The sequence below is a fragment of the Tetrahymena thermophila genome (assembly GCF_000189635.1).
Source record: "Tetrahymena thermophila SB210 genomic scaffold scf_8254666, whole genome shotgun sequence".
In the NCBI taxonomy this organism is placed as follows: Eukaryota; Ciliophora; class Oligohymenophorea; order Hymenostomatida; family Tetrahymenidae; genus Tetrahymena; species Tetrahymena thermophila.
In genome coordinates this window covers 1-576,716 of record NW_002476433.1, presented here as the reverse complement: position 1 = coordinate 576,716, position 576,716 = coordinate 1, and the positions used below count along the sequence as shown (strand labels likewise).

General features: G+C 21.8%; 169 protein-coding genes across 169 annotated transcripts in view; 93 read left to right on the top strand and 76 right to left on the bottom strand. All coding sequences in view use genetic code 6, as the record gives it.

The window, feature by feature from the left end:
* The window catches only part of TTHERM_00406630 (zinc finger, C3HC4 type (RING finger) protein), a gene marked incomplete at both ends in the record, with an annotated part of 4,793 nt that extends 892 nt beyond the window's left edge, over positions 1–3,901 (bottom strand). Inside the window, 8 exons of the mRNA XM_001014140.2 lie at positions 1–86; positions 156–381; positions 433–517; positions 1,183–1,284; positions 1,351–1,558; positions 1,620–1,821; positions 2,156–3,636; positions 3,803–3,901. The exon at positions 1–86 is cut by the window's left edge and continues 32 nt beyond it. Coding sequence (XP_001014140.2) covers positions 1–86; positions 156–381; positions 433–517; positions 1,183–1,284; positions 1,351–1,558; positions 1,620–1,821; positions 2,156–3,636; positions 3,803–3,901 — 2,489 coding nt within the window. The remainder of the gene's footprint in view (positions 87–155; positions 382–432; positions 518–1,182; positions 1,285–1,350; positions 1,559–1,619; positions 1,822–2,155; positions 3,637–3,802) is intronic.
* A 1,875-nt stretch (positions 3,902–5,776) lies between these two features.
* On the bottom strand, positions 5,777–6,169 carry TTHERM_000406629 (transmembrane protein, putative; the record flags this gene model as incomplete). The annotated part of the gene is made up of 1 exon (XM_012797244.1): positions 5,777–6,169. The coding sequence occupies one exon, from the start codon at positions 6,167–6,169 to the stop codon at positions 5,777–5,779; it is 393 nt and encodes a 130-aa protein (XP_012652698.1).
* A 179-nt stretch (positions 6,170–6,348) lies between these two features.
* TTHERM_00406610 (zinc finger, C3HC4 type (RING finger) protein) lies at positions 6,349–9,639 on the bottom strand (the record flags this gene model as incomplete). The annotated part of the gene is made up of 10 exons (XM_001014138.2): positions 6,349–6,450; positions 6,621–6,685; positions 6,749–7,325; positions 7,385–7,625; positions 7,694–7,778; positions 7,827–7,928; positions 7,977–8,172; positions 8,663–8,873; positions 8,939–9,540; positions 9,592–9,639. The coding sequence occupies 10 exons, from the start codon at positions 9,637–9,639 to the stop codon at positions 6,349–6,351; spliced, it is 2,229 nt and encodes a 742-aa protein (XP_001014138.2).
* Positions 9,640–10,696: 1,057 nt separating this feature from the next.
* On the top strand, positions 10,697–11,611 carry TTHERM_00406600 (ARP2/3 complex ARPC3, 21 kDa subunit; the record flags this gene model as incomplete). Its single annotated transcript, XM_001014137.2, has 5 exons — positions 10,697–10,699; positions 10,755–10,941; positions 11,024–11,093; positions 11,151–11,336; positions 11,527–11,611. The coding sequence occupies 5 exons, from the start codon at positions 10,697–10,699 to the stop codon at positions 11,609–11,611; spliced, it is 531 nt and encodes a 176-aa protein (XP_001014137.2).
* Positions 11,612–12,978: 1,367 nt separating this feature from the next.
* Positions 12,979–15,109, top strand: TTHERM_00406590 (EF-hand pair protein; the record flags this gene model as incomplete). The annotated part of the gene is made up of 6 exons (XM_001014136.1): positions 12,979–13,310; positions 13,491–13,630; positions 13,874–14,249; positions 14,351–14,694; positions 14,756–14,958; positions 15,008–15,109. 6 exons carry the CDS (start codon positions 12,979–12,981, stop codon positions 15,107–15,109), a joined length of 1,497 nt encoding a protein of 498 aa, XP_001014136.1.
* A 2,377-nt stretch (positions 15,110–17,486) lies between these two features.
* On the top strand, positions 17,487–19,135 carry TTHERM_00405586 (transmembrane amino acid transporter protein). Its single transcript, XM_001470712.2, has one exon. The coding sequence runs from the start codon at positions 17,571–17,573 to the stop codon at positions 19,008–19,010; it is 1,440 nt and encodes a 479-aa protein (XP_001470762.1). The 5' UTR covers positions 17,487–17,570; the 3' UTR covers positions 19,011–19,135.
* Positions 19,136–20,369: 1,234 nt separating this feature from the next.
* On the bottom strand, positions 20,370–20,858 carry TTHERM_00405580 (ubiquitin-like Rad60 SUMO-like protein; the record flags this gene model as incomplete). Its single annotated transcript, XM_001014134.1, has 1 exon — positions 20,370–20,858. The coding sequence occupies one exon, from the start codon at positions 20,856–20,858 to the stop codon at positions 20,370–20,372; it is 489 nt and encodes a 162-aa protein (XP_001014134.1).
* A 3,410-nt stretch (positions 20,859–24,268) lies between these two features.
* Positions 24,269–24,605, top strand: TTHERM_000405579 (transmembrane protein, putative; the record flags this gene model as incomplete). Its single annotated transcript, XM_012797243.1, has 2 exons — positions 24,269–24,450; positions 24,503–24,605. The coding sequence occupies 2 exons, from the start codon at positions 24,269–24,271 to the stop codon at positions 24,603–24,605; spliced, it is 285 nt and encodes a 94-aa protein (XP_012652697.1).
* Positions 24,606–25,164: 559 nt separating this feature from the next.
* Positions 25,165–26,802, top strand: TTHERM_00405570 (transmembrane amino acid transporter protein; the record flags this gene model as incomplete). The annotated part of the gene is made up of 1 exon (XM_001014133.3): positions 25,165–26,802. One exon carries the CDS (start codon positions 25,165–25,167, stop codon positions 26,800–26,802), a length of 1,638 nt encoding a protein of 545 aa, XP_001014133.2.
* Positions 26,803–27,782: 980 nt separating this feature from the next.
* On the bottom strand, positions 27,783–28,637 carry TTHERM_00405560 (vesicle transport V-SNARE protein amine-terminal protein; the record flags this gene model as incomplete). Its single annotated transcript, XM_001014132.1, has 1 exon — positions 27,783–28,637. The coding sequence occupies one exon, from the start codon at positions 28,635–28,637 to the stop codon at positions 27,783–27,785; it is 855 nt and encodes a 284-aa protein (XP_001014132.1).
* Positions 28,638–29,910: 1,273 nt separating this feature from the next.
* On the top strand, positions 29,911–31,549 carry TTHERM_00405550 (tRNA-guanine family transglycosylase; the record flags this gene model as incomplete). Its single annotated transcript, XM_001014131.3, has 2 exons — positions 29,911–30,459; positions 30,890–31,549. The coding sequence occupies 2 exons, from the start codon at positions 29,911–29,913 to the stop codon at positions 31,547–31,549; spliced, it is 1,209 nt and encodes a 402-aa protein (XP_001014131.2).
* Positions 31,550–31,678: 129 nt separating this feature from the next.
* On the bottom strand, positions 31,679–32,434 carry TTHERM_000405549 (hypothetical protein). Its single transcript, XM_012797242.1, has 3 exons — positions 32,195–32,434; positions 32,046–32,130; positions 31,679–31,980 (listed from the first exon to the last, which is right to left on the bottom strand). The coding sequence occupies exons 1-3, from the start codon at positions 32,339–32,341 to the stop codon at positions 31,847–31,849; spliced, it is 366 nt and encodes a 121-aa protein (XP_012652696.1). The 5' UTR covers positions 32,342–32,434; the 3' UTR covers positions 31,679–31,846.
* Positions 32,435–32,793: 359 nt separating this feature from the next.
* TTHERM_00405540 (import inner membrane translocase protein) lies at positions 32,794–34,164 on the top strand (the record flags this gene model as incomplete). Its single annotated transcript, XM_001014130.3, has 5 exons — positions 32,794–32,932; positions 33,012–33,175; positions 33,410–33,496; positions 33,823–33,895; positions 34,073–34,164. 5 exons carry the CDS (start codon positions 32,794–32,796, stop codon positions 34,162–34,164), a joined length of 555 nt encoding a protein of 184 aa, XP_001014130.2.
* A 1,389-nt stretch (positions 34,165–35,553) lies between these two features.
* On the bottom strand, positions 35,554–37,032 carry TTHERM_00405530 (NAD-dependent aldehyde dehydrogenase family protein; the record flags this gene model as incomplete). Its single annotated transcript, XM_001014129.3, has 1 exon — positions 35,554–37,032. One exon carries the CDS (start codon positions 37,030–37,032, stop codon positions 35,554–35,556), a length of 1,479 nt encoding a protein of 492 aa, XP_001014129.1.
* Positions 37,033–38,202: 1,170 nt separating this feature from the next.
* On the top strand, positions 38,203–39,015 carry TTHERM_00405520 (taurine catabolism dioxygenase, TauD/TfdA family protein; the record flags this gene model as incomplete). The annotated part of the gene is made up of 1 exon (XM_001014128.3): positions 38,203–39,015. The coding sequence occupies one exon, from the start codon at positions 38,203–38,205 to the stop codon at positions 39,013–39,015; it is 813 nt and encodes a 270-aa protein (XP_001014128.2).
* Positions 39,016–42,179: 3,164 nt separating this feature from the next.
* Positions 42,180–42,806, top strand: TTHERM_00405500 (glutathione S-transferase, amine-terminal domain protein; the record flags this gene model as incomplete). Its single annotated transcript, XM_001014126.1, has 1 exon — positions 42,180–42,806. One exon carries the CDS (start codon positions 42,180–42,182, stop codon positions 42,804–42,806), a length of 627 nt encoding a protein of 208 aa, XP_001014126.1.
* A 1,599-nt stretch (positions 42,807–44,405) lies between these two features.
* Positions 44,406–44,636, bottom strand: TTHERM_00405480 (glutathione S-transferase, amine-terminal domain protein; the record flags this gene model as incomplete). Its single annotated transcript, XM_001014124.1, has 1 exon — positions 44,406–44,636. The coding sequence occupies one exon, from the start codon at positions 44,634–44,636 to the stop codon at positions 44,406–44,408; it is 231 nt and encodes a 76-aa protein (XP_001014124.1).
* Positions 44,637–45,729: 1,093 nt separating this feature from the next.
* Positions 45,730–46,356, top strand: TTHERM_00405470 (glutathione S-transferase, amine-terminal domain protein; the record flags this gene model as incomplete). Its single annotated transcript, XM_001014123.3, has 1 exon — positions 45,730–46,356. One exon carries the CDS (start codon positions 45,730–45,732, stop codon positions 46,354–46,356), a length of 627 nt encoding a protein of 208 aa, XP_001014123.1.
* A 2,211-nt stretch (positions 46,357–48,567) lies between these two features.
* On the top strand, positions 48,568–49,194 carry TTHERM_00405450 (glutathione S-transferase, amine-terminal domain protein; the record flags this gene model as incomplete). Its single annotated transcript, XM_001014121.1, has 1 exon — positions 48,568–49,194. One exon carries the CDS (start codon positions 48,568–48,570, stop codon positions 49,192–49,194), a length of 627 nt encoding a protein of 208 aa, XP_001014121.1.
* An 834-nt stretch (positions 49,195–50,028) lies between these two features.
* On the bottom strand, positions 50,029–50,670 carry TTHERM_00405440 (glutathione S-transferase, amine-terminal domain protein; the record flags this gene model as incomplete). Its single annotated transcript, XM_001014120.1, has 1 exon — positions 50,029–50,670. The coding sequence occupies one exon, from the start codon at positions 50,668–50,670 to the stop codon at positions 50,029–50,031; it is 642 nt and encodes a 213-aa protein (XP_001014120.1).
* A 1,931-nt stretch (positions 50,671–52,601) lies between these two features.
* TTHERM_000405439 (transmembrane protein, putative) lies at positions 52,602–53,477 on the top strand (the record flags this gene model as incomplete). The annotated part of the gene is made up of 1 exon (XM_012797241.1): positions 52,602–53,477. One exon carries the CDS (start codon positions 52,602–52,604, stop codon positions 53,475–53,477), a length of 876 nt encoding a protein of 291 aa, XP_012652695.1.
* Positions 53,478–56,909: 3,432 nt separating this feature from the next.
* On the top strand, positions 56,910–64,052 carry TTHERM_00405420 (kinesin motor catalytic domain protein; the record flags this gene model as incomplete). The annotated part of the gene is made up of 13 exons (XM_001014118.2): positions 56,910–58,297; positions 58,833–59,775; positions 60,280–60,603; positions 60,664–60,946; positions 60,999–61,099; positions 61,161–61,437; positions 61,490–61,629; positions 61,806–62,216; positions 62,282–62,682; positions 62,741–63,180; positions 63,231–63,493; positions 63,552–63,769; positions 63,821–64,052. The coding sequence occupies 13 exons, from the start codon at positions 56,910–56,912 to the stop codon at positions 64,050–64,052; spliced, it is 5,421 nt and encodes a 1,806-aa protein (XP_001014118.2).
* A 3,202-nt stretch (positions 64,053–67,254) lies between these two features.
* TTHERM_000405419 (transmembrane protein, putative) lies at positions 67,255–68,114 on the bottom strand (the record flags this gene model as incomplete). The annotated part of the gene is made up of 2 exons (XM_012797240.1): positions 67,255–67,775; positions 67,838–68,114. The coding sequence occupies 2 exons, from the start codon at positions 68,112–68,114 to the stop codon at positions 67,255–67,257; spliced, it is 798 nt and encodes a 265-aa protein (XP_012652694.1).
* An 885-nt stretch (positions 68,115–68,999) lies between these two features.
* On the top strand, positions 69,000–69,626 carry TTHERM_00405400 (glutathione S-transferase, amine-terminal domain protein; the record flags this gene model as incomplete). Its single annotated transcript, XM_001014116.1, has 1 exon — positions 69,000–69,626. One exon carries the CDS (start codon positions 69,000–69,002, stop codon positions 69,624–69,626), a length of 627 nt encoding a protein of 208 aa, XP_001014116.1.
* A 575-nt stretch (positions 69,627–70,201) lies between these two features.
* On the top strand, positions 70,202–77,159 carry TTHERM_00405390 (kinesin motor catalytic domain protein; the record flags this gene model as incomplete). Its single annotated transcript, XM_001014115.2, has 13 exons — positions 70,202–71,508; positions 72,316–73,216; positions 73,467–73,790; positions 73,853–74,135; positions 74,195–74,295; positions 74,353–74,629; positions 74,682–74,818; positions 74,937–75,347; positions 75,414–75,814; positions 75,874–76,307; positions 76,365–76,627; positions 76,688–76,905; positions 76,958–77,159. The coding sequence occupies 13 exons, from the start codon at positions 70,202–70,204 to the stop codon at positions 77,157–77,159; spliced, it is 5,259 nt and encodes a 1,752-aa protein (XP_001014115.2).
* A 1,580-nt stretch (positions 77,160–78,739) lies between these two features.
* TTHERM_000405389 (hypothetical protein) lies at positions 78,740–79,401 on the top strand (the record flags this gene model as incomplete). The annotated part of the gene is made up of 2 exons (XM_012797239.1): positions 78,740–79,302; positions 79,356–79,401. The coding sequence occupies 2 exons, from the start codon at positions 78,740–78,742 to the stop codon at positions 79,399–79,401; spliced, it is 609 nt and encodes a 202-aa protein (XP_012652693.1).
* A 1,726-nt stretch (positions 79,402–81,127) lies between these two features.
* Positions 81,128–84,298, top strand: TTHERM_00405380 (WD domain, G-beta repeat protein; the record flags this gene model as incomplete). The annotated part of the gene is made up of 2 exons (XM_001014114.2): positions 81,128–81,354; positions 82,243–84,298. 2 exons carry the CDS (start codon positions 81,128–81,130, stop codon positions 84,296–84,298), a joined length of 2,283 nt encoding a protein of 760 aa, XP_001014114.2.
* A 3,895-nt stretch (positions 84,299–88,193) lies between these two features.
* Positions 88,194–89,048, top strand: TTHERM_00405370 (zinc finger, C2H2 type family protein; the record flags this gene model as incomplete). The annotated part of the gene is made up of 1 exon (XM_001014113.2): positions 88,194–89,048. The coding sequence occupies exon 1, from the start codon at positions 88,227–88,229 to the stop codon at positions 89,046–89,048; it is 822 nt and encodes a 273-aa protein (XP_001014113.2). The 5' UTR covers positions 88,194–88,226.
* A 1,944-nt stretch (positions 89,049–90,992) lies between these two features.
* Positions 90,993–91,925, bottom strand: TTHERM_00405360 (zinc finger, C2H2 type family protein; the record flags this gene model as incomplete). Its single annotated transcript, XM_001014112.2, has 1 exon — positions 90,993–91,925. The coding sequence occupies exon 1, from the start codon at positions 91,866–91,868 to the stop codon at positions 90,993–90,995; it is 876 nt and encodes a 291-aa protein (XP_001014112.1). The 5' UTR covers positions 91,869–91,925.
* Positions 91,926–96,417: 4,492 nt separating this feature from the next.
* Positions 96,418–97,299, bottom strand: TTHERM_00404350 (zinc finger, C2H2 type family protein; the record flags this gene model as incomplete). Its single annotated transcript, XM_001014110.1, has 1 exon — positions 96,418–97,299. One exon carries the CDS (start codon positions 97,297–97,299, stop codon positions 96,418–96,420), a length of 882 nt encoding a protein of 293 aa, XP_001014110.1.
* Positions 97,300–98,902: 1,603 nt separating this feature from the next.
* On the top strand, positions 98,903–99,883 carry TTHERM_00404340 (zinc finger, C2H2 type family protein; the record flags this gene model as incomplete). Its single annotated transcript, XM_001014109.2, has 1 exon — positions 98,903–99,883. The coding sequence occupies exon 1, from the start codon at positions 98,945–98,947 to the stop codon at positions 99,881–99,883; it is 939 nt and encodes a 312-aa protein (XP_001014109.1). The 5' UTR covers positions 98,903–98,944.
* Positions 99,884–100,873: 990 nt separating this feature from the next.
* Positions 100,874–101,386, bottom strand: TTHERM_00404330 (hypothetical protein; the record flags this gene model as incomplete). The annotated part of the gene is made up of 1 exon (XM_001014108.3): positions 100,874–101,386. One exon carries the CDS (start codon positions 101,384–101,386, stop codon positions 100,874–100,876), a length of 513 nt encoding a protein of 170 aa, XP_001014108.1.
* A 2,539-nt stretch (positions 101,387–103,925) lies between these two features.
* On the bottom strand, positions 103,926–104,414 carry TTHERM_00404320 (hypothetical protein; the record flags this gene model as incomplete). Its single annotated transcript, XM_001014107.3, has 1 exon — positions 103,926–104,414. The coding sequence occupies one exon, from the start codon at positions 104,412–104,414 to the stop codon at positions 103,926–103,928; it is 489 nt and encodes a 162-aa protein (XP_001014107.1).
* A 1,100-nt stretch (positions 104,415–105,514) lies between these two features.
* TTHERM_00404310 (hypothetical protein) lies at positions 105,515–108,141 on the bottom strand (the record flags this gene model as incomplete). The annotated part of the gene is made up of 3 exons (XM_001014106.2): positions 107,242–108,141; positions 106,881–107,031; positions 105,515–106,824 (listed from the first exon to the last, which is right to left on the bottom strand). The coding sequence occupies exons 1-3, from the start codon at positions 107,947–107,949 to the stop codon at positions 105,515–105,517; spliced, it is 2,169 nt and encodes a 722-aa protein (XP_001014106.1). The 5' UTR covers positions 107,950–108,141.
* A 1,133-nt stretch (positions 108,142–109,274) lies between these two features.
* TTHERM_000404309 (hypothetical protein) lies at positions 109,275–110,129 on the top strand (the record flags this gene model as incomplete). The annotated part of the gene is made up of 1 exon (XM_012797238.1): positions 109,275–110,129. The coding sequence occupies one exon, from the start codon at positions 109,275–109,277 to the stop codon at positions 110,127–110,129; it is 855 nt and encodes a 284-aa protein (XP_012652692.1).
* Positions 110,130–111,427: 1,298 nt separating this feature from the next.
* Positions 111,428–113,329, bottom strand: TTHERM_00404290 (poly (ADP-ribose) glycohydrolase; the record flags this gene model as incomplete). Its single annotated transcript, XM_001014104.2, has 1 exon — positions 111,428–113,329. The coding sequence occupies one exon, from the start codon at positions 113,327–113,329 to the stop codon at positions 111,428–111,430; it is 1,902 nt and encodes a 633-aa protein (XP_001014104.2).
* Positions 113,330–114,102: 773 nt separating this feature from the next.
* Positions 114,103–117,058, top strand: TTHERM_00404280 (tubulin-tyrosine ligase family protein; the record flags this gene model as incomplete). Its single annotated transcript, XM_001014103.2, has 9 exons — positions 114,103–114,365; positions 114,427–114,550; positions 114,645–114,740; positions 114,806–114,878; positions 115,063–115,183; positions 115,241–115,640; positions 115,696–116,454; positions 116,551–116,808; positions 116,936–117,058. 9 exons carry the CDS (start codon positions 114,103–114,105, stop codon positions 117,056–117,058), a joined length of 2,217 nt encoding a protein of 738 aa, XP_001014103.2.
* Positions 117,059–117,222: 164 nt separating this feature from the next.
* Positions 117,223–119,311, bottom strand: TTHERM_00404270 (poly (ADP-ribose) glycohydrolase; the record flags this gene model as incomplete). Its single annotated transcript, XM_001014102.4, has 2 exons — positions 117,223–119,142; positions 119,201–119,311. 2 exons carry the CDS (start codon positions 119,309–119,311, stop codon positions 117,223–117,225), a joined length of 2,031 nt encoding a protein of 676 aa, XP_001014102.4.
* Positions 119,312–119,557: 246 nt separating this feature from the next.
* Positions 119,558–121,481, bottom strand: TTHERM_00404260 (hypothetical protein; the record flags this gene model as incomplete). The annotated part of the gene is made up of 3 exons (XM_001014101.3): positions 119,558–120,007; positions 120,061–120,264; positions 120,492–121,481. The coding sequence occupies 3 exons, from the start codon at positions 121,479–121,481 to the stop codon at positions 119,558–119,560; spliced, it is 1,644 nt and encodes a 547-aa protein (XP_001014101.2).
* A 1,319-nt stretch (positions 121,482–122,800) lies between these two features.
* On the bottom strand, positions 122,801–123,339 carry TTHERM_000404259 (transmembrane protein, putative). The gene is made up of 2 exons (XM_012797237.1): positions 123,284–123,339; positions 122,801–123,158 (listed from the first exon to the last, which is right to left on the bottom strand). The coding sequence occupies exon 2, from the start codon at positions 122,982–122,984 to the stop codon at positions 122,808–122,810; it is 177 nt and encodes a 58-aa protein (XP_012652691.1). The 5' UTR covers positions 122,985–123,158; positions 123,284–123,339; the 3' UTR covers positions 122,801–122,807.
* A 57-nt stretch (positions 123,340–123,396) lies between these two features.
* On the top strand, positions 123,397–126,596 carry TTHERM_00404240 (MIF4G domain protein; the record flags this gene model as incomplete). The annotated part of the gene is made up of 3 exons (XM_001014099.3): positions 123,397–123,811; positions 124,116–125,154; positions 125,384–126,596. 3 exons carry the CDS (start codon positions 123,397–123,399, stop codon positions 126,594–126,596), a joined length of 2,667 nt encoding a protein of 888 aa, XP_001014099.1.
* An 881-nt stretch (positions 126,597–127,477) lies between these two features.
* TTHERM_00404230 (transmembrane protein, putative) lies at positions 127,478–128,424 on the top strand (the record flags this gene model as incomplete). The annotated part of the gene is made up of 2 exons (XM_001014098.3): positions 127,478–128,214; positions 128,391–128,424. 2 exons carry the CDS (start codon positions 127,478–127,480, stop codon positions 128,422–128,424), a joined length of 771 nt encoding a protein of 256 aa, XP_001014098.2.
* A 1,641-nt stretch (positions 128,425–130,065) lies between these two features.
* On the bottom strand, positions 130,066–131,400 carry TTHERM_00404220 (transmembrane protein, putative; the record flags this gene model as incomplete). The annotated part of the gene is made up of 2 exons (XM_001014097.2): positions 130,066–130,283; positions 130,500–131,400. 2 exons carry the CDS (start codon positions 131,398–131,400, stop codon positions 130,066–130,068), a joined length of 1,119 nt encoding a protein of 372 aa, XP_001014097.2.
* Positions 131,401–132,642: 1,242 nt separating this feature from the next.
* Positions 132,643–135,498, top strand: TTHERM_00404210 (type A von willebrand factor domain protein; the record flags this gene model as incomplete). Its single annotated transcript, XM_001014096.2, has 2 exons — positions 132,643–134,797; positions 134,849–135,498. 2 exons carry the CDS (start codon positions 132,643–132,645, stop codon positions 135,496–135,498), a joined length of 2,805 nt encoding a protein of 934 aa, XP_001014096.2.
* Positions 135,499–137,211: 1,713 nt separating this feature from the next.
* Positions 137,212–138,906, top strand: TTHERM_000402210 (glutathionylspermidine synthase; the record flags this gene model as incomplete). Its single annotated transcript, XM_012797236.1, has 1 exon — positions 137,212–138,906. The coding sequence occupies one exon, from the start codon at positions 137,212–137,214 to the stop codon at positions 138,904–138,906; it is 1,695 nt and encodes a 564-aa protein (XP_012652690.1).
* A 1,319-nt stretch (positions 138,907–140,225) lies between these two features.
* On the top strand, positions 140,226–141,911 carry TTHERM_00402200 (glutathionylspermidine synthase; the record flags this gene model as incomplete). Its single annotated transcript, XM_001014093.1, has 1 exon — positions 140,226–141,911. The coding sequence occupies one exon, from the start codon at positions 140,226–140,228 to the stop codon at positions 141,909–141,911; it is 1,686 nt and encodes a 561-aa protein (XP_001014093.1).
* Positions 141,912–143,058: 1,147 nt separating this feature from the next.
* On the bottom strand, positions 143,059–143,367 carry TTHERM_000402199 (hypothetical protein; the record flags this gene model as incomplete). The annotated part of the gene is made up of 1 exon (XM_012797235.1): positions 143,059–143,367. One exon carries the CDS (start codon positions 143,365–143,367, stop codon positions 143,059–143,061), a length of 309 nt encoding a protein of 102 aa, XP_012652689.1.
* A 1,589-nt stretch (positions 143,368–144,956) lies between these two features.
* TTHERM_00402180 (eukaryotic aspartyl protease family protein) lies at positions 144,957–148,097 on the bottom strand (the record flags this gene model as incomplete). Its single annotated transcript, XM_001014091.2, has 1 exon — positions 144,957–148,097. The coding sequence occupies one exon, from the start codon at positions 148,095–148,097 to the stop codon at positions 144,957–144,959; it is 3,141 nt and encodes a 1,046-aa protein (XP_001014091.2).
* An 829-nt stretch (positions 148,098–148,926) lies between these two features.
* On the bottom strand, positions 148,927–150,395 carry TTHERM_000402179 (eukaryotic aspartyl protease family protein; the record flags this gene model as incomplete). Its single annotated transcript, XM_012797234.1, has 4 exons — positions 148,927–149,069; positions 149,132–149,789; positions 149,852–150,052; positions 150,114–150,395. 4 exons carry the CDS (start codon positions 150,393–150,395, stop codon positions 148,927–148,929), a joined length of 1,284 nt encoding a protein of 427 aa, XP_012652688.1.
* A 5,689-nt stretch (positions 150,396–156,084) lies between these two features.
* TTHERM_00402160 (IPT/TIG domain protein) lies at positions 156,085–160,605 on the top strand (the record flags this gene model as incomplete). Its single annotated transcript, XM_001014089.2, has 3 exons — positions 156,085–156,145; positions 156,204–156,470; positions 156,533–160,605. 3 exons carry the CDS (start codon positions 156,085–156,087, stop codon positions 160,603–160,605), a joined length of 4,401 nt encoding a protein of 1,466 aa, XP_001014089.2.
* A 695-nt stretch (positions 160,606–161,300) lies between these two features.
* On the bottom strand, positions 161,301–168,959 carry TTHERM_00402150 (hypothetical protein; the record flags this gene model as incomplete). Its single annotated transcript, XM_001014088.2, has 30 exons — positions 161,301–161,414; positions 161,475–161,729; positions 161,784–161,915; positions 161,976–162,017; positions 162,109–162,248; positions 162,320–162,515; positions 162,571–162,729; positions 162,783–162,854; positions 162,916–163,185; positions 163,241–163,361; positions 163,411–163,646; positions 163,839–164,094; positions 164,145–164,267; positions 164,318–164,404; positions 164,639–164,914; positions 164,966–165,175; positions 165,236–165,544; positions 165,598–165,702; positions 165,757–166,041; positions 166,100–166,279; positions 166,331–166,717; positions 166,773–167,096; positions 167,159–167,482; positions 167,536–167,763; positions 167,811–167,990; positions 168,111–168,287; positions 168,336–168,419; positions 168,476–168,582; positions 168,642–168,765; positions 168,868–168,959. The coding sequence occupies 30 exons, from the start codon at positions 168,957–168,959 to the stop codon at positions 161,301–161,303; spliced, it is 5,595 nt and encodes a 1,864-aa protein (XP_001014088.2).
* A 902-nt stretch (positions 168,960–169,861) lies between these two features.
* Positions 169,862–171,280, top strand: TTHERM_000402149 (RNA pseudouridine synthase). The gene is made up of 2 exons (XM_012797233.1): positions 169,862–170,728; positions 170,788–171,280. Exons 1-2 carry the CDS (start codon positions 169,892–169,894, stop codon positions 171,202–171,204), a joined length of 1,254 nt encoding a protein of 417 aa, XP_012652687.1. The 5' UTR covers positions 169,862–169,891; the 3' UTR covers positions 171,205–171,280.
* A 729-nt stretch (positions 171,281–172,009) lies between these two features.
* On the top strand, positions 172,010–175,008 carry TTHERM_00402140 (RNA pseudouridylate synthase family protein). Its single transcript, XM_001014087.2, has 3 exons — positions 172,010–172,443; positions 173,349–174,140; positions 174,316–175,008. The coding sequence occupies exons 1-3, from the start codon at positions 172,165–172,167 to the stop codon at positions 174,820–174,822; spliced, it is 1,578 nt and encodes a 525-aa protein (XP_001014087.2). The 5' UTR covers positions 172,010–172,164; the 3' UTR covers positions 174,823–175,008.
* Positions 175,009–176,788: 1,780 nt separating this feature from the next.
* On the bottom strand, positions 176,789–178,282 carry TTHERM_00402130 (hypothetical protein; the record flags this gene model as incomplete). Its single annotated transcript, XM_001014086.2, has 2 exons — positions 176,789–177,231; positions 177,322–178,282. 2 exons carry the CDS (start codon positions 178,280–178,282, stop codon positions 176,789–176,791), a joined length of 1,404 nt encoding a protein of 467 aa, XP_001014086.2.
* Positions 178,283–179,364: 1,082 nt separating this feature from the next.
* Positions 179,365–180,597, top strand: TTHERM_00402120 (glutathione S-transferase; the record flags this gene model as incomplete). Its single annotated transcript, XM_001014085.3, has 1 exon — positions 179,365–180,597. One exon carries the CDS (start codon positions 179,365–179,367, stop codon positions 180,595–180,597), a length of 1,233 nt encoding a protein of 410 aa, XP_001014085.1.
* Positions 180,598–181,801: 1,204 nt separating this feature from the next.
* Positions 181,802–182,407, top strand: TTHERM_000402119 (transmembrane protein, putative; the record flags this gene model as incomplete). Its single annotated transcript, XM_012797232.1, has 1 exon — positions 181,802–182,407. The coding sequence occupies one exon, from the start codon at positions 181,802–181,804 to the stop codon at positions 182,405–182,407; it is 606 nt and encodes a 201-aa protein (XP_012652686.1).
* Positions 182,408–182,746: 339 nt separating this feature from the next.
* Positions 182,747–184,766, top strand: TTHERM_00402110 (AAA domain protein; the record flags this gene model as incomplete). Its single annotated transcript, XM_001014084.1, has 3 exons — positions 182,747–183,106; positions 183,530–184,103; positions 184,255–184,766. 3 exons carry the CDS (start codon positions 182,747–182,749, stop codon positions 184,764–184,766), a joined length of 1,446 nt encoding a protein of 481 aa, XP_001014084.1.
* Positions 184,767–187,664: 2,898 nt separating this feature from the next.
* TTHERM_00402100 (Serine/Threonine kinase domain protein) lies at positions 187,665–194,224 on the top strand (the record flags this gene model as incomplete). The annotated part of the gene is made up of 4 exons (XM_001014083.3): positions 187,665–193,264; positions 193,331–193,682; positions 193,733–193,960; positions 194,030–194,224. Exons 1-4 carry the CDS (start codon positions 187,791–187,793, stop codon positions 194,222–194,224), a joined length of 6,249 nt encoding a protein of 2,082 aa, XP_001014083.1. The 5' UTR covers positions 187,665–187,790.
* Positions 194,225–195,987: 1,763 nt separating this feature from the next.
* TTHERM_000402099 (hypothetical protein) lies at positions 195,988–196,308 on the top strand (the record flags this gene model as incomplete). Its single annotated transcript, XM_012797231.1, has 1 exon — positions 195,988–196,308. One exon carries the CDS (start codon positions 195,988–195,990, stop codon positions 196,306–196,308), a length of 321 nt encoding a protein of 106 aa, XP_012652685.1.
* A 194-nt stretch (positions 196,309–196,502) lies between these two features.
* Positions 196,503–197,720, top strand: TTHERM_00402090 (transmembrane protein, putative; the record flags this gene model as incomplete). Its single annotated transcript, XM_001014082.2, has 1 exon — positions 196,503–197,720. Exon 1 carries the CDS (start codon positions 196,566–196,568, stop codon positions 197,718–197,720), a length of 1,155 nt encoding a protein of 384 aa, XP_001014082.1. The 5' UTR covers positions 196,503–196,565.
* Positions 197,721–199,215: 1,495 nt separating this feature from the next.
* On the top strand, positions 199,216–200,232 carry TTHERM_00402080 (hypothetical protein; the record flags this gene model as incomplete). The annotated part of the gene is made up of 1 exon (XM_001014081.2): positions 199,216–200,232. The coding sequence occupies one exon, from the start codon at positions 199,216–199,218 to the stop codon at positions 200,230–200,232; it is 1,017 nt and encodes a 338-aa protein (XP_001014081.2).
* A 1,325-nt stretch (positions 200,233–201,557) lies between these two features.
* On the top strand, positions 201,558–202,602 carry TTHERM_00402070 (hypothetical protein; the record flags this gene model as incomplete). The annotated part of the gene is made up of 4 exons (XM_001014080.2): positions 201,558–201,591; positions 201,818–201,965; positions 202,047–202,100; positions 202,476–202,602. 4 exons carry the CDS (start codon positions 201,558–201,560, stop codon positions 202,600–202,602), a joined length of 363 nt encoding a protein of 120 aa, XP_001014080.2.
* Positions 202,603–203,433: 831 nt separating this feature from the next.
* On the bottom strand, positions 203,434–204,096 carry TTHERM_00402060 (hypothetical protein; the record flags this gene model as incomplete). Its single annotated transcript, XM_001014079.3, has 1 exon — positions 203,434–204,096. One exon carries the CDS (start codon positions 204,094–204,096, stop codon positions 203,434–203,436), a length of 663 nt encoding a protein of 220 aa, XP_001014079.3.
* Positions 204,097–204,306: 210 nt separating this feature from the next.
* Positions 204,307–206,567, top strand: TTHERM_00402050 (anaphase-promoting complex, cyclosome, subunit 3; the record flags this gene model as incomplete). Its single annotated transcript, XM_001014078.4, has 2 exons — positions 204,307–205,363; positions 205,642–206,567. The coding sequence occupies 2 exons, from the start codon at positions 204,307–204,309 to the stop codon at positions 206,565–206,567; spliced, it is 1,983 nt and encodes a 660-aa protein (XP_001014078.4).
* Positions 206,568–207,643: 1,076 nt separating this feature from the next.
* Positions 207,644–212,981, bottom strand: TTHERM_00402039 (Rab-GTPase-TBC domain protein; the record flags this gene model as incomplete). Its single annotated transcript, XM_001470711.2, has 5 exons — positions 207,644–208,344; positions 208,683–210,266; positions 210,329–210,748; positions 210,806–211,123; positions 211,556–212,981. The coding sequence occupies 5 exons, from the start codon at positions 212,979–212,981 to the stop codon at positions 207,644–207,646; spliced, it is 4,449 nt and encodes a 1,482-aa protein (XP_001470761.2).
* A 1,928-nt stretch (positions 212,982–214,909) lies between these two features.
* Positions 214,910–217,523, bottom strand: TTHERM_00402030 (Sec7 domain protein; the record flags this gene model as incomplete). Its single annotated transcript, XM_001014077.2, has 3 exons — positions 214,910–215,985; positions 216,082–216,759; positions 217,100–217,523. The coding sequence occupies 3 exons, from the start codon at positions 217,521–217,523 to the stop codon at positions 214,910–214,912; spliced, it is 2,178 nt and encodes a 725-aa protein (XP_001014077.2).
* Positions 217,524–218,631: 1,108 nt separating this feature from the next.
* TTHERM_00402020 (transmembrane protein, putative) lies at positions 218,632–219,990 on the top strand (the record flags this gene model as incomplete). The annotated part of the gene is made up of 4 exons (XM_001014076.2): positions 218,632–218,743; positions 218,805–219,056; positions 219,112–219,246; positions 219,410–219,990. Exons 1-4 carry the CDS (start codon positions 218,686–218,688, stop codon positions 219,988–219,990), a joined length of 1,026 nt encoding a protein of 341 aa, XP_001014076.1. The 5' UTR covers positions 218,632–218,685.
* A 1,014-nt stretch (positions 219,991–221,004) lies between these two features.
* Positions 221,005–222,834, top strand: TTHERM_00402010 (F-box protein; the record flags this gene model as incomplete). The annotated part of the gene is made up of 2 exons (XM_001014075.1): positions 221,005–221,271; positions 221,767–222,834. 2 exons carry the CDS (start codon positions 221,005–221,007, stop codon positions 222,832–222,834), a joined length of 1,335 nt encoding a protein of 444 aa, XP_001014075.1.
* Positions 222,835–223,506: 672 nt separating this feature from the next.
* On the bottom strand, positions 223,507–226,971 carry TTHERM_00402000 (endo-1,4-beta-xylanase xylA, putative). The gene is made up of 9 exons (XM_001014074.2): positions 226,855–226,971; positions 226,698–226,764; positions 226,086–226,608; positions 225,356–225,993; positions 225,050–225,202; positions 224,194–225,004; positions 224,079–224,143; positions 223,975–224,023; positions 223,507–223,924 (listed from the first exon to the last, which is right to left on the bottom strand). Exons 1-9 carry the CDS (start codon positions 226,935–226,937, stop codon positions 223,644–223,646), a joined length of 2,670 nt encoding a protein of 889 aa, XP_001014074.2. The 5' UTR covers positions 226,938–226,971; the 3' UTR covers positions 223,507–223,643.
* A 2,968-nt stretch (positions 226,972–229,939) lies between these two features.
* On the bottom strand, positions 229,940–231,007 carry TTHERM_000401999 (histidyl-tRNA synthetase family protein, putative; the record flags this gene model as incomplete). The annotated part of the gene is made up of 3 exons (XM_012797230.1): positions 229,940–230,007; positions 230,355–230,526; positions 230,843–231,007. 3 exons carry the CDS (start codon positions 231,005–231,007, stop codon positions 229,940–229,942), a joined length of 405 nt encoding a protein of 134 aa, XP_012652684.1.
* A 213-nt stretch (positions 231,008–231,220) lies between these two features.
* TTHERM_00401980 (histidine-tRNA ligase) lies at positions 231,221–233,692 on the bottom strand (the record flags this gene model as incomplete). The annotated part of the gene is made up of 5 exons (XM_001014072.3): positions 231,221–231,349; positions 231,471–231,747; positions 232,503–233,224; positions 233,434–233,578; positions 233,637–233,692. 5 exons carry the CDS (start codon positions 233,690–233,692, stop codon positions 231,221–231,223), a joined length of 1,329 nt encoding a protein of 442 aa, XP_001014072.3.
* A 966-nt stretch (positions 233,693–234,658) lies between these two features.
* Positions 234,659–235,285, top strand: TTHERM_00401970 (transmembrane protein, putative; the record flags this gene model as incomplete). Its single annotated transcript, XM_001014071.1, has 1 exon — positions 234,659–235,285. One exon carries the CDS (start codon positions 234,659–234,661, stop codon positions 235,283–235,285), a length of 627 nt encoding a protein of 208 aa, XP_001014071.1.
* A 1,246-nt stretch (positions 235,286–236,531) lies between these two features.
* TTHERM_00401960 (fibronectin type III, carboxy-terminal domain protein) lies at positions 236,532–239,556 on the top strand (the record flags this gene model as incomplete). The annotated part of the gene is made up of 3 exons (XM_001014070.2): positions 236,532–237,096; positions 237,193–237,609; positions 237,833–239,556. The coding sequence occupies exons 1-3, from the start codon at positions 236,586–236,588 to the stop codon at positions 239,554–239,556; spliced, it is 2,652 nt and encodes an 883-aa protein (XP_001014070.1). The 5' UTR covers positions 236,532–236,585.
* Positions 239,557–240,578: 1,022 nt separating this feature from the next.
* TTHERM_000401959 (kinase domain protein) lies at positions 240,579–242,238 on the top strand (the record flags this gene model as incomplete). Its single annotated transcript, XM_012797229.1, has 8 exons — positions 240,579–240,648; positions 240,800–240,889; positions 241,022–241,111; positions 241,166–241,255; positions 241,303–241,392; positions 241,784–241,873; positions 241,988–242,077; positions 242,148–242,238. Exons 2-8 carry the CDS (start codon positions 240,831–240,833, stop codon positions 242,236–242,238), a joined length of 600 nt encoding a protein of 199 aa, XP_012652683.1. The 5' UTR covers positions 240,579–240,648; positions 240,800–240,830.
* Positions 242,239–242,728: 490 nt separating this feature from the next.
* TTHERM_00401950 (DPCD protein) lies at positions 242,729–243,723 on the top strand (the record flags this gene model as incomplete). The annotated part of the gene is made up of 8 exons (XM_001014069.3): positions 242,729–242,731; positions 242,790–242,826; positions 242,882–242,928; positions 242,991–243,027; positions 243,078–243,193; positions 243,265–243,336; positions 243,392–243,585; positions 243,642–243,723. 8 exons carry the CDS (start codon positions 242,729–242,731, stop codon positions 243,721–243,723), a joined length of 588 nt encoding a protein of 195 aa, XP_001014069.3.
* An 809-nt stretch (positions 243,724–244,532) lies between these two features.
* TTHERM_00401940 (3-oxo-5-alpha-steroid 4-dehydrogenase) lies at positions 244,533–246,099 on the top strand (the record flags this gene model as incomplete). Its single annotated transcript, XM_001014068.3, has 7 exons — positions 244,533–244,650; positions 244,706–244,748; positions 244,820–244,934; positions 244,994–245,085; positions 245,351–245,473; positions 245,598–245,905; positions 245,969–246,099. 7 exons carry the CDS (start codon positions 244,533–244,535, stop codon positions 246,097–246,099), a joined length of 930 nt encoding a protein of 309 aa, XP_001014068.1.
* A 503-nt stretch (positions 246,100–246,602) lies between these two features.
* TTHERM_00401930 (hypothetical protein) lies at positions 246,603–249,291 on the top strand (the record flags this gene model as incomplete). Its single annotated transcript, XM_001014067.2, has 7 exons — positions 246,603–246,677; positions 246,821–246,983; positions 247,081–247,521; positions 247,922–248,586; positions 248,698–248,995; positions 249,062–249,189; positions 249,247–249,291. The coding sequence occupies 7 exons, from the start codon at positions 246,603–246,605 to the stop codon at positions 249,289–249,291; spliced, it is 1,815 nt and encodes a 604-aa protein (XP_001014067.2).
* A 1,346-nt stretch (positions 249,292–250,637) lies between these two features.
* TTHERM_00401929 (hypothetical protein) lies at positions 250,638–251,123 on the bottom strand (the record flags this gene model as incomplete). Its single annotated transcript, XM_001470709.2, has 2 exons — positions 250,638–250,748; positions 250,818–251,123. 2 exons carry the CDS (start codon positions 251,121–251,123, stop codon positions 250,638–250,640), a joined length of 417 nt encoding a protein of 138 aa, XP_001470759.1.
* Positions 251,124–252,361: 1,238 nt separating this feature from the next.
* TTHERM_00401920 (AMP-binding enzyme family protein) lies at positions 252,362–254,555 on the bottom strand (the record flags this gene model as incomplete). Its single annotated transcript, XM_001014066.2, has 3 exons — positions 252,362–252,531; positions 252,596–252,840; positions 252,901–254,555. 3 exons carry the CDS (start codon positions 254,553–254,555, stop codon positions 252,362–252,364), a joined length of 2,070 nt encoding a protein of 689 aa, XP_001014066.2.
* Positions 254,556–255,649: 1,094 nt separating this feature from the next.
* On the bottom strand, positions 255,650–257,029 carry TTHERM_000401919 (hypothetical protein; the record flags this gene model as incomplete). The annotated part of the gene is made up of 4 exons (XM_012797228.1): positions 255,650–255,680; positions 255,740–255,860; positions 255,909–256,316; positions 256,534–257,029. 4 exons carry the CDS (start codon positions 257,027–257,029, stop codon positions 255,650–255,652), a joined length of 1,056 nt encoding a protein of 351 aa, XP_012652682.1.
* A 1,865-nt stretch (positions 257,030–258,894) lies between these two features.
* On the bottom strand, positions 258,895–261,084 carry TTHERM_000401918 (AMP-binding enzyme family protein; the record flags this gene model as incomplete). The annotated part of the gene is made up of 3 exons (XM_012797227.1): positions 258,895–259,064; positions 259,129–259,373; positions 259,433–261,084. 3 exons carry the CDS (start codon positions 261,082–261,084, stop codon positions 258,895–258,897), a joined length of 2,067 nt encoding a protein of 688 aa, XP_012652681.1.
* A 549-nt stretch (positions 261,085–261,633) lies between these two features.
* On the bottom strand, positions 261,634–263,881 carry TTHERM_000401917 (AMP-binding enzyme family protein; the record flags this gene model as incomplete). The annotated part of the gene is made up of 4 exons (XM_012797226.1): positions 261,634–261,806; positions 261,862–262,094; positions 262,166–262,286; positions 262,333–263,881. 4 exons carry the CDS (start codon positions 263,879–263,881, stop codon positions 261,634–261,636), a joined length of 2,076 nt encoding a protein of 691 aa, XP_012652680.1.
* Positions 263,882–265,006: 1,125 nt separating this feature from the next.
* On the bottom strand, positions 265,007–267,548 carry TTHERM_000401916 (AMP-binding enzyme family protein). Its single transcript, XM_012797225.1, has 3 exons — positions 265,802–267,548; positions 265,499–265,743; positions 265,007–265,409 (listed from the first exon to the last, which is right to left on the bottom strand). The coding sequence occupies exons 1-3, from the start codon at positions 267,472–267,474 to the stop codon at positions 265,240–265,242; spliced, it is 2,088 nt and encodes a 695-aa protein (XP_012652679.1). The 5' UTR covers positions 267,475–267,548; the 3' UTR covers positions 265,007–265,239.
* A 998-nt stretch (positions 267,549–268,546) lies between these two features.
* Positions 268,547–268,771, bottom strand: TTHERM_000401915 (hypothetical protein; the record flags this gene model as incomplete). Its single annotated transcript, XM_012797224.1, has 1 exon — positions 268,547–268,771. One exon carries the CDS (start codon positions 268,769–268,771, stop codon positions 268,547–268,549), a length of 225 nt encoding a protein of 74 aa, XP_012652678.1.
* A 314-nt stretch (positions 268,772–269,085) lies between these two features.
* On the bottom strand, positions 269,086–271,324 carry TTHERM_000401914 (AMP-binding enzyme family protein; the record flags this gene model as incomplete). Its single annotated transcript, XM_012797223.1, has 3 exons — positions 269,086–269,255; positions 269,346–269,590; positions 269,652–271,324. 3 exons carry the CDS (start codon positions 271,322–271,324, stop codon positions 269,086–269,088), a joined length of 2,088 nt encoding a protein of 695 aa, XP_012652677.1.
* A 3,124-nt stretch (positions 271,325–274,448) lies between these two features.
* Positions 274,449–280,616, top strand: TTHERM_00401880 (ATPase, histidine kinase-, DNA gyrase B; the record flags this gene model as incomplete). The annotated part of the gene is made up of 3 exons (XM_001014062.2): positions 274,449–277,707; positions 278,821–280,377; positions 280,501–280,616. The coding sequence occupies 3 exons, from the start codon at positions 274,449–274,451 to the stop codon at positions 280,614–280,616; spliced, it is 4,932 nt and encodes a 1,643-aa protein (XP_001014062.2).
* Positions 280,617–281,805: 1,189 nt separating this feature from the next.
* Positions 281,806–283,319, bottom strand: TTHERM_00401870 (kinase domain protein, putative; the record flags this gene model as incomplete). The annotated part of the gene is made up of 10 exons (XM_001014061.2): positions 281,806–281,890; positions 281,946–282,035; positions 282,087–282,176; positions 282,233–282,322; positions 282,414–282,503; positions 282,555–282,644; positions 282,704–282,793; positions 282,849–282,898; positions 282,955–283,142; positions 283,220–283,319. The coding sequence occupies 10 exons, from the start codon at positions 283,317–283,319 to the stop codon at positions 281,806–281,808; spliced, it is 963 nt and encodes a 320-aa protein (XP_001014061.2).
* Positions 283,320–284,136: 817 nt separating this feature from the next.
* TTHERM_000401869 (hypothetical protein) lies at positions 284,137–284,646 on the bottom strand (the record flags this gene model as incomplete). Its single annotated transcript, XM_012797222.1, has 1 exon — positions 284,137–284,646. The coding sequence occupies one exon, from the start codon at positions 284,644–284,646 to the stop codon at positions 284,137–284,139; it is 510 nt and encodes a 169-aa protein (XP_012652676.1).
* A 263-nt stretch (positions 284,647–284,909) lies between these two features.
* On the top strand, positions 284,910–285,521 carry TTHERM_000401868 (hypothetical protein; the record flags this gene model as incomplete). The annotated part of the gene is made up of 1 exon (XM_012797221.1): positions 284,910–285,521. The coding sequence occupies one exon, from the start codon at positions 284,910–284,912 to the stop codon at positions 285,519–285,521; it is 612 nt and encodes a 203-aa protein (XP_012652675.1).
* A 3,148-nt stretch (positions 285,522–288,669) lies between these two features.
* On the top strand, positions 288,670–289,611 carry TTHERM_00401850 (integral membrane protein DUF6 containing protein; the record flags this gene model as incomplete). Its single annotated transcript, XM_001014059.1, has 1 exon — positions 288,670–289,611. The coding sequence occupies one exon, from the start codon at positions 288,670–288,672 to the stop codon at positions 289,609–289,611; it is 942 nt and encodes a 313-aa protein (XP_001014059.1).
* A 4,065-nt stretch (positions 289,612–293,676) lies between these two features.
* TTHERM_000401849 (DNA repair helicase rad25) lies at positions 293,677–294,183 on the bottom strand (the record flags this gene model as incomplete). The annotated part of the gene is made up of 1 exon (XM_012797220.1): positions 293,677–294,183. One exon carries the CDS (start codon positions 294,181–294,183, stop codon positions 293,677–293,679), a length of 507 nt encoding a protein of 168 aa, XP_012652674.1.
* A 305-nt stretch (positions 294,184–294,488) lies between these two features.
* On the bottom strand, positions 294,489–295,127 carry TTHERM_00401830 (DNA repair helicase RAD25; the record flags this gene model as incomplete). Its single annotated transcript, XM_001014057.2, has 2 exons — positions 294,489–294,743; positions 294,810–295,127. The coding sequence occupies 2 exons, from the start codon at positions 295,125–295,127 to the stop codon at positions 294,489–294,491; spliced, it is 573 nt and encodes a 190-aa protein (XP_001014057.2).
* A 531-nt stretch (positions 295,128–295,658) lies between these two features.
* Positions 295,659–296,510, bottom strand: TTHERM_00401820 (zinc finger, C3HC4 type (RING finger) protein; the record flags this gene model as incomplete). The annotated part of the gene is made up of 1 exon (XM_001014056.2): positions 295,659–296,510. The coding sequence occupies exon 1, from the start codon at positions 296,499–296,501 to the stop codon at positions 295,659–295,661; it is 843 nt and encodes a 280-aa protein (XP_001014056.2). The 5' UTR covers positions 296,502–296,510.
* A 2,361-nt stretch (positions 296,511–298,871) lies between these two features.
* On the bottom strand, positions 298,872–301,391 carry TTHERM_00400821 (DNA repair helicase rad25; the record flags this gene model as incomplete). Its single annotated transcript, XM_001470708.2, has 5 exons — positions 298,872–299,543; positions 299,682–299,939; positions 300,002–300,327; positions 300,471–300,819; positions 300,900–301,391. The coding sequence occupies 5 exons, from the start codon at positions 301,389–301,391 to the stop codon at positions 298,872–298,874; spliced, it is 2,097 nt and encodes a 698-aa protein (XP_001470758.1).
* A 1,124-nt stretch (positions 301,392–302,515) lies between these two features.
* Positions 302,516–303,019, bottom strand: TTHERM_000400820 (hypothetical protein; the record flags this gene model as incomplete). Its single annotated transcript, XM_012797219.1, has 1 exon — positions 302,516–303,019. The coding sequence occupies one exon, from the start codon at positions 303,017–303,019 to the stop codon at positions 302,516–302,518; it is 504 nt and encodes a 167-aa protein (XP_012652673.1).
* Positions 303,020–305,214: 2,195 nt separating this feature from the next.
* Positions 305,215–306,948, top strand: TTHERM_00400810 (hypothetical protein; the record flags this gene model as incomplete). The annotated part of the gene is made up of 1 exon (XM_001014054.2): positions 305,215–306,948. The coding sequence occupies one exon, from the start codon at positions 305,215–305,217 to the stop codon at positions 306,946–306,948; it is 1,734 nt and encodes a 577-aa protein (XP_001014054.2).
* An 828-nt stretch (positions 306,949–307,776) lies between these two features.
* On the top strand, positions 307,777–308,337 carry TTHERM_000400809 (hypothetical protein; the record flags this gene model as incomplete). Its single annotated transcript, XM_012797218.1, has 1 exon — positions 307,777–308,337. The coding sequence occupies one exon, from the start codon at positions 307,777–307,779 to the stop codon at positions 308,335–308,337; it is 561 nt and encodes a 186-aa protein (XP_012652672.1).
* Positions 308,338–309,898: 1,561 nt separating this feature from the next.
* On the top strand, positions 309,899–313,241 carry TTHERM_00400800 (leishmanolysin family protein; the record flags this gene model as incomplete). Its single annotated transcript, XM_001014053.2, has 4 exons — positions 309,899–310,765; positions 310,844–311,701; positions 312,031–313,047; positions 313,131–313,241. The coding sequence occupies 4 exons, from the start codon at positions 309,899–309,901 to the stop codon at positions 313,239–313,241; spliced, it is 2,853 nt and encodes a 950-aa protein (XP_001014053.2).
* A 666-nt stretch (positions 313,242–313,907) lies between these two features.
* Positions 313,908–321,159, bottom strand: TTHERM_00400790 (WD domain, G-beta repeat protein; the record flags this gene model as incomplete). The annotated part of the gene is made up of 2 exons (XM_001014052.2): positions 313,908–320,713; positions 320,955–321,159. The coding sequence occupies 2 exons, from the start codon at positions 321,157–321,159 to the stop codon at positions 313,908–313,910; spliced, it is 7,011 nt and encodes a 2,336-aa protein (XP_001014052.2).
* A 1,035-nt stretch (positions 321,160–322,194) lies between these two features.
* Positions 322,195–325,580, top strand: TTHERM_00400780 (kinase domain protein; the record flags this gene model as incomplete). The annotated part of the gene is made up of 21 exons (XM_001014051.2): positions 322,195–322,218; positions 322,277–322,326; positions 322,390–322,479; positions 322,537–322,626; positions 322,676–322,765; positions 322,845–322,934; positions 322,982–323,071; positions 323,480–323,569; positions 323,621–323,710; positions 323,769–323,858; positions 323,916–324,005; positions 324,076–324,165; positions 324,215–324,304; positions 324,356–324,445; positions 324,496–324,585; positions 324,641–324,730; positions 324,784–324,873; positions 324,931–325,020; positions 325,066–325,155; positions 325,374–325,463; positions 325,514–325,580. The coding sequence occupies 21 exons, from the start codon at positions 322,195–322,197 to the stop codon at positions 325,578–325,580; spliced, it is 1,761 nt and encodes a 586-aa protein (XP_001014051.2).
* A 5,911-nt stretch (positions 325,581–331,491) lies between these two features.
* On the top strand, positions 331,492–332,136 carry TTHERM_00400760 (hypothetical protein; the record flags this gene model as incomplete). Its single annotated transcript, XM_001014049.3, has 1 exon — positions 331,492–332,136. One exon carries the CDS (start codon positions 331,492–331,494, stop codon positions 332,134–332,136), a length of 645 nt encoding a protein of 214 aa, XP_001014049.1.
* A 1,024-nt stretch (positions 332,137–333,160) lies between these two features.
* TTHERM_00400750 (D-hydantoinase family protein) lies at positions 333,161–337,055 on the top strand (the record flags this gene model as incomplete). Its single annotated transcript, XM_001014048.2, has 2 exons — positions 333,161–334,163; positions 335,089–337,055. 2 exons carry the CDS (start codon positions 333,161–333,163, stop codon positions 337,053–337,055), a joined length of 2,970 nt encoding a protein of 989 aa, XP_001014048.2.
* A 448-nt stretch (positions 337,056–337,503) lies between these two features.
* Positions 337,504–339,513, top strand: TTHERM_000400749 (D-hydantoinase family protein; the record flags this gene model as incomplete). The annotated part of the gene is made up of 5 exons (XM_012797217.1): positions 337,504–337,772; positions 337,827–337,962; positions 338,017–338,102; positions 338,322–338,721; positions 338,869–339,513. 5 exons carry the CDS (start codon positions 337,504–337,506, stop codon positions 339,511–339,513), a joined length of 1,536 nt encoding a protein of 511 aa, XP_012652671.1.
* Positions 339,514–340,903: 1,390 nt separating this feature from the next.
* On the top strand, positions 340,904–341,569 carry TTHERM_00400740 (hypothetical protein; the record flags this gene model as incomplete). Its single annotated transcript, XM_001014047.1, has 1 exon — positions 340,904–341,569. One exon carries the CDS (start codon positions 340,904–340,906, stop codon positions 341,567–341,569), a length of 666 nt encoding a protein of 221 aa, XP_001014047.1.
* A 460-nt stretch (positions 341,570–342,029) lies between these two features.
* Positions 342,030–342,868, bottom strand: TTHERM_00400730 (glutathione S-transferase, amine-terminal domain protein; the record flags this gene model as incomplete). Its single annotated transcript, XM_001014046.1, has 2 exons — positions 342,030–342,620; positions 342,680–342,868. The coding sequence occupies 2 exons, from the start codon at positions 342,866–342,868 to the stop codon at positions 342,030–342,032; spliced, it is 780 nt and encodes a 259-aa protein (XP_001014046.1).
* Positions 342,869–345,661: 2,793 nt separating this feature from the next.
* On the top strand, positions 345,662–346,023 carry TTHERM_000400729 (hypothetical protein; the record flags this gene model as incomplete). Its single annotated transcript, XM_012797216.1, has 2 exons — positions 345,662–345,849; positions 345,927–346,023. The coding sequence occupies 2 exons, from the start codon at positions 345,662–345,664 to the stop codon at positions 346,021–346,023; spliced, it is 285 nt and encodes a 94-aa protein (XP_012652670.1).
* A 178-nt stretch (positions 346,024–346,201) lies between these two features.
* Positions 346,202–347,419, bottom strand: TTHERM_00400720 (dual specificity phosphatase domain protein; the record flags this gene model as incomplete). Its single annotated transcript, XM_001014045.2, has 3 exons — positions 346,202–346,272; positions 346,373–346,489; positions 346,573–347,419. The coding sequence occupies 3 exons, from the start codon at positions 347,417–347,419 to the stop codon at positions 346,202–346,204; spliced, it is 1,035 nt and encodes a 344-aa protein (XP_001014045.2).
* A 10,222-nt stretch (positions 347,420–357,641) lies between these two features.
* On the bottom strand, positions 357,642–357,962 carry TTHERM_000399700 (transmembrane protein, putative; the record flags this gene model as incomplete). Its single annotated transcript, XM_012797215.1, has 1 exon — positions 357,642–357,962. The coding sequence occupies one exon, from the start codon at positions 357,960–357,962 to the stop codon at positions 357,642–357,644; it is 321 nt and encodes a 106-aa protein (XP_012652669.1).
* A 3,520-nt stretch (positions 357,963–361,482) lies between these two features.
* TTHERM_00399690 (hypothetical protein) lies at positions 361,483–362,319 on the top strand (the record flags this gene model as incomplete). The annotated part of the gene is made up of 1 exon (XM_001014041.2): positions 361,483–362,319. The coding sequence occupies one exon, from the start codon at positions 361,483–361,485 to the stop codon at positions 362,317–362,319; it is 837 nt and encodes a 278-aa protein (XP_001014041.2).
* A 4,109-nt stretch (positions 362,320–366,428) lies between these two features.
* Positions 366,429–367,785, bottom strand: TTHERM_000399689 (hypothetical protein; the record flags this gene model as incomplete). Its single annotated transcript, XM_012797214.1, has 3 exons — positions 366,429–366,496; positions 366,689–366,827; positions 367,615–367,785. 3 exons carry the CDS (start codon positions 367,783–367,785, stop codon positions 366,429–366,431), a joined length of 378 nt encoding a protein of 125 aa, XP_012652668.1.
* A 39-nt stretch (positions 367,786–367,824) lies between these two features.
* On the bottom strand, positions 367,825–368,190 carry TTHERM_00399670 (hypothetical protein; the record flags this gene model as incomplete). The annotated part of the gene is made up of 1 exon (XM_001014039.2): positions 367,825–368,190. One exon carries the CDS (start codon positions 368,188–368,190, stop codon positions 367,825–367,827), a length of 366 nt encoding a protein of 121 aa, XP_001014039.2.
* Positions 368,191–369,761: 1,571 nt separating this feature from the next.
* TTHERM_00399660 (hypothetical protein) lies at positions 369,762–370,430 on the top strand (the record flags this gene model as incomplete). The annotated part of the gene is made up of 1 exon (XM_001014038.1): positions 369,762–370,430. The coding sequence occupies one exon, from the start codon at positions 369,762–369,764 to the stop codon at positions 370,428–370,430; it is 669 nt and encodes a 222-aa protein (XP_001014038.1).
* Positions 370,431–376,892: 6,462 nt separating this feature from the next.
* On the bottom strand, positions 376,893–377,120 carry TTHERM_00399630 (hypothetical protein; the record flags this gene model as incomplete). Its single annotated transcript, XM_001014035.1, has 2 exons — positions 376,893–377,032; positions 377,096–377,120. The coding sequence occupies 2 exons, from the start codon at positions 377,118–377,120 to the stop codon at positions 376,893–376,895; spliced, it is 165 nt and encodes a 54-aa protein (XP_001014035.1).
* Positions 377,121–380,705: 3,585 nt separating this feature from the next.
* TTHERM_00399610 (transmembrane protein, putative) lies at positions 380,706–382,909 on the bottom strand (the record flags this gene model as incomplete). Its single annotated transcript, XM_001014033.2, has 7 exons — positions 380,706–381,233; positions 381,294–381,571; positions 381,655–381,738; positions 381,795–381,821; positions 381,890–381,965; positions 382,130–382,211; positions 382,890–382,909. 7 exons carry the CDS (start codon positions 382,907–382,909, stop codon positions 380,706–380,708), a joined length of 1,095 nt encoding a protein of 364 aa, XP_001014033.2.
* A 1,229-nt stretch (positions 382,910–384,138) lies between these two features.
* TTHERM_000399609 (hypothetical protein) lies at positions 384,139–385,201 on the bottom strand (the record flags this gene model as incomplete). The annotated part of the gene is made up of 6 exons (XM_012797213.1): positions 384,139–384,366; positions 384,462–384,519; positions 384,576–384,665; positions 384,869–384,958; positions 385,025–385,111; positions 385,152–385,201. 6 exons carry the CDS (start codon positions 385,199–385,201, stop codon positions 384,139–384,141), a joined length of 603 nt encoding a protein of 200 aa, XP_012652667.1.
* Positions 385,202–386,676: 1,475 nt separating this feature from the next.
* TTHERM_00399590 (hypothetical protein) lies at positions 386,677–387,841 on the top strand (the record flags this gene model as incomplete). Its single annotated transcript, XM_001014031.2, has 3 exons — positions 386,677–387,248; positions 387,375–387,616; positions 387,675–387,841. The coding sequence occupies 3 exons, from the start codon at positions 386,677–386,679 to the stop codon at positions 387,839–387,841; spliced, it is 981 nt and encodes a 326-aa protein (XP_001014031.2).
* A 6,802-nt stretch (positions 387,842–394,643) lies between these two features.
* On the bottom strand, positions 394,644–395,397 carry TTHERM_00399570 (hypothetical protein; the record flags this gene model as incomplete). The annotated part of the gene is made up of 3 exons (XM_001014029.2): positions 394,644–395,190; positions 395,254–395,312; positions 395,389–395,397. The coding sequence occupies 3 exons, from the start codon at positions 395,395–395,397 to the stop codon at positions 394,644–394,646; spliced, it is 615 nt and encodes a 204-aa protein (XP_001014029.2).
* A 924-nt stretch (positions 395,398–396,321) lies between these two features.
* Positions 396,322–396,993, top strand: TTHERM_00399560 (hypothetical protein; the record flags this gene model as incomplete). The annotated part of the gene is made up of 1 exon (XM_001014028.2): positions 396,322–396,993. One exon carries the CDS (start codon positions 396,322–396,324, stop codon positions 396,991–396,993), a length of 672 nt encoding a protein of 223 aa, XP_001014028.2.
* Positions 396,994–398,491: 1,498 nt separating this feature from the next.
* On the bottom strand, positions 398,492–401,296 carry TTHERM_00399550 (RNA recognition motif protein). Its single transcript, XM_001014027.3, has 7 exons — positions 401,106–401,296; positions 399,785–399,866; positions 399,565–399,640; positions 399,470–399,496; positions 399,321–399,407; positions 398,954–399,231; positions 398,492–398,893 (listed from the first exon to the last, which is right to left on the bottom strand). The coding sequence occupies exons 1-7, from the start codon at positions 401,208–401,210 to the stop codon at positions 398,784–398,786; spliced, it is 765 nt and encodes a 254-aa protein (XP_001014027.3). The 5' UTR covers positions 401,211–401,296; the 3' UTR covers positions 398,492–398,783.
* A 301-nt stretch (positions 401,297–401,597) lies between these two features.
* Positions 401,598–403,613, bottom strand: TTHERM_00399540 (hypothetical protein). Its single transcript, XM_001014026.2, has 10 exons — positions 403,411–403,613; positions 403,267–403,350; positions 403,009–403,191; positions 402,843–402,929; positions 402,684–402,773; positions 402,532–402,624; positions 402,395–402,484; positions 402,249–402,338; positions 402,096–402,185; positions 401,598–402,036 (listed from the first exon to the last, which is right to left on the bottom strand). Exons 1-10 carry the CDS (start codon positions 403,521–403,523, stop codon positions 401,856–401,858), a joined length of 1,101 nt encoding a protein of 366 aa, XP_001014026.2. The 5' UTR covers positions 403,524–403,613; the 3' UTR covers positions 401,598–401,855.
* Positions 403,614–405,007: 1,394 nt separating this feature from the next.
* TTHERM_00399530 (AMP-binding enzyme family protein) lies at positions 405,008–407,309 on the top strand (the record flags this gene model as incomplete). The annotated part of the gene is made up of 3 exons (XM_001014025.2): positions 405,008–406,710; positions 406,842–407,083; positions 407,143–407,309. The coding sequence occupies 3 exons, from the start codon at positions 405,008–405,010 to the stop codon at positions 407,307–407,309; spliced, it is 2,112 nt and encodes a 703-aa protein (XP_001014025.2).
* Positions 407,310–407,528: 219 nt separating this feature from the next.
* On the bottom strand, positions 407,529–408,468 carry TTHERM_00399520 (eukaryotic aspartyl protease; the record flags this gene model as incomplete). Its single annotated transcript, XM_001014024.2, has 3 exons — positions 407,529–407,557; positions 407,722–407,745; positions 408,054–408,468. 3 exons carry the CDS (start codon positions 408,466–408,468, stop codon positions 407,529–407,531), a joined length of 468 nt encoding a protein of 155 aa, XP_001014024.2.
* A 203-nt stretch (positions 408,469–408,671) lies between these two features.
* On the bottom strand, positions 408,672–409,352 carry TTHERM_000399519 (hypothetical protein; the record flags this gene model as incomplete). The annotated part of the gene is made up of 4 exons (XM_012797212.1): positions 408,672–408,806; positions 408,888–409,014; positions 409,086–409,141; positions 409,326–409,352. 4 exons carry the CDS (start codon positions 409,350–409,352, stop codon positions 408,672–408,674), a joined length of 345 nt encoding a protein of 114 aa, XP_012652666.1.
* Positions 409,353–409,813: 461 nt separating this feature from the next.
* Positions 409,814–412,220, top strand: TTHERM_000399518 (AMP-binding enzyme family protein). The gene is made up of 3 exons (XM_012797211.1): positions 409,814–411,571; positions 411,697–411,926; positions 411,997–412,220. The coding sequence occupies exons 1-3, from the start codon at positions 409,869–409,871 to the stop codon at positions 412,161–412,163; spliced, it is 2,100 nt and encodes a 699-aa protein (XP_012652665.1). The 5' UTR covers positions 409,814–409,868; the 3' UTR covers positions 412,164–412,220.
* A 1,685-nt stretch (positions 412,221–413,905) lies between these two features.
* Positions 413,906–415,114, top strand: TTHERM_000399517 (transmembrane protein, putative; the record flags this gene model as incomplete). Its single annotated transcript, XM_012797210.1, has 1 exon — positions 413,906–415,114. The coding sequence occupies one exon, from the start codon at positions 413,906–413,908 to the stop codon at positions 415,112–415,114; it is 1,209 nt and encodes a 402-aa protein (XP_012652664.1).
* An 843-nt stretch (positions 415,115–415,957) lies between these two features.
* TTHERM_00399490 (Serine/Threonine kinase domain protein) lies at positions 415,958–420,546 on the bottom strand (the record flags this gene model as incomplete). Its single annotated transcript, XM_001014021.2, has 4 exons — positions 415,958–419,056; positions 419,127–419,234; positions 419,893–420,177; positions 420,361–420,546. The coding sequence occupies 4 exons, from the start codon at positions 420,544–420,546 to the stop codon at positions 415,958–415,960; spliced, it is 3,678 nt and encodes a 1,225-aa protein (XP_001014021.2).
* A 1,205-nt stretch (positions 420,547–421,751) lies between these two features.
* TTHERM_00399480 (kinase domain protein) lies at positions 421,752–424,738 on the bottom strand (the record flags this gene model as incomplete). Its single annotated transcript, XM_001014020.3, has 14 exons — positions 421,752–421,842; positions 421,969–422,058; positions 422,511–422,600; positions 422,653–422,742; positions 422,888–422,977; positions 423,084–423,173; positions 423,235–423,324; positions 423,535–423,618; positions 423,817–423,906; positions 423,963–424,052; positions 424,107–424,196; positions 424,339–424,422; positions 424,588–424,637; positions 424,700–424,738. 14 exons carry the CDS (start codon positions 424,736–424,738, stop codon positions 421,752–421,754), a joined length of 1,158 nt encoding a protein of 385 aa, XP_001014020.3.
* Positions 424,739–426,096: 1,358 nt separating this feature from the next.
* Positions 426,097–426,439, top strand: TTHERM_00399460 (transmembrane protein, putative; the record flags this gene model as incomplete). Its single annotated transcript, XM_001014019.3, has 2 exons — positions 426,097–426,215; positions 426,343–426,439. 2 exons carry the CDS (start codon positions 426,097–426,099, stop codon positions 426,437–426,439), a joined length of 216 nt encoding a protein of 71 aa, XP_001014019.1.
* Positions 426,440–426,973: 534 nt separating this feature from the next.
* TTHERM_00399450 (Tim10/DDP family zinc finger protein) lies at positions 426,974–427,297 on the bottom strand (the record flags this gene model as incomplete). The annotated part of the gene is made up of 1 exon (XM_001014018.1): positions 426,974–427,297. One exon carries the CDS (start codon positions 427,295–427,297, stop codon positions 426,974–426,976), a length of 324 nt encoding a protein of 107 aa, XP_001014018.1.
* A 1,878-nt stretch (positions 427,298–429,175) lies between these two features.
* Positions 429,176–433,465, top strand: TTHERM_00399440 (hypothetical protein; the record flags this gene model as incomplete). The annotated part of the gene is made up of 2 exons (XM_001014017.1): positions 429,176–429,357; positions 429,694–433,465. 2 exons carry the CDS (start codon positions 429,176–429,178, stop codon positions 433,463–433,465), a joined length of 3,954 nt encoding a protein of 1,317 aa, XP_001014017.1.
* A 3,004-nt stretch (positions 433,466–436,469) lies between these two features.
* On the top strand, positions 436,470–439,393 carry TTHERM_00399430 (DnaK protein; the record flags this gene model as incomplete). The annotated part of the gene is made up of 2 exons (XM_001014016.3): positions 436,470–436,946; positions 437,360–439,393. The coding sequence occupies 2 exons, from the start codon at positions 436,470–436,472 to the stop codon at positions 439,391–439,393; spliced, it is 2,511 nt and encodes an 836-aa protein (XP_001014016.2).
* Positions 439,394–439,684: 291 nt separating this feature from the next.
* On the top strand, positions 439,685–440,860 carry TTHERM_00399420 (ubiquitin family protein; the record flags this gene model as incomplete). The annotated part of the gene is made up of 1 exon (XM_001014015.2): positions 439,685–440,860. The coding sequence occupies one exon, from the start codon at positions 439,685–439,687 to the stop codon at positions 440,858–440,860; it is 1,176 nt and encodes a 391-aa protein (XP_001014015.2).
* Positions 440,861–441,955: 1,095 nt separating this feature from the next.
* TTHERM_00399410 (cation channel family protein) lies at positions 441,956–447,947 on the top strand. The gene is made up of 11 exons (XM_001014014.2): positions 441,956–442,726; positions 443,074–443,128; positions 443,185–443,356; positions 443,536–443,714; positions 443,768–443,868; positions 443,933–444,171; positions 444,224–444,546; positions 444,657–444,901; positions 445,122–445,328; positions 445,445–445,502; positions 445,571–447,947. The coding sequence occupies exons 1-11, from the start codon at positions 442,067–442,069 to the stop codon at positions 447,325–447,327; spliced, it is 3,996 nt and encodes a 1,331-aa protein (XP_001014014.2). The 5' UTR covers positions 441,956–442,066; the 3' UTR covers positions 447,328–447,947.
* A 2,199-nt stretch (positions 447,948–450,146) lies between these two features.
* Positions 450,147–451,568, top strand: TTHERM_00399400 (hypothetical protein; the record flags this gene model as incomplete). The annotated part of the gene is made up of 1 exon (XM_001014013.4): positions 450,147–451,568. One exon carries the CDS (start codon positions 450,147–450,149, stop codon positions 451,566–451,568), a length of 1,422 nt encoding a protein of 473 aa, XP_001014013.4.
* Positions 451,569–453,727: 2,159 nt separating this feature from the next.
* TTHERM_00399380 (hypothetical protein) lies at positions 453,728–455,008 on the top strand (the record flags this gene model as incomplete). Its single annotated transcript, XM_001014011.2, has 1 exon — positions 453,728–455,008. The coding sequence occupies one exon, from the start codon at positions 453,728–453,730 to the stop codon at positions 455,006–455,008; it is 1,281 nt and encodes a 426-aa protein (XP_001014011.2).
* Positions 455,009–456,146: 1,138 nt separating this feature from the next.
* Positions 456,147–456,473, top strand: TTHERM_00399370 (hypothetical protein; the record flags this gene model as incomplete). Its single annotated transcript, XM_001014010.3, has 1 exon — positions 456,147–456,473. One exon carries the CDS (start codon positions 456,147–456,149, stop codon positions 456,471–456,473), a length of 327 nt encoding a protein of 108 aa, XP_001014010.3.
* An 861-nt stretch (positions 456,474–457,334) lies between these two features.
* TTHERM_00399360 (hypothetical protein) lies at positions 457,335–459,090 on the bottom strand (the record flags this gene model as incomplete). Its single annotated transcript, XM_001014009.3, has 7 exons — positions 458,978–459,090; positions 458,655–458,888; positions 458,413–458,522; positions 457,800–457,985; positions 457,683–457,744; positions 457,489–457,624; positions 457,335–457,429 (listed from the first exon to the last, which is right to left on the bottom strand). Exons 1-7 carry the CDS (start codon positions 459,001–459,003, stop codon positions 457,335–457,337), a joined length of 849 nt encoding a protein of 282 aa, XP_001014009.2. The 5' UTR covers positions 459,004–459,090.
* Positions 459,091–459,969: 879 nt separating this feature from the next.
* Positions 459,970–461,437, bottom strand: TTHERM_00399350 (hypothetical protein; the record flags this gene model as incomplete). Its single annotated transcript, XM_001014008.3, has 7 exons — positions 459,970–460,138; positions 460,193–460,302; positions 460,356–460,466; positions 460,516–460,776; positions 460,880–461,056; positions 461,116–461,246; positions 461,341–461,437. 7 exons carry the CDS (start codon positions 461,435–461,437, stop codon positions 459,970–459,972), a joined length of 1,056 nt encoding a protein of 351 aa, XP_001014008.2.
* A 1,028-nt stretch (positions 461,438–462,465) lies between these two features.
* TTHERM_00399340 (cytochrome b5-like heme/steroid-binding domain protein) lies at positions 462,466–465,745 on the top strand. Its single transcript, XM_001014007.2, has 5 exons — positions 462,466–463,109; positions 463,371–463,688; positions 463,748–463,940; positions 463,998–464,341; positions 464,517–465,745. The coding sequence occupies exons 1-5, from the start codon at positions 462,569–462,571 to the stop codon at positions 465,707–465,709; spliced, it is 2,589 nt and encodes an 862-aa protein (XP_001014007.2). The 5' UTR covers positions 462,466–462,568; the 3' UTR covers positions 465,710–465,745.
* Positions 465,746–466,044: 299 nt separating this feature from the next.
* TTHERM_00399330 (small GTP-binding domain protein) lies at positions 466,045–468,544 on the bottom strand (the record flags this gene model as incomplete). The annotated part of the gene is made up of 2 exons (XM_001014006.2): positions 466,045–467,658; positions 467,726–468,544. The coding sequence occupies 2 exons, from the start codon at positions 468,542–468,544 to the stop codon at positions 466,045–466,047; spliced, it is 2,433 nt and encodes an 810-aa protein (XP_001014006.2).
* Positions 468,545–469,382: 838 nt separating this feature from the next.
* TTHERM_000399329 (small GTP-binding domain protein) lies at positions 469,383–471,715 on the bottom strand (the record flags this gene model as incomplete). The annotated part of the gene is made up of 4 exons (XM_012797209.1): positions 469,383–469,465; positions 469,561–470,232; positions 470,329–470,806; positions 470,894–471,715. The coding sequence occupies 4 exons, from the start codon at positions 471,713–471,715 to the stop codon at positions 469,383–469,385; spliced, it is 2,055 nt and encodes a 684-aa protein (XP_012652663.1).
* Positions 471,716–473,694: 1,979 nt separating this feature from the next.
* Positions 473,695–475,208, bottom strand: TTHERM_00399320 (hypothetical protein). Its single transcript, XM_001014005.2, has 2 exons — positions 474,965–475,208; positions 473,695–474,824 (listed from the first exon to the last, which is right to left on the bottom strand). Exons 1-2 carry the CDS (start codon positions 475,103–475,105, stop codon positions 473,820–473,822), a joined length of 1,146 nt encoding a protein of 381 aa, XP_001014005.2. The 5' UTR covers positions 475,106–475,208; the 3' UTR covers positions 473,695–473,819.
* A 1,533-nt stretch (positions 475,209–476,741) lies between these two features.
* On the bottom strand, positions 476,742–479,184 carry TTHERM_00399300 (small GTP-binding domain protein; the record flags this gene model as incomplete). The annotated part of the gene is made up of 2 exons (XM_001014003.2): positions 476,742–478,301; positions 478,363–479,184. 2 exons carry the CDS (start codon positions 479,182–479,184, stop codon positions 476,742–476,744), a joined length of 2,382 nt encoding a protein of 793 aa, XP_001014003.2.
* Positions 479,185–481,403: 2,219 nt separating this feature from the next.
* TTHERM_00399290 (transmembrane protein, putative) lies at positions 481,404–483,852 on the bottom strand (the record flags this gene model as incomplete). The annotated part of the gene is made up of 2 exons (XM_001014002.1): positions 481,404–482,963; positions 483,031–483,852. 2 exons carry the CDS (start codon positions 483,850–483,852, stop codon positions 481,404–481,406), a joined length of 2,382 nt encoding a protein of 793 aa, XP_001014002.1.
* A 1,127-nt stretch (positions 483,853–484,979) lies between these two features.
* TTHERM_00399280 (small GTP-binding domain protein) lies at positions 484,980–487,419 on the bottom strand (the record flags this gene model as incomplete). Its single annotated transcript, XM_001014001.1, has 2 exons — positions 484,980–486,536; positions 486,598–487,419. The coding sequence occupies 2 exons, from the start codon at positions 487,417–487,419 to the stop codon at positions 484,980–484,982; spliced, it is 2,379 nt and encodes a 792-aa protein (XP_001014001.1).
* Positions 487,420–489,074: 1,655 nt separating this feature from the next.
* Positions 489,075–490,775, bottom strand: TTHERM_00399270 (transmembrane amino acid transporter protein; the record flags this gene model as incomplete). Its single annotated transcript, XM_001014000.2, has 3 exons — positions 489,075–489,912; positions 490,180–490,508; positions 490,578–490,775. The coding sequence occupies 3 exons, from the start codon at positions 490,773–490,775 to the stop codon at positions 489,075–489,077; spliced, it is 1,365 nt and encodes a 454-aa protein (XP_001014000.2).
* A 1,250-nt stretch (positions 490,776–492,025) lies between these two features.
* On the top strand, positions 492,026–493,003 carry TTHERM_00399260 (scramblase; the record flags this gene model as incomplete). The annotated part of the gene is made up of 2 exons (XM_001013999.3): positions 492,026–492,263; positions 492,429–493,003. The coding sequence occupies 2 exons, from the start codon at positions 492,026–492,028 to the stop codon at positions 493,001–493,003; spliced, it is 813 nt and encodes a 270-aa protein (XP_001013999.2).
* Positions 493,004–495,969: 2,966 nt separating this feature from the next.
* Positions 495,970–500,586, top strand: TTHERM_00399210 (kinesin motor catalytic domain protein; the record flags this gene model as incomplete). Its single annotated transcript, XM_001013997.2, has 14 exons — positions 495,970–496,101; positions 496,200–496,305; positions 496,374–496,447; positions 496,535–496,565; positions 496,624–496,749; positions 496,815–497,083; positions 497,288–497,708; positions 497,837–498,039; positions 498,095–498,613; positions 498,788–499,198; positions 499,257–499,388; positions 499,447–499,556; positions 499,627–500,075; positions 500,129–500,586. The coding sequence occupies 14 exons, from the start codon at positions 495,970–495,972 to the stop codon at positions 500,584–500,586; spliced, it is 3,441 nt and encodes a 1,146-aa protein (XP_001013997.2).
* Positions 500,587–501,521: 935 nt separating this feature from the next.
* On the bottom strand, positions 501,522–502,837 carry TTHERM_00399200 (hypothetical protein; the record flags this gene model as incomplete). Its single annotated transcript, XM_001013996.4, has 5 exons — positions 502,541–502,837; positions 502,115–502,489; positions 501,873–502,064; positions 501,686–501,817; positions 501,522–501,629 (listed from the first exon to the last, which is right to left on the bottom strand). The coding sequence occupies exons 1-5, from the start codon at positions 502,811–502,813 to the stop codon at positions 501,522–501,524; spliced, it is 1,080 nt and encodes a 359-aa protein (XP_001013996.4). The 5' UTR covers positions 502,814–502,837.
* Positions 502,838–503,362: 525 nt separating this feature from the next.
* TTHERM_00399190 (transmembrane protein, putative) lies at positions 503,363–503,797 on the top strand (the record flags this gene model as incomplete). Its single annotated transcript, XM_001013995.3, has 1 exon — positions 503,363–503,797. The coding sequence occupies one exon, from the start codon at positions 503,363–503,365 to the stop codon at positions 503,795–503,797; it is 435 nt and encodes a 144-aa protein (XP_001013995.1).
* Positions 503,798–505,445: 1,648 nt separating this feature from the next.
* On the top strand, positions 505,446–510,593 carry TTHERM_00399180 (B-box zinc finger protein; the record flags this gene model as incomplete). Its single annotated transcript, XM_001013994.1, has 2 exons — positions 505,446–506,048; positions 506,106–510,593. 2 exons carry the CDS (start codon positions 505,446–505,448, stop codon positions 510,591–510,593), a joined length of 5,091 nt encoding a protein of 1,696 aa, XP_001013994.1.
* A 3,206-nt stretch (positions 510,594–513,799) lies between these two features.
* Positions 513,800–515,962, top strand: TTHERM_00399170 (hypothetical protein; the record flags this gene model as incomplete). The annotated part of the gene is made up of 1 exon (XM_001013993.3): positions 513,800–515,962. One exon carries the CDS (start codon positions 513,800–513,802, stop codon positions 515,960–515,962), a length of 2,163 nt encoding a protein of 720 aa, XP_001013993.1.
* A 638-nt stretch (positions 515,963–516,600) lies between these two features.
* TTHERM_00399160 (small GTP-binding domain protein) lies at positions 516,601–519,097 on the top strand (the record flags this gene model as incomplete). Its single annotated transcript, XM_001013992.2, has 2 exons — positions 516,601–517,359; positions 517,535–519,097. The coding sequence occupies 2 exons, from the start codon at positions 516,601–516,603 to the stop codon at positions 519,095–519,097; spliced, it is 2,322 nt and encodes a 773-aa protein (XP_001013992.2).
* A 441-nt stretch (positions 519,098–519,538) lies between these two features.
* Positions 519,539–522,221, top strand: TTHERM_000399159 (small GTP-binding domain protein; the record flags this gene model as incomplete). The annotated part of the gene is made up of 2 exons (XM_012797208.1): positions 519,539–520,357; positions 520,626–522,221. The coding sequence occupies 2 exons, from the start codon at positions 519,539–519,541 to the stop codon at positions 522,219–522,221; spliced, it is 2,415 nt and encodes an 804-aa protein (XP_012652662.1).
* A 1,339-nt stretch (positions 522,222–523,560) lies between these two features.
* TTHERM_00399150 (small GTP-binding domain protein) lies at positions 523,561–526,266 on the top strand (the record flags this gene model as incomplete). The annotated part of the gene is made up of 2 exons (XM_001013991.3): positions 523,561–524,379; positions 524,662–526,266. The coding sequence occupies 2 exons, from the start codon at positions 523,561–523,563 to the stop codon at positions 526,264–526,266; spliced, it is 2,424 nt and encodes an 807-aa protein (XP_001013991.2).
* A 1,665-nt stretch (positions 526,267–527,931) lies between these two features.
* TTHERM_00398141 (transmembrane protein, putative) lies at positions 527,932–530,591 on the top strand (the record flags this gene model as incomplete). The annotated part of the gene is made up of 2 exons (XM_001470707.2): positions 527,932–528,753; positions 528,906–530,591. 2 exons carry the CDS (start codon positions 527,932–527,934, stop codon positions 530,589–530,591), a joined length of 2,508 nt encoding a protein of 835 aa, XP_001470757.2.
* Positions 530,592–531,071: 480 nt separating this feature from the next.
* TTHERM_000398140 (small GTP-binding domain protein) lies at positions 531,072–531,980 on the top strand (the record flags this gene model as incomplete). The annotated part of the gene is made up of 1 exon (XM_012797207.1): positions 531,072–531,980. One exon carries the CDS (start codon positions 531,072–531,074, stop codon positions 531,978–531,980), a length of 909 nt encoding a protein of 302 aa, XP_012652661.1.
* Positions 531,981–532,828: 848 nt separating this feature from the next.
* Positions 532,829–533,782, top strand: TTHERM_000398139 (small GTP-binding domain protein; the record flags this gene model as incomplete). Its single annotated transcript, XM_012797206.1, has 1 exon — positions 532,829–533,782. Exon 1 carries the CDS (start codon positions 532,961–532,963, stop codon positions 533,780–533,782), a length of 822 nt encoding a protein of 273 aa, XP_012652660.1. The 5' UTR covers positions 532,829–532,960.
* Positions 533,783–535,550: 1,768 nt separating this feature from the next.
* Positions 535,551–538,209, top strand: TTHERM_000398138 (transmembrane protein, putative; the record flags this gene model as incomplete). Its single annotated transcript, XM_012797205.1, has 2 exons — positions 535,551–536,372; positions 536,527–538,209. The coding sequence occupies 2 exons, from the start codon at positions 535,551–535,553 to the stop codon at positions 538,207–538,209; spliced, it is 2,505 nt and encodes an 834-aa protein (XP_012652659.1).
* An 860-nt stretch (positions 538,210–539,069) lies between these two features.
* TTHERM_00398130 (small GTP-binding domain protein) lies at positions 539,070–541,754 on the top strand (the record flags this gene model as incomplete). Its single annotated transcript, XM_001013988.2, has 2 exons — positions 539,070–539,654; positions 540,141–541,754. 2 exons carry the CDS (start codon positions 539,070–539,072, stop codon positions 541,752–541,754), a joined length of 2,199 nt encoding a protein of 732 aa, XP_001013988.2.
* Positions 541,755–543,163: 1,409 nt separating this feature from the next.
* On the top strand, positions 543,164–545,811 carry TTHERM_00398120 (small GTP-binding domain protein; the record flags this gene model as incomplete). The annotated part of the gene is made up of 2 exons (XM_001013987.1): positions 543,164–543,985; positions 544,135–545,811. The coding sequence occupies 2 exons, from the start codon at positions 543,164–543,166 to the stop codon at positions 545,809–545,811; spliced, it is 2,499 nt and encodes an 832-aa protein (XP_001013987.1).
* A 632-nt stretch (positions 545,812–546,443) lies between these two features.
* TTHERM_00398110 (small GTP-binding domain protein) lies at positions 546,444–548,958 on the top strand (the record flags this gene model as incomplete). Its single annotated transcript, XM_001013986.2, has 2 exons — positions 546,444–547,265; positions 547,330–548,958. The coding sequence occupies 2 exons, from the start codon at positions 546,444–546,446 to the stop codon at positions 548,956–548,958; spliced, it is 2,451 nt and encodes an 816-aa protein (XP_001013986.2).
* Positions 548,959–549,730: 772 nt separating this feature from the next.
* Positions 549,731–551,098, top strand: TTHERM_000398101 (hypothetical protein; the record flags this gene model as incomplete). Its single annotated transcript, XM_012797204.1, has 1 exon — positions 549,731–551,098. The coding sequence occupies one exon, from the start codon at positions 549,731–549,733 to the stop codon at positions 551,096–551,098; it is 1,368 nt and encodes a 455-aa protein (XP_012652658.1).
* Positions 551,099–551,916: 818 nt separating this feature from the next.
* On the top strand, positions 551,917–554,650 carry TTHERM_00398100 (small GTP-binding domain protein; the record flags this gene model as incomplete). The annotated part of the gene is made up of 4 exons (XM_001013985.2): positions 551,917–552,721; positions 553,071–553,139; positions 553,203–553,493; positions 553,575–554,650. The coding sequence occupies 4 exons, from the start codon at positions 551,917–551,919 to the stop codon at positions 554,648–554,650; spliced, it is 2,241 nt and encodes a 746-aa protein (XP_001013985.2).
* A 704-nt stretch (positions 554,651–555,354) lies between these two features.
* On the bottom strand, positions 555,355–556,113 carry TTHERM_00398090 (zinc finger C-x8-C-x5-C-x3-H type protein; the record flags this gene model as incomplete). Its single annotated transcript, XM_001013984.1, has 1 exon — positions 555,355–556,113. The coding sequence occupies one exon, from the start codon at positions 556,111–556,113 to the stop codon at positions 555,355–555,357; it is 759 nt and encodes a 252-aa protein (XP_001013984.1).
* Positions 556,114–559,520: 3,407 nt separating this feature from the next.
* On the bottom strand, positions 559,521–560,471 carry TTHERM_00398080 (Centrin6a-from-infraciliary-lattice protein, putative; the record flags this gene model as incomplete). Its single annotated transcript, XM_001013983.4, has 3 exons — positions 560,288–560,471; positions 559,838–560,193; positions 559,521–559,784 (listed from the first exon to the last, which is right to left on the bottom strand). The coding sequence occupies exons 1-3, from the start codon at positions 560,313–560,315 to the stop codon at positions 559,521–559,523; spliced, it is 648 nt and encodes a 215-aa protein (XP_001013983.3). The 5' UTR covers positions 560,316–560,471.
* Positions 560,472–561,304: 833 nt separating this feature from the next.
* TTHERM_00398070 (transmembrane protein, putative) lies at positions 561,305–563,757 on the bottom strand (the record flags this gene model as incomplete). Its single annotated transcript, XM_001013982.3, has 6 exons — positions 561,305–561,450; positions 561,513–561,852; positions 561,953–562,054; positions 562,115–562,625; positions 562,681–562,819; positions 562,890–563,757. The coding sequence occupies 6 exons, from the start codon at positions 563,755–563,757 to the stop codon at positions 561,305–561,307; spliced, it is 2,106 nt and encodes a 701-aa protein (XP_001013982.1).
* A 3,385-nt stretch (positions 563,758–567,142) lies between these two features.
* On the top strand, positions 567,143–571,142 carry TTHERM_00398060 (hypothetical protein; the record flags this gene model as incomplete). Its single annotated transcript, XM_001013981.2, has 7 exons — positions 567,143–567,401; positions 567,450–567,636; positions 567,693–567,797; positions 567,844–567,972; positions 568,028–568,135; positions 568,193–570,200; positions 570,279–571,142. The coding sequence occupies 7 exons, from the start codon at positions 567,143–567,145 to the stop codon at positions 571,140–571,142; spliced, it is 3,660 nt and encodes a 1,219-aa protein (XP_001013981.2).
* A 932-nt stretch (positions 571,143–572,074) lies between these two features.
* TTHERM_00398050 (AAA domain protein) lies at positions 572,075–574,147 on the top strand (the record flags this gene model as incomplete). The annotated part of the gene is made up of 1 exon (XM_001013980.3): positions 572,075–574,147. One exon carries the CDS (start codon positions 572,075–572,077, stop codon positions 574,145–574,147), a length of 2,073 nt encoding a protein of 690 aa, XP_001013980.1.
* Positions 574,148–576,716: the final 2,569 nt, after the last annotated feature.

The following is a 576,716-nucleotide window of genomic DNA, read 5'->3' as shown; positions in this document are numbered from 1 at the left end:
TTAGTATCAATAATTTCGTTTTATTAATTCTCTATATCTTTTTTTATTTAATCTACCTACCTGAAGTAAGTTGTTGAGTTCTAAACCTAATTTATATATATATATATATTTTCATTTTTAATTTAAAACGAAAATTTTATGCTCAAAAAAAATACCATAAAAAGAGGGATGTTAAAATTTCTGGATTTTATATTGCTTTATAAGTACTTCTTTTTTATCTTTTAGTTATTTTATTAAACTTCCTCGATATTCGAATGCGTTGATCCTGATTATCTAATTATATTTTATATATTATTTTCTATGTTTCTCCTAATTTCCTCTTAGTTTTATTGTAGTTATTCTTCTCTTAATTTTTCTCTATTCTATTCAAATATATACTTTCTATTTAAAATTATAATAAATAAAATAATTATTGCAGGTATTTAAACATACTTAATCCTTTCCCTAAACAAGATATCAAACAACAATAGACAAAAGTTCATTATAATATATAATAGCATAGTCTTTTAAATTTAAACTTTTTATAAAAAATAATTTATATAAATTTAAAATTAATAAATTATAAATAAAATAAAAATAAGTTAAAATAGTTAGTTAGTTAGTTAGTTATTCATCAATTATAATTGTAGTAAGTATTGTTAAAAGTATTATATTAAACAATATTGATTGAGTGGTAAAGTTAATTCATTAATAAAAAATATTATTAAGTATCATTAAAAATATGATACTAAATGAAGTAATGCTGGCTCATTCCTATTCTTAAAATAACTGAAAATAGGTAAAGTTACTTACTAACTTTAATTCTAAAAAGCTTTTTTTTCTTAAAATAATTACTTGATTAGAAAATTCTGAATTTCTGTTGAAAGAGGTTTAATAAAAATGACAATAATTGTCGATTATTTCTTTTTGAATTAAAAGCTTTTTAATCATTAAAAATTTGATATTGAATATTGTAATGACCATTCTTAATCTAACTGAAAATAGATAGAGTGGTCAACTTTTATTTTAAAAAACTGTTATTTTCTTAAAATAATAAATTTCTATTGAAAAATCTTTAATTAAAATTGCAATAACTGTCTATCCATTTTATTTGAATAAAAAAAATAATTTCTAATTTCTTTTAAAAATATCAAAAGTTTTTAAATTAAGTATAATTAATTAATTAATTAATTAATTTATTACCATAACCCTGATTGTCAAAATATTGCATTAGAGAAACAGTTCCAAAATAGAAACATACAGCATAAATAGTAAAAGAAATCATGCCCCACAGGAATCCAAATGCTTTTAATTTAAAATATTATATTAATTAATTAATTTATATTGGAGTTGTATTTAAATTTAATTTACCATCAGTAGAAGAAGCTTGTCCCCTTAAAAAGTTGATGTAATACCAAACTGTCAATATAAAAATTTGAATAAAATAAAAGATAAATCCAACTAGCAGCAACCAGCAAGGTATGAAGACTACAAGCCAATCCCATTATATAAATTTATCATATCTCAATGCGATGATAAAGCATTATATAAATACAAATATTCTGAAAAAGAGTTGAATCTAATTTTTAAAATGATATTTTTGTAATCAGGTTATTTAATTTAAACAAAAGGTGAGTTACATTAGTAATAAAGCTACTAGAATTTGATCTTTTCATGACTGATCTCCACCAAAATATGTGTATAAATGGAGTATAAATTAAAACTAGAGTCGATGAATAGTGAAAGTTTTGAACTACTATATATAGAGCCACAAATAATAAAAATAAGCTACACGTTTCTACCAACTAAAATTTATCCTGCACATTTAAAATCTTGATGCGGCTTTTATTTAAAATAAATAATATTAAAAATTATCTTAAAATGATTAGTTAATTTCAGAAAATAAACATTTATTCAAAAGCTGTTTGTCTTAAAATTTAAAAATAAATTGGGTGGTAATTAGCTATCCATTTTTATTGGTAATACTAACTCGTTAATTTAAAATTAAATGACTTCGAACAAAATTACTATTAATAATTAGATAGCAAACAGAACAGCTCCCCACCACAAAATATATTAATTATTGGTATTATGAAAATGTAAATATTTAAAGAAAAATATTATATGAATATTGATTCATTAAAAATAAAATAATAAATAATATTTATTTATTTACTTATAAACTCTGATGGCAATAATTCCCTTGTAAAAAAATATCATAAAAATGATAAGTGAGACGAAGATAAAGATATTGTTGATCACTTTTTCATCAAAAAAAACTAGAAATCCCAAAACTGATAAAATACACAACTTAAGCTATACTATCAAGGTTTTTTAGAATATTTAGTTGCTTAAATTGTTTTCAAATTGGCTTTCATCATTATTATTTTAATTCATATTGCTTTCGTCAGTTCCATTTTAAACATTTCTATGCTCATTTTAATTATCTCTCTTTCGTTTTAACTAAATATTTTCTTCATTTACTTAACGGTTAGCTTCTTCATTTGCATTATTATTTTAATTTCCTATTGAAATTTATTGCTATTACTGTTATTATTATTGTTTTTTAAGTTGCTCTTCTTGAATTCTTGCTCTTATAGCTTATCTTTTTTGCTCCTATTTTTCTATCTCCTCAACATTAATCTGTAAATTGAGTTATCTCTACCTCATCTTATACTTATTGGTCACTTATCTTTCTGTTGTGCTCGTTAATCCAATATGTGTTGAACCGATAGCATTATTTGTCGATTCAGGAACATTATCACAGAGCTTTTTATTTAGCTCCTAGCTTGTTGCTATGTTCATATTCTTAAGATTTATACTATTTCCTATATTGTTAAATTAAGATTGATCGAGCTAATTCTAAAATGTTTGCATATTTTAGTCAAAATCATGGTTATTGAGAGGAACGTGAGTATTATCATTTATCCTTTGCAGCGCTGATATATCTTTTTCTTGATCTTCATTGATGAAAGTTGCATCTCTACGAGTATTAGATGAAAAATCATGTACAATAAATCTAGAAGTGTTTGAATCTATTCCTATCATTGATTAGTTTGCTGAGTTTAATTTAGAATGATCATTCATATTAATATAACTCCTATCAAATTCTATATGGCTCTTATCAAAATTTTGAAGTTTCATATCAGTTTCAGAAACCATTTTCTTGTGCTAGTTTTAATTATTACAATTTTCTATCATTTTATCCTAATTATGCTAAATAGAAGATACTGCTTAAGCAATTATTTTCATTTCTTCAATATTATCAAAATCAATTAACTAATTTTCGCCTTATACTTCTTTTTAATCTTGCTGCTACTCTTCTATATTACCGAAGCTGGCTTCTTCATTAATTTCATTTTATTATTCTTAATCTTCTTTTATTGATTCACTCTTTATTATGTTAATCTTAGGCTTATCTATTTATGTTTAAGTGCGTACAACACTATTACTTGTAATATTATTATTGATTTAATCTAAATTATCTCTACTATGAATATCAGAAAGATCCTCAATAATGTTACAATTGTTGCTATCAATATCATTTAATTTATTTAATTATCCTTCCTGCTTCATGTATTTAGATACTGAGTTTAATTCAAATTCCCCTACATTTTGCTTTTGTTAAGATATAGAATCATCGATTGCAATTATACCCTATTCATTCAAAATAATTAAGTTATTAAAACCTAAGAAAAGTAATTATAGTATCTCAATCAAAATAAACAAAAAATTTATTTTCGACTTGATTTCTAGCTAGTTTTCTGAGAAATATTTTATAGAATATTATTCAAAACTTGCAAAAATAAGTAAAATTACTTACGCTTTTGTTGACTTAGTAGCTACTCTCATCCTTTTTTATTTAACTTTGCTATGGAATCTAGTGTGAAGAGTCATTAACAGCCACGACTATATTTTCCATTTAGCTAATCAAAAGTTAATATAAATATATAATTCTTATGTTTGTTTGTTTGATATTAATTTTTTTAATTAACTTAATTTGTAAATTCTTTAAATTAATTACTAGTTTTTTTTCTTCTTACATCATTCTTTTAAGAAAGCAGTAAAGTTAAATATGCAAAAAAAAAAAAATCAAACAAACATACAAATAAATAAATCAATCAATCAATTAATTTTTTGTTTGTTTGCTTTTAAAGATTCGATTGATAATGCAATTTGTATAATCATATTTTTTTTAACTTCTATCAATTAATTTATCTATAACCTTATTCGAAAAATTTAAACAGCCAAATAAATGTAATGTATAATGATATATTTTGTTGTAATCTTACTGTGAATAAATATTGATTGCAAAATATTTATTTATAAATGATTACTCTACTCTCTTAATAAACTTATATGTTCAGTAAATTTAATTAGATAAATAATATTGCATTAATAAAAAGAAAGAAAAAGAGTTAAGATTTTGAGATTTCATTTAAGATTAATTTGTCTCTATTTTTAGATTTAAGTATTTCTATAAAAATAATTTTTTATCTTGAAAATGAAAATAAATTTATACATTAATTATAATCCTGTTTAAAACTAATCGTTTATGGGTTTAACCTTTACAAATTTGAACTTAAAAAAGACACTCACCTTATTACATTTGAATTAATTAGTTTTCATTTGAATTTTACAAACTTTAATAAATACTTTCAGATTTAGTTACTTTAAAAATCAATAAAATTATCTTTATCCAATATCTACATATCAATGAAAACTTAAAAAAGTAATAGCTAATTACTTAAATTTTACCTAAAATTTTAAATATTATTTTCATGATATAAAAAAGTAACTATAACGAAATTTGTTGAATAAGTTTTATTTGTTCAAATTTTTCAACTTAATAAAGAATCTATTTTTTTTATTAAATTATTTGTTCATTAGTTAGTTTGTTATCAACGGATTTATTTTTACAAATCAATTTTATTAATCAAAGACGTTTGAAATTTGCCAATTTATTGTTTTTAGTAAGTTGATTTCTGGAATAAATTTAGAAATTAAGAAATAAAATTTCTACAAAATCTATTTTAAGATTTATTTTATTTAAAATACATTTAGTTTATTTTATATCTTTTTATGAGTTTTACTAGAAATATTTCAATTTATTTTTTAGTTCTTAAAAAAAGTATTTTTTTATTCCAAAAATAAAAAATAATTTTCAAAATGAATAAAAAATGAATAAATTAATTTGAATAATATCTTTTCTATCTAAATAAATTTATTGTTGTGATTTATTTTAAAATATTTTCATTTTTTTTTCATTATTAAAATTAAATTCTACATTCGTTTGCTTTTGATAAATTTTTTAGTTTTGGTATCTAATAAGTAAGAACAGTATCCAAGCTACAAAAAATCATTTGTAAATAAATTGAAAATAAAATTAAGCTAACAAATAAGTTCTGAATTATTTTTATTAAAATTAAAAAATTTGATAAAAATAAGAAAAAGAAAAAAAATGGATTAATCACAACAAAAGGATTTCTAAGCTTATTTGGAAATAATAAAGAATAAATAATTAAGATGTCAATGGATAAGGCTTGATAGATTGTAACAGATAATTAAATTCAAAGTAAATCCATCTTAACTAAAGAGCAGCAATTACTTCTTTTATGACAAAACAAAAAATGCTGTAAAAGTCAAATATCCTTATGAAACAATTTCTAACTTACAGTCCCTAATTGAATATTTTGACTCTAATAGATGCGGAGTGGTTGCTAACTTGGAATTCTTACTAGCTTATGAGAAGATTTCTGAAGATCTATCAATTTTAGAAAAAAAAATGTGGATTTTTTCATTCTATGAGAAAGACGAGAACAAGCAGCTTAACAAAATATATTTAGTAAACGATATTAATTTTAAAAAAGAATAATCTGTAGACATAAAACAAGATGTTCCATAAAATTTTCAATACTAAAACAACCCTTCTTTCTTTAAGAAGAGAATAGATATGAATGAAATGCTTTTAGTTGAGTTAGATCCTAAAAAAAATTTAAAAAGTGAATAAAAATCTAAATTAAACTTTCAAATAAAAAATGATCACGTTTAATAAGAAGACAATAAAGTTTATAATGTATTCATTTAGGCTCTTAAATAATTTAATTTATGAGGCCAAATTTTACTTTGTTAATATAAGTAAAAAAAATATTATTAATTTTTTTAAAATTATTTTAAAATAAATCAACATTCGCTTATCAATAAAAAAATATGCTCATGTTAAATAATTTTATTTCGACTATTTTATTTACTCTCTGAATAAAATAAAGCTATTGTAATTTACATAAACACACATACACATATATATATTAAATAAAAACACTTAAAACCAAAGAATAGATAAGTATTTTAGATTATTAATAAAATCATTCATTTATTATCAGGATTTGTATCTATGTATATAATACTTGCTATTTCTTAATACTTTTTATTGCTTTAAGTATCCTTTACTCTTATTATTTATTTAATTGGCTATTTATTTAAAATAAACAATTGATTTATTTATTTAAATAAATAATATATCAAATATTATTATTCAAATTAAAAAACATGTCCATATTTTGATTGACTTAATTTGCATAAAATATGAGCTTATTTAAAATATATCAATTAACTAATTAATTAATTAATAATTTATTTACCTCTCTACACAAAAAACACATGCCTGTCTTTATAGAAATATCAAGAGCACACTACTTGCAAATTCCTATTTTTAAAAAAATCAACAAGCAAATTATTAATTTTTTAAATGTTTTAATATAAAAATCACCTCCATGCCCACAATTCATAAAGACTGAATTCGGAGGATTTTCAAAACAGACTACACATGTTACTTCGCTTCGTTTATTTTTTTACCCTTCTGCTGATTTGCTTAAATCATTATTATTTGTATTTATAGAGGTTTAATTGTTTAATGATTCATTTTTGTTTTCTGAAATTTTTAAATTGTCGTTGTTGCTTTCGCTTTTGCTGCTGCTGCTGCAATCAACAGAAATTTCATTAATTTTATTTTCTTTTTATAAATTATTTTAATTGAGATTAAATTATTTAATTTGTAAATTAGCTTAAGAATTTTGATTTTGATTTTTGAAAGTGAGTTAAGTAAGAGATTTAAATTTATGTATATTTGAATTTTTAAATAAAATATGTTCACTATCTTTCTGTTCTTGTCTATCAATTTAGCTCTCACTTTAAATCTTATTTATTAATATTTTCTTTTACTTTTGTTCAATTTTTTATTTTTATTTTTTAATTTCCTTTTCTTATTCCTTTTACTTTTTTTTGTCCTAGAGCAATTAGTTTTTATCCTGGAAAGTAATTTTAAAATACGTTTGGGACATTTTAATCTATTTTATTTAAAAGTTTAATAATGTTTTAATAAGAATTGATTTAGTTTTCATTGTACCAAATATGAAGGAGGTCTCTGAGCAATTTTGGAAAAAAATTGAGAAATCTAATTTATGACTTGATGAGATTTTTAAGGGTTACTTTCATTTAATTAATCATTTTGCATATTTTGATTAATTTGAGGTTACTCAATTTCGTTAGATTGATTTTCTACATTTTACTAATTTTACTATTAAACTTTTAAAGTATTTAGATTTTTAATCATTTCTTATGGAGTCGGGCAATCAGACATAAAATATCTAATTAATTAATTAAATATAAAAAGAAATAATAAAAAGCAAAAATTTTTTATTAAGATTTATTTTACATTAAATCCAAAGAATGCTTTTTAGAAAAGATTATCATGATAAAGCCAACAATTGCATTTGTAACTAAGCTAGCAAGAATCATATCTTTTTAATAAGTTATGGTTAGATATTTAAATTTTTCTAAAAAATTACTTTAGAAATTTGATTAAAGCAAGAGTAAAACTCCAATTAACAAAATCCAACTACAAGCATATGTAGATATAAGTAATCCAGTCTCCCACTATAGGCCTATATCTATAAAATTTATTATTAGAAGAAATTCAAACTTAAATCAAAGCTTACTATTGACTATAGGATTTTTTTTCCTTATATTTTTTAGCAAATAATAAAAAGTCTATATGCAAATTATGGTTGTGAGCACAAGAATAATAATAGTAGGAACAAAAATAGAAACCCAGTTGAACTGAACAAATGAATCTATTTTAAGTAGAATCATCAAAGCCTACACAAATATTAAGCAACGAAGTCCAAATATTAACTAATTATAAATGAATAAAAGCATATCAAATAAATAAATAAGTAATAAATCTTCATAAAATTTATTTATCACATTAATTTCAATAATTTAAATATTTTATTTCTTTTAATCTTGAAGAAATATTTCACTTGCTTTTTATATTTCAAATTTATTTTCAGATTAATTTCTATTTTTTTAAATCACATTTAAATATTTTATTTTTTATAAGTTTTCAGATACATTTCATGTGCTTTTTAGCATTTTTTTTTCTTTCATAACTTTATTTTAAAATGGGTGGTTAATGAAAAAAAAAAATATTTTCCTCTATAAACATGGTAGAATGAATACTTTTAATCAAGTATCACAAAAATAATTTAAGCTTTAAGATCATAAAAAATAATAAAAATGCCTATTTTAACATTTTTATTTGCTTTAAAAAGTAAGTAAACTTTTTATTTTAAATCATTTTTTATTGATAATTTATTCATAAATCTAAATTAAGTTAATTTACGTAAATGACTTAATAGTCATCTTCTTCTGAGTCATTGTCAACTTTTATATTTCTTTAAATCCATCCCATTATGTGGACGAAAGGCCAATAAAAAATAAGCATCAAGTTAGGAAATTTTTTGATTTATGTATTTAAGTATAAAGCCTAAAAGAATAAACTCATAAAAATAATTTCTGCTATTAAGTAATTCGAGCAGAGTTTTTAGGTTTTTCTAATTTGATAGATTATTAAAATAAATAAATAAATGAGAATAAATATTAATTGTAAAAAGAATACATGTAGGCTGCGCTCAATAATAAGATAGTTCCTAAGATGATTAAATTATTTTAATTTATTATCTAAACTACAAAACTTAAGATGAATAGAATATTGATAGCAACTATTATTGTCATAATAATCAGGATTATTTTAAATATATTTCTTGAGTAATCTTATCTTTTCAGTTGCTCTAAAGAGTATAGATGATAAATACCAATTTGTTGTTGTAAATTTTAAGATGGACCTTTATCTTAATTTTAATTTTATACTTACTCTGATTATTGCATGTTACTTACTTAAAAATTAAAGTTCTACTATTGCAAATTTAAAGGCTAACTGTTGTTTTCATTGCTAAATTAAAACTATAAATCTCTCATTTATTACTATTGATCTAAAATCTCCCTATTTTGTAAATACTGATTATTCCTGCAATTACTTCTTGATGTATATTACTAAATTTAATTTTCTACATCATTTAATATATTGTCTACATCTATGTTGTTGATTTATCTCTCTGTATTCTAACTTACGTTGAACCTTTGTGACAGAAAAAAGTTAATAGATCGTTCTCTACCGTCAGGGCTCATTAACATTTATGAATGAGGAGATAGGACAGATCTCTTTTTTTAAAAGAAAGGAATTAAATTATTTATGATTAAATCCAATCTTACATTTATTTAGAAACTTGGATTGACTGAGCTAGAAGCCTCCATTAGCATAAAAACAATATTTTCAAGATTAAAAAATTAGTAGAATTAAATTAAATGATTATTCTAAAAAATTTAATTTGGTAGAAAGAAGAATAAATAAATAACTAAAATAAGGTAATAAATTTTTTGATATATTTAATTATAAGCTAATTAATTAGTATAAAACATAAATGTTCGATCATAAATTTAACTATACTAATTCTTATTTAATTTAAGTAATTTTTATTTTTCTTAACTATATAGTTTATAATAAATTTTTTACTATATAAAATAATATAAAATAGCATAATTTTATCATAACAAACAATAATTGGCAAATATTACAAACAAATAATAAATAATATTAACAATTTTAAAGTAAGAGTAACATAATGTTTTTTATATAAATATTTTTATTTAACTGATCCTTCATTAATTTTTACTTTCATATTAAAGTGTATGCATGTATGGTGTTCATTTGCAATAATTTAAAAATTAAAATAATATTTTCTTTGTACTTAAAATGACTTACAATATTTTTTTACACAAATTTTATTCTTCTTTGGTAGAATAATTTATGAAAATATAATAAATAATAAATTGTAAATATATAATTAAATTTTACTTACCATATATAAAATAATATTAATTAATTAATTATTTGTTAAAATTAATAATTGTATTAATTTATTGAAATTTATAATTAATTAATTGAATTAAATATTTTTATTAGCTTTTTGCTTGCTAAATTTTACATGCTACCTTAAAATATTTGGCATATTTAAGGTAAATTATATTACGACTAACATACATAAATAAATAGAATGATATATATATTCATAGAAATATCTGAATATTGATTTTATAAATGGAATTTAATTAGAGAATCTGATCAACCAACAAAGAAAAGAAAAAAATAGATATTAAATAATCCCATCAAAATCAATGTTGCTGACAAGCTTTCTTTTTTTGTTTGATTATTTGCGGATTATCAATTAATTCAATAGAATACAATATAATAAATAAATTAATTTTGAGTATAATTTTGATATAAAAGATATAGCAGAAAATAAGCAAAGTGAATAAAATGGTATATTAATTCAAGCAGCATAAATCTAGAAAAAAACATTATTTCAAATAAATAGGCTGAACATTCAAGTTTCAACGCAGTTAACAATGTCGAAGTAGTTTGTGGTATGGCAATTCCTCCAATTAAAACTAAAGTTTAAGGACCTGCTGCCACTATTCCATAATAGGATGTAATTGATATTATTGATGAAGCTATCAAGTTTTTCAGACCCAATTTATTATTTAAAAATTATGAAATAAAAGGTAAATAAATAAAAAAGGAATTTAGTATTATAATAAAACGATTTAAGTAATAAATTTTAATTTATTTTAATTTAATATTAAGGTCCTGGAGATGTTTTCATTATTTACATGACTGTATTCATCACATAATGCTTAAGAAAGATTGCTAACGAGTAAAATAAATAATGCAATAATTTTAGTTTAATTGCTCCTTTTATTACTTAAAATAGGGAAAAAGAAGCTAATGCTTTAAGGATGCTTATTGAAATGGCCAGATTACCCGTACCCAAGCCTAACGAAGCTGGTTTCTTTATGAGAGGTATTGCCAAAGATCCCACAAGTAATGCTGAAGGTGAAAAGTTTAGTGCCTATTTAAAGCAAGCAAAAGAAGAACTTGTTAATAGATTGATTAAAGTGTAAGAACTTAAATTATTGAAAAAACTATTTAAATATAATTGATATATTTATTTATAAAAGTCATGTTGCTTGCTTAATTCATGCTTGCTAGTGATTTCTAATTAAAAAGAAATTAAATTCTTATTTGAAATATTTTAAAGAATGACTATTTATTAACATATTTTATTTTTTAATATCCAATAATAATAGCCTATACAAAGACGGTGTTAAGTCATGGGATCATAAGTTCTGGGTTGGACTTTCCAAGAAGAATTTCATGAACCTTAAATTCTGAAAATATATACAAATTTTAACCTTTAAATTATAAAAAAATAATAATAAATAAATAAACAAACTAACAAACAAATAAACCAATAAATTGTTAAAAATAATGCTTTTTTATGTGTAATAAACAACATTTTAGAATAACCTAAATTTATATTTTATTTCTTTGAAAAATTGTTTTTGATTTTAGCAAAGTAAGTTTAATCTTTTTAGAAAAGTATTTGAAAATAGTTTTTTGCTAAAAAATTAATTGCTTAAAAAATGTTAAGCATTTATTTCAATACAGAAAATTTATCTCGAAACCAATTAAATACTCAAAAATATAAAAACTTGTTCACGAATAAAATCTTTTGTTTGTGAGAAGATCTAAGATCTTTACTAAGTTTTAAATTAGATAATACAAAATAAATATTATTATTAAATTCTAAGCTTTATATAGTTTATAATATTTATTTTATTAATTATGAAGAAAGTTTTATATCTTAAAATAAAACAAAAACTTAAAATTTATTTATTATATTTGTTAGAGTTAGCTGAATTTGCTTATATTTTTTTCAAGTTAAAATAATTTAAGGATTCAGAAATTAATCCAAATTTATTAATTAAAAAGTAAATAAATAAAATAATTAAATTTATAACAATAAATAGATGCTGCTTAATTTTTATAATTTTATAATATAGATGCTGCAATTTAATATTGACATAAACTTGCTGAACTATTTAAAATATAAATAAATACTTTATAATTTAAATCATTTTATTTTACTTAATATAGATATTAAATGTAATATCTATTTTTAATACTTTTTTTTATTTCTTAAAAATGACCTAAAAAATAAGTTGACTTTTCATATCTTTCATTAAAACCAGAGAATTTCATATAAATTAATATTTAGTAGATATTAGTGGTCTCAATCAATATAATCAAGTAAAAGTATATGAAAATTCTATTTAAAAAATTGAAGCCTAAACAAATAAAGAAGAAAAGATTAAATAAATATGGAGATGGAGCATATTTAATGGCTTATTAGTTTTTTGTTTGTTTGTTTGTTTGTTTGTTAGTTAGTTAGCTTTTGCAAAAAAAGAAAACAGAAAAATTAATTTATAATTTTTGAAATAAGATGAGAGAAAGCGAAATAAAAAGGAATAAAAAATATTAAAACTTACATAGGTAATAAATAAATAATGAAAGAATGAATGAATGAGTCATTAAAAAATGAATGAATAAATGAATTAATCAGTCAGTCAATCAATCAATTAGTTAATTAATAAACAGATATTTACTTTTCAATGATTTTGAAATAATCAATAATAATTAAAAGAAAGAATAATTAATATTGAAAGGTGAAAAAAGAAGAAACATTAAATAAGTTATAAATGGATTGGATTAATAGATTAGAGAATATTTAAAACAAGATAAAGTTCTAGTTACACGCAAAGAAAATAGATGATTTGGAGTCATTATACAGATTGATGGCTGAGTTCGATTTAGATAACTCAGGCAGACTTGAAAAGGACGAGTTTTTGAAGTTACTCAGCAAATTAGGAGTATTTTTAACAACTTAGGAACTCCGTGCAGTTTATGACACATACGACACCAATAGAGACGAATAGATCTCTTATGCTGAATTTGTTTAAATGATTAGAACTACTATTTCCGAAAAACGTTTAGCTGTTGTCAAGCATGCCTTCTAATTCCTTGATAGAAGGTTTTATTTTATTTGCATATTTAACTTATAATTTATTCATCAATTGACTATTTTAGTTAAGCAATCCTAATTCTATTTATATTTATCATAATGATATTTTATTCAAGAGCATTACAGAATTAACAACTTTAATCAAATGTGATTTTATTTTGTTAAAATTTTATTTTATTAATATTTTAGAGGCAATGGTAAGCTCGCTATCTAAGATTTAGTCTAATAATACAGATCTGAAGCTCATCCTAGAGTTAGAACTCGCCATAAAACTGCTGAATAAGTTAAGGCTGAATTCGTTAATGCTATCAGCAAGAAGAGTTAAGATGGTAATTTATTGCATTGCTAAACGATTATTGAATTTGAACCAAATTTAAAATATGTTTGTTTAGTTGATAATAAATCTCGATAAAAGAAAAGTTGATTTTTGTTAATAAAATAAATAAAAATAAGAAAAAAGATATAGATGATTGATTATGAAACTTACTTATTCAATTAAAATCCAAACATAAATAACTAATTCTAATATATCAATTTAATTATTTAAATATTTATTATTTTATTCAATCTAGGCTAAACTATCAATGAAAACGAGTTTTTGGAGTACTATGCTGATGTCAATGCTACTTTACCTAAAGAAAAGGAAGAATACTTTATTGATATTATTTTAAGCACTTGGGGTATTACTTCTTCTGTTGATTATGTTTCTCCGGAAAGACTCAATGATTTGGAATTAATCTTATATGAAAAAATCAGACAAAAAACTCTCCCTGGAGAAGATGAAGGCAGAACTGTTTATCGTGCTTTCAAATACTTTGATATTGCTGAAAAGGGAGTCATCGACATTTCTTAATTCAAGGCAGCTTTAGAAAAGTTTGGATGCGTTTTCGATGATAAAGAAATCCATGCCCTTTTCAGTAAATTCGATGTCAACCGTTCTGGAAAAATGTAAAAAAATAAATAGCAATCAAATAAATAAGCTTTTTAAATTTTATACATTGTTTATTTTTACTGACTTAAATTAACAATTAAATAAAATTAATATATAGATGCTATGACGAATTCTGTGGAAACTTCGCTAGATTGGGAAGTGGAAACAATCCTAATGTTAACCCTGTCTTTAAGCTAGCTAGAGAAGTACCTTCTCCTATCATCAATAAATTAAATGCAGACCTTAAAAAGCAAGGACCTTTTGCATTCAGATCTCTCTCCAAAGCTTGTTAGAAGGCTGATACTTTCTTGAATGGCTCTCTTTCCCATGATGAATTCAAATGGGTCATTAAAGAAATTGGTTTCTCACTTACAAAAACCGAATTCGATAACTTATTTAAATTCTTTGACAAAAATTATGAAGGAAAAGTTATTTATTCTGTCTTCATTGACTTAGTAAGAGGTAATTATTATTTAAAAAAGAATAAATAGGATAAAAATATTATTTTATTAATAAATATTAGGACAATAATCTGAAATAATTACCTAATCTTTAAGCTAAGGTTATGATGCTTTAGCATCCAATAACGGTGGAAAAGTTACTGTTGAATCAATAGTTTAAAGATATAATCCCCTTGCAATTTAAATTATATATCCTACAAGAAAAATTGCATAGGATCTCCAAAGAGAGTTTGTTGCTGAATGGGGTGGAAATCTATAATAATAAGTAAATATTAAATATATCTTAAATTTTTTTAAAGCATTCTTTTTTTTAGGTTAATAAAAACGCTTTCGTAGAGTTCTTTAGCGATGTTAGAGCCTTCTGTGATAGTGAAAGCAAATTCCATCAATATTTTTCTAATGCTTTCGGATTGTGAAATTATTGATAGTTATATAAATATTCAATTCAATATAAAATTACTTGATATTAAAATTATTCTTTTATATATTCAACTTACTCTTATTTTGTTTATTTTAACATAATAATACAAATCTTTCTTTCAAATTAATGAAGTACTTCAATATTTCAAATAATATATATATATATAATATCTATATTCAACATTATAAAAATAATTATTTCTTTTATAATTCAAAAATAAATTTTTATTTTAATTAAATAATAAATAATTAAATTAATTTATGAAATTAGAGTTAATATTATTATTAATATATATTTAATAAAATTAAGTTAATACATTAATTTTAAAATAAAAACTTAAAATGATACTATTTAAGTATTGTCTTGAATTTACATATTAAAAATATAAAAATTAATTTTTACATAAATATAAGTAAAAAGCTTTTGATATTTAACAAAATAAATTTTGATTTCATTATTAAATCCTAAAAAAAATAATTAAATGAATGGATAAATTACAAAAAAAAAAATGAAAAATAAATAATTAATTTTTATATTAAAATCTAATTTATTTTTTGATTTATTACAATTATTTTAAAAGCTTCATAAATATCTTAATGTTTTTTCATAAGAAGTTTATATTTCTTCAAAAATTATTGATTAAATAGAAAAATAATACATAAATCTACTAGTTTTATAATTATAAAAACTAATTGATAGCTATAAAATGACTTGCTATCTCTTATTTATTGCCCAGCCTTTTCAATAGTAAATTTTATTTTAAGCCAAAAGATTACTACTCTTTAACTTAGAAAATATAATCTAACAGAAAAATTAGCAAATAAATTTTAATATTTAGCTAAAATTATTGTTAAATTAATTGCTTATTTTAATTAAAAAATTAATTAAAATAAATGAAGATGGATTATTCTTTATTTAAATATTGATTAAAAATAATTAATTTTAACTTAAAAAAATGTATTTTACATATTTAAATTCATTTATGAATAAAGTGAAAAACTATTAATAAAGAAAATTTTTTTATTTTTAATCTAGTTTTGAACATAAAAATACAAAAAACTGAATTAATATATCATTCTAAGAGTAAGTTAAATATCAGATTATATAAAAATTTCTTTTATAAAAATAGATAGATATAAGTCAGTTTTCATCAAAAAAAGATTATTTAAAATTTTTATCAAATTGCAAAATTAAAAATAAACAAAATGCTTAAATTTATAAATAAATAATGAGTTGATCTATCACTAAAATGTAAGTTTAATTTAAGATTATATAAATTTTTCTTTTATAATAATCTATAAAAATTTTTCTAAATATTAAATTAAATTTATTATTTATTTATAAGGGAAAAGATGACTAATTAATATTAAAAATAAACAATCAAACATATGGATTTAGTTAATGAATGAATTGTTTAATTTTTTTATTTTTGATAAAAAAAGTATCAACTTAACTTCAATTACTCTTCAAAAATAGTCAGCCATAATTTATTTTTTAAGAACAAGATAAAATCACATCAATTTTGACCTTTTATTTACATTTTAGTTCTTGCTTTACAAATTTATTTCTTTTATTAATTAATAGCTTAATGAATTTCATTTTGTAATTTAAAAGTGATTGACGTATTTTAGCTAATTTCCAAAATTGGAGTTATTATAATTTAGTGTAAACGAGTCTTCAAATAATTATTGATCAATATTTTTCTACTTCCATAAAAAAAAAATGTCTTTCTCCACCTTTAATTATTAATTTTTTTATTTAATTTTTATTTTTTATTAATAAATTCTGGTTAAAATTAAATATTTTAAGAAGTGAAAAAAGAATAAGTATGATATTTAAATTTTTAAAGCAATTGTCAATGGAAAAGATTAAACTCTCAGTTATACTTTGGTTATTTGTTTAGAAGAAAATTACAAAAACTCATTGAATGCCTTAAAAATATGTTAAAGTACATGAATATAGCTGATTACCGCTCTTACCAATAATTTCATATTAGCTATTAATATAGTAATTAAGAAAAATAATGCTTAAAAGAAATAAAGAAATGATGAAGTAATTGTGACTGACTTGAATAAAAAGTGTATTTGTGGAAATAGAAAATAATTAAAATAAATAATTGAGTAAATTTTCAAGCAATCAATTCTTCTAATTTATTTAATTGTGAAATTTTCCGAAAATTTTATCAGATTTGTATTCTTAAGATCGATTGTGAGTATTTGGGTAACAAACAATTTTTATATTTGGATCCACAAATTTAAAAACGATAGATAGATATCACGTATGCAACTAATTCCTTCAACTTATTATGTAGTTGAAATAAATAAATAAATTATTTCTGTAAGATTATAACTAATTTTTGTGAAATTAATTCTAAAAAATAAAAAATAATAAAAGCTGCTTGTTTATTAAAAGATCAGCAAATACTATTCAATCTTTATGCTTTACAAACATTAAAAATGTCCATTAGTAATTTAGAATAGAAATAGTCCATAATTGAGGGTGAGCAACAAATGAGCCTTCAACCATTAATTTAAGAAGCAAAGATTAGTTTAATTTAGTCTGAAGGATTGATTTATCCTGCTTCTTCAGATGATGACATTAAAATTGAAGAAGAACCAAAGAGTACTGTCTTTGTAGCTACAGCATAAACCCTAAAAAGTGGAATAGGTTCTGGAGTACTCTTCCTCCCTAGCACATTCCAAGCTTGCGGTATCACATTGAGTTCCATATTCATGGTGTTATGTGCTATTGTTTGCTACTTTTGCTGGTCACTTATCAGTTAAATAATTAGATTTTAAGAAAGTACTGACACTAAAGATCCAACAAATAAGCATCTCACTTTGGATGAAGCTGGTGGAAAATTATTTGGGAAAGGATTCAAAATTTTCATATAAGTATGTACATATATTTATTCCTATTCTACTTGCTTCGGATACGCCATATTTATCTACTAATCAACAGAAGACACTATTCCAAATCACATGGTTACTATGGCCATCATGTATGCCATATATCTTCCTTTTTCCATGTATAAAAGAATTGACAGGCTCTATTTATTAACATATATTGCTTTGGCTGCAAATATAATCACTTTAGTATTCATAGTTGGCAAGTCAAGTTACATTATTGGTACAACGAATGTAAACTTTCCTAAGTTAACTCAATTCAATTTCTCATAATTACCTTTATAATTTGGAGTTTTTTCTTTTGCTTATGACATAAATGGTGTTTACACTGAAATTCATGCTTCTATGAAAAATAAAAACCAATTCGATAAGGTCTTGCAATATTATTTGACAATTTTCACAATTATGGGCATCCTTGTTGGTTTATTGGGATATGTTGCTTTTGGAGAAGACACTGAAGCTGTCATTTTTAACAATATTGGCTCTATGGATGGTGTAGGTACAGGATTAGCATTCTTATACAGCTTAGCAGAATTAGCCAGCATTTTACTTTATGTTTTTTGTGTGGTGAAATTCTTTGATAAAACTATAAATAAATACGTATTAAAAAATGCAACAAAATGTATGACTTTCTTCTAAGAATTTTTTGTAAGGTCTGTACTTTTTTTCTCGTTCGCTTTTCTAGGTCTGTATGTCACTCAAATTAACGCTGTTTTTAACATTATGGGTTGTGTCTTTTGTACAATTTTGACATATGCATGTCCTATTTTCCTTTACCACAAAGCCAGAAAAATCTAAGACAGAATATTGAATTCAAATTAGGTTCAAGATTGTGAAAAGGGCGAAAGCTGTGAAAAACCAAGTATAATTTTATTGAATAAAAGTAATTGGATCTATGTTCTTAGCATTTTCTGTCTTATTTTTGGTTTACTAGGAGGCATTTCTGGGCTTGTTAGCACAATAATTTCCTTATAACAATCTGGTTTTTGAAAAATTTTATAAAAAAATTAATAAAATATAAAATAATAAAAATATTTGTAAAAATATGAAATTCATAGTATTAAATCTACTTTTATATTTATTTATATCAAATTTGTTTAAATTTTGAAGTTTGATTGTATTTATTTTATTCATTAATTTATTCATATTTTTACTAAGTTAAATGTTATTATTTAGTCATTTTAATTAATTTTTGGCTTTATTTTAATTTTTTATAAGTAATTAAACTAAAAGTTTAACCCAAATTTACTGTCTACCTACCTTCAAACATTTTTATTATATAAGAGGAAAAGTGAGGTTTGGCGAATAATTTTTTACACCCAATTTTTAAAATCAATTTTTTAGTTAAAAAATTGATTTTAAAAATTGGGTGTAAAAAATTATTCGCCAAACCTCACTTTTCCTCTTATATTTTATTCTTTAAATTTTAAATTAGTTGTTTTTTAGATCATAAGAAATAGAGTTACATGAAATTAATTTAAATAAACTATTTATTTTATTTTTAAAAATAATTTGATTTAGAGTTTCACAAAAAAATTGTTTTAATTATTTTTAAGTAAAAGTTTTGAAAGAAAAAAAAAAAACTTTTACATTTTTATTAGAAAATTTAATTTAAAAAATAGATATAATAAAATAAGTAGTTTAGATTTATTTAAAATGAGTCTTTTATTTAAACTTTAAAAGGATTAGTAGACTTTTTTAAATTTTAGCGAATAAGTTAAATCCTAATTAATTAAGCTCCAATTAATTAAAAAAAATAAACACCAAAAATTTTCATTTTTTTTATTAAGATTACATTCATAAATAGCTCATATAATAAAAACAAACTGTAAATGTTTTTATTAATTAGTTTTTTCCAAGTTGTTTGTTCTTAATATATGAAAAGTTAGTTACAGTATGTTATAAAATTCTTATTCAAATATAGTTTAATATTTTTTTTATTAATTTATCAATTTTATATTTTCAAAAAGGTAAATACTGTCTGTCTAAATTAATTAAATTTTTTTATTTTAGATCGATTTAATGATAATAATATTATTTAAGAATGATAATAAATTGACATTTTTTCTTATTTTTTGAAATTTTTCTAAAAATATGAAAATTTAATTTCTTAATTATTGGACACAAATAAGAATTTTATTACTTTTTAACAGACATACATTCAGACAGTTTTAATTATTCAAAATTTAGTTAAAGCTTTTTTTTGAGTTTAGCTTGAGTTGGGTAACCATTTATTTTCACTTAAAATCAAATATTCCATGATTTATTTCTCTTTAATACTAAATAAAAACAGATTATTTTTTTTAGATAACCATACTACTCCTTAAGCATAAAGATTTTTCAAGAGATTCAATTTTTTTTACAATTTAATGTGTTTTACTTGCCTCCTCTTAAACTTAAAACAAGATGCAAAACATAATTTTGAGAGACATTGTATTCTGAAAGAGTTCTCAAATTTTCAAGAGATTTTCCACCAAAAATAAGTCGTTATTAATCAAATGAGATACCCTCATTGTGTTGGATTTTATATTTAATATTTTCTATGGTATCTGACTCAGATACATCTAAAGTAATAGTATACCCTGTTAAAGTCTTAATATATATTTGCATTCCACCTTTTAAGCAAAATACTAAATTCAAAGTATCCTCATTTTAGATGTCATAGTCTTTAAGAGTTTTTTGATCTAACAAACCCTATTTTTGTGTTAAGAGCTTTTATTATTCTATTGGAATACCTTCTAAATCAAATATTCTAGCCTTTATATTTTGAATTGTATCAGACTCACAGACATCAAGTGTAATTATTTTACCAAATACAGTTTTAACAAATATTTACATTTTACCTTTCAATCAAAAATTAATTGTAATTAGTGCAATTTTCTTTAGATTATTTTTTATAAAGTTTTCTATTTTTATGTTATTATAAATTTAAAATAGCTGTAAAGATTGTAAATTAATTAATTAATTTAATTAAAAAAATCAAAACGAATTAGATTAAATCCGATTGTGGTTCTTTACATAATTTATATTATTATCTCTACATTTTATAAGTACAATTTTTTTATGATAAGATGATAAAAAGATTTTGAGAAGATAAAATATAAATTATTTTCTTCTATTTTATTTCATAATTAAATAAGCGAGTATCTTAGTAAAGTGAATAGGCATCCGAAATGAGTTTTAATAAAATAAATAGTAGGTTATTTATACTATTTATTTATAATTATAAAACTTTATAAAGTTCAATCCTTTAATTTGTGATTTTAAAATATTATTTATTTTTAAATTTTAAATAAATAAATAAATCAATTAAAAGTTTAAAAGTAAACAAAGTACCCAAACAAGGAAAAGATCGAAAATTATCTGAAATTTTAATTTTTCATATTTGGAATTCATATTTTTTAAAATAAAAATTTATAATATTCAGTGTTCGCAATTTTATTAGAGAAACAAACATTCAGCAATGTTGAATAAATTGCCTAATATATACAAATAATAATATCTTATCTTATATAGCTATTTAAGAAAAATATATTTAGTGTTAGTGTATAAATCTAATAATATATAAATATTACAAAAGTTATTGTCCTTTCAAAATTATTTATTCAATTACTATCAAAATTGAAATTTTATTAGCTTAAAAAATATATTTTACTTAAAAATAATATACTTATTTAAACAAACCCACTCTAGTTTTTGCAAGCCAACCTTTTTATTTTATATTTTATGTTAATAAAAAAATCATAATTTAAATTTAAAGTGAGATATTGATATTTATTTATTTATTATCATCTTTATAAAAATTAATAAAATTGAAATTTGTAAACTTATATTAATTTTTAAAACAAGCAAGATTTTTAAAAGTTAAATACCCCAGCTAGCTCTGCTCTGTTTTTATTTTTTAATAAATATTATTTTTAATTTTTTTAATTTGTTAGAAAAAAAATACAAAAAATAATTTTAATTTTGTTTAAATTATCAAACTGAGTAAAATCTTTTTGGCTGTATTTTATAATAGATGGTTTGTTGAATTAAAAATTTAATCGCCTATCAACTTTCTTATTATTTTTTCAAACTATTTATAAATTCCTAATTTATTTATTTCTAAATAGGTTATTGATCTGAATGTGGTACTTTTTAAATTTGTATGTTTTACTTTTATTTAGATTTTAAATATTAAATTGATTGATAATAGGATTTTTTACCATAAATGTATTTTAAGGTTCATTCATGAAGTTAGTGAATGAGCTTTAATCAATTTTTGATTAATTATCTGAGAAAAAATTGATAAAAAACACAGCTGGCCCACTAACTCATTTATAATCATAAAAAAATTCTAAGAAAAAAATAGTTTCCTAAGGAAACAGAAAATTGATTGATACTTTAATGAGATATTAATCAAAAGCAAAAATATGCTGTAAAAAAAAAAAATTTAATTTTCTAATATAAAAGATAACAATTAATAACAACAATCTGAATATTTAAAAAGGCCAAATTTGTAAAAAATTATTATTTACTTTTTTATAGAAAAAACTAAAAAAAAGTTGATATAGTAGAAAGATTAGATTATGTATAAACAAAAGGAAAAAAATTAATTAGTAAATTAAATAATGATTCATCTACTTCTTTCTAAATGTTATTTTAATACAAAAGTTCTAGTATTTATGCTCTCTGATAAATCTATAACATTAAAAAATGAGTAGTCGTATATATTTTTCAATTTTCTAATTATTATGATATTTTATAGTCTTTGTTTTAACAATTTTATTTTGTTGTTTGGCAATTACAAAACCATCTAAATCTAAGAATTGCTTTAATGTTTAATTTTATCAATTTATATCCATTTATTGAATTTTGTATGGTATTATTTTAAATTCATGAACTTTAATGATGATATATATTATTATTGAATATATGATATCATTTGTTATTTATTTCAATAAATCACATTAAAATTCAAATTTATTTGCTGCGATAAACTAAACTGTCCAAATCTCCCCAAAGTAAAAGTATTGAAACCCTAAAATATTAAAAATGGCTTAGTTAAATAATTTTAGAGAATACTTTAGCAAATTTTGAGAACAGGAGCGAAAGTATTTTAAAAAAATCGCTATTTGGTTATTTTAGATTCATTTTTGTTAATTTTTCATAGGGCCACTGTGAAATCAATCAAAATTATAAATTAAAACTGTCTTGCTTGGTTTTTAAATTATTTGTCAAACTGATATAATTCATGTATAACCCTGATTTTATTAATTTCTTTTATAATTTACTAGAAAAGATGTAGTATTAAATGAATCACATTTTTACTAAAATAAAAATGAAATTTTCTTAACAACTAATGAACGTCTCCTCTTTACATTTTTAATTATGTAAAAAAAATACTTTAAATTACATGCCACCATTTAACTCTAAAAATATTATTAATTTTTAAAGAAATCGCAACCAAATTAAAACTTTGATCATACTTAGTAAAAAAAAACTACAAAATTGCTATTCATTTTTTGACAAAAATATAAAAAAGTTCTTCAGCAAGAGCATTATATTTATTTAAGCTGCATCGAAAATTTCTCACAATTGTAAAAATACCATCGAAGTAATAAAATCATGATTGTTAATTATTTAAATAAATTACAAGGAAAAATTCAAAATTGTAAATTAAAATCATTTATATGTCTTTTGAATCTACAATTCATTTTAATCAAATTATTGAATTTCTTACAAATTGTCTAAAAATACAGAATTTTCTTAACTAAAGACTCATTTTTATTGGTAATAGAATATTATTTTTAGAAAATTTCAGAAAAATATATTACTAAATAAATAAAATCAAAAAGCCAAATCTTTCAAAAATCCAAAAAAGCTCCAATTAGAAAAACTTTTGGCAGTAAAAGATTTAATTTTACAATTTTAAATAGTGTAATAAAGTGACATATTGAGTCAATTTAGCAAGGCTAATGATTAATTATTGTTATTACGTGAAATAAAATACATCGCTTTTTGAATGAAGGATTGATAATTGTCTTTAATTTGCCTACGTATGATCTTTGATTATTACATTTTAATTTAACTTTTGTTATATTCCGGTGCATAAATACTTATCATTGTAAACAGCTTCCAATAATATCAATAATTTTAATTCTTTTATATTTGTTGATGAATGACGAAAAGTAAAATGACAAAATACAATTTTAAAAGTAGATTGAGCTTAATATAATACGAGAACAATAATTGCAGATCCTAAAATTATGACGTTAAAATTGGCTGACTTTATAAATAGCTAGCTGTCACTATATTTAGAAAGTTAAATAAACCAGATTTAAAAAAATACAGTTTTAAGAATAGAAAGCATGATAGTGAGTAAGAAAAAAATATTGCTAAGATAGCTAGTTTGTAGGCTTTTGGGTATTTATTAATATTTAATGATGACGTAAATCTTTAATTAAAATTTCAAATAAAATAATAATAAAGATTTTAAAAAGCAAATTATTCAGACAATTTTTTAGTTTCATGCTAGAATTTCTCTACTCCCTCCATCCCTTCTTGTTTGTATTGATTAATTTAATTTATTATATCAAATAGTGAGTATAACCTAAATTAAAATATGAAAATAACAACGTAAATCAATAATTAAATAATATTGTTCTACTTGATTTAAGAAGAAAGACTGACTGACTGGTTCCAAAATATAAATTTAGAAATTTGGTTTACAAAATATGTTATAAATTAATTTAATTTATCTCTATTATTATTAGCCTCTCTTATAATCAATTTATTTTTCGTTTATGGCCCGCTCAATTATTTGAAAATTTATAAATTCTATTTGAGAGGCTGCTCTTTTTTTATGGAGTAGTAAACTATATAGCAAGCAATTAAGCAAATGAATGAATCATTTAATATTTAATTCATAAATAAACAATTTATAAATATATTAATTAGTTTTAGAGCAACAACGAGCGCCTCTGAATTAATTAATTAATTTTTAGATTTGATGCATTGATAAATAAATTGATAGACGATAGTTAGATAGATATAGTTAAGTTCTAGTAGTTCCTCATCTAACAATTAAATACTTTTTTGTAAGGTATATCCACAAATTTTAATTCCTAATAAATTTCATTCAGCAAATAACCGCTTGCTACTAATGCGAGAATTAATAATTCCCAAAATCTATAAAAATTTAATTAAGTCATAAATTCTTTAATCATCGATTTATTAAAAAGTTCATACGCAATAATTTCAAAAAAGATAAGCCATACTTAACTTGCCTTAACTTGAAAAATCTAAAATGTCAAATCCTTAATTGGAAATGCAGTAGTCCTAGCCTGCATTAGAATCTCCAAATCTTCAACAATAAGCATCTAAAACTTAAATGATTACAGAAAATGGCATTTCTGAAGATAAATAATTAAAAGACAAGCCATATCCAACTGGTTTGGCTTAGTCAGAAGCTATCACTCGCTATGCTTCAGAAGCTGAAATTAAGAATGAAGAAGTACCTAAAGGTACTATTTTAGGCGCTACTGCATAAATTCTAAAGAGTGGTGTCGGTACTGGTATTCTTTTCCTTCCTAGTACTTTCTAGGCTTGCGGTATCGGTTTAAGTATACTTTTCATGGTTGTCTGTTCTATTGTTTGCTATTATTGTTGGATTCTTATCACAAAAATTATCAGATTCTAAGAAAGTACTGATACCAAAGATCCAACTAACAGAAACCTTACTCTCGAAGCTTGCGGTGGTAAGCTCTATGGTGAAGGCTTTAAAATATTTTTATAAGTTTGCACATATATCTATTCATACTCTACTTGTTTCGGTTATGCTATTTTCATTTACCAATCACTCGAACCCACATTCCCTAACCATATGATAACTATGGCAATAATGCTTGCTCTCTATCTCCCACTATCTATGTACAAAAGAATTGACAAGCTCTCATTTTTCACATACATTGCTTTAGCTGCTACTGTAGTAACTTTATTTGTCATTGTTGGTAAATCTGCATACGTGATCAATACTACAGATATATAATACTCAAAACTTACTCAATGGGATTTCAGCTAACTCCCATTATAATTTGGTGTTTTCTCATTTGCTTACGATGTCAATGGTGTTTACACAGAAGTTCATGCTTCTATGAAAAATAAAAAATAATTTGACTATGTCTTATTATACTATTTAATTATCTTCACCAGCTTAGGTATTCTAGTTGGCGCTATTGGATAAGTTGCTTTTGGAGCCGATACTTAAGCTGTTATTTTCGATAACATTGGATCTATGAAAGGTGTAGGTACTGCTTTAGCTTTCTTATACAGTTTAGCTGAGTTAGCAAGCATTTTACTTTACATTTTTTGTGTTGTTAAATTCTTTGATCGTATAATTAACAAATATGTTATTAAGGATGCCACTAAATGCATGAGCTTCTTCTAAGAATTTACCACTAGAGCTGTTATTTTCTTTTCTTTCACTTTCTTGGCTCTCTATGTTACATAAATTAATGCAGTTTTCAATATCACTGGATGCGTTTTCTGTACTGTCCTCACTTATGGCTGTCCAATTTTCCTTTACTTCAAAGCAAGAAAAGTCTAAGATAAAATTTTAAATTCAGTCTAAAATGGTGATGTTGAAAAAGCAACAGAATAAGCAAAACCAAATATTGAGTTCCTCAGCACCAATATTTGGATTTATATCATCAGTGGAGTTTGTTTAATATTTGGTTTACTTGGAGGAATTTCTGGCCTAGTTAGCTCAATTATTTAATTATAACAAACTGGTTTATCTTGAAATAAACAATTAAACAAAAATAATTCATTTATTTTATAAATAAATAAAAAAAATAATTTCATCAATATTAAATTGAAAATAAATCCTTTCCTACTTACTTAACTTAAAATAAATATACTATAAATTAAAAGCTATCTATTAACTATTATTATTTATCAATGTAATATATATATATATATAATCAATTTTGTTTGTAACTAATTTTAAATCTTTAAAGACTAACTGATTACCTAAAACTAATGTATTTATTTATTTATTAAGTTTTTAATAAAAAAATAATTAACTTTATTCTTTTTCTTTTTATAACAATATTTTTAGTTAAAATCTTTAAAAAATAATTTTATACCTAATTAAAATTCATATTAAATGATAATTAAGAATATTTATTCTATTAGAAATATAATTCTTTTGCAACTTGATTAATTCAGCATGATTTTTCAGAAAAATTAATTTTTTATTGTTCTAAAACAAAGTAATTTTTAAATATATTTTTTTATTTATTTATTTATTTATTTATTTATTTATTTATTTATTGAGTAGACAGATAACTTTCTTTATATGAATGCTCTTTTAAAAGTTTTTTCAATAACATGATTGATATTTATTAATTTTCTTAATTAAGTCCTTTAAATAAATGATGTAAAGTGGAAATTAAATTTATTTTACACAAAATTAATTTTGAGATGTTTTGTTAAAAAAGTTTTGTAAATATTTATTTAATAAAGTAAATTACTTTAAATAATGAACTACTCCAAAAATATTAATATTTATAATAAATAAAATGGTATTTACAAATTATTTTTTACAAGTTTTAAATAATTTTAGATGAATAGCTCTAAATAATTTACTCATTTTTAATGTAATTTGCTTATAAAATGCATCAAAAAATCCGCTAATAAAGAATTTCTTTATAAATAAAGTATATTTTATTTTAGATTTTTTATAGATTTTTATAATATTTAGTTTGTTATATTGTACATTCAAATTAAAATAGACATTATAAATTCTCCTAGCATTTTTATGACTTAAACCTAATTATTTGAATTCCCATAATTTAAAAATCTCTTTCCTGTATTAGTGTTGCTACTACCTCCACTGTTAGTACCAGATGAAGAAGAATTCGAAGAATTATTATTACTTTTTGTAACAACATCTACATTATTTGATAGCTTTTTTGTAATGCCAGTAATATTAAGTATTAAAAGAGTGACTATCGCAATGAATATTAATACAATTAAGCATATAAGTATTTTATCTGTATATATATTCCTTAAGAATTATCTAATAAATCTTTAAGTTCTTTTTAATTCAGATTCTGTATCTTTGGCTATCGCATTTACTTGATCTAGCTTCCTTATTTAATCATCGAGTTATGCATTTATATTATCTGCCATTTCATTAAATCTTTCTACATGTCCTTATATTCCAAGGAGAGCTTCTATATCATTTTCTTATGTTTCTTTTAATCTTTGAATAACTTCTTCTGTTTGCATTTCAGAAGGGTCTCTATCGTCCATCTTTTTAATTCCTCTAAATAATCTCTCTCTATCAGTGCCCGCAATTTTCTTTTACTCAAAAGACTTTTTTAAATTTTCATATTTTGCATTTAGTTATTTTAATGATTCTTAATATTTTTATGCTTGCTTTACAGAAACTGATAAAACTTCTGTTTCATACTACTTAAGATCGCTTTCTACCTCCTTAACAAAATCATTTAACTTTTTAATACTTTTATTCCTTGAAACTGGATCTTTAGAGTCCAATCTACCTATTTCCTTTTCTAATTTTTCTAATTGAGAGACTAAACCTGCTCTCAAATCTTCTATATCAGCCATAAAAAATAATAATTTACTGATATCTTTTTTTGAATAAATAAATTGACTTTTAATTAAAAAATATATTGATTTGTTAATTATTTATTATCTAAATTCAAATCCTTACTAATATTATCTAGTTAAAATAGTTAATATAGACAAACAAAAATACAAATAAACAAATTATTTGATATATTCTGCTATCATATATTCAAATTTTTGATAGAATTTGTAAAAAAATATAATAGAATTTAGCTTTTTTAATAAATTATGACCAAAACAATTTTTCCACAAAGCTTTTAATTAAAAATAGATATTAAAAAGAAACATTAATTAATTTATTTTAATATTTTTAATTTAAAAAGAAAAGTAGGATTTTAACTACGATTTTTATTAACAAAAAAGTTTGTAAAAATATAAAAAAATTTACATTATAAAAAAATTTTAGTAAAATTTAATTCAATCTACCAAAAATTATTATTTTTTGGACTAATAAACAGTAACATTTGTATCTTTTGCCAAACAATTTATTTAAATTATTTTATATTTTAAATTTAAATCTTGTTTTTTTTTTATATATAATTAACAAACATTTAAAAAGAAAATGAAAACCAAATCATTTTTAACTATCTGTTTTTAAGTAAGTAAGTATGTAAGTAATTGAATTAATTAAGTATGATATTTTAATGGAAAAATAAATAAATTTATAATCAAATTATTTTAAATATTAATAAAAATTAAATTAAACTTAAAAAAATTAAATTTTTTAACTAAAATCATAAAAAAAAGTGTAATAATGATAACAAAATTCATAATTTTATCTCATTAAATTTTAAATTATCTTAAAAGTGATTATAAAAAGCAAGAATAATTTTAATTTAATTCTAAAAATTTTTAGATTTTCAATATTTTATTATTATTTTTTAAAGAAAAAAAATATTTAAAAGTTGATTTAAGTACGAATTTGCTTGCATTGGTTAATGTTAAGAAAAAAAAATATAAAAAGATAATTCAAATAATTATTTATTATTATTTTAAAAATAATTTTATATATATGCAAGCATATATATGCTTTCTTTTAACTCTACTTAGTTTATAAGAAATAGTTTCTTAAATATAAATTTATTTAGGAATTTCTTACATAAATATATGAATTAAAAAATATTTATTGATTTATTTGCATATTATTCTTTATTATATCTAAGAGTTTATTTATCTTTATTAAATTGTTAATTAATCTAAAAATAATAAATACATTTAAAATAAACAAATTCAAGCAAATTTAATAGTAGAAATGGCATACAAACCAAAAGTTTTAAAATCCCTAAAAAGTCCTGGGTTTTTTATGAACACAAGAAAAGGAACTTTATACCAACTTACTAATCATAATTCAGAACCTTTAAATTTGAATCACTTGATTGTGTCTCAAAGTGACTTTATGCATTGCGAAAAGCTATTTGAAGTGTTAAAAGAACAAAATTAGTCTTTCAAGAGCTATATAGGTTTCTCAAAAGAAGAAGAGCCTAAGAAATTTATATATTTATCTCCTATCGATTACTATAAGCCTTAATAAACAATGGAAGCCACTTCAAAATCAGATACTATTAAACTTTATACTACAAGAGGAGGTTATTTCGAAGTTTCTGATGAATAGTATTACAAAATTTCAAAAATGATTAACCCTGATATTATTGTCTCCCTTACTGAAATTCCTACAGGAAAAGGCAAAAAATCTCATAAAAGATCAGTTGAAAAAACAATCGGCTTCTTAGACAAAGCTATTTCTATTTTCAGACCCAAGTCTAATGGAAACAGCGATGAAAATGAAAATCACACAGATAAGGTAGATTGCTTACAATACTAAACTTAACAATTAATTTATTTTTAATTAGAGCTAAAATTTACTGCTTTATTAAACTGTCTACATGCATACATAATATATAATATCACAAATATCTTTTCTTTCCCAACTCTTTAGACATGTAAACAATCTATAAGATTATCCGCTTAAATTTTTGTATAAAAATTGGCAATCACAAGATTCATAGATGCAATAAAACTATAACATAATTTTAGTGGAAATATTCAAAATAGAAAAAAATAATGATTTTCTCTTGAATATTTTAAGTTAAAGAAAAACAAATAAAAATACACTAAATATTTTTTAGTTAAAATTAATAAAATTTATTATAAATAATATAGTAATTTGATAAAAAAATAAATTCTTTTTTCAAATCATTCTTTTTAGAATTAATCAACTTTTTTTAATAAAGTCCACTTTGATATTTGGATCAATTGAAGGAGGACAATTTGACGAGTAAAGAAAAGAATGTGTTTAAAAGACTCTTGAAAGAGATATTGATGGAGTGGTTCTTCATGGTACTGAAAGTGCTGAAACTATTGAAGAAAAAGCTAGATAGATTGCTTTGACTATGGAATATTTAGGTGAACATAAAGAGAGTTTATATACAGTATATTCATCTAAGGGAACTATCTAAGATATCCTCTTGGGTGTTTCTCATGGTATAGATTATTTTGAAGTCGATTATCCCAATTAATTAGCACATTCTCACCAAGCTCTCAACTTAGATTTTGATAATAAAAACTATGCAGAAACCTAGTCTCTCTCAAACGAAGAAATTTTAAATGCATTAAAAGTAAAGCAACCCAAAATTTTCAACATGACTGAATACGAAAAGTATAAAGAAAGTTTAATTGGATTCACTGATGGATGTTAATGCTATTCTTGTTAAAATCACACACAAGCTTATGTTGCTCACCTTATTAAATGCAAAGAATTAACAGGAACTATCCTCATTACCATTCATAACATCCATCAATATAACATTCTATTTTAACAATTGCAGGAAGCTGCTGAAAACTAGAAGTTATCTAACTACATTTCTTGGTTCATTAAAACTAATCTTATTTGAATATATGTACTTACTTTTTATATAATATTTTTATATTGCAAACAAAATTTCGATCAACATTCAGATTGAATGTTAATAAGTAAATGTTTTAAAAAGACAAAATATAAAAAAAATCATAAAATTAAAAATACTTTCTTTTAAATAATTCAAGTAAATAAATATAAATAAAAATAAATGAATCGAGAGCAGAAAAATCTGATTAAAATTTGGTATTTTGTTAATTAGAATCTACTTCTATTTAATTAAAAGATATTCAACTTAGAATAAGATTACATAGAATTTTTTTTATAATTAAAATCAATTTTAGCTTTTTTTAGAAAGAACTTCAGCCACTTGTTCATTTATTAGTTTAGTTATCATCAAATAAAATCCAGGATCTTGCTTGCTTTCTAAATTATAGGAAAGACATACGTTTATTTTGTTTTTTTTACCTATTCGCAAATATTAATTTATAAAAATCTAAATAAATTCTCAAATAGTTAATTTATAAGATTACATAAAGATCTAGCTAGAGTTTATATGTATTGTTCATCTTATCTACCTTAATCATCTTTTATACAAGTAGCCGTTGGAAAATCTTCCTATATAAAATAAAATGTAAAAAATAATAACTAAATCTACTACCGCCATATTAATTAAATTTACATATTTTGTCTACATAGCCATATGAATATTTGTCAAATTAAGCTCTCTATCAGTTACTACTAAAATAATTTATTCCTATAACAAAGTAAAGTGTAAAAGAATATCCATATTCTCTACTTTAATAAATTTAGTGACTGTTTCAATCATTCTTTCCTTAAATATTTTATATCTTTAAATCTGTTAATTTTTTAATAAAATTTTGGCAATTTTTAAGAATTTTTGGTGAAAAATAAATCTTTATTAAAATTTACAAAATTCAATACATAAATATATATTTTTGCAATTAAAAGGCAATGACTTTAAAAATAACAATAAACTATGAAATGTTTCAAACAAATATTTATGAAAAAGAGAGAATAAAATAAAAATTATAATAGAAATTAGAATTTATTCTATTTTTAAATAAAAATAATATTTGAGATAAAATTGCTATTATAAATATTTTAGATAAATATAAAACAACATTTTTATGTGTTAGTTAAATAGAAATTCTAAAATATTCTTTTGTAAAAAAAAGTTAATACTTTATTGGAGTAGGAATTTAATAAGATAAATTTTTCAAACTAAAATTAAATTTAAATAGAAGTATAGCAAATATTATGAGCAGCAGTTTACAATTTGGTTAAGACTATAAATAAAATGTCTTATAACAAGCCTATTAATTGCCTACAAAATTTGATTAAAATTATTTAAAACCTATTAAGTTAAATAATGGAGCAAAATTAACAAACCCATATAGTAAAATACAACATAACTTTTACAATCTCAATCAAATCAGTAATAATAAACATTGATAATTTTCATTAAAATATAAAAGAAAGAGTGACAGGAATAGAAAATAATTGTGCATTGAAGGCAGCTTTTGCTGCAGGTGGTGGTTGGGTTATGGGCTTTGGTATGGCGATGTTTATGAATGCAGTTGAAATGAGAGATATTGAATAAATTGGAAGTGGAAGAGTATCTACTAAAATGACTATTGCTGTATTGTTAATTATTTAACTTTCCTTTTAATTATTTTTTCATAGAAATATTATGATGTTTTTTATAGTTATATTTGCATTATTAAAATAAGTCTTTGTTCAGCTTTCATTATCAAATAAACACAAAAACAAACAAATTTTATTTATTTATTTGTTTATTTATTAGCTAGCATTTTAAATAAATTATGTATGATAAATCTAAAAAAATTTTCAAATCATTTTTTATATTAAATAGAAAGATTTAAGAAAAATTAAAGGCACTGCAAGATCTTTGGCTATATTTGGTACATTCTTCTCTGTTTTTGAATGCTAAGTTGAAAAGGTAAGCAATTAAGCATATATTAATTAATAAATTAGTAGATTAATTTATCTAAATAATTTTATTTTTTTGGGATGCATAACTATATCAAGTGCTAAAAATAGTAAGAAAAAATACAAGGGGGTTTTTCATAGATATAAAACATGATGGACCACTCATATGAATAATATTTTTTACTTTCAAATTTTTTAAGTCTGATATGAATATCCCCTCTTTTTTGTTTATTTATTTAACTTTAATAAATGATAAAATTCTCTAATAAGTTAAAAATCAATGCATTTTTATTATTGCTAAAATAATAATTTGATTTTGTTTTAAAACTTAAATAGTTAAGAATTAGAGATGATCCTATTAATGGCTTTTATTCTGGAGCCTGCACATCGATGATTATTTCTATGAATTGTAATAAATCTTAGATTTTAATTTATTTAATTAATTTTTTAAATTAAAAATAACCCTAGGGGTATTTTAAAGATTTAATTTATATTGAAAGAGAAAGAAAGAAAGAAAATTTAAAATTTAAAAATATAAATAATAATATATCTATTTTATTTAAATTTAATATTTTTAACATCAAAGTACTGAGAGGCAAAAGCTTATTGTGGGCTGGATTTACAGGAGGTATTATGGGTATAGGATTTTATTACATAGGATTTTTGATGATGCATTGAATTGACTGACTGACTGTGTTAGCTAGGAAGACTGTATTTATATATAACTAAATTTAAAAGAAAATTTCAAAGAAGAAGTAGAAGAATAAATACTTCTAAATTAATTTAATTTAAAAGAAAAAACAACAATTAGATCAGAGGAAAGGAGTTATTATGTTTAATTAAATTATAAATGTTTGTGATGACTACTATAAAATAATACATATTTGTTTTGTTATTTTTTTCTATTTTTTATTTTTGAAAATTAAAAACCTTAAATAATTAATCATTATTTATTTATTAGAGTATTCATTCACATTTACAGTTTAGAAAATTTAATTTATCAATTTTTTTATATTTTTTAGTTGAAATTTCTAACAATTCTTTACAAAATTTAAGTTATTTAATTCATTCATTTATTTATTGAGTTTTCTAATTATGATTTCACTGATGTAAAACTAATTAAACGCATTGAATACCATCATATGATTGATAAATCTTTAAAAGTTGATTAAGTATTAAAAGTAGTGCCATCATATTAATCATTTATAGTTAACTCATTGCTTTTTAAGTTTAAAATATTACTTTCCAGTTATTTATTACTGATAAAAAAGTAACAACATAAGTGTCTTTTTTCCAAAAAAATAAGTTAAAGATGTTTTCTTATTTCCTTTAATTATATTTTTTTACAGTCAAATTCAAGCTTCTGTTAGTATTTTAAAAATTTCTATTTTATATTTTTTATTTCATTTCACTGATGTAATTTTTAAATATCAAACATCTTTAAAATAATCCCATATTTTTATTTTTATTCTGAAATCTTATTTTAAAATAATTAACAAAAATAAATTAATTTTTTAATATATGAAATATTATTATTATTTTTAAATTTATATGTCTATTGACCTTCATTTTAAATCTTTTATCGGTTTGTTTTTTGACAATATACAATCTATAATTTTTTGATTATTTTTCTATAAGGTTTTACTTAACTATACGCACAAATAAAATGAAGTCTATTATTTGTAGTAGCACTTAAAATTATTTATTTATTTATCTATTTATTCTTTCATTCTTTTAAAATTTATTTTGTTACAATCCTTGATAAAAAAAAGTAAAGTAGTAAAATTTTGATGTTGATTAAGTAGGTATTTAAATTTCAAAATTATGTTATTCATTTATTTTCCTACCATTACAAAATTTTGTCTATTTAAATATTTAATTTTGGTAATTTTATTGATTAAATTTATTTCATATCAAATTAATAGTTTTATTAAGCTAAAATATTTTGGCAATTTTAAATGAATTTTAAAATATATTTTTTTAATTAAAGATTTCAAAATATTTTATTGAATATTAATTTTTTAAACAACAAAAGAATATAAAAAATAATTTTATGCAAATATTTAATCAAACCATAGGGTTTGGTAAGCTATAATAAACAGATTTTAGTTAAGTATACTCAAGCAAACCTTCTTCACCGTTGTCTTTTCCAAAGCCAGATTCTTTATATCCTCCAAAAGGCATTTGGTGAGCACTTAAAGCTCCTTAATTAATATAAAAGGAGCCAGCCTTAACTTCTCTCACGAATTTTTCAACATTTCCTGCATTTTAAGTGACTGCATATGCAGCTAGTCCGTAGTTAGTATCATTAGCTCTCTTGATGACCTCATCGAATGTCTTCCATGGTTTCAAGACGACCAAAACAGGTCCAAATATCTCTTCTCTAGCAAGCTTAGAATTATCATCAACATTTATGAAAATGGTTGGTTTGATAAAGTAGCCCTTGTTTCCCCATCTTTCTCCTCCCATAAAGCATTGTAGCTTTTCAACTTCTTTTGCATGAGTAATATAACTCATAACTCTATCAAATTGCAATTTGCTAACTAATGGACCATGATTAGAGTTTTATACTTCGAATGAGTCTCCAATCACAACATTCTATTCATATTCTTTAAGCTTTTAGAGAAGTTTATCATAGACATCTTCATGAACGAACAAACGAGTACCTGCATCACAAGATTAACCCATGTTGAACATGCAACCATACCAGGCAACTTCTGCTGCTTTGTCAAGATCAGCATCAGGGAAAACTACTACTGGACTCTTCCCTCCTAATTCTAAAACGACTTTTTTTAAATTTGTCTATGAACTTGCTTCTAGAATCTTTCTTCCAACAAATGAAGAACCTGTGAAAGATATTTTACTTATTCTTTTGCTATGAGTAATAGCAACTCCAGCAACATGTCCATAACCAGGGACAACGTTGAAAACTCCAGGTGGAAATCCAGCTTCGTTAACAAGTTCGCAGAGTCTTAAAACAGTTAAAGGAGTAACTTCAGAGGGCTTGAGGACAATGCAATTTCCAGCAGCCAAAGCTGGTGCATATTTCCATTCAGCCATCATCAAAGGGAAATTCCAAGGTGAAATAAGTCCGACAACACCATATGGTTCTCTTCTAGTGTAAAAGATCTATTGATCAAGAGAGCTAAATGATTTACCAGTTATTTTGTCAGCCCATCCTGCATAATATCTTAAATGGCCAATTACATCATTAATATCAAAAGTTGCTCCTTCCAAAGGCTTTCCATTATCTAATGACTCCAAGGCAATGAATTCTTCTTTGTTGGCTTCTAGTAAACTTGCTAATTTCAATAAGTATTCAGTACGATCCCTTTAAGGAAGCTTAGACCAAATAGGAAAAGATGCTTCAGCGGCATCTATGGCTAATTCTACATCCTACTCAGTAGCTTCAGCTATTTCACAAATTAGCTCTTCAGTAGCAGGGTTAATGACAGGAATTGTTTTCTTCAAGGCGCCATCAACGAACTTTCCATTAATAAAGAGTTTAGTCTAGAATTTAGTAGGCTTTTGGTAAACTTTGCTCATAATATCTTGTGATGTAAAATAACAACTTTTATAAATTTGATTTTTTTTCTACCTTTAATAAAAAGTATGCTTTGAATTGATATAATATCTAAAAGTATTAAAAATTTTATGATAATATTCAACTATTTATAGGATTTAGCTAAGCAAGATAAGGGAAGATTCTTTCTATTCAAAGTATTTTTAAACTCATAAGTATTTACATAAAATGTAAAGAGATAATTCCTATTAAATACTTTAAAAACAACATTATAAAATTTTGCTTCCCACGTACAATTATCTGTTCATTCCTCGTTAATTTATGACTATTATTGATGACATTTTTGTTGTTTTATTTATTGAAATTATTTAATTGATTATATTAAAAATAATAATAAAAGAATTTCTTTTATTTAGCCAAGTAGATTTCAATATAAAACAATAGAAAAAATTTTATTTCATAGCCTTAAAATGTTGATGAATCAAACAATCCTTTTAATTTATTTAAATTGTTTTAAAAAAATTTTTAATTTATAAATATGAAATATTACACCACCTTCATAACTTTAATATATGCATGTTAAAAAATAGAAAATTTCTAGAGTCTATCAAAAGAAACAAAAAATAACGTATTTAAATAATAAATTATTCTTTTATTAACATAAAATTAGAAAGCTGGTAAAACAAAAATTGGAACAGCACTAACTTAATTAGAAACTTTTGATTAACAATTGTAATTAGGAGCATTAATAAGAAATTTATAAGCCTTTAGGCGAATAAATATTATTTAGAATACTTACCCCTTAATAAATTAATCAATCAATAATGAATTTTTAATCTATTTTTTTCTTTGTCAGACAATTTTTGTTATAGAAAGCAGGCTTTTATTTATTTGCTTATTTATTTAGTAGTACTATTTTTTCTTTCTTTTTTGTTTATATTTTTTTATTTTCAAGTTTTTACCCACCAACCTATTTTTTGATAGAAGGAAGTAGAAATTAACATAAAATTGTTTGTTTGTTTGATTAATAATTCCTACCCTTTTTTAATGAGTTTTCCAGCCAGTTTTAATTTAAATACTTCTATCATAGTTAAAAAACTAGATAATTAATTTAAGTACAAAAAAAAAAAAATAATAAGAACAACATTTTAAACAACAAAATAGAGTTTCTCACTTATAAAAATCAAGCACTCATGCAAGCATCAGGAAGTCAATTAGGATTTATTGTTGAAAATATAGATTGCAATAAAGCTACTCCCGAGGATATAGAAAAAATTAAAGCAGCCTTATGGGAACACGGAACCATTTGCTTAAAAAACTAAAATCTTGATGCTGGATAGCAGGTAGAATTTGCATAAAAGTTTGGTTCCATAATTGTCCGTCCTCCTTACTATGCTCCTGACTTCAGAGAACCTGGTCATCCCGCAATTATAAGAGTTGGAAATGTAGGCGTTGGTGGTGTGCCTCTTCAAAAGCCTCAAGACGCCGAACTCTGGCATAAAGATGGCTCCTTCGAACAACCAGGAAAGAATTTCCTTCTTAGCTTCTTGCACCCAAAGATTATAACCCAGATCGGAGGTTAAACTGGCTTTGTTGACTGCGAAGACACTTATAATAAATTGCCTTCTGAAATCAAAGAACAATTGGAAGGTGCAACTGTTCTTGAAACAAGCAAAACGAACTCCTTTTTCAATAACATTATGGAAGAGCAACACTTTGAGGACTCTCATCATAAGATATTCTAAATCCATCCAATTTCAAAGAGACCTATTCACTTCTTGACTCATAGAAACTATGAAATTACCCTTAAAAACGGAGAAAAGGTAGACTCAACTCCTTTCGTAGATGAGTTCGAAAAGTACTACAACATCTACTCCCACAAATGGAGTCCAGGTGATTTAGTTATCTGGGATAATTATAGAGTCATACATAAATCTATGGGAGGTTATGGCAACTCTTAAAGACTTTTCTTCAGAGTATAATGTAGAGTTGAGCCTCCATATTGATTACTTACTTACTTACTTCATTACAAACTAACTACTTAATACCAAACAAGTTAATAATTGAACAATAAACTAAAATATCCAGTTAGTTCATTTTAATTACATGTAAAATGTATTTGAAAATGTTAATAAATTAATGTTTGTTAAAGGAAATTACATAAAAAATAATTTTATCAAGTTAGAAATAATAGATTTCAATTTATTTTGGTTTTCACAAAAAACTATTCATTATTTTTTTGATTTTTAATGCTATTTTCTTTCTTTATTATTTTCTATTTAAAATTATTTAAAAATTTTATTTTTAAAGAAAGATAAATTTTTCATCATTATCATCACAAAAATAAGCACAAAAGTCCTACTTTTTTTATGAACAATATGCCTCTTTTCTTTTATAATAATTTATTCCAGTCAAAAAATTATTTATTGATTCATTAAACTAAAAAATCAGCCGATTTAATTATAAAAATTTTTTTAATAATTAATATTAATTAATTAATTAACTTAATTTTTATTTTTTTATTAATAATTAAATCTGCTGTTTATAAAAACCATGAAACATCAAAAAGTTAGTTACTTAATAATAAATTATTTTTATAATCAATAAAATAAATGCTTTCTTTCGATTATTTTTTAGTTCTAAATTTTTTTTCAAATATTCTAAAATTAAATTCATAGTTGTAAAATTTTTTATTTCAATTAATTAACATTTTTAATTCTTATTAAATCTAAAATGTCAAATTCCTCTTTTATTATATAATCAAATTACAATAAAAATAAACAAGCTCATATGGCACTTGATTATTTTATGTCCTAAATTTAATTGAGTAGAATATTTAAATTCCCCAATCAATTTTTATCTTATTTACAATTTTAGACAGAAAATTAGACTTTTCTTATTAAAAGAAAATGAATTTCTAATAAATTATTTTATCTTAGTTTGAGTGACCATTTTTTTATTAAACTGGTTTTAATTAACTAGAGTGAGTGGCATCTTTTTAATATAAAATAAAATAGGCTAAAATATTCTATTGAAACCTACATAAAATCATATATACCTTAGATTAATTTTTTATAAATTTAGATAACATGGTTTTTTTAATCTATTGTAAGAATAACTGATCTACTTATGTTTTTTAATTTTTTTTAATGTAGGCTTTACCTTTTATTTTAAATACTAATCTTCTCTATGTATATTAATACTATTATCAATATGAAAACTTTTAGTTTTTTTTTTGGTAGATAAAAGAGGGAAAAATGTTATAAAATCTAATAAAAAATTATATTTTATTTATTATAAAATCAATATTTTGAAATTATTTAGAAAAAGATTTTAAAATTATTTATTTTTAATAATTATTAAGCATTTAAATATTTATTTAAAGCAAATACAATAATCAAAATAAATATAAAAACCTTTAATTTATTTATTCATTAATTTTAAATTAGTTTTTATTAGGAAGAATTCTTCCAATTTTTTCAAAAAAGGATCAAAAGTAAAAGCAAATTCTATATATATATATATATATATATGTATTCGAACAGCTTATTCTAAAATTTTTTAAAGCTGTGTAAGCATAAATAAATATCTGTGATAGTTAATTTTCAAATAAATAAGGCTTATTTCCCTAAAGCTTTTTGCAATTATTAAATTTTAGGAATAACTTAAAAATTAAGCATATTCTTACCAAATTTATTTTACTTTGATGCTTGATAAAATAAGAAAATAAATCCTCACATACATATTTATATTATCTACTCTTTATTTTTCTTTTATTTCCCCATACAGGTACTATCAATTTGTTAACTCAATCAAATAATTCACAATATTTTAAGACTCGGATATCGAAAAATCTCCATGAATAAGGTAAGGAAGATTTGGGAAATCTAACCCAAGCCCTGATTTTTTTTCCCCCATTCAGGAGATGATGAAGTGTACTTATGTTCAATGTAAGGATAATCTACAAGATCTAAAATATATCTAATAGTCTAACCTTTTGAGGCATTCTCCAAATAAATAGCCTATTATTAACTCTTTAGATTCTTTAGTTTGTTTTTTTTCCAATTTAGTTAGTTGTATTAGAAGAGTCAGTCCATTTTGTAATATATTTAATTTATTTATTGATTAACTGCTTTTATTTAAAAAAATAGATCGATCATCCATCAGAATTATTAATATGTATAAATTTTTGGATAAAAATATAAAAAAAGTAAAATAAACGAAATTTTTATATCAACTTTCTTTTTCTCAATTTTTTCTTTTTTTCTTCTCTGATTTTTCTTAATTAATTAAAATAGAAAAATTAAGTAATTTTTTACTCAACAATTTTAAACTAATGAGCACAAATTTTACTTTTAGATTTTTACATTTTTTTACTAATTTTATAATTCAGTTTTTCTATTAAAGGAATTTAAAATATTTATATTATTAGCTTAAAAGATTACATCTAACTGAGTGCTATTTCTAATTTAATTTACTATTTTTTAAAAAATACTTTTTGAATAATAGAATTACTTTAAAATTATTTTATTTAAACTTTAACCAAATTACTAAATGAATCTTATGTTTTTACACCAAGAAATATTTCTGCTAAATTCTAACTATAAATAATTTATTTATTTATTAACCTAACTAATGTTTTCTTTATTTAGTTCTTTAGTTATTCCATAATTTTGTAAAGATGAAACAAATAAATAATTTTATTTAAAGGTATTAAGTATTAATTTAAAATTTTTACATTTGAATTTTTACATTTATTTATTTAATTTTATAGGTTTAATAAAATCTATACAATCATCTTAATAAAATATTTTAACATCTAAAACTTGTCTGTCTTTCACACAAAACTTAAAATTTTAAAATTAGGATGTGCAAATTGAGATAAAAAATTAATAAAACATTATAATAAGAAGACATAAAAATGTTTGTTGATAAAAATATCATTTTTGCATGTAGGAAAGTTACTTAAGGTATTCTCGTTATTAAAAATCTAAACTTTTAATTTAGAAAAATTTCTGTCAAATTCTAACAAATTAGTTTAATCAAATAAATTTTAAATATAAAATAAGCCAATAAGGACCTTATGAAAAAGTGAATACTAATAATTACATAAATATTTTTAATAAATTAAATCAAATTTAACAATAAAAATTAATAAAAAAAAACTTAAATGTCTTCATAAACTATAAACTTAGGATACTGGGGTTTTCCATTAAGAGCATAACCTATAAGATATATTTTTGAACTTGCTCAATATCCATACTAATAGACTAACTATACTTTTGAAGGAGCTAAAGACTGGTTTGAAAAAGATAAAAAAGACCTTGGTCTAGATTTTCCTAACTTGCCTTACCTTATACATGGCGATTTTAAGATCACTGAGTCTTAAAACATTATCAATTACGCTTTGGACGTCACTAAGTAGCATCATTTATTGGGATATGGACTAACAAAATTTAAGATAGATAACGTCAGATTCCTTTGTGATGAGTTGATTGCCAAAACATTCTTAGCATCAACAAAAACAGGAGAAGAAAAGAAGGCTGAAATCAACAGCTCTGTTACTCCTAAATTTAAGAGTTTATAAGCTGTTTTAGGAAACAAAAAGTTTTTCTTTGAAGACAAGTTAACTCTTGCTGATATTTATGCTTACACAGCAATAAATGCACTGAAGCATTTGTTGAATGATGAATACAAGTAATTTGCTTAAACTTTTGATCCATTTATGAAAAACTTTGAAGAAGTTCCTTTAATTAAGGCTTATCATAGCTCAAACAGATATCCTAAATTTGCATGATTATTTTAAATAAATAAATATATTGTTCGTAGTTTGTTTGTTTGTTTGTTTTATTGGTTTTTTAATGTTTTTTTATATGAATAATATCATTTTTAAATACCATAAATCATCATTAATTCTCACCATATTTGATAAAAATGTTCAAATTAATTAAATTCCTATCATATAGTACTCCTGGAGTTTGGGGGGGAGGGTTGGTGAGAATTAATGAGGATTTACGGTAATTAATTAATTAATTATATATTTTAAAATTTATTAAAACTGATTAAAATAATTTTTTTGTTAAAATTGTTAAAAATAAATTAATTTTTATTTATATTGATATGTTTATTAGTAAATTAACCAAATCTTCATTTAAAAATAGTTATGATATTACTTTTTTTTATTATAATCTTAAAGACATTCAAAAATTTGTTTATTTGGTTCATTTTAATTTGTTTTTGAGAGAAATAATTTTCATTAAAATACATGATTGTAAAAAATTTTAATATTGATTTAAATATTATTAAAAAAATTATTTTTATTTTTTTAGTAGAAATCATAATTCAATAATTTTTTTACTTAGAAAACATTAATAATAAAATGAATTAAAATAAAAAATTTATTGATTATCAAATTTTTTTGATATTATCAAATTATTTAAGAGCTATTATCTGAAAATTAATTATTTCTTGAGTTAGAAATATTTTTAATGTAAAAATAGATTAAACTCATTTTATTTTTATTGTTTTTAATTTAGCTATTGTAGAAATTCAGTTTAATTATTTTTAATCTAGTTAATTAATCATAATCCATGATATCTTATTAATGTAAAATAAATTAAATTAAAGTATTCTATGGATTAATCTTTAATCTATAGTAAGGATAACTAACTCATATCTTAAAATACTTTCTAATGTAAGTTTTACATTTTCTTTTACACATTATTATTCTAACTGTATGCTAATTAATAATAATATGATAAATTTCCTTTTTTTTCTGGTAGTTAAAAAGGAGAAAAATGAAATGAAAATCTTATAAAAAAAAATATTTATTTCTTACAAAATCAATATTTTGAAATTATTTATAAAAAGATTGTAAAATTATTTATTTTTTATTATTATTATTATTATTAAATATTTATTTAAAACAAATACGATAATTAAAATAAAAAAATATAAAAACTTTAAATTTTTTTATTCATTAATTTTTAAATTAGTTCTTTTTAGAAAGTATGTATATCTTCTAATCTTTTTAAAAAAGGATCAATAGTAGAAGCAAACTATGTATATGCCTTCGAACAGCCTATTCTAAAATTTTTTAAAGCTGCATTAGCATAAATATCTGCGATAGTTAAATTCTCAAAGAATTAAGGCTTATTTCCTAAAGCCTTTTACAATTATTAAATTTTAGGAATAACTTAAGAATTAAGCATATTGTTTCCTCCTTCAGTTTATTTTGATGCTTGACAAACTTATGAAAATAATTCATCACATACAAATCTTATATTGTCTACTCTGTATTTTTCTTTTCCTTCCCCGTACAGGTACTATTAATTTGTTAATTCAATCAAATAATTCATAATATTTTAAGACTCAGATATGGAAAAGTCTCAGTGAATCAAGTAATGAAGATTTGGGAAGTCTAATCCAAGCTCACATTTTATTTTTCCCATTCAGTAGATGTAGATGTAGAAGTATACTTATGCTCAAAGTAAGGAAAGTCTACGAGATCTAAGATATATCTAACAGTCTAACCTATTGAGGCATTCTCCAAATAGCCTATTATTAACTCTTAAGATTCTTATATTTGTTTTTTTCCAATTTAGTTAGTTGTATTCGAAGAGTCCATTTTGTAATATTTTTTAATTATTTAACTTAGTTTATTAATTTATTTTTTTTTCTTTTAAAAATTTAGATCACCCACCCATCAGAATTATTTTATGTATAAATTTTTGGATAAAAAACAAAACAAAAAAAATAAATAAACGAAATTTTAATTAGCTTTCTTTTTCTAAATTTCTTCCATATTTTTCTCTTATTTTTCTTAATTAATTAAAATAGAAAAAATAATTTATTTTTTATTCAAAAATTTTACTTTTTGACTTTTACATTTTTTTACTAATTTAATAATTAATCTATCTTGTTTTTCTATTAAAGAAAATATTTTTATTATAAGCTTAAAAGCTTAATAAAATAAATAAACTGAGAGCTTTTTCTAAGTTAATTTCTGAATTTTATTAATAAAATATTTATTTGACAAAGAGAATTTCTTTAAAGTTATTATGTATGTTTAAAGTTTTACCTTATTTTTAAATAAAAGAATCATTAGTTTCTCACCAAGAAATATTTCTGCTATAAAAATAATATATTTTTTAGTAATATTTCTTTATATTATTCTTTAATTATTCCTTAATTTTGTAAAGATCTATCAAATAAATTTATTTAGAGGTATTAATCAAGAATTAAAAGTATTTACTACTGTATTTTTTAAACTTTACATTTATTTATATAATTTTTTAGTTTTAATAAACTATTTACAAACAATTTATCATATTTTTTTTTAAAAAATACTAGAACTTATTTTTCACTTAAATAATAAAAAATTTAAAGTTAATATGTTCAAATTTATAAAGAAAATAAGTAAAACATTATAAAAAGAAGATATATAAAAATTAACTGAATCATGTATGTCTAAATTCACTTGTTAAGGTATTTTCATTATAAAATATCTATATTTTTTAATTTAGAAAGACTTCTGTTTAATTCTAACAAATTAGTTTAATCAAATAAATTTTATAAGCTAAATAAGACAATTAATTAAATGTAAATAAGGTAATAAGTACATTATTAAAAAGTTAATTCTAATAATTGCATAAATATTTTTGATAAATTAAAATCAAACAAACTCAATCATAAAAAAATCACAAAAAACAAAAACTAAAATGTCTTCATTAACTTTAAATTTAGGATTCTGGGCTCTTCCATTAAGAGCATAACCTATAAGATATATTTTTGAACTAGCTCAATATCCATACTAATAGACTAACTATACTTTTAAAGAATCTAAAGAATGGTTTGAAAAAGATAAAAAAGAACTTGGTCTAGATTTTCCTAACTTGCCTTACCTCATACATGGCGATTTTAAGATCACTGAAACTCAAAACATTATCAATTACGCTTTGGATATCACTAAATAACAAAATTTATAAGGATATGGACTAACAAGATATAAGGTAGATAATGTTAGATTCCTTTGTGATGAGCTGATTGCCAAAATCTTCTTAGCATCAACGAAAACAGGAGAAGAAAAGAAGGCTGAAATCAACAACTCTGTTAATCCTAAATTGAAGTATTTATAAGGTGCTTTAGGAAACAAATAGTTTTTCTTTGAAGACAAGTTAACTTTAGCTGATATCTATGTTTACACAGCAGTAAATGGATTGTAACATTTGTTGAATGATGAATACAAGTAATTCGTTTAAACTTTTGGTCCTTTTATGAAAAACTTTGAAGAAATTCCTTTAATTAAGGCTTACCATAGCTCAAACAGATACCCTAAATTATCATGATTATCTAAATAAATAATTTTGTTGTATGCAGACTGTTTTTTTATTGATTTTTTATGTGAAATAGTATATCACACCTGTAATATCATTTTTAAATACCTTGAATCACCATTAATTTTCACCATGTTTCCTAAAAAAGTACTAAAAAATTAATTTCTTATACAAATTGAGTTTATTGTATTTATTATTTTTAATCTATGTACCTAATGAAAATGTATGGTATCTAATTAATATTAAATAAATTAGATCATCATATTATGTATGAACTTACAATTATATAAAACTTTCATTAATTTTTTATAAATTTAGTTAAGAATATATTTTAATCGATAGTAAGGATAAATAAGTTAGTTACTCATAGTTTAAAATACTTTCTAATGTAAGTTTTACATTATCTTTTAATCTGTAATAATATTCATTCTACATGTATATTAATAAGTGATGCTATTATCAATATAATACATATATTTCTATTTTTTTTCTGGAAATTAAATAGAAGGAAAAATGAAATAAGATTTTATAAAAAAAACCAAATTTAATTTATTACAAAAATCAATATTTTGAAAATATTTATTAAAAGATTGTAAAATTATTTATTTATTTATTTTTAATAATCATAAAACATTTAAAATTTATTTTAACAAATAAAATAACTAAAATAAATATAAAAACATTTAATATAAAATTGAGCAGCTTATTTAATAATTTTTAAAACTGTATAAGCATAAATATCTGCAATAGTTAAATTTTTAAAGAATTTAGGCTTGCTTCCTAAAGCTTTTTGCAATTATAAATTTTAAGAATAACTTAAGAATGAAGCATATTCTTCCCTTCTTCATTTTACTTCAATGCTTGATAAATTTATGAAAATAAGCCATCACATACAATCTTATACTGTATTTTTCTTTTCCTTCCCATACAAGTACTATCAATATGTTAATTCAATCAAATTATTCATAATATTTTAAGATTCAGATATTACAAAAGTCTCAGCTTTTCTATTAAAATTACATCACATATCAGAATTGTTTATTTACATAAATTTTTGGATAAAAATTAAAAAAAAGTAAAATAAACAAATTAATTAATTAATTAATAAGATTTCTTTTTCTAAATTTTATTCTATATTTTTTCTCTAATTTTTCTTAATTTTTTAAAATAGAAAAGAGTTGTTTTTATTAAAAAAATTAGAAAATCCATCATAATTATTTGTATGGATAAATTTTTGGATAGAAATACAAAAAAAAAAAAACAAAATAAACCAATTTTTAATAAATTTCTTTTTCGAAAATTGTTCTTTTTTTTTCTCTGATTTTTCTTAATTGATTAAAATAGAAAAACAAAGTCATTATTTTTTTTCAACAATTTTAACCCAATTTACAAATTTTACTTTTTGACTTTTACAGTTTTTTATTAATTTAATAATTCATCTTTTCTATAAAATGTATTGAAAATATTTTTATTATAAACTTAAAATCTTTAAAGGTTTTTTACAAATGAGAGTTATTTCTAAAATATTTTCATTTTTATAAAAAAACATTTATTTGAATTATCTAACTTTTTTTCAGTTTTAACATTATTGTTAAATGAATCATATTTTTTTCCTCCAAGAAATATTTCTCCTAACTTCTAGCTTACAAATCCTTTATTAATTAACTTAACTAATATTTTTTGTATTGTTCTTAAGTTATTCCTTAATTTTGTAAGGATCAATCAAATAACTTTATTTAAAGGTATTAAACACTCATTCTAAATTTTACTTTTGAAGTTTTACATTTACTAATTAACTTTTATAGTTTTAAAAATTCTCTACAAACAATTTAACTTTATATATTTTCATATTGATACAACTAAAACTTGCTTTTCAGATAAGATTAAAAAATTTTAAAGTTAGTATGTACAAATTTGCAAGTAAAATTAATAAAATGTTTTTAAAAGAAAACTTAAAAAACTTAGCTGATAAGAATATTATTTATCTAAAGCCATTTTACTAAGGTATTCTCACTATAAAACATCTAAACTTTTCAATTTAGAAAGATTTCTGTTAAATTCTAGCAAATTAGATTAATCAAATAAATTTTAAAAATTAAATAAGACAATTAAATGTAATAAGTACGTTATTAAAAAGTGAATGCTAACAATTGCATAAATATTTTTGATAAATTAAAATCAAACAAACTCAATAATAAAAAAATCACAAAAACAAAAACTAAAATGTCTTCATTAACTTTAAATTTAGGATACTGGGCTTATCCATTAAGAGGATAACCTATAAGATATCTTCTTGAACTAGCTCAATATCCATACTAATAAACTAACTATACTTTTGAGGGAGCTAATGACTGGTTCGAAAAAGATAAAAAAGAACTTGGTCTAGATTTTCCTAACTTGCCTTACCTCATACATGGCGATTTTAAGATCACCGAGTCTTAAAACATTGTCGATTATGTTTTGGATCTCACTAAATAGCATCATTTATTAGGATCTGGACTAACAAAATTTCAGATAGATAACGTCAGATTCCTCTGTAATGAGTTGATTTCCAAAATATTCTTAGCATCAACGAAAACAGGAGAAGAAAAGAAGGCTGAAATCAACAACTCTGTTACTCCTAAATTTAAGCGCTTATAAGCTGTTTTAGGAAACAAAAAGTTTTTCTTTGAAGATAAGTTAACTTTAGCTGATATCTATGCTTACACAGCAATAAATGCACTGTAACATCTATTGAATGATGAATACAAGTAATTTGCTTAAGCTTTTGGTCCTTTTATGAAAAACTTTGAAGAAATTCCTTTAATTAAGGCTTACCATAGCTCAACCAGATATCCTAGATTTAAATGATTAACTAAATAAATCAATCAATCAATAATTTTGTTTTTCATAAACTATGTTTTTTATTGGTCCTTTAATGTTTTTTATGTGAAATAATATATCACACCTGTAATATCAGATTTTTAAATATTGCTAATCTTGAAATAAAAATATCACCAACTGTCTGTGTAGGTACATATGGTGATATTAGAGAATTTACAATCGGAGCATTTTTAGATCAGTACAGGTAAAAAACCTCTCTGCCACACTATTTTTTCGCCTTCCAAGTATTTTCCTTGGAGGGCTACTTTTTCATACTTTTTTAAAAACAATTTTTAACAAATTTTTAATTAATGTTTTAATTTAACTATTGTAAAAATTCAGTTTAATTATTTTTAATCTAGCTAATTAATGAGAATTCAAGATATCTTATTAATGTAAAATAAATTAAATTAAAATATTCTATGGAAGCATAAAATCGACTTCATTAATATTTTAAAAATGTAGTTAAGAAGGTATTTTTTATCTTTAATCAATAATAAGGATAACTAACTCATATTTTAAAATACTTTCTAATGTAAGTTTTACATTTTCTTTTACACATTATTACCTACCTTTATGTTAATTAATAATCTATTATCAATATGATAAATTTCCTTTTTTTACTGGTAGTTAAAAAGGAGAAAAATGAAATAAAATCTTATAAAAAAAATATTTTTATTTCTTACAAAATCAATATTTTGAAATCATTTATTAAAAGATTGTAAAATTATTTATTTATTTTTTATTATTATTAAATATTTATTTAAAACAAATACAATAATTAAAATAAAAAAATATAAAAACTTTAAATTTATTTATTATTCATTTATTTTTAAATTAGTTCTTTTTAGAAAGAATTTCTTCTAATCTTTTTAAAAAAGGATCAAAAGTAGAAGCAAACTCTGTATATGCCTTCGAACAGCCTATTCTAAAATTTTTTAAAGCTGCATAAGCATAAATATCTGCGATAGTTAATTTTTCAAAGAATTAAGGTTTATTTCCTAAAGCTTTTTGCAATTATTAAATTTTAGGAATAACTTAAGAATTAAGCATATTATTTCCTTCTTCAGTTTATTTTGATGCTTGATAAACTTATGAAAATAAGTCATCACATACAAATCTTATATTGTCTACTCTATATTTTTCTTTTCCTTCCCCGTACAGGTACTATTAATTTGTTAATTCAATCAAATAATTCACAATATTTTAAGACTCAGATATTGAAAAGTCTCCATAAATCAAGTAAGGAAGATTTGGGAAGTCTAATCCAAGCTCAAATTTTTTTTTTTCCCATTCAGTAGATGTAGAAGTGTACTTATGCTCAGTGTAAGGAAAGCCTACGAGATCTAAGATATATCTAACAGTCTAACCTCTTGAGGCATTCTCCAAATAGCCTATGATTAACTCTTTAGATTCTTATGTTTGTTTTTTTCCAATTTAGTTAGTTGTATTCGAAGAGTCCATTTTGTAATATTTTTAAATGTATTTAACTTAGTTTATTAATTTATTTTTTTTTCTTTTAAAAAATTAGATCACCCATCAGAATTATTTGTATGTATAAATTTTTGGATAAAAAACAAAACAAAAAAATAAATAAACGAAATTTTAATTAGTTTTCTTTTTCTAAATTTTTTCTAAATTTTTTCTCTGATTTTTCTTAATTAATTAATTAAAATAGAAAAAATAATTTATTTTTTATTCAACAATTTTAAATCTATTAGCAAATTTTACATTTTGACTTTTACACTTTTTTAATAATTTAATAATTAAGCTTGTTTTTATCTTAAAGAAAATATTTATATTATAAGCTTAAAAGCTTAATAAAATAAATAAAATGAGAGCTTTTTCTAAGTTAATTTATGAATTTTATTAATAAAATATTTATTTAACACATAGAATTTCTTTAAAGTTATTATGTATGTTTAAAGCTTTACCTTATTTTTAAATAAATGAATCATAAGTTTACTCACCAAGAAATACTTCTGCTATAAAAATAATATATTTTTTAGCCTAACTAATATTTTTTTATACTATTCTTTAATTATTCCTTAATTTAAATTTATTTAGAGGTATTAATCAAGAATTAAAAATATTTACTACTTTATTTTTAAAACTTTACATTTATTTATATAATTTTATAGTTTTAAGAAACTATTTACAAACAACTTATCATATTTTTTTTTATATAAATACTATTAGAACTTGTTTTCACTAAAATAATAAATATTTTAAAGTTAATATGTGCAAATTTATAAAGAAAATAAATAAAACATTATAAAAAGAAGATATATAAATATTAACTGATAACAATATCATTTATGTCTAAATTCACTTTACTAAGGTATTCTCATTATAAAATATCTAAACTTTTCAATTTAGAAAGATTTCTGTTAAATTCTAGCAAATTAGTTTAATCAAATAAACTTTAAAAATTAAATAAGACAATTAAATGTAAAATAAGGTAATAAGTACATTATTAAAAAGTGAATGCTAATAATTGCATAAATATTTTTGATAAATTAAAATCAAACTCAATAATAAAAAAATCACAAAAACAAAAACTAAAATGTCTTCATTAACTTTAAATTTAGGATACTGGGCTTATCCATTAAGAGGATAACCTATAAGATATCTTTTTGAGCTAGCTCAATATCCATACTAATAAACTAACTATACTTTTGAGGGAGCTAATGACTGGTTCGAAAAAGATAAAAAAGAACTTGGTCTAGATTTTCCTAACTTGCCTTACCTCATACATGGCGATTTTAAGATCACAGAGTCTTAAAACATTGTCGATTATGTTTTGGATCTCACTAAATAGCATCATTTATTAGGATCTGGACTAACAAAATTTCAGATAGATAACGTCAGATTCCTCTGTAATGAGTTGATTTCCAAAATATTCTTAGCATCAACGAAAACAGGATATATTAGATAGTCAGAGACCTGACTCAACCCCCATTTTTTAGAGGAATTACAGTATAAATGTAATTAAAAATATTGTGTTTTGGAGGGGGTTTTTAATTTTTTATTAAATTTTTTAATAAAGCAATATATAATTTATTAATTAATTAACTGTTTTAATAGCTGAACTAATTATTACTTACAATTTTATTTTATAAATTAATTTTAAAAGCTAATTATTATTTTAATTTAGTAAAAACTGATAAAATTTCAAGTTAAAAACTTTTTAAACAAACTAATATTTTTTGGACCAGCAGGAACCCATCGAATTATAGAACTTTTAATTTTCACTTTGTTTATTGATAATTAATTAGAAATTAAAAAAGTAAATAATTAAATATTAATAATTGAAGATAATTCCTGTGGCAAAAAGAAAATTCTACTTTGTAAACGCATCCTCTATAAATTATTAAACAAATTAATTGGCTGCAATGGGGTTTAATAAAATTGATATATTTGGTAGTAATGTTTCTATAAAATTTTAAGGATTAGATGCTCATCAGACCAGAGTTGGGGCTTGTTTTACTGTTCTTGTGTTCACACTAGTTTTTTTGAGGCTGATTATTTTGGTTAATAATTCTGTAAATGGATATAATCCAACGGTTTTATACCAAGAGAGATTTGTTTAAGATCCTAAAATGTTTGAAATAACACCTAATTCTTTGTCACTAGCCTTAGGACTTTTAGATATGAATTTTAATTATTACATTGATGAGACTATATTCAATATTTAAGGAGTTCACATTATAAAATAAAATGTTTGGAATAACTCAACAAATTAATACGAATAAATATTAAGCTAAAAAGTGTTTAATTTGGTTAATTGTACTGATGAACACATTCCTGATCCATAGTTAAGAGATTTCTTCCTTTAATCTAACTTATATATGCATTAATGTATTCCTTTGGACTTATCACTACAAATTTAAGGATAATTTAATTCAGAAGTCTACTAAGAGCTAAATTTTTATTTTAAAAAATGCAGTGGTTTAAAATGCAAAAATGATTCAGATATAAATAAGCTTTTGAGCAGTAATAATGTGGAGCTAGTGTTTACAGATATATTTTTTTCTCCTTAAAATAAAGAGAATCCTTTTACAAAATTTTCTAGAGACTTGTACTGGGTTACAAGTCAAAATTTACCTCGTTTTGTAAATGTATTTATGAGAAATAATTATGTAGAGACTGACGTTGGATGGATTACATAGAATCTAATGACAAATATTTATCCATCTTACAGTTATGATGATGTTCAGGTATTATTTAGATTAGCATTTATTTTTTTATTAATTTAAAATAATATTTGAATGAAAAATAAATTTATTTTATTCTTAAATATTTATATTAAAGAAACAAATAATAAATTTTAATTAATATTATTTTTTGTAGAAAATAATAAAATATTTCATAAAAAATAGATTAATGATCCTTCAAATGACTTTTTTTTTCATCTTGCTATCAGATTTGAAAAATCAAAAGAGAATCTATACTAAAGGAGCTATGATAAATTATTCATCATATTATCTTAAATTGGAGGAATATCTTCACTATTACTATCAATATTTGGGTTTATTTGCAAAAAATATTCTTAAATCGACTTAAACAAACATTTAATAAACTAATTATTTACATTTTAAAAAGATTCAAGCTAGTAAGATAGCTGTAATTTCATTTAAAGCAACTCAGATAACCAAAATATATATTCTAACCAAATTGAAATAGCTGAAAATCGATAAAGTTTAAACAATACAAATTCTAATTTTAAGTAAAACGATATACTGAAGAAGCAAAGCTTTTAATTATCTCCGAATTCTGAGTAAATTAAATGTAAACTAGGACAGACTAATTAGGCTATTCAAGTATAAAAAATATAAGAAAATTCATAAAAAATAGATATATCTCTAGGTAATAACTCAAATTAATAATCATTAAATTTATCTGCTAAAGACTAAATTATTGAAAATTATGGAAATTAATAATAAGCAGAAAGTAAAAAACATAAGCTAATTTTTAATGCCTTTGCATATATGATTTCTTCTATATTTAAATGCCTTAAAATCTATAAAGTTAAAAAGTAGTTGATAGATTTTGGATTTCAAGAACTTAATAATATTTTAGACATTACTTATATCTTATAAAAATTAGCAGAAATAGATAAGCTAAAAAGAGTTATCCTTAACAATGAGCAAATAATATTGTTTGATTATATACCTAAACCAAATATTAAATATAAATCATAAGGTAACCAGAAGCTAAGAATTTAAAAAATTTGCAGCTTTTCACAATTAGGTAACTCGAAATAAATTGAAAAGCTCTAATAAGCCCATGAGTGTCTATAAATTATTAAACAAAAGAGAAGATAAAATAAAATTGATGTAAGTCTCTTGAGTTTGATATAGGTTTTATAATTTGATTACTCTCCCTTAAAATAAATAGACTAATAGCTAACAAATCCAGCTCTGTACCAAAAATTTAGTAAATGAGAACTTTAATGTCTGGTAAAATAATACAATAAAAGATTAACAAAAAAATTAGATGGATGGTTCAGATGATAGTTTTGTAAAAAATGATTTAAAAAAGTATGCTTTTACAAAATATGTGAGGCACAGCATTAAAAATTAAGATTAAACTATTAATTGATTATAATTTATTTATTCTTGAACAACAATTACTTAGTAGGTAAGATATTAAAATTTTATCAAGATGTCGGATAATAAATTTTAAGCTAATATAATTAACTCTACTTTTAAAACTAATCATATTTTAATTTGTATTTCGCTCATTTATACAATAATACTAAATAGTTAATTTAAGTTTATTTTTTTTAAAGTTTTAAAAGTCGTTTTGATATTTACTTTTTATTATTTGAAATAAATCATATGATTCTCTGAAAAGATATACTTAAAAATATTAAATGAATCTAGTGGATTATGGTTGATTTTTTGAATTAAATAATAAATTTTTTTAGCAATATCTTATTATTTATTAGTATAATACATACCATAGGTACTCTTCTATAAGGAGGGTCCGAGAATAAATAACTTATTTCTAAATTTTACTCTCATCTTTTAAAATTTTCAAAAAATCAGCCCTTTATAAAAAATCTTAAAATATAAAGATTTACAGTATATAAAATGTAAGATTTAGATTATTTAGTAATATTTTTAAAAAGTAGTCAATCGAAACTCATAATTTATAAAGCAGAGAAACTGGAATTTCTATTTTCAATAATATAATTAAAATAATTTTACATAAACTCAAATTTTAATTCTTTAAGATTTTTTTATTTAAATTTATAAATTCATTTAATCTGATTATTTATCGCTTATTATTGTTTTGATATTAAATATAATTTCACTTTTTATTAAAAGCATTAAAAAATTTTTTTAAAATCTTATTTTACTTAAGATTCATCTTGCAAGTAATTAGATTAATATACTCAAGCAAATTATTTAACTAACAAATTTATTTAGCAATCTTTTAATTTTTTCTGTATTATTTCAATCTATATTAAATTATTAATTAATTAGGTTTTTTAAAAATTATTATGAAAAATCTAAATAGAGGATCTTCATATTTTATTTATTTATTTTATGATATTTTGAAAATTATTTTAAGATTTTTGTATAAATTAAAAAAATTTTAGCTCTACAATTACATGTTTGAATGATGAAAAACTTTTAAATTCTCAAATAATTTATTTAAAATTATTGTTTTTTTATTTCCTTTCTTGTTAGTTTGGAATAATATATATCTTCAGATTTAGTCAAGTCAAGCAATTTGATATTAATTAAATACTTTGTTTATATAAATTGCTGCTTAATTTTTAATATTTTATTAGATATTTTTTTATATTATTTATTAAAAAGCATTAACAAAATTAAATATTTTTAGAGATATATGTAAAAATAAATAAAACATATTTATTTGTTGGTAAAAAACTGGCATCAATATTTAATTAATTCTATTATTAAAGATTATGATTATTTAAATAGAAAAAATTAATCAAAATTTAAACTTTAATTAAAAAGTGAAATTTTTTTGAAATTTAAAATATTTTTTAATCATAAATTTGATGGATTTTGTAATTAATTTATTTTTAGTAAAAAAAAATATTATTATTTAGATTTTTTTAAATGGCTATTTAAAAATTAATGGTAGAAAAATATATAAATTAATGAATGAATTATGAATGAAGATAAAAGTCTTTCTATAATTAACAAAATTATCAAAATTTTGTAATGTTTTTTTACGCTGTAAAGTTAGTAGTTATTTTTTTAAAGCATGAAATTAATTAATCAAATATTCATTCATTCATTCATTGGATTTATTTCTTTACTCACAATTAATCAAATTCGTATTTTAGAAACTATTTTGGAAAATGACTTTTAAAACTCGTGTGCTAAATATTATTTTTGAAGAAAAATTTTTGATCACTAAGAGTTAAGTTAACCTTTATTAATTGTTACTGGATCAGAGAGTTGTTGGTGGAAAACAAGCCACTAACTAAAAGATTATATATATAATAAAATTTTTTAATTCTTTTAGTTTTATGTGATTGCTAAATGAAATAAAGTTTATTCTATTTTAATGAAAGATTGAGATCATACTAGCAAAAATAAGATTATTAATAAGAATGAATTAAAAACCTTTATTTATAAAATTATAGTACTAATAAAGAAAGATTAAATTTGATTGATTGATTAATTTATTAATTAATTAACAATTACTTAGAAAGAATGAGTCATCAGTAAATTAAATAAGCTCGTTAGAATTCTGTTTCATCAATTCACAAGCAAGGGTAGTAGCATGGTCACAGAAAAAACTTCTCTTCATAGCTAGAAAATAAAAATTTTGAAGGTTCTCCTAAAATAGGAATGGAATTTAAGCAGTTACTTACTCCATCCAAAGCATTTGAAAGTCCAGTTATTAAAAAGGGTCAAAATTTTTCTGACAATAAGCCAATAAAATAGAATACATCTATGACTAATTTGAGATCCATCATTAGCCAAAGTACAAGTTAATCTCACATAAGTCCAAATGCTTAAACTCTTGTTTCTACTCAAAGTAATAATAAAGGAATAATTGGATCGACCTTATCCAATAAGAGTTTATTAACATCTAGTGATAGTAATGCTTATTTGAGCATTAACATAAATCAAGCATAAAATTTACAATTAAAAGAGCATGAATCAGCTGCGCTTTCTCCTATTGAAGAAATAAATATAAATAGTGTCAAAAAAACTATTCCATTCACATCTATAGCTTAAAATTCAAGGTAAACATTAGAAATCCCTCGTTCAACTCTTAACTTTAACATCGATAACACATCAAAAAAAGCATAAAATATGAATAATAATTAGTTAGCAGGAGTTTTAGGAATAAGCAATAATTAGCAAACCAAAGGATAAGAAATGTAATAAATACCAATAGGAATTAATAAAATGTAGCAACAAAAGTCTTTAGGTTAACTAAATAATAATTATTATTCAAAGAGCTCATATAACATGCCTTAACCTAATCTAACTCCAAGCACTACAGCAGTTAACACTCAATCAATCAGCAATATAATCAACAAGACAAACCCAATTATGCAAAACTTTTAGTAGCAATAATAACAAAATTAGAATTAGATAAATTAAAACAATAAAAATGTTTCTTTGAATTAAAATAATCAATAGATAATCTATCTGTAGCAATCTCCTCTTTAAGTATAATAGCCTAATTTGATGTAAATAAATGGAGCTACTTTGACAGAATCTCAAAATACTCAAAACGCATAAAATACTAATCCGAATGTTGCTAACAGCTAAAGTAGACAAAGCTCTATAACAAATATAAGCAATTTTCTTCAAAATGATTATATTAATGCTCTAAAAAATGAAGATTAAGTTTAAGATGCAAAAACGTTTTTCACATCTTCTAAAGATTAAATGAATAGTGTTATAGGTAAACAGCAACGAAGTATCTCTAAAGAATATAGTTTAAAAAAAGAACCTTCAACTATTAGTCTCAGAAGAAAAGAATCTTATTCTAATTAAAACCACAGTGGATCAAGGAACAATTCATAGAATTAAAAGATAAATAATAATTACTCAGTACAAATAAACACAGGAGCAAGTAGCCAGTAAATAATTATTTTGATTATTAAAAAACACAATAGAAAAAAACAATAAAAATAAAATCAACGATATTTAACCATAAAAATTGTATGGATATGAAAGGATAATAAATTTATTAAGTACTTTTAATCACAATCAATTCTTTCAAAAATAAATAAAAGCGAATTTTTTTTTTAATAAATTGGAACAAATTCATCAATAATAGAATAATTTTAAAATAATAAAAATCTTTCAACCAATTTCAATTTATAAATTTAGCAGCCCAATTATTAAATAATTGCCTTTTAAAATAATCTAGTTTATCATTTAATTGCTCTAAAAGTGTAGAAAATATAAGTAGAAACATTCTTTAAAAAATTCTACTTTTAATAAAAAAAATACACTTTCTTATTTCGCGGTTGTTAAATTTTTATTTTTTAAATTTAATCAATAAAAACTTCATTAGTTTAATTTTTTAAACATAAAAATACAACTTAATTTTAAAAAACAATATTTTTAATTAATTCAATAAAATATTTATCAATTTTATTTTTCTTTTAGATTAAACAATAATTCATAAGAATTAAGTTAAAATTAAGGAAAGATTATTCCATCTATTTAAATTTAGAACTACGAGGAATCTAGAAAACATACTGCCCCTTCTTCTCATTTGGGAATTAAGAATGCAAACATTAATTTATCTACTTTGACTAATTCCTAATCAATAAATAACTCAATATCATAAACTTAGCTAAATAACCCTAATTATCAAGCTCTAATAACTTAATAAAGTACATAATTAAACTCTTCTTTGAATAACTCTGCTGGAAAACAATCTGATAATAACCAGCAACCTACTGCAAACTTTAAATCTTAATTTAGAAAAGAAAGTCTAATTGCTTTCTAACTCCCACAGTAAAAATAATTTAGTAAGCAATCTTCGTCAACGCTTTTTGTTGATATTGAAGAGTCTTTAATTAATAACTAAGTTAAAAGATGCAACTAAAGATCACATACTCAGCTTAATACGAGTCCTGGTAGAGACAGAAGTCCACCAATATTACAAAGTAAGCAAAGTTCAACAAGCTAAAGAAGTATTTAAGATATTTCGCCTTCAACTTCAGTCAAATTATATAATAAACGTCATACAGAGATTTATTCTCCTTAAAAATCACTTTCTCCTAACAAATCTTTATTTTAAATGGTAAAACTAGCTATGCAATAATCTTAATAATCAGAAAATTCGTCTATCCCAAATTCTCCTTTAAAAATTGGTAGAAAAAATAAAAGAAATATGAGCTATGTTAATCTGCCATCAGACACAAGTGGAAACATCAAAACCTTTTTGCGTTTTCGTCCTAATAATAACATGGAGTTAGAATTAAATAACCAGGGCCTTGGCTAAAACATTATAAATTTTATTGATGACTATTCAGTTTCCTTAATTGGCGAGTAATAGTAAGTTTATACCGTTGATAAAATATTCACTCCAAATGATACTTAGGTAAAAATACTTATTTATTTTTATTATGTTTTGAATTTTTAAAATATAAAAATATTTAATTTATATCAAAAACAAATTTAAAATTATATAGCTAATTCAATCATAATAAACAAAATAATATATTTTCTAGGTTTCTTGTGTAATTAATATAAAGTTGCAAATTTCAAAATATTATTTAAATTTTTATTTTCTTTACAAATATGAAAGAAGCAATTTATTATAAAGAGTTTTTCACTTATAAAAGAAACTTGAATTAAAATTTATTATGAAATTTAAAATTAGCTAATGTAATTTTTAAAAGTAACTTCATACATAACCTTAACAAAATCTACAAAAATTATTTGAGATAAAGAAAAGGAATTTTATGATATATTTAAAATAAAAATTTATCATATTAGAAATAAATAATAATTCTTGATTTATTCAATTAAATTTAGTTTTTTAAATAAAATTTATATTTTTTATTTGAAAATATAACAAAAACATTTATTAAATAATTAATAGGAAACAATATACTTTTAAGTTGGAAAAGAGGTGATAGTTGATGTTTTTTTAGGATATAATGGAACAATCTTTACATATGGAGTTACTGGATCTGGTAAAACTCATACTATGTTTGGAAATATAACAGATTAGGTTTAGAAGGGAATAATCCCAAGAATTTGTAATTAAATATTTGATTTGGTTGAAAATGATGAAGAAGGAACAGAATTTATAATTAATTGTTCTATGCTTGAAATATATAAAGAAATTTTATATGATTCATTTTAAGAAGGAAAAGAAGAGCTGAAAATAAAAGAAAATGTTTAAAAGGGTATTTATGTTCAAGTATTTTATATTTATTTATATTTTATTAGAGTTGAATCATTTTAATCTATTTTTAATTAGGGATTAACTTAAACGAGTATTGCTAATTAAGATGAGTTAATATAGTTGATTAACATAGGATATAATACAAAAAGGACTAGAGAAACAAGACTTAACGAATACTCTTCCAGAAGTCATACGATTTTTATGATTGAGATTTAGCAAAGACTTTCTAACGGGGATGAGAAAATTGGTAAAATCAATTTGATTGACTTAGCAGGTGCTGAAAAGGTTAGCAGAAGTGGTGCTCAAGGTGAATCCCTAGAAGAAGCTATAAAAATTAACTTATCTTTATCCTGCTTAGGTAATTTAATATTAAGAAAATATCTAACCTACAATATTTAATGTCAAAAAAGGAAAGGTAATTCATGCCCTTACTAGTGGAAATGAGTACATACCATATAGAGACTCAAAATTAACAAGAATTCTTCAAGAATCTTTGGGAGGCAATTATAAGGTTAACTAAATATTTTTTTATTATTATCTTAAGATAAAATTTATTAAATTAATTTCAAAAGACTTCTCTGATAGTAACTTGCTCAATGCACTCAAGCTTTTAAGATGACACAATTAGTAGTTTGAAATTCGCTACTAGAGCTAAGACAATAAAAAACACTTTCAAAATGAACATAAAAGTGAATCCAATAAATCTCTAAAAAGAATTAGAAACTCTTAAAATTTAAACTGAAAGTTATAAATACATGCTTAATAATGTAAGGAATATTTTCTTCGATGCTCAAAACAAAATTTCAAGTCTTCCTAACATTTCTTCAGATCCTAAGCTTTATGAAATAAGTAATTTAATAATTAATATAAATTTTATTTAGTTTTTTAATTAAATTTATAGAAAATAAGCTTGATGAATTTCTCACTTTATAGAGTGCTATCGATGATATAAGCACAGTTTCAAACACAGATTTACCTTAACTTAACGGAGGAGTTATTGACAATAAACTAATTTCAACTTTTTTAGCTTCTAAAAAAGATGTACAATATTTCAAATTTTCAATTGATACAAAATTCAAATAAATTACTACAAACTATTTCTAATAATTTTCCAAAATTGTCAAAAATTAAATTGAAAATTGAAGAAATTAATTAAAAAATATTTGAAAAAACATTTTCTTTTGCTTATAAAGTTAAATTTATTTAATTTTATCTAGGCACAAATGATGGTGAAGGATGAAAATATAAAACAATTAATGCAAACTAATTCTGATTTAAATGAGCAGATACAATCTCTTTAGTAAGAGAATCAAGCACTCAAAAAAGAAAATTTGAATTTGACTGTTAAATTAAATGAAATATCTCAAGAAAAAAATTAAATTAAGTTATAGCTAAATAAATAGCTTTCAAAAAATGATTATTCAAATTTTTCTTTGGGAATACTTTAAAAGTAAATTTAGCATTTAGTTGACTCTGTTTGTGGAGCTGAAAAGAGAATTTCTTCTATCCTACAAGAAAAAAAGCTTGTAGTTGATATAAAATTTGAAGATTATTTGAAAGAAAAGTTATCATTTTCAGAGATAGTGCTGGCAGATTACTTTAAAAATTCTATCAACTTTAATTTTGAAGTAATTTAAAATCATATTTTTAAATATAAATAAATAGCTTTGTTTAAAAATAATTAATTAATTAGTCTGCAGAAAAAGGATATAAAGACGTTTAAGAAAATCTGAAAAAATTTAATTTAGAAGGTGATGATGATTTTATGGCTGAAAAAAGTATGGAGGTCGAAAGCAGTAGTTACTTAATTGATAGCGAAGTAGACTAAATCGATAACAATAATGCTAGTAATTAAGCTACATTTAATTAAATCAATCCAAATAAAAATGCACCTTAGTTATCTAAAAAACCTCGATTAAGCAGTAACTCTACTAGCTCTTTTGTCTGTAATATAGATTCGAAGATTTTTCAGAATGAAAATAATGAAATCTTAAAAAAAATATTTGCTATGCCATCTAAGCTAGATATGGCCTCAGTTTCAGAAACAGTCTCTAATGACTTCATCATTGTTTCACTAAAAAAATAATTAATTGAGTAAATTTCTTATTAATTTTAATTAAATTTATTGATTTTTAAAATATAAATTGAAAAGCTCTCACATCCTTAACTAAAATCTGCTAAGAACAGTTAATGCACTCGAATGGAAACAAATTATAGAGTATGGTAAATCAAAGTTAAAATCAGATCAGATTTAAATTTAAAGGAAATAAATTAAACATCTTGAAAATGTGTTAGAAGAAGTTACTGAAAATCACAAAGAGCTTAGATTAAAAATAGAAGACTTAGAATTTGATATGTATCAGCAATATGCATAACAAAGACCCAGAGAATTAAGTTTAATTGATAACAAGAAATAAAATAAAAACAAGATAATTATTCCTTTGACACCTTAAAATGTTCAAAGACAATAGTTGCTTAAAACTGATAATAAAAAAAGTAATTTTGGTAGCGAAGTAAAATCTGGTAATTTTTCAAAAGACTCGCTGTCTAATTTCTCTACAATTCAGAAAGACCTGATAGATATTTAATAGAGTAAATTATTTATAATAAATCCGACTTTTTAATCTTTAATTAATACTTAGGTTTTAAAGAAATGGAATTAGACATAATACCTTTGACTTACTAAAATGCACTTGATGAATTAAAAAAGAGAAATATTATACTTAAAAGGATAAGAGAAATAAATATGATGGACTTTGATTCTTTTGAGGCATATGCAACTAGCTTACCTTAAAAAGAAACTGATGAATCTATTAAAAACGAAAGAGAAAGACTTAATAACAAAATCATAATACTCTAATAAGAATTGAAGATGGAGTAAGTAAAAGTAGAATCTATCAAACACGTAATTAATAATGAATATTTTAAATTTATTTTAATTTGATGTATTTTTTAATTTTAAGTCTCTGTTAGTTGAGAGAAAGAATGTGAAGGATTTGAAGAAACTCACAGAAAATATGGAGGTTTCTTTAAGAAATACATTAAAAGAAGAAAATGATAGTTGGCAATAAACTATAAATGAAGTTACAGAATTAAATAAAGTAGAACTTACCAAGAGATAAGCAGAATACAACTAACTTAGAGAAATATTCTTCAATATTTTAGAATTTTCTCTTTAAAAGTAAACTTTTTTTTTTATAGTAATATATAAATGACATTTCTATTAACATAGAATATAAGAGATGAAAGGTAAATGGTCATCTTAAGAGGTGTAAGAGCTTGAAAATATAATTATAGAAATGGAAAAAGCCAAATTACAGATAGGTAAATGTTATGAAAATGCTATTAAAAAAAGATCTAGAAATTCTTCAATATAAAGTATTTAAATCCTTACACCTAAAAGGCCACCACAGCAACCTCTAGTAAATATACCTGAAATTAGTCTTTAATCAAAATAATAATGAATAAAAATCAATAAATAAATAAATAGTCAAGGAAATATAGAAAAATCGATAAAATTAAAAACCAAATAACTATCTATCTATAAATTAAAATAGCCATTAAAAAAAATCTTAATCTTCTTTTATAAAAAAATAAAATATAAATAATTCTATTGTATCTTTCTTGTTTATATTTATTTTAAATATTTCTTAATACTAAAATAAATATCAAAACAAACAAACAAACAATATTTATTAAATTGAGTTATCATTTTATCAAAGTTTTTAGTTTTAAAATTAAAATTAAATTATTCTATCACTGTAAATATATTAAGTAATATACTCTAGTAAGTACAAATGTCATCTTTAGTACAAATTTAAGTGGTTATTAAATAAGCATCAAAAACATTCTTTTCAAAAATCATTCTATCTGTTTTTTTATTATTTGATATAAATAAGGAATTACAATATTAATATTTTGTATGCATAGTTAATTAAATTTCATCTAATTCATCTTAATTTTCTTAATTCAACATTCGATACATTAATAAATGAGTCAAAATTTTGAACATTTTTGGCACAATTTGCTTCTGATTATAAAACTTTAAACTCTTCTTCGATGAGATCATATTAATAATTGTTTGTAAAAAAGCGCGCGATGACAATTCTGTTTGATAGCGATTAAATATCTCCATTATCAAATCAGGAATTTGATGTATATTTTCTAAGTTAAGGATATTAGAATATTATTTTTCAATCTTTAATGGTTAGTCAAGTTAGGGTTAGTTTATTGTATTAATTTTCGTAAAATGTCTGGTTTTCAAATAGCATGATGAAACTTCTGTATTTTACTTATCTTTAGAATATACGAAAAAGCACCATATATCTGCTTAATTTTTCTTTCCTTCTATTTATAAAATTCTTCATTTCTAACTGGAAATTTTTTAAATTTTTGATCAAAATTGATAAGCTTATTAAATTAATTAAATTATTCGATTTCAAACATATATTGAATACTATACTTTGTCTTTTGTTAATTAAAATCCTCTTTTATGTTGAATAAATATGCAAAGAATTTTATAAAATTAATTTTCAAAAGATGAGTAAAATAAAGAAAGTAAAATGAACTTAAACAATTGATTTAGCGGACTGACTGCAGTCAATTTAAAAGTTTTATTTATATTTAAAATGATACTTTCATATTATGTGTTTATCATGCGATCTTGAATATAACTAATTCCTGTATTAATCGCGAAAATTATTTGAGTTTCTTATTATTAAAAAGAATTTATAAAATATGTATCTCTCTCTTTATTAAAATCCTTTTAATAAAATACTTTTATTTTTACAATTATACAAGCAAGGAAAATAATTAATTCTTGACAAATCAGAAGAGCGGGCATAAATAATTTAGCGCGCACACACAGCAAGCTTATGCGCCTTTTAAAAATATCGTTTTGTAAAATGAAAAAAGCGATTTAGAGTTAAAAATTGAATTCTTAAAAAATACTCTTTGAATTTAATTATAGCGAGCAATGAAAATATTAAAAACTACTAATTTTATTATTTTAAATGTAAAAATATTAAAATATTTAGCAAATTAAAAACATACAAAAATAAATACATTCAGTAGCTTTCATATTTTAAGTAAAATTTTCTATTTAACCTACCATTTTAGGATCGCTCCTATAATTTGATTTTGCGCGTATTTTAATTAATCAATAAATTGATTATTAAGAGTTAAAAATATTGATCCTAAATATTCTTATTCTTATTATTGAATTTTAATAATTTATTAAGTGTTTTATTCCAATATATTAATATTGTTTTCAATCAATATCTTTTACTCTTTTTAAAATGATGATATTTATGAGAAGAAAATGATTATATTTAATTATTATTTAAAACAACTAAAAAGAAAATGGAAAACTTTGATTTTTACTAAAAATGTTGACAAATTTTTTGTCAACTAAAATTATTAGAATGAAGAAAATAGTAAAAAAGAATCTGAATACTTTTTAATTCTTTCTTCCCTTTTAAGGTCGCGAACAGGGTAAAATCAGGGAGTGATCTTACAGCTAGGCTAATTCTGATTTCTTAGCTGTTAGCGAGACAACTCTCCGTGCATCAGGCTTCTAGTAACTATAGCAATAAACTATTAATTCAGATATTAGAAAGATTAATATAAGTGAAGAACAATATCAAACTAATTAATTTTCAAATAACAAAGAATCAATAAATATTATTGATGAAATTATGAACTATTAGGAGTCTACTCTCATTGTAGATTAAGATAGTTAGTTAAAAAAAAGAAACTAAATAATGGAAAATGCATATTTAGATATGTGTTATTAGAATAATATCTACCATGAAAGCTAATCTGCTTCATAAGCTTTGCCTGTTTTAATTAACTCCCATCAGAATGCATAAAATTCTATTGCTTTAGATTTAACAATCAAAAACTCCATATTCTAATAACCTCAAACAGAACACAATTTTCTTTTAATTAAGTTGGTAGAACTAAATGCCTTTACTTTTTAATAATTTTTTTTAAAGCATTAAAATATTTATAATAGATTTTTATTTATAATATTATTAATACATTTAATTTTTTAATAAATTTATTAAATTTTAGCTTTTTAAAAAATTTTTTAAAATATGTGTAATTTGTCCAAATGGGTTAATATTCTACTAAGTTGGCATTCTCATTATCCTTTATATAAAAGATTGCAAAATTATTTATTTTTAATTATGATTAAACATTTAAATATTTTATTTAAAACAAATACAATAATTTTAATAATAAAAAGTTTTTTAAATTAATTCTTTTTATTAAGAATTTCTTCCAGTCTTTTTAAAAAAGGATCAAAAGTTGAAGCAAATTCCAAATATGTATTCTAAAAATTTATTCTAAAATTTTTTAAAGTTGTGTAAACATAAAAATCTGCAATAGTTAAATTTTCAAAGTATTAAGGCTTGCTTCCTAAAACTTTTTGCAATTATTAATTTTTAGGAATAACTCAAGAATTTAGCATGATCTTTCTTTCATTCTTAATTTTACTTTGAAGCTTTTGATAAATTTTAGAAAATAGATCATCACAAACAAATCTTATATTAACTACTCTGTATTTTTCTTTTTCTTCAACATACAGGAACTGTTAGTTTGTTAATTCAATCAAATAATTCACAATATTTTAAGACTCAGATATCGAAAATTCTTCATGAATCAAGTAAGGAAGATTTGGGAAATCTAATCCAAGCTCTGACTCCCCCCCCCCCCCCCCTCATTTAGTAGATGAAGAAGTGTACTGATCTTGAATATAGGGATAACCTACAAGATCTAAGATATATCTAACAGTCTAACCTCTTGAGGTATTCTCAAAATAGCATATTATTAACTCTTTAGATTCTTTGGTTTGTTTTTTTGTAATTTAGTTAGTTTGTATTTGAAGAGTTCATTTTATAATATTTTTTAATTTATTTTATTTAGTTGCTTTTCTTTAAAAAATTAATTATTTACATGTACATAAAATTCTGGATAAAAATACAAAAGGAAAAGTAAAATAAACGAAATTTTAATCTGCTTTCTTTTTCGAAAATAAATTTTTCTATATTTTTTCTCTGTTTTTTCTAAATTAATTAAAATAGAAAAACTGATTAATTTTTATTCAACAATTTTAAACCAATTCAAATTTATTTTACTTTTTGATTTTTACATTTTTTTTTAATTTAATAATTAAGTTTTTTCTATTAAACATATCTAAAATATTTTTATAATAAACTTAAAAGTTTAATATTTTAGATGAAACTGAGAGATATTTCTAAGTTGATTTCTGAATTTTTATTTGAATTATAAAATTTCTTTAAAGATATTTTGTTTAAACAATAATCTTATTGTTAAATGAATCTTATGTTTTTCCACCAAGAATTATTTCTGCTAAATTCTACTTACAAATTATTTAGTTATTAACTTAATTTTTTCTTTATTTTGTTCTTTAGTTATTCCTTAATTTTGTAAAGATGAATCAAATAACTTTATTTAAAAGTATTAAGCTCATTCAAAATGTTTACTTTTGATCTTTACATTTATTTGTATAATTTTGTACATTATAAAGAGCTTAATAAAATATTTTTTTTAATAGATAAAAACAACTAAAACATATTTCTCGCATAAAATTAACAAATTATAAACTTAATATTCACTAATTTACAAAAAAAATTAATAAAACATAATAAAAATAAGGTAAATTGTTTTTATAAATACAATTTATATAGGAAAATTACTTTACTAAGGTGTTCTTGTAATAAAAAATCCAAAATTTTTAATTTAGAAAAATTTCTGTCAAAAGAATCTCATGCTTTTCCACCAAGAATCATTTCTGCTAAATTCTACTTATAAATCATTTATTTATTAACCTAATATTTTCTATATTTATATTTTGTTCTTTAATTACTCCTTAGTTCTGTAAAGATGAATCAAATAACTTAACTTAAAAGTATTAAGCTCATTCAAAATATTTTCTTTTTGATCTTTACATTTATTATTCATATAATTTTATAGTTTTAAGAAACTCTTAGTAAAGAGCTTAATAAAATATTTTTTTTAATAGATACAAACAACTGAAACATATTTCTCACATAAAATTAACAAATTTTAAACTTAATATTCACAAATTTACAAAGAAAATTAATAAAACGTTTTAAAAAGAAGGTTATAAATTTGTTTTTATAAATACTATTAATGTAGGAAAATTACTTTACTAAGGTGTTCTCATAATAAAAAATCTAAAATTTTTAATTTAGAAAAATTTCTGTTAAATTCTAAAAAATTAGTATAATAGAATAAATTTTAAATATATAATAAGCTAATAGGAACATATGAAAAAGTGAATACAAATAATTACATAAACATTTTTATTAAATAAATAAATATCAAACTAAAGAATAAAAATCCCTAAAATAAAAACTAAAATGTCTTCTTAAACAATCAACTTAGGATTCTGGGCTCTTCCATTAAGAGCATAACCTATAAGATATATTTTTGAACTAGCTCAATATCCATACTAATAGACTAACTATACTTTAGAAGAATCTAAAGAATGGTTCGAAAAAGATAAAAAAGAACTTGGTCTAGATTTTCCTAACTTGCCTTACCTCATACATGGTGATTTTAAGATCACTGAATCTTAAAACATTGTCAATTATGCTTTGGATGCCACTAAGTAGCATCATTTATTGGGATCTGGACTAATAAGGTTTAAGATAGAAAATGTTAGATTCCTTTGTGATGAGTTGACTGCCAAAACATTCTAAGCATCAAGGAAAACAGGAGAAGAAAAGAATACTGAAATCAACAATACTGTGATTCCTAAATTTAAGTTTTTATCAGTTGTTTTAGGAAACAAAAAGTTTTTCTTTGAAGACAAGTTAACTCTAGCAGATATTTTTGCTTACACAGCAATAAAAACACTGTAACATGTGTTGAATGATGAATACAAGTAATTTGCTTAAGTTTTCGATCCATTTATGAAAAACTTTGAAGAAATTCCTTAGATTAAGGCTTACCATAGCTCAGACAGATATCCTAAATTTACATGATTATTTAAATAAATAATTTTGTTATTCGTAGATTGTTTGTTTTATTGGTTATTTTAAGTGAATTATTATATCACACCTGTAATACCAGATTTTTAAATACCATAAACCATCATTTTAATATTATCACCATATTTCCTAAAAATGTGCTAGCAAATTAAATATGAAAATATAGAGCTATTTTTTTGCAATTTTTGGACAATACACATACTAATCTTCATTTGGTATATCAAAAAAAATTCTTTATATAAATAATCATTAATTTAATTATTCTTAGTCTTAAATATTCTTTAAATAATCAAAAATCAACAATGATTATATATATATGTAAAATATTGTATTAGAGTTTTGAATAAAATTTTTAATGGCTATTATTAGCTACTTTATAAAAAATATAAATAAATAATTAATTAATATATTTAGTTTCTTTTTAAAATAATTAAATAAAGTTTATTTATTGCTAATTAAATAGCTAGTATAAATAATTTGAATGAATTAAAATTTTTCAATCATAAAATAATAGAACTAATAAAGAGAGACCAAATCTGATTTATTATTTGATAAATTATTTACTTTGAATGAATCACTAGCAAATAAAATAGCCGCCTAATTAGAATTATTTTCCATCTTTTCACAAGCAAGGGTAATTGTAAAGTCGCAGAAAAAATATTTCTTTATAGCTAGAGAATAAAAGTATCGAAAGATCTCCTAATAATGGTAAGGAGTCAAAATATTTACTAACTCCAAAATAAGCGTGTGAAAGTCCTACTATTCATAAAAAATGTGTAACTTTGGCTGATGATAAACTTATTAAATAAAGTTTAACAATGGCAAACTTTAAAAACTTAATCAGTTAAAGTATAAATTAGCCTATTCAAAGTGAACGTAGAGCAGTTATTGGATCACCCTTATCAAATAAGAGTTCTCTAACTAGTAGAGATAATCGTAATTATTTAAGCATTAACATAAATCAAACTTTAGCAACATAAGTAAAAAGCATTTAGACAACTCCGCATTCAACAACTGTAGATGTAAATAAAAATAGTAATAAATAAAATACTCCTACTTCATAAAGAGCTTAAAATTCAAAAAAAAATCCTTATTAAACTTTTAAATTTAACACATAAGAGCCACCATAAAATATATAAAAAACGAATTTTAGTTAATTAGTAGGAGTTCTAGATAAGAACAATAATAAATAAGCAAAAGAATAAGAAATTTCATAAATACCAATAGAATTCGATACAATTTAGCAACAATAATCTTTAGAGTATATTGATAATTCTAATTCAAAATTCTCTTAAAATATATCATAATAAAATCTAACTCTAAGCGCTACACCGGTTAGTACTCAACCAAATAACAATAATATCAGCTAAATAAATTTAATAGGGTAAACGTTTTTTGAATAAAAGTAAGAAAATTAGAATAAGTTAATACAAAATAATAAAAATGGTTCTTTGTATGAAAATAATCCTTAATAGCCCATTTCTTTAGAACAAGCTCGACTTTAAATTTAATAGCCAAATTAGATCCCTATTGATGGAGTTGCTATGATAGAATCACAAAATGAATATAATCCTTATAAAAATACCAGCTAAAATATAAAAAATCATCTAGCAAACATTAGTAACTAAAATTAAAATTATTAAATTAATAGTCTATTAAATAAAAATGATGTTTAAGATTAAAAGGACAGCATCACTGACTAATATCGAAAAAGTACTTCTCGAGAATAAAATATACAAAATAAGTTTTTAAATAATTTTCTAGGAAGAAAATAATCTAGTCCTAATCCAAGCTAAACTGATTAAATGTATATCTCATAGAGTTAAAAGATAGATAACAAGTATCCAGATCTAACGAACTCAGGAGCAACTAAAGAGTAAATTATTTTTATTATTAGAAAACAAAAAAGAAAAATAAAATAAAGTAAATTAAAGTAAAAGAAGAAAATAAAAACTAATAGTTAAAAAACAAACGAGAAACAGTTTATGTGGATATTAAATAAAAAGAAAATAGTTTGCGTATTATAAAAATAAATAATTAATTATTTCAAATGTGATCAAAAAAAAAGAAATTAAAAAAATTAAAATTTTAAAAAACACTACTCTTTTCAACCATTTAAAAATAAAATATCAATTTTATAATACAAAACTTAAATCATTTTATATTTGTAAGCAATTTACAAAATAAATTATTTTAAATATTAACAAATTTACCAAAAAACAAACGCCTTTCCCATCCATATCTATTTAAATTTAAAATAAAAATTTAATAATAAACTTAAAATATTTTATTTTTGTTGCAACTCATTTACAAAATATCTTATTTTACTTTATTATATTACACTTTTAAAAGAGCTGAAAATTTCTAGTTGTAATTATTCTTAAAAAATCCTACCTTTAATTAAAAAATACCCTTCATTGATTATCTTGTTAAATTTTTATTTTTGAGATTAATTTAAAAACTGTTAACCATTCAATTTATTTAATCTGAAAAAGCTTAATAAAATTACTTGAAAAAGAAAACAGTTATTAATTTATATTTTTGCTTTTTTATTCAAATTGATGAATCAAAAGTGAATTGTTAAATATTAATAAGAGCATAAAAATTGCAAATGTTGAAAAATTAAATGAATAATTTAAAAAAAAAATCAATTAAATAATTATAAATTTAATATATTTTATAGTTTGAGTATCAATTTTAATACTAAAAACTCATAAGGCCAAATCCAAAACTTAGGAAAGATAAATCTAAATAATTCAATCTAAAACTAAGGAGAAGAAAAAAAAAACTCTATTCTTACTTCTTATTTGGGAATCAAGAATGCTAATATAAAATTATCTTCTATGAATAATTCCTAATAAATGAATAATTCAATATCGCAGGTTTATCATATAGGTCTGTAAGATCAATTACTAAAATCTCCTTAGAAGATCTCCTAGCAATTTCCTGGTAATTATAAACATCCTGTTAGGGAAGAAAGTCTCACAGCTTTTTAAACTCCACTATAAAAATACTGGAGTAAATAATCTTCATCTTATACTTTTGTTGATATTGAAGAGTCTCTATAAAGTAATTAAGCTAAATAGAGCAGCTAAAAATTATATACTGAACAACTTTACACAAGTCCAGCTAGGGACAAAAGCCCAAGAGCTTTGATAGGCAAACAAAGCTTATCAAATGTGTATGATCATTCATTTTCTCTAAAACAATTTAATAAGCGCTTTACTGAGATTTATCCCCATCAAAAACAATCACTTTCGCCTAATAAATCTTTATTTTAAATAGCCAAATTAACTAATCAATCTTAATCAGACACTACACCTTCTTCTATGTTAAACTCTTCTTAAAAAGATGACAAAAAAAATAAAAGAAATATAAACTACTTCAACCAGCCTTCTGATGCAAGTGGAAATATAAAAACATTTTTGCGTTTTCGTCCAAATAATCATATGGAATTAGATCTAAATGAACAAGGAATTGGGTAAAATGTAATAAATTTTATTGACGACTACTCAGTTTCTTTAATTGGTGATTAATAACAAGTTTACACTGTAGATAAAATATTCAAACCTAATGACTCTTAGGTAAAGTTAATTATTTATTTATTATATAATATTAAGGAAGATATGATATAGGATGTAATTTTTTTAACTTATAAATACTGTAAACCTAACAAACACACTTCATATATATAATTATTATTTTATATAGCAGCCTTTTTAAATTTTTTTTATATGAATAATTATCTTAAAATTTTTAGTTGTAATATTTTATAAGAATTGAATTATCTATATATTTAATTTTTTTATAACACATTTATATAATAAATAATAGGAGGCCTTATACTTAAAAGTTGGTGAAGAGGTTATTTATTAGGTTTTTTTGGGATACAATGGAACAATCTTTACATATGGAGTTACTGGTTCAGGAAAAACACATACTATGTTTGGTAATATTACAGATTCGGTCTAGAAAGGAATAATCCCTAGAATTTGTAATTAAATATTTGATTTGGTTGAAAATGACGAAGAAGGAGTAGAATTTATAATTAATTGTTCTATGCTTGAAATATATAAAGAAATATTATATGATTCATTTTAAGAAGGAAAAATAGAGCTGAAAATAAAAGAGAGTGCTTAAAAGGGTATTTATGTTCAAGTATTTTAAATTAATTATAATATTTTATTAGAATTAAATAATTTTTATCTATTTTGAATTAGGGATTAACTTAAACAAGTATTGCTAATTAAGATGAATTATTTTAGTTGATTAGTATAGGATATAACACTAAAAGGACTAGAGAAACAAGGCTTAACGAATACTCTTCTCGAAGCCATACTATATTTATGATAGAGATTTAGCAAAGACTTTCTAATGGAGATGAAAAAATTGGGAAAATCAATTTAATTGATTTAGCAGGTGCAGAAAAGGCTAGCAGAAGCGGTGCTCAAGGTGAATCCCTAGAAGAAGCTATAAAAATTAACTTATCTCTATCCTGCTTAGGTAATTCATTAATTTAACTTAGGAAAATATCTAACCTATTATATCTAATTTAAATAAAGGAAAGGTGATACATGCTCTTACTAGTGGTAATGAGTACATACCATATAGAGACTCAAAATTAACAAGAATTCTTCAAGAATCTTTAGGAGGCAATTATAAGGTAAATTAAATATTTTTTTATTATTATCTTAAGATAAACTTAATTAAATTTCAAAAGACTTCTCTGATAGTAACTTGCTCAATGCACTCAAGTTTTTAGGATGACACAGTTAGTAGTTTGAAATTCGCTACAAGAGCTAAGACAGTAAAAAACACTTACAAAATGAACATAAAACTGAATCCAATTAATCTCTAAAAAGAATTAGAAAATCTTAAAACTTAAACTGAAAGTTACAAATATATATTTAATAATGTAAGAACCATTTTGAACGATACTCAAAATAAAATTTAATGTCTGCCCAATATATCTTCAGATCCAAAACTTTATGAAATCAGTAATTTAAATATTAAATAATTAATTTAATTTTATAATTAATTAATTAATAGAAAATAAGCTTGATGAGATTCTCACTTTATAAATTGCAATAGATAATATGAACACTGGAACAAAGGACTAAAATTAGCCAAACGGAGGAGTTGCTGATAATAAACATATTTCAGCTCTTTTAGATTCTAAAAAAGAAGTACTTAATATATTTAGCTGAATTTAATTAATTTAAAAAATTAATTCAAAATAATAACATAAAGAAAGAATCTAAAATATAATAAAATAAATTAATTTTTGTTATTATTAATAAACAGGCGTAAATCATAGTTAAAGATGAAACTATCAAACAGTTAATGCAAACTAATTCTGATTTAAACGAGCAGATACAATCACTTTAATAAGAGAATCAAGCACTTAAAAAAGAAAATTTGAACTTGACTGTTAAATTTAATGAATTATCTCAAGAAAAAAATTAAATTAAGTTACAGCTAAATAAATAGCTCTCAAAAAATGATTATTCAAATTTCTCTTTGGGAATACTTTAAAAACAAATCTAGCATTTAGTTGATTCAGTTTGTGGAGCTGAAAAGAGAATTTCTTCTATCCTATTAGAAAAAAAGCAAGTAGTTGATATAAAATTTGAAGATTATTTGAAAGAAAAGTTATCATTTTCAGAAATCGTGCTGGCAGATTACTTTAAAAATTCTATCAACTTTAATTTTGAAGTAATTTAAAATCATTTTTATAAAATGTAAATAAATAGCTTTTAAAAAATAAAAATAAATTATTAGAGGGCAGAAAAAGGATTTAAAGATGTTTAAGAAAATGTGAAGAAGTTTAATTTAGAAGGTGATGATGATTTTATGGCTGAAAAAACTCTTGGCATCAAAAACAGCTGCTTTTTAATTGATAGTGAAGTAGAACAAATCAATTCTAGTAATGTTAGTAGTTAAGCTACTTTTAATTAAATTAATACAAATAAAAATATAGCTTTAACACAATAAAAATTCCAATCAAAAAATAACTCTACTAGCTCTTTTACCTGTAATTTAGATTTGAAGATTAACCAAAATGAAAATAATGAAATACTAAAAAAAATATTTGCTATGCCATCTAAGCTAGATATGGCCTAAGTTTCAGAAACCGTTTATAATGATTTCATCATTGTTTCACTAAAAAAATAATTAATAGAGTAAGTTAGTTTCTTATTATTAAATTTAAATCAATAATTTATAAACATAAATTAAAAAGCTCTCATACTCTTAACTAAAGTTTGTTAAGAATAGTAAACGCCCTTGAATGGAAATAAATTATAGAGTATGGCTAATCAAAGTAGAAATCAGATTAAATCTAAATTTAAAAGAGATAAATTAAACACCTTGAAAATGTGTTAGAAGAAGTTACTGAAAATCACAAAGAGCTTAGATTAAAAATAGAAGACTTAGAATTTGACATTTATCAACAAGATTCATAGCAAAAGTCTAAAGAATTAAGTGTATTAGACAACAAGAAATAAAATAAAATAATAATTCCTTTGACAAATTCCAATTTTTATAGACAATAGCTGCTTTAAAAGAATAATAAAAGAAGCAATTTCGTTAGTGGAATATAATCATATAACTTTTCAAAAGACCCATTCTCTAATATTTCCACAATTCAGAAAAATATAATAGATATTTAATAAAGTAAATTATTTATTTTAACTCCACTTTTTAATTTGTAATTAATTAATTAATACTTAGGCTTTAAAGAAATGGAATTAGACATAATACCTTTGACTTACGAAAATGCACTTGATGAATTAAAAAGGAGAAATATTATACTTAAAAGAATAAGATAAATAAATACAACAGACTTGGATTCTTAAGACACATAAGGGATTAATCTCTGTTAAAAAGAAACCGAAGAATTTATTAAAAACGAAAGAGAAAGGCTTAACAACAAAATAATAATTCTTTAATAAGAATTAAAGATGGAACAAGTAAAAGTAGAATCTATCAAGCATGTAATACTTCATTAACTATTTTTTGAATTGGTATTTATTTGAAAATTTTTTACTTTTAAGTCTTTGTTAGTTGAAAGAAAGAATGTGAAGGATTTGAAAAAGCTTACAGAAAGCATGGAAGTTTCTTTAAGAAATACATTAAAAGAGGAACATGATTGTTGGATATAAACAATAAATGAAATTACAGAATTAAATAAAATAGAATTTACTAAGAGATCAGCTGAGTACAGTCAACTTAGAGAAGCCTTCTCCAATATTATAGATTCTTCTCTTTAAAAGTAAATTAATTTATGCTATTATTTTTTAAAACGTGATTTCTATCATACATAGAATATAAGAAATGAAAGGAAAATGTTTTTCTTAAGAAGTGTAATAGTTTGAAAATATTATTATTGAAATGGAACAAGCAAAGTTACAAATGGGAAAATGTTATGTGAATTCTATTAAAAAGATATCTATAAATTCTTCGATGCAGTATATAAATCCATAGACATAAAGAACTTCAATAATAAGTAATTACAAGCATAGTTGAAAAGATCTTTAATAAACATTAAAGTATAAAAATTCAATAAATTGCTAAATAATTTTAGGAAAATTGATCTATTTTCTTGAATAAATATAAATAAATAAAAATAGCTGAATTAGTATTCAACATAAAAATTTAACATATTTAAGATTGAATTTACTTCTATTTATTTTTATGTTTCTTGATGATATAATACATTCATATCCAACCTATTTTTATATTATTTAATAATTTCTTCAAAATAGTTAATAGCTAATAAATAATAATTTATCATACATTAAACTCTAAATATGTTGTTACTTACTATTTTTGGTGTCCTGTTTTTAGGGAAAATAAAAATTACAATTTTTTTTATGAAATTCAATTTTTATCTTTTTTGGTGATTTCACTTATTTAAATATATGACAAGTTTAGAGTCATGAATTTATTTGCGCTCAAAATATAAAAAAACCAAAAAATTTTTTTATAATTATATTTTTGGATATTTATTAATGATTTATTTGGGGATCACTGAAAATGTATAATATCTTACTTAAAAGATAAATAATTCATAGAATATTTTGTTACAAACTGTTCAAAAAAAACAAAGTTAAATAAAAAATATGATTTGTATATTTATTAAAGAAAGATTTCTTTTTTGTTATCAATCAATCAAATTAATTTTTAGTCTTTATTTTTTTTTTATTTAAATATAAAAAATATAACAAAAAATTTGATCTTTAAGATCAATAAAAAGATTAACAAAAATGGTTATTCACAATAAAAGTAAAATACATATTATACTAATAATTTAAAATTAATTAATTTTAGAAATATTTTATTTTGAAATATAAAATATTAACTATTTATGAAATTTAAAATTAGTTTAAGATGAAATAAACATTAAAGAAAACAACTAAATAATGGAAATATATAAATATAAAGGATTATCAAGAATCTTTATCACTTAAAGTTAGAATAACAAATAAAATATGACCTTTAAAAGTAAAGAAAAAGCTGGAAATAACAAAATATTAATAAATATTATGTATTCAGCTAATAAATTTATGAACTTGAATAGTGGTTTAAACTTGTAGAATTAATCACATATTCTTAATCTAACATAAATTTAGGTCTAAAAGTTATTAAATTTGATGAAAAAGAATTTAAATAAAGCGATTTAGTATCTTTATAGATTTTCTTTTTAACAAAATCAAAGTTTTAGCTGTTTTAATGATAAAATTTTAGGTGGTGGATAGTGCTGTAGCAGATAAACTTAGTTGCAAAGTGAAATAAATGAAAACAAATAAGAAAAAGGGAATATTTAAGATTACATTATAGCTTAAGAAAAAATCAATAAGAGTTAAAATGAAAATAAGATTTTAAACAAGTTTTTTGAATTAGAAGGAGAAATAAATGATCCTAATATCATCAAAGAATTTAAAGATTTCTTTTATAAGAAAATATAAAATGAATGTCATATAAGTCATATCATAAACTCCAATGAACAAGTGTCAGAAATAAAAAATATTTTCTAAAATTGTCTTATTAAGTTCAAAGTAGATATAATTTTTAACATCTAATCTTACAAAGCATTTTTAATTTAAATGACTAACATATTATTAATATATATATTAACGATTGAAAACAAAGATTTGAAAATTGAATATATAGAAGTTAGAGGTGTTATTTAAGAGTTTTTGGACTATTTATAAGAGAACAGTCAAATATTTTCATGCAGAGATATTGGAACAATGTTTGATTTTTTGCAATTTTTTATTTAAAACAATGAAGAAGAATTTTAAGGAGATAATAATTAATTTTAAGAAATTAAATAGCTAGTAAAGTAGATAATGATGAAGTAATTGAAAAGGGAAGATTAAAGTATAAAAACTTATTAATATCCTCATATAGCATCTATCAATGAATATGTTTTATCAGTATAAAGTTAAGATAAAAATAGAGAAAATTTACTTGAGTAAATTTCAAAGAATGATATTTTAAGTTAAATATCTTTTATATGGATTTTAAAATACTAAAAATTTGGACAAATATTTGGAATTTAAGAGGAAGAAGAGTTAATATTTTATATAGAATAGTTTATCCGATATAGTCAATGCTAAGTAGAAATTACCTTACTTAATTATTTTCTAATTTAAATTATTAGGGTGTTAGAAAAAATAATATAGATTTTATAATTTGAAAATAATTTGCAATTTTAAGATTTTAATAAACTAAATAATAATAGCAAAATTAAGTTATTTATTGAAATTTTATAATCTTAGATTCATATAAATAATAATTCTTCCAAAATTAAATTTTGTTCTACTTTCTATGTAGACGATTTAACATAGATTATTTTATCTAACTAAATTCTTCTTGACTACTGTAATATAGTAAAAAATATTGAAAATGACGATCTCTGGTTAGATATTGTATTTAGATTTTTAAATTAATAGGAAGTAGCTCTTATTTACTTATAAAATAAATAATTTGTAAATAAATTAAAAGAATAAACTTTAAATGATTAAAACAATTTTGCAACCAAAGTCATTTAATATTCTTAAAGCAAAATAAAATAATCAGACACAAACACTATAAAATAAAATTTAAACTAAGGAAACTGTTAAATCTTTGATTTTTAAGATTTTGAAAGTAAAATTCACTCTAAATTTATTGAACTATGGGAATTAGAGATAAGATAGAAGATATTTAAAAAAATTTTTATTGATAAGACTTTGGATTAAATTTAAAATATTTACATTAATTAAAGCTCCTAATTATTAGACTGTAATTCAGAATTTAATTAAATTTTCAAAAATCTTAACAAATCTTAAAATGTTAATACAATAGATTTCATTATACAAGGTTTTATTAAAAATGGTGATAAAAATATTTAAAATAGTATTTCTGCAAGTTCTAAAAATTAATCATCGAATAAAATTTTAATCATTTTAGCAAAAGAAGGATTTGGAAAATCTACACTTATTTAAATGTTGTAAATTCAATTAATGAAAGAAATTAAAATATTTGATAAGTAGCTTAATATTATTTAAATAGTAATCAATTGTAATGATTTAGACATTCTAAATCCTTCTCTTGAAAACTATTTGATTTAATAAAATTTAGATCATCTATCAATTTAACAACTTAAATAAAGTAATATCCACAAGCTGATTATATTTGATAATTATGATGAATAATAGAGTGAATTGTCTTTAATTTTTTCCAAATTTAAACTTGACGAATGGTGCAATACTTCATTTATAATGTGCATCACAATATAAAAAATTAGTAGAAATCAAATTGATTTCTATTTTAATATTAATAATGACGATTAACGAAAGCTATTAGTTAATTTAAATTATTCTATTATTAAATTAAGTCAATTTAGCATAAATGATGTAATAGATTTTATTAAAAAATTATGCCTTTATTAAATAAAAGATAACAAAGATAAATATTAAGATGATATAATATCTTCTTTAAATATTGCTTTAGAAGAAAAAAGAATAAGAAAATTGCTTATTTTACCTTTAAATCTTTAATTATTTTTAAAATCAATTATAGATAAAGATAAGAGCTAATTAAAAAGTATTCTGAATAATATTTAAAATCAAAATGATATTTTTGAGATTTACTTTTATTCAATTTTCCAATAATAAGCAGCTGATTTTGTGAAATAAGTAAATATTATTTGCTAAGATAAAAAAATAATAGAAGATTTAGCTGACATTTATTTTGTTTTCTTTTAGCATATTGCTATAAAAATATTTTCAAATACTTCTACATCAAATAAAATTTTAAAAATTGAAAATAGTAGATTATAATTAGACAAAATTTATGAACAAATTCTATTTTTAGATGAAATTAATAAGAAAAGTTTTAGATAAAGTTTAGAAAACTTTTTGTAAAAAGAATTAGTTATAAACTAGAAAAACAATTAAATATATTTTAAACATCGAGCTTTCTTTGAATATTTTGTCGCTAGAGCCATGATATACGATTTCTAAAAATATCAAGATAATATTTGTGAACTCTCTATTGAAGAATTAGAAAGTTTTAGTATTAACTTAAAAGCTTTAATCAATCCTGGTAAAAATTAATCTGAAAAATAAATTTTACTTAGATTATTTTAAATGTTACAAAATGAAATACTTTCCAAAGAATTTTAGTAGAATTTTAATAACTAAAATATTTAAATGACAAATAGATTGATTCAGTATATTAAGAGATCAAAAATATAAAGTATATATGATGTTAGCAAAATAGATGTTGGAGCATCTAATTTACTTTCCGTCTTATTTTATTCAAAGCTTTCATTTTCTGGTCTTAAATTCTTTTAATGTTCTTTTTCAAAAGCTTTTCTCGATTTTAACAAAAGAAAGGATATTTCATTTGAATACTGTAATCTGAGTAATGCTTTCCTTTAAACAGATAATCAATATTAAGTTCTTTCTTCTAACACTTCAAATGCTATGTTTTCAACCTACCAAAATGTTTTTGATACAAGCAGTACTTTTTCATTTAAAAGCGCTGTTTTTTATCTAAAAAAATTAATTACAGTTGGACGAACAGGCTATATTAATGTTTTTTCTATCTAAAACAATAAATTTGAGCACTTATAAAAAAAAAGGTTAATTTAAGTGAACAAAAATAATTAAATTCAACAAGTAAAATTGCTGTCAAATGATGTCCTTTTAATAACATCATAAAACACAATATTTGAAATAAATCCAATTAATTTAGAGATTTTATCAATTTAAAAATTTAATTTATAAATTATTCATATTTCTACAAATGGAAAATATTATTTCCTGTGTTTGCAAGATTAAGATAAACTTTATGGAAACATTTAATCAGGTTTTCAAAAAATATTTATTTAGGGAAGTCATTGCTATATTGATGAAAAATTGGCTGTTTCTTATTTTGATAAATAAATCTATTTTTATGACATAGAATAATAATTTAAATTTAAAAAAAGTATTTAAAGTGATGAAATTATCCTTATTTTATTCAATTAAATTAGAAATATAATTGTTTCTTGTTCTCTAAAGCAAATATAAATATATAGTCTAGACTCATTAAATGTTATTAAAAATATTAAAAGCTTATACAATTTTGGATCAGCTTCATTCTCATAAGATAGTAGATATTTAATTGTTAGCTATTACTTAGAAGTTTCAATCATAAAGATCTTAGAAATTGAAAATAACTTTTAAATTTTTGCTTAATTCAGTACAAGTGTGCACCCAATTGATAGTGTATTACTCTCATTTGATAATTAACATATTTTGAGCTTTAATAGCGAGTATTTCTAAGTATGGAGTAGCAAATAAAATAACAGTTTATTTGAAATAGCTTTTAATTTTTAGAGAAAGGCTAGAATAAATTCTATAACTTTCTCACCGAATAATAAATATATAGTAGCTGCATATGAAGATAAGAATTTTAAAGTTTGGGATGCACAAAAAGAGTATTAGCTCTTAAAAATCATAGAAGCCCATAATAACGAAGTTAAATGTGCTGTTTTTTCTAATAATTCTTAGTATCTAGCAACTGGATCAACTGATAGAACATTCAGTATTTGGGACTCAGAGAACGATTTTTAATTAATCATACAAATAGCCACTCATCATGAAATTTTAAATATTGGGTTTTCATTTGATTGCTAATATATTGTGACAAGTTTTGCTGATAAAACTTGCTAGGTTTGGGATATGAAAAATAAATTTCATCTTATTAACACAATAAATTCTGTTTTATTTATGGATATATCTAAAAGAGATTTGAGCTTAGCAACAGCTAATGATGATAAAACTTGTAAAATCATCAATTTATCTAATTAATTTGTAGTCAAAACTATTGATTTATTTTCTGAATAAATTAGCTGTATTTAATATTCTTACAGTCAAAATTATTTAGCAATTGCTTCTATTGACAAAAGCCTTAAAATATTGAATATTTTAAAAGATTATGAGCATTTAATCACAATAAATAATAATGTTAGTCCAATTATATCGATTTCTTTTTCTTAAGATGGCAAGCATCTAGCAGCCTGCTTTTCTGATAATTCTTTTTGCCAAATTTTTAATGTACAGTGCAATTTTAAGTTAGAAAGTAGAATTTAAGTGAAAGCATCTGTAGCAATATTTTCACCAGACAGTAAATATCTAGTTACTAATTCAAATAATACAGACGAGTCTTCACTAAATATATGGAATTTATAAAACTATTTTGAAGAATTCGACTAAAAATAAAAACATACTTAACAAATTTTAAGTATAGCTTTTTCAAATGATTAGAAGTATTTTGCAACTAGCTCATCAGATAGATTGTGCAAAATTTGGGACATTAACAATGGTTTTTAATTTTTACATTAAATCAAAGATCATACTGATGAAGTCAATTTGATTGCTTTTTCTAAAGATAGTAATTATTTGATTACCACCTCATTAGACAAAACTTTAAAGATTTGGAATACAAAAGATGGTTTTAGTCTTATTAAAAGTATCAATGCTGATATTTATTATATTTAATCTATGGATTTAACAAATGATTATTTAGTTACAGTTTCAACATATGAATTAAAAATTTGGGATATTAAAAAATAATTTGAACTTTTAAATATAAAAGATTTATAAATAGGATAAATTAAAAAAATCGGATTTTTCCAAAATGAAAAGTATTTTTATGCAATTGCTTAAAAGTTCATTAATATTTATGATTATAAAAATGAATTTAAAATTATTAAAAAAATTCAATAATATTAAGATGAAGGTGTATAGAAAGTTGTTATTTCAAATGATAGTAAGTATTTAGCATGGAGTGAATCTAATCATTTATAAATATTAGAAGTAGAAAAAGTTTTTCAGATAAAACAAAATTTTCAAGCTTTTGATGAAATAAAATAAATTTGCTTTTTTTGTGATAGTAACTTTATTCTTGCACTATCTGCCAAATCTTCCTTTGATATTTACAATATTTAAAAAGGTGAGAAATTAATTTAAGCACTTAATTAGCTTAGTATATCTTAGAATCCTCCACTTTCTTTCACAATTGATGGAAAATATTTAGCTTTAGGTTGTTATGATGCAACTTGCAAAATATTTATTACAGATTAAGGATAATAAGAGTCTAACTTTTAACCAGAAAGTAACTTATGATTTTAATTCTTCTAAAAATAAATAATTTGTTTTTTATTAATAAATTAGGTTTTTTTAATTAGGAATAGTTCAAATAAAATATATTTATTCAGTTATTTTAAATTTGATTAAAATTATTCTTTTTTAAATAGATTATTTCATACATAATTGAAAAAAAAAAAATTTAAGAAAAAAATACCTTAATTAATGAGAATTTACAGTATATATATTTTAAATATATTCTTGTCTTTTTAATTGAAGAAATTAAATATAAAATCATATTTTTTATATTATTTATATATATATTTGTTTTAGCTATTTTATATAGAGTTTTATTTAATACCTTTATAAGAATTATCACATCTCTCACACTAATTTATTAGAATAAATAAAATTTACTTATTATCAAAGGAAACTAACTAAAAAATTAGTTTTTAACATGTTTAAAATCTTTTTAAAATGTAAAATTTATTGTCTGGTAAAGCCCATGCAAACAAAGTAATTAATCCTCCTTAATTAATACTCAAATACGCATAAACACATATAATACATATCATATCAAATTCTAATATTAAAAGATAAAAATGCGAACTTTGCAGTAAAAAAGAATCAAATTTTATTTACAATAAAAATCAAATAATAAGTTTAAAACAAATAATTTTAATAAATAAATTGTAAACATATTAAAATTTTTAGTGAATTATATACAGATAGATACAAATAAAAACGTGTAGAAGATTTTGTATTTTCAAAAAAAATTCGCTATTGAAAGTTCTATTTTTGTATCGCTCCCTTATTGATTTTATGTATCATATTTATGTAAAAATAAATTAATCGAAATCAAGGTCTGAAATCATAAAATACTTTTTAATCAATTTGTATTTATCTCTTTAAAATATGATACTTTTTTAAAGACGAAAAATATATTTTATTGAAACCTGACAAAAAGATGTTATGATATTTTGACTAAATTTAATGATAAATTAATTGGTTAGTAGAATACTATTTTTAAATCTTTTTAAATGAATAAATTTAAAACATATTAGATTCTACAATTTTAGCTTTTTGGTTTGCTCCTTTAATACGTATCATCAATTGTAATTAGTTTTGAGTTATTGTCTATTTTTAATAAGTAATTTAAGTTATCTGATCACAATAAAAATGATTGGTATTGATCATTTTTTTAAATTAAATATTCTAAAATCTTAATTATAAAAAGAAAAAGAAAATATAATAAAATTCTTTTTTAGATTCAATTTTTTTTTGTTTCACTTACAAACTTTGCCTGTCCGTATGAACAAAATATATAAATTGGTATTTCTATTTCAGGTTCCCAAAAAATATCATAAAATGTAAAAATATTTTATTATAATATTGCTTTATAAAAAGTTTGATTATTTATATAAATCAAAATAAATCTAATATATTTTTTGTAAATACCACAACTCATTAATTATGAATATAGTATTAATCTATTTATATACTTTAAAAATATTTCATTTTAGAAAAACAATTATTAATCTAAATAAAATTTTTATTGAAGGGACACAATTTAGAATTATACATTATTTTATTCAAAGCATTTCTCACTTCATGAAAACTTATGAAAATAGAAAATAGTTTTATTTATCTTTAAAAAATCAAATGAAACTTTTCAATTTTAGATTAGCCTTTATAAAAGAATTAATATAATAAAAGGTAAGATTAACATTTGTACTGAGTGATTGTATTTCAAGTTATTAAATTTAGATAGACGCTCTTAATTTATGATAATAATATATTTGATTATATTAAGGTAAATACAAAAGGATATGAAAAAATATTTTTATTTTTTTTATTTAAAAGCTGAAAAGTTTTAATAATTCAAATAAAAAAATAATAAATCAAATAAAAAAAAATAAAAGAACTCATTAAAAATATGGATTTTAATTTTAGTCAAGATCAAATTTAAATGGTAGATAATTAAGATTCAATTGATAACTATATTAACAAAGATAATGATTAATAATATCAATTTTTTTGCGATCAAGAAAAATAGATCTACAAAAAAGAATAAATCATCTACCATTACTTGACTAATGTTACTTCATATTCTTAATAAAATTCTTAATAACCATGTAAAGAGTTCTTTAAATTAAAAATCATTATAAACTGAATTTAAAGTTTATTTTGATATTAAAAACTTTAACTAATAACTTATAATGAAATCTGATTGAATATTTATTAATAAACACTAAAAAAAAAATTATAATAAAATTGTTTAAATTATTAAAACATTTAGTAAATTTCTATATCCTCTTCTATATTTTTTAGTTTATTTTATTGCTATTTGCGGCGTATTTTTTATGTAGCTCAGAAACTACTAGTCAAAATTAAATAAAAAATAAATAAATTAATTATTTTTTAATTTTTATGCAATTCTTTTTTAATGTTTTGATTTGTTTACTTTTTAATTTTAAGTTTATAATTTTAATTTTAATTTTATTTTCTATAAGTTAAAAATAATAAACACCATAATTAATCTAATTTTTTAAGCTGAGCAAGAATTTGAAAATCATAAAATTTCTTGGGCTTATTTAATTAATTAAAATAAAAAATTGTGTATTATTTAATGTATGATATTACCTGATCATATTATATAATCAATTTTTAGGTTTGATATAATTAAAAAAACTTTTAATATTTGTTTATCTAACTCTTTAAAAAAATGATGTGATGAAAAATATTTGATTTAAATCTGAAAAAAAGATGTAATGATCTTCATTTAAAGTAATCTTTTAAGTTTTATGTATTTAATTAATTAAAATAGAAAATTATGTATATTACCCGACCATTTTTTATAATCAATTTTTAGGCTTGATGTAAATTAAAGAGCTTTTTAATCTATGTCTATTTCTCTCTTTAAAATATGATGCTTTTTTAAAATGAAAAATATTTGATTGAAAGCTGACAAAAAGATGTAATGAACGTCATTTAAAGGAATCTTTTAATTTTTATGTATTTTAATTAATCAAAATAGAAAGTCATGTATATTACCCAACCATATTATATAACCAATTTTTAGGCTTGATGTAAATTAGAGCGCTTTTGAATCTATTCCTATTTCTCTCTTTAAAATATGATGCTTTTTTAAAAATGAAAAATATTTGATTAAAAGCTGACAAAAAGATTTAATCAATGACAATTAAAGGAATCTTTTAATTTTTATGTATTTTGATATTGAATAACTCTCATAATTAGTTTCAGACTTTAAAAAAAAAGAGATAATTATAATAGTTTTTGCGTTCATCATTTAATAACTTTTTATTTATTTACAGCAAAATTGATAGTATTAAATAGCAATTTCGTGATTATAGAATCATTTTACTTATTTTTACTTGAAAATTTATGAACAAATATGTTGATAGATGAAAATTTCATTTTAAAATTAACCATAAATTTTAATGTTTTATTACCCTATAAGACAAATATTAAAATTTGAAATTTTTAATAATTAGCAAAATTAAAAAAAATCTTATAATACTAAAAACTTTGGGGGTGGGGTAGTGTTAATGTTTGTTGTATCTGGACGTCCAGATACATAATAAATAAATAAAAATAATTAATTAATTTTAGCTTATATTAAAAAATGTATCAATATAAAATATTCAACTCTGACTCTGCCTGAATTATAATATTAAACAGTAGAATTTTTTTGGCATATTAAACTTAATCAAATAAATAATCATTTTTCTAAGAATTTAAGATGAAATTACTTTAGTAAAATATATTACCTACTTATTATTTCATCAAAAGTATTTATCTCATAATTTTTAGTTTTGATTAAATTTTAAACTGCGTCTAGAAAAGAGAGTCTATTACGTCATAAGGATAATATAAAAAGCACAAAAATTTGATTTTTATTATAATATTTTTTAATAAAAAAGATTTAAAAGAAAGAAAAAAAACTATGAGCTACTAAAATTTTTAGTCCTAATTTGAAAATTTTGAAATACAAGATTTTTCCTCCTAAAATGAGGAATAATATGACACAATGTATACTAAAAATGACTATTAATATTCCGGTGATTAAAAGAACTATGAAAATCAACATTCTATGGGCACTAATTCATAGGATAGTACTTATTATATAGAAAATTAATATAATAGTTAGATTTAAGTTACCAATGAAATCACATCTTTGCATATGAATAGCAATAACTCTTTATCACGCGATAGTAACAATAGCTAAAAAAGTTAAGACTTCTACTTCTAAGGTTACTAATAGTAAAGTTAAACCTGTATTAATCAATACCCTAAAAATTCAAGTTTTTTTAATTACAAAGAAAATGATGTAAATTAGCACGAAAATAATAATTAAAACTATTTACATCAAGAGTAGAATAACTCAAATTATAATTAGTTTATCTAAAACTATAATAATAACTTTACTTAACAAAAATAAATTCAAAATGAATATTAATAACAATTGGCAAACCCTAGCTAAATGTAAAACCAGTTTCAAGAAGGCAAATATCTTTCATCCAATCAAAATATTGTAAATAAGCAACAGAATTCTATGGAATAGGAAAACGCAAATTAAAAAGATAAAAAAAACTATAAACCCTAATATTAATGTAAAGAATGCAAAATAAAAAGATATAAAAACTACAGTGGTCTCACAAATCATGTAAAAAAATTTCATCCTGGTCGTAAAACTTCTGAATTATCAATGGAACCTAATACAACTTTAGGTAGAAAACCTATATTTAGAAATAATCAATAAAATTGAGCAAAATTATTAGTTTATTAAATAAAATAAATTTATATTACCTAAGCTTTTCTAAATTATATATATATGAGCAGTAATATTTTTTTAAAATTTATTAATCATTTTCATTTATTTTAATTCATACAATTAAAAGTGTTTAACATATCTAATTTTTGTACATTTCTCTAATTAAAGAGATGTCAATTATATAAAATTTTTAAGAAGAGTAGTAGTTATTTTGTTGTTTTGACTAAATTAAATTATTAATTAATTGGTTAGTAAAATACTCTTTCTAAATCTTTTTAAATAAATAAATTTAAAACATATTAGATTGTATAGTTTTAATCGCTTTTTGGCTTGCTACTTTAATGTTTATTATCCATTGTTATTAGTTTTGAGTTATTGTCTATTTTGAATATGTAATTTAAATCTCCTGTTTTCTGATAAATGGTTGATATTTAATCATTTTTTAATCTAAAGATATAATTATTAGAAAAAATAGAAAAAAATCAAAATTTTTTGATATTGAATAAAATAGACAATCCAGGATTTTATGTTTAAGGATCCCAAAAAATATTTCTATACGAATAAATATTTTATTTGGATTACTTTTTAAACAAAATCTTGCTTTATAAAAAGCTTGATTATGTATATACATTAAAATCTAATATATTTTTATAAATACCACAAACAAACTAATTAATTATGAATATAGTATTAATCTTTTTATATCTTATAAAAATTTAGAACAATTAAAATCTAAATAAAAATTTTTATTGAAGGAATGCAATTTAGAAACCTTACACTATATTATTCAAAGCATTTCTCATTAATTTTTTACACATTTTCTCAATTTATAGTTCTTTATGTAAACTTTTATTTTTTAAGAAAAAATAATTTTATTTATCATTTAAAAAATCAAATGAACCTTTTCAAATATTTAGATTCTCATAAATAAAATAATTACTTAAATAAAAGGTTGGATTAACATTTATACTGAGTGACTGTATTTCCAGTTATTAAATTGATAATAATACAGTTGATTATATTTAGGGAAATAGATAGATAAAATAGATAGATAAAGCTTGAAGATATATTTTGATTTTTTTTATTTAAAAGCGGAAAAGTTTTTGTAATTAAAATCAAAAAATAATAAACCAAATAAAAAAAAACAGAAAAGAAAGCTTTAAAAAATATGGATTGTAATTTTGGTCAAGATTAAAACTAAATGATAGATAATTAAGATTCAATTGATAACCATATTAACTTTGAATATGATTAATAAGATCAATCTTTGTGTGATCAAGAAAAATAGATCTACAAAAAAGAATAAATTATCTATCATTACTAGACCAATGTTACTTCATATTCTTAATAAAGTAATAAAGCGTTCTTTAAAAAACTTTAACTAATAACTTATAATAAAATCTGATTTAATATTTATTAATATACATTAAAAAAAGAATTTAAAATTATAATAAAATTAATTAAATTATTAAAATGTTTTATAAATTACTATATCCTCTTCTATATTTCTTAGTTTATTTTATAATTTATTAATATACCATACAGTTGTTTATCATAGATTAAAATAATTTTAAACTTATACCTTAATTAAAAGTATTTAATACCTAAGAAAAGTAAGAAAGTTTTTGGGGAGAGGGAAGAAGAACATTCTTTTCTAAAAATTTTTCTATCTTTTTTTTATTACTTGATATAAATAAGTAATTACAATATTAATAATTTGTATGATAAGTAATTCAATTATTATAGACGCAATACTTTTTATAGTGTTATTTGTTTTAATCAAATAATATAAAAAATTATTGGTAGAAGATAAAGAAGAAAATAGATTTGTTCAAAATTAATTTATATGATAAATATGAAATAAACTGTTAGAAAGATGTATAATTTTAATAAGCTAACTAACTAAATAAATTATCATTATAATTATTTTTGTTATTATCATAGTTGAACATTGTTATTCTTTTTAGGTCTACCCATTTTGGTTCTTTAAAGTTAACATTCTGAAGTTTTTGAACCTTAATGTTTAATTCTTACATGATTAGTTAAACCCGAATGATTCTTATAGTATTTATGGCATTTCTTACAAGAAAATTTATCAGGGTAGGCGTTTGGATTATTTTTATATACTTTTTATTGCCTAGGAGTCAAATGTGTTGTCTTATCTATAACATTACTACTAGGCTCTTGTAAATCTCCATTTCTTTGATCAAAGATGTTAGAGGTTAGATGATCTTATGAAAGTTATTATTCTAAAGAATCAATGTTTGGTTCATTTAGAAAAGGTGAGTATTAAGTTTGGTCTTGATAGTTAGAACTATATGGTTATTAGTAATTAGTTTAAGCATCTGCTTAGAAATCGTTAAACTATGGTTAAAAAGAGTTGTTCAATTCATCAAATTTATCTTTATTTTCTTAATCCAACATTGGTAACATTAATTCGTTGCCAAAAGGATCTTTCAAAAATTCAATAATTGGGTCAACATAATGAACATTTTTGGCACAATCTACTTCTGATTATGAAACTTTAAATTCTTCTTCGATGAATTCAGATTAGTGATTATCTGTAGAAAATTGCGATGAGAATTTTGTATGGCTGTTTGTTGAGCATTGAGTCTCTATATTATCAAATAAGGAATTTGATGCTAATTTAAGATCAATAGATTATTATTTTTCAATTTTTAATGGTTAGCCAAGTTAGGGTTAGTTATTATATTAACTTTAGCAAAATGTATCATAGTTTTATTGGTCTTCATATAGATATGGTTAAACTTCTGTATATTAACTTTAGATTTAATTAAAAGACTAGCTCGTCATGTGTCTGTTTTCTTCAATATTTTTTTTATTAATTGTTTTTTTTATAAATACTTTTATTAAAATCAAATTTCCTTATTCTTTGCTACTATTTATATGTATTTATTCATTTCTAACTGGAAATTCTAAATTTTCTGATCAAAATATTTAAGATTTTGTATTTGATAAACTTAAGCTAATTAAATTATTAGAATTCAAAAATATATTAAATACTATACTTTCTCTTTACTTAATTTAATGTCAATTTTATATTGAATAAATATGCAAAGAATTTTTGTAAAATTAATTTTCAAAAGAAGAGTAAAATAAATAAAGTAAATGAACTTAAACAATAATTGCAGCTGACTATAATCAGTTTAAAAGCTGTATATAAATATAAAATGATAATTTCATATTATGTGTTTATCATTTGATCTTGAGTTTTTTGTATATTAAATAATGTATAATAATTTGATAATAACTAATTCTAGTATTTAACGCGCGAAAAATTATTTGAGTCTCTTATTATTGAGAAGAACTTAAAAAATATGTGTCTCTCACTTTATTAAAATCTTTATAAGTGTTAAATGCTTTATATTTATAATTATACTTGCAAGGAAAACAATTAATTCTTTAAAAATCAGAAGTTGTAGGGGCATAGGGGCATACATAATTTAGCACCCGCAGCAACTTTTTATTTTATAAATTTAATAAATTATAATACTAAAAAAATTTAGGGGGTGGGATAATGTTAATTTTTGTTGTATCTGGACGTCCAGATACATAATAAATAAATAAGAATAATTAATTAATTTTATCTAAGATTAAAAAATGTGTCAAATATAAAATATTCAAATATCTGGCTGAATAATAATAAATTAAATAGGTAAGCTTCATCATCAAATAAACATTTTTTCTAAGAATTTAAAATGAAATTATTTTAATAAAATATATAATTTACTTGTTATTTCATCAAAAGGATTTATCTTATATTTTTTAGTTTTGATTAAATTTTAAATTGAGTCTAGATATGAGAATCTATTACATCAGGTGGGAAAATTTAGAATTAAACAATTCTCCCTTCTAAAATGAGCAACATTATGACAATTATAACTATGATTCCTTTGATTAATAAAACTATTGAAATCAACATTCTATGAACACTAATTCAAAGAGTAGTACTTATTAAAGAGAAAATAAATTTAATCATTAGATTTAATATAATAATGAAATGATATCTCTACACTTGAATAGCCATCTCTATTTATCACAAGATAGTAAATATGGCTTATTACAGTTAAGGCTACTGATAGTAAAGTGTAATTTGTATTAATTAAAACCCTAAAAATTAAAGTTTGTCTAACTATGAAGATGATCATGTAAATTAGCATGAAAATAATGATTAAAACTGTTTACAACTCAAGTAGAATAATTCAAATAATTAATAATTCATCTAAAACTATAATAATAACTTTAATTAACAACAATCTATTCAAAATGAAAATAAAAAACAATTGGTAAACACTACTTTAATGAAAATAAGTTTTAAGAAAATAAAAATCCTTCTCAATCAAAATATTGTAATTAAGCAATATAAATCTATGGATAGGAAAATACTAATTAAAACCACAAAAAAAACTATAAACCCTAATAACACTAATGTAAAGAATAAAAAACATGTAAAAAAAATTCAATTTGGCGAGCCTAATACAACTTTAGGTAGAAAATATAAATTTTAAAATAATTAAGTTAAAATGTTTCATGATTTAATGAAGGCAAGTTTTGAAGAAGTAACTTTTGATCAAAATTGAGTTATTAAAAATAGAAAGTATCTTAGGTCTAGAAATGGTAGATAATTTATTCTTTTTTGCAGATCTATTCTTCTTGATCGCAAAAAAATTGATATGATTAATCATACTCAAAGTTAATAGGATTTTCAATTAAATATTAATTATCTATCATTTAGTTTTGATCTTGGCCAAAATTACAATCCATATTTTTTAATTTTTTGTTTTCTTATCTTTTTTATTTGGTTAATTATTTTTTTGAAATTAATTAATTATTAAAATTTTTCTGCTTTTAAATAAAATCAAAAGAACCTTTACATCCTCTTCTATTTATCTAAATATAATCAACAATAGGCAAATTAGTGCCTACATCTAAATTCAATAAGAAATAATTTTCAAACTCTAAATAATTAAAAAGGAAATAATAAGCCACTCTATAGATATTAATCAAACCTTTTATTAAATTAAGTATTTTATTAATGTTAATCTAAAATATTGAAAACTTTCATTTGATTTTTTAAAAGATAAATAAAATTATTCTTTTACTTATATAAATAAAAAAGGTTTTATTAATAATAAAATTTTCAAAAATCTAATTTAAATAAAATGGATTATAAGTGTTAATAAAAAATATTTTAATTTAAAATAAAGAATGAATTGTATGTTGTATTAATAAATTATAAAATAAACTACGAAATAAAGAATAAGAATTAGTGATTTACAAGAAATTTTAATGTAAAGAAAGCTTTACAACTTTACTAATTTTGTTAAGTATATTAAGTAACTTTGGTCTAGTAATGGTTGATAATTTATTAATTTTTGTAGATCTATTTTTGTTGATCACAAAAAAATTGTTATTATTAATCATATTCAATGATAAGTTTTTTTTTTCATTAATAATTTTTAATGTAAAGCAAGCTTTACAATTTTACTAAGTATTTTATTAAGAATATGAAGTAAGGTTGGTCTCTTAATGGTAGATAATTTATTCATTTTTGTTGATCACAAAAAAATTGATAATATTAATCATATTCAATGTTAACATCTTTATCAATTGAATCTTAATTATCTATCATTTAGTTTTCATATTGACAAAAATTATAATCCATATTTATTAATTTGTTTGTTGGTTTCTTATTTTTTTTATTTGATTAATTCTTTTTTGATTTTAATTATAAAAATTTTTTAGCTTTTAAATAATAAAAAAAATCTTAAGATATTTCTATCCCCTTCTATTTATCTGCTATATATTTAATAGACTATTAAAGTGTCTCTTTCTAAATTCAATAAGTGTAAACTTAAAATACTTTTAAAAATCTAATTAATTAATTAATTAATTAATAAGGGAATAATTATTTACTTATTATAAATATTAATCGAACCTTTTATTAAAGTAATTACTTTATTAATATTAATCTAAAATATTGAAAAAATTCATTTTATTTTTTAAAAGATAAATAAAATTATTGTTTCTTAAAAAATATAAGTTTTCATTAAGTGAGAAAGGCTTTGAATAATCTAGTGTAAGATTTTTAAATTACTACCAGAAAAATATTTTTAGTAAGATTTATTAATTGTTTTTCTAAAGAAATTAATAAATCTAAGTAAAATTATTTATTGATGGAAGTAATTTAAAAATCTTACACTATATTATTCAAAGCCTTTCTCATTTAATGAAAACTTATATTTTTTAAAAAATAATAATTTTATTTATCATTTAAAAAATAAAATGAACCTTTTCAATATTTTAGATTAACATTAATAAAATACTTTCTTTAACAAAAGGTTGGATTAATATTGATACTAAGTGACTAGTTATTTCCTTAGTAATTAATTAAATTTAAAAGTATTTTCAATTTTTCATTTGATGTCGACACTTTAATAATCTATTAAAAATACTTTTGATTATATTTTGATAAATACAGGGGATGTGAAGGATCTTTTGATTTTTTTTATTATTTAAAAGCTGACAAATTTTTATAATTAAAATCAAAAAATAATTAATCAAATAATAAAAATAAGAAAACAACAAACAAATTAATAAATATGGATTATAATTTTGGTCAATATCAAAACTAAATGGTACATAATTAAGATTCAATTGATAAATATGTTAACATTGAATATGATTAATAATATCAATTTTTTTGTGATCAACAAAAATAGATCTAAAAAAATGAATAAATTATCTACCATTAAGAGACCAATACTACTTCATATTCTTAATAAAATTCTTAGTAAAGTTGTAAAGCTTTCTTTACATAAAAAATTGTTATATGATATAAAAAATTTTAACTAATAACTTGTATATAAAAATTATAATAAAACTAATTTAAATTATTAAAATTTCTTGTAAAAAACTAATCCTTATTCTATATTTCATAGTTTATTTTATTACCGTCTAACCTGTAAGTTAAGTTAAGTTAATTTAAGTTAAAAAAAATAATTTTTTTGGCAAAAAATGTTCATATCTTAAAAACTTATTAAATTACTTAAGCACTTCCAAGATTACTATTCTTGCGGTAGAGCTACCACAAGAATTTCAATCCTGGAAGCTCTATATTTTGCATGTATTAGTAATTCAATTATTATAGGTACACTGCTTTTTAAAGTGTTGATTGTTATAATCAAATAATACAAAAAATTATTGATAGAAGGTATAAAAGAAAATAGATTTGTTCAAAATTAATTTATATGATAAATATGAAATAAGCTGTTATAAAGATATATAATTTTAATCAAATAACCAGCTAAATAAATTATTATTATCATAATTTTTGTTATTTTCAAAGTTGACCATTACTATTCTTTTTAGGTCTACCCAGCTTGGTTGTTTAAAGTTAAAATTCTGAAGTTTTGGAACCAGAATGTTTAATTCTTACATGATTAGTTAAACCCGAATGATTCTTATAGTATTTATGGCATTTCTTACAAGAAAATTTATCAGGGTAGGCGTTTGGATTATTTTTATATATTTTTTATTGCCTAGGAGTCAAATATATTGTCTTATCAATAACATTACTACTAAGCTCTTATAAATCTTCATTTCTTTGATTAAAGATGTTAGAGGATTGATGATCTTATGATAATTATTATTCTAAAGAACCACAGTTTGATTCATTTAGAAAATGAGAGTATTAAGTTTGGTCTTGATAGTTGGAACTATAGGGTTATTAGCAATTAGTTTAAGCATCTGCTTAGAAACCATTAAACTATGATTAGAAAAAGTTCAATTCATCTTAATTTTCTTAATCAAACATTGGATACATTACTATGTTGCCAAAAGGATCTTACAAAGAGTTAATAATTGAGTCAAAGTGTTGAACATTTTTGGCACAATCTACTTCTGATTATGAAACTTTAAACTCTTCTTCTATGAGATCAGATTACACATTATTCGTTGAAAAGCTTGATGATAATTTTGTATGATTACTTGTTGAGTATTGAGTGTCTCTATTATCAATTAAGGAATTTGATGTATAATTAAAGCGATTTTCTAATTAAAGGCTAATAAAATATTATTTTTCAATCTATAATGGTTAGCCAACTTAGGGTTAATTATTATTTTAATTTTAGTAGAACGTCTCACAGTTTTATTGATCCTCATATAGGTATGGGTAAACTTCTGTATATTAACTTTAGAATTGATTAAAAGACTAGCTCATCATGTGTCTGTTTTCTTCAATGTTTTTTTTTTGATTAATTGTCTTTTTTTAAAATATATTTTTATTGAAATACTAATTTTCTAATTTTTCTTTGCTACAATTTATATGTATTTTTACATTTCTAACTGGAAATCCAGAAGGTTTTTATCAAATTGTTAAGATTTTGAATTTGATAGAGTATTAAATTAATTAATTATTAGAATTCAAATAGATTAAATACTATACTTACTTTTTACTTAATTAATGTCTATTTTATTTTGAATAAATATGCAAAGAATTTTTGTAAAATTAATTTTCAAAAGAAGAGTAAAAGAAAGATAGTAAAATGGGCTTAAACAATTGTTTTAGGGCCTAAAATCAGTTTAAAGGTTGAATTTATATTATTAACTATACTTTCATATTATGTGTTTATCATGCAATCTTGAATATTTTGTATATTAAATAATGTATGATATTTTGATAATAACTAATTTCAATATTTATCGCGAATAAGTATTTGGGTCTCTTATTATTGAAAAAAATATATAAAATATATGTCTCTCTCTTTATTAAAATCTTTTAAAGTGTTTAATGCTTTATATTTATAGTTATAATTGCAAGGAAAATAATTAATTTTTAAAAATTCAGAAGTGGTAGGGGCATAGGAGCATAAGTAATTTATCATGGACACGCAGCAAGTATTTTCGTGGTTTAAAAATTTGGTTTTTTAAATGAAAAAAATGGTTTAGAGTTAAAAATTGTCCTAAAATAATACTCTTCGAATCAAATAATTTTAAGGAATGAAAATGTTAAAAACTACTAATTCTATTTTTTAAAATGTAAAAACATTAAAATATTTAGTAAATTAAAGACATATAAAAATAAATACAAGTGTAGCTTTCATATTTTAAGTAAAATTCGCTATTTAACCTACTATTTTAGGATCGCTACCATAATTGATTTTTGTTAGTATTTTAATTAATCAATAAGGAGATTATTATGAGTTAAAAATTATAGATTTTGTAAACATACATACTAGTTTAACTATATAACAAATTCAAGCCTCTTAAAAATTATATATTTATATATCATTATTTGATAAAGAAATGAACCATTTTTTCTTAATAAACTTATTAAATGTTAGTTTAGATTAATTCATTAGAAATTATTAACAAATATTCTAAGTTAAAACATTAATTAATAATTAATGTTATTTGTTTAATCAAAGTAGAAAAACTATGCAATTTTTGATCCAAAATATCAATATTCTTATTATTGAACATTAATTATGTATTAAATGCTTTATTTAGATATCATTATAATTTTTCAATTAATATCTTTTTCTCATTAAAATGTGGTTTTTTATGAGAAGAAACTAAAATTGGGTGCTCAATAAAGATTTTTAAAAATTAGTATCCAATAAAAATATTAAAAGCACAGTGTCTAATAAAGATGACAATTGTCCCACTAATCTATTATATTAGATAAAAAGCAAACGTCATTTAAAAAAAAGCTTTTTTTTAGTTTTCCAGTTAGATTTGATCAGTTTTTTGTATTTATAAGATATCAATTATATCTTTCTTTCTTTATTTAAAAAAAGCAATATTACTATTAATAATTGTTTTCAAGAAAAAACAAAAAAAAGTAAAACAATTAAATAAAGTAATATATGAGCTAATTTAATTTTGATTCATAAACTTAAGGAATAGAATCTTATTCAAAAGATGTTTAATAGGACTAAGAACTTTCTGACATAAGCTTTTGCCCTAAAAAACTGGAGTAACGCTACCTAAATTTATACTCAAGTAATCATAGTTCTCAGAGCACTGCTTCATATTCTCTAAATGATCTACCTATATAATATTATGAAAATAATGAGAGTGCTAGATAATAATAGATTTGTGGTGGTTTTTCATCTTCAGAGAGTAATCAGAACAGCTTGAGCGAAGGTTAATATTAAAAAAGTATTTTATCTTAGAGAAGTGAAAGCATAGAGTGTGTATCAAACTTGTAAAACAATCAATTATAAGAACAAAATTAAAATTCGACTTTCAGATGTTTCAAAGACAATGATCAAAATAAATATTCTAATTGCAATGTAGATAATTGTATATGTCAACTATTTTATATCTTAGATGTAACTAAACCAAATTCTTTTATTTTTGGGGGAGAACAAAACAGCATGGAAGAGTTTACAGACTAACAAAACTAATAAATCGGAAGTGAAAATTAACATCAATAAATTTAAATAAACCCTACATAAATATTTAATTAACCTTTGAAAGATAATTAACCTTAATACGAAAAAAGTTCTTTAAATCAGAATTAAATGATTTTTAAAGAAACTTAAGTCTAATAACCATCTTAACTAAAGAAATGGAAGTGGAGTGCAGCTAAGTTAAGGGCTAAAGAAAAAAATAAATTTGCTTACACTGATTCTAATTCTTGTAATGAATGCAAATTACGTTATGCAAACCTTGGTGCATTGATTAACCATGTAAAAAGAGAGCATAAAGGTGAAGAAACTTCTAAATTTCAAATGAAACGAAACACAACTAAAGGTAGACCACCTAAACAAAAAAATAACTTAAGTACACATAAAAATTGAATAAAATACCTAGTTTATTAAGTTTTATAAAATATTCTAAAAGAAATATATAAAATTCTGAATCTATAGTTTTTTTTAAGTTTATATTTTGTATTATTATTAATTCTTCATTTACTTTTATTTTTAAATATATTCTGTCTAATAAAAGTTTTCATAATGCAATTTTTTATGATATTTTTTTCTTATATGTATTGCCTTAGAGAGATAAGTTAAAAAAATAATATATAAGCAATATTGGTGCGATTAGTATTTGTAGAAGTATTTTAAAATAATAAAAAAATTTTTAAAAATTAACATTTTTATCACATTCAAATAATTTATGAAAACCAACCTACGTACTCTTTAATTATGATATACTCCTTCATAATTAATTATTATTAAACTGTTTCAGATTGATTAAATTTTTTTAATAATTTAAAAAAAAGAGTTTTTCTCTAAATTCAGTTAAATTTATTACTTAAAAAACTATTAATAGGTTTATTTTAGTTTTTTTGTTTTGCTTAGAGCTTGTTGAGAATGAAAATAAAAAAATTTTTATACTCTTTTTAAATATGCCTTAATTTATGAGGATCAAATGTGTAATTAATTATATTTATAAATTAGCTTTTAATATTAGCGTTATAAAGATTTTATTTTTAAGTTTAAAATGATATTAACACTTTATTTAATTGCCTGAAAACATTGTTAGTACTACAAATAATTACTCTAATGATGTCTGAGTTTTATAATCAAGAAAATGTATTGATAATAAAAAGTTTAATTTCTTTTTTGATATTAAAATAAAGGATAATAGATTACAAATATACAATTAATAACAGAAAAAGAAATTTAATATGATAAATTATTAACAAAAACAAAACCTTTAATAATTAAAAGAAATTTTTTTAATGAAAGTTTTTAACACTAATATGAAAAAAAAAATAATCAACAATGAAAAGTAAAGTAATATGTGGTTGATTATAATTATTTAATGATCATTTATTTTATCATTCAAACTCTTCTTCTCTTCAATTTATTTTATAATTTAAATGAAGATTTTTTGTTTTAAAGCCAAATATGTTCTGGTTCTTAATCTTGCTTTAATAGATCAATCACGCATTCAATAGCAGCAATGAACTATACTTTAACAGATTATCTTGAATATCTAAGATTATTAACACAGTTGATGGAATTTTAAAAGAAATCTACTGCATTCACCTGACCATCGTAATGTTAGCATCTATTATTAACAAGATTGACGAAATCTTTGTGATCCTTATCCCATGGGAAATAATTGGAATTAATGCAATGATATAAGGCCTAACCAACAGGATCATCTGGAATTTCATCTTCATCCTCAGGATTTAAAGTTTCAAAATGTTCAAAAGTTTATTAGAAATCAGGAAAATCATCATTTTGTTCATCGTTATCATCATGAAGCTTAACTTTAGTTAGAGATTTTTTGGCTGAAGTAGCAACAGCTAAAATCAAGATAACTAAAAGGAAAGTTATTCTAAATTTCATTTGTTTTTTAAGTAGAAATACAGATTTTTAAATTGAATAAATTTTAATAATTATAAAAAATTAGAAATCTATTTTTCCTTTAAATTCAATTAGAATAGTATTAACCTTTTTATAACACAATAAAAAACGTTATACAAAAACGCTTAAAGTAATTGTAAAATGGTGATGTTTAGCATATCAAATATTTGTTTTTTAATCAATTTTAAAACAAATTAAATTACTTCTACTTCAGTTAATATTTGAAAATATTGTTTTTCTTTTTTTTAAATACTATTAAAATCAAATAAAATACATTCATCAAACTCATGTAAGTCCGTTTTTCAACAACAGATAAATAACAGCTATTTTTTTTTGATTGCTAAAAACAAAAGGAAATATAATAAAATAAACTTAATTTATTGGTGAATTAAGTTGAAAAGCAATTTTTGAGTATTCTTCAATTTAATAATTAGGCCTATATTTCTAACTAAATCAATAGTCAATTGGTAAATATTATTTATAATAAATTACCCTTATACCTTGATGACTTGAATTAGAAAATATTAAAAAACTTTCTTGTTGAACACACATTTCATTAACTAGAAGTCATAATTTTTTTAATATTTTTTAATGGTAGATAGTTAATCACATTTTGTAGTATTTAATTTATATTAATTGATTTAAATTTTATTTCATCTATTTATTTCATGATCTGTATTATCTATCTATTCTATTATTAATAGGTCTTAATTTATATTAATTGATTTCAATTTTATTTTATTAACCTACTTCCTGATCTTAATTATCCTATTAGTATTAATTATTTGTTCTAAATTAAGATATTTAAATATATTGATAATCCACTTTTATAATAAAAAAAGCATAAATAATATATCAATTTTAAAATGATTTTCAGTAAATTAATTTGTGTATGTATAAAAATATTTTTAAATGGTGAAAAATTAGACTTTTTTATTATTTAACTTAAATTTATTAATTCAATTTATACTTTTTGTATGGAATACCCATAGCTAATTAAAAATATGTCATTTTTTATTTTTATAAAATAATAATATTTAAATATTGAAATAGAAATAAGTGGATTTTTTATTGATTTATCTAAAAAGGATTTTCCAAATTAATTAATCAAAATTTAAAGATGATTTGTTGTATTTAAAATTCTTAACTAGGAATGAAATATTTTAGATTAATAACTTAATAATGCTCTATAGATAGCAATTTTATTTTTAGATTCATTTTAAACTGAGTCCTTTATTATGTTTGAAATTTTCTTATTTAAAAAATACAATTAATAGAAATAGGTTTTTCTAATTAATTTGTCCCATTCTATTTGAATTTTAACACTTAATATTAGTATTAGATGAAGGATCAGTGTAATTCATATGAATTCAATTTAAAGATAAAAAATTTGAAAAAAGAAATAAATCTAAGAGGAAAAAATAATATTCTCATTATTTAAAACTTATAGACCTTCAAATTCTATTAGAAAGTGTTTAAAAATTATAATTGTGCTGTTTATCATAAAAAATTGAAACATCCTAACATTCTACATTGAAGTTTTTGAATTACCATTAAAAAAGAGATACAAAATGTGAGTATCACTTAAATCTAAAATTGAATGAGTCTATATTTTTATATCTAAAGATCAATTAACTTTTAATTAAATTATTTAATATACTAGTATTCAATCATTAAATTCCACAAGAAAAATAATTTTCACAGTTAATTGTAATTTAAATAAAAATATTACTTAAATTAGTTAATAGAAAATTCTACCCCACTATGAAAATTGTAAGAAAAATCTGTAGCCAGTAAATCAAATTTTAAAAATTTTTGAATTTAAAACTTTATCACATTCAAAAATTTTTGAAAACCAACCTAAATACTCTTTAATTATGGTATACTCCTTTATAATTATTATTAATCTCTTTAACATTGATTTAATTTTTTTAATAATTTAAAGAATAGAGTTTTTTCTCTAAATTCAGTTTAATTTATTACTTTATAAATTATTAATAGGTCTATTTTAGTTTATTTATTTTGTTTAGAGCTTGTTTAGAATTATTAATATAAATAAAAAATATTTTTTATACTCTATTTAATATTACCTGAATGTATGAGGATGAAATGTGTAATTAATTATATTATAAATTAGCTTTTAATATAAGGTGAGGTTATATAGATTTTATTTTTAAGTTTAAAATGATATTAACATTTTATTTAATTGCCTGAAAACATTATTATTACTACAAATAATTACTCTAATGATGTAAGAGTATTATTATCAAAAAAATGTATTGATAATAAAAAGTATAATTTATTTTAAAATAAAGGATAAGAGATTGATTACAAATTTAACAATTAATAACAGAAAAAGAAATTTAATATGATAATTTATTAACATAAAAAAAGCCTTTCGTAATTAAAAGAAATTTTTTTAATGAAAATTTATAATTCAAATATGAAAAAAAAATCAACAATGAAAAGTAAAATAATATGTAGTTGATAATATTTTTTTAATGCTCTTTATTTTTATCAATCAAACTCTTCTTCTCTTCAATTTATTTTATGATTTAAGTGAAGGTTTTTTCTTTTAAAGCCAAATTAGATCTTATTTTTATACTTGGCAAAATTGATCAAACACGCATTAAATAGTAGCAACGAATTATACTTTAACAGATTATCTTGGAGCACTAATATTCTCTACACAGTTGAGGGTATTATGATAGAAAGCTACTACATCCTCCTCACGATCAAAATGTTAGCATCTATTATCAACAAGATGGACGAAATCTTAGTGATCACGATCCCATGGTTAATAATTGGTATTAATGCAATGATATAAGGCCTAACCAATAGGATCTTCTGACAATACATCTTCTTCCTCAGAGTCTAAATTTGCAATAAATGCAAAAATGGGCTCTAAAGTAGGGTATACATCTTTTTTAACTTTAGTTAGAGATTTTTTAGCTGAAGTAGCTACAGCTAAAATCAAGATAACTAAAAGGAAAGTAATTCTCAATTTCATTTGTTTTTTAAGTAGAAATACAGATTTTTAAATTGAATTAATTTTAATAATTATGAAAAAATTGGAAAACTATTTATCCTTTAAATTCAATTAGAATAGTATTAACCTTTTTATAACACAAAAAAAAAACTTTATTCAAAAACGCTTAAAGTAATTATAAAATGGTGATGTTTAGCATTTAAAATATTTATTCAGTTAATATTTGAAAGTATTTTTTTTCTTTTTTTAAATACTATTAAAATAAGATAAAATACATTCATTAAACGTAAAATCGTTTTTCAACAACTGATAAATAACAGCTATTTTTTTTTGATTTCTAAAAACAATAGGTAATATAATAAAACAAGCTTAATTTATTGATGAAATAAGTTTAAAAACAATTTTTGAGTATTCATCAATTTAATAATTAGGCCTATTTTTCCAACTAAATCAATAGTCAGTGGACAAATATTATTTAAAATAAATTACCCTTATACCTTGATGACTAGAATTATAAAATATTAAAAATTTTTCTTGTTAAACACTCATTTCATTAATGTTTAAAAAATTATAAAAATTAAAAATATTTTTTATCTGAATTTATGAGGATAAATAGTATAATTATACATAAAAATTAACTTTTAATATTAGGTTTGGTAATAAATATTTTATCTATGATTTTCATGTTTTAATTATTTAAAAAATTTACCTGTTCAGCTAATAATTAATTACTTTTATGATGTCAAAGTATAATAATGAAAAAAGAATATGACAATAAAAAATATAATTATTTTTTTAAATTAAAATAAAATAAATGGTAATAGATTATAACATAACAATTAATGACAGAAAAAGATATTTAAGTTGATTTTAATTAGCGATCCACATGAATAAGTATATTTATTTATTTATTTTTGAACTTTTTAGATTGTTTTTCTTATAAAAAATATGTAATAATTAGTGCAATAGAATAAAACATATAGTATAATAAAAGGAAAAGAATACTTTGAAGATATTAATTAAAATATTTAAATTTTATATATTTGATTTTATTATTGTTAATAGTTATTTAGTTATTATTATTGTTGATTTAAATGAACTAATTCAGTTATTAAATACAATCACATCATTTATTTAATTGAAATACCCTTAACATTTTGAATGTTATGATGATTAGTACGGTTTTGGAACTTACTTTGATGCTCTTTTGCTAGTGCTTCAAAACCTTCCTTGAATAATTTTTTCTTTTGCTTTCTAGCTTCTTTGAATTCTTTTAATGCTTGCTTTCTAGCAGCTTTTTCTTCCTTAGTTTCATTTTTAGTGTCGATTTTCTTAGATAATTCATAGGATCTAATCTTTAAAGGATCTTTTTCATCATCCTCTTCTTCTTATTCTTCTTCATTTTCAGAGATTTACTCTACTTCCTTTTCTTTTTACTTGTTTTCATCTTCATCAGCATGCTTAAGTGGTCTATATTTTTTGCTTTTGCTCAAGCTGATATCATTACCTCCGATAACTGTGAGATTTTCATGAACTCTGCTGAAGGAAAAGTTCTTTGTAGCTATAGTTTCATCTAGCTTAAATTCAGCTTCAGGTCTGTCAAAGTTTTCTTAATAATTAGGGTCAACTTCTCTTATTAATTCTCTTTCAATGTAACTTTTAAGTGCGTTATCTTTTTCCAAAGGAACAATTTAGTAAATTTTACGAGTAACTATTTCATCTGGTCTGAAATAACCTTCATACTTTTCTAATCTTTCCTTTTATTTCTATTCAAATTCTACATTTACTTACTTGTTTTTGATTTTCCTTTCTTCTAAGTGAGCCTATTCTCTTTCTTATTAAGACATGCCAGCAATATGCTCATCTAAAATTTTATTAAAACCTTCACCAGTTAAAATTCCTTCTTTTAACTCTGGGATATCATAATCATCATCACTGCTACCATTGTATTTATCTTCATCATAGCTATCTTCCATTTCTTTCATAACCTTATCAAATTCTTTATCTTATTCGGTCACTGTATCTTTTCCAGGCTTACTGTCTTTCTAAGCGTACTTCTTTATAACCTTTTTCACAACCTTTTTATTTTTTGGCTTTTCCAATTCAAGTTGAATCTTTCCTTCCTCATCAAAGGTAAAGTTAATTTTTTTGCCCTTAACTTTTTTCTTTTTCTATCCAGTAACTTCCTCTTCTATTTCTTATTCTAATAAATCCTCAACGATTACTTATTCACCATCGTTAGCGATTAAAACGAAATCATCTTCTAATTATTCATAAGCGTCATCATCAATATCATAATTTAATGCATCAAAAACTTCCCTTTACTCTTCAGTCATTTCATCATATTCATAATCTATATCTTCTTTAAGCTTAGGAGCAGTTTTGTAATCTGCTAATAAAACTGCTTCAACAATACCATCATTTTACTAACCTATGTATAAATTAAAAATATTTAAACTACTCATTAAATAAAAATATATAAATTACTTGGCTAGACGAAATACTTAGAGTAATCGAAATTGCTAGCAGGTAAACCGTATTCATTAAACTTTTTAAATTTAACATCCTTAGAGAAAGTGATTTTTTCATATTTAGGAATGATATTATCTTCAACAATTTTCTTTTGAACTAAATCTTTCTAATTATTAAAATTATAAATTAATTAATTAAAATATTCAACTCAACTCTCTCTTAAAAAAAAGATTGAATTTATCTCAAAAGACATACAAAAAAATTTCAAAGTAGGGTTAAAATCAAAGCTATTTTAAAGCATTAATTAATTTGTATTATTGGCTGTATAAAAATTAAGTAAATGTCTTTTTTTTATAGAGTATGTCTAATTTTTTACATATTTGAAGTCAGGGAAGTCTTATGATGTCAAATCTTCAATCTTTTTCTGAGGGATTGCTTCCTCCTTTTCCTTTTATTCTTCTTATTCTTATTAATCATCATCTTCTTCTCCGTCATAAGAGTAGTCTTCACTACCAGTGTCATTGTTTTATTCTTCATCTTTGTCTTCCTTTTTCTCTTCTTTATTTTTTTAAGTTTTTTTAACTTGATTCTTTTCAGTAGGAATCTCTTCTTCCTCTTCTTCCTACCCCTCTTCTTCTTCTTCGGTAAATTCTTCTTGTTCGTCTTCATTAGCTTCGACTTCTTCGACCTCTTCTAACTCTTCAATTTCATAGTCCTCAACTTCTTATTCCTACAATTAGGACTTTTGGGCCAATTAATCAATCCAAAGGTCTTTTCCTGCTAACTTTTTACGAATTTCAGGAGGAACCCAAAACTTATTCATTTATTACTACTCCTTCTACTTTTATTCAAAAATACCCTAATCTTCTTGTGTGAATAAGCTGAGGAGTTTATCTCTTTTTTATTTTTCTTCTTCAGTCAAGTGGTTATCCATAGGAATGGATTTAATTTCGAAGACTCTCTCAACATTGACAGGGACGCCTTCGTGCTATCTCTAGAAGAAGGGATCTTCATTGTTTCTATATGAAAGCTTGAAAGTAATAGCTTTATTCTTATCTATAAATTGGTCTTTCTTTCTTCCCATTTTTGTTTGTTTGTGTGTGCGTGCTATTGCAAATTGAATATAACTTTGCTTATGCTTTTTCTACTTTATTTTGTTAATAATTGTTTATACAAATTCTTTTAGATTTTAACTCTTAATTCTGTTTGTATATTAAAAATTGCTCAAAGATAGTAAGATACATTCATTTTAATTATTCAAAACAGCTACATTTAGATTTGCTCTTTAGTTTTTGATTTGATTAAATTATTAATTCGTATCAAAAACTAAAAACTCATTCTTTTTTTGCTTTTTTTCAATTTTAATTCATTCATTTTTGAATGAGCTTCTCATACTAATATGAATGTTAAAGTATTTTTAACTCTTTGATTATTTTCTTAATAACTTTGTTTAATTTTGATCTTTTCTTATAATAATATCTTGTGAATGAATAATCAAAAAGTGATAATTTGGATCAAATTCTTTTTAATTATATTAAATAGAATAATAAGCAAATTAGTTTGATAATTAATAATTCTATTAAAAACATATCAATTTAATTTGCATTTTCAAATTTAATAAGTAGAAGAAATTTCTAAATTGTTAATAGGCAAAATACCAAATAATAACAGAAATATTTTAAGAGATGATTAAATTAGTGAGAAATTTAGCATTATAAAGGCAAAGTTTATAATATTTTTGTAGGTTTAATTACTTCAAAGAGAATCTTTCTCAAGTTTATGAGAAGTAGTCTTCATAAAAATATACAATCAGCTAAATAAATTCAATCAATGATGAAAGAATTTTCTAAGAAGAATCAAAGAAAATTTCATAACAATTAAATGAATTTACTTCAATTCTCTATGAAAAAATGAATTTTATAAATCCTCTTAAATTAAAAGCAGAATACACATAAAATGAATGCTAATTTATTGGAGATATACTACAAAATAGAATGCTATTTATTAACTTGCGAATTAAAAAGATTCAATAGAAGTTAGATGACAAGACGATAGCACCTGAGAATAAAAATGAGCTAATTTAAAATTATATGCAGTTTATGGTCTTAGTGTTGGATTTATTTAATTTTTCAATTATCTGTAATTCATCAAGTGATGTATTAATTAGTACTTTTTCTAGAATGTTTAGCGAATGGATGAAATATCTTACTTTAAATGAAGCAAAAGATATTTTGTTAAACTCATAAATTTTTATTTCCTTGTCTAGAATATTCCAATCCTCATTATCTTCATAAAATAATTTTTTGAGCAAGTTAAATTTTGATATTTTTTAAAACACTTAGTTCCTGATATAGCTTTTATAGCATTAATAAAAGCTAAAAAATTAAAGTATTGAAAACAAAGAGTAAGATGAAATTTAGTTGTTGGATATTTAAATAGATATATTGTATTAAACATTAAAGCTTACTGAACAATCTTAAAGCTAAATAAATAAAATTGATAGTGCTTAAGAATTTAAGCAGCAATTTAGAGAAAATACTTTTTATAGATTTTGGATTGATATTTAAAACTAAGAAGAATTAAATGACCAAAACATGTCTCCTAATGAATAGATATAAAATGAATTTATTTAGAAATCAAGCATTGATAATTTGTAAGAGTATTTATTAGAAGAAGTATTTGACGGAATTCTCTTAAAGAGGAATGTTTCTGATTCAAAAAATTTAATTAAAATAATTTAAATTTTTAGCATTAAAAAGTTAAGCGAAATCCCTAGTGAATGCTTTATACATTTAATTGAACAGAACTCTAAAAACAAAGAAAATATTTTTAAATTTGTTGAATTAATTACATAAAAGGGATTATACAATTACAATTTAAATTAAAAGACTGCATTTTATCATGGATTTTACAATTTTGTCACAGTCAACTACCTTTCCTCTTTAAATAATTATTTAAATAACAATCTAAGATATGAAAGCCATAATGATGAGAATATTTCCTAATAAAATTAACTAAATCAAATCAAACTCACTTTATTAAATATTGCTGATCTCTTTAAAATCATGTAACTTTCTAGTGTTGTTAACTTCTAGTTCTTAAAACTGCTAGAAAATACTTTAAATCAAGATAACTAGATTCAAAAATTCAAGCACTAAGAGTTCATTAAAATATTGTAGTTCTTTGGCGATTTCCCTTTGCAAATGGATATTCTCACTAAAAATTAAATTAACTTCTACTTAAATAAGCACTTTGAAAAAATGAACAATTAGCAAAAAATATCATGCAGTGTTGAAATGCTTAAATTAGAAAACTAGCCAGAAGCTCCTCTTTACTAACTTGTTTAAAGTCCTCTTTTCTGTACAATAGAAAATATGTCATTAATCACAGATTTTATTATATAATTCAATTCTTAACCAAACAAAACACTTCAAGAGAAAATCTAATTTTATTTTTTAACTTAAACTTTCTTTAAAGGTCAAATTAAAATTAGTAAGCATTTTGAAAATTAAATAAGTGACTTAAAAGAAGCCTTTATATAAGCTGGATTTAGCAAGATTTCAGAATTTCAAAAATAAATTCTTCAAGACTTGATTTTATAAGATAAAAAAGAAAATCCTAATTCTTCCCAACTTAATAGTGTTGAATCTGAGTTATTCTTGGAAGATGTTTTCTCAGTTGATTACGTTATTAATTAAGATATTGTCGTTGAGGTAAATGGCCCTTACCATTACTATTTAGTTAGTGAAATACCAATAAACTATAGCTTGTAATATAACTAAAAAGTGAATGATATAGATACATTTTAAGATAATATAAACTTTGTAACATATTCTCTTTTAGAAAACAGAAATACAATTATCAAGTCAACTATCTTGTCTAAACTTTATAAATACAAAGTTAAAAATATACCTTTCATTTCATATGAAAAGTATAAATTCTTCAATAAGCACACTTAACTTGTTTACGAATTGGTGTTCTCAAATAAACCTTTAAAAGACTTACAAAAAATTCTTTGAATAGTATTTATTTAATTGTTTCCTAATTAATTGTTTTATTTATCTAAAAAAAAGTTTGAAAACAAATCAAAATTATATATTCTTTCTATTACTAAATTATTTAAAAAATTATGGTTAATTATTTTTAAAAATTATTTAAAAGGATAAAAAATAAAATATATTTATTAGATTTTAATAAGTTAAAATAAATGAAACCTCTATTTTTTATATTTCTTTGAAAATTTTAAATTATATTTTTTTGATTATTATCTTATCACTAAGCCATAAAAAAATTTAAGCAAATGCAATATATAAGTGAAATTTGAAAATTTTTAGTAAATTTATTTAATGAAAATTTATTTGAATCTAAATATTAATAAGTATAAAAAATAAGTATCTCCAAAATTATATAAAAAATATAAAAAAACAAAAGAAAGACATTAAATAATTTTTACTTTAAATTTAATTTTTTGTTTAAGAAATTGGAATAAATTATTAAAAAAATAATTAATTGATTGATTGAAAAGAAATAATAATAAACCAATTTTTATCATATTCATTAAATCAGTTTCCATCTGATTAACCCCATTTAAATTTGATGTTGTAAATGTAATTAACTATATCATCCAATTTTGGGTTCTTACCTTGCATATTAAGGACATATTTTTGATAGTAGTCTTATCCGTCTTTGAAACTGTAAGTTCCATTTTTATTAAATGTATGATAAACTAGAATCTCTATTCCTGCAAGTTAAGCAGCTATTAATTAAATTAATGCAATACATTCAGGATTATTTCCAAATGCACCGCAGCCCCAGTTTCCAGTATTGATCACACACTTATGGCATATATTATATTATTCAGTAATATATCTTGCAGCATAAAAGGATTTATAAGCTGTCTCAAGTGTAAATTTAATTTGCTCTTAAGTATAGTATCCACGCTTATATCCCATTGCTGCCATACAAATTATATTAGAAACAGTTTTATTTTTATCAAATACTTTCATATTCTTTTAAAGTTCCTGTTTTGTCATTCTTTAGAAATTATTACCATAAAATTTAGCTCCTTAAGTATCTACTGTACCTAATCTGTGGCAGTTGGTGATTAAAATTGGAGTAGGAGTAAGGCCATTATAAGTTTTAGGAGCTAGCTAAGGGTATTTGCTTTTTAGTGTTTAAACTTTTTCAAGGACATGAGCAAGGAGAGGATGCTCACTAACTTAGATTTCATCCTATGCAAATAACGATGTGTTATAGAAATCAAATAAGTTTTAATCTGCAAAGTTAACATACCAATGTCTCTCTAATGCACTTGTCGGTTTTTCATACATATAAATACTCTCTTTGTAGGTGAAATTATTTCTATCATAAGTAATACTAGGATTAGTAATTTAAGGCAAGGGTATATTATCAACTATTCTGATATATTTCATAGCTAATTTGATATCATCACTATTTAAACTGTGTATATAGTTTGAGTATATTATTAATTTGCTTTCTATCTAAAAATCTTTAATTTTTTATTTCAATAAATCTTCTATGCTTGCTTCAAATGAATTATCTTAGTCAATCCTAATTTTTATACTTTAGTTCTTATTGTCTTCACAAATTTTATTGATTTAAACTTTAGATTCATCTCTTTAAAGAGCCAAATTGCCCAATTAGCAAATTAAATTTTACTTTTTCAATGCATTATCAGATAATTCATTTGTATTTGGCTAAAGTTCTTTTTATTCTTCTCCCTAGTCACTATCAAAATGTTGTTATCCATGTTATTCGTAATCATAATTTTGTTGTTTAATTTACTACAAATTTGGTGCATTACTACCATTTTATGGAATTTATGCTTTACTATTATTATCAGTAGAATGTTTACTTTCATGTTATTATTGTTGACTTTAATTTTTAATTTAGCTATCCTTCTTGACCTATGTTGTATTTTTTTGACTTTAAGCTTATTAAGATCCTTCACTTTTTATCACTTTTTCTTCTTTTTTATTTAATTAATTCAGCATGTCATTTTTATCATTTTTTTTGCTAGGCTTTCCTGCTGCTGGAATTTAATTTGTTTAAACTTGCTAATTTTTTAAAGGAATTCCTTAAACGTTCATCTATATACCTCCTTTCTGTTCTGTATCCTTTAAATTATTTTTTGTATTCTTATTGTTGTTAGTACCCAAAGCTTTATTATAGCTACTACTCATTTATTTTAGATTTATTTATTTGCTTTAAATTAATAATTTTACTAATTAACATTTGAGAATAAATAACTAATATTTTTTAGGTATTTTGAAATATAAATAAATCGAAAATCTTTGATTGATGGCATTTGAATAAAAACGCTTTACCCCTTATATTTTTATTGATATATTCTAATATCTAAGCACCTAAATTTCATTGCAAAAATTACAAAAGTATACAAATATTTTTCCTCTGAAATTGCTATTAAAATACCATCCATCCATATTAATAAAAAGTCAATAAAACAAGAAAATACTTTTGATTATTATTAATTTCAATTAAGAATATTTAATAAATAATATTTAAAGACTCTGAAATAGTTAAGGACAAATTTTGCATCTTAAATAAATAAAAAATCTATCTTAGACATAAAAAGATACTAAATTTCTGAAAACATTAACATTCAAAATATTTTTTTAATATTTAAAAGAGTTGGTATCTCATTAATAAAATAAGAAAGATAAAAATTAAAATTTGATAATTGTTTATTTAAATTGAAAACATATTACAAAATTAATATTATTTTCAAAATCAAATATAACCAGTTACCCTTCTAAAATAAAGTGATGTAGTTCTTATTATTTTTAGAAATTCATTCTTTTTGCTTTGAATTTTTGAAGCAATTTGAGGTAGAACTAAATGCTTAAAATAATGGTTTATATGTTAAATAAAAAATTTTTTAGAATTATTAAAGTTTTTATTTGTAAATAAAATTCTTAAATTATTTCTACTGATTAGTAAATTTATAATTTTATAAAAACAATACTTCATTACAGATAGAATGAGATTAAAGAGAAAAGATTGTCCATCAGCATTTATGCAATCTGTGGTTTTTAAATTTTTAAATCTTCATTAGAAAAGTGCTGATTTAATAATAATTATATCAATAAATATAGAAAAGAAAGATATTTAAAAATTTTGTAATTTAAAAATAAATTAAGAAAACAAACAAACAAACATATAGAAGTATTTAAATTCTTAAAATATAAGCTCTTAAATGGCTGATACCAATCTAGAAAAGGAAATTTTAAAGGTCGAATAAAATAACGATAACTAAGAAGACCTAAACGATGCAAGTAAAAAGTCTCTCTAAGAATCTTTTTAGAAGTTTAGAAAAGAAAGATATGAAAAAATGAAACATGCAAAATATTTAAAAGCTAAGAAATAAGATGAAAGGAGAACTGCTGAATTTAAAGAGGCTTTAAGATAAAAGTTTATTGATTAGTGTAAAAAGTACTTTGGTGTTCCTTACCATAGAAAGTAATTGAATAAAAAATAAATTATATAAACACTAAAATCATATTTTCAATTCAATAATTAGGTACTGGACTGAAGGAGAATCTCATCATAATGCTCCTCTTTATTTAGATTGCTGTGGTTTGATAAGATAGGTTGTTTATGATCTCAGAGAAGACTTTGGATTTACTCTTGGTAGATGGAATCAGGTATTAATAATAATAATCAAAGATATAATTGAGATAAAAAAAATTTATTCATTTTTCACTTGTTTCTTGTTTAATAATTCATATTTTTTTTTAGGCTTATCAGTTTGATGTTTGCCCAAAAGAAGTAAAATTTGAAGAAATGAAGCCTGGTGATTTAATTTTTTATTCTGGAACTTACTATAACGAAAAAGTAAATAAATATCAATCTAAGTGATCAGTCAATTAATATAATAAATTTTGGAAAAATATAAAAAGCTTAAACCTTTCCCTCATAAGATGGTGCATGTAGAAGTGTTTACTGGAGGAGAGACAGGTGAACAAACAATAGGTAAATTTAAGTTGCATTCAATTTATATTTATAAGCTTTTTTGTGAATAAAAGCTCAAGTTTTGAGTGAATTTTAAAATAATTCTTTTAATTTATTTTATTAAAGAAGTTTAAATTTTTTCAATCATATTTTTAAATTTGAATTTTTAGCTGAACAATTTCCTAATTTAATTAATAATATATAGGAGCAAGATGGCAGAAGGGCTTTGTTTAATATCATGATAGCTATAAGTTTGTCAGCAAAAATTACTATGATATTTAATTTTATTATAGATCGTTAGATCCTTGGCTTGATGGTATTTGCTAGTAATAAAAATAATTTATTTATCCTACAGAATCTCAATACTTTTTTAATTAAATTAGATCCTGTTGTAAGGAACATCCTTGGAGAGATGATAGAGATCTTTGGGTTCCAGATAAATTTTCAGTATTTTCAGATCCTACATTAGAAGAAAACGAAGATGCAGATTAAAAAGAAGAAATAGATGAAAATTAAGAGGATAAAGAAAATAGACAAGTACAACAGGCTGCTAACTAATTGGCAAAATTCTCTTTAAAATAAAGTATTAAAACTAAAAAAGATGAGTCTAAATATGTGTTTGTTGGAAAGGGTAATAATGATAATCTAATAAGAAAATACTTTTCAAATATTCCTGGCTACACTTTACTAGATGCTTCTAAGGCTTTTTCAAATAAATATTTTTTTAAGTGGGTTTAGACAACTTCTGAAATTGACTTTTTTTCTTTTAAAGAAGCAACCTAAGTAAAAATTATTTAAAATAATTTTCTAACTGAATTTTAATATTAATATTGTATAGATTGTAAACCACATTCCAAATATTAACATTTTTACCAGCAAAGTTGGTTTAGTTAATTTGCTGAAATCTTATGAAGAACATAAAAATATTGCTGATCTTGAAATAAGCTCTAAAGATTTTTTCCCAGAGAGCTACTAACTAGATATGATGAGTGATGAAATAGCTTTCCTAACTTAAGAAACAGATCCAAATAGCATTTGGATATTAAAACCACATAACAACAATATGGGAAGAGGAATAATAATGATTGGAGATATAGTAACTTTCAAGAGAGAATTCGTAGAAACAAAGAAATATAAATTAGGAGAATATACAACAGCCTACTTGATTAAAAAAGACAATTCGATTGAAGATAATTAAATTGAATAATTATAAAAAAATAGTATATAAAATGATAGCAAAGACCAATAAAGTAGTTCATTAGATAATTAAGAAACAAATAAAGTTTAAGAATAACCTAAATTTAAATATGATGGTATTTCACATCACTCTATTATTTAAAAGTATATTAAAGAACCACTCCTTCTTAATAAGCGTAAATTTGATATAAGGTGTTATGGACTGATTGCTAGTACAAAACCCCTTTTGCTTCTATTCAACAAAGGATATGCTAGAGTATGTTTGCAGGAATACTCTTTAGAAGATGTAGAGAGCAAAAATAATAAATATTGCCACCTTACAAATAATGCAATTCAAAAATCTCATAAAGATTTTAAAGCACATAAAGAAGACTCTATATGGACTATTGAGAAACTTTCAGTAATTTTTGTTATTTGCTTTAATTTGATATTATAATGGATAATCAATCTAAAATAGATTTTGATAATAATTAATTAATATTTGTTTTATATATAGGAATATGTTGAAAAGGTTTATTAATTTGGATAAGAAAAGCAAAATGAGATGTGGAATCAAATAAAAAAAATAATTAGACATGTTGTTTTAGCAGGTTATCCAAAATTAGAAAAGAAAGTAGGTTAATACGAATTACTTGGTGTTGATATACTGATTGACTAGAATTTGAAACCTTATTTACTTGAAGTTAACACAAATCCAGCACTTTTTGTGGATACTACTAGCTAAGAGAAAGTAATACCACAAATGATGCACAAAGTAATAAAAATATAACTTACTTTCTTCAAAAAAAAAAAAATTTAATAAAATAATTTGTGGCAGTTTGAATAATTAATTTAGATAAATTATAAAATTTATAACTTTTGATTAATAATAAAAAAAATAGGCATTAGACATTGTTTTGGCAGTAAATGAAGGATTTGAAAATATCAAATAAAATATTGAAGAATTAACAAATAAATAAGAAATACATCCTTTCGAAATAATATATTAATAGAGTTAAGAGTGAATTCAATAAAAAATAGTCAAAAAAATAAATAAAAAGACACAAAAAAGCATTAAATAATTTAACTTTTATTTATATTTATATAATTGTGGACCATGTGTTTGTTTATTAAAAACGATTTAAAAATTCAATCAATAAAAGTAGATTTTTATTGAAATAATTTTATGTCAATTTCCATCTGATTAACCCCAAACAAATTTTTTTTTTTATATTTCTTCAATAATTTTACTTATTTTTACTTCACCTTTATTAGAAGCTAAATTTTATATTATCTAGTAATAAATTGCTTATCCTATATTAAATTAATCAGTTCCATGTTAACTGAAAGTGTGATAATACATTTTATCTACTCCTGCTAGATTTGCTGCTAAAATTTGCAAAATTGCAATCAATTGGTAATTATTGCCAAAAGCTCCACATCCCCAATTTCCTGTATGAATAACACACTTTTAATTAGGATAGTATAAATTAGTGATTTCTAAAGCTTATCTGAAAGCTTTGTAAGCTGTATACAGTGTAAATATTATTTAATCTTTAGTATATTACCCGTTTCCATACCCGATAGCTGACATGGCTATTATATTTGTGTAAACTAAATTTTCTTTCTCAAATATTGTTAATTTTTAAGGTAAATCCTATTCTTTGAGCTATCTAAAATTGTTTCCATAAAGACCTTGTCTGTATTTTTAATCAGGATTAATGTCAATAGTTCCAATACGAGGAACATTTACTATTAAGACAGGTGTTGGCTCATCTTTTTCCTAAGTTCTAGGTTTTAGATTAGGAACAGATCTTTAGGTTTCCAAGTATTCTTTCACATGTGCAAGCATAGGCATTTCTGTGCATTGTAACTCATCTTAAGCATAGAGGGCTGATGTATAAAAACCGAACAGCTTATTGTCTGCAAAGTTTAAATACCAATGACATTCATCATGGGGAGGTTTAAAATAAGAGAAAGTATCTTACTATTATTTTAATTCAGTTTTTAATAATTCTTCACATAATTTATTCTTAGGAAGATCAATATCTTTTACACATCTTAAAATATGCAATTCTTATTTTTTATCTTCATCACTCAAACTTTAGATTAGTTTGTTGTATATAGTTTGTTTTATAGAAATGCTAAATTGTTTAAGAGGAGCATATTTAATAATATCTTCGATTTTAATTGATAAATTGGGATTTTATATTTTATTTTTGATATTTGTATTCAATGGGTTGCATTTATTAATAATAGTTGGATTATATAATTAATTAGGAAAATCGCTTTTTTTATTAAATATTTTTGTAAAAATGTTGCCTTAATTAGTTTAGCTTTTTCCTTAATCGCTGAAGACCTATTATTCTTTAACTAGCTATTCTAATTATTCGATTGCTTATGGTGGTTATTTATCATCATAAATATTTTGATTTTTAAAATCTTAGAACTTTATTTCTTATGCATTCAAATATTACTCTTTTTATTTTTCAGAATATGTATATTCCTATTATTTTTGTTAATTTTAGGAGTAAAACTAATCTAATTTTTAATCTGTTTAATAATTTATATAATTATAATTTTTAAAAATTCCATAATTTATTTATGAATAATCTTTATTCTAAGCTAATTTATTTAGTAATTACTCATTTTCGCTTTTTTTTTCAATATTAGTATTAGTTTTTTCTTTATTTTTGTTTTAATCTCCATCTAATTTAGTTACAGTATCTAAAATAGTATTTTAGTTCAATATATTTTACTACTCTAAAAACTTATTTTCAATAACTGCTGTAGTTTTAATATTTAAATTTTATTGATTGGATGCGCTTTAAATTGGTTATTATTCTTTTTAATAAAGAGTCTATTCCATATTCAATTAAACCTATTTAGCTTATGGCAAACCATAGTTATTGTAGAGATTGCTTTCTTGATATTTAACTGAAAGACCATTTTATTTCTCTGTAAAATCTGGTTATTGTGTCTTCTGATTTTCAATATCCATTTTAGTATCAAATTTGTTTTTGGTAATTTCGAAATTTTTTACTTATTGTGTCTTATTATTTGAGATATCAATAACTTCATAAGAAGTATCTAAAGCATATTGGCTTTACTATTATTTAATAAAATAACACTTAAAAACACACGCTATTTAACTTATAAAAAATTACATATTTTTCGTTTAGTTCTTCCTCCATCTTCTTTCTTTTTTGCTTCTTATTTGATCTTAATTTTATTAATTTTTGGCTTAAATTAAACAAGTGTGATAAAGTTTGAATCATAAAAAGGTTTTTGATAGCACAAATATTATTTCCGAGAAATTAGAATATTGAAATTAAATATATTAAAGATAGGTTTTCTTATTTTCCCTCCTTACATCCTTAGGTGATAGGTGGAGGGAGTGGTATTCAAAAAAACATGTAAAAACAAAACAAAAAAATATTAGATCGTGAATAATTAATATTTCAGTCTAAAAATAAAAATTTAATTGAAAGACACAAAGAATATAAATTTATTAATATTATCACTCATAAATCAACCTTTATGCTTATTTTTAAATCCTTAAAAAGAGCAAGACCTAAGTAGTATTTTTCATTTTCAATAATATGTTTAGAATCTTTTAGTGTATAGTTAAATTTCTAATTTTTACTCACAATTTTAAATATTTTATTTTGCTAATTGAAAGCAATACTGAATTCTGGGCACTCAAGTTTCTATGAAACTTCGGTTTCTGACTTAAGAGAGTTAGGTGTTTGGTTACAATCACCATCAAAGCAACAAAATACACCCTTTTCAGAGGTAAGCCAAACCAAATTTTGAGTGTCTTTAACATACTTTTCTTTAACTAGTAAAACTCCCCAACAAATGTGAGTTGAAATATCCCCTTCTAAGACTTTAATTTAGATGTTATATGTTTGACTGGGGACTAGTGCTTTCTAAGTAAAAGCTACTGCGATATCCTAAGTCAAGCTTTTTATCTTTAAGTAAATAAATATATTTTAGTATTTATGTAAATTTATGCAAATATTACTGTCAATCCATTATTCTGGATTCTTAAATATTAGTTAGAATCTCCAAAGCAAGATGGTTAAAACTTTAATTATATTTCATTCAAAGAAGTTGTGACTTCAGACATTATAGCTATTGCTTCTGAGAGTTTTTAGTTTACCTATTCTAATTTACCAATATTAACCTACAACTTCTTTTTAGGCAGCAAATCTTCTAATAATTAATTCTATTATTTATACAAAATTAGAAATTGTCTCATATTTTAAAAATTTTTAGAAATATTTATTGTACTCTATCCTAAATTATCTAACAGATAATAGAAACTCAAAACAAAATATACCAAAAAAATATATTTAACAAATGGTTTTTAATTTTGAAAATCTTTGGAAATTAAAATATGATCATCTTCGGTATTTAATAATATTTTAAGAGAAAAAAATTTGAATAATTTACAGAATTGTAGATTGTGGCATAGCTTTTTATAACATCTTCTAGCTTAATCCTTTAGTCTTGAAGTTAATGACTCTCTATAAATTCTGAAATATTCTTCTTTAATTTACCACAGCAATACATTTCTTAAATTTTATGGAGCGATTTAGACATTTCTTCACTCTAATTACTGTTATTTTCTGAGATTTGTACGAGAATGTTTTTACGCGTTTATTTAAACATTTAATTAAAATCATTTTCTAAAATTCCTAGTTAGTGTTCTATGTCTTCTAGATTTTCATCATAAAATGATTCACCTTTTTTTTTGATTTCTTCTAATTGTGAATCTACAGTACCAACTTAATGTAAGAAATCTTCATCGTTTAAACTTTAAAGCTCCTCAATAGGCATTAATTAATCCAGGTGCTATGAATGATATTTTCTTTTTATGCATTATGAACAAACGAATCTGCTATACTCCTAACAATTTGTACAGAAACAAATAAAGGTCACTTTAGAATTATCGTGCTATCTACATATAAGGTATCCATATTCCTAAGGCTATTGAACCTAATAATTCTAGTATATCATATTTGGGTAAGCATTTTGCATTTACATTTATTATTATTCAATTGGATTTCTCACAAAATTAAAGGGAGCACTTTGCTAAGCAAAATTAAACTTTTATGAGGAGTATGATTTAAAATTATGTTATTATAAGTTAGCATTTTGAGACATAAACCTTGGTTAAATATTTTAATTTACTTGATTCACAAAATTTTCTGGAATGATAGGCTAATCTGGAAGATTTTGTATCATTTAAATATTATTTTAGTTCACATAATTTTCAGCAAACTAATCTTAATTTTTTTAATAATCAAGTAACTACAATTGCTATTGCTACTATTCTAACTACATTGCCTAATTTTTCATTCTTTGCGTTTAATTAATTGGGACCTCACTAATGTCAAATGAGTTGCCTTATTGATTATTCATCAATTAATTTATATCCATTTTTTATAAGTTTGTATTTTTATTCAAATGTATCTTTTTTACTATTAATTAATTAATAAGTCTATTTATTATTAATATTTTCTTTATTTTAAAAAGCTATAAACTGAGTATTCCCATTTTAATTTTAGAATAAAATCAAAAATACACAAAATAACTAATTGAATATACTAACAAATATGCAAGCAAGAAAGAAACAAGATAAATTTGAAAATAATCATATTTTTAAAAATAACAACATTCTAATATGTTTGCTTTGTTTGTTTGTTGTGGTTGAGTATAATTAAAAAAATAATATTTTTTAGAATATCGATAATTCTCAATTTTAAATATGTTTATAGAAGTATAGCTAATCCTGTAATTAAAATATCACGAACTGAGTAGGTACAGATCGTGATATTTCATTTAATTTTTATGATTTAAAGCTAATTTTACACTTTCTATTTTTTAATTTTTTTTATAAACCTATTTTTATTAAATTTTGAAAATTTTTTTTGAAAATTGAAAACCTTTTGTCAAATTTTGAAGGTAAAAAATGAAGACTAAGGGTAAATAAATTTTTCTTACACATTTTCGAAAACATTCTATGTAAAAAAAGAATGTTTTGCGCTTCATTCATATTTGAATGAAAAAAGTGTCTAAACCTTCTATTTCTTTCTTTTTTCTCAATTTAAAAATCTTAATCAAATTTTATGAATTTAAAGCAAAAAAATTAATTTTTCACAAAAAATTAAAAGGCCTTTCTTTTTAATAAAATCACAGGTAGATCTGATAAATTCTGACAAATTAAAATAAAAAAAGCAAGAAGGCTACTTAGCTTTCAAATTTTAAATAAAATCTTATTGAAATTCCGCTGACATTAAGTATCCAGTCAGCGGAATTTCAATACCTGGATTAGCAATAAATAATAAAAAATACTTTTGATTAAACAGTGTATTAGAATATTTTTATTTTGATTTACTTTCAAAAGAAAACAAATATATTTATTCTCTTTAAATTAAACAAAATTTTCATGCAAAATTTAAAAATTTTCTTAATTAATTTATTTAATCATTCCTTTTTTAAAATAAAAAGAAAATAATTGAAAGGAATTTCTAATTGAAAATAATTGTTTTCATTTAGTATATATCAACGTATCAAGTATCACAAACACAAAATATTAATTTTTCATTATTTTACACAATTATTTTTACTTTTTTGTATTAAAATTTAAGATTAACTTAATTAAAGTGAGAAGAAATAGTGAAAATATTTTTTTTTAAATAAAACATGTTCTATGCAAATAGAAATTTATTTAATTTATCAAAGTTAACAATTTGTTTTCAATTTTCAATAAAATTTTCGATTTAAAATAACAATAATTTATTATTTATTTGTTTGTTTACTTTAATAAGATAAAAAAATATTATTAAAAATAATTATTAAATAAAACATTAATTTTTATAGAAAAACATAAGCACAAATAAATATTGATTTAATTATTTTTGGGTTGCTGGTTTTGTGCATAAATTATAATTACAAAGTGAAAAGTAGTTAAAAGAAAAGATATGTATTTGGTGTTTATATTCAGATTTGCATCTAGCTGCATCAAAAAAAGAATGATTAATGTAGTGTCCTATATATTTCCATATGGTTGCAATTATTTAATTTTTTAAATTTTGCGGTAGATCAAAACAAAATCTAAATTTTTTGTTTTTATAGATAAGAGTTAATAAGATTTAATATAAAAGTTTATTAGCAATAAAGGTAAATAAAGATATATTTATTATTTGAAAAGGATAAACTCAATTAAATCCAATTTTTACATATTTAAAATCTTCAGAATACCTAACTCAACCAGCAAGCAAGCAAGCAACTAAGCAAACACTCAATAAATAAATATTTAAATTAATAATAGAAAAAGAATTGATCATATCTCATGAGCTAGCAAGTCACTTAATCGGAATCTAAATAGGAAACATAGCAAAGCAAATTCAGCAAGATCGAAACTACATCAGAGTAATTCGAAGATTAAATAAGAAAGAATAAAGCAAAGCTATCTGAAAACGACAGAATTAAGATTTTAGTTGTTAGAGTTTGTGAAGATAGCCCTAAAACATTTGTGTTGTCAATAAGAAAGTTGGCTGATTAAATTATTGAATATGCCCAAAAACCCGAAAAAGTAGAATACAAAGATGTACTAATCAGATATTTCGTTGATTCAGTATCCCTTTTGTCATTTAAGCAAGCAGTTTATGCAACCGTACTTTCTTTAGTTTTCTTAAAGTCTAAGAGTATTTTTGATGAACTACTTAAAAGAATCACTGACTAGTTCCAAAAGAGTCTTGATAATGGTAAAGAAGCAATTTCATATTATAATTATTGACTCATTTTTATTGTCATCTATTTCATTAAATTTCCTATTAAATGATCTAGATTGAAACAAATAAAATTGAAATTCAACAATAAAAATAAAATACAAAGAAACTAAGACTTTTTTTAACACCAACAATAAATTTAAAAATCATTTCAATCAAACTCATCTTTGTTTGATACTAAAGTTCTTTTAAAAAAAAAGATTTTTTCTTATGACAATTTATATTTTCAATTATTATGAATAGATAAATTTAAAATAATTCAATTGATAAATAAAAATAGGTGAAAGAATTAAGTCTAAGAACATTTTGATATTTTTGGGAGAACTCATGAACATTGGTGTTGTTAATGGATTTAATTACAGATAATTAGTTGTTTAAATACTAGATCAATGTAAGTAGCTAGAAAATTAAGAAGAAAGAGAATATTATCTTTCTATTGTTGTAGGAAGTTTGGGATATGTTTAAGAGTACTTGATGAAAAAAATGGGCCATGAATATGAACAAATTATTAAAGAAATACAAAACTTAATGAAGAAAAGAGATACTTCTTATATCTAGATATTCAAGAATAAATATAATAAAGACAAAGATTATGATAGATTGTAAATGTTGTGGCTAAGCATCTTGCGTGATTTAGAAAAGTCTAAAAAGCATTCTTCTAGCTCTAATGAGACAGTCGATGTCAATTAAGATCAACATCCTTCTTTAAAGAGACCATATTTACAGTTTTCAAATGACTTAAAGAATATTGAATAGCCAGAATTTTCTTTTATTGTAGAATTTAAGAACAGAAACAGCTCTAAGTGTGTTTATTAATCTCCTTTATTCAGCAGCACAATCTTAAAATATGATGAGGAAATAGAGCGTCTGAGAGAAGAAGAAGAGCAATAAAGAGCTGATGAAGAAGGCGAAGAGGAAGAAGAAATTGAAGAAGAATTAGATGAAGAAGAAGACTATGATGATGAAGAGGAAGATGGAGGAAGAGGTTCTAAACCAAAAAAATCTAAAAAATCTAATCAAAGTACTATTAAAAAAAGCAGTAAAAAGAAAAGCCCAAGAAAATTATATGGAATCACAACAGAAAGACTAATTTTCCATGAAAACAGTTTATAAACTATTTAACTTTTTAGACAATCTAAAAAAAATTTATTTGAGTAAATTAAAATGCTTGTAAGAATGTGTGGAGAAGAAACTTAAACTTAGAAATAAGAAGCTGAATTTATTTTTAATTCATTTGTCGATTTGTTATTTGTCGAAAGTGTGAGAAGCAAAAATGGCACTCTTGAAGATCAAATAGCTTCTAGAGTTTTATATTTCAGGTAAATAATTTTGATTTATGATTTATTTGAAAGAAGTAATGTAATTGTCTTTTTATCTTTCAGAATTAGAAAGTGTGTTTGAGCAAAATACAAATTAAAGCTTTTTTTTATTATAAGAAAATATTTCTCCAAAATAAAATGGATGCAATTACTTTCTTTCTTTCTTTTTTATTTGTTTATTAGAAAAAAATAATTTAGATTAATTTAATTTTCATTTACATACAATTAGTTCATTGGCAAATACATTGCATTCTTTGAAGAAAGATGAAAGTGCAGATATTATTTATGATGCTTTTAATGAAGTTTACCGCCATTTAAATGAATATACAGCTGATTCTGTGGAGAGTTTGGCTGAGTTCATAAGCCATGTTTTAAGTGAAACTCATTTATCATTCCCATGGGAAAGAATTACTTTGGCTGTTTCTAAGTAAGAAATTGCTTCATCAGTCAATCCTTAAGTTCTCTTATGGAGAGATATAATTTACAAATTGTGTTTACTTTGTGGCAGAGAAAAAGTTGAAAATGCTTTGAAGGGAAGCAACGGCTAAGACGAAACTCCTGCTAACATTTTACTATAATTCCTTACCCCTATCTAAGTTAAAGAGATTATCAAAACTAAATATTAGCAAGATCCTTTAGCTCAAAGATTCATGGAACTTTTAGTTCAAAAGAAAACTCATGAAGAAATGGGCGAAGAAATCAACGAGGCTTTGAAAGAAGGAATTGACGATGAAGGTGAAGATGAAAATGAAAAGAAAAATTTTGTTATCAGTGTTTTCTTGGAATGCTTATTTTTCAGATCTTGTGAGACTTTCACTCACTTAAAAATCTTGTATGACAGATATGCTCCTTTGTTGAAAAAGTTATTAGAAGAACACGGAGAAGTCTTTTAAAACGCTCTTGTAAACACTCTCCTATTATTCTGGTAGAATAACTCATCAAATCTTGAACATTATTTGAAGAAATTTATCTCTAACAATTTTATTACACCATAAATTGTTGCTTCTTCCATCTTCGAACACTTAAAAGAGCTGAAAGCTTCCTCTGCATCTGTAAGATAAGTTCATCAACTCTGGCTCTTCTTGAGAAGAATCACTTTTAATATTTTTGATACATTCCACAACTACACAGAAGAAGTTAATTCAAATATATATCAAGGACAAGACGAAGAAGAAAAAGCAGGAGAAGTTGAAACACTCTCTTAAAAATTAGAAAAGGCTAAACAACAATTAACCGAACTGCTTGAAATTATATTCAGCCAATTTGAATCTATATTTAGCGAAGTCACAGCAGATGAGATAAAAGATAAGCAATACGACACCTATTTCTTGTACTTTTACAGAAAGTATAAAAAATTTGTAGATTGGGAAAATACTTATCAAAGTTAATTTAGCTCATTTAAAAATATTCCATAGAATGTTATTCAAAGCTATAGAATCTGAAATTAATATATTTATCTAAATTAACGTTACAATAAATATTCTTTCATAAAACCACTGTATATTTTTTTAATTTAATCTATCTCATAAATTTTATTCACATATTTATCATATTTATTTTTCTTAAAAATTAATTTTATCTTTTCAAATTTAATTTTTGATGGATTATAGTTTACAATAAATATTATTAAATAAACATCTAATTTTAAAAAGTAATTTATTTATTTATTCTATTTAAAAATAATCAAAATATAATAATTAATTTTAATCCATTTCCTTTATTAACAGCAGATACAGGAATACAATTATTATTTTTAGCGTTCAAAATAATTTAAAACATATAAGTGCTACATGTAAAGCAAATATAAAAAGTAACAATTAAATTTACAATTTTACAATAGGTTTAAATGCCAAGATTAAAATAGTAATTTTTTTTCTAATACAAATTAAATATTTTTCAGTAATTTATTCTCTTATCACGTTATCCACAAGAAAATAATTCGTTTAAGTAATATTTGTTTATACTATCTTAAAAAATATACCATAATTATGCAGGAATATTTATATATCTCATCTTATATAATCTGATAGATAAAAAGGTTTAATGTTTACATTAATCTTAATTAAATCTCTGATCAGCATTTCAATTTCAAGTATTAAATATTTTTATCTATTTCATAGGTCAAATCTAATCAAATTTTATTGTTAATTTGATAAGTTAATAAATACCTGACCAGGTCTCTTAATAAATAAATTTGCTATTATTTATAAAAAATAAAGAAAGTATAATTTTATTTAAATAGTGATCGCAATTTTTATTTTAAATACTTAATAATAAATTTAAGTTAATAATATTACAAAAGTATAAAAAAAGAATTTAAGCTATGTTTAAACCTAACTTTTTAGTTTTATCTAGAATATTCATCATTCTTGTTGGTATGATCAAAGCAGGCTACTCTTTTATGTTAATGAGTAATTATACAAATACACTTTTTTACAAATACACTGGAACTTTTTTTGCTGGATATATCTTGACTTTATCTTTCTACAAACTCATTTCAAGGAATCTTATTCTCTTATTTGCTGAATTTCTCTACATTTTGATGATGATTATAATTCCATTCTCTTCTAACGACTTCAGAATTTATGGGTACTTGTTTAGTGGTGGTTTTTGCTTTTTACTTTATCCATTTTATTTTAATGAAAATTTATTAAAATGTGATCAAAGAAAATCTACCATTTTATCATGGATTTTCATGGGATTAGGAGCGATATATTTTTTCTGGCTAACTTACCATTATCAACCTAAATATAATTTCGATACAAATGTTTGGACCATTTTAAATATTTTAAGTTAGTCTGATGAAATTACTCCTTATGTCTTTGGTAGTTTCTCAGTACTGAATATTTTGCTTATCATATTTTAAAAAGGCAAGGAAACGATTTCATTTTATAGACTTAAATAAGATAAAGAAAAAATAGTTGAACTCTCTAGTTTTCTCTATAAAAAAACTTATATTGATAAAATTGAATAAGAGTTTAATATCGATGATGTAGAAAGCACAAACAGTCTTCTTTTATATGATAATAACAATTAAAATGAAATCAATAAAAAAGAAAAGTAAAAGTTTTTAATCTAAATGTTCTCTATAGCTTTTTTGATTGGTTTTCAATATCCCTTTGATGGCTTAATTTCCAATATTATGCCATTTTTTGAAATAATTTAAGATGAATAAGATTATATGTACCTAAAGGTAAACTTCGGTTATTGCTTATCGTATTAATTTGTAATATTAGCGGTGGTATTAGTTAGTATCTATTTGATTAGTGAAAAAAGAAAAGTAGTGCTATTTATTAGTTTGGTAATTGTTCAAATCACTAACTTTATTTTTTTAATTTATTTCATTAAAGATATCACTAGTGATTTTGATTATAATGTTTATAATTGGAGTTGTCTGATTAGGCTTCTTTTTAATTTTGGAGTAATAGGATCTATGATTTTCACTTAACCCTTTTTAGTCTTAAAAATCCATGAAATACTAATCTATTTTATGTTTTTATGGATTGGATAAATGCTACAGCATGTATTTGTGTAAAATTCCTACGAAATAAATGATTAGTTAAAAAAGAATTACCCTCCAGAAATATTAAGTATACTTGCAAATTTTATAGTGATGATACCTTTGGCATATTTAAAACATTTTTGATACCGATGGCAGCAAGAAATAACAAATATTATGAAAATTTGATAATAAATAAAGTTAAAATATTTTGAATTTATATAGCATCTGTCTATCTATTTATATAATTTTTAGCAAAAATAATTATTTATTATTTACTAAAACAAAATTTAATTCCTAATTCTGTTTATTGCTTATTGAATTGAATCACATACCAATTTACTAAAAACACGTTATTTTCATTAATTAATTTTTACTTTATTAATAAAAAATATCCAAAAAAAATTATACTTTATAAATTAATAACAAGTAATATAATTAAAAAGTAATAAATCAATTAATTAATTAATTAAATTTTACAAACTTATATATCTATATATGTTAATGTATTACTTTTAGTATCTTAGAGATATAGAGTTAAATGCCTTTTTAATTTTTAATGTTTCCCTCATTCCTATCAATAAAATAACTATTGGCTTTTTCTTTAAAAATATCACTTACTCTATATATTTATCATAAAATATTTTTTAATTTTTATTTAAAATAAAATTTACAAAATTATTAACATATTTAAAATTTTTATTTAATAATTAAACCATTTTTAGATAACTAACGTCTCAAGTTTTATCATAAAATTTAAGAAACTTGGTACAGGAATATTGGTGTCACATTTGTTCTATGAATTCTAAATTATGATCAACGATAATGATCTCATCTCGCCTTTACTCTAAAATCCAATAATTATTTTTATTATGTAATTTATTTGAACTTAGCTTGCAAATATTTTAGGGTTATAAAATTTTATATTGGTATTATGAACTCTAAAGTTTTATTTTTAAACAGGCACAAAACATACTAAATTAAATTTAAAAATTACGAGGTAATTTGGTAATTTATGGACTATAAAAATCAAAACAATCAATATTAAAAAGAAGACTAAATTTAAATAGAGCGTCAGAAATTATTAATATGTCTCTATATGTTACTTTTTTTACCGATTAATTAATATATTATCAAAAGATTTTCAAATTTTGAGATAAAAATGACATAAATAATATTTCTATAAAACTTTAATTTATTTTGAATTATTTATTAACTAATATTTTTTTAAAATAGAACATAGAAAAAATAAACTTATTTTAAAGAAATTAGCAAGCAAAAATCTTCTTATTAAATATAATTCACATACAAAAAAAAATGATGAATCAAATTTAATTATTTATATCTATCTTTATTTTACTATGAAATTTTTATTAAATCAAATTAAGTTATTTATTATTTTTTGTGTAATATCAGGAATATAATAAGAAAGATAGAATAACCAGAAGTAATGTAATTATACTTAATATCTAAGGACAGTACATCAATTCAATACCATTTTCTGTAAGTGAATTATGAATAAATGCATATTAAGCTATATTTCCAATCCAAAAAAACATAAAGTAAATAATTATCTCATGAATTTTTAAGACTTAAAAGGGCTCTGTGAAAACAAAAGATCCTAATCCTCCTAAATTAGAAATTAGTATAAACAGCAAAATAATTTATGAATATTCAATTTAATTGTTACTAAGATCATTTTTATAATAATATGCTAACAATTAAAATCTTTGTATTAAGACAAAGAATATATTAACAAATAACAACATTTCTTTTTTTTTAAAAATCACGTAGATTCCAAGTAACACTGCTGCAATTATTATAAATTAATATGAGGAAAAATTACCAAAGTTTATTTTTAGATTCAAATAATCAGTATCTCCTTGAAGAAGATACAAATAATTCATAACGGTATCAATTAAGTTACTCATAGGACCTTGGCTTCCAATAAAAAAAGATAATGAAAACATCTAGATCAAAAGTTTTTATTTATCTTATCTATTCATTTCGTTATTATTGTAGATCCCATATAAAAGGAGACTACTTGTGCTTTCAATAATATTTATATTAAACTCATTTTTCACTTTATTGCTATAAAAATCGCTGTAAAGTAAATCAGATATTTCAATGATTTTTTGTTTGTCTTGTTTCAATTTGTAAAATTAAATGGTTTCCTTTCCTTTTTAAAGCAAGATAAGTAAAACATTCAAGACTGAGAAAGTACCAAAAACATATGGAGTTATATTATCAGTTGACTTTAAAACACTTAAAGCACCTGCAATTTTCCATTAGAAATTTTCCTTAAGCTAGTAGTGGTAAGTTAGCCAAAAATAATATATTATTCCTAATCCCATGAAAATCCATGCGATAATAGTTGATTTTTTTTAGTCAGCTTTTAGTAAATTTTCATTTGAATAAATTGGATAGAGTAAAAAGCAAAATCCGCCACTTAACAGGAACCCATAAATTCTAAAGTCGTTAGAAGAAAATGGAATTATGATCATCATCAAAATATAGAGAGATTCTGCAAATAAGAGAATAAAGTTTCTTGATAAGTTTTTATAGAGTGGAAAAGCCAAAATTGATCCTACAAAAAAGGTTACAAGATATTTGTAGAAGTTAGAACTTTCTTCACTAAATATCAAAAAGTTATAATTTAAGAAAATCATCAAAGAATAACCTGCTTTGATCATACCAATAAGAACTATGAATAGTCTGGATATAGCTAAAAAACTAGGTTTAAACATTTTTTAGTTCTATTTGCTTTCTCTTTTTATTTGAAATAATTAATTATTTTAAATTATAAATTTTATTGGTTTATAAATATCATTACTAAAAAAATAAATCATAGGTTTTTAATTGATGATTAAAATTTATTAATTTAGGAATATTTTCTTTAAGATTACCTGATAACAAACATACTTTTGAACATTAGATGTATAATAAGATATGACCAGTCATGCTAAATAGATCAAATACTTAATTTATTCTTTGATAATCTAGATTAGAAATAGACAAATAGATAAAATTGGTAAGGGATGATCAGATTATTTCATCAAAAATAATATAAAATTAAATCAAAATATTCATATTAATATCAAGTTTTTTTAAAAGGTTTTTTTTTTTTTAAAAAATTATTCTAATAAAACAAATTTATAATAATAAATATTTAATATAAAATATTTTTTAATTATCCTTTCCTTTGTTTAGAATTAAATAAAATAAAATATTCATTTTTTTAACTGTTAATATTAGAAAATACTAAAAAATAATATTAACTAATTAAATATAAAATACAATAAAAAATTTTTTGTATTTTTTTAAATTTATTATTTTAATAGAAGAATTATTAATGAAATGTGTCATGGAATATCTATGAGTTTGTTTTTTATTAAAATATATTTAGAATTTTTTTATAAAATTATTTTAAAATTTTTTTCTTGTGTATAATGATTTTGATTTAATGTTTTATTCTTCTTCTCATTAAATTAATATTTAGATAGATAAATAGATTCAGTACTTTTAATTTTTTTATAGAAAATTATTTTACTAAATGCCTAACTGATTTTCTTCTTAATTTTTTTTAATCATTTTTTACAAAATAAACACAGATAAAAAAATTTTAATAGCTAAAAAGATATATTTTTAGAATTGTATAATGATCAGTAATTTAGCTCTACACTACTAATATTATATGATATTAAGAAACTATAATTTTAAATCAATAAAAGTTATTAATTTTAAAAAAGATTTGTTGGTTGTCACCCTCAAAAATTTATTATATTGATAGTATTGTTGTAGAAACAAATAATCTAATGATTTATTTTTCATAAAATTCATAGAGACGCAATTCAATAAATAAATACATTATCAAATATCATATAAATATCATCCACAAAGAGGATTAAGATTTTTTTATAATCTAATTAATAATAAAATCAAACAATTTTTGATATTAAACTCTAAACAATAATTAAACCTAAAAAGAAATGTTTAAGCTAAGAAAATTAAAAGCCTAAGACTTTTAGCTTATCTCTGATAAAGTGCCAGCTACTTTACAGAGCATTGAATATAAATGCTAAATCATAAATAACATTCTTAATATAAACTTATCCTAAACTTTCATTAGTAAATCAATCAATGAATACTCTTAGACTGTTTACTTTTTCCCAATTGAAGAAGGGGTTTGCTTAGAATCCTTCGAAGCTAAATATGATTAAAAAACCATCAAAGGTATTGTTAAAGATAAAACTGAAGCCAAAAAAGAATATCATCAAAACAAGAATTAAGGGAATTTTGTTTCATATGCTCAGACTTAAACTATCAAAGATCAAGATTACTGCAAAATTCTATTAGGAAACTTACCTCCAAATAAACATGTAGAAATAACTCTCGTTTTTACTTAATAGTTAAGCAGTATGTTAAATAAGTATTTTATTGCTAATATTCCTCTGATATACTGCGAAGATGAAGTTTCAGCTAAATTAGGTAAGAATGCCTTAACACTTGATCTATTCTGCACAGGTAAAATCTCTTATGCAGAGTCTAGAGGCTATCCAGTAGAAAAAATAATGATTGATGATAACACTGCAAGATTTAATCTAAGTCATGCTCTTTTGTAGAAAGACATAGATTTCTAGCTTATATTTTCTTATGAAGGTATGTTTGATCCTCAAGTAATTCTAGGATCTAGCAAAATATTTCACTAAGACTCAGTTAAAAGCGCTATCCTTCCTGTAAGTCACTCTGCAATGGTTTCATTTGTTCCTAATTTCAATGAAGAAATAACAAAAGAAATAGATGACACTATTAGAGCTGCAATAAATAATGGAGATAATATCCTAAGTGATGAATTTTAACAAAAATTAAACTAAGAATTAGTTGATCACTTGAATTCTTCAAGAAGTGAATTTATCTTCCTCTTGGATAGAAGTGGATCAATGAGTGGCTAACCTATTGATAGAGCTTGTCAAGCTCTTACATTATTCTTAAAAAGTCTTCCAACTGATAGCTACTTTAATGTTATCAGCTTCGGTTCGAGTTTCAAATTACTATTTCCTCAATCAGAAAAGTACAATAGTTAAAGTTTGGAAAAAGCCATTTCAAATATCAGTAAATATAAAGCTGACTTAGGTGGAACTGAAATTTATAAACCATTAAAAAATGTATTTGTACAAAATAAGATTCAAGGATATAACAAACAAGTATTCTTATTGACTGATGGTGAAGTAGATTCGCCTGAATAAGTTATAAGTCTTATTAGAAAGAATAACAAGTTTAGTAGAGTTCATTCTATTGGTTTTGGTTCAGGAGCAGACTAGTATTTAATAAATTAGAGTGCAATAGCAGGGAAAGGTATTTCAAAAATTGTTGACCTTAAATGTGATTTATCTGAAGTTATAATTAATATGCTCTCTATGTGTATAACTCCCACATTTGATGATTTCAGTATTATGTATGATAAATCCGTTTTCGAATCTACATATCCTTCTAGCACAAATTTTCCTTGCGTTTTCAAGGATGAAATAATTAATATTCATTTCTTTTTCAAACCTCTAGTAGATTTGGCAAGCTTGACTGATGAATAGAAAAGAATTTAGATTGAATATTACGACTCTCGCAAAAAACAAAAAATTTAGAAAGAAATAAAGCTCGAGATGTAAGACAGCTTTACATGTAATCCTCAACTACAATAGTCTGTTTTTAAAATTGGAAAATAATTGTATTTGAATGAAAATCTTTCATTATAAAATGATAATAGTTAATAATTAGTTTAGTAAGCTATCGACTACCAGCTTCTTACTCAAAGAACAGCTTTGATATGCGTAATTGAAACATTAAATGATGAATAAAAAATCATGTTTGAAAACATAAGCCATAACAAAACTTATGAAAATTCTAGATTTGAAAAAGATGATTTAGATAGTTAAGATGATGATGAAGAAGAAGAAGATAAAGATTTCAGTTAAATGAAAATCATGAAAAAATGCAAAGTTAGGGATATGAATCAAAAATTGTCGTCTTCTATAAAATATTTGCCAAAAAATAAAATTTAGAGTCCATCATTTAACACTTCTTAGCATATTTAGCATTATGAAGATTAATCTTTCAAAAGCATTTCTAAGCCTTAATCTGCAATTGATTGTAAAATTTTAAAGTCCAATTTAAATAATTAGATTTCATAAAAATGTAAAGAAGCTTCAAGCCTTCTTGATGAAGTAGAACCTAGAAGAAGAGCTATGAAGAAATCTAAACAAATGAATTCACTAGAAGAAAATAGTTGTGAATCCGAGTAGAAAAATTAGTTTGTAAATAATTTAAAAAATATTGAATCAGGTTCAGATGAATCTAGTAGTGAAAGTGAAAGTGTAAGTGAATGTAGAAAATTCGCATTTTAATCAAGTACTTAACAAAATAAGAAAGAAAAAAAGACTAAATCCAAAGAGTTGAAAGATGATGAGAAATGTAAAAGAGTAGATTAAAATAAATAATAAAATATAACTTTACCAAAGCTATAATATCAAACCACTCATTCCTTACTAAAACTTGAAGATTTACTCAATTTGGTAAATTCTGAAGGAATTTGGTAATTTGATGAAAATTTAATTACAAAACTATCTCAAATAGATTTAACTAAAGTTAAATAACTCACTACTTCGTTTGCAACCTGTGATGCTTTTATGACTTTATTCATATTAGTAATCCTTGAGAATAAATATGGCCAAGAGAAATCCAAATGGATTCTTATCTCTAAAAAATCTTTAAGTTTTATTAAATCTTAAATTAAAGAAGAAGGAGACTTTAACCAATTAAAATTATAAATTCAACAATTATTATAAATTTGAGAATTTATTATTAAATATATATTACTTACTCCATTCATTAATAAATATTTATTTTAGCAAATACTTTACCTAAGAAAATAAATAGCATATGCTAATTAATTTGTTACACTATGTTAAACTTTCAAAATTTATTATTTTTCTTCTCATAATTTGTGATTTAAATTTTATTTCTATGATCTCATAAATTTATAAAGCTTACTTTCCATTACTTTATCTCCTTTTTCTCTTTTAAATAAAATGAATAAAATACTTAAATAAAATTATTAATTTTTATTAAATAAGTGTAAATGATATTAAAAATTATTAATCTTTGTTAAAAAAGAAGAATAATTTAAATAAATTATCAAAAATTTATTAATCTATTTTTTATAAGCTTTCCTTTTTTATAACTAAAAATATTAAATAAATTGAAAAGATATTAGACCCTACAAACAAAACAAAGAAAGACTCAGAATTTAGTTTTTAGATAATTTGTTTTAATTTTTTATTGTAAATTTTATTAATTAGAACTCCTTTAAAACTGAACATAAATAAATATGGTTTTATTTTTTTTTTTAAGGAATAAACAATAAGACATAATTCAACTTATTAAATTTTTAAATATAATTTACAAAATAAAAATTAAAAAAATTAGATATTAATCAAATTAAGAATATTTATTTATATCCTTATTTTAAAGTGCATTTTTATTCCATCTAATTAAGTTTTTTTTTTTGAAAAGCTTCAAATCAAAAATCTTTTAATTTCACAAAGGTATCCTTATTGAATCTCTTAAAGAAGTAAAAGAAGCTGATAGATATAACAATATATACTTACTTACTTATTAATTTAATTTATTATTTAAATTGATGGTGATAGGTGAATGAATTTAGTTAAATTTATTTTAAAAAAATACAATCCTTAAATTTTAATTTTTAATGATTTTAATATTTTTTTTATAAAAAAACATATTTTAATAAAATCTTTAACCCCTTTCTTTATTGTTGTTCATAATTCAGATAAAGCTGTTAGAAGTGGTGTCAGTGGTAAAAAAATATGAAAAACTAAGGAAAAAAATGAAATCTTTTAAATGATAGAATACTATGATGGGTTTTATATAAATGAAATTAGAGATAATCAGATGGATATAAGAAAGAAAGGGTCAAATTACTCCTTCCTTTTCATTTTTATAAAATTAAAAAGAGAGTTTGATAGCTGCTAATTAAATCATAATGTCTTCATAGAATTTGAATATTAATTGAAGTTTTAACAAAGTAAAAATAAAATAGATAAAACAAAGCTTTAATAATGTGGCAAATCTGGGCCTTGATTAAAATTTCTTAATTATCTCAATCAATATTATAGTGAGCTTGAAATAATAATATTATTTAGGATAATAATAGAAAAAACCTTTAAAATTACCAAATAATGTAAAGTGAAGTTATATGCTAATAAAATTAAATGTATAGAGTAAAAATCTATCTGATTTAGTTTTATATTTGTAGGAAACAATTTCATTAGCCTAAATATAGATTTTCAAATTATTTTGATTAATTTGATCTCCTTTACTTGGTGAAATAGATAAGGCAAAATTTATTAGAAATTTCTTTTTACAACAAAGAAAAATCTAAAATTTTTTCTATTTTATGAATAAGTATAATTATAAAATTAAGATTTCGATTATAAATAAAAATAAATTTTAAAAAAATTAGTAAATTAAATAATTTTATTAAAATGTTAAAGTTATTAAAATATAATATTGCAGCAGCAGCAGCTGGATTACTAGCGTTTGACTTTATTTACCCATAAATAGGAAAAAGAAGTAATAATAATTCGGAGGACAAAAATGTTGATGTTTAAAGAAGAGCTAATTTTCAACCATTAAAAGATTTAGAATGTAAATTTAGAGAGATATTTTTTGATTTTTATAAAATCGAAGGTACTAGATGGAAAGGACTTTTTTTTGGCTACTCAAATGATAATTATTGGATAGATGGTGCTGGATATTAATTATCTGAGAACATATTTACAAATCTAATCAAAACTACACACGAACTTCATAATATGTGCTTAGAAGCTACAGATAGAGTATTAAAAGATGATCTATTATTAAAAGAGGTCTTTGATATTCCTAAAGATATGTTTCCTATAATTCGAAAATCATGGGAAAATAGATAACTAGATTTGCTATCTCGCTATGACTTTATTTTAGGGAAAAATGGGTAATTATACTTTTTAGAAGTAAATGGTGATACTCCCTCTTGTATCATTGAAGCAGGACAAGCTTAAAAGCTATGGGCTGAATAGTTCTAACTTCTTTAGTTTAATAATATAGATTTTGAGATCAAATAAGGTTTGTAAAAGATTATGGAGTAGAATGGAAAATCAAAGCTTTTTATGCTTTATAATTCAAGCTAGGAAGATAAGTGTACTTTTAATTATTTACATTCTCTAATTAAACCTATATCAACAAATATTTCAATTGACATAAAAAACATTTCTTAAATAGACGATGTTATTGAAAATGAATTAAAATCAGATAACTTTAAATCAAGTATTATTTTGAAGCAATACCCTTTTGAGTGGTTAGCATCTGAGTCTACTTATAATTTTTTTACAAATCCTTAATTTTATGATAATAAATCATAAATAATGATTGAACCACCTTGGAAAATTATTATGTCTAATAAAGCTATGAGTGTGCTTTTGTATAACATGTTTCCCTAAAACCCTCATTTAGCAAAAGCTAGTCTAGGACCTATAAGATACGGAGGTAGCGGTATTCCTTAAGTATCTAAGTAAAAATATGGAAGGGAAGGAGATTCTATAATTCTTTCTAATTATTATAAAGGTGATTTTGAATCTTTCTAAACTGATTCTTACTAGAAATTTTCTTCAAAACCCATATTTTAAGAGTTTATCGATTCTGATCATCACTAACAAAGATACATTACGCTAAGCTGTTGGGTAATTTAAGGTAAACCTTGCGGTATAGTAATAAGAGAAGACCTGAATCCAATTATTGGATAAGGAAGCTCTGTTGTTCCTTATTATATTGAAAAAAAATAATCAGAAAATGAATAGTAAATATAAATAGATTTAATTACTGATACTACTCAGTCTAATATTAGGTAATCACTTTATGGAAAAGAAGAATTTAATTCAAATACTGACTTGATTAGATTACAAGAGAACATAACTGAAAAAAAGTAGTATGTTGACCCGTTATTTCAAAATAAAATAATCAGATAAAACAATTACTCCAGTTATTTATAGAAAAAAACTGTGATGAGCTCTACATAAAATAATTAGATGCACACCTAACTTTTTACTGATAGGCTTTTAGATGCATAATAGCCTAATTAAAATAAGACTACTCATAGATAATCCGCTGGATCTACAGGAAAGAAGTTTAGTCCTCATTCCTGAAAAAATATAAATAAAACTAATTTAATTAGCTTTTATCTATTTAAATAAATACCTGCGCTTTCTTAATTTTAAATAGAATAAATTTTTATAAAAAAATATTAATTCTTTAATTTACTTAGTTGATTATCCTTCTGAAAAAATAAATAAGTAAGTAAGTAAATAAATAAATAATATCTATTTTAGTTTTTGTTTATCAATTTATAATACCTACCTATTATTAGAATTAAATTTATTTCTTAATTTATTTTCTAAGTGGATTTTTCTTCTTTTTTTTTTTTAGTAAGGGTTATTATTTGATTCTCATATGATTTAAATTAAATGAAAATTTGTTTGAAAATGGTTAGATACACAATAATAATTGATTAATAACTTGTATCAAAGCCTACCTAGGAGAATATATTCAATAATCTAAAGTAAAGGTGAAGCTACTAAATATTGAATCACATTTATAAAATAAATTTACATAATTGATTTTATTAAAATATTTTTAATGTAAATAAAGTTGATTTATTTATTTTAATTTATAAAATTGTATTTTTTATAAAACATAAAATATCTCTTTGTTCAATTTATTACCCAATAGTATTTTAAAACAACTCTTTATTCTCTACAAGAATATATATGAAGCATAGAATTGAGCGACTTCCTTCTATTAAATACTAATAGGGGTTTCATATTCAATAAGCAGCACTGTGTGTGTATATGAGGGAGATAAGAAAGAAACTGTCAAATTAATCCTACCTATTAATTTTTATTAAATTAATAAGAGAGTTTGAAGGTTATGGAATTAAAGAATAACGTCAACCTAGAATTTGAATATTAATTGAAGTGTTAAAAACAATAAAAATAAAATAAAAAAAGCTAAGCTTTTAATAATATGGATAGTTAAGGCTTTCATTAAAATGTTTTAATTATCTCAATATATAAGTTATAGCGAGATTATTATAATAATATTGAGTATTTAGGATGATAATATAAAAAACCTTTTAAATTACCAAATAATATTAGTAAAGTTATAATCTAATAAAATTAAATGTGTTGAGTAAAACAATCTATGTTATTTGTTTATTATTTGTTAGGAAACAATTTAATTAGCCTAAATAAAGCTTTTCAAACTATTTTAATTCATTTGATCTCATTTGTTTGGTGAAATAGATAAGGCAAAATTTATTAGAAATTTCTTTTTACAACAAAGAAAAATCTTAAATTTTTCTATTTTATGAGTAAATAAATATTTTTATAAATTAGGATTTCAATTTTAAATCAAAAATAAATTTTAAAAAATATTAGTAAATTTAATAATTTTAATCAAAATATTAATGTTATTAAAATATAAAATACCTATTGCAGCAGTTGGATTAGTAGCCCTTGACTTTATTTTCCCATAAATAAAAAAAAGATTTATTAATTCTTTGTAGGACACAAATGTTGATGTTCAAAGAAGAGCTAATTTTCAACCATTAAAAGATTTGGAATGTAAATTTAGAGAGATATTTTTTGATTTTTATAATCTCTAAGGCACTAGATGGAATGGATATTTTTTTGGTTATTCAAATGATAATTATTGGATAGATGGTGCTGGTTATTAATTATCTGAGAAACTATTTACAAATCTGATCAAAACTACACATGAACTTCATAATATGTGCTTAGAAGCTACAGATATAGCATTAAATGATGATCTATTATTAAAAGAGGTCTTTGATATTCCTAAAGATATGTTTCCTATAATTCGAAAATCATGGGAAAATAGATAACTAGATTTGCTATCTCGCTATGATTTTATTTTAGGGAAAAATGGATAATTATACTTTTTAGAAGTAAATGGTGATACTCCCTCTTGTATCATTGAAGCAGGACAAGCTTAAAAGCTATGGGCTGAATAGTTCTAACTTCTTTAGTTTAATAATATAGATTTTGAGATAAAATAAGGTCTGTAAAAGATTATGGAGTAGAATGGAAAATCAAAGCTTTTTATGCTTAATAATTCAAACTGGGAAGATAAGTGTACTTTTAATTATTTACATTCTCTAATTAAGCCATTCTTGGCAAATATTTCAATTGACACAAAAAACATTTCTAAAATAGAGAATGTTATTGAAAATGAATTAAAATCAGATAACTTTAAATCAAGTATTATTTTGAAGCAATACCCTTTTGAGTGGTTAGCATCTGAGTCTACTTATAATTTTTTTACAAATCCTTAATTTTATGATAATAAATCATAAATAATGATTGAACCACCTTGGAAAATTATTATGTCTAATAAAGCTATGAGTGTGCTTTTGTATAACATGTTTCCCTAAAACCCTCATTTAGCAAAAGCTAGTCTTGAACCTATAAGATACGGAGGTAGCGGTATTCCTTAAGTATCTAAGTAAAAATATGGAAGGGAAGGAGATTCTATAATTCTTTCCAAATATTATAATGATTTTGAATTATTCTAAACTGATTCTTACAAGAAATTTTCTTCAAAACCCATATTTTAAGAGTTTATCGATTCTGATCATCACTAACAAAGATACATTACGCTAAGCTGTTGGGTAATTTAAGGTAAACCTTGCGGTATAGTAATAAGAGAAGACCTGAATCCAATTATTGGATAAGGAAGCTCAGTTGTTCCTTATTATATTGAAAAAAAATAATCAGAAAATGAATAGTAAATATAAATAGATTTAATTACTGATACTACTCAGTCTAATATTAGGTAATCACTTTATGGAAAAGAAGAATTTAATTCAAATACTGACTTGATTAGATTACAAGAGAACATAGCTGAAAAAACTTAGTATATTGACCCGTTATTTCAAGATAATCTAATCAGATAAAACATTTAATCTATCAAATTGTAGGAAAAAACTATGAGGCACTTTGCAGGATATCATGACTACTAATATTAAACTTAAACTCATGGCACTACTATGTTTTAATAATCTTAATAAAATAAGACTACTCATAGATAATCTGGCGGATCTACAGGAAAGAGATTTAGTTCTTCTTCTTGAAAAAATATTAAAAAAATTAGTTTTAATTAGCTCGATTCTATTTCAATAAAAATCTGCAATTTTTCCAAATTTACCTAAATAGAATATTAATTATAAAGAGAATAAATTTTTTTTTAATTATTAATACTTTAATTAATTGAAAAAAAATTATTTTTATTCAGTTTATCATCTTTCTGAAAAATAAATTAAAAAAAAAATATCTATTTTAGTTTTTTTATCTTATATTTACTTAATCTATTATCAGAATGAAATTTATTTCTTAATTTATTATTTTAAGTTAGTTTTTCTTTCATTTTATTTAAAAATTAAATATTTTTTTTTTCCCATAGTTTTGTTAATTTTATCTTTTTTATATTCATAATTAAAAAATATAGAAAAATTATAAAAAATTTATAAGTAAATTCACTTTAAAAAGGTATTAATTAACTAAAAAATTTTTATTATAGGTATTACTTATCAGAACTCACTAAATTTATCCTTTAATACTAATATTTATATTAATGGTTTCTTAAAAATTAAAGATATACTATTAATTATTTTATGGTTTGTTTTGCTTGATATTATGCAGTAATAAAATAGTTTGAATTGTAATATTAAAATAAATAAATAATTATTTAATTCAAAACTATAAGTTAATGGCTACATTTAAAAAAGAAATTAAAAATGTTTAAACCAAGTTTTCAAGCTATATAGTTTTGTTTATTTTATCTTTTTTAAATTCATTATTAAAAAACATACAAAATTACAAAAGATTCAATAAGTAAATTCAGTTTTAAGAGATATTAATTAACTAAAAATTCTTTTACCATAAGTATTTCTTATCAGAACTTACTAATTTCTGATACAATAAAAAGTATCTTAAAAGGGAATAAATTTATGCTTTAATACTAATATTTATATTAAAGGTTTCTTAAAAATTAAAGATATATTATTAATTATTTTATTGTTTAGATTGATACTTATGTAGTTATAAAACAGTTTGAATTGCAATATTAAAATAAATAAATAATATATAATTCTCAACTATAAGTGAAAGGCTACATTTAAAAAAGAAATTAAAAATGTTTAAACCAAGTTTTCAAGCTATATCAAGAATATTCATAATTCTTGTTGGAATGATCAAAGCAGGTTATTCTTTGATGATCTTTCAAAATTTTTTATTTCTTATTTATAGTGATGAAAGTATATAGTTTTACAAATATATGGCAACCTTTTTTGCAGGATCTACTTTGACTTTGTCTTTATGTAATAATTGGTCAAGAAACATTATATTACTGTTTGCAGAGTTTCTTTATTTACTTATGATGATCATTATCCCATTTTCTTCTAATGATTTTAGAATTTATGGATTCTTGTTTAGTGGTGGATTTTGCTTTTTACTTTATCCTCTTTATTTTAAAGAAAATTTACTAATAGCTGACCATAAAAAATCTACAATAGTTGCATGGATTTTCATGGGAATGGGAACAATATACTATTTCTGGTTAGCTTATCATTACTACTCATGTTATGAATATTAAACAATTATTGAAAATTTTTCATATATTTAAATACATTCTGATAAGATAACTCCCTATGTTTTTGGTTCTTTCTCAGTTTTGAATATTTTGCTTATCCTACTTTAAAAAGGAAAGGAAACAATTTTCTTTTACAAATAAAAATAAGACACAGAAAAAATATTTGAATTATCTTATTTACTTTACAACAATTCATATTGTGATAAAATTAAATAAGAATGTGATAACAATGATATTGAGATCGCAAATTCTTATCTTTTATCTGAGAGTAACAACAACAACAACAACAATAGCGAATTGAACAAAAAGAAAAAATAAAAACTCCTAATTTTAATTTTTGCAACAGCTTTTTTAATTGGGAGTCAAGCTCCCTTCAGTGCTTTAATTGATTCATTTAGAAATTTTTTGCTTTTTATAAAAGATCACAATGAATCTACACTAGAAATAACCTTTGGTAATTGCTTCTCATATTAATTTATAATACTAATTTCAGTATTACTTGGCATATATTTGATTAGTAGATAAAGAAAAGGATTTTTATTTGTCTTTTTAGCAATTGTCTTAATAACTAGATTTATTATTTTCGGCTTTTATTATACAGATATTCTTAGTGACTTTTAAGCAGATACTTTAAATTTAGTTTTTTTGATCAACTTTATTTTTAATTTTGGAGGTTTAGGATCTATGATATTCACTTAGCCCTTTTTAGTCTTAAAAATACATGAGATATTGCTTTATTTTATATTCTTTTGGATAGGAAATACAGCTCAGTATTTATTTATGTATAACTCAATACCTCAAAGTGAATACCTAAAATTGAAGTATTCACCATAGATATTAAGTATAATTACATTAATTATATCTATTTTACCACTTAAATACTTAAAAACTATCTGATTTTTTTAATAAAAAAAATAACTTAGATTAAATACCATTAACATGTCAATATTTATTTTCATTTTGTTTAATTTTTTATTCTTGATATGTTTGTTTGTTTTGTATTAATTATTTTAAAAAATTTTTAAATTATTAAAAAAATTAATTCTTCATTCATTATTAAATTCATTAATTAAATTATTTTTCATTTTTGTTTATGCAGGCTTGTTATATTATTTAAATATTATATTTAATCCTTTATTATATCAGATATTTCCAATATATATTTTTAGAACTAATCTTGATTTTGAACATATACTTATAAATATCAGAAAATAACGATCTAAGTAATTATTAGTAAAAAAAATTTATTTTTATTTAGAGTAAAAAATATATTTCTTTATTAATTTTAAAAAATTAGATTATAAATTTGATATAATAAAGTATATTTTATATTTGAATTTAATCACCTTTTTAGAGATAATCAATTTTTTAAAAATATATGGAAACATTTCTAATTTTTAAGTTTTAAAATAATTAAAAAAAAATATTTCTAATGGAAAATATAAATTTGTTATCTTATTTAAAAACATTTAAATTTAATTTTAAAATATATTTAAATAATTAAAATTATTTATCAAACATAGAAGATTCATTCTATTTTTTAAACATCGTTGATGTAGTCTAACATATCTAAAAATGCTTTTAAGATTTATTTTTCACTTGTATCAGTAAGTCTCTTCTTTGATAAATTTAGCTCTTCTTCAATTTACTTTTTCAGACCTTTAATTGTCTCTTCATTTTTGTACATCTCTAAAATTTCTTTATAATTGTTTGATGTTTCTTCATTTAAATTTTCTGAATTTTTGTATGACTTAAGGAATTTCAATGTAAAGTAAATCACAATTGAGAAAAAGAATGAAATGTGATGATATTAGGAGTCTTAAGTAATTTATTCAATCAATTTTTGTTAATAATTTGGGTTCATCAAAATTCTTTCAATTAAATCTATTTGATATTAGAAAAATCCCTGTAAATCGTTATTTGTTCCAATATATGGGTATATAGTCAATTCATTTTTGCTTTACAAAACTTATATTGCTTTGTAAATATCCTCATAAACTCTTAAAAAGTTTTTAGGGAAATATTATGTTTCGTATTATTGCAGGAGAATGATGTCATCACTTTCAGTAAGCTTTTCATTATCCTTTGTTTTACAAACTTCTTAAGCATATTTCAAGAGATTTGATGGGTAGTGAAGACAACTTTTGCAGAATAATTCAATGTCTTTTATGAACATTTTCTCCCTTTCTCTTGCTTAAATTATAGTGATAATAATTTAGTGCATATTTTGTTTGTATACCTCAAAGTCATTTACTTTATCAAATATATTTATTTCCTTTATCTTAATATCTTCTTTATTCTCTTTTTCTTCTTACTTATCTGCTTAATCTATTTCATTATTAGCTTCTTTTTTATCTTTTATATTTTGAAGATCCTTTTATCTAAATTCAGGGAAGAATAATTCTAAGTTATTAAAAAAGACATTGATAAAGGGAGTAGAATCTATAAACATTTAGGTAGTATTCTATTATGCATCTGCAGATAAGAAAATTAACTAAGGTGATTACTTGGTAGCTTTAAAGAAAGCAATATGTTTGTGATAAAGCATGACATTTGAATGTAGAATTTCATCTTTTACAGCAAGTGAAATGAGTTAATAAGAGAGTGTAAAGAAATCATATATTCTGTATTATGGAGATATGATATAATCAATAGTGTAAGCAATAATACTATTTAATCTTTATCCATCATATGAGTTTAAGTTTAGTTTTCTTTGTGCAATCTTCATCTCTTAAAAGAAAGAAGTTTGTGTGTTAATTGTTATAAAGCTATTTAATATTGCTAATATTGAAGTGATCAAAACTTCTTTATTTTCTTTTCTTTTTTTTTCTGCTTCTTACTAACTGTCAGTTTCCTCAACTCTAATTGAATATTTAAAATTTTTTTCAAAGAAATCTTAAACCACGCTTTTGGAAAACATCTTGCGTTCAGAAAGAGCGATCAAAAGAGGTAATTGAATAACAAAAGATAGAGATAAACTGATGAAGCAAATATCTTTCTCATACAATTCATTAAGTTTTAAATAAGCTGTTAAGGTTATTTTACTAAAAGCTTAGCAGATATATGGAATAATCTCTTTAACTAAGTTTTCATCCTCCATCAAAAGAATGCCTTCATAAATATTGATGAAGCAAAGAAGGACCTATGGTTCTAAGATTTGCATGTGAATGGACTCACAAACTTGATCGATATTTGAAATGAAAAAATCACTTTTGTTTGGTTCTTTTTTGAATGAGATTGAATTTCTAATAAACATGCGATAAGAAATAATAAAATATTTGTCTATGATTAGCTTGTAAAATTTAGGAAGTATGATTTTAAGCATGTTTATTTACTTAAGCATTTCAAAGCAAATATTAAAAAGAAGATATATGACCTCATCGTTTTCCAATACTTGAGGAGGCTTTGTTTCTAAATATTCATTGAATAGGTCAAGAGGTGTAAATATTTCTTCACCTAATTTCTCTACTAAATGAATGAATACACTCATTAAAGAAACTTATTCTATCATCATGTGAGCTAAAGGTGGTAAAATAGCTTTAAACACTTCCTTGTTAAGTTATTAAATGAAAATTTTTTCTGATTTGAAAGTAAAGAAAATAAACTTGAAAAATCTCTCAGAAAAATAGCAACGAAAATATTCTTCGACCTTTATCAAGTTTCTTAGCAGGTTAGCAATATTTTGATCGATTTTTGAGTCAGTCAATTTAGAAAATACCATAATATAGTCTAAGATTGAAAGATCAGTATTCAACTAGCTCTATTTTAAGATAGTTAATCTCCAACGATAAAATTCTGTACTCATTTGTTTCCTTTCTAATTATAAGGCAATAGGCTTACTTAAAGTCTTTTAAAATAAGCGAGTAAAGAATACCATAGAACACTTGTTTAATTCTATGATTTCATTTATTTTATCAAAAATAAATCCTAAAAATGTATTAAGGTGAGCTTATATTGACTTTGTCTTATTTTATTACCCCATTACCGTGTTATACAGTAAAATACTAGCAGTATCAAATGCAATATGGAAAAAATCTTGAAAGAAACTTTCGATTTATTGCCACAACCTTGGATCTTTTTTCTCTTCTTCATCAAAAACTTTTACAAGATCCTAATATCCCAAATGCTTATTACAAAAGCTCTCTTTCTTCATAAAAGCCGAATCACCACAACAGCATCTAAATATTTCTTCATTTGAGGCTTGATGTCTGGTGTAATTGTGCCCCTTGTGCTTTTAAATATCGAAACAGTCCTCACAAACAGTTAAGTAAATACACTATTCTTCGCTTTTTTTATTAGATTTGGCTATTTCTTATCTCACTATGGAGCAATCAAGACATTCATAATAAGCAGCTCCACTTTTAAGATGCTAACTACAACAATCTATTTTTAGCATTTCTTCTTCACTCTTATTACCTTTATATTGCAGTCTTTCAATAATAGTTTAACCACTTTCATCCATTGTTGCTTTTATAAATAGCTGCTCAAATTTAAATTGCATGTTTGCAAGTTTCAATATGTCTATCTTGAAAAAATCTCTCTTGAACTAGTTTAGCAAATAATTATATGAAGATGAATTTAATTTGCGCTATCTAAAATAGTAATATGTTCCAGCTAAAGCAGCTAATCCTCCCAAAGAGTACAGCACTACTTTCTAAGTTTTATTCATTATCACCTATTTAAGAAAATTTATAAATTAATGTGAAATCTTTTATCAATTAATTAATTTATTAATTATGTCTAAATCTTTTAATATCTAAACTTAAATACGAAATCAGAATTTGATAAATCCTCTATCAGATTTTTCTATGGATATTCTATAAAACATTATAAAACTCGAGATAAAAAAAAAGTATTTAAATCACCAATTTAAAATATTTTGTAAAATTTAAATATTGAACAGGTATGTTGTAAAAAAAAATAATATATCAATTTTAAATTCAATAAAATAATTTCTTTAAAAAAAATCCTATCTTATCTTTAAAAAATTGGTAATTAATAAACGATTCATTCATTTTAAATAAAATAAATATCTAAAATTTTCTCAAAAGCAATAAATACTGTTAATTTTTCATAAATCAAAATTTTCGATATGATTCATTTTTGGAGTATTATAAAGAGTAAATAAATATAATATATTAACTCATATTTGCCCAACTTTTAGGACTAATAAATTTTCAATTAAAACTTTTATATTCAATTAATATTTTGTATATTTAAAAAAATTTTTTAAATACAAAGAATAAGAGTAATTAAAGTATTGTAGGATAAGCTTAAATCTAATAAACACAAAGAAATATTATTTAATTAATTAAAATATTTTTCTCAGATTAAATAAAATAAATATGAAAATTTAAAAAATAATTAGTATTTATAAATAATTTATTTCCAAAGTAAAAAATGATTGAATTTATAATTTCAAAAATAATTTATTAAGAGTTCATACATATTTTTTATAAATTTTTAAACAAATATCAATTTAATTAAAAGCTAAAACTTCACTTTCTTAAAGCTCTTAAAGTAATGAAAATAAGACCTGAAATAGCTACCAAACCTAATAATAAAGCAGCATAATGGTGGCTTCTTTTATTTGATTCTAGAGTAGGAGCGGTGGCAGGATCAGCAACAGATACAGAAAGACCTATTTAATAATAGTAAAAATAATTGATTATTTAAATAAATGTTAAAAATTATATTAATTACCCATTTAAAGGTTAGTGTAATCGAAAACTGAAACGAATCTTCTCATGAAAACATCACCCAACAAGAATTAAATATCGCTGCTAACTGAGTTGCCTTGAATACCAATAATGCAAGTATTATCTTAATTTAATATATAAAAGGAGGAAGGAAGAGCATAGTTTCTTTCAACACCATTAACATCAGTAAGGGTAAAAGTTAAATCAGGTAAAGTAGTACCGCACTTAACTGAGTAGAAGGTACTAAGTCCAGCAGGGATAGCTTTAAGGGTGGCTACAGTTTTAAGATAACTTATCCATTTTTTATAAACGTCATTTCTGATATAGGCTAAAGTTGTACCAGAATCAACAATACCAGTATTTTGAGAAGTAAGGGTGACAGATTAGTTTCCAAAAGAAACAGACTTAAAAGCAACTCTCCATCTTTAGCTGTCGTTGTGTTAACCATTCAAAATGATAGGATGGTAGTATATTTCAGAAGGATTAGCGAGCTTGCTGGTATCAACACCACCGATAACAAGTTCTGAATCACTTTGACCAAAACCGAGATAGAAACTGAATTGACTCTTAGGAATAAAACCTTACTTGAATAGTTTATTGACAAAAGCTACTTTATCAGTATCATTTTCATCATAGACACCAAGACCCATTAAACCATCAGACTTTTATGATTAAAGATTTGGATAATTTAAAAATTTAATTCAAACAATTAAAGAATTTTTACTTATAAGCCTTTGTTATTAACTGACTTCTCAACTAAAAGAAGAGCTTCAGTTACTGGACCTTTTCCTGCAATACTAATAGGAACTCTAGCAATGTGTCCTTTGACAGCAGCACCACCACCATATTAGACTTAGGCAGGGATATTAGTCAATGTGCATCCATCTTAAGCAGAGCAATCATAACTGTTTTTGAATCCGTCTTTCTTGATTTTAATTAAAAAAAAAACATTAATAAAAGAATTTCAAAAAAGTTTTGATTTTTACGACACAAGAAGGACAGTTCTTACTAGTTAACCATAAAAGATTGGATCCAGAATCAAAATCAACTGTGAATGTTTTTTTAGAGTTACCAAGTTAGATATCACCAGAGTACATTTAAAGACTATGGTTAATCAATTTATCAACAGCAATTTGATCTTAATCTTCTAAGAAACTGTTGCTCTCATTTGTATCTTGAGGGATTCTCTTTTGAATTGGAATTGTAATTTAAGAAGTTGCCAAGTTTATAGCAAGCAAAACTAATATGAAGGTACCAATTTATTTCATTTTGTTTTTTAGTTAAATCAATATTTATTTATAATATAAATATAATACAATAAATTAAAAGATTCAATCAGCTTTTAAATTATTGATTAAAAAGTCCTTTTTGTCTCTTCGTCATTTTATTTATTTCTTTTATATTTATGATAATTAAATCTTGAACAAAAACTATTAGAAAATTTCTTATTTCATTAAAGGACTAAAATTAAACCTTTGGTAAAAATTTGAATTTATCAACAAAAATATGCATGGCATGGCATAGTAAAAAAACTAGTTATTTATATGTTTTTTAATTTATTATTATTAATTATTTTTTTAAAAATAAAAATAATGCAACATTTTATTTTAAAAGTAAAAAAAATTTTATTGAAAATTATTATTATTTTCATATTGAAATTAAAATTAAAACAATCTTTATTTTAGTTAAAAATAGAAAAATTATTAATTATTATAGCTTAATAAATAAATTATTCATTTATATTGAAAAAAAATAAATGAATATAGAAAGAGAAGTCAAACAAACATCCATAAATATATTTTGTGGTCATTATGCATGCATATTTAAAGATAAATTTATCAATTTATTTATATAAGACTTAAATTATATTCTTAAATAAATTATACTTTTATAATTATTATTATAAAAGATTAAATAATTTAAACTGAATTTTAAATATATATTTTATCAGAATTTTAAAATTGAAAAATTAATAATCACTTTTTATTTTCTTATATTATCCATGAATGTGCTCATTAAATATGCATTAAAATAATTCTCTTTGCTAATTATAATATAAAATAATCTAAATTATTATTTATCAAAAAAAATATTCATAATTCTAAAATTGTAAAAAAATGTTACTAAAAAGCATAGTTTAAAGAAAAAGATATGAATAGAATATATCTGTTTATGATTTTTATTTTTAAATAAATTTATATACATAAAACTTTAAACTAAAATAAAAAATTTATGTTCATTTAAAAAATTAAAGTTTTAAAAAGGTAAAAATAAATAAATAAAAGTATTAGTTTAATATACTGTAAAAACTAAACTTCTTCAAGTTTGGCAAAAGCCTAAAACAGAGCAAGGACTATAATTAATTTAAAAGAACTTTCTTTTCTTAAATAAAATAAAATTTTCAAACAAGATTTTATGTATATTCTATTTAATTTTTTATTAAAATATTGAAACTATTCTATTTATTTTCAGACTAAACTTTCTAAGAAATGAAAATTAATTTTATTTGATCAACCATATTTTATTTATACTAAAAAAATTTTCAAATATGTTAAATCCTTAGTATTAATAATAATAATAATATATTTGCTTAAAAATAATAAATGACTATTTATTTTAATAAAGTTATCAAAAATAAAGATTATTTTTTATTTTTACATTTATTTTTATTATGCATATTTTTTATATTCAATTTTAATACTCTAAAAATGTATTTTAAAAGAAAAGTTTTAAATGATAAATTATAGATAATATGCTGATCTATTATAAATAATTAGGTATTAATTATTAATTTAAAATTTTTTATAAAAAAAATAAATTTGTAAGATATTTTATCACAGTTAATTTGAAATTTAATCATATTTATTAATGGTCTTTTCATAAATTTTTAAATCATTAATATCTTAAATTTAACCTCAAAAATATACACATTAACCAGCTCTTTATTATTACTATTAAATTAATTTTTTAATTATTAAAATCTGATTAAGTAATAAAATGAGTACTTCTATCTCTAAAATTAGCAACAAAAAAAAAATTTATTCATAAGTTAATATAGGTTCAATGTATATTCTTAAAAAATGACTGAAAAAAATCATAAACATTCATACTAAATAAATAGTTAAATGATTAAAAAGTTCAATAATTATTTTGGCGATTTATTGCTTTTCAAATTAATCCAATTCTTATTTGCTACTTTTTCTCAATTAAAAATACAGCTATAGGAATTTAAATAATTTGTCAGTTACCTCATGAATATTTTTTTCAAAATTTCTTAAAGAATTTTTGATAGAGAAATAAAATAGAAATCTTTACTTACCAATAATTTATTTTCTCTTAATTAAGCTTTCCATAAAATACTTCAAACATTCACTATTTTCATAAAATTAGTCAGAATTATATCATCTATTAAAATAAAACTAAAATATAAGTATTATAATTGATAAAAAAATCAATGTAAAATCTGAATTTACTTAAAATAGTTCTCTTAATCTACCTTGAATAGCTTAATTATTATTTACAACAAATATATCTAAATTGTTTGCAGTTCTTTCTAATTAAATTCAAAATACTCTTTAAAAAAACGAAAGCTTACTCCACTATATAAATTATGAGCAAATCATTTAACTCATAACTAAATTTCATAATTTTCCTTAATTAATTTTTTGAAGGTCTTAAATCAAAAAAGTAATTTTCCTTGTAGTTTTTAAAAAAAAATCAAGAAATAAATTTGTACAATTTAATTAAAAAGTAGCTTTAAGAAGTGTTTAATGAATGTTTTAGTTTCAATAAAAATAAAACAGTAGATTTATAAATTAAATTTAGATTTAAATGTTGACAAGTATTTCCATTAAAAATTATAAATTCCATAAACGGCGATTATTTTTATTCAAAATATTTATTTTTAGCCTTCTTATATTAAAGGTATTATTAGAATATAAATTTCTGTCTAGCTTTAAAGATTATTTTTCTTTTATACTTTTTTATCATGAACGAATTATTAAAAAAAATATTATTTTAAGCTTTAAGATCAATAATTAAATAAGATATTTATTAAATGATAGTTTCAATAAATAAATATTTTAGATAATTAGAGCAAACATCATTAAATTTAATTTCAATTAAGTTTTTTAAAAAAAAATATATAACTAATACAATATATTCAGTCTGATTATTTAAATTATTCAATTTAATATCTTTTGATTAAATTACAAAGCAAGAATAGTCAAAATAGTTTTAAAATAAATATTTTTGGATGCAAAAAAGATCAATTTTGATTTATAATATTAAGTTAAGCACTAATCTGAAAAACTAAAATTATTTGAAATAATAAATAAAAATAACTTTAATTTATTTAAAAATATAAGAAAAATATTTATTTTGAAATCAAATAAAGATTGAAATTGTTTGTGATTAATTAAGAATAAAAAGAAATTAGAAACGAATATTAATTTAAAATATCAATTTTTATATCATTTAGTCAAATTTTAAATGATATAAATAATTTCTATTTAAAAAGATACGAATTGTTAAAGATCAAGTTAGTGAAAGTTTTTAAAAATGAGTTAAGCAATCAACTAAATTTAAGGATTTAATTTTGTAAGTTAAAAGGTCTTTAAATATAATCAAAAATAAAGAAATGATCTCTTTTGTAATTTGATTTCAGATTAAGATTGATTAATTAATTGATGGTTATTTTTGATATTAATATAAGCATAATCCTAAATAATTATAAATTAATTGAATGGATTAATCAATATAATTTTATGATGTTTTTTCTGTGTTTTATTGGTAATAAATTTAGTTACTAAAAAATATTCCAAAAAAACAAAACAAAAAATGCGTTTTACTGTAACTTTCTAAATTAATATGGATAAATTCTTTCTAATAAATTTGATTTTGCTTGATTAAATTTGTTAACTTACAAATTCTTAGATTAATTTACACTAATTAAAAAGTATTTACGAAATTTATGAAAACTAATAAAGAAGTTTAATTCTTTAAAGATATAAATTTATTCTCGTTTTCTTATTTTTCTTCAACTATATTTCGTATTTTAAGTTGTTTAGAAGAAATTGTTTAATTTAAAAAATGATAAAAATATACCCTAAGAAGATATTTCAATTAAAAATAATTTGCATTTCATTCCTAAAAAAGTAAACAAAGCTTTAGGCATAAGCTTAGTGCTCTAATAAATCTTTTTATAAGATTTTATTGATAAAAAAAAGGATGATATAAGAGTAGCATTCTAATAACTTTAATTCTTTTTAACAGATTAAAAAGTAATCGCATTTTAAGAATAAATATTTTATCAGAAATAACCAGTTTTCTTAAGCAAAAATAAAAATAAATTATCCCTATAAAAAATAAAAGTGTGATTGAACTATGCTAATTATTTTGATTTTTTTAGCATCAATTTATGTAAATTCATTAAAATTTTTTTCTTTTATGTTTAAATATTTAAAATTTCAATTACATTTTTATGTAAGAATCCCTTTATGATTTTTTAATTATTTAAATGTTACAATAAATACTGATGGCAATTTAATTTGCTGATATCTTGTGCAGATATGTTCGATCAAAACGAATATAATTTATTGGTCATTTTTATCCAATTAAAAGTGAAATACTTGATTAATAATCATCAGATAAAAATATTTGTTAATTCAAGCAATTTAATTTTGATGGTAATAAATAAAAATTATGATGAAAATATTTACTTGCTTTACTTTTTATTTTCCACATAAAATAGCACTTGTAACTAATAAAGAGTAATCTTAATTTAAATTCAATAAATTATCCTTTAGATACCATAAAATATTCATATTTAGCTCCTTCATAACTAGATCCTATTTATAATAATGAACTTATAAACAAGTACTGAGGTTAAAATTTGACTTAATTAGGGAATTTCTTTTCAGACATTATGGTACTTTTAATAGATGAACTATCATTTATAAAAATACAATTGTGAAAAATCCAAAAAATAAATTTTCAGCTATTTTATAATGAATATTACAAATTCAAATACCATTTATTGGTGGTTATTTAATAAATAATTTAATTTATGGTAAAAATTTAATTTTGGTTTTATGCTTACCTTTATTTTCTATTTAATTTTATTTAGCTTCTGATTATCACAAATGAAATAAAATCTAATTCAAAAAAGACTCATTTTACCAAAAATCACTCAAATCAGAATTTTTCAGATTAATTTCTAGAACTTGAAACCAAGGAAAATCCATAAAATATTTATACCAATAAGACAAAGCTATTTATATTATCCTTCTAATCAAGTATACTATATAAGGAACTAGAATTAAATTTTATTATTAAATAAAAAATCTAAATTCTATTAGAGATTCATAAGGTATCTCTTTAAATTAATTATTATTGTCTTTTGAAAAGAACATTTTATTTCATTATTGTTTTGTAAAAAAAGTGTAATTAAAAAATAAATACTTAGTTGCAAAAATATGTTTTTTTTTATTATTTACATTTACATTTTTTAATTTTTAAGTTTAACCCTGACTTTATTTTAAGTCACACAATTTAACTCTGAATTGAATCTTAAGTAGAAATTACTTGTTTGACTATACATGCTTATGGAGTTCTATTTTGAGTATTTTTGTATGATGTTTAACTATTTTTGAACAAAAAGATAAAAATTGTCATCAGAAATTAGTAATTACTTTTTAGAAATGATAAGAAATTTGTAGGAATTTGATATATGATAAATGTTAAGGAAAAATAGATTATTTTATAAAATACTATTTATGGTAAAAAATAGCAAATTTAAACATAAGGTAAATTACAGTTCATAACACTTCAAAAGTAGGTAATAAGATACTTATAATAAAATAAAGACTTTCCATATACTGTTTATTTGCTTAAATACTAAGCTCTTCGATTGGGTAAATAAATAATTATAATTAATATAAAAATAAAAGTTTAAAAATGAATAAAAAAATAATTTCAATTATTTTGCTAGGATTTATCCTATCAATTTAAACTCAAGGTAACATAAAATTCTACTTTTAAATTTATTTATTAACTCAATATTTAAAAATGAATAGCTTAATTGCTTCTTGATAATAGCAACAACAATAACAATCTTTCAATCATTCAAGGATTATTAAGAAACTCAGATAGATTCCTTTAGAATCCTACTCTAACTATTACTCCTACAGAAACCTCTTTCATATCAGGGTCTCACATTACTTTCTCCGGTCTCTCTTCACCCTAAGATGTTGTGAAAATCGAATTATTCAATAGTTCTTAGAGCATAAATCTTTAATTCCTCTAAGCAAGTTCAAATAGCATTTTAGCTTTATTTAATGGAGGTAATTAAATAAACTTTTCACCAAATTTTTAATAAAATTTATTTAAATCAATTTTAATTAAGGCTACTCCGGTGTATTTTAAGGAAGAATTACTTTGTCTAGTGGAATTGTTATAGTTTCATATAACACTATTAATATAAGAGTTAAGATTGATTCTATCTCTCCTAATTAAGGCTCCAATCAAGGAGGTGTTCTTTTAACTATCAATGGCTCAAATTTCAGTTATTATTCTTCTTTGATGTAAGTTTTCATAGGGAACATTTAATGCACAGTTTTAACTTCTACTGACACTTAGATATAATGTGTAACATAACCTGCTTTAAACCTGGTAAACTAATAAGTTAATGTTGTTATCAAGAGTGGTAATCTTGTTTCTACTACCGATAACCCTAGTAATATATTGTTTAAGTTCATTAATATTGCTTAATAGCCAATCATCACCAGTATTAAATCTGCAACTAATAAGTTCTTCAGAAGTGATATTGTTCAAATTACTGGTTAAAACTTATTTGCTTAAGGTATTACAACTTTGCTCTATATTGGATCAACAAATGTTCTTTTCTCTTAAAATAATTAAGGACTTACTTTTATCATCCCAAATGATATCAGTAGTTAACTAACTCAACTTGTTATTTACGTTGGTTAGAACGGATCAACTCAACCTCAAAACTTCTAAATCGGATATATCCTTAACTATTTATTTGGCCTCAATCCTGATAAGACTCTCTATGTTTCAAGATATGGTGAATTTTAATTATATGGTTCAGTTTAAGGGCTTTCTAAAAAATCTTAAATTTAGCTTTAGCTTGATTCAGGATCTCTCTCAGACTTCAATTTATTAATTATGAATAATGTCTTCTACATTTAAGGAACTTTTGATCATAGCTTATCCTAAGCTCCAACCAAAATTACTTAACTGAATATTGATGGATAAAATTACCTCAGCAATCCTATTACATTTTTAAGTTAACAAGATTAAATTATGGTCAGTTTTAGCATAAAAATTCACCCAACGGATAGCAAGTTCTTCTAAATGAAACTAATGCCAAATGCTTAATATCCTAATCTTACAGTTCAATCATTAGTTGTTTAGGATTTCTAAGCAAAAATAGTTGACCAATTAATCTAAGAGAGTGCCAATACTTTCAAGTATTTAAGATTCAGTTCAAACTATACTGATATCAGTTTTGTTGCTTACACAAATCAAGGTGTTGCTCAATATTATGGTGGTTCCAGTGCTATGTATTTGATTTAGGTACAAATTACTAAGTTAACATAAACCCAAAATGTAAAAACTGGAGATATTTTACAATTCTAAATCAGTCAACCGAGTACTAAATTTGTGTATACCATGAATGTTATGTGTCCAAATGGATATAATGATTAAATAAGTTCATACTTTAAAGGTCTCGACATCTACTAAGTTTTACCCTTTTAATAGAAAGGAAATGTCTATAGCTTTTATTTCCCAACAATTACCCAAAGATTATCAACAGCTTAAAGTACTTGCGATATTTATATTGCTGAGACTGATCTTACATTTGCAACTTAATCTTAATATGAGTACATCTAATTTTTTTTAAATTAAGATTTTATTAACTCTTTTTTGAAAGAGCCTAACTAGAGCCCTTAGATTGATGTCAATCCTAATTTATAGGTAGGATTTACTAGGACAACTTATTTCCTATAGTAATTCAAAAATGCTGTAACCCCTCAAAAGCAAAGAATTTACGTTCAAGATATTCAACCATAAACTCTTTCTGCAAATGGAGGCGAATAAGTTGTAATTACAGGAAATAACTTTTTAGCAAATAGCAACACTGTTTAAACTACTTAAGTCACACTTTTCGGAGTTAGTTGTTAAGTTACAAGTTTAAGTAATACTTAAATTACATGCATTTCAGGATAAAAAGCTAACTATAAGCTTCCAGAAGATGTCAGTTAATACACTTTTAGAAGAGGATTATAAGTTAAAAGACAAGACACTCTATTAGATGGTTTTGACAAAACTTAAATTCTTATCGGAAATGAATCAGCTTTACTATTAACTCACGTTAACTTGAAAATCGATTTCAGTGACTAATACCAAGTTAGACTGTTGAAGAACTAATTTTTAGATTAACAAACCTTGTTTGTTCCATATAACTTAAACTTAACTCTTGATGTTGGCTTATACACAGGAAACTAAATTAATTTTAATAAAATATATGTTGATGGCTAACTCATTATTATCTCTTCTAGAGACCTAAACATCCACATTCAACAAATTGATGGTCTTGGAAGCATTAGTTTTGGCTCATCCTAATAGAATATAAATTCTAATGTTAATATTGTTATTGATAGTGGTTGTACCAATTTAAATGCTTATGGTAAGAATGTTCAATCATATAACTACAAGCTCAAGAGTGCTTTGAATGCTTAATCAAGTGTTATTGAAGTTGCTGATAGCTCAATTAATCTTTAGCCAGGCAACAAAATTATGGTTTTAGCCACATCTCTTGACGAAGTAAATGAAGAATTTGTTATTTAATCTGTTAAAGGAAACTTGATCACTGTTGCAACTCCTGCCTAATATACCCATACCAATACTATTGAAACCCATACCCAGTAGAATGGAAGTGTTCGTTAATTTAATATTTAAGTTCCTGTTGTTTAAAGCGATAGAAACTTAAGTATTAAATTAAATTCATGCTCATTTAAAAATATTTACAACGCCAGAATAGAAAGTTCAAACTCTTTGGAAGCTAATATTATCATGAATTCTTTTGTTGTTATTAATAGTAAACCTACTGATTCACAGGTGCAAATAAACTCATAAAACATATAGAATAGTGTGATTTCTATTTCTAACAGTCCATTTTTGATTTCCTCCAATTTCTAAAATAACTTCGTTATTTTAAGTCAACCAATAAACACCTTATCAGTTGATTCTTCTGTCTTTATCAACAACTATTTGCAAGCTGGTATCATAAATTATTCTCAATAAACCTCAAAATACGCTAACAATCTTATAGTTTCTTCAAATTATTGCTTCTCCTAGCAATATGTTTAAACAGTTTAAGCAGACTAAAACATTTGCTTCTCCACCAATTCATTCACTTAAAATATGTTCCCTCAGATGATTTAAACTAATGATTTAGCATTTTCAGTTTTAGATTTAAGGTAATACTTAATAAGAAATTAAGCATCTATGTTAACAAGCTAACAAAATGATAAATTCGCTTTTGCCCCAGACTCATCAAATAAAACTAAATTCTTTGTGGTTGCAAACACAAATTCAAAGCCTGCTAAAAATTAACCAGTACTCTAATTAAATGATAATGCTTATAACTTCTTCTAATCAATTATCCAAAATTTCGAATTGTAAGGATTCATTAATACTTAATAATTAATTTAGTATGCAGACTAAATGGGCTAATACTTTAGACAAGGAGCCTTTATTATTGATATCTTAAACCTGAAATCTGATATCAATTAAAGTACTTAACTTTTCAATCCAACAATTAACGATCAGCTAAGAAATTTAATTGTTGTAGATAGAGATGGTTCTCTAACAGGAAAACCTCAGAATGTTATTTCTTCAAATCTAGTTGTGCCTTCACTTAACTGTGCTTTAAATGTAAACAATTTGAATAGTTGCATGTCTCAAATAGGTGTGTTCCAATTATCAACATTAGGAAACTAAAATGGAATACCATAAACAACTTAATGCTAAAATACATTAAGTGATAATCCCATTGCAATATTAGATGGTACAACTTATACTTCTGACTAAAATGAGTCTTTGAATACTTTTGCAGTTGGATTAACTGGCTAAATTAATTTCAGATTCATCAATAGAATTTATCATAATTAAGAGTACATTCCTTGCTACTTCAATTTGGAACCTATCTTCATTTAAGACTTAACTAAAAGTTTTATTGTTAAATATATGGTTGATACCTCTAAGTGGAGCTTAAATGTATATGTAAAGCAGGAGTCTAAATATATATGGATGACTTCTGTTTCTAGTTTAGACGTTAACACTTGCAATCTCGGTGATTATTTAATTTAAAATGATGGTGTTTAGATATGCATTTAATCCACCTCAGGCTATCTTTATGGACTTGGTATATCTGTCTCTTAAATTCTCTGATCAGATTTAAAATAAAATATTACATGACTATAATAAATGTATTTTTATTTTATATATAACATTAAATTTTTCAAAAAAATTTTTAATAAACGTCATTACTAAATTATTTAATTTATTTCCTTTCTGGAAAAGAAGTAGCTGTGGATATTTAATTATTAGAATTTACAGTCTAAATTGGCTATAGAATAGCTAAATTTATTTTTATATATTTTTAAAATTGTAGAATAAATGTCTCTATTTATTTTATGATTCATAATTTTGCTAAATAAGTTTGCTGTAGATTTTTTATTCATAATATTTTTAATTAGTATTTAGCATAATATATTCAGCTAAAATATTTGCTTTATAAATTATTAAAATTTTGCTAAAATATTATTATTCATCAAGCAATATTCATACAATCTTATTGATAAATACATTATTTGTCTAAGTTGTTTTCTAAGAAAAAATTCTAATTTTACTTTTTTGTTAACTTAAAATACTAAAGAGTAAATTAAGTAGATAGATAGTACAAATTATTAAAAAATATAAAATCTTTTTCAGAAAACAAATAATACATCTTATAATAAAATTATTGGCTATAAAATAATAATAAATAAGTTTAATAACTATTTTATTTTTAATAATAAATTACAGGAGATTAAATACAGAGTAAGAAATAAATTTATTTACAAAATAATTTAAAATATTAATAATCAAATAAAATCATCAGGGTTTGTATCTTGACGGAATCTGATCCCTGATGTATTAGTTAAGTTTAATTTATTTATACTATGGTTTAATCTGTTTGAGTAATGACTCTAATTGTTCTATTATATTATTTTAAGTATAAATTAAAATAACATACTTTAAAATTTAATAAAATTTACTTAATCATTTTAAATATTGTCTTCGTGATTTTAGTCTTAGTCTTCTTCATTGTAATCCTCAAACTATTCGTTATCTTCAGCTTCTTATTCAAAATGATTCTCTATAGTTCTTCCAATATCTCCTTGAGATTCTAAAAACTATCTTGTAGGCTGACCAGATGGGGAAATAATGTGGGCTTTATTTAAAGTATTATTTATAATTCTGCTAGTTTTCTCAAATGTAAGAAGTGTTGGTGTTCTCTTCAAGTATTTTTTCTTTGGTTATTAAATATTTATTATCCTTAAATGATGTATATACAAATAATTTACTCTTTTAGTGTTCTAGTTGATTGACATTTATTACCTGATTTCTTTTAGGTTATTCATTAGCATTTCAATTACCTTTGTTTATTCATATTTTTTCTATTTTAAATCTTGATTTTCTCTGACTAAGAGTTCATTCTTTTTCATTAAATAAATTTATATTTATTATTTATTACTTTTAAAAAATTATGAACTTACAAATTTTTTGAGTTCTTCATGTTTAAAAGCCAATTTACTGTCCTAATAAAATAACAATAAAAACTATTAAAATAATGATAATAACAAATACTTCTTCATGTAAAACATGAACATAAAAAGTTAAAAAATTTACATCAAATTTTTTAATTTGTGGAACAATACTTAATTATTTTTTGAAGGTATTTGAATTAGGTGGAGTTGATCTTTGCATCACAGGAGAAAATCCATTCTGACCATTTGAACTGTACTTTGTAGGAGAAGCACTGTTAAAATCTTTAAATATAAAAAGATATCATTAAACCCCTAAAATCATAGAGTTTGATAATTAAAAGTAAATATTCTACCTGATACTACTTTTTTAGATATCTGTTTATCCAAGTTAGTTTTTTATTGAATTTTTTATAGCAAGCAAAGAGTTGTTTTGCATTAAGAATAAAATTAGACTTATGGTGAGAGAGAAAAAATAATGTTAATATTATTTAAAGGATTTTTAAGATCTTCAATTGGGTCATTAATAACTTTTTTACTTATTCCACATATCTAATTTTCAATAAATAAATTGAAATATTATTATAAAAAACTTTGAATAAATTACTTCTTTGACAATATCAATAAGATTATCTTCTATGTTACAATTCTTTAATTTGCTTGAGCTAAGTAATCTAAAATACTTTTCTTGGTCATTCAGCAGTATTCTTATATAAAATTCTCTCACTTTAGGATATGATTTAGATCCTCTATTAATTGTATCTTTCTATAATAATTATAATACATTAAAAATAATTGTTATTTAAATTTTTAATATACTTTATTTAAAAGGTGAAGCTTAATTTTTTGAATTATTAATTCAATATCTTTAATTGATCCATGATTTTTCATCTATTTTTTTTAAAGTAAAATTTTAGTCAATTAACAAAAATGATAAAATGAATTATTTTACATCTTCGAATTCACTTGAAATATTAGTTATTAATTCAAACAAAACATTTCCCTCAATACAGCTAGGTAATAAGAATCTTTCAGAGTACGAAATATCTAACTAAAGATTTTCGATTTAACCAATGAAATTTGAAATATAATTTTAAAGGATTAGCAAAAACCTGTCCATAATTTAATAAAACAATATTTTTTTATTTGTCTTTTTCTATCCATAAATTAAGATAAGGTGGCTTCTATCAAAAAATTGGTAATCATCTCCATCTAAATATATCTTTATCAATGTAAAATAAAATAAAAACACTTAATTAACGATTTTTTTGAATTACTTTGCTAAGAGTGGGTTCCACATTTTTTAAATCAAGCATAATATCATCAAACTAAAATTTATCTTGTCCTAAAGACTTTTCAAATCCATTTTTACTATTTCTTGACATTAGCACTGATTTACTTTTTTTAAAAACGTAATTAAATTGTATTTCATTTGATAAATTTTTACTTTTATTTTATTTCTAAGAAAGGAGAGGTAAAAAGACGAGGGACTTTACAATATAAACTTGCAAAATTAAGTTTAAAACCAAAAGATCCTGTTTTTTTTACTATTTCTAGCTCAATAACTTATTTTAACTGTTGAATATTGGCAAATCTAGTGTCCTTTAACTGTTCAAATAAATCTTCTGTGATAGCATCTAATTTTTGCTACAAATTTCTATTTTCTTCAATGAGAAACTCAACCTATTTTCAAATATAATAAAAATATTATAATTAAGTGATTGTTATTTTTTAATTTTATTTCAAATCTATCTTTTGAAAATATTTATCCAATGTAAATAATCCAAAAAATAATATATATCCTTTGAATTCTCAGTAATATTTAAACAGCTTAAAACTCTAACTACAAACAAAAAATAGCTATACAAAATTTACCTTTAATTCTAAATCCTTTTAATTTGCCTGATATACTTCAATTTATTTCTAATGTGAATTAGATCCATTAGTTTGTTCTTTTTTTATTTTGAATTCTAAGTTTTTAACTTAATCTTCTAAACTATGAACTTGCTTTTTGAGCTTCAAAATTTCTTAGTCTTTTTCTCTTATTTATGCAGACTATTTTTCTTATATGTCTGAAGATATCTTTTTACCTCTGTCATTTTAATTTTTATAATCTTTAGATTGCTCTCCTCTAAATTTATTAAGTAAATAATTATTTTTATTTTTGTATAAAAATATTACATTCTCTTCTCTAACGATTGCACTTTATCCTTAAGATTTGAGTTTTCTAATAACTATTTCTAAGATTAAATGAGGACAGTAGAGAGTTCGTTGTCAAACTACTCAATTTTGTTATTTGCCTCTCTATTTTATAAGGTAAAATTTGTTTATTCCATTTATATATTAATTTTTACTCTAATTCTTATTGCAACCTGTTCACCTCTTCTGTTTTATCTTAATGAATCTAAGTTAAAACCTATAGTTACAAGTCTTCTTTTTCCCTAAAGTTACAATTTTATTTATATAAATATATTTTTTATTTTATGTAATTATTTCATATTTAGAGATGGATTTTAATGATCCAATTTTACTGCTAAAATTTAAAAAGACCAGTTTATTTATTTAAAAACTAAAAGAATATTTGAATTAAAAAAATTACTTTTTTACATTAAATTAAATTCTAGTTTGATTTGTATTTATAAATAAATAAAAAAAAAAAGAAAATATTTTTTTACCTTTATAGGTTTTTGATATTATTTTACAACTCTTCTATTTAACATTCTAAGAGGATATTTTTTTCGATTTCTAAATCTAATTACTCTTAATTTTACTTATTTTCTTGGTTTTGTTAACCTTCATTTGAGTTAATTTTATCTTATAGCTCCTTGATCATTTTCTGGAATTCAGAAATTTAATTATTTAAGGACGAGATTTCTTTTTGATGCTAGTCTTTAACATCTTAAATATTTCTGTCATAATAGCTTGAATTGATTTACATATTATTTTTAAGTCTGTTATTAATTTAATAAAATTTAAAAAATGATTTTATTATCTAAATTTACTCTTGAATTTTTTTATTTGCTAGATCCAATTAATCTTGAATTCTATCTTTTTCTTATTATATTTTTTATAGCTCATTTTCTTTATGCTAGCTTGTGATTGCCTAATGGTTTAATTTGTTAATTTATTCATTCAGCTCAGTAATTTCATCTTCTTTGCTCTTTACCATATCTTACAATTACTGTTCTAAGTCTTCAGAATCTTATTTGAACCTAATATTGTAACAAAAAATATAAATAACTAAATAAATTAAATTATATATAATTTTATACTATTCGAATTATGTATTTAGAATCTGAACTTCTTTTTATTTTCTCTCCAAATCTTATTTTAAACTATTAATAATCAATTAATTTTTTTATTCAGCTTCATTTTAATTCTCTCCAATAGTTGTCTGCAAACTATCAATAGTAGATTATTTGGAATAGATTTCTTGCCTTAAATCTTAGATTAAATTTTCTTTCTTTATCAATTCATCTCTTCCTTGATCAATTTTATTTTACATTCCCTAAATTTGAGTTTTAATTTTTGCAGCTTCTCTTTCTTTCTCCTCAGTTAATTACTTAAGTAAAAGCTTAAATCTATTTTTTAAAATTAAAGTTAGCAACTAAATAGAAATATTCTCAGAATTTACTAGTCAACTTCCTCTTCTTTTTCATTAAGTTAAAGAATCGATTACTCATGCTGAACAGTGAAATTTTTAATTTACTCTCTAAGTTGGTCTCTTTCTATTTCTAGCCTTTATTAAAATTAAAATATCTAAATTAAACAAAATAAAATTAAATTTATTTACATTTATTATTGTTCTTCAAACTTCTCCTTTTACTGAGATAATTTCTTTTACTCATTTTACACCTATTCTTCATATTACTTTTAAAGTTATTAACAATGTTTTTATATCTCCTCCATTTTCAATATTTTTTCCTAAGAAATGTTCTAAGAATCAAGCACTTTCTTTTCATATTCTTTTAGCTTTAAAGTCTTTTACTAGTTCTCTTCGTAGTAACTTTGGCACTTAGACTATAAATTAGTAAGATCTTTTTCATATCCTATAACCTTTATACTCAGCTTTTAAATTCTTTATTATACAAAATTAGCTTGAAATTCTTAAATAAACTTCATTTGATAAAAATTACTCTTATTTATTTTATTATTCTTTATCGCTTAGCTATTTCTTTGTTTCGTCGAATTCAACTTGCTTAGTTTCATAATCTTTCGTCAAAGTAGCCAGTCTTTGTTCTATGTCTTTCTTATTCTCTTAAACTTGACTAATTTCATTTTACCTTTCTTCTAACAATTTATGCAATTACTACAACCTAATATAAAGATTCAAAATAAATTAAAGTAATTTGGTTGAAAATTTTTACTAATCTGATTTTGATGTGTCATTTTACATGATTTATAATTAACTTTACAACTATTTTTCTTTATTTTGAAGTTCTTAAATTATTTCTTGTTTTTTTTAAATTTCTGCTTTGCTTTCCTTTATTTCTTTTTATTGTAGTTCAGTTTAACTTTTAAAAATTTATTGCTTATTCTCAAGCTCCTTTTTATTTTCCTCTATTTATACTTACTTCTTTTAGTTTTCTTGATTTAAACTATTAATTTATAAGTCTAGATCTTTACACTTTTGTTCAAATTAGTTAATTTTGTTATTTAAATTCGTTATTTATAACTCAAGATCCCTTTTACTTTGTTGAATTTAATCTATTTAATCTTATCTTTCTTAAAGCAAATGCTATAACTATTTTAATCTTTTTATTAAACAGTTTAAATTTTAAATTTGAATAAATTATATTTAAAAATTACTAATCAGATTTAGATGTGTCATTCTACATTAGTTACAGTTATGCTTGAATTTAGTTTTACTTATTTAGTAAGTCTTCAATTTATTGTTCTTTCTTTTGAATTTCAGCTTACTTAAGTTGTATTTCTTAATCTTTTAATTCTAAAGAATTTTTGTGATTGAATTCTTTATCATTTAACGTCTTTTTAAGTTGGTCAGCTTCTTTTTAAATATTTTCTATAAGTTTTTTCTCATCTTAAATTTTTGCTTATAACTCTTTCTATACTTCTAAAGCTTAGTTTAGTTAATTTTCTTTTTCAAATAAAGTGCTTTAAACCTATTTAAGTCTGAAAAAATATAAATTAATAAATTAATTATTAATAAAATAGTTTTATGATAAATATTTTACTAATCTGATTTAGATGTATCATTTTAAAGCACTTACAATTAATTCTAAATCTAAATTTATTTTTGGCTTAATTCAATAATTTGTTCTTCTTTTTTTTAGATAATTTCTTTGTTTTTTTATGCCTCTTAGCTTTAAGATGAAATTTAACTTTAATAACCTTATTCTCTCTATGCAAACTCATTTTTCAATTCATTTAGCTGAATTGAAATATTGTCAATATTTTTATTTAAATTTTCTACTTTTGTTTCAAGATCTTTTTTATCTTATTAGATTTTGTTGATCTCATTCTATTTCTCTTCAAGTAAATTTTACATCTTTTTTAATCTTCATTAATTTAAATAATTTTAGAAAAGTTAAAATAAAGCATATTTTATTACTAATCAGACTTAGATGTGTCATTCTATAGAATCTATAATTAACTTAATAACTAATCATATTTTTCCTATAGACTATGAATGTGTTCTTCTTTTTTCTAAAGTTCAGATTTATTATTTTATATCTATAAATTATTTGATTCTAATAATGTTTTAAACTCTTGTTTCTTAGCATTTGAATTTATTATTTCACTCTCAAGTTGTTGAATTTTTATTTAAAGCTCTTTTTCCCTTTTTAATTTAATTTTAGAATAAAAGTATTTTTATTTAAATTTTACTGTTTTTGGCTATTTTATATCTATTCTTTTATCTGCAAACTAAGACTTTCTGTAGCTTTCTCTTTACTATTGATTTCCTCTTTCATAGCAGAGATAGCCTGATTAGCTTAATTGTTTTCTTCTTTCTATTTTTGCAATAAACTTTAGGAATCTTTTAACTCATTTTTCAGTTTTTCTAACCTATTAATTAATAATATTATTATTCACTTATAACTTAAACACTTTTTCAATTGAAATATCATATAACGTTAACAAAATGTTTTAATTGAAATATTTCAATCTAAATTAAAATTCTATTACTCCTATTCTACTCCTACATTTTTACTTGCTTCTTTCAATTACTATTGAAGATTTTTTATTTCTCTAGATGAATTATCTATTTAGTCTTTATATTCTTATTCTTTTTATTATGTATGCTAGACCTATGTTTAAAGAAGACTTATATTTTATTTAAGCTCTTCTATTTGTTATTCTAGTCTTAAATAAAGAAAAAATTTAAAACAAGTATTAAAAAGAAATGTTTACTCCTTTTAATTCTATGAATTTTTAGATGATTCATTCAAATTCTTTTTCAACTGCTCTATTTCTGCTTTATGTTTCTCTTCGTTTCTATTTAATTTGCAATATTTGATGAATGACTTTTTAATATCACTAAAAATATCTACTTGCTAATCAAATCGTTTAAACTTGAAATAACTTCGTTGTTTTACTCTATCTGCTTTTCTAGCTCTTCTAGCTTTACATTTTAATCACCTGTATCCTACTATCCAGACTATTTATGATCGTAAGTAGAAATATTATACCCTTAATATATTTTTAACAAATATTTACCTTGAGTTATTAAATTTCTTCCTCTTTTTCTTCTAACTCCTACTATAATTTTTCAATTTCTTCTTCTTTTATTTTGATTTCCTCCTCAAGCATCTACTCCATTTCTTAACTATCCTGCTAGAATCTGTATTAATTATTAATTTTTTAATCATTAAGTTTATTCGAGAATTAATTATTTTTTATTATAATCTATCTATCTATAAAATGAATCTATCAAATGTTTTACTTCTCAATCTTTTATGTCATATCCTTCAAATTTTTGTCCTTTTTTTATAACTCATTTTTTAAGTCTTCTATTTGCTACTAAGCTTCCTCCATTTTAACTAATCACAAAAATTGAAATAAATAGCTTTCCTCTTATCTAAAATGTAAGTTCAATAAGTTGATAATTGTTTAATTTGCACAAATATAATTAATTTTTTTGACTGAATTTTAATTTTAGTGAATGATAGTTAAATTTCTAAAGATTGAATATAATTGGTGAATTTAATATATCTGCCAAAAGAATAAAAATTAATTGTACGGTATTCACTACTATACTTATAATCCTTTTGAAAATCTTTATTAAATATCAATGCACACACATATAAATATTAATTATTTAATACATCCCACATATCTTTTAGAATTTAATAATTACAATCATAAATAAGTAAATAAATTTACAAATTGAAATTTTAAACGACTAAAAAAATATTATTAAAAATACATTCTCATAAATTTATGTTGATAAATATCATGAATGAATTTACCTTCAAATTTAATTTTTTGGGTTAAATTTACCAAATAACTTTTAAATTTTCTAAATTTATCTAAAAAATTCTATTTTATTTTAAACAATTGCTTTAAATTGAATTTATTTTTTTTTATAAATTTAAATTTTTTGTGTAAAATTATTGTATTAAAAAAATTCTCTCTTAAACTTAAATTATAAAATTAACACTATTTGTTTCTTACAAAATTTATTTTTATTGGATTAGATTTTAAATTAGTAGCTAAGGATAGAATTAAAAATGTAAATTTAAACAATTTAAAACCTTCTTAAAATAAAAATATTTTTTTAAAAAATAGAATATTGTTGATTTTTGTGTAGAATAAATTAATTAGCTTGTTAAAAATATTGAATTGATATTTGTATCTGGAATGTTTGAGAGGGTTATAGTATTAGAATTCCTTTGAATAAACCTTTATCAATTATTTATATCAAAATTATTAAATATATTGAATTAAAAGAAGTAGAATCTCTTTCTATGCAAAGAATTTTTAGATAAATAAGTAGATATTATTTTTGCTCTTTAAATAATATCGAAAATACAAAAAAAAAACCATTTTATCAGGATATTAATGTAAATTCATAAATTAGTAACATGAGGCTTGATAAATACTTAAAGGAACATTACGGAATACCTTGGACTAGCTTATAAATTTGTCTTAGAAAAAAAGAGATTTTTGTTAAAGATGTACAAGACCTGTCGAAACACAAAAATCCAGATTACATTTTAAAAGAAGGTGATATTATCCGAATTCCTTTTTCATTTGTAGAAAAAAAAGAGTAAATTTAAAATAGCTAAAAACAAGAATAAAATGAAATTAAATTGGATTAAAGTCAAATAGATAAATTCAAGTAAATGATTATTTATGAAAATAAAAATATAATTATTCTAAATAAAGCAAATGGAGTATCCTGCTAAGGTGGTTAAGATGTATCGCTAAATTTAGTCACTATGGGTTAATAGTATTTAATAAATTAAACAAATTAAAAATATTTAGTTGCTCATAGATTAGATAAAGTAACTTCTGGCGTTTTGATGGTTCCGAAGAATTAATAAATAGCTAAAATTTATGGAAATTTGTTTAATGATAAATCAAATATTAATAAATATTATATTGCTTTAGTAAGAAATTCTCCAAAAAATTTTAAAGCTATGATTAATGCTCCTATCGAATATTCTTAGTCCAAATAAAGGGCTATTGTTTCAAATATAATAGACGAAAATTCAAAATCTGCTCACACTCACTATCAAGTTCTAGCTTAGTTTAAAATGGAAGACAAAAACCTTGCTGCAAAAATAATTAATTCCGAGCATGTAATTACTTTATAAATTTTGAATTACTATAATTTAATTATTTATGTTTGAATACTTAGGATTACATTAAAGACTGGGGCGATTTCTCGCTATTGAAAATAAGGATTTAAGAAGGAAGAAAACACTAAATTAGAGTTCATTTAAGTGAAATATCTAAAACTCCTATCGTAGGAGATGCTAGATACTTTGATAAAAATCATCAAGAAAGCTTATTCTAATACAATAAAGACTAATCTATTTTCCTTCACTGTTATCAAACATTTATAAACAACTAAGAATTATGCAATCGTTTATCAAAAAATAGTTCAAGTCAAATTGCTTGTAACAATTTAGGAGAGGTATAAGTGGAAGAGGGAGTATTAAAAATATAGGCATCATTTCCTTAGCATTTTAATAATCTTTTTGAGCTCGGATTTAAGGATTAACCTGAGTAATTGGATAAATTAAAATAGATGATAAAAGACATAACTTTATGAGATAGTTTAAAAAGTAAACAAAATAAATTTTATTTAGATTATAAAAAAATTGTTTTCATTAAATAAATATTAATTAAAATCATTTAAATTCAAAAAAGTAAAAAAAGTAAAAAAATTAAACAAATTATTATTTTTTACTAACAATTAATATACAATTATTTATTTATATAATTGTTTATTTTACAATTTATTAAGTAAATTTTATATTAATATTTCTATAAAATGTCATAATTATTCCAACATAGTTTGGTTTTATTTTCATATCCATTTGGAAGCTTTGATTTTTTTATATACTTCTGATATATTTACTTTGATTTGATTTATAAAGAATTCAAGTCTTGTTAGAGATGAAGAAATTTCCATAATTGTAGTAAAAAGAAAATAACATATTTGATAATCATTGAATAAATATTATTTATTTTCTATTCAAAAATATTTAATATGAATTAAAATAATTTTTTTTTAAGGATTTAAAAATATTAATTTAAAATTTTTTGTTTTAAATTTATTATTTTTTTCATAGTTTTATCAAATTATCTAAATTTTTTGATGAATATCTTTTATTCTATTCCAAAAAGAAAAAATCAGTAAATTATGATTGTAATTTTATTGATTATGTATAAATAATAAAATAAAAAAATTTACATATTTATTGCATAAATAATTTAAAAATGATACTTAAAAACCATTATTTATTATTAGTAAAACTTAATTAAAAATTAGCTATTTAATTTTTAATAATTCACTTATTTCTTCTTCTTAATATTGCTGTTTAGATATTGTAAATTTGTGTTAAATTACTTAATTTAATTTCAGTCAAAACCAGAAAATCAAAAAATTTTTAATAACCAAAAAATCAACAAGCTAGCTAGCAAAATTAGAAGAAAGATAGCAAGGAATATTTTATCAATATAGCTTATAGTCTTACTAATTGTCAAGAAGCGTCATATTGAATTTATCATGTTTAACTAACAAAACACAATAAGACCAAGTCTCACCTTAGAGTTATTAGAAAGACCATAAGATGTATAAAATATAGTTACAAATGAGCATTATATATAAAAGCCTGGAATGTTCGAAGCAAGTGATGATGAAAGTTTCTTTCAGAATTCTTTATCTATTTTAGTGAATTAATTTACATTTTAAATGAGGTGGGCAAGTCATTGGGCAATTATTTAACTCCTTAAACATAGTCCTGCACTATTAAACATCTATTTTATTGGTCACTATTAAGTTGATGTAATCATATAATATATTTATCAACAGCATATATGAGAAAATATTTTTTAAATATTCTAAAGCAAATTTGATTATAATTCAAAAAATAGCAAAAATTAAATACTTTTTAGGGAGATAAAATCGAAAGCGTGAATTTTATTTTGAGAATTTAAGAATTATTTCAAAATTAAAGATCTTTAAATATATTTACAAATAATAAGATGATTATTAAAAACTAAGGGTTAGATTTTTGCGTTTTTTTGCCAGATAATGTAAAAAAAAGCATCTAAAAATAATTTGTATCCAAATGAATTTACAATTTAAAAATGCTGATCAAACAAAAGAGATTTTTTAAAAATATTTCATATTTCTGCGAAAATCAAAAGAATTATAAATATGCAAAAAAGTAACCATATAGATAGAGATTAAAACAAAAAAATATAGTAATTCTATCTAATAAATTAATTAGTACTGTAAAATAATTAATTTCTATTCAATAAATCTTCTTCAAAGTCTAATCATAAAATATTATTGAATCAAGAATTATTCAAATTCTTATGATCAGTCTTATTTAAAATCAAAAAAACTGAATATGATAGACTACCAACAATTATTATACTCTCACAAAAATAAATATTTTTTAATTATCAGAGTAATTTATTTAATAAATAGCTTTGAAATAATTATATATTTATAATATTTAATCGAGTGCCTTTCGAATTACGTTTGATCAGTCTTTTTTAAGTTAAAAATAAGTTGAAATACGATATGTAACAAACAAAAATGATATACAAAAATAAATACTTTTTAATTATATGAGCAATTTCTTTAATTTTAAGAACAAAAATTACTTTGAAAAAAAATAAATAAATTTGTAATAAAAAAAGTCAAAATTAAACTAATTATTTTAAATTTATATTTTATAGGAAGATGACTTAAGTCCAAATTTTTCTCCTCAAATTATGATTTCAGTTGCAATTGGTTACATGGTTTTTTGTATTTTAGGATAATATCCTATCTAAGCTTTAGCTAATGCATTTTTTGAGCTTTTGTGCTCTAAAATACATAAATAAGATTAAAGGGAAATAGGAAGATTATTACATATTTAATTATAACTAAATACAATATTCAGCATTTTGATAATGCTGTTCTTATACCTTTTTGCTCCTGATATAATTAATTTTTTATTAGATCATATAGAATACAAAGAAGAAATAGTATTCAGAGCTCATGAGTACATTTGTTATTTATTTCCATCTTTATTTTTTAGTATGGTATATGAAAACTTTTAGTGTTTATTAAGTGCTTTGGATATTAGATAAACTCCACTTAGAATACCTCTCTGGAGTTCTTTAATCCATTTATCTATTTGCTTACCATTTACCATACAAGGAACTTTTTCCATATAAATAGCAGGTTTTGCTAAAGGAGCAGCTGATCTTACAATGGCATGGATGCTTTATAAGTACACCTTCGGATTATAAGATTTAAATAATAGACTAGTTGATTTTTTTTTCTCTACACTAGATGAATTAGTTGAAATGATGCTAAACACTATCAATCTAGCCCTTTTTTATTATATAGAAACATTTAACTATGATATTCTCACAATTTGTCTTTGCATTTTGGGAATTTAAACTCAATAAATTTAAGGTCATCTAATTGTTACCACACTTGCTTTCATTAATTTTTATGTCTCTTAAGGAATATCATCAAGTGTAATTTATTAAATTATTGATAATATTTAATTATCCTCACTCAACCAACACATCTTTTTTTAAGCAAAATTAACTTCAATTTTTCAATAAAATTAAAAATAAAATTAATTTAAATGAATTTCAAAAGCCATTTGTTAAATTTAAAAAAATGCCTTAAAATTTAATAATTAAATAGATTTATCAAGGAGTAAAAAATTATGTTGAGAAAGGATTTGTGAATAAAGCAATTAATGGGGCTATTTTGGGAACAGTTGCAGCTTTGATCATATCGCTATTAGAGATATTCTTACTTTTAAATATCTAGGTGTATGTAGCTAAGATATTTATTTAGAATGATTAAAAAGTATTAGATTACTTCATTGAATATTGCAATATTTACATTTATTTGCTTTTTGTAGATAATTGCTTGAATAGTTTATTAGCTATTCTAAAATCACTCCAAAAACACAAACTTGAGACTGTCCTTCATTATGTCTTTTTCTATGCTGTTGGTATTCCTACTAGCATATTTTTAGCAAATTCATTAAGTGACTGCGTGGTTGGTGTTTGGCTAGGCTACTTAGTAGCTAACAGTATGTTTGTAGTATTTTTAATATTTTATCTTTCCTGCGGAATAGTTTGGGACTTAGAAATATCTCAAATATAGATTAAAACTAACGTAGAGAAAGCTACTTAAGTTTGATTTAAAATGTAGTACATTTTAAAAATAAAAACAATAAAATTTTAATCAAATGTAAATTATTATAATTGTTTAAAATAAACCTTTTAATAAATAAATAAATATTATTTATATTGAAATTTAAAAAAGTACTTAATTTATTTATCAATCACTTCGAGTATTAGTAAATGCTTAAAAAAAGTTTAATTCAATATAAAATTTATTTGATAAACTAACTATAACTAATTTATTAATAATATATTTAAAGGTCTTTTATATTTTCATTAAAGCTTTAGTAGGTATTAAAAATAAGAATGAATACTAACTAATACCATTGTATTTTATTTGATAAAAATAAGATTGTCAATTCCCTCGTTTGAAGGTAGGTAAATTAATTATTCTATCTTCTTAGGTGGCAATTTTTAATTTACCACTCTTACTTTCTATCAATTGATTTAGAGCAATTAACAGAATTGAAGTAATTGTGGTTTAATTATTTGTTTATTTATAATTTATTTCTTCAGTGAGTTTTGAACCCTTGATAATTTTATTTATTTCGAGAGATGTTACCAATTAATTAATAAGGTTATCCCTAAAATTTTTAAATCATCACAAAATAAAAACTAAAATAGTACTTTTAATTTCAATTCAAAAGGCAAAATAAATAATTAGCTTCTAATAAAGAGAACTATTTGAAAAGAAATAAATAAAAAATGAATTCACATTTTAATTATTATCAAACTTTTTAGTTTCAAATTTATATTTTGGAAAATAACTGAATTTCAAGAATAAAATAATTTTTTTTATTCAAGATTTCATTGAATTTCATTAAAGCAAATTAATTTTAAAATTGAAAATTAGAGAATTTAGTTAAAATTAATTATAAATTCATGCAAATCTGAAATATTTTTTTATTGAATGTTATTTTTAAAATATTGCTTTTGAGTTTTGTAAAGAATCTGTGTAAAAATATTTTTTTTTATTAAATTAATTGACTTTAATTATTTAGCATTTTATTTCAAAATTTATTAAATAACATTAAAAGCAGATAAATATTTTTCTCAGTAACTAATTACAGTAATTAATTATTCTATATAACCCCATATATTTGAATTAAAAATATTACTTAATCGCTTACTTAGAGCAGGGCTTAAACAAAATAAGTTTATTTATTTTCAGCTAGTTTGAAAAGGGCTTAAATTTTAAAATGCTTTAATTGTATATAAGTTTGTTCATTAAATTTTTTAAATTTAGTTAAATATTTAAAATTTGGAAATTTAAAAATATATAAATTTTATAAAATGCTTTTAAATATTTTTGATTAATATTATATGTGTTGTACTAAATCAATCTGAGATAATTAATTATTCATAATTTAACATAATTCTATAAACCCTTTAAAAATATATAAATTAACTTAATTAGAGAAATTCAATAAATCCACCTAATTAAGTTAATTACCAACAAATCTGTCTGGGCTTCGCTATAACAGGGTTTATTTCTGAGCAATGGTTATCTCTAGAATAATTACAGTAATTTATTTATAAACTCCATCTTAGAAATTAAAATGAAATAGATATTTATTTAATATTATTATTTTTAATAATAATTTAATGTGATTTTATTTTATTTTCATATAAAAATACAGTTAGAAAAATAAATGAAAGATTAGTTATCTAAACTTACAAATTTTTTATTGAAATTATATTAATATAATATTACAAACAAATTAAAATATCATTTTTAAGCCTTTTTTCAAAGTAAATGTTTTTTTAATTAAAATTAATTAATTTATTTAAATGGTTTGTTGCTTAGCCAACTAAATTATTTATAAATATTTATTTGGTTTTATCTAAGTTATTTAAAGAATATTTAATTGTTTTTCACTTTTTTATTTTTCTTTAAATAGATTATTGATAGATTCAATATTGATTAAAAACCCATCCTATCCAGCCAGAAAAATTATTTGCATTAAATAAAAAAATATATCTCAGTCTTTGTTTTTAATTTGCTGCTTTTATTTTTACTGTATCTTTTTTGCAAAGTAACCCTCTTCAACTCCATCGTTTTCGTAATTTTAAAAATATTTCTTAAATTATTTAGGATAATTTTTTAAGAGTTTTGTTTTCTCTTCTAGATCTTCTTTCGAAGGATCATGAGATACTTTTCTAGCAAATTGCTCATAAACAGAAAGTTGTTTACTTAAAATAAATCTATCAATTAACTTAGCCAACATAGAAAATCCATATTCAAATTCTTATTTTGTATATTAAGGATCTAAAGGAGGAGGACGAACTAGCCAATCAGGAGTATTGTCAACATCATAAAAATTGCAATCAAAATAATCAACAAAAAGCTCCTCGCCATCATAAATATCTCTTAAAGCAAATATACCTATGCCATGAAAATGATCCACATTTTAATCTATTTTATCTGTTTAAAAAGTTTTAAATTTTAATTATTTAATAAAATTAAATTAATTCTAAAGTTAAAATTTTTTCTTTTGAACAAAATTTTTCTCACCTTTTTTTGAAATCAAAGAGGATTGCTTAGGAGAGTCAGCTCTTATGAAAGGGAAAAACTTGATAAAAGATTCACTAAAGAAATGCATGGGAATATAAATATCGAGGAAAATAACATTAGGAGAGGAGAATTTTGGTGGATGATTAATCTTATGACCGATAGAAAAAGGATTAATAAAGTTAGAAGGAACTTCTTTTATATGGACTTTTTCACTTTCTTTTCTCTGGCTCATTAAGAAGATGTAATCTTTAATTGAATTACCATAAATAAATGGATATGGAATTTTTTAAGCAAAATCAATGACTGTATTATCAAATCTATGAATGTAAGTGTCAGGTAGTTTATCTGATGAATTAGAATTATTGTAATCTGTTAAAGAATCATACACTACACCTCCTAAAAAACCTAAAAAGCTACCTGTTGGAATAACAGAAAGACCATCTGCACAATTAAGGAATACTCCTTCACCAGCAGAATGATGTTCTAACGAGCTATCCTTGACCTATAAAGTGAACCCTAGTTATTTTTTAATTTTAGGAAGTAGGTCTTTGCTTTTATAATCCCATATACTTACTATTTCATGTGTATCAATTGTTTCTATCAACGAAAAAATTGGAAATTTATCTGGATCAATAATTTATGTCATTTTTGATAGCTCTTCATATTTTTTATTTAAAATTATATCTGATTCTCCCAAAGTTAATTTATTGAGAACGTTTAGTTGTTTATAAACTTATTCAACATGATCAGACTTAGCTAATTAGTAATGCTCATCTATTTCTAGAAGATTAACTTCTTCATAAGCTTTATCTATGGGATCTTAAATACCATTTAAATTATTTATTCTAGTTCTGGCTAGAAGAGCCTATATATAACCCTGCTATTCCCATTTATAATACATGTACTATCTTTTTACTAATCCTGCCAAAGGGTTTTTATCCTTGTATAAATATCTAAACATTTACTTGAGTAATTATACAAAATATACTCTCTAATTTACTACTTCAATTTAATTATTTGATTTTAAAGTCTTTAAAATAAACCTCTACTCAATAGAAATAATTCAAGTTTAATAAGCTATTTCCACACATATCAAAATCAGTATTTGATATTGTTTGCAAAATAAAGAGAAAAATTTAGAATCTTTTTTTGGTGTTTTTTTTATAACTTAAAATGCATTAAAAATTATAAAAAAATATATTGTGCTAAATAATTTAATTCTCAAATTACTATAAAAAATATTTTTTTTTTAAATTTAAACTATTTTTAGATTATCTAATAATGTTAAATAAATTAATAAATTAAGTTTTTTTTTTATTAATATAATTGATAGTTGCTTCATTTAAGTAAATATTTTTTATCAAAAAAATAAAATAACAACTAAAATTTGATATAAAATCAAGGTATAAAATGAAAAAAATCCAAAAATAATTTAAATGATCAAAGTTAAAAATGAATAGTTGTTAAAGAATGTTTCAAACTAAATTTATATTTTAATTGTTTCTATCTTCTATTTTTCCTGATAGACTGTTCTAAAAATAATGAGAATTCGTAATTTAGAACGAAAGAAAGATATTTTTAATAATAAAAATGTAGAGAATATCTTTTTTTGCAAAAATGAAGTAAATTTTAATTAATTTGTTAGGAGTTAAAACTTAAAAAAATGCAAACAAATTTAAAAGTAAAAAGAAAATAATATATTGCTAGTTAGTTAGTTAGATATATAGATAGACCCCCACTTTTTTATTCTATGACGGTCTTCATGCCTACCTATCTTTCTTTCTATTTATTTGTTTATCTGCTTGACTAATTATTAAAATATGTGTGTGATTTTACTTTTTTATTTTAATTAATCGGTATAAATAAGCTTTCGAGATGCTTTTTGAATGAAGTAATTTGAAAGGAAAACAAGTGAAAATATATATTTAATTATCTAATTTTTGCATATTAAATTAGATCGATTTTGCTTCTACAGATAATTATTATTAATAATTAAAATATCCTTAAATTTTAAAAGAAAAGTTAAAATAAAAATAGCTAGAAATGACCTACCAATTACTCGCCCCCGCTGGTAACTTCAGAGCTAACATGCTCCTCACCATCGCTGAATTAGTCGGTGTTAAGCTCGAACTCGTTCACACTGAATACGCTGCCACCAAGACCCCCGAATTCAAGCAAAAGAACCCCTTAGGTAAGGTTCCCGTCCTTATTACCCCCGAAGGTCCCGTCTACGAATCTAATGCCATCGCTAGACACCTCGCCAGAACTGCTGGTAAGCTCTACGGTGCTAACCAACACGAAGCTGCTTTGGTTGACTAATACTTAGATATGGCCGTTACTGAATTATTACCCTCTTTGACCACCACCCTTTACGCTATTTTCGGTTTCAAGCCTGCTGACAAGGAAGTCCTCAAGGCTGCTAAATAAGAAACCTTCAGCGTCTTGAGAATCTTAAACGAAAGACTCACCCACCACAAGTACTTAGCTGGTGAAAACCTCACTATTGCTGATATCCAACTCGCTACTTTCTTAAACCTCGCTTTCAGAGTTACCATCTCTGGCGAACAAAAGAAGCCTATTGCTAAGGTTGTTGAATACTTCGTTAGAGTTGCTCAACTCCCCGAATTCACCAAGTATCACGGAAGACCCCACTTCGCCACCTCTGAATTCTAAACTGTTGCTGCCCCCGCTGCTGAAGCTAAGGACAACAAGAAGAAGGAAGCTGCCAAGGCTAAGGAAGCCCCCAAGCCCAAGGAAGCTCCCAAGAAGAAGGAAGAAAAGGTTGAAGAAGAAGAAAAGGAAGAACAACCCGCTAGCGGCTGGAACTTGTATGACTACAAGACCCTCTACGTCAACGCCAAGAACAAAGAAGAAGCCATCTAAAACTTAGTTGAAAACTTCGACGCCAAGACCATGTGCATCTACCACTTACACTACCAAAAGTACACTGGTGATGGTCAAGTCCTCTATCTCTTCAACAACATGAAGAACAATTTCCTCTAAAGATGTGACCCCGCTAGAAAGGTCGCTTTCGGTACCTACTCTATCTACGGTGAAGAACCCAACCTCGAAATCTCTGGTGTCTGGTTGTTCATGGGTGCCACCATTCCTCCTCAAATGAACGAAAATCCTTCTTTCGAATATCACGACCTCAAGCAATTAGATATCACCAAGGCTGAAGACTTACAAATCCTCAGAAACTACTGGACCAACACCGAAGAAGACACCTCCGTTGTTGATGGTCTTAGACTCAGATCTTTCGGTTCTTTCAAGTGAGAAACCTTTAAAAATAAAAGCAAGTTTTAGCAATATTATAAAAATTATACTTTAATGCAAAATAACGATATTAAAATACAAATATATATTTTATATCTTGTTCTATTTGCACTTTAAAGGCCAAAAATGAATTAAAATCTTAACTCCAAAAATTTATGATAAAAGTATTATTTAATTTATTAAAAAATAATATGATTTTGTTAAAAAATTTGACCAAGAAACAAATAAATAAAATTTACCTCAAGTCTTTTTTGTATTTTAAATTGACTCAATATTTTTTTTTATAAAAACTTAATATCACGTTAAACAAACAAACAATATATCTCAAAGTAAAAATGTTTCTAAAAACGAAATTAATTATTTTAATAAATGCATTTTTTAAACTTAAAATTTTTAATTAAATATTTAAATAATTAATATAATTTAAAATATTTAATTGTATTAGATTATATCACTATTTAACTATTTAAATTTAACAACCCTTTATGGTGATATTCTTTTGTTAATAGATTAACTTTTAAAAATATTAAAAAAATATTTTCCTATTTCTTAATAGATAATAATATCAATAAATTTTTTGAATTTAATCAAAAAATTATTTAAAATTTAATATTATTGAATTATCAATCTTTAGTTAAAAGTTTATAAATAAAATTAATTCAATTTATTATTTTTTTTTACGAATGAAATAAATATATAATATTTATGATAGTTAAATATCCTCAATCTTCTTATAAATATTTTATTTTACTATTTACTTCCTTAACTATTTTTTATTCATGAGAGAAAACGTGAATTAATTTTGACTTAACTAAATTTTCATTTTAAAAAACTTATTTTTATAACTTAAATTATTTTGAAATTAGAGAAAAATGAAATGTTTATACAAATAATAATTTCATTTTTTTAATTTTATATTTTTAGAGTTTCTGAAAATAATTTATTTAATTAGAAAAAACTCTTTTTTTATAAATCACATAAAAGTATTTAACAGATAGGAAATAAATATTGTTTTTTTTATTTGAAATTCAATTTGATCAAGGATTAAAAAAATAAATGAGTGAGTGTTTTCAATGGTTTTTAATATTTATCATTGAGGAAATTTTTTATATTTTAATTTAAAGATTTATTCTTTAATGAATCAAAAATAATTTAAATATTTTGGTTTTATTTAAATAAAAAATATGCTCAGATTTATAAAATAATGAAAATTAAAGAAACTTAATAATGCATCAAATTCTTATTAGGTGTGGATAAAAAATATTTAATATTTTACTAATTAATTAATATAAATATCTTTAGGATTAATCAGCGTTTTTACTTTCAAAGGAAAAAATTTGTATATTTAATTTTCATATCAATAATTATTCATTTATTTTATTGTATTTAAAATCAAAAGTTAAGTAATTTTTTATTTATTTATTTACATCTAATTTAAATTATAATTTTTATTGTTTAATGTCGACCCCCAAATGGTTTTTTAGGAAACAAGCATGTGATTAATTAAGATATCAAGCAGATTACTATAAGAAAAGAGTGTTTATACCAATTTAATTTATTGTCTATCATTAATTTGCTAAGTGAGCTAGAAAGTGTTGTTCAAGTGACATATAGAATTTTTCTATCAGTGATTTTATAGGAAGAAGCAGCCTTATACCTAGAAAATGTTGAGTTTTTTAATTTAGCTAATACTTATTACAGTAATTTGCTAGGAGCAAATTCATTTAGTCGTAATTTAATGGATCGAGACTATAAAAATTGTGAGTATCCTCATAATTAGTTTTTAGCTTATTCATTTCATGTAGCTTGAATATGTTTGTTTTGTAAATTAAGAAAACTTTTCTTTGTATATTGAAATTAATATTAAAAAGACATACAATTCTTTTGAAAATTTTATAATTATTTAATTTTAATAAATTTCTTTTAGAAAGAAAAAGCAACCAATTACAATTTTAATATTAAAAAATCGTTTCTAATCTAGCAACAAAGCAAATCTTTTTATAATAAATAAAATAATCAATTATCATCAGTCACACACAATTCATAATTATAAACATTAGATAGCACCAAAAAATTTACCATAAAACTTTATAAAAAATATTTTTAAAAACTCTACAAAAACAAACTTTGAAAGAAAGAAAAAAGCAAAATGATTAGCTCCTGCGCTTTCCATCCTGAAAACCAAAGAGAAACCCTCTGCTTATCTCTTTAATGCAAGCACAAAGGTTTGATCTGCTAGCAATGTGTCCAAGAATAACATAATGGCCACTACAACTTACCACTTAAATAATTCCAAGAGTGTCTAAACAACAATCAAGAAATCAGTGAGGTAAGCTAGATGCTCATTTAGGAAATTAAATACTTCTAAGACGATGTAGACAATAAGTACAACTCTCTTGTATCAAACCTCATCGAAATCTAAAAAAAGTTCAATCAAGAAATTGAAGCTCTTATCAAATTGCACTCCTTCAACAAAGATTATTCGAATAAGATTCTAAACAAAATCGAGGTAAAATTTAGACTTAACTTCATTTTTAATCATATTCAATAAATTACATTTCTTTAGAAACTTTTATTTTTTTGGTTAAGCTTTAATTAGATCATATTAAATCATTATTGTTAACATGCTTCTACACAATTTACATTGAAACATGTTAAAAAATTTTTTTTTTTTGATTGAATAAATATGAAATTAAATAATTCCTTTTAGTTAAGATAAATAAAAACAACAAAAATGATATAATTTTTATTTTGAATAATTCTATTATTGAATATTTAGTGCATTTCTATTAAAGCTTATAAAGTAGTATTAATAAATGGCAATGTTATAAATATGATTATAATTAATATGTGAAGATATTTTTTTAATTTATTCTAATTACATTACTGGTTTTTCTTATTCTTTATTAATTGTTTTCTAATAAATTTATAGACATTTTTAGAGAACATTAAGAGCTTTTGCTCAGTCAACAATGAAAAATAATTAAGTGATTTAGTTACTTATTTTTCATTGATGGTGTACTAACATGAAGATAGTTCATTCGAAAACAATTTCAAAAATCATCTTGAAGAGATGAACATAAAATCTTAGACAATTAAAACATTCTTCAACAAGCATGAAATAGAAATTTTAGATAATTGCAAGAGAATAGAAGAATCAATTAGGGAATTAATGTGTAGCGAAGTAGATATTTTATAAATTTTAGAAATTAAAAAGTATGAATCAGATGCTGACAATTTTAAGATTTTATGTTCTCGTTAGAAAGATCTTCCCAAGAAATTCTCTATCATAGACTGCAAGAAATCTCAAATTGACTCCTTAGAAACTATTGTAGACATAGTTTTTAAGTACTTCAACTTTAAGGTTGCAGAACGTGTCTAGATTCAACTTCGTCATGCTGAGCATCATCATCTAATTACAAGTGCTGAATAGCTTAGCAACTGCAATTCAGTTATAGCTGAAATCATATATTCACCTACCTAAGTCTCTCCTCTTTACGTGATTGGTAATTACTTTCTAAAATAAAAAAATATTTCAAAAATAAATAAATAATAAATTAAGACAAGTAGAACTTAAAAAAGCATTATTTATTAGTTTTTTCAAAGAAAAATTAAAATTCTCAAAAATATTAAATAATTATTTATTAATTTAAATAGGTATTTCTGGTAGCACCCGTTGTGGAAAGAGTACATTATGTTAATAACTTTCTGTGGCATTAAATGCAGATATTTTACACTAAGACTAATTCTTTGATAAAAATAAGATATACTCTCAACTTAATGGTAACTGGGAAAGCCAAGAATCAATTGACTGGCATGCATTCAAGGAATTTGTAATGAGAGAAATCAACAAGAAGAAAGTTCGTGGTGGTTATGTCATTATTGAAGGATTGTAATTATTCTGCGAAGAATGGATGAGAAACATCTGTGATGTTAAGTTCTTCTTAGAAGTTGAAGAAATGACTATGTATGTCCGCAGAATGAGAACAACTGCTGTACCTGAACACTACTTTTGGAATACAATTATTCCTGAATATCAAATCTATAAGAAAAAACTTGAAACTTATTAGAGTACCGAAACTGATAACTCAAAAAAAATAGTTTATCTAAATGGCTAAGAGACCATCTAAGGTGTATTTGAAACTGCATTAAAATAAATAAATTGTTGAAACTATAAATAATTTTATATTATAAAATAAATAAAATATCTTTTAATAACAAACAATCTATATTTCAAGTATTTTAATTAATTCACAAAATATTTTTAACTTAATCTGACTTAATTTCTTCGATTTATTTTTAATAATTAATTATTTGAAATAAATTTCTTAAACTATTAAAGATCAATAAATAATTAACAATTAATCTAAGTATTAAAATTAATTAGTTAATAATTTTAAAAATATTTAATTCGATAATTCAATTATTAAATAAAAATTTAAAGTTAAAATTATTTTTATAAAATGCAATTAAATATAATTAATAGTTTAATTTTTATATAAATCTTCAATAATATTATTTCATTCTTTTCCTGATCTTAAACATTATTTAAATTTTTTTTTAAAAATAGTTAAAACTTTTTCAAATAAAATTCTAAAATTTAAAACTCAAATAAAAACAAAATAATAAATCTTAAGATTAAATTTATTTCTCTTTACCTTAATTATTCTTTGATAAACCTTACTAAATAATAAGCTTTTCATAATGAAACCCCTTAAATAAATATCTTAGATATTTAAAGAGAGACCAATAATAAAAGTGATATAAAATATTATAATTAACACATTATTATTTGATTAACAATTCTATTTATTTTTTAATTAACTTACTTAATGAATATTAAGTAAAACAATCATAATAGGATTATTATTAATAAATTATTGTAAGTTTCTTTTATTTCCACTAAAATATTTTAAGACTCAAAGTTTAAAAATTTTAGCCCTTTAAATTGTAAATTTTCTAGAAAATTGTAGGGTTTAAATAAGAATATACAGTCTATTTAAAAAATTTAAATAATTAGAATTAAAATTAATTAATTTTTATTCATTTAAATAAGCTTTAAATAATATATAAAATAAAAATTTATTGCTATTAATTTTATTTAAATAAAATATCAAGATATATTAAACATTAATTTTAATTTAAAAATAATTAAAATTGAAAAAACAACTGCTAAAAATAAAATTAGTCTTTTTGGTATTCTAATTTATTTTTAAAAATAAATGAAAATAATTCTTTCTAAAATTCTTAAATGCATAAAAATAAATTGTAAAAATAATAACATAATACTGATTGTGTTTAAATTTTTTTATTTTAATGACTAAATAATTTTACATCATTAATGCTACAAATTAGCTCTGTAAATATCTTTTGATTATTTCTGATAAATAAAAGTATATTTTTAAAAATTTTGAATTAAAACTTGTAAAAAACTGTAAAGCTAAGAATATCTAATAAATTAAAACTTTTTAAATACATTTTATAATAGAAAATATAAATATTAATTTTCATAGATAAATTTTTCGAGATTTTACTGTTTTTTAAAAATCTTGTAATTTATTTTGAGAAAAATAACTCTTTTACCAGTAAATATGTATTTAAAATAATATTTAAGCAGAATAAAATTTATTGAATGGATTAATTTTTATTTGTAATCAAAAAAGTTGTTTTTTATCTTTTTTATTTTGTGCAAATATTTTTGATGATAATTATTGAATTAAATTATATAAGATTTAGATGACTAAATATCAAAGAGAAAATTCAAAATCAATTGCAAAATACTAAGTTAGAATATCTAAACTCAATTTTAAGTAATTATTTATAGTTTTTTAAATATTGTTTTAAAGATATTCAGATTTTTAAAAACACTTAATTATTTTTTAATTTATTTTTTTCAAATAATAAATAAATATATTAAAACTTTAACTTTTTAAAAGTAAAAAATACAAAATTGAATTAATTGCTTTTATAAAAACAATATTTTGTATCAAAATTAGATTAATAAATATTTCTTTTTTCGCCTTTTTGTTAGAATAATAACTACTTTAAAAAATTGTAATTCTAATAAATAACTTAAAGAGTATTCAACCTTTAGAAGGTTAATAAAAAAAAAAATTCTATACCTATCAAAAAGCTTTTATGGAGGGACTTTTAATATAAAATATTGTAAATAATTAATATATGCCAGAATAAATTTAAAGAAATCTAAAAGTTAGGGTTAATTTGTGATTATTGATAAAAGCTATAATCATAAATTTATTAATTTCCGCAAATAACCGCTCATTACTTGAGTGAAAAATTAATCTCAAATAGATTTTTATTATAAGCAATTCAATTACTATAGAGAAAATCTATTTTTATGTTATGAATGTAACGATTTTCTTTTTAGAAAAAAAGAATAATTAGATTACTTTTTCCAGAATAAAACCTTAAAACTTTTCTCTCATTTAAAAGCTAAACAGCCAATTTTTAAATTAATGGCAATTTAGTATAATATCTATCATATTATCCATAGTAAAATCAATATATTAACTTTTATTGGTGGCATTTAGTCAAATTAAAAATATTGAATTTATTTATTCAATAAATAAGAAGAATGAAATGAAATTGTCAATAAAACATAAATAATAAATGATATAATTAGAGCAGGAACCAGATTATTAAGTCAATAAATATATATAAAAATTGAATCCGATTCATACAAAAATTAAGAGAATAATTAATTAATGGGAAAAGATGAAAAATTTGATTAAAATTTAAATTCAATTATTAAAATGAAAGATTTAATCAAGCATTCATTCATTCATTATATAAGTTTAGAAAAATTAGAGGCAGATTGATTTTACAAATTAGAAAAAAAGAAAAATCAAAGAAACAACTAACTAACTAACAAATAAATAAACAAACTAACAAAAAACAAATTGTCAAATAAACAAAGAAGAAGATTGTATGTATTCATTTATTCAATATATTTATCTATCTATCAATCAAATAAATAAATAAACAAATTTCATATTCTTAGCTTTTAGTTTAATTCTTTCTGATACAAAAAAAAGAAACAAAAAAAATAAATATTAAATAACTTTAATTTGTTTGTTATTTTTTTAATTTTTTCATTTTTTGATTGTCTTAATAATAATTAAAAATCAAAAGTAGACTAATTTTTTTTATAAGCTACACATAAATAAAATAATATGAGTCAGCAACAATCTTATCAATTAGCTACTTCTTCTAAGGAAGATCAATCAAACTAAAAGCTACAAGAGGCACCAAATAATTCTTCAAGCAATCAAGATAATAGCAATAAGTATCTTGAGAAGATAATTTAATAGTATAAGGAAACAACCAAAAGTTCATCTTAGACTCACACACCCTCTTCCTTTGGGAATAGCTAATATACTAATACGAACATTAGCAATATCTCTTCTTTGAAAACTGAAGAGGCAGCATTAAAAAATCAATTAGCAAGCATCGGCGATCAGGGAAATACAAACCAAGTAGATCAAAAGAATAATTTTTCAAACTTACCACCCATGATTCCTAAGGTTTCAAAGCCAGGTGAACCTTCCTCTCTTGGGTAGCTTGGATAAAATAGCTAAATTAGCATAGAAAATATAAATAATCTTAAAAACAGTGCAACAAAATTGAATTAAAATGTATAAAATTTAACAACAGTTGAACCTTATGAGCCTTATCGTAAAAATGCTCATCAGAGGTAATCAAGCATGATACACTTAAACGGATCCAGTTCATCAAGTTAACTTTAAAGTTTGGTTGCTAAGGGTTCAGATACGACAACTAATAACTAAGCAAATAGTAATAGCTAGCAGTAATAGGCAGGCATGAAGTTATCATAAACATTAGGAGAAAATAGTATCAAGCAATTAGTAGCAAATAAAATAGATGCAATTAAAAAGTAGTAAGACATTAATAGCGCAGCAAATAGTCAATTTAAGAAGGAGTTTATCAATTAGTTTGTAGCAACATAATCAGGACACTCTAACTCTACTGATATATTAAATAAACAAAGTAGGTTGTCTTTCTAAGGTGATTTGACTCCTGTAATTCCTTACGAATCTTATTATACAAAATAGCAGATGAGAAATAGCAAAAAATTAGAAAATACAAATGAAAGCCTTAAGCAATAAAATAAAGATATTGGAAGCAGCATCACCAATAATCTCCTTCAACAAAAGAGTGATTAAAAAGAAAAAAAGCTCCTAACTTAATCATAATTTGATTTATAGCTTTAGAAGTACAAACAATCGCTAATGAATAATTTAAATTTGGACACATCTAAAATCAATGAAAGCGAGAAGAAGTAAGAATTAAGCGGCTCTTCAGCTTTATTAGCAGATTCTGTCATTAACTTAACTGAATCAATTACAGGATAAAATTAATCTAAATAAATCAGCAGCATTTAAGTACCTGCCTCGAAAGTACAAGACAGTTTTAGCGATAGACTACTACATTTTTAATATACTAGCAAAAATCCAGCTGCCAATAACTCAGCTATAGAGTCACCAGATGGTTCAGCTAAGAATTCTTAATAAAATTAGTTAAAATCTCATGTTCCATCAGGAACTCTAACAGCAGGAGCAACTCCAACAAATAATCAAAATACCCATCATTCATTTAAGAATAGCATATTTTATAATCAAAGTCATCAAAATGAAAACAAAGCTAGTTAATTTCAGCAACCACAAAAGTAGAATCCAATCGATATTTATAAGTATGACTTCACGTCTAAGAATATGTAAGCAGCAAAAAACAAAATATTATCCGAAGTAAGCAGTGAGTTTAGTGAAACTAATTTATAGAAAATAAAAGAAAGACTAGTCTCTGAACCTTCTTATGAAACAGGAAAATAATAAACTGATGAAAATAAAAACAACACCAGTTATTAAGAAAAAAATATAGATTATAGTTATCTTGATTAAATGATACCAACAAATCTTAGGAAAAATAAATATGGTTAAGATAAACAACGCTCTAACACGATTGCCATCAACTTTCCTCTACCTTCAAAAAATGAAATTCTTTAATACGAGGCTAACCAAGAGACAATAAAGTTTTCCTTCAATGCTGAAAAAACCAGCAGTAATAATTAAAAAAATAATGAGGTTCCATTTAACTTTGCAGGAAAGATTTCTTTAGAAACAAATTAGTAAAAATAAAATTTGCTTGAAGAGAAAAGTTCAAGTAAAATTAGTAGCAACTAAATGGATTTAAACAAATGGTTCTATAACTAAAATTTTTCAAATCAATTTGTCCTTCCTACATATAATACAAATTAACAAGCAAGTAATTAAAATAATACTGGTAATACTACTACTGTACCTCAGTATACTCATTTTAATAGTTCTTCTCCTATGCATTCTAAAATAGCCTCAAACAATTTTTAAAATTATACAGGCACTCCTCAAAATATTTCAAGTTAAAACAGCACTCAGAATAATAACCAAAGTAATACAAGCTTCTCTAAAGATTCTGCTAAAACATTTTCAATTAATATATAAAATACAATAGATAATTTACCAAATAATTAAGCTCCATTATTAAAATAAGATTAACCTACAAAAGAATCAGGCTATTTTAAGGATTCATTTAAGAGTATTTTAAGCACACTAAACAATAAATAGGCAGCATCTGGTTCAAACACTACAACTGCTGCTATGGCTTCAAAAAATAATGCCAAACCAAGAGAGACTAGATAGTCATAAAATGAAGTATAGAATCGTAGCTTTAGAAGTAGCAGTAACAATGCAAACTCAACTTCATTAAGAGAATTCAATATCTAAGATTTTATCAAAAACGAAAAAATTAATGATATTAGCACAAAATTACCAACATAACCTACTGAAGATTTAAACAGAAAAGCCAATAAACAAGAAGAAAGATAGCTTAATTAGAGTATAAACAGCAATAGAGCGAATAGTATTATCAATTCAGTTGAGTTATTCAAAAGAGATTTGAATTTAACAACAAAACTTCCCAGCACATAGTATTTAGATGAAATTCTTGGAAGAAATAAGTCGATCAGCAATTAAGGATCTAGTGAAGCAGAGTACCAATAAAATTAAAACCTTTCAAAATTTTCAACAATTTCTCCTTTGTCCAAAAACTAAAGCGTGGAATTTCAAATTTTCACTAAACTTCCTGAAAAAAGAGAAGAAAAAAGTAACAGTATTTCTATTAATTCAAATATACCTATGAAATAAAGTAATTTAATTTCACCAAGAAAGTTGTCTTTTTAAGCTGAAAGCCTTAAAATTTACTATGATAAAACAGATTTTAAAACACAATCACAGAATTTTAAAAGCAAAAATGACATAAATTAAAATAATATTTACTAAATTAAGAATGAATTAGCTTTTTATTAATAAAGTACTGAATAATTTGATAAGCAAAATAATCAAAAACCACCTTTATATGATCCCAACAACATAAATAATAAATCTAAAGACAATATCTTAAATTTAGCTTAATAAAACTCAAAAAACTAAATAGAAAAAATTTAAAAATCTTAGTAAGAAAATAATTCTTAATTTGACAAAAATTAAGATATCAAAGAATCATTTGGCATTTTACCTTAAATAGCATCACTGCATTAATCTAATAAAAACTCAAATAATTAAAGTTTTAGCAATATGAGTGTTACTAGTGATCAAAATTAATAATAATCCATATCACAATTAAATCAATAAGCAAATACAAGTGTTAATGACTACAAGTCTCTTGGATTAATTAACTCATTTAATAGCTCTGTTTAAAATCTTTAAAGCAAAGCAGAAGAATGTAGCAATAATAAAGATAGCTCTTCATAATCATCAGATAGTAATATAAAAGCGGGTGATGCAGATAATTCTTCTAATTAATTATAAAGAAAATTAAATAAAGCTGCTACTAGCATAAATTATACATAAACAGCACTTAAAAGTGCCACATAAAATTAAAATATTTTGTAAAATACTCCTAACTATTTTACTAACCCATTCAGTATTGATTAAACTTCTACAACTTCAGCTTAAATATTTGTTTCCCCTAAATTTGAAGGTGCTGATAAAGATTCCACTCCAGTTGTAACTCCAGCTCCTTTTAGTAATAGTGTTAGCACAAATTCTAAAAATATTTAGCATAACAATGAAACTTCTAAATAAGTCAATCCTTTCGATATAATAGGACTTGAAGACATTCTGAAATAAAAAGATTTACTTGAACATAATTCAAAAATCTTATAAATGGCAATGACTGCTTTTAACATAAACGGAGAATAGATTTTAAGTGATGATGGAATAATTTCAGATGAAAAAATTGCAAAAATATTATAAAGTAATGAAAAAAGAAGCAAACAAAATGAGTAAATGGTTAAATAAAATGAAGAGCTTTATGAAAAAATTAAAAAAACCTTATATGGTTTAGAAAATGACTAATCTACTTCTCAATAAAAGACACTTCTTTTGCAAGAAAGGTAATCTAAAAAATAATACACCGAAACTAGTAATTTTTCAGTTTTGCCTTAAGAATCATAAGCTATTAAGTAAATTCAACAATCTGATTCAAATAAAACTTTTCAATAGTTGTTGGATGCATAAAAAAATGTATTACCAAGTTCGCACGCTAACCAAAAATTTGATATAAGTAATGTTAATATTCAATTACCTGCTCCTCCAGCTTAAACACTTTCTAAAGGTAGTCCAGATAAAGTCGGATAGCATTTCAAAAGTGAAAATACATCTTCAACCAACAAATATCATTAATCAAATAGTGGTAACGCTTCACCTGTAAATGTCAATATTAATGATTTACTCAAGCCTATAACTCCACAGCCGAAAGAAAGAATGCTATTCACTAAAGATGATGTTTTACAATAAAAAAGTAATAAAAAGAGCTCTGGTAAAAAGCCTAGCTCTTCACATCACTTCAAACCAAAAAAGAAAGAAGATTAAGAAAAAAGTGCCTTTAGCAATATTTCACCAAATAAATCATCTGAAAAGGGAGAACTTGGAATATCGCAGAACTCATAAAAAATAAATAGTATTTTTTAAAATAATGGCTACTCATCCTCTCAATCAAGTTCTTCTCAACTATAGCCTAATAAGTCAGGTAACTTAGATTTCACTTCAAATAGAGCTGAGGGTAGCTTCACTTCTAGCTCTTCTTCAAACACTGCTCACCGCGAATCTTATGGTTTCTCTTCAAGTCACTCTCCAGTTACAACAAAAAGACCCTTAATATTCCCTGAAAATAACACAATTGAAAGCAAATTTTCATAAGAGCAGCAATAAAAGTCTAATTTAATAGTCACATAAAAAGTTTAATACCTAAAAAATCAGAATAGCTTAAATAATAACAGTTTTTCTGAACACAAGTTTGCAAATTCTCTAAACACATAGGAATTTCATTCAAGTGATACACTAAATAATCTCAGTGCAGGAAACAATATTTCTAAAATTCTGCAAAACACAAATTCAGAAGGATAGAATGCTGTAGTGACAGTCTAAGTTTAAGTAAAATAAATGCCTTTGCCAACTAAATTTATGAAGAAATATAAATTACCTAACCCAAGAAACGATCACATTTTATTTAACAATTTCTTTAAGAAAGAAAATTTCAAAATTGGTAAACACTTGGGTACCGGTAAATTTAGTGAAGTTCACATGGCTTAGTAATTTAAATTATTTTTATTAATTTTAACATGAAAAAAAATTTTTTTTTTAATTATTTTTTGCAGGGATTTAAACACAGGATTGATTGTTGCTCTGAAAAAGATAAAAAAGGAAGTCCTTATCAAATATAAAAGTGAAGATTATCTTGAAAATGAAATTAAAATTTAAATATTCTCAAATCATCCAAACATCCTTAAGCTGTATGGATTTTATTATGATGAAGAATTTGTTTATTTAGTGCAAGAGTATGCTTCACACGGGGAGTTGTATCAAGAATTAAAGAGATAGCCCAATTAAAGATTCGATGAAATCAAAGGAGCTGCTTACATGAGATAAATTTGCGATGCTTTCACTTACCTACATCGCTATCATATTATCCATAGAGATATTAAACCAGAAAATATTCTCATGTCATTTGTAAATAAATTATTTTAATTTTTTTTTTTAATGCTTAATTCAAACAAAAGGGAGTCCTTAAAATTGCTGATTTCGGTTGCAGTGTTTATTGTCCAGATGATAGAAGAGAGACATTCTGTGGTACAATTGATTATATTAGTCCTGAAATCGTTAATGGAGAAGCTTATGGATAAAGTGTTGACATTTGGAGTTTAGGTATATTGACCTTTGAGCTCTTGACTGGAAAGTCTCCTTTCCAATACGAAACTAAGAATGAAATTTTAGTTAATATTCTCAATGTAATTAATTTAATTTTAAAATTTGAATTATTTAAAATAAGTAAAATATATTTTTTAAATAATCAACAGATGAATATAAACATTCCTAACTATTTATCAGAAGAAGCTAAAGACTTCATTAAAAGCTTGCTTGTAAGAGATCCCTCAAAGAGAATGACCATGGATCAAGTTGTTAACCATAAATGGATTGTTTAGAATCTATAAAAATACTCATAAGAATGGGATGCTGATCTTGCTTAAAAATGCAAAAACATGGTTATATGATATAGGGATATCAAATAAATAAATGCTTATTTTACTAATTAATTTAATTTTAATTAACTCTGATTAGATGCTAAAAACAAGATTTAATTAACTTAATAACTAAAAAAAAAACAAATAAATTAACTAACAAACAAACAAACTAAAATAGCCACATAAAAACAAAATGATATCTTATATTTAAAATTATTTTGCAACAATCTAATCAGTATAAATATATATAACTCAATTTAAATAACAATAAAATAATAATAAAAACTTCTTTTAAAAAGAAAATAAAATAAGTTTATTGATAATAGTTTAAATTAATAAAAAATAATAATTATGATATGAAATTTTTATAATTAATTTCCTTATCTTTGTGTTAATAATAATGTGTTTATAATCTTTTTTATATTTTATATTCAAAGTATGCAAATTTCTTCTCCTATTTTGCAAAATCAATCTTATTTTTTTATTATTTTTTCAGAATACCTTTGATAAAATTACCTATAAAAAAATCAAATTCAAAGTCTATTGTTTTTATAATTACTTAATTTCTTTGCATTTTGATAATAATTTATTTAAATATTTTATTATGAATATATTCTAATTCACCACTAAGTTTCATACTTGTCTTTTATAAATTAATTTTTAGGATTACTATAATAAGTTTTAAAAAATCATCAAAAGAATTTTCTAAATAAGGATCTCTTTTCATAACATTGTAAAAGTTAAGCTATAAGTAAAAACTTTAATTATTAGAATTAATCAAATTCAATATTGGAGAAGAAAATTCAATTTATCCTGTAATAAAAGCAGCAAAAGTCAAAAATTAAATATCAACTCAAGAAACAATTTATCAATTTCTTAGTTTCTTTGATTAAAAAGAATACTTCTAAGCGAATCTCATACATAAAATAAATATAATTAAAATAGAGGAGAATAATAAGTTTAAATATTTTCTAAAAATTTTAGGCTAATAAAAGAATTTTATTAGAAATTTTCAAATAAATATTTGTTGAAAAATTTAAGTTCAATTTGTTCAAATAGACAAAATAAATATTTTTAGGTTACAATTTTCTTAATTTCTCTTATAGTTTGCATTGAATTTAATTAATGGATAGGTAATAGCAAAAAAGAAACAAAATATACTTTTTTCGTTATGATTTAATTATTTTCTCCTATATTCAAGATATAATTTGTATGATTGCTGGGAAATTTATCAACAAATAAATGGTTTTGGTGTAGCTTAAAAATTTTGATAAAATATCTTAATTTATATTGTAAATGCATTGATAAAAAGAACTATAGTAAATAATTATCAACATCAAAAATAATTTTATAAAATTTGAAAGAAAAATTATGTAATAAAATCATAAAATTTGTTTTTAAAGATAGAAAAAATTATTAATTTGCTTCTTTTTCAAATGTTTATGAAGAAAAATTTTCTATGGTATTCATTAAATAGAAAAATAAAAAGTTAAGTAAATTGAAGATTAAATATCATTCACTTAACCATCTTAATTTCTCCTATAAAATATTTCAAAAATATTGTAAATAAAATTGAATGATTTTTAGTTTGAATAAAAATTTAAAAGTAGAATAAAAGCTTTTATCCATATTTTGTTGAGAAAATTAAAGTTCTAAATCCATTGACTTTCAAGAAAGTTATTTATAAATGATTGTAATAGATAAAATATATCATTCATTTTTAGTCGACTAGTTTCGAAGTATAACATATTAAATTGCAAGTTAATGCTATTTCCTTTTTATTTAGAGGGGATATGGGTAAGTTGAAGATGATTATTAATGTTTACCCAATTAATAAGTTAGAAACCATAAAAAATAAAAAAATAGAGGGAAGTCTTAATTATAAAATTGAGTAAATTAAAAAAAAAAAAAATATTTAAATCCAAATGAATACAAATCAATACAATTCTTTTCCAAAACTTCATTACAAATAATGTATTTTTATAATGAGCAAAAAGATACTTATTATTTAATATTTTCTAATATCACCTTATTACATACCTAAATTTTAAAAATAAAATTCTATCAAACAAACAACTAATTATGTATCTTTTTCAGTCATACAATATATATGAAGCTTAAAATCAAATTTATCTTTAAATAGAATTATTTTCTATCAGTTTTTGTTTATTTGTTAACTTGTTTGTTAGAATTCCAGAGAAAGAATTTTAAACAAAAGTTTGAAAAAAAAGTAATTAAATAAATTATAATCAAATTAATTGAATCGTATAATATTTATCAATTTTAAAATTGTAAAGAGCTTTACTAAAAATAATAATAAATAAATTAGAAAAAAAAAAATATCTGTGAAAAAAGTAAGAAATTTAAAAGAATGAAAAGTATTTTATTATACACTTTATTTGCCCTAATATACAGCCAAGTAAAAGCTCAAATTATTTTTTTTGAGTAAGACTCTTAGTGCAGATAATATGTCTCTTTTAATTTTGGAAGTTCAGACTAAATTATTAAATTTTAAATGGAACTGTATAGTACTATTTCATTTGTTTTCTCTACATCTTGTCCAGGTAATTAGTGTGTAAGTAATCAAAAATTAGACTGCTAGTCATCAAATGGGTGCAAGGTTTCTTCATAAACAGAAAATATAATTAATGCTGCTAATTAGACAATATTCTACGCAAACTAGGCTACTTCTTCTATTTTTTGCTAAGGTTGTAAAGAAATGTCAATCAAATAGTTAAATTTTGATTTTGTTTATAGTGCTGCAGCATACCAATATTATGATTATGCTATGTTAGGATTATTTCCTAGTAATTCATTTTCTAATTTCTATAATTAAGTTTAAAGTGATACTTACCGCTCAGAATAAAATCTGTGGTTTGCATTAGCAAGCTGCTATAATAAAAACAGAGATCTTAATACTGATTCATAGATGGGATTCTTATCATTTAATGAAACAATCACAAATAGACAAACATAAAGGATTTTTCCCTTACTTAAATCTGATACAACTTAGAAGTACTTTTAAGCAAGAGTTATTTTTTATGATTAAATCTTTGTTGGATCATATTAACTTTAAAATAATTATCAATTTATCGAAGTATATTAACAAATATTTGATAATATAGTAACTAGAGTATCCTAAAAATATAGAATTTAATATGCAACTGCCTAATAAGATATTATGGTTTTAACATGCAATCCTTGCTTGGATTTAGATGACATGGTTATTTTAAACACAGTCGATTAATATTAGTATAAGCCTATATAAATTAATAGAAAATACTTAACCACCTCATATAATTCTAGTCACTCTATTTTTAATATAATAGCTTCTAAAGAATAAGTTTTAAATATGGGAGTACCATTTTTTTACGATAATGTCGTACTCATAGCTGGGAGTGTTATCAATGTTTACGACCAAAAATACCCTGATGCAAATACAATTATTTCTTCATCTTCATAAATTATTTCTTATTAAATAATTTATTTAGGGCTTCTCCTTTTAGCATTAATGATATTTGGCTGATTCAGTTAGTATTTGACTAAAAATTAAAAAAGTTAATTATAAATATATAAAATAATATTAACTATTAATTACATAAATGCAAATTAATTAATAAACAAACAAGCAAATACATATTTTTTTTCAGTAAATTAATTTGTTGATTAAATAAAAACTTTAATTTTAACTTATTAATTTCTTTAAATTTATTTATTACAAATGAATATTTTTTAATTATTCTCATTTTTAATTTATCAAAACAGACAGAAAGAAGATTTTTTCTTTGAACTTTATATTTAAATTAATAAAGCTTTATTTAATTAATTAACAAATCTATTTAAAAATTTCAATTAATTTGATTAGTTTAAATTGTTTTGATATGATAATTAATTTTTTCTTTAATATTTGATTATATTATTCATTAGTATTAAGGAAATATAAACAAACAAATTAATAGAATTATTAAAAAGAAATATTTTATTTATTGATTATTCTAATTTTTATTTTATTAAATAAGTCAATAATGTTTTTACTTTACAAATAAAATTCTTTCTTTTACCTAATTTTAACAAATTAATTTTTTTAATTAACTAAACTAACTAACTAACTAACTAACAAGCAAACCTATATGAATATTTTCATTTTTTGGATTAGTTTTTAAAAATGTTTTTTAGTTTACTTCTTCGGATTATTAGCCTTATCTAATTTTTATTAGATTATTCAATAATATTATGTTAATATAGGTAGGTATAGTATAAATTATTCTCATTTTTAATTAATTAAAAAATAATAATTATTTATATAAATTAGAAACCATAAAAAATAAAAAAATAGGGGGAAGTCATAATTATAAAATTTGGAAAATTGAAAGAAAAAAATAATATTTAAAATCCAAATGAATACAATTCTTTTCCAAAACTTCATTACAAATAATGTATTTTTATAATTAGCAAGAAGATACTTATTATTTAATATGTTCTAATATCACCTTATTACATACTTAAGTTTTAAAAATAAAATTCTATCAATCAAGCAACTAATTATGTATCTTTTTCAGTCATACAATATATATGAAGGCTTAAAATCAAATTTATCTTTAAACAGAATTATTTTCTATCAGCTTTTGTTTATTTGTTAACTTGTTTGATGAATTGTTTGTTAGGATTACAGAGAAAGAATTTTAAACAAAATTTTGAAAAAAAAGTAATTTAAATATAATCAAATTAATTTAATCGTATAATTAAATGTAAACTTAATTAATTAATATATATCAATTTAAAAATTGTAAAGAGCCTTACTAAAAATAATAATAAATTAATTAGAAAAAAAAAATAAATATCTGTGAAAAAAGAAAAAAAGAAAGTAATTTAAAAGAATGATAAGTATTTTATTATACACTTTATTTGCCCTTATATACAGCCAAGTAAAAGCTCAAACTATTTTCTTTGAGTAAGACTCTTAATGCAAATAATATATCTCTTTTAATTTTGGAAATTCAGACTCAATTATTAAATTTTAAATGGAACTGTATATGGCTATTTCATATATTTTCTCTAGATCTTGTTCAGAAAATAAGTGCATAGGTAATCAAAGATTAAATTGCTACTCATCAAATGGGTGCACAGTTTCTACAATATAAACAGATAATATAATTAGTCCTATTACTAATTAAACAGTATTCTTCGCAAACTAGGCTACTTCTAGTATGTATTGCAAAGGTTGTAAAGAAATGTCAATCTATAAGTTAAATTTTGAATTAATTTATAATTCTGCGACATACGAATCTTATGATTATGCTATTTTAGGATTATTTCCTAGTAATTAATTTTCTAATTTCTATAATTAAGTTTAAAGTGAATCTTTACGCTCAGAATAACATCTGTGGTTTGCATTAGCAAGCTGCTAAAATAAAAACTAAAAACTTAATACTGATTCATAGATGGGATTCATATCATTTAATGAAACAATCACAGATACACGAACATAAAGGATTTTCCCCTTACTTAAATCTAATACAACTTAGTAGTACTTTTAAGCAAGAGTTATTTTTTATGATTAAATCTTTGTTGGATCATATTAACTTTAAAATAATTATAAATTTATCGAAGTATATTAACAAATATTTGATAATATAGTAACTAAAATATCCTAAAAATATACAATTTAATATGCAACTGACTAAAAAGATATTATGATTTTAGCATGCAGCCCTTGCTTTGATTTAGATGATATGGTTATTTTAAACACAAGCGATTAATATTAGTATAAGCCAATATAAATTGATAGAAATTACTTAACATCCTCTTTTAATTCTAGTCACTCTATTTTAACTATAATAGCTTCTAAAAAATAAGTTTTAAATATGGGAGTACCATTTTTTTACGATAATGTCGTACTCATAGATGGGAGTGTTATCAAAGTTTACGACCAAAAATACCCTGATACAAAAACAATAATTTCTTCATCTTCATAAATTATTTCTAATTAAATAATTTATTTAGGGCTTCTCCTTTTAGCATTAATGATATTTGGCTGATTCAGCTAGTATTAGAATAAAAATTAAAAAATTTAATTATAAATATACAAAATAATATTAATTATTAATTACATAAATGCAAATTAATAAATAAACAAACAAACAAACAAACAAACAAGCAAAAATATATTTTCAGTAAATTAATTTGTTGGTTAAACAAAAACTTTAATTTTAACTTATTAATTTCTTTAAATTTATTCATCACAAATTTATATTTTTTAATTATTCTCATTTTTAATTTATCAAAACAGACAGTAGATATTTTCTTTGAACTTTATGTTTAAATTATTTAAACTTTATTTAATTAATTAATAAATCTATTTAAAAATTTTAATTAATTTGATTAGCTTAAATTGTTTTCATATCATAATTAATTTTTTCTTTAATATTTTATTATGTTTTTCATTAATATTATGGAAATATAAAAAAACAAATTAATAAAATTAATAAAAAGAAATATTTTATTTATTGATTATTCTAATTTTTACTTTATTAAAAATAAGTTAATAATGTTTTTACTTTACAAATAAAATTCTTTGTTTTACCTAATTTTAATAAATTAATTTTTTTAATTAACTAAACTAACTAACTAACTAACAAGCAAACCTATATGAATATTTTCATTTTTTGGATTAGTTTTTAAAAATGTTTTTTAGTTTACTTCTTCTAATTACTAGCCTTATCTAATTTTTATTAGATTATTCAATAATATTATGTTAATATAGGTAGGTATAGTATAAATTATTCTAATTTTTAATTAACTAAAAAATAGTAAATATTTATATAAATTTACAATGAAAAATGCTTTGAACTATTTTAAATAATTAAACTTTAACAATTTTAGCTTTAAAATGTTTTTTAATTTACTTCAATTCATTAAATTTATTTAGAATATTTTTATTAAATTTATTCATAATATTATGGAAATGTAAAAATACTTTAAATTATTGTTGTTTTTCTCAAAACAACAAAAAATCCATTTCAAAAATTTAAGATTTAAGCTTTATATATTAGAATTGGATATTGAGAGAATAAATTTATTATTTATTTCAGCAAGATTCAATTGATTTGTTTATTGTGTTTTGATATAAAAATTTATTAGAAGATATCATTTAAGTTAAAGCAATATGGATTGGCTTATATGATGAATAATAAATACATACATACAAGCAATAAAAAAAAACATTGGATTAGCTTATGAAAACTCATTGCTTAAGGAAAGAAGGGAAATTAGAAGAAAAGATAAAAACTAATTAAATTAATTAATATTATAAGGAAAGAACAATTTCTGAATAATTTAAAAGGAAAAAATAAAGTAAAAATAAATGGGAGGACACGGAGCTTGGAACGAAAATCAATGTGAGATAGTTATTTTAAAATATTTTATAGAATAAATTACATGAAGGCGTAAACTTTATAAGCAAAGGCAAAAAAAATGATAAAAAATATTTACAAATTTACATAAATTATATATGAAATAATATAATAAAATAAAATTGCAGATTACATACATCACTTATGGAAAATATTTAAACTATATGCTTTCTATCACTTCCAAATTAAAAAGAAATTCATTTTAAAATAGAACATTATAAATACTCTAAGGAGGAAATTGAAGCCTATCAAGTACCTATGAGAATTAAGGCTGGTCCTTGCGTTGATACTTATATCCCTTTAAAAAAGTGTTTCTAAGAAAATCCTACAAGTTTTGCTGCTAAAATGCTTGATGGCAGGTAAATTAGCATTTTATTATACAATTTCTATATCATTTTATAAATTTTTATATTTATTTGCATTTTTTATTCCACTAACAGAAAGGGTAAATGCGCCAAAGAATTCAAATACTATAATACTTGCTTAAATCACTGGTAAGATTTTTGTTTATTTTAACAAATTAAAGCAAGGAAATAAGCAACCAAGCAAGCAAGCGAGCATACAAATAAATAAATAAACAAACAAACATATGGGCAGAAAGAAAGAAATAATCAAATAAAAAAAGAAAGAAAGGAATACTCAAATGCAAAAAGAAAGAAAAGAAGAGACAAATAAATAAACATTAAATGAAATTTGGATAATTCGTAAAGATATAAATGGTGTGAGCTATTATTTAAAGAAACTCTAATATTAGCAATGAAATTATTCATGATTAAGAACAGACATTTGGATTTATAATAGCTATTAAAAACAAAAAGATTATAAGTAAATAAGTAAAATAATATTTATCAATTAATTATAAAATATAGGTAAACTTATGAAAATAACTCTCATGTTACTAATGCTTATTGGGCTGATACCAGTAAAGCTAATGCTGATGGTATTTCTAATACTTATGGAGGTAGCTTCAGAAAGGGATTAGCTTGGCTTAATTGATTTAAAGTGCTGATTTGTATAAATGATAATAATAAATAAATAGAAGGAATTAATTACTATCTTAAGTTTTCAAATATCATTTATTATTAGCATGAAATCAAGCTGAATTAATTTGAAACGTATATATGTCATAAAGCTATATATATTTCAACATGTTATTCTTCCTATCACATTTCACAAAACTTCATCAATAATTTCTTTTTTATACTTTTTCTCTTTTACATAAAACTAAAAAATATAATAAAAATGTTTATCCAAATAAACAATTTTATTTAACATGATTTTACTAAAACTTATTTAATGATGGATGATGTAAATAAATGAAACTCATTTGCTAACTCAAAAAAAGAAGTTCTAATTTTAATTTAAAATAAATTTATTTGATTAGATTAATTTTTGAAAAACTCTTCGCTTATAATTTGATAAAAACTATTAAATTTTAATTAAATGAACTAATTTATTACTCTAAAAAATAGTTTTAATTTAATTGTTTAATTTTAATTTTAATAATTAGCTTTTAAACACACTAAAAAATAATTCATTTATAACTTTATTATGATAAATTGGGATAAAAATATTTAATTTTATTGAAATAATTTTAAACTAATCAGAAAAAATAAATATTTAATTAATACAACAATCAAAATAAAATAGTATTTTAATTTTTTTAATATATTATAATTTATTAGAAAAAATTTTTTTGTGTTAAGTTATTTATTTATTTATTGTTCTACTTTACATTTTATTGATTTTATATATAGTTAGTCACAAAATAGTTGTGTTAGTCAGTAAGAATTTGTTCGATTATTTTTATCTTTTATGAAAATCAGCTCAAAATTTCCAGATTTTTTTCCCGCTTTTTGAAGTAGTATTTTAGTTTTAATTGTTGTTGTTAGTATTATTATTTTTTTTAGCTGTATTTTATTTCGATTACTGCTGGAAGTGCATTTGAGATGTTCCATTTTGTGAAAAGTTTTCTTTGTTATTGGAATAGTTATTTTGGTGTGTCTGATATAGATTATTTAGAAGCTTTTTCTAGTTCTATTCGTACTCGTTTCTTTTTCTTTTAGAGTTTTTCAAAATACTTTTACTGTTGCTTGAGTTTATTGGGTTGTAGTTATTGCTTTTAGGAAAATTCTCCATAAAGCTGCTTGATTATACTTGACTATATATTAGCTTATTATTATTTGAAACAAAATTTGTATTATTTTATAATGGAAGGGTAGAGGCATTAGAAAGAGTTTAACTTAAATTTAAATCAACAACTGAGAGTTAGCAAAAGGCTTTATTCAGGTCACCATCAAATTTATACAAGAAATCAGCAACTGACATATTTTTTATTTTCTCTGGGATTGCTTGCAAGAAATCATTCTCAAGTTAATTTATCATTCCCTTTTATCTTTAATGTAGAAGCATAAAGTCATTTTTTATGATCTAAATATTATTCAAAATAGCATTTTCAATTAATCCATAATCTTAAGTTGTAGCAGCCATGTTTAATACTCCTTATAATGCTAATTATGAGTTTGAAGTTATGTTTAAAATTGATATTTTTTATTATGTTTTATTGATAATGTGCCACTTAATGCTTAATCTATTTATTAGGTATAAGATTCTATCTACTAATTATTTAATATTATTATTATCATTCTTAATTCAATAGTTTATTTGTTTGTTTGTATGTATGTATGAGTGTCTCTGTTTATGTATTACTTGCCTAAAAGATACTTTTCCAAATAAATCAAATTTCAAATCAAACTCAAATTTGGTAGGAAATTAAATTTTCAAGCTAAATAAACTGCCCTCCCCAATAACTTTAATATTTACATGTAAATCTATTTGATTGATTTTTAATTATTTCGTTCAATATATATAGCTAGCTAGCTAGATAGATTGCTTTAAAGTAATTCAATCAATTTCAACAAAAAGATAATTACTTTAATTAGCAAGGCTATTTTAAATATTAAAACAAACACTATTATATTAAAAATTAAATAAATTATAATTAAGCATTATTTCATTAAAAAATAAATAAAAGACATTAAAATGGATTCATCTAATGAAAACACAAGGAGCTCTTCTTGTAATGAGTAGGAAACTAATTCAGAACTTTAGTAAAGTGTTAATGAGAGTTGTACCAGCCTAGAAGAGTAGTAATTCAGCACTCCTTTTTTATCCAGCCAAGAAACTGTATAGGTAGACTAAGCATTCTAAGAATCCACTAAATAGAATGAAGGAACTTCTTCTTTCTTAAACGAGACCTAATGCTATCAAGATTGTAAGCCCAATTTAATTTCTAAAGGAGAGTCAAATCAACAGTAATACAAAGAGTAAACTCAAGAAATTAGTGAGATTTTAGAAAACCCTTTTGCTTAAAATACACCAACTGATTAATGGAGCATTGTAGAAGAAAAAGATGGTAATAAACAAGCAGATAGTTTTGATATTTTATAAGACAAATTGATTAAAGAGGAAACATATAACATCCCTAGTTGGAATTATGAGCCTTAAGATTTTAAAGCAGATATTGACTTTGAAAAATATGACAAAGAAAATCTAGATCACCTAAAGAAAGTCTACAAGCCTCCATAAATTGAAGACGTCGTCGAAAAAGTAGAATAAGATGAAAATGGGCTTAAAATCTAAACTTTATCTTAATTCAATATACCTAAATGCAATATACTGAAGCTTGATATGAGTTTTCTCTAAACTTGGCAATCAAAAGAAATAGTACCATGCTTTACTATGTTTTCAGAACCAAGTAAGATTCATTCCAGTTTTAAACTACTTCTACTTACTTACTTACTTATTATTATTTTTAATTAATTAGATTTAGTTTTAATTTTGTAATTTTTGAATTTTCTGAATCTTTTTTTTTCAGTTTTTAAAATTTAAAATGAATAAATTTAATTAATTTACAATAAATTAAAAAATTTTTAAACATTTTATTTGAAAATTGGCTAAAATTTGTTATATAGAAATAAAAAATATTCCAAAATTGTTTATTTCATGAAATATTTTATTTAAAAATTAATCTAGAAACTAACAACGGGGAAAGTCTAAATTGTGATGAAGAAGAAACTAATCCTTAGATTGATAAGAAATGGTGCAGAGATGTTTAAGTTGTCTTTGAAGAAAGAGATTAGAATGGTGAGCTTATTGATAAATATAGAGTTGTCAAAGAAAAAAGAACAGTTAAATTATAAGGAGATATATCAGCAAAGTGGTATATTTGTCTAGAGCAGATGAAGCCAAATGAAACTAAGTGGTTTAAAATGGAATAAAAACTTCTTTGGCAGATTGGACAAAAAAATTTAGCTTAATATGAGTGTATTTATCTAAAAATATAAATTGTTGGAGTAAAGGCTCTTGCTCTTTCTGAAATGAAAGATAAACTTGAAAAAAATAACTTACAACCCTAACAGTAAAATATAATCTATGAGGATTATAGTTAAATAGCTCAGAAATCAGAAGAGTTTAACAATGAAGGAAAAATTCTATTCTCTATTATGAATTATGAAAAAGCTGCAAAATGGTTTAACAAAGCATTTAGTATTTGGAGAGGAATGAGCAAAAAGCTTAGAAAAACTTTAAATTCTGAATAGGAATAGAATTATATTGATAAGAGTAACTAGTTTGGTGCTAATTATGCATAATGCCTTATTAACCTCAAAAAATATTAAGAGTGTGTGGATTTTTACTAAAAAAACAAGCTTTCTTCTAATAAGAACATTTATAAACTTGTAAAAAGTTTATATGAATTACATAACTATGAAAAAGCTATTTAAGTAATAGATAAACAGTTTCCTTAAAATGATGAAAACTCAGTTGATAAATTTATGAACGGTAATCAAGAAAGTTTACTTCCAGCTGAATTCTAAAAGCTTAAAAGTCAGTGTTAAGTAAAGCTAAAAATGTTAGAAAATCAATCAATAAATACATTTTATAGAAAATTGTTTTAATGACTTCTTTTTATTTGCCTATTTTTATAACATCGTTTTTAAATTTAAATATCTTATTTTTAGTACATTTCTTTTTTTACTTACTGATTTACTTACTTACTAATAATGAAAAAATAATAATATTTTTTCTTTAATTTATAATCTTTATAATAAACTTACAACACAACTTCTATTTTAATTATTATTTAGATCTTTTTTCATTTATTAAATTTTAAAAATAATAAAATTAATTCTTATTTCTAAATTTAATGTTTTAATTATTTTATTTGATTCCTAATTAAAGATTAATTCTTTAATATTCTTTATTTCATTTTATTTCATGAATACACAAAGACTATTCCAATAATTCTTTATAAATATATGCAATTTTTAAATTAGATACATATCTTAAAAAATTAGGCGATAACATATTTCTTTGTTTAAAATTTGCAATAAATCAAATTAACTATTTGTAGGATTAAAATGGTAGTTATTTGATACAAAGATTAATTAATTTAGAAAGATAAATTATTAAAATATAAAAATAAATTCTTTAGCTAAAAATAATAAATGATATTACACTGTTATATTAAAAAAAAGATTTATAAAATAAAATGGATGAAGTAATTAAAATAGGGATAATTATAAATATAAATTTCTTTGGGTAGATAAAAATTGAAATAAGATCAACTATTGTGTTCGATTCCTTAGTGTAGTGGTTATCACGTCAGTCTAACACACTGAAGGTCCCGAGTTCAAACCTCGGAGGAATCATTTTTTTTTGTATAAATAATAAAGATTAATTTTTCTAAATAAAAAAGTAAAAATAAAAATCGTCTTCAAAACACAATAAAAAAATGTTATTTAATATTTATTAGTTCAATAGATATTAAAATGCAATTATTTTAATAATATAATTATGTAATTACAATTAAATTTTAATTGAACTTGATCTAAAGATTTTAAATTATATATTAATTTTTTATTTTTGTTTATCACTCCAAAAGGAAGATATATTTTTGTTTGTTTTTTAATAATATGTTATCATTTAAATTAATTTTAGTATTTATTTTCTTAAGAGCAAAAGTAATTATTTTTTATCATAAGAGCTGTTGTAGGATGTAAGGAGCTAATTTAGCAACATTCTACTAATCTAAACGGTCATTGAAATCTTTTACTGGTATTTTTATGTCTTCAATAATGTCAAAATATAAATCAGAGCAGAATATGTCATCTGGTGGATTTTTAAGGAAATTTATAGCATCATCAAAAGTCGCCATTTTAAATTCTAAATGGAAATATTCTATAAATGCTATTCCAGCTTTATAGGCAAAAACTTCTCCTTCGAGTAAGAAGTTATCCCAAATCCTAAGTACAGTTTCTTAATCAAATACATTTGAAAATAAATTTAAGAACCAGTGCATAACAAACAATTCTGAACTTAAATCCAGAGCCTTAAAGTGTTGTAAAACAAGATGCATTCTCTTTTGAAGATATTCATTAAAAAACTAAACTCTCCATTTAATTTCGCTCATTTCACCTCTAAAAAAAGTCAAAAAGTGGTAGGAATGTAATAAATTTATGAAAGCTTTAAAAACAGCATATTCTTCATCTAATTGAGATATCAGTACTGCTGCAAGATTTGGCATAGCTTCATTAATATAGCCTACGTCTGGTCTGTAAAAGATAAATGCACTTAAAACATTCTCTAGCATTTTTAGCTAAGGTGCATTAAATTAGGAAAAGAATCTTTTCCCACTTCTATTACTTAAATCAGCTTTCATTTTTTCGATAGAAATCACTATTAATTAATTAAAAATATTATTATTGAAATAAATTGAGATTGACTAATTTGTTGGTTAACTAAAAAACCATCAACAAATAATAAAAATAATTTATTAATTAGATAAATTAAGGGAAGATCTTCTAAAATAAAATTAATCTGGTTTAAATAATTTTAATTAATTATCAGAGTTCTATTAAAAAATATAAATATTTTATAATGCTCATCAAACTACTAAGATATATAAACACTTTTGATATCAAATGTTTATTTTATTTTCTGTTGAAGTAAAAATTAATAAATTGGGATATAGAAAGATTTAAAAAATATATATTTTAAAGTAAAAAAAATATTACTTATCTGATTGTTTGCTATTCCTATGTTATTTTCTGATACTTATACTTATTTAAGCAATATTTTGTATAGATTTTCAGTTATTTCTAGACGATTTCCAATACTCAGAGGCCATATTGTTTTTCTTACCCATTTAGGCATTCCTATTTTCCAAAGTGAAATAAGAAGCAAAGATTTATTATTCTGGTGGGCTAGGTCAAGTTCTTCGTAGTCTTTTTTAGACCCAAAAGGAACTTAGCTATTATTTGAATTATTTTCTTCATTTAAAGATTTAATATTTCCATTTTGATTTCTTTTACTTAAACACGAGCAAATTGAAGAGAAAAAATTAGATTTCTAAAATTTTTTTTCATACTTTGAAATATTTTTAGGTTTAGAAGAAGTATAATCCCAATGATCTTCCCATTTAGAGAAGATATCGAGTCTCCATATTTCATTAATACGCTCTTAATTTATTTACTTTTATTCAGGAGTTATGCTAGCTTTATTTTTTCTTTGTTATCTTTTATCATTCAAATCGTTATATAGAAAAGCAATCCATTTAAATTTAGTATCCATGTCGTTGCTCTTTAAGTCCAGAGTTCGCTTTGAAGTTATTATAGAGAAGCAGAATTAATCAAATTCAGGAGGAACGTTGTTCTTTTTCATTACTTCAGTAGCGTTACTACCTAATGTAAGATCAGTAATATCCTTTATAAGAATATAGCGCTATTTAAATTTTTTCTCAACTGGCTGCTTTTGATTCGCATTTTTATCCATAAGATTATTCATTTATGGTTATTCACTTACTTCATTCCAAACTATCTTATCTCTAGCTTCGTTTATGAAAACTTTTCTCATATGAGGCTTACCGTATCGCCCATATTTAAGAAAATTATACCCATTCTGAAGCTCCTTTAAAATACGAATACGATTTTAACCATCAAACTATGTTTTCATAGAGTCTATGGGCACTCTTGAATAAATTTTTTCGATATAATCTACTTTTGTTTCGAATTTTTCTTTAACAATATTATCATAGAGTTGCTCTAAAAATTCCTTTGAAACTGCATTTCTTGTACATTGAAGATTATTAGAAACGAATGTAGCCTTTTACATCTTTCTATTCTTCTCTATTTTTTCACTGTGAGCATCGACGTTCAACATGATAGCAGAGTAGCAAAGAATATAAGGAGTATCTTCATCTTTAAAAACTGTTGGATTATCATTACTATATACTTTTGTAAACTTCTAAACAATTCTATCTATTTATTAAGACTCTCCTGGTAATCTAAAACGAGATAAAAATAGTCTCATGGCTTCATCAAACCTCAAGTTTCTAAAATCCATCAGTCCACAAAAAGCTTCTAAAATTTTCTAGTTCCTTTCTTTATTACTTCCAAAAAATTGACCTAATTACTCCTTATTTAAACCTTCAGTAGTTAAAAGCATGTAAGCGATATCTTCATCAGAATCATCACATAATTATTTTTCAATTAAAAACTAAATAGCTTCCTTAGGATTCTTATTAAATTTCTTTAAAAATTGATCCATAACGAGTCTGTACTTTTGATGCTCTTCAATGTTAAATAATTCTTTTCTAAGATCTTTATAATAATTATCAATATTTTATTTAAAGTTAAACCATTTAAAAAAAAATAATTATTACCCTCATTAAGCAAACCTTCTTTGGCTGATCTTTGTTGGTTATAGTCTGGATTTGGAGTCTCAGAATCTAAGTTCATTTTTCTATTATTCTAGGTGAGAGTTGGAACACCAGAACGATTTTTAAGCAAATCTTTAAAAAATTTTTGACAGAACTTTTATATTTTACGTTCTTTCTTTTTCTCAAGCTCAAGTTTGTTAAGAGCAGTTGTTTAGAGTTTACTTTAGCTTGAAGATTTTGTGTTTACTCTTTCAGACTAAATTTATTTTTAACCACCTTAAATATTATTATTTGTAATGCTGCTGGGAATAATAACTATTTCCTTTCCCATATGTTTTCCTAAATCTTAATTTCCAATATCTAAGTTGTTATTGTTTGAGTTACCCATTTCATCTTTTACTAATAAATTTTTCTTCTGATGATCTAAAATGAAGTTTAAAAATAATTTTTATTTTGAAATAATTAGATTTTAAGATTTACTTGTATCAGAAATTATTCTTTTTAACTAGCTTTCTTCTATTTCTTTGAGCTAGTGAGACGAGTCTAAAAACAGTTAATTTTACTTATGATTGCTGTAATGAATTTCAAAAGATTCTTTATTTAAAGCATTTCTTTAAATAACATGATCTTCATGTTCATTAAATGATAGTTTTCGTTTACCTTTTGAGTTGAAACTGTTTTCTTTCGAAGCATCTTCAAATTAAATTAAGCTTTCTTTATCTTTTGGTTAATTTATATTATAAATATGATTGGCATCGCTCTCTAGTTATTCAGCTTCTTTCTCTTTGTAAAAGCTGTCTATTTTTATATTATAAAATAGTTCATGATTAAAAGTTTAAATCAATTATTTTGCTTTCTAACAAACAAACTTCCAATTTTTATTATAAAAATAAAATAAATGTCTAATTTTGCTTTCATTTTTTGTAGATTTCTAAGAAAAAATTTCAAAAATTATTGCATCTGAAGGGTTATTTTCAAAGCTTTTTTAGTAAAATTTTAGTTATTTTAATTAAAATTTAGATTTATTTTTCTTTCTATTCTAATAAAAATATATCTAAAATAATAGCTCAAAATTTTGATAAAATTGAATTAAAAAATCTAATTTAAAAATAAATAATAAAATATTTAAAATTTTTAATTCAATTTTTGTTTAAAACAGTAGCCTTAGTAATGAATTAATGAGGCTTATGAAGTATTTTAAGCTAATTAAATAAAAATAATATTTGTTACTGTTTGTTTCTTTGATATTCATTTGGTTGGATAAGCGATTCTGTTTTTCTGGTGAAATACTTTGATTCCAATTAGTATTATAACTAGTAAATTGCTATTCATTTAATCTTTCACTTTATTCTGTTGAAAATTTCTCTTCTAAAACTGAAAGTCTATTATTTTAAGGAGTGTTTTGTGTATTTTAAGTTTCTCCATTAACTACTTTTCTATCAAATATGGTTTTTGCTCTATGACTTTTATTTTCAGTGTTAGAATATAAAGGATTGATGTTGCCTTAATTTGATTGCGATCTTTATTTGTTCACTTATTGATTGTTTGATGAAATTGGTATGGTCTATTTTAAATATTATTCGTGGTTGTTGAGATGTATAGAGTTTATTTTATATCCTTATGTGCTCTTTGTAGTGTTGTTTGAATGATCTTTTTAATTGAATCCATTAACTCCCTCAAGAATAGTACCTGAATTTAAATTAAGAGAAGGATTTTAATCATTCACATTTTATATCTAATTTTCTACTTTAGAGCTTGCTTAAATATTATATTCCTCAAAGTCTTCTTCATTATCCTTAATGTTATAATCTTTAATTTGTTTCTTATTTTCTTAATTCTAATTGATGCTTTCACCTTAATATTAGTTTCCATTAATGCTCCTATTTTAATTCATTGGAGAAGTTTTCTATGATTAATTGGTATTTGAATGCTAAAAGGGAGACTAATTTGGTTTTTTATTTATTCCATTCTAAGAAAATTAATCTACTGATTACTTGTTATCACTAAATCTTCTTTCTGCTTATTACTACTACTACTTTTAAGGTGCATTTCCATTTAAATTCTTCTATGAAAAATGATTATTAGCAGAATTATTTTTATATTCTTCTTCTTCATTATCATCATCGTCATCATGAGCATTATCTTCTTCACTTTCATCTCCATCTTCTTCGTCTGAATTATATTAAATAATAATTTGTGGATCACTTGAATCCGAATTTGATTTTTATATCGATTTTTTAGATTCTGAGCTATTTTAATTTCTAATTTTAGAGCTATTTGATTTTTATTTAACTAGCTTATTTTCATCTATTTAATCTGTCTCAATTTAAAAGTCCTTTATATCAATAGATTTATTTTTACTGATGTTTGCTCCTTTATATTCCTAATCACTTAAACCTTGCTCCTTTTTTGTGCTGCTTAAATCTAGTCTATATTGGTTAGATTATTAGATATTGCCATTTTAATATATCATATTGCTACCATCACGCATTGAAGTGGTAGAAAATTGCGAAGTTGAATATGCAGATGGTGCAGCATGGTCAGATTTAGCTTATTAAATTTAAGGATCTTGCACAAGCGCTTATGGCCCTGCTTAAAAAGAAGAAATATTTGCTAGCTTCTTCTTAACAGATCCATATTATTCAGGATTATTCATCCTACTTGCCCTTTTATAATTTATAGAAATGCTGCTATTACTTTAAGTGTTTATTTAAACTCAACTTTTATTTTTGTTAATTTTTTTAAAGATTTTAATAAATAAATCAGTCGCTCATTCTTCAATCAATTAATTACATAATTTTAAGAATATAAACTATTAATTGAATGCTATTTAGCAACAAAAGCAAAAAAGCAAGCAAGCAGCAAATTATTCCTTCTTTTAATCCTAACATTAATATTTTCGCTGGAATATAATATAGATAATAGGTAGGATACATAAAAACATTATTTTTACAGTTCTTTTAGTTTTTTTCAATGTTTGTTTGCCTCTTTGACACACTTTAAAAAAAATTACTAAATTATCGCTATAATATTTGTTAATACCTACGATTTTTGATTTGACTGATACTCTACTTACATTCCAAGTTTATATTATTAAGTTTTTTTTAAGCGAATTATCTCATTTTACAATACTTAATAATATAATTTTTGCCTGCTTTAAATTCTTTCAACCATATAAAAAATTTTACACAATTATAATAAAAACTCTCATTTCAGATATTCTCCAAGATTTTCTCTAAATTAAATTTTACTTATAGCTTGGTTATATAGAAGTTAAGCAAAAATAACCTTGTAATTTATAATAGTTATATTGAAAGCAAACTAGTAATCTCTGTCTTTTTTAAGATAAGCTAATCTTAAAAGTAACAAAATAATTAAGTATTTAATCATTATTTGAAAAAATAAATTGCAAAAGTATTTTTTAATAAATATCTATTTAACAAAACTGAGTTATAATTAATTTATTATCATAAATTTGAATTATATTTTTTTAAGAAGCTGATTTAATTTTATTATTGGTTAAAATAAATTAATCTTCCACATTTTTTATAAAATTTTTTTCTGGTTAAATTAAAAAAAATATTTCTTCTAGAATATTTAAATAAATAAATAGATTTAAATAGAGTTTTAATTTTTTTCAAAATTTTTCCTTTAAATATTAAATTTGCTTTCACTATTTTACTGTTTTTCATGTTTTTTAAAGTTTTTTAATGACAATGAGAATTACATGAAACAAATTCACAAATAATTATTTTAAATTATCTTTGAATTAATTATTATTTTAGTGTATGGAATAAATTTATAAATGAAGATAATTTTTCTTTTGCAAATGATAAAATAAATTAATAATTCCTCATATTAATTAAAAATTAATAAAATGTAAAACAAAATAATAACTAAAAATTTAATCTAAAGCTATAAAAGGAAATTTTTTAATTTATTTACACTGATAATGCCTTTTTTGGAAAAGAAATTTTATTTTTTAAATATATCAAAAAAAAAAATTAATAAGTTAAAAATAAATAAAGATTATTTTAATTTAAAATTTAATTAGAACTGGCATTTAAATTACCTATTTATTATATTTTTCTAAAATTAAATTTATTTTTAATATAATTAATAAAGATCTTTTAAACTCAATACATTTTCAGTTTATTTTTGAGTGATATAAATAAAATTGTTAGTTAAATATTTTTAATTAATTAAAATAAATAATAAATTTTAAAATTAATTGTACCACACACACATATATATATTTATTTATTTACCTTATTTTTGATAATTTAATTTAAAAAATTATTAAAATAATTGGTTTATAATTATTAAAAATAAATATGAATTATTTAAATTAATTTACTCTAAAATAAATTTTTATATAGCTCACCATTATTAAAATGACTTAATTATTTATACTTTTTATAATGTTTATAGATTTTTTTTATTTAGTTTTTAAATATTAAAAATACTTAAAATAATTATCCTAACTTGTTTGTTTTTTTACCTTTATTAATGTTTTTAATTTTTTGTTTATTCTCAATTTAAAGAATAATTTCAATTTAACTTTGAATATTAATAATTTTCAAATCAATTAAGAGATTTAATTCTTGCTCTTACTTCAAATGTTAGAATATTAGAACCATTATTTGTCTTTTTGGAGTCAGATCCTTTGGCGTTATGCTTTCCTATTTCTAAAATTTTATGCTAGTTAAGAGTCTTGATGCAAGTAAAGTTAGTGAGACTACCACTATTCCAATATTCAACTTTTTAGGTACTCCAATCGCAGGTAGCATATTCTGCAGGTTTATTTTCTCCGACATTATATAATAAAAATATATTTTTAAGTTCCTTTTAAATGAAACTCTATAAGATGTGGAAATTATTACAATCTTCCACAGGAATTTCTCTAACACAATTAGCCTTAAACCAATTGAATATTCTTAAAGATTTATTAGTTAACATGGCAATAGCTGTCTTAGAGGGACAACCTGCAACACTATCAGAAAAGAAAGTCTATTATTTTTCATAATTTGTTATTTCAAAGGAACCAATTTGCTTCAAAGTCTCATTAGGTTTCATTACAACTTTGATGTTTCTAACACACTTTGAAGATAGTGGATACCAAATACTTAGTAGATCATTTGAAGCAGTAATTATACCATAAGAGCTAATTATTCCTTGTGAAGTTTAAATTTGTTGCTAATTCTATTAAGGATCCTCAAATGATTATTACTGATAGCACCTTATTTCAGGTAAAATTTCCATAAAAGTTGTATTTTTATTCTTCAAATCTATAATAATATTTTTGCTCACGTTAATGATTTTAACTTCGCCTGTGTCAAGTAAAATAGCAAGTAAGATCTGATCAATAATGGTATTATTTTCATCTTTAGCTGAGAGCAGTTTTATTGATTTAGCTGCATTTGGTAAACTAAAGCTTTTAATTATCTTTCTACTTTAAGTATCTGCAATTTAAATAGAAGTTTGAAGTGCTGAGGCATAGGCTACAAGTAATTTACTCTTGGTTTTAATAGGAGTTATATGTGATTTTTGACCTGCTATACAATATGAATATTCTTTCTTATGCAAATCAATATTCCAAACTTCCATTAAATCAACATCTCTAATAATCATAAACCTTTCATTATCTATTGGTTCTACATCTATTAGTTTTTAATATTATAAAGATTATTTTAACATCTAAAAAAATGAATTTCAATTTTTTTAAATATTGGTTGAATAAAATAATCATTAATTACTTGTAATTTGTCCCACTGAAGTTGTGATTTCATCATAAACACTTGTTAAGGAACGCACTTTGTCTAAATTTTCGTATTTGTTGTAAAGTACTTGATCTGGGAAGAAGATTTCAGCAAATTTAATTTTGTTTTACATAACATTTTAAATTTGCTCTCTTATTTCATTTAGTGCATTCCAATTGAAGTAATTTTATGAATCAATATCAATCTATCCTTATTGCTCTTTTTTACAGAGGAAGTTATAGTTTTTGTAAATGGCATCTTAATCTTCCGGGGAAACTCTTGCAGTTGTAAAGAATGTATTAAGCTAATCTTCGAGCTCTTATTCAGCTTACTATTATTGCAAAATAATGTTCTTAGATTTCTAAATTAATTCATTCTTGCTACTACTTTCAGTAATAAAATCGTCCACTATATTCAATAAGTTTTAAGGATTTAAAACTTTTCTGAGTGTTTCTGCCAATTTAATAAACCTATCCACACAACTCTGGTTTTTTTCAATACAAATTCCTTTTACATGACTCCTTAACTTCTCTATGTCTTCTATTATTTCCTTTGTAAATGTATCAAACATCTCATCTATTTTCTAAACCTCATCATCTTAACATTACAAGTAACTTGAAACATCACTAACCCTACAAATTCTAATAATCGATTAAATATCATCTTTCAAAGGACCTTTAAAATTAAAATAAAATTCTCTATTCTTTGCTTAAATAAAACTATAAAATATAAAATAATCGCTTTAATCTCTTTAGTAAAATTATAAAAAAGCATTGTATTTTTTTAAAAAAAGAAGAATTTGAAATTGAATTTTTAAAGATTTAAAATATTTCGAATTCAAAACAAATACTTTTCAATGAAATTTGATTAAATTTAATCTAAAAATGGAATTTATCCATTGTTTTTTTTATTCTCTTAGTAGTTTTTCAAATTTAAAAACTTTGAGAATTTCAATACTAATTCTTACTAAAATTATGGTTTTTTAAATGTTAATTGCATTTTATATTTAATTTACCTAAAGTGTTTGTCCAATTAGTTGGTACAGATAAAGACATCAGATCAGAATCTCTGAGTTCATCAAGCAAGATAAGATGTTAAGTATGGTCGGTGTGCTTTGATACCATACATCTAAGACAGCAAAGTCTACCCATTTTGCATTGGTCATAAGAGCAAATAGCAATATAAACTTATCCCTTATGCCATTTACATGTTTTAATGCCATTAAGGAATTATTATTGTTATTATTATTGTTACTACTACTACTGCATCATCATCATATTTTAAGAGTTTTATTAATACTAATTATAGCCGTTCTGCTAATTCATCAAGTAGCTATTTTATCCCAACATTCTTCCATTATTTGACATGTTAGCATTCATCATTCCCTACTGATTCTATATCATGCCAGGGCGACCTATAATTCTATTCTAATTATACATTTTTAAAATGGCTATCTCCTTTAGCTAATTAATATGAAATACTTAATCAATTAATTATTTTGATTTTTATTTGCTTATTAATTATAAATTCGATTTATGGTATAAGATTTTTTTTTTTTTGATTTTTTGAAAATTTCTTTTTTAAATAGTTCAAACTCCCAATTTCCATTTAGATCAAATTTTTCTATTTAAATACTAAAAGTGCGCTAAAATTTCTGAGAAACAGCAATTAACTTTACTATTTTTCTAATTTAATATTTAATCTCTCTAAAAATATTTTTCTTCAAAATATTTTAATAAAAACCATAATTTATTATTATTATTTCTTTAATTATGATACTTATTATTTGTCAATAAAAAAAGAATATTTTTACAAAACACATGAATCAAAAATAAAAAATTTTTTAATAAAACAATAATAGATATATTTTTATTTATGATTACAACAAAAGCAAAATTTAAATAAAAATTAGTGGTATTTTTTATCAAATAATTTTTTATTTAAAAAAATATTTTAAATAAACAAATAAAGAAGTTTTATAATCTTTTATTCGCAATAAGTCTTCCAGATGATGCAATCTAATACTCATTTCCTCAACTAAGCAAATAAAATATTTAATAAATTTAATTTTACCCGTTTTAAATAGAAAATTAAATTACCCAAAAAAAATATTTCACTTTGTTTGAAGTATGTTTAAGATTTGAGATAATTAATAGCAATCACTAAAAATATATCTTGCTTAATTATCTTAAACTTTATTTATTTTGATTAAATTTGATTTAATAAATATTAAATTATGACTTCACTTGAATTTTAAACCAATTATTTAAAATTTATTCAAGGTAAAACAAAAATGTTTTATTTTATTTTTTATTCAAGCATATTTAAAATATTAAGTAACTGAGTTATAAAATTTTAAATTAATCTAATCAAAATATTTTTTAAATGATTGGTTTATAGTTTAAAGTATAAAAATATGAATAAATTACAATTTTCATGCAAATACAAATAGAATTTGATTTTTGCATTTTAGATTATTTTTCTTTAAGATATACGTTATTATTCATCGCATACAATTAAAAACGAATGAATTTTTTGTTTCAATTAATTTTTAATTAAGGAAAGAGTAAAAAAATTAAAATAACTAAATTAGTAAGTAAAATGACTAAGAATGTTAGGAATATCGTATTTTTCGTTCTTGTGTTTACTTGCTTGCAATGTATTTATATTTATTTATAATTAAAATGGTAATTATATTATTTTTATAAATTATTTCAAAGAAAGTGTTATCTGTTTGAAGTAAATACAGCTCATTCTGAAATTCGAAGACGCCATAAATTTACAGACTACCAGCTTTATCCAGCCATAATGTGAAACTGAAGTTAAAATATCTTAAACATTAAATTAATTAGATGAATGGGTTCGCATTACACAAAGCACAGACTCCCTTTAGCAGTATAAATAAACATTAATTGATTTAGCTGACACAATTTAATAATCATAGAGATATGTTGAATAAAAAGATAATCAAAGTAATTTAGCATTTATTCTATTTTAAATTATTTAAATGATTCACAAAAAAATCAGCATAATTAACTGATTCGGTTTCAGAAATTTAAATGAATAATGGAAATTCTAATGTAGATTTAACTCTTGATGAATTGACTGAAAGACTTTCAAGAATAGAAAATATTTAGACCTATCTTGATACTTTGTAAGAAGGTAAATATATATTTAATAATGTGTGTAATAGTAATAAGATTAAACAAAAGCAAAAAAATAAACATAAAGATTTTAAAATATTTTTTTACTGAAAGATAATTTTATTTTAAAATTAAAAAAAATAACTTAAATTTAATAGCTTATTTTGTTTATTTCAAAATAGAGGGGTTTTAAGATTATAATGATTATGGAAAAGTATTAAATTCTCTTAGATCTTTTATTCAAGATATAGATAATTTGGAAAATGTGTAGGATGAGTTAAGCTAAAATAGATTCAAATTAATATAAAAAGCTGACGAAGTATAATAAATATACAATAAATGTTATCCAGAAGAAATAAAAGATACTTTTTCAGAATAAGAATCAGGATCGACTATTTTAATTGATAATGCTGAGGATGAATTTAGTATATAAGGTTAAACTGAATCTATTACAAACTAAAGTTTATCATAAGATGATGTTCCTAAAAATGAGTTAAATTATCAAGACTAGGATGATTAAAATCTGGAAGTATTTGATTAAGAAGATATTTAAATGCTGTCAGATGGTATCTAAGAATAAATCTAACAAGAAAAGGAAGAAAAAGAAGTTAGTTAAGAGTTAGAACAGATTGAAATTATAGCTGATTAGATTTCAGATTAAGATTAAGAATCAGAAGAGCAAGAAGAAAAAGTATTACTTTAAGCATAAATTAGAGATCCTCATTTAAGATAACTTAAAAAAGCTAAATATTAAAGAAAGTGAAATATGTAAATAAAATAATATAAAATAGCTAAAATTAGAAAAATGTATCATCCTATTTTTATTTATATTTCTGTCCATATTTCATTTGAGTTTATAATAAAAATTTTTAATATAAAAAAAAAATAAAATGTTTAACAAATTTATTATAAATTTATTACAGTACAACTATCTCAAAATTTATTTTTTATTTCCATTATTTATTTCATATTAATTATATATTTTTAACCCTTAGAATATTAAAATTTAGTGAATTATTTCAAATAATATCCATTTCTTGATTTATACTGATACAATTTCACTTAATCTATAATTTTTAATATACATAATTGATGTTAATTTTTATTTTATTGATATGAATTTAAGCATATTTTAGTTACAAAATTTCATGTTATGAAATTTTAAATCTTGGGTTCCTTTAAATACTGTTTAAAAATGAGTAAATTTTCTTTATTTTTATATGAATGATATAAAATTTATAATGAATAACTTGAAAAAGGAAACTTTTAAGTGGATAAACTACAAATTAAATAATATGTTTGACTAATTAATGCTTATAAAATGAAATAAATCAGCTAGATTTTTTATTCTAAATAAAAAATTATATTATATGGTATTTTGTTTGTATTTTACTTCTTTATTCTTTTTATCATAATATATTTTCAAATAGACCAAATCCGCATAAACTCCTGAGACAAAACTTTCTACTAAAAATATTAAAAGATATTTATCATCTAAAAAGTAGTTTACAATTCTTAACAAATATAAAGTTTTATTATTTTAGATAACATATTTTCATACTCTAAACATGAGAAGAATTATTATAATATTTCTGATAAATTTTGATGAATATTTAATATTGTATAAGAATTATATGAAAAGCTGTTTATAATTTAATAATTAGTTAATTAATTAAAAATTTGAAAACAATAAAAAGTCCCAAATATATATATATATCACGCTTTTTAAAAATATTCAATATTTATAAATAATAATTGCACAAAATAAAATATTAAAATGGAAAAGAGATAAATTGAATAAGTCTTAGCTAAGGAAGAATCACTTGGTATTAAGAAAAAATTTAAACAAATTTAAGAGCAAACATTAGACATACCAAAGCATGAGCTCTGGCTAATTTATGAATTTTGCGAATTTAATGCGCTAAAAACATAATTAGTTATTGAACATACTAAAAAGGTGCGTATTAAAAAGCTCTTAAAAGATATGGTGAGTTTTCCTAAATCTGCTTGGTAGCATATAGAAAGCATTCTATCTAATTTCAAAGTAAAATATATTTAAAAAATACAAATTAGGATTTTGACTTTTCTTTTTTCATTTCAATCTTATTAACTTCAAATATTCTTTCTAGTTTCTTCATCTTATCCAAAAAATAATTAGAAAGAATCTAGAAAAAAATAAGAATTACATTTCTTTATTATTATTTTGTCATTGTAATAAATTTTCTTGATTCTACTACTTTACACATTTTCTAATTTAATAAATACTAAACAAAGTTTTTAAAAATAGAAAATAAAATCAGTAAATTCATCATAATTTAAAATTTAAATTTGATATTTATTTTTTATATCAAATATTTTTATTGGATTATTTTCAATAGAATAACTTCAAGAAATTGTTATTGTTTCAAAAATATAAAAGTGTAGCTCATTTATTATTGAAGTCTTAAATATAATTTGTTTTTAACTCTCAATTTTAAAATAATTAAAAAAAAATTTAAAGATAATATTTTCAATAAAAAATAAATTACTTTTGAAATAGAATGAACTGGAGCAACTTGAGAAAGCAGAGAAAGAAGAGGAAGCAAAGAGAGAAGAGGAATTGAAAAAAAAGATTCAGGAATAAATAGAATAAAAGACTATTGAGCCAGGAATAATTACAAAAGTACCTGATCACTTTATTTTAGATATTGCTGATTACCTTGACTGCTATTCTTTATTTAAATTTTCATTTGCATGCAAAAAATTTAGATAGCTGATCACAACAAAGAATAAGCAAATATTTAAAAAGTTTTGTGTAGCTTTGTACAAGGAAGTACCTTCTCTTCCATTGTAAACAGCTTTCAATTCTATATAAGATATTATGAATGAGCATCCTTATAACTATTCTCCTGAGCTAAGATTAAGGGTAAATCAAGATGTGCGTAAAGTTGCATGGAACTGCTATAATTCTGACAAACCTGTGCATCTTCTTTACAAAACTAGTGCTAAATTCTATCAAAAATTCAATAATTATTATACAATGTTTATGGAGGCTCCTCGTATCCACTTTGGAGGATATTATATATGTAAAGAAAGATACACCAAAATCGGAGAAAAGGATTTGCATCATACTATTACTCCTTTAATTGAGATAACATATTACAGGTATTTCAGATTCCTTCCAGATGGTAGAATGTTCTTTTTACTTTCAAATAAAAAACTAAAAAAAGATGCTATTATTAAAAGTTTAAGTTAAGATTACTACCTAGCTGAATAATATGAAATGAACTAATTAAATAATAATGGCAATATGTTAGCTAATCTTTAAGATAAGTAATAAAATTATGGTGAATTTGTTTTAAAAGAAGATTATGTTTATGTCAGATTTAATTCTTCTACAACTGTATTCTAGTATGACATGAAAATTGCAAGCAGTTCTTATGGTGCACATAATCTTTTGATAGTAGCCAACTATTCTATGCTTGAAATACCTTTAAATCATAACTATTCTTTATACAAAGCCAAACCAGAAGATTCCTCAAAAGTGTTCAGATACAAGCCATTAGAAGAGCTTCGTATTGACTTAACTGATCCCTAATTTCAAATATACAAGAAAATGTCCCTTTGAAAGTATAATAAAAAAATTTAGTTTGCACTAACTAAATTACAAAAAAATAATTTGGCAAATTAATAAATAAAGATCAATTAATTTTATTAAAGTAATAAAGTTATTGGATGAAAAAAGACTAAGGATATGTAAAATTTTACATTGAGGCTTGATTTTATAAATTCAAAAATAGTTTAATCATTATATTTTAAATAGTTTATGTAGAAATTTTATTTGTAAATTTTAAATTTATTAAAAATACATTTAATCTTTAATTTTCATCACATTTTTTTTTAAGATTTAAACTTTTTATTGTGATAAATTTAAAATTTTAAACCTTTCAAGAACTTTATTTTAACTTAATTTAATGCAAATTTAAGATATAAAAAAAGTAAAATAATTCACTTTTTAGTAAAAATAAAAATTAATTGATAGATAATGATTGTAAATATGAGAAAGATATTAAATTTAAGTCATTTTAACTATTTATGAATCGCAATTTTTGTGAATTTAGTTAAATAAAATAAATTTTTAACTTTGACAAAAAGAAAATTTCTTTATTTCGAATTTATTTATTTATTTATTTAATTAGAATATTATTTAATGTTTTAATTACAAATTTTAATCTTGAATTAATTGAGTAAAAATAGCAGCAGTAAACTAAAAAACAAATAAATAAGCAAAAATAAAATTAGAGTTAAAAAGAATTTGCTATTTAAAACTATACTTTTTCTATAAAACAAATAAGTTACATATAAATAAAATTGATATAAAGTTGTATATATTAAGTTAAATTAATTAATTAATTAGTATGATATTTTATTTTTAAATCAGTAATACTCTTCCTCTACAACAAGGTTTTAGTCTCTTAAATTATCTAATTAATCAGGAGTTAATCTAATAAAATTACCTTATTCATCCCTTAAATACTCACCTGCTTCATCCATTAAGAAGCCATCTTCATCTATTTAATATACTACTTCTTCATCTTCTTCATAATATTAGTTATTTTAATCTACAGGCCCTCTATTTTAGTATTAGTTTCCAAATTTGTTGTTCAAATTACCTTGTTAATTTAATCCTTTATTCAGTTAGTTTCTCTAAGGAAGAACTTTTTTAAAGTAAAAACAATTTAATATTACATAATAATCTATTATATACCTTTTGATTTATTGATTTCCTTTGTACTTTTTATGTTTAATGGTGGTAGCTTAATTAATAAAACAAATTTAGATGTATCTTTTATTTTAAATAATAATACTTACATCATTTTATTTATTGGATAAGTTAGACTTATTTCCTCTCATAATACTGCTATTGCTCATCTCTCCTTTAATTATAAATTTAAATAATAAAGTTTTGAAATAAAATAAAAATTACCTTGCTTCTTTAAAAGTGGATTTCTTTTGTCTAAAGGATTTTCAAATATTTAAGAGTTAGGCTAATCATAATATTCTCCTTGTCTATATAAATTGCTATTATTTTGCATGGTTTAGTAATTGACTTTGTTTTAATTGAATTTATTATCAAGAGATGAACTCTTAGAACCTATGTTTGACTAATTAAATTAGTTTTTATATTCTTAATTTAATAGGTCTATTTCATTTAAGTTGCTAAAGTTGCTTACATTTTTTTTGTTATATTATGAATTTTTTATTGGAGAATCATCTTTACTTTCATTTCTATTTTTAGATTTATTAAGTAAGTTTCTAATTCCTCCACCTGTAATTAGTTCCTCTTGGTCTTCCTCTGGCGGAGGGGAAACAGTTTGTTTTATATTTTGATTGTTATTTTTATTTTTATAAGACATTTATTCTACTTCTTCTATCTACAGTTAAGGTCTTTTGTTTTAGTTATTTGATTTTTATGTATCATTATCTTTATTGCCTAAAGATTTTTTCAATGAGTTAGTTAAGAAATCTTCTCCTACATCAATAAAACCTTAATCAAGAGGTTAAGCTTCTTTAAGAATGTCACTATCTTCTTTCTTAGTTTTGTTTTAGCTTTCTTCTTTTGATTTAAGCTTCTATTTTTAATCGAAGTTTAATCTCATTCTATTTTGGACGTTTGTAGATGTCATTCTATCTTATGCCACAGATTTAACTAGCTTTAATTTTTCTAAACTCTCATTTTGATTGTTCAACTTGCTTTTTGCAAAATCAATTTACTCTCCTTCATCTTATTCAAGTTACTAAAATTATATTCAATATTTAAATAGATATTTAATAAATCTTACTTATGGTAGCTTTTCATTTTTTTCTATTGTTTCGCTAGAAGGTGCTTACATGAAATTATTTTGACGTAAATTATTTTAAATTTATTCATTTTTATTTTTTTAATGATCCAGCTTATTTTATTAAGGAGATACAGTTTGATCAAAGGCTTCATACTATTTGTATATATAAATTATTCAAAAAAAACATATTAGTAATTAAAAATTTAAGAAAAGTAATTATGTATTTTTAAGCAAACATTTGTCAGTATTTAAATATTCATAAATTTAGGAAAATTATTTAATTTAAACAAAAATCTATGTTTTTACTATTAAATTTCTAGAATGGTCACTTTTATTTATTTGGTTAGATTTTGAATCTCTGTTATCACCATTTTTTTTACCAAAGATTTCATTTAGTATCGAATTTCCTTATTTATTTTAAGAAAATTAATCTCTGTCTTTTATATCTGATTTTTAATGAATGCTTTTTGAATCTGTTGGAATGTTCTAATAGTAGCTATTATCAATCTAAGGACTATGGTTAAAAGATTAGAATTTGCCTTTTTAATTATTAGGAGTTTGATTAATGTGGTATTCATCACTATGTAAAACAGGAACTCTTTATTTTAAATTTAGTAATTAATTAACTTAAGAATTTTAATCCATTAGTTTTAAATTCATAGTTATTTCCTCTAAATGATCAATCCTTTTTTCATGTTCATGATAATTTTCTTTGATATTTTTTATAGTTAAATTTTATTGGTTAATTTTATAAATTATTTTATTCAATTAATTATCAGATTCAGATGGTTTTAATTCACTAATATTAATTGTATTTAAATTCTCTAAAACAGCTGATTAATTTGTTTTATCTTGTAAATAAGTTCCATTCGTAATTATTCCTCTAGGAAAAGCTAAGCTATTTTGAAAATCTTCGAATTTAGTATCAAGATCAATTTTAATATCTTTTTGTTTTAAAGTAAAATTTTTATAATCACGAATTTTACTTAAAATAATTTTTTTGTTTTGATTTTATGGAAATTCAAAATAAAAATACTTTTTAGATATGTCCTAACTGATAGATTATCTGCTTTTCTATCTAAAGTATAGATTATTTTTTTGATAGTTGATTCTATTATTTCTTAATTTGAAAATAGGTGCTCATATCCTAGATTCATTCTTTCAAACAACTTTTCTTTCTACTTGAAAAGCTCAAGGAATGTATCCTCCATTTTATTGAATTTTGCTAAGATATCTTAAATAGTAGTGCCAAGTTTATGATCCAATTTATCTTAGTTTTATTATACAAACCTTTCCAATTTACTGTAATAATCTTATATTTCTTCCTACCTCTTAGTTTAATCTAGTTGAGTCAGTCTATTTAATTTGGATTGCTCATCCATAATTCCAATAAACTAAGCTTCTAATGACTTAAATTTCATATCATAAATATGCTTAACGTTTATCTCAAAGTCTCTCATAATTTTCTTAGGTTCTTATAATAAATTTTCTTTTGTATGACTTAATTCTGACATTAGCAAATTCTTTAGACTGACCATTTTATTATCAAATGAATTTACCTGTTTTAAAAATAGTAAAATATCTTAAATTCCTCATTTTATTTTAATTTATAGAAATTAGAATCCATTAACATATATATTTTAATTACTTTTAACTCCATTTCCTTTGATTTATCTTCTCTATCTATAATCATCTACTATAATTTCAATATCTCTCTACATAAAATAATTTAATATAATCAGAAAACATGTTTGAAATTAAAAATTTGTTAATTCTTTATGTAAAATTCTATTATTATAACTTACTATCTTTATTAAAACTGTGATTAGTTAATTTCTCTTAGTATATCATTTTTAATATTTTAATAATCATTGTCAAATTTACTCATTATTAAGTATTTTTATATATTCTTTTAAAGATAATTAATTTAATAAATAATTTCAATACTGCTACTTATAATAATATTCACAGAAATATATCAAAAATCAATATTTAATAAATATAAGTATTATTTTTTGTGCAAACGGATAAATAGACTAAATTCATAATTTATAAATTTAAATAATTCAATCAAAATAATTACTTAAACTAATTTGATTAAAATAGTTGTTAGCTTCAAAATTTAATCTAACATAATTAAATTATTTTATTATTATATATATAAATATATCAAAGCTTGAAATATTAAATTACTTGATTTCATCAAATTTTAATTAAAATTTCACAAAATTTATGGAATATAAATAAATACTAATTCATTTAGTGATAGTTTTTATATTAAATTAGAATTATATTTAATTTTGAATTTTTTAGTGTTTATTAATTATTATTTGAATGATATGGTTATTATTTGGTGTGTATGCTTTCTTCGTTTTAGTTTTGTCAATAAGATAAATCTATTTTGATTAAAATAAGAATGAGAAAATGCTTTAAATATAATAGTTTCATCTTTATTATAGTATTTCTTTTTATGATTGAATCAGGGACTGGTTAAGATCAATGCCCGAAGGCTCGCTCAAGAGGTGTCAGTCATGATCATCATATTATCATAAAAGGAATACTTTTTCTGAGATGAGATTTAAAAGATAAATTAAGAAAGTACCTTCTTATTAGAAATATTCAGTCAAAAAGAGAGTTTTTGAGTTTTCTTTAGTGCTACAAGAGAAAAATTACTCAAGTTTACTATCATTTATCTATTTTTTTAAAGAATTACAATTAATTTCGATTTAGTAAAAATTGATATATTAAAATATTGATTTTCACAATGTTCAGGCAGCTAAGGGTTATGTAATCATAAAGATCAGAAACTCTAGTCAAATATATTCATCAGTTTGTGAAAATCAATTTTTTTTTTATATAGTATAAGTATTTTAAAAGAAAACAATTTCTTACAAATTAAAGTTTAAAGATGAAGTAAACTAACAAGCAACTAATCCAATGAGATGTTCGAGTCAACTATCTTATAATTAAACCAAAATAAGTACATTATAAACAACTGAGATCTAAGCAGAGTGAGCAGAATTAAGCTGACTGATCTTCATTAATATATTAGCTATTATAATCAATCAGATGATAGTAAAAAAATCAATTTATTGGTTGGTAGATAGTTTTTTTCAAGCTTTAATTGGATTAGTAGGACAAGTCAGTAAGGATAAATTTTCTACATAGATCCGAGGATCTAATGAGAGAGATTACACACTAAAAACATCATTTAAAGTCGCACTAAATTGATCAATCAATGAATGAATAATTATCCATCAAACAATAGATTCATTAAACAAACCATCAAATGATTGATTTGTGAATATCACAAACAGCAACAAGAAGGAAGATCTTAAGTCATACATAACTGCTACTCACCCTGCATCTGAGAATGAATGAAGTTTCAAGAAAGTGAAATATATACCTTTTTTATAATCGAGAATAAATTAGAATTTGTTTTAATTTTTTATTTAAAATTAAAAAATTTTATATAAAATAAAAAATTAATGATCTATTATGTCAGATAGGAGCGAAAATTTTCTTCTTCAGTTTAGTTCAGGAGACTAGAAGTTTCTCATCATAATAATTTAGATCATTAATTAATTATTATTTGTTTTTATTTAAGTTAAAGATATTATTTACCTTATTTAATTGATTATGGGTCTATTAATTATTAATCACAGATTTTTTTTTATCTTCATATTTTTTGAATGTTGGCTGAGCAAATCCAAAATCATGCAATTTCTTTAATAATATTAAAAATTAATATTAGCAAAAATCTTTTAGTAGATAGATTGCTTCAATAAACAGCAACTTCATCATCAAAGTTAGATATGATATTTGATTAATTAGAGATTGAATATTTTTTCAGAGATCTTGGTGGTATAATCATCAACCCCTTTCGAGTCAAGAGTAGCAAATATGATTGTCATCAACTATATTCAATCTCATCAAATAAATATATCTTTCAATTATATATATTCTTTTATGAGAAGTGTGCTGTTTACTGATTATGTCATATTGGGAAAAGTCATTAATTAAATACCTATTTAATAAATTAAAAGTTAGCATTTTTATTGGTTAAATATCTTTAAGCTTCATTTCCATTGAATTTGTATTATTAATTTATCAGAACCAAGCCTATAATCAACGCCTGGAGGCATATTACTGGGGCGGCTATATCAGTCATCAGAAAAAACACAAATCCAAGAAAATGGGAAAGCTTAACAAGAAATGAAAAGTAATCAAGTACCTTTATGAAGAAGAAAGATATATCAAATAAGATTGAAAGTTCTGAGAAACCATATCAGATTTAATCTAAGTTAGTTTAGAAAAAAGTCTGAGCAAATATTAATAGAAAAAAGGTAGAAAAAAAGATAGATAAGCTGATCTCTAAAATAGAAGGCAGTAGAAATAATATTTAAACAAATATATTATTATAACGGTGCTCTGTCAAATGCCTCATTTAGAATCACGTTGAGGTCGCTTCTCATCAAATACCAAAAGAACTTTGGTACCCAAATCGAAGAAAACCGTCATTCTCGTCATCGTATCTTCATAGCGATCCGTTATAATTTTAATAATTAAATTCTACTGATTTTATTTTAGAGTAGCAATTATCTTATCTTTTATTGTCTTTCTTAAAAGAGAATAGAGTTTTTACCTTTTTAATAATAAATAAAATTAGTTAAGGCTATTAACAAGTTAATTTTTAATCATCATAGTCGTTTATTGATTGATATGATGGCTTTTCTTTGTTCAGCTTGCAGTTAAATGTAATCATAATCATACGAGCGTTGTTAAATCATCATAAAAGAATTATTGATCATTTATCAATCACTAAACAAGCTGATGAATACTAAAAATAATTTTTTACCTTAATATTATGGGAGAGTATCAGATTGATTATCAATCATTAGTCCTTTCATTATCATTTAAGACCATATGAGAATACCTCTAGTTGATAGATTTATTTCCTTTTAATAATGAATAAAATATTAGTAATCAGTCGTAATGAATTATCAAAGAGAAAAAGAGGAGATGGATCATAATTATTAATAGTAGTCTTTGAAGTGTATAAGGTCAGAAAGGTAAGCAAAGTTATCTTCAAGCTGTTTTCAGCAGCAGAACTGGAATATTTATCATCAGTTGAAGAGTTAATTAATAAATAAATAATCTTAAAAAAGTAGAAGTTCTACTTAATTTATTTATTTATTCATTTATTAAATACACGACAAGATATACTAAATAATACTTTATGACTCTAATATAGCATCACTCTATATTCTCTAAGACTTATAAATTAAATTATTTGTTTAAGTACCTTTCTCATAGATCTTAGTATGGAGTATCAAAAGCATTTCTTCTTTGTAAGGAAGGTTCTCTTAAAGATAGAGTTTTAAAGTTTTTCTGATCATTTTTTTTAACCAAGAAGACTAATTCTTGATTGTTTTCTTAGAAGAAGGTTCAAGTGATTTCAGTAGAATACATCGAATCTATATTTGGTAAAATAAATAATTAGAAAATGAAGGTAAAGAAATTAATTCTAAAGAATAGTGAAGCAGTTCGTTCTTCAGTCATTTAACTGTGAGAAATGTTTGAATATTCTATCAGTTTAGCAAAATTTTTCCATCAATCTAAATTCAGACGGTAATTCCATATTTATATCATCATGAATATTTTTATTTCTTCACAATGAAATGAATAAAAATCTTTATATAAGAAGGTGGGGGAGAGTTAATAGTATGAACATTTCTTCACAAAGTAATAGCAGAGTTCAAAGAAGAGGATTAATTTGTGCAAATTGTTTACCTTTTTATGTGGATTTGAGATTGGCCTTTTGCTTTCCTTTGTTGATCGAAAGAAAAATCCTAATCTTTATTTTCTTTTTTAAGATTTTAGGTTTTTTTTTGTACTTTTTTTTTTTTATTTTGTTTATTTTATTAATTATTATAAAAAATGAAGTTGGAGGAGCATTTTTATAGGAAAATTAGGTTAAATTTGTTTTATGGCGCACAAACATACAGTTTAAATATAAATTTAACCCTTCGAGAAGAGTGAGCACTTCCAAAAATGGTCTAAATGAATACTTTTATAGATTATTTTTTGGCAGAATAAAACAAAGATATAATTGATTATTATTTCGTATGATCTTGTTAAAAATACTATATAATATTTTTATTTTTATATTCAAAATTGGTAATTATTTATCTACTCACGTTCAATAGTAAAACTTTCGCGATCTAATAAATTTTTTATGCTCACTTTTTTTTCTTTCACCTCATTTTCGCCAATGAAAATACCCCATTTGAATTCATTCTATTTTAAACAAAAAATGTTAAATTTAAAATCATTCTATTTCAAATAAGCTTCATCTTAAAAACTAAAACCTATTTTTGCTTTCAATAATTAGTTTCAATAATATATCAATAGTAATTACCTTCAATAAATATTCCATTTACTTATCCATTTTAGATGTATGAAGGACAAGTTAGACTTCAATTTAATCATCAGAGATTGAATTCATTAAATTGACGCAATATAGCTTGAGATTTCTTTCAAATTCATCACTTAAATTTTATTTTCCTAGGACAGGAACAATTCCTATTTTAATCTTTTTCTTCTCAAACTCTTTTAACTTGGGATCATCGTCTTGCAAGAGCAAGCCAATTCTTTCGATACCACATGCAAAGCCTACTCCGTTTAAGTTGGTAGCTCTATAATTTAAAATAAAATTTAAAATGTATAAATGTGGTTTAACAAAGTGAACATAAAACAATTATATATTGAACAAAATATCTTATATAAAGAAGGAGAATTTGCTACTTGTTCTATTTTTCCTCTATCTTGTATTAAAATAGTCGTAATAAATAGAAATCTAATAGCAAACCGAAATAATGCTATAGATGGAAAAATACTCTAGTGTTGGTGAATCCAACATATGCAATGATGGAGAAAATGAATATATAGTTAATCCAAATAAATTCTATATAATTTCAACTTATAGCTAAAAAAAGTGCTAGTAGAAGAATAAAAAACATCCTAAATAAAATTAATGTAGATAGATAAATAAAATCTTCATATCTTTTTTATCTTAAACCATATAAAAGCCAAAATCATTAACAATAAAATATGAATATTTAAATTAGATTAAATCATTTAAAATTATTTGAAATATTATTTAATGTTTCTAATTTATAAAATTTTATTTAATAGTAAATAAAATAACTGTTTGTATTTTTAAAAAATTTGATATATAAATGAAATGCTATTTCAACCATTTATTTATTATGTATTTGTAGCAAATATTAAAAAAATAAATCTTATGTTATTTATAACTTTGATCATAAATTCTAATTATTTTTTACAAATTTACTTAAATTGTTTCAAATTAAATTTTTTTTCTACTATGATTTTATTTGGGTTTTTATTAAATGTATTTAAAATTTAAAAATATTTTATTTAATTATACTTTGAGTTAAGAACTGATGCTAGATGATCGTATCTGCCACCTGCCAGGATTGTGTCTTAAGATTTACCCTATTGAGCAACATTTTTGATTTCAAAGCAAGTGTGTGAGTAATAATCTAATCCTCTTACTAGTAAAGGATTTATCTTGTAAGAAATATTAAGAGAATCTAGTACTTCTAAAAGATTTCTAAAGTATTCTTTGCTTTCTTATTTCATACTTTCTGAAAATTAAGGAGCATTAGCTATTAAATCTTAATCTTATGCCTCCTTAGAATCAAATATTCTTAAAGGATTATTTCTTTCTAAGCGCATTTTACTTAATTCAGAAAGTTTGTGTATATTTTTTTCATAGTATTCTTTTAAAATTGAATTGTATTTTACTCTGTCTTCAACATCTCCTATTGTATTGATCTCCATTTAAAATTCGGAATGTTTGCCCAATACCCTTTGTAAAAACTTATGAGCTACTATAATGATCTCAGCATCTATTAAGTAGCTATTTTTAGGATTCTCTTTATGTAAAAATTCACATCCTAGCTAGTAAAATTATCTTTGCCTTCCTAGTTGAGGGCGCTCATATCTATACATAGGACCGTAATAATAATATTTCTGCTACTATTCGAAGTGCTTTGAATTTTCTAAAATATGACGTACAACACTTGCAGTACCTTCTGGTCTAAGTACAAGTTCTTTACCTGACTAATCAGTAAATCCATACATTTCCTTTTATAAAATGAATCATAAATTGGTTAGATAAAAAAACATAAAATCTTAATGGATTTCAAAAAAATTAACTAGAATTATCTATTAAATCAACCAAAATTTATCAACTTTAAGAAACAATATAAAAAAAAGGAAAATACTCATAAAAATCTTAAAATGAATATTTAAAGTTGACTAAATTAAAATAAGAGAGCATAAGTTTTTTTTACTTTATTAATAATTTCAGATGTATCTCCTAAAGTTCTCGAGAAAACTTATTTATGCTCTAAAATATTTTAAACAATCATCTAGTACCCATGCTTTTCCATTACCTTAGCACCGCAATCAAATATAAATCGATGCTTCAAAAGCTAACTTTATAGTTTTATAATAGTTTAATTTTTAAATGGAAAAAGTAATAAATATTTATTACTTTCCAACTAAATCCTTCATTCCCTTAACAGATTGCAAAGAGCTAAATCTCTACATTTGAGTAAAAGCGGAGTTTGATTGTAGGATATTTTATGAGTTAAAACACAAACTCTTAATCATATAAAAATGTAAATAAAAAAAGATATTTTTAAATTATTTTTTAATTAATTAAATACTGATTCTTAACGAAAAGTTAAAAACTAATCCAAGTTTGTTTAATAATCATTAAATTTTTGAATTATATAATAGAGTAAAATACTTAAAACAATTACTAAATTACTTTTAGTAAAAAGATTAAATTTTAATTTATGTTAATATTGGAATTTATAATATTAGAATAACTCAATTTAAATTTTAAAAGCAAAAACAAAATATTTTGAACAAAAAATAGTTCTTCAAAAAAAAACTTAAAATTAAATTAATTTTTTGATTATAAATAATAATTTAACAAATTTAACAATAATGAATATATTCTAACTTAATTTAACTATTAAAAAATTAGTTTCCAAATTTGTTTAGAAAAATTTAAATATTTAAATTTATGATTATAAAAAATTAATAAATTTTTATTTATTTATAAATAACAAAATGCATTTTCATGATATTTAAAATAATTATTTACTAAAATAAGTCAAATTTAATACCAATAATTTTTAAATCTGCTTGTAAAAAAGAGGGAATTTTATTTATTATATGTAAGCAAATAAAATTTACAAGAAAAATAATTTACTTTAAAATTAATTTTTTTTTAATGTTTTAATTTATTACAATTAATATTAAATATTTTTACAAGAAATATTATCTTATCTTTTAAGAAAGAAATTGTTTAAAGTAAGAGATAATACATTATTTTATGAGGTAGAAAGCTAAGCTGTTTAGATAAAATTTTTATCTTATAAATAATCTTTTGTTGATATTTTCAATTATTTGTATATAATAATATCAATACTTAAAAAGAAGCTCCTTTACTAAACAATAAACTATTTTTGATTACTCTGTAGAGAGCATAGTAAAAATTTAAAAATGAAGAAAAGAAAATTTGAAGTTGAAAGCAGTGAAAGTGACTTTTCTCCTAAGGGGGAAGATGAAAGTAAGAAACAGTAAGCTTTTCTAAAGCAGTTCATGAAATCAATGAAAGATCATGGAGAAAAAATTATTTAAGATAAACCGCCTTCTTATACTTATGAATTAGTATTATCTTGTCTCTATAGTTTAATTTGGGGAGGAGTGTTTCTTTTTTTATCTAGCATCAGCATACCTACTTGCAGTGTTTTATCTCATACTAATTAATTTATTGGATTTTTTCATTTTGCCTTTGCAACTATAATATTCATATATATGAATATAGCTTGGTATGCTAGCTCTCACAATAAAATTGAAGCATGGAAACCTTTGCAAAGATTTATTAGCGGGTATCGACTTATTTAAATAATAGCTGAACTTATTTTATTAACTATTCTATCTGTTAACTTTTATCATTTCAAAAATTATTGTGATAATGAATTCAGCTTAATAAATCTTGTCTATATTCTACTTTAAGGAGTATTAATTAGTTTTACAGTCATCCTAATATTGCTCTACTCACTTGGAATCGCAACTGATACTATATAGCAATACTTGATTAAATCATATGGAGTATTATCAGACTGAAGAGTTCTTCAATTTTTATAATTTTATTTTGGTTGAGCTATGAAGAAGATGTAAAAAATCATAAATACAATTTTTTATTTTTAGATATAGGAACAAAAAATATACTTTTTAATTTACAAAACTAATTTTTTGATCATAAAATCTCAGATTTTATTTGAAAACAATTTTTAAAACGAATAGTCAATATAAGGGAATTAATAAATAAATAAATAATCCTAAAAAAAACTCTTATTTAAAATAATAGCTAAAATAAATAGCAAAAATACAACATTAAAACTTATACTTCAATGATGTGTATTTAATTTTAATTTAAAAAATATTTATAAATATATGTATGCATATTTCCTTATCTTACTTATCTTAGATAATCCTTTTAAAAAAATTAATAACCATGCTTATTTATTTTAATAAAAATCTTTAATACCATTTGATATTTGATATTTTACTTACAAAAATAAATAATCACTAAATGTATAAATTTATTCCTTAATTATCCTTTTATAAAATTAATAATTAATAAACTAATAATAGTTATTTATTTATACATAATCCACATATTAAATCATACTTAAGTACTTCATAATAATATATTTAATTATTAAAGAAGTTCTTTTATTTAAATTTAATATAATTGACTAATATAATATTTTAGGAAATATCAATAAATCTAAATGATAATTGTAAATTAATCCAAATTATTTAAACAATTTTTTAATATGCTCATTTTTATCTACCTATTTTTAATAAATGAATGAATGAATAAATAAATAAAAATATTAAATTTTTTGTTAAATTAATATGAAGACTTTTTAAACTTGAGGTTGTTTTTATTTTCTTATAAGCCCAAGTAATTTCATAGAAAAAAAAACATGAAATTAATAACTAAAAATACTAATATATTCCTAATTGTAAGTTAGAGGATAATCAATATATTACTTTTTGTTTGATTTACCACTATTTGTATCTTATTCAGATAATAGATGGATTATATAATTTATTGTTAATTTAATATAGATTTTAGTGGAAAAATATCCAACCAAAATAAATAATTATTAATTAATGCAAAACGTGAAAAAATAAAAAATATTAATTTTTTGTGGTGACTGATCCAAAGGAATTACTCTACTTTGGATTATCTAAATGGATATTATTTACTCAGTCTTCACATGATGTAAAGTAAAAACAAAATTTTGAGCTTTAACAAGATAATAATACAATTAAAACTAGATTCTTAATTTAATTTATTAAAGTAAATATATTTTCAAAGCTTAATTAAACTAACAAACAAAGGAAAACAAATATGATAAGCTCAAAGCTGACTAAACTATTAATAAATATCATAGCTTTATTCTTATCCTTCATCTTATTTGTTGATGGAAGAGAAATTTTGTCACAATTTTAAACTGGTTATGATAATTCAACTTTTTAGAACCCAATAAAAAGCCCTGGATAAACTACTGTGAATATATAATTTTAAAACAGCTACTCAAGCACTCCATAAGTTTTGATTTATCTTTCTGCAATATCTGTATAAAAAACTAATCTATAAGATTACAAAGTAGAAGCAACTTAGATCACCTCTAAAGGGTTTTAACTCTTGTATACAGTGCAATTTAATGCCGAAACTGTGTCTCTAGGAGTTTCTTGGATTGCTTTTGAGCAAACATAAAATGCAGAAGTTATTTATTAAGAAGTAAATGGAATCAATTTGGCAAATTCAGGTCTGTAGCAATCATTTAGATTTGACACTTTTCCAATTACATTTTAAAATAATTACACAAGCATCCCAAATATCGCAGTATTCTTTTTAGGTAATAAGAAAATTAAACTTTCTAAAAATTATTTATGTTAAATGGATTCTTTTTATTTTTAGTTCACATGAAATTAAATTTTTTTTATATTAATAGGAGTTTCTTCTTTGCAATCGTCAACAGATACTTTTAGTATTAATTTTGCAGATGCTTAAACTTATGGATGTAGTGTAGCGATATCAGCATGGAATTCTGGCTTAATCAGCAAAGCATCATTTGCGTTGTTTGTTGTGGATAAAAATATGAGTATCAGTTAATACGGTAGTTAAAACAATTATAATGGTGGAAGCATAGATACAACAAATCCATGGATGGATGCAACTTAAAGTAATAGAGTGCTTTAAAAAACTTAGGTCACTTCAAAGAATTTATCACCTTCTACAGATCCAAATTCTAAAATTTTAAGCATTTCAGGGTTTACAGGGTATGATGTTAGATCTAGTTTATTTGCAAATTTAAGGATAAATACCTCAACTTTTAGTCAATCTGTATTCTCACAAAGTGTTGAAACATGTAAATTATCCTTTTAATTAAAAATGAATATCAACCATAAGCTATTCAAAAATTAAAAGAAAAATATAAACTTCAAAATAAAAGTTTTAGAATGAAATTATAAATTATGCTCTTCTAAAATTATTTCTTGTTGTTTAAATTTATTATTAAACAGTTTTTTTAATTTATTTGTAAGATTATTTGATGAAAAGATTTTAAGTATTTATGTAATTTATATAAATAGGGGGACAAAGCTAGGTAGTAGGAGGATTTTGGTATTCAATGGCTATTAATACTACTGTGAATAACTTTAACTCAACAGACAGTGGACTAGCATGGTGGATAATATTGATTATTGTTTTAGCCATTTTGATTGTAATAATATTAGTTGTTTTACTCATTATTTGCATGGAAAGAAGGAAAAGAAAAGAAAAAGAAGCTTTGGAAAAGAAAAACGAAAATATATAAAATAAGGAAGAATCTAAAAATGACATATCTAAAAATGAAGCTACTAAAAATTAAGATTTATCAAATATTAATAAAAATTTAAGTCAGGACAACACAAATTCTATTATGATTAAAGACAGAAATTATATTGATGATTACATAGTTCATAAGGAAAATCCAAACACAAAGAGAGATGCTGATAATATTTTTTTAAATAATACTCAATTTATTTCTCCTAAAAACTCTTCAACAGAGACTAATCTAGATTAATCAAAGAAAATTATTTACTTAGGAGGAAATGTTGAATATTCTCCAACACCTGTGTCTAATTAAAGATCTCAATAAGCTAATTAGCAAAATAATAAACAACAATCATACATTCAATATTACTAAAATCCAAGAAAATAATATGAAATTGTTAATAATTATTAAGATGAAGAAAACGGTATTGCAAATAAAAATAATACTAACAACGATCATTAAGCTTCTGCATAAAATAATAATTAAACTTTACCATCAACAAATTTAGCTGATTAGACACAGCAAAATAAAGCTTAAGCTGATCAGTCTAATGTTATTATAGAAGGTTAAAAATAAGACCCTAACACACCAGTACCTTAAAATTAAGATGCAAAGAACTAACCTTTATAAAATCAACCTAAACCTTAAAATAGCCAATAGGAATAACCAAATAATCAAACAAATTAATAAGTGTAAAATAAGAATATTTCACAAAATGAAAAACCTATTGATAAAACTTTAGATGAATTAGATAAGCATATCAATAATTATAAAAAAGATTAAGTAAATTAGAGTTTAAATTAATCTTAAATATCATAAGATGTCGAGCATAATGACGAAATGAAATAAATCAAGTTATCTAATTATGACGTCTATCGCTAAATATTACAAAACAAATAAAAATTTGATAAATAACAAACTAACCAACCAGATATGGCAGCTCAGCTACCTTAGTAATAAATAAAAGCAAACGATAATGATAACAGCAATAACCAAAATAATCGTAATCATATTCTTAACAATCGTTATACCTTAGATAAGGGTAATAACAATAATAGTAATAGTAATAACAATTTTAATATAAATAATAACAATAGCAGTAATAATTTCTATTCGAATAGCAGCACTTATAGACCACTTTAATACTCTTCGAGATAAGAAGATTTATAATAGTAGAATTAAAATAATACTTTACCAAATATTTAATCAAGTAGCCTCAGCTAGGCTGGTAACATGATTGTAAATGGGTATGGAAACCAAGCTTCTCCAAACAAAATCAATTCAAGCTAAAAGAAAGAAAACGATCCTATGTATTAATAAAAAACATAACCAGTGTAATATACTTAAAAAGACCCCACCCTTAACACTGTAGACTCTGTTTATAAGCATGTATAGCAATCTTTATATACCAATCAAAAAGGAAGTGATTTTCTATCAGTGGAAGATGATGATGATATGCCTAGAAGACCAAAAGATAATAGTAATATTCCAAATCTTTGATATTACAGGTAATAGTATTAAGTCTAGATTAATTTACTATCTTATTTACTATATGTTTAAATTATTAAAATTTTGATCAAATAAGCATAAAGATATTTTAAAAATAAATCCTTTTTATAATATTAATAATAAATTAATTTCGAAGTAACTTTTTAAAAATGTGTATCTTAGTTAAATTAAACTCTTTTAAAAATTATAAAAGTAAATATTTAATAATTAAAAATGTGTATTTTAGTTAAATTTTATTTAATTTAATTTAACTTAATAAAATAAATATAATATCTTTGTATTATCATTAAATGAGGTAATAGCTCTCTTAAATTTTTAGATAAAAACAATTTAAATTTTATTAGAAAGTATCTCAAGAAATAAGCAAATAATTATTCTTATTATGTTAATGCATAACAATTACTCTAAATCATTTTTTATCAAGATTCAAATAAATAAAATGTAAAAAGCTTTATGGTCTTAAATATGTATGATAAATTCCTCTTTAATTATTGAAGTGTTATTTCATAAAAAATAAATGCATAAAATAATTTGCTTTTACTATATTTTTAAGTTTAACTTAAAAATTATTATTCAAATTAATTCTTTTTTGCTTCTTAATATCTATCTTTTGTCCTTAATTAACCTTAATTAATTTATCAGATTTTATAATTTTTAATCAATTAAATATTATTTAATTTATTTAAAGTAACTTTCGTAGAAAACATATTTAAAAAAAATGATATAAAATCAAAATGAGTTTACCTCTCTTTAAAAAGTAAATATAAAATTTGAAAAGTAATTTTTAAGAATAAAAATTAATTTCATTTAAAAGTTTGAGTCTTCAGATTTTGCTTAACACATAAACTTAAAATTAAGTCTTAAGTAAATTTTTAATTTCATTATTTAAAAATTTTTATTTATGTATGGATTGTTGTAAAGATAAATAAATATATTTTTAAATCAATTATTTCCATATTTTTATTTATTTTTTTATTTTAAAATAAATTTAAGTTTTAATTTTCTTGGAAATAGTGGTATTTAAACTTTATGCTAATCTCTATCTAAATGTTGTAATCTCGAAACACTAATACTTGACATTTGGTAAATTTGATTTCATTTAAATTATTCCAGAACTTAATATTTTAAATTAATTTAAAATAGTAAAATATAAAAAATAATTACTTGCAAATAATTAAAAAATGATTTATTAAATTGTCATATCTTAAATATATTTGTTTTAATTTATTTAAAGTCAAAATGAAATTAATGAAGAAGGAATTGAAATGTTATGCTCTTATCTATAAAAATGTCTAAGTTTGACAACTTTCACTCTTTGTTTAGAGTAAAAAATTATATTTATAATATTAACAGTATTAATATTTTCTATATAAATAAATTTAATAAGTTACCTGAACAAATTTTTACCCCTAAATTATCCTTTAAATTTCATATATTATTTAAATTTAATATAAAGTGAGAATCAAATACAAAATTCGGGTTCAAATCACTTAGGGATGGCTTTACTAGAGTGCAAAAATTTGAATAAAGTTAGTTTAAACTTATTGTAAAAATAAAAAAATTTACTTGCAAAAGTTATTAATAAAATTTTGTTTAATAGTGAAAACTCTATTTCAGATTAAGGAATATACTATTTAGCTAATAATTTGTCTAAATGTTTAAATCTTATTGATTTAAATTTAAACTTAAGGTAATTTTATTGATATTAAATTGAATAATATTCAAAAATAATTTTAGCAGCAATTTAGTAAATTCAGAAGGTGCAATTGAACTAGGGAAAGCACTTTCAAGCTCTTAAAGTTTAAGATATTTGAAATTGTGTTTATCGTAAGTAATATTTTAAATTTCTTTAATTTAAAATTTATTTTTACAAGACATTATACAAAAAATCTTCACTTACTTAAAAATTAACAAAATATTTAACCAATTTAATCAGAGACATAATTAATTCTCACTAAAATTATATTTATTTAAAAAGATATTAAATTTATTATTTTTACAAATTGAAAAAATTAAAATAGCTTTATAAATACATAAAAGATCATTTTATATATCAAAAATATTTTTGGTTCGCTTAAAACTTTAATTAAATCATTGAAACATAGTTTTTTTATTTATTTAGATTAAATTAAAATTTTATTAATTTTATTTTAAATTTTCAACTTGATTTATATAAAATTAAAAATATTATGAATATTAATTAAAAAATAAATTATAGGTTTAATAACATTGGTGCAGATGGTGCTTTTGGCTTAAGTTTTTATTTGTAAAATTCTAGTAGCCTTAAATATTTGATAATAGACTTATGGTATATTAACATAATTTAAATTTTAAATTTTTGTTTTAAGTTTACTAGACTATATTAAGTTTTAAAATGATTTTTCTTAGTTTACTAATTAAAGCTATTCCTTATAAAATTTAGTGCAAACAAGCTAAAATCAGAAGGAGTAGTTAAACTAGAATCTATCTTGCATTTATTCTTGAATATTTATCATTTAAATATTTATTTAAGGTATTGTTATTATTATTTTATGATAGAAAACCTAATTATAGTTCTTTCCTTTTTATCATCTAAACAATAGTAAAAATGGGATTGAAAATAACTTAAAAAACAAGATGCAAAGAAAAATTTTTAAGAATAAGAGATTAGTTTGTAAATATATTTAAATTTGAAAAAATTTTGTTTACTAATTAATTAATCAATAATTTGCATTTATTTATATAATTGCGAATATTTAAAAAGCTTCTTTAATATAAAAATATGGGATTCTATATATTATATTTTGCTATTTGTTTATAATTACAGATGTTCAATAATTTATATATTATTTATAACTAAAAATTAAGTTAATATTATTATATTTTATTTTAATATTTCAAATTTCTTAATTTCATTTTACATGTCTTATTTTATTATTTATAAAATAATATTCATTTTTGATAATCTAGCTATAAGTAAAATTCTTTTAGAATAAAGAAAAAAATATAATTCAGTAAATTTATTATTTGAAGATATTTTTTTTAATAAAAAAATATACTTAAAAATTATCATTTTTTTTTTAAATATTTATATATTATTTAAAAATTTTTAAATTAATTAAAAAATAGTTATCAAAAATCAAATTCTTAAGCAAATTAAAAATTATATAAAAACATTTCATAAATGGTAAAATTATTCTTAAAATTTATGCTGAATAAAATTTAAAAAATATTTTTATAATTAGGAAACCCAAAAACCTACTGTTACATGCTTAATTATAGGTAGAAATATTTTATTGTTAATTAAAATTGAATAATAATAAATCATCAAAAAAAGGTGGAAAAAGATGTTTGTAATACACTTTTCCAGATAAAACAGAAATGGTAATCAATTATAAACATTCAAAATATTTTTGTGATTACAATTAGTTATTTATTCTAAATAGGTAGAAGAATATGATATGAAAAGCCATGAATTATTAAGTAATTAGCATGATTAATTAACAAAGAAGAAAATTCATTTTAAAAAATAGTGAGAAAAATCAAAAAAGCTAGCAATTTTAAGGAAGCTAAATGGGAGTATGAAATAGGAGAAGCTCCTCTAAATCCTAATCAATAAGAATAACTGTTAAAGGCTACAAGTGCAAATGTAAGCAAATTTTTATATGAAAAAAACTATTTTTTACATTTTGTTGTAATTTTTTATGAAATATATCAAAGCCTATATTCTTAAGAAAGGACACAGACAGAGATTTTTAGTTTAGAATTAGAAATTTGCCATACCCAGAAGAAGTATTATGCAATATTTAATCTTGTATATGGTAGTTTATAACTAATGTAAAAATAGGTTTACTAAATCGAGGTCGATGAAGAAAAATAATAATTAGTGGTGAGAACAACAAATAAAAAATACTTTAAAAGAATTGATGTTCCTGATTTGGCAAGATATAATTTAAAGTTAGAAAAGGGCAAAGCAACTTTCTCTTACAAAAATAGTACATTGCTTATATCATATCCTAAACCAGATCCTATACTTTTAAGGTAATAAATTAATATTTCAAACTTTATAAATTTACTTTGTTTTTATCAAACTAAAGAGAGTCTGAGAGAAGAAAATAATTCGAGAAATTAAATGCTAAAAAACCAAGGGAAGGTGATATTGAATTTGTTGAAAATTGATTTTATTTCTTTAACTTTTATACTTAAAAACAAATGAAATATTTATTTAATGAACTAGTTAATAAAATGCTAATATTCTGTACACTTATATATAAAATTAATATTTGTATCTATGAATGAACAAATGAAATGCATACAATTTTCTAAAATTAAATTCACTTTAAATAGATTTCTTTTGATAGTTTACATAGGGTTTTTAATAAATAACAATAATAAATTGTTTCAAGAATCTTTATATATATATTTATTTTTATTTATAAGTTAATCATTTTATCTTATTTTATAATAGAAATATAAATTATACAATTAAGGAATTAAGGAAAGAAAATTTTTAGTGAAAATAAAAGTTGTTTTTTGTTTTTTAATTATAAAGAATTAGTTTATTTTTAATATTAAATGAAATTTTAATGAGATGGAATTTATTTTAACTAAAGTTAATCATCTTGAACATTCCGTAAGTGTAATTCTTCTAATTTTACTAATAAAAACTGCTTATTTTGGATTTTATCACTCTTCTTTATAATTAATAGTCATCAGCAAAAAATAAATACAAAACAAAATGACGCAAATAATATAAATTTGCGGCAAATAGTAATATCTTTTTGATGATTTTGAAAATGTAAAAAAGTTAAATTCACAGATATCCAAAATCTTATACAAATTAGTATAATATTGTTATTTAAGAGTTTTAATCTTAAAATAGCTAATATCCCAACAGAAATTAAGAATAATTAATTAATAATAATAAGAATCATATCTTTTTCAGTTTACAAAAAAAATTCAAAAATTTCTAATAGAAATATAAATAGATGTCTGACGTGATCATCATTAAGGACCGTAGAGGAAACAAAATCGGAGAAGTCCGTCTCGATCTTAGCGATAAGAACTCTAATGTCTTATTATTAAAGAAAGAAATCAGCAAAATAAGTAAATTTATAAATAATAATAAAAATCATTCTAAATCTTTCAAATAAAAATATAGAAAGAATTGCTCCTATTAGATAATGGCTCACTATTGGAGATGAGTAATTAATTTCTCTTAAATTGAAAAAAGTGTCTTAAAATATTAATTTATTTAATTTAAAACACAAATTAGTGAAAATAAAACTATTTTGGATGATAACAAGAGACTTTTAACTACATATCCTGTTGTAAAAAATGGAATTGAAGTTGTTGTCAAAGACTTAGGTATTTAACTTGGCTGGACTACTGTAATTCTAAAATACATTCATTCAAATAAAGTACTACAATTTTTAAATTATAATACAAGGTCTTCTATGCAGAATACTTGGGACCTATCATTTTTTATGGTGCTTTCTACTTGATTGGTAGATCCAGAGGTGAAATGACTACTAGTTAAAAGTAAATTTTTTAAAATAATAAAACTAGAATGATTAAAAAAACTTAAAAATAATTAATTAATTAATAAAACAATTTTTTTAGAGTAAAGTAATATTTTAAAATATCAATTATGCTAAATAAAATTTGAAATGAATAATCAAAATGCCTTTTTCAAAAAATAAATTCAAGATATTTTAATTTTAAAAATTTTGTGATTTATTTTAATTTATTTAATCAATAAAAAAAGCTGAGAATTTTATTAAAAATCATTTTTTTAAAATATTAGCATCGGATTAACTATTGGTGTTCTCCACTATGTTAAGAGAATTCTTGAAACTCTCTTTATCCATGTCTTCAGTAGAGACTCTATGCCTTTAGCTTCTTGCTGGAAAAATTTCCTTCACTACTGGTATTATTATTGTTATTATTATTATTATAAAATTGAATAATAAAATTGATTGATAAATATAAAGAGAAAATTGATTTAAAAAAAATAAATTTAACAAACTTAATCTAAAAATTAAAAAATAAAGGATTTTCTTTGGCACCTTTATTGGTGTTGAATACTTTATGTATTACAAAGACCCCGGTTATAGCAATCTTACCAAGGGTATCTGGCTTGGTCTTTGGGCTCTCTTTGAATTCTTAAACTTCTAGTGCCACAAGACTTTATCAAATATTAGAACTGAAGTACCTTCTAAAACTCTCGAAGATGGTTCTTCTGTAAACAAGCGTAGAAAGATCCCTACTGGATGGGGTTTCGATTAAGTTTCCTGTGCTAACTATCTTTGGGAAACTCTTGCCTGGGTTGCTTTCTCTGGCTTTTCTAGATGCTATACCTGTAAACTATAATTTTAATTATTTATTTTTAAAAATAACTTTATTATTTAAAATATTAAAAAAGCCTACTTCTTCACTGCTATCAGCTTCTACTAAATGTTCGTCTGGGCTTTAGGAAAATAAAGAAGATACAAAAAAGAATTCGGAAAAGAATTCCCTAGAGGCAGAAAAGCTATTATTCCCTTTTTAATTTGAATTAAAAGTTTATTAAATTTATAAATATTATTATTATTAATATATGATACATGTTTTTTAATACAAAAATTAAGTTGATTTGAAGAAAATAATTTTAACTATTTCTTTTAAAATAAAAAATTAAATGAAATTTGTTTCAATTTGATTATTAATTGTAAGATATGTCAAATTTAATTTGCTTAATATAAAAACTAAATTCTTTTTTTGAAATAAAATTGAGCTTAAAAAAGTTATGATTAAAATATTTTTTGAAAATTAACTTTTTTTGTTCATATTTGAAATAATTTTAATATTGAAATTTTTTATTTTTTTTTGAGAGAATGCATCTATTAAACATTAAGTAATTAATTAGATTTTAATCTTAATAAAGTATATATATATATATTTGGAATTTGGTTGGATGCGATATGTATAGAGTTTGAAGATAAATTGTAAAACTGTAGCATAAATTGAATAAGAGATTATTAAGCTAAGTTAAAAAGTGTTTAAAATTAACTTTATGAATGGCTGATAGAACTACTTTTTAGAAAAATTTAGATGATAGAACATTTAGAATCAGACTAAGAAATACTCCTCAAGTATATACAGATATTCATAATACAAATTCATGATTTACATATTAGTTTTTACTATTTAATCAATATTATAATGGTTAAAATAGCTGTTAAAATAAAATAGCTTTTAAAGTAATTTGCTAACTTATTATACATAATATAAAAAGGAAATAGATATTTCGAAGAATAAAAACTTTGTTAAAGTTATAGAGCATGAATATGCTTGCAGGTATTTAGAAAAATTGAATATAGAACCTAATTAGAAGAATATCTAGTTCATATTAAAGAAATATCCTATTAAGAATTGTGATATTAAATCAGAATGGAATAGTAATCAAACCTTATTATAATATTTAATATTTTAATATTGCAAAAATTAAAATGTATTCAGAAACAGAATATTTTAATAAATTTATGTATCAAATAGATAATAATTTTTCTGCGGATACAATTGTCATCAGCACTCGCAAAAAAGAAGATTTGAATCAAAAGTATCAAGAATCACAAACAAATTTATTTGAAGAATTAGGATTGAAACTTATGAAAATCCCTAACATCGATACTGGCAAAACTAATACAGAAAATGAAAAAAATTTACAATAAGAATCGAGAATGGATTAGAATAAAAGTCCAGAACCTAACTCATAAATAAACGGTGCTTCCATGACATCTAATGCATATAATACTAGCAGTTACAAAGAATAGAGCCAGTCAGCTAAGAAAAAACTATAATCATAAGGCGAAGGATCAAAAGAGAGAACAAAAAAAGCACCTTTAGATGACAAACAAAATAAATTTGAAATAAATTATGACATCGAATATATTAAGAAGAATTATATATTCCCTTTTAACCAAACTACCTTAAGAAGTAAATCATTTATTTTGGTTAAATTTTAGAAAAATATTTTCATTTTACTTTTGTAGATTACTTAGTTAAAATAAAGAGATGAATGAATTAAAGATAATCTACTTACTCTATTAATGATATTATAAATATTTAAAAAATAAATAATTATTTTTTTATCTAAGTTTAATTATAATTTGAAACCAATTAAGCAAAATAATCAATTTAATTAGCAAATTTTTTTAACTTAAATTTATTGAGTTGAACACCAAAAAATTTTTTGTGCTTTTCAAGTTTGAAGTATTTATGGGAGAGATTAAAAATAAAAGCTCTACATATAGAATTATTTATTCATGATTCTACTTAAACTTTTATGCAAAAAGCACTTTTTTCTTTAAATTAACTTATTATTTTTCTTTATTAGAAATAAATTAGAATATGCAAGAAAATCCTAAATATATAACCACAGCAGAAGAAAAGGATTTAGTTTTCACAAATAATATATTTAAATATCCTTTCAGCTAAATAAGGATAGACTCTGATGATCTACATGAGTTATAAAAACCTATTAATATTACGATTGATGATATATTAGTTATTTTAGAAGAATTTAAACAAAAGTTTCCTCGAGAATATATTCCTGTTCAAAACACTGGGTAATAAGAGGTAGAGAAAAAACCTTTATATTCGCAGAGCGATTAGAACGTGCCGAAAGAATTTAGATTATATAATTTTGATAATGTTAATGAGGAAAACGAGAATACAGATGTTAAAAAGAGAAAGCAGAAAGAACCTATGGATAGAGCTATTGTGTTTGAAAAGAGTTAAATAGACTAGGTTTTTAACTTGATAAGCTCACCTACCATGGCCAAGTAAATAGGTTTGTTTACCCATTTTTGCTATTGGGTAATATTTAGTGAAGTTAATATAAAAACTATTGAAATGATCAAGAAAAAATAAATATTTGTGTAAATGCAAGAACATTTAGCTTAATTGAAACAGAAATTACCTAATTTTAAACTTTGGTTAAACCTTACTATGCCTATGATCTTATTAACTATAAAAATGGTTACAGAGTATATTTTCAAAGTATATTTTTTAATTTCTTTATTGATTTTATTCACTAACGATAGATTGTTCAAAGTGAATTAATATTTTATTTAAAAACTCAACTTGCTCAAATCTTCTATTTTAAATTAGAACAGGTACCCTGGATTTTTTAAAGAATAAGGCAGAAGTTTAAATAACCAAGGAATGGTTGCTATTGATAAAATATTGTTTTTATGTGATAAAATATTTGATGAAACATAAATTTCTGGCAGATTCACATTTTTAGAATCTAACTTTAAGCAGTAAACTAAAATTAATAGTGTTTAAAATGATAGAAAGCTATTGAAAAAAAGAATTTATGCTACATCATAAAATATGAACTTCTTAATGGAGAATCCTAGAAGTAGTCAGGCTAGAAACATTTTAGCCAAGAGCAATAAATTAAATCGTAATTAAATTTATATATTTATCATTTGGCTTATTGTATTTTAAAAATAAATTTATCTTATTATAGCAATAAGTTAGACACAAAATAAATTAGAATCAACTTCAAAAAAACAATTTGTAAATTCAGACATAGATGATTTGTAGGAAGAGGAAAGAAAGAAAATAGAAAAAAGGAACAAAGAAAGAATCTCAAATGTAATTTATTTTTATAAATTTTCTAATTCTAACCATATTTTTTAATAATAATAAAAGCTTGTTTTAAATAGAATCAATAACAAAACTAAAAGTTTGGTTTGAAATTTTTCGAAATTATATTTTTTTTTAAAGAATATCTTAAACATAATTTTGTTAATTTAATTTAAAAAATTAAAATGAAAATTCAGAAAATAGATAGATAGAATATAATTTTAGTAAAAGTAAATTAGATTTTTTGTGAGTATATTTTTATAAATTTAATCTTATGTAAAAGTTATATAACATACTTGATAGCAAAATTATATAAAAAATATGATAAATTTCCTCATTGTTTATTAAAATTTAAATAATTAACCAAATTTTTTTTACTAAATAAAAGCAAAATTAAAAACTATTTTGAGTAAATATTTTTTAATTTTTGCCAAAAAGAATTTATCTTTATTAAAAATTTATTTATCAAATTAAATATTCAAAATAAATCCAAAATAAATTTGAAAAAAATTATCAAATTAATCAAAAATATTGATAACTGGAAAGTAAATATTTAAGATTCAATATTAAAATAAAAAATGTTTATATAATAACATTTAGTAAGAATATATGTTCTATTAAATGTATAAAATAATATATTTCAAAAATTTTCAGCATCTATTTTTATGAACAAAATTTTATGATGAGCATTTATATTTAAAAAATCAATTCAATTCAATAAAAATCAATTAAGATTTTAATAATATAAAAAATATTTAAAAAATTTTAAATATCCTCATTTTTTAAAAAATATGATAAAGCTTTTTATTTTTTTCAATGTAAAGAATTTTAATTTTTGATTAAATAATTAAAAGATTTATAAAATCATACACTCAAATTATTAATAGATATGATATTTATTTGATCAATTATGTTTTAAATTAATTTATTTTTAATAATAATAATAATTAAAAATTTAGTATTAAAGATGCATTTTTTTCAAATAAATAAATAAATAATTTTTTTCAAATTTTAATAAATAAAACAATAAAATAAATTCCTTTTATAAAAAGGTCAATGAGTTTCAACTTCTTATAAAAAATAAATTATTTTGAAAGATTAAATATTATTGTGTTTTCACTTTTTTTTGCTCAGTTTTGATTATCCTCTTATTTTCTAAATGAAAAAAAATTTATATTAGCAATTTTTTAGTAGTAAGTATGTAAAAAATCAGGCTATTTTATAACAAGTACTATTTTTATTTGATAAAATAAAAAATACTTGAAATAATATCAATACCAAAGTGTTTTAAAACTTTTATTTAAAAAACTTATTTTGAATAATAAAGTTATAATTTATTATTGCAATAATTATTTTAAAAATTTAATAAAATTATTTATTTTTTTATAGAATTTATTGATTTTTTAATAAGCATAAGATATTCAAAGAAAGATAAATTATATAAAAAAATAATTATTTCAGAAAATATTATTTTTGCTAAATAATAAAAAATCTGATTCACTTTCAAAATCTTCTGATTCTATCTATATGCTTCTTTCGCTTACTGTAGATAAATCTGGAGAAGCTTGCTTTATGGATTTTTTTAGGAGATATAACAAATTAATAAAATATTTTTAAAAAGGAAAATAAAATATTACTTTAATGTTAAAACATTGTTATAAATGCTGTTTGTAAGATGACAATGATATTATTTCAGAACAGTTATAGCACTTTGATTTTATTAACTTGAGTCTGTCTAAATATTTCATACTACATGACAGAAAACACTTCTAAATTTTCTCTGTTTTTGTAGCTTATTGAGTGCAAATATGATTTTAATAGGTACAATCCTTACAGTATTTTTTCAGGCAAAAACTACATTCTAATGGATTTAGAATAGGCTCTTAACAGTCCTAACATTTATATTCTTCAGGAATCTAATTATAAAATATAAAGTTCTGCATCCTATTCTATCTACAATATTTTTTAACTTGTTTTTTATATTGCTTAAGCAATTAATTTTGTTTATTATAAATCTTTCATGGTTTATAAATTATCAATTTTAGAATATTTTTAGAGTACTACGCTAAAATTTAGTCTACTTTATTAAATAATACTCATCAGTCTAAATAATTATTTTTACTGAAACTTAGTGAATTTTGATTAATTAATCGTCAAATTAAGCAATCAATAAAATATTATTCAACTTAAATAATTATATTAGTATTATCATTATCGAATATAATTCATTTCTCTATGAATATATTAACTATTTATTTATATATATGATTTCAATTCAGAGTAATCAGTGTAAACAGTAAGATAGTTTTGATAAAATGTAAGCTAAAAAATATTAAGTATGATTTTTGTATTCACAAATATTTTTTTTTGTTAAGGACCATTATTTTAAATAATAATTTTATAAATATATATTTTATGTATTCAAATATGTGTCTATTCTTATAATTTTTATTTTTCAACAAGGTTATCTTATTTTAATTTCTAATCTACATTACACTGTAGAATAGGGTTTTTTGAATTTTTAATAGTCTTAATATTATCATCAGTTAATGAATTTAAAATGATAACCTAACGTAGTAATTGATAATTATTCCAATTTATTTGAATAAAAAAAAAATAATAATTATAATAATCTAATTCTTAAAAAACCTTAATTTATTGATTTTTGAAATTATTTAAATTTAAATGATCTCTTATATTGGCTTCGCTATAAGGATTACATAAAATCTAGCTAATAATAAAATCTCAAAAAACTAATGTCATATTAAATTTGAGTGAAGTAAATTTGATTTCATTTTCAAAAATATTGTAATTATTTCTAATAATACAATTATTTAAAATATCTACAAAAATGTAAAGTTAAAACTAACATAAAATTTAAAGTGAGAACTATTTTTAAAAAATACATTTTAGCTATCTAATTTTATTTAAATAGCAATAATTTAAATATACTTAAAAGACTCTTAAATTTTATTGATTGAAATTCAATCTTTTAAAAAGGGAAAAAAATTTTTTAGGCTTTTCAGCTAGTGTTTAATAAGTGTTATTATTTTTCACTTAATGACTAATTTTTGCCTATCCGTTCAAATAAGCAAAAAAAAATAAAAATAAAAGTTAAATTCAAAGCCAGTAATAATAAGAAACAACAAAAACAAAAAAGTACAAAAAAACACAAATAATTTCAATTAATATGACACTTTTTAAGAGTTTATATAATTTTTAAGTCTAGTGGGCTTAAATTATCATCATTTTGACACCTATTTAAGAAGTTATTCAAATACTCTAGTTAAAATTTGCTATTTTCCATAAGAGCAAATGATTTTTCATAATGGCTTAAGCTAAATTGTTCCTCTACATTTTTAAAGCAAATTATAAGTTAATTTATTTTGTCAACTTTAAAATAAAAATAATTTACCAAGTTATTTCATGTTTTCAAATTTCTCATTTAAATTTAAATCTAAAAAATTCTGTGAACAGCTAATGGCTTAGAGTGCAGCCAGCTGTTCTTGACTTAACATCATTAAAATAGCTTTCTTCAAGAATAAAATATCCTTAACAAAATTTAATATATTCAGTTCTTTCTGAATTTGTTACTCAATCTTCTTCATCATTTTATTATTTTTTTGTTTTAAATTTATTTAATCTTATTGTTTAAAAGTCCTTTTTTAATAAAATAATATAAATATTATAAAGCTTTTAAGTAATAAAAAATGAATATACTTCTTGCTGAAGATTACATTCTCAACTTTGGTTTAAACATTTTAGTTATGTATTGTTGAAAGTTTTCTCAGAATCATCTAAGACTCTTAATTTTTTATTTCTTTTAGGCGGTTATTTCTGAGCTTTTAATTGTAAAATTAGCTTGAATTAGACCTCTTAATAGATAATGCTAGGTTTGGTCTATATGAGTATGAGAATTAGCTAACAGCATCATCGCCCCAATGACTATCTTAGTTTGTGTTTGAACCTTCTATTACAGAGTCTTATGGTAATATCAAAATTTTATCTATCCTCTCATCTTTATTATTATTATTCAAAGGTGTATCAGTATTCACACATTCAGTTAAAACTTCTTTTTACTCTTAAGAAAATGGTTTATCTTGAAATTTTAATTTAAAGCTATTGGCTTAAGTAATATTTTTTGGTTATTCTAAGTCTAGACTTTACTTTTGTTTATTTTAAAAAGTGGGTACAAGTATACCATTTTCGTGTAGTTCATCAACTTTTTCACCATCTTCATGTATCTTTTTCTCTTCATTTTCCTATTCCTTAACTTCTACTTACTGTTATTATGATTAATTATTGAAAAAATTAGCAACATTTAAATTTTTAAAATAATAATCTTGATAAATTGTCTTCAAAAAAAGCATTAAAAAGTCTTTTTGTATCGATCTCTAAGAAGCATAGCGACCTATAATACCAATTAGCATTAATAAGGCAAAAATACTGTTTACCAGAGCAAGAATTTAAGGCAAAGTTGGGTATTATATTTGAACATACTAAACTATTTCATCAACTTACAACAATGCTATATTATATGGACCTACCCCGATTGAAAGTGCTTGTTATCTATCTAGTCCTTAATTTATTTATGAGTAAGAAAGGGGAGTAGAATAAGTTTCTTCTTTTTAAATTATTAAGCCTTATTTTACAGAAGTATTTTGAATCGATGTATTTAAGATAGTTGTAATTGACTACGTTGAAAATGTATAAACTATCAAATTTCTGTAATTTACTTATAATTCTTATGAGGTTGCATTATACTAAGAAGTGTAAAGCTTAAATTTTTAGCCAGCGTTTAAGCCATTAATAATATTATCTATTTCTGATTACTCCGCACAATTATTAGGCATAGTTGTTTTAATACTATCAATATCTCTGCATCCATAAGTTAATATTTATATTGAAGACTACAAGTTAATCTATGAATTGTGTGCCAAGGTGTAGTTAGAAAGATTAGTAAAATCGACACACTTAAATCCTAAAAGGTTAGGGTTAGTGCAGTCAATAACGTCTAGAGTTATGAATTGCTAGTCATCGTTACTTTGATAGTAAAAGAATGCAATATAAACGATGTATGTCTTTTCTTTTTATTTTTCTAGCAAATAGTTGTTTCCATAGTCAAATTTAAAGGCAATCAGGTCACTGCTTAAGGGGATATTGAGTGTATGATCAGTTACGAAGCTTTGAGATCTATAGGTTGGCTCAATTTAGTTTGTTATGTATTCCTTTAAAATGTACACAAAATATGCCAAGCTTGTTAAAATTACTAAAATTGATAAAAATGCGCCTAAAATAGTACCTTTTTTCATATGTTTATCGTTCACATTAAATGAAAATTGAGATGAAAATAAGTCAATTTTTGAAATTATCATTTTATTTGATTTTTCTTTTTTCTTTAGTTCTATTTTTTTCTTCTCCTTAATTTTTTATGTTTTAAAAAGTAATTATCAAAAATTTAATTAATTGGTTAATTTTTAAAAACTTGTCTTATGACTTTAAAAATACTGTAAATGCTCATTAATTAAGGCATTCCCTAAGTATCTTTTTTACCCAAAAAAAAGTGCCAAAATAAAAAATTTAAGAAAAAAATGCCTTAATTAAAATACGCCTTAATTAATGAGCATTTACAGTATATTAATACATTTCCACATGATAACAACTTTATCAAGATAACAACTTTAAATTTAAATGTAATATAAACTAACCATTCCTTTTTAAGCTTTTTTTCAAGAATTGAAAAAAAAAAAAAACAATCAATTAATATTAAGAAATTAATTTTATGACATAAAAAAATTTAAAAAGTTAATAATTTATTGCACTAAAGATTGCAAATACTTATGAAATAAATAAAATTAGAGAAATTGATTTTAAATGAATTTGAAAATAAAGAAAAAATTTATTAATAAAAATTGTTTGTTTTAACAAAAAATAAATACTAATATTCAACAAATTTTTAAAATAAAAATATAATTAAAATATTTTTTAATTATAATTTGAAGATAACTTAATTTCTTTCAATGAAAGTAGGATTTTTTAAAAGATTTATATATCCTTTTGTCTATTTTTGTCAAACTACTATTTTCATCCATGCATCTTTAAAGAAACTAGTTCATAAAATATTGTTATACTTCTTAATTTTCTAGTAAAACTGATTAAGCTTCAAAATGAGTTAAATTTTTATCTTTTACTAAATTTTATAATTAAAAAATATTGTCTATTTATTTATTTTGTTTGTTATTGATTTACTTTATTTTATGTCAACATTATTCATATCTAACTATATAAAAAATTTTTCAGAGTAGCTTAAAATTTAGAGCGCAGCCAATTATTATTTATTTAAGATCATTGCCATAGCCTTCTTTAATAGCAGGATATCATTTAAAAAATTTATGATATTTAAATTTTTTTTATCATAAATTTTTTTTAACTTATTTTTCTACTAACTTTACTGTCTTATTACTGAGCTTCATTTTATCTGATTCTTTTTTGAGCAATATCTTTTTAAAATATAAGTTTAAAAATATAATTTTGAAAGGCTTAAATTAATTATTTTTACTTTTTATTAAAAACTATTTTTTTAAGCTTTTCAGATATGCTTAGGCTTTAAATGTTTTAAAACTTTTACTACAAAAATTCGAAATCAACACTTTTATGGTTGTTTTCTCCAATTTTGGTTTCTAAAAATAGTAAAAAATTAAATATGAATTCAAAAAAAAGTAAATTACTTAGTTATAAGTTGCAGTTTGAATTTTTTATTGTATTTAGGATGGATTACTACTAATTTTAAATTGATTGTTACTTATAATATTTTTTTTATAAATAAAAATCAAGTTTTGTATTTTCGTTATTTATTTGTTTAAGATTTTTATTTAATATTTCTAAATTTGAAGAAGAGCTTAAAGACTTTCGATTTTAGGAATTAGGTATTTTTTAAACCTTAAATTCAAAGTCGTTGTTGATGGGAGAAGTGTTTGTATTTTCACTTATTTTTAATGGACTTAGAGTAAATTATTCTATTTCTAATGAACTCTTTTTTTTGTTTTAAAAAACAGGAACAAATATTGGCAGATTTGAATTTTCTTAAAAATAAATAAATATTTCACTAAAGTTATCTTTATTATCCTATATATTTCCTGTTTTGTAAAAATTATCACAAATCGAAGATTTTTATTTATTTAAACTAGGATTTGTTTCTTTTTTATAATGTAATAAATTGTTTGCTTTTAATATTTCTAAATATTTGTCTTAAAATAGAGATTGTAAGTATAACAATATTAAATCTTTATTGATAGAAAATTCAGAAGATTTTCTACCAATAAACCCAAAAAAACATTAAAAAAGCAAAGATACTATTTACAAGAGCAAGTATTTATGGTAAAGTAGTATATTATATGTAAATTTTCTCAACAGATTCATCTATTTATAGGGTTACAAAACTATAAGCTCCATCTCCACTTTGTAAAGCAGACTATCTGCTTATGCTTTGATTTATTTATGAGTACTATATTGGGTATGCAAAATTCTACTCAGACTAAAAAATTAATCCTTATTTTACTGAAGTAGTCTAAAGTTAAGTATTTATGATGGTTGACATTGAGTAATCGGAATAAGTAAAGATCATTATATTTTTGTAATAAATATGCATATTTTAAGAAGTTATATTGTATTATGAAGTAAATAATTTAAATCTCTAACCTGCGTTAACCGCATTTACAGCATTATCTATTTCTGTTTAAGTTGCACAATTATCTGGTATGGTTGTTTTTATAGAATCAATATCTAAACATCCATAAGTTAATATTTGTACTTGTGATTAAATATTCTCATTTGTATTAAGAGTTAGCATATTATTAGATAATTTAGAGAAATCTATGCATTTAAATACTATTAAATTAGAATTTTAGCAATCGATCACATCTAAAGTAATAAATTAATGATCTTCCTAATTTTGGAAGTATAGCAAAATGCCATTCAAAAATTTGGTGAATTGAGATCACTATTTTTTTGAATGGTTGATGCCTTTGAATATTATTTATATAAAGATAAATAATTTTATAATAGAATTTAATTAATAATATTAATAATTTTAATTTTTTTCAATCTTTATGATTTTTCTATTAAAATGAGAAATTTTAAAAATTTTTAGTGAGAAACTTTAGAAACTTGAGAAAAATAAAAAGAAATAAGAAATATATAAAAATGTAAAAATAATTATATTTTGTGTAGAATATTTTTTTCTACCTACTGATCCATAAACGCCCCAATTCTAAATTCTCTTGTCTAAATATTTCTTACTACATGACAGAAAACACTTCTAAATTTTCTCTGTTTTTGTAGCTTATTGAGTGCAAATATGATTTTAATAGGTACAATCCTTACAGTATTTTTTCAGGCAAAAACTACATTCTAAAGGATTTAGAACAGGCTCTTAACAGTTCTAACATTTATATTCTTCAGGAATCTAATTATAAAATATAAAGTTCTGCATCCTATTCTATCTACAATATTTTTTAACTTGTTTTTTATATTGCTTAAGCAATTAATTTTGTTTATTATAAATCTTTCATGGTTTATAAATTATCAATTTTAGAATATTTTTAGAGTACTACGCTAAAATTTAGTCTACTTTATTAAATAATACTCATCAGTCTAAATAATTATTTTTACAGAAACTTAGTGAATTTTGATTAATTAATTGTCAAATTAAGCAATCAATAAAATATTATTCAACTTAAATAATTACATTAGCATTATCATTATCAAATATAATTCATTTCTCTATGAATATATCAACTATTTATTTATATATATGATTTCAATTCAGAGTAATCAGTGTAAACAGTAAGATAGTTTTGATAAAATGTAAGCTAAAAAATATTAAGTATGATTTTTGTATTCACAAATATTTTTTTTGTTAAGGACCATTATTTTAAATAATAATTTTATAAATATATATTTTATGTATTCAAATATGTGTCTATTCTTATAATTTTTATTTTTCAACAAGGTTATCTTATTTTAATTTCTAATCTACATTACGCTGTAGAATAAAGTTTTTTGATATTTTTAATATCAGTTAATGAATTTAAAATGATAACCTAACGTAGTAATTGATAATTATTCCAATTTATTTGAATAAAAAAAAAATAATAATTATAATAATCTAATTCTTAAAGAAACCTTAATTTATTGATTTTTGAAATTATTTAAATTTAAATGATTTCTTATATTGGCTTTGCTACAAGGATTACATAAAATCTAGCAAATAATAAAATCAGAAAAAACTAATGTCATATTAAATTTGAGTGAAGTAAATTTGATTTTCATTTTCAAGAATATTGTAATTATTTCTAATAATACAATTATTTAAAATATCTACAAAAATGTAAAGTTAAAACTAACATAAAATTTAAAGTGAGAACTATTTTTAAAAAATACATTTTAGCTATCTAATTTTATTTAAATAGCTATAATTTTAATATACTTAGAAGACTCTTAAATTTTATTGATTGAAATTCAATCTTTTAAAAAGCAATATAATTTTTTCCAGCTTTTCAGCTGGAGTTTAATAAGTGTTATTATTTTTCACTTAATGACTAATTTTTGGCTATCCGTTCAAATAAGCAAAAAAAAAAAAATTAAAGTTTAATTAAAAGCCAGTAATAATAAGAAACAACAAAAACAAAAAAGTTCAAAAAAAGACAAATAATTTCAATTAATATGACACTTTTTAAGAGTTTATATAATTTTTAAGTCTAGCGGGCTTAAATTATCATCATTTTGACACCTATTTAAGAATTTATTCAAATACGCTAGTTAAAATTTGTCATTTTCCATAAGAGCAAATGATTTTTCATAATGGCTTAAGCTAAATTGTTCCTCTACATTTTTAAAGCAAATTATAAGTTAATTTATTTTGTCAACTTTAAAATAAAAATAATTTACCAAGTTATTTTATGTTTTCAAATTTCTCATTTAAATTTAAATCTAAAAAATTCTGTGAACAGCTAATGACTTAGAGTGCTGCCAGCTGTTCTTGACTTAACATCATTAAAATAGCTTTCTTCAAGAATAAAATATCCTTAACAAAATTTAATATATTCAGTTCTTTCTGAATTTATTACTCAATCTTCTTCATCATTTTATTATTTTTTTGTTGTAAATTTATTTGATCTTATTGTTTAAAAGTCCTTTTTTTATAAAATAATATAAATATTATAAAGTTTTTAAGTAATAAAAATTAATATACTTCTTGCTGAAGATTACATTTTCAACTTTGGTTTAAACATTTTAGTTATGTATTGTTGAAAGTCTTCTCAGAATCATCTAAGACTCTTAGTTTTTTATTTCGCTTAGGCGGTTATTTCTGAGCTTTGAATTGTAAAATTAGCTTGAATTAGACCTCTTAATAGATTATGCTAGGTTTGGTCTATATGAGTATGAGAATTAGCTAACAGCATCATCGCCCCAAGGACTATCTTAGTTTGTATTTGAACCTTCTATTACAGAGTCTTATGGTAATATCAAAATTTTATCTTTCTCTTCTTTATTATTATCATTCAAAGGTCTATCAGTATTCACACATTCAGTCAAAACTTCTTTTTACTCTTAAGAAAATGGTTTATCTTGAAATTTTAATTTAAAGCTACTGGCTTAAGGAATATTTTTTGGTTATTCTAAGTCTAGACTTTGTTTTTGTTTATTTTAAAAAGCGGGTACAACTATACCATTTTCGTGTAGTTCATCAACTTTTTCACCATCTTCATGTATCTTATTCTCTTCATTTTCCTATTCCTTAATTTCTACTTACTGTTATTACGATTAATTATTGAAAAAATTAGCAACATTTAAATTTTTTAAATAATAATCTTGATAAATTGTCTTCAAAAAAAGCATTAAAAAGTCTTTTTGTATCGATCTCTAAGAAGCATAGCGACCTATAATACCAATTAGCATTAAAAAGGCAAAAATACTGTTTATCAGAGCAAGAATCTAAGGCAAAGTTGAGTATTATATTTGAACGTACTAAACTATTTCATCAACTTACAACATTGCTATACTATATGGACCTACCCCGATTGAAAGTGCTTGTTATCTATCTATTCCTTAATTCACTTATGAGTAAGAAAGGGGAGTAGAAAAAGTTTCTTCATTTTACACTATTAAGCCTTACTTTACAGAAGTAGTTTGAATCGAAGCATTTAAGATAGTTGTTATTGACTACATTGAATAGGTATAGACTATCAAATTTCTGTAGTTCACTTATACTTCTTATGAGGTTGCATTATACTAAGAAGTATAAAGCTTAAATTTTTAGCCAGCGTTTATGCCATTAACAATATCATCTATTTCTGATTACTCTGCGCAATTATTGGGCATAGTTGTTTTAAGACTATCAATATCTCTGCATCCGTAAGTTAATATTTATATTTAAGACGACAAGTTAATCTATGAATTATGAGTCAAGGTGTAGTTAGAAAGATTTGTAAAATCAACACACTTAAATCCTAAAAGGCTAGGATTAGTGCAGTCAATAACGTCTAGAGTGATGAATTGCTAGTCATCATTACTTTGATAGTAAAAGAATGCAACATAAACGATGTATGTCTTTTCTTTTTATTTTTCTAGCAAATAGTTGTTTCCATAGTCAAATTTAAAGGCAATCAGGTCACTACTTAAGGGGATATTGAGTGTATGATCAGTTATGAAGCTTTGAGATCTAAAGGTTGGCTCAATTTAGTTTGTTATGTATTACTTTAAAATGTACACAAAGTATGTCAAGCTTGTTAAAACTACTAAAATTGATAAAAATGCGCCTAAAATAGTACCTTTTTTCATATGTTTATCGTTCACATTAAATGAAAATTGAGATGAAAATAGGTCAATTTTTGAAATTATCATTTTGTTTGATTTTTCTTTTTTCTTTTGTTCTATTTTTTTCTTTTACTTATTTTTTTATGGTTTAAAAATTAATTATTAAAATTTTAATTAATTGGTTAATTTTTAATAGCTTTTCTTGCGACTTTAAAAAAATATTACAAGAAAAATATTAAACAATACATCTCCACATGATAGCAACTTTAGCAAGATAACAACTTTAAATGTAATATAAACTAACCATTCCTTATTAAACTTTTTTTGAAGAAAAAAAAAAATACAAATTATCAATTAATATTCAGAAATTAATTTTACAGCATAAAAAAATTTAAAAAGTTAAAAAATTGCAACATAAAATTTATTGCCACTAAATATTTTGCAAATAGCTTATAAAATAAATAAAATTAGAGAAATTGATTTTAAATGAATTTGAAAATAAAGAAAAAATTAATTAATAAAAATAAATAGTTTGTTTTAACAAAAAATAAATTCAATTAATAATCAACAAATTTTTAAAATAAAAATATAATTAAAATATTTTTTAATTATTATTTGAAGAAAACTTAATTTCTTTCAATCAAAGTAGGATTTTTTAAAAGATTTATATATTCTTTTGTCTATTTTTGTCAAACTATTATTTTCATCCATGCATCTTTAAAGAAACTTGTTCATAAAATATTGTTATACTTCTTAATTTTCTAGTAAAACTGATTAAGCTTCAAAATGAGTTAAATTTTAATCTTTTACTTAATTTTATAATTAAAAAATATTATCTATTTATTTATTATGTTATTGATTTACTTTATTTTATATCAACATTATTCATATCTAACTATAAATAATTTTCAGAGTAGCTTAAATGTTAGAGCGCAGCCAATTATTATTTATTTAAGATCATTGCTATAGCCTTCTTTAATAGCAGGATATCATTTAAAAAATTTATGATATTTAAATTTTTTCTAACTTATTTTTCTACTAATTCTACTGCCTTATTGCTGAGCTTCTTTTAATCGGATTGTTTTTTTGAGCAATAGCTTTTTAAATATAATTTAAAAAGAATAAATATTTTAAAAGAATAATTTTAAAATGCTTTAATTAATTTTACTTTTAATTAAAAATTATTCTCTTAAGCTTTTCAGATAAGCTTAGGCTCTAAATATTTTAAAGCTTTTACTACAAAACTTCGAAATCAACGCTTTTATGGCTGTTTTCTCCAATTTTGGCTTCTAAAAATAATTGTAAAATTAAAAATGAATTAAAAATAAAAAATACTTAGCTGCAAATTGCTATTGCTGTTCGAACTTTTGATAGCATTTAGGATGGATTACTGCTAATTTTAGATTGATTGTTGCTTATTATATCTTTTGTGAAAATAAAAATCAAGTTTTGTGTTTACTTTAAATCTTTGATTAAGATTATAACTTAATTTATCTGAATTTGAAGAGGAACTTAAAGAATTTCTTTTTTATGGTGAAAATATTTTAAATTCAAAGTTGCTGTTGGAGGGAGAGTTGGTAGTATTTTCGCTTTTTTTATATGGACTTTGAGTAAATTATTCTATATCTAATGAATTCTTCTTTTTGTTTATAAAAACAGGAACAGATATTGGTGTACTTGAATTTTCTTAAAGGTAAATATATCTTTCACTAAAGTTATCTTTAGTTGCTTATATATTTCCTGTTTTGTAAAAATTATCACAAATTGATGATTTCTATTTATTTAGGCTAGCATTTCTTTCTTTGTTATGATTTAATAAATTGTTTGCTTTTAATATTTCTAAATAATTGTCTTAAAATAGGGATTAAAAGTATAACATTATTAAGTCTTTTTTGATAGAAAATTCAGAAGATTTTCTACCAATAAACCCAAAAAACATTAAAAAAGCAAAGATACTATTTACAAGAGCAAGTATTTATGGTAAAGTAGTATATTAAATGTAAATTTTCTCAACAGATTCATCTATTTATAGTGTTACAAAGCTATAAGCGCCATCTCCGCTTTGTAAAGCAGATTGCCTGCTTATACTTTGATTTATTTATGAGTACTAAATTGGTTATATAAAATTTTATTCAGACTAAAAAATTAGTCCTTACTTTACTGAAGTAGTCTAAAGTTAAGTATTTATGATTGTTGACATTGAGTAATCGGAATAAGTAAAGATCATTATATTTTTATAGTAAACTTGCATATTTTAAGAAGTTATATTGTATTATGAAGTAAATAACTTAACTCTCTAGCCAGCATTAACCGCATTTACAGCATTATCTATTTCTGTTTAGGTTGCACAATTATCTGGTATGGTTGTTTTTATAGAATCAATATCTAAACATCCGTAAGTTAATATTTGTACTTGTGATTAAATATTCTCATTATTATCAAGAGTTAGCATATTATTAGATAGTTTAGAGAAATCTATGCATTTAAATCCTATTAAATTAGAATTTTAGCAATCGATCACATCTAGAGGAATAAATTAATGATCTTCCTAATTTTGAAAGTAGTAAAAGGCATAAAATACAAAGTATGTCTTATCTTAATTCTAAAGAGGTTCGATGTTGTTGCCGTAGTCGAATTTAAATGCTACAAGATCATTTCTTAAAGGATATTGAAGATTTGTATCTACAATAAAATTTTAAGATCTAAATGTTGGCTCTATTTGATTAGTAATATATTATGTAATTATGTAAATGAAATAAGTTAAACTTCCTGCAATAACGACTAAACTTAAAATAAAACCATAAAGAGTTCCTTTTTTCTTATGCTAATCATTCACATAAAATTGAAATTAAGATGCAAATAAATCGATATTTGATAAATTCATATTTAATATTTGTTAATATTTTTCTTTGATTTTGAAAAATGATATTTTGTTTAGATTATTTTAATAGTTCTACTAATATTAATTGCTCAAATCTTGATAAAAACAACAAAAATCAATCATGAATTTAATGAAAAACTTTAAAAATTAAAAAAAAAATTAGACAACTTATCACCATCCAACATTCTTCTTAAAGAATAATATATATACTTTTATCTAGTTAAAATAACATATAATTTTTTTGATTAATATTTAATAAATTCATCTACAAAAAATTATATCAAATTAAAAAAATTAATTTTTACATGATCTTTGTTTATTTATTATTCTCTATTACTTTTTTTTAATTGAAAAATACAATATAAATACTTTATTTAATTTTTTATTTTCAATGATGTTTTTTTGCAAATTTATTTTTACTTATTTTTTTGAGTTTAAAATATACATATAACATATAGTAAGTAAGTCCTCATAAATTAAGGTTTTATTTATCAATATTTTTTTTCTTAAAATCTTTCATTCTATGACTAAGAATTTTTTAAAAAAATTTTATTTTTTGACCTCCAATCCTCCTAAAGAAATTAAATATAACTTAATCAATAATATGTAGAGACTACCAATAGAACCTCTGAGATTATGAAGGTGTATTCTGAGAATTAATTGAAAAAATCTGAAAAAAATAATTTAAGTAATATGAATTTATTTAAAATAAATTATTAAAATTACTATTATTTTTTAATATAAATTATATATAATTGAAAATAATCATTTAAAAATTGAAATTATTTTCTTCTAAAGGTATCTTTTTAAAACTTTATTTACTAAATAATTTTAAAATTTAAAATTTGAAAAAAATAATTAATGTCATTAATCATAATTTAATATGTATTCTATCTCAATTATTATTTAATATTTATTTTTAAAAAGTTGATACAAAAAAAGGACTTTTATGAATATTGAGTAAATCTGAAGGGTATTTTATTATTATAAAAAGTACATCATCTTTTTCTCCTTTTCTTAAAAAGTGAACCAATCTAAATAAATAAATACAAAATCAATTTTTTATTGATAATCAGAATTTGATTATATTATTATTATAATCATTAAAAAATAAATTCTTAAATTATGGTGAAATTTACATTCATGTAGTCAATTAATTTAAAAATAAAAATCCATTATGTTTTGATAAAAAAACATAAATAAATCAATTATGTCGTCATAACTTGTTCAAATTTAAATCATTTTCATTTGACGTAATTATTATCTTATTATAAATAATACTTTTTGCTAGGCAATTAGAAGGATTTTCATTGAAATCAAAATTCATAACAGCATTTGAATTCAAAAAATAACAAATAGTATCAATTAACATGACATTTTTTAAGAGTTTATATAATTTTTAAATCCAGTTAGCTTAAATTATCTTCATTTTAACACTTAGTAAAGAAATCATTTAAATATTGTAGCTAAAACTTTTCATTTTACATCAGAGCAAATTATTTTTCATAATGGCTCAAGTTATGAGTTTATTCTTTATTTATATTTTAAAATTTTAACCAATTTATTATTTTTAAAGAAAAAATGTGATTCATGAATTAAATTAATAAAGGAAATACTTACCTAACTGCTTAATGCTTTCTAATTTCTCATTTAAATTCAAGTCTAAAAATTGTTATGAACAACTAATGACTTAAAGAGCAGCCAGCTGTTCTTGACTTAACATCATCAATACAGCTTTCTTTAAGAATAAAATATCCTTTACAAAATTTAATATATTCAGTTCTTTCTGAATTTATTACTCAATTCTCTTCTTCATTTGATTGTTTTGATATTAATTTGTTTTTTATTTTTCTCTTTTAAAATAACTTTTTTTGTATAGAAAATAGTATGTAAAATCTTAAATTTTAAAATAATTTTTATTACTTTTTGGTAAAAATGATATCTTCAATTTTTTTAGAAATATTTTGGTCTTGTATGGTAGAAAGTTTTTACAAAATCAAATTTTAGTCTTAGTTTTTTATTTCACTTTGATGATTCTTTCTTAAACTTGAATTGGAGAGCAAACTAGAATTTGATCTTTTAATATATTAAGCTTTTCTTAATTTTTAGGAAAAAGAGAACTTGCGAATCATATCTTTACCCCAAGGACTATCCTAGCTAAAGTCTGAGTATTTTATTACAGGATCTTATTAAAAATTTAACATGTTATCTATATTATTTTCTTTTTTACTCTCATTTAAAGCGCTAATATATTCAGTCAGCATTTCTTTTTTATCTTAAGTAGTTTGAAGGCTGGATTGATTCGAATATAATATTGGCTTTTATGAAAAGTCATTTTTCGGAGAAATAGAATTTGATTGTTCAAAGTCAACATTATTCTTAAATTTATTACGAAAGGCAGGGACATATATGGGTTTATCGTATTTTTCATAGACCTCATCAACTTCTTCATCTTATTATTATTTTTTGTCCTCAGATTCTTTTTGATTCTTTTCTAATTGTTACTCTTTTTAAGATTAATCATTTAAAAAATTAAAAGTGATTATGTTTTTTAAATAATAATCTTGATAGATTGTCTTTAAAAATAACATAAAAAAGTCTTTTTGAATAGATTTTTAAGAAGCATAACGACCAATAAATCCTATGAGCATTAAAAAAGCAAAAATACTATTTACCAAAGCAAGTATTTAAGGTAAAGTTGAGTATTGAATTTGAATTTACTAAACAACTTCTTCAACTTGTAGCATTGCAATACTGTATGGACCTACTCCTATTGAAAGGGCGTACTATCTATCAACTGATTGGCTAACTTAATCATAAGAAATAGGAGAAGAAAAAGATTCTGAGGATTAAACTATTAAACCTTTCTTTATTGTAGTAGTTTAAATCTAAGTACTTAAGATTGTAACAATAGATTAGATAGAGTATGTATAAACAACTATATTTCTGTAACTTACTTAAGTCACTTCTGTAGTTGGATTGTATTGAGATGTGTAAAGCTTAAATCTCTAACCTGCATTTATACCATTAATAATTTTGTCTATCTCTGTTTATTCTGCGCAATTGTCAGGCACTGTTTTTTTAAGCTCATCGATATCTCTACATCCATATGTTAAAATCTAAATCTAAGATTACAAATTAATCTTGGAGTTAAGTGTCAAGGTATAGTTAGAAAGTTTATTAAAATCTATGCATTTAAATCCTTAAAGATGAGGACTAGTGCAGTCTATTATTTCAAGGGGTATAAACATATGTTATTCGTTACTGAGATAATAAAAGAAGGCTAATTAAACAATGTAAGTTTTATCCTTTTAATTTTCTAACTCGTAATTATTTCCATAATCAAATTAAAACCCAACCAAATCGCTGCTCAAGGGTATATCAAGTTAGTAATCAGCTATGAAACTTTGAGATCTATAATTAGGTTCTATTTAGTTTGTAAAATATTACTTAAGAATGTAAATAAAGTATGTCAAACTAGCAATAATAACCAAAATAGAAAGAAAAGCACCTATCAAGGTACTTCTTTTCATATAGTTCTCATTCATATTAAAACTAAATTATGAAGAAAATAGATCAATTTTCTATATAAACATTTGGTAATAGTTAATATGTTTTACTTATTTTAAAATTTAAGAGTATTTTTTAGTTGATTCTTTTTTTAGATTTGATTACAAAATTTGTTTTTATCAACTTTTTAACAAAATAAGATAATCTCCAGTATTTGTTTATAGCAAAACCAAACTGCTATTTAATAAAAAATTAATTAAATAGTTAAAATTCTTTAATAAAAAATAACCACAAAATGTGTACATATATATAAATAATTCAAATTTACTGATTTAGGTAAAAATATGAAAGAAAAAAGGAAGATTCTTATTTTTTAATTGTAAAATTAATAAGAGATTTAATGCTAAAAAATCATTTAAATTAAATAATTTTAATCAAGTCTTATTTTATTTAAAAGAAATCTACAGAGAATTCGATAAATCATTATTTTTTATTAAGTTTTTCAATAAATTTTGATGAATTAATACTTTTATGTTCAATTACATAAATTTTCACTCAAAATGAAGTTAATTTAGGAAGAGTAAATTATAAGTATAGTATAAATATATTAGTTTTACTTTACTTTAAACTAGTCTGATTGAACAGGTTTTATGTAGCTATTAAAATATTTGCACTTTAAATTTGAAGTTAAATTAAAATTTACTAGTATACTCTATTATTATTTTTATAATTTATGTTTTTTTATTATGCTAATTCAAATATAATTCACAAAATTTGAATGTAAAATAACAATTATTTATCTGAACAGGGGTAGCTAATATGAAAATTCAAATTTTTTAATTGTAAATAACTTTATAAGGAAGGTTATTATTTGGAAAATAATATTTTTAAATTAAATATTTAAATATATTTACAAAAAGAATAAATAAATAAATATATAAGTAGCTTTTTCAAGTTTACAGATGCCATAGCTATAATGATTATTTAAGATTGTTAGCCATACTCTTTTGTAGAAGATAATGGTTTTAAAAGCATTATGTACATTATTGAACATATGTATAAAATTCCATCAAGATTATATTAGCTAGACAAAGATACCATAAATTTATGAGTTAACAAGATAGAAACTAAAAAATATTTAGAAAAGAATTGTTATACTCAAATGTGCACTAACATGAACGTGCAGTTGATGGGAAGAACATTCATATGCTTAATTTTAGAGTTTTAATGTTCATTTTTTAGATGAAGAACTTCTTAGGTATAATCGCATTAAGCTTACAAGCCTATAATGACGCTCTTACAGGTGATAATATTTTGAAATTGATCTAAAAATCTTTTACTAAATGAGGAATTACAACTGGACAAGTAACCTGTATAGCACATGATAATGCTCCTAGTATAATTTCAACCTTTAAGAGCAAATAAGGAAGAATAAATTATTATTATTGTAAAATTTACATTGATGTAAACATATGGTAAATTAATAATAATTATAATAAATTAAAATTGATTAGATAATAGTTACTTTTTCATAATTAAATCAACTTTCTTATTTGATATAAATAATTACCTTATTATTTTTAAAAATCACGTTTGTTTTGTATTAAGCAATTACAATTGTAAATATATTTTTTGAAAACTAAATTAGATTAAGAAACAAAAAAAACATAGACGTTCAAAAATATAGACAAATAATATCAATTAATATGACATTTTTTAAGAGTTTATATTATTTTTAAATCCAGTAAGCTTAAGTTATCATTATTTTAGCACTTAGCTAAGAAATCATTTAAATACGCTAGCTAAAATTTTTCATTTTCCATCAAAGCAAACGATTTTTCATAATGACTCAAACTATGTTATTATTCTTTATTTATATTACAAAACTTTATTCAATTATTTCATTTTTTGATGAAAAAAAATAATTGATAAATTAAATAAAAAAACAAAATATTACCTAACTACTTAACACTTTCAAAGTTATCATTTAAATTCAAGTCTAAAAATTGTTATGAGCAACTAATAACTTAAAGAGCAGCCAGTTATTCTTGACTTAACATCATCAATACAGCTTTCTTTAAGAATAAAATATCCTTCACAAAATTTAATATATTCAGTTCTTTTTGAATTTATTGCTCAACTCTCTTCATTGTTTGATTATTTTTATATTAATTTTTGTTTTGGTTTTCTTTTTTAAAGTATCTGTTTGTTTTTTATGATAAAAATAGGATGTAAAATCTTAAATTATAAAATATTTTTTTACTTTTTTTTGAAAATGATATCCTCAATTTTATTTGAAATATTTTAGTCTTGAATGGTCTTAAGCTTTTACAAAATCAGATTAGACTCTTGGTTTTGTATTTCACTTTGGCGATTCTTTCTTAGCTGCGAGCTATAAAAGAAGCTAGAATTAGATCTATTGATTGATTTAGTTACATTTAATATTTGGGAACAAGAGAATTAGTTGATCACATCTTTACCCTATGGGCTATCCTAGTTAAAGCCTTATTTTTCAATTACAGAGTCTTATTGTAAATTTAGTATTTTATCTAGATTATCTTCTTATTTGCTCTCATTTAAAGGTTTTTAAGTGCTAATATATTCAGTTACAACTTCTTTTTAATCTTGAGTTGTTAGAGCATTTGATTATTATATTGACTTTAATGTAAAGTTTTTTGCTTGAGTAATAGAATTTGATTATTCTAAGTCAACACTATTTTTAAATTTATTACGAAAGGCAGGGACAAATATAGGCTTATCATATTTTTGATAGATCTCATCAACTTCTTCGTCTTCTTATCTTTTTTTCTCCTCTGATTTTTATTGATTCTTTTCTAAGTTTAACTCTTATTCAGATTAATCATTAAAAAAATTAAAAGTAATAAGGTTTTTTAAATAATAATCTTGATAGATTGTCTTTAAAAATAACATAAAAAAGTCTTTTTGAATAGATTTTTAAGAAGCGTAGCGACCAATAATTCCTATGAGCATTAAAAACGCAAAAATACTATTCACCAAAGCAAGTATTTAAGGTAAAGTCGAGTATTGAATTTGAATTTATTAAACAACTTCTTCAACTTGTAACATTCCAATGCTAAATGGGCCTATTCCTGTTGAAAGTGCATACTATCTATCAACTTATTGACTTACTTAATCATATGAAATAGGAGAAGAAAAAGTTTCTGAGGATTAAACTATTAATCCTTTCTTTATCGTAGTGGTTTAAATCTAAGTACTTAAGATAGTAGCAATTGATTAAATAGAGTATGTATAAACAACTATATTCCTGTAGCTTACTTAAGTCACTTCAGTAGTTGGATTGTATTGGGAGGTGTAGAGTTTAAATCTCTAACCTGCATTTACACCATTAACAATTTTGTCTATCTCTGATTATTCTGCGCAATTGTCAGGCACTGTTTTTTTAAGCTCATCAATATCTCTACATCCGTAAGTTAAAATCTATATCTAAGATTGCAAGTTAATTTGGGAGTCAAGTGTCAAGGTATAGTTAGAAAGTTTAGTAAAATCTAAGCATTTAAATCCTTAGAGATGAGGACTAGTGCAGTCTATTATATCTAGGGGTATAAATTTGTGTTAATCCTTACTAAGATAATAAAAGAAGGCCAATTAAACAATGTAAGTCTTATCCTTTTAATTTTCTAACTCGTAATTATTTCCATAATCAAATTTAAACCCAATCAAGTCACTACTTAAGGGTATATCAAGTTAGTAGTCAGCTATTAAGCTTTGAGATCTATAATTAGGTTCTATTTAGTTAGTCAGATACTACTTAAGAACGTAAACAAAGTATGTTAAACTAGCAATAATAACTAAAATAGAAAGAAAAGCTCCTATCAGAGTACTTCTTTTCATATGTTTTTCATTGACATTAAAATTAAATTATGATGAAAATAGATCAATTTTCTAAATAAACATCTGTTTTTAGCTTATTTCTTCTCAGTTATTTTTAAATTTTTGTGTATGCTTTTTGATTTAATATTTTTTTAATTTTTTTTATAGATTATTTTACCAAATTTGTTCTTATACACTTTTTATAGATAAGAATTTTGCTTTTTATACAGAATTTTCACTTTCGAATAACATAACCAAACACCTTTTAATAAAAAGTATAATGTTAATGGTTAAAAATTTTAAATTAAAAATAAAGTTTCTTTATGATTCATTAATATTAAAGAAAAATAACAAAGAAAATATAATTCTTATATTAAATTGAATAATAATAAATGATTTAATTATGAAAAAATAATTTAGTTTGAGTAAATTTTAATGAACTTTTATTTTATTAAATCAAAACTTGAAAATAAATTATTCTTTTCTTAATTTTTATAATAGCCAAAAAATCTACTTAAGTAAATTGTAAATTAATTTTCATAGTTGAATTTTAATTGATAAATAAAATAATTTTTCAATGATAAACTAAATCTAAAGAAGAATAATTTATATTCAAGTATTTATTTTAAATCATTTTTAATTAAAATTTACTAATAAATTCTTTTTGAAATAAAATAATTTATGTTTTTTATTCATGTTAGTAGAAATATAATAAAAAAATTGGAGATTAAATCCTATTATTTTGATTATTTATTTCTTATATTGTTAATAAAAAAAATAAAATAATTTCTTTTACTCAAGTTAATAGTTGCTACTTATTTTGTTAAAATTATTTTTTTTTAGTAACAAAAAATAGAATAAATATTTTCCAAACAAAGTTCAAAATATTTCAAATGAAAAAATTAAAATTATTATTAAACATTTTAAAGACATAAAATTAAAGATTTAATTAGTAAAATTAGACAATAAATTTAATTATTAAACAGTTCAATATTAATATTATAATAAACATTTATGTAATTTGTAATTACATTTTTAGGTAACTTATATACAAAAATAATAGCAATTTTTTTAAAAAAATTAGATAAATAATTAATAATATTTAGATTATTTATTTATTTAAATCAAATTTAATATAATTTTGGACTTTATTATAAATTCTACAAGAATCAACTCATCCAATTAACATCCATTTAATTATTTAAGAATAATTAAAAATTACTTGATCAAACAATTGTTAGTTTTTTACATAAAAAATAGTTTTTAAAAAATTATTTAATCATTTTACTATGAAATTAAGTCTATTTAAATTCGAAAGTAGCTATGCTCTAATGCCTGATGCTCATTTTTAAATTTACTATTTATAATTTTTGATATTTTATTTAATCAAAATTTTGGTAAACTATTAATTAAAAATTTTAATTTATTTAATTTAAGGATAAAATAACATATTTACGAATAGTTCACACTAAATAATTCTTGGCATTCTTTATATTCAGTATTTTAAGGTAAAATAATTGAGAAATTTAAAAATTAGCAAGTATAATCCAGTTTATTTTTTTATTCAGTTAAAGAACATTAAAAGAAATACACTGACTTATATTTATCACTAATGACTTTAATTTATGATGTAAGGCAGATATTTCAAAGCTCGAATTACTTAATTAAAAAATTAGGATTGAAAAATATGATTAAAACTGATCTAAAAAGCAATAAATTCAATATTAATTTAATTTACAATAAATGCATGAATCAATTAAATCAAAAAATTAAGCCTGAAACAATCAGCCTATTACTGGTAAACAAAGTGAAATAACTGAAAATAAAAAATTTAAACTTCACAAAATAAAATAAAACATTAAAAGATTTTATTTGTCAATTGAGATTAGCCTATTTAAGTAGTTATTCAGATAGAAAATATTTATTGAAATAAATACTTAATAATAAAATATTAGTTGGCTATGAGATTAGCTTTTGTCTATTTTTAAACAAATAAGATAATCAATTATTAAATATAGACTTTGATTTCTAAATATTTGATACACTTTTTATTTTTATATATTTAATAATTTACAAAAGCAAAAGATAAAAGATTGATAGATTGATCAATCGATTAATTGATCTTGCTTACACTTTAAAAATGAATATATTATTAAAGAATGTTTTACATTATTAAATAATATGATTAACAGCAATTGAATATACAATTTCAAGATATCAAATTTTTTGTTAATTCCCCAAATATTTTTTTTAAAGAGTAAATAAAAGGAAAAGAACCAAACAAACATATTAAAAAAATTAATTGAAGTTAGCGAACCTAATTTTTATGTAAAATTTAATAAAAAATTTTTGAAATGCAGGATCTTTTTTTATTTTTGTCCTTAAAGATAAAAACAAAACCATATAAATAAATGCATAATTTAGATACCCTTAAATATAACAGTAATCTAAAGTAAAAAAGTTTTCATAAACTATAATTATGATATTATGATTACTTAATCACTGTATGAATTTTTCAAACAAAAATATTTTAGAAATAAAATATTAATTAATAAGTTGAAAGACAGATACTATTCTTATGATGCTTTGTTTTGCTATTATAAGATTGCATATTATATTTATATCATTAGTAAAATTTTAAACTTGAAAAAAAGATAAAAAGAGTTGATTGATTGATTTATTTATTTATTTAGTCCTGCCTTATTAAAAATATTTGATTGCTATCACTGATTTATACCTTCATTAAAAAATATCTAAATAACGATTACTTAGAATACTGATTAACTACTACTTGATAAAAATAATCAAGAAATATTAATCATGCGTACATTCGTAGATACATCCATCCATAAATGCATAAATGATACTTTAATTTTTTGTTTGATAGCTTATAAAGTTTTTGTAAAATTTTTTGATAAAAAGTGAAAAAAACAAGTAAAAAAAGAAGATAAGTAATTAATTAAAAAGGTTTGTTTAGTTGAATATCAAAAGAAGAAAGTAAACAAGAGTAATTGAAAAGGATAAGATACAGCAAAATCATATTTTTAAGCAAGGGTTAAGCCCAGAATTCATATTTTGAGCAAGATTCAAATATCGCTGTAGGCTCAACTACTTATATTTTCTATTCTTTCTTTTTCTTACTCTTTCAAGCAAATCAATCCCTACTTTAAAGAGGAACTTATTGGATAATTTAGTTATTTATTACTTCATGGATGCCACTGGTTGCGAAAATAATTAAACACAGTAAAATAAAAATGATCACAATAATGAACTTTAAAACTTCAAAAAAAAAGAGAAAGATAAATTAAATTACATGCATTGGTTTACACTGAAGATAAAGGATTAATAAATGGAATAAAGATTCTAAAATTAGTCTCAATACTTTGAAAACAACATTTTGTATGTTTTGCTATTTTTTATAGGATTACTCTACTTAGAGGAGTATATTGAAAATCCTTCTCTCTTTTATATAATAGTAGGCAGTGTTATTTTGGCATTCTTTTTACTAGTGATATGCTTTGTTCCTAATAGGCCAATTATAATCTTTCTACTAAGATCTCTCTATTTAATTGTTTTAGCTATATATTTATATAACTAGTACTCGTTCTCAAGTGATGAAAACTTTGATGGTCACCATAAATCTAAAGAAGATAAGGAGAGCCATAATAGCAATCGGTTTCAAAAGATTTATAACTTTTAGTTTTTGATTTTAATGAGCAGCATAATGTTTTACAACAACTGGTATATCTCAGCTGCTATAATTTACATTTCTAACATCTCTGTATATATTTACTTCTTCAATAAATTCTTTTCTATTACTTAAATTATAGCGTTTCTCTATCCTTTGTTATTCTACTTTATTCTCAGACGCGAAAAAAAATTCTATGCTACCACATATATTGAATTAATTAATCTGATTGAATAGATCATCCCAATGGGATTGATAATCATCAAAAAGACAAACCCTCCAAACAAAGAATCCTCTATATTCTGTTAAGTATTAAGCTTATTTAGATCATAAGAATAATCTACTTAAGAAAATTAGTCCTCAACATAAATACAAAACAACTCAATATTCAAGAAATGCTCTTAAAATTTGTGCTCAATCTTATGCTATCCTTTTCGCTGTCTAAAATATTTTAAAAAAACAGATAAAAACACCTAATAATTATTTCAAACCAACTAAATAATTTCTTCTCCACCACCTTCAAACTCTTAAACTAAAACAAACTGTACAAAAAATTAAAAAAATGGTACTCTTCATGAAGAAACTCTTCTTAAAAATTTAAGAAAATAGCCTCAATCATCATCTAATTCAACCTATTCTTCTTCCATGCCTTCTCTCTTAAATTCACACGATTTCAAAGTATCCTATTGCAATCAATTCTTTCTTGATAATTTTGCTGTTTCAAATGCTTCTCCACATTCACCCGAACATAGAATTTCTCACAGCTAAAGAAATATCTAAGCGTAAAGCTAAAACACTAAAAAAACTATAAATAAATATATGACAAACACCAGCACGATTAGCAAGAACGAAATTTTTTAGAATGAACAATAATTGTATCATATTATATCGAAATCACTTAAGCGCATGAATCTCATAAAAGATCCTATTTTTGCTCAATCTCCAAAAGGTAATAAAAATTACAATTATACAAATAACCATCAGACAAATATCCAAAATTCTTAGCAACAAGCGATTAACTTGAACAAAGATGATAAATAGTTCACATCAATATTAAAAATTCCTTCTTAGTCTCAACAAGACACACCTAAAATTAGTAAATTACATCTTACTAACCAGATAGTCTTTTCTAATCATAATATGAATCAAACTACATCCTAGAATTAAAATAGTCCATTGAAGGAAGAAAATCACTAGAATTTATTATTTTCTAACTTAAATTTACACAGGAAGCCGTTGCTAAGCTAAACAGATAACAAGATATTTTAGAATAGTAACCACACAGTTTAGTTATCTTCTAAAAATATCCTATCGCCAGAAGATCCTGACTCGAATAGACCATTATACTCCTTTTAACATATCCTGACTTAAAATAAATAATTATTAAATATAAATAACAAAAGCAGTTCATTTAATTTTTCAAGTGCTAATAACAATATTGTAAAGAGTAAATTTATCAATATAAACCCACCATAAACAAGTAATGATGGATAAAATGATGAGTTTTCTAACCCTACAACTAATAGACATATTCTTGCATAGACAGAATAAATTTAAACAAATGATTTAGAAAAATAAAATCAATAAATATAAAAGAATCCTTCCATAGTAGCGCTAGACGAAACATATAAATTAGAAGAAAAAAATAGAAATAGTATTTAAACTATTTTTGATTATGTTAAACAAAGACTTTGCTTTCCTCAAAAACATACATAAAAAAATAATCAAGATATTGATGAAGAAAATGAAGACTGTAGAGAAACGGTTAATTGCTATTAAATAGATGATAGAAGTGATATGAAAAAGAGAATTTATGTTTAATTTGTAGATGGAGTATGGTAAGGAGACAATGTTGTATTCCTGCTTATTAATAAGAACTCTCATAGCGAAAAAATACTTGAAGATAAATTATAAGAAGTTGAAACATTTAAGTATTCGCTACTCAAAACGGTCTCTCATGATTTAAAAACACCTTTAAATGGAATGACAATTATTTTAGAGGATATGATACAATATTTCAAAACAAAACAGAAATCGCTCCATCTAAAATTATTAAAATAGAACAATCAAAATATTAATAACATTCATCAATCACTAGCTTTAATATAATTAAGTCCTCAAGAACATCAACTGATAAGTTATGGTTCGAGCTAAAATATACCTCCAGTAAATGGAATACAGCATTTAGTTCCTCCATATAAAAGTGGAGTATCAGAATTGTTTGGCTAAAATAGTTTGATGATTAACAATTATTAGAATTTTAATAGCAATAACAATAGCAGTGTAAAACACAATTACAAAGAAAAAAAGTAGTAAGTAATAAGACACATAGAGAATTTAAATTAGATACTTTTTAGTACAAAAATCCTTACAAGTGTTATTGATGATATTTTAGATTATTCGGCCATCAAAATTAATAATTTTAGATTAAATTCTGATTACTTCGATCTAAGATAGTTGCTCCTTGAGATTAAAGAGGTATTTCAAAAGACATTTGAGTAGAAGAAGCTCTAATTTTAACTTGATTTTTCTCAATTCTAAGATCAAAGTTCTATATCCATTTATAATGATTAAAAGCGCATTAAGTAAGTGCTCATAAATATGATTTGTAACTCACTTAAATATACTCCTAAGGGATATTGCAAGGTAGTTATTCAAAAAAGTGAAGTAAATTAGGATGTTCTTGTTGTTTCTGTGAAAGACTCTGGGGAAGGAATGGATGAAAACACTAAGCATAAACTTTTCTAGCTATACGAAAACACAGACAGCGATATTCATGGTAAATTTTAAGATTACATCAATCTAAAGAAAGAATGAATAATTAATTATTGATGGAAAGAGTCCTTTCTCTTTTTAATAATTTTACAAACAACCTTCTATTTTACCAAAATATAATTTATTCCCACTGCTTATTTATATTGATTAATCTTAGATAAATTAAAATTTTCCAAATAAATGTATTGCCTCCAACAATCACCATAAGATTTAATACTTATTTCTATGATTATCTTAAGATTCACTTCTTATCAATTTTAATCAAAAATATCAGACATTAGTACTGAAGTGATCATTAAATTTTCCTAATAAATTAGGACGATATTTTATTTTGCCTTATTTGATAAAAATACAATATTTCTTTAATTATCCCAATTTTCAAACATTTTAGCAGCTTAAACCAAAAATAAAAAATACATTATTTTTCAGTTTTTATCAAAGCATAGATTAATGTATTTTGATCTCGTAAATAAATCCTATTTTTTCAAGAAATTATATTAAATTTAATGAAATTCCAAATACATATTTTCAATGAAAAAAATTGTTAAAATTATTACCAGAGTTTTTGAGCTGTGCCTAAATAGAGTAAATTGTACCAGCTGTAATCTGAATCTAATAGATTGTATTTATTTTACATTTTAATAATTACAAGAAAGAGAAAAATTAAATTAAAAAAAATTTCAATGATATCACTTTTATCATGCATCCAAACAAGCATGAAATTTAATAAATTAGATTCTTAAATAATTGCCACTAAATAATATTACGAATTTTAAAAAATTATGATACACTTCTTTTTTTGTTATTTATTTCATAAAAAAGGGAGTAACATTTGAATCTATTTTGCATATCTACTCATTTTTTCAAATCCATGAATTATTTTTTTAAAAACAGGCAAATATTTACACTCTTTATTCATGAATGAAATATTAATTAATGCCATTTATAATTAATTAAATAATAAAAATCCATTTATTCAGATAAAATCCAAAAATTAATTTTCTTCTTTGCTATTTTTGTTTTTTTTAGACTTTGACGCGTCAATGATATTTTTTATTTTTTTGAAATGAAAATTTTATAAGTTTTGAATCTAATAATATATTTTTTTAAATAATAGGTGTTGGATTAGGACTTGTAATTTGTAGAAATATAATAGGATTTTTAGGGCCATCGGAGAATATAGAAGTAGAAAGCTAACTTGGTAAAGGATCTACATTTAGTTTTCAAATTTATATAAAAAATCAATTTGAACTAAATAGTAAAATTAAAAACGAAAATTATTTTTCTGATGCTTAATCTGCGCGCGATATATAATAATAAAAAAATAATATGCAAGTGTCTGGGATTAATTTATTATATAATAAAATAAAAGAAAGCAGTCATAGCTTAGCTGGTTAAAATTCCTAGCCATTTAATGCCAATAAATCATTGTTTCTATAATCTCCGACATTTAAAAAGCATAAAAAAGCTAACCTCCGCAATTCTATTCAGAGCTTTGACTAATTGCCTAAAAGGATTTTCATACAAAATAATTTATAAGTTAAAAATATAAAAAACGATGAATAATCTTAAAAAGATAACATTTTGGTTTAAAATAAAATTAATCAGAATGATTCTCCTTTATAAATTATTGATGATATTCCTAATACTAATCGAGAACATGTTTGTAGCATCGTTTTGAATGAAGAAAAACCCACACAAAATAACTTTTCTAACAACTTAAAATTTAATAATAAAAATATCCTCACAATAAGTTAGAATCTTATTTAGGCTCCAAGTGAAAGATCAATAAACACTTATAATCTTGATTTTAACAAAAACTTAGGCAGTAATAATAGCAATAATCAAAAGCACCAAATTTCCCATGACTTCAATGAATTTCATTCTTCAGGAATTTTATAATTATTTTAAGAAAATAACCAGAAGTAACTCTTCTAGTAAATAAGATAACATATAGATAACTAATCCTCATAAATAGACTCCATCAATTATGAGGAAACTCCTTAAAGTAAGTTAGACAAACCAAATCAAAATAATCCATTAAGTGGCTTCTAAGAAGTCATGAATAGAGAAAATCTAGTATTTTCTCCAGAGCCATCAAATGAGTTATAAGGCAATTAAATTAATGGGTTAAATGATTTTAAGTAGCAGGAATGCTCTTAGATTTGTGATAGTAACTCAATTAATATACAAAATTGCAATAACTTTCGTAACAGTGTAAGCAATAACACTAAAAATAATATAACAAATCTAGGAGATTCCCATGCTGAATATATATCTATCGAATAAGAGTAATACGTTATACCTGAGTTTGATCATAATACCAATAATTTAAAAGAGCATTTTATGTAAATTCCTAATAAAAGAATTTTAATTGTAGATGATAATTTTTTCAATTAATGTGTTCTCGAATCATTATTAAAAAACGTCCATGGAATTGAGCTTATTGACAAAGCAGAAAATGGTTAAATAGCTATTTAAAAAATATAAGATTTACATTTATAATATGGATTTACATACGATTTAATTTTAATGGATTGGTAAATGCCTGTCCTTGATGGCTTATAAGCTACTGTCATGATAAGATAATTAGAATTCTTATAGGAGCATCCTCCATATATAATATTTGTAACAGCATCTTCAGCTTAAGAAAAAAACAAAATTATAATTGCAGGTAAACAATTAATCAAACAAATAAATTTATTTATTTTTTCAATATTATTTTTACAAATTCTCTAAATTTTTTATTAAGTAATTCCATTAACTTTTATCTAACCGATTTTATATTTAAAAAAAGGAGCAAATGCATTCATTGAAAAACCTGTAAATCCTTAAATATTTTATGAAGAATATTAGAAATTTTTAGATTTTGAATACAATAATATGATCAATAGTTCACCAAACTTCCAATGATGATTTTAAATTAAATTTTTAGATTTTGAATACAATAATATGATCAATAGTTCACCAAACTTCCAATGATGATTTTAAATTAAATAAAGAATGACTTCAAATAACAAATTTAAGAATAAAAAATAAAATTTCTTGCATCCATTATTGTTAAAAAAATAATTAATAAAACAAACTACTTTGAATTTCAATTTAGTTAAGGAAATATCTAAAGAGATTCATTCTGAATTTTAATTATATAAAAATTTTAATGAAATAAACCTATTTTGGCCTTTATTCTAAATTAAATAAAATAGGAAAAATATATGAAAATAAATTCTATTTTTTGTATGTAAAAATAAATTTATATAAATATCTAATCAATTAAAAAAATTTTTACAAATAGTTATACTTACCTTGAAAATCGAATTCATCCATCACTTACTAATTATTTTACTTTTACTTTCTAATTAATTGAAGTTACTTAATAACTTTTTTATTTTTTATGACTTTATTTTATATATTAATTATACATAAATGAAAATCAAATTCTTCAACACTACTTTACTTTTGCTTAAATATTATTTTATTTTGTATTACATTATTATATTAATTAATTTAACTTAATATAAATATAAATGTTTTAAAATGAATTCAGTGATCAAAATTTATTATAAGAAGGTTTATTTTTTAATTTCCTAGTCTAATAAATTATATAAAAACATTAGTCTGTTTAAAAATATCTGATCACAGTAAAGAAAATCTAATTGAATATTTGGATTTTCGGAAAAATGAGTCTTTCTTCAGAAATTTTAATAAATCTTTTAAAGAAAAACATGATAATCATTAACCTAATTTACTTTTGTTAAATTTGCACTAAATCCAATAATTACTACAAAAAAATATTTTATGAAAGAATAATTTTTAGAATGTAGAAATATATTATTTATTAAGGTTTGATGAAATAAATTTAACAATCTTTAATCAATTTTAAAATATTTAAATCCAACATAAAATTTATTATTTAATAAATAAATCAATAAAAATTTGAAGCAAATTTAATTTTAGATTTATTTTATTCTAAAAAATTAAATTATTTTTTAATTAGAAATAAATTTGTAAGTTACAAAAATAAAAAATTAAAATATAAATAACTTAGAAAAAAAAATTTGATATATCAGCAGTAACATATTATTTTTAAATTATTCGGTTTTCAATAGTAAAATTGACATTTTACCAATCTTTTCATTTTAAATAAGCTCTTGTTGCATTTAGATTTTCCCATAAAATATTGAACGCTAATTATTCATTTAATTAGTTTAAGATATATATAATTTTTATGAATATTTTTACTTTGTTTTAAGCATAAGTGTGTTAATTCTCTAACATTCTTTGATTTTTAAACACAAAGGTTAATATTTTTGATTAGAAAAAGCTGCTTCACTAAATATAAAACTTTTATATTAACAAAAATACAATTTTAATATATTTTACCTTATATTTATGTGTAAACTGCTCATATTCTTACAATTTTTAATAGCATCAAATAAACTTAAAGCAGAAGCAGAATCCATATCATTATTACTTGTAAATAAATATTCGTTGATCAAATAAGATTAAAAAATAAAATAAAAAATTACTCTAAGTTAATCTAAAGATGCTTTAGGTTTGGGATTTAAGGTAAAAATTGATAGATGACCTATAATCCGTTTTTTTTGATACTATTTGTTCTAAAATGAATAAAGAAAATTAATATAAAAATTAATAAATTATTTATTCTATTGTTGATAATAAAAATTTAAATATTAATTAAGAAAATACTCAAGATCTAAATTTAAACTTGTCAAGTTTTTGCATTCAGTAAGCCCTTAAAATAAATATTAAGTTCCTTTAATTTTAGCATAGTTTTCACTAAAATAAAGGTTTTAGTTTAAAAAGAGATTATTTGATTCAAAATTTTACGCAAGTAGAAGCTAAAGATTATTTATATTATTAGCCTATTTAATACCTTAAATCAAATTATTAAATCCCTCAGCTTCTATCTAATTATCTCTTAATATAATTAGAAAATTAATTTATTTAAATAATTAAATTTTTATTGTTTAAAATACTTAAGCTATAGTTTTAAATCAGTTAGAACTTCACAACTTCCTATCCATTTTCCTATCTCACTACAACCTTTATCTCCAATTCCCTTGAATCTTCAGCATTAATAAATACTACATATTTAAATTCAAGATTAAATTAATAACTTACTTTAACTCAAATCCTATTGATTTTAATTGAGAGCGATCAATTTCATTAATCTTTAAATTAGAAATAAATATTTTTCAAATTTAAATTAATTTAATTTAAATGTAACCTTATTCAAATTATATACTATCATAGTAATTAAATGTTATGCTTTTTTTTTCAATACAATTTTTTTACACCTAGCCTTTTATTTTTGATTATCAAAATTATTTACAATTTTTTAATTATTATATTTTTTAGAAATATATTTAAAAACGAATGTTAATTTAAATAACTTTTCAATCTATTTATTTATTTCTTTCTTTCCCTAATTTCAATAAATCTTTCACCTGAAAGAGGTTTTGTTTTAATCAACTTTTATGGAAGTTTTTAACCTTAGTTATATTTTTAAAAACTAAAGAGAAATAAAGCAAACAATATATAATTTTTAAAATTAGTTATTAAGGATAAAAAGAAAGAAGTAGATTTTATCATGACATATGAGATGGATTTAAATATTTATTGAAATTTATATTTAAACCTATATTAATTTATATCAAATTGTTTTTATAATTTATCAAAATAAATTTTAATATTGCTTTCTGTTTGTTTGTTTGCTTAATTTATGATGTAGCTGCTGGAGCAAATATGCTATCCATAAAAAAATTGAGATAAAACATTGTTTATTATGTAGAAAAAACATTTACAAATAGGATTTTTTTTTTTAATAGAATCATAAAACATATAAAAAGGATTTTAATATTCTTGAGTAATATAACATAATTTATGATTATACTAATATAAGATGTTATTTAATTATAATCTATGCTTCAAATTTCCATAATACTTATTTATATATTATTTGATATTAGCTATTAGTATGCTGTGTAGTAATTTATAAGTTCATTTTTGGCTAGCGTACCTAATCTTAAACTTTAATAGAGCAAAATATGAGTTTTTTGAAAAATGTATTAGGCATGTAATACTTAATATATTAACTAATTAACACAGTAGACTATAAGTATAAAAATAAAATGATATTTAATAAATTTATCAGATAAAAATAATTTAATTTTGAATATTTTTCATTAATTATTTTTTATAATCAATATTTTAACTTTCTTTGTTATTATTTCTTTTCTTTTAAATTTGAAAAAATTTTTAAATAATGAAACAAAAGAAAATCTTCTTTTATTTAATTAAGTGTAAAATGAATGAAATTAAACAGAATTAAAAAAGAAATCAAAATGAAATCTTAAAAAATGGCTTTCAAAATCAAAGTAAATTAATTAATTATGTATATATCATTAAATCATTTATGAATTTCGTTTATTAATTATTTTATTTTGCTTTATTCTTTTAGTTTATTTAATTATTTGTATTTATGTATTTTATATGTTAATTTTAATTGATTGTTTGTGTTTTTTTTGCTCATTAGTTTATTTATTTTATGGATTTGTTTTCTGTTAAGTTTTTTAATTTTTTATTTCTTAATTTTTATTTTTATTTGATGTTATTTGTTTTTTTCTTTCTTTTTTTTGTGCTCTTCTGCAGTGTGAGTCTCACTAAGGCGGTATACCTTTTAATTAAACAATATTTATATATAGGGAAAAAGAGTGGGTCTAGAAACATGAAAAATTTTGCTCAATCGTGGAATATGCGTGAGCTGAATGTACTTTGCACTAGTATAATATGATTTTGCAATACTTGTTTTTTTTTGTTTTAAAAAACTCGTGGGGCTGTCGATTTATTTCACTCTCATGCGTTAAGCCGGTATTAAAAATTAGTATTGCAAATCAGTCATATACAGGAGGCATTTCATTCATCTTACCGTGTCATCTATATTTTATGATGCTGGAAATTAGTTCCATTTTTCTTTAGTCAGAAATATTCTTTTGTAATTTAAAAACTTGACTCGTAAAAAGGAGTTTTAATCTATGATACTAAATTTGTTGCTAGTAAAAATATCACAGAAGTGTACTCCTTTTTTGGTTTATTAAAAACTTGAATATTCCCTCATAAAGAGCATCTATAGAATGTCATAGGGGCTTTAAAAACTTAACCATTCCACAACAAATTCTTCTTATGTTTTACGGTCCCTAATTTAATTACCAACAGTTTCCAACTTTAATTAATTATAAAAAAGATATCTTTCAAAATTTTGAATTTAATCAAAGATTTTCCCTTTTTTTCAAATCCAAATTTCCCACTAAAAAAGCTAATTTGAAAATTGAAATATAATTTTTAAAAAATTCAATTAATTTATTGATAAGCACTGTAAAATTGAACTTTTAAACTAATTTTTCTATTCTTAAAAAATATTTCTCAATATTTTTAATAAATAAGTTGGTTGTATTGATTTAAAATGAACAAATTATATTTTTATTGAATAAATTTAAAATTTATTTTTTGTAAATTTTATTAAAAATAAATTTCAGAGAATACTTAAAAGTAAATTTTTTATTCTAGTATAAATTTTAAAAAGAAAAAAATTAATAATTTACAAAAAAAAACTAGAAAAATTTGAAAATGTATTTTTATAATAGGATAAAAATTATTAAAAGATATTTTATTTATATGTTATCAACCAAAACTTATTTTTAATTTAACTTTAATATATCTAATAAGAGTAATTCAAAAATGATAATTTTAAAAAAATAATCTTCTGGTCTAAGTTGTTCAAAGATGTTAAAATGAAAATTATTCATTCTAATTAATTTAATTTTTGATTAATATTAAAGGAAATATTAAAAAAGTAATTACTTTAGGCATATCAATTATCTTTTAATCAAAATAATACAAAATAAACAAGATTTATTTTGATTTCTTTATTTTTGCTAATTAAGACAATTAAGGCAAAGTGTTTTTTTATTTGGGGAATTAATTTTTTTTGTGTTTGAAAATTTGATTAAAAAGATACTTGATTTATTTATTGATTTTGTAAAAAATTTAAATAAAATTGCTTATAATTATTTAATTAAATACAAATACGAAAAATATAAAAAAAAGAGACTCAAATAAAAAAAACTAATTTCTCAACATGTTTATCATCTTAAAAATTAACAAAAAATAAAAAATCCTCATAATCTATTACAAATTTTTAAAACCACGATATTAATTGGGATCAACATGATTTTCATAGCCCGAAGTTTTTGATACATTAAAGATAATTGAGGATTATTCCAAAATAATTAAAGATATTAGCTAATTAGATTCTTCTAATCTGCTATGGATTTTTCAAAAATAAAAATAAGATGATAAGCGCAGAAATTCTTATTTCCAAATTCACCAAATATATAAAAAGTATTTTTTAAAAGCTAGCTAGAAAACCCAAAAAGAAGCTCTCTCACACACACACATTTGCTTATGCACAAACAGATTCAGCTTTAACATCCTCTCGCCTTAAAAAAAGAAAAAGAATAAAATTATAAAAGAATTAAACAAATATAAATTAAATATAAAAAAGTAAAAATAAATAAAATAAAATAAATAAATAAATAAATAAATAAATAAATAAATGAAATATTAAATAAAATACAAAAAATATGAAATAAGAAATAAAAAAATAAAAATTAAAAACAAAGAAAAATATCAAATCAAGTTCATTTTAATAAAGAATAATCATATATTTAAGACATCAATTATTTAGACTATTTTAAATATAAATATTTTATAAAGGTAATTCATTTCCTTTTAATTCGGTTAATTTAATGTAAAACTATTAAAAATTTACAATGTATTTTAATTTAGAGAAAAAACATATTTTTGAAATTATGTTATTATTATTTTCTAATAAAGTATTTCTTAGATATTTTTGGTTTTAAACATTTTTTATCAAATAAGTAAAAAATTATGTATTTTTATTGAAAACTGATCATTTATCCATCTCTTAAAAAAAATAAAATAAATTACAAAATGCTAATAAAATTTATAAAATATTTAGATAGTTTAATTTATTTTCTAATTTTATAATAGACTTGATAAATATAATTCTAAATAATCTATAAAATATATCTAATTATCAAATCTAAAAGTAGTTCATTAATTAAGTATATCTTTATCCGTAATCTATTTGTTTAATTAATATATTTATCATATCAGATAAATAATCAAAATGACTTGTAAAAATTATTCATTTAATTAATTCTTATTTATTACTTAGCCTTGTTAAATAAATTTGGGATATTTCTTTTGGATATCTCCTGATCTAAATACTTCCATTTAGATTGTTTTTAATTCACTAAACTTATTAATTTAGTTACTCATTTCATATTTTAAATTGATAAGATCTCATTTTTTCGTAAATAGGTTACATTTTATCAATCAAGAGAGATTATGAATTCCGGGGTATTTTTGTGTACACCCTGGGAGGGTAAAATAGGAAATTAGGAATATTTTTTAAAATTTAGATCCATATTTAATTTTTTTAGAAATATTTCATAATTTAATTTTTTTTAAATTTTCCCCCCCAGAGGTGTACACAAAAAGACCGTGGAATTCATAATCTCTATCAAGCTATTACTGTTTGTGCTAAAAATAATCCTTTAATTAACAATTTCTAAAATCTTAAGACGGACAACATTCTTATTAGAATCTTTAAATAAATTTAATATAATTAAATTAATTAAAATAATTTTTTTATGAATTTTTAAAATTTTTTTGTTAAATATTTTTTATACAAAATTATTTAAAATATCAATCAATCATTCAATTATTCATTCATTATTTATAGACAGACCATACAATTAATTACAAGAATTTAATAAAAAATAAAATATTTAATATTAATTTTTTAGATAAGGTTGAGAGAAAAATATTAGATCATAAATAATATTAAAAAATTATTATGAATAATTAAATAACATTTATTCTTTTTGGTTAGAAAGTCCATCATCTTATCAATAAAAATAAATCTAATAGATTGGTAAAAAATGCAAATAGTTACTAAGTAAATATGCAATAATTAGAGCTTTACTGAATTAATTGACGCTGTACTTTCTAGATATTGTCATATGAAATTTTCATAAAATTTAATCAATTTATTTTTCTATTCTAGAGCTGTCTATTGATTTTTCTATTTTAATAATAATTATTTTTATAAAAAAGACAATATGATTACACAAATTGGTTGGTTGAAAATTTTATCTATTATTCTTAAAATTGTTGAAAAGATGAAAGGTTTACTTATAATACAACAGTTGTTTATTTTTAAGCAAAATTCTTGATTTATTAATTTGTATTTTCTAATATTTAGTATTATCCTTAAATTATTTTTTGCAGAGCACTTTTGTATTGCTTTCAGAATGTAGTTTTAATATAGCTTAGCTGATTCAGGTAATTTATCTCTAATTTTTATTTATAAAAATTGAATGAAAATTTTTAGAGTCAAATGAGCAAAACTAAATATAATTTTAATTCTTAAAGTTGAAAATTCTATCATAATTATTAAAACTATGTTTAAAATACCTAACTATATATTTTATTGGTTGTTTAGATTTTTTCTAGAATTATTCCTTACTTAATTTAAATCAATAACCAAATATTAATTAATTTGTACCTCATAAACACAATCAATTAAATAAAAAATTAGTATATCAAAAAAAGTATTAGGAAATTTCTTTTTAATTTATCTATATCTTTCGTATGGATTAATTTGTTAAGCAGGTTGAATAAAAGTTATCACATAGATTCCAAAATAAAATATAAATCTAAACAAAAATAATTAAATCGAAACTCTAATAAAAACCAAATAAAAACTCAAATATTTAATATTTAAATTTGCTTGTAAAGATACAAAATTTTTATTTAAATAAGGTAGTTACTCTCAATATATAGCTAAATTAAAATGGAAAAACTATTTTTAAGGTGCAGTTAAACTCTTTAGTTTTATGAGGAATAGAACTAAAAAAGAATGGCTATAATTTATGCAATAGTCAGCTAATTCTTTTTTACAGCAATGTTTTGCTGTGTATCTATGCTTAAAGGAGAATATTCTTCTTTGTAAATTGTTAATATGAGAATGATAACGGGCTTTGTCTTTAATGCTGCATTTTGCCATATCAATAAAATACCAACATATGCAGAAAAACCCTCTACTTTCAGGCTCCTATCGATTAGAGGAATATTAGGAGGCTTGGCAATGACTTGCGTTTTCACTTGCTTAACTCTTATGAGCGTATCTGATGGAGTAGTTATGGTCAACACTAATCCTATTTGGACTAATTTCTTAGCTTTCTTTTTTTTGGGTGAACATCTTTCCAAAAAGGCTCTAGGATTCTGCCTTATCTCGTTTATTGGCATTGTGCTAGTTAGCAGACCAGCATCTATTTTTGGAGAATCTTCAAATTCTCATAGCGAAGCTTAAAATTAATTATTAGGAACTATATTTGGTCTCGTTGGTAGTCTATTTGTTTCTCTAGTATCGATTGTTGTCAGAAAGCTTTCCCATCAACTAAAATGCAATGGAGCTATGCACATGCAATATAACTACTTTATCAGTGCATTTTTTACAGCTATTTTAATACTTAATGATGCCGAAAGACCATTTATTTTTACCTTTAGATTTTTATACCTAAATGTTCTACTATCATTTTTTGGATTTATTGGTTAATTATTAATATCCAAAGCTTACACTTTAGAAAAAGCTTCAATAATATCTCCCATGTAGTACTTTTAAGTAGTGCTCTCGTTCCTATTAGATATCTTTGTTTTAAAAAACAGCGTTAGTTTCACTAGTATAGCTGGAGCTGCTCTCATAGTATTAGGCAGCGTTGGTATAATTATGTGAAAGAAAAAACAAACTAGATCATTGATTATCATTTATTTATTTATTTGAACACCTACCTCCCTACCTACCTACCTTCCTTTTAATTAAAATTTCAATATCTTTTATTTTATTAACTAATAATTAAAAACAAACATAATTTAGAACTAATAAAGGTTCTACTTATCAAAAATTTAATTAATTAATTAATCAATCAATAATTTGTTATAGTTTTCTATATATTATTCATAACTTTATAAATGTACATATCTATCTTTATACAAATTCATTATTAAATTCTGCCAATATTTTTTATCATTTTCTTTACTAAATAAGTGTTAAAAATATATAGAAATCAAATTTAATTTATCCTTATTAAATATAAATAAAATGATTGCTATTCTTTCTTGAATAATTATTTTTCTTTTAGGAAATATCTATTTAGTAGAATAATAAATATTATCTCTTATAAATTTAAAGAAAATTTAGAATCATAAAAAAAGGTATCTAAATAGGTTTCGAACCTGAATAAACAAAAATAATAATAAATATTTAGTCAAAGATTTAATGAAGTAATCTAATTTTTTATTTATTGTTTACATTTAGTTAAATATCTAATTATAAGTTTCTTTTCTAAATTTAACAATTAATTCAATTATCTCTTTTAATTTTATTTACAAAACCCTTGAATTTATCTATAAAATTACTAAATTACATATTTAAAAAATAAATGGAAATTTCTTGTGCATAAACAATTTTTTTAGAAAATATGCAACAAATCTTATAAATATAACCATTTTATTTTAGACTAGCGAAAATTTTGAGAATGTATAAATATTTTTTGTTAGTAGTACAAAAATATTTCACGCTTGATTAAAATAGATTTAATTAAAGCTTTTTATTTATATAAATTTATTTTTTAAAGTGAATAAATTCAACTTCAAGCAACTATTTAATTACGATCCAATATTTTTATTCTGTCTATTGGGCAATAATTTTTCTTTTTTAACCAGAGATTTATGCAGTTTTTATGGAAAATATGACCGCATTATAATTTATAAACTTCATCTTATGTCTAGTATTACTCTAGGCAAATTGAGCACTCTTATTAATTTTGTTAAGTCTCTACCATTTCAATAGCTTTACAGCTTTAAAATTAATTTTATATTAGAATATCTAAAGCCTCTTCTTATAATGCCTTTATTTATTAACGATTTCCTGACTATATAGATTAGTTTTATTGTAAATTATTGTTTAAATTTTATTAAAATTTTTCTTGACAGTATTTAATAAATTTATAAATAATAAGCAAAAAACTAAAAAAGAAGAGTAAAAAATTATGCCATGATTATTTGGTGTTTAAAACTTCATCTTATTAAATTTTCAGAGCTACTTTTAAATTGATGATATCTTGATCAAAAGAAAAAATAGCTACTACCGTAATATCCCGTTTCCTCGTTCCTCGGATGATGCCAAATCCGAAATCCGAGAAGTGAATTTCAATTTCAAAAATCTATCATTTCTCGGATTTCGTTCGGATTTTTTAAACGAGAACTTACGGTAATATGAGTTTTTCTTATTTTTTCAACATGATATTCCTAATATTTGCTTTATAATTTGATTAATAAATCCCATTACCCATATCTTCCTCAGTAAGAAATGTTTGTTCAAAATAATTTTCATTAAAGACTATAATGCTTTTATTATTATTATAATTTTACTTTTTCTTATAATGAAATTGAATGAAAAATTATGATTGCTCTAAATTGATGTTCACTAATTCATTATTATCTATATTTTCAGAGTTTAATAGTAGCAGCTAATATATGGTCTCTTTTTTAGGATGAATAAATTATTTTAAATTCTAAAAATCTTCCTCTAAATTTTTATTTTGTTAGTCAGAAATAAAGAGAATTTCATTCATTTTTATAAATTTATTCTTAAGTTGAAAATAGCAAAAAAATTCAGCTTGGTATTCATTCTTGCATTTGCATATATTGTTGTTTCCACATGAGCCATTATTGAAGCACTAAAAGGGGCAATAATTTTTATGGTTTATTTTTATCTATTTTAGCTAAAATGATTCTTCTTAGACATCGTCTGTTATACTTAAATATTTATTATCTTTTATTCTTTCAAATACAAGTTTCTCTTTAAAATTGGAGCTTGTATGATTTAAGTAATAGTACTACATGAAGCTTTTAAACTTAAAGAGTTAAATTTTGTCATTATTATCCTTCACTAATAGATAAGCAAAATATGTATGCTAGGAGTCTATGATAAGCTCATAAAAAACATCATTTGGTTGAATGAGTGAATAGATAGATGAAAATTAATTGCTTGAGCTAAATTTGTTAAAAATCTGAGAATAATAAATATTATCTTATATTTCAGATGGACTTAAAGCTATATTCTGAAACTAATTTATGAAAAATGAGTTCTCTAACTAATAAAATCCAAGCTTCAAGCAGCAAACAAAGATAATTATTTTTTTTATTAGATGCATTATTATAATTATTGTTTACTTAGATCAAATAACTATTATTTTTGATTCTTATTTATCAATTAGAAACTATTGATTTATTTAAGATTGTCTTAATCATAAATCAAATTATTTATTAAGTAAATTTAAAAGGTTTACAAAAGATAGATATAAGCCAACCAAATACAAATAAATGTAATTATATTTTTTGTAATTAATTTAGTTCTAGCGGAAGTTTTACTAGATTTAATTAATTAATTTTACTTATAGTCTTTTGGTCTTAGTAGAGAGAGTACAGGGCTTTGAAAGTAATACATTAATCAAGGATATATCTGTAATACTTGTTTTAACATTAATTATAAAAGTTTGGGGAATTAAATCATTTTTTAAAATATTACTATATTTCTTTTCTTTTTTTTATTCAATCTCATTTTTTTGGATATAATTCGCAAAATTCTCTAATTTATCTTATTTTACAATAAATGAAATTTATTTCCAAAAACAAAAAAAAAAGTTTTTTATTTTAGATTACAGAAAATAAATTTTGAGTATGAACACAAAAAAATTAATTTTCATTTGCATCCATTTTATATTATTAATTAATAATCTGGAGTTATAAAAGACTAGACTTTATACATATCAGATCCAATTATTAATGGAATATTCTACTAAAATATAATTTATATACTTATCTATGTAAATTGAGTATTCTTTTTAATTATATGATATTTATTATAATAACTTTAAAAGCTTTTTAATTAATTTTTTTTTAGAATATCTTGAGTCTTATGCCATGACTATTTGATACCTAATACTTATTCTTTTTTTATTGTCATAATTGAGCTTAAATCGTGTATCTGATCTTGATCAAAAGAAAACAAAGTTACTACTTTGAATTTTTCCTATTTCGTGAACTAGAAATTCAAAATATTTATCGTACAATTTAATAAATAAATCCCATTACCCAAATCTTACCTATTAAGATTTATTTTTTGTTAAAGGTAAATTTAATGAAAAATAAGAATACATATTTTTTTTAAGTCACCCACCCTTTAAAATATTTATCTGAAACGTTAAAATTTAGCTAAATAAATTTTCTGAAGTAGGGTAGTCAGCAAAAATACAATCAGGATTCAGGGGAAATTAATTAATTTCTGTAGTATAATTAATTGTTGTGAAAAAAATAAAAGAAAGCATAAAAGAGATGAATTTCTGATATTAATTAATTTACTTTATTATAAAAAATATATTACACTTAAAAATAAAAATGAAAATTTTTAATAAAGTAACATTAGAAAAATATTCAATCAAAAATAAATTAAAAATTAATTAATTTAAGTATTGCAACATTAAACTTTACTTTATTCATATTTTGTAATGGCTTTACTATATTTATTAATAAAAATATAAATTTGATTAAGTAATTTTGTATTAAGCAATCAGTTAAATATAATTTAAATTTAGATTTTAGTTAATTAAATTATGAAATGAAACTCATTTTATTTAACAAATAACATAAAGTTTGTTTTATTAATACACATTTTATAAAATATTGAAAGGGTTAAAGTTTTATAAATAAGAGATAGATTTTTTTAATTTTCTTTAGCTCAATCATCATCTTATTCATCTACTTTTTTATCAGGCTAATCTTAAATAAGAAACCAAGCATCTTTTTTTACATCTTTTATTATTTCATCACTAGCTCTTATAATTTTTTAATCTAGGATATCTGGATCATATTTAAATTTATTACCATTCTGTTCATCTATATCTATAACTTCAAAATTAATACCTAGATCCATTAAAGATTTTTATCTTCTGTAATAGAACTAAGCCTACTCGGTGTTTTTAGAGACAATAGTATAAAAGAAAGCATTATACTCTCCTTTTTGTCCTTCTTTTCTTCTCATAATTCTACCAAGTCTTTAAACTTCTTATTTTTTTGAACCAAATTAAAATCCTATTTATATACACACATTTGCAATAGGTAGATCAAGTGCGGTATCACCAACACGACTCAAAAATAATGTATTAATTTCTCCCTTTCTAAATAAATCCAACCAAACTAGCTTTTCTAGCAATCCTACCTCACCATATATTGCAGGATAACCCATTTTTTAGGAGTAGTATTTGAGTACAGGAATCTAATCACAAAAGACTAAAATCTTATCTTTTCTTGATTCGTGGACTTAATTAAGTAATACAAAAGTTTAAATTTTTCTGGATTTCCAGACTACAAAGAAGGCTTATTTTTAAATTTTCTGTCTTTCATAAAATCCTATTGTAATATAATAAATAAATGTTAAGCAATTAGTTTTTTTTATTATTAGAGAAAATATGATTTGATTATTATTTTATAATGTTTTAATAATAAAAATTGGTGAGCAATAAATGTTTTTTTAAAATTAAGTTTACTTTCTCAACATTCATGCATTTTACAACGAAATACAACACAATATGGCTTAGCTAAATAGCTGTCCTAAATTAGCTCTGATATATTCGCTTCATAAAGTTTCGGACCAATAACGTGGAAAAGATCATATATTTTATTATCTTCTCTGTATGTAGTTGCAGTTAATCCTATCTTCAATTTAAAATTGAATTCCTCGAATATTTTTTTATATGTAGAAGCAGCTGAGTATTGGGTTTCATCAGCTATGTACAAATCCCATTCCTATTAAATTAAATCAATCAAGTTTAAATAATTGAAACTATTTTTGTGAATAAATTAATTAATTACCATTTCTTCTTAAATGTAATAATCCAATTTGGTTTCATATTTGGATGACGTATCCATATCTTATCTCTTTTCTTTTTGAAGTTTATTTGATTTGATAATACTAGAGAGTTGCTTAAATGTAGTAATCAGTATAAAAGGTTTCGTTTGCTTTTCTTGCAAATTCTTAGTTTTACCAGTATAAATTTTAATTCTATCTGGTTTAACTGTTGTCTATCTGATAAATTCATTCTTCCATTGTTTAGTAGCTGTATCTATATCGCATATAACAATAGGATTTCCCTTTATTTTTTCGGTTACTATGATGCCCAACAATGTCATTCCAAAGCCTATTAAAATTAAATAATTTAATATTAAAAAAACAATTTTATTTTTTAATAGTGTATAAAAACCAATTATTTTTAATATCTTCTTAACTTTGTTTTAGAAAAATTTGAGTTTCTACAATGTAAAATTTTTAAATTTATATAAATTATTTTAAACTTAATAATCTATTATATAAATTTATTTAATATTATATTAATCTCTCTATTACAAAAAAAAAAAATCTACAATTAGCAATATTATTTATGTTATTTTTTTCAAAATTTTAAAATATTTTATTTTTAGTGTCCTATCCATATAATCACTATCATCTTAATTTATTGTCATTGATTCATCAATCATTTTGAGTCATAATTATTATTTTGATAACATTCTTCATTTTCAACTAATATAATTTATTTTATTTTAGATTAGCGAAAATTTTGAGAAAGTATAAATACTTTTTGATAGAAGTTTAAAAATAGTTTATGCATATTAAAATAGATTTAAAGCTTATTTACATAAATTTATTTTATAAAGTGAATAAATTCAACTACAAGCAACTATTGAATTATGATGCAATATTTTTATTCTGTCTATTGGGCAATAATTTTTCTTTTTAAACCAGAGATTGATGCAGTTTTTATGGAAAATATGGCCACATTATAATTTATAAACTTCATCTTATGCCTAGTATTGCTCTAGGCAAATTGAGCACTCTTATTAATTTTGTTATGTCTCTACCATTTCAATAGCTTTGCAGCTTTACAACTAATTATATATTAGAGTATCTAGAGCCTCATCTTATAATGATTTTATTTATTAACGATTTCTTGACTACATAGACTAGTTTTATTGTAAATTATTGTTTAAATTTTATTAAAATTTTTCTTGGCAGTATTTAACAAATTTATAAATAATAAGCAAAAAACCAAAAAAGCAGAGTAAGTCAAAAACTTTATCTTATTAAATTTTCAGAGCTACTTTTACATTGATGATATCTTGATCAAAAGAAAAAATGGCTACTAATATGAGTTTTTCTTATTTTCTCAATATGACATTCCAAATATTTACTTTATAATTTGACTAATAAATCCCATTACCCATATCTTCCTCAGTAAGAAATGTTTGTTCAATATATTTTTCATTAAAGACTATAATACTTTTATTATTATTATTATTATTTTATTTTTTCTTATATTGAAATTGAATGAAAAATGATGACTTCTATAAATTGATGTTCTCTAATTAATTTTTATCTATATTTTCAGAGTTTAATAGTAGCAGCTAATATATGGTCTCTTTTTTAGGATGAATAAATTATTTTAAATTCTAAAAATTTTCTTCTAAATTTTTATTTTGTTAGTCAGGAATAAAGAGAATTTTATTCATTTTTATAGATTTATTCATAAGTTGAAAATAGCAAAAAAATTCAGCTTGGTATTCATTCTTGCATTAGCAGATATTGTTGTTTCTGCATGAGCCATTATTGAAGCACTAAAAAGGGCAATAATTTTAATGGTCTATTTTTATCTATCTTAGCTAAAACGATTCTTCTTGAACGTAGTCTGGTTTACTTAAATATTTACTATCTTTTATTATTTCAAATACAAGTTAAATCTCTTTAAAATTGGAGCTTGTATGATTTAAGTAATAGTACTACATGAAGCTTTTAAACTTAAAGAGCTAAACTTTATCATTATAATCCTTTACTAATAGATAAGCAAAATATGTATACTAGGAGTCTATGATAAGCTCATAAAAAACATCATTTGGTTAAAAGAGTGAATAGATAAAAGAGAATTAATTGTTTGAGCTAAATTTATTAAAAATCTGAGCATAGTAAATATTATCTTATAGTTCAGATGGACTTAAAGCTATACTCTGAAACTAATTTGTGAAAGATGAATTCTCTAACTAACAAAATCCAAGCTTCAAGTAGTTCAAAATGCAAATAAAAATACTTATTTTTATAATTTTATGCATTATTATTATTATTAAAATTATCATTTTTTACTTAAATCAAATAATTATTATTTTTTATACATATTTATCAATTACGAATGATTGATTTATTTAACTTTTCTTAATTATAGACTATTACTAACTAAATTTAAATAGCTCACCAATGATGAAAATATAATAATATAATTTTGAAGATGTAATAAACTATTAATTATAAAATTTTGAGGAATTAAATCATTTTTTAATAGTGATTGAGTATCATTGGAATATTTATTAAAATTTTTGATCAATAAAATATAAATTTTTAAAGATATTACTAAATTTAACGCTTTTCTTTTTTTTATTCAATTTCATTTTTTTTTGGTAAAATTCGCAAAATGCTTGAATTTCACTTATTTTATTATGAATAATTATAATTTATTTTTTTATTTAAAAAATTGAGATTTTTTTTGCATAAACGAATTTTATTTTTGAAACAAAAAAATAATGTCATTTTATTTTAGATTTGAGAAAATTTTAAGAAATAAGCACAAAAAAATAAACATTTATTTATTTGCATCCATTTTATATTATTAATAATCTGGAGTTATAAAAGACTAAATTTTAATACATATCAGCTTATTTGTATAAATTTAATATATAAAATTGGTTTAATTCAATTATAAGCAAGATGAATTAGAATTATATCAAATATTTTATTCTATCTATAGGGCAAGAATTTTATTTACCAATGATTAATGCAATTTTTATGGAATATACAACCACAATGTAATTTATAAACTTCATTTTTAAACCTAATATTGTTCTATGTAAATTGAGCATTCATTTTAATTATGTAATATATATTTCAATAATTTTAAAGTAACTAATTTTTTTTTTAGAATATCTTCAGCCTCTTGATTATGTGCTTTTATTTACTAACAATGTAACAACCATTAAGACTGGTTTTCTTAAAAAATATTATTTTAATTTTATTAGAGCCTTATTTGGCAGTATTTACTGAAATAATAAAGGGAAAAAAAAAGTAGATTGAAAATGTAAGCCAGGACTATTTGATACCTAATACTTATTTTTTTTTATTTTCATAATCGTGTGTAAATTTTCTATTTTATCTTGATCAAAAGAAAACAAAGTTACTTCTTTTAAAACGAGAAATTCAAAATTTTTAAAATGTAATTTAATAAATAAATTCCAATACCAAATCTTCCTTATTAAGAAATGCTTTTGTTAAAAGGTAATTTTAATTAAAAGTAAAAATGCTTTTTATATTATTATTTAATTTTTATGATTATGAATTTCAATGTAAAAAGAGTGAAAATATAAGATTATTAATTGTTTGAGCTAAATCTACTAAAAATCTAATCATATATAGTAATTATTATTTTATAGTTCAGAGGGAATTAAAGCTCTTCTCTGAAATTACTTTGTTACAGTACTCAAAAATTAATTCTATGATATAGAAAAAATAATTCAACTATAACATAATGCAAAATTGTAGACTTTCCTACTCAAATCAAATAATTATTATTTTTTAAAATTTAAATTACTCAAATAGAAAAAACAAAGTAATAATTATATATTAGTTTTCTTTTTAATTTTAAATATTAATAATTTTAAGTTTTTCTGTATTAAGCAATCAGTTTAATATAATTTAAATTTTAGTTAATTTAATTTATAAACGAAACTCATTTTATTTAATAAATAACATAAAGTTTGTTTTATTAATACACATTTTATAAAATATTAAAAGGTTAAAGTTTTATAAATAAGAGATAGATTTTTTTTATTTTCTTTCCCTCAATCATCATCTTATTCATCTACTTTTTTATCAGGCTAATCTTAAATAAGAAACCAAGCATCTTTTTTTACATCTTTTATTATTTCATCACTAGCTCTTATAATTTTTTAATCTAGGATATCTGGGTCATATTTAAATTTATTACCATTCTGTTCATCTATATCTATTACTTCAAAATTAATACCTAGATCCATTAAAGATTTTTATCTTCTGTAATAGAACTAAGCCTACTCTGTATTTTTAGAGACAATAGTATAAAAGAAAGCATTATATTCTCCTTTTTGTCCTTCTTTTCTTCTCATAATTCTTCCAAGTCTTTAAACTTCTTATCTTCTTGAACCAAATTAAAATCCTATTTAAATACACACATTTGCAATAGGTAGATCAAGTGCGGTATCACCAACACGACTCAAAAATAATGTATTAATTTCTCCCTTTCTAAATAAATCCAACCAAACTAGCTTTTCTAGCAATCCTACCTCACCATATATTGCAGGATATCCCATTTTTTAAGAGTAGTATTTGAGTACAGGAATCTAATCACAAAAGACTAAAATCTTATCTTTTCTTGATTCGTGGAACTTAATTAAGTAATACAAAAGTTTAAATTTTTCTGGATTTCCAGACTACAAAGAAGGCTTATTTTTAAATTTTCTGTCTTTCATAAAATCCTATTGTAATATAATAAATAAATGTTAAGTAATTAGTTTTTTTTTATTAGTGAAAATAGAATTTGATTATAATTTTATAATTTTTTAATAATAAAAATTGATGAGTAATAAATGTTTTTTTTTTTAAATTAAGTTTACTTCGCAACATTCATGCATTTTACAACGAAATACAACGCAATATGGCTTAGCTAAATAGCTGTCCTAAATTAGCTCTGATATATTCGCTTCATAAAGTTTAGGACCAATAACGTGGAAAAGATCATCTATTTTATTATCTTCTCTGTATGGAGTTGCAGTTAATCCTATCTTCAATTTAAAATTGAATTCCTCGAATATTTTTTTATATGTAGAAGCAGCTGAGTATTGGGTTTCATCAGCTATGCACAAATCCCATTCCTATTAAATTAAATCAATCAAGTTTAAATAATTGAAACCACTTTTGTGAATAAATTAATTACCATTTCTTCTTAAATGTAATGATCCATTTTGGTTTCATATTTGGATGACGTATCCATATCTTATCTCTTTTCTTTTTGAAGTTTATTTGATTTGATAATACTAGAGAGTTGCTTAAATGTAGTAATCAGTATAAAAGGTTTCGTTTGCTTTTCTTGCAAATTCTTAGTTTTACCAGTATAAATTTTAATTCTATCTGGTTTAACTGTTGTCCATCTTATAAATTCATTCTTCCATTGTTTAGTAGCTGTATCTATATCGCATATAACAATAGTATTTCCCTTTATTTTTTCGGTTACTATGATGCCCAACAATGTCTTTCCAGCGCCTGTTAAAATTAGAATAATTTAATATTAAAAAAACAATTTTATTTTTTAAAAGTGTCTAAAAACCAATTATTTTTAATAGTAATTAGACGCTTATATTTTAATGGAAAAATAAAAGTAATAGATAGAGTGATTATTTAATTACCGCATGGAAGAACAATAGTAGCACTTCTAGGTTTTTCACAAACGAATATATTTTTAAGTGCTTTTTGTTGGTATATTCTTGGCTGAGTGATTTACCTAAGCTCAATATCTAACTTTTTATATGGTATTTAGACATTACTACTTAGATCATTTTGACTTTCTTTATCATCATGATATTCGTTAATTAATGAAATTCCTTCTTTTATAATTTTCTCAGTGATTTGGAACAAATTGTGTTTTTATTTGATTCTGTAGAATTTGAAATTCCAAACTCTTGACTCCTCTTAAGTTTAAAGCAATTACTAAGGAGGATTTTATTCCATTTCTATTATACTTTTATAAGGTTCCTCCTATTTTTACAATAATTAATTAATAATTTGGATTAGAATCAGTAATGGAAATAAAAACAAGATGGAATTAAATTGCTTACATCAATACGGATGATTTTTTCAAGAAACTCTTAATGAATTTTGAGATAATAATTCTTTTTAATCATATAAAGATAAGCAGACCCTGCTTTTTTAGTTTTGTTTTCTATAAATTCAATAAAACTTTTAGGAATCACCTCATTTTTAGAGTACTACATCAAGCTTTCGATGATCTTTTCTGCATTTAAATTCAAACTCATTGCAGTATACATAGAAAACAGAGTTATTTTATACACATGGATGAAATTTGGTTTGTTTACAGGCTCAGCTATTTTAATAAGAAATTCATAAACTTCTTTATACTTTTCATGAAATGCTTCTACAAAAATGTATAATGTTTCAGGAAAGAATCCCCTATTTTCTTGAATTTCAAATGAACTACTATAATCCCTATCAGCAGGCTTTAAGTAGAGGCAATATTTTTAATGATTTTTCTTTAGCCTAGCTTCTGGGGTGTTAGAATAATCAGCAATATACTAAACAGGTACAGACATATTTTCAGAATATAAATTTTTAGTTTAAGCTAATATCTTTGCTAAATTACTACTAAATTAGCAGCTTAATATTAATTATTTTGATGATTATTAAATTAATAATAATAATAATATTAACAACTAATTTTATAAATACTAATACTACTTACTTGCTCATTCATTATAAAAAAATTTTATTTAATTTTCCAAAAATAATCTATACTATTTCAATCAATTATTTTATTAAAAACTAAAACACTTTTATTAAAAACAAAAACACTTTTATTTTTTTTTTTCATTATTTAGTCTAGTTTAAACTCCTTTTTTAACAATATATAATAATCATCATAATTTATTTTATTAAAATTTCCATTTATTTTAAAAGAATATTTACATGTATTAATATATATTAATAATAATAATAGTATTTTTGATATTAATAATAATAGTATTGTGGCTATTAATTATTTTCATTTATAATACGCTTTTAAAATAGAAAGCTGATGTAAAAAGATAAAATTGTAGAAAGAAATTCAATTGATTTATTTATAATTTAAATTACAATTTTTACTTTAAATAGATCAATTTCGATATTCGTTAGCCATTTTTTATTTTTGATAAAAATTTATGTTCATTTAGTAAGAATGAAACAAACATGAAAGAATATAAAAAGAATTTATTTATCATAATTTTAGATTTATGAATAATAATCAAATTTAGGATATTTAATTAAATAACATAAAAATTCAATGATAAATTCAATAATCATCTATTTTATTAAAACTTAAATCAATTTAAGCAGCATTTTAAAGATAAAAAAATGTTTATTGAAATAGAATATCTGACAAATAAAATTAATTTTTAAAAATGTTTCATTTAGAGGTAATTTAATTTTTTTTAAATATGTATTTGAATATACTGAAAATAAATTAATATAAAAGTAAAATAATTTTTTTATAAAGCAATATATTTATTAAAATATTATTTCTAGAAAAATGGTTTTTTAAATGTTGATTATCATTTATTTGTTTGTTTATTTTTGGTTAATAAAATTGGTTTGATTAATAATTGATTAATTTAATTTAATTTAGTTTTAGTTTTAATGTAATTGTTATTATGTATGTTTGTTTGTTTTAAACGGTTCTTCAACAAATTATTTCACTTTGGCATAGAGAACCAATTTCATCTAAAGATCCTACATGCTTTTGAACATGTATTTTTAGCTTAGGGATTCTGTAAATGAAAGCAAAGTCAGAGAATTTGTAAATGTAATCCTAAAGATGGTGATAAAGAAAATTGTTTCCATATTTTTATCCATTAGATTAAAGGCATATGGATGCTTAGCAAATGTAATTTTGCATATAATTTTGAATTTCTTCTATTTTGTGATAATACGAAGATATGAGATCGCAATAATTATCAGTATCAAGAGGGATGGAGGTCTATGTATTTTAATTTTCAATACTTTCTACAACGATCACTAAACTGTTGTCTATTCTAAATGTGATATTTTTCTTATATTGTTATAAACTTCTGTAAAAGTTTTTATTTGTTTAGAATAAAATGGTTTCTAAACTATTGAAAATGCTAACAAATTGTTGTATTTAATCTAATTTGAAATCTTTATTGACACCGTTAACACAGCCCATTTATTTAAATATTGTTTTGATGATTTGTTATTTGTTAGATATTTATTTATGTATTTTTTAATTAATTTATTATTATTTGGTTTCTAAATAATTATATGATTAAACCTTTAATGCTTTTCTAATAACTAACTATCTAACTAATTAATATATTGTATTTACGTTAGAATCAATCTATTTTAAATAAAATAGACATATCTAATCAAATCTATTGAACAACAGTTAAATAGTGTTTTACAATATTACTATCAAGTCTTAGTATTAATATACCATTTAATAAGAATTTGAATACTTCTTTTTAAAAACAATCAATCGCGATAATTCTGCTAATAAAATTATTTAAAAGTAATTTTAAAATTTTTTATAACATTTTAAAATCTAATTTTAGATTTTAGTTTCCTGTATTAATTTTTTATAACTAATTTTAAATAATATTTATTAAAGTTTTGCCTGAATTAAAAACAAGAAGATTAAGTATTAATTTTATCATTTTTAAATTGTTGTCTATTTCGTAATTATTTGTAATAAATAGAGTAAAACTCTTGAATAATTTATTGGTTCCTTTTATATAAATTTGTTAAATTTCGAGAGATTATAATAGATTGTAATATTTTTCAAAAAGTGTAAAATATTTCGTTAATGTATCAATAAAAAACTGAATTAATAGAAAAGAAGTAACCTTTGATAGCATATTATCATTTAATTGAGGAAAAAGTAATTTCGATTAAAAGAGTAATTATTAATATTCGCACACGATATAAGGAGAAAAACACAAGAAAAATTAAAAGGTATGTATATGAATTTATTTTTCGCATTTCTAAGATTTTATAAATTTTAAATGGTTCTATTTCTTGATCTATTTTATATAATTATATATTTTTTTATTTATTACTCATTTAATATCTAATAAATAAATAAAAAAGACACATAACCATAATAATTTACAAATAATTTCTACTTAGATTAAATATAAATAAAAATGGAATTTTTTTAAATTAGTATGAATAAAATAGTATTGTCGTAGATAATTTTAAACATTAAATTACTAATCCCAAATATTTTTTAATTTAATCTCAAAAAATATTCAAAAATATACATAAATATCTTTGAATAATTCTTACATCTTTAGTGAATATATTCGTAAAGAACATTAAAAATAGAACGAAATGTATGAAATAAAAATATTAACATTTATTTACTTATTGTCAAAATTATAAATAAAATCAAATACTAAGAAAATTATTATTAAATTCAAAATTGAAAAATATTTTTTAGTTATAAAATAATTCTACTTTCTATCTTATCGATATCTAATTCATTTATAATATCAATTTTTAATATTTTAATCATGTTAATTTATAAATAAGAAAAAGATGATTTTTATAATTTTTATTAATTATTAAAATGGCTGTTCTAATTATTAATAAATTTCTGATTTTTTTCTAAGATTTTAACAAGGTAAATTTGAGAAAAATTTAATTGAAAAAAAATAATTTCTTTTTTTAATTTAGAATTTATGTTCTATAGAGATTTGAGTCTAAATTATATAATATATTTAACTTAAATAAATTGGATTTTCACTTGAATTCTCGTTTCTTAAAATAATTAAAATATATTTTTTATTATTTATATTTTAAATATGAACTGTTTGGTTTAATTAAGTACTGTCTTACCCAAAATAAAACCTTGATTTCATAGTAAAATAATGCTATTTCTTGATATTATCTATTTAGATATTTTATTTGATGTTATATTTATAAAGGCCTAATCTCAACTATCGATTCAAAAACTTAGAGCTTCCAATGTCATTTTTAAAGAAATTGAAAAATAAAATATTTAATAATTTTATCTTAAATATAAATTTTATAATTATTGTTGTGTATTACTTTTTTAAAAAGTAAAAATTTGAGATATTTCAAAAAGGAATTTAAATCTTTTATAGACTTGCTTGATTTGCTTCTTAATTTTTGATGTAGAAATTTTTTAATAATCTTTCGATAATTACTTTCCCCAATAAATTTTGATCTGTATTTTAAATCTATTAAAATAGCCATAAAAAGAAAATCAAAGGATGTTTTAGATATTTCTCTTTTTTTAAAAATCTTTTTGCCAACCATCTTAAATATTAGATTTCATTTAATTTTTATATTATATTTATCATCTCAAAAAAATATATAGTAGTATAGATATCCTCTAAAATGGGTTGTTGCTGTTCTAAATAAAATAAAAATAATAATGAAACTTAAAATACTATAAATAAAACCTCATAAAATTCTAGTGGTAATAAAAATAATGCTGCTACAACTATTAAAAGTTAGTGTCAAAAATACTTATCTGAAAATGAATAATAAAATGTTGAAAAAAATAATTAGATATTAAGTTCTGAAAATATTTCAATTAAGCCAAAGCATTTGAAAAATCAGAACTCAATTTAATCTTTTACTAAAGTGGTAAAGAAATTATAATATGAGTAAAATGGAACTCAATATACACATGAACAAGAAGAAATCTATTAACTTCCAAATGATATTGACCAGTTTATGTCAGATCGTAATATATAAAATGCTTCCTATGAATTAAAAATTAGTGTAATTGGACATAATTCTAATTCAAACTAAACTAAAGCACTTTAATATAAAAATATGATTGTTTTAAATAACTTTAGCAAGAATGAAATACAGAGATTCGTAAATGAGAATATAAATTTTTCAGAATTAGATTTTTAGTAATTAAAATATAGCAAATAATTTAACTAGTTTAGGTAGTATCAATACTTCAAATAAAAAGAATAAAAAAAGCGTTTAGCAATTAAAAGTTAAGAGGCAGAAGAGAGTGAACAAATAGAATCAAGTATGCTAGAAAAAGTTATAGAGAGTCAATATGATTTGTATGAGTGTGCGCAAGAGATAACTCTACTCGCTTTAAAAAATATTTACAATTAGAAAGGAATTAATTTGTTATTTAAAAAATCAAAAGAGAGCAAAGAAAACTAATAAATGAATTAAAGTGTGATAAGCTGTAATAAAAGCTATATGTAGATAGATATTTAAGAAAAAAAAGACGATTATGATGATATCTAAAGACATATAACTTAAACAGGATTTGATTTAGAAACTTACTATCAAATAAGATTAGAAAATGAAGATGAGTGGAACTATTAGCTTGCAGAAAAAAATAAAGAGGTTTTTGCAAAATATTTTAAGTCAGAAATAATAAAGAAATATAATAAATTGAAAGACGATGACATTATAATCCTCAATATTTCAGAAGGTTCTATAATAGTTGACTTTATGTGCCCTGAGCATATTGAAAACATAAAAATAGGAAGTTAAATATTTGATAAAATTCCTGTTAAATATATTGTCTCTGAGCTTCAAATACCAGAAGATTATTTTAATCCTGATTATGATATGTATTGGGAATAAACTGATGAAGAATTTTATAGAGGAAATATAAATGGCTTGGAATAACAATATCACCTACCTGTAGGGTATTATGGACTAGGATTAAAAGTCCTCGACAATGGAATTTATCCTGACGATGGATGGTTAAATTCAGATACAAGTGATGCCACATGGATTGTGCTTTTTCATTCTACATATGCAGAATGTGTTTATAAAATTCTATAAGAAGGGTTCAAACCAGGAAATGGTTAAGCTTATAGAGAGAGTGAATGCCGATTTGGAAGAGGTAAAGTTGGTACTGGTGTTTATTTTTCAGATAAAATAGAGAGATGCGAAGAATATGGTGGTTTAATCTAGGTTGGAGAAAAATATTACTCACTTATATTTTAGTGCAGGGTTAATCCTAAAACTGTAAAAAGCCCACAAGATGAACAAGAATACTATATATGTAATAATCCAAGAGATGCTAGACCTTACAGAATATTAATCAAAGAATAAATTTATAATCATCAGAATCAATAAGAATGATTTATTTTATAAAAATTTAGAACAAACAAACAATAATTATATTAAATTATCACTTAAAAATTATATTTGATTCTACAAAAATGAGTTTATATTTAAAATAATAGTATAAAAATAAATATTAATTTATTAATTATTATCCCATTTTGTTCTATTTGTTTTATTTATTTGAAAATACTTTTTATTTTTTTTAATTTTTCAAAATAAAATTCAAAATAAAAAATTATTTTTGCTTAAAAAATAAAAATAATTATTCTTACTATCTTGTTAATCATTTATTCATTTATAATATTAATTATTAATATTTTAATCATGATAACTTATAAATATTAAAAGTTCATTTTTATAATTTGTATTTATTATTTAAAAACGCTATTCTAATTATGAATAATTTTCTTCTTTTTTTAAGATTTTAACATTGATAAATTTGAAAAAAATAATTTCTTGAAATTATATGTTATTATTGAGATATCAATCTAAATTATTTTATATTTTTAGCTTAAATAAATTGAATTGCCATTTGACTTATCTTTAAATAATTAATATTTATTATTATTATTTGTATTTTAAATATAAATTGGTTTTTAAGCTTTGTCTTTCCCAAAATAATTCTTTGATCTCAAAGTAAAATGATGATATTTCTTGATATATATCAATTTATATATTTTCTTTGAGGTTCTATTTATAAAGGCATGCCTTTTAGAGTTTCCTAGGTATTGCTTGCTTCATTTTTAAAGAAATTGAAAAATAAAATATTTACTAATTTTATCCTAAATAAACATTTTATAATTATTATTGCGTGTAGTAATTAAAAAAAATAAAGTATTTAAAATGTTTCAATAAGGAATTAAAATCTTTTATAAACTTCATTTATTTATTTATTTTAATGTAGAATAAAAGTATTATAGAGGAAATATAAATGGCGTGAATTAATAATATCACACACCTGTGGGATATCATGGGCTAGGATTAAAAGTTCTTGACAATGGAATTTATCCTAACGATGGATGGTTAAATGAAGATACATCTGATGCCACATGGATTGTGCTTTTTCATTCTACATATCCATAATTTGTTAAAAAAATTATATAAGAAGGGTTCAAAGCAGGAAATGGTTAAGCTTATAGAGCTTGCGAATGTCGATTTGGAAGAGGTAAAGTTGGTACTGGCGTTTATTTTTCAAATAAAATAGAGAAATGTTAATAGTTTGGTGATTCTATCTAGGTTGGAGATAAATTTTACAGGCTTATATTTTAGTGCAGAGTTAATCCTAAAACTGTAAAAAGCCCAAAAGATAGAGAAGAATACTATATCTGTAATAATCCAAAAGATGCTAGACCTTACAGAATATTAATCTAAGAATATATTAAGGATAAAGATAAAAAAAATTGATTCATTTTATAAAAATTACCAAAATAATATTAAATAATGATTCTAATATTATTTCTAATTTCACAAAAAAATGATTTTTTATTAAAAATAATTTAATAAACTCCTAAAAATATTTTTTCTAAAGATTTATTGTATGTCAGACCACCATTTTATTTTATATATTTAAAATAGATTATCCTCATGTGTAGCACTTCTGTAGATTTAAAAATGCATAAAATTAATTTTTTAAATGAAGATATTTATTTTACAATTTTTTTCTAATACATTTTTATTAATTAATTTTTGTTTTAATTACTTCATTTCATGTTAATACATAATTAATAAACCTAATAAATCCTTCTTCTTTGATACATAAAATTGATAATCGTATTATATTCTTTTATAAGTATTATCTTTTGAAATCTAATAAAATTTTAAACAAGTCTCTTTTTTGAATTTTAGATTTAATACTTGAAACCTAATGGATGAGGAAAAATATATTAATTCTTTTTTGAGTCGATGATTGCTTGAATTTTCATAAGTCACATTAATAAATTCTTAATTAAATTTCCAAGAAGAAAAATGCAATTTCAAGCAAGCTAAATATGATTTTAAATATGCGATTAAAATAAAACATTAAATTTTTCAAAAATCTCAAATTAATAATGATTTATATCAATGCTAATGAGTTGAAAAAAATGTTTATTTTCGCTAAAATATAATCAAAAATAGCCAAAAAAAGTAAAATTTTATTCAAAAGGTTATTATATAAAGAGTGTTTGGAAAATTATATCTAGAATTCACTATATTAAGCCTTTTTCCTTCATTTTCAATAATAATTATGTTTTTTCCATTATATGAGTAAGCTTTAAAGAAAAATTAATTTCAAATAATCACAACTGAAATCAAATTCTTATCTTTACTAAAAATAGAAGATGTTACAAATTATTTCTAAAACTATCTTCATAATTCATTTAGGGTTTCGTTCTATTGAGAGGTATGAATGAATTTTTATAATTTAAATTTAGATTTATAAGCAACTCGAAAGTGGTATAATATCCTAGGTTTCTAAATATTGAGATATTACGGTACTAGTTTGTTTATTGTATTATTTTGATTAATATGTAGACTTTATGAAATTTTTAGTTCTATTTATCTTTTTGTTCTATATTTTATTTATAAAATTTAAAATTTAAATTATTTTTAATATTATAATAAGTCTACTTTGTTCGTTAATTTTATCTATCTCATATATCTGGAAAAATATGTATTCGATAATTCAGTAATTAGTAAAATAAATTGTTTTGAAATTTTCAATAGATACAGAATTTATTTAATTTTTGAATAAATATTTAAAGATGGGATTTTAATGGTAATAAACATTCTAGTTATCTATAGAACCTTATTAATAAAGAAATTTTGGTTTTCTAAATTAATCATATCAAACCATTTTATGTTATGTACTAGAGCATTTAATGTGAAGAATAAATAAATTCTTTAATGATTAAATTTATTTTCAAAAGCATCTAAAATCAAATCTTTTATTTATAAATTTAATTAAAGAAAAAAAAAGATTGATAAAATGAAAAATCAAAGTAAGTCAACATTTATATTTTTACTGGTTCTCTTCATTCTAAGCGTTCATATAAGAACCCACTAAGAGATTTCCTGCTCTCATGATTAAGATGAGACTATATAAGAGAATTATAGATTAATTAATGAATACTTCTAAAAAAACCCAATCAAGAATTCTAAAGACAACTAAAATAGAAACTTAAGTTCTTAGAAAACTCAGCAAATCAGAATTACTACAGATTATACTCGATTGTCACAATAGCCAGAAGGTCCAGCTATATCTCAGGCTGAAAAGGATTATTTGATATCTTTGTCAAATACAGCTATTACATTTTTTTCTAATTTTATCAAAGTCTAACCCAATACTAAAAATAGTATTTTCAATCCTAGATAAACTAATGGAACTTGTCTTGCTGTTGTACCTTCAGAAAATGATAAAACCATAGGTATTGCTGATTCAGACCTACATTTATATTTCTCATATTTTAGTGACTCAAAATCTTCAGAATTAGCTAATGCTGGGTTTTGTAATATGTAATAAACTTATACTTATATAAGACCAAACTTTGGAAGAGTATAGTTTAACATAGCTAATATTAAAAATGTAGGGAACAAATTTAAATCTTTCTAAAATAACCTAAAGACTGTTATACATGAAATGATTCATGTGCTTGGCTTTACTTTTGGTGCAATTGAGCTATGGAGCAATAGAGAAGCCTATGGTTTGTTAGGAGAAGAAGGAGCTAATAAAATTCTCACTACTTTAAATCTTAGAGGTATTGATACTTATCTTTTAGGATCTTCAAATGTATTAGATACTGCCAAAAAATATTATAACTGCTCTGAATTAGTGGGATAACAATTAGAAAATTAGGTAATTTAATAATTAATCATTTAAAAATATAATTTTAAGCTAAATTTAAAATAATAATTATTTTTATTATGTTTTTAGGGTGAATCTGGCTCCAAAAATTATCATTGGGAAAGAACGATTATCAGAAACGAGCTTATGACAGCTTCTGCAATGCTTGATAATACGAAATTAAGTGTATTTACTGTAGCATTGCTGAAAGACACTGGATATTGGGATGAGGTTAATGAAAATTTGTCTGAACCCATTTACTGGGGAAAAGATAAAGGTTGCGATTTCTTCTCAAATGCTTGTTAAAGCACTACCTAGAGATATGAAGAATATCCTGCAGATAATATTTAGGCTTGTTCCTTTGATTATGACGCACAAGGATATAGCACAAAAGAGGATACGTACGGAGATGATTGTAATTTAATTTAAAGCTACAGGAATCGTTTATGTGATAATATTGATAATTAAAGTCCATCAATTGAAGTAGGATAATATAACATAGATGTATTAAATGATTACTCAAATAATTCAAAATGTTTCATTTCAAATTTAAAGCATCCAAACCCACAATATGATTATGAAGAAAATAATCTAAGATGTCATTAATATTAATGCTCTTCTGATAAAACTGAGATAATTATAACCTTCTCATTACTTCCTGGAGTTTAGTTAGTCTGTGGAATCAATGACCAAGGTGTTTAAAAGGATGTAGTGTTTTCTGGTTTTAATCTAGGTTAATTAACTTGCCCAACTAATATCATGAAATTATGTGATAATTAAAACTGTGTAAACTTTTGTAGTAGTAATGGTATTTGCGTCAAGGGATCATGTTTATGTAATTCTGGTTACGGTGGTATTGACTGTAATACAAAATGCAACGGTTTTATAGATCTAGGCGGTTCATGTGTTATTAAATGTCCAGATAACACATTTGCAAATCCTGATAATGTATTTTTTTTTTATTTTTCAAAATAACATCTTTCTTTTCAGTTTATTTTTATTAATTTTATTTTAAAATTTAAAATCAATTCACAAGCAAACTTATAAAAAATTGTTTAAATACTATTAATTTCAAGTTAAATAAATATATTTTTATAAATAATATATTCCATAAATTTTCATATTTTAACACCTTTCCCAAACTTGTTTGGTTTTTTTAAGGTTTAATATTAAATAAAAAAAATGAAAATGCTTAGTATTGATATAATTTCATCTTAAAATCCAAGAATTTACGGTATATATATTTGATAAAATTATATTTAATAATATTAAAATAGGTTTGTAGGCCAAAATGTCCTAACGGATATTATGCTTAGAAAAGTGGTAATTTATGTAAACTTTGTGATTTCTCTTGCTCTTAATGTATTGGTCCTAATAGTGACTAGTGCTTAGCTTGCTAATTTTTAACTTATCTAGATTCTAATACATGTGTTTAAAAATGCCCTATTGGAAAGTTTGCAGATAATCACTCTAAATCTTGTTAGAGTTGCCCTACTGGATGCATTGATTGTACTAGCTTGTCTAGTTGTAATGTTTGTAGCGACGGATATGAAAAATCTGGAGAAACTTGTATTGAGTCATTATGTACTAGTCCATGTAAGACTTGTAGTTCTAATCCAACATTTTGCCTATCTTGTTATAGTGGACTCTACCTTTCACCCCAAAATACTTGTGTTTCTTCTTGCCCAGAAGGCTATTTTAAAAATAGTTTAAATATGACTTGCACTAAGTGCCCAATAGGATGTAAAAATTGTTCAGATGCTAAAAATTGCACTTAATGTGATAAATTAAATGGGTATAGATAACAAGGAACTGACTGTACCCTTTGCATCTCTCCTTGTGCAACTTGCTCATAAGAAAACCCTAACTCTTGCTATTCATGCGAAAATAATATGTTTATTTAAAATAACTAGTGCGTTTTAGCTTGCTCAAAAGGTTTTTATTTAGGAAAAAATAATGTTTGTCATCAATGTTTAGATGGCTGTGAATCTTGTAGTGATAGTAATTCATGTATATCTTGCAATAAAGATTATTAACTCTTCTCTGATAAAAATGTATAAATTTGTATTAATTCAACATCATGCTTTTCTCCTTGCTCTACTTGTAGCAGTACATTTTAACCTACAACATGCAAAACATGTGAAAGCAATTACTATTTGCAAGGTTAAAAATGTGTAACTTAATGTGATTTAGGCTATTTTAAAATGTAATCTAATTCTACTTGTGTCTAATGCCCTCTTAACTGTAAAAAATGTTCTAGCTTGAATAACTGTGAGACTTGCTATGATAAATATGTAAATTAAATAAAATTATTTTTTAAATATTAAATTTTATTTGATTATATCAATTAAAATTATATTTTTTATACTTATAAAAGGAAATTAAGTAAAATGATAGCACTTAAATATGTACTTAAATACAAATAAAAACATCTGGCTAATTATTGTAATTAAGTATTATGGTTTTACTCTTAACATTATTTTTTTGAATGGTTAGCTCTAAAGAATAAAAAGTTTATATTAAAAATAAAATAAAACTTTAATCAAAAAAGTCTTAAAGTATTTTCATATATGTAATTAATGAATTTATTTGTTTAATTGTAAACATAAATTTTTTTATAAATTTTAAATATAACTTAATTTTTTAATACTCCAAATAAGAAATATTGTAGATATTTATAAAATTAAACTTTAAAAATTTGATAAAAATTAGATGGATAGAGAAATTAAACTAAGGCTCAACTTTAAAAACTAATTTATTTATTTACTAATTAAAAAAATTTTTGTTTTTGGTTTTTATTTATTTTTTTTATTTTAAATAAAATATTATCACAAAAAATGAAAATATTATATATATAACAAAGATTAATAAAAAATAAAAAAAGAATATTTATACCTTAATATAATCAATGTAATTTTTGAAGTTAACAGTTCAGTAATATGGGTAATATCTATCTGTATATATTTATTATAACTATCTTTTATAGGGTTGGACAAAAATAAAAATGACTTCCTGGGTAACTAACTTTGATAAAAACTAAATAAACAAACTTAAAAATATATTTGACTAAAAATACTCTTAAAAAAATATAAATTTAAAATTAGAATACTAATAAACTAAAGTTTTTAAAAAATATAATTGCTTTTATTAGCTTTCATATTTGAAATATCTATTCGAAGATTTCCATATTCTTTAAATCTGACAAATTTTTATTTTATTCTCTTATATTAAAGATAACCTTCTCTTGCTATTAGAAACCCTATTTATCATTATTAACTATAAAGAATATTTCATTCATATCTTAATTATTACTACATTCTATATTGCAATTTTTTTATGTGAATTGGTTGTTTACTTCCCATATTTTCCATTACATATCTCCATTACTAGTTGCAAGGAATTTACTGTCAGCAGAAAAAGCTATTTGTTAAATATTACCTTAGTTATAATTTATTGTATTTATCAACTAAATTTATTTCTGTAATTTCCAAATCTTGCAAGCTTTATTATCACAGCAAATTGCCAAATATTTTCTATCTTAAGAGAGCGCATATGGCTTTTAATTTAAAGATAGATTGTCCAGCATATTGATAAACTGTATTCCTTTTTCAAAATTCCAAATTTTGCAAGTTGAATCCCAAGAACTTGTTATAATATATTTACTGTTTAATGAAAATTAAACAGATGAAATAACATCAAAATGCCCTAAAATAGTATTTATCAGAAGAAACCCCTTATCTATATTCCATATTTTACATGTTTAATCAGCAGAACCAGTAGCTAAATATTTGCTATCTTTTGAGAAATCAATTGAATTAATCTAGTCTTTATGACCTTCAATCAAACTTGTGTATTCAAAACCTTTGTTAACATTCCAAACTCTGCAGGTTTTATCTTTTGAACCTGTTATCAAATAGGAACTATCTGGAGAAAAATTGACAGCTGAAATCTAATCAAAATGGCCTTAAAGTGACTTAAAAAGTTCAAAATCTTTACAAATATTCCAAACTTTACATGTTTAATCAATAGATGCCGTAGCAAGATATCTTTAATCCATTGAAAAAGCAAATTATGAGATAAAATCTGTGTGACCATGAATAGTGTAAAGAACTTAGAAATTGTTATTTACACTCCAAACTTTACAAGTTTTGTCTTCATAGTTTGTTATCAGATATTTACTATCTAAAGAAAATGCTATAGGTGAATTGATATCTAGTAGTCCGCTTATAGTGTATATAAGTTAATAATCGTTATTTATGTTCCAAATTTTGCAAGTTTTATCTGTGGAACTTGTTGCAAAGTACTTTCCATCTCTAGAAAAAGCTACTGATGTGATTTCTTTTGAATGTCCTTTAATTGTTTTAACTAGTTCAAATCCTTTTTCTGAATTCCAAATCCTACAATTTGAGTCTGCACAACCAGTGGCAAATTATTTTCCATCTAATGAGTATACAGATGAAAGAACTGAATCAGTGTGACCTAACGTTGACTCAATTATCTCAAATTCCTTTTCAATATTCCAAATTTTAAATGTTTTATCGTCAAAACTTACTGCTAAAAATTTTTTATCAGCCGAAAAAGCAGCAGAAGACACACTTGTTCTAAAATCTTTTATTACATTTTTTAATTAATATCCCTTTTATACATTCCATAATTTGCAAGATTTATCTGTTGAGCAAGTTACTAGATATTTACTATCGCTAGAGTAAGCTAAAGAGCGAATTTAACTTTGATGCGCTTAGAAAGAATAAATAACTTCCAATTATTTTGTTGTATCCCAGATTTTGCACACTTTATCTCCACAAACTGTTGCAATTTACTAACAATCTCCAGATATTGCTACTAAATTTCCTTAAATCGATGTGATAAACTCAAATGAATTCTAGGCATCCCAAATTTTGCAAATTTAATCTTAAGAACCTGTAACTAAATATTTACTATCTGGAGAAAATTAAATTGAAAAAATAAATTTTTAATGGCCTTCAATTGTGTTTAGTAATTGAAATTTTTTCTCAATACTCCAGATTTTGCATGTTGTATCGCTTGAACCTGTTGCAAAGTATTTCCCATCAAAAGAAAAAGCAACTGAAGAAACATAGCCTGTGTGTCCTTTTAAAGTATGCATTAATTCAAAAGATTTTTCAACATTCCAAATTTTGCTTGTGCTGTCACCAGAACCAGTAGCAATGTACTTTCCATCAAAAGAAAATGCAATTGAGGATATTTAAACTGTATGACCTTATAGTGTATAAGTAAGATCAAATCCTTAGTTGATATCCCAGATTTTGCAAGTTTTATCCCATGAGCTTGTTGCTAGGTATTTGCTATTATTAGAAAATGCAATTTACGAAATTTGAGCTGAGTGTGCTTCAAAAGAATTAATTAGTTGAAATTCGTTTGAAAAATCCCAAACCTTGCAAATGAATTCGCTTGAACTTGTTGCTATAAATCTTCCATCATCTGAAAAAGCCCCTGTAGAGATTGGAGTAGTATGTCCTTCTAAAGTTTTAATAAGTTAAAACCCTCTCTCTAAATTCCATATTTTGCATGTTTTATCCATTGAAGCTGTAGCTAGGTATTTGACATCTGAGGTAAATGCTATAGATAAAATATTATCAGTATGACCTTAGATTTGTTAAACAAGTTTACATTCATTTTCTAAATCCCATACCTTGATATTTATACCTTCCGATATCGTTGCAATATATTTACCATTTTTTGAAATTGCTGAATTGAGTAAAGCATTCTTTTCAAACGGAATAGAAATTATCAATTATAAATTCTATTATAAACTGTACATATTTAATATGTTTTCATTTTAGGTTATTATATAGTCTTTTGTAAGTAAAGAAAATGTACCTTATATTAAATTTTTATCTAAATTAATTAAACCATTTTAGATATTACCATAGAATTTAGTTTGATCTTCAAGGGTAACAACATATTGATCCTGGCATATTGAGATTTTGACTATTTCCTCAGAAAATGTAAAAGTATTCTGTGTTTCAAATGTATTAGGGTTAATTTGAAAAAGTGTTCGTTTAGTAGATGCAAGTAGTGATTAGTTGCTATTTATCATGTAAATGTTTTATAATTATCCACAAGTTATTTGCTTAGATTTTATTAGGTTTATATTTTTGCAATTATTTTATGCATCAAATTTGTTAATAAATCCAGTTTCACTAATTGTAATCAAAATGCTGTTTTTGAAGAAAACAATATCTTTAAACGAAAAAATATTCTGCAAGTCAAACACCTTCTAAAACTAATCTGATATTGCATTCTTTAAATTTGAAGTCTCAAAGCAAGGGAGATTAAACTTATCAATATAAGAATTCTCTAAATTGCACTATTAGAAATTTATATTTATACTTTTGCTAAAAGGAATGTAAGCTCTAGAGAAAGAACATTTCTAAAGATTGAGAAAAGGGAAAGCAAACTTTGATGAAAATAAAATAGATAGCATGTTAGAAGAGCCAATATCTATTTTACTTATTTCCGTACTTTTAGAAATATTTGATCTTTTAATATACTAAATATATCTATTATTCTTGGAGATTTCTTGGTTTATGTAAGTCTCCTAAAAATCATTTGACTATATTAAATGTTTAATGAGCTGCTAGAATTTAAAGATGATTTACTGCTCTGACTACTTAACACCTGGATTCATAATAATCTTTTTGTTGATATTAAACTTTTCCAATTTCAAAATATCAAGAGCATATATATTTTCTTCATGAAAATCAAAATCCCATTTCATAGCTCGAGCAGAAAAATACTCATAAAGATATTTGCTTGTAAACTCAACATATTCTTTTGGATTTGTAGTTTGTTCTCTTTAGTTTTAATGTTCTTTGTTAGTTAATCTTAATATTTGCCCTTGGTCTATTAAATTTTATAGTTTTTATTTAAGTGCTAATTCCAATGCTTAAATCTTCGAAGGATCTTGTAAAGATTGAAAGACATTCTATGAAATAGTAAACCTCATCTGCTGATAATCTAACTTTAAATAGTTATTATACTTTTCTTTCGAAATAAACATTTACATAGCTATATTTTAAAAGAATTCAAAGAATTAGTTTGTAATGCTATAGCTTAGCATAGGATTCTTTACATCCAATATATTTTAGCTCATAAAGTTTTCTGCCTCTTTTTAGAAATATTCTTTGAAAAAAAAATCTACAATTAAAATCTATTCATTTAAATCACTTAACAAAGTATCTATATCCTCTATATTTTTGCTATATATTATCTTCACTAAAAAGTGAATACTTAAAGGTTAGTAAAGTATAGACTCAAGCTAATTATTTTAAAAGCACTTTTGTATTTTTTAAATAAGCTGGCCTTACTTTTCATTAGTTATCTTATCGTTTTAATTATCTGTAACTTAATTTTATGATCTATTTTGCATTGAAACATCCCACAGATTGCAGTAGTAAATTATATCTTTTTATTTTAAATTCTTAAATTCAACTAAACAGTAAGATGATAAGTCTACTCTTCCAAATTCATCCTCTTGACTAAAATAAGTACAAGCATCATCAATTGTGAATCCTTCTAGTCTTGAAGTTATAATAATATAGGTATTGTTCCATTCCTCCAACTCTAACTAAGAATAAATCGTCATGTAATCTCCTTGATATTGATCATATCCATCTAATAAGATTAGCTTTTATTATTTTGTTTCCTTCAAAAGTTTAATTTATTTTTTATCTAAATTCATACTCAGCAGGTAATTGTTGATAGAAGGATTCTTTACACTTAAGTCATTGAATTTAATAAAAATAGGTATAACATAGTTATTCTCATTATTTTTATTAAATTTATTGTCTGTATGGCCATTACACCTTTGTTAATATGGATTCCATTTTTACTTCATTAAATTTGCTTACAATTTTTAGAGTAGAATAGACTTTCCAGAGCCTCCTTATGCTGTGATGCCTAATATTTTGCATTTTTTATTCATGCCAGGATCTTAAGTCAAAAAATTATCTTGAATAATAGAAATAGCACTTTTGGTATTCATTAAATTTTCTTCTTCTTATTTTTATTGCTAACAAAATGATTAGTTTCCAGATAAAAATATGAAGTATTAATCTATATATAACTCATTAATTTCTTTTTCATCTTAACTTGCTATTCTTTCATCAAATTCGTGCTTTGTATCTAAATACCACTTTTCTATTAAGCTAAAATCTAATTTCTCAATCAAATCTTATTAATCTAAGAATTCTTCCTCCAAATCAAATATTTCTTCCTATTATATCTGATTACCCAAAAGATTTTAAATCCTAAATTATTTGTATTAAATTACTTATTAGAGAGCAAAACTCTTCTAATTGTCATCTATTTCTTTTCTAAGATCCTGAATAAAGTTTTAATTTTTGTAAAACAAAATTTTAATAGACTAGTTTTTCTCAGTTGCGTAAGCATATATGAGAGGAACCCATATTTGTTCTTTTTTTATATTTAAGCTATAAAGTTGTAATAGGATTTTATTTGAGAGGAACCTGAAATAAATATCTTAAAAAGAGAACTTGTAATAAAGTAAAAAATTTTCAGAGGGATTTTCTTACAATTAGTAATGCTAAAGCATTTTAATAAAAATATCATAGCTTTAATCTTCATTTAGTATGTAATATCTCTAAGAAATATCTACATCTCTATTTTCGTTTTAATACTTTTCTAATATGTAGCTGATTTGCTGCAATAGATAAATAGATAGTTAGCTAGAAGTTGAATTTTCACTTAGCTAGATAAATTTTTTAGAGTAAAAAGAAAATTCTTCAAAGGGATAGGAGCAAAAATATTATTTTTTCTCAGCAAATAACGCTCCAATTTAACGAACTATTATGTCCTTATTTGTTTATATTTTTTTATCTACTTTATCAATAATCTCCCATATTTTTACTGTTTTATCTTTAGGAGTTGAAAAGGCTGCATAATATAAATACTAAACAAGTTCTTGTTTATTACTTTGTTTTGCTTGTTCCTTAGCTGTTAGAACTTTTTGGAACTAATAGTCACAGTATTAAACTTTTTTTTCAAAAATACTTCCTTCCATATCCAAACTAAAAAATTGAGATATTAGTTGAATTTAATTAAATTTGCTTGTTTTGTTAAAATCCTTTTCGTTAATAGCTTGTAAGAAGGAAAATAAGTAGAACAAATCTAAGCATGGATAAGCAAAAATTGATTGCTTCAAATGATTAATAAATTCTTACAATATTTCATTTATTTAGAATTGATCTTGCGTTGAAATATGATCAACTCCACTTATAAAATGCTAAAAACATAGATTAAATATTTAGATAACATAAACTCTGTAATCGTTTATTTTGTTGGTTAATTGATATTTAATAAGATTCAAATTTTATAACAATATTTTGATTGTTTGTGCTTGTTCTCCATTTTGTATTAATTTTTTCATCTAATTACTATCTAAATTTGCTTAAATAACATGCATATTGAATACCTTCTAAAAATTTTTATCTATTTTAAGGTTAATATCTATTTCTTTATAAATTTATATTTTAGCTTCCATTGGATTTATGCTTATTTGATCTGATTCGTATTATTTGCTACAACAAGCTCCTCCACCTCCAACGATTTTATTTTTTTGCACAGTCCATTCTATTTTTTTCTTCTTTACTAATTTCAATATTTGATCTTGTAACTTGTTAGCGTTATCTTTGATGTATAAATTAAGAAGATTTTATCTTTCAATTTAAGATAATTATAAGCTTTTAGCCTTTTAGGATATAAACGATATATCTACTTCATATTTTTGGAGAGACTTATTAAATACCACATATTAATTTAGCTCCTAACTAATAAGTTATCTTTTTATATTAACTTAATGTTCATTACTTCTACTTAAATTATTAATTTTGCTTTACTTTTAATTAAGCAGTGGGTCAATCTCAAATTTCTTAACTTCTTCTAATCTTGTAAGTGCTTCTAATTTGTTATTTAAAAAATCTTAACTTATAAATTCTGGCTATTATTGAAATTATATTTTTTAAAAATAAGAAGATATTATTTTTTTAAGAATAGGTAGAAAGATTGTTTTTTCTTTTTAACTAAAACAAATTTTGATATTTTAAAAATAAATCTACAACCAATTTAAATTTTGCTTTCAAAGATTGTTTTTAAAATATATTTTTATTTAACTTAAATAGTAATAGCTATTAAAATTTACTTAAACTATGAGAACTTAGTTAATTATATTCAATTGAAGCTGTTTAAATTGATTCCTGCAAATTATTTTGTAGCATAACGAGTTTTTCATTTAAATTCTAAGTCAAATTGCTAAAATTTTAAAAACTCCTTGTATTAAAATAACTAAAATTAGTTGTTTCAACTATTTGCTAATCTTAATCTTGCGAGCTTATTCCTTTATTCATTTTTTAACTACTAATCTTTAAATCACTTTAAATACTACTTTATTTTTAGAAACAGTATTGCAAAAAACAATAATTATGAATAATCTTTTTAAACAGTATAAATTTTTGAAGAAAAAAAATTTAATATTATTATATTTATTTATAAACAAAAACAAAATAATTGATTGTAATTTGAATTTTAATTACAACAATAGCCTTTTATTTTTTACGATAAAAGATTCAATCTAAATTATAGTTTATACTTCTTACTTAATTGAAGAAAATCGTCACATCGAAAGTATACAAAAAGATATTTATTTAATTTTGTTAAAAAAATTAATATTTTTTTTTATTTACCCATAAATACAGTTTTTAAATATGGGCTATTTTGTTTCGAAAAGTGATGGATAAATTCAAATTTACCCAAAACTAAAAAAAATACCGATAAATTTACTATTCTCATCAACAATCATTTATGGATTAAGCTTAATTGAGTGATTTTAATCAAATCTATATTCGCCTTTTTACTTTTTAAATCTACTTTAATGAATCTAAAATAAGTTCTAAGCTCACTTATTTGAATAAAAGTTATGAAATTAATCTAGTAATAATAACAAGTATAATGAAATGTTTATCATCTAGTCGTCAAATAACACTTAATTTATTATAATTTAACTAACAATTTGTTTCGATTTTTAAATATTTGCATTATTATTAATCTATTATACACATTAACAAATAAATTTAGTTACGTTAAAAGGAGTTAAAGATAAAAATTAATTTGATTTATTAATTTTAAGTCGTTATAAAATATTAATCTTGATAATTCCTATTAATGGAAAGAAAAACTAATTATCTTTTTCTTCTTTTTATGTAAGTAATTAAATTAAATCTTAACTGACATATTTTGATAGATATCTAATGAGGATTAATTTGTTTAATTAAAATGTATCTGAAATACTATTAATATTATAAATTAAATTAGCTTAAAATCACTTAATAAATAAAAAAAAGAATTATTAGAAGCTAGTAAATTAAAAGTAAGACTCTTATAACATGAGTATATATAATTTAGATAAAGTATAATAATTCATATAAAATAATTTTTGCTTATATATTATTTATTTTAATTAAAAAGTTTAAATCTCTTAAAAAAGAGCTATGTCAAAAACTAAATCTGATTTTAAGGTTTGGAATTTATTTGTTCTTAAAATTAGAAATCTAATTCGATATTTTTTACAATCAAATTAGTTGGAAAAGAATAGGAGACTTATGTGCATCTGAGTTATAGTCTGGTTTACCAGAATGCGTCAATTTAACTTAGTTAAACCTACAACTAGAGTAATTAAAAAAATAGATTGAGTAAATAAAGTATTTTAACTTTTGAATTTAAATTAGGATGAACGAAATAAGAAATGATGGAATCAGTGAAATTATAAACTCTATTGCTAATTGCTAGAAACTGGAATAAATCAGCATTAATTTAAGGTTATTTTATTTTTATTTATTTATTTATATTAATTTATTTTTAACAAAGTCACAACCTTATTGGAGTTAAAGGTGCTTAAAATCTAGGAATAGGACTTTCTTTGTGTCCAAATGTTTATGATATATCTTTAAACTTAAAGTAAATTAAATTAAAATAAGATAATTTCTAATAAAGAAAAATATTTTTTTAGACTAATAATTAATTAAATTTTAAAAAGCAAGAATTAAATTGTCTAAAATGGAGCTATAGGCATATGTAAAGGGCTTGCATAATGCATTAATCTTTAAAATTTATAGTTAATTTTGAAGTACTATTCACTTATCCTATATAGCTTTAATATAATTTCTATATAAGCAATAATAGTGTTCAAGACGCAGGAATTTATGGTTTAGCTTAAGAATTAGCTAAATGCTAAAATTTAATTAAACTTAATTTATCTTTAAAGTAAAAAATCCTTTAATTTTAAATCATTATTTTATTCAGATTCATTTTACTTACTTATTTTTTAGAAAGTTTCTAAATAATGTCAATCTTTAAACCTTACTCCTTAGTTGTTTGTTTTCTTAATATCTAATATTTTTTAGAAAGTTTCTAAATAAAATCAATCTTTAAACTTTACTCTTAAAGTTGTTTTCTTAATATCTAATATATTTTAGAAATAATTTGAAATTGAATGATTTTTAATTTTTTCTAATCAGGTTATTTTTTAGGTATATTTTTGACTATTAAAGAGGATTAATAAAATAATATTTGTGTTAATAAACATGAAACAAAAAAATTATGAAAATTATTTTTTCAAACTAATTCAAATTATAATTTTATTAATTAATAAAATAAAAAACTATTTAAAAGGTATAATTAAATCAAGAATAAAGGAATTTCTAATTTTGGCGATGAAATAGTAAAGTTCCCTAAATTAATGGATCTTATAATCACACTTGAGTAAATAATTGAATTCAAAGAAAATAGATAATATTAAAAACCTAAAATCAGATAAAATTTGATCTAGGATGAAGGTATTGTCTATATGTCTCAAAAATTAGGAGAACATAAGATTTTAAAGCTTTTAAACCTAGATTTATAGTACAATTAAACTTTATATATGAAATATTTAACAATTCTTTTAATTTAATATAATTAGTGATAATGAATTTGGAGACACAGGAGCTTCTGGTATAGGTGTTGGATTATCTCAAAGTTAGTCATTAAAATAATTAAGCTTAACATTAGGGTAATTATCTAAATTTATTTTATTAAAGCAAATAATCACTCAATTTTTATAATACAGTAAAAACAAGATTACGGATTTAGGGATATCTGATTGTTTCTAAGAACTAGCTATTTGTGAAACAATATCTTCAATAACTTTAATAACATCGTATTAAATTTTAGACGAATTAGTTTATAAGATTTATTAAAAGCCTTATTAATTATCTTACTATAAAAAGTTAACTATAAATAAAAGATAAAGGAATGAAAGGAATAGGAGATGCGTTATCTTAGTATTCTAATCTTTCAACAATCTATTTTAATCTTTAGTAATTTTATTTTAACTGTTAACATAATTTAACTGAAATAAATTTGAAGTAATAATGGAATAACTGATTAAGGACTATCGAAATTTTCATAAGGGTTAGAAATATGCATAAATTTAGTGAATATTTCTATTAATCTAATGTAAGATTTATTAGCAAATTTTTTGTAATTGATATTTATTTTATTTATTAGATAAAATAATATTGGAGATAAAGGAATTGGTTCTCTATCACAGAAGTTACCTCATCTAAGATACCTAACATCTTTACAACTTTTATTAGCGTTGATAAAAATTATTTAAATAATTTATATTTAAATAATTAAATTTAAAGAAAGAATAAGATACAAAAAAAAGGAGCTAGCTCTCTTGGGTTAAGTTTATCTTAATGTGCTAATTTATCTTCATTACAAATTAATTTAGAGTATTAAATAATCTAAAAAAACTTATTTATTTATTTAGAAATTGTTTTTATAAAGTGAAAACTAGCTAGATTAATAAGCTATTACTGACTTAACTAGCAATTTGGCAAACTGCACCAATCTTAAAGCTATTTCTATAGATTTATAGTAATTTTCTTTATTTTTTAGAGGTATAATATAATCGTTTAATCCTATTTCAGCAAATCAGGGGTGTAGGACAAAGGTGTTACAGGATTGGGAATAGGAATTTCTAAAATACAGTCATTAGTTTCATTAGATTTAAATCTAAAGTAAGAAATTTCATTTCATAAATCTTTATTTTTTAAATTTAACAAATATGTATATAGCAGTAATTCCATTAGAGATCAAGGTGTTTAAAGCTTAATTTTTGGAATAGCTAAATGCTAAAATTTATGTAGATTAAACCTTAACCTGAAGTAAATAAAATTTTTTTTTTTATTGAATGCTAAAATAAATTTTAGTATGAATGAGATAGATGATGAAGGAGCTGGAAGCTTGGGATAGGGTTTATCATAATGCTAAAAACTAGCTGATTTAATACTTAATATTAAGTAAAATAATATTTTAAAAATTAAACTAATAAAAGAGAATTGAATAAATTAAGTACAATATTTTTGCTAACTCCTTAAATTAATAATTAATTTTTGATTTACTTTTTTTCAGAATTTTTAGACTTAGACAATACAAAATATTATTAAATAATTTTCTCTTGTTATTTTTATTTTGACTAAAATCTATCTCTAACCTTTAAAATTATATTAAATCTAAGATACAATAAATATAATCCTGAAGGTTAAATTCAGTTTGCAAAAGGTCTAAGAAAGTGTAAACGCTTGAAATTTTTAAATCTAACCATAAGGTAATAAATATTCTTTAACAATAAATATATAATAATTAAGTTAATTAAAGTAATTAGTTGAATTTGAATCCAGTTTTATTCAAGATTCTGAGATTAGTTTTGTATAAAATGAATTGAGCTATTTAGCAGAAATATATATTATTAGATTAACCTACATTTTGTTATTTTTAGTTTACTTTTATATTTAAATAATATTCTTTCATTAATATTTTATTTGGTAGACCCATAAATAAATGATAATAGGGTTTACCTTTTTATTTTTTTATATCAATTAAATCAAAATCTTAACTTTTCCTGTATTTGTATTTGTATTTGAATGAGCAATAATAGTAATAAGATACATACCTTAATTTAATGTATAAAAACTAAAATTAATTAATTAATTTTATTTCATGTTTTTTTGTATACTTGCTTGTCTGAATTGTTTATTTTTTGAGATTTTTTATAATTCACATATCTAAAATCTCCAAAATGATATTTTGACTTAAATTGAAATAACCTTAATTTTTAGCATTTAAAAATTGTTTTCCCTATGTTTTATTTACTTTAAATCGTTTCAAAGATTTTTGATTTGATAAAATTAATTAAATTTATAAAATTGAATAAATATTCTCAAAGAAATACATTAATTTTGATATGTTTTATTGTATTCATTTTTTAAAATTAGAAGCGAGAAATATATAAATAAGGATTGATTTAAAACAAAAATAAAGATTAACATTAAGATGATGATAATAATAACTTTTAAAATAGATATTAGCCATAAAATTTCTAATTCAAGCAGCTTCTTTTTTCATAATAATTATTAGACAAATTAAAATTTAATTTTTTTTATAAGAAATAATACTAAAATTGGGGAATGCTTAATTAAGAGGATTTACAATAAATTTATTTGGGTAGTTTTATAACACTTAAAGACTCTTAACAGTTCTTTTTTCATCCAAAACTTAATTGATAAAATAGAAGAAGTGATTTAAAAATTATGTATGCGAAAACAATAAATCTTAAATAAATATTATTTTATTTAATGAGTTAAAAGTGATAGATTTATTTTATAATATTAAATTAAATATATTCTTTTCAAAGCTAAGCATAGTACTTTTTTACATTTTAATACTTTTTTGCAATATCTTTATATTTAAATATCATCTTTTATTTTTTAAAACAACTCGAAAAGTTAATAAATTCAATTTTGTAAAGTATTGAAATAAACAAAAACGAATAGTAAGGTAAAAAAAAATAAATGACTAGATTGTTTGAATAATTCATCTTATATATAATGAAATTAAGCTGTTATGATGTTTCATCTAACTATTTTTTAATTTATTAGTAAATAATAATGATAATAATTAATAATATTTATGTCAAAAATACATTGATTTGGTAAAATACAACAAACTAAATCTAATAGATAATAAATTATCAAATTTCTTATTAATTTATGTAAGAAAACAATTTTATTCAATTTTAAAATGCTACTTTTTCAAATACATTTTGGCAAAACTCAATAAGGCATTTTAAAAATTCTGAATAGATAGATTTATCTTATTAAATTTTGAATTATTTACTTAATCTAAAAAATTTTATGATTAATTGGTTGCTTGGATTTCTAATTAAAAAAGATGAGGTAAGGATCTAAGGAGCTAATTTAAATAATGAATATTTTTCATTCTTTATGAGTTTCTAAAGTTATGAAAAAATTGTAATAGCTCGGGCTATTGTATATTATTAGAAAGGAAGAAATGAAGAAAAAAGAAATTCTTTCCCCAAAAAAAGCAGAAATTGATAAATATAAGTTTTTCAGATGTTTAATTAGTGGCAAGCAAATATTAAAAATTTAAAGATTATCAAAGAATAACTTTAATTAGTGGTATAAAGCGAATTAGTTAAACAAACATAATTGAAATTTTGTATGCAAGCATGATATTAAAATATTTTTTTAAGAAGTTACATAAATTTTGTTCGTTTAAAATACTATTAAAGCATTTTTAAACTATGTTTTTATTTTATCAACCAAAATATTAAGTTTTTTTTGAAACAAGATTTAATGGTTATTTCATTATTATCACTTAGATTTACATCAGAATTAAAAAGGTTTTTACTTTTAAATATGACGCATTAATTTTATTTCATCTTGTATTTATTATATAACTGAATAATTTAAATTATTGAAAGCATTAATATAAAAATTAGTATTTAATAAAATTGCAAAAAAGGAAAAAAATGATTTTAAGTAAAAAGAGTTATTGAAATGAAAATATGAAAAGGGTTGCAATTTTCTTTTTTGAAAGTCTTTGTATTTTATTAGAAAACTTTTCATATCATATACTCTGAGTTTAAATAATTAATTACTTGATACTTTAATGGAATCCAATTAAAACTGATATAGCAATATTAGTAATATTCTTAATATAATATTTAATAAAATCAAAATATTATTTCTGTAAATATTTTAATATTTCTCAATTCATAAGTGAAAATTAAATTAATTTTAATTTGACAGTACTAATTTAATTTTACAGTTAGAAGAATCAACCATTCATTAAACATACATATAAGATAACCTGAAATTTAAAAAACTAACCCTTATATTTTATTTGTAATTTTTTAGAATAAACACAAAAGAGAGTAAGTAAGTAAACAAACATAAGATGAATCAATAAATTAAATAAATACAATAATCATAAATTTAAAATGATTAATCATTATATTTTATTTGTAATTTTTTTTAATAAAAAGAAAAAAGTGTAAACGTTTAAAGAACCTTCACTTTTTGTGATAAATAAGACTTAGACTCAAATAGCAAATTATGTATAATATTTGTATAAATTCCCATGATTAATTTTTTATTTGTATAATCAAATAATAAATAAGAAATTAATTAAATCATAAATCAAAAATATCTGTTTAAAAATGTAAATATTAAAGAAATAGGACAATTAAGAACAAATAATTTAACAAGATTAAAGTTTTTCTATTAAATTATTTCTTGAAATTGCTTAATTCTACACTTCTAATTAGATAACTCCTTCTGAATAAATATCTCAAAATACTAATAGACTATTTGAAAATACTGAAATACAAGGAATATACGATAATTAATTAGGGTAGTAGATTAAAAATAAAGAAACTATTTTTCATACTAAGAATTCAAATTTAATAAAAAATATTTTAAAATCTTTTCAAAGATTTATTGAAAATGAAAAGGATCAAGAAAATTAAAAGCTTTACTGTAAATTAGCTAATGTTTCTTACAGCTATAATTCGCTAAGTAAATATATAAAATGTAGTCTGAAAGTAAATGGAAAAAGATGGAACCTGAAACTTAAAAATATAATTGAGAAATCTATTCTAAAACCTTTGTTTGAACATTATCTTTTAAATATAGACATCTACTGGCTAAATCATAGCAAAGTTTCTAATCGAGAATCGCATGAAGAAGCTGTTAAAATTATTATAAAATACATATAAAATCCAGAAGAATGTTAAGTAATCAAATATTATCATAAAAAAAAATCTATAATTAAAAAATTAGAGTGAAGCAATGCTTTTATTAGTTTTATTAATAAGCTAAGTGCTTTATTTGTCAAATAATTTTTATATCTTAGTTTATATTTTTAATTTAAATTAAATCTATCTTTATATTGTCTTGTATAATAATTTTTCATAATCTTATCTCTCAAAATACTGATATTTCTTAATTTGCTTGCCTAACCTAAAAGCTTAATATAGGTTAAAATAAGCAAAAAGCTTGGTTTGTTGTCCATGCATTTAATAAAACAAAATATTTTTCAGATGTAACTTCAAAGAATAATAAAAAATATAATTTTTGTGTTTTGTTATTAAAATTTTTAAAATATTTTATCATTTATTAAGTGACTCCCATTTTTATTGGATAATTTTCTTATATTAAGATTAATCGTAAGAATCTTAAATCAAATTTAAATCATAAGTATTAACTAATTTTTTTAATTAAAAAAATTGAAAGAGAATATTGCTTTAAAATATAAAAAATAAAAAAATGTTTATAAATATTTTGATAAATATTGGAAACTATAAATAAATGAATATTTTATGTGATATTTTAATTAAAAATAAACCAATCTACACTAAACTCTTTGTTTAATTTAATTTTTTTATTATAAATTTTAGTAAAACATATAATAAATAACATATGAACTATAAATTAATTTAGTTCTACCAAAAAAAATTTGAAAATTTTAGTATTTTAAGTATTTGAAAAGCATTTTTTATATGTATCCTATTTTAAAAATTTATTTCTATTATTGTTTTACTTTTAAAAATGTTCATTTACATGACCTATGCTTGTTTAACTGTATTAATATTTTTTATCATACTTGAATTTTTAGTTAAACTCTTTAAATTTTGTATTTTAGAAAAACAATAGGTTCATTCATCGCAGAATAATATTATTTTTATCGCTAAGTGAAATCAATTTTATAAAATTTTTGGTTATTTAATCAAGTAAAAAATATTTTTAATAGTTGTTTTACATCAAACGCAATATTAATATTTACTAGATAAATTAAATATTAAATTATTAACAAAATGTTAAGAATTTTTATTAATATGAAGTAAAATTTTCATCATTTCTTTTTTATTTTAAAAGAATTATTTTGTGCATTTATTTATTTATATAATCAATTTATTAATTCCTCATCCATTTATTTAAAATATTTTTAAATTTTTATTTTAAACATTAATAGGCTTTGATTCAATTTTATTTTTAAGTAAGAAGATAATTATTGATCTGATGAAAACTTAATTAATTACGTAATTAAAATAAGATCAAGATGCTTGATTATTTAAATATTTTCAAAGAAGAACGCGTCATCGTTATTAACCATTATACATAATTTAAAAATATCTATTCAAGTTTAACATATTAACTAAACGTATAATTTCATTTTTAGGTGTATTATTATTGCTTGCTTTAAATAAAAAATATCAATTTGAATTTAGTTAACTAAACAAACATAACAATTTATAAAAATTTAGATAACTTTGAAATTAATTTATAAAATTATATTACAATAAAAATAATTTTTAGAAAACAAATTTTAAAATTTGCAAAAAGTAAATTAGTGATTGATTGATGAGTTGATTAATTTTTTTGACTTTATTTGAAGAGTAATTTATTTGGTAACTCTTAATTTTTATCTAATATCATTATTTATCCCCTAATTGAAATATATTTAAATAATTGCAGACTTTTTTAATTATTCATGCACTTTCTCTTAGCCCATATATGGATAAACAAAATAGAGCTTTAAGAATAAAAAATCTTTGTTGTTGTTACAAAAATCGATATATTTAAGATAATAAATGAAATGAAAAAATAGCTAGATATAATTTGGATAAAAATTATTCAAGTAAACTATTTTTAATTATTGAAAAGAAATATGTATATTAAAATTTTTAAGGAGATGATTTAATTATAAAATTTAGAATAATCAATCAATTTATTTTTAAAAGTTTCTTATCAATTACGAATATTTAAATCATTCATAACTTTTAATTTTTACAAACAGATAATTATTTACAATTTCTTTAATTAACAGTATTGAATTTATTAAATAAATAAACTGTTCTTTTTATACAATTAGAAATAATTTAAATATTTTAAAATAATCTATTTTAAATATTTATTTCATATAAAACTTTTACAAAAAAACTTAAATATACTATATAATCTCTCACCGCCATTAAAAATGTTAAAAAATGATTCATTTTTAAAAAAATTATATTCAAAATATGGTTAAATTATTAATAAAAAAAACACGGGTAAGAAACGAAAGGTAGCGCAGTAATTAATAACAAAAATTAATAAATTTATAAATATTTGAGGATATAAACAACTTATCTAATGATTAGAGATCAATATTCTTTTTAAGTTTTTTATCTTGAAAAAAAATTATTGAATTGAATTTGGAATATAAATATTTAAATCAAACCAAAATCAAAATAAACTTTTTACTAAAAAACTAATCTTTCATTTTAAATAAAAATGTAGATGGACTCATATGCTAATTAAATTTAAACAAATAATAATTATGAATTCTCAATCTAAGCATTCCTTGATATTGTGGAAATCTACTTTTCTGAAAAAGAGTTGTAAAACACTAAGAAAAGCAATACTCAAATTTAATAAATAAACAAAGAATCCAAAGAACGTGAGTAGATTTAGATCTCAATTTGCTAAGTGAATTCACAAGGAATATAGTCAGATAGCTATCAGACTATAACTCATTTTCATAGTAAAAATTCAAACATAATGAAAAATATACTAAAATCCTTCTAAAGATACATTGAAAATGAAGAAGACGAAAAACAAAAGCAGTTTTTTTGTTATCTTAGCAAAGTCTCTTATGGTCACTCTTAGTTGTGTAAAATTTTAAAATTTAGTCTGAAAACTGAAGGAAAAAGATGGAATATGAAAGCTAAAAATTTAGTTGAAAAGTCTAAAATAAAACCTCTTTTTGAATACTATTTAACAAACATCAATAAACTCTGGCTTGATAATAGTAAAGTCTCAAATAAAAATGAGCATTAAATTATTATTTAACAACTGCTTAAATAAATACAAAATCCTGAAGATTGTTGCAAAATAAGATATTACAAAAAAAATAAATCAATTATTAAAAGCAATTGAATATAAAATATATGTGGTATTTTGTATTTTAAATAATTCAATATTATAATATAAGTATTAACTAACTAACTAACTAACCTTCTAGAAATTAAATCATCCCTCTAATCTTCTTTACATGATTAACTCATACAATTCAATAAATAAAAAAATCAAAAAAAAAGACAGAGATTAATTACCACAAAAAGTAAATTAGTTTCTAAATATAATTAATATTTGAGTTAAACGATTTGTTTATAGAAAACTATTTAATTTCAAGCTATAATATCTGTATTGTCTATTTTTTTTAATTTTTTTGATTCAATGTAAACAATTACAAATCATAACAAACATTATTATTATTAATTTGTAATTTTTATAATAATCAAAATAGTTTGCTCCTTTATTTTTTTCTCACAACTTTGAATAAATAAATAAAGGAGAAAGAGAGAAAATAAAATTAAAAAATAATATATTTTTTATTATTTAATTATTAATTATACAAAAGCTTTTATTTGTTCTATAGCTTACTTTAATAAACTAATAGGAATTATTTTAAATTCTTTTTATTTTTATCAATTTCAAATATAAAATTAGTTCAATTCAAAAAAATGTACTTCTTAATAATTTTACTATTTTCAAAATTTTATTGTATTTAGAAGAAAAAATGTAATTTCTCATTTTATAAGGCCAAATATGAAAAACTTTTTTATTTAAATTTGATCTCTTTAATATTAGTTGAAATTTTATTCAGTATATACTTGTTATTTCTTAAGGTATGAATATATAAAGTATATTTTATTCTAATTAAAGACGTTTTATCATATCCTAATATATTTATATTTTTTTATCATAGATACAATATTATTTATTACCAAGCGGGATGGGATACTAATAACTTTAGATAAAAAACGTAAAAGAAAAAAAAAAAAAAGCTGAAAACCTTTATTATATCTGAACAAATGTTGAGATTAATACTGAAAAATTAAATTTATTATTAAATCCTCTAAATCTTATAAAAAGATTTATTTGATTTTAATAATTGGATATGTTTGTTGATTTGTATCATTAATATGATATAAAATTTGAGGATATTAAAAGTGACACCAAATATTTCAAAATTAATAATCAAATAAATCAACAAAAAATAATAAAGTTAATCAAATAAGATAATTGTTTTAAAAAGTAGGTATTAATGTTAGCTGGTATCAGAAGGTTAAAATTCTCCACAACAAAAAAGACTCCCATATTCATTAAAAAGGGTACAGTAGTGAACCACGACTGTAAGTTTGATGCTGATGTTTAAGTAGTTGATGGAAAAATTTAAAAGATAGCTCCCACTGGTCGTCTAGAACCATTAGCAGGCTCTAAAATAATAGATGCAACAAACAAATTTGTTATTCCAGGAGGTATCGAGACTCATTCTCATTTACAAATGCCTTTCATGGGAACCGTTTCTTAAGATTGCTTTGATACTGGTACTCGTGCAACCTCTGCTGGTGGTACCACATTTTTATTAGATTTTATAGTTCCTAAACCAGGTGAATCACTACTTAAAGCCTATGAATAGTGGAGGGCTTGGGCTGATCCAAAGGTTCATCACGATTTTGGTTTACATTGCTGCATTACTTGGTGGAGTGAGTAAGTAGAAAAAGAAATGGCTGAACTTGTCAAGCTTGGTGTTGTTAGTTTCAAATTTTTCCTTGCTTATAAAGGTTCATTGATGGTAACAGATGACGAAATGATTAGATGCTTAGAAAGATGTAAAGAATTAGGTGCTCTTTCAATGGTTCATGCAGAAAATGGATATTTGATAGATCATCTCTAGAAAAAAATATTAGCAGCTGGCGTTACAGGACCTGAAGGCCATTATCTTAGCAGAAGCAAGGATGTAGAAGCCGAAGCAACTCATAGAGCAATCGTTTTTGCAAACGAAATAGGTACTCCTCTTTATGTAGTTCATTTAATGGGTACAGAAGCTGCTGAGGAAGTTATTAGAGCTAGATAGAAAGGCTGCTAAGTATTTGGTGAGACTCTCGCTTCAACATTAGGTAACTATATAGATTCAAAAAAAATACTTCGTTTATTATTAGCCAATGTGGTAGAAAGGTGGGTTAATAACAATTTAATAAGATTAGAGAGATCAATTACAAATAATTTAATAAATCCTAAATGCAGACAATTTATTATTGAATTAATATTATACGTTTTTGAAATTAGAAATAAATAGCTTAAATAGGCAAACTAATTAACTAACTAACTTTAAAAACAATCTCACTTTAACATTTTTATTTTTGAATAAGCTATGTTAAAGATGAAATAAAAACTTTGATTTTAAAAATCTGACTTATTTTTAATTTTTTCTCTACAATTTTTGGCTGTAAATTAAAATCTCGTCACCTTCGTCGCAAAATCAAATTTCTGATTAAAAGAAGTATCTTTGATTATATTTATTTTCAGTCAGTCGATCGTAAAAAGTTGTTTGTTATTTTTCTCTAACTTGATTTCAATAAAGATTTCCCCACTCTTTTTAGAAAATTTTCAATTAATTTAATTTTCATAAAAATATCTAATAAACGTGTCAATTTATTTATTTATTTTGATCTTTTACTAAATCAGATAGATTACTTCTTTTAATTTGAAAAAAATCCAGTCATACATACATTCCAAGCCCTAAAAATTTTGATATCTAAAATTTTTTTGATATTTACCTCAATTTTGTTTATTATTAAGATTTAAGTTAAAGAAAATTGATTTTTTTACAAGATTAAATAAAATTAGAAGGCAAACAAGATTTTATTTCCAAACAAATATTTTTAATTAAAAAACAAAATACTTGATATTACAAATATTAAACACTCAATTCTACCTAATAAATATAAATAATCGAAAATCCATCCATTTATATTTACTATTTAAAATACAAATTATATTTGTTGTCAAAAATAATAATAATATATTTTACATATTTATAAGGTATTGATGGCAGACATTATTTAGATAAGAATTGGGATGTAGCTGCTGGTGCTGTTATGTCTCCTGCTTTATCAATGGATCCAGAATGCAAAATTAGAATGATGAAATACCTTGCTATGGGTTCTATTCATACTGTTGGTACTGATAATTGTACTTTCTCTGAAGCCTAAAAGAGGAAGGGTATTAATGATTTCACTAAGATTCCTAATGGATGCAATGGCCTTGAAGATAGAATGTCTATTGTTTGGAATAACGGTGTTAGAAAGGGAATTTTAACTCCTATGGATTTCGTTAGAGTAACTTCCACTCAAGCAGCTTAAATATTCAATGTGTATCCTCAAAAAGGTAGAATTTAAGAAGGTAGTGATGCAGATATTGTAGTTTGGGATCCTGAAAGAACTCATACTATATCTGCTAAAACTCATCACCATGCTCATGACCATAATGTTTTTGAAGGAATGTGTGTAACTGGTAAATCTCATACTACAATTGCTGCAGGTAATGTTGTTTGGGAGAATGATACATTTATTCCTCATAAGGGTTCAGGAAAATACATAGGCAGAACTGCATTTGGTTATCCTTATGAAAGATCTAAGTATCTTGAATAAGAAAGAGACTACTCAACTAAAATAATAGATAGATCAGTTAACTAGGAAACTCCTGAATTCTAAATCCAAAAACTCTAAACTGAATTAAACATTGCTAATTCTACTATTTAATCTTTATAAAATCAATTAAAACACAACAACAATAATAATCATCATCACCATAATCACTCTTCATGCAGCACTTAAGATAGTGAAATTTTCTGCAAAAATACTAAAGAGTTGAACTCAGTTGAATAGGCTTTCGATACTTATATACCTGAGAAGGTGCGTAGTGAAGTCTATAGAATTTTATATGGATAAAACTACAAACCTCTTGATCTTGCTTTAAGAACTCATGAAATGGCCTTAGAACACAACTTTGAAATTAAAGGTTTCAGAGTGTAAGCAAATAAAGAATAAACAAGACCACCAAGATTAGTTCGTATTGGCGCTGTATAAAATATTTACAAAGCTTCTCCAAGTCAACCAATTTAAGAATAAAGATAAGCAATACATGATTATAATAAGAAGGTAGTTGAAGCAGCTTACCATAGTGGAGTTAATGTTATTTGTTTCCAAGAATTATGGACTTGCCCCTTCTTTGTAGCTACTCGTGAAAAATACCCATGGATTGAACTAGCTGAATCTGCTGAGCATGGTCCTACCACATAAATGCTTTAAGAATTAGCTAGAAAATATAATATGGTAATTGTCAACTCTATTTTGGAACGTGACGACGAAAGAGGCACAATTTACAACACTACTGTTGTTATTTCTAGCAAGGGTAAGTTCCTTGGTAAACATAGAAAGAATCATATCCCTCGTGTTGGAGATTTCAATGAATCTACTTACTACATGGAAGGTAACACTGGTCACCCTGTTTTCGAAACTGAATTTGGTAAAATTGGTGTAAACATTTGCTATGATAGACATCATCCTCTTTCTTGGTAATAACTCGGATTGAATGGAGCTGAAATCGTCTTCAACCCATCTGCTACTGTTGGTGGTCTTTCTGAACCTATGTGGCCTATTGAAGCAAGAAACGCTGCTATTGCCAATCACTATTTCTCTGTAGGAATTAACCGTGTTGGAACTGAAATCTTCCCTAATAAATTCACTAGTGGTGATGGTGGTTAAGCTAGAAACGACTTCGGTCACTTCTATGGTTCTTCATATGTTGCTGCTCCTGATGGTAGTAGAACTCCAGGTCTTTCTAGAACTAGAGATGGTCTCCTTGTTGTCGAAGTTGATCTTAACCTTTGCTAATAAATTAAAGATAAGTGGGGTTTCACTATGACAGGTAGACACGAATACTACGCTGAAAAGCTTACTGAGTATGTTAAACCTGGATTCAAATAACATTTAATCAAGGATATTTGATCATCTCAAATCTTAAAAGCTTTTTAAATACTATTTACTAATCAAATTATAATATTTCTTATTTTGTATGATTTTATTAGATAAATAATTTTATTTTATTGTATTTTTTAAAATCTTTTTATTATTTAATTTTTAAAAAAATTATTTATTTTTTTAAACATTTATTTTTTATATTTCAAATAATTAAATAAGAATAAATTTTGATTTATTTTGAAATATTATAGAGAGATAATAATAAAAAATTATTAATTATTTGTAAAATAAATAGCTATAAGAAAGATGAGATATTTCATTTATTTTGTTTTAACGTTCTTTTCAAGTATTAAAAATTTTAGTTTTTAAAATAGCTATTTCTTCTTGATTAATATAAGTAGAAGTAAGTAAGTAATTTCATTCTAAATTATATTTATTATTACATCAATTCATTTCTCAAGTAAAAAAATAAATAATGAAAGAAATCATTAACAGAATAGATTATTAGATAAATAATTATTTAGATATTAGCTAATAGCCTGTTAATTTGGATGAGCTCTAATTAGAATAAACTGCTTCTCAAAGAAGAGCTTCTCCTATGTTACTGAAAGTCCCAAAAGATAATGACTTTGCTTATTAAAGGTGCTCTCAAAATAAAAGGTCTCATTAATTAAAACAAAATTAATCAGGAAGAAGTAAGGAGAATATAAAATATTAAAACAGTCCCAGCATACTTAAAAATAGGTATTTAAATTTTTAAAATTGCAGAATTATAAATATTTTTAACTTAAATTATAGAGATCTCAACTAACATTACTAAGAATAGCAATCGTTTGATAACAGTAACAATAAAAAATATGTTTCTAATAGGTGTAATTCAAGATCACCTAAAAGCAAAGATATATTCAATCATTCTAGTAATCCCCTATTCTCTGTAACACTTTTTATATTTTTAAAAACATTTCATTTAAATTATGTTTCTTAATAGGTTGTAATATCAAGCAATAGTAAACCAAATAACTAGTATAATTAATTTTCTAAATTAGGATTAACGTTAGAGCACATATGCACAAGGTAAAAAATAATAATATTCAATTTATTAACTTTAAAATAATTTTTAAAATATACATAACTAATTAAATAATAATTTTTAAAATATTTTCATCAATTATTTATGTTTCAAATTTTAATCTAATTTTAGAAATAGAAAATGACATTTCAATTAATTAATTTATTTAGAAATGGGTATATACAATTTCAAATTAGTATATTAAAGTTGTTTATATTAATAAGGGAAAGACATTAAAGATCTCCTATTTTATTTCTTTGCACAAAATAGGAATGTAATTGCAGATTAAAAATTGGATGTGCTTATTGTATGCTAGATGATCATGCTGACCATGCAGAATTTAAAATATAGATAGAAGACTTTTTATAAATAATCTAATACAAATATGATAACTATTATCAAAGCATAAGAAACTTTTAGTAGACCTTACTATAATATGAAGAGCCTTAAATACTATAAACAATATCATTCTAAATTAATTAAGTTAAGCAGAGCTTGTGTTAAAAATTAGATCAAATTAATTCAAAAATTTAAGAATAATATAAATAGTTTTTTGTTTAGGATAATATTAAAACTGCTCATTTAGTTTAGGACCAAAAGTTTTTCTCTTCCTAAATTGAAAAAGTAAGTTAATTTTTAAGCTTGGAGTTAAATTATTAATTAAAAAATCATTCATTTTTTTTTATTAAAATTAATTTTATAGTTTTGTTTTTAATGAATATAAATTTATTTTAAAAATATTTTGATATTTTTTTATCTAATTAATTTTAGGTTATGTAAGCTAATATACTAAATATGAATGAAGAACAAAGAGATGTTTTCATGAGGCTTTATAATGATGCAGAAATAGTAAAAATAGAAAAAAGGATAGAAGAAATTGTGAATATAAATGAAAACATTAGCGAATAATTAGAAGCATCGTTTTAAAATTTTCAAAAAAACTTAAAAGATAAGTTAAGTACTTTTTTGTAGAAGCTAGATAACCTTTAATTATATTTAAATATTAACTCTAGCGAAAACACTATTCATTATCTAAGTGAGCAAAAAAAATCACTACAAAATAAGATTCAGAAGGCAAAGAAAATGTAAGACTAAATAAAGTAAATAAATAGAGAAATTTAGATACTTAAAATAGAAAAAATATCTAATCCTTTCCCGTATAAATTATATGGAGGTTTATGTGATCATGTTAATATTTAGTGCAACACTATTTAAATATATGAATGTTGCAATCAAGCATTTCCTTGTCCTGATTGTCACAAAAATACTTGCAAAGATCATAAAATTTTCTTTACATCCCCAAGTCGGAGATACTGTATTGACTGTTTAGCCATCTTTCAAGTTAATCATCCTACAAATACTTTAATAAATTGTTCTTCATGTCTATCAGATTATGAATAAATTAGTAGTGATTGATTTTATAAAGAAATTGTTTATATGTATGTGAAAAGTCATTTTTAAAATAATTCATTCTACTATTAACTACTAAAAATGTTCAAAACACTAAAAATAAATATAAAATTCTATCTATATAACATTTTATTTTTATTTTGGTTTAAATAGTTTAAGAGAAAAAAACAAACAAATAAACAAACAAACCTATTCTTTTAAGTTATCAATATGACATCATATTTATTTTGTCATTATTATTAATTAGTTATAATTTTAAATTTTCTTTTATTAAAAGTGAAGTTAAATCCTTTTTAATAATATAAGGCAATCTCCTGCAAGTATGTATTATATTGATATTTAAATTATTAAAATATAGCACTTTGCTAATTAAAAAAATGGCTATTGCTGGTAAACAGCACATAGTCATTTATTTTTTTTTATTTCTATTATCTCTATTACAGTTGTTTATAATATGTTTTAAAATTAAATTATAAAAAAATAGGGTACAAATAACAGTTTAAAAATTTTTTAAAGGAGGGCAATAAATAATCAAAAAAATGTATTTTTACAATAATTATATTGAATTTATTGTAGATTAGAAAAAGAATTGATTAATAATTTAAAAAATGCCTTATTTCTAAGGATTAGCAGTGAATATTTTTTTTGTTTTATTTACTTTTACAGCTATATATGATAAATAGCATAGTGGGGAATATATTTTTAAATCTTTAAAAAGTTAAATAAACATCAAAAAAGCATGAATCAGTAAAAAATTAATTAAATAATTAAATTGGAAGGTAATGCGTCACAAAATAGATCATTAACATTATATTTCTAGTCTTCTGTGTTATTGATTTTGAATTAATTTCAATAAAACAGGTAATATTATTCCTAAGACTATTGTTGTTTAATTCCAAAAATTGAATGATTTTTAAAAATCAAATTATCAATATAATATCTCTATTATTATTATACACTTCTTATTAAATGTATTGTCTCCAATTTTTAAACTCTATTTATTATGAAAATAAGAAATTTATTCAGCTAAATGTAGATATATTTTTTAATTCACTCTAAAATTAGCTAAAAAAGTCAATTTAATTATTTGATTGGTGATATTAAAATCATTAAATTTTGGAATTAATTTCATATTTTTGTTTTAATTTTTTTTTTAAATCATTTTTTAAGAAAGAAAAATATGAGATTGATAATAAATAAAGTTACAAATTCAAAATAAAAAACTTTGAGTAATTAAAGAAAGAAGTTGTTTTAACTATTAATCAACAGAAGGAGATTTTAGGAGTCCGGTTTGTTTTTTACATAAGTAAATTAAAGAAAGTGATAAAAGATTAAATTTAAAAACTATAAAGAAATTTTAAATCTGATTATTAATCAAAAGATAAAAAAAAAAGAGATGATGGATTAAAGAGCTGATAAAGTTTAACTAAAAAATGAAATGAATTAGACTAATTCTAATTAAAATTCCCTTATCTAAATGTTTCTTGATATTGTTGACATCTAATCTCTTCAATAATAATCTATTGTTGCTGAAAATAATCAATATAAAATAGAGTTTTCTACTAAAAATACATTTATGTGCAAATAGGCTGAAAGTTCTTTAATTAGATCTAATTAGGATGATATTAGCAAGGATAAGCACAAGAGCAAGACATCATATCATTTAAAAAATTCAAATGTTATGAAAAACATACTAAAGTCATTTTAAAGGTGTATCGAGAATGAGCAAGACGAATAATAAAAATAGAATTTTTGCCATCTCAGTAATGTTACTTATGGACACGCCTAGTTGTGCAAATTCTTAAAATTAAGTCTGAAAACTGAAGGAAAGAGGTGGAATATGAAAGCTAAAAACTTGGTAGAAAAATCTAAATTGAAATCGCTTTTTGAATATTATCTAACAAATATTAATAAATTGTGGCTAGACAATAGCAAAGTCTCAAATAAATAAGAGCATGAAGATTTAGTTATTTATTTGCTTAATTAAATTTAAAATCCTAGTGATACTTGCAGGATAAGGTTTTATTAGAAAAGCAAATAAATTATTAAAAGCTGTGTATGATAATAGAAATAAAAATTTTTTAAATCTTATAAAAAGTGATCAGATAATTAAAAATCATATTTTAATATATTGCCTTTTCAATTATATATTATTTGTGTAAAATTATTATTAATATGTATAAAAAGTATCTTATTCATTTATGAAAAAAATATAAAGATATCTATCTCTAAATTATTAAAATTTGAAATCAATTACAACCATTAAATATAAATTATACTTAATTTTTATTTCTAAGTCATTCAATACTTTATATGTATTAATGATATAATTTAATTCGAGATAATTAGGATCTACCCACACCCCTAAATTTTTTACCATTTATAATTCAACTTACATTTTTGTAATGAAAAAATGATTTAAAAGCTAAAAAATGGAATATTTATTAAAATAAAAATGATTGAATAAACAAAATAAAATATAAATAAATCAGTTTACATTTTAAAATTGAATATTAATACGCTCAAGCTTCTACGTATCTTTTAGTAATATAAAATTCTATAAAATTATCAAAATGATAGCTTTTAGGAGTGTATTATAATTGATCTAAAAGGAAGTTATCTCCTTAGGCAGGAAGATTAAGAGGATTAGTTACAGTCCTTTTGAAAGAGTCGGATGAAACAACATTTTGAAAGTAAATTTTGAAATTCTAGATTAGTTCATCCTAATTTTCAATTTAATCAAAGAAGTTGACTTTAAAGAATACTCTATACATAGCATCAAGCATTTTGAAATGAGGACCAATAGCAAAATCAACATAAGTTAATGTTTCTCCTTCGAAATAGCTATTTGGGTTTAATTTAATTCTTTCAGATAGCTTGGAATTTTTTGTAAAGAATCTCAGAACTTCAGCTAATTCGTTAGCAAGCTTCTTAGATCCTTCAGCATCCTTTTTTTTTATAATTCCAAAGATAGCCCACATTCTATCAATAAAATTTGAATTAAAGTAATTTGCCCATATTCTCTATTATGTTTTTCTAATGTTATCTTAAGGGAAGACACCACCAAATTCATTTTCTAGGAATTCAAGAAGGGGGAGACTTTCATAAATAATCTAATTATTTGAGTATATATTTAGTTAGATTGATTAATTGTTCAAGAATTTATAAATACCTAGTTGTTGAAAGATATTGAAGGAACCTTTCCAAAAGGATTGATATCTAAATATGCCTACTCTCTATGTTTAAATTTATATATATCAATTTCTTTGTAGTCATACTTAACTCCAATGTTTTCTAAAGCAAATCTCGCTCTTTATACATAAGGGCAGAGGAGAAAACCGTATAATGTTAATTAAGACATTCTTTTATTTATAACCTTTTTTTAGTGTTTTTCTGTTTTTTGTTTGTTTTTATATGTTTATAATCAAAATAAAAAACAACAACAATTCTTATAATATTTTCTTCTTTTTCTAGATTATTTCTTTATCTAAATTTATTAAATCACATTTATGTAAGCTTTTTGAAATTAATTTGTAATAAATCATAAATATATCTAGTTCTTTTTATTTTAAAGAGAAATCTTTAAACATTTTTCTTTACTTATTCTTTTTAAGATTTATAATATATTTTCTCAATTAAAAATTCTTCATTTATTCTATTAAAAACTTATTTTACTTTTTACATTTTTTATAATAGCAGAATTGTTCTAAAGAAAATAATCTTTTAATTTTTTAAATTGATGTAATATATCATTTTAAATAGAAATATATAGTAATTTAGCAATTTATTTTATGAAAAATACATAAATAAACAAACAGAACATTTCTCTTCCGATTTCATATTATATATATTATTTTATTTCATATCTGTAAAATAAATGAGCTGTTTGTTTGTTGTCTTTATAATTTTTCATAATATTTAATTTTAAATAGTATTTTAAAAATATTAAAACAGTTAAAAATAAATTCCTTTAACATAAAATTGAATCTAGTATGTATTAATATTTAAATAATACTGTAAATGCTCATTAATTAAGGCATTCCCTAAGTATCCTTTTTGCCCAAAAAAAAGTGCCTAAGTTTTTTTTTTTTTTGTTAATATATTTATGTCTTAATTATTTTAATTATTGAGGAATTATAATATTTTTAATATTTTTTAAATAATTTTATAAAGGTAAAAAAATAATAATTATTTATTTATTTGAATCTAAATTAATAGCCTTAATCATATAAAATTATATTTAAAAATAATAAATTAAAGGGGAAATTTACAAAAAGTTAAAAAAAAAGTAAAGTTGGTTTTTTTCATTTAAAATTGAATGATAAATGATTAAATAAGTTTTTAAAGCAAAAGCATGAAGAATAAATATGCTCTAAAATATTTTGAATAATTTTATAGCTTGATTGTTTTAAAATAATTTACTTTTTCAACTTAAATTAGTGCTTTTTAATGTAAACCCACGAAAATTAGAGATATCACACGATATTAATTAGATATATACTTTTTTTGTTTAATACTTTATAAAGATAATCTATTCAATAAGAAAACTAGAAAGAAGAATTAAAAAAATAATTTGATTTAAACGGAAAAATTGATTAGATTATTTATTTGATAAATAATCAAAAGTAAATACTGAATCAATATTTATTTAAACAATGATAAAGAGTTCTCCAAAATATTTAATTAGTTAAATAAATTAATCCAAAGTTTTGTTTAAATAATTACCATAAAAAATATTAATTAAATCATCTGAATCATTAATTTTCCTAATACTTCATAATTTAACCAAATATTTGTTGCTTGAGTTAGATATCTTGGCAATATTTATTTTACCCAAATATTATTTAAGCAAAGCAATTCAATCTAAAAGAAGCCATTTTTTTTATTTTGTTAATTTCAAATAAAAAAGAGAATGCTTTATCAGTAATGGATGCTATAGTATTTAAAATAAGAATTAATTTAATATAAATACTATATAAAAATTGAGTTAAGATTACATTTTTTATTAAATTATAAAATTTTACTTAAAATGTTGAAATTTCTTTTATAAATTCTAAATTTTAGAAGAAAAAATAGTATATTTTGAGTCTGCAAATTATCTTTTCACATAAAAAATTATTCTAATAGATTTTAAAATATTTTTATTAGATAATTAAAATAAAATATATTTAAAAAAAAACATTTGATTTTAATTAATAATTTTAAGTTGTTAATTTATTTGGTTGTTGGAATAAATTTAAGTTGGAGAAATTATAAATTAATATTACAAGCTTTCAAAAATATTTTTTACCATTTTATTTTAAAAAAATAGTTATGAATGATTGTATTTTTTTATCCTTTTAATATTTTTCTTGTTTTTAAATGGGGTAAATTCAAATATTAAAATCTATTTAAAAAATTTTGACTTATAAAAAATATAATTAATACTTCACACAAATGTATTTAAATAATATTGATTTAGTATAATAATTTTAAAAGCTTTTTGGTAAATTAATTGTTATTATTTGACTTCATTATTCTTTATATTATTCAAAATAGAGAGGTATGGCTTCTTAATTAACTTTTTCTTATTCAAATCTCAATTTATTTACACATGAGATTAACTTTTTAACATTTCTATTTAAATTGATCAGCGAAGAAGGTTTTTTATCATATTTGTATAATCTCAGTTTTTTTAAAAATCTTTTGAACTTAGATATTTTTTGCTCTATGAAAGATGTCAGTATAATCCAAATGCTATAAGCGCAAAATAATAAATTTAAAAGTTATGTAATTAAAAAGAAGAGTTAACTAAAGATTTTTTCTGCTGATTAATTTTATTTTATGCTAAATTAATTAAAAATAACTGTTGAACTCAATAATAAAATTGATATTATTACAGATACTTTTTCAAGCTTATTTAAAAAAAGAGAAATGAATGGCTTATAAGCTTGCAAAGCTACTAGGTAAAAAATCAGTAAAAGCTGAGTCAAAACTCCTGTAATTAAGGCATATTACTTTAAAGATATTTTTAGAATAACTAATATTGTTTTAACTACAAATCTTACAAATTCCCAATAATAATACTTACTCTTATATTCATTAAATAAAAAACCATAAGAAAACATCACTTAAACCTTTTATAGTTTATTCTTAGATTATATTAGCCTATAAAATGTAAATAGTGGGAAAATTATTTAGAACAAGCATAGGATAATCAAACTTAATACTCGAATTTTATAAAGTTCATCTGAGACACCGCACTAAAGGCTAAGATCTATCTAAGAATATGACTTATCTTTATCTAATTTCAGACAGAAAAAGCTAGATAGTAAGTTTTCTAAAAGAAGAGAATAAAAAACTGTAATAAATATGTAAATAAAAGAGAGATTTGCCACATATAGTGATTTCTTAAATGATATTTTTTTAATTAATAAAAGCAAACCTAAAAGCATAAGGATTAAGTTGCAGAGAATAATTGGAATTAAAAATGTAAATAAGACATTCAAAAATCCTATTCCTGTTGATTCAGTCTGAAAATGAGCAAGGAAGCAGTTTAACGAAATTTAAGGCGAATTTATTGGGTTATAAATGAGTAGCTAGACAGAAGAAATTGAAGAAATTATATCTACATTGCTAAGATAGTTAGAGATCATGTATATAGAAATATGAAAAATGAATATTTTCACATAAACAGAAGTAAGACTCCTTTTGCTCAGAGTTCTTCCTATAAAGAAAACACCCAATTTAGATAGATAAAAGGCATAAAGTAAGTTTTATTATCTTCTAAATGTAGAAACCATAATTATTACTAAACTGATAATAAGGAAAACTATTAAAACTATTATCTTAGCTGTATTTGATTCAATAGAACTGCATTTAGTACATTAAAATACACCCTAAGAGGCATATTAATCATCCCAGTAAATTCCTTTAATATCGCAATCTAGGCATTAAGCTCCAACATGGCCTTCATGACATAGCTCATTCTATATGCCAACACCTTAATTAATCAATAAAAAAAGTAAATAAAATTTTTGTCTAATAATAATAAAATTTTTGTTTTGTTAATTAAAATGTATTTACCTCCTAGACAACTAGAAGGATTTAAGGAGCAATATTCTATATCAGAAGGATTCACAGAATAGCTCGATCTCCAATATGATTCTCTTAAATTTGAGTAATTAGCATAACATTCTTTAAAGTAGTCTTAGTGACATATTTAGCAAGTAGATGAATAACCAACTTTCATATTATCACAATATTAGCATGAAAATCTATTTTAATACATACTAATAAATATTTTTTCCATACCTTGATCTTTGCATCCATTTTAAATGGAATATTCTTAATTTAAGTAAAAAAATTATAAACTCGAAATAACTGTTTCGAGCTTTAATTAGGTATTTTCATTTCCAAAAAAATCAATATTAGTTGCCTACCACAAAATGTATGGATAATACATTGCTTCTAACCCTGCTTATGTTGACGATAGATAATTTTCAGAAGGTTAAAATAAGAAAGAATATATATTTCCAAAAGAATTATAACTATTAAATTAGTCATATTTTTTATTGTCAATTACTATTGATAGTCTGAAAACATAAGTCAAACCAGGGTATAAATATTTTTAATTAGGAATAAGTTTAAGTGGTTCCTTACCTATTGAAAATACTTCTAAAGCTTCCTCAACTATAAATTTTTAAATCTAATTGCTATAATTATCATTTAATAATAAACCTTTATTATTTTAAAAATCTATTTTATTTAATTCTTGAACATTGACATTGCCATATAAATAGAGTCCTCCACCAATCCTGCTTTCACAATTAAATATGGTAGAATTTTATGCTGAAATCAGTTGTACACCATATACCGCTCCTCCAAGATACTTACTTTAGCAATAACCAAATGTTGTGTTTGAAATATACATTTGGCTACTATCTCCAAATTAAGGAACAACAAACTACATGCATCCTCCAAAAGTAATAGAAGACCCATTTAGAAATATAGAATCTTTAATAATAAAGTATTTAAAGACTTAATGAGATAGAATAAATTATAGATTTTAAGTATTCTCCAAATCAGCAAATAAATTTATAATAGAAAAATAATATTTCTCTGACTAATTTACAGTATTATCAATCTTAAAAATACTTGATTGATTTTAAGAACTTTGAATCTTTTAATAATAATTGCTATTTAAACTGATAATTTGTATATTACTTAATTAAAAAAGTGACTTTTAACTAAATTTTGTATTTAAAATTGTTGTATTATTTAATTCAAATTAGTCTATTTATGTAAGAAATAATAAATATTTATTAAATTATGCTTTTTCAGCTACAATTTTCCCAATTAAAATATGTTAGCAATTAGATAAATTAATCAAATCTGATAAAAATAAACTATATGGTTGCACAATTATTTCTTCTATTTCAAAATGTTTTACACCTCCTAAAAATATCATTCCATCTATTTTTGAATTTTGCAAGAAATAAAGTGATTTCATTTTAAATCTTTCAACTTTAGACAAGTTAATAATGGCATCTTTTTGGTAAAAATTAGTTTTTAAATTATTAATTTCTACTCTGCCTATGTTGCATTCATATATATTAGAGAGTTAAATTTTTAAATAAGATTATAGAGACTATTATTTATAAGATATTTATCCTATATTAACTATTTGTTTTTAACTACTATCGATAGACTACTATGAGTTTTAATCACCATAAAATTTCAATTCTCCAATTAAATAAGAATTTATATGATGAGTTTTAAATATTATTAATCCAATATCTATACTTGCTTTTTAAATTTCCTAATTCGCAATTTTAAAATCAATCAAATATAAGTTCTAACTTTCTAAAGCATCTATCTAAATATTAATCTAATCCACAATAATTTATTATGAAGAAATAAGTTAAAAACCTGAATAGTAAGTTATGTTTAAATATCTTGAGTCGAATAAAGTAATGTTTCCTATTTTCAGTAATTTTTTACCTATTAGTTCTAAACTAAACTCAATAAAATTTTGTAGTTGAATATCTACTATTTCTAATATTTCAGAATTTAATGTTAAGTATGTTGATTCTTTTAGATATTTTATTTGATTACTCAAATGCATTTAATTTATTTCGAAGTTAACAATATCTCTAGTAAATAAAACTAGCTTAAATATATCTGCTTATTTAATATGATTGATATTGAGTTATTAAATTTAGAGCCACTATATTCTTTGAATCTTAATAAAGGTAGACTTATTATTTAATTAAACGCTATTAATAATAATACAATTAATTTTGACATAATTTATGTCTTCAATTCTAATTGAAGAGTTTATAGTCTCATTTTAAATCGTCAAACTAAACTCTACTTAATTTTGATTCTAAATGAAAACATCATTGTTCAAACAATTAAACTATACATTCTATTATGAAAGTTATTAAGTTATACTTTAATCGCAGTCAAAGATAAAGTTTTTATCAAATATTTTACTAGGACTATATTGCTCGCTTCTGTATATTTATATCAATAAAATTATTACAATGATACATGTTTTTAAAAGGAACATAATGTACTTTTTCTGTACTCAGCTATTCTTAATAATTAATTTAATTTGTTATTGTTTTATAAATAATTTCAAAGATATTAATTAGTCTTTAACTTATTTTTCATTTTTTTTAATTAAATGTCATAAATTAATAAAATAAAGGGAAGGAAATTAGTTATTTTGTAAAAGATTTTTAATTTAATATTGTTAAAGAATAAAATTTTTTGATGGCATTTTTGATCAATAAAGTTTTTTCTGATACATAAAAATTGAAAAGCTAAATATTTTTAAAGGTGACATCTATCTCAAATGAGAATCAAATAAAATTTCTTTCTTTATTAAAGTGTTAAATTTTTAATAATAAATTCATCTTTACTAAGAAATTTTTTAATTCAGCATGTTAATTAAGTATTATTCAAAAATATTAATTTGCAAAAAAAGAAAGACACAAAACTAAAAATAAATAATGTCTGCTTTTAGTGTTTTTTATAAATAGTTTTTAAAATTATTATGATAAACTAAAATTTAAAAAAATATTTTTTTATTTACAAACAATAATAATATGATATGAAAACGTTAATTAATTACACATAAATTATTACTTTCAAACTAACTAACGTTCTTGTGATAATAATTTATATTCTTACTTTGTTTCCTTGTAATATTAATTAACAAAATATTTTCAAGTTAAATACTAATTCATTATAAGCCTATTAAATAAATTATCATCAAGCTTTCTTAACAATAGCTTTTCTTTTAAATGAAATATTTGCTTTATTTGAGTTAAATTATATTTAAAAATACTTGTTTAACCAATTTATTAGTATTTTTTTATCTAAAAGTGACTCATTTTAACAAAAATTATTAAGTATTTTGATATATAAAATTTGTATGTTCTTATATAAATCTGATTAAATTATTTTAAATTATTAAAAAATATATAAAATACTATTTAAAAATGTTGGAGAATGAGTTTTTCATTATTCAACTTAATTTATAACATATTGAATTAACTTAAGAATTTTTGAATTTCTTATTGTTTTTTTTAAATTTTTACTGATAATAAATTGATGATCATAATTTTTTTCCTATAATTTAATAGCATTAATTAGTATCAAATCAGGTGGGGAAATTAAATTTTATTATAATGTTTGTAATGCTTGAATCTATAAATATCCAGAATAAATAAATAATTATAAAAATTAAATTCAAATTGCTATTCAGTAGGAGTATATATATGGTGATGGATTTAATTTTTTTATTGAATTTAAATTTATAAACCGATTAAATATTTATTTAGTAATTGCATATTAAAATTTACAATAATCTTAATTATTTGTGCTAATTTCCAAATAAAATAATTTCAAAATTATATTATTATCATCCATCATCTTTCTCTCAATAAACAACTAAGTAATAGTTATAATAATAATAATAATTAACTGTTAAAAAATATGGTTTGTTCATAATATAAAAAAATTAAAAAACCTTTAAGAAAATATTTTTATTGATTAAATTATGATGAATTAATTGATTATCTTGAATAAAATTTCATATATATTTATTTTAGTTGTAAGATCTTAAATATTTCACTATTTTTGAAGGAAAAAATTTATATTTTAAAGTGCATTTTTAATTTAAAATTATAGATAGCTTTTTATTTATTTTTCTTTTCATAATGAATTTATTTGATTCATAAATTGTTTAAAATAAACTGAAAAAAGCATTAATAAATAATATAATAATCATGTTACCTTGCTAAATGATTGGGTTTTGAGAATTTGTGATTGCAAAATAAGATGAAAATGCATTTAATTATTCTTTATTGCATTTTCATAATTTGTAAACTCAATCAAGAAAAGTAAACTAGATTAAATTAGAAGTGAGAAAAAGCTGTTGAATAAAGAAATGAAGAGTTGAATGATTAAAAACAGGAAGGAAGCTAATTATTTAAATAGTGAACAAATCATAAATTACCAATAATTAAAAAATTAAAAAATAAAATAAAAACAAAAAATTCAGAAAATAAAATTTGATTATTATTTTAACTCCAATGCAAATTAGTAATATTTTTAATTAAATCTAATTAGACAACTCTAAAATAGCTGTAAATAGCAATTAATAAGTTTTTACTATTTAATTGTTTCTTGAAGTTGCTGAGAGCTTTGCACCACAAAAAGATTAACAGACTGCTAAAGATATATATTTTTTAAATGAAAAAAATTCTATGAATATATGTTAGAGTGAAGAGCTTCTATATAGTGAAAATAGATAGATGGTGGAAAAAAATGATACAAGCAAATAGAATCTTTAGACGATTTTCAATACTAAAAATTCAAATCTAATGAAAAATATTTTGAAGTCGTTCTAGAGATTTGTTGAAAATGAAAAGGATTCAAAAACTTAATAGTTATTTTGCAGATTAGCAAAAGTCACTTATGGTTATCGTAATCTATGCAAATTTATTAAATTTAGTCTAAAATATTAAGGAAAAAGATGGAATATGAAGGCTAAAAATTTGGTTGAGAAATCAACTTTAAAACCCTTGTTTTAATACTATTTAACGAATATTAACTAATTATGGCTCGATAACAGTAAAGTTGTAAATAAGAAACTGCATGAAGAATTAAGTTAGTTTCTATTAAAATATATAGAGAATCCAAAGCAATGTTAAGAAATTAAGTTTTACCAGAAAAAGAAATCAATTATTAAAACAATATATTGAATGATTCAAATTAATTAATTTAAAAACAAAATAATATAAATTAAACTTAATTTTTTTATGCTCATCAAATCTACTTAGAAATTATTTATTTGCCTTTACTTACAATATAACAATTAAATCAGTTAATTGCTTATGAATTATAATCTTTATAATATATTTTTAAATTTTGTTTTTACAATTGAAGTAATAGATTTTAGATTGATTTTATTTTCTCCACCTCTCTTTCTCTGTTTATAATTTGTTAATTACTGATTTTTTACTTATTTATCCATTTATTTTTAAATATATTCTGTTTCAAGTTGCTATATTAAAGCTATTAAAGAAAGTATGGAAATAAAGGATTTACTAACTCTATTTCATATTTTCTTTCTTATATTTTTTTAATATTTGACTATTTTTACTTCCATAATATTCTATATCAATTGTTATAAATATAGTTAATAAAAATAAGTCTTGCTTGATTGTATGTTACAAATTATACTGATAAAAGATTATTAGCTTACTTATTTTACTAAGGAAAAATACAATTAATTAATTAATTTTTAAATATTTCAATATAAAAATTTTTGTGAAGGTTAGTTATCCAATAATTTATATCACTTTACTTTATATATGATTTGATTATCTTTCTATTCTAAAACTTTTTTTATCAAAATAAGTATTTTTTAATTGTTAACCATTTTGATTTATTTATCTTTTTTATATCAAAAATTTAAGATAACATAAATTAATTATTGTTTTGTGTTGATCATTATATTATTACTCAATTTATTTGCAATATTTATTAATCAACTACAAACAAGTTTAATAATTATTTATTTATTATCAATCTATTAATTTATCACTAAAAATAGTTTACAATAACTTGTCTAAAATTTTAAATTAATATTTGTGATATTTGAGTTTTCATAAAATTAATTAAGCCTTATTTAAAAATACTTGTTTAACAAATTTAAAATATTTTTATTTTAAGTTTGTTTATTTCTAAAAACTTTCTGTTTTATAAAACATATTTAATTTTTCAGGTTGAATATATATCTTTAAAGTAAATTTTGGTTTTAAATCATAGATTTAATTTTCTTTTCATAAAATTTATAAAATAGAATAAAAAGAAACAATTAAAAATTTATATTTAGATAAAATTATTATATTGTAGATACAATTTTAAAAAATTATATGGTTAATTTTGTAATTTTACTGAGTTTCAAATATAAATATCTTTAATAGATGAATATACTGAAGTTTAGTTATTGAAGAGGGTATTTCTAAAGAATAAATAAAATCAAAGAAAGAAAAAAATTTTTAAGCAAATTAATAATAAAATATTGTGGTTACTAACTAACCTTTTAATAAATATTGATAAAATATAACTTTGAATGTAAAGTAAATCATTTTTTAAATTTTAAGTCTAGAATTTTGCTTTATTAGATTGAATTATTGTAAAGTTAAGAATGTTGGAAACGAAAAACCTTTCATTAAATATAACTCTTTATTCTGATAAAGCAACTCAAATTATTAAGAAAATGTGTAAAATATATAAACTGGTCAATAATTCATATATAGTCAGATGTACCAAAAACCCTCCTTATCCATTTATGTTCCAAAATACTTTAATGGTCAGTCAGTGTTTGGATAGATTCTGAAATTGCATAACAATACCTTTAATACGAAAGAACGAATTAATTAGGTAGATATTTATAAATGTTTTTTACAGAAAATGTTGATTTTATAGAAATTTCAAAAGATGAGATGCCTCAAGACTTACTGCGTTTTCAAAACGCAATAAGTTAACATGGTGGTCATCTGAAAAAATATTATCTGATATCTCCTGAAACTTTTAAATCGATATTACTTTTGAGAAAAAATGAAACAAACTAAACTCAATAAAATGTTATAGTTGAATATCTTCTAATTCTAATATTTCAGAATTAAATGTTAAGTACGTTGATTCTTTTAGATATTTTATTTGATTACTTAAATGCATTTAATTTATTTTGAGGTTAGCAATATCTTTAGTAAATAAAATTTGGTTAAATCTATAGGCTTATTTAATGTCATTGATATTGAGCTATTAAATTTAGAGCCACTATATTCATTGAATCTTAATAAAGGTAAACTTATTATTTAATTAAGCGCTATCAATAATAATATAATTTATTTAGACATAATTTATGTCTTTAATTCTAATTGAAGAGCTTATAATTTCATTTTAAATTGTCAAACTAAACTCTACTTGATTTTTATTCTAAATGAAAACATCACTGTTCAAACAATTAAAATATACATTCTATTATGAAAGCTATTAAGCTATACTTTAATCACAATCAAAGATTAAGTCTTAATCAAATATTTTACTAGATTTTATTGCTAGCTTCTGTATATTTACATCAATTAAATTATTACAAAAATAAATGCTTTTAAAAGGAACATACTGCACTTTTTTCTGTACTCAACTCTTAATAATTAATTTTTTATTGTTTTATAAATAATTTCAAGATATTAGTCTTTAAATTATTTTTCATTTTTTTTAATTAAATATCATAAATTAATAAAATAAAGGGAAATTAGCAATTACTAGAAAGATTTTTAATTTAAGATTGTGAAAGAATAAAATTTTTTGATGACATGATCAATAAAGTTTTTTCCGATACATAAAAATTGAAAAGCTAAATATTTGTAAAGAGGACATCCCAAATGAGAATCAAATAAAATTTCTTTTTTAAAGCATTGAATTTTTAATAATAAATTCATCTTTATTTAAAAATATTTGTAATTCAGCATGTTATTTATTATTCAAAAATATTAATTTGCGAAATAAGAGAGACAATAAACTAAAAATAGAATTTTTGATGCTTTTTTAAAAATATTTTAGAATTATTATGATAAACTTAAATACAATTTCATTTCAAAAAAATATTTTATTTTTTATTTAAAGCGAAATAATAAGAAAATTAAAATAAATATTTTTTTTATTTACATCAATAATAATAAGACAATTTTGAATGTTTTAATTGCATATTAATTATATCTATCAAACTAACATTATTTATTTATGAAAGGATATACTAAAATTGACTAAATACAAATATTTGAATTATTGTTATATATGAATTCTTCTTTTTAACTTTATATTTTAAAATTAATCTAAATAACAAATTTTACCTTGATACTAAATACAAAAAATTCAAAAAAATATTTTTATTAGATCAAATATCGAACCTCAATAATATATTTAAATCAGGTGAAAAATCAATCATCAATACTAAATAATTCATCTGATAAATTTACAATAATTGCGACTTAAACAAACTAGATTAAATAAATACATCAAATATTTATACTATTATTATTATTTTTTAATTATAATTTATCTACTTTATTTATTCTTAAATTTACATGTGTTCAAATATTTTTAATTGGGCTTATTACATACATAAAAAATACCAATGAATAATTATCAATTTTAATATTTTTTTTTTAAATAATAGAAAATAGGATATATATTTAAATTTTTTAATTGTGTCAATAAGATTAAAATTTTTGATAATAAATATCATATATTAATCATTAATAATTTTTTTCTATAATAATAATCATGTATAATAGGGATAAAAGCTAAATCAAATTAAAATTATGATATATATACTTCTAAAAAAAAGGAAAATATAATAATATCATATAATTAATTTGCGTCATATATGAATATTAACTCATAATTTCTTTGTAAAGCTAAATTATATTTTCCTTATCAAAAATAAATTAAAGTATCTTTTTAACAATCAAAAAGTAGGTAAAGCCTTTACAAAAAAATAGGAGATAAGAAAACTTAATCTGAATCTAAAAAAGGTAATCAAAAAAAGTAATGAAAACCAATTTTAGAAATTTATTTTTATAATCCTTCATTCATCAGAATTGAATATTAATTGACTCATATCTCTTTGAAAAGCTAAATTATATTTCCATATCAAAAATAAATTAAAGTATCTTTTTAAAAATCAATAAGTAGGTAAAGTCTTTACAACAAAATAGGAGATAAGAAAACTTAATCTTAAACTAAAATAGGCAATCAAAAAAAGTAATTAAAACCAATTTTAGAAATTTATTTTTATATAAATTGTTCATCATAAGAATTGAATATTAATTAACTCATAGTTTCTTTGTATAGCTAAATTATATTTTCCTTATCAAAAATAAATTAAAGTATCTATTTAAAAATCAAAAAGTAGGTAAAGTCTTTACAAAAAAATAGGAGATAAGAAAACTTAATCTTAAACTAAAAAAGGCTTTCAAAAAAATAAAGAAAACCAATACTAGAAATTTATTTTTATATAAATCCTTCGTTGATAAGAATCGAATCTGATTAGAGATCATTCAAAAGTATAAAAACTAAATAGAGATCTATATATTTTAAATATTACTTTAAATTAATAGAATAGTAAAAAAAGTAAAAAGCCTTATACATATTATGTTAGAAGATATACATTTTCCCGTATTTATTTTTTTAACATCAAAAACAATTGGTATAATAAGTAAATAAGAGTATATAACTAATACATTTCTTTGTAAATAACTTTTAAATAGTGGAGTAATGTAAGTTTTTATTTAAATATGTGGATTATTTTGATTGGTTAACTAAAATTTTTGATGAAATTCTAATAATACTCTTTTTATAATAAATGCGAATATATTCACAAATTTGAGTCTAAGAATGTTATTTATTATCTAAATATAAAAAATTTGATTTTAAGTTGAGATTATTTCCAGAGGCAACAATTAATTAATTAATCCATATTTTCCCAAATAAGATTACTTTTATAAATTATTATTTAAATATATTTTGAAATATGATTTTGAATCAAAAATAATCAATTACATCATTCATTCTATTTTAAAAATCATAAAAGTGTATTATCAATATTTCTTTTAAGCCAATTTATCCTTTAAGATGGGGTATATATTTTTATGGTAATTAAGAATTATGAAAAGCCCGTTCTATATATACATATCAAAAATTATTGTAAAATCAAAAATTAATTATTGCCCCACCATACTATGAAATAAATATATGGTTATTTCATAACTATTTGTTATTCTATAAATCTTGTTAAGAGAATTCTGAAATAAAATAATAGTCTTTAATCCAAATATTTTTTGAAGTTTGGTTTGTACCTCACTCAATTCAAATAGTAATGGTAGTATAAAGTGTATAAAGTATTCATTATTTGGTGCTTTTTAGGATGTTGTATTTTTCTAAATGATATAAAAAAAACAGTTTATTAGTTAAAATTAGAGGGCTTCTTTTTATAAATTTTTACCTTTTATATCGTTTTTTTAAATAGATTTTACTACCTAAAGATAAATAGCAAAGTAAATGTTTAAATTATAATAGGATAATAAATTGTCAATAATTAAAATATAAAGAAAACAAAATAAGATTAAAAAAAAAACAGGAAACTAAATTTGAATATTTATATTAATTGATATGGATATCAGCAAAATTTTTAACTAAATCTAATTAAATAGCTACTAAAACGCTAAAAATAATAATTAGTAAGTTTTTACAATTTAATTGTTTCTTGATATTGCTGAGAGTTTTACACAGCAAAAAGATGAACCAATTGCTAAAGATATACATTTTTTAACTGAATGCTACTCTACAAATATATACTAGAGCGAAGAGCTTCTCTACAGTGAAGATAGATAGATGTTGGAAGAAAGTGATTCAAGCAAACAGATACTTTAGATGATCTTTCATGCTAAAAATTCTAATCTAATGAAAAATATATTGAAGTCTTTCTAGAGATTTGTTGAAAATGAAAAGGATTCAAAAATCTAATAGTTATTTTGCAGGTTAGCAAAAGTCACTTATGGCTATCCTCAGCTATGCAAATTTATTAAATTCAGTCTAAAAAACTAAGGAAAAAGATGGAATATGAAGGCTAAAAATTTGGTTGAGAAGTCAAATTTGAAACCCTTGTTTTAATACTACTTAACAGATATTAACTAGCTATGGCTAGATAACAGCAAAGTTATAAATAAGAAATAACATGAAGAATTAAGTTAATTTCTACTAAAATATATTGAGGACCCAAAATAATGTTAGGAAATAAGATTTTACCAGAAAAAGAAATCAATTATTAAAAAAATATATTGATACAAAATATATTTAAATTTCAAAAAATATTTATAATATTTCATTTTATCATAATTTAATGTACTCACTCAATCTATTTATCTACTTTCTAAATTAATTTGTATTTATTTGCCTTTATAAAGATAATTTAAAAAATTAAATCAATTAATTAATTATGGATTATTATCGTTACAAAAATTATTAAATTTATTTTTCTAAATCAAAATAAGGGATTTTATTACCTTTACGTATCTCTCTCTCACACTTTTAATTTTTTAATTACTGATTACTTATTTATTAATCTTTCTATTTACTTTTTTAAATATATTCTGTCTAAAATTTCTTTATCATATTATGGAAATAAAGGATATACATACAGTAAACTCTCAATAAAAAAGACCCCTATCAATTAAACCTCTCACTTTGACTTGGGAGGCTTAGGAGGAGGTAGAAGGGAATACGAGGAAAAGGGGAGAGGGTCTTAAATAATGAAAATTAACAGTATAAAAAAACAGATTTTATTTCATATTTTCTTATATTTATTTTTTATTTGATCATTTTTCTTCCATATTATTCTATATTAATTATAATTAATATAGTTGAGGATAAATTGATTAAATTATTTTTCTATTTATAATTTGAATAGCTTCATAAATAGATGCATATGAAATTGTTTCTTTTTCTTAAAACATATTTTTAATAATAACTTTTTATTTTTTGATCCACAGAAATTATATTTGAAGGCTCTCAAAAGACCATTATTCATACATAGCATTACAAATTTCATTAAATCAATTACCTATTTTATGATAATTATATGGTTCGTATATTTAAGTGCAAATTATACTGCTAATTATATTAATTAGGAGTTATACAGATTAATCAATTTTTTTAATCAATACAATTTTGCGAGCTCACCCAATAAGTTGCTTTTCTTTATATTTGCCTATTTTATAAATTGTTTTATCAAAATAAGGACTTTTTAACTGTATGTTTCTTAAATTTATCTCATTTATATCTAAAATGTAAGATTATGTATCAATTGATCATAATTTTTGATAATCACTTATATTATTACTTTGTTACTTGTAATATTAATTAACAAAATATTTGCAAGTTAAATACTAATTCATTATAAATCTATTAAATTATCACTAAACAATCTTAACAATAGCTTTTCTTATCTTTTAAATGAAATATTTGTAATATTTGAGTTTTCAATAAATTAAATTATATTTAAAAATACTTGTTTAACAAATTTAGTTGTATTTTTATCTTAAAGTAATTCATAAAAAAAAAAAAAATTTTTATAAAGTGTATTGATATATAAATTTTGTATGCTTTTCAGATAGACAGCTAATTAAATTCCTTTAAATTATTCAATAATATATAAAATATTATTTAAAAATATTGGAGGTTTTTCATTATCCAACTTAATTTACAATATATTAAATTTACTTGAAGAATTTTTGGATACCTTATGGTTTTTAAATTTTTACCTTATAATTAATTGATTTTCACAAATTTTTTTCCTATAATTTCAATAACATTAATTAGTATCAAAAGAGGTGGGGAAATTAAATTTGATTATAATGCTTATAATGCTTGAATCAATAAAAAGCAAGAATAGATAAATATAAAGGTTCAAATCAAATAGCTTTTCAGCAGCAATACATGGTGAAGTATTTAATTTTTTTATTCAATTTAAATTTATAAACCAAATATATATTTGGTAATTGCATATTTAAATTTGCAATCAACTTAATTATTTTTACTAGTTTCCAAACTAAATAAAATCAAAATTATATTATTATCTTCATCGTTCTCTCAATAAATCACAATGCAACAATTTTAATCTTAATAAATAAGTTTTTAAAAAATTATGGTTTGTTCATGATATAACAAAATAAAAAAACCTTTAAGATTACAATTTTATTTATTAGTTTTGATGTATTATCTTAATAATAGTTCTTAAATACTCATTTTAGTTGTTACATCTTAAATATTTCACTTTTTTTGAGGTAGAATTTATATCTTAAAGTATATTTTGTTTTTAAGTCATAAATGGTTTTTTTTTAATTTTATTTTCATAAATTATTTAATTCATAAAATGTTAAAATAGATTGAAAAAAACATTAAAAAATAATGTTATTAATCTTGTCACTTTGCTAAATATTTGGGTTTTGAGAATTTATAATTGATAAATAAGATGAAAAAGTAATGAAATGCAATTATTGAAGAAGATATATTCAAACAGTAAATTAAATTAGTGAATGAAAAAAATCAAAGCTTTCATAAATTAATTACAAATATTAAGGTGACTAACTTTTTTATAATACTGAAAAATTAGATGTAAAATAAATCGCTTTTAAATTTTAGATCTATCTAAATATCTTGGTTGGGTTTGTTTGTGTAAGTTTCATAGCTTATTTAGAAAAAAATTTAGAAATTATTCATTCATTGATAATTTCTTCCTATTACAGTTACGATTGTTGAGGTAGGTTCTATTTCTCTATTTGAGAGCTTTCTTTGTTTTCAATGTCTTAATGAGAAAAATTCAATATTTGATTAATGAAAAATGCTAGGAAATTTAAATTTTCTTATTTAGATATTTACTTTCAACCTGTTGAATGGCTATGTTAAGATCTTGATCTAGAATAACCGAAAAATTTTCAGCATCAAGTGTTAATATAGAAAAGAATTTTATAATTTTATTTTCTTCTAGAATTAGAGCTTCTTCTATTTAAATTAATTAAATTAAATTGTAAAACTAAATCTTTTTTGAATGGTTATTAACTATTAATCTTCCTTTAAATCTTCAGCTGTTATTTTCTACAAACATTCCTGATTACTTAGACCATTCAATAGCTATCAATAAATCTATAACAATTAAATAAATTTAGCATGCATAAAATAATAATTAGCTATAAATCATTTCATATTTGTTGATTTATTAAAAAAATTAAATATAATTTTGAAATCGTAAACGTTTTTATGCTTTTAATTAAATTAAAGTAACCTTTAATTTCTTACCTCCTAAACCTTTTTTATGCATCTACTTTTTGGGATTAGCGTTGATAAGTAGAATAATAGATGATATGATGGAATTAAATTTGATAATTTTTTAAAAAATATTGATAAAGTATCAGATTGATTGATGTTTATGATGAGGATAATTGATATAGATAGAGAGTAATTTAAAAATTATAGCCTGATAAATATAAATATGCGATAGATTCATGTTAATGATCATCATAAAAAAACAATTAAATATTATAGAATATGACTTAATTATTTTTAGATTAAATAAAATTACATTTTAAAATGTTTAATAATTGAATAATTTAGATAAATTTTTGCGATTTAATAATAAAATAAATTTATTATTGAGTTTGTTTTTACTATTTTACTTTTGTTTACTAAATTATTTATTAGACATAATCTGAAGAAAAAAATGTATTTTTGTTGTGATAAACTAATCCTAATTTTAAAAATGTATTTAATTATACATTTTTAGCATATGCAGAATAAGTTAACTCTAGAAAATTTATTTTAATTGAACTATGATTAGGAAAAAGTTGCTGAATGTATAAAAAAGATATAATTAGATATGGACAAGTATTAAATGATTAAAAACAGGAAGAATGGTAATTGTTTAAATAGTTAACAAATCATAAATAATCAATAAATAAAAAGGAAAAAATAAAATAAAAACAAGAAATACAGGAAACAAAATTTGATTATTTTTTATTAATTGAAATGCAAATAAGTAAAATTTTTAACTAAATCTAATTAAATAGCTGCTAAAAAGCTGTAAATAACAATTAATAAGTTTTTACTATTTAATTGTTTCTTGATGTTGCTGAGAGCTTTGCACAACAAAAAAATTAACAGATTGCTTAAGATATACATTTTTTGACTGAATGCGACTCTATTAATACATACTAGAGCGAAGAGCATCTCTACAGATAGATATTGGAAGTAAGTAATTCAAACAAACAGACATTTTAGATGATTTTCAATTCTAAAAATTCTAATCTAATGAAAAATATTTTGAAGTCGTTCTAGAGATTTGTTGAAAATGAATAGGACTTAAAAGTTTAATAAGAATTTTGCAAGCTAGCAAAAGTCACTTATGGCTATCCTCAGCTATGCAAATTTATTAAATTCAGTCTAAAAAATTAAGGAAAAAGATGGAATATGAAGGCTAAAAATTTGGTTGAGAAATCAAATTTAAAACCCTTGTTTTAATACTATTTAACTAATATTAACTAATTATGGCTAAATAACAGTAAAGTTATAAATAAGAAATAACATGAAGAATTAAGTTAATTTCTACTAAAATATATTGAGAATCCAAAATAATGTTAAGAAATAAGATTTTACCAGAAAAAGAAATCAATTATTAAAAAAATATATTGAAACAAAATTTAAATATCTAACTAATATTCCCATCAAGTCCTACTTTAGCTATTATTTATTTGGCTTAGCAAATTAACAATTAAATCAGTTGCTTATGGACTATAATCTTTATAATAAATTATTAGATTTTGTTAAGTAATTGATTTTAGATTGATTTTACTTCCTCCACCTCTCTTTCTCTATTTTTAATTTGCTAACTACTGATTATTAATTTATTTATCCATTAATTAAAAAAATATATTCTGTATAAATTTACTCGATTAAAGTATGGAAATAAAGGATATATAAAAATAAAAACTCTATTTCATATTTTCTTGTATTGTTTTAATATTTTGTTATGAAACTTCCATACTATTCTATATCAATTGTTAATAAAAAAGTAGATGATATACTGATTAAATTATTCTTTTATAAAATTTAAATAGTTTCTTTAATAGATGAATCTGAAATTATTTCTTTATTTATATTTTTAAAAATAACTTTTTGTATGCTAACCCACATAGATTATATAATTAAACTCTCTAAAGATCTTTATCCATGCCTAGTATTATAAAATTTTTAGAATTTATTGCCTTATTTAATAATAAATATAAGAGTTGACGTATGCAGCAAATTATACTGCTTTTTAGTTTACTTAGGAATAATACCAATTAATTAATTTTTAAAAATTTCAATCTAAAAAATTTTGAGAGGTTACCCAATAATTTCTCTTTGCTTTTTATCTGATTTATCTGCCTATTCTAAATTTTTTTTATCAAAATAAGGGCTTTTTAGTTATAAGTCTCTTGGATTTATCAAAAATTTAAGGTTGCGTAAATTGATTATTACTTTCTGATAATCATTTATATTATTACTCAGTTTCTTTAAATATGTATTAATCAACTACAATCAAGTTAAATAGTTATTTATTTTCAAATTGTTAAATTATCACTAATAGTATTTTGCAATAACTTTTCTAATATTATATATAAAATAAATATTAAAGATATTTTAGTTTTTCATAAAATTAAAATTCATTTCTAAAAACTTTCTGTTTTGTAAAGCATTTTGATATGCGAAAAAAAATCTAAAGGATCATTTTTATTTATTGAGTTATAATTGATTGCCTATTTCAGTTGATAAAATTTATTTCTTTAGTGATATCTTAAATAAATATTTCACTAAATTTCTGGTAGAATGAATATATATAATGAAAGTAAATTCAGGTTTTAAATCATAGATTGGTTAATTAGTAAATTATCTTTTCATAAATAATTTAATTCATATAATTTATAAAATGTAATAAAAACAAACATTAAAAATTGATATTTCGATTAAATTATTTTATTGTAAATACAATTTAAAAAAATAATATCATTAATTTTGTCATTTTGCTATTTTTCAGATATAAATATGTTTAATAGAAGAATAAATGATGAACTTGCAGTTATTGAAGAGATTATTTGTAAATAATAAATAAAATTAAAGAAAGAAAGAAAGAAAGAAAGAACATTCTCACCTAATAAAATATAATGGTGAAAAACTTTTTTATAAATACAGATAAAATACAATTTTTAATGTAAAATAAAATTATTATGCCACTTTAAATCATATTTTTTCTATTAAAACTCACAGTTCAAATCTATCTTAAAACTACACTTTACAGAGTTAACAATTCTCTATTTTAATATATAAATAATATTTAACCGAAGGTTAATCAAAAGTTGGTATAAATGGGCTCCTAAATTTTTGACATACTTAGTATATTATAGAATTACATTTTTTAATATATCAATATGGAATCAATCAATATTATTAAATTTTTTGATAATAAAAATCAAATATTAATCAATTATCAATATTTTCTATTACGATAATTGTAATAATAAGGATAAAAGCTAAATTAAATTAAAATTATGATACTTCAACAAAAAATTAAAAATATAATATCGTCATATAAACAATTTACTACGTCATAGATTTAATATCATAGCTTCTTTTAAAACTAAATTATTTTTTCTATATCAAAAATAAAATATTGTATTTGCTTCAAAACCATGTATCTAAAACTTCTTCAATAAAATAGGAGATAAATATGCTTTATCTTAAACTAAAAAAGTAAATAAAACTAATTTTAGAAATTTACTTCTATGAAAATCCCTGTATCAGAAGAGTTGAATCTAATTAGAGATAATTTAAAAGTATACACATTAAGTAGAGAGATCTTTATATAGTTGAAATATTATTTTATATTAATAGAATAGTAAAATAGTAAAAAGCTTTACATATGTAAACTTAAAAGTTGTTAATTTTACCTAATTTACTTTTTTAACGCCAAAAATTGCTGATATAATATTTAAATAAGAATATATAACTAGTATTTTTCATTATAAATAGCTTTTAAATAGTATTAGAGTCATGTAAACATTTATTTAAATATGTGGATTATTTTGATTTATAAACTGAAATTTGTGAGCGATTACTAATTTATGGTAATTGTGAATATATCCACAAAATATAGTATAAGATTGCTATTTATTTTGATTTGTTTATAAAAAATTTGATATTGTATTGAGATTAGTCACATAATCATAAATTAATTAATTCATAATGTACCCTGATAAGATTATTTTTATAAATTATTGTTTATATAAATATTTTTTTTAAACATTTTTGAATTAAAAATAATGATTTGCATCATTCAATATTTATTAAAAATTATAAGAACGCATTATTAATATTCTTCTTGAGTCGTTTTATCTTTTAAGATGGGGTTTGTTTTTTTTTGATGAATATTCAAAATCATAAAAAACAAACAGCTCTATACACATGAAAAATAATTATAAAATCAAAATTTAATTAATTATTACCCACCATACCCATGAAATATATTTTAGCTTTATAAATTTATTTGTCTATTAACAATTTTTGTTTATTGAATTCTGAAATGATAATTAACTCTTAATATTCCAAATATTTTTTGTAATAAAAACCGCACTTAAAATAATTCTTTTACTACATACAAAATAGTGATTATTTAGAATATTTTCTATGTTGCTTTAATCTAAATAATATATTAAAACTATTTATTAGTTAAAAATACAATCCTTTTTTTGTTAACTTTTACCTTTTACTTATATTTTTTAAAATATAATTTAAGAAAAGTAAACATATAAATGATATAAGGATGATAAGTTAGTTATCAATGATTAAAATAAAAAACATAATAAAATTAATAAGATAAACTGGAAATAAAATTTGATTATTTTTATTAATTGCAATGCAAATTAGCTAAATTTTAAACTAGTTCTAATTAAATAGTTACTAATACCCTGTAAATAATAATTAATCAGCTTTTACAATTTAACTATTTTTTGATGTTGCTGAGAGTTTTCTACAACAAAATGATAAACCAATTTCTAAGGATCTGCATCTTTTAACTGAATGTGATCTTAAAAATATCTAATAGAACAAAGTGTTCACTAAAGTGAAGATATGTAGATGTTGGATAAAATGACTCAAGCAAACTACTATTTTTGATGATTTCAGACGCTAAAAACTCCAATCTAATGAAAAATATTTTGAAGTCGTTCTAGAGATTTGTTGAAAATGAAAAGGATTTAAAAATTAAATAATTATTTTGCAAGCTAGCAAAAATCACATATGGCTTTTCTCAAGTATGGAAATTCATTAAATACAGTCTAAAATATTCAGAAAAAAGACGGAATTTGAAGGCTAAAAATCTGGTTGAGAAGTAGAATTTAAAACCCTTATTTTAATACTACCTAACAACTATTAAATAACTATGGCTAGATAACAGCAAAGTTATAAATAAGAAAAAGCATGAAGAATTAAGTTAGTTTTTATTAAAATATATTGAAAATCCATAAAAATGTTAGGAAATAAGATTTTACAAGAAAAGTACATCCATCAATTTTTCAAAAATATATTGATACAAACTTTAAGTAACAAATAATATTAATCATAATTAACTTTTTTATAATTTATTGTACTCTTTAAGTTTATTTTCTCAATTTATTTGTATTTATTTACCTTCACAATTTAATCATTAAATCAATTACTTATGAATTATGATCATTTTTACAAATTATTAAATTTCTTTTTCTAAATCAAAATAAAGGATTTTTAAGTTGATTTTTTTTCCTTTCTCCCTATTTCACTCTATTAATTTGCTAATCTGATTATTTATTTATTTTTAAATATATCCTGTATAAAATTTGAGAAAAAAAAAAGATTTCTTAATTAATCAAATTATTTTTCTGAAAAAGGAATAAATCAATTTCCAATATTCTGAATAAAATTGTTCAATTAATACATGGAAATAAATAATAGAAAAAAAAAATTTCTAATTCTTATTTTCTAAATTTACATTTATTTTATTATTATTATTATTCTCCCATACTATTCTATATTAATTTAGATTAATATATCAAAGGATATCTTGATTAAGTTATTCGTTTATATAAACTTTCGATTGCTTCAAAAAAGATGAGTATGAATTGGCTTCTCTATTTTAAAAATATATTTATTATAAATACCCTTTTGCTTACTTAATCAAAGAAATTATATAATTAGATTATTAAAAAACCATTTTCTATGCATAGCATAAAAAAATTTATTTAATTTTCATAATAAGAATAAAGATTGTGTATGTACTACTTAGTAAATTGTTTGGGAGTAATACTAATTAATCTATTTTTAAAATTATAATCAACACAATTTTTCTATTCCACCAAATAGTTTCTCTTTATTTTTATCTAAATCTGATTGATATTGATATTTAGATAAAAATTATTTTATAGTAAATAAAATTAAACAAAAAAATTATTAATTTGTCATTTTATTAAGAGTATAAATTTTACAAATTTAAATTTGTTATATATGATGAATTAACAATAAATTGCAATTATTGAAGAGGATATCTGTAAACAGTAAATTAAATTAAATAAAGAATATATCATTCTAGAGTCATAAATTAAAAAATGTAAAGGTTATCAACTTTTTTGATAAATTCTAAAAAATAAATTTGCATTTAAAATAAATCATTCTTAAATTTTAAAAATCTAGTTTAGTTTTTTCCATTTATTGCTTGAGTTTGTATAAATTTCATTGTTAAATCAAAAAAATTTAGAAATGATTCACTGATTGATAAATTCTTCTTATTGTTATTATTATCATTGATCTCGATTTGAGTTCTTGGTTGCTTTCATTATTTTTAATGTCTTATTCTTTTTATTCAGATTCCTTTAAAATATTTTAGGTATTGTTTTTTAAATACGCAAGTGTAATTTTTACATTTTTTTAAGTCAATTTATTTTTTAGGAGATAAGCTAGAGTCCTTTTTTTTTCCATTTTCTTACTTCTTATCTTTGCTATTGCTATTTTTCTTGTATTTACGTCACCTAATTTAGAGGATTTTTTTTTTCTTTGAACACTCATATCTTTTTCTTGTTCTAACTGAGCCATTAATTTTATTTCATCTATCTTTCTACTACTTTTCGATTATCACCTCTTCTGCTACTTCTACTTTTATTTCTTCTTCTTGAAGTTCTAAAGAAAGAAAGAAAGAAAAACGTTTGCAAAATTAAAATGATTTATTTACTTATTTACTTTCTGGCTAATCGCTGTGAGAAAATCTTGAATGAGAGTAACTATTTCTTGATGAGTTTCATCTTCTAAAAAATATTCAGAATCAAGTGTGAATATATAAAAGAATATTTTTATTTTATATGCTTATTGAATGAGAGATTCTTCTATATAAATTAATTAAATTGAAGTGTAAAACTAACTTTTTTGAATGGATGTTAATTATTTTCCTTCCTCTAAATCTTCCATTACTATTTTCTTCAAATTTTTAATTACTTAGATCATTCAACATTTATCAATCAACATAGAATAATTATTTAAATAAATTTAGTACAAAAAAATAATAATAAGAAATAAATTATTAAATATTTGTTCATTAGTTAAAAATTCACTATATTTGATAATAAATATCATATATGAATTAATAATCAATTTTTTCTATATTATAATCATGTATGTATAATAGGAATAAAAGCTAAGCCAAATTAAAATTATGATGTACTTCAAAAAAAAGAAAAATATAATAAATATATTATAATTAATTTGCGTCATATATATTATTAACTCATAGCTTCTTTGTAGAGCTAAATTATATTTTCCTTATCAAAAGTAAATTAAATTATCTATTTAAAAATCAAAAAGTAGTTAAAGCCTTTCCAATAAAATAGGAGGGAGATAAGAAAATTTAATCTTAAACTAAAAAAGGCAATCAAATTAAGTAAAGAAAACCAATTTTAGAAATTTATTTTTATAAAAATCATTCAATCATAAGAAAAAAAATTTGATTAGAGATGATTTTAAAGCATAAAAACTAAAAAGAGAGATCTATTTAGTTTAAATATTATTTTAAATTAATAGAACAGTAAAAAAAGTAAAAAGTCTTATACATATTATGTTAGAAGATATAAATTTTTCCTTATTTATTTTTTTAACACCAAAAATAATTGGTATGATAAGTAAATAAGAGTATAAAACTAATACATTTCTCTATAAATAGTTTTTAAATAGTGGAGTAATGTAAGTTTTTATTTTAATATATGGATTATTTTGATTGGCTTAACTAGAATTTTTGATGAAATTCTAATAATACTCTTTTTATAATAAATGCAAATATATTCACAAAATTGAGTCTAAGAATGCTATTTATTATCTAAATATAAACAATTTGATTTTAACTCGAAATTATTCACAGAAGCAACAATTAATTAATCCATAATAATCCCAAATAAGATTACTTTTACAAATTATTATTTAAATATATTTTGAAACACGTTTTTGAATCAAAAATAATCAATTACATCATTCATTCTATAATAAAAACTATAAAAGTGTATTATCAATATTTTCTTTAGAGTCAACTAATCTTTTAAGATAGGGGTATATATTTTTATAGTAATTAAGAATTATGAAAAACCCATTCTATTTTACACATATAAAAAATTATTATAAAATCTAAAATTAATTATTGCCCCACCATTCCTATTCTATAAATCTTGTTAAGATAATCGTGAAATAATAATAATACTCTATTACTTAAACATTTTTAGTAGATAGAACCTCAATTCAAAAAGGAATAATAGTATAAAGTATTCAATATTTGGTTCTTTTTAGGATGTTGTATTTTTCTAAATGATGTTAAAAAAACTGTTTATTAGTTATAAATAGAGGGACTCTTTTTGTAATTTTTACCTTTTACATAATTTTTTAAAATAGATTTTACTGTCTAAAGATAAATAGCAAAGTAAATGTTTAAATTATAATAGGATAATAAATTGTCAATAATTAAAATATAAAGAAAACAAAATAAGATAAAAAAAAAAATACGAAACAAAATTTGATTATTATTAATAATTGATATGGATATCAAAATTTTTAACTAAATCTAATTAAATAGCTACTAAAATGCTAAAAATAGTAATTAATAAGTTTTTACAATTTAATTGTTTCTCGATATTGCTGAGAGTTTTGCACAGCAAAAAGGTGAACTAATTGCTAAAGATATACATTTTTTAACTGAATGCTACTCTAAAAATATATACTAGAGCGAAGAGCTTCTCTACAGTGAAGATAGATAGATGGTGGAAGAAAGTGATTCAAGCAAACAGATACTTTAGATGATCTTTCATGCTAAAAATTCTAATCTAATGAAAAATATATTGAAATCTTTCTAGAGATTTGTTGAAAATGAAAAGGATTCAAAAATCTAATAGTTATTTTGCAGGTTAGCAAAAGTCACTTATGGCTATCCTCAGCTATGCAAATTTATTAAATTCAGTCTAAAAAACTAAGGAAAAAGATGGAATATGAAGGCTAAAAATTTGGTTGAGAAGTCAAATTTGAAACCCTTGTTTTAATACTACTTAACAGATATTAACTAGTTATGGCTAGATAACAGCAAAGTTATAAATAAGAAATAACATGAAGAATTAAGTTAATTTCTACTAAAATATATTGAGAACCCAAAATAATGTTAGGAAATAAGATTTTACCAGAAAAAGAAATCAATTATTAAAAAATTATATTGATACATAATTTATTTAAATTTCAAAAAATATTTATAATATTTCATTTTATCATAATTTAATGTACTCACTCACTCAATCTATTTATCTACTTTCTAAATTAATTTGTATTTATTTTCCTTTATAAAGATAATTTAAAAAATCAAATCAATTAATGATTATTATCGTTACAAAAATTATTAAATTTATTTTTCTAAATCAAAATAAGGGATTTTATTACCTTTCTGTATCTCTCTCACACTTTTAATTTTTTAATTACTACTTATTTATTTATTAATCTTTCTATTTACTTTTTTAAATATATTCTGTCAAAAATTTCTTTATCAAATTATGGAAATAAAGAATATACAGTAAACTCTCAATAAAAAAGACTCCTATCAATTAAACCTCTCACTTGAGAGGCCTCACTTAGGAGGATGTAGAAGGGAATACGAGGAAAAGGGGAGAGTGTCTTAATTAATGAAAATTAACAGTATAAAAAAACAGATTCTATTTCATATTTTCTTATATTTTTTTTTATTTAATCATTATTCTTCTATACTATTCTATATCAATTGTTATTAATAAAAATAAGGATATATTAATTAAATTATTTTTCTATTTACAATTTAAATAGCTTCATAAATAGAGGCATATGAAATAGTTTCTTTTTCTTAAAACATATTTTTAATAATAACTTTTTATTTTTTGGTCCACAGAAATTATATTTAAAGGCTCTCAAAAGACCATTATTCATACATAGCATTACAAATTTCATTAAATTAATTACCTATTTTATGATAATTATATGGTTCGTACGTATAAGTGCAAATTATACTGTTAAATATATTAATTAGGAGTTATATAGATTAATCAATTTTTTTAATCAATAAAATTTTGCGAGCTCGCCCAATAAATTTCTTTTCTTTATATCTGCCTATTTTATAAATCGTTTTATCAAAATAAGGACTTCTTAACTATAAGTTTCTTAAATTTATTTCATTTATATCAAAAATGTAAGATTATGTATCAATTGATCATAATTTGTGATAATCACTTATATTATTACTTTGTTACTTGTAATTTTAATTAACAAAATATTTGCAAGTTAAATACTAATTCATTATAAGTCTATTAAATTATCACTAAACAATCTTAACAATAGCTTTTCTTATCTTTTAAATGAAATATTTGTAATATTTGAGTTTTCAATAAATTAAATTATATTTAAAAATACTTGTTAAACAAATTTAGTTGTATTTTTATCTTAAAGTAATTCATAAAAAAAAAAATTTTTATAAAGTGTATTGATATATAAATTTTGTATGCTTTTCAGATAGACAGCTAATTAAATTCGTTAAAATTATTCAATAATATATAAAATATTATTTAAAAATATTGGAGGTTTTTCATTATCCAACTTAATTTACAATATATTAAATTTGCTTGAAGAATTTTTGGATACCTTATGGTTTTTAAATTTTTACCTTATAATTAATTGATTTTCACAAACTTTTTTCCTATAATTTCAATAACATTAATTAGTATCAAAAGAGGTGGGGAAATTAAATTTTATTATAATACTTAATATACTTGAATCAATAAATTTCAAGAATAGATAAATATAAAAGTTCACATCAAATAGCTTTATTTAATTTTTTTATTCAATTTAAATTTAGAAACCAAATATATATTTGGTAATTGCATATTTAAATTTGCAATCATCTTCATTATTTTTACTAGTTTCCAACTAAATAAAGGCAAAATTATATTATTATCTTCATCTTTTTCTATAAATCACTATGTAAAAATTTATCTTAATAAATAACTTTTAAAAAAATTATGGTTTTTCATAATATAACAAAACAAAAAAACCTTTAAGATTACAAATTTATTTATTAAGTTATGATGGATTATCTTAATAATGGTTCTTAAATATTCATTTTTGTTGTTATATCTTAAATATTTCACTGTTTTTCAGGTAAAATTTATATTTTAAAGTATATTTTGTTTTTAAGTCATAAATGGTTTTTTATTAAATTTTCTTTTCATAAATTATTTAATTCATAAAATTTTAAAATAAAATGAAAAAAACATTAAAAAATAATGTTATTAATCTTGACACTTTGTTAAATATTTGGGTTTCGAGAATTTATAATTGATAAATCAGAAGAAAAAGCAATGAAATGCAATTATTGAAGAGAATATATTCAAATAGTAAATTAAATTTACGAATGAAAAAAATCAAATTTTCATAAATTAATTACAAAATATAAAGGCGACTAATTTTTTTATAAATACTGAAAAAAATACAATTTAGATGTAAAATAAATTGCTTTTAAATTTTAGATCTATCTAAATATCTTGATTGGGTTTGTTTGTGTAAGTTTCATAGATTATTTAGAATAAAAATTAGAAATTATTCATTCATTGATAATTTCTTCCAATTACTGTTACAATTGTTGAGGTAGATTCTATATTTCCATTTAAGTACTTTCTTTGTTTTCAATTTCTTAATGAGAAAAATTCAATATTTTATTAATGAAAAATGTTAGGAAATTTAAATTTATTTATTTAGATATTTACATTCTACCTGATGAATGGCTGCGTTAAGATCTTGATTTAGAGTAACCGAAAAATTTTGAGCATCAAGTGTTAATATAGATAAGAATTTTTTTATTTTATTTGCTTCTAGAATTATTCTAGAATTAGAGCTTCTTCTATTTAAATTAATTAAATTAAATTGTAAAATTAATTATTTTTGAATAACCTTCCTTTAAATCTTCAGCTGCTATTTTCTACAAACATTCCTGATTACTTAGACAATTCAATAGCTATCTTTAAACCTATAATAATTAAATAAATTTAGCATGCATAAAATAATAATTAGCAATAAATCATTACATACATATTTGTTCATTTATTAAAAAAATTAAATATAATTTTGAAATCATAAACCTTTTTATGTTTTTAATTAAATTATAGTAACCTTTAATTTCTTACCTCCTAAATCATTTTTATGAATCTACTTTTTTGGATTAGTGTTGATAAGTAGGATAATAGATGAAATATAATGGAATTAAATATGATAATTTTTTTAAAAATATTGATAAGGTATCAGATTGATTGATGTTGATGATGATGAGGATAATTGATATAGATAGAGAGTAATTTTAAAATTATAGTCTGATAAATATAAATATGCGATAGATTCATTTTGATGATCATCATAATTGATTGATATTTATAGATTTTAAAAAGAATAAAAATATGAAAAAAAAGCAAGTAAAAATTATTGAATACAACTTAATTATTTTTAAATTAAATAAAATTACATTTTAAAATCTTTAATAATTGTAAAATTTAGATAAATTTTTGTGATTTAATAATAAAATAAATTTATTATTGAGTTTGTTACTTTTTACTTTTGTTTACTAAATTATTTATTTGACATAATCTGAAGAAAAAAATGGATTGTTGTTGTGATAAACTAATCATAATTTTAAAAATGTATTTAATTATTCATTTTTAGCATATGAAGAATATGTAAACTCTAGCTAGAAAAGTTATTTAAATTGAACTAGGAGTGGGAAAAAGTTGTTGAATGAATAAAAAAGAAATAATTAGTTATGGAAAAGTATTAAATGATTCAAAACAGGAAGGAAGGTAATTGTTTAAATAGTAAACAAATCATAAATTATCAATAAACAAAAAAGGAAAAAACAAAATAAAAACAAGAAATACAGGAAACAAAATTTGATTATTTTTATTAATTGCAATGCAAATCAGCAACATTTTTAACTAAATCTAATTAAATAGCTGCTAAAAAGCTGTAAATAACAATTAATAAGTTTTTACTATTTAATTGTTTCTTTATGTTGCTGAGAGCTTTGCACAACAAAAAAATTAACCGATTGCTAAAGATATACATGTTTTAACTGAATGCGACTCTATGAATATATACTAGAGCGAAGAGCTTCTCTACAGATAGATGTTGGAAGAAAGTAATTCAAGCAAGCAGGTGTTTTAGATGATTTTCAATACTAAAAATTCCAATCTAATGAAAAATATTTTGAAGTCGTTCTAGAGATTTGTTGAAAATGAATAGGACTTAAAAGTTTAATAACAATTTTGCAAGCTAGCCAAAGTCACTTATGGCTATCCTCAGCTATGCAAATTTATTAAATTAAGTCTAAAAAATTAAGGAAAAAGATGGAATATGAAGGCTAAAAATTTGGTTGAGAAATCAAATTTAAAACCCATGTTTTAATACTATTTAACTAATATTAACTAATTATGGCTAGATAACAGTAAAGTTATAAATAAGAAATAGCATGTAGAATTAAGTTAGTTTCTAATAAAATATGTTGAGGACCCAAAATAATGTTAGGAAATAAGATTTTACCATAAAAAGAAATCAATTATTAAAAAAATATATATAAACAAAATTTAAATATCTATCTAACAATTCGAATTTATACCTAACTCTTTTATATAATATACCCATCAAGTCCTACTTTAGCAATTATTTATTTGGCTTAACGAATAACAATTAAATCAGTTTCTTATGGACTATAATCCTTATAATAAATTATTAAATTTTGTTAAGTAATGGATTTTAGATTGATTTTATTTCCTCCACCTCTCTTTCTCTGTTTTTAATTTGCTAACTGCTGATTATTAATTTATTTATCTATTAATTTAAAAAAATATATTCTGTATAAAGTTGCTCTATTAAAGTATGGAAATAAAGGATATATAAAAATAAAAACTCTATTTCATATTTTCTTATACTGTTTTAATATTTAGTTATGAAACCTCCATACAACTCAATATCAATTGTTAATAAAAAAGTAGATGATATACTGATTAAATTATTCTTTTATAAAATCTAAATAGTTTCTTTAATTGATGCATATGAAATTGTTTCTTTACTTATATTTATAAAAATAAATTTTTGTATGCTAATCCACATAGATTATATAATTAAACTCTCGAAAGATCTTTATCCATACCAAGTATTATAAAAATTATTGAATTTTTACCTTATTATAAAAACAAATAAGGCTTGATGTATGCAGTAAATTATGTTGCTTATTAGTATACTTTAAGAGTAATACCAATTAATTATTTAAAATTTCAATCTAACAAATTTTGCGAGGTTACCCAATAATTTCTCTTTGCTTTTTATCTGATTTATCTGCCTATTCTAAATTTTTTGTATCAAAATAACAAACATATAATAGATAATAAGAATACGAACCAATTAGAGTAGTAAACCATTTTTTCAAATTTGCACATATTATATTATTATAAAATTAAAAATTAATTATTGCCCACCATACTTATGAAAAATATGGTTATTTCATAACTTTTTGTTATTCTATCATGTTAAGAGAATTCTGAAATAATAATAATATTTTTTAATCTAAGCATTTTTTGTAGTTAGTACCTCAAATCAAATAGTAATGGTAGTATAAAGTATTCATTATTTGGTACTTTTTAGGATGGTTTATTTATCTAAGTGATATAAAAAAACTGTTTATTGAATTTATTTAAAGAATTTTAGATTCCTTATGTTTTTTTAATTTTTTACCTAATGATTAATTGATTATCACAAATTTTTTTCCTATAATTTCAATTACATTAATTAGTATCAAAAGATGTAGGGAAAGTAAATTTTATTATAATGTTTACAGTGCTTGAATCAATTAATATTAAGAATAGATATTATAAAAGTTCAAATAAAATAGCTATTCAGTAGGAATATTTGGTGATGGATTTAATTTTTTTAAATCTTTCTTATATATTTTTACTAATTTCTATGCAAAATAAATTCAAGATTATATTATTGTCTTCAACTTTCTATCAATAAACAACGAGGTAAAAAATATAATCATAATAAATAACTGTTTAAAAATTATGGTTTGTTTATTCATAATAAACCTTTAAGACTACATTTTTATTTGTTAAATCATGATGGATTATTTAAATAAGAGTTCTTAAATATTTTTTTTGTAGCAATATCTTAAATATTTCACTTTTTTTGAAGTAGAATTTATATTTTAAAGTGTATTTTGATTATTAAATCACAAATAGTTTTTTAATTAATTTTCTTTTCATAGATTATTTGATTCATAAAATGTTTAAATAGAATGAAAAAAATTAAAAAATAATATTATTAACCTTGTCATCTTGTTAAATATTTGTGTTTTGAGAATCTATAATTATAAAATAAGATAAAAAGGCAATTAAATGTAATTATTGAAGTGGGTATTTTCAAATAGTACATAAAATAAACAACGAATGAAAAGTCAATCTTTCATAAAATATAAGGCGACTGACTGACTGGCTGGCTAATTTTTTAAAAAGTACTATAAAAATACCACCACTTTGGATCTAAAATAGATCACTTTAAAATTTAGATATCTTGGTTGGGTTTGTGTAAGTTTCATTGCGTATTTCAAAAAAAAATTTATAAATTTTTCACTTTTCTTCCTATTACTGTTACGATTCTTCGAGGTAGATTTATTCTCTCCATTTGAGTGCTTTCTTTATTTTGAATATCTTAATCTTTTTAATAAGTTTCTTTATTATTTGACCTGCTTATAGAATGAGAGCTCCTTCTATTTAGTTTAACTAAATTCAATTGTAAAACTAGATATTTTTTATGAATTTTAATTATTTACGTTCCTTTAAATCTTCAGCTGCCATTTTCTTCAAACCTTCCTGATTACTTAGATCATTCAAAAACTATAATAAAACTAGAATAATTAAATAAATTTACTATATATAAAATAATAACTAACAATAGATCCTTAAATATTTGTTCATTTATTAAAAAAACTAACTATAATTGTGATATTATAAACATTTTTATTTTTGAATTTAATTAAAATAAGTTTTAATTTCTTACCTTTTTTATGTATCTAATTTTTTGGATTAATATTGATGATTAGGATAATAGATATAATAAAATGGAGTTAAATTAGATAATTTTTTTTAAAATGTTGATAAATTATTTAATAGATTGTTGTTGATGATAAGGTTAATTGATATAGATAAGAATAACTTTAAAATTATAGCCTAATATGTTTAAATATATTATAGATTGATCAGGCAATTCGATTATATAGAAAATAATTATAAAAAGTAAAATATAGGGAAAAAAAAAGTAAAAATATTTTTTTTAACTTTATTGTTTTTAGATTAAATAAAATTACACCGATTAAATTGTTTAATAATTGTATAATTGAGATAAATTTTTGTAAATTAATAATAAAATAATTTATAAGATAGTTTATTACTACTTTACTTAGATAAATTTGTTAACTAATAATATTTATTAGACATAATCCTGAAAAAAATTGTACTGTTATTTTGAAAAACTTTTTAATTTAAAAAAAGGACTTAATAATTCATTTATCACACTTGCAGAAAATGTAAACTCAAAAAAGTATAATAAATTGAATAAGAAGTGGGAAAAAGTTGTTGAATGAGAAATATGGGTAAGTATTCTATTATATACAGGAAGGAAGGTAATTACTTAAATGAACAAATCATAAATTAACAATAAATAAAAAGTAAAAAATAAAAATAAAAACAAGAAATAAAGGAAAAAAAATTTGATTATTTCTATTAATTGCAATGTAAATTAGTAACATTTTTAACTAAGTCGAATTAAATTGCTGCTAAAAAGCTGTTAATAGCTATAATTCAGTTTTTTCAATTTAATTGTTTCTTGATGTTGCAGAGAGCTTTGCACAACAAAAAGATTAGCAGAATGCTTAAGATATAAATTGTTTAACTGAATGCAACTCTATGAATATATAATAGAGTAAAGAGATTCTCAAGAGTGAAGATAGATAGATTGTGGATAATTGTGATTCAAGCAATCATACTTTTTAGATGATTTTCAATACTAAAAATTCCAATCTAATGAAAAATATTTTGAAGTCATTCTAGAGATTTGTTGAAAATGAAAAGGATTTAAAAATTTAATAATTATTTTGCAAACTTGCAAAAGTCACCTACGGCTATCCTGATTTATGCAAATTTATTAAATTCAGTCTAAAAAATTAAGGAAGAAGATGGAATTTGAAGGCTAAAAATTTGGTTGAGAAATCAAATTTAAAACCATTGTTTTAATACTATTTAAAAAATATTAACAAATTATGGTTAGATAATAGTAAAGTAAGAAATAAGAAATAGCACGAAGAATTAAGTTAGTTTTTACTAAATTATATTGAGAATCCAAAATCATGTTAGGAAATAAGATTTTACCAGAAAAATAAATCAATTATAAAAAAATTATATTGATATAAAATTTAAAAAAATAAATCAATTATAAAAAAATTATATTGATATAAAATTTAAAAAAATAATAATATTAATAATACTTTACTCTTTTAAAATTTAATATATCTATCTTTCAAGTCTACTTGAGTAATTATTTATTTGCCTTTACAAATTAACAGTTAAATCAGTTTTTTAAGGGCAACTACAATCTTTATAATAAATTATTATATTTTGTTGCTATATTAAGGTAATGAATTTTATATTGATTTTATTTCCTCGTACTCTCTTTCTCTATTTTTAATTTGTTAAATTCTAATTATTTATTTATTTATCTATTCATTTTAAAAAATATTAAAAAATTATGGTTAGATAACAGTAAAGTAATAAATAAGAAATAGCATGAAGAATTAAGTTAGTTTTTACTAAATTATATTGAGAATCCAAAATAAATAATGTTAGGAAATAAGATTTTACCAGAAAAAGAAATCAATTATTTAAAAAATATATTGATATAAAATTTAAATATATAATAATATTAATAATACTTTATTCCTTTATAATTTAATATATCTATCAAGTCTACTTGAGCAATTATGTATTTGCCTTTACAAATTAACAATTAAATCAGTTTTTTATGGACTTCAATCTTAAAAATAAATTATAATATTTTGTTACTATGTAATGAATTTTTTATTGATTTTATTTCCTCCTACTCTCTTTATCTATTTTTAATTTGTTAAATACTAATTATTTATTTATTTATTTATCCATTCATTTTTCAAAATATATTATGTAGAAAATGCTCTATTCAAGTTATTAAAGTATGGAAATAAAGAATATTTAAAATACAATCAATATTTCATATTCTCTTATATTCTCTTATATTTTTTAAATATTTGATTATAAACTTCTATATTACTCTAAATCCCTACTCAATATCTCCATTCTACTGGGATGGTGATTGTCATTTTTTGTCTGTCTAAATTTTACTCAATTTCCCATTGGATATATTTATAATAATTTTTTAATGAGATAAATTACCGTAGATTCTCGTTAATTAAGTACAAGATTAATTAAAAACTTTTTTGAGTGGTATTAAAAAAATTGTAAATTTTTAATACATGGGATATTAAGGGGGCACTGGAATATTGACTAAGATTTTAGAGTAATCTTTATTAATATAATTGACAATAATTATTCCTTTATAAAAAATGTAAATAACTTTTTACATACATTCATATGAAATTATTTCTTTGTTTATATTTATAAAAATAACTTTTTGTATGTTGACTCACATAAATTTTATAATCAAACTCTCATAAGATCATTATCCTAGCGTAGTATTATAAAATCTTTTAAATTTATTATCTTATTTTATAATAAAAAAAAAGGTTTGATGTATGCAGCAGATTTTTCTGCTTATTAGTTTACTTAGGAATAATATCAATAAAAATAATTTTGTGAGGTCATACAATTATTTCTTTTTGCTTTTTACCTGATTTATCTGCCAATTCTAAAATTCTTTTATAAAATAAGAACTTTTTAAATATTTATCCCTTGGATTTATCTTTTTTATATCAAAATTTAAGGTTGCGTCAATTTGTTATTTATTTCTCAGTTTATTTGAATATTTTATTAATTAACTACAAAAAAATTCATTAATTATTAATTTTCAATATATAAAATTATCACTAAAAATACTTGACAATCATTTTTTCTAATATTTTAAATAATCTATTTGACATATTTGAGTTTTCATAAAATTGAGGTTTGTTTCTAAAAACTTTCTCCTTTATAAAGTATTTTGATATTTGAAAAAAAAACCTGAAGGAATATATTTTTAATTAATGAGTAATAATGGATTGCCTTCTCAGTTCATAAATACTTATTTCTTTAGTGGTATCTTAAATAAATATTTCCTCATTTTTCTGGTAGAATATATATAAATGAAAGTAACTTTTAGTTTTAAATCATAGGTTGGTTAATTACTTCATTTTCTTTTCATTAATTATTTGATTCATAAAATTATAAAATTGAAAAAATAGAATAAAAAGAAACATTAAAATATTGATATTTCGATAAAATTATTCTATTGTAATTACAATTTAAAAAAATAATATCATTAATTTTATCATTTTGATAATTTTCATAAAAAAATATGTTTAATACATGAATAAATGATGACTTGTAGTTATTGAAGAATGTATTTTAAAACAATAAATAAAATTAAAGAAAGAAAAAAGCACTCTTACTTAAATTAATAATAAAATATAATGGTGACAAACTTTTAAAAAAATACAGATAAAATACAACTTTGAATGTAAAATAAATCATTTTTAAATTTTAAGAGTTGATTTTTGCTTTTATGGTTTGGATAAGTGTAAGTTTCACATTTTAATCAAAAAAATTTACAAATAATTCACTCATTGATAATTTCTTCTTATTGTTGTTACTATTATTGAGATTGAGTCTATTCCTCAATTTGAGTGCTTTCTTTGTTTTCAATGTCTTAATCTTTTAATTCAGATTCTTTTAAATTTGTTAATATTTTAAGATATTATTTTTTCAACAAATAAATACAATTTTTACTATTTTCTGAGCTGATTTATTTTTTAGGAGATAGACTAGAGTCTTTTCTTTTTCCATTTTCTGACTTCTTATCTTTGCTAGAGCTATCTTTCTTAGGACTTCTGTCATCTCTAGAGGATTTTTTTTTCTTTGAGGACTCAGATCTTCTTCTTCTTCTATCAGACCCATTAGTTTTTTTTTCATCTCTCTTTCTACTGTTTTTTCGACTATCACTTCTGCTGCTTCTTCTAGTTCTTCTTCTACTTCCACTTCTGCTTCTATCTCTTCTTCTTGAAATTCTAAAGAAATAAACAAAGAAATATTAAATATTTAATTAATAAAAAATACTTAGAAAATTAAAATTATTTATTTAGTTATTTACTTTCTATCTGATGAATGGTTGCTTGAAGATCTTGATCTAGAGTATCTTCTTCTTCTACTTCTATCTCTTGATGAGCTTCTTCTTCTATTAATTAGAAAATGATTCAAGCGTGGATATTAAAAAAAATGTTATTATTTTACCTACTTCTTGAACGGGAGCTTCTTCTTCTATTTAAATTATTTAAATTAAAATAAAAAACTTACTTCTTTTGCATTGGTATTATTTATTTATTTACCTTCCTCTAAATCTTCCACTGCTATTTTCTTCAAACCTTCCTGATTACTTAGACCATTCAACAGTTACCAATAAACCTAAAATAAATAAGTAAATAAATTTATTACTCATAAAATAATAATTCATTATAAATCCTTAAATATTTGTTTATTTATTACAAAATTAACTATTTATTATTATTTTTATATCATAAAATATTTTTTTGTTTTCTATTGTTGGATGTAAATTTTTAATTTCTTACCTCCTAAATCTTTTTTATGCATCTACTTTTTGGCATCTTCTGCGTCTCTGACTTCTTTAAAAGAAACAAATGCGTACTTTCTCTAATATTAAATTTGAATATATTATTACAAAATCACAATTTAACAATAAATTAATAAAAAGTGAAATTAATGAAGAGAAATTATTTATTTTCCTTCTATTTTATTTGTAAAGTAATAATGGATAAAATAGCTTAATATATCTCCTTTTTTTATAATCAAACAAGTTACTTAATTATATCAATAAATAAAAAATAGCCATTTCTGAAATAATTAATTACTACTTATTTTATCATGTTTTAGTTTATTTTGCTTATTAATTTTCATTTTTTGGTTAAATAGAGCAAAAATAATGAATCAATCCAATTTGCTTAAAAAATATTTTTTCACAATACATTTTTTAATTCATTTGATTAAGTAAGCAATTAATATGGCTAATTTATTTATTAGCATCTATTTTTAGATATCGAAAATATTAAATATTATATAAATAATTTTGTTTATTGAAAAAATTCATATTATATATTATGCTTTCTTTCTCTCAACAATGATGATTTTAAATTAAAAGAAATTTTTTGTTGATTTTACTATATTATGGTAAGCTTATTGTTTTGCTGTTTGGGTGGTATTTAATCTAGGGAATATGAACATGTTGGTTGAATGGGTGGATGGAAGGATGGATGGGTAGATAGATGCTTGTTGCTTGGTATTTTGATGATGATGTTGTTGATTTTTCATTACCCAAATGTTTCTCTTAGCATAGAAAATTATTGATGATTGGTTGAATCGACTGGTGGGTTGATATTGGTAGGAAGGGTGTGTGGGTAGTTGGTCGATAGATACTCTCATTTTAAGAAGAATTATAAATCAAAGTAATCTAAGCAGAATTCAATTTATGATCATTTATTAATCATATTTTAGGGTAATTCTACTGACTCTAAATATAGGAGTAGGCAATAAAGAATGGGAGGATATTATTGAAAAGCTGCCCGAGGGTCAGTCATCGCTAGGTAGGAATATTTGTTCCGAGCTGATGCAATCATAATCTTAGAAAAATTGAAAAGTGCTTAGCTTCAAATTTCTGAAGTTAGCAATCATGTATGTATGATTTATTTAAATTAATACAAGATCAATAAAATAAGATGATGGTATTTTATTGATTGCTTGTCCAGCAGTTGATTTATGGGTCACTTTATTCAAAGTTTAAAAATTTTTAAATAAAAATCTTCAGTTTATTGCTAAATTTGTTAATAAAATGAATCTATTTACTCTCAAATCGACAGTGCATTCGCCAAACTTAGAAAACTCTTTCTCTAAACGTTTTTAATCTACATTCTTTGAAACATTCCCTATAAATAAACTAAACTAGCTCATGTTCTTTTTTTTGAAATATGTTTCTTAATATCTTATTTGATTTATATATTTTTTATATAACAAATACTTATAAAAAACAATATATTTTTTCATTTAAAATAACAAATAAATAAATATCCCTCAAATTTCATTCACTCTCCCAAATCAAAGCATGCATATATACATAAATAAATAATCAATCAATTTATCATAAATCATTTTATTATAATTCAATTTATAATAATATCTTCTTTCTAGATGCACTCATTATTTCACTTTACAAAAATAATTTCGTATTCTATCAAATTTAATATAAATTTCTTTAGTTATTTCTCTTGCTAAATCTACCTTTAATCCAAACTTATAAAATGTTATTTATTTTTGTATTCAATTCTTACATTCATAAAATAAAAATCCTACATAAAAAAACAAACTAACAATCAAACAAACAAACAAACAAACAAACACCATTTTAAATCAGGATAAATTAAAATCACTATATAAATAATAAGAAGAAAATTATAAAAATATTTTTTAATTAGAATTTTCTGAATTCTAGACTTTTTTCTTAGAAATATAAAAAGTAATTAATCAGAAATCTTTTTTTTATAAGCTATTAATGAAAGTATATTTTTTCTCATATCTTAACCAAAATGATCTAAAATTTCATCTATCTTGTCTAAAGTGGCTTCAGTAGTACCACCTATATCTTCTGCTTCTCCTCTTTTAATTGTGCATTTGATTAGAGAATAGAAAAAAAAAAATGGTTTAAATACTCCATAAAAAGCTAGTTGATGTTTAGTATGAAGATACTATCATCAATATTGCTATTTTAAATGCTAATCTATCTAAAATCAAATTATGCCTTTTATTTATTAAAATATTAGTTAGTATATAAATAGGGATGAAATAACTTTCTTAAAATTAATCTAGTTATAAATCTAATTGTTATAAATTAACTAATTTTTAAAATGCATTCACAAAGAGAAGAGCAGTGTCAGTTTTAATCTCATTTAATCTTTTTTGATATTAATTTTTCATTAGTGATTAAATAAATCTATCTTTTTAGTTTACCTCAACCATAATTTAAGTTTTCTCAGCTAAACTAATTCTTTATATAAGTTAGCTATCATAGCAACAACTTCATGCGAAATATTTGAAAGACTTTATATTTTTTAATTAAAATAAAATTTAGCAAATAATAAATTTACTCCATAAGTAAAAAAAAAGATCTTAAATTATGTAAAGACTCAATTCCTTATCAAAATTAAAACCCTGCACCAATATCCTAACAGTTTGAATCTCTTTTTATATTAACTTATTTACTTGAATATGTATACTTACTTCCTTTAATTATTTATATTTACATTCTCACTACTGTTAGCTTCTCTAAAAAACAAATCTTTCTTAAAACTTTATCTAATGATTTTATTTCAACAGAGTTAAGTCCTGTAAACCTTTATCAAATAAATATATAAAATTTCTTTTCAGACGTTTAATTTATTTTAAAAGTAAATATTTACCCGAAATTTAAGAAAAGCTTCTTTAGATGAGCAAAGTTTTATAAGTTATTTACTAAAGCATTGTTTGATACTTCTAGCTAATTGTTGCTTTAATTATTAAAATATTATTACTGCTATTTATTCTTACTCGCTTGTTATTTTAAGAAATGTAAAAGAAAGCTCTTACAATAAGTTCATTTTGAATGATGTTAAATTAGGAAATTTATTCATTTAGGTAGTAAATTAAAGAAGATTAGGATTGAGAGTTTTACCTTCTGCTAAAATTTCAAGATTATCTTAGCATAAATAAATTTTGCTATTTAAAAGTTTTTATTTAATAAGGTGGAGTTTTATTAAAATATTTTATTTCTGTTATGATAATGTATAATATTGCTTTCAATTTTTTTTATTAATTATATGTATTATTTAATTTTAGTGATTTTGCTATTTCACAAATCTATATAATCATCATTTTATTCAAAAAATTAGTAAATTAGATTGATTATTTGAAACAAAAATTTGAGAAAGAAAAGTAGAAATAAATGCCAAAAATAAAGGTATTGGAGTTTTTTAAGAATTTAGACATATTCTCTGAATCAATTTAATTTAATGCAAGTAAATAATAATTAAAAAAAAGAACTATTTTCGGTTCTATTTTAACAATCATAATTGTTATTTTAACTGGCATTTACTTCTTTTATTAATCATACCTCTACTTTGATGGATAGATGGAACCTAATGTTAGATAACAAGGTATAGTATCTGATGGGATTGATGTTTAATTAAATAGTGATATGTTTGCATTTGGTTATTATTCACTCTTATAGGGTAAAACTTTAATGGAATTAGAAGAAGAGTAAAATAAAATATATAAAGTATTTTTGAGTTATTATATATCCTCAAATAATAATAAATTTCAAATTATACGATTGAATATAGTAAAATGTTAAAATCCATAATTAAAAGGCTTTTACTGCTTAGATTTGAGTTAAAATCCTGATCTTAAGTTAACTAATTTAGCAGACTTTAGTAAATTATTTTCATACTTAACTCTAATCACATATAATTGCTAAGATACTGATTAATACAAAACCACTGTTCCAGATAATTGTGCAGACTAATAATCAATAGACTAATTTGATTTAAGTTATGGATTTTTTTATAAGATATAAACTTCTTATTTTAACACATCTTCATAGGTCGTTTAAGATCAATATAAGCTGATATAAAGTCCGTCTATGAAAAATCAATTTATTTATGAAGAATTACAAATTTAAAAAGCAATTACTTAAGTTAAGAAAGGGTTTTTAATTTAATAAAAAGAAATTTACTCTTTTTTAAATTCGTTTAATCATTAAACCTATGCTTATTCTCGTTCAGAATTAATTTAAAATAAAAGTAATAAAATGTTATCTCAAATAACATTTAGATTAGATGAGAGCATTATTTACTATAATATTTAATACCCAATATTTACTCAAGTTTTAGCTCTTTGTAATAGTGTTTTAGCTTTGCTTCTACTTTTAGGGTATTTTTGCAGAAAGATGGCACAAAGTTTTATTCGAAGAGACATTTTTTTTATATTATTACAAAACTTATTTTTAGGTACATATTTAAAAGTCATTAATTGTAACAAGATTGTCAATTTTAATGAACAATTTTAAGAATAATAAATGAATTAAAATCATGAAAATTAGCAAACTTAAACTGAATTAGAATAAGAATAAGAAAGTCAACATAATATTTTACCATAGAGTTTGACACCAAAATCTAGTTAAATTGTATTTCGGTAGTTATTGACTAGCAATAGCGAAAAAAAAGAAAATGACTTTATTAAAGAAGAGTATGAATAAGAACAGCCAAATGAAATTTTTAAATAAAAAAATTAGGATAAATAATAAAACCTCAAACTAAATCTAAATAGGGTAGAGACATTTTAGAATTCTATAAAGTTAGAAAAAAAATTGAGAGTTTTTGTCCCAAATGTTTAAAGAAATGAATCATTTTATTAATAAAAATCAAATTTCTAACAGAAAGGATCTAATAATATAAAAATTAAGGATCTATCAAAAACTCAAAACAATTATAACATTTTTAAGAATGTTAACTAACTAAATCAACCTGGTATTTAAAAAAGTTAGATTAAAAATATTAATGTTATTAAATAGCAAATATACTAGAATTTCAAAAATTTAAATAATATTTCTATCTAGCAGAGACTTGAGAAAATTCTATTTTCAAATAGGTAAAATTCTTTACTTAATTTTCAATAAACTTTAATTTGGCAAGCAAAGCTTAAAATTTTATTCAATTATTTTTAAGTTTATTGAATAAATATATTAAATATTTATTACTTTCAACTGTTTAATAGATTATTCAAGCGTAAGGAGTTTTTAAAATCTGTAGGATTTGATCAAGATGCTTAAGTTTAATTAGAAAAATCTATAGATGATAGTTTAGATTTTTTTAAGTTTTACAAGGAAATATTATTTTTAAAAAAAGCTGTGATGATTTTATTAAGTAAAGAATAACTTGCTGCTTTAAATCTTGTAGGAATAGCAATTGAATCAATAAGGCCAAATTAGGGTAACACATCGACGAGTAAATTATCAGGTATTCTTCTATTTATCTAATTAAAGGCTTAAAGTTTATTAATTTTTATTTTAACTAGATGAAATGAATTTAAATCACCTCTAAGAGTAATTTAAAATATTCTAATCAAAAGAGTTACAATTAGAATAAATTAAACTCTTCTTATCAAAATGTGAAAACAGACAAAATCTAGATGTAATTGATTATAGAATACTATCTTCTATAATACTAAATTAGTCGAACTGATAATACCATAAATACTTGTTACTTCTATCTATCTATCTATCTATCTATCTATCTATCTATCTATCTATCTTATTTTAAGAACTTGAAAATTTAAAATAGTAAAATAAAAAACAAAAATAAATATTAGAATATTTTATATCCACAAATCCATACTCTTTAACTAATAATAAGTATATAAAAATAACAAATGCTATATCTTATATGATATATACTGATCTGTAGCCTTTCTCGATAGTTGAGGATAATGGTTTTTAAAATTGATTGATACTCTGCATCCTAGATAAAAAATAACTATAAATTAGATAAAATTTATTAAATTTAAAAATTAAATCCTTTTTTTAAAGTTTATAAAATAAAATTTATAATTATAAGTAACATTGTTTATTTTTTTTTTTTAATATTTTTATTGAAGTTAAAATCAAAATAGTAAAATTTAATAAACTCATATTTCAGATTGGAATCTGTAATTTTATGAGATTTATTAGTAGTTTCTTTTATTTTATTACAAAATATTTTTATTTAATTTATAAAGCTAACTCAAAACTTCTTTTTTTCTTTAAAAATATTTTCAAAACGAATTTTGATTTTATTTGAATAGTAATTAATTAATATTTTCTTTAAGATATTATACAAGAGGAAAAGTGTGGTCTGGCTGGAACTAAACTTTTTAGACTACTTTTTAAAGATTTTTATAATATATTCTAATTACACAATTACTACAAGTCAAATAACAGATTTGGCAAATATTTTACTACAATACACTATATAAAAATAATTCACATATTATTAAAATAACATAAACAATTAATTGTAAAATTATTTATTGATTACTCCATAATCTACAACTTAATTTACAATATATTAAATTTACTTGACCTTATTGTTTTTAAATTTTTACCTAATAATTAATTGATTTTCACAAATTTTTTTCCTATAATTACAATAACATTAATTAGGATCAAAAGAGGTGCGAAAATTAAATTTTATTATAATGCTTATAATGCTCGAATCAATAAATAACAAGAATAGATAAATATAAAAGTTCAAATCAAATAGCTTTGCAGCAGCAATACATGGTAACGATTTTAATTTTTAATTCAATTTAAATTTAGAAACCAAATATATATTTGGTAATTGCATATTTAAATTTGCAATTATCTTAATTATTTTTATTAGTTTCCAAACTAAATAAAGCAAAATTATATTATTATCTTCATCTTTTTCTATGAATCACTATGTAAAAATTTTAATCTTAATAAATAACTTTTAAAAAAATGTAGGTTTGTTCATGATATAACAAAATAAAAAAACCTTTAAGATTACAATTTTATTTATTAATTTTTGATGTATTATCTTAATAATAGTTCTTAAATATTCATTTTTGTTGTTACATCTTAAATATTTCACTGTTTTTGCAGTAGAATTTATATTTTAAAATATATTTTGTTTTTAAGTAATAAATGTTTTTTTATTAAATTTTCTTTTCATAAATTATTTAATTCATAAAATGTTAAAATAAAATGAAAAAAACACTAAATAATAATGTTATTAATCTTGTCACTTTGTTAAATATTTGGGCTTTGAGAATTTATAATTGATAAATAAGATAAAAAAGCAATGAAATGCAATTATTGAAGAGGATATATTCAAACAGTAAATTAAATTTACGAATGAAAAAAATAAAACTTTCATAAGTTAATTACAAAATATAAAGGTGACTAACTTTTTTGTTCATAATAAAATAAATACAATTTAGATGTAAAATAAATCGCTTTTAAATTTTAAATTTAAATATTTTGGTTGGGTTTGTTTGTGTAAGTTTCATAGCTTATTAAGAATAAAAATTAGAAATTATTCATTCTTTGATAATTTCTTCCTATTACAGTTATGATTTTTTGATTCTATTTCTACATTTGAGTGCTTTTTTTGTTTTCAATGTCTTAATGAGAAAAATTTAATATTTGATTAATGAAAAATGCTAAGAAATTAAAATATTTTTATTTAGATATTTACTTTCTTTCTACATGTTGAATGGCTAAGTTAAGATCTTGATCTGGAGTAACCCAAAAAATTCAACATCAAGTGTTAATATAGAAAAGAATTTTTTATTTTATTTGCTTCTAGAATTAGAGCTTCTTCTATTTAAGTTAATTAAATTAAATTGTAAAACTAATTCTTTTTGAATGGTTATTAATTATTAACCTTCCTTTAAATCTTCAGCTGCTTTTTTCTAAAAAACTATACTTATTACTCAGACCATTCAATAGCTATCAATAAAGCTATAATAATTAAATAAATTTAGCATACATAAAATAATAATTAGCAATAAATCATTACATATTTGTTCATTTATTAAAAAAATTAAATATAATTTTGAAATCATAAACCTTTTTACGTTTTTAATTAAATTAAAGTAACATTTAATTTCTTACCTCCTAAACCTTTTTTATGCATCTACTTTTTGGGATTAGTGTTGATAATTAGGAAAATAGAAGTAATATGATGGAATTAAATTTGATAATTTTTAAAAAAATATTTACAAAGTATCAGATTGATTGATGTTGAGGATGATTGATATAGATAGAGAGTAATTTTAAAATTATAGTCTGATAAATATAAATATGCGATAGGCTCATGTTAATGATCATCATAATTGATATTTATAGATTTTAAAAAGAATAAAAATATGAAAAAAAAGCAAGTAAAAATAATAGAATATGGCTTAATTATTTTTAGATTAAATAAAATTAAATATTAAAATGTTTAATAATTGTATAATTTAGATAAATTATTGTGATTTAATAGTAAAGTAAATTTATTATAGAGTTTATTACTATTTTACTTCTGTTTACTAAATTATGTATTAGATGACGTAATTTGAAGAAAAAAATATATTGTTGATGTGATCAACTAATAATAATTTTAAAAATGTATTTAATTATTCATTTTTAGCATATGAAGAATATGTAAAATCTTGAAAAGTATATTAAATTGAAATAGTAGTGGGAAAAAGTTGTTTAATGGATAAAAAAGATATAATTAGTTATGAACAAGTATTAAGTGATTCAAAACAGGAAGAAAAGTAATTGTTTAAATAGCAAAGAGATCATAAATTATAAATAAATAAATAAAAAGGAAAAAACAAAATAAAAACAAAAAATACAGGAAACAAAATTTGATTATTTTTATATATTACAATGCAAACTAGTAAAATATTTAACTAAATCTAATTAAATAGCTGCTAAAAAGCTGTAAATAACACTCAATAAATTTTTACTATTTAATTGTTTCTAGATGTTGCTGAGAGCTTTGCACAACAAATAGATTAAACGATTGCTAAAGATATACATGCTTTAACTGAATGCGACTCTATGAATATATACTAGAGCGAAGAGCTTCTCTACAGATAGATGTTGGAAGAAAGTAATTCAAGCAAGCAGGCGTTTTAGATGATTTTCAATACTAAAAATTCCAATCTAATGAAAAATATTTTGAAGTCGTTCTAGAGATTTGTTGAAAATGAACAGGACTAAAAAGTTTAATAAGAATTTTGCAAGCTAGCCAAAGTCACTTATGGCTATCCTCAGCTATGCAAATTTATTAAATTCAATCTAAAAAAATAAGGAAAAAGATGGAATATGAAGGCTAAAAATTTGGTTGAGAAATCAAATTTAAAACCCTTGTTTTAATACTATTTAACTAATATTAACTAATTATGGCTAGATAACAGTAAAGTTATAAATAAGAAATAACATGAAGAATTAAGTTAGTTTCTACTAAAATATATAGAGAATCCAAAATCATGTTAAGAAATAAAATTTTACCAGAAAAAGAAATCAATTATTAAAAAAATATATTGAAACAAAATTTAAATATCTATCTATCTAACAATATGAATTTATATTTAACTCTTTTATATAATATTCCCATCAAGTCCTACTTTTGCTATTATTTATTTGGCTTAATAAAAAAAAATTAAATCAGTTGCTTATGGACTATAATCTTTATAATTAATTATTAAATTTTGTTTAGTAATTGATTTTATTTCCTACACCTCTCTTTCTCTATTTTTAATTTGCTAGCTACTGATTATTAATTTATTTATCCATTTATTTAAAAAAATATATTCAGTCTTAAGTTGCTCTATTAAAGTATGGAAATAAAGGATATATAAAAATAAATAAAACTTTATTTCATATTTTCTTATACTGTTTTAATATTTAGTTATGAAGCCTCCTCCATACAACTCAATATCAATTGTTAAAAAAAAAGTAGATGATATACTGATTAAATTATTCTTTTATAAAATTAAAATAGTTTCTTTAATAGATGCTTATGAAATTCTTTCTTTATTTATAATTATAAAAATAGCTTTTTCTATGCTAATCCACATAGATTATATAATTAAACTCTCTAAAGATCTTTATTCATGCTAAATTTTATAAAATTTATAGAATTTTTACCTTATTTTATAATAAAAAAAGTCTTGATGTAAGCAGCAAATTACGCTGCTTATTAGTTTACTTTATTTATGAGTAATACCAATTAATTAATTTTTTTAAATTTCAATCTAAAAAATTTGCGGGGTTACCCATTAATTTATCTTTGCTTTTTATCTGATTTATCTGCATATATATATATAACAAAAATTATTATAAAATCAAAAATTAATTATTGTCCCACCATACTATACTTATGAATTATATATATGGTTATTTCATAACTTTTTGTTATTCTATAAATCTTGTTAAGAGAATTCTGAAATAATACTCTTTAATCTAAACATTTTTTGTAGTTAGTACCTCAACTAAAATAGTAATGGTAATAGAGTATTCATTATTTGGTACTTTTTAGGATGGTTTATTTATCTAAGTGATATAAAAAACTGTTATTAGTTGAAAATAAAGGGACCCTTTTTGTAAACTTTAACTTTTTACATTATTTTTAAAAATAGATTTTACTGTCTAAAGATAAATAGCAAAGTAAATGAAAGAAGACTTTATCAGAAAAAGAAATGAATTAATTATTTAAAAAATATGTTGATACAAAATTTATTTAAATTTCAAAAAACATTTATAATATTTAATTTTATCATAATTTAATGTACTCAGTCAGTTAGTGAATCTATCTATCTACTTACTTTCTAAATTAATTTGTATTTATTTCCCTTTATAAAGATAATTAAAAAGTCAAATCAATTACTTATGGATTATTTTCGCTATAAAAAATAATTAAATTTATTATTCAAAATTAAAATATGATATTTTAGATTGATTTTATTACATTTCTATATCTCTCACTTAAACTTTTATTTTTTTAATTACTGATTACTTATCTTTCTATTTACTTTTTTAAATATATTCTATCTAAAATTTCTCTATTAAATTATGATGGAAATGAAGGATATATAGTAAACTATGCTTAAAAAAACCCCTATTAATTAAACCTGCTCACCCAATAATTTTCTTTACTTTATATCTTATTTATCTGCCTATTTTATTAATTTTTTTGTCAAATAAAGGACTTTTTAACTTGTAAGTTTCTTGGATTTATCTATTTTATATCAAAAATTTAATGTTGTGTTTTAATTGATCATTACTTGTGATAATCGCTAATATTATTACTTTGTTGTAATATTAATTAACAAAATATTTGCAAGTTAAATGCTAATTCATTATAAGTCTATTAAATTTTCACTAAGCATTCTTAGCTATATAGCTTTCCTTATCTTTTAAATGAAATATTTGTGATATTAGAGTTTTCAATAAATTAAGTTACATTTAAAAATACTTTTTCAACGAATTTATAATAGCTGTATTTTTATCTTAAAGTGATTCATTAAAAAATTTTTTTGATAAAGTGTTTTGATATATAAAATTTGTATATTCTCCATATAAATACTGATTAAATTCCTTTAAATTGTTCAAAAACATTTAATATTATTTAAAAATATTGGAGGGAGAATGAATTTTTCATTATTCAACTTAATTTACAATAAATTGATTGAATTTACTTGAAGAATTTTTTGATTCCTTATGTTTTTTTTTATTTTTTACCGAATAATAAATTGATCTTCACAAATTTTTTTTCAATATAATTTCAATAATATTAATTAGTATCAAAAGAGGTGGGGAAAGTAAATTTTATTATAATTTTTACAATACTTGAATCTATTAATATTAAGAATAGATATTATAAAAGTTTAAATCAAATAGCTATAATAAATATATGGTGATGGATTTAATTTTTTTAAATCTTTCTTATATATTTTTACTAATTTCTAAGCAAAATAATAAATTGAAGATTATATTATTGTCTTCATCTTTCTCTCAATAAACAACTAGGTAAAAACTATAATCTTAATAAATAATTGTTAAAAAATTATGGTTTATTCATAATAAACTTTTAAGACTACATTTTTATTCGTTAAATCATGATGGATTATTTAAATAAGAGTTCTTATATATTTATTTTTGTAGCAATATCTTAAATATTTCATTTTTTTTGAAGTAGAATTCATGTTAAATGTTTGTGTTTTGAGAATTTATAATTATAAAATAAGATGAAAAGGAAATTAAAAGTAATTATTGAAGTGGAAATTTTCAAACAGTAAATAAACAACGAATGTAAAAATCAATCTTTCATAAATTAACTATAAAATATAAAGGCGACTGACTGACAACTAACTTTTTTATAAGTACTATAAAAATACCACCACTTTGGATCTAAAAGAAATCACTTTAAAATTTGTATATCTTTGTTGGGTTTGTGTGAGCGTATTTCAAAAAAATTTATAAATTATTCACTTTTCTTCTTATTACTGTTACGATTATTCGAGGTAGATTCTTTCTCCCCATTTGAGTGCTTTCTTTATTTTAAATATCTTAATCTTTTTAATGAGATTCTTATAAAATTGATTGATACTTTCAGTTATTATTTTTTTAATAAACAAATGTAATTTTTACTATTCCCTAGCTGGTTTATTTTTTAGGAGATAGACTAGAATCCTTTCTTTTTTAATTTTCTGATTTCTTATCTTTACTAGGGCTGCCTTCTTAGGGTTTCTGTCATTTTTAGTGGATTTTTTTCTTTATGACTCAGATATTTTTCTTCTCCTATATGAGCTGTTAGTTTTTTCCATCCCTCTTTCTACTATTTTTTCGACAACCACTTTTGCTGCTTCTTATAATCCCTCTTCTACTTTCGCTTCTGCTTCTATCTTTTCTTCTCGAAGTTCTAAAGAACAAATAAAAATTGAACAATTAAATTATGAAAAATGTTTCGATAATTAAAAATTTTTATTTAGGTAATAATTACTACCTGATGAATGGCTGCTTGAAGATCTTGATCTTTTGTAATCGAAAAATTTTCAGCATGAAGTGTGAATATATAAAAAAATTTTATTATTTGACCTGCTAAAAGAGTGAGAGCTTCTTCTATTTAGTTTAATTAAATTCAATTGTAGAACTAACTATTTTGTATGGGTATTTATTATTTAAGTTCCTTTAAATCTTCAGCTGCAATTTTCTTCAAAACTTCCTGATTACTTAGATCATTCAGCAGCTACAATAAAACTAGGAATAATTAACTAAATTTACTATATATAAAATAATAATTAATAATAAATCCTTAAGTATTTGTTCATTTATTAAAAAAACTAACTATAATTTTGATATTATAAACATTTTTATTTTTGAAATAAATTAAAGTAAGTTTTAATTTCTTAGCTCCTATACCTTTTTATGTATCTCGTTTTTTGGATTAATATTGATAATTTGGATGATAGATATAGTAAAATGGAATTAAATTAGATAATTTTTTTAAAAATATTGATAAATTATTTAATAGATTGATGTTTATGATGAGGATAATTGATATAGATAAGAATAATTTTTAAATTATAGCTTAATAAATATAAATATATTATAGATTGATCTGGAAGATCGGTTATTTTGAGAATAATAAAATATGTGGAAAAAAAAAAAAGATTAAAAATTTTATATTTTAACTTAATTGTTTTTAGATTAAATAAACTTATACACATTAAAATATTAAAATGTTTAATAATTGTATAATTGAGATAAATTTTTGTAACTTAATAATAAAATAAATTTATAAGATAGTTTATTACTACTTTACTTAGATAAATTTGTTAACTAATAATATTTATTAGACATAATCCTGAAAAAAATTGTACTGTTTTTTTGAAAAACTAATCTTAATTTAAAAAATGTGCTTAATAATTCATTTATCACACTTGCAGAATGAATATGTAAACTCTAAGAAGTATACTAAATTGAATGAGAAGTGGGAAAAAAGTGTTGAATGAGAAAGATGGGCAAATTTTCAATTATATACAGGAAGGAAGGTAATTGGTTAAATACTGAACAAATCATTCATGATCAATAATTAAAAAGTAAAAAAACAAAATAAAAACAAGAAATACGGGAAACAAAATTTGATCATTAATATTAATTGCAATGTAAATTAGTAATATTTTTAACTAAGTCTAATTAAATTGCTGCCAAAAAGCTGTTAATAGCTATTATTAAGTTTTTTCTATTTAATTATTTCTTGATGTTGCAGAAAGCTTTGCACAACAAAAAGATTAGCAGAATACTGAAGATATCAATTGTTTAACTGAATGCAACTCTATGAATATATAATAGAGCGAAGAGATTCTCAAGAGTGAAGATAGTTAAATGGTGGATAAATGTGATTCAAGCAAGCATACTTTTTAGATGATTTTTAATACTAATAATTCCAATCTAATGAAAAATATTTTGAAGTCATTCTAGAGATTTGTTGAAAATGAAAAGGATTTAAAAATTTAATCATTATTTTGCAAGCTAGCAAAAGTCACCTATGGCTATCCTGATCTATGCAAATTTATTAAATTCAGTCTAAAAAAATAAGGAAAAAGATGGAATATGAAGGCTAAAAATTTGGTTGAGAAATCAAATTTAAAACCTTTGTTTTAATACTATTTAAAAAATATTAACAAATTATGGTTAGATAACAGTAAAGTAAAAAATAAGAAATAGCACGAAGAATTAAGTTAGTTTTTACTAAATTATATTGAGAATCCAAAATAATGTTAGTAAATAAGATTTTACCAGAAAAATAAATCAATTATTAAAAAAATATATTGATATAAAACTTAAATATATAATAATATTAATAATACATTACTCTTTTAAAATTTAATATATCTATCTATCAAGTCTACTTTAGCAATTATTTATTTGCCTTTATAAATTAACAATTAAATCAGTTTTTTATGGGCTACAATTTTTATAATAAATATTATATTTTGCTATTATGTTAAGGTAATGGGTTTTATATTGATTTTATTTCCTCCTACTCTCTTTCTCTATTTTTAATTTTTTAAATTCTAATTATTTATTTATTTATCTATTCATTTTTAAAAATATATTGTGTATAGAATGCTCTATTAAAGCTAATGAAGTATGGAAATAAAGAATATTTAAAAATACAAACTCTATTTCATATTGTCTTATATTTTTTAAATATTTGATTATAAAATTCTATATTACTATAAAACCTTACTCAATATCCCCCACTCTACTGGGATCGTGATGGTCATTTTTTGTCTGTTTATAAATTTTTAATACCTGGGATATTGAGGGGAAACTGGAATATTGACTAAGATTTTAGAGTAACCTTTATTAATATAGGTGACAATAATTATTCTTTTATAAATAATGTAAATGGCTTTTTATATACACTCGTATGAAATTATTTCTTTGTTTATATTTATAAAAATAACTTTTTGTATGTTGATCCACATAAATATATAATCAAACTCTCGTAAGATCATTATCCTAGCCTAGAATTATAAAATTTTTTAAATTTATAACCTTATTTTATAATAAAAATAAGGCTTGATTAACGCAGCAGATTTTTCTGCTTACTAGTTTACTTAGGAATAATATCAATAAAAATTTCAATTTAAATAATTTAGTGAGGTAATAAAATAATTTCTCTTTGCTTTTTATCTGATTTATTTGCCTATTCTAAAATTCTTTTATAAAAGTAAGAACTTTTTAAACATTTGCCTCTTGGATTTATCTTTTTTATATCAAAATCTAAGGTCGTGTCAATTTATTATTACTCAGTTTATTTGCAATATTTATTAATTAACTACAAACAAGTTAAATAATTATTTATTTTCAATCTATTAAATTATCACTAAAAATACTTTTACAATAACTTTTCTAATATTTTAAATAAAATTTTTGACATATTTGAGCTTTCATAAAATTAAGATTCATTTCTAAAAACTTCTGTTGTTTTATAAATTATTTTGATGTTTGTTTGAAAAAAAACATGAAGGAAAATATTTTTATTTATTGAGTAATAATGGATTGTGTTTTTCAGTTCATAAATATTTATTTTTTTAGTGGTATCTTAAATAAATATTTCATTATTCTTCTAGTATAATATATATAAATGAAAGTAACTTTTAGTTTTAAATCATAGGTTGGTTAATATCTTAATTTTCTTTTCATAAATTATTTAATTCATAAAATTGAAAAAATAGAATAAAAAGAAACATTAAAAAATTGATATTTCGATAAAATTATTCTATTGTAATTACAATTTAAAAAAATAATATCATTAATTTTATCATTTTGATAATTTTCGCATAAAAATATGTTTAATAGATGAATAAATGATGATTTGCAGTTATTAAAGAATGTATTTTAAAACAATAAATAAAATTAAAGAAAGAAAGAAAAAAGCACTCCTACTTAAATTAATAATAAAATATAATGGTGACAAACTTTTTTATAAATACAGATAAAATACAGCTTTGAATGTAAAATAAATCATTTTTAAATTTTAAGTATAGATTTTTGCTTTTATGGTTTGGATAAGTGTAAGTTTCACATTTTAATCAAAAAAATTTACAAATGATTCACTCATTGATAATTTCTTCTTATTGTTGTTACTATTATTGAGATTGAGTCTATTCCTCAATTTGAGTGCTTTCTTTGTTTTCAATGTCTTAATCTTTTAATTCAGATTCTTTTAAATTTGTTAATATTTTAAGATATTATTTTTTCAACAAATAAATACAATTTTTACTATTTTCTGAGCTGATTTATTTTTTAGGAGATAGACTAGAGTCTTTTCTTTTTCCATTTTCTGACTTCTTATCTTTGCTAGAGCTATCTTTCTTAGGACTTCTGTCATCTCTAGAGGATTTTTTTTTCTTTGAGGACTCAGATCTTTTTCTTCTTCTATCAGACCCATTAGTTTTTTTTTCATCTCTCTTTCTACTGTTTTTTCGACTATCACTTCTGCTGCTTCTTCTAGTTCTTCTTCTACTTCCACTTCTGCTTCTATCTCTTCTTCTTGAAGTTCTAAAAAGAAATAAAGAAAGAAATATTAAATATTTAATTAATCAAAAATGCTTAGAAAATTAAAATTATTTATTTATTTAGTTATTAACTTTCTATCTGATGAATGGCTGCGTGAAGATCTTGATCTAGAGTATCTTTTTCTTCTTCTACTTCTATCTCTTGATGAACTTCTTCTTCTATTAAATAGAAAAATATTCAACATCAAGTGTGAATATTTAAAACAATGTTATTATTTTACCTACTTCTTGAACGAGAGCTTCTTCTTCTATTTAAAATATTTAAATGAAAATGTAAAGTTAACTTTTTTTGTTTTGATATTATTCATTTATTTACCTTCCTCTAAATCTTCCGCTGCTATTTTCTTCAAACCTTCCTGATTACTTAGACCATTCAACAGTTATCAATAAACCTAAAATAAGTAAATAAATTTATTACTCATAAAATAATAATTAATTTAAATCCTTAAATATTAGTTTAATTATTACAAAATTATTATTATTTTATATCATGAAATTTTTTTTTCTTCTATGGATGTAAATTTTTAATTTCTTACCTCCTAAATCTTTTTTATGCATCTACTTTTTGGCATCTTCTGCATCTCTGACTTCTTTAAAAGAGACAAATGCGTACTTTCTCTAATATTAAATTTGAATTTATTATTACTAAATCGCAATTTAGTAAAAATTAATAAAAAGTAAAATTAAAGAAGAGAAATTATTTATTTTCCTTTTATTTTATTTGTAAGTAAAGTAATAATAGATAAATTAGCTTTATATATCTCCTTTTTTATAATCAAACAAGTTACTTAATGATATCAATAAATAAAAAATAGCCATTTCTGATATAATTAATTACTACTTATTTTATCATATTTTAATTTATTTTGCTTATTAATTTTAATTTTTTAGTTAAATAGGGCAAAAATGAATCAATCCAATTTGCTTAAAAAATATTTTTTCACAATACATGTTTTAATTCATTTGATTAAGTAAGCAATTAATATGGCTAATTTATTTATTAGCATCTATTTTTGGATATCGAAAATATTAAATATTATATAAATAGTTTTGCTTATTGAAAAATTTATATTATATATTATGCTTTCTTTCTCTCAACAATGATGATTTTAAATTAAAAGAAATTTTTTGTTGATTTTACTACATTATGGTAAGCTTATTGTTTTGCTGTTTGGGTGGTATTTAATCTAGGGGAATATGAACATGTTGGTTGAATGGGTGGGTGGATGGATGGATGGGTAGATAGATGCTTGTTGCTTGGTATGTTGATGATGATGTTGTTGATTTTTCATGACCCAAATGTTTCTCTTAGCATAGAAAATTATTGATGATTGGTTGAATCGATTGGTGGGTTGGTAGATGGTAGGAAGGGTGTGTGGGTGGTTGTTGGATAGATACTCTCATTTTAAGGAGAATTATAAAGCAAAGCAATCTAAGCAGAATTCAATTTATGATTTTTTATTAATCATATTTTTGGGTAATTCTGCTGGCGATGAGATATATTATTTGAAGTGCCTGACTCTAAATATAGGAGATGGCAATAAAGAATGGGAGGATATTATTGAAAAGCTACCCGAAGGTCAGTCATCGCTAGGCAGGAATATTTGTTCCGAACTGCTGCAAAGATAATCTTAGAAAAATTGAAAAGTGCTTAGCTTCAAATTTCAGAAGTTAGCAATTATGTATGTATGTATGATTTATTTAGATTATTACAAGATCAATAAAATAAGATGATGGTATTTTATTGATTGCTTGTGCAGTAGTTGATTTATGGGTCACTTTATTGAAAGTTTAAAAATTTTTAAATAAAAATCTTCAGTTTATTGCTAAATTTGTTAATAAAATGATTCTATTTACTCTCAAATCGACAGTGCATTCGCCAAACTTAGAGAACTCTTTCTCTAAACGTTTTTAATCTACATTCTTTGAAACATTCCCTACAAATAAACTAAACTAGCTCATGTCCTTTTTTTTGAAATATATGTTTCTTAATATCTTATTTGATTTATATATTTTTTATATAACAAATACTTATAAAAAGCAATATATTTTTTTACTTAAAATAACAAATAAATAAATATCCCTCCAATTTCATTCACTCGCCCAAATCAAAGCATGCAAACATACATGCATATATACATAAATAAATAATCAATCAATATATCATAAATAATTTTAATATAATTCAATTTATAATAATATCTTCTTTCTAGATGCACTCATTATTATACTTTCTATTCACTTTACAAAAATAAATTCGTATTCTATCAAATTTAATATAAATTTCTTTACTTATTTCTCTTGCTAAATCTACCTTTAATCCACACTTATAAAATGTTATTTATTTTTGTATTCAATTCTTACATTCATAAAATAAAATAAAAATGCTACATAAAAAAACAAACAAACAAACACCATTTTAAATCAGGATAAATTAAAATCACATAATTATAAGATGAAAATTATTTGAATATTTAAATATGCAGGCAATATTTTTTAATTAGTATTTTCTGAATTCTAGACGTTTGTTTTTCTTAGAAATATAAAAATTAGCAATCTTAAAATTCATAGATATAAATAAATATATTTAAGGTATTAATTATTCATTCAAAAAAGTATACTGAGTTATTATAAACATGGTGAATTTTGTATTTAATCAGAAATTCTTTTTTTATAAGCGATTAATTAAAGTATATTTTTTCTCATATCATAACCAAAATTATCTAAAATTTCATCTATCTTGTCTAAAGTGGCTTCAGTAGTACCACCTATATCTTCTGCTTCTCCTCTTTTAATTGTGCATTTGATTAAAAAATTGAAAACAAAAAATAAAAATGGTATAAATACTCCATAAATAAGCTAGTTGATGTTTAGTATGAAGATACTATCATTAATCTTGCTATTTTAAAAGCTAATCTATCTAAAATCAAATTATGACTTTTATTTATTAAAATGTTAATTAGTATATAAATAAGGATGAAATAACTTTCTTAAAATTACTCTAGTTATAAATCTAATTGTTGTAAATTAACTAATTTTTAAAATGCATTCACAAAGAGAAGAGCAGTGTCAGTCTTAATCTCATTTAATCTTTTTTGATATTAATTTTTCATTAGTGATTAAATAAATCTATCTTTTTTATTTACCTAAACCATAATTTAAGCTTTCTCAGCTAAACTAATTCTTTATATGAGTTAGCTATCATAGCACCTACTTCATGCGAAATATTTGAACGGCTTTATATTATTTTATTAAAATAAAATTTAGCAAATAATAAATTTACTCCATAAGCAAGAACAAAGATCTTAAATTATGTAAAGACTCAATTCCTTAGCAAAATTAAAACCATGAACCAATATCCTAACAGTTTGAATCTCTTTTTATATTAATTTATTGACTTAAATATGCATACTTCCTATAATTATTTCTATTTACATTGTCACTACTGTTAGCTTTTCTAAAAAACAAAGCTTTCTTAAAACTTTACCTAATGATTTTATTTCAACTGAGCTAAGTCCTGTAAACCTTTATCAAATAAATATATAAAATTTCTTTTCAGCTGTTTAATAATATATTTAAAAAATTAATATTTACCCGAAATTTAAGAAAAGCTTTTTTAGATGAGCAAAGTTTTATAAGTTATTTACTAAAGCATTGCTTGAAACTCCTAGCTAATTGTTACTTTAATTATTAAAATATTATTACTGCTATTTATTCTTACTTGCTTGCTGTTTTAAGAAATGTAAAAGAAAATTCTTACAATAAGTTCATTTTGAATGATGTTAAATTAGGAAATTTATTCATTTAGGTAGTAAATTAAAGAAGATTAGAATTGAGAGTTTCGCCTTCTGCTAAAATTTCTAGATTATCTAATCTATCTCCATTTAATTGGGATATACCTACAAATAAACTCTAAACTGATTGATCATCAAATACATTTTTTCTAATATTATATTAGGATTATTTATCTCACTTATATTCTTAAAATAAAGCTAATAAAGTAGTCAAATAGCTATACAATATTATGAATACAATTGCCTTAAGATTAGGAAGATTATTGAGGAACTCAAACAAATTTGGTATAAACTCGATATTTTCTACTCTGTATAATTAAATTCAAAAACAAAATCTATATTAAGCCTTTGCTTTTTAAAATAGTCACCTAAAAATGGGAGTCACCCTCTTTAAAACTTTCAAATTTTCTAATTCATCTTCTCTAAAAAATGAATAAATATCCTTTTATGAATTGCTTTCGCAATCATTCATTTACATCATTTCAAGCTATTTATGTCTTAAATTAATTACTTATCCTTTTAACTTGTTTTAATATCTCAAAGATTTACTAATTTTTACGCGAAAAAAAAAAAATTCAATTTAAATTAAATTATAACAATGTAAATTTTTGATTATTATTTTTTTTAAGCAAGCTAAGATTAAAAGTTGGGCTTATATTAATTTTTCAACGTATAAAAATTATAACTTGATGAAAATCACATATGTGATTATATAATTAATTGGCAAAAATAAACAAAATATTTATTTATACAATTTTTTTAAGTTAAAGCTAAAATATTTTGAAAATTAAAATATCTAATTAACTAATTTGTAACCTTATTTAATAATTAATCAACATAATTTTTTTTAAAAAGATTATAGAAGTAGATTTTTTTAAATAAGCATTAGTTACTCAATAATTAATAATTATTTTTCAAAAAATTATGTTGTAATTAAATAGGTTCTTATTAATTAATGAGTATTTTGAAATACTTTTAATTAATTTACTTATTTATTAGAATTATATTTGATATATATTTCTTTTCAAACTGTATTAATCTTTCAAATTTAAAATTTTAATTTATGTTAAAACAATTTAATTGTTTTAGATTTAGATATTTTTTAAAATATATTTGAATTTAAAACAATAAGATGTTTTAAGTTATTTATTTATTAGATATTTATTTGATTTATTTTTCTTTTTTATCTTATTTTATATTTTTTCTTCATTTTTTCATAATAATTAACTAATTAATTATACAGGTAAAATCTATACTAGAATTGTATAACTAATAACTTTAAAAGAAGTAATGGAGTAATTATTTTTTTTTTTTTTGAAACTAATATCAATAAAAATATTTTTTGACATTTAGAAATATTAAAAATACTAAAAATTATAGTAGTGGAATTAATTTCAACTTAAAAATGATAAAAAAATTAATAAAAACATTCAATTTATTAAAACAAATTTGAACATTAATTTTTGAGAAACATAAACGTAAATTATTAATTCGTTTTATATAAAAATGGAAAAAATCTGCTTATTTCATTTATAATTTATTTAAATAATTAATTCTTATTAATTTGGTTAATTTGTTAAAATTTAAAAAATACTGACTTTATTTTTTTATAAAGAACTTTTCAATAACTTCTAATTCATGATTAATTGAAAATTTAAAAAAGAAAATTTTTATTTTGAAAACAGGGAAATCATATGCGTTACAAAATTATCTCAATCATCAAATTTACATAAATAAATTTTGCTATTTAAATGTTTTTGATTTAATAAGGCAGAGTTTTATCAAGCTAATTTATATTCTGCTGTGAAATTTTTGTTTCTCCATTCTTTTTTTATTATTATGTGTATTATTAATTTTAGTGATTTTCCTATTTCACAAAGCTATATAATCATAATTTTATTTAAAAAATTGGTAAATTAGATTGATTATTTGAAACAAAAATTTGAGAAAGAAAAGTAGAAATAAATGCCAACGATAAAAGTATAGGAGTTTTTTAAGAATTTAGACATATTCTCTGAATCCATTTAATTTAATGCAAGTAAATAATAAGTAAAAAAAAGAACTATTTTCGGTTCTATTTTAACCGTCATAATTATTATTTTAACTGCCATTTACTTCTTTTATTAATCATACCTCTACTTTGATGGATAAATGGAACCTAATGTTAGATAACAAAGTTTAGTATCTGATAACGTTGATGTGTAGTTAAATAGTGATATGTTTGCATTTGGTTATTATTCACTCTTATAAGGTAAAACTTTAATGGAATTAGAAGAAGAGTAAAATAAAATATATAAAGTATTTTTGAGTTATTATGTATCCTCAAATAATAATAAATTTCAAATGATACCTTTAAATATAGTAAAATGTTAAAATCCATAATTAAAAGGCTTTTACTGCTTTGATTTTAGTTAAAATCCTGATCTTAAGTTAACTAATATAGCAGATTTTACTAAATTATTTTCTTACTTAAATCTACTAACATATAATTGCTAAGATACTGATTAATACAAAACTATTGTTCCAGATAATTGCGCAGACTAATAATCAATAGACTAAGTTGATTTAAGTTATGGTTTTTTTTATAAGATAAAAACTTCTTATTTTAACACATCTTCAGAGGTCGTCTAAGATCAATATAAGCTGATATAAAGTCCGTCTATGTAAAATCAATATATTTAGGAAGAAGTACAAATTTAAAAAGCAATTACTTAAGTTAAGAAAGGATTTTTAATATAATAAAAAGAAATTTATTCATTTTTAAATTCGTTTAATTATTAAACCTATACTTATTCTCGTTCAGAATTAACTAAAAATTTAAGTGATAAAATGTTATCTCTAATAATATTTAAATTAGATGAGAGCATTATTTACTATAATATTTAATACCCAATATTTACTCAAGTTTTAGCTCTTTGTAATAGTGTTTTAGCTTTGCTTCTACTTTTAGGGTATTTTTGTAGAAAAATGGCACAAAGTTTTATTCGAAGAGATATTTTTTTTATATTATTACAAAACTTATTTTTAGGTACATATTTAAAAGTCATCAATAGTAACAACATTGTTAATTTTAATGAACCAGTTTAAGAATAATAAATAAATTAATTTCATGAAAATTAACAAACTTAAACTGAATCAGAATAAGAATAAGAAAGCTAACATAATATTTTACCAGAGAGTTTGACACCAAAATCTAGTTAAATTGTATTTCAGTAGTTATTGACTAGTAATAGAGAAAAAATAGAAAATGACTTTATTAAGGAAGAGTATGAATAAGAACAGCCAAATGAAATTTTTGAATCAAAAACTTAGGATAAATAATAAAACCTCAAACTAAATAGGGTAGAAAAATTTTAGAATTCCATTTAGTTAGAAAAAAAATTGAGAGTTTTCGTCCCAAATGCTTAAAAAAATGAATCATTCTATCAATAAAAATCAAATGTAAATGTCTAACAGAAAGGATCTAACAATATAATAATTAAGGATCAATCTGCAACTCAAAAAAATTATAGAATTTTTAAGAAGGTTAACTAACTAAATCAACCTGGTATTTAAAAAAGCTAGATTAAAAATATTAATCTTATTAAAAGGCAAACAGACGAAAATTTAAAAATTTTAAATAATATCTCTATCTAGCAGAGACTTGAGAAAATTCTATTTTCAAATAGGTAAAATTCTTTACTTAATTTTCAATTAACTTTAATTTTGGCAAGCAAAGTTTTAAAATTGTATCAATTATTTTTAAATTTATTTAATAAATATATTAAATATATATGTATTACTTTAAACTATTTAATAGATTATTCAAGCGTAAGGAGTTTTTAAAATCTGTAGGATTTGATCAAGATGCTTAAGACTAATTAGAGAAATCGATTGATGATAGTTTAGATTTTTTTAAGTTTTACAAGGAAATATTATTTTTAAAAAAAGCTGTGATGATTTTATTAAGTAAAGAATAGCTTGCTGCTTTAAATCTTGCAGGAATAGCAATTGAATCAATAAAGCCAAATTAGGGTAACATATCGGCGAGCAAATTATCAGGTATTCTTCTATTTATTTAATTAAAGGCTTAAAATTTATTAATCTTTATATTTAACTAGATGAAATTAATCTAAATCACCTCTAAGAGTAATTTAAAATATTCTAATCAAAAGAGTTACAATTAGAATAAATTAAATTCTTCTTATCAAGATGTGAAAACAGACAGAATCTAGATGTAATTGATTATAGAATACTATCATCTATAATACTTAATTAGTCAAACTGATAATACCGTAAATACTTGTTATTTCTATCTTTCTTTCTTTATTTCTATCTATCTATCTATCTATCTATCAGATTTAGTCACGATGATTTATTGTTGCTAATATTGAAAGAATTCTAGAGAAATTACCATATATAAAAGTTAAAATTATATAATATTCATAAAAATAATAAGTTTTTTTTTTAAGTATATACTTGTTATTTATTGTGTATGATTGATTATTCACTTTTTAATTTGTTTAAAGAAATCATCTTTTGTAATAAATAAAATAAATTTAATTAAAGCAAATAATGAAGCTATAATTAATGTTAATATTCAGCTATTTTTATAAGATTGTTTTATTGCATTAAATTGATATGATTTTCTTCTATTTCAAAAATTGTTTAACTACCTTAAATTAATAAATTTATTCTACTTGATGAAAGCGATGACATATCTGCTTTTTATTTATATATTATATATTTATAGTTTAAGAATTAAAGCTTTAATTTTAATATTCTTAAAAATTATTAAGATAAAAAAAATATTTTAAAGAAATTAAAGAATAAATTTCTAATTTAAAGTATAATAAACTTATGTATTGATCAAATCAATTATTTATTTTAAACCAAAAACAAAGCTACAATAATTAATTATGAAGAATTAATTTATAAAAGCTACTTGTTTTTTTTAAAAAAATAAATTTATTTGGAAGAAATATAGAGAACAACATTATTTAAACTTATTAAAAAAATAAAAAATAATTACATTTTAGTGGTATTTTTTAATTAGATTTTAAGTAAGTGTTGATTTGAGTGCAGTCAATTTTAGAAGGGAATAACTTAATGATCAGATTTAAAACAACAGAGATTCCATAAATAAAGAAACTACTACTATTACCAATAGCAATGTTGAGCTTGAGGTTTAGTAGCGATAACGTACCAAGTTTAGAGAAAATATGATAGTACTTGTAAGCAGTGGAGTAGTACGAAAAATCGATACCACCCAAAAACAATTCATAATCATCACTGTTTTCCTTGTCACAGAAGTAGAATGAGAAAACTTCTTAAGCAACCAAAACTTGAGCAACCAATTAATCGAAAATAGTTAAATTGTGAAAGTTGGAAAGCTATTTGAAAGCGGGAACTAAGATACCATCAAATTAGGAGGATTAGAAATTCATAGAGAGTTAATGAGAATTAGCAAATAAGACTTTCTTAGCAATCAAATCTCCAAAAGAAAAGGTTTCATTAGTTATTTATTAAATGGAGAAGGACTTACAGTGTCAACATAAGTGAAAATTTTTAATATTTTATAAATTAAAATGCCTTTAATTTATATTAATAAATTGTATATTAAAGAATTTCAGTTACTGAAACACATAAATCAGAAGAAACCATATCTAAGACAACAGTGAATATTTAAGCAAGGGCTAACAATTTAAACTTAACCGAAATATTGTAAATCAGCATAATTTTAGACCTTAACTTCAGAATAAGAATTAGCACGTATTCCGAAAATCTATTTTAAATAAAAAATTAAAATTATTAATTGATATAATTAAAGTTTGTTTATTGAAAAATATTATATTGTCATAAATACCCTTAAGTCTAAGAAGGAGATTCTTTTTTTGGATTTCAGTTTTAGCTCTCTTAATAATGGGAACGTGGAGGCCACTTTCCATGGTTTAGGCAGCTCAAAGGGCAACTAGCAATAATAAGACAATAATCTTTTTATTCATTTCCTTTTTATTAAAAATTATTTTATGATAAATTTTATTAATCATTGATTAGTATTTACCTAATGAGGGTTTTAGACTGTAATTATGAACGAATATCTGGCTAAAAATTAAAAATCTATTGTAATATTTGTATATATATTATAGAGTTAAATGCCTTTTAATTTTTGATAGGTTATACTAATGAATATTTAATTAAAAAAAATACATAAATAAAAATAAATTAAAATGAATTAAAAAAAAAATGGCTTAGAACTAACATTTTCAAATATATTTTTATTTAATTTTAAACTCATTAATACCCAAACCACTAGATTTAAATTAGACATTTGGCTATAATAAAAACATTCAATTTATTAAACAAATTTTGAACATGAATTTTGAGAAGAATAAAAGTAAATTAATTCGTTTTATATACAAATGGAAATTATCTTATTATTTTAATTTATTTAATCATTTTTTTAATCTTATTAATTTTTTAAATTTAAAAAACACTGGCTTTGTTTTTATATAAAGAACTTTTCAATAATATCTAATTCATGATTAATTGACCATTTAAAAAATAAATTTTTTATTTTGAAAACAATTATTATGTGTTACAAAACTTTCTCAATCATCAAATTTACATAAATAAATTTTGCTATTTAAATGCAGAGTTTTATCAAACTAATTAATATTCTGTTGTGAAAATATATTATTTTCCATTCTTTTTATTTACTATATTTATTATTTAATTTTAGTGATTTTGCTATTTAAAGAGATATATAATCATAATTTTATTCAAAAAATTGGTAAATTAAATTGATTATTTGAAACAAAAATTTGAGAAAGAAAAGTAGAAATAAATGCTAAAAATAAAGGTATTGGAGTTTTTTAAGAATTTAGACATATTCTCTGAATCCATTTAATTTAATGCAAGTAAATAATACTTAAAAAAAAGAACTATTTTTGGTTCTATTTTAACAATCATAATTGTTATTTTAACTGGCATTTACTTCTTTTATTAATCATACCTCTACTTTGATGGATAAATGGAACCTAATGTTAGATAGCAAGGTATAGTATCTGATGGGATTGATGTGTAATTAAATAGTGATATGTTTGCATTTGGTTATTATTCACTCTTATAAGGTAAAACTTTAATAGAATTAGAAGAAGAGTAAAATAAAACATATAAAGTACTTTTGAGTTATTATATATCCTCAAATAATAATAAATTTCAAATTATACCTTTGAATATAGTAAAATGTTAAAATCCACAATTAAAAGGCTTTTACTGCTTAGATTTTAGTTAAAATCCTGATCTTAAGTTAACTAATTTAGCAGACTTTAGTAAATTATTTTCATACTTAACGCTAATCACATATAATTGCTAAGATACTGATTAATACAAAACTACTGTTCCAGATAATTGTGCAGACTAATAATCAATAGACTAATTTGATTTAAGTTATGGCTTTTTTTATAAGATATAAACTTCTTATTTTAACACATCTTCATAGGTTGTTTAAGATCAATATAAGCTGATATAAAGTCCGTTTATGAAAAATCAATTTATTTATGAAGAATTACAAATTTAAAAAGCAATTACTTAAGTTAAGAAAGGATTTTTAATTTAATAAAAAGAAATTTATTCTTTTTTAAATTCGTTTAATCATTAAACATATACTTATTCTCGTTCAGAATTAATTAAAAATAGCAGTAATAAAATGTTATCTCAAATGACATTTAGATTAGATGAGAGCATTATTTACTATAATATTTAATACCCAATATTTACTCAAGTTTTAGCTCTTTGTAATAGTGTTTTAGCTTTGCTTCTACTTTTAGGGTATTTTTGTAGAAAAATGGCACAAAGTTTTATTCGAAGAGATATTTTTTTTATATTATTACAAAACTTTTTTTTAGGTACATATTTAAAAGTCATAAATTGTAACAATATTGTTAATTTTAATGAACCAATTTAAGAATAATAAATGAATTAAATTCATGAAAATTAACAAACTTAAACTGAATTAGAATAAGAATAAGAAAGTCAACATAATATTTTACCATAGAGTTTGACACCAAAATCTAGTTAAATTGTATTTCAGTAATTATTGACTAGTAAAAGTGAAAAAATAGAAAATGACTTTATTAAAGAAGAGTATGAATAAGAACAGCCAAATGAAATTTTTGAATCAAAAATTTAGGATAAATAATAAAACCTCAAATTAAATAGGGTAGAGACATTTTAGAATTCCATAAAGTTAGAAAAAAAATTGAGAGTTTTTGTCCCAAATGTTTAAAAAAATGAATCATTCTCTCAATAAAAATCAAATCTAAATGTCTTACAGAAAGGATCTAACAATATTATAATTAAGGATCAATCTGCAACTCAAAAAAATTTTTGCATTTTTAAGAAGGTTAACTAACTAAATCAACCTGGTATTTAAAAAAGCTAGTTTAAAAATATTAATCTTATTAAAAGGCAATCAGACTAAAATTTTAAAATTTTAAATAATATCTCTATCTAGCAGAGACTTGAGAAAATTCTATTTTCAAATAGGTAAAATTCTTTACTTAATTTTCAATAAACTTTAATTTGTCAAGCAAAGCTTAAAATTTTATCAATTACTTTTAAGTTTATAGAATAAATATATATAATATTTATTACTTTAAACTATTCAATAGATTATTCAAGCGTAAGGAGTTTTTAAAATCTGTAGGATTTGATCAAGATCCTTAAGACTAATTAGAGAAGTCGATTGATGATAGTTTAGATTTCTTTAAGTTTTTCAAGGAAATATTATTTTTAAAAAAAGCTGTGATGATTTTATTAAGTAAAGAATAGCTTGCTGCTTTAAATCTTACAGGAATAACAATTGAATCAATAAAGCCAAATTAGTGTAACATATCGGCGAGTAAATTATCAGGTATTCTTCTATTTATCTAATTAAAGGCTTAAAATTTATTAATTTTTATTTTAACTAGATGAAATTAATTTAAATCACATTTAAGAGTAATTTAAAATATTCTAATCAAAAGAGTTGCAATTAGAATAAATTAAACTCTTCTTATCAAGATGTGAAAACAGTTAAAATCTAGATGTAATTGATTATAGAATACTATCTTCTATAATACTTAATTAGTCAAACTGATAATACCGTAAATAATTGTTACTTCTATCTTTTTATCTATCTATCTATCTATCTATCTATCTATCTATCTATCTATCTATCTATCTTAAGAACTTGAAAATTTAAAGTAGTAAAATAAGAAACAAAAATAAATATCAGAATACTTTATATCCACAAATCCATACTCTGTAACTAACAATAAGTATATAAAAATAACATATGCTATTTTATATATATATTTTTCATTTTTATCTTGTATGTGTATTTTTTCTTTCTTAATTTTACTCATTCATTTATTCATTTTCAACTTATGCTTTGATTTATTATTAATTCATTACTTTATTATTTTATATTTTTTCTTCGTTTTTTCCTTCTAACTAACTATTTAATTTTAAACATTTTCTTCAATATTTAAAATTCGAAATTAAATTTGTGTAGTTGGTCATTAAGCTTGTGTTCTGATTTAGTAAACTGCACTAATTTCTTAAATTTGAGGTTTAATCTTAGGTAAAAATAATTTATTTGTTATATAATTTGATATTCATTAAAATATAAATTAATTTAAAACAATTTTAACTAATTCATTTACTTTTCTTTTTAATTCTAATTTTATTTATTGATTTAAAATATTATTTTTAACTTAAAAATATTATTCTTGAAACTTTTTAATTGTAATTTACATTAATTCATATTAAAAGATAAAGAAAAATCTATAAATCAGAATAATTGAAAGTAAAGAGCAAGTGTCTTAAATCAAAAAGATTAGTACTAAATAAATGATGAAAGTAGGAAGAAAATATTTAAAATTATTAATATAATAGGATATGATGTACTTTATTTTAAAATATTTTATAATTGAATAATTTAACCTAAAATATAAATATATTTATGGTTATTTTTGAAAATAAATATCATAATTTTGGTAAGTATATAAAAATCTTATTAATAAATCGAATTTTAATTCTTAAATAAAGCAATTCCTCAAAAGTTAGCCACCTTTTTTAGCCAAAAACTAAAAAAACTTTAAATATTACTAACAAAAATGGGAAAAAAAAATTAGGGGTGAGTTCGTCTTTATTATAGAGGAACTGCTTTATACAACTTTAAGTTTATTTTTCAGTCTTCATTTGTTTCTAAATACTAAAAATTTTTATTAAAAACTATAAATAGTATCACTTAGCTTTTTAATTTATAATCAAACAAGAATTTTGGCATTTCACAAAATGAGATTTCTTTTATTTATTAAATAAAAAAATCTATATTAATAAAATAAAATACTAATAGAGTATTACAAACAAATAGAACTAATTAATAAAAATTTAAATACTTATTTTTAGAAATTTCGAAAAATTTAAGTAATTCGATCAGTGATGAATGACCGATTAGTTACTCAAATTAAATAGTATGTAGAAAAAGCATCATTTTTAACAATCTCATCTAATTTAAATACCATTTAATTCACTATAATGAAGTATATACAATAAAATGTCAATTAATTTAATGGAGTTTACAATTAATTACTTATTTAGGTGCATTCATTATTTATTTCTGTATTAAAAAATAAAAAAGAATTGATTAAAAGTAGTAGAAACACAAATCCTAAAAGACAAATAGCTTATAATTAGCAACATAAAATTAAAAGGCATATATATTTACATAAATTAATCAATAAATAGAAATTATTTTAGCAAATCTTTTTGAGAGAAATAAAGCTAAATTAAAGCTGATTTTTTAGAAAAAATCTTTAAAATATTTTCAAAAAGATGTTTTCAATTTTTAATAATAATACTAATACAGAGCAAGGTTAAGATAATATTGAAGAACCATTTTTTAAGCATGTTAGAGAAGAGAATAAATTGAATTGTATTTAGATGTATCATGGTTTATTAATTTCTTTAATGATGATTTGTTTACAGTTTACTGGAGATTATCTAGGAAATATTCAAAATCATAATATTTAGCTACCAGAAACTTTTACTAGATCTAGTTTTAGTGGATGTTGGCACCTTGCTGATTATTTAGAACCTCTTTACATGTTTTGGATTGGATTTAACATATAAATGTCCATCAATTAAAAACATAAAAGAACACTAACACTATGGGGAAGTCTCCTCATCAAGTTTTTTTCCTTACTTTTTTTTGGATTCTTCATAAACTCAATCATTTGCGGATTTGACTACAGCCAATATAGGATGATGGGATTTTTTTAGAGAGTGATAATAATAAATTTTTTTATGTTGATCTTGCATCTATATGCAGACAAAAAAGTTTAGTATTTTATAGTAATAATCTTTTCTCTTGCCTCTCTTGGTATTACTACAACAGTTAAAGGTAAAACTATAGATTGTCCTCACGTTAACGTTAAGTTACCCTAGTGCAACGGATTAAGTTATCTAGATTAAAGCTTATTAAGCTCTAATCATATGTAGTATACAACGTATGATGAAGATGGATTATTTTCCATTCTGAATATAATATTAATTGTATATGTAGGTTACAGTTATGGAAGTGTTCTCAAGGCATTTGGATATAAAAATGTCAAAAGAGTGCTCATTTAATGGATGATATTTAGCTTAATATTAGGTTTTATAGGCCTTATAACCTATATACAATGGGCTTTTATACCTCCAGTTTACTCATAAAATTTTACTATGTTTTGCTGTGGATTATCAGGAATAGTTTTGCTCATTTTATTCACTACTGTTGATTTATCTCATAAAAAATATCCTATTTTTACAAAAATTTCTTATCCTTTTATTTGGTTTGGTAAAAATGGTTTGTTTCTATTTGGGGTCAGGTGCTTAATAGAATGTCTTTTTCTTAAGTATAACCTAACCTTAAAAATAGTTGACAAAATAGGCTTCTTTTCTAGTGATTCAATGAATGGACTTTTCTATAACATACTATTTTATCTTTTTTTCCTTCTAATATCTTTTTTTCTTCACAAGACAAATATTTGCTTCAGATTTTGATAAAGAATAATGTAAAATGCTTATTTATCATTTGGCTAAAAAATTAATGTATGTATAAAATTATAATATTAGTAATAAGTAAATAAATAAATAATAAACATTTTTGTAATAAATTTATATTTATAATTATTTTATATTAAAAATTTTTAATAAAACTTTTTAAACTACCTCAAGGATACATATAATTTATTAATTTTATATAAGCTCGTTTTATAGAAATATTTTAATTATTTAACTCACTAAAATCTATAAAGGACATGATAATAAATAATCTAAAATATAATAAGGAATAATTTTGAAAGAAATAAACTTTTCAAAAAAATTCATAAGAATATTATGTTCAATTTTACATTTTGAGAGATAGTTACTAACTAATATATGAATTACTATGAAAGTTTATTACATACAATTAAATTTTAGTCCTTTAAAAGCAATTATATATTGTTAAATTTATATAATATGAGTTTTGCTATAGTGGACAAAACTTATAAAAAAGGTAAAAAGAAATTGTCAAATAGAAATTAAATATTAATTATTTATATTTTGATACTCTGGGTAATACAAATTGAAGGTAGACTATAATTTATTTCCTATAATAGAGTTTAATTTATAAAAAATTGACTCGTGTTATTAAAATGAGAGATTTAAATAAATTTAAAATAATGCTGTTTTTTGAGTTTAATTTTATTTTAATAAATCTTCTTAATAAAATAATACATAATGAGTATATACATTTAATCTATAAAATCATAGAAATGCTTTTAATTCATTAATTATATGTAGTGACTTACTTATTTACTTACTTACTTATTTGCAATACATTTATTTTGTTATATATGTTATTCATTAAAAATATAAACAAGCTTAATTGTTGTTATTGTTGAGGCTATTTTGGTTTGGAGCAAATTTGTTATTGGAAGGATGATAATCATTTTAATTTTATGATTAGTGTTTGCTTAATTGTGTATTTGAAGGCATATTTTACTAGCTTTAGATTGGAGAGGGCTTTTATGTGAAGTAATTATTAACACCAACATTATTTAAGTTGGAAATAGATTACATAGGGGTATGGTTTGAGTGAAAAGAAGAAGAATTATTGACATGTTTGCTTTCAAATATTTTTTATTTACCTCTATTTTAATTGTAATTTATATTATTATTGAAATTGCAGTTTGTATTATTATTGCTATTACTTTTTTACTGTTGTTGTCTGAATTATTAATCATTAGTATTTGATTATTATTCTATGCGCTAGGATTTAAGATTATTTATGTTAATTATTTGTTTAGAACTTGCGGATTATTTACTTTAATTACCATTTGTGGGAGTAGTAGAAGAATCTTGTGAGCTCATTTTTTAAATAGATGTGTTTTATAGAATGCTAATGTTTGCATTGCAGCTAATATCGTTTTGATTATAAATATCTTAGAAGTTGGCAAATGGGTTTTAATTATTTGATAAATTTACATTGATTTGATTATTATTATATTCATTTTAACATGAAGATGAAGAAGAAACAAATGGAAGAGCGTTTCTTACAAAAGAAAGCATTTGTTCCATTGATTCAATCACACTTTTTGTTTTTTCTGTATTTATCTCCTCAAATATCAATGTACGTGATCTTTGGCCAGTTCTATTACTACGACTAACGTCGTTTATAGACATTCCTTGAGATTTTTCTAACTTACTATTAGAATATGAAATGCTGTTGCTGTTATTTGATGAAATTTGTTAGTTGATCTTAATTTAATTTGACAAAAAGCTTTGATTATTTTAGTTATTTTAACCTTGGCAAAATTGATTTTAAAGGGTTTAACAATCTTAAGTTAGAGAACGCTCTTTATTAAAGTACTGGTTTTAGAGATAACTGTTATTATTTTTACTGGCAGAAGATAATTATGATTACTAAGTATCCTATTTTCCACTACTGCTGTTAATTCCAGACTATTGTTTTTGGATATTTTTCCTTTCATCTTGTAAATTAATTTATTTTGTAGGAATTGCTGAGACTGGTAAATTAGTTTTATCTCCTAAAGGCTATTTAGACTGCTATTACTACATTTATTAGAGATAGCTACCACTAATTTTAGCATTATTTGAAAAGCTACCGTTATTATTTTGTTGTTAATTTAAGAAAGAATAGTTTGTAACTTTATTTGTCAAGGAATTCGATGAGCGTTAAGTTGAAAAAGTATTTTTATCTGCTTGATTTTAATTAGCAGTTCCATATTATTATGATGTAGATACTGAAGATTAATAATTTATAGGGCTTACAGATTATTGCTTTAAGAAGCTATGATTAGATACCATATTAGTACTATTGATTCTTGGACGATTTTCGGCTTGATTAGTAAATGTAGAGTAAGCTGAGTTAGTTGATTGATTATGAGAATGAGTTTAATTGCTGAATAGATTTTTAATTTAAAGCTTCTAGTTAGATGAGCTATTATCTCTGTTTCTTTGAGTTGTAGAAACGTGGGAAGGTCCAAGACAGCCGAAAAGAGAAAAGCAAGGCTCTTCTTAAGTTATAGATGTATTTGGATTATTGTTCCTGTTTTATATATACTAGTTACCTTCTGTTTTAGTACAGCTTTAGCTATTGTGCTAAGCTTCTAATTAAAATTTAATTTCATCAGTTTAGTTGAAAAAATTATTTTGTTAAAGCATCTAAGAAATGTTAATTCCCTTAGAAGGCATAAAATAATTAGAATTTTAACCACTTTATATGCTGCTAGTTATACTTGATTATGGCTAGTGGAGGCTATTACCATGAATACTCCCATGCTTATTTATAAAACGAGATGTGTTGATTGTTTTTTAAGAATTTTTTATCGAATTTTCATCTATTTCCTTGCTATAAGCAGTTTCTGTATTTACATTCATCTTTAATTCTTATGCTTCGTTTTATTATTGATGTGTTTGTTATGTTAGGTAATTATTAGCTAATTTCATTTATTCTTGTTACCTCTTAGCTATAGAATTTATTTGATTAACTTCCTTTTAGTCGAGATTCTTAAACATGTTCTCAGCACTCTACTGAGAAGATAAATGAGTAGGTGTAGTGCTTTTTACATTTCTTGTCTTTTTTAGTTCTAATTGTTACTGTTAAAGAGGGAACTATTCAGTTTATTTATCCATTTAATTAAATTCGCTTTGCTAAAATATTTTTTAAGCAGACTAAGCATCCTTTTAATACAATTAAAATTCAGATTGAGGTTCAGTCATGATAGTTTTATGGAATTCTATGCTCTGAGCAGTCTATTTTTAATTAGAGAAAAGCTTTTTCTAATTTGACATATTTTCATTTTCTTTTTTTGGTATAGCAGCAGTAGTTTTATTTGGTGTATTATTTTTCTTTTTATCAGATAATTCTGCATTGCAAATAGAGTTATAGGGAATCTGAGAAATATTTTCTTTTTCATTTATCTTAGTTTCATTATTGTTCAACAAATTTTTGTTACTAGATTTTTGATTTATGTTAATAGGGCTTTGACTGCGGTTATCTGGTTTTTTTTATATTTACTGCATTTCCTTAGTTTTAGGCTGATCATTTTCTTCAACCTTAGGAGTATTTTAAGCGTTATTTACTGTGATTTGAGGTTTTGATAAATTCGTTGTTGATTTACTTTAATCAATTAACCTTCTTTCATCTTTTTCAATTACTCTCATCTTATGCATCCAGGCATGAGACATAATATCCTCAATAGAGATTCTTCTAGAAGGATTTGCTTGGAGTACTTTGCATATTAACTATTTAGATAGATCACTAATTTAATCTGAAAACTAAACATCACCCTTTTCTATTTTTCTTTGAATTTCCTTAAATGTTTTTCCTTTAAATGGAGCGCAACCATGCAATAGCTCATAAATTAGTACTCCAAGAGCCCAAATATCAATTCTATAATCATAAGGCTATCTGAAAACAATTTCTGGAGCCATATACTTTTATCAAATACATAAAAAAGCAATTTAATTCTAATTCTAATTTCAATAAAACAATTAATTAATTTACTTCATAAGTTCCACAAAATGTATTTCTTGGGTTTTCTATGTCTTCAGTGCACCATCCAAAATCGCAAACTTTAATGTTGAACTCATCATCTAATAAAATGTTTTCAGGCTTTTTAATAGTTATTATAATTTAAAATATAAAAAAATAAATTTTGAAAAATTTAAACTTGCTTCTAATTAATAATATCTAGAATTTGCCAACTTACTAATTGAATAAATTTTGAATTATTTCAGAATATCTATCAAAAATTAAATAAAAATTGTGCCAAAATAATTTTATATTTCAAAATATGAGATTAATTTATTTATATTCAGTGATTATTAATTTATATTTTGCTTTTTAGCTAATATATATTGCTTATTTATATTTAATCAATTTAAAATTTAAAAAAGTAAAATAGAATAATTTTAATGAACATTTATTTATCAAACGGTGAATATTTTTAAATTCTAAGATGGACTAAGTTAAAAACTGCCAAAGTTTTATCAAGTTTTTATTGATTAAATTGATAATTTGAAAATTCAAATGTAAAGCCTTTAATTAATTAGAAGTGTTTGTTTGTTTGTATTTATGTTTGTCAATTCGCTTGATTGTTTGTATATCTTTTTAAAAATAATTAATTAATATGCAAGTTAATTTATTTTTCTTTATGATTGATGTTTTTATATACTTGATTGCTAATATTTAATTATAACGAATTGATTTGAGTATGATTCATATTAAAAGCAAACCATCTATCTTGAGATAATTTTGAAATCTAATTTACCTTCAAATCTCTATGTACGATGTTTATTGAATGCAAGTATTTAATTGCTTCACATGTTTAAGAAAAATATTTATAAGCTTCTTTTTCACTAAAGCTCCTTTTTTTGTAAAGCAATGAGTATAGATTTCCATTGCTTGCATAATCTAGCACTATAAAAACAAATTCATTTTCTTAAAAACTATCATGATATTCAATGATATTTGGGTGCTTTAAAAGACTGTGCACTCTTACTTCTCTTTCTATCCCTTATATTTCCTAAAAGCTATTCATGTTCTTTAAATTCATCTATATTATATTTAAATTTTAAAATATTTCATATTGCTTTCAAAATAATATTGATTGTATATATGTAATCTTGATATGATTGATCAACTCGCTAGATCTTTGGTTTCATTTAAGATAAATCTAGAAAAATTAACCTCCAAATCTAAGATTCACTGTATAATAATCAAAGTATTTTCAAATTACAATTTTTATTGCGAATTTAGTTCCACTTTTTTTATGAATTGCTAACTTAACCTCACCAAAACTGCCAACTCCTAATTATGTCTTATTTTTTTTAGGATCTTTTATGAATTCAAACTCTGTAATGCTGCTGAATTTCTTGTTGTTAGCAAGGTCTAGCTTATAATTCTCAAAGTTTTGCTTCTTCATCTTACAGCTTTGATAATTAAATCTCTAATTTAATGAATATCAGATAATCCTAGTTTTTGAGATTAAAAAATGATGTCTGTGTTGTATTGATTATCCTTTGAAAGATTTAACTATTTTCTATTATTCTTTAATGTTAATTGTTATAATATTTATTTTGTTTGTTTGTTGTGTTTTTTTTTTCTTTCCTCTTTTTATTAACTTGCTAGTGAAACAAACAAACAATTACCTTAATTTCTTTATATTCAAAATCAATTTGTAAAAATATATTCGTTTATATGTTTATAAATATATAATCTTATTTTTAATTTGTTTGTTATTATATATGAAATAATTTATATTAAATACATAAAAATTTATTAAGAACAAGAAAGTCTATTTACAGGCAAAATCTCTAGTTCAGTCTAGGTCTAAAGAAAAAAAAATTTAACAACCTTTCCTTAAAATTACACTTTTTACATGTAAAGAAGCCAGCTTAATAATTTTAATATTAAATAATGATATTATTTATTACTTAGCTCATCTTAGAACGATTGATTTGAGTTTGATTACAATTTATCTTAACTGAAATTTAAATAATAAAGAATCACACATAATATTTATCATAAATAAAAATAGTAATTGTTCTCTATTTATAAAATATTAATTTATATTTAACCCTCTAAATTGCATTATTTTATATTGCTATTCACATTTTATCTTATCCTTCTTTTTATTTATAATTAAATTCTAAGTTTTTTGTTGCTGTAACTCACTATTAGATTAAAGATACCAAGTTTTTTTATAATATTTATTTATTTAATTTATAATTTTTATTATTAATACATTTTATGCACTTAAAATGTTTAATTTTAAACATCTAAATACACAATTGCTCAATTAAATTAAATAAATAGGATATAAATTACTAATTAAATATAATTAATTCCAAATTAAAAGCAAATATTTTTGAGAATTTTATTTTAGAATTTCAATGATATTAAATTAACTTAAGCTTTTTTCTGGCTGATTTTTAAGTAATTAAAAAATGATAATTTAAACAAAATATTTTTTTTATTATTAAATCAAATATTAATTATTTTATTATTACAGTGATTTATTTAAATATGGTATCTAATATTCACATTAAAACATAAAATATTTCATATAAAAGGATAATGATTCACATAGTAATTACAAGATTAAAAATTTTTCTGAGAATTCAAGAATCAAACAAACATTTCTATTTTAACAACTCTTTTTATTTTATAAAGCATTTATTTGAAAAGCTTTTTTTGTAAAGGACAAATCTAATTTTCTCTTTTAATTTAATTAATAATTCAATAATTAAGATTTTAATCAATAAAAATCAAATATTAAAAAATATTTAATCTATTCATTTTACAAAATAAACAAATTTAAGTGAAATAAAATATCTTTGTTTACATAGAATAAAAAGTTAAGACTCGTAAATTCTCTGATTTTTTCAAAATTATTCCTATTGTATATGAACCTTCATCTCCAATCTAATTTTTACTTTAAAATATAAACAAACATTTATATAAATTTACTTTTTTATTAATATTTTTTTTATTTTATAAAGATAATGACTTTATTTATATTTCAAATAAGTTTTTTTTAAATATTTTCTAGTTCTTTTAGCTTAATTGTTTTTTTTAAATTTAATAAATTATTAATTAAATGTACTCTTATAATTTTAATATTTAATTAATTTTTGAAAATAAAAAATATTAAAGAAATGAGTAATATAATTTGCATAGCTTTATCTGTACACTACTTATATATATCAGATATTAAAGTAGTTTTAACTATAATTATAAATTTCATAAAATTTTTTATTGAGTTGAGAATTAAGGCTCTCAAATTTTATTTTGTTTATATTTTTTGCACCTCAACTTACAGAAAATAAAGTATTTAAATATTCGATTAGAAAATACTTCTATAAATTATAAAAAGAATTTATTTACTCTAAAAATAGCTCTAAAGTAGTTATTCTAGGAGAGTTTACTAAAATAGAAACTATTTAAGACATATTCTCGCCTTTCATGCTATTTGATCTTTTAAAAATTTATTTATTTTAAGCAAATATTTTATAAAAATTAATTATACTCGAGGCAAAGTTTGAGATGATTTAAATTTTCAAAATTTGATAAAGAAGAGCCTAAGTCAGTTATATCTTAATCGCCAATATCATTGAAACTTTATTTGTTTCAAAATAGATAAATATATAAATAATTAAATTAAATTTTATAAAAATAAAACAAATATGATAGTATTAATTTTTTAAATTTATAAAAATTAATTAATTAAAATAAATTAATAAATAAATAAGTAATATAATTACCTAATTTCAAGTAATAAGTATTTTAAACTTTTGCACTTTTTCAAAGCTTATCCCAAAGCACAGACACCTTCTGCTCTCAATTCGTTATATCTGTTATTAATATAAAATAAATATGAAATAAATGAGTATTTAAATTGCTTATTTTTATTTATATGATTAGGTTAGCAAATAAAAAGCTATTTTTAAAAGTTTTTACAAAAGATAAAGTGTAAGACTTGTAAGATTAGTGAATTCTGATAAATTAATAGCTAATCTTTAAATTTCCTTGTAGCTGAAATTATTTTTACTATATTTTATAGTGTAATATTAAAAGAACTAATATTTAAAATAATTATTTATCAATCTACTCTAAACCTAGAATGAGTTTTTATAAGTTTGGAAAACACCTTAAGGTAGAATATAAATTCTCAAAAAGTTCGTCAGTAATCATACAATAACTTGTTGTTTTATAATAAAATTAAATTAAAAATTTATTTTATTAATTTTTTGTATAATTTATTTTTGTAGATAGTTGAATTTAATTTAAATATACTTTGATTATTCTCAAATTCAAATAATTTTTAATAATTTTGATTAACATTAAAAATAATTTAAAAATTTTTTGAAATATTTAATTTAAGTTTACAATTAAGAAAAAAATTGATTACCTTAAGTCATATTCTAATGAAGTTAAATTTAGACATTTTGTAGAAGCAGCAATAAAAGCTTACTTTTCTTGAATTTAATTATTTCTTTTAATTTTATGATAATTATTTTAATTTAATTTAATCCATAAATATTTTCCTTTATGATTGATAACTTTATTATTTTTCATTTATTTTTTAATTATTAATTTTCATTTCTATAAATTAGAAATATTTTCTTTGATTGTCAATTAGTAAATAAATATATTTTAAATAATTGAAATAAGCATTAAAAAATAATTTTACTATAAATCTACGAACAAGTCAGAAATAGTTGAGCTGTTTGCTAAAGCAAACAACAAACGAAAAGCACCATTTTAACAAAGGTCGTTTTATCTTTTTGTATAAAATCCATAAAATATTACTTCTAAAATTTTTATATAATTATTTACCTTAAAGTAAGTTTGAGAGTAGTAAGATTTGGTAGTTTAGCTAAAATAGAACCAAGTTAACAGATTGAATCATCACCCAAAAAGCAATATCTATATTTAAAATTCAAATGTTTTATTTAAACTATTTAAAATTAATTAACCAACGATAGATCTATTATAAGAACTTTAAGATTCTGTAATTAGACCAAAGCTGAAGGAATACTATTAAGATCTTTAATTTATTTTTCATCTATTCTAAATAAGTTAAAATTAATAAATAAATTAACCATCAAAAAAACATGTAATTAATTAATCATTTTAATAATTTAGTTGAATAATAAATTAATAATTTCTAAGTTATAACATTTTTTTGTAATATTTTTATTTTTATATTTACTCTATTTTTATCTAAAGTACATTAATGTTTTCAAGTTTCTTTAGACCTTGTTGTAGATCATATAAATGTTATTAATTTAGCAAGCTTTTTATAAAATAGTTTTATTAATTTATTAGAATAAAATATTTGATTATAAGTTTTTTTAAAAATTAAATAATATTTTAAAAAGTATTAATGTTTTGCAATGTGGTAAAATCTATGAAATTTTAGGTATTTAAAAAGGAGTATAAAATCAAATTAATAATTTACGATAAGCCTAAATGTATGCTCTTAAGCTCTGCTAGGTTAGATTTTAAAAACTTTTTATAGATAACAATTATTATTATCAAAGGAAACTATCAATTTAAAATATTGAATTTACATCATCTACTGTTGAAAAGAATTATATATCGCCGTACATTTTTTATTTAATATTTAATTTTAGGATTAATATTTTTAATTATTTCCTAATTAAAATTGAATTTATGAAATGTTCGAAATATTTAAAAAATTTTAATTCTTTTATTATTTAATTTTGTTTTTAATTACTAGATAAATTCATCTTGATTATATATTGTATTTTATATTAATTAATTAAGTATTTATTTTATTTATATAGAAAAAAAGGAACCTTGAAAAAATTCTATTCTTTTTTTAAAATTTCAATTGTTTTTAATAGCGTTGAACTCAAAAAAAATGTTTAATACCTTTTAATATCTATTAATTGTTAAGATCTACTAATAATAAAAAATATTTAACAAAACTGATATTAATTTCAATATAAAATTTAATAATTTAATTAATATTATTTATTTTTAAATTATGTTTTGGCCTAATTAAGTTCTTGATGCATTTATAAATAAGTAGAAATTAAGTTTTCTATTTGGTTTTGCTCTATTAACTATAATTTTAAATTTATTAGGAGGGGTATAGAATTTATAGTAAATACTTTATTAAGTTATTAGTTTTTTAATTTTTTTCTGTTTTTACTCATGCTAAGTTGTAACTAAATCTTTATCTCAAATAAAAAATTTATGTTTGTTGATAAATATCTAACTATTTCATTTTAAAACATATGCATTGAAAATTTTTATATGATAAATTAATTGATTTAATTTGAATTGATAGGAGAATGATAGCTATATATTTTAGAAATTGTTTTTATTGTAATGAATGTTATTTAATACTGATTAAATTATAATTTATAATATATTTTCTACAATGATGCATCAAATATTTTCATAAAAAAGATAAAATTAGATTTAAATTTTGATAACAACTATAAAACGATTCCTTAGTGTAGTGGTTATCACGTCAGTCTAACACACTGAAGGTCCCGAGTTCAAACCTCGGAGGAATCATTTTTTTTAATAAACAAAAGTTAAGTTTAATAGAATACTTTTTTATTAATTTAATAGAACAAAGTACAAATTTTATATAAAACAATTATGCATTGATATTGTGGAAAATGAAATTAAAGATTAATACATGATAAACACCTAAGAAAGTAAATGAATATTCAACTATATTCTAATAATCTTTATTTATTAGATTACAATTAGCAAATGCTTTGAAGGAAGATAAATAATAATGGTTTTATTTTAAAGATTTTAGCAATGTTTATTTGGATTGTATTAGATTATTATTTTTCATAGAAGACTGGTGTGAGTATATTTATTTATTAATCTTAATGCAATAAATATTAATCCCTGTTCAAAAATAATTAAGAATAGTTCAATAGCTCTAAAAACAAATAAAATAGCTAAAAATTAATTTCTAATGGATAAGTATATTCAATAGGCAAAGTGCGCTTATAATTTTTCTTTAAAGGCAGTACGTTTCGTTGGACCTTTGAACATTGTTTTTGCTGGTGTAGCATTTCTTATGTTTTATGAAAAGTAATTAATTATAAAAAAATGATATTCCATTTTTATAATTAAGAAAAAATCAATTATTATTAGATTTAAATTATTAGGTAACTAAATAAAAAATATATATTAATTATTTCAAAAATAAAAAAATTAGCAACTACAAGAAGCTTTACTTGAATCCCAGATACTCTTACACCATGCCCTACTTGCAAAGTGCTAAAATAACCAAAAATCTTTACGAAAAGCTCTGATTTTGTTTGAAGAAAATCAAGGAAGGAAGGGGAAGTTATGAATTTAATTAAAAAAAAATTTAGGAAACAAAGAATAAGTATATATACAAGATGAAAGATTAAGAAAATTAACAATTATTTAGTTTTTGGATGATTGTTTCATGTGTATATATGATAGTATCTTATTCCCAAACATATTAATTAGTTAAATGACTAGACTTGACTTTATTTATTAAATTTATTTATTTATATATTGATTGCTTCTTAAATATAATAGAATATCACTTCTAATAATAATCTTTATAATTAAAGCTCTTTGTGATATATATAGCATTTGTTAATAATAAAAAAATTGTATTTTTTGTAAAATTTTAAATATAAATTGATGAGTAAATGACTGATTGACTGAGTGTTTTCATTTATTTACTTTTCTATTAATTAATTTAAAGAAGCAAACAAGATACGATTTAGAAAAATATATATATACATACTTCGTTTATTAGATATAAAGAATTTTTTTTAATGAGTTCAAAAGGAGAACTAAGTCCAAAGGTTTCAAATAGAAGGTTTTCCTTTTACCATTTATTTGAGGACTTAGATGTTTTATTCAACATTTGAGAAATTATCCTTGGAAATTTAAAGGAATTAAGCAATCTTAGCATTGCAATTTGTTAAACAATCTCTTTCTTCATCTTAAAATAGCTAGTCATCTAATTTAAGGCATTTCTTAAAGCAATGCTTATATAAGTTATGTTCTAATTCTTTTATAGCAATAAAGGCATCTTACTTATTTTACAAAACACTTAATTTTTCAATTGCTTTTTATCTGTTTTGATGGGCTTCTCCTTTTGAATCTTTTCTGCTAAAGGGATTGAACATATTTACTTACTTACTATTTTTTAACTAAATTTAATTGTATATTTTTGAGTTTGTGATACTCTTTTTATATTCTTAAGGTTTTAACTCTTAAATTTATGATGTAAATCTTTTTTGATAATTTACTTATTTTATTTGCAAACCTATCTATCTTCTTTTATTGTCATCTTCACTCTCTATCAGTTTTCATTTTTCTAGAAAACACGAAATATTCATTCATTTTTTCACATTTACTTTTCAGATAAACTATTTTTTATATTTACTTGCACTCTTTGTGCTCAACTGCTTAAAAATTATTTTTAACTTTTTCTGTTAAATATTTCTGTAAATAAATACACAACTTTAATATTAAAAATATTTAAAACGAAGAAATATCATGATTATTCTCTCATAAAATCTGATTCAAAATACAATTTTATGTATTTCTATTATTAAAGCAAATAAACCAGTAAAAATTTAGTTTATTTTTAGTAATTGAAGTTTATTGATAAAGAAAAAAAAGATAATTTATTGGAAAAATAAATATAAAGATGTAAATTATTTGTACAGATAGATATATTTTTTGTTTTAAATAGATTAAGCAATTAATCAATAAAATACATATACAAATTTATTTAATTTTTTAATTATATTTTAATTTTAATTAATTTATTCAGAATTTATTTATTTTAATTTAATCAGCAAAAATAAAGAAATAGCTAATTATTTACATTGAAATTTTATTAATGATGAAAAAACAAACAAACTGAATAAAAAATGGAATATTGATTATCATGTTAAATTATTAAAATAATTTTTTGAAGATTTTAAAATTTATTTATTTATTTTATTAATACACAGAAATATATTTTAAGATTTAATAAATATTTTGAAATTAAACTTTTTTTAAGAAATTTATTCAACTATTTTAATTTTAAATGAAACAAAAAAGTTTTGAATTAGATGAATTTTTAAAAATTAAAAAAATTTATAATTTAATTTAGAAAATTATTAAAACAAAATATAGATTTGATAATATTAGAATAAATAAACAACAGAATGATATTTTTAAAATTACTTTTTTATAGCAATTTAAGAAACATTTGTTAATTTAATTAGGGAATAAACTTCATGATTTAATATTTATAGTCAAAAAATTTTAAAGGAATAATCATAAAAAGTAATATTTAAAATTTGCTTTCTTAAGTTTTGAATATTAATTTATCTGATTTCAAATTTAATTAAAAATTTTACTTATTTTCTTTTATAAAAAATAGAATTATAATCTAATTTAATAGGTTTTAATATTTAAAACAATTTATACATAAATTGCATCATTTAAAAAACTTATAATCTTTAAAAATCTTAGACAGATTGAAAATTGTAAAATTTTAGTTAATTTATAAGTAAATTGATCAATGTTTATGTTATTGAATTTATTTATCTTGATTTTATAATGAAATAAAGTGATTTAATAAAATTGGATATATTTTTGAGTGATCAAAGATGCCTACCTCTATGCTACAGATAGTCAAAGAGCTTTCAATTCTTTCTTATAATAATAAATCAAAAGAATGAGGAGAAAATGTATAATTAGGGGAAGAAAACGATAAATAATTATTTGCATTAAAGAAAATCAAGTTAAGAATAGCTTAAAAAATTAAAATAAAATATTCCAAAAATCAAATTGCTTCAATAGAAATAGTTTTGTAAAAATAGCTATAAAATAAATAATACAAATTTCAAAGCTTATAAAGAGGATTGCGCAACAGCATTAATACACTAAAAGTAATAATTATTGAAGAAAAAATAACTAAAAGCAAATTAAGTTGTAGTTGAATAGTTTCATCAATATCTTAGTGATATATTAACTTGATAAATACCATATATTGATTGTAAGAAATGAGCAATAATAAATAAGTAGTATCCGATATGAGGAGCCTTTTTTGTAGTGAAGCCAATGATCAATCACAGAAATAAGTTTCCTAACAATAAAAAACTTAAAAATAAGTTCAATAAATACAGAATACTTAGCCTACAGCAGTTAATCCTTTTTTGAAATAAAAAACTTTATTAGCGCCAACGTAATTCATTTAATAATTTATTTATACTTATGCAAATATTTAATCATTCTTAATTTTGTTTATAAATCAATGGATTCTACTTAATTAGAGCTTATTTACCTATTCATACTGCACACTAATTAAATTTTTTTCATATAATTTTTAAAAATGGGTGATTTTAAATTAAATTTTAACATTTTTTTAAGTAACTCCACTTTGCTTATAAAAAAATTTAATATTCTTTTAGACATTTTATATAGTCAAACATGTCAAATTTAATTAGATGAATTTGAAATTTAAAATATTTTCAATGATAAATTTATATTTTTTAATATTTTTAATTTTAATTATTATTAGGAACGATAATGAAAGTTTTGGTTTCCAGTCTAGTTAGTAAAATAGATTAGGCGGGCAGTCTTCGTTTTAGAATTAGTAAATGGGCGGTATAGGGCAAGATTAGAATAGGCAAAATCGCACAACTTTAAATAATGGTTAAAACTAAGGAGGGAATTATGGAACTGCATAAAGTGATTCATAATATTACTCTTAGAATAACTAAAATAGTCAATAATAATCTATGCAATTGAATAATCTTTAAGCATAATAACAAAACTAGACACAAAAGTAATAACAGTAAAACAATTAATCAACCTAAATTTAACAAGCAACTAGCAATCAAGCTTTTGACTAAACTCCACAAAATATAAACTAGCCTAAAAAATACTTCATTATTAGAAACAGAAACGAATACTTTCGCAAAATTGCTTAAGAGCAGAGTATTTTTTTGATCCATAAAAACTATGAAAAGTTATGTGAAGCATTTAAAAATAGTGATGATGTTTACATAATATTTTCAAATATAGATCAAAAACACTTTTATGGATATGCTACAATGATCTCTGAAGCAGATGAACTGCGTTTTATTTCATCTTAATTAGAAAACTATTAGAATTTGAAGAACAAAGGAGAAGAGTACATTATGTATTCAAAGATTTAATGGAGCAGTTAAACTCCTCTTCATTATGACCACTGTAAGAATATTCTTAATCCATGGAATAGCAATAAACCAATAAATTTCTCAAAGGAATTTTAAGAAGTAGAACCTGCAGCTGCTCTTTAGTTATTGGAGCTACTTGATAATCCTCCTGCTGCTCCAAGTAGCAATTAAAACACAAATACTATTTCAGAAGACGACCAATAACCAAACGATGGAAAAATTTAAGCAGAGGAAGGATAAAAAAGCTCACCAACAAATGCTGGTTAAAATAGTTAAAGTAACTAATTAGGAATAAACAGTAATAATCTTTCTAAGTAAAAAAAAATGCCATATTAAAACATGGCTTTTCCATTTTAATCTAATATGAACCCTATGATGTAAAATATGATGAATCCTTATTCTGCCTTCAATATAGGTATGGTAGGTCAATTACCTTTAATGAGGTACATGCCAGGCATGTTTCCCTAAAGTGTTTAACCATAGTCTTCATATATCATGAAACAATTAGAGAGTTTAACCGAAGAAACAAAATAGAGCATAAATGGATCAAATAATACCTAAAACAATAATGGTATGAATAATAATCTAAACAAAAATATTGCTATGGGCAGAAACAACAAAAATAATAATAATAACAGTAACATAAATAATTAAAATTTTAGAAATAATTAATACAGATAAAACAACAACAATAATAGTAACAAAGATGCTGGATAAGGGTAAATGAGAAATTAAAACTATAATAAAATGAATAATAATAACTAAAATAATAATGGCTAGTTTTAAAATAAAAGAGGTGGTAATAATAACTACAATAACTAAGGCTACAGCAGAAATAGAAATAAATCAATTGATGAAAATGATAATCAAAAAAATAGAAATGAAAATAATAGCAATGACTCTGGATCTCGCTCAAGAAGTAACTCAATGAGAAATAGAAGTAATGATGAAAATAGAAGCAGTAAATCAAATCATTCAGAGTATGGCGATGAAAGACGTAGGTCCTCTGCTGAAAATAGTATTGACAGAAATAGCTAATAAGGTGATGATTTTGATAACGATAAAAGAAGCAACTAAGGTAGTCAAAGTCCAAGAAAGAGCAGAAGTAGAAAAAGCAGTAGAGGTTCTTTATCTTCTAGTTTATCAGATGCCCCATCCGTTAAAGGTAAGTCCAATCACTCATCAAGATCAAATCTTTCAAAATAAAACTCAAGAAAATCAAGTAAAAGTAGCGAAAAAAATCATTCTGATAAAGACTACTCCAGTGATAAATAGTTAAATAATAGAAATGTAAATAGAAAAAATATAAACTAAGATAGTGACAACAATGGCATCAGTAGCAACAATAACAACAACAATTACTAAAATAGAAGAGATTAAAATTTTTAAGGAAGAAATAACTACTTCAAATAGAACTAAGGAGGAAATGGTAATTATTAGAAAAAAGGGGATAATAGAAATTTCAATAATAGGTAAAATAATAACAGTAATATTAACAACAGCAATATTAATAACAACTAATAAAGTAATTAAAACCAAGCATCCAGCATTGCTAGCTCACGCTTCTACAGTTAATTTTTTGGTGGTGAAAAAGATACAGAAAAAAGCAATAATAATAACAATGAGTAAACAATAGATAAAAAACAAAATACTAATATTAATAATAATAATAATAATAACAACTAAAGAATGAATTAATATAATAATAGCAACTATCAATAAAGAAAAGGAGGAAATTATCACTCAAATAATAATTATTAAAGAAATAATAACTACAGAAATGATTCTGAAAGCAAAAAGCCATCTAACAGATACAACTAAAGATAAAACAGCCACTCTTAAAGCCTAAGCAAAGATAGCAGGGATAGAAGCTTATCTCGTTCACGCTCAAGATCTCATAGTATGGGTAGTACTCAAGACAGATAAAGAAATTATGAAAAAAGAGATTACAGATAGTAACCATAATAGTACAACAACTAATCATAAAATCTAAATTAAAATAAATACAATAATAAAAATGGTAACAATAATAACTATAACAGCAGTAATAATTATTACAATAATAAAAACAATTTTGATTAAAATAATGGTAGTAAAAGAAGCAAAAGCAGGGATAGGTCTGAGAGGAGAAGATCTTCAAGCTCGGGAGATAGAGGTAGTAAAAAGCCAACATACAATAACAAAGATTCGGATTAAAATTATAATAAAAATAGTAGCAGCCGTCAAAATAACAATAGAAATAATTATTAACAAAAAACCTCTTTTAAATCAAGCTAATAAAGAAGCAGCAGTAGTAAAAGGAGATAAGTTTCTAGATCTTAAGATAAGTCTAAGAATAGTAATCGTAATTCTCGCAGCAACTCTCGTAGCCATAACCGCAGTAAGAGCGATAGTCTCAGTAAAAGCAGTCTTAGCCGTAGTAGAACTCGTAGTTATTCTAACAAGAGAAGCTCATACAGTAGAAACAAGAATTAAAAAAATAATTCTTAAGAAAGAAACTAAAATTCGACTAAAAACGAAAATAAAAGAGTCTCTTCAAATTAAAATAATAATAGTGATGCAAACTCTAATAATAGGTAAAACTCACAGTAAAACGAAAGCTCTTTCAATAAATCAAATAACATGAAAGAAGGAGGTAGCAGCAGCAATAACAATAATTAATACAAAAAAAGTAGTTCAAATGATGAAGAATATCAATAGAAAAAAACAGGGCAACCATCATCATGGTCTGGCTAAGGAAATTAACCAAGCAGACCTAATTCTAATAGTAATTTTTCCACTACTGAGAGCAAATTTTAGATAAATAAACAGATTGTTAATGGTGTTACAAAAATTTCTTTTAAAAAGCAAAGCTCTTAAACATCTCAAAGTTAATCATCTTAATCTGATAAAGCATAAAATTATTAATCTTAGAACAACTAGTAGTAATAACAAACTTCTTCTTCTTCTTAACCTTCCCAACAATATGGTAACTAAGGATCCAAAAACTAAAATTACAATGACCAATCCTCTTCTTCTCAATACTCTTCTCAGTAATAACAGAACCAAAAAGCAATAAAAAAAATAAACATAAAACTATCAGAAAAATCTTCGATAGCTGACCGCATCAATCGTAAAATACCTAATAATTGATTTAAAAATAAACAAAAACAACAAACCAAATTTGACAGTAAAATATTATACATTCTTTTTTCTCAATAAAATAACTTAATTAATTTAATTATTAACTTTCAATAATTTTATATAAAAATAATCTATTCATCTATTAATTTAATCAATATTTATTTATTAATCCTCACAATTAAATCATCTCCTAACACCTAACACCAGAATTATCTTCTTTCTTAATTACTTATTTACTAATCGCCTATTTATTGCCTTTGTTTAAATTGATGATGAGAATACCAACCATTAATTGAGAGAAATACTATCTTCAAAACTTAAAAATAAGAACTTAAATAGTAAAGTATCTATAAAGTCACAAAATTATAATGGTTAATCACAATCAAAAATTAAGTGAAAGAAAAAAATAAAAAAACTTTATTTAATTAAGAGAGTCTTAAAATATCATAGAAAATCGAAGACATAAGAGAGCTAAATAATACTCTTAAGATGAATTTTAAATAATTCCTTAAGAAAAAGTTATCCTAGCTATGTGAAAATAAGTAGTTTACTTATTGAAATTTAAGAAAGAATACAACTTCAGGGAAAGATAATTAACTATCAGTTTAAAAATTCAGATCAATATTAGATAGAAATCATCTTCGTTGAGGAATCATTGATAGATAATTAGCTTTAATCTTTGATAATTGGTAGAAATTAAGCTCATTGATGGATGTATGGTGCAAAGTATGAACTTACACTTAAAATGTTATAACAAACAATTAGTTAATTAATTAATTATTAATAAAAATTGATTAAATAAATAAATAAAAAACCCAATTCAAGAATTATATTAAAATCAGAATATAGCATTAATAGACAAATAAAAACTGATTGGATAATATAATAAACTTTTTCTAAACTTTTTTATCAAAATATAAAATAATTTAATTATATAACAAATTAATTAATTAATTACTAACTAATTAACCCATATTTATTATTTCAATTTCCATTTCAATAACACTCATGTTATCATTCAAAGGGTTGAAAATTCTTTATTCTAATAAGGAATAAGTAAGAACTTTCTCCCTTTTTATTTTAATATGATTAATAAATATATTACTCACTCACACTACTATGTAAAAGTATTTGCAATTTTTACTTATTTATTTTTAACAAAATTAATCTTATAATTCCAACAAAATTCATTCCATTCAATCAATCAATATTAATCTAATTTATAAGAAAAACAATCAATGAAGAAAATTAATAGCAATAAATACTATACAAAAAGATTCTATTGTATATATAAAAATGAATTAAAATTGCTATAATTATGCATATTTTAGTTAATTAATTTATGGCATATTATTCTTTTATTCTATTTCTTAATTCTGATTTCATCAAAAATAAATAAAGATTAAATTTTTCTTTTCAATTATTTATTTATTTATCTCAACTAATTTAATAATTTCAAAATATTTTTCTTTTTTCTACCAATTTCTAAGAAATTGAATGAATAAACCTTAAATTTTATTATTTTTTTAATTTGCAAAGCCATAATTTCTTTTAATATTAAAATAGAGTTGACTTGAAAGATTTTGATTTAAAAATCAGGAAGTGATGACATGAAAAGTAATAAATAAATAAATTAATTAAATGTTGATTAAAAATTTACTTAACTTAATAATTAAATAACTATAAAAATTTTAAACTTATTTATACGTTATATAGCTAATATTCATAATATGTGTTTGTTATCCTTTTATTTAATATTAATGATATTTGATTTTTTTAAATTTCAAATTTATATATTACTGCTATAAGTCATATTCAAAATAATTTAAAGTTTTTTTCTAAATCTTTAAAATAAAAAACATTAAATCAACTAAATAAACTTTTCATCTTGAGATATACTAATTTCATACTCCATATTTTATGATTTATCTTTTAAAAATTTATGTTTATAATAAAATTTAATTTATAATATTAAAAATTTAATCATTTATAAATATTGTTCAATTAATATAAAAGGAAAATAAATTATCACAAGTTAAAAATAATTATAAATCAAACTAATTTTTTTCTTTTTCACTATTCAGTTTGATATTAACAATTGAAAGAAAAATGGTATTTTGCTTTAATTTTTATTATGAATTTCTTGTTAAAGTAAGTAGATGTAAAAATTATTTGATTTTTTTTTTGGAATGGATTAAAATAAAGAGAAAGATTTTTTAAATTAATTCCTGATATTTGCATTTTCAATTCTGATATTTTGATAGTAATATTAAACAAATTAATTATATTTTTAGGTATAAATCATTATTATTTTTGTAAAGTTTTAATTAATTTATCAGAAAAATCACTTAATTTAAAAAAATACATAAAATGATAATTGCTATTTTGTAAATATAAATTATTTTAATGGTATTTTTAAGCAACAAAACTTCGGAGAATTGCTTAAAAAATAGATTTTCTTAGAAAATTCTAGAAAGGGAGATCAATTATAAAAATAAAACACTAAAAATAGAAGAGATATTTATAGATTATAAACTGAAAAAGAAAATAATAAGATATTTTCAGAATTTTCGAATATATTATTAGTAAATTAATTTGATCAATATGATGTGTATCAAAAATATCAATAGCTAACTAGCTTCTTTATTTAGAAAAAGAAGGTCTTAGAAAAATTCCATTTAATATTGATGAAAGAGAGAGGAAAAAGAAAATATAAGGATAATAGGTGATGTTTAAAAACTATTTATATTAAATTGTTTAATTTTATTTATGCTCTCTTAATAAAATTGATTCTTTAATTAATTAATTGAAGGATAATACTTTTTATAAATTCTTATGACTAACAATTAATTAAAAAAAGTTATTTATCATTTTAATTCATTTGAAAGAAAAATAATATATTTAAATTACAAACAATAAATATAAAAAGCTAAGGAAAATCCTTAATACAAAATAGCAGCAGCAAAAAAAGCAAAGCAGTAAGTAGTATATTTAAAGCAGTAGCAGTTATAGAATGATCAAAGGTATAGTTGGAATTGAGTGTGGTAGTAGAATCAGTGTTATTTCAAAAATCGGTAGACATGGATTAGAAAACATAGCAAGCGAAGCATCAAATAGAGAAATACCATGTATTATAGTTTATGGAGATAAGTAGAGATTGTTTGCAGAGTTGGGATAAGACAGGTTAAAAACATTCTGGTAATAATCTATAGTCTATCCTTTCAGACTTTGCGCAAATAATGAAATTAATAAAGGGTTCACATTTTTTAATTATAATTAAGAGACAAAAAAAGCTATTATTGATGGACAAGAATTAGAATTAGTCCAGTTAATTGCATCTTATTTTACCTATTTAGATAATTTGATTTACAAGAATCTTAATGAATAAGATAATTATGCTTGTGCAATATCTACTCCAAACTATTTTACTCTCGAAGAAAAGTTAAGGCTATAAACAAGTGCTTAAATAGCTAGACTGCCATGCTTAAAGGTTTTTTTTTATTTTTATTATTAGAATTGTAGAAGATTAACTACTCACAAAACGAATTAATTATTTTAAATGGCTTTATTGCTTCTATTGATTAGTTTTAAATTTAAAATATTGCATTTAAGTTTTACGAAATAATTTTTAATAAATTTGCTGGTTTATTTCTTTTTAAATTTAGCATTTAAACATTTTAAAAATCATAACAAAAAAGTGAATTTATTTAATTGACATAAAAAATGCTGAGTTTTTTTTTATCCAAAGTTTTAAAATAATAAAATAGTTTTTTAGAAAAAATATATTGAAGTTTAAACAAAATTTTTAAATATGTTTCATCATCCAATTGCAAAATAATTAATCTTCTCAAAAATATTATATTTATTATTTGTTAAAAATATGTTTTTATATTAATCAAAAAGATTGTAGAAGAACACTGTGCTATTGGGTATACTTACTTGTGGTTTTAGAAATAAACCCTTCATGAGAAAAGAAAAAGAGTTTTATTTGTAGATTTAGGATAGTCTCAGACAAGCTGCTTTATTTACGATTTTGATAAGCTAACAGCAAGAGCTGAGTATATAAATAGTAATAGAGATTTGGGTGTCCGTAATATTGACATGCTGGTTTACTAGTATTTGAAGGAAAAATACCCTGATGTCTTCAAAAAAATTAATAAAAAATAAGAGTTAAGAGTACTCGAACAAATAGAAAAGCTTCGTAAAGTACTTAGCAGCAATTCTGAAGCAAATTTCATGATTGAGTGCTTGACCGCTGATCATGACTTGTAGCATAACTTCACTAGAGATGAATTTGAAAAGATTCTCTATAACGGAGGATTCGTTTCTAGTTTTGAAGAAATCTTAAACAGATCAATTAGCTTTTGTTTGCAGTACGAATTAATTGTTGACGACATTGAGATTATTGGAGGAGGTACACGTATACCATTAGTTTAGAGTTTGATCAAGAAGATTTTTAACAAAGAAAAGCTTGGTATATCAATGCAAACTAGCGAAAATATTAGCAGAGGCTGTGCTATTGCATGCGCCTTGGCAGCAAGTTAAATCAACCCTTTAATTAAAATTGAACATTACAAACTCTATAACATACTTTAGCATGACACTTAGGTAGAATTATTTGTTTAAGGATAAAAATATGCAGAGCAAAAGTTCAGCTAAACTTAATTCTTGCCAACCTATTAGCAAATAAGCGCTATTTTACCCTCCTATATTGAAAACATGGATGTTCAATTAAGATTTAACAATGTTGTTTATAAAAACACTGAAATAGTTTCTGGTAATAATATAACTATTTCTTATACAATTGGAGATAATGGCATATTAGAAGTTAAGTAAGCATCAGTTGGTTTAATTTCTTAAAATGAAAATTAAAACCAAGATAACAAAATGGTCAATGAGGGAGATTAGTAGAAAGATTAGCAAAATTAATAAGAATAACCCCCATAATAAAATTAAATGGAAGTAGAATAAGAATAAAAATACTTTGATATGGATTTACTTAACTAGGAACATAGTGAAGAAGTAATTAAAGCAATGATACAAGTAGAAAACTAATATAGAGAACGTGATTAAAATGTATTATTGACTTAGGAAAAGCGTAATTACTTAGAGTAATACATAAATGATGCTATTCGCTTCACTGATGAGTAATTAAAATTACATTTTTCAGCTGATAGACTTGCAGTAGTAAACTAAATTCTAAGAGAAAACAAAGAGTTTGTTGACAACAATGAAGTAATTGAGCTCTAAGAAACTGAGTCTAGAATTTAATTAATTAAAAACACATACGAGCCTTTAAAAAATGAATATAACAATAAGCAGCAATAGAAATTACCTATTAAATCTTTAGATGAATTGAAAAATATATCAACTCTGTACACAGGAAAAACTATCTAAGATATTTAGCTGCTCTTAAGCAATTAGAATATTGGTGATGGAGGTGGAATTATGGGTTACTTCAAGTCATCCGGATCTCAAAAAATTAAAGAATATCTCAGCACTTTCGGTATAACTCATTCAGTCCTTCTTGAATTAGGAAATAACTCCTTCACTGATATTGGAATCAAAAATATATTAAAGGCATTATCTCAGAAATCTCTTGGCTTAAAAGAATTCTCCATAAACTTAGAAAGCAACCTTAAATCTAAAAACAAAAATACAATAACAGCCAAATCTATTTAGAAAGTAATAAAACTGATTGGCAAGCTATAGGATATAGAGATTTTAGAAATATGTGTAAATTAAATTGAGGAATATGATCTCTAGTACTTGCAACAAATCCTACTTTAAAAATAAAAACTTAAACAAGTGAAATTAGAAATAAGAAATTTCGAACAAAACAAAATAAATAGAGATCATTTCATAAATTAGGTTAAAAAAGTTTGTGGTAGCGTTATTGTAGATTGCTACAATGAAACCGGAATGAAAGTCCATTGATTATACTAAATTATTATAATTTTATTTTTCATCTATGTGTTATTTTCAAAAGTATATGAATTAAATCAAAGTATTTTCAGTATTTTATCATTAATTTAAATTTCCTATTAAATAAAATTTTAATAAATACATTTCTTATTTTAGTATTCAAATAATCAAATATCAAGTTTCTGATCTTAATATCAATCATATCTTTTTTATTTGTATAAAGATTTGATTAATTATTATCTTTTGCTAAGCAAAAAAAAGATAAAAAAATCTAACATTAAACTAAAGAAAATTAAAAAAGAAATGGATAAATAATAAATATTACTTTGTAATGTACATAAGGAAGGAAATAATTAAATTTAATTCTTATGCTTAAATGAAGAGACCCCTAATAACATGCAACGTAGACTTCTATGTAATTACTGTTTAGAGGATTTAAATGAAACCAACTTGATTATAGTATCATTAGATAGAATCTAAATGAACAATAGAACAGTAAAATCTTGGCCTCCACTTAATTAAAATTATGCTCAGAGTTTATTCAATTTATCTGATATAAACGCTTCATATATAGAGGAATTTTATGAAAATTTAAAAATTAGTGTATGTGAACTTATTGAAAAATAAAAAAAATAAGACCTTTTAAAGCTTAACAGCTGTAATAATGAGAGCGTTTTAAATAATTATAATTAAATATCAGGATTTAAAGAAATTCAATAAATTATAAATGAAAATTGCAATTCTGTAAATGATTTGAATTTAAAACTAAATGAATACATACAATCTATGTATAATCAAAAAGAATAAAATTAAAAAATATTTGATGAGAAATTTTAGAATTTAACTGTTACAAAGCCAGAAAAACTGAATCAAATTAAAGATAATATTTTAGAGTAATTTCAATCGATAGAAATTCTTTAGAAATAGTAAAATTTAATTATTTAGATGGTATAGAGTACTTATGAAAAATCATCTAAATTTATTATAACAAATAGTAATAAATCTATACTTATAAACCCTAATAAACACACTGGGTAGGTATATAGTTAAGAACCTATTTTTAATGATAAGATATATTAATTTATTTTAAAATTCAATAAGAAACCTTAAAATTATATTTGTGTAGGTTTTGAAGAAGAATAACATAAAAATAGATATTTAGGTTAATAAGGTCGAAATTCTTTTATTTTTGGACAAATAAATGGTCTTTTTTGCAATTAATTAGTAAAAGGGTCAACAAACTTATAAAATATAGTAAATGATCAATTTATAGAATAGTTAATAATCGAAGTTTAGTTAAGCGAAAATAAATTTTACATTTCCGATTTACCAAAAAAAAGTGCAGTTAATTGCATGGACTAGGGACAATATAAATTCGATATATAAAAGAAATATTATTTTACAATACAAATAAGTAATTAAGATACATAAATTGAAATAATTTCTAGTAAAATAATACCAAATTTTACTTTAGTCTGAAAAATATTATTTTTATATTGAATTATTTCTTTACTATTTGTATTTTCAAATTAAAATAAATTTTAAATATTTAGTTTTCATTTAAAAAAATTGAAATAAAAAAGAATTTATTTTAATTCTATTCAAAAATTATTAAAATTTTAATAATCGATTTGTTAATCACTAAAATTAAATTACATTTAAACTTGTTACATTTTAAATATTAGTTAAAAAGTGAAAAATTCAATATATTTTTTTATTGAAATATATTTATAAAGTAAACCAAGTATTAATTAGCATTCATATAATATTTTTAGTTAAATAAAACTTTTACTTAACTTTTTTTCTATTTAATTCTTATTTAAACTGAATTTAGAGATATGTTTTTTAAATTAAAAGGATAAAATAAAATAGAAATTGTTTATTTATTTATTTAAAATTTTTTTAATTTTTATGGAACAGTGGAATTCTTTTTTGGGCTCAATTTTAGACAATTAAATTTAATAAATCAATAGTTTTTACAAATATGTTAATTAATTAAAGGTTTTTAGCGATTAAAAAGAAACTGTGTTAATTTATTAAATATTTTTAAAACTATTAAAGCAATAAAATAATTTTTTTGTAAGAATTTAATTAAAAATATAATTTTTCAGTAAATATAAGCAATTTAATTTAAAAAGTATGAATAAAATTAATTTGCAAAAAGATATTTTAAATTAATTTTTTATCGAAATCTAATAAAATATAAATTAATAAGATTTATCAAGTTAATCCTTTCTCTATGTTAACAAAATGATTGACTTTTATGATAAAAATAAACTATTATTTAATAAAATTTTCAAATATTTTAACTAATAAATAAAATAATTCTGGTTCTGATTTGACTTTAAAATATAAAATTCTAAAAAATATTTATAATTTAATGTGAAAAGTAAGGATAAAATTACTTAACAGAAAGATATTTTATGGTACAGTAAAATTCTATTTTAAATTAAATTTTTAGCTAAATCAAATATAATAAGCCAATAATGTTTATCAAGATTTGGTTTAGTTCTTGATTAACTAATTGATTGATAGTCTTTAGTGATAAAAAATAAGGTAAATCAAACTCTTGTTAATTAATATCTCACAAATTGTTTAGGAGTGTTTTAATATATATATATAAATAAACAACAATTCAATTAGGTTAGGATACTCTCTTTAATAGAAATATTAGGGACATAAAAAATGATTGAAGGGAGTGATTTAAAATCGCAAGAATTTAACCAGAGCGTTTTAAATTTGTAAACCTAGAATCAGATTGCGAGCGTCAATGATACCTAAGAAAACATTTACAATTCAAACTATTAAGCTAGTTTAAATAATGATTAACTCTAAAATGTAGAAGATATAGCTAGATTACAATAAAACAATATTTCTAAGCAAGCTTTTAACATGGAAAATCATGAAGAAATATACAAGATAGCCATGATTAAAGAGGAAAGTGATATTAAATCAATAAGCCTAGATGAAGATTCCGTTAAATAATATAAAAAACCTTAAGTTTTAACTTCGAGTAAAAAGATTAATATTTCTGACAGTAAAGATAAGAGCTATAAATAGAGGGAGAACAGTTTACTAAGCTTTTTTAAGAAAAAAACGATTACAAATTAACCATTTAATGAAAGTGATGATGGGGGATTTACTAGTCAGTTATGGTAGCATAGGGCTATGAAAATAATTTAAAAAGTAATTTATTTCAGCAGCTAAATGTTACAACTCTCAGCTACTGTAAGATTCAGATTACTGAAAAAAAAATAATTGCTAATATTAAATGATGTAACTGCAGTGGATATTAACAAAGAATAAATGGATAAGCAAAGATACCCGAATGCTAAAAACCTGATTGTAATTATATATTATTTTATTTATACATTAAAAGCAATTAGACTAAGCAAACTTAGAGATTTTGTCCTTATTTATTTCCTCCATAATATGATCAAAAATACATACAATCAAAATATAGACAAATAACGAAGTATGCAAGACATGTGCTATTGAGTTTAAGTTTTTAATCAAATATTTTTAATTGATCTATTTATCTTTATTTCTAATTCAATCAATTAATTGGTATGATTATTTACAATCAAAAATAAAATACCTTTATTTTTTCTAAAAAAATAATCAATCACCTTTTAAATTGTAGTTTATTTTATTCTGAAGGTAATTTATATTTTCATAATCAAAAAATTAAGTGGTCAATAAAAACGCCTGAAATATCTCTGAAGAACCAAAAAGATCTCATGAAATGTAGAGTTTTTTTACTTTTAGTATTCATCTAAATAACTTAAAAAAATTTTTATTAGCTCAAATGCTAATTTACCTTGCTAATTAGTAAAAACAGTCTATATTAAAGCAGCTTAATAATGTCTTTATCCGCTTAATGGCAAAAATACCAATTATATCTCCGGACTCTCATCTCAAAATTATCTGGGATATATTTTTTATGATATTTATCTTATTCAAAATTATGACCATGTAATATAATTTTTTTCATTATTATTTTAAGAGTTTTAATTTTAAAAAAGTTTTTGCATCCATAAAATTTAAAAAAATGAAAATTAATTATAAAACAAAAATTAATTTTTTTAATTAGAATACCAAATAAATTTTTGGTTAGAATCATTTGACAAATTAAATTTATTAAAAAAAATTAGACCAATGATTCTTTCTTATGATTTGGAGATTTTATGCTCAAATAATGGAGGAATATGTGTTGAAGAGTTTACTTCTGTTATACTGATGTCTATTGACATGTTGTTGTGTATGAATACAGCTATTTTTAAGCAGGGAACACTTATTAACAAAAGACTAGAAATAATAAAAAATTACAAAAGTAAAAAATTAAAAAATTAATAATTAAAAATGAATTATAATTATAATAAATAGAGTAATTCTTTTATGACTTGATAGTTTTGATATGCTACAGTATAAGCATTATAGTAGGGAATGATTATTTAAAATTAATCATACTTGTAAAATTATATGAAGTAATAAATTAATTTATTTGAAAAAATTTTGAGTATAATTTACTTTTTATTAATTACATAATAGATTACACATATTGTCATGTTCCTTGAAGAGATCTTCCATCCCACTCAGATTGTTTATAGTTTAATAGATATAGGAAAAATCATTTTCATAGTTATTTTTATGGCTCACATGGTGTCTTGCTTTATCTATATAATTTCTAAAAATCAACCAGTTACTGGAAATACTTGGATTACGAGGTTGAATTACAATTCATGGGTAGAATACTACATCACAGGTCTTTACTTTGCGATTATAACAATGTATATACTTCAAATTATATTAATAATTAACTAATCACAATCACTTTAAAAGGATTACTATTGGATATGGAGATGTTGTACCAGTGACAATATATGAGAAAATATTTGTGATGGGAATGACTCTTGTTTCATGTGGTGTATTTGCTTATTCTTTGAATACAATATCCAGAATTATCTCTGAATTTTCAATGAGGAGATCTAAGTTTAGAAAGAAAATGATTCATTTGAACATGCACATAGAGAGCAGAGGTCTGAATAAATAAATAGCCATTAAAGTTAGAAAGTATTTAGAGTTTTTCTATAAAGAAAGTGAACAAGAATGGGAAAATTCAGAAAAAGATCTTTAATACATTCCTTAGACTTTGAAAGATGAAGGTTTGAATTTATTTTAAATGATTTTAATAAAAAATATTTATATTTTATTTAAATGAAAGAAAAAACTTTAAATAAAGAAATTAATTTTAATATTTTTTTTAATAATTTAGTCTACTAAGATATCTATGGAAATTTATTGAAAAATAGCAAACTATTCAACTTAAATTTTTCTGAAAAATTTCTTAATTAAATATCTCTCTTCATGAAAGAAAAGAAATATGGACCTGAAGAAGTTATTTATAGGCCTGATGAACAAGGATAAACTTTATATTTTATAATCAAAGGCATTGTGGAACTTTATTTACCAGTGAAAAATCCTTCTGATAATGAGCATCCTGTTGTATCAACACTAAAAGTAAATAAAATAAAGATTTTAATACAAATTTTGAGAATTAAAAAAATATTTTCAATAAATTGATCAAATTTTAAATATTTAATGAGTCTATCTTATGAAATTTTAATAATGCTTGTTAAAAACAATTTCAAAAAAAAAAAACAAAAAAATAGAATCAATCAAATAAATTTTTATCATTTTTTAATGTGAAAGTTTATATAGAATTTTATATAATAAATAGAAAGGAGATAGTTTTGGAGTGTATTCATTTTTTAGTGGAAAATGCAGAGAAACTGGAGCTATTAGCAAATAGGTGACTTCAGTCGTAGTTTTAGAGCTCAGAGATTTTTTTTAAACTATTAAAGAATATGAAGAGGATTATGAAATTTTTTGTATGATGAAAGATAAAATTAATTTGAATAATAGCACGTTTGGCTTAGACGTTAAGGTATTAAATTACTTCATCACATCTAGGCATTATGAAAGATATTTTTTTTCTTTTATTTTCTACTTAGAAAACATTATAATATCTTACAATCTAATTTATTCTTTTATAAATCCTAGTGTAAGTCCTGCGGAAAATTCAATCATTAACTTTATGACTGTCCTTTAATAACCTATAGTAATTCTTTTTTATTTTTGATTATCAAATCTATAACTATATTAATTTTTGCATTTTTATGATAAAAGGGCCTAAGAAGTAACTTGTTATTGCTAGGGGTAATAGGAGTGAGCCTTAGGTTAGAGCTTCTTGTGAAAGAAGAAATATGAGAAGCCCTAATAGTTTATACATTTGGAAGTATATTAGGTCTTTTGATTCTGAAATTTTGAAGAATGGAAGATAAAAAAGTGTAAGCAGCATGACTAAATTAGATGAGTTTGTGCTTGAAAAAAAATAAAGTTACAGTTAAAGACCAAGCAACAAATTTTAAGAGGGAATATGTGAAGAAGACGAAGAAGATTTTAATGAGGAAGAAGATTTAAATAACTCTTAAAAACCATTTGAGGAAATTCTCTATCCAAAATCGCTGTCTAACATTTCTAATAGTGGGGGAGTTGTTGCTACTTAAAATTTTTAAAATAACTCAACTAAAAAAATGCTCAGCTAATAAGGTGGATCTAATCTTGCTTTCTGCACCCAAACACCTTTAAGTATGGCAGTGTCTAACTAACAGAATAATAATTCAGTTATAGTTTATACACTTCCGAATAATGCTAATGGAAGTTTTCAAGAGAATATTTTAACTTAAAATTCATGTAATTTAGGAATTAATTAACCTAATTCTCCATCAAAGTTTAAAAGAAATGCTGACAGAGAAGAAGCAATGAAATGTTTTTAGAATAAAAAATCTAGCGGGTAGCAGATGTCAAAGTAGATTGATGATTTATCTCTTTAAATAAAAGATAATGGTTCAAACTATTCATAAAAGAAGAAGAAAAAGGCATAAAAAGTATCTAAATAATATTAAAGTACTTTGCACAGTTACAATAGCACTTTGAATTTCACTCATGGGTTTTAGGCTATGAATTCTAATGGTAGTTCACATAATCAAAATAATTTTAATTTGTAAATATAACACTAAAGCTCTCAACAAGCTTCTTAAAATAATAATAACAACAGCAATATAAATCATACACACAGTTTAAACTATGTATATAATACACCATCTATTAATAATAACTAGAATAGCAACAATGTTAATTATTTAAATAATAACAATAACAACATGAGTAATTTAAACAATGTTTATGCACATAATAATATATAAAATAACTAAAATTTAAATACAAATTAAAATAATTTAATAAATCTAATGATACACTAGCAACCAACTTTCCAAGAATTAGTAAAATAAGTCACTCAAGAAAACAATGATTAGAACAGCCAAAATTACCAGCAAGTATACTACAATCAAGTTTCAGACTAAATTACTAAGACTGATAATTTTATGCTAGAATCATGGTTTTCAATAATCTTAGACTTTGATAAATCTAAGTGTTTCAAACGATATTTACCTCATAATAACTTGGATAAAGTTTTAGCAAGATTTAAATTTTTAGAATTCAAAAAGATGAAGAGTAGATTGACTAATATACTGAAGAAAGGCTCTTAAACAAATATTAAGGAAAAAATTAGCCTAAGCTAAGTAATTAAGTAAGCTGAGAGAATAAGAAAACAAAGAAGAAAGCTTTCCCTATATGTAACTTAGCAAAGCTAAAGTGAAAGTAATCTAGAGAAAAGAAATAAACACATCAAATAAGCTTAATCTTTCATTAATGAACAATCAAATGAACTATCTAAATTTAAAAGCTTCTAACTTAATCTAGGGGCTATTAATACTGGTGAATAGAAATTCAAAGAATTTTCTAAAAGTGAAATCTAATTAAGAGAGTAGGATCAGGAGGATGATAAAGATTTTTAGAAAAACTAAACAATTTAAATATGAAAATCCCTTTCAAAAGAAAAAACGTATTGATTTCAATTTAACCTTATCTCAGTATTATTAAAAAAAGAAAATAAACGATGTTAAAAATTAAAATAAACTATTACTATATTACCATAATTATAAATAAATATAAACATATATTTAAACATAAATTTAATCAATAAAATCTTAGCTAGGAAATAATTATCAATTAAACTAAAATCAATCACAAATATTTATGAATTCAGAAATCAATTGCTTTTTATAAAAAGGCTTGTATGTTAGAAAATTTTCTGACAGAATGTTTATTGTTTATATAATTAACGCATTTAAATAATCTATTGTGAGAATAATTAAGCAGTAGGAAATAATAAAAAACCTTTTAGCCATATAACGATAAAATCAAGCAAATACTCATACACATTTAAACAAAGATTAATAATTAAACAAATTAATTGTAATCTGTAATTTTGTTTTCACTTTGATGAAAGTTTATATCATTAAATTGATATATTCTTTTATAAATTTAGTTAAAAAATTAATTTATAATTCTTTCTACGCTTGTAAAAGCTTATAGATTTATAAATTTTACATATTTTAAATTCTATTTATTCTTTTTAATTATCAAAAATAAATTTACCTATGATTTACTTTTTTATGTATAAACTAAAGTAATTGATTGTATTTGATCAGTGTTTCTTATTAAAACTTATAGATTACAAATAATTTAGTTTATTAAGGTCAACCACAAACCAATATTTTTAAATATCTTGAAACCTTCTTATTTAAATTAATTACTTATTTACTGCTTTACAGTTTATAATATTTGTTTTAATAAATATCTCCTAATTGTTTTTACAGTAATATTCATTGCAATCTTTAATTTAAAAAACAAGAAAATATATTTATTACTCATTTATAATTTTATTTATTTTTTAGTGATCTACTTTAAATGTTTGTTTCAAATTGATTTTTCATCCAAAAATACTTTTAAAAGTAAGCTAAATAACTTTATTGAGTAATTTTATTTGAACACATTAGTTATAATCTAATAATTTCTAAAGGTTAGTTAATATATATCCATATTTAATTTTATTATCAATTTGTAATAAGAAATACAAAAAATAGATAGATGATGAATTTAAATTTGGAGTTAACTCTTATAAATAACTAGATTTATCTTTTGAGAAAATAATCAAATCAGAAAGCTAAAAAACGAAAATAAAAAATTTTTCATTTTGAAAGCACATTTTCAAAAAAAATACAAATTTATTTTCCTCAAAATTTCTAGAAATAGCTTGATAAAAATTTAAAAATTTTGAATTTAGCATTTTAATACTAAAAATAAGTAAATTAATTTCAAATAAGACTATGTTTGTGAAAAATTGTAAATTAATTTGAAATAAAACTATGATTGTGACAAATTGTAAATTAAGATTCTCTTATCTTTATTTTAAGTATTAAGTGAATTTACTAATTTATTAATTAATAATTTATTATTTTATTTTTTTATAAATTTACTTTTAAAACAATTTTTTGTTAAAATATTTAAAAGTTAATTATTTAAAAAAAGTATAAAAAATAATATTTATACTAGTTTACTTAGAACTATACAGCTAGACCTTTTTTTAGATTTTAGTATTACTAAATTAGTAATTTATATGTTAAAATTCAAATATAATTGGATGATTAAAAGAAATAGTAAAATCCTAGATTACTTAATTTAAGAAAATAATCATCTGAAATTAACTAGCAATACATATTTAATAGTAAAAGAATAAATATTGACACGAAATGATCATCAACAAAATTACTTATATAAAAGAAAAATTAAAATAAAAAATCTAACTAACTTGTTTGTGTAAATGCATATCAAATTCAGAGAGTTAGAAAGCATGTAATTTGAACTATAACGATAGCTTTTAAATAAAATTCAAAATGAAAATGAAATTAAAATACTATATTTTTTGGTTGATGAGATTGTTTTTGATGACAGATTATTTTATAGACGCAAATCGAATGGATAATTTGTATATTTTTTGATAAGAAAATAGAAATAAGAGTAAATGTATGTCGCTTTCTTATCAAGAAATAAAAAATTAATCATTTAAAAACAAATTATTATTTTGGGATTTAAAAGCAATCAAATCCCACACTCTTCTCTTATTGGTTTATTTATATTTTTTGAATGGAAATCCATTAATCTATTAAAAATATCACTGTTTATTAAACTTTGTAGATAGATTTTTTATTCAAAAGCAATTATTACAATTATTTATTTCCAGACATGAGTAAATAAATTTTTTCCAAAAAGTTATCAAACATTACATAAATATTTAAATTAAACTAGTTGAATAGAAATCTTTTTTTAATTACTTTTTATTATACTATTTTTCTTTTTATTGTAAATTAATTATTTGAAATGTCACTTTGGACTTTCTACATATAAAAATGATACTTAAATATTCTAAACTAATGAATTCATAAAAGGTTTCAAATTGAATATTTGAATTGAGCATTGTTTAAAATAATTGAATTCAAAGCATATAAATCGATTAATATTTGTTGCAAAATGAAGCTTATTTCAGCTATAAGATTCCAATTTATTAGCTCTTAATAAACCTAATGAATAATAATAGTTAGTTAATGATGTGCAAATTCATAGAGAAAATATTGAAATATATAACTACGATCAAACTAATCATCAAAAGCATCAAAAAAAAAAGAAGAAATAGATGAATGAACAAGAAAATATAATATTTATTAATGAATGAATGTATGAATACCAATCTCTTAAGTACTAATATAATGAAGAAATTGAATGATGATAACACAAAATCATGAAAATAATCAGACTCAATGACGATCACAATCGCAGAACTGATGTTACTATTTGTCAATAATAATACACTGATTAAATTCAAAAAGAAAGCAAATAATTATGTAATATTTGTTAAAAAAATTTATAAATCAGCTAATAATTAATTAATAATAATAATACATAAAAAAAAATAAAAACAAAGAGAAAGGCATCTTTTTGTTGTTAAAACAAATAAACAGGCAAAAAATAAACCAAACACTTATATCAAAACAGTAAAATGGGAGGTAAAGAAAGTAAATTACTCTGCTGTCCAAACAGCAGCGTTAATGTATCACCCTCTTCCTAAAACAGAAAAAGCAATAGAAGATAATCTTTCCAATCAGACCACTACTAGAATGTGGAAGACTATCTAATTGATAGATCATCTACTCATGATTCGATTTCTTAAAAAATAAGTTTCTAACCTCTTTTTTTTGATTTCAATAAGTGCTCTCTTACAAGTCAAAGCCACTTAGAAAAAGGTGTCCAATAAAGATCTGACAGTAAGGATAAATTTAACAAATTTGATCATTTAATTGAGTACATTACTGACTTCTTTGATACAAAACCATACGCTAATCCTTATAGTTCTATGCTTGTCTAGTCTTAGTTATAATATCAGTCTTAGCTTCATTTAGATTTAAAGGAGTAATATGAACGTGCTTTTATCGAATCAAAAGAGCCAAGCGAGTTGACAGTCTATTTGAAGAGGGGATAGACCAATAACACAAAATTCTATGACTAAGTCAATGAGTACATATTCTAAAATGTAAAGAATCTCGATGAATATTTAGAAAGAGTAGAGGTAAAGTTAAACGATTAAATGGACCATTAAATTGAATCCTCTTAAATCTTATACTAATAAAAACTGAAAGAAGGACTATAACTATAAATAATCTACGTGATTTTTAAAAAGTTAAACTACTAGAAATCCAGGGATTTAATATACTTAAAAATACACAAAAGAATCGATGAAAACTAATGTATACAAGTCTATCAATCAGTTTAAATTAAATGCGAGTAGAATACTTTGATTGATTCTGATTCAGATTAAACTATTGCAAACGCTTCTCCTGGGGTGGCAGCAATCGCAAATCCAACTGCAAATAACAATGTCAAATAGCCAATAAAGAAGTAAAAGACAAATGGATAAAAAATTAGAAAAGTTTCAAGCTCCAGCAATGTTACAACTGATGAAAAATACGAAAGAGCTATGCTCTATATGGGAGGTAAAAAAATAACATTTGTTCCTGAAAAGAATGAAGTTCATTTATAAGAACTACAATCATTAGATATGAAAATTGATACACCACATATTTTCCAAAAGGAAGTTATCATCCATCACTCAAAGAAAATATTTGAAAAGATAAAGAATACTCTTAATTAACAATCAAACTAATGAACAAAGTTAAAGAAAGCTAAATAACTTTAAACCTCCATTTATAACTTTATAATAAAAACTATAAACACTATATATTTAATTAACCACATGAAGCAAATTCATCAAACTAAACTGTACTTTTTAGATGAACAAAATAATAGATTTGAATATAAGATTTAAAAACTCTATTCTCATTTCTTATTGAAATTCAGATGATTTGAAATTAATACATCAAATAAATACCTCGAATAGTACCTACTGTAAAAAATTACACTATTAAAGCTCTCAAGTAATTACCCTGCTGCAGACTCTTGTTTATGAGCGAGTAAAATTTAGTGAAAAAAATTAATTTATTTCAAAGCCCAAATTTCTGAAATTATTTGAAATTAGTTTAGCCTTTCCTCTTTCTTCTTATTCATAGAAAAGATTAAAGTAAGATAAACAAGATGAAATTGATTAATTAAAGTGAGTTGTTAATTGTTAAAGAATGTCAAATAATTGATGAACTTGTGGGGCAAAATGATTTGAGATATTAAATTAAGCTTAATTCAACAAAATTATTTGGTGAATTGTTCAGATTACTCGAGGGAAGGAGGATTAAATCTTGCTTAACTTCTATCATTTCTAATATCGAAAGTTGACTAATTTATTTTTTTGCTTTTCTTAATTAAAACCTCTCTATTCTTCTCAATCTAAATTTTACAATTTTAATTGGACTTTATTAATGTAGAGGGGAAATTAAGTAAAACAACTTTTGTATAAACAAAAAAAAGACAAGCCTATTCAAAAATATTTGCGAACGGAGAAATTAATTTAAATTCAAAAGAAAAGCTAAAGAAACGGCGTAATAGTCTAGTAAATTTAAATCTTTGAAATAACTAAAAATTAGAGGAATTCAAATCTAAAGAATTTAAAGCTTAATGATTGAATAAATAAATAAATAAAAAAACAAACAAACAAAAAAATTGGACTTTATTATTAAAACAACATGTACTTTATAATAGAAAAAAATCAAACCGAATTTTATTACTTTATATTAAATAATTATTACTTAAGTATTATACATATTAACCATTAAATTATATAAAAAATAACTAACTACATAGCTAACTAATATATTATCACTTAATACACCTATTGTTTATCTGTATTTAAAATATTCAAACATTTATCATCCTTCAATTATTTTCATTTTATTTTGTTATTTATTTGATTTGTTTGGCTTTATTGTTTGCTTCAATTTATATAATTTTAAAAGTTGTGATTTACAAACAGAACACGGAAGATTTATTCTTTTCCCCAAAATCCAAAATTAATTTATAATTTTTTAAGCTTTAATAAGAATTCATTGGAATTTATTTTGAAAGCTTTGAATCTTTCTCAAAATCCAAATTTATTTTTTTTCATGCAATAGACTAAATGTATTTATTGTAAGCACTGATAAGAGTCCTGATCAAAATAAATTTGCTAAATATTAAAATGGCTAGATGCAACAATAGTATATAGAATCTATTATAATAATTTTATTAAAGACAAAAACTAACTTTTAATTTTTAAATTCAAAATTTTTAATTTTTAGCAAAAAAATTTTGGTGATAAAACATAGAAATATAATGGAAAATCATTTTTTTTGTTAAATATCAAACTTACTTTGGACATATTTAAAGATTGAATACTTTTTTAAATGAAGTTCCATTTAAAAAATAACTCATTTTTCTAAAAAAAGGATACATTGTAGTACAAGACAAGTATTAATAAACACATTTTTTTGTAAATTAAAGATAAAACTTTGCTAAATATAAAATTAGTTGAATGGCTAAATAGCTGAAAAAGATGAAAATATTTAATATTTAGAATCAAAACTTCAAAATTTGTATGCTGATTTAGAATATGCAAGTTAATACAAGCAAGATTTATTATTGGTCGCATTTTCATGTTAAATTAAAATATATTCAATAATTTAAACAATAATAAATTATCATTTTCTTGAGAATAGAAGATTGATTATTATTTATTTATTCATTCATTATTTATCAATCATTATAAAATAAATCACAATCTTAAAAATTTACAAAGTAATTCATTTACAAATATCTAGTTAAATCATAAATTTTCATTTAAAAATAGAGTAATTATTTTAAAAATAGCACAAAATAAAAAGGATAATAATAAATATAGTAATGGGCTAAGTTTGTAATAAGTTTATGGAATGCTTTGGTACAACCCAAAAAGAGCAAATAAGCAATCATCGAGGTCATGCACATTATCATCGCTATAATGATTAAGAAGAAGAAGATGGATCTGCAATTAATAATGATGCAATTGGTAGTAAGAAATCAAAGAAGGTGTTTTATTCTCAAAATTAAAATTAGCAATCTGGCTCTAATAATAAGGTATAAAAATAAAAGAATCTTTAAAATGGTAATTAGGAGAAACTTGGTGTTGACTAGAATAACAATCAATAATATTTAGATGAGGATGAAGAAGATTCTAAATAGAGAGCAATTAAAAAAAATGAAAGTTCAAAATATTTACTAAAGCACAGCAATTTAAGTGCTATTATAGAGGAGGACGAACATAAAGATTCGTTTAGGTAATAGAGCAGAAAGCTTTCTAGGGAAGCTAAAAAAAATTATTATAAAGAGACTTATGACAGCGATAAAAACTGCATATTGATTTTGTAAAATACAGAATCTAATCATAGCCTAGCAAGATTTGAAGAGAATAGCTTTAGTCTGATTCATGATATTTAATTTGGCGAGGATATAGCTAAGTTTTTACCTGATTATGAAAAACTAACAGCAAAAGCGATGGAAAATTTAACAAATATACTCAATAAAGATTACTAGGAAGAAGGTTACACTCTCGAGAACAATAAAAGCGAAACAGATGATTCTGGGTTTTATTCGCAAGTTTATCTTAAGCCAACAGAAGATGGCAAATATAAATATTTTAAAATCAGAACTGAGTATAATCTTTATAACTGCACAGCAAGGGAATATCTATAATTTACAACTGATCCTATTAGAAGTATGTAAAACAATCCAAGTATTGATGCATTTAATCATGTTGCATGTCACGATGATTATCATATTATTTACATCCTTTATAAAAAAGTACTAATTTGCTCACCAAGAGATTTTATATATCTTAAATACAATAAACAAATTGATAATAACACTTACATTTCTGTATAGTTCTCTTTCGAGACTAGCGAATTTCCCTAGTATTAAGGGAAAGAAAGAGGAATAATTGTCCTAAGTGGTTCTATCATAACTGAAGAACTAGATAGCAATGGTAATAAATTCATAAAATTATCTAATTATGCAGAGTCTAACTTAAAGTTAACTGTTTAGCATAAACTAATGAAAACATCAACTGTAAAAGAAGTAAGTAAATTTATAAATAAAATGTAAGAATTATTTTTAAAGCAATCCACATCATAATTGCCAAAAATGTGAAAATAGAAATTAATAATATGGATAAAGATTTATAATTAATTAATTTCATTTTTGATTATAAGACTTTATTTTAAAATATATAAAAATTAATTATATTCATTTATTTCAAGTTTCTCCCTAAAAAATTGACTTAGTCTTGTTAATAGTAAACTCTTCCCTAAACGATAGTAATTCAAATTTTGATATATATCTAAATCAAAATACTATCTTAGGTTTCTCCCTTAAATTATTTGCTTATTTTGAATTTAAACATTCATCTTTAAATTAAATCTATTGATCTTTATTAAATTATAATATATATACATATAAGTTTCTTTATAAAATTCAATCAGGCATTCCTACTGTTTTTATATGAATTAAATTTTCATAAGTTTTTTTTGATTAGCAAAGAATAAAATTTTAATTTACAAAAGCATCATTATTTTAAATATTTGATTCAATAAATATTTTAATAATTTGATCAAATTAGAAATATAGCCAAATATTTACCTAAATAACCTAGTGCTTTATAAAAATACACTAGAGATTTACAATATCGTCATTTTTTTTAACAATCTTAAATTTTCACCATCAGCTTTTTAGACGCTTTGCTAGTATACAGCATTTGATAATCAAACATGGTTTTTTGGCTATTTATCATTTCAGTCCATTTAATTTCATTAAATTTGTATATAAATAAACAAATTAAATTCTTTTTATTTTGTTAAAATAATTTAAAATTTGTTTTTTTCTTGTTTCTATCCAAATCAGCAAAATCAAATCATTTTCGCTTTTCTATAATATTTATTTGTCGATTTGTTGTAATAATAAAGATAAATAAATGAAAAAAAAGTATGAATGACAATATTTTTATATTGATTAATAAGAGCTTATTTAAAAATGATGGTAAAATATGTAGTTTATTAAATACTAAAAAATCCTAAAGAGTATAATTAAGTAAATATTAATCTTTAACATCATCTTTTTTGCAATTATTCTAAAGGATAAAACATATAGCAATTTTAAAAGCCAACTAAAAAAAATTCGAAGTAGCCTAATTCTAAATAGTGATTATTTAATATTGAAGTGAATATCTTATTTTTATTTTTAGTAAAATACAAAAACAATTTAATTTGAATAAGGTAGAAGATTTGTAAAAATGTAATAATCTGATTTGTAAAATCCAGGATTGGTTTAACAACCTGGCTAAATTTAGTATGGTGTACAAATTCCTTAATAATCAGCTGCAGCTCATTAACCATAAGTTTAAGCTTTGCCTAGAATGGTTGAAATTCCTATGAAATAAGGAGAAGTTATGTCTTAGTATTTGGTTAGAAAACAAGTTTATAAAAATGCATTTAAAGATTTAAATGATCATGATAAAGCCTATTGCTATGCAAACATTTACGCAAACATTACATTTTTATATGCTAAATATCCTCCATCTCTCACTGAAAAAGTTATGAAATATGCACCTCAAGCTTGATTACGCATTATTTATTAAAAAGTTTCATTTAAATTACTTTGCTAATATAGCTTTTGCATTTCATCTATAAAAAATGAGTAATAGTACATTAAAAACTGGTTAAAGCTGCTTAAATAAAGAATTTAAGGCACTAATAACTTGTAGATATATAAATATATATAAAAGAATAGAAATAATTAATACTAAATAATAATTATTGTATAAATATAATTTTATCAATAAGGTTGAAATTATTTCAATCTAACTTAGTTTTTTATATTTATTTTACTTCAATTGTGATTGATAAACTATTCAATTCAAAAAATATTATTTTTTTTATTTTCACTTTCTATCATCAACAAAATAAACATTTTTTAAAATATTACTTTACTTTTTAATAAAAATCTTCGAAATTATTTATTTAGATATTTTTAATTTTTAAAAAATTTAAATTTATTTCAAAATGAATATTTATCACTCATTTCTCTTAGAGAATATTAAAAGAATTAGCTTAATAATCATTATAAATTAAAAAAATTGATACAAGGATCCAAATATAAGTAATAAAATATTATTAATCATTTTGCAATTAAAAGACTTTTCTTTATATTTATTTATTTAGTAAATTCGATAAATAGAATTTGTTGAGGTTTAAAAATAAAATAGAATTCGTAATTCTTATTGAAAAATAAGAATGTCTTTTAGAAATTTTAGAATTGATAGATTTGTTAATGATGATTTAGTAAGATGAAACAGATGATGCTATCTATATATATAATTACAATATTAATAGATGCTCTGCATAAAGATAAACATCCATACTAAATTTAGTTTATGATAATTTAATTTTTAAATCCACAATGATCATTATCTTTTATTATTTCACTCGACAACAAGGTTAGTACGAATGGGATAAACTAATTTTGAAGTCTTGTGATATTCTTCTGTTTAATGATTAAGGGCCAATGCCTTTGTATCTTTTTTTTTTAAGTATAAAATTAATCTAAATATTTTTGTAATTTAATGAAGTGAATACCAATGTTTGTAACTTTGTCACCAATTGAACTTTAAACTTGAGCAATATTTTCAGGAGAGAAAGAGTTATCCAAAGCTTACCAGAAGTTAGGATCACCCTTGAAAGTAGGCATATATCCTAAAGATTCTCTTCTTTCCTATAATTGATAAAATAATATTTAATATTTGAATTAAATTGAATATTAATTTATTTACAGCAATATTTTCAAAAGTCCATTCTAAATCTAATTTGACTTATCTCCATACAGGATCATCAGCTAGAATAATAAAAAATAAGTTATATTCAAGTTATCTATTAATTTATTTGAATACCAGCCATATCATAGGTCTTGTAAATGTACAATTCAGGATTGTACTTTTCTTCAATGCTGACGGACCAGACTTCTTCAGCATTAACTTCACGGAAAAATTCAAATTGTTAACGGACATGGTGAGCAACAGATTCTCTATTTTCCTTAGTGATAGGCTTATCACTGTTAGAAATTTCATCAATAATGACTATTTAAAACATTTATTTTTACATGAATATTTTGATTTATCAAAAATGTGTTTAGAATATAAATTTCAAATAAAAATTTTAAGTTAGATTAAAATAATTTAAAATTTTCTAAATTCAATTTAAGATAGCTTATCTATTTTCATTCTAAATTGAATGTATTATTTTATCTATATTTATTTATTTATTTTAAGTCACAGTCTAATAAATATCCAAAGATTTCATTCATTTATTTTTGAACTTATTAGAGTTTGTTTAATTGAAACAACCCATTTGTATAATGTAAGCTAAAGTACAATGCTACTCTAACATTTTAGTTTCAACTTTAATTTGTCTTTATTTAGTGATAAACTATTAAGCAATTTGATTAATTCTTCATATGTATTTGCTCTAAATCTAAATTGATTGCAGAAAAAAATATTTGTTTACTGTTGTTTGAAGGACTTCTCTTTTCTTTTTCTTAGAACTCCTTAGCAGCAGCAGCAACAGCTTCAGCATTATTAACTTAATCCTTATTCAAGTAGCCATAACGAACTAATCTATTTATTTTTATTAAACAAAAATTATGCAAACAAACCTTAGAATTATTATTTATATTATGATATTCTTTTGCTAATTTATTTTTGTATCTAGAATTCTATGCTTAAAATGAGAATGAAAATCATATATACCTTTCAGTGGTAGTTTCACCGACTGGGTCGTAGCTGGAATGATAAGTTTAATCTGATGTATGAATTTCATGGTGATATCTAATATTGTGGGGAGAATCTCTGAAAGCAGTTTTGTAATCAATTTAATGTACTTCACGATTGATAGGTTCAGAACCAGGAGCGGGATATCTTGTTCTTCTGACAGTAGGTTTAGGCAATTAATACCATCTAATGGCAGGGTTGAAAATAATTTCGCTATTAATTTTTCATTATATGAGTGAGCTTAATATCAGTATTTTGCTAAATTTTATCTAATTCTATTTTAAAATATAATATATATATACTTGAAACGTTCAAGTGCCTTTCTCATTTATGCTTATTAAGAAAAATAGTGTTTTAGATTTTTACTTAATCCTTTAACTTTATTATTTATTTTGATTTCTTAAAAATGAATAAAAAAAACTCAATAAATAAATAAACAAAAAAAAGCAAGCTAACAAGTAAAAAAACAAATACTTATTACTTTATTTACGATTGAATAATAATTCCTCAATTAATAATAGAAAGAAATTTATTAGTTTATCAATTACAAAGAGAAAAGCAAATCCTTTACTTTATTTATTTATTCATTCATTCATATATCTAATATTGAATGATATATCTAAAAAAAGATGCTTGATCAATCCTTCCTCTCATCAATTAATAAATATCCTCTTTTTTATTTGTTTTATTTCATATTTTCCATAGTATTTAATCATTTAAAGTAAAATTATTTTTTATAAAAAGAGTCTACTAATTTTGAGAGTTTTTAAATAAAATATATTAATTATTATCAATGTTCAATAATAAATCAAATTAATTAGCATGTTTGTTTTATATAAATTAAGAAATCAATACATTTTTATATAAAATATTAAGAATATTTTGCATGTATTTCTTACTAATATATTTTTAATTATTTATACGTAAGAACCTATTATTTATTTTTTATGTGAAATAAATATAATTGAATATTTATACATGTTTATTTTTTCAATTATACTTAAATATTATATTTGATCTAGTAAAAAAAACTATTTAATTTAAAATAATTAGTTATTTTAACATAGTTTTTTTCATTAAAATTCTAAATTTTGTTTAATATTCAAATATTATTTCTAACTTAGTAAAAAGCTAAGGAGAGCTATTTATTTTTTATTGCTTTTTATCATCTTAGATTATATTTCAATTTTGGTTTAGTAATTTTAGAATTTATAATTATTTAATTGTTTATTGTTTCTAATCAAAGTTTATTTTTTCTATTTTATATTTTCTATAGAATTAGTGACCTTTATCTTCAATCTTTATTCACTAATCTTTTTAAAATATCTCCTGAATTGTTTTTAATTTCTTTTCTTTCTCCAAGTATTCCAAAAATTATTCTGTTAGCAACTTCTACACTTCCTTTAGGCTTTTAGATAGTTTAGTCTAAGTATTCGTTTTTCAGTGAATCCTTAAATAATTTCCTTGTAATTTTCAAATCATAAATTATTAAGAACTTGAAAGAATAAATAAAATACCTATCAATTTTTGTTAGAGGAATTATTTAAAGTTCAATATTAGATTTTTAGATTTCTTAGTTGGCTTGCTACATAAATGACTATGCTTCATTTTCATCACCGAACACAATCTTTTAAAATTTAATATTTTTAAATTTATGAAGCTTAAAATGTATGTTTTTACAAATGAAAATGTCTCACTTTGTTTTCTAAGAAGGAACTTATGTTAAACTAAATTACTAGCCCAATTTTCAAAATCAAAATCTTGATTGTTTTAGTGATGACTTTATTTTTACTACAAAAATAATTATTTTATTGAATCAATATCATATATTTTATTTTACATTTAAACATAAGATATGATTTAAACTAGGTAAAAAGTTATCTTTTTTATCATTTGTAGCGTTATTGTCTTCATAAACTTCTATTTTTTATCTGCTTGAATTTGAGCTTTCATCTTTTGAATGAATTCCTGTATTCGAAGATGCAGATGAAAGAGAACAATCTTCATCTTTTCCAACTGAATTAGAGCAATTTTCGTTTTCGTTTTCACTTTCATTTGCCAATTTTTTCTCTGATTTCTTATTCTTTTTATGCTACTTTCTCTATTTATTTTTGATAGACAAAAAATTGTATTTTTTTAGATTTACTTGTGCGCATAAAATTTTAAATTATCTTTCAAAAAAACTCTGTATTTTAAATTTTTACTTAATTAACAATTTCATTATGAATTTGTAGCTAACTGCTAGTAAAGTAATCCCTCAACTACAAAGCTGGAGTAGGAGCATTTAAGTTCTCTTTACTTCTAAAAAGCAAAAGCCCTTATTTTTTCTTTTTCTTTTATTTATTGCTATTCTGATCATCACCTTCTGTTTAAGCATTCTACTATTTAAAAATATGAAGCTTATGTAAATGAATAATTCTAATATGAAAAGACTTATTACAACAACGACTTTAACGTAAATAGATTTTGAATTCAAGTTATAGTATTCTGTCATTGTTTTAATTAACTTCTTTTAGAAGCTTTTTAAATTAAAGTACTGAACACCATCTTCGTTGCCTTTTTCTGCTTTTTCTATTTATATAAATATTATTATTTTAAATCATTCAAATCTATAAAATATCATCTCTAGTATTTTAATTTAATGCTAAAATAAAGCTCTATTTACAAATCTCGCTCAGGTATTTGATTATTTTAATTTCAAGCTTAAATAAAAACTATCTAGATTCATTATCTAGTAATGCCTACTCAAGATACTAGTTCATTTGCTTTGCTTTTTTGTTTGCTCTTAACTACCTCCCTCAACTTTTCTTTAAATTAATTTCACTTAAATTTCTATATATCTTTATTTGATATTTAGTAAATTTATAATGTAATGAGCTATTTGCAATTAATTAATTCTTCTTGCTAGACTATTTATTAATTAAAATTTTCTATTTGAATTATATAATAGCTAAAAATTAATTAATTAGTAATATATTTTTTTTACATACCTTATAAATTATTATATAAAGACCAATTAAATAATTTTAATTAGATATAGGTTTTTATAGCTTATTCAAATATTGATAAATTTCAAAATAATTTTTTTCATTAAAAAACTTTTTTATTAAAATATCATTAAAAAAAAGAATTGAATTAATCTTTCTTTTAATTTTAAGAAACAAATCATATTAATTTAAAAACATTATTTTTAACTAATTTATTAAAATAATTGCAAAAACTAGATATATCAAAAAAATATATAGATAACATGTAAAGGTATATGTTTATACTTTTTATTATTTATTTTTGATATAAATTAAAAATATTTTTTTAAAAACAATAAATGATAATTCATTAATATTTTAGATTCAATTTTAAAATCTTAAAAATAATTTATTTTAATAAACAAACAAGCAGATATTTTTTTTCTTTTAGATTAGAGTTTTAAGAATATATTTTTAAAATGGTAAATAAACATCTTCTTAATCAATTTTATTTGGAAAATTAATATTTTTTATCAAAATTGATTGTTAAATAATGAAATTGAATTTATTTTATTAGAAATATAAATTTTCAGAAGTTATCTGGTTCATTGAATTTGTAAATTGATGAATAAATGTAATTCATGGAAAACTAAAAGAAGAAAGATTAAAAGTAAAAATATATGATTTTTCATGAAATTTAGCACTGGAATTTAACAGGTAAAAAAGATATTTACCAGCACAAAATTCAAGTAAATAACTAATATATAAAAATCTAAGGCCTGTAAATAATATTTTTTTATTAAAATCTGACAGATTACATACAAATAACAGCGAATTAAAAAAGAGTCAATCTCATAAAATTAGTACAATATAACCAATATTAATCAAATAATTTAGAATAAACATAGCTAAAAAGAAATAGATATTATGGGCAAAATATACAATTATTTTACTTTAATAGTAGTTCTCATCCTCTTAAAAAATTCATACTAGATTACAATTAATCCATTAACGATGAAGGATTCTATAGAGCTATTGTAATTTCCTATTAATTCAATAGATTTATCAAGCATAGAAAGAGAGGGTTATTTTATTTAGTATGAGTTTAGTAGTAATAATCCAGGAAGAATTAAAATATTATTTTAATAACCTCTAAATGAAACTAATTGGTTTGGAATGGGTTTTAATTATCTTATGCACAAGAGCCACATGATAATAATATAATTTATAGGAGGATATATCGATATATATGAAGCATACTCTTAGGATTATTCTTTCCCTTAGCCTAAAGAAATAACATCATTAAACTTAATAGGATATTACGAAGATTTGCAATCAAAATATATTTTAGTTGAAGTAGATTTTTACGAAAATGATAAAAACTATATCAGTATTGCATATGGCCCTACACAAACTATGCAATTTCATGGCAGAAGAAAAGGTAGATATATCATACCTCTTGAACCAGGTAATATATTAACTAATTTATCTTAAAAAATAGCCTTCATTCTAACACAAGCACATAAAAAGCAAACCAAAATATAAAAATTATTATAAAACAATTAAATGAGTTGAAAATATAACATTTTATTTTTATAATATTATATTTTTATTTCTGATTTATGACAAAATTATTTTAAAATATACTCTTTGAAGGTTATTTTTGTTAAATCTATTGCTACTTGAATAATCAAAAGAAGTCAAATTATTAATTTTGTAAAATTTATAGGTTTTGCTGTAAATAAGAACGATGAAGTCATAGTAATAAATATTATATATAAATTGCATACTACTTGGCTCACTTATGGATGGGGATATTTAGCTGATTTCTGCATCATTTCAATTAGATATCTAAAAGGATGGAAATATTATATAACACTCCACTCCTCATTATTTTTTATATTAAATTTGTTTACTGTGATTATAGAATTTCTCCTTATCTTCTATAATTTACCCAGAATATATAATATATCTTATTTGGACATTTTTCTCCATTTCATTTTAGGAACTCTGTTTCTAGCTATCGTGATAGTACAACATCTATCAGGTAAAAAGTTAAATAATATTTAAACTAATAATTAAATTTTTTACTATAAATTAATATAGGCTACTTTTTGAAAAAAGACATTGAGAATGAAAAGGTTAAGTTGCTCATTCCAAGAATAAAATAAATACATAAATATTTAGGATATAGTCTTTATATTTTAGGTAAAATTGCTATTTTTACTGGTAAATGGGCTTCTACAATTCTAAAAAACTCAAATAAATCTCGCTACTCATCAATGAAAGATTCTCTACAGTATTTTTATAAAGTTTTATTTCATTTAATTTAAATATTTTTCAATATTCAATATAGAGACTTTACTTTGATATGGATTTTATGGATCATGATTGAGAGCCTTTATAGAAAAGGCTATATTTAAAAGATAATATATCAAAATTTTACATATTTGATGAAAAAAGCAAGAATACAAAAAAATAACTTATCTTAATCAGATAAAAGCTTGTTGATGTCACTTATAAATAAACAATATACCATATATGAAATTGAATAATAATTTCCAAATCTTAATTATTGCATTATTGGACAAAAGGTATATGACCTTACTGGGTTTATGCATCCTGGAGGTAACTATATGTTAAAATTAGTAAATGGCTAAGAGGTTTAAAGATATTTAAATGGCTAACAACATATTGAAGGTAAATTTTATTATTAACAAATTAAACATATAAATTTAGTGTTAAAAAAGATTATTTAAATAAAACAATAATTTTTTTTGTAATTTTATATTTAGTAAAGATATTTTATTTTTTAAATATGTTAATTATTAATTTTTTTAAAATAATTGAAAACCTTATACATTTATTTAACTAGGAATATAAAATTCAGTGGATAAAATAAATAAACCTTATACTCATCCAATAAGCTCAATATTATTTTTAAAAGAAAAATATATTGGAACAATTGATTACAATGAAAGAAACATATTCTAGTTTTCTTAGAATACCTTTGAGATAGAGAATGAAAATAAAAATTATGAGTTGATAAAATAATAAAGTGAAGAAATGGATGATATACATGAAAAAATATATGCTAAAGATAATAAAGAAACATAAAATATTTTCAGTATAAGTTAAGAAGAGAAAGTTACCCCACTCATACATGATAATTATAATTTCTAAATAATCAAAAAAGACAAGTCCTTAATTTATTTCCAAAATAGCAGCTGTACGATCAGAAATACTATGAAAGGGTTATCTTGGCTAGGTCTACATTTCTCAATATATAAAAAGCAAAATAAAAATTCTAAAAATAGACTATACACTACTGTACTTTGCATGACAGAGTATAATTAAAAGAAAAGAAAATAAATTTCTCAATTCTTAAATAATAAAAACTTGAATGTTTAGTTTAAAGTTTAACGCTTTGATGACAAATTACCATTTATTATTAAAAAATATAACTCAAAAGGAGCTTTTAGTAAATATATTCATGAAAATTAAGATCATATTTATAAAATAGAAGGACCTCTTGGTGTTGGGTTAGAAATGTCAGATTAATTTAATGGAAATATAGCTATAATAGCTAATGGTACTGGCATCTTACCTTTTCTAGATTTACTTAATTATTATTTACAAAAAAATGCCTATTTGTATGCAAAAAAGCTCAATAAATAATAATAATTTTTAAATTTGTTTGAGTAATCAGAAGAAGATTTTAGTTATTTGCTGAACACTAATATTTATTTATACAGCTCTTTTGAAAACTTAAATTATTTTTATGGACATGAAATAGTATAAGATATATTAAAATCAGAAGAGCTACTAGGAATTCAAAATTTCCATTTAACTCTAAAAATCAAAGATACTCAATAATATCAAAACTTCAAAGGCTAATACACAGTTTATGAAAATTATTTTGATAAGAATTTGATCAATCAAATTTAATCAACTGTTTTAAAAGATGTAGAAAGAATTTATGTATCAGGGTCTTATGATTTAACTTACGCTATATCAGAAGCTCTTAGATCTACTCCAAATCTTAGCCAAAAATTATTTTATGTATGAATTTGTAAGAAATTTAAAAAAATAGATATTCTTTTACTAGTAAAATAAAAAGTTTATTGTAAAAAATAATTATTCTGTTTTTATATTTCTGCTATTTATAAATTTAAAAAATAAATTAAAAATGTTAGTATTTATAAAAAATCTTTGGATTTTTATTTAATATATTAGATGAATTGAGGTATTAATAATTATATCAAAAAGTAGTTATGTTTTAATTTTATAAGAAGTTTTTTAATTTTAAAAATATTCAAGAATAATCTCATAAAAAGGTTTATTTTTATTGACTCATACTATAAATATAAAAAATATTAAGATAACTTCTTACAGAAGCATACTCATAAAGATCCTAATTAGTTTTACTTACTTTTAAATAATTTAGGAGTATGCTATTAATCATATTTAATTTTTTAATTTTGAGAAAACGTATTAGGTGATTAAGATTTAACTTCACTATTTGTAATACTATTTAGCTAAATTGGGGAATTAGGTCTATCTTTAAATTCTACTTTAACAAATTCTTCTTGAATACTTATATCTGACTAGTTTAACGAAATCTATTCTAGAGGATTTTCTTCTTATATACGTTATTTGAATAATTTAAACATTTTATTTTTATTTTCTGAGTTATTTTAATTATAACTTTAAGTAGATTTGCAATCTGTTTAATAGAAATATTTTTCGTAAGCATTACTTAATTTACTGTTTTGTAAGTTATGTTTGCCTAATGAATAGAGCTGCTTTTAATCACTAGCTTCCTTAAATATTTTTAATAAATTAGGATCAATTAAATCAATTAATTTTTAATCTAATTTGGTGCAATTAGATTTTTTTATTATTTTTTAGTATGCCTAAAAAGCGTCATTGGCTTTTTGTAAATCTGATCGATTATCTTGATAGAGTAAATCTATTTCTTTGCTTTTCTAATCCCAACTTTCTTTGATTTCTTATTTCAACACTAAATCCTGTTAAATTGTAGGTTTAGGCAAATAATCAAATAGTTTTTATTAATCTTGGTCTAAAAGTAATCTTTTTAACTTTTCTACCTCTACAAATTTCTTTAAAATATTAAATATGTCTAAATTATAGTATAACTTATCAACACTGTACTAAATTATTTTTTTTTTTCTTTTATATTCTCTTGTGGGAAAAATAAATGATTTAAAATATTCCCAAGTGCTTAATTTCATACTCTTTGTATGTTTATCAATAAGCTATTTGAATTCAGTTTCCTTGGTTTTCTATTATTAATAGTAATTCTTTTAAGATTGATCAATATTTGGTTCGTTATTTTTAATATAATCAGATTCATCAACTCCACCAAGTTTATTTTGAATTTTAATCTATTTATGTTTTTGTTACTACTCTTAAAATGATTCTGAAACCTATTAATTTAAATGTAAAGCATCATTCGTTGATCTTGGGTTTATTTGATCAGGTTTTACTTACGTTAATTAAAATAACTAGTTACTACTTAGTATATTCTTTTCTAACTAAAATGGACTATTTTGAATCGTCTCATTTTAATTCTACTTCACATCCATGCTTTCTTTTCTATCTAAAAAGTTTCTTTTTCTTAAAATATTTTACGATTGTTCAATCTCTAGATTACTATTTTTAAAGTCTAATTCATTTTTAAGTTTATTTGGCTGAAAACTCAAAGTTTTTAATCTTTATTATTTTTCTTACTTATTATTACACAATTTTTCTTTGTTATTTTTTTCATCTTCTTCATATTTAAATGCCTCATTTATCAACTTTAAATTTAATTTTATTTATGAATATTTTTTGCAAAATAAATATCCAATAGCGAGGAGACTCTGAGTAAAACCACCAATTTCTGACATTATGCTATTGAAATTTTTATATGTCCTTTTGTACACTCCTTCTTTTTGCTTTTCGAATCTAAAAAGTATACTCAAGAAGTACTTTTATGAATTTGGTGGATAATCCTATATTTTAAATTTTATTCATGAATGTAAATTAAATACAAAATTAGTTAAAAAATAATTAATTTACGCTAACCTCATAGTAACTATAAGCAGGAAACGATTAAGTAGTGATATCTGAAAAAAACCACCCAAAATCACTATAAACATAATTATTCCTAATGTATAAAGTTACATCCTTAGGTAATGACGTACTTGTGCGCCAAAACATATCCCTAGAGTATATCTTAAAGGGATTATTCTTAATTGTTGGATCTACATAAGAGTCAGATAGCTATAGTCCAAAATTTGCCTTTTACAAGTAAAAGTCTAAATCACTTTTTGGTTTACAGTTTTGTGAGCATTATTAAATAGTCAATAAAATGAGTGAGTATTCTAATGAAGGAAAATCCCCTTAAATTGTATATTAGTAATCAGGAGGTAAACAGTACATACTTGTATAGTTTAGTTGTGTATAGTAGTGCTAGTTATCAAGATTTTAGAAGTTTTCTATTGAGCATTTTTATAATTAAATATTAGTTATATTCCAGATTGTTACATATTGTTTTGTAGTTTCGTTGTAGACTAAAAACTTTTATTTCCACTAAGCGGTAATTGTATAAATACTTTCATCAATATAGTAATTATTAGTTACCGGATCTTCCATACCAAAAGCAAAAGGAAATGTTTTACTGGAAGCTTAAAAAGGAGCAGGATTGTCTACTTATCTTTCATTGTAGATAACCTAAGGATTATTTCTTTGAAAAACATCTAATACAATAAAAAATAAACGAAATGAAATAAATCCCACAATCATTATTGTTATAAATGAGCCAAAGTTAGTGTGAAATGAAGAGGATTTGTTAAATCTCAAGAGCATTTCACTTCCAAAAATATCAATCTTTTTCATCATATTTAGTAGTTTAAACGCCTACCAACCTAACTATATTTTATTAAATATTAATCTGGTCTTATAATTCTACTTAAAGTACTTTATTTTTTTTTAAATGTTGTTTTATAAATGTTTGTTCATAATCACCACTTAATAAATAAATAAAATTAAACTTAAATTCTAGATGCAGATACTAAATTGATAAACTAAAACTTTAAACAGTTGGAATAATATTTAAAGGCATTTTTACCACTAATTATTAAAATTTCTAGTTAAAAAACTATCAAATTTAAATATTATTTACTTAAACATTTTTAGGAAGAATTTTGGAAAAGGAACATTTGATAAAATTAATAATTAAATCTTGAATCATAATTGTATTCCATTAAGTTAATTTGAATTTCAACTTTTTAATACTAAAAAATTATCACAAAAAATCATCTACATTACTAGGTATTTTAAATTTAGGATGGTTGTAAAATAATATTGAAATTCCTAAAAAGCATTAACATCAGAAACAATTAAACAAAAATTGAAATTTTTTAAATAAATAAAATAAAATAAAAAATAATTTCATAAAAATTTTAATTTTTATTTTTATTAAAAAAAATATTCTCAAAAAAAGTTTATTTTTATTGGCTCATACAATACATACAAAAAATATTAAGATAAATTTTTAGGAAAGCATACTCATAAAGAACCTAATTAGTTTTAATTACTTTTAAATAAATTAGGAGTATGTTATTAATCACATTTTATTTATAAATTTTGAGTGAACATAGATGATTATTAAGATTTAATTTCACTATTTACAATACTTTTTAATTAAGCTGGCTAATTAGGTTTATCTTTAAATTCAACTTTTACAAATTCTTCTTGAATACTTATATCTGACTAGTTTAACGAAATCTATTCTAGATGATTTGCTTCTTATAAACGCTATTTGAATAATTTAAAATTATTTTAATTATCACTTAAAGTTTATTTATTATCTGTTTAATATAAAAATTTTTCGTAAGTATTTAATTTATAACTTTACAAGTTATGTTTGCCTAATGAATTGAGCTACTTTTAATCAGTAGCATCCTAAAATATTTTTAATAAATTAGGATCAAGTAAATCAATTAATTTTTAATCTAATTTGGTGCAATTAGATTTTTTGATTATTTTTTAGTATGCCTAAAAAGCGTCATTGGCTTTTTGTAAATCTGATCGATTATCTTGATAGAGTAAATCTATTTCTTTGTTTTTCTAATCCCAACTTTCTTTGATTTCTTATTTCAACACTAAATCCTGTTAAATTGTAGGTTTAGGCAAATAATCAAATAGTTTTTATTAATCTTGATCTAAAAGTAATCTTTTTAACTTTTCTACCTCTATAAATTTCTTTAAGATATTAAATATGTCTAAATTATAGTATAACTTATCAACGCTGTACTAAATTATTTTTTTCTTTCTTTTATACTCACTTGAAGGAAAAATAAATGATTTAAAATATTCCCAAGCACTTATTTTCATAGTCTTTGTATGTTTGTCCATGAGTTATTTGAATTCAGTTTCTTTGGTTTTTTATTATTAATAGTAATTCCTTTCAAGCTGATCAAATTTTGGTTCGTTACTTTTAATAAAATCAGATTCATCAATCCCACTAAGTAAGTTTTGAATGTTAATCTATTTGTATTTTTATTATTACTCTTAATATTAATCTTAATTCTATTAATTAAAATGTAAAGCTTCATTTCTTCTTTTTGGGTTTTTTTGATCGGGGTTTACTTACATTAATTAAGATAATTATATATTACTTAATATATTTTTATCTGACTAAAACGGACTATTTAGAATCATCTCATTTTAATTCTACTTCACATCCACACTTTCTTTTCTATCTAAAAAGTTTCTTTTTCTTAAAACATTTTACGTTTGTTCAATCTCTTGAGTAGAATATTTTTAGTCTAATTTATTTTTAAATTTGTTTGGCTGAAAACTTGAAGTTTTTACTCTTTATTATGTTTCTTATTTATTATTACACAATTTTTCTTCGTTCTTTTTTTCATCTTCTTCATATTTAAATGCCTCATTTATCAACTTTAAATTTAATTTTATTTATGAAAATTTTTTGCAAAATAAATATCCAATAGCAAGGAGACTCTGAGTAAAACCTCCAATTTCTGACATTATGCTATTGAAGTTTTTATATGTCCTTTTGTACACTCCTTCTTTTTGCTTTTCGAATCTAAAAAGTATACTCAAGAAGTACTTTTATGAATTTGGTGGATAATCCTATTTAAAAAATTTTTTTTATTCATGAACGTAAATTTTAATTGATTAAAAAAAAATACAAAATTAGTTTAAAAATAATTAATTTACACTAACTTCGTAGTAACTATAAGCAGGAAACGATTACGTAGTGATATCTGAAAAAAACCACCCGAAATCACTATAAACATAATTATTCCTAATATACAAAGTTACATCCTTAGGTATCTAAGTACTTGTTCGCCAAAACATATCCCTAGAGTATATCTTAAAGGGATTATTCTTAATTGTTGGATCTACATAAGAATCAGAAAGCTATAATCCAAAATTTGCCTTTTATAAATAAAAGTCTAAATCACTTTTTGGTTTACAGTTTTATGAGCATTATTAAATAGTCAATTAAATGAGTGAGTATTCTAAAGAAGGAAAATCCCCTTAAATTATATATTAGTAATCTGTAGGTAAACAGTACATACTTGTATAGTTTAGTTATGTATAGTAGTGTTAGTTATCAAGATTTTAGAAATTTTCTATTGAGCATTTTTATAATTAAATATTAGTTATATTCCAAATTGTTACATGCTATTTTGTAGTTTCGTTGTAGACTAAAAACTTTTATCTCCACTAAGCGGTAATAGTATAAATACTCTCATCAATATAGTAATTATTAGTTACCGGATGTTCCATACCAAAAGCAATAGGAAATGTTTTACTAGAAGCTTGAAAAGGAGCAGGATCGTCTACTTATCTTTCATTGTAGATAACCTAAGGATTATTCCTTTGAAAAACATCTAATACAATAAAAAATAAACGAAATGAAATAAATCCCACAATCATTATTGTTATAAATGAGCCAAAATTAGTGTGAAATGAAGAGGATCCGTTAAATCTCAAGAGCATTTCACTTCCAAAAATATCAATCTTTTTCATCATATTTAGTAGTTTAAACGCTTACCAACCTTGCTTTATTTTATTAAATATCTATTTGGTTTTACAATTCTCCTTAAAGTATTTTTATTTTTTATTAATCTTGTTTTATAAATATTTGTTCTTACAATAGGAACTAATTAATAAAAATAATTGCCACTAAATAAATAAATTAAATTAAACTTTAATTCTTGATGCATACTATATTGATAAACCAAAACTTTAATAAGATTGAATTATGTTTAAGAGCATTTTTATCACAAATTATTAAAATTTCTAATAAAAGATAATCAAATTTAAATATCATTTATTTATCATTTTTAGGAGGATTTGCGAAAAAGAAAAATTTGATTAAATTAGAAATTCAAAGCTTGAATCATAATTGTATTGCATTAAGCTAATTTAGATTTCACCTATTTAATATAAAAAATCATAACGAATAAATAATCTACATTACTTGATATTTAAATTTCGGATGGTTGTAAAATCATATTAAAACTCCTTAAATGCATTAGCATCTTCAATGATTGAATAAAAATTGAAATTAATTAATTAAACAAATAAAATAAAAAATTATTTCATAAAAGGTTTAATTTTTAAAAACTGAAAAAATTAAAAAGATAATTAATAAAAGCTTTTATTGATAGTTTTGTGGTTAAGCAAAATTGTATTAATTTCTTAATATAAATTTTATGTAAATTGAAATTAAATTAATTATTTTAAATTAATTCTAATTAAAATAAATAAAAAATACTTTACTATCTTATAATATTATAAATTAATAAAAATCAGATCTTTTATTTATTTATTCAATATATTACTAAGAGATTTATTTAAATGTAGAATCTATCCCTTTATTAATAATTTTTGTTTATTTTTTATTGTTGTCAATACATTAATTAAGTTAAAATAAATGTAATATATTTTGTGTGATATATCAATATCTTTCAAAATCTCTATATATTTAATATATATACTTATTTTTTATTTGTGTTAAAGTTGAAATAATTACAACTTAGTATTTTTCATTTTCGCTTTTTATTATATAAAATAAAGAGTATAATTATTTTATTTCTGTAAAGTATGACTGAATTTAAATTAAAAAAACAATTCATTATCCACATTCAAGAAAATTAATACAACATAAAGAATGACTGTTAAATATAAAGTCATTATGCAAGTGTCAATTTAAAAAATAGTTATTTACTCAAATTCTTCTATAACGAAAAAATCAATAAATTATTCAAAGTTAAAAAACCAATCGAGTTTTAGAAGAGAAGGGAGGCAGGCAAATCCTAAATTTTATATAAAAAATTCAAAAATAATTTAGTCTCATATATCTACATTCGACCTCTCATACAGTCTCTGAAATCTAAATCCCCCTAAATTATTTTTAAAATATTTATTTTTTCGTTTTCAAATAATAAATTTTTTATAATGTAAAATGTTTATGCATTGATTGATATATTTAAAAATGTTAATTTAAAATTTTATTTTTGATCTTATGAATTTTCTGCATTATTTTTTTCAAATTTACATGAACGATTGATAAATATTTTAATCAATATTTAATTAAATAAATATTCCTTTATATTAACTTTTAATAAATTCCTTAAGTCATAACTTTCGATTATAAATGATAGAGTTTTAATATTTTTTACTAATAAAATAATGTATATATTAAGTAAAATGATGTAAATTTGATAAAAATTCAACTATTTAAAAATAGCAAAAAATATTTAAACTCAAAACAAGATCATTACTCTATTCATTTATAGTTTTACGTAATATATAAAAAAAAATGTTACTTATTGCAATTAAATATTGCTTTATTATTTTTGATTATTAAAATTAAATAAAACTTATTAAATAAAAATAGAATTATTCTATGCTATTTTAATTTAGAGTTATATAAATAAATATCAAACGAATAAAATATCTATTTAAATTAAAATAGATTTATATTTTATTTACTAAAATCAGATATTTTGTGCTAGATTTAATTTTAATTAAATAAATTTTAATTACAATCATCGCATCCAAAAATAATATAATTATTATATTCTTTATTTATTTGATATTTATAATAATAAATATAGGAAGTATATATTCAAAATTTGAAAGATCCTAAGGTTTATATGACACAACAGCAACATTTTGTTATAATTGCTATTGCTTCTCCAGAGGCTATTTCCCTAACTTTAATACAACAGCAACAAATATTTTCAATACACTAAGAATTTATAAAATCACAGCTAATACCCTATATATATTTAAAGCAGTCTTCGCACAATCCTTAAGGAATCAATAAATTTTGCATACAATCACCGCATTTTAGACATCCATAAGAGCAACAGCATTCTCCTTCTTCATTAGTGCATAATTTACCACAATCTAAAGCTTTACAACACTTACAATCAATAGTAAACGAACAACAAGATTTGACACATTATCCAGAACTTAAACAGCATATTTAACAACAATTATCAAATCCATCTGTATTACTTAAATATCTTATACTCCCTCCATTACAACAAAACATTTTCGTAGAATACCAGCACTGGTTTACCCATGAACCAAAACAAGAAACTGGGGAATAGGCAATTTCTTCTATTAAAGTTACAAGCTACATTAAACAATTATTTCCCTTACAGCAAATTCGAGTAATGCAAGAAATTAAAATACCCATGACTTTAAAAGGAAAGAAAAATACATGAAAAAATAGATCAGCTATCCATTTTAAAAAGCAGTCATCTGCATAAAATAAATAACAACATTTTTTTGTGTGATAACCAGGAGTCTCGCTAAACCAATAAATATGCATGTTAGATTATTTGCTTACATTATTAGCAAATGTATTTGGTTTAGAAGAAGGAACATATCTCTAAGCCGTCCTCTTTTTATTGGGATTAGAATAATACATGCTTGGATCTTAATATGCTGTTTACTAAAAATTAATTCCGCCACAAGCCATTTCTAAATCATGAGTATTAAGTTTTTTCTATCCATTGTTAAGATGTTATTTTACATAATTATCTTAGTTTTAATTTTAATTATTCAGCACTTAATTATTTTACATATTATAACAATTCACACCATTTTAAATTCTATTTGTCTTATAAAAATAAAACAGAATTAAATTTCATTTTGTAATTAAATGTACATTTTAGATTTAAATTATTTTAGAATTGAATGCTTTAAGATAAACAAATAGCAAGTAGACTTTTACTTCAATGCTTTAAATTTATAATTTACATTTTAGTCATACATGGTTGGTGTCGCAATTTAGTTAAACTAATGATTTAAAAGCTCTTACTAATACATTTAAGAATTTGAGCAACTTAAATCACAATTTTAAACTCCATTTTAAACATTATTGATATTCTGATTGTACATTTATAAAGATCTTTTAATCAATATTATTAATAATAATTACTATTGTAATTATCTAATAATCAAAATTATCTTTTTAATTGAAATACTTTTTAGTATACAGTTGAAATTTATTTACAAAAGATAATTAAATAATCTATTAAATTCCACAAATTTATATGTTTTTAATAAAAATACTCTTTATAATCTTACAAAAAATACAATTATGACCATTAATATATAGAAAAAGTTAATTTACTTTCAAATTAATAAAATAGTTGTTTATACTCATTTAAAATCATTAAAAAGGTATTAAATTAATTTTAATTTTAAAAAATAATATTTGCATTTTAAATAGCTCTATTAAATTATTATGTATTATTAGTTTTCTTTTTTTTTGTGCTTTAATCAAAAAATAGAGAAGATCAGAAATTTATTTTTCAGATCGAAAGAAGATTTGTATTTTTAATTAGCTTATGGCTATTAGTTAATATTTCATACTAATAGTAAATGTAAATATTTTTTTGATGGAGAATAAATTATTAAATAAATTTGTACTATTAAAATAGATAAAAGTATTAATTCATCTATTCTATTTAACTCGAATTTAAATTTTAAATAAATAAATAAATATTTTTCAAATTTTTATTATTAATATCGAATTTTAATAGTGAAAAAATAGAATGTAATAAATAAATATCTCTTGGTATTTTATCTTAATTACCTCTTTTTAAATGGTGTAACACAAATAAATCCTCTAACTATTTTTTATTTAAATTGATAAATATTCTATGTTCTCTAATTTTTTTTATTAAATAAAGTAAATTTAGAATATTAAACTATATGGATAATTTATTAATGCTTTTACTTTATAATCAAATATAGCTTTCAAATTAACTATTTGACTGAAAAAAAATATATATTTAAAAAAATTCTAATCCATCATCAATAAAATAAGAATAACAACTTGAAAAATTTTATCTTAATTTTTAACTACAATATTATATATTGTTAAAAATAAGATTATAGCTGTTATTTAATTTGATAGGTGTAAAATCTGTCTTAAACATGTTAAAAATAAAAAATATCATATTTACAAGAAAAAAAATATATTTGTTACATTTTTTATTCATAATTAATTCAAAAGGTATTTATATAAGATTTTAAATTTAAACTATTTAAAAAATAGATCATTTTTATTACAAAATAATGTTTATCTCTTTAATTAATAATGAAATATTTAAATAAATATGCAAATTGAGCTTTGAGAATGAAGGAATAGCTATAAATTATCAAGAGCGGTTGGTTGGGAGGATTAATAGTTTTTTTTACTTTGTGCTGGAATGGTTCTTTATTTAAATTTATAGATGATGGACACAGAAATATTAAATTATAATCAATAAAATATAAATGTGATTCAAAAAAATAATTATGAATAAATAATTTTCTTTAAAAAAAAATTTATTAGGATTATCTATTATTAATTTAAAAAGATAGCAATTAAATAAATTTTAGTAATAGTTAAAACAATAAAACTAATTTATGAATCTAGAATAAATTATATTAGTAAGCATTGAAAATACAAAAAAATAAAACATGAATAAAATTTTATATGTTGATTATAAAATTTATTAATATATATAAATAATAAAGGTTTTTATCATATTTTATTTAATTAATTATTTTTGGTTTCAAATTAATTTGGTTTATTCTATTTTTCTTATTTTAGACAATTATTATTAACAATTTATTAAGAATTTTTTATTGCTTCCTAATTAGAAAAATAATCTTTTACCTGAGAGGTTTAATTTATTTTATTTTAAACTTCTACTTTCATAAACTCATCTTAAATGCTGCTTAAATCTGATTGATTGCAGCTATTAGCATCAAGGATCGAATCTGACTTGATCTAATTTTATTGCTAAAATATTTAGAATACTTTTTATGGTTGTTTTATATTTGATTATGATAAAAACTGATCATAAATATTAAATTTCGCTGATTCGCTGTTTTATCTAATCGTTTACATGTTTAATCTTTCTTCAGCTTCTTTCTAAAAGATTTAAAGCAGATTACGATCAAGCAAATTTATGATCTTTTTGTCTAAGCCTCCTTAATTTTATTTCTATGTTATATTCACGTATGATTAGAATGCATCGCTCAGCTTTTGCATTTCAGATCTTTCGTCTTAATACATGAAGTCTATTTCTTTATTTTTTTAATCCCAAATTTAAGAAGATTGCTTTTTCAATGCTAAATCAGGTTGTATTGTGGGCTTTGGAAGACAATCAAATAATCTTAACTAGTCTTAATCTAAAAGTAATCTCTTTAATTTTTCCACATCCACTAATTTCTTTAATATGTTAAATATATCTAGATTGTGATATAACTTATCGACGCTGTATTTAATAATTTATTTCTTCTTTTTGTATTTTTATGTAGGAAGGATGAGCGATTTAAAATATTCCCATGTGCTAACATTTATTTTATTAGTCTTTTTTTCTATCATTTATTTAAATTGGCTCTCTTTTTTTCTTTAGGTTACAGTATTAGTTCTTTTAAAACAAAATTTACTGTCATCACTAAATATGCTTTACTCATCAGGAGAATTTAATGTATTTGAGTTATTTGTTTTTGATTTGTCTCTGCCCATCTTATTGATATTAGATTAATTGAATTATTACTTATCATTTTTTATATTATTCACATTTTAGCCAGTGGTAGCTGGTGAATGCTATTACATATTATTACTTATACTGATTTTATTTATAGTCGGAGATAAACTGCTTTAATCTTGCTAATTTTAGTTTTTTAACTTATTTTCGTTTGAGCTTTGTTTCAAAAAATTTCTCTTTCTTAAACTTTTAAACCTTTCTTCATTTACCTTTATTGCATTTTGATATTATTCATTTGTCAAATTTTATTGTTAATCAAATTGTTGTTATTTTTAAACTGATTTATCTTCTTAATCGTTTTAATTATTTTCTAGGCTAGTTTCATCATAATTAAAAGACTGATTTATTAGCTCTAAATTTAACTTTAATTTAGAAAATTTTTTGCAAAATAAATACCCAATCGCTAAAAGACTCTAAGTAAAGCCACCTATCTCTGAAATTATACTATTAAAATTTTAATAAGTTCTTTTATAAACACCTTCTTTCTGTTTTTCAAACCTGATCATAACCCTCAAAATGTATTTTTACGAATTTGGTGGATAAGTCTATCATATAAATATTTAAAATAAATAAATCTATTAAAATCCTTTTGAAAAAATAAATTACTGTATCCTCTTAATAGCTGTAAGAGGGATATTTCTGAGTTTGAATGTCTGAAAAAAACCAACCAAAATCACTTTAAACATAATTATTTCTCAGATAAATATACACATCTTTAGGTAATTGAGGGCTTGTGCCCCAAAACATATCTCTTGAATAAAATTTAAAAGGATTATCTTTGATTGTTGGATCGACATAAGTATCAGAAAGTTACATACCAAAGTTAGCCTTATTTAAAAATTTGGTTATTTGGTCTTATGATTTGCAGTTTTGAGAGCATTAATATACAGTTAACTATAAATAAGAGAAAACAGGTGAGGGAAAATCACCTTGAAGCGCAATATTAAAATCTGGAGGAAGACAATACGTGTTAGTATAGTTAAGTTAGGTGTAATAATTTCGATTACTTGGATTTTAAAAATTATCCAAAGTACAGGGTTTTAATTTTAGATCAGTATTAATCCAGACTGTTTGATGATTTTGTGTTGTTTCATTGTATATTAAAAATTTTTATCTGAAAGTGGCATTAATAGTGTAGATGCCTTCATCGATATAGTAGTTTTGTAAAACAGGATCTTCCATTCCAAATGCAATAGGAAAAGAGTAGCTTGTAGCATTAAAAGCAGCAGGATCGTCTACTTATCTTTCATTATAAATAACTTGAGGATTTAATCTTTAGAATACATCAAGGACTATGAAAACTAAGCGGAAAAAAATAAATCCTACTATTAAAATAGTTACAACAGAGCCTAGTTAAGTTTGATAAGACTATTTTCCGTCAAATCTCAATAGAATTTCACTTCCAAATATATCTATTCTACTTAGCATTTTAATATTTTATCTTCAATTACTCTTGCTTTTTAGTTATCTATTATTATTCTTTTGTTTTTGATAATAAATAATAATATTGAAACATAATTTGTGTTATTATTTTGATAATCATTTGAATAAAAATTTATTCTGTAAGTAATTCTGGCAATTTATAAATTTTAAGTAAAGTAAGTATGTAATCCATTTATATGCGTTATTCTTAAAAATTAAATATAAGTGTAATATTGAAAATATCATTTCTAGAATTTAATCTTAAAAAAGTAAATAAACACTATAAAAAACTCTTTCTATACAAACTACTTACAATTTTATTATAAAGCAAGTTTTAGACTTAAGTTCTAAATATTATAAATCATTACCTTTCATTAAAATTACTTGTAAAATCACCAAAAATGCAGAAGAATATTGGTTCTATAAATAAATTGATATCATTCAATTTTTGAAAAAAAATGCTACAACTAAGAAGAAGTAACAAAAGTTAAAATAAATACAAAATATCTAAATAATAATATCTTTCATTCTTATTTAAACTTAAACTCAATTTATAATAAAAGTAAAGTTAATTTCTATTAACTTAGTCAAATCTACAATAGTTGATATTTGTAAGGAACTTTTTGGAATCTTACATACTAAATAATTTTATTTATTTATTAATTAATTGGCTGGTTGATTAATGTATGAAAAATACAAAATTCTTACATTTGTGAATAACTCAAAATCATTAGTTTTTAAAGTAAACAAAAAAATATATTGCAATTTAAAAAAAAATTGAGGTTAATAATTATTTTTTGACAATCTTTAAAAAGCTAGGCAATAAAAGCTTAAATATATCAAATTACTTCTCAAAATTATGAATAAAATTCTCTTTATTAAACTTTAATGAGATATAATAAGGATTATAGTTTTATTGATTAGTTCTTGAATATATGGTGTAAATTTTAGTATTTTCAGTAAAAAATTGTTATGATTAAGAAAAATACAATAAATTAAAGTAACTTAGGAAACATAATTTTTTAATTAAATTAGTTAATTTTTTTAATATACAGTAAAAATCTATAAAATAGACCTCTAATAATCAGCTAATTTTTTCTTCACTGCCCATTATCCTCCTTATTAAAAATTATACTTATGCTAAAATCATTCTTATAGACAAGTACCTACTGTATATATTTTATTTACTTATTCATAAAGAATTTTTTCACATTCATTATTTTTTTTCAATCTATTTTATTCTTCTTACTTCAATTAATCAATCATTTACTATTAATCTAAAATGACATTTTACAATTGATTCTTCTCTATGTAGTTTTGCTAATTAATTCTGTACAATTAATTATTTTCTAATATATTAATACTAATTACTATTGTAAGTATCTAATAATCAAAATTGTTTTTTAAATTGAAATAATTTTAATATATAGTTGAAATTTATTTAGAAAGGATAATTATATTATTAATTAAAATTCACAAATTTTGCATGTTTTTAATAAAAAATACTCATTTTAATCTTACACATAAACACATTAATAATATGACTATTAATACAAATTATAAAGTTAATTTACTTTTATAATTATTAAATAATGGTTTTTATTCATTTAAAATTATTAAAAAACATAAAATTAATTTTAATTTTAAAAAATAATATTTGTATTTTAAACAGCTCTATTAAAATACATTAAAATAAGATTTATGGTGAGTGTTCTTTTTGTTGAGTTTAAATTAAAAAATTGATAAATTTGAATTTTATTTTTCTGGTTGTAAGAATATTTATTTTTAATAATTTTATGGCAACTAGTTAATTTTTTATACTAATAATTAAACTTAAAGATTTTTGAGAAGAATAAAACAATTTAAATTTTAAATAAATAAATATTATTCAAATTTTTAAGTATGAAAAAAAGAATTTTAAAATAATATCTTTTTGTATTTTATGTAATATTTTTAAATGGTGAAACACAAAACCTAAAACTACTTGTTATCTAAATTGATAAGTTTTCTATAACTCTAATTTTTGTAATAAAATGAATTTAACATTTTAAATTACATGTATCGATCGATATTCATAATTTAATTCAAAAGGTATTGATGGAAGATTAAATATTTCAACAAAAAATATATGAATTAAGAATAAATAATATTAATAAGCATTCACAATACAAAATAAAAAACACGAATAAAATTTTTATTTTTTACTATAATATTAATGATTAGTATCATATTTTATCTAATTAATTAGTTTTGGATTCAAATTAATTTGGCAGTTTCTACTTTTCTAATCTTAAAACAATATTAGTAGAAATTAATTAAGAAGTTTTTAAAGCTTCCTAATTAGAAAAACAATCTTTTATCTAAGTGGCTTAATTTGATTTATTTTAAACTTCTACTTTCATAAACTCATCTAAAACGCAGCTTAAATCTGATTGATTGCAGCTATTAGCATCAAGGATTGAATCCTACTTGATCTAATTTTATTGCTAAAACAATTAGAATACTTTTTATGGCATATTTGATTATGATAAAACCTGATTATAAATATTACATTTAGGTGATTCACTGTTTTACCTCGTCATTTACATGTTTTATCTTTCTTCAGCTTCTTTTTAAAAGATCTAAAGCAGATTACGATCAAGCAAATTTATAATCTTTTTATCTATGCCTCTTTAATTTTATTTCTATGTTATATTCATGTATGATTAGAATGCATCGCTCAGCTTTTACATTTCAGATCTTTCATCTTAGTACATTAAATCTACTTCTTTGTTTTTTTAATCCCATATTTAAGAAGACTATTTTTTAAATGCTAAATCTGGTTGTATTGTGGGGTTTGGAAGACAATCAAATAATCTTAACTAGTCTTAATCTAAAAGTAATCTCTTTAATTTTTCTACATCCACTAATTTCTTTAATATGTTAAATATATCGAGATTGTGATATAACTTATCGACGCTGTATTTAATAATTTATTTCTTCTTTTTGTATTTTTCTGTAGGAATGATAAATGATTTAAAATATTCCCATGTGCTAACATTTATTTTATTTATCTTTTTTTCTATCATCTATTTAAATTAGCTCTCTTTTTTTCTTTAGGTTGCAGCATTAGCTTTTTTAAAATAAATTTTACTGTCCTAACCAAAAATGTTCTACTCATCAGGAGAATTTAATGTATTTGAGTTATTTGTTTTTGATTTATCTCTGGTTGGCTTATTGATACTCGATTAATTGAATTATTACTTATTATTTTTTATGTGATATATATTTTAATGAGCAGCAGCAGGTGAAGCTTTTAAAAAACTCATATTATTATTAATACTGAATTTATTAAAAGATGGAGATAAACTGTTTTAATCTTGCTTATTTTAGTTTTTTACCTTATTTTCAAATGAATTTTGATTCAAAAAATTTCTCTTCCTTAAACTTTTAAACTTTTCTTCATTTACCTTTATTTCATCTTAATATTATTCATCTGTCAAACTTTATTATAAATCAAATTGTTGCTATTTTTAACTTGATTTATCTTCTTAATCGTTTTAATTATTTTCTAAGCTAGTTTCATCATAATTAAAATATTGATTTATTAGTTCTAAATTTAACTTTAATTTAGAAAAGTTCTTGCAAAATAAATACCCAATCGCTAAAAGACTCTAAGTAAAGCCACCTATCTCTGAAATTATACTGTTAAAATTTTAATAAGTTCTTTTATAAACACCTTCTTTCTGTTTTTCAAACCTAATCATAATCCTCAAAATATATTATTACGAATATGGAGGATAGGTCTATCAATTAAAACATTTAAAATTAATAAATAAATGTATTAAAATCTTTTTGAAAAAAATAAATTACTGTGTCCTCTTAATAGCTAAAAGAAGGATATTTCTGAGTTTGAATATCTGAAAAAAACCATCCAAAATCGCTGTAAACATAATTATTTCTAAGATAAATATGCACATCTTTAGGTAATTGAGGGCTGGTGCCCCAAAACATATCTCTTGAATAAACTTTATAAGGATTATCTTTGGATGTTGGATCCACATAAGAATCAGAGAGTTGCATACCAAAGTTAGCATTATTTAAAAATTTGGTAATTTAGTCTTTTGATTTACAGTTATGAGTGCATTGCTGTACAGTTAACAATAAATAAGAGAAAACAGATGAGGGAAAATCACCTTAAATTGCAATATTAAAATCTGGGGGAAGACAATACATGTTTGTATAGTTAAGTTGGGTGTAATAATTTCGATTACTTGGATTTTAAAAATTATCCAAAGTACAGGGTTTTAATTAAAGAACAGTGTTATTCCAGATTGTTACATAATTTTGTGTTGTTTCATTGTATACTAAAAATTTCTATTTGAAAGTGGCACTAACAGTGTAGATGCTTTCATCGATATAGTAGTTTTATAAAACAGGATCTTCCATTGCAATCGCAAAAGGAAAAGAATAACTTGTGGCATTAAAAGCAGCAGGATCATCTACTTATCTTTCATTATAAATTACTTGAGGGTTTGATCTTTAGAATGCATCAAGGACTATAAAAGCTAAGCGGAAAGAAATAAAGCCTACTATTAAAATAGTTACAACAGAACCTAATTAAGTTTGATATGACTATTTTCCATCAAATCTCAAGAGAATTTCACTTCCAAATAGATCAATTCTTGTTACCATTTATAAAATTTTCTTCAATTACTATCTCTCTTTTATTATTTTTTATAATTCTTTTGTTTTTGATTTTAAATAATAATATTAATTTTCATATGTTTATAATATATTTAAAGCTATTCGATAAAAAAAGTTACACACTTTATTAGAAATTAAGAGAATTATAAATTTTAAGTAAAGAAAGTGTGTAATGTATCTATAAATAAATACACATAATTCTTAAAAATAAAAATTTCTATATATTGAATATACCGTTACTATAACATTTAATCTTAAAAAATGAGAGTAAATATTATCAAAAATAGCAAACTGCTAATAATTTATCATAAAGAAAGTTTTAGACATAAGTTTGTAAAAACTACTAAGATTATATCATTCATTAGAATTAAAATTGTAAAATCAAGAAAATGCAGGAAACATATTATTCAAAAAGTAAATTAATATCATTAGATATCTAAAAAAAAATACTTCACAAAAAACAACAAAAATAATATATATGCAGCAAAATATCTATGAATAATTTTGTTTAGTTCTTTTTTAAACTTTAAACTCAATTTATAATAATATAAGGTTAGTTTCTATAACTTAGTCAAATTGAGAGTAGTTGATTTTTTATATATAAAGAACTTTTATGAATCATGCATACTAAATATAATTATTGATTTATTTACTAATTAATTGATTTATGCTGGGAAAAAAATATAATTCTTAAAAGTGTGAGAGTAATTAAAAGTCATCAGTTTTTAAAGTAAACAAAAAATAGATTTCAATATAATTAACAATTAGTATCAATTTTTTGTCAATATAAATTATTTAGTCTCAAATTAAATTGTGTAAGTAACATCAATTTCAGTAAAAAAATTCTTATGGATTAAGAAAAATTTAAAAAAAATAAAATAAAGTAACCAGCAAACAAAGTTTTTAGATTAAATTTATTATCTTTTTTTTTTTCAGTAAAAAACTATTAAATAAACCTCTACCAATCTGCTAATTTTTGGTCAAAACTTCAGTGATTAAATGGTCGATGGGGGGGGGGGGGGGGACATTGATTGAGCTTTTAGAGTAATAAGACAATACAAAAAAATAAAAAACCTATAAAATTTTATTTTTCTCAATAATATTAATGATTAGTATCATATTTTATCTAATTAATTAGTTTTGGATTCAAATTAATTTGGTAGTTTCTATTTTTCTAATCTTAAAATAACATTAGTAGAAATTAACTAAGAAGTTTTTAAAACTTCCTGATTAGAAACAAAATCTTTTATCTAAGTAGCTTAATTTGTTTTATTTTAAACTTCTACTTTCATAAACTCATCTAAAACACAACTTAAATCTGATTGATTGCAGCTATTAGCATCAAGGATCGAATCCTACTTGATCTAATTTTATTGCTAACACAATTAGAATGCTTTTAATGGCATATTTGGTTATGATAAAACTTGCTTATAAATATTGCATTTAGGCGATTCACTATTTTACCTCGTCATTTGCATGCTTTAACTTTCTTCAGCTTCTTTTTAAAAGATCTAAAGCAGATTACGATCAAGTAAATTTATAATCTTTTTATCTATACCTCCTTAATTTTACTTCTATGTTATATTCATGTATGATTAGAATGCATCGCTCAGCTTTTACATTTCAGATCTTTCATCTTAGTACATTAAATCTACTTCTTTGTTTTTTTAATCCCAAATTTAAGAAGATTGCTTTTTCAATACTAAATCTGGTTTTATTGTTGGATTTGGAAGGCAATCAAATAATTTTAACTAGTCCTAATCTAAAAGTAATCTCTTTAATTTTTCCACCTCCACTAATTTCTTTAATATGTTAAATATATCGAGATTGTGATATAACTTATCGACGCTGTATTTAATAATTTATTTCTTCTTTTTGTATTTTTCTGTAGGAATGATAAATGATTTAAAATATTCCCATGTGCTAACATTTATTTTATTTATCTTTTTTTCTATCATTTATTTAAATTAGCTCTCTTTTTTTCTTTATGTTGCAGCATTAGCTGTTTTAAAATTAATTTTACTGCCCTCACTAAAAATGTTTTACTCAGGAGAATTTAATGTATTTGAGATATTTGTTTTTGATTTATCTCTGGCTACCTTACTGATATTCTATTAATTGAATTATTACTTATTATTTTTTATATTATTTGTATTTTAATGAGTGGCAGCAGGTGAGGTTTATTAAAAATTCATATTATCATTAATACTGACTTTATTTATAGATGGAGATAAACTGCTTTAATCTTGCTCATTTTAGTTTTTTAACTTATTTTCAAATGAATTTTGTTTCAAAAAAATTCTCTTTCTTAAACTTTTAAACTTTTATTCATTTACCTTTATTGCATTTTGATATTATTCATTTGTCAAACTTTATTGTTCATCAAATTGTTGCTATTTTTAACCTGATTTATCTTCTTAATCATTTTAATTATTTTCTTCACTAGTTTCATCATAATTAAAATATTGATTTATTAGTTCTAAATTTAACTTTAATTTAGAAAAGTTTTTGCAAAATAAATAGCCAATCGCTAAAAGACTCTAAGTAAAGCCACCTATCTCTGAAAATATACTGTTAAAATTTTTATAAGTTCTTTTATAAACACCTTCTTTCCTTTTTTCAAACCTAATCATAATATTCAAAATATATTATTATGTATTTGGTGGATAGGTCTATAAATTAAAATATTTAAAATAAATAAATATATTAAAATCTTTTTGAAAAATAAATTACTGTATCCTCAGAATAGCTAAAAGAAGGATATTTCTGAGTTTGAATATCTGAAAAAAACCAACCAAAATCGCTGTAAACATAATTATTTCTAAGATAAATATGCACATCTTTAGGTAATTGAGGGCTTGCGCTCCAAAATATATCTCTTGAATACACTTTATAAGGGTTATCTTTGGATGTTGGATCCACATAAGAATCAGAGAGTTATATACCAAAATTAGCATTATTTAAAAATTTGGTCATTTAGTCTTATGATTTACAGTTTTGAGTGCATTGTTGTACAGTTAACTCTAAAAAAGAGAAAACAGATGAGGAAAAATCGCCTTAAATTGCAATATTAAAATCAGGAGGAAGACAATACATGTTTGTATAGTTAAGCTGGGTGTAATAATTTTGATTACTAGGATTTTAAAAATTATCCAAAGTGCAGGGTTTTAAATTTAGAACAGTATTATTCCAGATTGTTACATAATTTTGTGTTGTTTCATTGTATACTAAAAATTTTTATTTGAAAGTGGCATTAACAGTGTAGATGCTTTCATCGATATAGTAGTTTTATAAAGCAGGATCTGCCATTGCAATTGCAAAAGGAAAAGAGTAGCTCGTGGCATTAAATGCAGCAGGATCATCTACTTATCTTTCATTATAAATTACTTGAGGATTTAATCTTTAGAAAGTTTCAAGGACTATAAAAGCTAAGCGGAAAGAAATAAACCCTATTATTAAAATAGTTACTACAGAGCCTAATTAAGTTTGGTAAGACTATTTTCCATCAAATCTCAATAGAATTTCACTTCCAAATAGATCAATTCTTGTTACCATTTATAAAATTTTCTTCAATTACTACTATCTCTCTTTTGCTATTTTTATTATTCTTTTGTTTTTAATTTTAAATGATAATATTTAAAATTAACTTTCATATTTTTATAATAAATGTAAAACTTTTTGATTAAAAAAGCTACTCACTTTGTAAGTAATTATGAGAATTTATAAATTTTAAAGAAAGAAAGTGTGTAATGTGCCTATAAACACAAATAATTCTTAAAAATAAAAAATTTCTATAATATTGAATATATAGTTACTATCACATTTAATCTTAAAATAAAAGTAAACATTATCAAAAATTCTTTCAAGTAAACTACTTGTAACTTATTATAAAGAAAGTTTTAGACATTATTTTGTAAATAACTGTTGAAAATATCATTCATTTGAATTTAAATTGTAAAATTACCAAAATACAGAAGAATATACTATTCTAAATGTAAATTGATATCATTAGATAACTAAATAAAAATATTTAACAAAAAACAACAAAACTCAAAGAAATAAAATAGAAACATACCTAAGAAACTTTATGTTTAGTTCTTTTTTAAACTTAAACTCAATTTATAATAAAATAAGATAAGTTTCTATAATTTAGTCAAATTGAGAGTAGTTGATTTTTTATATATAAGGATCTATTTGGAATCATAACTACTAAATATAATTATATATTTATTTACTAATTGATTGATTTATGCTGGGAAAAATATAAAATTCTTACATATGTGAGAGTTGTTAAAAGTTATTAGTTTTTTAAAGTAAATAAAAAAATATATTGCAATATAAATAAAAAAATTGAGGCTAGTAACAATTTATTGTCAATCTAAATTATTTAGTCTGAAATTAATTGTGTAAGTATCATTAATTTCAGTAAAAAAATTTCTTATTAATGAAGAAAAATTAAAAAAAAATAAAATAAAGTAATCAAGCAAGTAAATTTTTATATTAAATTAATTATCTTTTTTTATTTTTCAGTAAAAAAGGGTGCCCAATTTATAGTGAGAGAAGATTTTAGATGCACCATTAATTTTTATTATCTCCTTAGACAAAATTAAAAAATATGGTCAATTTTTAAGGTGATTAAAAAAAAATTTATTTACTGCAAAAAAAATTTTTTTTACTCAAAAAATTTGAAAAAAGTGTTCTGTATTTTGATTAATTTTCGTAAGCATTTTAAAATCAAATATAAAGAAAATAATTAAGTTAAAGAAAAAAAAAAGATTCATAATCAATAAAATGATTATTTGAAATAACTCAAATCATGATATCATGATTCGTGATATTTCAAATGCAGGAACAGCTATACTAATTAAATTATTACAAAACAAAAGAATAATTAAAGTTTTTCGTTTATAACTAAACCAACTCAATAAAAAGTTGATTAAATTGTGATAAATTTACTGTAAATGCCTCTATTTAAATTGAAAATTATTTAAAAATCATTCCAAAAATTAATTAAATAATTTTGAGTATTCTCTTTTTAATAATTATGTGATAATAAAACAAAAAGCAAGTAAATTTATTAAATTAAAAGCGAAATTAATTAAAATAAAAACAACAATTATTTATCAAAAAATATAAACAAAATATAAATTATCATTTAACTATTAATGTATACTTGATAAATAACTAAATAATATATGAATTTTTAAAAATCAATCATCACTTTTGCACAAATCAACAATAGAAAATATTGTTGATGCTAGACCACCAATAATTCCAATTCCCAGATAAAAGTAATTTAAAATTTTTTACTTTTATGAAATATCATGTTAAAATGTATAATTATACATAATTACTGGAAAAACAAATTGTAAAGCTGTTCCTGCAAAGGCTCCTATCAAATTTAAAAATATTGCAAATCTAGGAATAAGGAATGCAAAACTAGAGATAATGATAGTCACAAAAGTTCTAAAACAAAATCTTTTAATTTTATAATTTTATTCCTGTGGTTTTATAATCGATTTTATAAATCTTGAGCTCTCTATTATTTGAAGACTTGGTAATAGTTATAAAGGATAACTCATGACTAATGCAATAGCATAAGTTATCTAAAAATAAGCCACATCCCCTCTTTTTGGCAGAGAAAACAAAATGATTTCACTTAAAGACTCACCTTAAGCCATAGCTCCAAGAATTGAAAATCCTACATAAAGGATAGTAATTAATATTGATGTAAATTTAAAAATAGATTTGAAAACGGAATCATCCTCAACAGTATTTTTAATGGAGAAAATAACTCCTATGCTTTCAAATGAGTATATGCTGACACCAATCATGAGAGGTAAATTAGAAAAATCAAATAGATTAGTTTCGTTTCTGACGTTTTATGAGTGGGTGTTTGAATCAATTAAAAGATGAATATTATATCCAATTATTGCCATGAGAGTGCATATTATAAAGAAATTTGCTACGAAAGATATTTTTGCAAACAAGCTTATATTATTTATTAGATTCATGGGTAAGATTATGGCTAAAGCTATACAAAGATATCTATTTTTATAAGAAAAAATATTTGATTTAACTTTTATTAAGTTTTTTAATTCAAATCAAATTTTTGATATCTTTTCAGAATGATTGTTTACTTTTTGATTGAATTACATTTAATAAGTAAATAATCATGAAGCAAATTCAAAATATTATTTCAATATTTTAGAATAATCTCAATAAAATATTCAAAGCTCATCAAAAAAATATATTAAATAATATAATTTTTAAGCAAAAATTTAATTTGAATTTAAATATTTGAATTATTGTTACAGAAACTCATGAAGTTTGTTAGTTTGGTTTTCATCTTCAAAAACATGCTCAAAGAATTTCAGAAAGAATATGATATAGCTTATACAGCATCCGAATTAAAAAATAATAATGAAGAACTTTACGCAAAGCATACCTTTTCTTCCAAAAAATAGTTAAGCTAGTTGCTCATAAGTCATTCCCTTTTTTCCATATTTTTCAGCTACTTAAAAGAGCAGATCCATAGTTCTATAAACAATTAATGCTATCATTAAGAATATAATCGTAGCAAGCAAATAACCAGACTACTAAAACGCATAAGGAAGTGCTAATATTCCAGATCCTATATATCCCTGTTAATAAAAATTTATTTAATATTTGTTATTTGTAAAATATGAAAGTTAAATGAAGTCTGAAATTACTTTGAACAAGTTGATAGTAGCTTCTGATTTAGATGAAAACTTTTAAACTTATTGGTTTTTATCATTTTGAACTTCTAAATTTTAAATATTCTATTGCTTTTAACTAAATTCCTAATTGATAGAGTTTATAGTTGTGTCTGAACTTTTACGAGCTTGCTAAACATCTTCTTAGAATATAGAAGGAGATTTTTCCATCATTTTTTGCTAATAATTTTTTCAAAAAAATAAAGCCAAATTAATAAAGCAATTACAATTTTTTATGCAAATTTTTAATCTAAAGATAGATAGTTTTTTACTTTTAATTGCAATATATTAATCAAAAGGGCATAATATTAATCAGTTTAAGTCCACCTAAAAAAATAATCTATTAAGTAATAATATCAATAGCAGCATTTAGTAAAAGTGATTCTTCAAAGCATGATTTTTGATAAATTTTTATTTGTTGCAAAAGTAAAATTAAACAATAATAATTGTGTAAACTCACTTTCGTTTTTAAAATAACTTTTTTAAAAAAAAAATGATTTTTAAAAAAAGGCAGTATTTTTCTATTCATAAACTAATGAAATATCAATCAAATTATATTTATTCTACAATATTTATTATGAGTATTCAAATATAAAAAATATTTAAAGAATTAAAAGTTTAAGTAAAATTATTTGAAAATAACATTTTTTATTTAATATTATTAATTTAAAATAATTTTATGAAATCATTAATTTTTTGAAAATAAATAATGTTTTAAATTAAAATTTGTTTGCTAAACTGGACAAAAATATATTTGATATTTCTTACAATTAAAATTTACATTATTCTTAATTATTTATGTAAATTCTTTTATTTTTTACCAAAATTTAATCAAAGAAGGAAAGACGGAGTGAGTGATAATTTTGTATATCTCTTTTCCATAAAATATTTCTGATAAAATTAAATTACAAACTAAATGATGATAAATCAAAAAAAAAAATACATTTTTTAAATATTTTAAAAGCATAAATTTTAAAGTTGGTTGTTCGTGTTTATGATTTTATTTAACATGTTAAAAGTAAATATAAATTATTGCAGGCTACATTCACTGTAATCGAATATTAGGAAAGAAATTTTAATCTATAATTTAAAATTTGAAAACTAAAAAGTTGTTTATCAGTAAATAAATCTTTGTTACTTAATGTAAATATTTTGAAAAAGTAAGACGCATTTTTATGAACTAAGAAATAGATTCAAGCATTTTGATTTTTTGCAGAATTTTAATATAATTGTAGGGTGTAAACAAGGTGAGATAAATTCGAGATCAATAGAGAATATAAAAAAAGAAGTAAGATTGATTAATAAAAATAATAATTTATTTCAGATAATAATTATTGTTATTAATTTTTCTAATAGCTTTTCAACCAAAAGATTTTGCATTCGAACACAAAATAATAAATAATTTTAGCAAGAATCTACCGAGTATGATGAATTTCGTTTAAAAGGGACAGCAATATTTATTTAATGGTATTGCATAGGGAGCTCAAGCAGTAGGTATGGATTTGTATAGCCCATTGATTGGTGTTGATCACGTAATTATAGATTAAGAAATTACTTGGTGGGAGATGGTCCCAATATGCAATTAAGAAAATAGATATTTTATTTACGCAACTAACGGCAATTACTAGTTTAATCGTTACCCTAAACCTCCTCCTTTGTTAGGTAAAGCTTTAACATTAATTAATATTCATTTTATTTATTTTTTTATTTTCATTTTATGATTTTACTTTTTCTGTTTGCAAGCAACAACTATATGATTGTAGAAGCTTTATAGAATAAATTTTATCTGTTGAATAAGAAAATTATTATATTTCTTTATACTTATAGGATAATTTACAGAAACATCTGGCTACTGTGCTAGATAATTAATGAGATAATGTAGGTCTTTTAATGCTACATTCAGATTAGGAAGTTATCAAGTAGGTAAATCTATGGTTCCTTTAAAATGCCATTGTCCAGTCAGTTGTTGCTCTTGTCCTTGTGATAGACCTGAGCTATATGTTTCAGATGCAAGCGATTAATTAATGGGAACACTCAAAATACCAGGTTATGGTCCTATTTGTTGTCCTGCAGGATAAAATACTTGTTCATAAATGGAAATTGAAATGTATGACCCTTAAGGAAATGTGAGATTCAGAATTTAGTCAGAATGCTGCTAGAAGAGTGTTGTTTGTATGCCATTTAAATGCTGTGGTTGTGAGTAAACCGAATATGTTATTTTAGATCCCAATTATCAACCCACAGGAGGAGTTATTAAAAATCTTTTAAATGAATGCATGACTGAAATTTTTAGCAGTGCTGATATGTTTGCTGTTACTTTTCCTCCTAACTGTTATCCCTAAGATAAAGTTTTATTAATGCATGCAGCAATTTGGATTGATTATTTATAGTATAGAGCTTGATCAATAATAGTTTAAAGTATATTTATCCATCATTCATTATAGAATCAGATAATAATTGATTGGCAAAAAGAATCAAATCAAAAAATAAATAAAGAAGATTGATACTTTAGTTAATGAATTCTAACTAACTATAATTGAAATAAATTCTCAACACCTAGTTATATAAAAATATAATTTTTATTTATTTAAAAAGTTATTACTTCTACCAATAAAACAAACATATTAGTTAGATACTAACATTTTCTTCTGTGACTTTATACCTATGTATTATATATATTTATATTAAATATCATCATCATATTTATATGCAAGCATATTCATAATTTAAGACAGACGTATTTAATGGAAAAATTTCAAAATTATAACGTATTCCTTTGAAAAAAATATTTGATCTCATAGATACCACTGTTTTTTTTATTTTCTGATCCAAAATTTAAATTTAAATTTTAGTATAGACAACAAACTCTATTTTTTTAATTTTCTAAAATCGAGCAAATCTTAATTTTGTTTTATTAAATTAAAATACAATCTTTTATTCTCAAAGATTATTTTAATTAATGGTAACTATTTCTTAATTAACTAAAGCTTTTCTTTAATTAGCTCTATTTTCTTTCACTAATCTATCTTACTTATCAGATCAACAAAAGTTATTTAATATTTTAAAAACCTATTTCAGTTTTATTACAAATAAATAAATACTATAAAAAATGTTTTATTCATTAAATTTTTATAATAAATTCTGTGATTTAGTAAATAATAAATGATATTTAATAACACATTTTGATGATTTTTAAAATAAACACAAAACCATTATAAATTTTATGATAAAATTAAAAAACTATTATGATATTATTATAAATAAATATTTTGTAGTTATTAATTTTTACAAAAAAACTTAATTCTTTAATCCATTAATTTATAAGATAAGCAATTAATTTTTGTTTGTATTTTATTTTATTCTATAAAAATATTATTTAAAAATTATTTTTTTAATTAATAAAATATATTTTTTATAGACTATTAGTAGCTCGATTAGCTCAGCTGGTTAGAGCATGCGGCTGTTAACCGCAAGGTCGTAGGTTCGATCCCTACATCGAGCGCTTTTTATTTTTATTTTTATTTTTTGTGAGTATAAAAAATAGATAGTAAAATTTTTTTGATACAGAAGTTAATTTTTCTTAGTATTAGCAAAAAATAATAGAAAAAAATCAAACAAAGCTTAATCTATTACCTATCTTAAATTCTAAAATTCAAAACAAAAATTTAAATATAGTTATAACGACATAAATAATCTATTTTTTATTATTAGTGCATTTCGAATCAGTTATCATAATTTGCTTATAAAATTTCCTAAATTTAAACTCAAAACAAAAGTCAATCAATACCTTAATAAGTACAGATTTTAGTAATAAAAGTCATTAATAAAAATATATCTTTTTATTGTGGGTATCTAAAAATTGTTATTGAAAAAGTGGTTAAAGGATAGATGTTAAATCAATTGTTAACAATAATTGATTTTTTTTTACTTTAAAAATCTTTTGTAGTTTAAATTGATAACTCAAAATATTTATTATATAAATTTTTGATTATATTACTTTAATTTATTATTTTTTTTTAATAAATGTTTTTGATGTATTAAAATAATAAATAACTCAATTTAAAATAATTTAAAAAATTTTTAAAAACCCCATAATTTATCATAAATAAAAATGAATTAAAAAAAAATGGCTAGGAACTAACAATTTCAAATATATTTTTATTTAATTTTAAACTCAGTAATAATCAAACCACTATATCTTAATTAGGCATTTGGTTATATTTATTTCAAATTATCACTATTAATTATAAGTAAATGCTTTTATAATAAATCAACTAGTAGTTATTAAAATTTATTAGGTTTAATATTAATTTTTCTAAAAATTTTAAAAATAAATGTTGATTGAGGTATTCAACAAAGAAAAAAAATATTGCATGCTTTTGCATTTTTAATAAAATTAAATGTATTTAGTTCTAAGATAATAAATTGCTAAAAATTAAAAAATAAGTTAATAAATAAACAAAATTTCTTTTAATTTATTTTAATGAAAAATCTGTTAATATTGTATTTAAATAAGGTTTTTATAAATCAAAATTCAAGCTTTTTAAAAATTATGGATTTTAATTAGCTTTCTTAATTATTAGAAGATGAATTGCTTTTATTCTAGAAAAATTAGTAATTGAAAAATGGAGTCATATTTTTACTTAAATCCCTTTAAAAATCCAACCTAAACAATCTATACAAATATTTAACTGAAAAAAATTAGATTAAAATATAAAATATTTAATATTCTTTGCTAAATAAGATGTTAGCTTTATAAACAAATCAATACCAAGCATATAAGCTTAATCCTTTATATAGTATTATTTATTAGTGAAAAAGTTCTTTTATATTTTATAAGATATTTTTAGGTAAATACTGAATAAATTTATTATGATTATTAACTTACATTTTTTTAAAATTAGTCTGAATGATCAAAAATTGATAAGATTAAATAATTGTTAAAATACAATTCTACTTATTCTAAAAGCTTAAATTTGGTGTACTTTAAGATTTAAACATCAATTTTGAATATATATAGATAAATGTAGTTTTTTTTTAAGAGTAGATAAAGAGATTCAATAATTAATCTACCACACCTAAAATATATAAATTTTTTAGTAAATAAATGATGATTAGAAGGTATTTCAAAAGCTATTTCAAACTACTTACTGGATATCGAATTTTATGATTATTAATCAAGCATTTTCTATGATAATTTTTTACTCAGACTTCAAAAATTAATTTATTTATTCAATTGTTTTCTTTCCTATTTTTCTGAGATTTTAATAAAAAGAAATTAATTGTTAATTTGATCAAAAAGCAAACTATTTAATAGAAATTTTTTTAATAGGATTAAGGTTTTAAAAGGACTATCAATATAATAAAAATGGGAGATAAGTAAGCAGATGATTCTGCTAATATCAGGGTTATATGCCGTATGAGACCTCTTAATTCTTTAGAAAAAAGTACAGGAGGAGAAACATGTATAGAATACGATGAAAAAAGAATATTCTGTAAAGTATGCAATCACTTTTTTGAATTTTAAGTTGACATGATTTAACAAGCAATCAATGTTAAGCAGAAAAAAGATAAATAATTAAATTTTATGAAAAAAAGGTGATTGGAACTGAGAAGCCGCATGAGTTTACATTTGATAGAGTATTTGGCCCAAATGTTGCATAGAAAGATGTATTCGAAATCGTTGCAAGTCCTGTTATTGAAAGTATAACTTGATTTTACTTCTTTGAAATTTACAGTGAGTTAATAAAATAATGATCAAAACATTAATAGGTGTTATGGCTGGATATAATGGAACTATTTTTTGTTATGGGCAGACCTCTTCAGGAAAGACTTTTACTATGGAGGTAAATTTATTATGCATATGAAAATTTTAATAGATTTGTTTTATGCTGATTTAATATATAAAAATGTATTTATTAATAATAATTAAGGGACCAGATGATGTTAATTAAGAAACTAAAGGTACTGAATATTAAGAAAATTATCATTATATAGCTTACAAATTTAAAAATTGAAATAGGGTTGATTCCAAGAATGATGGATCGCGTTTTTGAAACAATTCTTAATTCAAGCGAAGATTTAGAATTTCAAATTAGGGTTTCATTTTTAGAAATTTATAATGAAAAAGTCCAGGACTTGCTAGATCGTATGTTAAATTAAAAGCTATTTGAGAAAAAAAACTTATCATAAATTAATTTACTAAACAAACAGCTGATAAAAATAATTTGCAAATTAAAGAAAATAAAGCTAGAGGTATATATGTGTAGGATGCTACTGAAGTTTATGTTACAAGCGCGATAGAAATGAATTAAGTTATGAAAACAGGATCTTCAAACCGTACTATCGCTGCTACAAGAATGAATGAAAGATCTTCTAGATCTCACAGTTTATTCTACTTGCAAGTTTTTAAAAAAAATTTATAAAATGATACCACAACTATAAGTAAGCTCTACTTTGTTGATTTAGCTGGAAGTGAAAAAGTGAACATTTAGTTTATTTTTGAGTTTAGATTTAATATGCATTAATTTGATTTGTGGTTGATTAAGCTACTTTTAGATTTATTTTTTTAAAATTTTAGTAATAATAGCTTAATTAAAACCTAAAAGAAAGTTTTAAATTACTTTAAATTTGCATTTTTTTTTTCTAAATTCTTCGCACTTAACAAATTTTAATTATTAATTAAGATTAGCAAAACGAATGTTTCTGGACAATAATTAGAAGAAGCAAAAAATATAAATAAGAGTTTAACTTGTTTGGGTATGGTTATAAATGCGCTTACTTCTAATGGGAAAGAGCATGTGCCATACAGAGATTCAAAGTTAACAAGAATATTATAAGAATCGTTAGGAGGTAATGCCAGAACAACTTTAGTAATAAATATATCTATGTGCAGCTACAATGATAAAGAAACGCTTTCTACTTTAAGATTTGGCTTTAGAGCTAAAAGCATTAAAAATAAGCCAAAAAAAAACGAAGAAAAGAGTGCTAAAGAGCTTATGCTACTTTTAGAAGCAGCAGAAAGCAAAATAAAGTACCAGGAAGAAATTATTTCTACTTTATAGCTTCAGATTGGTGGTGACAGAGCATCCATTGATACGTTAAAATGTAAATAAATAAATAATTAATCTATATTAAATATTACAATATACTATATATTTATTTAAACTATTTGACAATTATATAAACAATTTGTATTTTAGTAATGAGTAATTTTTATATTTATTTGTAAATAGCTTAAGACGGAGATAGAAAAGACTCTCTTTCAAGACCAGTAAGCAAAATTCCAAAGGGTGAGCACTAAGAGTAAAGTGCATCTATGAAATTACTCAAATAACATATTGAATTAGTTAAGATGAGAGAAAAAATTGATAATTTTACTCGTTAGCTAAATGATTAAGAAATGGAACTTTCCAACAAATAAAATGAAATTTTGACAGTAATTTAATATAAATGAATAATTTAAAGAATAATTTTTAATTTAATTTAAATAGCTTAGAGAAGACAAGGATGAGTTTGAAAAGAAAATTTAAGAATAGGTTATTATCAATAATGATATGCAAAAAGAATTTTAAGAAGTTATAAATGAAGAAAGAGCATCTAAAAATAATGCAATTTAGGATATAACTATATTAATTGATTAATTTAGGAGACTTAAATCAGATTTAAGCTTTGTACTAATCAGTGAAAAAGCTTCTACTTTTGAATAGGCTGTTAATATTTCTGAAAAAGAAGAAGGAAAGTAATTAGATTAGCGTTAAGGGGAGTAAACACCTAAGGAAATAAAGAGATTAACTTCAGATACAAAAGATTCTATTGATAAAGCTGTTGAAATTATAGAAAAAATTGCTTAAAAATACAATATAGATACAGGCTTTGAAAATATGCCAACAAGTGAATAAACCATTTAAATAGATGAAAAGAAAAATGAAAACATTATTGATAAGACCTTTTAACTTCCTAAGGTTCCAATTCTTCAATAAATAACATTTTCTTAACCTTCAAACGAAGATGTAATTAATTAATTATTTTATTATTAATTAATAAAATAACCTTGTCCATTTGGACTACATTTAAAATAAAATTAGGCATTTAATTTATTTCCAAAATAATTAGGATTTTTTTTAATATTTTCTTTTTCTTCAGCTACAAAATATGTGTTGATTTTATTTATTTAAATTAAATAGGCTTAAGAAAGACTATCTGTCCTGTTATAAAATGTAAAAAAAAATAATATAACTAGCTCAGAATACAAGGAATACTTAAGCACAGAAGAAGATGATATAAGATTATAAACTACAGAGAGTGAAAGTGATTATAAATTTATGAATGAAGATTTAGATAAAGAAGCAGCTGATATTATTGTTGAGAGGGATGAAGAACAGGAAGACTATGAAAATTTGATTTAAAGAAAAGATACAGAAAATGACCCTATAAATTAAGTTAATAAAAATATAGCTTAAATTATGGATTAGATTAATTAAAATCAATAAGAGAGTAAAATAGAGGAGCAGCTGCTTTCACTTTAAGAAACTATCCACCATTAAAATGAAAAAATTAAAAATCTTAATGAGCTAAACTTACAAGCCTAAAATAAAGTAAAATGTTATTTTTTAATTTTTTATGCTTTTAAACATCATTGTTTTATTTCCTTAGGTAAATCATTACAAGCAAGCCATTGAAAAGAGAACTAATAAATGTAAATAAGCTATTTTATAATAGAGAAAATTCTCTAAAGAAAAAATCAATAAACTTGAGGAAATAATTTCAACCTATCTTGGTGTTTTTGTAACAGTTTAATTTAATCAAGTACGTTTTTAAGTAAATAAAAAAACTTTTTAATTAGGAATAAATGCAAAAAGATTTCAACAGCAAAAAAGTTGTATATGAAAAATAAATTATGGAAAAAAATATTTAAATAAATGAATTAAATGAATTTGTTGAAGATTTCAAAAGGTAAATAAATATATTTATTTATTGCTCAAAATTTCAAAAAAAATGAATGTTTTTTTTAATTTCATAATAGAAACATAAAGAATAAAACTCCACATTAGACTATCTCAGAGCAGTAAGTAAAAATCAAAGAACTTCTTAAGGAAAGAAAGCAACTATTTTCAGAAATTCAGAGATTAAGAAAAGAAAACGATTAAAAAGATGATAAAATTAAAAAGTAAGAAACTGATCTTACTTGTGCAAGAGAAACATACCTAAAATCAGGTTTACCCAGTTCTTAGGCCATAAGTGACCATTCACCTTTAAATTAAGTTGTTTTTACAAAATCAAATGACAACTTATCCTAATGTGCAAGTGTGAGAAATGCATTCATTAATTATGATTAAAACTATTAAAATAGATTGTAAAATGAAAGAAGTGGTAATAATTCTATGTAAAATTCGGGATCAATTCATGGAAGTTCATAATTAGCTTTGAAAATGTAATATAAAAATATGATGAGAGGAACAGCTATTAGAGGAGGTAAGAATTAAAAATTTAAGCTTAATATTGAATAAAAATTTTATTTTATAAAGGTGGAGGAAGTAAATCAAATTTTGAGAAAATTAACAACCTTGGATTCTAATTAGTGGAAGAAGATGAATTGCTTGAAAGAAATAGCTCTAAATACAGCTAATTGCACTCCTTTACTGAAGAAAACTCTTCACCTTTGCAAGGTAAAAACATGAAAATAATAAATACAGAAGAAGAAGACTCTCGCCCCTAAGCATTTAATTTACACAGAAGTGCTCACAAATTTTAACAAAAAATGAAAATAAAAAATCTTGATTAAGATTAAGATTCTTCTTCATCTTCTCAGTCTAAGCTGAGTCAATCTTCTAAACTAATTAGTTCTCAAAGAGGTCAAATTACATAACAATAAACATCTTAATAACAAATATAGTATTCGCAGTTGTAATAGCAGAAAGAGAAAAAAGAAGAAAATACCTAAGAAACAGGTTTTATTAATAGAATAAAATAGTTCTTTCTTTGAGTGCTGTCAAAATTCTTGAAGAGTATTTACTGGGAGAATATTCCTTCTTTGACAGTGAAAATTAATAAATTCCCAGATTATTTTTCTTTTCTAACAAAATATTTGACACCAGCTTAAATACTATCTAATTATTATATTTATTTGAAACTAAAATCTAAATTAAATATAAAAACAGTTTGTTTAAAAAAATCAAAATAATATTTTTTAAACTTTTGGTCATTTTGTTTTAGACAGACTATAAATTTATAAGACCTATATATATTATCATGTTAAAATTACATATTAAATAGATAAAACATTCATTCATGTTTTGCTTTATTTTTAAGATAAGATCAAAATCTAATTTTCAAATAGATATTTTTTAATTTTATCAAGTAATTTCTTTTTTAAAAAGATTTAATTTTTATAATCTAAGAAGGGAAATTAATGTCTCTACCTTAGAACAAATATTTTATTTTTATATTTAAACTGGAAATTTAAAAAAATATTTTTTAGCTTTACTTTAAAAAAAAAAAATTTATTTTATTTGAAATTGATAAACTTTTATTGAATTCTAAAATAAGTTCTTCTTTATTGTTAATTTTAATTATAATTTTGTAAGCTCGATTAGCTCAGCTGGTTAGAGCATGCGGCTGTTAACCGCAAGGTCGTAGGTTCGATCCCTACATCGAGCGCTTTTTTTAATTTATACGAAATATTAATTAAAAAATAAAAATAATAAAAAAATTCGACACCTGTGAGAATTGAACTCACGCTCCCAGAGGGAAACGGCTTAGCAGGCCGCCGCCTTAACCACTCGGCCAAAGTGTCCTTCATATTAGCTCATAAATTCTAATTTGTCAATAAGCAGTACAAAAAAAAGGATTTTAAGACAAAAACAAAACATAAATTTTTTTAAATAAATACTTGAAAATAAATATTTTTCTCAATAGAATTCACTTTTAGAAGTAAATAAAATTTTTCTTAACTAGATTATTATGTTAATTATTTGTGCAAATTTATTTACGATCTTAAATGTAATTTGAGACAAAATTGTTATTCATCTATTGATAAAATATTTAGTTAGAAATGTTGTAAAAATAAATATTAATTAACATACTTAAGAATTATCTTATTTCTGATTAGAGGCACTAAATTATTCGAATGTGTCTGACAACCTTTTTGGAACAACTATATTCTACCTTTTTTTATTTTTTTGATTAGAAAAATTGCTATTTATTTCGATGTCTTCCTGCTCATATTTTTAAAAAATATTTTATTATTTTTTATATTATTCTAAAATATACAAAGTTTAGCATTGAAAATGAATCTTGATTGTTTTAGTATTTCTGCATACTTTTCTGATCCTTGATAGGTGACTATTTCTCCTCTACCTCAATAATTGTTTATTAATTCTTAAATAGTAAGTTATTGTTCCCACTGTTTTAAATCATATTAGGACATGGCTAAAGCTAGTAACCCTTGAAAATATTTCCTGTCTTTAAAATATTTTAATTTATATAAGAAAAACATCAAATTTTAATTTTACTTCAATTTATTGTTTGCTTGTTTAAAATTAATCACCTTTGTTTTTGCTAAAAATTTTATCAAATTCACTGATTTAAGACTGGCTATTGTTGTATTCCCAAGTGTTTCCTGATATATTTGAAAGAACTTACATTTAGCTTTCAATTACTTTAAATTCTTCTTTTGTTGCAAACTTCCCTATACTAAATAGATCAATAAGATTTATGCTTCTCTTGCAATAAACACAGAAAGCTTAATTTTAATTCGTTAGTTAGGCCGAAACATTATTTGCAAGGCATTATCCATGGAAATTAACTTTACAACAAGTGCTTTGATAAGCTTACTCTTGATTCTCTATGCTTTAGCTGCAAATAGCACAAAAATTAGACTTTTATTTCTTGATTTGATAAAATTTTATTATATTGAGTAAATATAAGATGTTACTTACTTTTTTGTTCTTGAGGTATTAGCAAAGCTTCATAATTTTATCTGAAATGATTCCATCTTAAGTTTCTAAGGATTTATTTAATATATTAAGCTTCTCTTCGTAAGAAAAAACACCCTAAGACCTTTTTTTGTTCAAGTAAAGAAAAGCTTCATGTAATCTATCTAGATTATCAGCATAGTTCTATCCAAATAAATACCCTAATAAGAAAGCATCATCATAGGTGTCTTTGAATTTAATAAAATCCTTTGAGTATTTCTTAAGTAAATGTGTCATCTTTCTTTTTTAATTGTTAAATTAATTTTTTTATATTTATTTAATATTAGAATATTTACTATCAAATTTATATAAATTAATTTAAATTATAAAATAAGAAATTCCGCCATTGATTTTATTATAAAGTTAAGACACTCAATTCTTAGTCAAATTTTAATTTATCCAGACACAATAAATAAATATAATGATCTATAAAATTTAAAAATGAGAAATAGCTACTTTATATAAATTGATTTACAAAGCTTGATTAATCAACTAATTTTTTCATTTTTCTAAAGTAAGATAAAATATTAATGACATACCCTACCTTTTCATTAAAAAAATTTTAGATTATCAATAAATAAAATTTTATATCTCATTTATTAATGAAAATAGAAAAGTATTTCTTACATTTTTATAAAAATTGAGATGAATTTTGTTGTTTTGCTTTTGATGATTAGATTCCTTTTTAAAAAGCTTTATATTTACTTCTTTGAAAGCAAGTAGAAAACAAATTAATATTTTCTATCAGAAAAAAATCTTTTTCAAATTAAAAAATAAATCAAGAAAATGATAAACACACTTTTTATTGCCAAGTGGGTGTTTAGAGTAGGACACGTTTATCCAGTTGCAGCATTGACTGGAAAAGTATTTTTTGATTATTTATTTGGATCTGACTTTAATAGTAGCTCAGCAGAAAAAGGAGTTATAATAGCTTTAGGTGTTATTTTAATAGTTTCAGGGTTAATTAATATGATTCTATTACGCCCTAAGGAAAATTTCCCAACTGGCGCTAAATTCTGGAAATATATGATGATGTTGAAATTCTTTGTTACTATTTTTGTGCTTACTCCATTTTTGTCAAGTGTAACTGGCATTTCCAAAAAGAGCTTGAATACAGTTTAGTTTTATATTTTAACAATATTCTTTGTCTTGAGTGCTTTCCTCAGATTTTACAGAGAACATCATGCCGCACTCAGATAAAAGTAATTGTTATCAAAGTGATTCAAAAGAAATGACACATTTTTTAAATCTAATTGAAGATCATAAAACAGTTTGGAATAAAGCGAGTAAAATGTATGCTAATAAAACTTTATTGAATAAGCTTAATTTTGAATCATTAAAAAAATGATAATTAATAAATATTAGGTTTTAAGCCATGGAAAATAGAAGCATGCAATTTATATTCAATAAATAAATAAAGGTAAATATTCCATCCAAAGAAATAAAAATAAAAAAAATATCATAACATGTTTCATGTTGTATGAACTTTTAATCGTTTTTAATTAAATTACTAAAAAATAAATTGTTAAATATCTTAAATTGAAAAAGAATTCTTAATCGTTTATATTTTAAATAAATTAAAACATTTCCAATAAAAATTATTTCTTTACTTTTTTAAAAAAAGTTTAAATAAATATAATAAATTACTCAATCTTCAAACACTATTTTAATTGAATAAAACCATAGTTGAAAAGAAAAATCTATATATTACTTTTAATTATTTCATAACACAAAGCTATAATTTGGTAGCATTTTTATTGATAAACTGCTAAAATATTTTTTAATTTATTTTCTAAAAAACTAAATTTAAAGTAATTGCTATGACTTTTAATTTAAATAGCGAATTATTAGTTAATTTTTCTTTATAAATAAAGCAGACATCTAAAAAACTTTTTATATTAATGAAATTTTCAAAAAATTACAATAAATAACTCCTTTATTAGTATAAAAATGTAAATACCAAATTTGAGGAATTCTTTATAAAAAATTTAAGTAATTTTTGAAATTTTATAATTTTTAGAAGACAAACACAAATACTTCCAAAGAATAAAGAATGAAGTATTGAGGAAATAAGGTATTTAAATAAACTATAATAGATATTTAAACTGCTTTTATCAAGTATTTTTTAGTATTTTTGAACCAAAATTTTTAGACCTTTAGACCAATAGTTTTAAATAAAATATATAAGGTACCAGAAATGAACAAATGAATTAAATAAATTTTTACTTTCTTTTTTTCATAGTTGTTACAATATTTAAATGCTTTAATGTATTATTTTCATTTATTAAATAATACTTCACCTCTCAAATCTTTTTTATATTTTGTTTATATTTTAAGTATTAAAATTACTATTATTTATAGAAATTACAAATTAAATTTAAAATAGATTTTTAGAATTAACGTAAACAGTATATAATATAAATTAAAATAAATTCAAGCATATGATTGAAATTTAAAAATGATGTATTTAATTTGTTAAATAGTTTAAGAAATTAACAATCAAAAATAGAAAAGAAGTAAAATTTATGTATGTATGCATGTATCATTGAGTTTGAAATTTCTTATTTAAAAGAAACTGAAAAATGAAGATTTGAGTTTTGTTTGATGCAATTTATTAAATTATATATATAAAATGCATGAGGTGTAACAAACAATAAATCAATAAATTATTCAAAGGTAAATAAAATTAAGTTAGCAAATATAGATTTTCATAGTAAAGATTTAAAAGAATTAAAAAAATTAAAGAATATATCATAATAAAAAGCAAATCAGAAATAGGTTAATAGATTTGAAAGTAAAAGGCAAGGATTGATTGATTGATAAAAAATATAAATTGTAATTAGTTAAAAAGCATAAGAGTTTCAAACAGATGCATTAATTTTAGGCAGCTAATGATTATTAGTAAAATTTAATAGATTAGTAGCTCAGAAAGAATGATGAGAACGGATACAATTTATGGTATTAAAACTATAGCAACCCTAATAATTAAAATAACATTATGAATTTCAATAATTAATAATCATTTAATAATACAAATGCAAACTATAGTGATCCTTCTATGTTAAATTAACCTAGTTCTTCATAATAATTAGGCCATAGCAATTTAATCATAAACAATAATTTTCAAAATAGTGTTTAGTAGGTGAATGATGAAGGTCCAATCAACTGCGAAAGATGTTAGAAAGCGCCAATAGAATATATAAGATTGAATTGTGGTCATAACTTTTGTTTGGAGTGTATGGCTATAAGCTTCCTGAAAGGTGAGGGGAGATTAATTCCTGCATCTGAGAATCAGACAAGCAATATTTCAAACTCAAATGAGAATGGTGAAGAAAGCAACAACGGATAAAACGATAGCATAGAAATGACATGCTTTAAATGTGGTTAACTATGCGAATTAGGTCATTAGAGTAGAAGTGCAATTTTTATATTTATTTAAATGATCATTTAAAAGTATGAGTAAAAGTCAAGTGTAATTTATAATTAACAGCCAGATATAAGCTCAATACATTAATAATTTTTAAATTAGCCGATTAATTCAACTTAAACAAGTTCTTCAGCTGCTTTTGGTATGCAAATCAATAACCAAGTTAATAGCAATTTAACTAACACTAGTTCTAGCATTTAGGCAAGTGCCTAAAATAATTAGATTATTAATGGCAGTAGTTTACCTAACTAAATGAATATAAGTGACAAAATAACTAGCATTGATAATAATTTAGTGAATATAGTTGGCAATTAAATAAATGGAGTGTTAAACGTAAATATGTAGAATAATCAAGCTATTAACTAGATTAATGTAAATGGAAGTTAAATTAATGCCATAGGGTAATAACAGAAGTAACAGTAAATCATATAAGGTGATTAAATGCAATATTTTGATTAAAATCAAATCTAATTCGATAATTCTAAGATCATTCAACCTTTGATATAAAAAGAAGACAGTGGCAAAAATGATGAAAAATTAATAGCTTTATCTAATAATATTTCAAATAGTAATAGAGTAAGCAACTACACTTCTAATTAAAATGCAATTAGAGGTTCTGATGAAGATCTGTTGCAATATGAGTCTATCGAGTCCAATAATATCTTACCAACTCAAAAGCAATAGTTAAATATACAAGCAGATGTTTCTCTTTAATATTAATAAATGCAACAACAACAGTAATAATTTTAGCAAAGAAACAGAATAAATTCACCAAATACAAATGAAACTCAAAATAAAAATTTCAATGCAGTATAAGTAAATAATAATCCAAATGCTTAACCAATATAAAATTTTGATAGTAATTAAATGATAGTATAATAATAAGCTTCAAATATACAATACGAGAATGCTAATCCTAATTTTGAAACACCTTTTATTAAGCAGTAGCTATTAATCAGCACAAGTAAAAACCAAAACCAAATTTAATCATAAGACAAAATAAGAATTTCTCAACATGAATAGAAAGAGGATGATAAAGTAAATTTGCTTTAGCAATAATTATTATAAAAATAGCTATTGCAAAAGGGATCTTAGAATGGAAGTGTGGATTAACAAATTCTACTTTAGTAGTAACAGGAAAATATGAAAAACAGTTAATATTAGTCAAGCTAAAATAACCTAGTATCAACTCCAAATTATTCAATTCTTACAGAAAAAAAACCAACTCAACCATAATACTCTTAGATGATGCCAATAAATAATCAAACACCACAACACACTCAAAATTAAGCTAAGAAAAGTCCTCATTTAAGTAAATCAACACATATTCTATCTAATAATGTTAATCTTACCCCTATGCAGTAATAGATGGGTAAAAATAATTATAATCTTAATTCAGCACAAAGTTAGTAATTTTAGAATGATTATGGAAACAATTACAATTAATAACTTTAATTGTAAATGGAACATGAAGGTACACATTTATTGAATGGTGATAATAAACATATCCATCCTAAGTTAAGTGCTTTTAGCGCTTCAAATAACAAGAGTTAAGCTAAGCAGTAGTATTCTAATTTTAGTCATTTGTAGCCATATGGAAATGGAGAGGAAGCTAATAGTATTTTCTAAGCACAGCTGGCTCATAACTAGAAGCATCTACCTTACAGATAGCAATCTCAGTTAGAGACAGGAATTATAGAAGAATATGAAGCAAACCAATTAGAGATCAATGAGAATCTATAAAACCAAAAAGCAGTTAATTTGAATTAGAATTTATAACAAAATTAATAAGATGTCTAGCATTAAATTTTAGGAGGTAATCTTTAACACTAGCAAATTAATAAATTATAATTGCATCAAGTTGATGAAATAAGAGAAAGCAATTCTGCTTTTAACTCTTTAATTGGTGGCTCAACATCATCTACTTAACTTAATTGTAATGAACACCCATTTAATGAATTGACTTTGTATTGTTTTACTTGTGATAATAAACTGCTTTGTATAAAATGCTTATAAAATGGAGAACATAGAGATCATGATGTTCAAAGTATCAGTAAAAACTTTGAATATCTATTAGGAAAAATGACAGAAACCTCTCATGAAATAAACTCTAGTATCGAATAACTAATAATCTAACAGAAGAGGCTAGTAGATAAAAGAAAGGAGTGCTTAAGATAAATAAAAATAATAAAAGATTAAATTTAAGATAATTTAAACGATGTAAAAGCCAGTATAGCAAGCAGAGAATAACATTTACTTTAATAGGCTGAACAAATTTTTATGAATAAGCAAAGTGAAATTTTAAAAGAAATATAGGTAATTTAGAACAAGACATAAGTGATACAAGAAGTCAAGAATTAATTTGAATTAATATGCGAGTCATATTTTAAAAATAAAACAACCACAAATACTGATCGAGAAGTTGATTCTCTACCTCATCAATAACATAATCAAGAATAACTTTTGTAAGAATAGTAGCAGAAAGCTCATGAACAGTAAACAAATCACATATAGTAATAGCTTGAATAGATTTTACAGTAGAAGTTCTATTTATAACAGTTACAAAACGAATAGCATATTTAACAATAGCACCAATAAAATTAACAAAAGAATAATTAACAAATTCCTTAACATTATGATATTTTAGCAACAGAAAATAACTCTACAGAGGAGCTGCATGATACTTTTAAATTTTCAAGTGAAGCTGAAAAAATTAGCTTATATCGTTTCTATTAATAGTGCAGATCTTTCCTTTGCTAGTAAGGAATTACTAGAAGTAGTTAAGGTAATGAAAAAATAAATATGACTCAACTTTAATAACAGCAGTCTCCTCAGTATAGCTCGTATCAATTAACTCCTCATCAACCTAGGACTACATAATTCAATGAAACTCCTCGCAGTAAACATAACATTTAATAATAGCTTTAATTCTAAAATATCTCTTAGATTCATTAAAGTGGGGTAACAAGCAATTATCAATCAAATTAACCCTCATCCTATATACAGTAGCATTAAATGCAGCAATAATCTAATGCCCAAAGAAATCAGGGCAATTTTGAATCATAATATGCTAGTATTAGATCGAATATTAGTTAGCCAATAGAAGAAGAGGAGTATTAGCAATAATAATTTCAATAAAATTATTAATAATACAATATAATGAGCTCTTAAGATTTATCTTAGTTGATAGACGACGTACAAAGAATTAAAAAAGAAGCGACATAGATTGACTTAAATAATTATGCTAGTAGATAAAACACAACTCTAAACAATAGCAATCTAAATTAAAAAGAAAACTCAATTCTTCCTTCTTCTTCAATTTAAGCTCCGTAGCGTGGTAATTAACTATTTCACGACTATTTAAACAAGCAGCGCTATTAAAATTAGTTATAACAATAATATTAAAACACTCAATTGTAGCACTCAGAAGAAAAAAACAATTAGGGACAACCTTACTAAAAAGAGTAACCATAGGAGTACATGAGTCAACTTAACTATTAATAAAGTTAAAAGATTAACTAAAGTAAGGATCAAAAACTATAAAATCATAATGAAGAAGAAAATAATAATTATAATTAAGTAAAGTAGCCCACTTCTAGAAATTCTTAGTATCTTATGCAAAGATTATAGGAGAATATGGAAAATTACTAAGGGAGTTTGAATGGAACTAGCAATAAAAAGATAAATTCGTCAACCCTTAATTAAAACTCATATTTAGCATTCCCAACCTAATCATCAGAGACAGAACTTTATAAGAAAGATTAAGCTAAAAATAGCAGCTATCTAAAGCAAAAGAGATCAAAATGGCTCGATGAGGAGGCTCTTGAATAAGACTAAGAACACTAGAATAATTATTACACTTATTCTAATTAAAATTAATATTTTTATGATAGGATTAATGCAATTGAGAATTTTGAATAAGGAAACTAGAAGCAAAAATAAGAATTCAATAAGCACCTTGACAACATTTTTAGAAAAAATGGAATTCATAATAAAAATAGTTTACTCAACAAACTTCAATATCAAAATTCTTTAGAACACCAACCAGGTAATCAAATAATGTCTAATAGTGTATTAGTTGGTAGCAACGGCTATTAAACAGAAAGACTTAACACTAATCCAGAGCTCTTATATAGCAATATTAATAGAAGTTATACTAACACAGCAATAAAATAAAAGTAGGATTTCACCCTAGCTAAGTAAGATGATAAATATAAAACAGAACCCTTTTCTCCAAATTTCAAAAGATAAATGATAAATTAGGCTCAATACAGTTATACTACTCGTGCTTCTAATCAAAATACAAGTCTTTCAAGATAAACAATATCTAATTCTCATTTAAAAGTAAATGCATCATTGAGTACCCATAATAACTCAAATACTGCAAATCTTCAAAAAACGACACTTTAAAAAGACTAGCAAATAAATGCATAGAATTCTAATTACCAACTTAACCAAAGAAGCTTAAAAAAACAATAAAACCAATCTGCCACTCAAAGAGATAGAAATTTAGATTCTTTGTTTGAAACTTTAAGAATCTAAAAAGAGCAATACAACATTAAAAAGAAGTAGTACTTCCTTTAAGAATGATATTTACAAACAATAAAAGAATATTCAAGTAACAAAGTCAAAAAAATAAAAAAATATTCAACACCCTTATCCCTAATCAAACATTTTCTTAAGAATTATTAATATTTTTAATTAATTAAATCTAAATTATATAAAAGTAAATAACCAAACCAAACAAAGAAAGTAAGTAAGGCAGATAAACAAACAAACAACCAAACAAATAAAATTAACAAAACACTTAGTTTTATTTATAGATTATTAAAAAATATTTTATTTTTCATATTATTTATTTACATTTATTCATTCATCCACTTATTGATTTAAGAATTGTATTTGACATTTAAACTTCGTTTTACTTTACTTTTCTATATAATTTGTTCTTCCAATCTATATCATTTGTTATGGTTAATTATTTAATCAAGTTTTTATTTAACAAGTCTAGAATTCTATTATGAAAATTTTTTATTTTTATATATCTTTCTAAATAAAAAAACTTAAAAAATTAAAATAATTATGTGCAATTAAAACATATTTCTAATTATTAAATAGAATTTTTTTGAATAATCAATCTATTTATCAAAAGTTAAAACTACCAAATAAATTAGTCTAAAAAATCTAGAGAAAAAAAATAAATCAAAATAAATAATATTAAATGTGAATGTTTTTCTTTAATAATTAATTAAGATGCACTCAATAGGGATAAAGCAACTTTTCTATGGCTTGAATGAATTTAAATGAATATAGAAAAGCGAGATAACAAAAATCAAATCTTATTACATTTTGATGTTTTAAAATTAAGAAATAGACATTAAAATCTTAAATTTAACAGCAGATTTTAAAGAATGGTTTTTTTTTTTTTTTCATTTTTCGATATTAAGGTATTTGATGAAAAGTAAAATTAGTTAGTTGGTTTTAAAAATAAAAAAATCCTTTAAAGACAAAATTCTTAATTACAAAAATTTAAAGAAATTATTAAATATAAATAAAATAATTTAGTAAATCGAATAAAATTTCATTCTCTTATCAGTTAATTTATAACATTTAATAACCAATTGAGGAATTTTTTACTAAAGTCTAATTTACTTTAAAATTTTAAAATAAGATGTTTAAAAGAGAAGAATATATTTTCTATTGCACTGAAAATTTTAGTTATTATAGATGAAACAAATCAGATTTGATAAGATTTAATTAAGTATTTTATAAATTTTTGTAAAGTGTCTAATTTATCTTTTGCATTTACATTCATATCCTATTAAATTGGCTTGTTTGGATACATTTTTAGTAAGACACAAATTTTATTGGTAATATCAAAACTTTTAAAAATTATTTCTATTTTTAATTCATTTTATAAAGCCTTTAGAATAAATATAACAGAACTATTGAAACAAGACAAACTTCTGAAAATAAAAGCAACTGTTTGTAAAATTTTAACTGGCTTCTATTTTAATTAAAATATAGACTGTCAATTTTAAACAAAATAGACAAATATTTTTCAATAAAAAAGAGTAGCTATTATATTATCTACTTAATATTAATAAAATAACTTTTTTTTTTCCTGTTTTATTAACATTTATTACTCATCTATATAATAGTTTCATAAGCAGCAACTTTAACTTGTCGTTTCTACTACAAATAGTTCAATATCAAAAAAAAAAAATAGCATCAGAAATATTTTTGATGAGATTAGCTTCATAGATTTGATTTCTTGTAATTTAGAATCTATAAGTAAAACAAAAGAACAATAGAATATATAAATATTTTTAAAAAGATTGAAAAGTTTTAATATAATTTTATAAAACTAGTCGATAATATACCAACGAAGTAAATATTAGATATACTTCATTTTGTTTAAAAAATGTTTGTAGAGATTTAAAAGCATATCTGCTTAAATATATTATTTATTATTTTATTAGAAACTTCTAAACATTTTACATATATTTTTGATAAGAAATATAGTGTAATAATATATTTTGAATCACTGTTACTCCTCTTTTTTATAAATTTGTAAGCTCTTCTACATACAAAGTGAATACGATTAATTACAATTAATCGAAACTTAAGAGATAAATAAAATAAATTAAAAATAATTTATTTAATAATTAATTAAGGTGGATAATTTAATTTACACTTTAATCTAAAGACTTTAGTTAATTTTTTTATAAGAAATAAAGAATGATTACTTTTAGAAAAGTAGCTCTTACTCTCATTTTTTTACAAATAAATAGGTTACCCTCATAATCAATTGAATTTAATTACAAAAAATCGAAGCTTAAGCTTAAGGGATACATAAAATTAAATTAAAAATAATTTACTTAATATGTATAACTTAACTATTGTAAGTTTACTAAGTAACATTTTAAACTTTCTTTATTAGAAACTTCAGCAACAAATTGTATTTATTTTTATTTTTTCTTTTACAATCTTGTAATTTAATCAGGATTTAACATAATTAATGTATATTTTACACCTAACAGAAACTGAGAGGAGGCATTCAAAAATTAATAAAATTATCCATTTTTTATTAAATGTCAATCAAAAAAATATTTCTTTTATTTTTAAACATATTTTTAGCTTTTGGTAATTTCTTTATTAATCTCTTTTATTTGTATTATTAATACACTTTATTGTATTTTTAAAGCTAAATAATTTTTTTTTTTTTAAAGAAATAAAATCTTATTTGTTTTTTATTAAGCAAATTCAATCTTTAGTCGTAAAATTTATAATAGGATTGATGATTGTATGAGTTTGAACGAAAATTTAAATGGTGATTAAAAATAATTTGAGCTTTTAAAAGATTTTTGTTAAAATATCATGACTTAATGAAATCTGTTGTAAAGTTATATAGAAAAATAAAGAGTGCATTTAAAATTAAAATAGATTCAGAAAGTGCCAGAAGAAAGAAATTCGTCAATTTCAGATAGGAAAAATCCCTTTTTCTTAAACAAAAGATAATCAGAAAATATATAAAATTTATCAATCTAAAAGAATCAATTTAATATAAAGAAATAGCTATACAGTTTAGTCAGTATAATTTCAAAACTAATAGAATAGGAAAAGTAAAAAAACAGTAGAAAAATACTAAAATTTTAGTTAAAATATTTCAATAGTCTACTAAAATCAGATTGGCGTTTGCCATTGAATAAATTATTAAGGAATATAGGAAAATAGCTCGTCTAACTAAATCTTATTAAATTAATAAGAGAATCTGATAAAAATTATATAGAAAAATGAATAATTCTAATATTTTCGATGGTCATTAATACACATTAGCTACTCAGGAAATCAAAGAGTAAGTCATTTATATGACAGAGGTTCTTAAAGGAGAGAGAAATTTCTTAAACAAACATTTCTAAAATGCAATCACTAACTACTTCATGGAAGATTATGCAAGCTAGTTCTTGAAGGAAAAAATGAATTTAAAAACATACAAAGAAGTTAAAAATGTGATATCTTAAAAACTAGAAGAAAGAAAAAAATCTGAATACCCTGGCACAAAGTATATGAATTTAATAAACATTTATTATGAAGAGCATTCTAAATGGGACACACTTTAGCTATATTAAAATTATTTGCGCGATTTAGCACTTTCTAACGAAGATAAAAACTATAAATAAGGAAGTTAAGAGTGGATTACTGTCTGCTGGAAAAAGGCTACAGCTCTTTTTGTCTTACATCACTCATTAAATCCAAGTCTTTCTTCTATATTTGAAATATGGAACAGCTTGTATCCTGAAGACCCTATAATTAAGAAGAAAAAAACAAAAGAAGAGAGGGATAAAGAAAAAATGAGAGAACAAATAAAGGAATAAGGAAGCTGCGATTATCAAGACTCTTATTCAGTAGTAAAGAAAGGCAAAAAAGGTATTTAAAAAAATAAAACTCAAATAGATAGGTCCTCTCTTAATAAACAAAAGGACATTCAATTATGGAGAAAAAATAACAAAAAACAAAGTCCCCACAACCCAAATTCAGATCAAGAAGAAAATAATTAATTCGATAATAATAGTGATGAAAAATATTCATAAAACAGTTCTGATAATAATAACTTCAATAATAACAACAACAATAGAGATTAAATAATTAAGCAAGCAAATTAAAAAAAGAAATTTCAAAATAATAAAACAAAAGTAGAAGATTAAGAAAATAATTAATTAGTAGAAAGCTTGACAGATGTAAAAGATTCTATTCATCTGTTCAAGGAGAGGATAATAAAGGAAAATGGAGGTGAAGGCTTTGACGCATTCCCAGACTTTGAGTATATTCCTATGACTTCAAAAATTAATTAAGAAAGTAACACCACCAATTCCATCATAGTGTAATAAATGGATCAAGAAAAAATTAAAGAAGAATACCAAAATCGTAGTTTTCTTGGCTGCATGGACATTGAATAAAGTAAAGACAAAGATTCAATTTTTAAATCTCTTATTTTTGCTAAAGGAAACCAGGTAGGTGGTAACATAAATTTAAACTTAAATTTGAACTAAAATCAAAACAATAACACTCAATAATAACAATAACAACAACAATAATAATAACCATAAAGCTCATTGTTAATTAATTAATCATAACCCATATTTGAAAATGAAGATTTTTTTGCTAAAAATATGAATATTTTCTAAGATATTGGTTTTGGAGATTTAAATAACGAATTATAGATGTTTGAATCATAAAAAAATCCAACTATGAAAGTAAATTTACCCATATTTAATTCACTCACTTTCTCTGCTATGAATATGAACAATAATTTTAATTTGAATCTCTTAAGCAACAATAACTTAAACAGCACTTTGTATCAGTAGAACAACATTTTTGGTTCTAAATTTTACTAATAACTTGAAGAATAGCAAGTTACAAACAGTTTATAATTCTTAAGAATATCTGATAAAAATGATTAAAAGGCACCAATTAATTAAAGCCTCTAAGTAGATTTTGAGAGACAAAATGAAGAATAAGATCAAAGACTAGCATTTGATATGGCTCAAACTGAAGACTCTGTTTATCATTCTAATAAAATTAAAATTCCAAATATTAAAAAGGAAAACGGAGCAGATAATTATTACAATAATGAAGAAGATAAAAATAATGATGATGGAGTCAGAGAAATTCAAGAATTTTTAAACCATATAAACTCTCTTCCTATAGCTTAGTCATAAAAATTCAAAGAAATATTAAGCAATAACATAAATGGTAGTATTAACATCAACAACAACAATAATAATAATATTACAAATTCAAACAACTTATTAAATGGTAATCAAAAAAGTGCTGATACTTACACTACATCTTAAGAAGACACATAATCCTCAAACACTTTCTCATCAAATACTTCTAATCTGATTAATTCTAACCAATATTTCCTTAAAAACTTATCCTAACATTAATTTATATGATTAGAGAAAAAGCTCTTCCCTAATTTGTTTCAAGAAATAAAAATAAAAAACAATTTTCATAAAAAAATATATATAAGAGTGACATTAATTATTATCCACTACTTAATTAACTATTCCCGTTTAACTTAATCAATTATTAATTTAAATTAAATGAATGTTTATTAAAGTAAAAAGTATTATACCATTGCTATTTTAATCTTAGTTTTGTATGTAATTTAACAATCTATATTTTTATCTCAAAATTTTGTAAAAACTTAAAATTAAATTATTATTTATTCATTAAAAAAATGAAATCGATTTAATTTTAGATTTTTATTTACTGAATTTTATCTTAAATTAATTTCATTAGTAGAATTATTAAAAAATATTACTATTTTTTTTTGACTTAGTAATACTTTTAAATAAATAAAAATTTAAAGAAGTATAAATGCTAAGCTATAGGTTATATAATAAAAATTACTAAAATTTAAAATAAACTCAATTAAAAGGAAAAATAAGTCTTATTAAACAATTTTTTAGCCCTTAATTAATTATTTGATAATATAAGAATTTAAGTAGAAGAAACAACAATTTATTAAATGCTAAGAAATTTAGATTTTTTTGGGAGCTAGATTAAACTTAGGTACAATAAATAGCCAATGTATAAGTCAAGTGCAGGATCTATAATTACTCTTTTAATTATAGGTTTCATAGGTTTTCGGTTTATTTCTATAGTTTTATCAGTATTTTACAGAGAGAATCCTTCCTTAATATTTACAGAAAGGCAGGTAGATGATCCTTCTCTTTTTACAGCAACGGCTAGAACATTCCCCTTAGCGTTTGCATTAGAAGACTCAAATAATAACTTTTTTATTGATGAATAAATATACACCATTTAAGCATAATTGTAGTAAAAATTCCAGGTTTATAATAAAACTTCATTGAAATATGATGCTGTTTATAAAATGATGAATATTGCAGTTTTACCATGCACTACAGAAAACTTTTAGAATCCTGATAATGCTAAATATTATCTAAAACTAGACTACAAAAATATGTATTGCTTTACTCCTGACTATTAGCTAGATATTTAGGGTGATTTTCCATCTCCTGTGTTTTCATAAATCATGTTAAAAGTTTTTAAATGCAAAACAAACTGTAAATCTGATTACATAGTGGATAAGTACTTAAAAAAGATTTATTTTGGTCTTTAATTTTCAGATGCTTATGTAGATATTACAAATAAAGATAACCCTTTTTAAATGTACTCAAGAGACATTTTTTGGCCTATTAGTAGTTAATAATAAAAAGATGTCACCCTTTACATTAGAAATAATTATGTGTATAGTGATTTTGGATGGTTTTTTTCTGATGTTAAAACTCAAAGGTTTCCATCTTTCAGCTTTTAAAATATTGATGTAAATATTTATTATCAAAAAAATGCAGCATTTTATTGCAGTTTTATTAATTAATTAAATAATTTTTTTCAACACAAATGTAATATTTATATTTAAAAAGTTAAAATAATTTGTAAAGTTTTGATTAAAAAATAAAATAAATTTATGAACTCTATTAAATTAATTACAAATAAAGGTATTTCCTGTATAAAATTAAGGTGATTATCTACTTAGCGTCACATTCAGATTTGAGAAATAGCAAGAAAATGTCTATAGAAGATCCTATTTAGACTTTTTTGGTATAATATCATAAATTGGTGGTTTTGCAAATACCCTGTTTGCTATAGGTTTTCTAATCTGCCATAGAGTTTCTGAATTGCAATTAAATCAAAACATTATAAGCTAGATTTTTAGCTATAAGGAATCTCAAATAGAAAATAACAAATAATAAGAAATTTCAGAAGCAACCGAATAGAAGTAAGATAATCAAACCTAATAACCTCCTTTAGAATATTAAACTTAATTAAAAAATAAAAACAACAATTCAGAATAAAAATAAGAGATGAATTAAATTATTTAATGCATCTAAGAAAACACTAACAACAAATCTATTTGTCCTCATTCACAATCCATTTCAAATTTAAATAGAAATTTACAAAAAAAAGAAAAACTTAATTAAAATATTTCTAATTTTTCCAAAAAAAAACCAACATTTATTAGTAAACTAAATTCAAATTAAGAAATTAGCAAATAAAATAATTTAGAAAGCTAAAATTTTAGCCGAATATTTATTTTAAATAAATATCTATAGGATGAAACTCCTAATTAAAGTATTTCCTCAATTACAAATAATAACTCACCAAATAATTAAAACAAGACTCCATAAAACATGAATACAAAAGAAGAAAAAGAGTTCACAAAACTGTTTAATTAACAAACAAACAGCATGAAAATGAGTGTTTGGGAATATTTTTTATCTTATATTTGTCCTTTTGGCAAATTGAAGAAAAAAAAAGAAATTATTTAATATAGCATAGATAAACTGTATTAAAATTTGGATATTTTACAAATTTTAAAGAGACTAATCGAAGTTGAAAAGTTAAAGAGATTGCTTTTAGATCCAGATTAAATAAAACTGTTAGACTATTTACCAAAGCCAACAATTGATTTAGATTTAATTTTAGATAAGTAATCAACTGAGAATGCTTACAAAAATAAAGAAGTTAATTTACTATATTAAGATAATAGATGTGAGATTTAAAAAGCAAGAGATGCTTTTGAAGCTTATAAAAAAATAAAGCATAAACAAAATTTTACTTTGCTAGACAAAAAGATCATTGAAATGCTTGACTAGAATTTAGTTCAAATATTTGAAGCCTAACAAGATAATTTAAGTTTAGGATGTATTTAGAATAAATAGAATAATAATATTAAATAAAAAACATAAAATTCATCTCCTTTTCTGAAGCTTTAAAATGAAAAAAATAAAAATGTTGATTAAGAATCATAATAAACAATTAAAATATAGGAGACTACTAATTTTTTTGCTAGCTAATATGATAATCCAAGGCCGTTTGAATTTAATCGTTTTTAATCTACTTAGTAATAATCAATCAATAATTATAAGGATAGTTTCATTGAAAACTAAGAATTTGCTTTCCAGTAAAATTGTAATAGTGATAGCGAGCAAGGTGAAATAGCATAAGAAGACTTTCGTAACAACATACCAGATTAATTATAAAGTTATAATATATGTTGAAAATGAATTTTATTATTAAATTCCAACCCTAAGTCAATTATATTCTAATGGTAGAGACATACTTTAATTTTTATCCTTTAAAATAATTTTCATGTTAATTAATCTATTTTAATTTATTAAACAAATTTCATTAATCAAAAAATTGCTCTAAATTTTCTTAGAGGGATATAATTTTTTTATTTAAAACAAAATTTATTATTAATATTTTCATGTTATAAAAAAATTATTGATAAATAAAGTCCTTTATAAAAAATAGTTATTTTCACTAGATTTTAAAAAGGCATTTAGCTATGTTATTTACTATTTTTATTTTAAATACTGAACAATATGTAGAAATTTTTTATTTATTTATTTATTTATGTTTATTAATTTTATTGATAAATAATTAAATTGATTATTTAATCAAATATAATTAAAAGTAGAAGTAAAATAATAAAATAAATGTTAAAGAAATTAGATTTTTTTGGAAGTTAAATTTAGTTAAGATTTAATTAAGAACCAACATACAAATCTTAGATAGGGTCTATTATTACCATTTTAATTATTACATTCATAAGCTTTCGTTTTCTTTCTATCCTTTTATCAGTACTTAGTAGAAAGAACCCTTTCATAATTTACACCTAGAGGTAAGTTGATGACCCTTCTCTTTTTGTAGCAACTAGCAAATCATTTCCTATGGCCTTTGCACTTGAGAATTTAGATAGTTAATATTTTATTGATGAATAAATATACACAGTCTCAGCTGAATTACAGTAAAGAATTTAAAATTTTAATAATACTTCTTAATAATATGATATTATTTGGTAAAATTTGGAAATCTAAGTTTAACCATGTACAAAAGATAACTTCTAAAATCCTGATAATTCCAAATATTATTTAAATCTTGATTATAAAAATATGTATTGTTTTTCTCCAGACTCTTAGCTAGATATTTAAGGCGATTTTCCATCTCTAAAATTCTCATAAATTATTTTTAAAGTTCATAAATGCTAAATAAATTGTAAATCTGAGGATGTTATCAACTAATACTTATAAAAGAATTATTTTGGTCTTTAGCTTTCAGATGCTTATGTGGATATTACTGAAAAAGAAAACCCTTTTTAAATGTATTCAAGAGACATGTTTTGGCCTATTAGCACATAACAATAGAAAGACATTACAATTTATATTAGAAATAATTATGTCTACAGTGATTTTGGTTGGTTATTTTCTGACATAATAACTTAAAAGTTCCCTTCTTACAGTTATTAAGATATTGATGTAAATTTTTTTCTAAAGCTTAATGTATTCTCTATTTTTAAAGTTAATTTTAGTGTCAAAATATACCTTAATTTCTTTATTATTTTTTGTCCGTTTGATTAAAAAATTTTTTTAAAAATATTTAAAATATAAGATAGCCCCCTCTCATTTATTATTAATATTTTTACAATTAAAATTGAGAAAAATATGGTAATTAAAACATTTTTAATTACTTAACATAAATTTATAAAAAAATATTTTAATAAATTTAATATTCTGATAAATAAAGGTATTTCCTATTTAGTAATCTGATGATTATTTACTTAGTGTAGTATTTAGATTAGAAAAATAATAGGAAAATGTTTATCGAAGGTCTTATTTAGATTTTATTGGAATTATATCTCAAATTGGTGGTTTTGCATAGAGCCTTTTAGCTATAGGTTATTTAATCTGCCGTAAAATTTCTTAACTACAATTAAATTAAAGCATTATCAATTAGATATTTAATTATGAAGAATCAGAAACACAAGAAAATCCTTAACAATAATTTTAAGAATTTATGTCTGAAAAATAATAGGACCAAAAATAATAAAACTAATAATCTCCATTAGCATATGAGCTAAATTAGAATTAAAATAATCAAAATAGTTATAGTCAAGAAAGAAATTAAAAAAATAAATTTAACTACTAAAATAATAGTAATATTTCTATTGTTTCACATTCATTTAAGTAAGAAAAATTAAAAACATAAAGTCAAAAATAATAATCAAATGAAAAATAGGTATCATAAGCTCCTAGTTTTATGAAACAAAAGCATTTAATAATAAAAAAAATAAGCTCTAAATTAGAAACCAACGGAAAACAACATAATTAATAAATCTAAAAAATAGGCAGCAAGTAAATTTTAAATAAATATTTATAGGATGAAATGTATGATTAAAGTATATCTCAAAGCACACAATTAAAAAATAACTCTAATTTACCAAGCAAATAAACAAACAGCCCATAGAAAGTTCAGAAAAAAGTTGAAAAAGAATTTTCAAAACTTTTTAATTAATAAACAAATTGTATGAAAATGAGCATTTGGTAGTATTTTTTATCTTATTTTTGTCCTTTTGGCAAGCTAAAATAAAAGAAAAAAATAATTTAATATAGCATAGATAAGCTTTATCAAAATTTGGATATTTTACAAATTTTAAAGAGACTTATAGAAGTTGAAAAATTAAAGAGACTGCTTTTAGATCCAGATTAAATAAAACTGTTAGACTATTTACCTAAGCCAACAATACATTTAGATCTAGTTTTAAACAAATAATCTACAGAAAATATTTACAAAAATAAAGAAATAAATTTACTCTATTAAGATAATAGATCTGAAATGTAAAAGGCTAAAGATGCATTTGAAGCTTATAAAAAAATTTAAAATAAAAAAAATTTCTCTATGCTAGATTAAAAACTGATTGATATGCTAGACTAAAATTTAGTTCAAATTTTTGAAGCTCAAAACGAAAATTTTAGCTCTTTGCATAATAAATCTAATTAGTAATGGTAATAGCAGTCATATAGTTTAACTCCTCTCGTTAATTTTTAAAATTAAAAATTAAAAAACTTAAATAATGTATCATCTGAAGCAATTTAACATTAAGATGCTCTTAGTTTTTTTATGAACTTGAATGATGATTCTAAATAGTTAGAAATTCAAAATTTATAGTCTTCTTATTAAAAATCTATCAACAATAACAGGAATAGCTTAATAAAAGATGAGATATTTACTTTGAATTAGAACTGTAGCAGTAATAGCGAGCAAGGAGTTGAGGTAGCATAAGAAAATTTTTACAATAATTTATAAAATCAATTGGAAAATTATGAAATAACTTAAAAATGAAAGCTAATTTCTTAAAATTTTTATTATTTTATTTTGAAATTTATGAATGAAAAATTTTTCCAGTATTTTAAAATAGTGAAAGCTATTATGTTTATTTACATTAAGTTAAGGTATTTATTACTAAATAATTAATTTTACTTAATAGTTGAAATAAAATATTCCTTACAGTTTAATTAGTTAGTAATTTTTTATATGAATGTATGAGAATATAAATTTTGCGTTAGAATATTAAAATTGCTTCAGTATTCTCTAAAAAGTAAAAATATACTTGGACGATGTTTTATTTAACTATCAACTTATTATTTATAAAATTTATTATAAATAAGAGCAATATTATTCTAAATTTACTTAAAATAATTGTTAATAGTTACAAAATTTACCATTAAAATAAACTAATGTGAAAACCTATAAGCTCTTTTATCAAACTTTTGAATTTAAACTTGTATTTATTGCCAAGAATTGTAATAAATTAATAAAATTGTCACTACTATTTAATATAATTTAAATACACTCTAAATATTACTTACATTAGGCATATTTAAGCTTTAATTAATTCAATTCACATATAAAAAAGCCATCTACATTCAGGAAATCGATAAATAAAAATATATTTTTGGTAATTTTTTAACTAATAGGTAGTAAGTAGATTTTATTAAGAAAAAAACTGATAATATTAAAATCATAAAATATTTTTGCATTAAAAACAATATTGGACTCTTATATATTAGGAATATTTTAGTTTACATCATAAAAATACAATTTACATTACATTTATATTCATATTATTTAGATATATTAAATTAAGTTATTATCATTGCACTTACTTTTCATATATTAAAATAACTAAGACTTTATCAGTAGTTTTTAATTTGAAATATTGTTAATAAAGAGATTTTATTGTTTATTAATTATTACGATATATTTTTAATAATTTCAATCAATTTTATTTGTTAAATTAATTATAATTATATTTACCGAATTAATTTTATTTTTTTTTGAAATTAGCCTGAATATAATTTTGGTTGATGGATTCAAATGTTTATAGTTTTTTTTTTTAAGAACTTTTTAACTAACATTTTCAAAATTTTTTAAAATATGGTATATATTAAAAAAATATTCAAACAATATTTTGCTGTATTATTAATAAAATTGAGTCTTGGTTCATTAGGAGTGATATAAATTATTTATTATTTTTATTTTAAATATTTAACTAAGGTAGAATTTGTTTATTTATTTATTTAATTATTTATTTATGTTTGTTTGTTAATTTTATTGATAAACAATTCAATTGATTATATAATCAAAAATAATTAAAAGTAGAAGCAAGCTATTAATATAAATGTTGAAGAAATTAGATTTTTTTGGAAGTTAAATTTAGTTAAGATTTAATAAAGAGCCAACATATAAATCTTAAATAGGATCTATAATTACCATTCTAATTATTTTATTCATAAGTTTTCGTTTTATTACTATCCTTTTATCAGTAATTAGTAGAAAGAACCCTTTCATTATTTATACCTAGAGGTAAGTTGATGACCCATCTCTTTTTGTAGTAACAAGCAAATCATTTCCTATGGCCTTTGCGCTTGAGAATTTGGATAGTTAGTATTTTATTGATGAACAAATATATACTGTCTCAGCATAATTACAGTAAAGAATTTAAATTTTTAATAATACTTCTTAACAATATGATATTGTTTGGAATGTTTTCGATATCTAAGTTTAACCATGTACAAAAGATAACTTCTAAAATCCAGATAATGACAAATATTATTTAAATCTTGATTATTAAAATATGTATTGCTTTTCTCCAGACTCTTAGCTAGATATTTAAGGTGATTTTCCATCTCTAATATTCTCATTCATAACATTTTAAGTTAATAAATGCTAAATAAATTGTAAATCTGAGGATGTAATAAACTAATATTTAAAAAAAAATTATTTTGGCCTTTAGCTTTCAGATGCTTATGTGGATATTACTAACAAAGATAATCCTTTTTAAATGTATTCAAGAGACATGTTTTGGCCTATTAGCACATAGCAATAGAAAGATATTACAGTTTATATTAGAAATAATTATGTCTACAGTGATTTTGGTTGGTTATTTTCTGATATAATAACTTAAAAGTTCCCTTCTTACAGTTATTAAGATATTGATGTAAAAATGTTTTCTAAAACTTAATGCATTCTCTATTTTTAAAATTTAATTTAATTATTTTTAATGTCAAAATAAACCTTAATCCCTTGATTATTTTTTACATGCACGATTAAAAATTTTTTAAAAGCCATTTAAAAAACAACTTATTTTAACACTCACGTTTATTATTAATAATTTTACAATTAAAATTGAGAAAATATGGTCATTAAACATTTTTAAGTTATTTAAGATAAATTAAAAATAAAAAAAATATTAATAAATTTAATATTCTGATAAATAAAGGTATTTCCTATACAGTAATCTGATGATTATTTACTTAGTGTAACATTTAGATTTGAAAAATAATAGGAAAATGTTTATAGAAGGTCCTATTTAGATTTTATTGGAATTATATCACAAATTGGTGGCTTTGCATAGAGCCTTTTAGCTATAGGTTATTTAATCTGCCGTAAAATTTCTTAATTACAATTAAATTAAAGTATTATCAACTAGATATTCAATTATGAGGAATCAGAGACACAAAATAATCTATAACAATAATTTTAAGAATTAGATTCTGAAAAATAATAGGATCAAAAATAATAAATCTAGTAACCTCCAAATGAATATTAAATATAAGAGTTAAATTAAAATAATAAAAATAGTTTTATTTAAGAGATATATTAAAAAAATAAATTTAACTACTAAAATAATAGTAATATTTCTATTGGTTCACATTCATTTAAGTAAGAATAATTAAAAGCATAAAGTAAAAAATAATAATCAAATGAAAAATAGGATTCATAAGCTCCTAGTTTTATGAAACAAAAGCAATTAATTATTAAAAAAAGAAGCTCTAAATTAGAAAGTAGCAAAAAACAACATAATTAATCAGGCTAAAATATAGGAGGTAAGTAAATTTTAAATAAGTATTTATAGGATGAAATTTATGATTAAAGTATATCTCAAAGCACATAATTTAAAAATAACTCGAATTTACCAAGCAAATAAATTAACAGCCCATAGAAAGTTTAGAAAAAAGTTGAAAAAGAATTTTCAAAACTTTTTAATTAATAAACAAATTGCATGAAAATGAGCCTTTGGTAGTATTTTTTATCTTATTTTTGTCCTTTTGGCAAGCTCAAATAAAAGAAAAAAATAATTTAATATAGCATCGATAAGCTTTATCAAAATTTGGATATTTTACAAATTTTAAAAAGACTTCTAGAAGTTGAAAAGTTAAAGAGACTGCTTTTAGATCCAGATTAAATAAAGCTGTTAGACTATTTACCTAAACCAACAATACATTTGGATCTAGTTTTAAACAAATAATCTACAGAAAATATTTACAAAAATAAAGAAGTTAATTTACTCTATTAAGATAATAGATCTGAAATGTAAAAGGCTAAAGATGCATTTGAAGCTTATAAAAAAATTTAAAATAAAAAAAATTTTTCTTTACTAGACTAAAAACTAATTGATATGCTGGACTAAAATTTAGTCCAAATTTTTGAAGCTCAAAACGAAAATTCTATCTCTTAAAATTAGCATAATAAATCTAATTAGTAATCGCAATAGCAGTCATTTAGTTTTACACCCCTCTTCAATTTTTAAAATGAAAAATTTAAAAACTTAGATAACGTATCATCTGAAGCAATTTAACATTAAGATGCTAATAATTGTTTTATGAACTAGTATGATGATTCTAAATAATTAGAAAATCAAAATTTATAGTTTTCTTATTAATAATCTATCAATAATAACAGGAATAGCGTAATAAAAAATGATATATTTACTTTGCATTAGAACTATACCAGTAATAGCGAACAAGAAGTTGAAGTAGCATAAGAAAATTTTTACAATAATTTATAAAATCAATTGGAAAATTATGAAATAACTTAAAAATGAAAGTTAATTTCTTAAGATTTGTATTATTTTATTTTTAAATATATGAATGAATTATTATTTCAGTTTTATTTAAAAATAGTGAAAGTTATTATATTTATTTACACAAAGTTACGGTATTTATTACTAAATAATTAATTTTACTTAATAGTTGAAATAAAATATTCCTTACAGTTTAATTATTTATTTATTTTTTATATGAATACATGAAAATATAAATTTTGCGTTAGATTATTAAAATTGCTTCAGTATTCTCTAAAAAGTAGAAAATATACTTAGAAGATGTTTTATTTAACTATCACCTTATTATTTATAAAATGTATTATATATAAATATGAATAATATTAATGCTCCTAAAGTTATGAAGAGCAATATTATTTTAAATTTACTCAAAATAATTTCGAATAGTTACAAAATTTATTATTAAAATAAACTAATGTGAAAACCTGTAAGCTCTTTTATCACACTTTTGAATTTAAACTTGTTGTATTTATTGCCAAAAATTGTAATAAATTAATAAAATTGTCACTACTATTTAATATAATTTAAATCCACTCTAAATTTTACTTATTTTAGGCATATTTAAGTATTAATTAATTCAATTCACATTTAACAAAACCATTTACATTCAGGAGATTGATAAATAAAAATATATTTTTGATAATTTTTTAACAAATAGGTAGTAACTTTTATTAAGAAAAAAGCTCATAATATTAAAATCATAATTTATTTTTACATTAAATACAATATTGGATTCTTATTTATTTGGAATATTTTAGTTTACATCATAAAAATTTAATTTACATTACATTTATATTCATATTATTTAGATATATTAAATTAAGTTATTACCATTAAACTTAATTTTCAATATGTATTAATTATTACTATATATTTTTTAAAAATTTAGTCAATTTTTTTTGTTACATTAATTATAATTGCATTTATCCAATTAATTTTATGTATTATTTGAAATTAGCCTAAATAAAATTTTGTTTAATGGATTTAAACTTTTTCAAAATATACTTAGTTGTAATTTCAAAATTATATTTTGAAACTAATATTTATCTTAAATAAATATCCTAAATTAATTGAATATTTCTTTTAATATTTAAGAATAATAAAATTTTCTCATTATTAATGAAATGTGATGAAATTGATTAAAATATTTTTACATTTAAAAAATAACTAAATATTAAAAATCTCAAGAGCGAATACTTTTCTACTTTAAATTTAGAATAAATAATGAAAAGATGTAAAAACAAAGTGCTAAAAATTTAAAATATATTTTTAGCAAATATCAAAAACATAAAAAAATATCGTATTTATTTTTTTTCTCACTTACTTATAAACTAATTGTATTTTTTAACTTAATTTTTATCAACGATTTAAATTTCCGTTTAAAAAATTCTTACTTTTTTACTAGAAATTATAATGGTTTACAGAGTTATCAATATATTTCACTAGGAAAAAATTGATCCATTTAGAATTACGAAGATTAATTCAGCTAAATCTTTGAATTCTAAACAACAATTGCTTTTATCATTAAAAAAGACTTCAATAAATTAGGGGATAAATCGAACTTAAAATTAAATTAAAAATAATAATCAAGTAATTAAAAATACAAATCTAAAAAATAAAATCAGGACAAACATTTTGAAGTAAAATATGTTCTAAAGAATCGATCTTTTTGGAAGTAAGATCAATTTAAGATTTTAAGGAAACCAATCATACTAATCCAAAATTGGGTCTATAGTTAGTCTTATCATAATAGGCTTAATTCTTTTTCGCTTAACTTAGATAATTTTATCTGTCATCCTTAGAGAAAACCCTTAGGTAATTTATAGTGAAAGACAGGTTAACGATCCTGATATATTTTATGCAACAAGTGAAACCTTTCCGATGGCTTTTGGGATGGAGGATCCATATAATAGTGAATATTATATAGATGAAGGTATATACAACGTAAAAGCTTAATGGAAGTAAAAATTACTAATATTTAACTAAACTACTTAATAAAATGATATATTATGGAAGTAACAAGACCTAAAAATACAACCTTGTACAATTGAAAACTTTAAAAATCCAATTAATAAGAATTATTATCTACGTCTTAACTATACTAACATGTATTGCCTTTCCCCTGAAAGTGTTTTGGCTATTTAAGGAGACTTTTAATCTTAATAGTATTCTTATATAGAATTATAGGTTTAGCAGTGTTAAAAAAATTGTAAATCTGCAGAATAACTCAATGACTATTTACTTAAATCAAGTTTCGGTTTATAACTTTCTGATGCTTTTGTAGATCCTTCAGAGAAAGAATACCCTTTCAAAATATATTCCAGAGATATGTATTGGCCTACAAGTAATCTGATGCCAAAAGATGTAAATGTATATATCAGAAATAATTACGTTTACAGTGATTTTGGTTGGTTTGGTTCAGACATAATTACATAGAGATTTCCTTCTTTCAGTTTCTATGAAGACACTGTAAAAATTCCATGAATTAATTTTTGTTTATAATTTTAAAATCAATCTTTAATTCTCAAACTTTTATTTTTTATTTTTATAAAATCCTACTAAATTTAAAAATATCTTGATAAAAATAAAATTTAATTCATAATCTCCAATTAAATTAATAGGTTTATCCTCCTAATTTTCAAGATTATTTTATAAGTATCGTATTCAGATTTGAAAAATAGAAAGAAAGTGTCTACAATAGGTCTTATAAGAATTTTATGGGAATATTATCAGATATAGGTGGTTTTTCTTAAAGTTTAATGACTATAGGATTTCTAATTACCTATAAAGTGTCTTAGCTACAATTAAATTAAAGCATAATTAATTAGTTATTCAACTATGAAGAATCTTCTGATGAAGCATTAACCAACTAAAATATTAGAAATGATTTAAAAAAATCATCATTTATGAGTCAAAAAAAAATGAGTATTTTACCTTAATCAATATAATTTACAAATAGAAGCAAAAAAACAAATTTTTATTAAGTTGATTCTAATGTCTAGTTAAATCTTAAAAAAGGCTCAGAATCTAATTTAACTTTAAAACAGGAATCAGAAAAATACCATAATTCAACAGATACATCAAAATTTAATATTCAAAAGTAAAGAGCAGGCTCCAACAACACAAACAGAATTCGCTTTAGTAGTGGTCAAATAAAAAAAAATTAATCAGATAAAAATTTGCCCATTAAAAAATATAAAAATAAACATATATAATCATTAAATAGCATCAGGACTATTTTAGAGGATAATGATCAAAAATAAACAAAAGATGATAAATAAACATTAAATAAAATATTGCATGAAGATTTAGAAAAAGAGACAATAAGCAATACTTTAAATCCTACAAATTTGGGAATTCGTAAAAGCTCATATTAAAAATTGTTCATTTAAAAATAGAAAAATCAATAAAAAATATAAAAAGTAGTTGAAAAACAATTTGATAAACTTATGAAAAAGGAAACAAATAGTATGAAAATGAGTGTTTTCGAATATTTTATATCCTTAATTTTCCCTTGTGGAAGACTGAGAAAGAAAAAGCAAGTAATTGACTACAGCATCGAAAAATTATACCAGAATCTGGATATTTTTTCAATATTAAAAAGGCTGATTGAGGTCGAAAAATTAAAGAGATTACTTTTAGATCAGAATTAAATAAAACTATTAGATTACCTACCTAAACCAACAATCCATTTAGATTTAGCCTTAAATAAAGATTTAAATCACAGCAATTAAAAAAATTAAGAAATTAATTTATTGTATCAGGACAACAGATCTGAATTGTAAAAAGCTAAAGATGCCTTTGAAGCTTACAAAAATATTTTAAGTAAAGATAATTTCTCTGAATTAGATGAAAAGTTGATAGATATGCTTGATCAAAATTTAATATAAATTTTTGAAGCTTAGAATTAGAACTACACTAATACCAATACAAATACAAACACACAATAATAACAGTAACATTAGTAAATTATAGATTTTACTATTGTTCAAAGTCCTTCTCTAATTAATGAATAATAAATTTTGTAATTTTCATCTAATAATATCAAAGAACCTCAAAATATTGAATTTGATATTAACAATTGTAATTAGGACGAATCTAAAATATTTGAATAATAAAACCTCCAAGTAACTAAACTTCAAGAATTAAAATAAAATGAAAAAAATTAAAAAGAAGTAAATAAAAATTAAATTGAAGAAGACTAATTGTAAGAATCATCTAACAGTGATTAACAGGAAATCCCTCAAGAAATACAAAATAATATTTTACCTAAATAAAATTTTTCTTAAATAAAAAATTTTAAATGAATAAATAATTCAGAATTTGTAATATTAAAAATCATTTTTCTATTAAAAAAATAATATCTTTAAATTTATGCATAAATTTTAATTTATATTTTAAAATTAATTTTTTTCATAATATCGATTAGTTTATAACAAACTTTAGCATCTCAAAATAATTAACAGCTATTTATAAAAATATTTTTTATTAGTAAATTTGATTTTTTATTTTTAATATTTTTAAGAACTTTTAATGAAAATTTTCAAAATAAAAAAAAATATGGTATAAATTAAAAACCATTCAAACAATATTTTGCTGTATCATAAATAAAATTAAGTCTTAGTTAATTAGGAGTGATATAAATTATTTATTATTTTTATTTTAAATATTTTTCTATGGTAGAATCTGTTTTTTTATTTAGTTTTGTTTGTTATTTTTATTGATAAATAATTCAATTCGTTATCTGATCAATAATAATTAAAAGTAGAAGCAAACTAGTAATATTAATGTTGAAGAAATTAGATTTTTTTGGAAGTTAAATCTAGTTAAGATTTAATAGAGAACCAACATATAAATCTTAAATAGGATCTATTATTACCATTTTAATTATTGTATTCATAAGTTTTCGTTTTATTACTATCCTTTTATCAGTAATTAGTAGAAAGAACCCTTTCATAATTTAGACTTAGAGGCAAGTTGATAACCCATCTCTTTTTGTAGCAACTAGCAAATCATTTCCTATGGCCTTTGCACTTGAGAATTTGGATAGTTAGTATTTTATTGATGAACAAATATATACTGTCTCAGCAGAAATGTACTATAGAATTTAAATTTTTAATAATACTTCTTAAAAATATGATATTGTTTAGAATATTTCCAATATCAAAGTTTAACCATGTACAATAGATAACTTCTAAAATCCTGATAATGCCAAATATTATTTAAATCTTGATTATAAAAATATGTATTGCTTTTCTCCAGACTTTTAACTAGATATCTAAGGTGATTTTCCATCTCTAATATTCTCATACGCAACAATTAAGTTTCATAAATGCTAAATAAACTGTAAATCTGAGGATATAATCAACTAATACTTACAAAAAAATTATGTTGGGCTTTAGCTTTCAGATGCTTATGTGGATATTACTAACAAAGATAATCCTTTTTAAATGTATTCAAGAGACATGTTTTGGCCTATTAGCTCATAACAATAGAAAGATGTTAGAATATATATTAGAAATAATTATGTCTACAGTGATTTTGGTTGGTTTTTTTCTGATACAATAACTTAAAAGTTCCCTTCATATAGTCATTAAGATATTGATGTAACAAATTTTTACTAAAACTTAATGAATTCTCTATTTTTAAAGTTAATTTAATTATTTTTAATGTCAAAATATACCTTAATCCCTTGATTATTTTTTATTTGTTTGAATAAAAAATTTTTAAAAACCATTTAAAAAAGTGATAGCCCCCTCTCGTTTATTATTAATATTTTTACAATTAAATTGAAAAAATATGGTAATTAAAAATTTTTTTAATTATTTAATATCAATTAAAAATTAAAAATATTTTAATAAACTTAATATTCTGATAAATAAAGGTACTTCCAAGTTAGTAATCTGATGATTATTTTCTTAGTGTAATATTTAGATTAGAAAAATAATAGGAAAATGTTTATAAAAGGTCTTATTTGGATTTTATTGGAATTATATCTCAAATTGGTGGATTTGCGTAGAGCCTTTTAGTTATAGGGTATTTAATCTGCAGTAAAATCTCTTAATTACAATTAAATTAAAGCATTATCAATTAGATATTCAACTATGAGGAATCAGAAACACAAAACAATTTTTAAAAATAATTTTAAGAATTTAAGTCTGAAAAATAATAGGATCAAAAATAACAAATCTAATAATCTCCAAAGGAATATTAAGTATAAGAGATAAATTTAAATTAAAATACTAAAAATAGTTTTAATTAAGAGATATTTTAAAAAAATAAATTTAACTACTAAAATAATAGTAATATTTCTATTGATTCACATTCATTTAAGTAAGAAAAATTAAAAAAATCAAGTCAAAAATAATAATCAAATGAAAAATATGCTTCATAAGCTCCTAGTTTTATGAAATAAAAGCATTTAATTATTAAACAAATAGGGTCTTAATTAGAAAGTAGCGGAAAGCAACTTAATTAATAAGGTAAAAATATACGCAGTAAGTCAATTTTAAATAAATATTTATAGGATGAAATTTATGATTAATAAAGTATATCTCAAAGCACCAAATTAAAAAATAACTCTAATTTACTAAGTAAATAAACAAACAGCCCAAAGAAATATCAGAAAAAAGTTGAAAAATAATTTTCAAAACTTTTTAATTAATAAACAAAGAGCATGAAAATGAGTCTTTGGTAGTATTTTTTATCTTATTTTTGTCCTTTTGGCAAGCTCAAATAAAAGAAAAAAATAATTTAATATAGCATGGACAAGCTTTATCAAAATTTGGATATTTTACAAATTTTAAAGAAACTTCTAGAAGTTGAAAAGCTAAAGAGACTGCTTTTAGATCCAGATTAAATAAAGCTGTTAGACTATTTACCTAAACCAACAATACATTTGGATCTAGTTTTAAACAAATAATCTACAGAAAATATTTACAAAAATAAAGAAATAAATTTACTGTATTAAGATAATAGATCTGAAATGTAAAAGGCTAAAGATGCATTTGAAGCTTATAAAAAAATTTAAAATAAAAAAAATTTTTCTTTACTAGACTAAAAACTAATTGATATGCTAGACTAAAATTTAGTTCAAATTTTTGAAGCTCAAAACGAAAATTCTAGCCCTTAGCATTAACATACTAAATCTAATTAGTAATCACAATAGCACTCATATAATTTTTCACCTGTCTCCAATTTTTAAAATTAAAAATTAAAAAACTTAGATAATATATCATCTGAAATAATTTATCATTAAGATTCTAATAATTTTTTTATGAAGAGGCATAATGATTCTAAATAGTTAGAAATTCAAAATGTATAGTTTTCTGATTAAAAATAAATCAATAATAACAGGAATAGTAGAATAAAAAATGATAAATTTACTTTACATTAGAACTGCACCATTAATAGCGAAAAAGAAGTTGAAGTAGCATAAGAAAATTTTTACAATAATTTATAAAATCAATTGGAAAATTATAAAATAACTTAAAAATGAAAGCTAATTTCTTAAAATTTGTATTATTTTATTTTTAAATATATATTAAATTAGATTAAAATATAAATGAATTAAAAATTATTTCAATTTTATTTAAAAATAGTGAAAGTTATTATGATTTTTTACACTAAGTTATGATATTTACTAAAAAATTAATTTTATTTAATAGCTGAAATAAAATATTCCTTAAAATTTAATTATTTAGTAATATTTGATGTGAATTCATGAATGTATATATTTTCCTTTAAGTACATTAAAACGGCTTCAGTGTTCTCTAAAAAGTAAAAATATAATTGGACGATATTTTATTTAACTTATTATTTATAAAATATATAATAAATAAATAAATACGAATGATATTAATGCTCCTAAAGTTATGAAGAGCAATATTATTCTAATTTACTCAAAATAATTGTGAATTGTTACAAAATTTATTATCAGAATAAAGTAATGTGAAAATATATAAGGTCTTTTATCACACTTTTGAATTTAAACTTGTTGTATTTATTGCCAAGATTTGTAATAAATTAATAAAATTGTCACTACTATTGAATATAATTTAAATTCACTCTAAATTTTACTTAGATTGACATATTTAAGCATTAATTAATTCAATTCACATTTAACAAAACCATCTACATTCAGGAGATCGATAAATAAAAATATATTTTTGATAATTTTTTAACTAATAGGTAGTAAGTAGCCTTCGTTAAGAAAAATACGTGATTATATTAAAATAATAAAATATTTTTGCATTAAAAACAATATTGGATTTTTTTTATTTGGAATATTTTAGTTTACATCATAAAAATACAATTTACATTACATTTATATTCATATTATATAGATATATTAAATTAAGTTATTATCATTATTGCACTTACTTTTCATATAATCAAATTTATTAAAATAGCTTAGACTTTATCTGTAGTTTTTAATTTTTAATATTTTTTATAAAGAGATTTCTATGTGGTATTAATTATTACTATATATTTTTAATAATTTTAGTCACTTTTCTTTGTTACATTAACTATAATTATATTTACCTAATTAATTTTATGTATTATTTGAAATTAGCCTAAATATAATTTTGGTTGATGGATTCAAATGTTTTCAAAATATTTTTACGTTAATTGTATTTTAAACTAATAATAATTTAAAATAAATATCCTAAATTAATTGAATATTTCTTTTAATATTTGAGTTTCATATAATTTTTCTCATTATTACTGAAATATGATGAAATAAATTAAAAATATTTTTACATTTAAAAAATAACTAATATTAAAATATCTTAAGAGAGTAAATACTTATCTACTTTAAATTTAGAATAAATAATGAAAATATGTTATAAAAATGCGCTAAAAAAATTTTAAATTTATTTTTAGCAAATATCAAATACATAAAAAAAACATTGTATTTATTATCCTTCTTACTTACTTATAAACTAATTGTATTTTTTAACTAAATATTTATCAAAGATTTAAATTTCCGTTTAAAAAATTCTTAATTTTTTACTAGAAATAATAATGGTTGGTTTACAGAGTTATCAATATATTTCACTATAAAAAAATAAATCCATTTAGATTTAGGAAGATTAACTCAGCTAAATCTTTGAATTCTAAACAACAATTACTTTTAACATTAAAAAAGAATTCACTAAATTAGGGGATAAAACGAACTTAAAATTAAATTAAAAATATTAAATCAAGTTATTAAAAATACAAATCTAAAAAACAAAATCAAGACAAACAGTTTGAAGTAAAATATGTTCTAAAGAATCGATCTTTTTGGAAGTAAGATCAATTTAAGATTTTAAGGAAACCAATCGTACTAATCCAAAATTGGGTCTATAGTTAGTCTTTTCATAATAGGCTTAATTCTTTTTCGCTTAACTTAGATAATTTTATCTGTCATCCTTAGAGAAAACCCTTAAGTAATTTTTAGTGAAAGACAGGTTAACGATCCTGATATATTTTATGCAACAAGTGAAACCTTTCCGATGGCTTTTGGGATGGAGAATCCATATAATAATGAATATTATATAGATGAAGGTATTTACAACATAAAAGCTTAATGGAAGTAAAAATTACTAATATTTAACTAAACTACTTAATAAAATGATATATTATGGAAGTAACAAGACCTAAAAATACAACCTTGTACAATTGAAAACTTTAAAAATCCAAATAATAAGAATTATTATCTACTTCTTAACTATACTAACATGTATTGCCTTTCACCTGAAAGTGTTTTAGCTATTTAAGGAGATTTTTAATCTTAATAGTATTCTTATATTGAATTAAAGGTTTAGCCTTGTTAGAAAAATTGTAAATCTGCAGAATAACTCAATAACTATTTACTTAAATCAAGTTTCGGTTTATAACTTTCTGATGCTTTTGTAGATCCTTCAGAAAAAGAATACCCTTTCAAGATGTATTCAAGAGATATGTATTGGCCTACCAGTAATCTGATGCCGAAAGATGTAAATGTATATATCAGAAATAATTACGTTTACAGTGATTTTGGTTGGTTTGGTTCAGACATAATTACATAGAGATTTCCTTCTTTCAGTTTCTATGAAGACACTGTAAAAATTCCATGACTCAATTTTTGTTTATAAATTAAAAATCAATCTTTAAAATTCTCAAATTTTTATTTTTTATTTTTATAAAATCCAACTAAATTTAAAAATATCTTGATAAAAATTAATTGTAATCCATAATTTTCTATTAAATCAATAGGTTTATCCTCCTAATTTCCAAGATTATTTCATAAGTGTCAAATTCAGATTTGAAAAATAGAAAGAAAGTGTCTACAATAGGTCTTATAAGAATTTTATGGGAATATTATCAGATATAGGTGGTTTTTCTTAAAGTTTAATGACTATAGGATTTCTAATTACCTATAAAGTGTCTTAGCTACAATTAAATTAAAGCATAATCAATTAGTTATTCAACTATGAAGAATCTTCTGATAAAAAATAAACCAACTAAAATATTAGAAATGATTTAAAAAAATCATCATTTATGAGTCAAAAAAAAATGAATATTTTACCTTAATCAATATAATTTACAAATAGAAGCAAAAAAACAAATTTTTATTAAGTTGATTCTAATGTCTAGTTAAATCTTAAAAAAGATTCAGAATCTAATTTAACTTTAAAACAGGAATCAGAAAAATATCATAATTCAACAGATACATCAAAATTTAATATACAAAAGTAAAGAACAGACTCCAACAATACAAACAGAACTCGTTTTGGTAGTGGCCAAATAAAAAAAAATTAATCAGATAAAAATTTGCCCAAAAATATATATAAAAGTAAACATATATAATCATTACATAGCATCAGAACTATTTTAGAGGATAATGATGAAAAACAAACGAGAGATGATAAATAAACATTAAATAAAATATTGCATGAAGATTTAGAAAAAGAGACAATAAGCAATGCTTTAAATCCTACAAATTTGGGAATTCGCAAAAGCTCATATTAAAAATTGTTCATTTAAAAATAGAAAAATCAATAAAAAATATAAAAAGTAGTTGAAAAACAATTTGATAAACTTATGAAAAAGGAAACAAATAGTATGAAAATGAGTGTTTTCGAATATTTTGTATCCTTAATTTTCCCTTGTGGAAGACTGAGAAAGAAAAAGCAAGTAATTGACTACAGCATCGAAAAATTATACCAGAATCTGGATATTTTTTCAATATTAAAAAGGCTGATTGAGGTCGAAAAATTAAAGAGATTGCTTTTAGATCAGAATCAAATAAAATTATTAGATTATCTACCTAAACCAACGATCCATTTAGATTTAGCCTTAAATAAAGATTTAAATCACAGCAATTAAAAAAATTAAGAAATTAATTTATTGTATCAGGACAACAGATCTGAATTGTAAAAAGCTAAAGATGCCTTTGAAGCTTACAAAAATATTTTAAGTAAAGATAATTTCTCTGAATTAGATGAAAAGTTGATAGATATGCTTGATCAAAATTTAATATAAATTTTTGAAGCATAAAATTAGAACTACACTAATACCAATACAAATACAAACACACAATAATAACAGTAACATTAGTAAATTATAGATTTGACTATAGTTTAGTCACCTTCTCTGATAAATGAATAATAAATTATGTAGTTTTCATCTAATATCAAAGAACCTCAAAATATTGAATTTGATATTAACAATTGTAATTAGGACGAATCTAAAATATTTGAATAATAAAACCTCCAAGTAACTAAACTTCAAGAATTATAATAAAACGAAAACAACTAAACAAAAGTGGATCAAAATTAAATTCAAAAAGACTAATTGTAGGAATCATCTAACAGTGATTAACAGGAAATCCCTCAAGAAAAATAAAATAATATTTTACCTCAATAAATTTTATCTATAAGAAGAAAATTTAAATGAATAATATATAAATATTTGTAATATTAAAAGTGATTTTTCTATTTAAAAAATAATAAAATCTTTATATTTAAGTATGTATGTTTAATTTATGTTTTAAAGCAAAAATTTTTTCATAATATTGATTAGTATATAACAAACATTTATATCTCAAAATAATTAATTTAAGAAATAAAAATTAGACAACTCTTTAAAAATTTAATATGTAAATCAAAGTAAAATAATAAAAATACTACTGTTAATAATTATATTTTTTATTAAAATTTTTGAAAAATATTAATTGTAATCAAAAATTTTTTGTATGTTAAAAATTAAAAAATTTTAACTAACTCTGTTCTATATATTCAATTTTTTATTTTTATGAATTTTTTAATAAACATATTCAAAATTTTAAAAAACATGGTATAAATTAAAAATTATTCAAAATAACTTTGCACTATTATTAATAAAATTGAGTCTTAATTCATTAGGCGTGATATAAATTATTTATTATTTTTTATTTTTAATAATTAATTATCAAAGGTATAATTTTTTTATTTATTTATTTATGCATATTAATTTGATTGATAAATAATTCAATTCGTTATCTAATCAAAATAATTAAAAGTAGAAGCAAAATAATAACAGAAATGTTGAAAAAATTAGATTTTTTTGGAAGTTAAATTTAGTTAAGATTTAATAAAGAACCAGCATATAAATCTTAAGTAGGATCTATTATTACCATTTTAATTATTGTATTCATAAGTTTTCGTTTTATTGCTATCCTTTTATCAGTACTTAGTAGAAAGAACCCTTTCATAATTTAGACTTAGAGGCAAGTTGATGACCCATCTCTTTTTGTAGCAACTAGCAAATCATTTCCTATGGCCTTTGCACTTGAGAATTTAGATGCTTAATATTTTATTGATGAACAAATATATACTGTCTCAGCTTAATTAAAATAAAGAATTAAAATATTTAATAATACTTCTTAACAATATAATGGTGTTTGGAATTTTTTGGATATCAAAGTTTTACCATGTACAAAAGATAACTTCTAAAATCCTAATAATGCCAAATATTATTTAGATCTTGATTATAAAAATATGTATTGCTTTTCTCCAGACTCTTAGCTAGATATTTAAGGTGATTTTCCATCTTAAATGTTCTCATAAATAGTCCTTAAAGTTCATAAATGCAAAATAAACTGTAAATCTGAGGATGTAATAAACTAATACTTACAAAAGAATTATTTTGGTCTTTAGCTTTCAGATGCTTATGTGGATATTACTAACAAAGATAATCCTTTTTAAATGTATTCAAGAGACCTGTTTTGGCCTATTAGCTCATAACAATAGAAAGATGTTACAATTTATATTAGAAATAATTACATCTACAGTGATTATAGTTGGTTTTTTTCTGATATAAGTACTTAAAAGTTCCCTTCTTACAGTTATTAAGATATTGATGTAAACATTTTTTCTAAAGTTTAATGAATTCTCTATTTTTAAAAGTTAATTTGATTATTTTTAATGTCAAAATAAACATTATCCCCTAATTATTATTTATTTGTTTGAATACAAAATTTTTAAAAACCATTTAAAAAATAAAAAGTGAGAGAGTAAAAAATTGAATTTTGCTTCTTTATACTCATGTGTAATCAATAAGGTTTCAACAAATATTAAATAAAATATATTTTGAGACAGCCAATTTTCACTATTTATTTTTTTATTAAATCAATTTTTCAAAAATAATATAAATCCTCATTATTTATCATTGTATTTCCTAAAAATTTATTAATAAATTAATTATCACAATAATATTGATAGCCCCCCTATCGTTTATAATTAATATTTTTATAATTAAAATTGAGAAAATATGGTCATTCTTAAATTATTAAACATAAATTAAAAATATAAAACATATAAATAAATTTAATATTCTTATTAATAAAGGTATTTCCAAGCCATTAATCTGATGATTATTTTCTTAGTGTCGCATTTAGATTTGAAAAATAATAGGAAAATGTTTATAGAAGGTCTTATTTAGATTTTATTGGAATTGTATCTCAAATTGGTGGTTTTGCATAGAGCCTTTTAGCTATAGGGTATTTAATCTGCCGTAAAATCTCTTAATTACAATTAAATTAAAGTATTATCAATTAGATATTCAATTATGAGGAATCAGAAACACAAAACAATTTTTAAAAATAATTTTAAGAATTAGTGTCTGAAAAATAATAGGATCAAAAATAATAAATCTAATAACCTCCAAAGGAATATTAAGTATAAGAGCTAAATTTAAATTAAAATACTAAAAATAGTTTTAATTAAGAGATATATTAAAAAAATAAATTTAACTACTAAAATAATAGTATTAATTCTATTGGTTCACACTCATTTAAGTAAGAAAAATTAAAAACATAAAGTAAAAAATAATAATCAAATGAAAAGTATGCTTCATAAGCTCCTAGTTTTATGAAATAAAAGCATTTAATTATCAAAAAAATAGGCTCTAATTTAGAAAGCAACGGAAATCAACTTAATTAATAAGGCTAAAAAATAGACAGTAAGTAAATTTTAAATAAATATTTATAGGATGAAATTTATGATTAATAAAGTATATCTCAAAGCACATAATTAAAAAATAACTATAATTTACCAATCAAATAAACAAACAGCCCATAGGAAGTTCAGAAAAAAGCTGAAAAAGAATTTTCAAAACTTTTTAATTAGTAAACAAATAGCATGAAAATGAGCCTTTGGTAGTATTTTTTATCTTATTTTTGTCCTTTTGGCAAGCTCAAATAAAAGAAAAAAATAATTTAATATAGCATGGACAAGCTTTATCAAAATTTGGATATTTTACAAATTTTAAAGAGACTTCTAGAAGTTGAAAAGTTAAAGAGACTGCTTTTAGATCCAGATTAAATAAAGCTGTTAGATTATTTACCTAAACCAACAATACATTTGGATCTAGTTTTAAACAAATAGTCTACAGAAAATATTTACAAAAATAAAGAAGTTAATTTACTCTATTAAGATAATAGATCTGAAATGTAAAAGGCTAAAGATGCATTTGAAGCTTATAAAAAAATTTAAAATAAAAAAAATTTTTCAATGCTTGACTAAAAACTGATTGATATGCTAGACTAAAATTTAGTTCAAATTTTTGAAGCTCAAAACGAAAATTCTAGCCCTTAGCATTAACATAATAAATCTAATTAGTAATGGCAATAGCAGATATATAATTTTTCACCTCTCTCCAATTTTTAAAATGAAAAATTAAAAAACATAGATAATATATCATCTGAAGTAATTTAACATTAAGATTCTAACAATTTTTTTATGAACTAGCATGATGATTCTAAATAGTTAGAAATTCAAAGTTTATAGTTTTCTGATTAAAAATCAATCAATAATAACAGGAATAGCATAATAAAAAATGATAAATTTACTTAGCATTAGAACTGTAGCAGTAATAGTGAACAAGAAGTTGAAGTAGCATAAGAAAATTTTTACAATAATTTATAAAATAAATTGGAAAATTATGAAATAACTTAAAAATGAAAGCTAATTTCTTAAAATTTGTATTATATATGAAAGAAAAATTCTTTCAGTTTTATTTTAAAATAGTGAAAGCTATAATGTTTATTAACATTAAGTTATGGTATTTACTACTAAAAAATTAATTTAATTGATATTCAAATTTTTTTGCTCCACTCAATTTACTCAATATAATTGTGAATAATTACAAAATCGACTATTATAATAAAAAGATATGAAAACCTATAAGCTTTTTCTATCACACTATTGAATTTAAATTTAGTTGCATTTATTGACAAAAATTATAATAAATTAATAAAATTGTCTTTACTATTTAATATAATTTAAATTCACTCTAAATTTTACTTAGATTAGAAGAATTTAAGTATTAATTAATTTAATTCACATTTAATAAAGTCATCAATATTCAGGAGATCGATAAATAGTATATTTTTAGTAATTTTTTAAATATTAGGTAGTTTTCGTTAAGAGAAAAACTGATAATATTAAAATCTTAAAATATTAATACATTTAAAACTAGAATTATTATTTATTTGGAATATTTTAGCTTTGATCATAAACATATAATTTACATGGCATTTTATATTCATCTTATTTAGAATTATTAAATAAAGTTATTATTATTTGCACTTACTTTTCATATTATCAAATTTATTAAAATAGATAATATTTTTAGCTGTATGTTATAATTTTAAATATATATTATTTCAATTTGTATTATTACAATATACTTTTAATAATTTCAATCAATTTTCTTTGTTACATTAGCTATTATTATATTTCTTCAATTAATTTTATGAATTATTTGAATTTAGGTTGAACCTAATTTTCGTTGATGAACTCAAACCTTTTCAAAATATTTTTTTTGGATTGTAATATTATAATTATATTTTTAAACATATTATAATCTTAAATAATTTTATTTTTAAAAATAAATTTTAAAATATGTCAAGAGCAAATACTTATCTACTTTAAATTTAGAATAAAGAGCGCATTATAGATGTTAAAGCAAAACAATAAAAATTTTAAATATATTATAGAAAATATCAAATACAAAAAAAAAAATATCGTATTTATTATCCTTCTCACTTACTTATTAATTTATTGTATTTTTTAAATAATTTTTTATCAATAATTTAAATTTCCATATTACAAATCCTTAATTTTAATTTTTTACAAAAAATAATAGTGGTTTACAGAGTTGTCAATATTTTCATTAAAAAAGTAGATTCATTTAGGAAGATTAATTCAGCTAAATTTTTGAATTCTATATCACTTACTTTTTGCAATTTAAAAAGATTTCACTAAATTAGGAGATAAAGCGAACTTAAATTAAATTAAAAAGAATAATCAAGTAATTAAAAATACAAATCTAAAAAACAAAATCAAAACAAACAATTTGAAGAGAAAATATGTTCTAAAGAATCGATCTTTTTGGGAGTAAGATCAATTTAAGATTTTAAGGACAACAATCATACTAATCCAATATTGGATCTATAGTTAGTCTAATCATAATAGGGTTAATTCTTTTACGCTTAACTTAGATCATTTTATCTGTCGTCCTTGGAGAAAAACCTTAAATAATTTATAGTGAAAGACAGGTTAATGATCCTGATATATTCTATGCAACAAGTGAAACCTTTCCGATGGCTTTTGCAATGGAGAATCCATATAATAATGAATATTATATAGATGAAGGTATATATAATATAAAAGCTTAATGGAAGTAAAAATAACTAATATTTAACTAAACTACTTAATAAAATGATATATTATGGAAGTAACAAGACCTAAAAATACAACCTTGTACTAGTGAAAACTTTAAAAATCCAAATAATATGAATTATTATCTAAGTCTTAACTACACTAGCATGTATTGCCTTTCTCCTGAAGATGTTTTGGCTATTTAAGGAGATTTTTAATCTAAAAGTTTTTCATATATTGAATTATAGGTTCAAAAGTGTTAGAAAAATTGCAAATCTGCAGACTAACTTGATGAATATTTACTTAAGTCAAATTTCGGTTTATAACTTTCTGATGCTTTTGTAGATCCTTAAGAGAAAGAATATCCTTTTAAGATATATTCAAGAGATATGTTTTGGCCTACGAGTAATCTGATGCCAAAAGATGTAAATATATATATCAGAAATAATTACGTTTACAGTGATTTTGGTTGGTTTGGTTCAGACATAATTACTTAGAGATTTCCTTCTTTCAGTTTCTATGAAGACACTGTAAAAATTCCATTAATCAATTTTTGTTTATTAATTTAAAATCAATCTTTAATTCTCAAACTTTTATTTTTTTAAATAAAATTCTACTAAATTTAAAAATATAATGATAAAAATAAAATTTAATTCATAATTTATAATTAAATCAATAGGTTTATCCTCCTAATTTCAAAGATTACTTCATAAGTATCATATTCAGATTTGAAAAGTAGAAAGAAAGCGTCTACAATAGATCTTATAAGAATTTTATGGGAATACTATCAGATATAGGTGGCTTTTCTTAAAGTTTAATGACTATAGGATTTCTAATTACCTATAAAGTTTCTTAGCTATACTTAAATTAAAGCATAATCAATCAGATATTCAACTACGAAGAATCTTCAGACGAAACATAAACTAACTAAAATGTTGGAAATGATTTAAAAAAATCATCTTTTATTAGTCAAAAAAAAACTAGTATGTTACCTTAATCAGTTTAATTTGCAAGTAGAAGCAAAAAAATAAATTTTTGTTAAACTGATTCTAATGTCCAGTTAAATCTTAAAAAAGTCTCAGAATCTAATTTAACTTTGAAACAGGAATCAGAAAAATGCCATAATTAAATAGATACATCAAAATTTAATATTCAAAAATAAAGAACAGAATCCAACAATACAAGCAGAATTCGCTTTGGTAGTGGCCAAATAAAAAAAAATTAATCAGATAAAAATTTACCCAAAAAAAAATATAAAAATAAACATTTTTAATCACTACATACTATCAGAACTATTTTAGAGGATAATGATGAAAAACAAACGAGAGATGATAAATAAACATTAAATAAACTGTTGCATGAAGATCTAGAAAAAGAACCAATTAGCAATGCTTTAAATCCTACAAATTTGGGAATTAGTAAAAGCTCATATTAAAAATTGTTCATTTAAAAATAGAAAAATCAATTAAAAATATAAAAAGTTGTTGAAAAACAATTTGAAAAACTTATGAAAAAGGAAACAAATAGTATGAAAATGAGTGTTTTTGAATATTTCGTATCTTTAATTTTCCCTTGTGGAAGACTGAGAAAGAAAAAGCAAGTAATTGACTACAGCATAGAAAAATTATACCAGAATTTGGATATTTTTTCTATCCTAAAAAGACTGATTGAGGTCGAAAAATTAAAGAGATTACTTTTAGATCAGAATCAAATAAAATTATTAGATTACCTACCTAAACCAACAATCAATTTAAATTTAGCTTTAAATAAAGATTTAAATCGTAGCAATTAAAAAAATTAAGAAATTAACTTATTGTATCAGGACAACAGATCTGAATTGCAAAAAGCTAAAGATGCCTTCGAAGCTTATAAAAATATTTTAAGTAAAGATGATTTCTCTGAATTAGATTAAAAGCTGATAGATATGCTAGATTAAAATTTAATATAAATTTTTGAAGCATAAAATTAGAACTACAGCAATACAAATCCAAACACACAATAATAACAGTAAAATTAGTAAATTATTGATTTTACTATTTTTTAAAGTCCTTCTCTAATAAACGAATAATAAATTATGTAATTTTCATCTAATATTAAAGAACCTCAAAATATTGAATTTGATATTAACAATTTTAATTAGGACGAATCTAAAATTTTTGAATAATAAAATCTCCAAATAACTAAACATCAATAATTACAATAAAATGAAAATAAATAAACAAAATTAAATCAAAATTAAATTCAAGAAGACTATATGTAGGAATCATCTAACACTGTTTAGCAGGAAATCCCTCAAGAAATATAAAATAATATTTTGCCTAAATAAAATTTATATGAAAGAAGAAAATTTAAATGAATTTATAAATCAATATTTGTAATATTAAAAACCACTTTTCTATTAAAAAAATAATATCTTTAAATTTAAGTATGTATTTTTAATTAATGTTTTTAGAGAAAATTTATTTTCATACAATCAATTAGTATATAACAAACTTTAATATCTCAAAATAATTAATTAAAGAAATAAAAAGTTAGATAACAACTCTTTAAAAAATCAAAGTAAAATAATTGCTATTTATAAAAATATTTTTTATTAGCAAAATTGAAAAATTGATTTTAATAAATATTAATTGCAATAAAAAAAATTTTTTTTTATGTTATAATTAAATAATTTTAACTAAATCTGTTCTATTTGTAATCCTTAGATGCTTAAATGTTTGCTAAGTTTAACAATTTGATTTTTATTAAAAAAAACCATTTGAAAACTCATCAAATAAAAGCGAAATATTTATTTAATTGTTAAGTTAATTGAAGGTTTTTGTAAAATTGATGAAGTAGTTTATGAAATTTTTAAAGTAATATTTATCTGCATTTGTAATAAATTATAAATTAATTTACAATATTGTATAATTTATTAATCTAATAGTAAGAATAATAAAATATTCCTTAAAGTGAAGTAGATATTAATTTATTTAATACAAAATAAAAATGTTTAGGAAAATTGATTTATTTGGAAGCTAAATATTTTTGAGATCTAATGGAGAATAAACTTACAAATCTAATTTAGGATCTTTTACAACATTGATAATAATTAGCTTCATTTTGATGCGATTTATTCAGATATTACTAGAAGTTATTAATAGATAAAATCCGAATGTAATTTATAGCGAGAGATAAGTTGATAATCCTGAAATATTTTCAATATCAAGTGAAACATTTCCTATGGCTTTTGGGATGGAAGATCCAATAAATAAATTATATTATATAGATGAACAAATATACACAATATCCGCTCAATGGTAACAAAAGAGAAGAGTTTTTAATTCTACTAGCCAACAATATGATACAACATGGATTTATTAAAATATAAGTGTTTAGCCATGCACTCTCTAAAATTTCCAAAATAAAGATAATTTAGAGTACTACAAGAATCTTAATTACACAAATATGTACTGTCTTTCACCTGAATCAGTTATTTCCATTTAAGGAGACTTTCCTTCACTTATTTTTTCTTAACTTGTAATAACAGTATAGCAATGTTAAATTAATTGCAAATCTCAAAATTTAATTAACTAATATTTGCTTAAATCTGATTTTGGCATTTAGCTCTCTGATTCTTATGTGGATCCGACGATCAAAGATAACCCATTCAAAATGTATTCCAGAGATATGTTTTGGCATATTAGTACCCTTATGCCTTAGGATATAACCATGTATTTAAGAAATAATTATGTGTACAGTGACATTGGATGGTTTTAATCAAATATAAAAACTGAAAGATTTCCTTCGTTTAGCTACTATGAAAATTCTGTAAAGTTTAAAATATTTTTGTTAGTTATTTTTTTTAAATATATTTATTTATTTGTAAATTTAGGTTTATCCTTCAGGTTTTTAAGATTATTTTTTGAGTATCACTATGAGGTTTGAGAAATAAAAAGAAGGTGTTTATAAAAGATGGTATTAAGATTTCATTAGTATTTTGTCAGAAATAGGTGGTTTTACATAAAGTCTTTTAGCCATAGGGTTTCTTTTATGTCGTCGAGTTTCTTAACTCTAATTAAATCAAAAAATTATTAATTAAATTTTTAATTATGAAGAATCTAGTTTATAAAATGATTAATAAGATATCATTATAGAAACAGAAAAATCAACAGCAAGTCCATAAAATTAGATCTTTATGCAATTTTAAAGTAATTTGTAAAATAAAATCGATTAGAAAGCGAATATAAAGTAAAATGTAAACAACGAGACAAACTAGTTATCTCCTCAAGTTAAATCTTAAGAATATAAGCCTATTTTGAAGGTTTAATTGGACTCTTAAAATATATATTAGTAAAGAAAATCTAATATCGAACCTAACTTGATACATCTAGGCAGTTGCTCAATCCATAACTCTCCTCAAGCTTTGAAGTTAAATTAAAAATTAAAAAGCTCAAAACAATAAAATAAATAAAATTCTGTAGTTAAACCTTCTTAACCAGGAAAATAATAATAGAATTTTTCTCTAAGCGAAAAACATATTTTAAATTAGTTGATCTAAGAAGATATTGATAATAATAATAATAATAACAGTAACATTAGTCCTAAAGTTTTAGGAGTCACTAACAGCTCAATTTCGAAGCTATTTTCAAAAAAATCAAAGGATTTAACAAAAAATCAATAAGCAGTTGAAAAGCACTTCTCGAAGCTTTTGAGAAAGTAAACAAATGGCATGAAAATGGGTATTTGGGAGTATTTTTTTTCACTATTTTGCCCTTACGGAAGGCTAAAAAAGAAAAAAGAAATAATAAATTACAGTATTGATAAATTGTATTAGAATTTAGATATTATGTAAATATTAAAAAGATTGATTGAGGTAGAGAAACTAAAACGATTACTTTTAGATCACGATTAAATAAAACTACTTGATTATCTGCCTAAACCAACTATACATTTAGATTTAGTAATGAAAAAAGATTTAAATTCTTAAAAAAAACAAGAAATTAATCTTCTCTATTAAGATAATAGATCGGAAATGCAAAAAGTTAAAGATGCCTTTGAAGCATATAAAAACATACTCAATAAAGATAATCTCTCAGAAGTTGATTAAAAGATTATCGGAATGCTTGACTAAAATTTAGTTGAAATATTTGAAGCATAAAATTAAAGCATAAATAGATTAAATAAATATATGTCTATTAATCTAACAGATCTAAATCGTGATTGTTAATAAGAAAAGAAAAAATAAGATAATTTATCTAATATTGTTTTTTAAAATGAATAATAAAATAGCGATTCTATTCATAGAAATTAATAAACAACGGAATATTAAACCAAATTATAAAATTAAAATTAGGTATTTTCAAATTAAAAAAATATCGATACACCAAAAGTTAATAGTTTACAGTAAATTGACTTGTCTGATTCTGTTGAATTAAGAGAAATACCTCAAGAAAAATAGATTAAAAATCTACCAACTAATATGTTTAACACAAATATAATCCAAAATCAAGTTATTAATTGACTAATACTGATTCTAAAGGAGCTGTTTCTAATTCAACAATCACTATTAATGTAAATTATTAAAGCTATACTCCTAAAGAATTTCTAGAGCTCATAAATAATTTTATTTAATATTCTTCTAATCAATGTTAAAAGAATAACAGTAATTTTACAAATAAATGAATATCTATAAAACATAAATATCATCTATTATAAATGTATTGATTTATGGATAAACAATCAACATTGAAAATTTTAAATTTATATTAGTATTTTACTAAGAATGCACTTATAATTATATATTAAATTGAATATTTTTAAATATCATCAACTTACTTTCATTTTTAAAATTTCTAAAGAAATTATTTAAAATAATTTTAAACTGAAATTTTATAATTAATTTTTACAAAATATTTTTTGTTGTGTAAAGATTTAAACTTTTCTTTAATAAATATTTTCTTAATATGTTTTTTAATGTTTATTAATAACATAATAATTAAAGTAAATTAACTATAAATTTTTATGTAATTGAATATATTTATTTGTAACAAATTATTATCTCCATTAAATAAAACTAAACATGTTTGATTTGAGTAAATATGAAAAATTATTTTAAAATAGTTAGTTAAAAATCATCTTAAATATTATTAATATTAAATTATTTTCTATATTCTTAAGATATATTAATAAATAATTATAATAAAAAAGAGAGATATTCATTCATATTATATTTTATCAAATTGATTTGATAAGATTATCAAAAATATCAAATTAATTAATTAATATTAACCAAAATGATAGGCTAATAAAACTATTTAGTAGATTCTATTAAAAAAGAATATTAGTTTGAATAAAATATAGATGAATTTGGCAGTCAACAATATAAACCTATACAGCTTTAATAAACTGATGATAAATAGATGATAAATGAGGATTAGTTATATAAAGTTACAGATATAATATAGATTTAATCTTATGGAGATAGAATTTCTCTTGAAATCACTAATTTAAATACAAATTCAAACACGATACAAACAAAAATTGCAAAGCAGAAACGTAAAAAAAGGCTAAAAAATGTATAATATAATATTATGAGTATTTATAATTAAAACTTATTTGAATAAATAAGCTGCTAATAAAAGGAATATGTTCTTCCTGGTGGAGTAGTGATAGATTTAGAGTGGATGAATGATTAAATAGAAAAAAAGTGCAAAAAATCTATACATTTGTAATATTAAATTAGTCTATTTAATGAAGGATTTATTTCAATTTATGTTACCGATTCAAAAATATCAAAAGAATATGATTTTATTATACAATAACTTGAAAGGACTCAAAATTAGGATTTTTATAATACCTCTTAGCTAATAAAGTTATATAAGGTTCCTATAATCTTACTAGAAAATCAGATTCAGATAATTAAAAATCTATATCATGAAAAAGAACTGTTTGATATTATTTAACAAAGACAAAAATTCTTATAATCAAAAGCAATTGAGTTATCATAGTAGCATTTAAATGGGGATGAGTTTACTTTAGCAGTTACCTTTTAAATCAACTGGGCTATTGATTCCTTACACTTATCATGTTTTTACTTTTCGTAAGCGCTTTTAGCACTTTTAGGAACAGCAAACTAAGATGTAATTTAAATATTGAGAAATGGTCATTTTTAGCTATTTACTGGATATAGCAGTAGGCTGATAGCAGAGTTTAATATGAGGAACTACTTAAATTAGATTTAAAATGAATGGGTACAAATAGATGACTTTGAAATACAGACCTTAGATGGAATAGTAATAAGGTGTACTTGTTAAATAAAGATATAAAGAATAAGCTATCCAGAAAATCTAAAACTTCAAGACTCATGTAATAGCTAGATAAATACAATTGAAAATATAATACTGATGAAATATAACTTGACAAAAGAGAATCTTCGCAATGTTATTGAGTTGAGACATTAAATAATTAAAGACTATTCTTCTGAAATTTCTTAACAAGCTTATATTGAATTCAAATAAGATTAAGAAATAGTATAGAATTTTGAATATTATATGCAATCAGAATTATTTTTGTAAAAATTCTACTAAGAAAAATATAATAATTTAGTAAATTGTTAAAAGAAAAAGCAATAAGTTTGCTCTTACAGATTTATATAATCATGATCTTTTTTATTAAAATTTATTTCTTTCAAGTTTAACCAATCAATTATTTAAAATGATGTATTAAAATGAAGGATATATATTTGCAGCTCTCAATTATTAGCGTCTATAAAGTAATAATCAAATGTTATAAAATAGTAAAAATTAATTAGGTATATTGCATAAAATTATAATAAAAATTAATTAGGTATATTGCTTATAATTATAATAAAAATTAAAAATACAAACTCCTTTACCATTACAAAATAAATGATAGAAAAAAGATTATACAAAAAATGATCCATCTTCTTTTTTCAAACCTTAAATTAATTTTCAGAGCTATAATATATTTATTTATAAAGGAAATAAATAATATAAAAATACTTTTAAGTTTTGATATATCTATCTGTATTATAAAACAAATAAATCTATACAACTTAAAGCTTTTCATTCATGATTAAAAAAATCTAAAAATATTTAGAAATTTTTAATTAAAATATCAATAACATCTTTCTATATTTTATTAAAAAATTAGTATAATTTTAATGAAAAAATAAGTTAGATTCACCTTTTTAATTAAATAACAGTAATTTGTAAAAGTTATTGATCATTTAATATAATATCTCACAAAGGTTTACTTCTTTGTAAATATAAAAAAATTTAATATTATTTTTACAGATTAGTGAAAAATTGATTTATTTATTAATTTGTAAATGAAAAATTTTTTAATATAAACGCATTTAATTATTGATAAAAAAAATAAAAATTAAAGTTCTACTTAAGCATTTAGTAAAAGCTCTTGTTTTTAAAGTATAAAATTAGAAATTTTAAAGGTAAAATAAATGTTTAAAAATATTGATTTGTTTGGGAAGCAAATAAATTTAAGATTTTAAAAGAAGCAAACATATTAGTCAAACTTTGGATCATTTATTACTTTATTAATTGTCAACTTTATTTCTTATAGGTTTATTTCCATATTAATTGATACAATACAAGGATCAATTCCATAAGTAAATTATAGTGAAAGATAAGTAGATGATCCAGAACTTTTTTAAACTAACAGCATAAGCTATCCAATAGCTTTTGCAATGGAAGATCCTATAACAAAAAATTATTATATTGATGAAACTATATATACAGTTAGTGCCTAATTGTAATCTAAGTATCTAATATACAACTAAACATAAATTTAATATAATACTGTTTGGGAAAAAAAGAATATTACACTTTAACCATGCACAGTATAAAACTTTAAAAATCCTGAAAATCAAAGATATTATTTGGCATTAAACTACACAAATATGTATTGTCTTCCTCCTAAAACAAATATTAATATTTAAGGTGACTTTAATTCTCCTGTTTTTTAGCAAATTTAATTTTTTGTCTCAAAATGCTAAATTAATTGTAAGTCAGAAGAAGAAATAAATTACTATCTAATGAAATCAGGACTAGGACTTTAACTTTCAGACGCTTATGTAGATGCGAATTAGTATGAAAATCCATTTAAGATATTCTCAAGGGATTTATATTTTTCTACAAGCCTTTTAATGCCTGAGGATGTATTAATATATATTAGAAATAACTACGTTTATAGCAATAAGGGATTAATCTAAACAGCAACAAAAATGTAGAAATACCCACAGTTCAGTTACTATGAAACATTTTTAATAATTATTATATTCTTAATAAATTCAAATATATTTCAATAGAAATGTCTTAATTTAATTCTTTTGCTTTTTATTAATTGAGAAGAGATATTCATTATCAAAATTATAAGTAGAATTAAAAAAATAAAATTCTTCCAAAAATTTTTAAAGTTTTTGTTAACTAATGATAGTTAGAGTTTAACTATTAAAAAAGTTAATTAATTTTTTATCTTATTAAAATGTGATTTAAAAATATTAGGTATACCCTCCAAATTTTTAGTCCTATTTTTTAAGCTTTAGGATAAGATTTGAAAAGTAAAAAGAAAATATTTATTAAAGATAATATCAAGACTTGCTTAGCATCATGTCAGAAATAGGAGGTTTGACTTAGAGTTTTTTAGCAATTGGATTTTTGATATGTAAAAAGATATCTTAGATTAAATTAGATTAGAATATAATAAAATAAATTTTTAAATATTAAGAATGGGATGAAAGCTGTGAGTAATTAGAGGATGCTTCCTTAAAAGAAAATAAAACTATCTTCAATAAAAAAAATGAAGAAAACTCTTAAAATATTTAATTTGATATTGCTAGTGATAAAGATAAGACATTTTTAAGCAATGCTTCTTTTATTAAATTAAGGAAAAATAAATCCCTATTATGTAATGATATTTAATTGATAGATTAAGAAAAGTTCCATAAAAATGTTAATAATGATGTAAAAGTGAAAACACTAGATAACTCAAGAGTAAGTTAAAAGGAAATTAAAGATAGTAAGAATTGTAATCAAAATAATTAAAAAAAAAGCCTATTTAAAAATTTATAAAGGTCTTTATCTTTTAGATTTAGTCAAGATACTTATTCATTATCTCAAAACCTTGAATAAAAATAATTTCTAAATTCTATTCTTCAAAATAATAATAAAAGTGGCGAGTATTTACAAAGATAAATGCCTACATGCTAAGTCTAGGACAAAAAAAAGTAAGAAAAGTAAACTGGCTAAAAAGATGAGGAAAACTATCTCAAATAGAAAAAGAAAATAGATAAAAATATTAATAAATTGCTTTAAAAGTAAACCAAAAGTATGGAAATGAGCTTTTGGTAATATATATTATCATACATTTGCCCTTTTGGAAGACTCAAGCAGAAGAAAGAAATTATTGATTACAGTATTGATAAGCTCTACTAAAATTTAGATATTTTGTAAATTTTAAAGAGATTGATAGAGGTTGAAAAGCTAAAAAGATTACTATTGGACTAAGATTAGATTAAATTATTTGATTATTTACCAAAACCTACAATTAATTTCAGTCTTACTTCTAAAAAACTATAAAAATAGATTTAGCAATAGGATTTTTACAAGAATTAAGAAATTAACCTTCTCTACTAGGATGACAGGTCTGAGCTCTAAAAAATTAAAGATGCATATGAAGCTTATAAAAAAATTTTAGCAAAAGATGATTTTTCAAACTTAGATTAAAAAATAATAGATATGATTGATAAAAATATAGTTGATATATTCGAAGTATAATAAGAATTGAATATTTCAGATGTTTAGATTCCATAACAACAAAGCATTTATGGCTAATAATTATAAGATGTATTTTAAAATTCTCCATAATCAGTTTAATCTTAGAAGGTAAATAAAAATAATTCAACAGAAATTAAATAATAAATATTTCCTTAATCTAAAACACTTATAAACAATTAGTAATAATTAAATTTTTAAAATTATTCATAAAAATTGATTTAAATGTAGTTTTAATAAGATTAAATCACAAAAAAAACTAATAAAAACTTTGATTTTATTATAAATGATGATTAAAGTAGCTAAGGTGAAATAGCTAAAGAAGACATTAATAATAATTTACTAAACTAAACTAAAGATATCACGTTTCTCAATCCCTTCATCAATAAATTAAAAAATTGATGGAGATGAAATATATTAAATTAATTAATTTAATTAAAATCAAAAAAATATTATTTTTGGTTAAATGTAAGCCTTTTGCATAAAAAAAATATATAAATAATTTATTCATAATAAATTTAATAAATTACAATATTTTTTAATATATTTTAAATTTATTTTTATAATATTTATTTTTTTATTTCAGATAATTTGATAAAATAAAGAATATTTTAACTTTTTATTACCACTTAACAAGCATTCTACATACAGTATTTAACCAATTTTAAACAGAAAAAAATATTTCAGTGTTCAAAAAATGAATAATTTATTTTGATATAGAAATATTACTTGTGATATTTGTTAAGGAAAAAATAAATTTTGGGAATATATAAATAAATATGTAAAAATAATTTGTTATAGAGAAAATAAATAGTAATTAATTAGTTAATTAGTTAGTTAAATAAATAATATTTGTTATGATTTATATGAGATATTTTATTATTCATTTTCAGTGTTTTAATTATAAGATAATACTCAGTTCATCTTTTATAGGCTTCTTTGTTTTTATTTTATATCAATTTATTTTAGTAATTAAAGTTTTTTTATAGATATTTTGTATCAAATTTATTTTCATTCATCTTATCTTATTTACTCATTAATTTATATTATTATAAATCATATATTGTTTGATTGCACTAGGTTCTCTAAAAATAAATTTGTGTAGATCATTTAGATGTTGAACAACTAAATTAATTATTGCTTGAGCAAATGTAATTGAAAATAGGTAAACGTGAAGTTAATTTTTAATTAGTATTTTTTTGCATTAAGCTTTAATCTAAAATTAATTTTTTTTAATAAACTTTCTTGCTTTAAATTTAAATGAGAGAGCGAACATCATGTAAAAAGTGGCATCTCTATCCATAAGGACAATACATTTTTTCATGGAAGGCCTTGCAATATTTAGTTCTAAAATTGTTATTAGTTATAGATGGCTTCTTTTGAAGCTCATCTTTACCATGAGCAAATCTGCACTTTGCGCCATAATCACAATGACCAGTTATAGTGAATGTGTTGCAAAGTTCAGTTTTATATTTAGTTTAATCAGTTTACTTTTTACCATTATTGGAATCAGGAGATTTTTATCCATCATTGCCTTCATCTAATTTTAAAGATTGCTATAAGTTATTGTTTCTAATTTCATTTTATGTAAAATTAACACAATTATTATTCAAAGAAGAAATGTTAATCTATTAATTATAGTAATTGCTTGCAGAAGAATCTAATGCATTCTTGGCTTGAATTTCAGATATTTGCAAGTAGCTGAGAGGATACTACCCACTTATAGCAGCTAATGTAGGTGAAGAATTCATTCTTCTTCTTTCAGTTTAGTCATCACTATCAATAGTAGAGGTAGAGTAAGTTGATATATTATTATTCTCATAATAATAATAAGCTTCTACAAAATTTCCAGAGTTTCTGATCATATTTAATTTATCAAAAATGTATTTTTTCAATATAAATTAGAGTAGGAAATTGAGTCAAAAAGATATCTAAAGCTGATAGAAAGTAGAGATATTTATTTGAGAGTACTTTGTATGAGCAAATTAAAAATAGATTTAATTAATAATTTAGTTGAAAGATATTCTTTTAATTTTATTTTAATTTAGATTGTGAGTAATCTTAATATTTTTTAGGATCAGAAATATTTTTTAGTGGATTTCACAAATATTTTAGTTTTATTTCTGCTTGAATTAGGGTTAAGAGTATTTTTTTAATGCTCGTTTATAATTGTTGATTGTTTGTTCACTTACTACGTTAATCCTGCTTATTTTTTGGCTCTTTTTTTTGCAGAAGAATAAATTATGTTTATATTTATTAATTAATTAATTAATTTTTTATAAATATATGATACATCAATGTTTCTATTAATATAAACATTCATAGTTTCAGAGACTTCAAAGCTAATTTAATTTGATTTTAATACTTAATTGAATTAGATATTTGCTGGCCCCACCTTAATCTTTAATTAAAATGAATGTAATCTGAAATACTCAAACAAAAACAAATATTTGAATATTTTTGTACTTATCAAATTTCATCTTAACTCTAAAGTTACGCAATTTTTGAAATTATTTAATTTCATCTCATGAAAACCTTCATTAAAAATATAATGAAATAAAAATTTTAATAATCATAGTACTTCAATTAATTAAATTTAGCTTGAGAAGTTTACTTAAAAGTTTAATTTGAGTAAAGACAGAAAATAGCAATCTGTTAATATTATTTATATACTTTGAGCTGGTCAAGAGAAAATGGGCCAGTGTCATGAGCCGAATTAAGCCTAAAATTAAAAAATAAAATCGCGTTGTTAATATTTGATCATCTGATCAATAAACTAATAGTGGATGATATGATTTTTATTGTATTTATAAGAAATAAATGATCTATTTTTATGAATTAAATTAATTAAAAATTAATTTTCCTGATGGAATACTGGGGAAAGTATAAATTAAATTTGATACTGAAGATATCAATCTAATTATTTTTATCTATTTAAGTGAGATAAAAATCCTATCAAGTGGCTACTGAATTATAATCAGACGTAGTGGTTGTAAGAATTCAATTAAATATAAACAAATTATTTTGTTCTTAACGCATTCCATTTTTCAAAATAAATGGCATAAGATACCCTCTCTACCTCAAATTATGATCATTATTTTGGTTATTAAATTTACAGTTCAATTTTTTTAAACTCAAAAAGAATAGTTCAAAATAATGATTTGTATTTTTTTTATAATAAAAATTGACATATTACTATTCTAAATTAATAAATAAATGTCCACAGATTCTTCTGATATTCTTCAAAAGTTTAAACATGATAATTTATGATTTCAAAGTAGAGTAAGACTATATTTACAATTATTTTCATAAAGTTAGCACTTCAAATTGGTTAAAAAAAATAATGAATAGGTAGTAAAGTAAGAAAAAATGTAAATTTTAAAAGTATTCTAAAGGAATTATATTAAAAATAAATAGTTATAACATGTTGTGATATAAAAAATTTTATTTTTTAAAGGTTTTTTTACAAATTAATTTTGATAGGATTTTTATATATTTTTCTGCTTAAGAAAATAAATATATTGTTATGCGTTTGAAGTTAGAGAATAGTTGGATTTTACTAGATATTGATATATTGTTAGTATTTATTATTTTGTAAAGGAATAAAATATTGCCTATATTAAAGCTTATTAATTAAATTATGATTATCAGATGGTTATTAATTTATATAAGCGTAAACGATATTTGAAATTATAATCTTTCTTTATTCCACAATTACTTTTTCATTCAAAAATAAATTTTTACCAATTAAATGCATATTATAAAGCAAATTAAATTGTTTAAACCCAAAATAAAATTTAATATCTGAAAGTAAATAAATTACCATTAATTTTCAGTAATTTATGTTAAAAAATTTTAACTCTTTCTACTAAAAAATATTAATTCATTATGAATATTTACAAACAGTAAAAGCCAAACCAATTGACAATAATAATTTAATTCTTTTATCTGTTTTTTAGAGTAAATATAAATTTAGTCTAAAATCTCAATAAATAAAATGGCATAAATAAAGATATAAGTTTTAAGGAAAGAATATCACAAATTTATTTGTTGTTTTAATACTTCATTTTTTATATGATAGAAAAAATAATTTTAAGTTTTTTAGATAAATTGAAATATTTAAATTCTTTCAATTTTAGAGTATTTTTTTCAAAAAAAAGGTAATTTAATATAGCAAGTAAAAATAAATACTTTTAAATCATAGTTTTATAAACTTTGTCTGCTTAAAATATGAAAGGAAATTCTCAATAAAATTATATATTTCGATTTTTTGACTTAATTATCCTTATTACTGGACTAAAAAGTCTGTAAAAATAACAGAAGCTAAAAAAGTATGTAAATATAGGTTAAAGACTTCAAAGCGCTTATTTACATTTTAGGTAAATTTATAAATTAAAGGTACACAATTAAAATCAAATTACAATCCTGAAAAAAATATAAAACACTAATACTCAGAATTGATTTTTGAAGAACAAATTTACCTTGCAAGAAAATTTTTGATAAATTATAAGTTACACTCATTCAAAATATATTAAAAAGATAATTAATTATTATATTGTAAGTATTTCTTTAAAACCACAATTTGATTTACTTACTTTTTTTAAATATTTATCAACCAAATAATTTCAATTTAATAGCAAATAAGCTGCAATATGAATTCATTAAATATTAAAATCCATTTCTATTTCTCTTAAAATAAGCTTTTATATAATTTTACATAATTTTTTTGATTCTTTTTCTTTATATTCTGTGAATTAGATTTACAATAATCATTCATTTGGAATTAAGAAATTAATATTGTAAAATGCTTTAGATTTAATATAAAAATCTCAAAATTGTTTTTGGGTAATTTTCTGAATTTAATCGAAAACCAAAAAAGTTTTTTGATGTTAACAAAGTTAATAAATAATTGATTTTTTAAGAGCATTAAAAATCTTTTTATTATTAAATTAACTTTTAAAATCATTTTGAATTAAATTCTTAATTAGCTATTACTTATTATTTGATTTTGATAGAACATGTAAAAATTATTAAAATTTCTAAATTTAAAGAATTTTAAACTTAATTTAACAACGAAAATGCTTTGACATATTATTGGCATGAATATAAAATAAAAAGAACTTTAAAAATTAATTAAGTATAATATTCTTAATTGAGTAAAATTAACATTTATTTTATTAACAATATATATATTATAATTATTTTAATCTTTTTATTTGAGAATTTAATTTAGTTTATTTATTTATTTAGTTAATTAATTAATCTATTTATTTCATGATAATTGTTCTTATCTTCTGCTTTTTAATTTCTTATTGATGAACTTTTAGAAATCATCATAAGTAAATTCAGTTTATTAGAAACCTGCAACATTTTATATAATTTGTATTGCTTCGTCTTCATTTAAATTATATCTTAAATCGTTAGCGACCTTTAATAACTTTTCTTTGGTAACACAGTCTTTTTTGCTATTAACATCATCATCATTATCTAATAATCTGAATATAGCATCGACTCCCTATTCTGAATTTATATTACCCTATTTTTGTTATGTTGAATTATTGATTGGACAAATTAAAATGTTAGAATTACCAATTTCAATGATAGCAAATCAATAAACTCTTTGAAATCCACATTATCAGGTTTATTGAGTCTTCTTGATTAGTCGTGATGCTCTTATTAAATCTAAGAAAGAACCTTATATACCATTTGATATTTGGAATCTAAACCAAGAGTTCTTGCAGTTGCTAAAATATCATTAATGTCAACACCTCTTTTTTATTTATCGAAGTAAAGTTCGAATAAGTCATAGAACTCTAATATTTAATCCTTCATAAATGTTTCATGATTATTAGCAAAAGGAGAAGCTTCTAAAACAGCTCTTCTTTCTTACTTTTATTAAGCTAAGCCTATTACTTCACCTCCTTATCTGTTACGTTGGGCTGAATCTAATTTATTGTTAATTAAAATAAAATTTGATTCTCTCATCATGAGTTTATTTTTTTTAAGTTAATATAGGAACATTAAAATCCCTCATCTTACCTGATAGTTTTTGCTATTGAGATCTCATTTATATTATTTTTTATTTCTTGTAATTCTAGATATATGATTATGGACTAACTAACTATTTAACAAACTATTTAATTTGTTTTTTTTATTATTAATATTTATCAACACTTTATTTGAAATTTTCAAAATTATGATTAATATATTAAATCTGAATTTTCTCTCTAAATTTAACAAGGAAATAATAATTTATCGTTAATCACTCAATTTATATATCACATAAATAAATTAATTAATTCTAACTATATAAAATTGATAAGTTCCTTTCTATTAGCCTGACAAATTATTTTTTCCAACGACTCTGTATTTATAAGAAAATAAATTAATGTTTTCATAAAATAATATCAAGCACTCACTAAGTTTCATGCATAAGTTGAATTTCAGAATATAATAAAATTATTTTTAATTTAATTATTCAATTATTTTGAAATTAACTTTACGTGTTGAATATAAAAATATGATCTAACTTTTTATATAAAATAAATAAATCTAATTTAAAACTTTAAAAAGAGCAATTCATATTTATTTGATATTATAAAAATAGTTTATCGAATAAAATCTTTTTATTTAATAAAAGAATACAAAATAACCAAAAATAAATTAATATAATGTACAGAAAAAGCAAATTATTTTTTAAATTATGAGTTAAATTTTATAAAAATTAAGCAAACTTTATTTTAGAATGAAAATGCATACATCTTAAGATTATTATTTTTAATTGAAAAACAGTTTGTTAAAATGCAAAAGGTAAAGGAAGTATTAATCTTTGGGAAATAAACAGACTATGCAAAACTAATATCTTAGATACATAAAAAATTAAATATATTTTGAAGATAAAAGCCATATTTTATTAGAAAACTAGGCAGACTCTAAATTTAAATTATATAAGTAAGTATCTTATTTTGAAACATCATTTTATATATATAGGGTAGATTAAATTTTTTTAATTCTAATTTAATTAAGAATGGCAAATGAGCATTTAAAGATTTTTTATCAGCAAACAAACTTTGAATCAAGGTCATATTCGTTATAGATATGATTTGAGTCTATCATAATTGACAATGCTATTGCACTGAGATTCTAACTCTTAACTGTACTATTCATTTTAGTGTAGATATATTGAATATTCGAAACAACTTCTATTTTTATTTTTATTATTTATAAAATTTTACTTATTTTTACTAAATTTGAAATTATTTACCTTTCTTTAAAATAATTATATCTGCTATCTCTGCTGTGAAATAATTTCCTTGCTTTTCAAAGAGCTAAATGAGTTAATCCAGAGTGGAAGAAGTAGTTTATATAAAATCAACTACTTTTAAGTTAAACACTTTTGCACTATTTGAAATGATCATTAGAGTGAATTTCAAAATAGATTAAAGGAATCTTTGTTTTTTTAATAAAGTTTATATTTTCCTATTTTTAATGAAGAAACTTGTGATATCTCTCTTTTTTTAAAAGCTTTCTTGGTCATTTGAAGCTAAAGCAATCAAAGTATTATTCATTTCTTTAGAAATAAACTCGAAAATAGTATCTAAAACCTATTTTATATTTTTTAATATTAATTAATCAGCTGAAGTTAAAAAATATTTTTTAATATTAATTAATCAGTTGAAGTTAAAAAAAACATTTTTTAATTACTTTGTTTTCATTTTCAGTTAAATTTTTAGAAAATTGAGTTCTTTCTATCACCTATGATAACGGAACTGTCTAGTAGGCATACCAGTATTTCATTGCTTCATGCTATTAATTTTTTATGTATTTAGGTAATTAAAATATAAAAATTAATTATATGGAAGTTACTTGAATAAAGTCAGAAAAAGCAATAGGATATTTAAAGACGATTGTATATAGAGGTTGAAAGCATATATAGTTACCCAAATAGCTGACTACAGAATATCTCATAAGTTCATAATTAAAATTCAAAGAAAACTATACGATGATTTTACAGAGAATTGATATGCATATAATGTAGATGTAATAGTCATCAAGTAGAATTTCAGGGAAGGTGTTTAGATTAAATAACATTTCCTTTTTAAAGTATTGATTTTACATTAATTGTTATTCGTGATAATATATCTTAGAATAATAGCAGCATGTAACAATCAGAGCACTTGAAATAGCTTGAGTCACAGCATCCTTTAAAAACTGGAAACTTTAGAAATATTATTTTAGACTATCCTTAAGAATCTCAAATGTGTTGCATTTTATATTCAGAAATTCTTCATTTATTTTGTTTTGCTAGCTCTTTCTCCAATAAATAATTGTTTCCATTAAAGCCAAGAACCCACTTGGGACAACCCAAAATATTTCTCTAAATAAAAAATAATAATAATTAGATATTAGACTTATATAAAAGCAAATTTTACAGTTGTAAGTGTGATGGAAGTATGGCAGCAAATATTTCAGAAGCAAATCCCATCATGCAAAAGAATTCAATCATAGCTATCGAGGCCAATATTCCTAAATCTTTTAAGCCTAGATCTTTCATGACATTCTGAAATTAATCTTTAAATTAATATTAAAAATTGATTTTAATTATATTAAAAATACTATTTAATTTTGTATATTTTTTTACCTTCATAAACTAATGTTCTTAGACTAATAACAGCTCCTATAAGAACAAATATCTTGAAGAGCTTTAGAGTTTTAAAGCTAATAAATAAGCTGCATAATAATATGATAGCTACTGCAAATCCAAAGCTCAAACTGATAAACTTTGCCTTAGTAAAAATTTAATTCTTTCTAATTGCTGATTTAGCTATTTAGAGGGCATCAGAGCTCCATTCTGGGATTTGATCATGGTTTTAGATGTAGGATTTTTCAATATTTTCATGAAAAATCTCTTAATTTTAATATTGGGGTTGCTAATAGTGTTAATATCTGTCAAGTTTTTGTGCGTAATTTTTAAATAGTTCTGGATAACTTTAAGAAGCAGATTTTTATTTATTTTGTTGCTAATTTTGAGTTGCTAAAAATTTATTTTAAATAGCTTTTTCTGTTTCTAAAATGTCATCTTTGAACGTAACTTTGTTCTTTTATTTTTATTTTAGAGCAGACTAAAGAAATTCTTGTACATTATTTTTGTTGTTATTATTGATAATATTTTGATAGTTTTCTTTATTACTTTGCATGAGATCTGAAATGCCCTCGCTTTTATGATCTCTGTTATTTTATATTAAGTTATTCTAAGTAATAAAAGGACTCCAAGTAACCCTTTTATCTCCTCCTTCTTTTTTGTTTAAATTCGCAAAGTCTATTTTTTTTTAAGCACTCAATTCTTTTAAGTATTAAAGACTATTTCCTTTATTGATTTCAAAAGCGTGATTGTTTGACCTGCTTTAATGATCCAATGAATTTTCATTCATTTTAATTTAATTTAACATACTGAACCCAGGTCTATTTCGGTTCTTTAATAACATAGGTGTGGCTGTGCTCTCTAACATTTTTATTTATCTTTTTTATTAATTTAGCTATGAATTTCTAATTAATTAATTAATTAATTAATATAGCTTCAGTACATAATTTATATATTTATTAATTCCAAATATACGGATATCAAATATCTAAACAAATGTTTAGTATGTATGTATGTATATCTTTCCTAACACAATATTTTTGAAATTTGATCTCGAAATATTAAGCAATCTATAAACTAATTTTCTGTTAAAATTTTCAAAAGAGTGTGTTAAAATAGAACTTGTTATCAAAATCTAATTCATAATTCCTTCTTTTTTTTCGTCTGAAAATCAAATTCAAAAACGAAAAAGTATTGCTAAAATTTTCAATTAGTAGATTTGTTGATATAAATAATATTTATTATGCTTTAAACTATTTCAAAAATAATTATTAATTTGGAATAAAAAATATCTAAAAATATTTTAATTTCATGAAAGTCAAATAATTATTTTTATTTTTTATTTTTAACATTAGTTTTAGTCAATAAATAAATATTTTACTTTCTCTAATAATATTTACTAAGATAAAAAAAGGTAATTTAAATTAATCACCTTGCGAGTTTTATTTTTAAAATAATATAAATACACTTTTTATTATTTATTACTAAAAATTATATTTTTATTTTCTTTTAAAAACTTATTGAATTAAATAAACATTTTCTCTAGTTTTAATTACATTTTTTAAACTAATTAAATTTAACTATTGTAGATAATCTGACATTTTATTCTTAAAATAATGACTTATTTTTAATAAATAATTTTGCAGGTTTATTATTTTATTTATTAGCCAAATAAACACATTTTTTTGAATATCTTTTTTAAAATAAATAAAAAAACATTTGATTTCAGTGATTCATAGAATTTTTCCAATAATAATAATACATCTATTTTTATGATATTGTAAATACTTAGAGGCTAATTATTCTTTTTTTTCGTAAGGAATACCGACTGTATTTTTGAAATAAAAATGTTAATTGATCTATTCGTTTTCCATGATGGAGGGAGGGAATATTTTATTTTTAAATAATTAGCTATTTTTAAAAATTATCTGAAATGTTATATAATTAAGAAAATAAATAATTTCCATTATTTTTTAAATTATTCATATTTTTGAAAATTAATTAAGCTATATAAATTCACTGATTGAAGATAGTTAGAACAGAAAAATTTCTTCGAACATAAACAGTTTTAGAATATAAATAGTTAGTTATTTATAATATTTAACATAATAGTTAACAAATTTTAAGATTATTCTAAATCTATTCTATTCAAATATACATTTTAAGAGGAAAATGTAAATTAATATAGAAATTAATTAAAAATATAAATCATAAAGGTAAAAATTAAAAAATAATAATAGAGAGGAATTTGTTTGTTAAGGAATTTACAAATATTGCTATAGGATAACCTAAATAGGCAATTAATTTGGAGTTATTATATAATTTATATTGAAAAATTTCCTTCCTTAAAAGAAAACAATGATGTTATTAATAATTAGAAGAGTAAAAAAGCTAATAATTATAAAAAAGAAAAAGAAAAATACAAAATACAAAATACATATATTTTAATATTAAACCCTTAGTTGCTATAGGCATAACGACTTCTAATTTGATTTATCACCTTTAATTAGATTTTGATAAAATAAAAGATAAAAAAATTAAATAATTAATTACCAAAAAGAATATTATTAGTAGCAATGATTCCAATAAAACAAATGACTCTAAATAAATATAATTAGATTTTCTATTCAGAGGTAAAATAGTAAAATAGTAAATTTAATTGAACCATCTCTAATTACTTTTGATAATCTTATGCAAATAATAATAGACGACTAACCTCTAGGTTTTATTTAAAATGTTGCTTTTATCAATCCTATTTAAAGACTCTCTTCTTCATTTGACTTTCCTTCAACTATAATTAAAAGAATACACAGGCAGACTCTGAAATATGCTTAAAAAGCAAATGATTTCTTAATTGATTACAAATAAAATAACAACCTAATAATATTCTATCTGTTTTAATCATTTAAGGGATTAAATGGATATTAAAATTGAAATGACTAATTTAAAAGACAGTAAGTTTTTTTTTATTTGAATATAAAACAACTATTTTTTTAAATAATTTTAGATTGAATACCTACATCTTAATTGTTTTGAGTGTTTTGGTTAAGATATTCTAAATGATATAGAAGATATATTGAGAATAAAAATTGATTAATTAATGTAATTATAATATTGAGCTTTGTCATTATTTAGAGAGTCTGGAAACGAATTGGATATTGATATAACTTAACATAAATATAACGAGCTTGAAAAAGATAATTAACAACATAAAAGTGGAAAATTAATTGAAGAAAAGTTAAATGAGAGTTGTAAAAATGAAAAATTAGGATAAAATTTAAATAATAAAAGTTATTAGATGAATAGCAAAGAGCAGAATATTGAATCTTTAGTCAGTGAATTAATAGAATAAAAATCATATAAATAGAATATATTCTTTTCTATAGACTCACTTTCAAACAATAAATAGGCATTTTTATTATCTAATTACTTTAGCAACCAATTTATATGCTTTTCTCAGTTTCTTAAAACAATTATTTTGGAACAATTAAGATATTGTAAAAAATTTAAAAATTTAATTTTTCGAGAACACAACATTCCTAAAATATATTACTTGTATTAAAATATTTATATAAATGTCTATATGTTTTATTTTTATCTTTTTTAAATCAGAATTCATATGACAGATATTTATTTATATACCTTTGCTTGAAACCAAAAGAGAGAATTTTAATTTTTAATGGGAAAAAATAATTTTTGCTTTAACTAAAAATTCCAACTATAATGCTAGAAAACTACTCTTTTTAGAATACTGGATGGAGTAATTAGAGTATAGAATATTAAAAGGAATTAGATTATAATATAAAAATATCAAAAAATAGTCAAATATACTAACTAATCTTCAATCTAAGATATAAACTAAAAATTATTTAAAAAGTAAATTTATTTACTAATAAATTATTATGATTAATATTTTATTATTGATATTTAATTTAAAAATAAAATTCTTTTAATATTTTATTTTCACACTAATAATAAATAATCAAAGGAAAAATCATGATAATATTTATTTAATTAAATCTTTTACAGCTTTTGTTTTTTTCTTTATAAATTTTAATTTGGAAATATTTTTTTCTTATTAAATTATTTAAAAAAGAGGATTGATTTATTTTGTATGAAAAGTGATTAGTTTTAAATGATAAAAGCTTTTTATTTTAATTAATGTGTTAGAATATCTATTTAGAAGCAAATATAAAAAATTTGAAAGAAATTCAATTATTAATTAAAAATAGAAAAGAAAGCTTAGAGATAAAATGGAATTGGATCGAACTAAAGGACATGTCAAATCATCAGAAAATTCTAAGACAATTGACATGAAATAAATAACCAAAAATAATATTTATATAATTATCTAATCATTAGCAAGCATTTTAGAAGATATAAGCGAAAATAATGTATCAATTGGATCTATTTAGATAGCTTCTGAATTTTAAGGAAAATACTATTCAAAGATGGCAGAAATTCTGTAGCAAAAAAATAAAAATTAAAATGAGGAAAAGAAGAGTTCTTAGAGTAAATTACTTCATAGAGGCAATTTAAAAATTTTTTATAATTTAATAGTTAAAATAGATGAAGATCAAGAAAAAAAGAAGGTAAATAAATAAAATAGAAGAATAATCTAAAATGGAAGTGAAAAGAAAAAAGAAAAAATACACATATGCAAAGATAGGATATATAAAAACAACAGTCTTTTGGATGATATCATTTTATAATAGTAATATATTTAGTATCTGTAGCAGTAGCAGCTGTAAATTTAATTTATTTATTTAAAAAATTATATCATTTTTCATTTCTTTTTCAAAGAATTGCATAGTAAAATATGGTACAGAATGGTTTAGAATTTTAGTCTTAATTTAATTCCTAAAAAGAGCTGCGTTAGAACCACAGTAATGAATCTTTAGAAAAAAAGTAATATATTTTATTTTTGTATTTTTTTAATTTCAAAATTTTAAAGAAGTGAAAATAATCTGCACAGTTTTTAAAGTGAAGGAACTAAATCTAATTAAAATAAGATTGAAACCTCAACAATAGATAATATATAAAAAAATTAGAGCTCTATTTTGCCTCTAGAATGTCAAAAATAGTAAATAATTTTTAGTTAATAAATTATAACATAGATCACAATTTTAATCAAAAAGGTTTTATAATGGTTACAATGGAAAGTAATCTCAATTAGAGGAAGAAGGAGAACAAGAAGAAGAGAAAGAAGAACAAAAGCATGATTATAATTCTTATCGCAATTAAAAGTAAATATAAATAACTTTCTATAAATAAGTTAAATGAAATTTAATAAATAAAAATAGATTTGATCAAAAAAGTTATTTGAATTAAGGAAATACAAACAATCATTTTTAAGTTTAATAATATAAGAATGAAAGCAACTATATCCAAGGTTAATCCTATTTTAATGAAGGTCTTTAATAGTATGGTTTTCCTTAAGATCAATAAAATTAATAATAGCAAATATCTAGATATCAAGCTACAGATGATTTAGATTATAAAAATTAACAACATTAATTCACAAATTAAAATTATCAGCAAAATAATTAATTAAATCCAGGTTCTATCCTTTTATCTAATTATAATTTGGAAAATAATAAATAGTTTATTAATGACTTCAAAAATGATAAATAAAATTTAATTTTGTCAACCTAATCTTAATATTAGGTAGGAAATTGGTAAAATATAAATAACAATTAATCTCAATAAGAGTAATTAATAATTCTTGAAGCACAAAATTAAAACTAGCAACAATTATTTGAAAGTACGCAGTAATCTTATGATGAAGAAATGTATAAAGCAAAAATTAAATCATATGTAGTAGATTCACATATTTAAGATAATGGTGAAGAAATATCTAATTCTACACAACAATAGGAATAATAATAAGTATCGTATTGGGAAAATAATTCTAATTAAAATTAATTAAACTACAATTTATACCATGATAAATAAAAATAGAATTTAAATTCAAGCATAACCTCTGAAAAATAAAGTGATGAAATCAACAAAAATGGTCTTAATTAAATTGATTAGGTTGAAAAATCTAGTTTTATATCAGCATAAAATGATGTTAATAGAGAGAATTTTGGAAATGGTTTTGTCAACTAATATGCAAATTAAAGAGAATTGCTTGTTTAAAATCAAAATTAATAATAATACTAAATATAAACTAATGTAATTGGCATTTATTAATAAATAATTTCACTAGTAACTGTTGATTAAATACTTGAATCAGAATAAAATACCAGAATTTCGTATGATAAAAGCTAAGTTGATGGCGATCAAAGCATTTAATTAAATTATTCTGAACAAAATTAAGAAGAAAACAATATTTAGTCAAGTTAATAACAAATTTTGAATTAACAAATGTAAAATGTTTAAGATGTAAGCTCTTTAGCTGGTTAGAATATTAGTGAATAAGAATCTAGCCTTTATGATCTTAGATCAACAATAAACACTTGCGCAAATACGTAGAATAATAACCCATTTGGATTTACAGAGAATAAAAAAGATTCTTTTGATCAAAATGAGAGCTCTTAATAATAATAATCATAGAATAATAACTAATAAATTAATAACATAATTAATTTTTAAAGCTAAATAGATAATACAGATAAAAGAGGTGAGCTAATTCTAGATTAAAATAATATGAATTCAATCGTTAAACTTACCAGTTTAGATTCAAAAAAAAGTTCTAGTTCAGGTAATTTCGAATAACCTAGTGAACTTTCTTTTGATAAGTTTTAATCTAAAGTGAATTCTTCATTAAACCAAACTAACATTTTTGAGAGTAGTAAAACATCAAAAAATATTTTTAATAGTAATTCTAATAATAATTAAAATCAAATAAACACCAATAATTAGGAAAATTTACATAACAATTAATTAAAAACAAATATTAACTGTCAATTTGATTAATATAATTAAATATTAAGTAATTCTATACTAGAAAACTTAAACAGCTAAATGATTGCACAAAAATAAGTGTAAAAGTTAAATAATCAAGACCTGGATGCTATTTAAGAAAATAATTTTTAAAACTAGTTCTTAGAAGATAGTGAAATATTAACAGATGATGAGAGTAGTTAAATCTTTAAAAGCTATATTTAACAAGAATATTATCCTATTTAAAATTTAAATGATACAATATTAGAATTCATTCAAAATAATCAAAATATTAAAGTAAAAAATTTGAAGTTATTCTAAAAGAATTCAAATAGTGATATTTGGTATTACACTGGACCCTAATATTTAATTTACTTAATTAGATTTGAAAGATTGATAATTGAATATCTTAAAAGCAACGATGTAAGTATTTCCTTCATTAATCTTCTTTAAAATTTAATTAATATTTTTTTAATTCTTTTAATTGAAATTTAAAAATAGATCAAAGTAGGTAGTGAGAATGATTTAGATTAAATTTCATTTACTGTGCTTTAAAAAGAAAAATTATAAATAGTAAATTATTTATTTTCAGCTATAGAAAGTAAGCTTAATGTTTTCAATTAAATAATTCCTGAAGAAAAATAAAAAAATATATGTGCTATGATTAATCATATACCTTTTAGGTCAGCTCTAAATGATAATAATGTATAAATTTTCTATAATAAAGATAATATGACTTTGAGTTGGTTTTCATTCCTTAAATCTGAAGAAGAATTAAAAAATGATGCAATTAGATATGAATCCAAATTTATATTTAAAAGGGTATTTATTTAGAACTTCTTCTCGAGTAATGATATAAATGATCAGTTTATGACTATAGAGTAAAAACTACATCTTAATAATATAAGTTTTAATATGCATGAAATAATTGAAAGTATTATTGATGAAATAAAATCAAACTATTCTGATCTTTCTTTTAGTTAAAAAAGATTTTAAGTATCAGATCAGATTAAATTTTACTCTAGCTTTATTACATTCTAGTTTGAATTAAGGTTCTCAGATAAATACAAAGAATTCATTAAGTAAATTAAAGAAAAGTTATCTCATAAAATTGAATTTGTTACTTAGGACAAATCATCTAGTAAAATTGAAGCTTATTTAATTGACAAGTCAGATTTCAAGCACTAATTTATGGAAGATAAGTATTAAGATAAATACATTCGTTTTTTTGATTTATTCAAAAACTATAATATGTTACCTGAAAATTAAAAATTAGCAAAGCATCTAAATAATATAACTAAAGCAAATAATGGAATTTTTATTATTGATGGTAGCAAAAAAGAATATTTTAAAAATTTTTTTTGAAAGCAATATGTAAAAAAATATATGAATAAAATATCTTTAATTTTATGTGTTGTTTTTAATTTTTATCAATCATTAAATAAACAAACTAATTAATAAATTAATTAATTATTTTTATTTTACCAAGTGTGATCATTTAATCAGATTAATAAAAGAAAAGAGAAGTAATATGTAGGTATCAATAAATCAATAAATCGATCGATCAATCATTTTAAAAGCTAATTAAAACTTCAAAATAATATAACTAAATAAAGTATAATAAATTGAAGACAGAATCGATGCAATGATATCAATATTTAATTTTTTTATTTAATTTTTACGGTCAAATGCAGTTATTACGCTTTATTTTTTGAATCTTAAAGATATCTGACTAAGTTTTAATTATTGTAAAATAAATCATTATAATTTTATTTAAATAATAATGATTATTTTATGAACGCCTCAAAAATTTTATAAATCAAAATAGAATAATTCAAATAAGGAAAGAAATTAACAAAATAGAAAAAATAAATTTTTCATCTTAATAGAAAGATTTTTTGAGATTCAATAAATAATTAGAAAACAACAAAAAGGTTATTTAATTTAAAATTATAAAAAGGAGAAGTTATTTTATAAGTGCAGTATAGAATAAAAAATAATTTTCAAAGCAATTATCAATTGATTTAACAATCAACAGACTAGCTTAATAGTTTAAAATTAATTTACCTTTTATTTGACAAAAGTATTACCAATTTTTAGATAAAAAATTACATCATTGCTATAATATCTTGAAAGAGTTGATAATATAGACATATATAGAGTAATATTTTTGAGCGTCACTAATCTAGATCATAAATTAATAAATTTCAATTAGCTGCTTTATAAATTAATTCGTAAACGAAGGACCACCTAAAAATAATTAATAATTATTTGATTGAATTATCAATTAAAAATAGATGATTGGAAATATTAATAGCATAAATCACAACAAAAAAAAAAAATTACACTAGTAAACCCATTTACTTCATCACAAATTCCTTAATGGTGAAGGAGATTATGGATTAAGCTAAACCCACAAATACTTTCCTTTAGGTTCAAAGCAAGGGGTCATTAACTACATGAAAGAAGAGTACAATACACATATTTTAGATATTGAGGATGAATATATTTCAAAGCTAATTGAAAAAGACTAAGGCAATGACTACTTTATTAGCATGGATGGTAATTAAAGAGAAAAGATAAGCAATGAGAGAAAAGATACTGGTTATATCCCATTAAGATACTTTTATGAAATGATGAAGCCATTTGAAGCAAAAGTTTCTTAACTGCTTTAATAGTTGTTTACCCACAGTGCTCTAAATAATGAAGAATTTCAAGTAATAATCAACAACTTGTAAATCCATCCAGCAGCTCAAAAACAACAAAAAGATAACTTTATCTTTAGCTCTAAATTTTATAAAAGGCAAATAAGAATTTTCGATGCATTAAAGCAGATGCTGATTGAATGTGAAAAATTCTACGCCTCTTATAATGACGATGCTTAGAATCAAGCTAAGGGAATCAATTATTTGGAATCAAGAAATAAAATACTAGGCTTGCTTGACGATACAATTCCATATATTAATACTATATTTTATGGCATGTTAAAAGGAGTTAAGAAAAGTTAGAGCAAAAATAATAAAAATTTAATAAGTCTCCGCTAATAAGACATATTTTAAGAAGAGTTTGCAAAGAGTATGAACAATATATCAAATATTTCAGAGTCTATTAACCTTTTTTTAAGAATGTGGATGGGAATTGTAAATACAGATCTTAGTTAATATATTACAATGTCTAATGGAGTTTATCTTGATATGGCTCTTATGAAAGCAAATATTTAAGAATTTATAGAAATTCGTAGTGTTGCCGCTAATGATTTTTATATTGTTAGCTCACTAAACGATCCTGAATCTTAGCTCTTTTGTAAGATTTCAAAATCTTGCCTTTTGCCAATATAAACTATTAATAGTAACAATAATAACTAGAATTATGATGAATAACTCATAGCTTAATAAATGCAGAATTAGGATCAATAAAATAATTATTAAAATTAAAGCATATTTGATTATTTGTATTCATACTAAAACTACTAAGGAAATCCTTATGAGACATCATCAGAACAAGAAAGCTAAAAACAATTGATGCACTAAATGATAAAAAATTTTATGTAAGATGAGAACATGGAAATTGAGACATCTTCTTTATCAAGTGAAAAACTGTTTGAAAGCATAAGGGAAAGCTTTATTTAACTCTATAATTTAGATGAAAACAGCGAAATGTTTTATTTTGATGAAAATTACGTTCAAGTGAACACAATCATGGAGTTTGAAAAGACTCGTTTAATTAAGATTGTCATCAATAAAAACCAACATAATCAAAAATATCTTTAAAATACAGATCTCAATACAAATTTGATGAATTTTAATCCATAAGACTTTTTCCAACAATAAAGACCATTCATTATTGGAATCTCAGGATCTACACGCTCTGGAAAAGGTACTTTGTGTAGCCATTTATAAATTCTTTATGGAGCTAAGTATATTTGTTAAGATTCTTATTTCAATTATCCCTTAATATAATCAACTCTACAAGGAAATGCTGAGTGTAAGGAAGCTATTTTGTGGGATCAATTATAAGCTGATATATAATAAGTAATATCATAAAATGAATATAAAGTACTTATATTAGATGGCTTCTAGCTTTATAATCATCCAAATGTTTTAAATATGTGTGATGTTAGAATATTCCTAGATATTCCTGATGAATAAATTTACATTAGAAGAATGCTCACAAAACCCGTCAAAGAATCCTACTTCTGGAAATATATCATGCAAGAATATAGTAATTATAGATCAAATTGCTTAAAAGACAATGCAATAATGGTACTATAATCAGATCAAGATTAGTTCACTCTCTTCTTTTTAACTTTATAACTTATACAAATGAAACTGAATATCCAAATTAATAGCTCAAGTACTGTTATCTAATGATTTAAATATTAAAAAAACAAACTTTATACAAATATAATTAATTATTTGAGTTTGCTTACTAAATAAATTTAGAATTAAACGAATTACTATATAATAATTTCAGGCTAATACCGTATAAAATTCTTACAATTATAATTAAATGTATCAATAATTTATTATTATTAATTAATCTATATTTTCTTTTGTTAATTTATTAATTTTCTATAAGCTTTACTTCAAAGACCTTCTTTATTGCTTTATTAAATAGTTTATATTGAATTTAAAAAATGATTTTTTTCAAAAATCAAAATTAAAAAATTCATTACAAATGTTTTTTTTTTTTAAATAATAAATCATGTTAACATAAGTAAACAGTAATTTATTTAAAACCACATCTTTTATTTAATTGAAATTAATTAATTGTGAGATATTTAAAATATATATCTTTATTATTGTAAGTATGTTTTTTAATTAGTAAATTAATATTAAAAATAAATTAAATCAAAGATTGTAAGAAAATAGATGAAACAGAGGTAGCTTTAATTCGTATAGATATTTTTCAAAAAACTAAGTTTAATTTCTCAAGTAATTATGCTTATATACCTTTTTTAGGCAAAATATTTAACACTAGCTATAATTAATCTATCATTTATGATATTCCGCTAATTATTTTTATATTACAAGATTATATCTTAATAGTATAATATAAATATGAATATAATATATTTTTTACTTTATATTTCAGAAATTCGTTTAATGAATTAATAAATGCATTAAATAGTGAGTGAAATTGAGGCATTTCTGATATTAGAATCTGAAATATTTAAATTTGCTTATTTTTCTGTAATCATATTTATTGATGATACTTCTATAAAATTGATTTTCTTATTTTGTTGCTTTTTTGATTCAATAAGCTTTAATTTGTCTGATCTCATATACACTTGGTTTGAATTACAACATGAAAATAATTACAACTAATATAAGAGACTAGTTTTAGAACTAATTAAATCTTGTTTGAGTGAAATAAGTTATATTGGTCTTATATTTATTTGCCTAAAATTTCAAAATTCTTTGGTTTTTATTTTTATATACTTCTCAATATTTATAGCAGTCTATGTAAGAGTTATCAAAAAATCTTTTTTTAGATTAAATACACTCTAAGAAACAAAAAGAGATGTATTTGCAATTATATTTTTTTGTTTAAGGTTAGCACTTGGAAAGGGTTTTCATATTTTTAGGGTAACAAATACCTATAAACTGAAGATACTCAATAAAGTAGGATGCTCTCTTATAGAAAACCACTTAATAACGAGATTCTTCATGCTATTAGTTATCTATTTATCTACTCTCATTTTTTAAACCCTTTAAATTAAAATAGTATAATAAGAAAACTTTTATTTTGAAAGATTAATCAAAACTATTTCTTTTCTAGCTATAGTATAATTTGTCTTTGATTATATATAATAATATCGACTTAAAGAAAGCCTAAGACCTAATTACATAGAAATTAATAGTTATTAATAGCTGAGAGAGTATAACGAATAGCATTTATCAGGAAAATTTTAAATAGTATCAACACAAAAAATAGATTTTTTGCTAAAAGTAAAACAAATATATGATAGTGACTTCAAAGAGATATTGATAAGTTTACTATTTTCTTTTAGAGGGTAAGAATTAGAATTTAATTACACTGAGAGTAAAAGATGGAATTATAATTAAAAATAAGCTGTAACATTTTAATATTTAAATGAATAAGTTTTGGTTGACTTAAAATAATATCTTCAGAAATGCAGCATAATACCTGAAATTTAATTAATTTAATTCTTAAAAGTTGAACCAAGCAACCTTAAAACTGTGATTTAAACATTCAATCTGTTTGCTTAAAATAACTAATTTATTTAAATAAGACTTCCTTACAAAAATTTATAAATAAACCTTGCTCATTAAATTTAATAATTCTACATCATAGTACTGTCTCAGATTATTTATATTCAAAGGGTTGCATTTACCAAACATATATAATTAGATTAAAGAATTAATAGTAATTACATTTTTTATGATTTGTATGAAGTTTATTGATACATTTTTGTAAATTTCAATGTATTCCTAATTAATACTTTTCAAAAAAATATATTTCATTCATTATTTATAATCAAATATTTTAATCCTTAATTAATAGATAAATATAGTTTTGAATTAAAATTTTAAAAGTCCATTAAAAAAATAAACAATTATTATATAAAATTAACATTTAATAGATAAATATAAATTAATAAATAAGAAATATTATAGGGAAGCTTGTCAAAAGTGGGCACTTACAGGAATAAAATTTTCTCCAAGAAATCAAAGTGGCAAGTTTAAAGATAAATTTTATAATGAAAGTTTAAATTTAAAATAAAAATTATTGTCCATTTTTGGAGTTTTAAAGTTAATTAGGGTGCCCAATTTTTTTACAGATATATATTTGTTTAAGAAAAATAGTTTTATTGTTTTAAATATATGAAATATGTAATTTATCTATTTAGATATATAAATAAGATGATAAATAGGATAATTTTTAATTTATGGGGTTGGGGTTGGGGTTGGGGTT